At 38.1% G+C, this 576,716-nt stretch overlaps 1 protein-coding gene and 1 pseudogene across 5 annotated transcripts; one reads left to right on the top strand and one right to left on the bottom strand.

Moving 5' to 3' along the window:
* Positions 1-299,823: 299,823 nt before the first annotated feature.
* On the bottom strand, positions 299,824-537,400 carry WDR72 (WD repeat domain 72). Of its 5 annotated transcripts, none has more exons than XM_037833922.1 (21): positions 536,992-537,400; positions 520,185-520,244; positions 513,153-513,316; positions 506,886-506,992; positions 500,626-500,704; positions 499,154-499,328; positions 498,421-498,497; positions 497,294-497,413; positions 496,218-496,363; positions 495,745-495,841; positions 492,006-492,147; positions 489,875-490,120; positions 487,366-487,586; positions 484,898-485,093; positions 460,002-460,201; positions 410,406-411,223; positions 407,868-407,959; positions 398,724-398,803; positions 392,589-392,781; positions 306,808-306,912; positions 301,373-301,428 (listed from the first exon to the last, which is right to left on the bottom strand). In XM_037833922.1, the coding sequence occupies exons 3-21, from the start codon at positions 513,303-513,305 to the stop codon at positions 301,373-301,375; spliced, it is 3,303 nt and encodes a 1,100-aa protein (XP_037689850.1). In that variant the 5' UTR covers positions 513,306-513,316; positions 520,185-520,244; positions 536,992-537,400. The 5 variants fall into 5 exon arrangements, with proteins under 5 accessions (XP_037689853.1, XP_037689850.1, XP_037689851.1 ...); XM_037833923.1 differs by lacking the exon at positions 536,992-537,400 and adding an exon at positions 536,794-536,843; XM_037833924.1 differs by lacking the exon at positions 536,992-537,400 and adding an exon at positions 536,054-536,419.
* Positions 537,197-567,538, top strand: LOC119532789 (annotated as a pseudogene).
* Positions 567,539-576,716: the final 9,178 nt, after the last annotated feature.

Raw genomic sequence — 576,716 nt, 5'->3', positions numbered from 1 at the left:
ATAAGAGTTAAAGGGCTGGAGAGAAGAGGAGGCAAGCCAAGCACATTGGCTGGAGTTTGTGGGGAACGGGCAAAAGAAGAGATTCTGAGAGAACAACCATTACATTGGATAAAACTTCAGGGAGATTGTAAAAAATCTGGGCTTTTTTTTTTTTTTTTTTTCCATTTGCAGCAAGTATGTGTGCCTCTTTGAGATACTTCACTAAAGATTTCCGTATGGCTGTTTTGGGAAGATGCTGGATTTGTATTTCTCTTTAATAAAACACCAGAGTGAGACTGGGCATGGGGTGAATCAGCTATTTTTATATTTCACTAAGCCATTTCAATATAGTCTTGCTAAACTTCCTTTGTTTAGGTTTTTACCCAGCTTCACAATTTCAGTGCTTACTACTGAGTGATTTCTATGTCTAATTGCACAAAGTCTGGAAGTTTGTTTTAGATCCCTTTGCTTCCATTCAAATTCCATTGCTGTTTCCTTCCTTCACCTGCTCTCCCACCCCACACTTGCAAAGCCTAGTTAATGGTAGACTTAAATTTATATTTAATTTGTCTAACGGAAAATTCTTGGCACTCTGACACTTTCATGCCGGCTGAGCAACACTTGCCTATTTTCTCTGGCTCTCCCAACTGCCATGCTCTTCCAATCCCCAATAACTGATAAACTTAAGGAATTCTCTCTTGTTCTAAATTCTTCTTGCTTTCTTTCCCTCTGCCCTTTCTTTTTTTTTTTTTTTTTTGCTTTTATAAAGGGGATTTATTAAGTTACAAATTTACAATTCTAAGGCCATAAAAGTGTCCGAACTAAGGTATCAACGAGAGGATACCTTCACTGGAGAAAGGCCGATGGCATCTGGAAAACCTCTGTTAGCTGGGAAGGCACATGGCTGGCGTCCATTAATCCTGGGTTCTGTTCCAGCTCCTCTCTCAGCTCCTGTGTGATCTTGGTTCTTTGTCCCAGCATGTTTCTCTCTAAGTGCCTAGGGGTCCTGTCTTAGCATATCCTGGGGCAAATTCTGGGCTTCATCTCTTAGCTTATGTCCTTCGGTCTGCATCTCCAAGCATCTCCAAGTGTCAGCATCAGCAAGCATCTGGGCCTATGCGGCTCTTTTTTTTTTTTTTTCTTTTTTTTTTTTAATAGGCTGCATCTGATATGATGAGTTTTTTTTTTTATCTTCATTTTATTGAGATATATTCACATACCACGCAGTCATACAAAACAAATCGTACTTTCGATTGTTTACAGTACCATTACATAGTTGTACATTCATCACCTAAATCAATCCCTGACACCTTCATTAGCACACACACACAAATAACAAGAATAATAATTAGAGTGAAAAAGAGCAATTGAAGTAAAAAAGAACACTGGGTACTTTTGTCTGTTTGTTTCCTTCCCCTATTTTTCTACTCATCCATCCATAAACTAGACAAAGTGGAGTGTGGTCCTTATGGCTTTCCCAATCCCATTGTCACCCCTCATAAGCTACATTTTTATACAATTGTCTTCAAGATTCATGGGTTCTGGGTTGTAGTTTGATAGTTTCAGGTATCTACCACCAGCTACCCCAATTCTTTAGAACCTAAAAAGGGTTGTCTAAAGTGTGCGTAAGAGTGCCCACCAGAGTGACCTCTCGGCTCCTTTTGGAATCTCTCTGCTACTGAAGCTTATTTCATTTCCTTTCACATCCCCCTTTTGGTCAAGAAGATGTTCTCCGTCCCACGATGCCAGGTCTACATTCCTCCCCGGGAGTCATATTCCACGTTGCCAGGGAGATTCAATCCCCTGGGTGTCTGATCCCACGTAGGGGGAAGGGCAGTGATTTCACCTTTCAAGTTGGCTTAGCTAGAGAGAGAGGGCCACATCTGAGCAACAAAGAGGCATTCGGGAGGAGGCTCTTAGGCACAACCATAGGGAGGCCTAGCCTCTCCTTTGCAGCAACCATCTTCCCAAGGGTAAAACCTATGGTAGAGGGCTCAACCCATCAAACCACCAGACCCCTATGTCTGTGGTCATGCAGGCCAATACCCCTGCATTCTCCACAGGCTTCTCAAGGGGGCACTGCATCTTTTTTTCCTTGTTTTTCTTTTTTTTTTAACTTTCCCTTCTTTTTTAAATCAACTGTATGAAAAAAAAAAGTTAAAAAGAAAACAAACATACAATAAAAGAACATTTCAAAGAGACCATAAGAAGGGAGCAAGAAAAAGACAACTAACCTAAGATAACTGCTTAAATTCCAACATGTTCCTACTTTACCCCAAGAAAGTTACCTAATATAGCAACATTTCTGTGAACTTGTTCCTACTATATCCATCAGAAATTAACAGACCATAGTCATTCCTGGGCATCCCCAGAACGTTAAATAGCTTATCTGTTCTTCTTGGATTATTGTTCCCCCTTCCTTAATTGCTCTCTATTGCTAGTTCCCCTACATTCTACATTATAAACCATTTGTTTTACATTTTTCAAAGTTCACATTAGTGGTAGCATATAATATTTCTCTTTTTGTGCCTGGCTTATTTTGCTCAGCATTATGTCTTCAAGGTTCATCCATGTTGTCATATGTTTCACGAGATCGTTCCTTCTTACTGCCGTGTAGTATTCCATCGTGTGTATATACCACATTTTATTTATCCACTCATCTGTTGAATGACATTTGGGTTGTTTCCATCTCTTGGCAATTGTGAATAATGCTGCTATGAACATTGGCGTGCAGATATCTGTTCGTGTCACTGCTTTCCGATCTTCCGGGTATATACCGAGAAGTGCAATCACTGGATCGAATGGTAACTGTATATCTAGTTTTCTAAGGAACTGCCAGACTGACTTCCAGAGTGGCTGAACCATTATACAGTCCCACCAACAATGAATAAGAGTTCCAATTTCTCCACATCCCCTCCAGCATTTGTAGTTTCCTGTTTGTTTAATGGCAGCCATTCTAATCGGTGTTAGATGGTATCTCATTGTGGTCTTAATTTGCATCTCTCTAATAGCTAGTGAAGCTGAACATTTTTTCATGTGTTTCTTGGCCATTTGTATTTCCTCTTCAGAGAACTGTCTTTTCATATCTTTTGCCCATTTTATAATTGGGCTGTCTGTACTACTGTCATTGAGTTGTAGGATTTCTTTCTATATGCAAGGTATCAGTCTTTTGTCAGATACATGGTTTCCAAAAATTTTTTCCCATTGAGTTGGCTGCCTCTTTACCTTTTTGAGAAATTCCTTTGAGGTGCAGAAACTTCTAAGCTTGAGGAGTTCCCATTTATCTATTTTTTCTTTTGTTGCTTGTGCTTTGGGTGTAAAGTCTAGGAAGTGGCCACCTAGTACAAGGTCTTGAAGATGTTTTCCTACATTATCTTCTAGGAGTTTTATGGTACTTTCTTTTATATTGAGATCTTTCATCCATTTTGAGTTAATTTTTGTGTAGGGGGTGAGGTAGGGGTCCTCTTTCATTCTTTTGGATATGGATATCCAACTCTCCCAGCCCCATTTGTTGAATAGACCATTATGACTCAGTTCAGTGACTTTGGGGGCCTTATCAAAGATCAGTCAGCCATAGATCTGAGGGTCTATCTCTGAATTCTCAATTCGATTCCATTGATCTATATGTCTATCTTTATGCCAGTACCATGCAGTTTTGGCAACTGTGGCTTTATAATAAGCTTCAAAGTCAGGGAGTGTAAGTCCTCCCACTTCGTTTTTCTTTTTTAGAGTGTCTTTAGCAATTCGAGGCATCTTCCCTTTCCAAATAAATTTGATAACTAGCTTTTCCAAGTCTGCAAAGTAGGTTGTTGGAATTTTGATTGGGATTGCATTGAATCTGTAGATGAGTTTGGGTAGAATTGACATCTTAATGACATTTAGCCTTCCTATCCATGAACATGGAATATTTTTCCATCTTTTAAGGTCCCCTTCTATTTCTTTTAGTAGAGTTACGTACTTTTCTTTGTATAGGTCTTTTACATCTTTGGTTAAGTTTATTCCCAGGTACTTTATTTTTTTAGTTGCTATTGAAAATGGTATCTTTTTCTTGAGTGTCTCTTCAGTTTGTTCATTTCTAGCATATAGAAACATTACTGACTTATGTGCATTAATCTTGTATCCCGCTACTTTGCTAAATTTGTTTATTAGCTCTAGTAGCTGTATCGTCGATTTCTCAGGGTTTTCTAGATATAAGATCATATCGTCTGCAAACAATGACAGTTTTACTTCTTCTTTTCCAATTTGGATGCCTTTTATTTCTTTGTCTTGCCGGATTGCCCTGGCTAGCACTTCCAGCACAATGTTGAATAACAGTGGTGACAGCGGGCATCCTTGTCTTGTTCCTGATCTTAGAGGGAAGGCTTTCAGTCTCTCACCATTGAGTACTATGCTGGCTGTGGGTTTTTCATATATGCTCTTTATCATGTTGAGGAAGTTTCCTTCAATTCCCACCTTTTGAAGTGTTTTTATCAAAAATGGATGTTGGATTTTGTCAAATGCTTTTTCAGCATCTATTGAGATGATCAATTGATTTTTCCCTTTTGACTTGTTAATGTGTTGTAATACATTGATTGATTTTCTTATGTTGAACCATCCTTGCATGCCTGGAATGAACCCCACTTGGTCATGGTGTATGATTTTTTTAATGTGTCTTTGGATTCGATTTGCAAGTATTTTGTTGAGGATTTTTGCATCTATATTCATTAGGTAGATTGGCTGGTAGTTTTCCTTTTTTGTAGCATCTTTGCCTGGTTTTGGTATTAGATTGATGTTAGCTTCATAAAATGAGTTAGGTAGTGTTCCATTTTCTTCGATGTTTTGAAAGAGTTTGAGTAAGATTGGTGTCAGTTCTTTCTAGAAAGTTTGGTAGAATTCCCCTGTGAAGCCATCTGGCCCTGGGCATTTATTTGTGGGAAGATTTTTGATGACTGATTGGATCTCTTTCCTTGTGATGGGTTGGTTGAGGTCTTCTATTTCTTCTCTGGTCAGTCTAGGTTGTTCATATGTTTCCAGGAAATTGTCCATTTCATCTACATTATCCAGTTTGTTGTCATACAGTTGTTCATAATATCCTCTTATAATTTTTTTTAATTTCTTCAGGATCTGCAGTTATGTCACCTTTTTCATTCATTATTTTGTTTAAATGGGTCTTCTCTTTTTTTGATTTTTTCAGTCTAGCTAGGGGCTTGTCAATCTTGTTGATCTTCTCAAAGAACCAACTTTTGGTGATATTTATCCTCTCTATTGTTTTTTTGTTCTCTATGTCATTTATTTATGCTTTAATCCTTGTTATTTCTTTCCTTCTACTTGGTTTAGGATTGGTTTGCTGTTCATTTTCTAGCTTCTTCAGTTGATCCATTAGTTCTTTGATTTTGGCTCTTTCTTCCTTTTTAATATATGCGTTTAGTGCTATAAATTTCCCCCTTAGCACTGCTTTTGCTGCATCCCATAAGTTTTGGTATGTTGTGTTCTCATTTTCATTGGTCTCCATATATTTAGCAATTTCTCTTGCTATTTCTTCGTTAACCCACTGATTGTTTAGGAGTGTGTTGTTTAACCTGCAGGTATTTGTGAATTTTCTAAGTCTCTGATGGTTGTTGACTTCTAATTGTATTCCATTGTGGTCAGAGAATGTGCTTTGAATAATTTCAATCTTTTTAAATTTATTGAGGCTTGTTTTATGTCCCAGCATATGATCTATTCTGGAGAAAGTTCCATGAGCACTAGAAAAGTATGTGTATCCTGGTGCTTTGGGATGTAATGTCCTGTATATGTCTGTTAAATCTAATTCATTTATCAGATTGTTTAGGTTTTCAATTTCCTTATTGGTCTTCTGTCTGGTTGATCTATCTATAGGAGAGAGTGATGTGTTGAAGTCTCCCACAATTATTGTGGAAACATCAATTGCTTCCTTTAGTTTTGCCAGTGTTTCTCTCATGTATTTTGTGGCACCTTGACTGGGTGCATAGACATTTACGATTGTTATTTCTTCTTGCTGAATTGCCCCTTTTATTAGTATGTAGTGGCCTTCTTTGTCTCTCAAAACATCCCTGCATTTAAAGTCTATTTTATCTGAGATTAATATTGCTACACCTGCTTTCTTTTGGCTGTAGCTTGCATGAAATATTTTTTTCCATCCTTTCACTTTCAGTTTCTTTGTGTCCCTGTGTCTAAGATGAGTCTCTTGTATGCAACATATTGATGGTTCATTTTTTTTGATCCATTCTGCGAATCTATATCTTTTAATTGGGGAGTTTAATCCATTTACATTCAACGTTATAACCGTGAAGGCATTTCTTGAATCAGCCATCTTATCCTTTGGTTTATGTTTGTCATATTTTCCCCCTCTCTCTATTAATATCCTTTATTGTACTCATACCAAATCTCTTTAGTACTGAACCTTTCTCCAAGTCTCTCTGTCCTTTCTTTGTTTCTCTGTCTGTAGGGCTCCCTTTAGTATCTCCAGTAGGGCAGGTCTCTTGTTAGCAGATTCGCTCAGCATTTGTTTGTCTGTGAAAAATTTAAGCTCTCCCTCAAATTTGAAGGATAGCTTTGCTGGATAAAGTATTCTTGGCTGGAAATTTTTCTCACTCAGAATTTGAAATATATCGTGCCACTGCCTTCTCGCCTCCATGGTGGCTGCTGAGCAGTCACTACTTAGTCTTATGCTGTTTGCTTTGTATGTGGTGAATTGCTTTTCTCTTGCTGCTTTCAGAACTTGCTCCTTCTCTTCTGTGTTTGACAGTGTGATCAGAATATGTCTCGGAGTGGGTTTATTTGGATTTATTCTATTTGGAGTTCGCTGAGCATTTATGATTTGTGTATTTTTGTTGTTTAGAAGATTTGGGAAGTTTTCCCCAACAATTTCTTTGAATACTCTTCCTAGACCTTTACCCTTTTCTTCCCCTTCTGGGACACCAATGAGTCTTATATTCGGACGTTTCATATGATCTATCATATCCCTGAGGTCCATTTCGATTTTTTCATTTTTTTTCCCCATTCTTTCTTTTATGCTTTCATTTTCCATTCTGTCATCTTCCAGGTCACTGGTTCCTTGTTCAACTTCCTCTAGTCTTGTACTATGAGTGTCCAGAATCTTTTTAATTTGGTCAACAGTTTCTTTAATTTCCATAAGATCATCCATTTTTTTATTTAGTCTTGCAATGTCTTCTTTATGCTCTTCTAGGGTCTTCTTGATATCCTTTATATCCCGTTCTATGGTCTCATTGTTCATGTTTAGTTCTTTGAGTAGCTGCTCTAGGTGCTGTGTCTCTTCTGATCTTTTGATTTGGGTGCTTGGGCTTGGGTTATCCATATCGTCTGGTTTTTTCATATGCTTTATAATTTTCTGTTGTTTTTGGCCTCGTGGCATTTGCTGAACTTGATAGGGTTCTTTTAGGATGTGTAGACCAATTGAAGTCCTTATCTCTAATTTATCAGATGTACAACTTCATGGAGTACACTTTCTCTAACTAACCAGCAGGCGGCGTCCACGAGCCACCTGTTCTCCACAAGCCAGTTCTCCCCTGCTTAGCCTTTGTGGTGAGTGGGGGAGTGAGTCTTGTGGTGTCCAATTGGTGTACCAAGCTTGCGTGTGTAGTTGGTGTTGCCTGCCCTGTATATGGGGCGTGTTTCTGTGCAGTCAGGTAGGTGGGGTGGCTCTAACAATCAAATCTCCCTGGTGATCCTAGAGTTTTAAAGCTGCTGCAATAGTCTAATCCTTCAGTTCAGTCCTGCCACAGTTTGTCTCTGCCACTGACCCACAAGTCCTTGGTATTGGCGTATGGCTCCTGAGACTTTCAAGTGGGCCCCTATTCCAGGCTGTGTACCCCGGGTCCTCTGTTGAGGGATGACTGTGCTATGTCACAGGTGAGTGACGTCCCCCAGGGCAGTTCTGGGCTGCTGGGCTGTGTAGGGACGCTCCCAGTCTGCTGAACTGATGGCTGAATGGGGCTTTGTTAATTCACACTGCTCCATGTTCCCAACTCTGGGACAATCAGCTCAGGTTGCAGGGAAGGCTAATGTCCACTCCCAGTTTTGTGGTGTGTGCCTGTTATTTGAAGCACTTCCATCACACTGGGTTGTCTGGGGCAGCTCTGGGCTATGGGGCTGGTGATGGGCAGGAGTGTTTCCTGTCCACCAGGATGATGGCTGTGAGCGGACACCCCCCTTTTCTTGGGGAGTTGTGGTGTTTAGTGAATTTTCTCAGCTAGTGGATTATTGCGTTTTGTCTCAGAGCTCTATTAGCTCTGCTCTTGTCTTGACCTGCCCAAATTGCAAGTCTTTGAAGCTTTCTGTATTGGGCTTCTTAGAGTAATTGTTTTAGAAAAAGAAAAAAGGATTAAAAAAAAGGGCCCTCCTCAGAGATCTAATGGGCTATTGAAATGCTAAGAGACAAAGCAATTAGGGCCATTAAGGAAAGGTCCACAGGGCAGAGAGATCAGTTTTTCTTCGGGATTTGCATATGAGCCTGAGGGCCTGAGCTCTGCCCTTCCCCTTTCTATGTTCACCAGAACTCCAAAAATCCTCCGCTTTTATTTTGGAGTTTTTCGTGTTGTTTTTTTCTATGCCTGTCTCCTCTTTGCTGGGCTGGCTGCTCTCAGATTCTCTGGTGTCTGGTCTCAGTCTATCTATGGTTGGAGTCTGGATCAGTAGAATGAGTTTCCGATAAGGGCTGCCACTGCAGTTCTCCCTTCTCCTTCCCGGAGCTGACAGCCCCTCCTCCCACGGGACTGAGCCTGGCAGGGAGGGGTGCGGGTCCCCTGGACACAAAAACTTACAGATTTCACTGATCTCAGCAGTTCCACGTTTTCATGAGTGTTGTATGAAGTATGCCCAAAGTCAGATTGCTCTGTGGTGTCCAGTCCACGCAGTTCCTGGCTTTCTACCTACTTTCCTGGAGGAGTAACTAAAACATACAGCTCACTAGTCTGCCATCTTGCCCCGCCCCTCTCCCTCTGCCCTTTCTTGACAGTCATTTCTGATGCAGCCTTTCTCAATCAACTTTTAGGGTTGACTCTGGCTGCTTTAAGTGGTACTTAACAAAGATAGCGTGGAAAGCAACATCACGACCACAAAAAGAGGTGTCATATACAGACACACTAACTTTTTTTTTTTTTTTGTAATCATAGGGAATGAGAGCCTATTCCATAATTTCAGCCAAAGCAATATTTTTTTTTGTGATTCTAGGCCTCAGTGCCTTAAATGGGTAAAAGACTGACTTTTCCAGCAGTGAACTATGTTATCATGAAGGTGAGAGAAGATTAAAAGAAAACTCAGCACTACAGTCCTACCCCTTACGTGTTTGTTGCTGGGGCCATCAAAGATTCCTGCTGCCAATTCTACTTAAGCATTCTCCACAGCTTGGCTCCCTTCCCTCACAGAAGCAGATGTTTTCCTCTGCCACTGCTGCCTTTGATACAGTCTTGATCCATGTCCTTTGACTGGTGGGGGGTGACAGCATCCAGAGCTTCCCTAGAGGTGAGAGTGCCTCCTCACAGAGATTTCCAGCTTTCCGCCCCTGGAGGTAAAGAGGAAAGCCCAATTTCTGAACATGTCTTAGATATGGCCCATCTAGGGAGTTTTAGATTATCATATCCGACTGAGTGTGGCGTTAAGTCACCACTGTGGCCTGGGTCACAGCACCCATTGAAGGAAACTGGCCCCAGGAAACAACTGGGAGAGTGACAATACAATGGAGCATAAGGCTATCAACTCCTAGTAGTCCTAGGCAAAATCTCTAATCTGTCTTATAGAGGCTGCACTAAATCCTAAGGCAGACTCAGGGTTTCCAGGACTGAAAAAGAACTTGCTTTTTCCTTCTTAGATGAGGGTTACCTCTTCTCTAAAGAGTCAGTTTCCTTTAAGACCAGACAGATCTCAACAACCCATGAAGTAAGCATCACCCCAAGTTTACTAGAAAAAACAGATGTAGGTAGGTTGTATTATTTGACCAAGTATGCAGAACTATTAAGTGGTGGAGCTAGCATGGAAAGGCCATTTGGTCAGACCCCAAAGTCCATGTACCTTTCCTTAACATGAAAATGAGATAGACTTTTCCAATAAAAATCTAAAATATTAATGTGAACCACCGTTTGTCTAGACCCTACATCAGTGTAGGGATTGAAGATAGAGCCATCGCTCTTACTACAGTTAAAACAAAACAAAACATTATACTCTGGATAAACCTTGACTCAGGCTCCATTAAAAGTACCTTTTTCCTTCACCTCCCCTAATTATTTCTGGGCATTCTCAGGAAGATTTTTAATTGCGACTACAAACACAGTCTTCTTGGTTCCCATTAGAGTCTACCATTTTCCATTCTCACACTTCAGTGATAATGTCTTCTTCTCAGGCTTTTGATTGGCACATAGCCATTGGAAGGATGCCACAAATCTATCACTGTCCTGGTGCATCAAGGCCACCATACTTGCTTAAAACAGAGTCTTCTTCTTCAGTCCAAGCATGGCTGATCCTGCCAGATGTTCAGGCTGTTGGGTATTTTCTGGACATCAGTGTGCTTGAGGAGACATCCCATTCAGAAAGTGCCTGGTACCCTCTAACTGAGACTATATGCTAAAAGATGAGCTAAAAAGTGACCTTTGTTTCCAATATTTGAGGTTTCTGTAAATAATGTCTTAGGAACTGATTCCTGACCCCAAAAAGACAGGTTCAATTCCTCACCCCCGGTCCTGTGGATATGAATCCATTTGTGAATAGAATCTTTGAAGATCCTATTACAGTGAGATCAAACTGACTCAAGGTGGGCCTTACTGCAATATGACTGGAGTCCTTATAAACACAGAGTCAATATAAGGAGGAGACAGAAGGAGGCAAATCACCATGTGACAAAGGTAGAGATTGAGATACGGATTGCCAGCAAGCCACCAACAGAATGCTACAGACTTTAGAGAAAGAATGGCCTGCTGACACCTTAGTTTTGAACTTCTAGCCTCCAAAACTGTGAGAAAACAAATTCCTGTTGTTAAGCCAACTAGTCTGTGGTATTTGCCATAGCAGCCCTGGACAACTAAGACATACCTCTTTTAGGTTTTTTGTTCCTTCTTTTTCTTAAGAATCTCTCCTAAGGACTCAGGCATAAGACCATGGATTCAGGCCCAAAGGGCAAGGCTTTAATGGTACCTTTGAGAAAATTAGAAAAATCACCCTTTTCTTAAGAAACTACTTTTGTTTGTTAGAAAATTGTCCTAATAAACTGATTTTGAAAGAGTCAATTTACTAAGATCTAAGTATACAAATCTATGCTTTCTGCACTATCAGTAGTGTCTTGTGTTTAGCTTACATGCCTGTAAAATGGATCTAGTACATTGAAAACAAAATTTAACCACAGGAACTAGCAGTCAAGAAATATGTGTTCTGCTATATAATTTAATTTGTATGGTCATTTTATTCAAACACCATAATTACATGGAACCTTGACTAGGGAGTGAGATCTGGTTGGTTTGTACAGGTTATCATGAAGCCCCAGTACAACCCAGAGTAATTTGGGCAGAGAATAAAAAGTATTTGCAAAGCCCCCTTCAGGGACTGGGGGAAAATGTGGAAATATTAAATTTACCCACCTGGGGAATTCCTTATATTCTTGCAAACATTGGGGACTACCAATTTAGTAGGCTGAGCCCTTGATCTTGGGGCTTGCCTTTATGAAGCCTGTTACTGCAAAGGAGAGGCTAAGCCTACTTATATTGTTAGTGTACCTAAGAGTCACCCCCAGAGAACCTCTTTTGTTGCTCAGATGTGGTCTGTTTCTCTCTAAGCCAACTTGGCACGTAAACTCACTGCCCTCCGTCCTATGTGGGACATGACTCCCAGGGGTGTAAATCTCCCTAGCAACATGGGACATGATCCCTGAGGATGAGTCTGGACCCGGCATTGTGGGATTGAGAAAGCCTTCTTGACCAAAAGTGGGAAGAGTAATGAAATAATGTAAAGTTTCAGTGGCTGAGAGATTTCAAATGGATTTGAGAGGTCATTCTGGAGGTTATTCTTATGCAGTACATAGATATCCCTTTGTGGTTTTAAGTGTATTGAATAGGGTTCAACAGCTGAACTGCATCCCAGTAGCCTTGATTCTTGAAGATGAGTGTATAACTATATAACATATATGGTGTGACCATGTGATTGTGAAAACCTTGTGGCTCACACTGCCTTTGTCCAGTGTATGGACAGATGAGTTGAAAAATGGGGACAAAAAAGTAAATGAATAATAGGAGGGAATGGGGAAAATGGAATGTTTTGGGTGTTCTTTTTTACATTTATTTTTATTTTTATTACTTTTTTTTTGAGTAATGAAAATCTTCAAAAATTGATTGTGGTGATGAATGCACAACTATATGATGATACTGTGAACAATTGATTGTACACTTTGGATGATTGTATGGTATGTGACTATATCTCAATAAAATTGCAAGGAAAGAAGAGAAATCTGTGTTCTAGGCCTAGCTTTGTCACCCACAGACTGAGTGGCATTGGATAGGTCATTTAATCCCTTTAATCCTCAAATTCTTCATGTGTAAATAGTAGTAATAGTATCAACCCTGTATTTCAGAGTTTCATGTAGATCAAATGAGAAGAAAGATGCTTAAGAGTATTGGATACATGCAAAGGAGCATTTTATTGACGATTATGGCAATGACAAATTTGGGCTTGGCAGAGAGTGGGTGCAGTATTTGATCATGAATGGAAATTATTCTTGTAGTTAAAAGCTTCTAGGTTTATTTAGGCTTAGTGATATGTTGAAGAGGGATCTTTCTGTATCTACCATACCACAGCCATCAGAAATTTTATTTCTGATCTAAGAAAGGCCAATATTTGAATATGTGAATGCTGGGGATGATCAGAAACCTAATAAGGGGGAGGTTAAACTGCAGGGAATAGATTGCAGTTTGCTTTCCCCATAGGCCAAAACTCAGGGTATTTTATTCCAACTTCTTGAAATTATTGTAATGAATTAAGTAGTGATAATATCAGCTTTTCCCTTTCCAAAAAAAAAAAAAAAAAAAAAAAAAAAGCATGATTTATGTTCACCAGTGATTTCCTAACTTTGGAGTTTGTATGTCTTTATTTTGTCCTGATTTTTAGAACTGCATTCCTCTTTTTAAAATACCCTCTGGAATATATTTCTCTTTTTTGATTAAAATGTACTAACAATTCTTTGTCTTAGAAAGCATTTTGAGATGATTCCTTGAGATAATTGAAGGTGCCCAGGGGTGACACAACCCCAGGCCTGGAAATGACTGTTGTAAAACAATGTCACTGACAATCAGCAAGTGCCAGGTCATGTTTCAAATGAAGGGAGACAAAGGGAGAACCTCAGAGAAAATAGCAACATGTTGAGGGCTGGTTTTCAATACTGTCCAGATCAGCCTGACCACTGGCTTCCACAGGCAGGAGCTGCTGACCCACAAGGAACAGGTCCAGCTCCATGGGACCAGGACAGTGTCCTTCAGTGAGAATTTTTCAATGGCTACTGGGCCTCGGGCTGTTGGAACAAGATGTCACCAAGGCTATATCATATTATTTCACCAGCAAGAAAGGCAAGAGCGCAGGGGATTAGGGTTTAATATATTATTGTTCAAACTCAGAGTTCTTTTTTTTTGCTCAGAAGCTACTGAAGTCGCCCTGATACTTGACATACATCTTTGCTTTAGGCACCACACTATGCAGTTTGGGATTCAAATCCTGGCTGAGACTCCTGAGTGACTTTGGACAAGTCCTGTGATTACTATGAATTTCATTTCCTCATCTGTGAAAAAGGCTTCATGAAAACCACCTTGCTGGCTGTTGTGAAGTTTAAATGAGATAATCTGTGCAAAGTGTCCAGTTTAGTGCTTGCTCAGAGTAGTCGTTTGAGGAATGAATGGGAATGATTATTGGGGGAAGAATAAGGGTCTAGGAGACAGGAAGTGTGGTATCTATGTCTAGTTCAGCCTCTAATGAGTTTTGTGAGTTCAGGCAAGTCACTTAGCTGCTCTATGCTTCAGTTTACCCATCTATCAAATTGTCAACTGGTATTTGAGTGTTTAACCTATCATGGTTGAGAGGATGAAATTGCCTAGCAAATATTAGGTACTTAGTACATACCTGTCAATAGGTTAACTAAGTACAGAAAATACTTTAAAAGTTAAAATAGCTCTACCAATATATATTTAAGCACTTTTAAAAAATAATGTGCCTACATCCACAAAGGTTTCCAAATTCTAAGGTAATTAAGAAAACATTTCAATTTTACAGATTTTTTTTTTCTTAATTTGGAAGATAGTGGGTCCATTCTGATTATGACAGCATATTCAAGGTGGTAGATTTCTTGGGCAAAAACTGCACAAGAACTTTAAGGAGTTTGTGGACAGCCCCTAGTGCATTCCACTAAGGATGCTAAGATAAATGCCAAGGAGGATTTTTTTTTTTTTTTTTTTATCTTTCCTTCTTCCCCTTCCTCCATTCTGAAACAATCATCAATTACCCTTATCCACTGGCACCATCTCATCTAAGTTCATTTTCAAGATGAAGTTTCCTCGTTGGATGGTGGCTGTCCAATCCTCCTTCTGTCCATCACTGACTGCCTCAGAGCTGTCCCCGGATTGACAGTTTGAGAGCGAATCAATAATAATTATCTGGCTGCAGCCATGGCGAGCTGTGTAATTCTGCCACAGGACAGCATTGTGCAAACAGAGCTGTAGCTCCAGCTGCAGGTTTAAATATGCAGGCTGGGGCTGTCCATTTAGGTGTGTTGATCATGTGATTATCAGGAGGTTGTACTTCTTCCCCCCTGCATTAAAACCCTTTCAAATGATACACACACCTTCGGGGATTCTGGCTGCTGGCGAGTATTGCGCTATGTAAAACGCTGTCTTCATGGCCCTAGAACATAAATCGGTGATTTAAAGGCTCAGTCCTGGGAGAGGAAGAACACTTTGCTTCAGTTCTTTATGTAGACTTTAGGAAGAACCGCTGATGAGGAATAAAATAATGGGATCTCAGATATGTTTGGATCCATATTTATTTCACCTGCTCCTAGCCAAGGAAGATAATTGCTCTCTGAAATTCTTTGTATCTCCAAGATCAGAGTCACTTCAGTATTGAAATTTTGTTGATTGGAGAGGTACAAGTTCATCATTTCCCACTTGAACAAAGAAATTCTGGCTTTATTGAATTGATTATAACTTTATTCTTTTTAAAGCAACTTTAGCAGTCAAATAGAAGATGTTGCTGGCTGCTGGTGTGGCTGCTTATATAAATAGGCAACAATGTTTTGTTGGTCATATTTATGGCATTTGAATATCGAAGGTGGTAGAATTTTCTTGGTGTTATTTTCTGGAATCTGTTCCTGTCAAGAAATTAGAAGACAGAAAAGTCTTGGGGGGAATAGCAATTTTCTAACAGCACCCAGTGAGAGCCCAAAGCAAGGCCATCATAAATCCCTGGGAGTGGAGATTTTACATTTGGAAAAGATAGGTTCAGAAAATGATCTATATGCCTTTAGCAAATGACAAGAAACAAATGAAAATGTTGTGACTCATAGATATATGAATTATGCTGTTTTAATTCATTAATATGTATTTGTATTGAACTAAACTTTTGAAGTAAAAATAACATAATATTAACATTTATTATATATTTCTGGGTGGAAGTTTCCTTCCATTATTTTTTATTATTCTCTCCAATGTAAAAATCTTAAATAAAACAAAGCAACATGCAGAAAAAAGTGGAAAGGGGTCCATTGTTAAGTAATAAATCCATTATCATAGATGTAATCAAATTGAAGCGGAGCTACAAATCAGTAAAGACTTTATGTAGGTCATCTAAATATTGACTGAGAAATTACTGGAAAACGTGAGATTTCTTCTAAAGCTAATAATCATAAGCATATTCTCTAGGTTTGTCAGTGGTTGGAGTGTATGGTGGACAAGTTGTGGAAGGCATGGGTAATGGGAGGGAAAATTAGAACAAAGACTTACACCTTAGTTGCATTGAACTTTGTAACTACTGAGTAGGCATCATTAACAGTTCTTTAACTCATCACTGCTTTATTTCTCCAATGTCTTTTAATTGGCTCCCTGGTTTCTTAACAGTGAATGAATTAATTGAAAAATAGCAGACATAAGCTTTGATCACAAGAAGCTTAGCCATAAATATGTCTCAGACTTAATAACAGGATCAAAGATTAATAGGGAATGGACACCCAGAGATAAAATGGAAAATATTCATTCATTCAGTCAGCCAACCAATCAACCAGATAGCCAACCAAACTGCTTACCTTTATTAACTACTTCTTACTTGCAGGAGACATATATAAACCAGATAGATATCTTGTCCTCAGAGAACTTTCAGACTATTAAGGGAGTTAAGACTCCAGGATACTAATTATATTCCCTATAACCTATTGTGGAAAGTACTAATTGTCAAACAAAAATGCAGAGAAAGTAGCAAAGGATTTGAGATCCTGGGTAGATGACTTCCAGCTAGGGGATCATATTTACAGCTAAGCCATCCTGTGATCAAAGCAGATACCTGCTATTTTGCAATGAATTAATTAGCTGTTAAGAAACCAGGGAGCCAATTAAAAGACTTAGAAAGAATAAAGCAGAGATGAGTTAAAAAATACATAAAAGCATAAACATTGGTGTAGTGGGAAAGATTTTAAATGACCTATAAAAAAGCTATAAAAATAGAAATCACATAATAAAATCTGGGTTTTAGAAGGCAATAAAGAAAATGATGTAATTCCAATAGAAAAATATTCTTTGAGATTTGCAGGGTCTCTGCTGTTGAGTTGAATGGCAAACCTACTATTCTATTCTAATTTGTGGAACTAAGACTGTTAATCCCCACCTCCTCCATGAAGACTTCCTGATTTCTCAAATTCACAGTGCTGACTTCCTCTGAACTTTCATAGCCTCCACTTTTGGCACCATTCATTTGACCACTAGCTCTTGCTGCCTTATATGGTGATAGGATCCCTTCAGGTGAACCAGATCTGCTGGTTCACTGGAGGACACCTTCCAGAGAGAGGTGTAGAGATGCCCACCATAACCATCCTCTTTAGGAAGATTAGCATATCCCCGGACTCAGTTTGGTAGTTTATTCAAAAAAAAAAAAAAAAAAAAAGTGAGAAACTTTTAACTGAGGTAGGTTCCTTTCTGGAATCCATAGTTTCTAGGCCAATTATCAGGAAATTTAATGCAAAAAATAACTTCTGCTCTAGTAAGAAAGTACCAAAGTAAAGTGTGACAGCTGTGATGGTAATAATGAGATTTAAACTGTCGGTGGCTCTTTCAGCTAGCTTCTTCTTACTCCTATCCTCACTTCTCCTGGGTTGGGAAAACAAAGCGACAGGTGGCCTGCAGATGGGAGGAAGGAGGTGGGATGGGCTTAGATTACTCTGAGCTCTGAGAAACAGAGAGCCAGGGCTGCCTATTCAAACCATTGGGAAAAGTTGAGATCCAGGCTCATTAGGAGGCCTGTGTGGCCTGTAGGAACTGTTAGGGCAGGCCTCTGGCCCAGGAAGAGGAGTCAGCCTAGGGATGTCAAATTATGTGATATAGCAGCAGAACCAACCTTGGTACAGAGCACAAAACAAGGACCTGATACCAGGGTCTCCTTCTGGTACCTATGACTTGGGCACTTCCTTAGAAGGGTCCCACACTTGCTTAAGGAGCTGCTGTCCCTGTCTTGAAATTCTTATTCATTTTTTAACAAAAGGCCCTGCATTTTCATTTTGCACTGTACACTGTAAATCAGGTAGCGGTCTCACCTGATACAGCTTTTATATTTTATACCGCACACAGACGTTTTGGGTGGGCAGTGACAAAGGGTGCTCATGATGGTTCAGGAAGGAAAGCTGGCTATCAAGACCAACAATATTTAAAACCCACATTGTTTGGGCCCAGTCACCCCCATAGAATTGAACGCTTTTTTTTAGCTGTATTTTTTTTAATTCATTTTTATTGAAATATATTCACATACCATGCAGTCATACAAAACAAAGCGTACATTCAGTTGTTCACAGTACCATTATATATAGTTGTGCATTCATCACCAAAATTAATTTTTGACATTTTCATTACCACACACACAAAAATAATAAGAATAAAAATTAAAGTGAAAAAGAACAATTAAAGTAAAAAAAGAACACTGGGTGCCTTTTTTTTTTTCTTCCCCCATTTTTCTACTTATCCATCCATAATCTAGACAAAGGAGAGTGTGGTTCACATGGCTTTCCCAATCACATTGTCACCCCTCATAAGCTACATTTTTATACAATTGTCTTCAAGATTCATGGGTTCTGGGTTGTAGTTTGATAGTTTCAGATATTTACTGCTAGCTACTCCAATTCGCTAGAACCTAAAAACGGTTGTCTATATTGTGCATAAGAGTGCCCACCAGAGTGACCTCTAGGTTCCTTGTGGAATCTCTCTGCCACTGAAGCTTATTTCATTTCCTTTCACATCCCCCTTTTGGTGAAGAAGATGTTCTCCATCCCATGATGCCAGGTCTACATTCCTCCCCGGAAGTCATATCCCACGTTGTCAGGGAGATTCACTCCCCTGGGTGTCAGATCCCACGTAGAGGGGAGGGCAGTGATTTCACTTTTCAAGTTGGCTTAGCTAGAGGGAGAGGGCCACATCTGAGCAACAAAGAGGCATTCGGGAGGAGGCCCTTAGGCACAACCATAGGGAGGCCTAGCCTCTCCTTTGCAGCAACAGTCTTCCCAAGGGCAAGTCCTGTGGTAGAGGGCTCAGCCCATCAAACCACCAGTCCCCTATGTCTATGAGCACATCAGCAACCATCGAGGTGGGGAAGCCCAACACCTCTGCATTCTCCACCAGCTCTTCAAGGGGGCTTTGCATATTTTTTTCAAAAATTTTTTTAACTCCTTTTTTTAAAAAAATCAACTATATCAAAAAAAAAAAAAAAAAAAACCACAATAATAAAAAAAAACCATTTCAAACAAACCCTAACAAGGGAGTAAGAAAAAGACAACTAACCTAAGATAACTACTTTACTTCCAACATATTCCTACTCTACCCCAAGAAAATAACCTAATATAGCAACATTAGAATTGAATGCTTTTAAGGGTAGGGACTGCTCCTGCATCATCCCCATAATTTCCACAATATACCCTGATGCTTGGTGCAGGGTACGATAAATATGTTGATTAATTGATCAAAGAACCAACTGGCAAAATTTGTTAATATTATTATTGTCATCAGAATGATGAAGCTTTGTTGTTCCTTATGGGGTTTAGTGTATTAATATATAGGAAACTCAAAGAGAATGTGCATGCTTTAAATGTTTTGCATGGGAGAAAGGAATGAATACAAGAAAAACACAAAGGAAACCACATTAAAAGGTAGCAATGTCGTGGAATGATATGTTTCTGTCTACTTTCAACACAGTTTACCCAATGTATTCCATATCCTCTTAGCATCTTTATATGACACTATTCTATGCAAATACACACAACATGAGTTCAATCTTCACATCTTGATGTTTACATAGTGAGGATTACTCTGAGCTTTCAGACCAGGACACTGGGTCTTGCATTCCTGAGAGGAGCGGAGAAGAGGACTGTTGGGGCCAATGGACAGGACTTTGGTGGCATATTTGGTGGTAATAAGTATTTACTGTGGTATCTGATAGACTGGCTTTTTTAAATGCAATTTTACTGAGATATGTTCACATACCAGATAATCATCCAAAGTGTACCATTGGGAAAAGTGTTTTCACAATTACACAGTCACATCTTAAGAGCTGTATAGCTTTATGATCCTCTTCAAGAATCAAGGATGCTGGATTTCAGTTCAACAGTTTCAGGTATTTCCTTGTAGCTATTCCAATACACTAAAAACTAAAAAGTGGTATCTGTATAATGCATAAGAATAACCTCCAGAATGACCTCTCGATTCTATTTGAAATCTCTCAGCCACCGAAACTCTATTTTTGTTTCATTCTCTTTCCCCTTTTGGTCAAGAAGGCTTTCTCAATCCCATGATGCCAGGGCCATAGGCTGGCTTTGAAATCTGGCTTTCCTGCTAACTCTGTGTATAAATTTGAATATGTTATTAATCACTCTATGCCTAAGATTCCTCATCTTTAATTTGCAAATAATCACTGTCACCATCTCAAAGGTTGTTGTAAAGTTAAATAAGATGATACATGTTTTACATTTTGTGTACTGCCCAAGACATAGAAGTATTCAATAAATTTTCATGATCATAATGATTATGGTTCTCAGGAAAAAAAAAAATAAGGGGAACCCTTGAGGTGTTTCCCAAGTGGACAGGCAATTCATGGAAGGAGAGAACGGTGATGCCTGGAATCAGTCCTGAGGCACTGCTCAAGGTCATGGGGACTCTTCCTCAAATGTCCTTTAGGACTTGTCCCATGTACCTTGAAGGAGGAAGGTACCATGAAACCAAAAGAACAATTTTGCCTTTTGGAGGCCAGATGCAGCAGCAGGAATGGCACCATTGTCAGGAGCCATGGTGATGGCCAAATTAGTGGTGGTGGCAGGGATATGGTGGTGAGGGGCTGCAGAAGCCATGGCATCTGCAATGACACTAGCCATGTGACCTTGGAAACGTTACATCTTTTTTGTGCATAATTTTCCTCTTCTGTAATATAGAGACCATAAAAGTACCTACCTGATAGAAATGATTAACTGAGTTGGGATAATTAAGTGAGATGACACATATCAAGCAGTTAGCACAGTGCCCTGGACTCAATGGACAGCAGCCATTGTTATCATTAGCACTTCTGGAGACAGTAACAGAGCCAGTCCTGTGAAAGCAGAGTGGCAATGGCAGCATTAACTCCAAAACTCGGCCGTCCATTGGACCCTGCTTGGAGGCTTACAGTCTCTCAAGACCAAGTTCTGGCTCAGGACTCTTCCCACAACCTCAGATGTCTCTGTCCAACATCTTCTGCAGCCCGAGTGACCAATTTATCATGAGGTTTAAAAAACAAGATGAATCTGAGGCATAGTTAAGTCCTCTATTCCTATAAAGAGCAAGAGTCAGGATTGAGAGCAAATCCTGGCTCAATCATTGTGACTTTAAGCATTTTACTGAACTTCTCTGAAATCACGTTTTTCATTCTGTAAAGTGGAGGTCAATGTTATGAAGATTAAAGGAGAAAATGTAAAGCAAAAGGCCCTTTCTGGGTTCCAAATAATAAAATCATCTTCCTGTATTTCATGCTACTTACTATTTTGGAGACAGTGGGTAGTAATTACTTCCTCCATTTTATAAAGCAGGAATTGAGACTAGGCTAGGGTCAAATCAGGGTCAATGACCAGTGAAGGACATGGCTTGACTTGAAATCCCTTTTTCTGAGTCCAAACCCCTATCTTCTTTTCATTTTTAAAGCCTTGGAACCTTTCCATCACATTAAATTGTCCCCTAAATCCCATATATAAAATAGATCAAGAAGAAGCTATTTGCCTTCCTCTTTACCCTGTCATTAGCCCCTAGGCCTCTGAAGAGTGAAGTTTAGAAACCTTTACCTTCTGCACAGAGAATTCTTAGGGAGCTGAGTCCTCCACTCTGCCATCCTTACTCACCCCCGAGCCTGTGGTCAGATACAATTTAGAATCTGATAGGAGGCTGAACCAGAAGGGAACCTCAAGCGCCTGATTCTGGTCCCATTCCCCTCAGGGGTTAAGATAACACCCAGAAGACATCTTGAAGGTTGTGGAAACGTGTAGTTGATATCCCAGCCGATGCAGGTGATGCTGTTTATGGCCTCCTGAAAGTCTCCTATGTTACTTCTCATTGGTACCACTTGTCCTCTTGACCTTCTGGTGAGCTGTGATTCTTTCCATTTCTAGGGCAAATGGAGAACCTGGAGAATTATTGCCTGGTAAGCAATCAGAAAGAAACCAGGTTTCAGAAATAGCTTTGTGCTTCCAAGGATGGCAGAAAAAAAATATCCATGTCAGGCAAGTAGCTCAAGGTCAGGATGTGGGCATCTAGCATTTCTCATTGCAGGGCTGGAGGCCTGTAGTCAGGAAGGTTTTGCAGACTCAGTGGTGGTTTTAATGACGGCAATGCTGTTAAAGTTTGGACCTTTACTGTAGGTTTATAAAAAGCAGATTTCTTTGTTTTTCAAACTATACCCAGCTGTGGAACCTAAATAGGCATAGCAAAAAGCATTCACTGAGATCAGCAACCTTCTGTCCCATAGTACACTATGGGGAGAGAAATTTTTGGAGAACCTGAGACATATCTGTCCCCTGAAATTTGTTGGTCTTAATTTAGAAATTGGTGTAGAGTGCTGGGAAGGTGCCCCTGCCAGAAAGTCAAAAGAAACAGTGTCTTACTGGGCTTCTGAATAATAAGGGAACAACCCTTGCTACAACCTGGTTCTCTATAGCCCGTGGAGGACAGAAGAGAACTGAATGGTGTCTCCTGATGTTCCACAATGCAGGAGCATGGAGTTGGAGGCAGGCGTCTTAGGGTTGCCCAGGTGGGCTCCAGGCCAAGTGATGGGACACCCAACCAGGAGAAACAACTGATATATGGGTAACCAGGGCAAGCTGCTGCTCCTCCAGAGGTCCTCAGTAAAGACAATGGCCCAGGGAAAGCAAGAACTTTTCCCTGTCCATAGACAATCACATGGAAACCACCACACAGCCGAGGCCCCATCCTCAGATAGAAACAGGCTGAGCAGGGCCAGGTCAAGGGTGCCAACTTTAAGAGGCACTCTTAAGGTCAGGCAAGTGCAGGGTCAGTGCCTCGCTTTCCTCCGCCTAGTCCTGGTCCTGTGAATCACAGTGTGACTGGGCAACCTCCTCGGCCCTGGTCAAATAAGAAAGAGATTTCTGCTTCTCCTACCCTCCTTCCTGCCCTGGTACGGTACCGGAGCCTAAATGAGAAAGAACAGGCCTTGAGAGCAAACCCATTCCCTTCCTCCATTCTCCTGGAGGTACAGATCCAGACTGTATATACTAGAGCTTTAAATTGGATATAAGAGTAAAAGTTGAAACTGTCTTAAACTAAATTTTTAATAACTGAAAGCTCCCGCATAACTGTGGACTTGCGTTAAGACATCATTAAAGGAATCACTATCATATAGAGAAGGGGACCTGATATCACACAATTGAAACATTGACATAAAAAAAGAAAGTTTATATAGCAAGTTGTTGAGACTCCTCAAGAAAGTGATTGAGTTAGCCAGTACCTCTGAAGAGGGAGAAAGGGAATTGGGAAGGAGACTCCAAATTACCCACTCTTTAAAAGAGATTAAAAGATGGTCCCATGAACCCTGTTTTCCTTCCAATTTCTTCCTATGGCAATGGGAATATTTATCCTATGACTGTCCCTCCTTTGTATATTGGTAGCAGATAACTTGTTCTGAGTTTCACAGGTCCACAGCCAGAGGAGAATTTTGCCTTAAGACAAATCATGCCTGTAACTGATTTTGTACTTTTCTATGTTGTGATGGAATGAATGTATTTTTGCATTTGGAAAGAACATGTCTTTCTGGGGTTCAGGGGGTGGAATGTGTGGTTTGAAGCTGTTAAGGACCCCAGAAGAGCCATGATCTTTTAATCCAGTCTTGTTGGGTGGAACCTTTTTGATTGAATGTTTCCATGGAGATGCGACTCACCTAACTGTGGGTGAGACCTTTGATTAAATTATTTCCATGGAGATGTGGACCCAGCCCATTCAGGGTGGGTCTTGATTGGTTCACTGGAGTACTTAAGAGAGCTCAGGAGCCAACACAGGCACTGACGCTTGAAGACACTTAGAGATGCAGGCAGAAGGACATTTGGAGATGCTAAGCTAAGAGATGAAGCCCAGAGTTTGCCCCTGAGAAGCTAAGAGAGAACACCCAGATGCTTAGAGAGAAATGCCTTGGGAGAAAGAAGCAAGATGCATAGGAGCTGAGAGAGAGGAGCAAAGACAGAAGACCAGTGACATTTTGGAGAAAGACATTTTGAAACTAGAACCTGGGAGCAAAGGACCAGCAGACACCAGCCACTTGCCTTCCCAGCTGATAGAGGTGTTCCGGATGCCCTTGCCCTTCCTTCAGTGAAGAGGATCAACAACATCCTCTTGTTGATGCCTTAAATTGGATTATCATGGTCTTCAAACTGTAAATTTGTAACCTAATAAACCCCCTTTAAAAAAGCCAATTCATTTCTGATATTTTGCATAACAGCAGCTCTAGCAAACTGGAACAGCCCAATATGGTATTTTTGAAAATATTTATGTGCCTAACAGATCTCTGGGTTTTCTTTGTTCTTTTTCCAGATGTCTGGAGGAAAGCATCTCCTACATTTAAACAATAGTATTCATTCCTTGTAAGGAAAGGACATGAGAAGAAACTAGTCAGAGGCATTGTAATAATACTGAGTATATTAGGAAGAATAACTGTATGCACAGTGGTGACTGATAAATAAAATGAATCATGTTTTTTGACATCAAGTTATGAAAAGAAAAATCATCTTGTTTATATGAATAGTGAAATTAATTTCCTTATCTTCAAGTTTAGGTTTAGAATTTTCCTTCTTTTCCTCTCCCAACATTTTCTTAGGGGAAAGGTTGTTACCATATAGGTCTTTCTTGGAAATCTAAAACTATTCTGATTATGATAATAATGGTATTTATGCTGTGGTGTCAATGAACTTTTTTTCCAGTGGATATTTCATTTTAAAGCTCTTTTTTATCAGATACTTTAAATCCAGCCAGAAGTATTTATCTGAAACAGGACATGGGAACTTAATTCTAGCCTTTTAAAAAAATAAGAAAGGGTTTAGAATTCTCTGTAGTCATACTGGAACACTGAAATGAAAGCCCATTAGAAAGATATTTGAAGAAAAAATTTAATGTTCATCTTAAGTAGAGTGTAGTGGTCATTTCTTTAAAGTAAGGCAAAATCAGATATACATATTGCTTCAGATTTAGTTGGAAAGTGGACATACCTATTTTATCTATTGTAAGATTTCCATTTCCCATATTTCATTTAAATGAATAATCGTATGGTTTAATTTATCCAGCATTTCCTTAATTACCATCAATTTACCTATATTATAATGAGAGAAGACATGTATGTTTTATATCAGTTATATACATGCAGCTAATTAACACCACACTCAAAACTGAATCAAAGGTAACAGCAGATCGATTAAGGCTCAGGACTCGGGACAAGATGGCGGCATAGAGAGGAGTGGAAGCTAAGTAGTCCCCCTGGAACAACTACAAAAAACCAGAAACAACTAGTAAATAACCCAGAATAACTGCGGGGGGACAAACGAGACCGTCCATTCATCATACACCAACCTGAATTGGGAGGAATGCCCAAGAACACAGCATAAAATCTGTAAATAAAACCTGTGGAACCAGGTCGGGAGACCCCCTCCCCCATAGCCCGAGCTGCAAAGCCTCGTGGTGCCAGAGAGAAGCTCTCTCCCAGCAAGCGAATATAGCTCAGCTGAGCTCCAACTGGGGTTTTAAGTAGCGAGTGTGAACTGCTCACTACAGGTACGCATCCCCAAAAAACAGACAGAGGCTTTGGGTGACGACTGACCTGGGAGAGCCGGAGGGTCGCCTTGGACTCCGTCTGAAGGGAACTATCTGTTTCTTTTTTGGCTCAGTGGAGAAAGCCCCAGTCATTTTTAGTTTCCAGGGCTGTGACTCTGGGAAGGGTGGAGACACCACAAGCAGAGGGTGAGACCATTGAAATGCTAATGACCTCCACCTGAGGGGTCTTTCTTCTCTAGGAGGAAAGGGGTGGGGCCCTTTCCATTCAGAACCAGACCCCAGAGCCTGGGGGAACACAGCCATACCTCCTCACACCAGGCAAGAATTATAGGCTAACAGGTGTCACCTGCTGGGCAGAAAAGCACAGTAACCCGAGGCATCAAAGGGTGGAGCAATTTTCTAAGACACACCCTCAGGGAAACTGGATACTGAATATTTCTTCCCTCTGGGACCTGAGCCTGTTCTGGTCTGGGAAAACCTGATTTGGATAACCAAGGAAACCATGCCCAGACAACAGAAAATTACAACCTACACTAAGAAAAACAAAGTTTTGGCCCAGTCAAAGGAACAAACGTACACTTCAACTGAGATACAGGAATTTAAACAACTAATGCTAAATCAATTCAAAAAGTTTAGAGAAGATATTGCAAAAGAGATAGAGGCTGTAAAGGAAGCACTGGACATGTATAAGGCAGAAATCAAAAGTTCAAAAAACCTACTAGTAGAATCTATGGAAATGAAAGGCACAACACAAGAGATGAAAGACACAATGGAAACATGCAACAGCAGATCTCAAGAGGCAGAAGAAAACACTCAGGAACTGGAGAACAAAACAACTGAAAGCCTACACACAAAGGAGCAGATGGAGAAAAGAATGAAAAAATATGAGCAATGTCTCCGGGAACTCAAGGATGAAACAAAGTACAATAATGTACGTATTATTGGTGTCCCAGAAGGAGAAGAGAAGGGAAAGGGGGCAGAAGCAATAATAGAGGAAATAATTAATGAAAATTTCCCATCTCTTATGAAAGACATAAAATTACAGATCCAAGAAGCGCAGCGTACTCCAAACAGAAGAGATATGAATACGCCTACGCCAAGACACTTAATAATCAGATTATCAAATGTCAAAGACAAAGAGAGAATCCTGAAAGCAGCAAGAGAAAAGCAATCCATTACATACAAAGGAAGCTTAATAAGACTATGTGTGGATCTCTCAGCAGAAACCATGGAGGCAAGAAGGAAGTGGTGTGATATATTTAAGATACTGAAAGAGAAAAACCGCCAACCAAGAATCCTGTATCCAGCAAAGCTGTCCTTCAAATATGAGGGAGAGCTCAAAATATTCTCTGACAAACAGACAATGAGAGACTATGTGAACAAGATACCTGCCCTACAGGAAATACTAAAGGGAGCACTACAGGGTGATAGAAGACAGGAGTGTGTGGTTTGGAACACAATTTTGGGAGATGGTAGCACAACAATGGAAGTACACTGAACAAAGGTAACTATGAATACGGTTGAGAGAGGAAGGTGGGGAGCATGTGAGACACCAGAAGAAAGGAGGAAAGATAACGACTGGGACTGTGTAACTTGGTGAAATGTAGAGTATTCAACAATTGTGATAAAATGTACAAATGTGTTCTTTTACGAGGGAGAACAAGCAAATGTCAACCTTGCAAGGTGTTAAAAATGGGGAGGCATTGGGGGAGGGATGCAATCAGCATAAACTAGAGACTGTAACTAATAGAATCATTGTATTATGCTTCCTTTAATGTAACAAAGGTGATATACCAAGGTGAATGCAGATAAGAGGGGGGATAGGGGAGGCATGTTAGACACTTGACACTGGTGGTATTGTCTAGATTCTTTATTCTACTTTGATTTAAGGTTATTTTTCCTTTTGCTGCTTCCTAGCTGTCATTTTTTTGCTTCCTCTTTCTTTTGCCTCTCTACCTTCTTTGACTCTCCCTCCTGCCTTGTGGAAGAAATGTAGATGCTCTTGGTTAGTATGAGCAGAATGTTCAATTAGGATGAACTTAAATGTTTGGAAATGAACAGGGGTGTTGGTAGCAAGATGTGAGAATAACTAACAGTGCCGAATGGTGTGTGAATGAGGTGGAAAGGGGAAGCTCAGAGTCATATATGTCACCAGAAGGAAAGTTGGAGGTCAAAAGATGGAAATGTATAAAACTGAATCCTATGGTGGGCAATGTCCATGATCAACTGTACAAATACTAGAAATCACTTCATGAACCAGAACAAATGTATGACAATACAATTAGAAGTTAATAATAGAGGGGCATATAGGGAAGAACTATATACCTATTACAAACTATATACTACAGTTAGTAGTATTTCAACATTTTTTCATAAACAGTAACAAGCGTACTATATCAATACTAGGAGTCAACAATTGAGGGGGGTTGGTTAGGGATAGGGGAGGTTTAGAGTTTCCTTTTCTTTTTTTCTTTTTTCCTCTTTCACTTTATTTCTTGTCTGGAGTAATTAAAAGTTTCTGAAAATTGAACAAAAATTAAGTGTGATGGATGCACAGCTGTATGAGGGTACCCAGGGGCAAGTGATTGTACACTTTGGATCTTCGGATAATTGTATGGTATCTGAACAATCTCAATAAAAATGAAAAAAAAAAAAAAGATAACAGCAGATCTAGTGAATGCATAAGAGACATTGAAAGCATTCTTTATACTATTTCTTTCCTGGAATATGACTGACAGTGAGTCTCTTGGCTTCATACACAAACAGTAGAGATGGGGAAGAGAAGTGTTGGCATTTTATACAGTTGATATCTTCCATTACTGTATTTAATTTTTTAAAGGACATAGGAATCCTTTGGGAATTCTATCCCTGCCTGAAATTCTGCTATCAATTCTGCTATTATTTCAAGTTGATATAGGGATAAATTTAATATGCCTTAACATAAAATAAAGTTGAAATCTTGCAAGGACAAGCATCCTTTGATAAACAGAAGAGATGCATTCCTGAAAAGGAATGTCTATATATTTAATGCCATTATTTTAGTAACAATAAATACAATTCCAGAGGTCAGAGATGGAGGGAATTTCCAAGCATTAATGGTCTGTATGTGTGGGATAGGTCACATGAACTGGTGTGGAGAAGCAAACTGGTAACTGGTATAGACAGGAGTGGAGCACGGGAGAGGCTTCTAAAGATTGTCTCAATCTTAAGAACTTGGAACCAGCAGAGTCCTTCCACATGTCTCCTAGGCAGCAAATATTTACCCCCAATTCATACGCTGATTCACACCTTGTGCTTCCAGTGCCCAATACTCCTGGGATAAAGAGAATTATGGAAAGAAATTTTGGCACAGTTATTCATCTACTTGGTTCAGTGTGATTAAGAGGAAAGATGCCTCATAATACTAAGTAGTTGTTTTTCCATGAAACTGAATTTCAGAGCAGACCGTAGCAAAGCATGGTTCTCTTGGCACTTTTTATCCACTTCTTAGAAACTTTCTCCCTAACAGGCCCAAATGTATTTTTAAACTTTTGTAAGATCCAACTGAAAAATTCCCTGCACTCTCTTCAAACTCCACTTCCCTCTTTTGCAAATAAATCCCACCACTGATTATCAATTGTCAAAACTTTTATCTGATTGCTGTTGGGTCCTAATACAAAAAGCTGATGGGCATAAGCACGTAGGTTACATGCTAGCATGAAGCACAACACTCATAAATGAGAACAGACCTTCCAGGGTTCCCTGGACCCTGTGTCTTAAGCTGGGCATCAGCATCTTGACTGTGGCTTTTGTTCTTCTAGGTTTTGATTTGATAAAACTTACCAGGGAATAAGGAAACCATTAATACGTCTGGCTTAGTGTAATTATATATTGTGTAAGAGGAATGATGTAAGACAGCACACAAGAATTTATGATATTTCTGTCCTGTTACAGCTTTCCTTTTGTTTCAGATCACTTAGATGTGAGATGCTCTGGGCTGTTACAATCCAGAAATGAAGCAAGCAGGTTAGCAGACTTAGGTGTTCATGCATAATCATTAGAGGTGCAGTGGAAGTTCTGCTGACCTAGAGGAGGCCTGTTTTCTGTATCTCTTTGGTATGATGATCTCATATTGATGTAGACTGTAGTCTTCTCTTCAGTGCAGACCCAGTAATCCTTTTGGCTATAACTCACTTGATGAGCCTTTTCAAAATTGAATGTTCTTCAGGGGAAGAACTTACTAACAGATGGTTTGAATCCTATTCTCTTTCTCGGGCTTTTCTCTTTCCTGAAATGCTCATAGAAACTAACCCCTCAGAAACCAAATACCTTGGAAGGTCTGAAAGTGTGTTTTACCCCATGTAGGGAAAAAATTAGTCTTCTACTCTCTAAACTATAGAAATACTAGTCTGCTGTATATTCTGTTGTAACAGCATGGTAATTCTCCTTTGTAATAAATTAAATTTATTGTTTATTCTTTATATCTTATGGAAAAGTCACATAAGATTGTAATTTTTATTGACCTTTCATTAGGTATAGTTGTATAAAGTCTAACAGAGATCCCCAGCTATCAGTGCTCATACAGATTTTATACTTTGAAAATTCTACCAGAATCAGTGACTGCAGGAATGACCTTTTGAAAGGCTATCAATAATCTAAAGTATTGCAAAGTCTGGTTGCATTTTAGCTGCTAATCTTTTCAATTTATACATGATGATTTATGTCCTACCTTAATGAATAGAATTCACGATTCATATCAGCATATTTTAGGCTCTTGAAAGTCCTACAGTAAAGAAACCTATTAAATTCTGTTTGTCCCAGTGCTTTCCAACTGACCTATGGAATGTCTTTGGCTCATTTGACTCATATTTAGATTCTAGGAATTGGATATTCCACAAAGCCCAATGTGAGAAATACCAATCTGGAGTGATTATTGGTAAAAACAGTAATAACAACAATAACATCAGATATGCCTGATGCCTTATATCTGAATGGCATGATACTGCTTTTAGCTGAAACTGCCATCTTAATTAAAAAACAGTACAGAATAGCTTCACTGCAAGTCCTCAATAAAACTTCTAACTCTCTAATGTTTGTCTCTATAAAAACACAAATAAATTATTTTTAGACAAGACAGGTTTCTGGGTAATCTGTATCCTTAGACAGGTGGTATTCTAGTCACCATATAACTATCAATTCACTTCATCTTCATAACTGTCCTATGAAGTAGATACTACCCATTTTATAGTTGAAAAACCAAAACACAAAGAGGTTAAGTAACTTGCCCAAGTCAACACAGTAGGTGGTAAAGCTGGGTTTTGACTTCATGCAGCTGAGGAAGAGAATCTGTTCCTCCCCACTAAAATATACAGGTACTCTTTGGCCTTTTCACTGGATTAATAAAGATTTCATACAACTTTTCCTTCTTGCACATATTAGTTAATCTGGGTCTCTGAGGTTGGAGGAGCAAGTCAGCAATCCTGTGTAAGAGGAAGTAGGTCAGTGAATGGAGTTCAGCACAAACCTTATCCTGCTCACTTTCACTGAGTTGAATTATAGTAGTATGATGGTAACTTTTACCAAATTACCATTTTTTCATTCCATATTTTTCCCTGGAGCTTAAATAGAGATCATTCTCAGCCTCTTTAAGTTCAACTAATAAGAGAAGAAGAGAGGCAGAGTGGTTGGGAATAAGATTCTTTGAGCTGAGTTCTAATTCTTGATCTGTCACTAATTAGGTGGGTGATCTGAGACACACCATTTATCTTCTCTGAGCCTCAGTTCTCTCATCTGTAGAATAAGAGCTAAGTGACTTTAAAGACACTGCCCAACTCTATAATTATACACATGGAATTTATTTTTAAATTGCTTTTTACATTAAAGGCAATGAGAACTAGAAGACTGGAGACACTGAGTTAAGTGCTGTTTCCTGTGAGTTACTGCTCCTACTCCTTGGAGTGGATTGCAGAATTCCATGATTAAGGACATGCCCTGAATGAGGAGGTTATCATGAGGTGCCTCTGAAGGTCCTTGCCTTCTGTTTTCTTACAAGCAAGCTTCTCCATGGCTTTGTATCTGTTCAAGAGAACCAACAACCTAGGATAAGTCAAGATAAATACTAATCTAGGATCCTCAAGTTATGAGCCTATGAACAAAGGACTGTATCTTATTCATCAATAAATTGCCAATAGTACATGGCACGGTGGACTGCACATAGTAGGGACATAAAAATAATGTCTAAATGAAATTGAACTGAATTTGGGAGAATTGCTTGATAAAGCATTTAGTCAGTTGTTAATATTTATTGGCACTCCAACAGTGGGGCAGCAACAAGCAGCCTGAGAGGTGATATAAAAGAGTGTCATAACTATTGAGATCCTTAGTTTAGTGGTCATTTTAGTGAAGAGGATATTACTGTCTGATGTAATATTTATTGAACATGTGATTTGCTCTCATTTTCTCATTTTAAAAAATCCACTCAAAATCAAAATCTTGGTAAGACTGTCAAGCCAAAAGAAAAAAATATAACTCCAAACAGGAAATTAGAATTCAGAGTGGATTTCTAAGTATGAACATGTTTGATGGAGGCCTTAAGACTCTTGCTCCAGTATATGACAGAATGACAGGATAAAGTCCCCAAATATTCCTGCACTTCACAACAAACAACTGCAAATGGTGTACTTCCTCCACCATCAGACACTAATGAGATTGAAGGGACTGTAGCCTATTAAGAGGATCTCATGGTAACCCAGCGGAAAAAAAATGCTGTTGTTAGAGGCATACAACCTAAGCTTCTTGGTCATATTCCATCAGAAAATTTAGGTTGGCCATATCCTCTGAAAATAAGAAATGAGCTTAGATAATTTTGCAAATGGTAGAAGTATCTCATTCAGATGTCAAGGAATTGAATGTAAATCTACATTTTCTTTGTGAAAATTGGAGTTTATTAGTATAATTCATCAAATTAGGAAGCAAAGTTGATTAGAGATATTTGATTGAGATTGTATTGATTAACCACATGGAAAATGCTATAAATCTAATGAAGGAAAACATCCTTCCACATGGGAAAAGCCCCAGCTGACATTTAGAAGAGAGCTGCTTCTTATAGAAGCTCTCATTTAACATCCAGAATTATAACTCACTGATATTTGACTTACTTAAGCATAAAATTTGGTAAATATATCTTAACAGTGTCTGAAGAAGATTATTAGTAGTTTCCTAGTAAAATATAAATAGCAAGATCTTCCTCCTTTTAGGTGAAGTGAAGGTAGAACAATAATAATAGGTACTTAAATTAGACATTTAATCTGAATAATTCAGACAAGAATCATCCCACTGTGATCTCAATAATACTATGGTTCTCCCTCCTTTCTTCACCTCCTACATGCACATTGCTTGGGTAATTATTTCAGCTTTCCTTTTCATTTCTTTGTGTGTGGATACAGGCTTTATGGATGAAGGAAGATGAAGCATTTGTTTTTAGAAAATAAAATGCTGCCCTTTCACTCAAAACATTTTCCCCTAGAGAGGCTTTACAGATCAAAGATATTCTTTTTCACAGTTGAACCAATCCTTGCAAAAGCAGTGACTGGAGTTTTTGATTTATTTTGGCCTGTGATGAAAGGCAAGCACTTTCCAAACAATTCCCCCAATGGTCTCACTAGGTAGAGCACCCTGGGTAGAAACATGGAAAACATTTTGAAGGCTGGAAAGGTGCAAATATTTTCTCTGTTAAAATGCACTTTCTATTGGGATTCTATCATTTGAAAATATTTACAAAGTCTTGCAGGATTCTTAAATATATACAGCCATGATGTGCCTAGCCATACTATATAGTCAGCTACTTTCTGAAATTTTGAAATCTACTTAGATTTGTGTCCTAGTTTGCCAATGCTGCAGAATGCAAAACACCAGAGATGGATAGGCTTTTATAAAATGGGGGTTTATTTTGCTACATAGTTACAGTCTTAAGGCCACAAAGCATCCAAGGTAACACCTCAGCAATTGGGTGCCTTCACCGGAAGATGGCCAATGGCATCTGGAAAACCTCTGCCAGCTAGGAAGGCAGCTGGCTTCTGCTCCAAAGCTCTGGCCTCAAAACGGCTTTCTCCCAGGACGTTCCTTTCCAGCAAGCTTGCTCCTCTTCAAAACATCACTCCCAGCTGCACTCCGTTTTCTCTGAGTCAGCTCATTTATATAGCTCCACTGATCAAGGCCCACCCCTGAATGGGCGTGGCCATGCGTCCATGGGAACAGCTCATTAAAATCCTCACCCACAGCTGGGTGGGGCACACTCCAAGCAAATCTCTGCCTCACAAGACTACAAAGATAATGGCGTTTGGGGGACACAACACATTCAAACCGGCACAATTTGTTATCTTCTAGCTCAGGCTGGAAATTATGTACATCAAGGCAGAGACTTTCTACTTGCCCACACACATACATCTATCTTTTGCTGTCAGTAATTCTGTCCAAATACATCCTGTTTACGACCACTTCTGCTCTCACCTTAATCCAAGATAATATCATCTCTGCTTGAACAACTGCGGAGGCTCCAAAAAAATCTTCCTCCTTCCACACTTCACCTACTTTAAAAAGTTTAACCTTCCCATGGCACTCAGATTTTAAAACTTAAATAATTGCTCTTTACCCCTCCGTTGCTTCCTACCACACATAGAATAAAAGTCCAAGTCCTTACAAAGTGCTGTGTGACCTTGCCCTGGCCTTTCAGACTTCATTTCCTATTATTTTTCCATGCTCTCAGCGCTCTCGCCCCTAGCCACTTGGATCTTCTTTCCATTTCTCAAAATCTGGCAAGCAGGGTTCTTCCCCAAGACTATTGCTGCTCCTGCTCCCTCTGCTTGGAATCCTATCCAACCAAATGTTCACCTGGCTCCTGCCCTCATTCTCATCAGGTTTCTTCCCAAGGCACTTCCTTGGATTAGGCTTTCCCCACAGCCTACCCTTCTCTAGTCCCGTGTCCTGCTTTATTCTTCTTCAAAGAGCGTGAGGATACTTGGCATTAAATTTATTCATTTGTTTTGTTGTCTGTCTCCCAAACTAGGATAAAGCCCCTTGAGGCCAGGACCTTCATAACTATTTCACTTCATGTAGTAGGTTCTCAAAATGTTTTCAAGAGACAAGTAAATGAATCTACTTCTTTGACTGCCTCCATGTCCCTCCCTAGGAGTATGACCTGGCCTGGGAAACTATCTGATAATTAACTCTTGCTTAGGAAACAAATATTGAAGACAAAACCTGTGGGTAAATTGGAGATTCTGGTTGTAATTTGGTTTCTTCAGTGTCTTAGTTGGAGAAGGAGATTATTTTCTCTTCTAATCTGAGATGTTTACCATGCATGAGGATGGAATTACTGTGATCCAACTTCACTCTGATGCAGACAGGTCCCTGACAGGGTGGGTACATTTAGAAAGTAGTTGGCCAAGCAGTGACCCTGAAATGAAGCACTGATAAGAGGCTGCTGCAGACTGACCCGCAAGCTGAGACTTCACTTGGCACCAAGTTCTAAGGGGCACAATAATAGCTTATAACATACAAGCTGTCAAGTGGAGCTAATTCGTGTAAAGCATGTAGTACAATTGCCTAGCATATATTAAGTATATGTCAGCTGTTATTTATAGTTTTCAAAGTGTCTTCACTTAATTCATTTTTTCTAAGGAGTTGCTTGGGTGATCATTGATGACTTCATTTGTCTCATATATGAGCTAGATGTGAGCTCCTTGAAGAAGGGGATTCAATCTTACTCATGTTTTTACCCTAGCACATTGTGGTGTTTCATAGGAATTCTTGAACTGAATTGCTATGGCTAAATAATTAGGTAGTTAAAAATGGTGCCAATAGGGTTCCTGTGTCAATCATCATCTGACCATTCAGTTGTATCCTGCTCCACAACTACTTAAGAATCCCTTAAACTTCCTACAGTAGTGTTTGGCCCATTGTAGGCACTCAAACATTTGCTGAATAAATTGAACTAATAAATTGAGTGAATGCTTTGTCCTAAAGAGGTAGAGTAGAGTTAAATGAACTATATGAATGAAGTGGTATAAATTCACCATGGATATTGGAAAGACATTTCAAAATCATATCCTAGAGATGATGAATCACCTTTGGGGCAATAAAAGTCTATCTTTGTGAACTACGGAAAATAACTAGAAAACTAGGACTTGTGTTTTCTACTTCATAGTACAACTCTTGCAATTATTCCAACACACCTAGGATCTTTCCCTCCTTCCCCTCTGAGTTCTCTTTGACTCAGCCCATCTTTCAAAATCAAATTTCCTTCAAGGTCAAGCCCTTTGCCTTCTCTTTCTCTGCCTTTTCTCATGAGACAGTGTAGTCATTCTCAAGACCTCAGCTATCATCTTTACAGTGATTTACTAAAGCATGTTTCAATTCTTATTTCTAATCCAGATGCCATCATTTTACCTGCTAATTAAACCTCTCTAAATGGATGTAACTTCATCCTCTGAAATTCAACAAATACTGAACCAAATATTTAACCTCTTAACTTCCCAGCTTATTTCCCCACCTCCTCCCTATCTCTAAATCAGTCCTCTTTGCTGGGACCCCCGTTTTCCTGTTGGCAGTCCCTCATTCTCCTGGGCTGCTGGTCTCACAGACTTTGGATTCCTCTTTGATAATTTTCTGCTTATCTCTACCTGCCAATTCTCACAATGAAATAATCACATTTTTTCCTCTGACCTGTCTTTATTATTCATTTCTCTGCACTTTTCTGGTTTAGACCCTTTTTGCCTTATTGTGGATTGCTGCCACGTTATACTAAATGTGTCCTTGGCCTCCATTCTCTCTCCCACCCAAATCCTGGTCCCTTACCTGCTCCCAGCTGCCAAGCATGCACAGTAGATAAATCTTCCTGAAAAATAGCTTTTATCACATCACTTCTCAGTTTTAAGAATCTATAATAGTTCAATATCATTTTGTGGATCAAATCCAAATGCCTTATATTTTAGAATTCAGGGCCTTCTGTCTAGTCAACCAGTGTCATTTTTACTATGCTGATTGGGGTCACTTTAAAGTCTACTTTTCTGAGCTCCTCCCCACTTCTAGCACCCCATCTCATAAACACACACACATTATATGGAGGCTTATAAGTGCATCAATAATTATTGCTGACTGGCTCAATTATTGAAAAAAAAAACCAGCTTCAATTATCCATTTACTAAGTGTGTGTAGACATGGGCCTAATGAGGTTTTCTTTTGTTGGACTGGCACAGTGGTGAGAATATGATTGTTTGTTTTAAAGAATACTGTACAAAGAAAACAGTAGATTCCATAACGTAGAATCTCTTGCTTTCAAGTGAGGAACATATAAGCTTGGTAATTAGATTTAGATTTTGATGCCTACATGTATTTGATGGATGATTTAGGAAATCTTCTCCTAAACATACTGATGTGCTGTTTAAATGAAAAATGGATGAATGGAATGATTCTCAAATGGAGAGCCTCTTAAACTTTTATTTTTGTTCATTTAAATGAAGATTGCACACCAAGAAGGAGAATGTCAAAGATTATTTGAAACCTGTCAAAAAAAATTACTGGCTGTTGGAGACTTTAGTTTTCTGGATGACTTAGAGCGAGGGCATAGGGCCTGGTGTTAAATCTTGGCTTGTTTGATAACTTGATTCTTTACATGTTATGCCAGATGTCTAGTGTGTATTTTATATACAGAGGGATGGAGAGAGAAAGCAGTGATGAGACAACATGGAATTGTTTAGATAGAAAGAATTCCATTTAAGTGTAATTCCCCCGATAGCATTAATTTGGTAAAAACCGTGATACACGACCTGTTCCTAACCTTATATTGAGCAGTCAAAGCTAGCTTTTAAAAAAAGCATTGTCAATTCTAAGCTGCAACAGCTCTCGTTTGCCACCAACAATGGTACCTCGTATCCTGTGTGCAAAGTAACTAATAAGGGCCTGATTGAAGTTTTGACTTCTATTACTCCAGCCACGGTGGAGTCCCCTGAGGATGAGTAGGAAATGCTACTAGACCCTAGATGCTCTGTGCTGATTCACAGCCATTCCACCGTTTCAGCTGCTACTGCTGCTCAGATTCTAATAATGTTTGTGTGTGTCAGTGCTGGTCTCCAACAAGGCTCAGGCTTTTCACAGAGGTGGCATGCGAAAAGTTCACATGAATCACCACAGGACCATGCTAGCAAACATTTGCAACTCATCTATTTCCTGCTTCCTTCCTTCCTTCCTTCCTTCCTTCTTTCTGATCCATTCTCTGTTTCAAGAAGAGGTATTCAAAGGATGGTACATCTTGCCTAAATTGGCTGCCCCACAGTGATTAAAAATGGGCTATTTTTCCCTTTTTTTGCCTTCACTCTTTCCTCTTTTAAACTTCTCTAGAGAGTGTAAGGGTGATCAGATGAAGAAGAAAGGGGAAAAACAGAGGAGGGTGGAGGAGGGAGGAAATGAGGGTATGCAGATGGTAACACAAAGGTTAATTGAGAGGAGTAACAGCCAAATATGTGAAGGGAAAAGTAAATTGAAGTTGTAAAGAAAGAAATAGAAATGATAAATGAGTGAGAGTTCACCCAGTGATTGATGGTGAGACCTCTTAATATCCTGATATTTCAGTTTGGTTTTCTATAAAATGGGAATGTCATCCCTTCTTGGTAAAATACTCGATGAAATCTTTCTTTACCAGCAAATCATTAAGCTTCCTCAAAAAAAAAGAAAAAAAAATCCAGGTTTCTAGTGATTGCCGGAATCAGTTATTTTCTGTTTTAAAGCTGTAGCATATATTGGAAAATATTGATTATTTAAAAATCACCCTGGGCCTTTCTGGCCGATTCTAGATAATACATTTCCCTCTTTTACCTCTTAGGTTATAAAATTAATAAGTAGACAAATCCTAACAATTGTGCCCTTTGCCATTTAACTTTGCGATGCATGCAAATGCTCAAAAACACACATGTAAATCATTTTATAATCATTTAACTTTTAGAAAATCATTAGATACTCTTAAAAATCCATCATTTTCCTTTGATAAACCAACCTGAAAGGACAAGGTTTGGACCATCAACTTGAAGGTCAGCCTTCTGATCTTATAAACTGATTTATTTATTTTGTCTTTCCAGTTGTAGCCCAATTCTGTCTCACTAAATTTGCTAAGAAACAAAACAAGTTCTGTAAAGGACCTTTTTGTGGCCCAGCTCTGGAGCACTGCCTCTCCTTCTTATTGTCTTATATTAGGTGAAGAAAAGATTCTTACAGAGGGATGAGTTATTCTTGTACAGCTGCTTTTCTGTTAATATATTCCATATTCAACCTCTTGGCCTATACATTACTGCATTTTACATTACTTCATTACTGTACATTTTGTTATTGATTTTGATTAAATCCATTTGGAAGTCAATATTTGCAACAGTAAAAACAGAGGGTATGTTAGCCTATTATATACAGTACATTTATCCTCCTCTATTATACCCTGAATGTGCATTAAAGATCTGGGAGTCTTTTCTGCCTCTTCGATAAATCTTATCAGGAGGTGCTTCCAAAGCAAGAAATCATCCCAGCCCTTATCAGGACATTTCCAAGTATGTAGAGCTGAAAGATGTTCCATGTTTATAAGGTGCTAAAAGACTTCCAAGCTCCACACCCCCACACCCCAGCCAATCCTGTCACCAGCTGGCAGAGTTTGGTTTAGTATTTACCATGGGCTAGAAGCGCTCTGTTTATGGGAAAGCACTTTTGTTGGTCTTGCTCTTGCTTAGGCAGAGGAAGGCTTCAATAATCACAGGGAAAGTGACACCTTTGCTATCACCCTCAGTTTTGTGAGAGGTACAGGGCCAAAGAAACCTGCCAGCTGAGATCAATCAGCTGTGATTAAGACAGAGTAACCCACCAATAGTGAAAATAGCCAATCAGCTGGAAATTGCCTCCCAGAGCTTTCAGAACATCGTCACCTGCCAGCTGAGCAGCTACTGCTCACCATCTATTGTTGGTGAAGAGAACTAAGATCAACTTCTCAAGTGCTCTTAAAAAGCTGCAAATGATTACCTCCCTCCCATGCTTCTAGTTCTACCCCTGCTCATTCTATCATAAGAAGCTGCTTGAGTACTAATTTGTCAAAAGTGGAAAACCCTTTTACAAATAGAATCCTACCTTTATTTAAAATTTTGATAGTTAACTTAGTATGAAATGTTTGTATTAATTTTGATTTTGTAAAATATAGTGCATTCAAATACTATTTTTTTTTTTTGACAGAACCAATTGCCTTTATTTATATTTGAAGCCCAATACACACACACACCCCTACACACAGAGAAACATTTATGAGACAATTACGGAAATATGGACACTGACTGAATGTTTGATGATATTAAAGAATTACTGTTACTAATTTCAGGTGTGATGATGGTAATGGAGTTGTGTTTTTTAAAAATATTCCTTTGGTTTTAGAGATAGACACTAAAATAGTTATGGATAAAATATGATATCTGGATAAAAATCTAGTGGGAGGGCAGGGAGCAAATGACTGGGGGTATAGATGAAACAAACAAACAAGACTGGCTGTGAGTTGGTAACTGTTGACGCTGGATCACGGGTACATGGGGGCTCAGGATACTATTCTCTTGGCTCTTGTATATGTTGAAATTTTTCCTAATGAAATATTTCAGTTCCAGAATATTTTCTTCAGGTTAGAATGCTAGCTCATATTATTCCTAAATGGATATTTTCATCATTCCCCTTTCTTTTATAGAAATTAAACTAAGTATAAATGTCAGTCTATTTATCAAGATTCTACTGGTGTTTACCATGAGTAAAACAATCTTTTCTGTCTGAAAACTAGACTCAGCCCTCGTTGTGACCACCAGTATTCAGGAGAATCTATTGTAAAAATAATTGTAGCGCTTCAGCCTGACTCTGTAGCAAATCTACATAACATAGCCAAGGATCTATCACAACAGAGAAGGAATGTCCAAAAAAATAAATCAATAGAAGGAGAAAGACCAACACTGGCCTTTCTCTCTTCTCGTACCTCCACCCCCACCCCCCACTAGTCCGTTGAGTTCCTCCTCTTTAAGCCAAACCATTACATCTATTTCTGTTCCTTCCACATCTTCAGTGATAAAGATCTCATACTTTCCAGCCCATACCCAAGGCTGTCCTATCTAGCCTACCTTTGACAGCAGCCTCTTACTGCTTTCATAGCACTAATCTCAGGGTTTTGGAATCCAGACACATCTGTCTTCTCCACTAGATGATGATGTCTTTGAGCCAAAGACTATCACTTTGGGAAAGGTAGCAGGGGGGTGGGGGAGGTTTTAGAGTGTAAAGTCTGGAGCCAGGTTGCATGGGTTCAAATCCTCCATTTCCTAGCTGCTTCTTGGACAAGTTACTCTATATCTAAATTGCCTTCTCTGTAAAGTGTAAATATCAATTATACTTCTCTCATAGACTGTTCTGAGTAATGAAAGCTATATATATAGTTTAGAATCATTCCTGGCACACAGTAAATGTTAAAGAATGTTATGGAGAAGAATTGTTATGGTTGTTATGATATTAATATTAGGCTTTATACACCCAGGGTCTGACATAGTGATGGATATATAGTCATTCAAGAAATATTCATGGAAGAGATGAATCATCACCACCAATGCAGCTTACCCCCATCTATTCTGTTACTTAACTACCTGCCAAAACTTCCTCCAGCAATATACTTAATATCTCTGAAAATATAATATCAAGGTAGCTCTTTGAGACCATAATGCCACCTTGAATTCTGTCATGAAACTCAATCAGATATGAGCACTACACAGTGTAGAAGATGGCCAATGGGTACTTTTCTTTTTCACATTTGTGAAAATTGTATTAATTTTTGAAATAAGGAATCCCCAAAGAGTTCCTTCAATTAGATGCCTCCTGTTGTGCTTTTTTTTTTTTTTTTTTTTTTTTTTTTTTTTTGCAGTGGCTGATGGTGTATTAGTTAGGGTTCTCTAGGGAAACAGAATCAACAAGAGATATCTAAATATAAGATTTTATAAAAGTGTCTCATACAACTGTGGGGATGCACGAGTCCAAATTCTGTAAGGCAGGCAGCAAACTGGCAACTCCAATGAAGGTGTTCAATGAATTCCTCAGGCAGCGAACTGGCAACTCTGATGAAGGTGTCTGATGAACTCCTCAGGAAACGCTTCGCTGGCTCCCCAGAGAGAAGTGAAGGTCCTCTCTATCTCGCTTAAAAGTTTTCAACTGATTGGATTAAAGCCAGTGATTGCATTCTGTCATTGTGGAAGACTTGCCCTTCTTGATGTAATCAGTCACAGTTGCAGCCAATTGACTGATGATTTAATAAACCAGCCTTCTGGTCATTCAAATACTATTTATCTTTGATTACTGAAGGTTTTTTTTTTTTTTTTTTGGTCTCTCCCCACCTTAAATTTTGCACCCAAGGTGAATGCCTCACTTGCCTCACCCTAATCCCCACCCTTTTTATTAAACATCACCATATGCTCACAGCCACACTGTGAGACTGATGTGGTACCATTTCACAGATGATAAACTGAGGCTGATGAAGGTCAAAATTCTTGTCTAAGTATATTCAGGAGGTAATGGCAAAAATGGTCTAGAATGCTGTGTTTCTGAATCCTGTTCTGGTATTCTTTACATTTTAGAAATTCCCAGCCATCCCACTTGACACAAAAACTAATCTTAATCATTTTTACAACTAACATTCATATAGCACTTTACATATAAAACCATGGTCACACTTAATCTGCATCCAGGTGAGTATATAGACATCATGATAGTTTCTGTTTACAAAAGAAGAATTTATTAGAGGGCCACATTAATTAAATTACTTGACTAGAACTACACAGAAAATAAATGGCAGAATATGGATACAAACCTAGATTTTCTGATAGGGAAGATTTTTTGAACAATAAAACACAAATGTTATTGACTATGAAATAAAATACTTATAAAGTTGACCACATTAAAATTGGCAACTTAAGTAATTGAACCTTAAACAAAGTATACAGACAATTAACAAACTGGGAGAAAATATTTGTAAATATACAAAACTGAAAGTCTGGAATGAAGAATATTGAAGAACCTGTAAAAATAAATAGGGAAAATGTATATTAGAAAAATGGACAAAGGCATGAATAAACATATAAAGAGATGTTCAGCATCATGAGTTATCAACAAAATGAAAATTAAGTCCACAAAGAGATACCATTTTTTACCCATTTGTGTGTGAAATAGTAACATGACTGACAATACCAGGGGTTAGAGAGGAAATGGATCCACAGGAATGTTTATGCAGTGCTGGTGTCTGTAAAAACTGGTGCAACTACTTGGGAAAACAGTTTAGCATTTTCTCTTATAGCTGATCTATTTGTACCCTATCACTTGGCCATTCCACTCTTTGGTATATTCTCAAGAGAAACTCTTTTATGTGAACAGTAGGACTCATGTACACAAATTACATACACAGACACAGACATACACACCTTTAGAGAATCATTTATTATTTTATTCAACAATTTTTTATCAAGCACCTCCTATAAATCAGGGTTTGTTATGGGTTCTTGAGTTACAAAAATGAACAAGATACAAGAAATGAAGAACATATGATACAGTCAGAAAGGCAGACACACAAGCAATATTTGCAGTGCAATATGGTGTTTTACATAATTATAAGCAAAGTGCTTTGAAAATCTAGATGAGGGAGTGGCTAATTCTGTCCTAGAAGAGAGAACTTTTGAGCAGGAATTTCATTCAAGAATGGAAGACATACATGGGACCAAAGAGGTGGCCCAAAGCTCCTTTGCAAAGGTGGGATTTGAACTTGGCCTGAAAAGCTAGGTTTGGGATAATGAGCAGGACGGTCAGCCAGCACATGGGAGGGTGGGACAGGGTGCAAAGAAGAGCAAGAATATGGAGCACAAACCTAAATGGAGAGAAGGCTATAAATAAGTGAGTAGTGACTGTTGGGTTATATTCAACCAGACCATAGATCTTGATACATCTATAGTGTTGGGGTCATGACTTGATGTGATAAAAAAACAAAAATAAAAAAAAATTAAGGAAAGCATTTTAGGTTCCTGAGCAAAGGGCACAACACAATTAAAGGAGGTTGTTTTTAGATCTTTGCTAGTGAGTAGTCTTCTTCAGAAGTTCTTCTTGCCCTGGAGGATTGCCAAGCTAGGTAAGTGGAACTCAATAAACACGGGTCTTGCTCAGCTCCCTGTGAGAAGAATGACTTGGCTCTCTCTCCATGGTGTGCCTGGAGAAGGGTTAGCCCAGTTCACAGAAGTCAGAAATGGGTGAAACAAAGAACAGCAGTTTCAGTTTTCAGAAAATGAGAGAGATTTTAAACCCTCAAAAATGATAGCGCATAAAACAGAGCAGATGAGGGAGAGGTGGAGGACAAAAGTCATCACTGTGAGAAATAGCTGTATAATAATAATTATAACACTCAATTAAGACCTTATACTTGCAGAACACTTTTGACATTTTATCATTAAAAATGATTTCACATTTGAGGGTCAATGTCACAAATTCTGAGCCTGATTTTGATCTGAGAGCTGAACTGCAAAGAGGAGAAAGAAGATTGGGCAAGCAATTGACAAGGCCTTTTTCTGAGAAGACAGATAGCAGCACATGCTTGATGATTAATTATGAAAGCATAAAGATGAGCATGGAAGTGCCCCAAATTATTAAGAATTAAACCAAGGCCATGTAATTTAACAGTGTTCCTTTATTTCATTAAGGAAAGACCTGGGTAGGTCAGGGGACACTGATCCTACAATCAAGGAATTCTAGGGTCATAAAGAACCTTTGATCATATCTTCCAAACCCTTCTTATGGTCCTACAGAACATTAGTGGCTTTTTCTACAGTTATTTTTCAGTGCCTATTCATAACACATATAAAGCATTGCATTTGCTTTTTAAATTCCTTGGAGTATTTGATAAACCTGGGTAATGCAGTCCTGCTTAAAATCGACAGTTATAGATGGTTTCGTCTTTAGCCCAAGTCTTCCATGACCTCAATTACCGCATTAAAATATTGTTAGCAAATTAAGATTCAAATAGCATTTATTATACAAGATCAAGTTCACTTTACAAGTAATTTACATATTGTCACGATGACTCTGTGCCAATTGCTTACAATTTTGACATTGTTTGTGGGAGAGTGGCCAGCACTAATGCACCATACTGAGACATAATTTATTATGAGACTCTTTCAGCTCTAGGATATTTAGGGAATAATGCAACATAACAGAAGTCAGTGCACATAATCAGTGTAGCTCTTTGGATTATCCTAATTTAGGAAATAGTAGTGCAGTAATGATTCTACCTATTCAGCTTCTGGAGCAGAAAAAGTCTGGTACCACCAAGATGAACCCAGGGATACAGGAAGGAAGGGGTGTGGGTTTCTAGTTGACAATCTGAACCATTCTTATAAAGCACCCTTCATGTCCATCCATATTTCTTAATTTTTCCTCCCCATACAATGCTTCAGATAATGAAAGACAGCATAATGGTTAAGAGCAAAGGTGTTGAGTGGGGCTGCCTGGGTCCAAATCCTAACTTGCTACATTTTAGCTGTGTGACTTTAGGCAACCCATTTAACCATTCTGTGCCTCAGTTTCTTCTCATGTAAAATGGTAATAAATTGCTTACCTCGTGGGGTTGTTGTGAGGATGCAATGAGTTAATATACGAAAGTGCTTAGAACAGTGCCTCACTTATTGTAAGACCATTACAAGTATTGTTAATTATTATTAGTCTTTCTGTTATGTGTTTCTATATTACCTTTAACTTTTTTCTTTCTATGGTGGTACTTATGTTAAACTTCCAATTTTTTTTTTAGCATGCCTGCCAGGATTCCTAATTCTGAGCTCCTCCAGGATGCAAACTGGACCTATTTCTATTTGATTCTGCCCCATCATATATACTGGTCTATAGCAGCACAAGGCTGGGACAGGTAGACATTCAGAACACATAATGTCCAAAGTCGCTCATTTTTTTTTCAGATAGAGTCAGCAAAAGAGACCTTTTTGAAAATCTCAGAACTTGGGAGGTTGGGGGACTTGAGAATTCCTGTCTTTTGCCCTCCAACCCTTCATCACCTCTCAGCCCACTCGGTGGTGGTTTCGCCATTGAAAACCACTGGCAAACCCCAATATTTTCAGTCTTGCCCTTTGTAGGGATAGCAGGTGAAAGAGCTCCATTCCTGGGAGACCCTCAGACATATCCCTACCCAACAACCCATACTATCTTTTTTTCCTGCTGTAATTCTCGTTATAGCAGAAGCAATTACTAAAAAAGTAGTGATTCCCTAAGTGCAGTGTCAGGACTGCAGCATCAGCCTCATCTGGGAATTTAGATATACCAGAGTTGGGCCCCAGTAATCTGTGTCCCAGCAACCCCTCCAGGGGATTCTGTTGCAAGCTAGTTTGAGAAAACTTGCTAAGAAGGGCCATGGTTCTCTAGTTGCCCATCATGAATAGCAACAACTATTCCAGGAAAGGCAAAGAATTGCATAGGTAGTCAGCAGGGCCAACTGAGGGCAGCCATAATAAACCATATGGATTGACTGGTCTGTGCCAGGTCATATGGTAGATGATTTCAGATGTATCATCTTACTTAATTTCACCACAGTCTGTTAAGAAGATGGCATTAACCACTATTGCTGGTGAAGGAAATTGAGGCACAAACCTATACTCAAGGCCACTGAGCAAGTAAGTTTCAGAGCTAGAAATTGAGCCCTTGTCTGGCTGATCTAACTCTTGCCTCTTTCACTCTTCCACTTGATTGCCAAACCTTTAAAATGCATACCTTTTTCTTTGTGCTTGGTTTACATTATTTCTATTTCTGGTAAATATTATTTCTCCATTTCTACAAATATGTATCTTTGTGTGTATCTGCATGTGAGTATTGTAGCTAAATCCTGCACCTTGATAATATAGGTTAGCTATTTCATTTCAGCAACATTTGCTGAGCACCTGTTGTGTGCTGGGTATTGCAAAAGTGTATGCAAAGGTGTTCAAGTTGGCATCCTTTGACCTCACAGTGATTACTTAAAGAAGGGATCTGAATTTTATGGAGAAAAATGTCTTTAAAAGAGCCCAGATATTTAAGATAGATAAGTAAATCAAGTTTGAGATATTAAGGTAATTAAAAGCTTCTCAATAAGTAATTATTGTAGCTAATGTTGAGATTAAGTTACATTGTTGACTAATTTTTGCATTATCTTAAATCATGGTATGAGGCATTGGAAAGTAGCATAGGGCTTTATCTTCATGTTTATATCACTATTCATTCTCTCCACAAGCATTTATTGAGGGTATGCTATGTGTCCCATATTTTACAAGGTACTGCATGGGATAGGAAAGAACTAGGAAATAGAGTCCCCACTCTCAAAGAACTAGCAAAGGGACTTTGTCCTTTGGTTTTCCCTGCTGTTATCAAGATCAATTGCTTGCTTTAAAGTAAAATGTTCTACTCTGCTTAAGGCTGTTAGTGATCATCCTCATATAAAAATGATTTGATTTCTCACTGGCATCTTTGCATTTCATCTAATATCCAGGGTTTCCAGCTCAACCTTTCTTATTATAACATCAAATCTGTAATCAAAGCATATAGTCTTAACTAATGTAACAAATGCTTGTCTTTTATTCTTTCTGCAAATTGTTGAGTGCTTTGGGATTCACAGATGAAAAAGATGGTCCTTGCACTCAATGAAGTCACAGTCAAGCATGGAAACAAATAATTACGATGAAAAGAGATACACACTACCACTAGTATGTACGAATAGGTAAGGGTCATTAAGAATAGAGCAGTGAATGTGTGTGGCAAATTGCTTCATGGAGGTGGTGATAATTGAAAAGAGTCTTGAGGAATGATTAGACACTGTTTAGGTGGATGTGGAAGAAGGAAATTCCAAGTCTAGGGAACAATATTTATGAAGGTATGGGTACATGACCCAATGTGGCATATTAAGGAAAACATGGTTAGAGTCTGGGAGTATTTAGGGAAAGGAGGTGGGGAGGAGGAATTTCAGGGAAAGAAAATGTTTGAATATCATTTTCAGGAACTTGGAGCTTATTTGGTGGGCAATAAAGACTCTGTCAGATAGTAAACAAGGCTAGATGACCCTTAAGCAAGAGAATCAGAAGTTCAGATTTGTGCATTAAGAGGTTCTTTATGGCTGGAATGTGAATTATTATGAAGTTAAAGTGGATATTGAGGATATTACTCCCCCTCCCCACTTAATACACCCAAGCTCTTACCATGACAAATTTTAGAAAGACTTAGGAGTTGAATTGATAGGATTCAGTGATTGAATGTGGGAGGTATTCAGCCCCTGAATGTACAAATCAGCTTTTCATATGGTAGTTTTCATAAGGCCAAGGTTGTGTTTGGCCTTTTCCTGTTAGAAATTGATAGTATTTGCACTATTTTTGAGTGTGACTCCAAAGACTGATGTGAGATCTGTTATCCTTTCAAAGCAAGAACTTGAAAAGAATATCCCTTGCTTTGGAGGTCTTACTTGAGTTTTAAAGAGCCTGTTTGCAGCTTAGACTTTGAAGCTGAGTCTATAATATTGCCCAGAGCCACTATTTCCACATTGATCATGAAACAATCAATCAAACACCAAATGATTAATCTAATTCTGCAGGCTTGTTGCTCATGCAACCTAACTGCTTAGCTACTGCCTGGTTGGGTAGAAACAACTGATACAGACCCAAATAAGCTCAGTTTTTCTTGGCATCTAAATATAATCTTGGACCCAAACCATCCCTGATTCTAGCATCCCCCCCTCAACCCATTGTAAGTATTCTCCTCCTATAAATTTTCTGCAATGCTTTACTGCTAACGGTCTTGTTACAGCTACTGTAATATGTATATATGTCTGGATATTACACTTCAGGAACACATGATATTTTTCATAATCATCTTTCTTTTACCCTCATTATTTTAAACAGGGCATGGAACATACTTATGATGGCTGAAATTTCCATCACCATACTTTCTAGTCTGTCTCATAAATAAGACCCTCATTCCCCATCCCCACCATAATAAACAAAACTTGTAACCTAACAGCTATGACCTATGTCACAAACTGACTAATTCAGTGATGAGTCAGTTGGGGCCATGTTAATGCAATCAGTGGAGATAAGAAAAACATGGCAAACTTACTCTTGAGATGGAAAAACTTTTAACCATATGGAAGCATGATCAGCAGTAGTGAATTCTTGTATCTCTGAGCCATGCTTTTGGCAAATGCATCATCACTCTTCACAATATTAATAATGGCCCAGTGAGATATAAAAGTTAGATAGTCTCAGCACAATAAAGGGATGATTCATACCTTCTGGAAAAGCAGTGATTGGCATGCCATCAGAGCTTGGGACAAACCTTTAAATGCCCCATAGGAGACCTCTGACCTAACACGGCTGGATTTTCATCTCCTTCTGAAGCATATTATGTCCTACATTAGAAGTTTTCCATAATAAGCACTACTGAGTTATTTTTGAATGTAAATTGCTTGTATGTTATCAAAAGAGAAATATCAAATTGGGAGTTTGAAAGCCTTTGTCACATCCCCGTCTCATGCTGACTGGCTGGCTGCCCTTTGGCAAATCATTTCCCATTGCTGGGTCTCATTTTCTTTATTGAGTGGGTTGAGCCAGATAATCCTAAGATCTTTTCAGGTCTAACTCTATGACTCTATGATACTGTAAAAGTCAGTTTACAAATCCCCTAATGGAACACTGTCTTGGCTAGATAATTCAGAAAATCTCAAAAAAAAAAAAGACAAAAAACAAAAAAAACAAAAAATATTCCCATGATATTCTTAATTGTATTTTGTAATTTTGAATGAGTGATAAGTCTGTGAATGTGACACATGACAAAATGTAAAAAATGACTGTAGAGAGCACCTACTAATATTGAGACTTTTTTTATACCTAGTTGTACCACCTTGCGCTATGTTTCTCTTTAAGAAATTGATTTCATATATATGCCAGGGATGGGTCTTGTATGTAGAAAAGAGTCAGTTTTCTGAGTAAAGTGAAAGGCAGAAAGATCAGTTATTTAAAGTGGCTTGTGATGGGAAGTTCATCAGCTTCTGGGAGTTCATCCCAGTTTTGAGAGCAGACGTTAAGTCCAGCTTGGTTTGGCATTCCTGCTATCAAGAAAGTGTTTCCTGTACATTTTCATTTTATTCTAAGTAAAAACCTGCAGGAGGCTAGATATTGGTAAATAACATGGTAAAAACATCATTTAGGTCCTCAGATCATTCAGAATATAGGAAAGATAAGATAGATTAGGAAGCAGTCAAGATAGTAAACACATACAAATTACATATATTTCTAGGTTTATATATATTTAAAATCAAAATCCTAAAATAATAGCATAGGAGAAATAGCAAGGAAAAAGGCAACCACTCACAATGAAATACCTTCCTTTTCTTACTCAAATGATTGGTTCAGGTTTTAGATTCCACTGTGAGTACTTTCTGGTAGGAAGATCAGGAAGTCCAAAAGAGGAATTAGTGAAGTAGAATGGGAAAATCTCAGGGCCAGGAAATAAAAGGGCCTGGATGCTAATTATGGCTGTACCACTAACAGTGTGGGAAAGTCATGTCCCTTCTTAGGTCTCAGTTTCCTCATCTGTAAAGTAAGGTTATCATGCTTGACCAGTATTTTTTTCCATCTTGAGAATTTGTAGAACTCTGAACATTTCTGTAGTCCCCTGGGGGTCCATGGACCTCAGTTTGGCACCAGTGTGGTCATAAATAGAAGCCCAAAAGCTGGCACTGAATTCATGGACTGTTCTTAGTTGTATGATGGTCATCCTATTGATTCAAAATTTGCCCATCTGAATTAGATCATGCAAAAAATAAGTCTTTGAAGTGACCCTGTTCTAGCCATTTGGGGATATGTTGGATCATGTAATAAATAAGATCCTTGTGCTCAGGGAGCTTACATTGTAGCAGGGAGAGACAGACTATAAACAATAGTGATAACAAATAAGGAAATTAATTTTGAATTAAAAATATTTTTAAACATTTTCATAGAGAATTCAAGGACCCCTGAAAATATATCCATGGATTCCAGTTTGAGAAAAACAAGCCCTTGAAATTAGTGGTTCAGTGACTCCTCAATGATCACTTTCAGGTTGGGCAGCAAGCAGAGAACTTCCCCACCAAGCAGGCTAACTGATTGGAAACTGTTTTAATATAAGTCCCATCAGATACTAGAAGCAGTGAGAAATTTTTCTTGCCATCACTCTTGTTTGTGCCTTACCCTGTTCTGAAAAAACATGGAGGTGTTTCTAGGCACAGGGCCAAAACCTCAGTGCAGGGCTCAGAGAGAGCACAACTCCAGAGACAAATCGTTAAATTAGGCAAAGATCCAATAGACTTAAATTTTCTAGTTTTGATTGCTTACTGTGAGGAACACTATGACATGATTTAAAATGATGATTTAATGTAGCAAGAGGAGAGGGACTCTAAAAAACAAATTGTGCAGTCACACACTTCTAATAAAATTAGTCTATTATGTGCAAATGGATTGCTGGGTGCCTAGATTTACATGATGTTTATGATATCAGAATATCTGACAAAAATTGATGTCAATATTTATGCCTCCATAAATTACTCACCCAGCACTATTATGATGGCTTCTAATTAAAGTGGAACCAAACTAATTGACTTTTAAATCCAAAGGACTTTGTAACCCAAACCTCATCCACGCAGCTGCACTAGTGTGGGGGACAAAGAGAACTTTTGGGTGGGGCAATGTCTTAACATGCACAAATAATTATATATTTTGCAAAAGCTAGTTCCACTAAAAATGTTTACATTTGATTCAACCCACACTGAACTGCTGCCTTGCAGGTTCATGACAAACCAGGCCTGTGGCTTTATACCTAGGGTGTTTGAACGATTGACTTTTTAGAGAAGAAATACCTACTCTCTGTTTTTCAGAGATAGCTCACATGAGAGATTTTATCACAGCAAAGACTCTCTTTTTTTGATTGGTTTCTTTCAAACTTTTTGTTTTGAGATAATTTAATATTTACAGAGAAGTTGCAAAGATAGTACACAGAAACCCTATGAGTTGCTCACCTAACTTTCCCTGATGTTAACATCTTACATAACTGCAGCACATTTGTCAAAACTGAGAAATTAACATTGGTACAATATAGTTCTAGTTTGCTGATGCTGCCATTTTGCAAAACACCAGAAATGGATTGGCTTTTAAAAAAAAGGGGTTTATTTGGTTGCAAAGTTACAGTCTTAAGGCCATAAAGTGTCCAAGGTAAGGCATCAACAGGGTATATACCTTCACCGGAGGAAGGCCAATGGTGCCCGGAAAGCCTTGTGAGCTGGGAAGGCACATGACTGGCATCTGCTTGCTCCCAGGTTGTGTTTCAAAATGGTGTTCTCCAAAGTGTCAGTTTCAGCTTTCAACAACCATCTTCAAAATCTGTCCCTCAGCTACAGCAAGCATCTGGGCCTGTGTGGCTCTTTTTAAAGTACTCCAGTAACCAATCAAGATCCATTCTGAATGGGTGGGGCCACACCTCCATGGAAATAGTCCAATCAAATGTATTACTCACAGTTGGGTGGGTCACGTCTCCATGGAGACAACCTAATCCAAAGAATCCAGCCTAATCAACACCATACATCTGCCCTCACAAGATTGCATTAAAGAACATGGCTTTTTCTGGGGGACATAATATATCCAAACTGGCACAAATACTATTCGCAAAATTAAGTTATCATTTGGATTTTACCAGTTTTCCCACAAATTTCCTTAACTGTGATTCATTTGTCAAAACTAACAGATTAGCATTGGTACAATACTATTAAACTAGTCTTTATTCAGATTTCATCAGCTTTTCCATTAATGTCCTTTTTCTGTTCCAGGATCCAATCTAGAATCCCATGTTGCATTTACTTGTCATCTCCTTAGTTTACTCTGATCTGTGATAGTTTCTCAGTCTTTCCATGTTTTTCATGACCTTGACAGTTTCTAGGAGTACTGGTTTCATATTTTAGAATGTCCTTCAATTTGGCTTTTCCTGATGTATTCTTAAGATTAGCCTGGGCTTATAGTTTTTTGGGGATGAATAGCAAAGAGATAACGTATACTTCCTACCATGTCATATAAGCAAGTACATGCTATCAACATGCCTTATCACTGGTGATGGTGACCTTGATCACTAGCTTAAGAGGGTGCCTGTTCAGGTTTCCCCACTGTAAAGTTACTATTTTTATCTTTTTCTCATCTTTGGAAGCAAGTCACCAAGTCTAATCCACATTCAAGGGGAAGAGATTAAGCTCCTCTTTCTGGGGCATAGTATCTACATAAAATATTTGAGATTTCTCTGTAAGCACAAATTATCCTTTAACCTCCATTTATTTCTTTATTTAATTTCCTGTTTTTATTAGCATGAGCATTTGGATATTTACTGTTATTGTTTGGGTTATAATCCAACAACATTGCTACTTACTTTGTTAACTCATTCTAGCTTTGGCCATTGGGAGCTCTTTAAGTTGATTCTGTGGCCTTTTGACATTGCTGTCTTTTTTTTTGGGAGGGGGTACTTCCTTTTTTTCTGGCATTACAAGATCAATGTGCTCCAGGCTTATCTTGTATTTTCTATGCTTCAGCTTTAGAATCAGCCATTTCTTTAAAAAGCCCAAGGTTTGTTTGCTTTTTATTAGAGAATGATATTTAGAAACCAGGTTCTGGACACTGGATGTGCTCACAGCTATTGGGATATCACTGCTTCCAAGCCCTCTCAGGGAACAGAGCTAGAAAATATTATATGTATACTAACCCATGCATACACACATATTTTTATTTCTGTATCTATCGGAATATATGTGTGTGTGTATATATATATATATGCACACATATAAACATGAGTTCACATTGATGACTGACTCTAATCCATTCTATTCCATCTGAGAGAGCTTATCCTAGCCCTCCTCCCTTGCTCATTAGTCATTTCTTATTGACAGTGAGAAGCCTCATTTCCATGACTTATCATTTATTTGTTCAACCCTAGCATCTGTGTAAAGAAGTTTCAGAATTGCTAAACCATAGCCCTATGAGAAACAAATTTACCAACTGAAGTGAAATATTTTTCTATATTTCATTTTGTTTATATCCTAACAAAGTCCAGACAAAACACCATTTTCCAAAGTTACTTCAATCAGCTCTTTTTTCACGCCCCCTTCAGTGAGGTTTTGCCATATATTTGTAATAGATTATTTTTCATTCCCAGCTGGTATCTATCAACATCCTGGTTGATATTTTAAAATTTGTAAAACCTATATACAGTTATATGGATTTTTAAAAATGCATACGATCGTTATCTACCATCCCAGTACCACACAGAACAGTTCTGTCATCCTAGAATTTCTGTGTGTGGCCCCTTTGTCATCCATTTCTCTTCCTTCCCCAAGCCATGGCAAACACTAATGTTTTCTATCCTTATAGTTTTGTCTTTCCCATAATGTTATATAAATGAAATCATACAGTATGTAGTCTTTGGGTCTGGTTTCTTTCACTTATCAATTCATCCGAGTTGCTGTGTGAATAGATAGCTTGTTCCTCTTTATTGTTGCGAGTATCCCATTGTATGTTTTGTCCCACCATTTGTTTGTCCATTCATCTATTGAAGGACATCTTGGTTGTGTTCAGCATTTGGCAATTATGAATCACACTGCTATAAACCTCTTTGTACAGATTTTTTTGTGAACATAAGTTTTAAATTCACTTGGTATGCTGGTTTGGATATATTATGTCCCCCAGAAAAGCCAAATTCTTTAATGCAATCTTGTGGGGGCAGACTGATTAGTCTGTTGATTAGGGTGGAAACTCCGATTGAATTATTTCCATGGAGGTGTGGACCCACCCATTCAGGGTGGGTCTTGATTAGTTCACTGAAGTATTTAAGAGAGAAGCTTAGAGCCAACACAGACCCAGATGCTTGCTGACACAGATGCTTAGAGGTGCTTGGAGATGGGGACAGAAGGATGTTTGGAGAAGCTAAGACATGAAGCCCAGAGTTTGCCCCTGAGAAGCTAAGAGACGATTCCCAGACACTTAGAGAGAAAGCCACTGGAATCAGAAGCTGAAAGCAATGCAACCTGAGAGCAAAGGACAGCAGATGCCAGCCACATGCCTTCCCAGATAACAGAGGTATTCCAGATGCCATTGGCCATTCTTCAGTGAAGGTATCCTCTTGTTGATGCCTTAGTCTGGACTCTTCTATGGCCTTAGAACTGTTAATTTGTAACTTAATAAATCCCCTTTATAAAAGCCAACCCATTTCTGGTATTTTGCATAATGGCAGCATTAGCAAACCGGAACACTTGGGTAAATACCTGGGAGTGGGATTGCTGAGTTGTATAAGTGTACGTTTAATTTGATAAACTCGAAGGTCCTCTTTTTTTAAAAATTCAGTTTTATTGAGATATATTCACATATCATACAATAATCCACAGTGTACAATCAGTTGTTCACAATACCATCATATAGCTATGCATTCTCACCACAATCATTTTTTGAACATTTTCATTACTGGTTCTTCTTTGTAATCTCCAGCCATTCCACCCATTCCAGACTGGTGTATGATGTGTGTCTGGTCACAAAAGTTCCCCAAACAGTTATTCCAGAATAACTAAATTCCACACCTCACCAACCTTCCATCTTGCCCCACCCCATCAGTGAGCTTTTTAATTTGAAAAAAATTGGTTCACTTACTTATGGAAATCTTCCAAATTTTGACATGTCATTATTTACAATATCAAAGGTCCTCTTCTGTATAAAGTTCTTGGAGATTTCAAATTTATGTTTGCCCTATGATAACTTCCAAAGGAGTTGACCAATTTTGTTAAGATTTAACACAGAATGAAAGAGTGATAAGATATATTTTGATATCAAATTTGATTTGGGTTTTTAGGCTACCTTTGTGAAACAAAAAATAATCTATTACAGACTTACAAAATATTTTGATATATAAATGCATCTTCTGATGAATAAATGAATGAATGAGAGTGGTGGTCTGGGGATATGGGAATGGACTTGAAAAAAAAGATGTGAGTAAAGGGTGAAATTAAAATCTAAGGTTTGATGTATCTGCTAAGGCATGAAATGTATGAATAAAAGAAGAGAGGAGAGTCCAGGATGTCCATGATGGTACCAGCCTCAGGAATAGGAAATTAAGGGTGAGGGGATGAAGCAACTGCCTTCCCAGTCTTTTCTATCACTGCTGCATTTCCCTCCACAAGCCTTCTTTTCCTAGCGAAACTAGTGGACTTGCTGTATTCTGAGTTTAGACTTCCCATCTACCATTCCTCATCTTCTTAGCCCTGTCTGGATAGATCTCTACCATCTCTTCCACCTACTTAAATCCCACCAAACCATCAAAACACAACTAAAACCATTTCCATGCTTAAAATTCTTCTATGACTTTGCATTATATATGGAATAATATTCAAATTCTATAGTGTACCCAAAAAAGCTTTGCCCAATCAGATACTAATGCACTTAGCAGCTATGAAGGCATTCTCCCTTTGATCGCATTGTCTTACCCTCCCTCTGGCCATTCTTTGACTATAGCTGTTCTTCTAAAAGAAAATCAAAATGTTTCACAGAATATGGGTTATAGGACTCAATCTAGTACTATGAGATGGATGAATATTTCCTTTGATGGGATCACCAAGACATGATGATCTCTCAAATTATCTGGCAACCATCTTCAGCTGCTGCCTGGGCGTTACCCTGTTAATTAACTCATTATAAGCTTTAAATTCATTTACGTATTCTTGCCTCTCCAACTAGACTTTATGCTCCCTGAGGGCAGGCATTATGTTTTATTCTTTTTTTTAGTAATCTTCTTCAGCACCTGGCATAGGGCCTGACAAAAGCAGAGTGCAACAAGATTTGTTTGTTTTTTAGGAAGAAGGCAAAAAGAATGATAATAAGCAAAGCTCCTGTCACTTTATAACATAAAATGCTCCCTGGTCATCCCTGATAAAGCTTGACTTTGGCTTTCTTCTCCCTTCTGTTAATAGCAATGCCAATTATGTTTTGACTACATATAAACTCAAACATTTTACTTTGAATACATATTATTAAAAACCAAAATATTAATAAAAACAATGAATTTAGGGGAATTTAAGCCACCATAGGAGACAAAACTTGGTTGTTAGCTTGGGTCAGAATAGCTGGATTCTCATCTTGTTTCTGATATAAACTTGCTGTGTGTCCTCTTCTGGAGGAAGGTGAACTCTGTTCTTTAAGGTCCTTTCCAGCTTGAAAATGCTATTACTTCTGATACAAGTGTGGAAGTGTGCGTATTTCCACAGAACCACACCTTCTCCTCTTCTCTCTACTCTTGTTTCACATTGCAAGTGGGAAAAGGCAATGAGGTGCAGTTATTACACTACAGCATATTTTGATTAATGTACTTAACTAAAGATTTGTTGCATATTTAAAGTTCATCACTCATGGTTTTCATGCTTGAGTGCATCTTCAGTGTTCAATTGCAAATCCTTCTTGTCTTTGCACTGAAAAGCTTGTATCTGCATTTCAGAGAAGCCTTTTCAGTTTTGTTATAAAACCTCATTACTTTTTTATTACAGACTTAGTGGAGCCTTCTCTGTTGAATTGAATCATATGATTCACTATTAGCTGGACATTTAATACTATATCGTCTTTATATTGTTCAGTAGTATTCTCGGTTCTTTTATTTGCACTTTGGAAACATCTCAGGAGAAGAAATTGAAAGATGATATTCCTTTCAAATAATTTACTCCTGTCCCAGGAAGGCAGTGGTTTAAAGATAATTATTTAAACAAAATATACTATCTTTTTCTAATTCTCATTAATTTAAGTCCCCTACAATAATGAAAGAGAGAATGAATAAATAATCCAGAAAATAATGTACTTTTTTCCACAAAAAATTTTCATAAAAAAAATTCTTCAAGGTCATCATTACATGTCACATATTTTGCAGACTTATTCTGAATCCTCCAAGGTGTTCACCTCTGTTATTGTGCTTATTAAGGTCTTTCCTACTAGGTTGTAAGTTCCTTAAGGACAAGGAATGCTCTTGATCAACTACGAGGCACCCTAAGTTTATGAAATGAAATGAAAGACCTCAAATACAAATTATACAATTATCTAACAAAACTGCCTGGGAAACAGATGTAACATGGGTAAACATTATTTTAAAGTTAAATTTGCTTTTTGAATGTATGCCGTATTTCAAAATTCCTGTGGTCTTCGTAGCTACCTCACAATTTAGAATCCCTGGTTCCTATTGCTGGGTTACAAATTATCCCTACATGTAGTAGTTTAAAACAATAATCATTTTATTTTATTTTAGTAGTTCTTTTTTTAACTTTATATTTTAAAATATTTTCAAACTTATAAGACAGTTGCAAAAAATAATACAAATCTCATAGCAAGAATTCCAATGTATTCCCCATGCAGATACCTGGATCCACCAATGTTTTTGTTTGCTAAAGCTGCCAAAATGCAGTATACCAGAAACAGGCTAACTTTTAACAGTGGGAATTTATTAGTTTACAAGCTTACTGTTCTGAGGCTATGAAAATGGCCAAATCAAGGCATCATCAAGATGATACCTTATTCCTGAAGACAGGCTGCTGGTAATCCTGGACTCCTCTGTCAGATGGCAAGACACATCGCAGTGTCTGCTGGTCGCTCCCTTCTCTTCCGGGTTTTGTTGCTTCCAGCTTCAGGCTTCAGTGGCTTCCTCTGCTTCTGTGGCTTTCTCTCTCTGCTTCTGTGGCTTTCTCTCTGCGTCTTTCTCTCTGTACTTCATCTTCTTATAAAGGACTCTTATAAAGGACTCACCTTGAATGAAGTATGCCCCTGCTCAAGTGCCACCCCATCTAATATGGCAGCCCTCACCAGTTCTCTCTATAATAAACTTTATTTCCTTCTTAACACTTATCTCTATCTGAAATTACATTTTGCATTTGTTTACTTGTTATTGTCTCTAATTTCTTCTGCTGTATGTACAGGTCCTAGTACCTAGTAGCAAGCATTGGGGTAGGTGATTAGTAGTTATTTGTTGAATAAATTAACCAAAAAGATAAATGAAAATACACTTGCCGTTGCTTTTTTGGTGCCATGGTGACAAAATCTAAGAAAATTTGAAACGTCAAAATTACCCAAATAACATTTAAAAATCCAATTTCAGCAGTGGAGAAGAAAACTTTCTGTTGAGGAACTAAAATAAACTGCATATTTACTGTCTATACTAACAGGGTACAATGACTAGAGAAACTTCACAATCAAGAACTGAAACATTTAACAGCACTTGAGATGATGTTTCATGTTGAATAGGTATTTTTACAAACTATTGGTGATAGTATAATTTAGTTAAAATTCTTTGCTTATATGTTTCCAGAACTTAAAAAAGTCATTTCCTTTACTCAATAATTCTATTTCTGAGGCTTTGTCAAAAGGAAAACTCTGAGACGAGAAAAATAGAATACATAACAATGTTCTTAGCAATTTTGGATATAAAACTCTAATACAACTACATAATGAAGAATTATCTTCTCTATAAAATGATGTTTGCCAAAGTATAGTGGAAGCTACTTACGATATGATTTCCAGATGTAAAAAGGCCAAGTTCAAAATTGCATGTACAATTTCACTTCAACTATGCCCAAACATAAATGTAGGCTAAAGTCGGAAATGATATATACCAAGAGGTTCGCATTGGCTGTCACTGGATGGTGGAACAAGGGTGAGTTATCTTCTTCTTCTTTATTTCTTTATGTATTTCTCAAATATCTTAAAATGAGCATGTATTACCTTCCTAAGCAGAAAAATAAAGTATTTAAAATTTAAAACAAAGGTTTGTAGTAGGTTAGTACAATATTATTAAGCAGGACACATTCAGTAATTGTGACTTGTTATATGGCTTCATTATCTAAAGGACTTAAATTATAGTTCAGACTACTAGACATAGCTGCTGAAGGAGGGTAGACAGTAAAATGTTGTTAGTGACTAGTGTTTCAGTCTATGGAGATGTTTTGTTTTTTATTTTCCCTTGTGTATTTTTTTATGTGTGTGGGGGGGAGGTGGTTATGACAATTAGTAATCCTTTATTTCATTTAAATATGTTCTGCCTCCTTTTTTTTTTATTTCAATAGCTAATAAGTTGAACCATATAGAATTGCTGTTATTATGCTATTTTTGACCTACAAAAATGGCATTTTCATGGGTTCGACTTAATCTTTCTACATCAAATATTGAGTTAGTAACAATGTCCAATGATTTTTGTAATGGCATATATTGCACTTTTTTTAAAACTAATGTTGACACATGTCCACTCACATAAATGATGGTTCATATTTAGATTCATTTGGCAGAAACAATAAGTTTTCATGCCAATTCAGAAATGGGTAGAGGAGGACAAAAGGGTTGAGAGAGACTTTTATAATACATCAAATATGAGTAATGATATTTCAGTTTTTACTTTAAATCTTTTTATAACACTTTATCGTTCACAAAGCATGTTCTCATTCATTATCCAATTTAATCCTCAAAACCTAAGAGGGAGATAATTTTATCCTCATTTTACTGTTTCTGAGTGATTGTGATTTACAAGGTCACATAGCAAGAAAGAGGAAGGGCTGGGTTTGCACCCAGGTTATCAACCTATATGACAGAAAAAACATTTGCTGCTCAATTTATCCAGGGAAGGAAATCTTCATTTTTATAATGAATTATAGCCAGGATTGAAGTTCAGAAATCTAGTAATTTCTGAAGATAATTGTAGCCAAAAGTTGCCTTGTATTTGTCTTAAATTATACTCATTTTCTTCATAATTATCTAAATATTTTCAGTTTTTTAAATTGATGTTTTAAATATTCTGTGATTGTGTTTCCCTTACACACACACACACACACACACACACACACACACACCACTCTGAATTAACAAAAAAGAAGAAAGTCCATTTTTAGGACCACTCTTTCTGGCAAATGTAGGAATTGATTAGAAATTGAGATGTGATTGAAAATCTATACAGCAGCCTGTGAAGTATGGATTTTTAAAATGACTATTTTCCAAAATGCATATTAATATTTGAGGGAAGTGGGAGAGGATCTTTTATTATTAGAAGTTTTTGGACAAGATCCGTTGAGAACTGTTTCCTCTCTTTGAATCTAGCAAATATGTCATTTTAAATGAAATAACAAATCAGGGTAACAGAGAACATCTTTTGTAGCTATTGTAGGCAGAGCAATCCTTGGAGTCAGATTAAACCATTTGCTTCTTGCCTAGAGAAAGAGCATTTGTAAACAGAGTATGCAGAACACAGCAAAATTCCGATGGAGGTTTTCTATTTCTCTAGTCAGTAGAGTTCCCTTTTACCTGATATATAAGGAACTGCATTCCTCCTGGTCAAGGATTTAAGAAAAACCCCACTAGTCCTGCCCACTTCATATTTATGGAATGACTCTGCCAGTTTCCTGTTTGTTTGGTCCATGTAAATAGCAAATAAATAACAGCAACCCTCTTTTATAATGCAATTTACTGCACCTTAGATAAGGGGGATTAAAATTACACTTAAACTGGATTTTTCTGCATATAATTCATTAAGAATCACATGCCTTTAAGGAAATTTTAAAAAATCTTTCACACTCATCCCTTGGTCTCATAAGTGTTTACAAAAGGAAATTTTTCTATGGTAAAATAATTTGCTCCCCTCCCCCCCACATAGCCTGGATTTTCTTTGTTAAAAAACAAAATAACAAAACAACAACAAAGAGCACCAGATACTGTATTTCAAAATGATCTTCCTGTGTAATTCAGTGCTCCTTTTAAAACTGTTGGGAAAAATGGCCCTTTGTAAATCATCATTTAAAAGAAATGCATGAGAATGTTCCTGGGTCAAAAGGAAAATGTACAGTCCTCCATTTAGGATTATAATTTTGAGTGATCTGCTTAATTTTTGCAGTTTTGAAAGCTCCTATTCTGTTGCTCCATTTGCTAGTTTTGGGGATGTATATTCATTCTTGTGGAAAATCTGTCATTGTGAAGGTTCATTTTAAAAACAGACACTTAGTGTCCTGGTTTCATGTGTGGCTAAAGCAAACACAATCTGTGAGCTCAAATTCATTGGACATTGTTTCCAGTAGGTCAATAAAATGACAGATGGATTCAAGCCAAGTTGTAGCAGAGGACACACATCCTCTGTTGAAGTAGTTGAAAAGATAAATTAATATTGAAGTGTGGAATACTGAATTGGACTGTCTTTCATTATACAGAAATAGACTAAAGTAGATTAACAAAATAAAGCATGTGTGTTTCAAGCAACTAAAACAGACTTGCTATGCAAACACAAGGTGGTAGATAAAGACTTGGATGTGATGTCCTGAAAAGCAGTAAAAATTCTGCCTTTGTAATATGCAGGAGGGGGTCACAGAGACACCTTAAATTTTAGGGCCTATGCAAAGACCATTTAGCACAGATAAGACCTATTGATTGGAAGCATGTCTCTGTGGTTCAGTTCCCATATTTGCAACTCACAACTAAAATCGTCTTTGTCATTTTTATTGCATCTTTATACACTGTATAAGTAGTATATATTTTAAAATGGTATTTTCCGAAATACTTAGGGTAAGACAATCCATTTCACTGCTTCTCTTGCTGGGTGTGGTCATGTGAGTACGTTCTCTCCGGTGAGAAGTGAAAACAGCAGTGATGTGTACCACTTTCAGGCATGGCCTATGAACCCTCTCATGTTCATTCCTCCATGCTCTCCTCCTTTCCCTTCCTCCTGGAAGGGAAACCAACAGAATTATCTAGAAACTACCCATTGAAGATGACAGAGCCACCATCAGCTTGAGTCCTTGAAAAATTATAAAGAGCTGAGCATTCTATCCCCAAATCTCCTTCACTGGACTTGACACTTGTGTGAAAGAAATAAGCTTCAGTATTTGTTAAGCTTCTGAATGCTGAGGTCTCTTTGTTATAGTGGATTAGCTTACTCTAAAACAGGGAACAGAACATTCCCCACATTTTTGCTCAGAATAGAACTTAGTATGGTGAGGAATGAAGAGGGTGGGAGGGTCATGAAAGTGGGATTTGAGATGGGCAAGTAGCATCATCACAAAAGCATTGGCAGGAGTGGTAGTGGCAGGATTTCAGTCTTGGGCCTGCAGGCAGTAGACATCAACAAAGAATCTGGAGCAGAAAAATACGAGACATCTCCTAGAGGCTTTCAAAAATAAATGTGGGTTAGTAGGTAAAGGCTAAAAGGTAGGAATTTCGAAATATTAATGACTCCTGATTTTTACCTTATTTGTATCAGTTAGAATGCTTTGGGCTGCAAGAAACTACAAAATGACATAAGATGGCTTAAACTATGTGTTCATTTTCTATTTTATATAGTAAGAAGCCCCAAAGAGAAATGGGCTCCAGGAAATGCACAATCAGGGTTCTGCTTCTGTTTCTCTGTGATGCTACCAACTCTATCTTCCTACAGGTGGCTGTTTTGTCTTCCGGGCAGTTTTCCAGTCATCACATGAATAGTATCAGTAGCAATTGTTGCAATAAGCTTACTTGTTCACATCTAGTAAGAGAGAGGAAAGAAAGAGGTAGCGAAAGAGAATGAGACAGAGAGAGAGAGAGAGAGGGAATGAGAACTACTCTCCCAATCATAGGATAAGGTTCTTCCCTTAGGTCTTATTGGGTCAAGTCATGTGCCCATCCCTAGACCAATAACTGTCCTCAGGGAAATGCTGAGCTCTGATTGGCTTAAGCAGAGGCTCCTGAACCATTATTGACAAAGAGCATGAGATTGTCATGATGGCCCAGACCAGGAGGCAGAAAACTATGACGTGCAGGTCAAATCCAGCCAGCCACCTTTTCATTATGGCTGGAGAGGGAAGCATGATGATTTACAGTTTGAAATGGTTACATTTAAATGGATATATAAAGTATTTACATAATACCCTCAATTTTGCCTCTAGTTTGTTCTAGTTTGCTAATGCTGCCAGAATGCAAAACAGCAGAGTTGGATTGGCTTTTATAAAAGGGGGTTTATTTGGTTACACAGTTACAGTCTTAAGGCCATAAAGTGTCCAAGGCAACACATCAGCAATCGGATACCTTCACTGGAGGATGGCCAATGGTGTCTGGAAAACCTCTCTTAGCTGGGAAGGTACGTGGCTGGCATCTGCTCCAAAGTTCTGATTTCAAAATGGCTTTCTCCCAGGATGTTCCTCTCTAGGCTGCAGTTCCTCAAAAATGTCACTCAGTTGCACTTGGAGTATTTGTCCTCTCTTAGCTTCTCTGGAGCAAGAGTCTGCTTTCAAAGGCCGTCTTCAAAATGTCTCTCATCTGCAGCTCCTGTGCTTTCTTCAAAGTGTCCCTCTTGGCTGTAGCTCCTCTTCAAAAGCTCACTCTCAGCTGCACTGCATTCCCTCTGCCTGTCAGCTCATTTATATAGCGCCACTGATCAAGGCCCACCCTGAATGGGTGGGGCCATGCCTCCATGGAAATATCTAATCAGAGTCATCACCCACAGCTGGGTGGGGCACATCTCCAAAGAAACACTCAAAGAAATCTAATCAACACTGATAATATCTGCCCACACAAGATTACGTCAAAGATAATGGCATTTGGGGGACATAATACATTCAAACTGGCACAAGCCCACAAAGCCTAAAATATTTACTATCTCAGACCTTTAAGAAAAGTTTGCTGACCTTTAGCATAGACTAATCAGGATCTCTGGAGGTAGTATGATGGGCCACCTTCCCCTGAGGTACAAAGGACTGTATTGGGGTGAATTCCCAATCTTCTATGGAGGTTCACATGAAAATGTGAGGTAGATGTAAGTAATGTGGCCAAGTCAAATACTCATAAACTTTGGTTAGTCGTGTCTCAGCTCTCCTCCATTAGTGCATATTATCCTTATTATTAATCAATATTTATGTCTAGTCTGTGCTGAACTCTGTTCTAGGCACCAAGATAATAATCATTATTATTATTGAACCATGTCTCATCCTTAATCTTGCCCAAACACACAAGATTATTTTTCTCCCTCTCCCCCAATTTTGTTTTGGTGTGGTGTAGGGAATGGGGGAAAGTAGAGCCTCAAGTAATGCATATGTAAAGTGGACAGTCTAGTTCCTAGAGCACCATATAAAATGATGTAAAGCACTAAAAGTAATAAAATCTCTCTCAGTGTAGACTGGGGTCACCCATAAATGCTGTTCGCTTAAACCATTCAATAGGCATATATAATAATATAAAACTTGGTTCAGTGTTTTGAATGTAGTTAGAGGAAGGTACAATTTAGATTTTTAAAATCAATGTAAATTAGTCTTAATCTGAATTCTCTTCAAGAGAAAGGCAATAGTCCAGGAGATAATATAATGATTAGGAATCAATTTTTACTGGTCTTATTTTTTAACATCTCACATATTCAACATCCGGGGCCAGCTCTGTAACAAGGTTAAAAAAAGGCAAAATCCCAGTAGGGCATGGTGGGTAAAATGGCTGCTAGCTATTCACTTAGGAGATTTTGAGATTGCAGCTTACTTTAGGATTTACTGGGTGAAGCTGATAGTTGGAATGGAAGTCCAGTGGTACCAACTGTAATCCTTTTCCACCTGTCTGGGGACTCAGAGGAATTAAGCAAGGAGCTGGGAGAGGAACTTCATGAAATTGCCTATGTTCTGCCATTTAGGGGCCTTGCTTGAGGTGCTGATGTCGGGCATTGCTTAAAACATGACCGGAGGCAATTTTGGTGAAAACATCTTGTAAACCTCAGAGTGGATTATAAACTGTAAAGTGCAACGTGATCATTAGGATTTGTTGTTATTCTTCTATTTTTCCCTTCCAAGTTACATCTTTCCTCACTGCTCTTAAAAGTAACAGTTAGACCAATTCCTTGCCAAAAGAAGACCACACCCAAAGCAGCAAGGCAATTACAGAGAGGGGTCCTGAGAGGGTAATGTGTGAGTATGAGTGTGTGTGTGTGTGTGTGTGTGTGTGAGCATGCTTCTGTGTCGTGAGACATAGGACTAGTCATTGATCAGATAGAATAATAATCAAAATAATAGCTACAATTTGTTGAGAGACTACCATGAGCTAGGCCCCATAAAGGCTATTTGCAAATATTATTTCTGATCCTCACAACTGCATTTTGAGTCACTTAAGGTTCCTGGCTTACCATTGAGGAAAGGGGGCTTGGAGGGGTTAAATAGCTCGCTCAAGCTCACACAGGTGATGAGCAGCAGACACAAAATTCAAACCTTGGGTACAAAGGACCAAGCTCTTCCCCTATGCCACAAGCCTTCTATGGGGCAGCTGATGTGTCCTATTGCGATCTGTCTCTTGCCAGGCAGGGAGAACAGCTACAAATAAGCTGCTAGTGTCCCTCTGTGCTTTCTCTGGGGGTGGGAGGTCATTTAGACATTGGAATAATCCCAAAATATTAATAAAAATAATAATAGTAGTTAACACTTATTGAGAGATCTCCACAATTTATCCTGGGAAGTAGGTAGTATTATTATCATCTCCATTTCAGGTCCTACCCTGAACTGCATCACCCTGAGATATTTACCCAAGGTCACATGGATATGAGAGGCAGGTGCAGGATTCACACCCAAGCCAGGGCAGGTGCTGAACAAGTTGGGGGCATTGAAGAGTTGAAGGGGCAGATTCCTCAGCAAGGAGATCAGGTCGAGCCCCAGCTCTGCAGATAACTGGTCATGTGAGCGAGGTCCCCATTTGAAGCCCCTGAGCCTTGGCTGGATCAACCCCTTCTGTGTTTCTATTTTAATGAAAAATATTATCTTTGTGGATTTCATTTCTAATAATAGTACTTACTTGTGAAAATACAAACAATAAAAATTGAGAGAGAAAAAGTGAAAGTCCTTCTGCAGTTAATAGTTTATTTTGTTTCTGTGTATGTACAAACACATATAAAGAAATAAATATATGCACACATATGTATATATACACATACACTTTGGTATACACTATTCTGCACTTGTTCTTTTCACATAAAAATATATGGAGAGATCTTTCCATGTCAATATACATCAATTCACCCTTTATTTTCAGACTAAGAAATAGTCCATTTATTTTATGGACTTACAGATATTTATTTAGTTCATCCTACTGATGAACATTTAAGTTGTTAACAGTTTTCACTGTTACAGACTGTGCTTCAATGCATAGTCTTTTATAAATATCTATGTACACATTTTTAGATTTTTTTAAATGTCAGAACTATGGCATTTAAAACAATTTAAAACATTTTGTAAGTAATAAAGCTACTGTTTTAAAAAATCAAATCACACTATTAAGTTTATAATGCAAAAGAGCAGTACCTGCCCCTCCTATTTGACAGTCCCAATTTTGACTCTTTTACCTGTACAATGATTTTGTTTTTTTCTTGTACAATTTATTAATTTTCTTGATTTTCCATGTATGTATGACTGATTTATCCCCAAACACATCAACAGAGCTGAAAATTTGCTTTCTATACTTTCAAACTCTTTGGTCACCTTACAAGATACTTTATTTGATGATTTTTCCTGGAGACATCTTCTTCTAGAGATCTCTGTCCTGTTTTCTCATCATGAATCATTTTTTTCCCCTAGAATTGCTGCACAACTATCAGCTGTGATCTTGGGACTTTCATTCACATCAACCCGGGTATTCCTCTTTCTGGGATTATGTCTTCCTTTTTCTTGTTTCTTTTCCCCCCTTTTATTTGGTTAGAACACATCCTCCTGTAGTTTCTTGAAGAATGGTGCATAAAATATTAAATTTTTGGAGAACTTGCTGCCTTAAAATATCTTTATTTTGCCCTAATGGTTTAATATTTTTCAACAAGATATAGAATTTTAGGGTGGAATCAATGTCCTTCTGAATTTTGAAAGCATAACTTCATTACCCTCTAGCTATCAATGTCGCTATTGAGAAGTCCAATGCCATTCTAATTCTTTGTCCTTTTTTTGTATGACCTGGTTTTCCCTCTCTTTCTGTAATCTTCTACAATCTTTATTTCAGGCATTTCTGAAATTTTCATGATTTTGTCTGGTGTATGGGTCTTTGTTGTTCTTGTTGTTGTTTTTACCCATCATGCTCAGTCCTTTCAGTCTGGAAACCCATGTTTCTCCCATGATGTGTGTCCCCCTCCCCCCGATATTGTTTCTTTTATATTTTCCTTTTTTCTGTTTTCTCTTTCTGGATCTTCTCGTTTTGAAGATCTCGGGAGCTGTTCCTCCAATTTTGTTATCTTTTTAGTTGTACCCTGCTCCCCCCCCCCCCCCACACACACATTTTGTTATCTGTTTATTTTGCTTTTTGGGAGAGTTCCTCAATTTTATGTTTGTACCTTTCTGCAGATTTTTAAAATACTCTCTATCACATTTTTAAATTTCAGGAGATTTTCCTTCATAGAATGTTTCTTGTTTATAGATAGCTATTGTTTCATGAATGAAATGTTTTCTCTTACCTCTCTGAGAATATTAATTAAATTTTTCTGGACATTTTCTACTGTCTTCATTGTTTCTGTCTCCCCCAAGTTCCTATTTTTTCCTTTTGTTTGGTGGGGGTTGCAGGGAGATCTCTCCTTTTAGAAGCTTAAATGTCTGGTGATTCTCCGTTGACATCAGTGAGGCATTAACTGTGGATTTTATTGAGGTTTGTCAACTAGATGGCTCCACTATCAGTGCTCAGGTGAGACGGTGGATATATAATTGAGGCACCACCCACAAGTAAGCCTCTGCAGGCCTTTTCTCTTGGGTTGATCAGCTTTCCCAGAGATGAATCCTTCAGTGTCTGCCTGGAGGAATAAACATGGTTGCCAGCATTTTAGGAGACAAGTTGAGGGAAGATGGTCTCAGCATTCAGCATATTTCATTTAACCTTATTCCTGCTTTCAATCGTGCAATTTATCTTCATTTTTAACTATGTCTGGTATACCAGGAACCAGTATGACTGAGTTTATATCTCCCGAGAGAAAATTTTCTGACTCCTGCCAGCATTCTGGAAAAGTAGTCACCAGGCTGCTCATTCTGATCTAGTTTCTCTTTATTAAATACTTTTGCCCCATTTTCAGATACACAGTATATTTCCATCTTTTTAGGTACCTCGTATCTACTAAGTAGGTTGCCACTGGTACATCTATTTTCCAAAAATTTCTTGACTCTTTTTTTTGTCTTCTGTCCTTGGGCAATTTGCCTTTTTGATACCCTTTTACTTTTGTTTTAGTGAGATTTCAGATGTGGCATTCTACGGTTGGCTACTGCCATGTCATGATTATGTACGTCTTTTCTCAACTCTGCATTTAGTGACATTGCAAGCTTGAAATCAGCTGTGGTGGAGTATTTACACCACAGAAATTGGCAAATGTTTCAAACCAAAGCTTTGTTTTTATCCTTGAAATCTTGAAAGCTGATTGCTAGACATTTACCAGGATATCACTGGGTTTTAGGAAGCAGAAACTTAAATTTGTATAAGTTTAATCTGCAGTATTTAATAGGAAGCTTAGGTCTTCTTTTTAATGATAGCCCCTGGATCCTTGTCCACAGGATAAAGAGCAAATACTTCCCGTCCTCCCATATATGTCTTATATTCCTCTCAGAATTAATATTGTTATTTCCCACAAGCTGGGTCCTTTCATATCTCTAGTCCCTTTTAAAATGTCCTTTCTCTGATTCTCCAGGTGCCGCATTCCCACTTATCCTTTAAGACACAATTCAAATGTAAGGAACTCAGTGAATACTTTCCTGACACCTACTACATCGTATCTGGCAGAGTTGTCTCCTTTGAAGTGCTTCTACAATGCTCTGCTCATACATCCCTTAACCCTTACATAGTTTAATGCAAGAATTGGTTGTTTAGGTCTCATTCCATGGTGTACTCCTCTTTTGCAGGAATTGTGTCTTATTCATTTTTATATTGCGAGCACTCAACTGAGTTTCTGGCTCATAGTATGTACTTAAATATTTGTTGATGGATATTTCTTCTGCCCGGAATGTTCTTATCTTCCACTTCTGCCATCTCTTTACTACTCTTCTTCACATGCTAAAACTGACTGGCTCGCTCTCATTCTTTAGGCACCAACTTATATCAGATTTTCAGAACATCCATCTCCAAATCAGCCAATCTAAGATAGCTTCTCATTATTTTCCTTCATAGAACCTTGTTTTCCCTTTTTAATTGCACTTGAACCAGGCTGTAATTATTATTTATTTAGCACATATATATCTGTGTAATGTCAGTCTCCACTACCACTAAAGTATAAGCTCCATTAGGGGAAGACTATAACTTTTTTGTTTACAACTGCATCCATAATATCTAGCACAATATTTCCACAGAGTTAGCACTCAATTATTTGTTGACTGAATGAACAAAGAAGTGATTGAATTAAAGTTTTACTACTGGCTTAGTCCATTGGTTGAGCGTATATAAAAAAGCATATTTCCACATTTGCTAAGAATTCAGTGAAATCCCCAGAGGGTAAACTTGGGCCATCAGTAACAAGTAAACACACATGTGTGAGCTACATGGTCGGGCTTAGTGGTGGAATCCATGATAGTGGAAAAATGTAAAGCTAGCTGGCCTTTGCAGGAATTCAGCCTCCTGCCCTTGACCTCCTCACTTTTTCCAACTGAGCCCACCAGCCTCAGGCAGGCAGCTCTTGAAATAGCCTGGTAAGCTGCTCCCCATATCATAGCCCCTGACTTTTCATGGCCCTAATGAGGATTGCTATTGTCCTTGAATTTAGCCCAATTCTTCCCAGCAGGCTGCCCTTTAAGGAGGTGTCTTATCAGCATCACAGCCCCAACAAGGTGAGGAGGGCTTTCTCCTCTCCTAAGGACTCTCTATATGTGTTGTTCAGACCAATTTACTATTGCAACCCACCTTCACTCAGTGGAGCTTTTCTCTAAGCTCCACAGGTCAAGGTCAAGTTCTCATCAAAAGTCTTTCTTCCAAAACGTTAAATCATTTATTTGTTTGCCTTCCACTGCACTTTTTCAAACCTAGTCAGCACTACCCTTTCCTTGCCCACAGTTGGGAATTTTAGGGACTTTGCTGAACACAGGCTGTTAATGCCGCCTGTGCCACCTTTGACTCTCAGATTTTCACGAAGGCAGGCAGCCTCCAAGTAAAAGCTGTTATCTTCTAGATGCCACTGTGCATTTCAGAAATCCTGGTTGTCCGGGGGCTGTTGCTTCCATCAGAATGCACAGATGTGGAGATGATCTGATGAGCAGGTAAAAGTGAGAGACACCTTTAATAAGGGGGTAAAAGGGCAGGATGTGAGGAGATAGGAAGCTGTCTGGAGTGCGAGCTGCTTGAGGCAATTTTCTCTCCCATTTTCCAAGATGGGAGATTTTTCCCTCAAAAATAATATTGGCTTAACCTTACAGTTAAACTATTCTGTGCCGATACTAAATATATATATAATCTCTATCTTTAAAATAATGTCACAAGATAGGAAACTGCAGCTTCAGGGATGACTTGCCCAGGGTCATATAACTAATGAGTGGCCTATACAGAATTTAAACTGAGGTCTGAAAATCTCCAAAAGTTCATTCTTCTGCTATTGGCCATTCAAACATGGCAGGTAAACCAGAGGCAGAAGAAAGAAAGGAAGAGAGTCAGGCTGGACGGGACTGGGGCATAGTGTACTACCTTGCTGTGGTGGAAGCAGGAAGGCACCGCTCAGGCTCCTTCTTGCAAGAACTCACTGCCCTGCCATGTGATGGGGTTGGTGGACAAAGTCCTCCTGCAGCTCCTTCAGGGTCAGTGAGACAGGAAGCCCGATATGGGACAAGTGCTAGGGTGACCAGCTGTTCTGGTTTGCCCAGGAGTGAGGAGAGTTCTAGAAAAGTTCCAGGAAAGTCTGGGCAAAAGAGGACAAGTTTTGGTGGATTTTGGTGAGGGTGTATGTTCCAGTTTGCTAATGCTGCCATCATACGAAATACCAGAAATGGACTGGTATTTATAAAGGGATTTAGTAGTTACAAATTTACAGCTCTAAGGCCATAAAAGTGTCCAAACAAGGCATCAGCAAGAGGAGACTGTCACTGAAGAACAGCTGATGGGTGTCCAAAACAACTCTGTCATTTGGGAAGGCATGTGGCTGGTGTCTGCTGGTCCTGGGTTGTGTTTCAGCTCCTCTCTCAGCTACTGTGTGTCCTTAGCTTAGCATCTCCAAATGCCCTTCTGTCTGCAACTCCAAGCATCTCTGAGCATCTCTATCAGCTCCCAAGTGTCTCTCCAAAAGTCTTTCTTAGCTGCTCTTGTGTGTGAGCTCCTTTCAAGGATTCCAGTAAACTAATCAAGACCTACCCTGAATGGGTGAGGTCAAATCTCCATGGAAACATTCAACCAAGAGGTCACACCCTAATCAAAAAGATTAAAAACTCTACCCCCACAAAGATTGGGTTAAACATGGCTTTTAGGGGAACATAATATATCCAAATCGGCATAGTGTACTTCTTTTGTTGAAAGAAAATCCTACTCCTAGAGATTAACTTAGCCTTAACTATAGGCCAGAGGTGTTCTCCTTCTAGGAAAATCTGCCTGTATGGCTACTTATGGTCAAATGTATCCACTCTACTCAGGTGAGTGTTAAGGTGGCTCATGTCTCATTGTCACTTTTCCTAAGTCTCCCAAAGTTGCCAAGACAGGATGGTTTGGGACAGGTGTTTGGACAAGGAGATAGATAATATTTGAGGAGACATTTTCTCTGATAGTCAAGAGTCCTCTCTGACAGCTCTGCTACATCCACGTCACACGCCTCTGTACACTTCATCACACCTGTTCACACTTAGGAGCATCAACGAATCAATTAACAGCATCCTCTTGGTGTTCACACATCACTTTGCATCAAGCAGGCCATTCTTTTGACAAAGGCTAACACTTACCATCCTTATTGGAAACATTCCAAGGAATGAATCAAAATACAATCAGACTTGACTGCAAAATCATTGAGATGATTAGTCAGGGCACAAACTTTTCAAATTATAAGTGGAAGTGAAAGCTCCATTGTTTAATGTGACAGGATGTTGCAATGTGTGCAGTACTGACTGTAACTTGTTAAGCATTTGATCTTGGGAAAAGGAGATCCCTCTGAATTGAGTTTCATCATTGGCAAAATGAAGATAATAATACCTAATGCAGTATTTACCTTACAGGATTACTGTGGATCTAATGAAATACAGGGAATGAAAATGCTCTTACAAAACAGCAAAGAGCTATATCAATGCAAGGTATTTTAGTATGTTGCAAAAACATGAACTATAAAACAGCAAAACAAACAACCCAACAATAATTGATTGACATCAAGCCACTCACCTGGAAGATTGGTAAATTCTTTTAAAAAACAGTAGGTAGGGCCATTATGTATAGCAACTCAGCCAGAATTAAGACTTACGAAGATTATTTTGTAGAGGATGCTTCTTCCTGGTTTTGTACAGTTCAGACACCAAAAGCTTGACTGAAATATTCATGCAGGAAGTTGTTCTTAAAGGCTGGTCCACAGACTAACAGCATGCTAGTGCTTCATAGAAATCCTTAGGAGAGTTATTATTTTAACACAATTATGAAAAATCTCATAACATGATTATGTATTTCAAGCATACAGAAAGGATAAGAGAATACTTACCACCTAGATTTTGCCATTGATTTATAACATATCTATCCATTTATCTATCCCTTTTTTCATCCATCAATTCATCTTAGTTCTTGACACATTCCATAATAAGTTGCAAACATCAGTACAATTTTCCCGAGAACTAAGAATCTAGAAATCGGCCCATATTCACTTGGCATCTGATGTGTAGCAAAGGTACAAGGTCTATTTATTGGAGAAAAGATAGTCTTTTCATCAGTGGTGCTGGGACAACTGGATATCCATATGCAACAAATGAACTTTGATCCATACCTCACACCATATACAAAAATTATCTCAGAATGGATCATAATCCTAAATGTAAATCATAAAACTCTAAATCTTCTAAAATAAAACATAGGAGAAAATCTCTGTGACCTTTGGTTAGGCAAAGATTTTTTTAGATACAATATTAAAAGTATGATCCATAAAATAAATTGATAAATAGGCCTTAATGAAAATCAAAAACTTCTGGTCTTTGAAAGACACTGTTAGAGAATGAAAAGACAAGCTACGGACCAGAAGAAAATATTTGTAAATCATGTATCTGATAAAGGATTTTATCCAGAATGTAAAGATCTCTTAACACTCAACCAAAAGAAAACAACACAATTAAAAACTGGGCAAAAGATCTGAGCATGTAGTTCCCTGAAGAAGATATATAGATGGCAAATAAGCATATGAAAAGATGCTCAACATCATTTGTCATTAGGAAAATGCAATTTAGAAAACAATGAGTCTTTTCCTGGAGTAATGAAATTGTTCTAAAACTGATCATGGTGATGAATGCACAACTATGTGATGACATGGTGAGCCATTGATTATATACTTTGGATTGTATGGTGTGTGACTATATCTCAATAAAATTGCATTTAAAAAAAGTAAAAAAATAAAGCTATGCTATTAGGTGCAAAAAAAAAAAAGTGAGATATTACAAACCTATTAGAACGACTAACATAAAAAAAACAAAAAACAAAACAAAACTGACAATACCAAATACTGATTGAGGATGTGGAGCAGCAAGAACTCTCATTCATTGCATGTGAGAATGCCAAATGATACGGCCACTCTGGAAGACAGTTTGGCATTTTCTTATAAAGTTAAATAATGACTTACGATATTTTACAACAATCACACTCCTAGGTATTTACCCAAATGATGTGAAATCTATGTCCTCACAAAAACTGGCACATGAATATTTATGACATATCTATCCTTTATTGCTCCCAACTGGAGGTAACCAAGATATCCTTCAGTAGATGAATGATAAACAAATGGCAGAACATCCATATAATGGAATATTATTCAGTTATAAAAAGGAGTGAGCTGCTAATTCTCACAACAACATAAATAAATCTTAAGTCATATTGCTAATTGAAAGAAACCAATCTGAAAAGTCTACATACTGTATGATTCTATTCATTTTGACATTCTGGAAAAGGCACAGAGAGGATAAGTAACTTATTTAAGGTCACACGTGTAGTAAGTGTCGGAACTGGGATTCAGTCTATGCAATCAGGCTCCAAAATCCATGCATGTAACCATTCAGTATATTGCATCTCAGAGAGAGGAGAAGAGACGGTGAAAATAGGGTGTGAAAGTAGGGTGTGTGAATGACAGCCCGTGAATGGGACAAGGAGAAAAAAAAGCAGTCAGGGCAGAATGTACTGTGATGCACATCTCTGAGTACTGGCAGGAAGCTGTGGGTAAGGGGAGAACAGGGAAGCCACCAGCCCAATTTGGCAGGCAGTGGAGCAGAGAGGTGTGGCTTATTTTTAGCAAGGGCAGCTCAACAGAGCACAGGCAGCCTGGGAAATGCAGAAGTTAGTCCGCAGTGACAAGGCCTACATGTGGCTGGTGGAGTGACTGGCTGAGGTCATGGATATCTAGAAGCAAAATGGCCTCTGGACACACTTGAGATTTTCAGACACAGCCTCCCACGCATGTGAGGGCAGGGACGCCCACAACAGTGTCACCAAACAGGAGGCACCAGCAAACTTGCATCAGCATTCCTGTGTAAAATCTAAGGCTTTCTAGAGAGCTATGTGTGCTGAAAAGACCAGAGAGAATTAAAGCCACTCATGTGCAGTAAAATGCCTTCCCCCACATACCATGTGTACACTTCATAGAACTGAATCCTTTGCCTGAGTCTGAGAGGAATATGCTAATGGATCCTTCATTCTGTTGCCTGCTTTGGGGTTTCCTTGTCTGCCTGTTTTTCACCTAGAGAATTTGCTTCGGAGTCAGGGTGTGGACTGTCTATCATTTTACTCCAAGAATGAATTTCTGGGATGGGGAGGTGTTCCCTCTGTCAACATAAACTCTTCTCCAGAATTAGTGCTCTTGTTAGGCCTGTGGCGCAGGCATTTTAGCCAGCAGTATGATTTAACTTTCCAACAACCTGCAATCCCATTTTGAAGAGGGGTGCCCCTGTTCTGGTTGGTGGGAGGAATTCTGGATACTTAGGTGAGCTACCATCTACCTCCCCTAAGTCCTTGTGCTTTGTAATATCTACCCCACAATCAGCATGTATTCCTACCTCCTCTTCAAACTGTCTTTTCTCTTGGCTTCCTTGATCCTACTTGGCCCCGGCTCTCTTCTTAGCTCCCTGGCTGAGGCTGCTCCACTTCCTTTGTGCCCTTTTCCTTCCCATAACTGGGTCTCAGGCACAAGGCTCAGCTCTCAGCTGAGCATTGGGCTCTGCTGGGAAAGGCTGAGCTAAAGGGGCTGCTTCAGGGAGGCTTTCTGGATATCTGGGGCTTTCTGGAATTGGGGTAGGAGATCCTAAGCAGAGATAAAGGGATAAGACAAATAATTTTGACCTCTGGTACAATTTTACATTTAATTGAGGGATCAGGTTCATTAAAGAGCAATTTTATTTTTGCTTATTTTTCAAAAGAGAAACTGCATGTTCTGATAGTCTGATACTTCAATACAGCATATGAGAGCTGATTTATCTTGTCTTACAGATCTGGCACCTGAAGTTCTATCATGCTTATATTTTAAAATATAAATATATCATAGCAAAGCCTCTTTAAATCACTGGTGTCAAGGGACAGAAAAGCCTCCATCCTTATTGGGTGACCACTTTATAGGAAGTTATGTTTTAAGAGATGGTGCTGCCCTATGGTAAATCTGAATCAACATAATAACAGTGTGTCTTATAACACCGTTCAGCTGGAAAATAAAATATGGTTCATTGGGTTTAAGATACACAAGGGTGATCTAATGTATCATTTTCTCCATGAATGCTGTTAACATTAACTATTACCATCCCTCTCTGTATTTTGAATGAGGTTCCTGTGGTTGCATCAAGAATGAAAGCAAATGAAATTTGTGTTAAGACTCAATAACCTTTTAATTCACTGAATTAAGAATTTCCCAATTAGAGGCAAAAGGCAGATCTAGGAAAGGAAATGTGCGAGTATTTACTTTCTGTTTAAAGACTTTTTGGATTAAAAGATATTGGAACTGATAACACCACAAAATTAGTTTTTGCTGTGATGGCAAGGTTAAGACTTCTGCTGTTGCTAGGATATACCACCCTATCACAGCTGATCTTGACGGTGAAAATTGGTGCCTTAATTTCCCAGTGGTCCGTGCCACTTCTGACTTAGGCCTCATTCTGGTTAATCACGCTGTCATTCTCACTGCAGACTGCCTTTTGACATCTTCATCTGCAAAAGGCTCCTGCAGCCAACACTCAGTGTGTGGAGTCAGCTCAACATCTCTTCAGTAGCAAACACTGCCCCAGTGGTCTCTGGGACTTGGTGCTGAAGGGGAATGAAAGGAGCCTGTGCCATAGTTGGAAGCAAGGTTAGAGGGAAAACAGTATTTCTCTTTGTCTACATGGGGCTCTGTTTAGAAGCCATATGTGAATGAAATGATGAAGGGAATTTTAATATACAATTTTAAAGTCTGCAATAATTAGAGTCAGTGGTTTCTAGTGAGGTAATAATAATAATAAAAAAACTATTATTTACATTTTTGAATATAGAATGCTCCAAGAAAGATTGGGAAATCTGGTGTTTTGTGTTTCAACGTCTAGGTTTTATCAACTCTATTTTATATCTTTAACCCCAGCACATAATTAAGACTTTGAGCCAGTTCCTCATTTACTAAGCCTGAAATGGCTCATCCAAAGCATTTCTAGGTTGCCAGGTATTTGTTCTAATGTTCAAAAATGTCAAGGATAGATATTTTTTTCATCACAGTGTACTCTCAATAGAAAGCCCTAAGTTTAATTATTACTGGTATTTATTCCACATCCAATTTTAGGACTGATGTGTAACATGCAAATCTTCAAAACTCACACAACTCTACAAGGTAGGTATGCTTTACAGACGAAAGATTGAGGTTTGGCAATGTTATTTGCTCAGAGACACAGAGCTGCTAAGTGGCAGAGCAGATTTAAATCCTTGACTCTCTGGCCCCAAGCCCATAGTCTTTTCATTCCAATACATTATACTGCCTCTTGACCACATTGGAAATTGTTCCATAGATTTTGAAGAAGCACATGATTTATAAATTATAAGTTATAAATAGTAATTATAGTAAAAATAGACTCAGGTGTGTTTATGCCTGTTTTTTTTCATTGCAACTTTTTCCCTAATGATTATGTTATATGTAGAATCCTGGGCTAGGGTCCCCAAGAACCCAAGAGGTAGTAAGTAAGGACAGGTAGTTAGGAGGTAATTTTACAGCTTTGTCATCACCAAAATTAGGGCTGTAGACGACATCCCTTCTCCAGATGCAAAACTCCTACCTGGACATCGCTTGTTGGAGCAGTTTTCCTTTCAGGGAATACTCACTAGAGCCTGAATGCTCTGCTGCCTGACTGTAATGATGTCCAGTGCTTAGTGGTCAACCAGAGTTTCTAGGGGTGACCCACAGTGCTATTATGCACAGGCAACTTGGGGTATTTGGCAGCATCTGTCACCCTGACATGAACCCCACAGCAGTTTCACCAGATGTAAAGGAATCACTGTGGACAAACCCCAAACCCAGGAAATACTGTGGCTGCAAGTCAGATAAAGGATAGAATGCAGAAATATAGGACTCCAGCTAGAGTGTTTGGGGGAGAATTCTAATGGTTTCTTGGCCATATTCCTCAAATGAGGAACTGCATTTTTCCATAGGGCATTTGAATATTCCTGTAGTTGCTTAAAAGACCATTTAATTTCTTCTTAATATTGATATACTGTTTATAAAGCGTTCTGGGAAATTATCTCGATGGCTTGTGTGGTGGTCCGAAGCTATACATACCCCAGAAAAACGTTCTTAAATTTAATCCATTCCTGTGGGTGTGAACGGGACCTTTTGATAAGCCTACTTCAGTTAAGGTGTGGCACACCTTATTCAGGATGGGTCTTAATCCTATTACTGGAGTCCTTTGTAAGAGAATGAAATTCAGTCAGAGAGAAAAAGCCATGGAAGCAAGAAGCTGAAACAACAAAACCTGGAAGAGAAGGGAGAGACCAGCAGATGCCAGCATGTGCCTTGCCATGTGACAGAGGAGCCAAGGATCACCGGCAGCCAGACCTTGGGAAGAAAGCATTGTCTTGATGATGAATTGATTTATATATTTTCCTGATCTCAAAACTGTAGATGAATAAATTCCCATTATTTAAACCAAACCCATTTCATGAGATGTGCTTTGAGTAGCATAGAAAACTGAAACAGAATGAGAGAGAAAAAGGACTCAACCCACTAAGTCAATATGTGAACCTGGGGAAATCATTTAACTTCCCTCAAGCCTTCCACAAAACAAATACATGGGACTGTGTGCACTCTAATAAAAATACTGTGATCAAAAACACTGGAGATTAGCAATGGTGATACTTAGTATCTCCACATATTGGGATGCCATACCTGTCCAAGTCATACTTCATCTCTTGATGACTAGGGAAACCTCACAGTTAAGGAAATGGTTCCTCCTTAAAGAAACTGCAGATTTCCACATATGATAGAATAGTCCCAACTGGGCCTTATGGGTTCCTGTGGGGTTGCCTGTTTCCTCTTCCCAAACTTTTACCACTTCGGTTTCCTTAACAGTAGTACTCATAAGAACTCAGTACTTTTGAGCACTTAACTAGTTATATCCATTCCATGAAATACTTTGACACAAATTATCTTATATCATCCCCCCAAAGTTCCTGAGATAGGTACTGTTATCATTCTAATCTACAGAAGAGGAAACAAATATCCAGAGAAACAAAGTAACTGAACAAGTTGACAAAGCTGAGAAGTGGTGAAGCCCGGATTTAAAACCCAAAGCTGCCTGACCCCCTGATCCATAATCTGTCCCCTCCACAACACTGCCTCCTAACAGATGGGCAATGTACATTTTACTGACTCCGCATGCTAAACTGATGTGTACTTTTACTCTACAGATGCCAGCAATGAAAATATTCACCATAACCTTCTTGTTCTGTTTAATACAAACCCGGTTTTTCTCCCTGGAATGCTAATGAGCTGCACCTCTGGGATGGAGTGTGCATGGGGTGCTGGCTGTGAATAAACCTCTCCACTCAGTGGGTCCCTCCCAGCTGCTTGTCCTCCTTCCTTATTTGCCCTATTGATTGGCCTCTTTCATTTACAAAGAATGCGGCACATGAAGAAGAAGATAAATGGCTGCCAGTGTGTTCCCTGATCCTCTTCCTTCCCGCTAATGACTGAAGGAAACTGAAATACTGGGTTTAAGGGGCCAGTGGGTAGACACAACTTCTGACACGCAAAAACTAGGAGTCAAGGAGTGAAAATCAGCAGTGGAGGAAAAACAAGGGCAAATCCAGAGCAGCCACCTCCTCTCCCTTGCCCGTAGCTGAAATACCTCCTTGTAGCTTTTTCATTGTTGTAGGGCAAATGGATTTCTCAGATAGAAAGGTAGAGACAGATAAGGTGCTTGTTCAACTTCTTTGTTAAAATTAGCAGATCAGCAAGTCAAAAAAGCACTACACGACATAATCCTTGTTGAATGAAAGACAGTATTTCCCTGGAACATACCTTTCCTGACTTCTTTTGGTTTCTGGAAGTCTGTTAGGTTCAGAACATGTAAAGGGAATTGACCCTTTCTTTTGCAGGGCCCAGTGCAGCATTTAGCTTGTGCAGTTCAGAGATCATTGTTAACTCACCTGTGAAAACCCCCAAATAACCCCCACATCGCACTGACAAGGATTTGCAAACAGTGAGGAAGAGGCCATTTTAAAAGCTGCTGTGCAAACAGCACATGGGGCCGATACAGCTAGGATCATTAAAGTCATTAAAGAAATCTGAGAAGGGAATGCATATCACTTCTCAAGTCCGGTGCTTAGTTCACTTTCCTTTGGTTGTTGAGTCTGTCTTTGCTTTGGCACTATGACAAAATACCCCACCCAAAATGAATATGTTTTTCACTGACACTCATTTTGTAAACTAGATTCAATCCCTTTTGGCTCTGGCACGTTTCAAGGGCTGCTTCCAGCTAACCATGTGTTTCCATGATCAATGCCAGTCATTTGGACAGAATTTGTTTTTCCAGTACATCCCACCCATATGGTCTCCAGTTCCTAGTCCATGGATCCCCCATCCCACCACACACAGAACAAGCTCCTTTAACTATTAACAAGCCAGACATCCTGAACAGATGTAAAACTCAGCATTGATTTTTGTTTTAAACTTAGAGAGGGTTCACTTTTCTTTCTAAAACAGATGCTGCCAATAACTACACTTGTGTAGAATTGCGCCAAGTATTCTGTATAAACCAAGGCACCCGAAGGAGCAGGAATCATCTAGAATGGAGACGAGCAGTTTATTTTGGTGTGTGTATATATGTGTGTGTATAGAAACATAGTTTCTGGGTTTTTAACAACCTTGTAAGGTAGAGAGTAGTTATTTTCTTCCCACCTGCAGAGGAAAAAACTGAAATTCAGAGAGGTTAAGTGATTTACACAAGGTCACACAGCTAGAAGGGCAGACCTGAAATATGAAGTCAGGCCACTCAATTTCAGAGTCAAGGCTCTTTCCATTATTTTATGCTGCCTCCTTGATAACACCTTCAAGGAACAAATTTTTTTTCTCTAAAACCCTGTTATGGCCTTTTCAACATGCCAAAGCGCAGGTCAGCAGATCTGGGGCATATACAGCTCAGGCCACCTTCACAAAAATCAGACAGTCACAGAGGGACACTGTGCATACAAACAGCTGCTCTAAAGCCTAGCCATCAATATGGATTACTGCACAGCTGAGGGTGTCTGAGGAGAGCAGCATCAATTCAGCAACAGGCAGTGAGGAACAGCGTGGACTCTGCTGTCATCCATTTTGCACACGCGTAGAGAAGGGCAAACCTGCCACTTGAAAAATAGTGGGGTAGGCAACCCAGACAGCTCCCCTATAGCACACAGAAACCTCCGTTTCGGTCTTTTTCCACTGTTGCAGAGTGTTTAGAAAACTTGCAAAGTCTCTGTGAGAGGGTCTGGACAAGGTTGGGATCATCGTCTACGCCCCTTGGAAGGGAATGTGGCCCAGCAGAAGCGGCTCCGCAAAGGCAAGCCTCCATTGGCCAGTCCTGTATCATTCCTGCGCTCTTCTCCTTTTCCCTCCCCCTCTTCCACAGCTGCCATGGAGCTGGCAATAAAAAACGATGCCCTAGGCTGTCCTGTTTTTTATTATTAGTTATATGGCATCATAAATGTACATAGAGATGTTCAGTAAATGAAATTGTGCCAAACACCAAACAGGGCCACTGCCCCAAAGATCTTTTGGCCTTAGGGCAATGGCAGAACAATATAAAAGAAACAAAGGGAGCTGAGAGCCAGATGAGGTGAGGTTTTAGCACTGTTGGGCCTTTCAGAGGGGGAGGAACAGGCGGCCCAGCAGGCTGATGGAGAGGCACAGCATACAAAATGCATCGCAGCCACAAAGGGACTTTGAGGCCAGCCGCTCAGGCTCCCGGGGACAGACAGCAGATGATTTTGTAAAGTCAAGGGATTCAGGCCCTACTGTTATTTAATAAGATAAATACTGGAGAGGGGGAAAAAGGTAGAGATTATTTGCTTTTGATCATGAACAATCCTACTCTGTTAGGAGAAGCATAAGCAGTAGGCTCACCCTCCTTGTAAGTGTCCCTTTGGATTCTGCACAGTATTAAATTGCATATAGACCTCTCCGGCAGATGCAATGTGTAAATATAGGACAATAACTGGAAATTTATGAGGTTAAATACTGAGGAATTGCTGAGTAGTAAAATGAAGAGACATAAATTACAGGAAATGCTGCCTACAATGAATACATTATGCATAATAATGAAACTTTTAAAAGGCAACAGAAACCAAATATCAGAAACCAGGGTCTGAAAGGAGAAAAGCCAAGAAGAGAACTAGGACACTCCAAAGTCAGAGCTGCTTTGTCACTCTTAAACAGTCATATCAATTCCCTTAGACTCCTGAGGCTCTCCTGGGAGGGAAAAGTAGGATAATTCTTTAAAAGAGGTGACCTGCTATAGTGAAAAGGACACAGGGACTGTAATCTGACGACTGATTGTGCCTCACTGCCCATATTACCTTGGTCAACTTACTTAGTCTATATGAGCCTCAGTTTCCCCATCTGTAAAATGGATTTAATAAAACCCATTTTATAGAATTATTATGAGACGCAAAAAGAACAGACATGTAAACCACCTAGCCCAATTCTCAGCACATAGGGATGTTTCAAAACAACAAAATGTTAAAGCGTTAGTAAAATTCAAAGGAGTGGGATGGGAAAAGACTTCTTAGGTAGGGAAGCATTTGTGTTGTACTTTGAAAACCAGGTCACATTTTGATGAAGGGATGGTGATGGTGGGAAGGAACTGAATCCAGGCAAGGGCGTGAGAAAGGATAAGGAGTTTTGGGGACCTGAAGGCAGAGGAAACAGAGGGAGTAGTGAGAAAGAAGTTGGATCTAAATCCTGGGAGGTCTTGACGCACTTGCTAAATCACCTGGTCACTGTGCTGTAGGCATTAGGGAGGCATCAAAGGAATCAAACCAGGACACAGTATGATCAGAGAGAGATTTCAGGAAGAAGAGCTGGCATAGTGAGAAAAATCCATTGAAATGGGAAAGACCTGAAGCAGGAGGCCGATGAGGCTGTGGCAACAGTTCAGATGGGCATAAATGAGGGCCTGAGTTAGAACAAAGGCAGTGGTAGTGGAAATCAGGGGACAAATGTGGGACACTGAAGAGGCTGATCTAGTAGGATGTGGCTATTGATCCACTGTGGGGTGAGGGACAGCAGAGTAGAAGAGGGCTCTGAAGTTCCAAGTCTAGGGACAAAGGATCTGGTGATGTCATTAACACGAATGAAGAAGGCAGGGCAAGGGAGTAAATGAGCTATTTTTAGATCTATTGAGTCTGGGGTTCCCATAGCCCTTCCAAGAAGAACTGTTGAAGAGGCCCCCGGCCATGCAGGTTTGTGACTTGAGTCTGGACTAACCACCCAGATTTGGGAGTCATTGAGACTACAGTCCAAGCTGAAGCCAGAGCAGTGATTGGCTCACCAAGGGAGATAGACTAGAGTGGGGACTGGAGGAACAGGGCAAACAGAAGAGGAGAGGACAAAGGCAATTGTCAAAAAATGTGTCTGTTTGGAGGCAGGAAGAGGATACAGCAAAGGAGGTGGCCACAGAGCATGACAGAGGCAGGGCCAAGGAGGGAGTTTCTAGGAGACAGATCCATCAACAGAATCAAAAGTCAACAAAGTACTGAGTTGGGTAAGGGCTGAGAAGACGCCATAGGATTTGGTGACTTTATAAACTAGCATTTATTCCCTGCCTTCTTCCAAAAGGCATTTGATGAGACTTAATGATCACAACACACTTCAAATAGTACAAATGAAATAAACATTTTAAGAAGATAACCCAAAAGCTAGGTAGAAGGAGGCAGTAAGGGGCATTAAGTACTATTGCTGAGCACTATATTTAGCCCCAAGCCTCTTGGCAGGTGAGAGATTTAGAAGTTGTGGTGTGCCTTTAAGGGTTCCATCAAGGGGCTGTGAGACACAATTTAGGATGCAAAGGGGAAAGGGGTGAGGGGGTGAGGAAGGAAGTGGAAAAGCAAGTTCAGACAATCCTAAGAGTGGTTTTGTGGTACAGAGAAGGAGAAAGGAGGAAATATTGATGTTTAGGATAGGATGTGGTGACAAGAGATAGAGAAAGGATAAACAGATGCATTGTGCTAAGCACATGAGTTAGACAAAAGCAGCCTCTTGATACCCTGTCTGCAGAAATATGTGCATATGTGCAATAGATAGTCAGGAAGATGAGTGTAAGAAAACTTCATAGAGAAGGTGGCCTGTCACTTAGACTCAGATAGAAATACAGGGAAATTACATTCCATTGGAGATGGAGTGGGGGGGGGACAGCTGGAAAAATGGAGCTGAGTGAAAAAAGCATGGAACTCCTTGAGTGACAAAGAGTTTGTTTCTCTTATCATATTCAACAGTTTTCCTCCTGAATTCCACTCAACCTGAAGGTTTTCTAAATGGGTGGCAAACATTTGAGCACAGACACCTCCCCAGTGCATCACTGGGAGAACTTGTCCAGAGGTCCCGAAGATGGAGGATCCCAACATCTATAACTTGTTAGGAAATGGGATACCTTGGAAGACCCAGAGAAAGGGCAATATTAGGGCTCTTCCCCAGAACCAGCAACCCCCCTACCCCAGGTCTCAGGCCAGCTTCCCTCCTCTCTCCTAGGCTTTCCTGTCAGGAGGTCTGGGGTGGGGGGTAGGGGGTGGACACAAGAACACATTCTCCCTGGGCCTGCAGCTCCGTTTTCCCATTCCTCAAAGCTTTATCTGTATTAGTGGTTTTCAACCTTTTAAGAACCACAGAACGCTTTCAGCTTCTCTTCTGACTTTGTATTACCCCCGGATGACCTGACCTAAAAGTATTGTCACTGTTACTGTTTTTTTAAATTTGAAAATAAAGTTAAATCATAGAAACCCAAGCAAAATTGTTCACATTTAATGGATCAGCAATGGCCATTTTTGGAAATATTTGTAAATTCTTTACTATCATTTTATTGGATGCTTTTGTTTAAATGTTTGATACTCGGGAGAAAAATGTTTTAGTACATAAACCAGAATAGTTACTGTTACTTCTGTCTTTCAACTGGAGCCAGTGATAATGTTATAAAAGAAAAAAGGTAATAGGAAATTGAGGGATAACAGAACCAACGGTTTTTAGAATATCTTCCCTATGTTGGGCACTTTGCATCTATTAATATTATTTAATCTTCCAACAACCCTTAAGGTAGGTTATTTCAGTGTGAGGCTCAAAGAGGTTAAATGACTTGCTCCAAACCTAATCCAATGGAGTCAGGAGTTGAATCCAGAAACATCTGGCTCAAAAATCTATCTTCTTTCCACTACACCACACTGCCTCTCATGGCAGAAGATGAATAAAAGTGATGGAACCAGGACCTGGGCTCCTTCTCCCCTAAGTTCCCAGCATGGTTTCTAGTCTACTCTGAGTACCTGCTGGCATGCCTACTCCTCAAATGAACTATATATATACATCCCAAATTGGTATTTTTGTCAACAAAAAGCATTACATAGAAGTTGGATTGGACGTGCTCTCTGTTGTTCAATGGTAGACCTTGGACTAATGGATGGCACTAGAAGGGACAGATTTTGGCTCAATACAAGGAAGAACTTTCTGATAGAATAGTCCAATGTGCATGGAGATGGAAGATAAAAACCACAAGTAGGGTAGTAAGATGTATCCAGAAATGAAGTAAATACTGATAGGTAATATAATAATCCCCTTATTCATGAGGACACTGCAATGTGGTGCAGTTAAGTAACTTGCCCAAGATGGAACAGAAATTTCCCCCTATTTGGCTATAAACTTCTTATAGGAAGAGAAAATAGGGGTAGTGAGATGGGGTAGAGGAGCTGTTATATATAAGTCTATTTTCTCCCATACAAACAAAAGGAGAGGCTGGTATAAAAGGGCAAATAGTCAAGGGTAACTTTCTCTACTTTTTCAAAAAAAGTCCTTTCACCAAGAATTGCATGGAGGTCCTATGGACCATCCATTCATCTAATTATTCACCTAACAAACATTACTGAGTATCCTTCATCTAGAAATGATGTTAAACCATGGAGATACAATGATGACCAATGGTTCCTGCCCTCAGAGGGCTCCCTGTTCCTACAAAAGGAATATAGCAAGATTGCTTATAATTATCACAAACCAGACTGGGATAAAAATACCCTAAAAGGAGAATAAGCAGAGTTAAGGGAATTTGGAAAATGGAATCTATAATGATTTTTAATGGAGATGGGAATCAGAAAAGCTTCATGAAAACAAAACCACAAAGAACAAGTTTTAGAAAATGGGTCAAATATCAATAGAGACAGACAGGGAATATCCAAGCTGAGGTCCCTATGCATGAAAAGCAAGAGGAAGTGGTGGGAAGCAAACAGTAAATGATACTTACCTAGCTATCCAGGGGGAAAGGCTGGAAAGTTGTGCTAAGACCAAAATATGAGCCACCTTGAATATCATTGACTTTTAACTTGATTTGGAGCATGAAGGGAGGAATTCACAAATACGATCATACAGGCTGAGAGACATATAGATTGTTGAACGCCATACAGATGGATGGCTTGGAAAAAGGTGGAGTCAGGAGGCCACAGCCCCAGGGAGTGATTTTTAACGTGGGCTTGGGAGCCAGCCAGAACCCCTGCTCTGAATCCTGACTCCTTACCTGGAGCAGCTTGCAGCTCTGAGCAAGCTCTGGGACTCAGTTTTGTCATCTGTAAAATAGGAAAAATAATATCTACTTTGAAAGTGTTTTGCAAGGACTGAATGAAATACTGCATATGATGCCCTCAGCAGATAACAAGCTCGCCATAAATGGTAGCTAACCCATAATGAGGAATGGCCTGCTCAATCAATGTGATTCACCTGCTCACCAGTTTTTCCGGCAAATCTGCTACCTGCTCTGTGCCTGGATTTTTACAGTCTCCCCTATGTTTGGTGTACTCTAGGGCAAAACATATCATGTTAGGTTCTTTGTTACTGCTTTGCTGTGGCGAGCATCAGGGTACTGGCATAGTCCTTGAGACGGAACTCGCTCTTTGAGCTCTCTTTGAATTTCTGCCCAGCAAAACCATGTTGATTACACAGGACTGATCCCAAGGCCTTGCCTGGGGCCCAAAACAGACGCTGAGGGAGGGGAAAGAGCAATTAACTGCTCTGTGTCTACAGGGCAAAAATAATGGGAAAGAAAGCCATCTCAAGAGACTGTTCACGGAGGCGGCCTTAGACACACTGACCAAGGTGTCAGGCCTTTGCGAGTGAGGCGGTGACACCTCCATGAGGTTCATGCCTTTTTCAGATTTGATGTGGCTCATAAATGCATAGCACAACCTATTACTTGTACTTTCCTTCATATGCTGTGATTATGTGTTCAGTAAATAGCATTGAGACTATAAAGACTTTGTTGTGAAATCAAGCAACATTAACTCATTAAGTCAATAATTCATGGACTCTTTTATCTAAAGTGGCAACATCACACCATCAATTCACAAAACAGCCACTTCTCTGAAGTGTATGTGATGATAATAATGGATTTTCTAACAATACTCTCTCAAAGCAAGGTCACTGCGCCCAGATGCTGTGGACACGTCGATCTGACCTAGGTCAGCAAAACAAGCTTTATTATTGAACCTAATTATGAACTATCAAGATAATGGTCTAGACTAAACTGTTTCCTAGGGGATTATTTAGAAACTAGTAAGCCATTTTAGTTTTAAATCTACTGTACTTGGCAGTACCTGCAATCATGCAGGAGATACCTTTGCTGTGCTGAATGAGCTACAATTGGTGCAAATACTTTGGAAAATTTCTGACATTAATACAATGTTATACTTAATACACAATTTTCTGGCAATTGTGTTTATTCACAATTTTCAGATAACTTGTCTAATGTATATATATACAAATGGCTATATGGCTATAGCTCAAATAATCAAAGCCAATAGGCAGTTATGAGTAATTTTACTCAGTTCTGCAGTGTGGCCCATGGGGACACATGGTTTGCTGTGGCAACCTTTGTGTCTTAACTTGGGAAATGGCTGTAAAGATATTTATTTTGATATCACTGAGAAGTCCTTTTCCTGCTCACAGGTTGGCTGTTAATGCATTTCTCCTCTTCAGATGCACCGACTAGCTCTTCATGTTTGTGTGACATTGGGTAATACCTCTGTGCTGGCTTACCTTTGCCAGGTTAGGGTTGAGGGTTAATGTTGGGGATGGGTACTGAAAGGAAGAACCAAAGAATAGACTCTTTTCTGGACAGCAAACTGCAACATCAGTTTTATTACAGCTTTGGAAAAAAAAAAACCCAGCTAAAGGTATGCATTTATTATAAGATGAACCACCATATCAGAAACGTTCTAAGAAAAAATGCATCTTAGAATTGCGGAAATAAGGTATTTTCTATTTGACTGTTGAAAGCCTGGGAAAACTATTCATCTCACATGAATGAAGAACTACATTTTCAGGAATAACAATAATACCATAACTAGTGAAACCAGTGCTTGGAGATTTCAGCCCAATATCTTCATCTCTTTGCCAATTAACTAAAACTGAGGTCATTCAGAGCCGTCTTTGGTGATATGCAATTCGGCATAGGGTATATATTCTTCTTGCCTTTCTGGTATTTTAAATGCACGTTTCAAAGATTACCTGAGAAAAAAGTTTCACACGTTACTGCCACTGAGAGCAGTATCAACCTATAGAGTTTCTGTTTTGTTAACTTTTGCCTGGAATTTTGCAGTTATTTGCAGTCATCTTTGAAACTGGCATAAGTTCATTCTAAAGCAAATAATATGGTGGTTGATAACATGAGCTCATTAGTCAGAATTTGCATCCTGCCTTTACCACTTTCTGGTAACAACCATGAAGTTGTTTTAAGGCTTGTAAGCCTTAATGGTGAGAATAATAGCCTTACATTGTATACTGGTTGGGAAAATAAAATCAAGTAATATCCATAACATACCTGACAGTAAGCACTCATTAAATATAAATTAGCATTCTTAGATATACATTATCTGAAATTACCATATGTAGGATTTTTCTTTGAATAGTCTACAATTTTTTTCCCTCTTGAGCTAGATAAAGGAGCAGGTCTGGACTATCATCATGGTCTCACACCTTGGCTTATTTAAGGCTTATGAAGCTAGACTTTGATTAGACTGGATGTTCCCTGCTTTTTCTTGCTTCTCTACTCTTCCAGAATTATTTATAATGAACATGTTATTGAATAATTGGGGGTGGGATTAGAAAATAAAGCCCTCTGTTTCCATGCGTACACATACATACACATAGTACACATGCACATAGACAAAGCCAAAATCTAGACCCATTTCCATGACAGTGATTCTGCAGAAGCTGGTCAGTAAATCTGCCCGAAATAACTAAGTTGACTAAAAACGGAGTGGTGGTCACAGGTAGCAATAAACTTTGTCCAAATATTTTCTTGCAGAGCATATTATTTTTTCCCAGCATGTGCTACTTGTTTCCCTATTTCTTATTATGCTAAATTTGACAGCAGTAAATTTGATACAGGAAAGAATGTTAATGGAACTTCTATAAGAACTCAAATAATGACCCAGCTACAGTCTTCCCCCCCATTCAGGTCATAACGGAATGGTTTTACATAATTAGTACATTTACTGTAGATGTTACCAGTCACACAAGGTAGTTAAATTATTACATTAAATGTGTTGAGAGAGGGAAAAATCAAATTTAAGTAAAATCATTTCATTTACATTCTATTCTAATTCAAAAAGAATAAAATGAACTAATGTCTGAAACTGTAAGTCAGTAGAGTTATGCCTCTCTTTTGATTTATAATGTAAAATAATTTTGCTATGTTCTTCATTTTATTCCCTGTATCTGAGTTTTTACTAGTAGTAATAATAAAAATAGTTATTGCTGTTGAAAAATGTCAGTTTGCTTAATTGGTTGGAATTCCTCATTTAACACCCAGTAATCTTCTTATGACCCAATACATATAAAAAGACCTAGGATCAGGAGAAAATGTTTATTCTTTGGGCTTACCCAAAATAAATAGATGTTTCTATTTTGAGAGCTAATCAATTCCCCAAGAGTTAATCAACAAATTTCAAAATAGTGCCGAAGCCATAATTAACCTCTCACTGTCTGACAGAGCACCCCTCCTAGGAGGGTACAGAGTTTGATTAGCACCACTTCACTCAGAAGGCAGCTTCCAGGCTGCACTTAAACAACTAATCTGCAACATCCCTCTTGGCTTTGGTGGCGGCTGCCCACATATAAGGGCTTCGGGACCAAGATTAATTACTCAGATGTGTAGTTCACTAGAGCCCAGGCCCCTGAAGCCTTGGTAACAAGGCTGCATGAGATTGATGAGTGGTGACTCTGGCAGTGGGGTTTGAGCTTCTGTAGTGCCAGTGTCAAAATGTCATGATAGGAGGGGGCAAAGGAGAGTTTGAGAACCATACAGGCATGGAAGACCAGGATGCAGACACCAGGTCCTTCACTGAGAGGTTTTCAGTTCTCGCCTCTCTTGCTTCTGGCTGAAGCTATGGACTTTTTTCTTTCATGACTTGTAGGTCACTTTAGAAAGGAGTTTACGTTTCTCATCTGTCAAAGTAGGTGGAGTTCAGCTTAGAATAGTAATACTAATAATCCCTTAGTTGGTGCTTAAAAGCACCAAGGGAGACTGAATGAATGGATTTAATGTATGGAGCACTTTGCAATTTGCAGAATGCTCTGACTTATCCCCATTGGACCTTAAATCTAGAGAATTTGGTATCAGTGTCTTCACTTTGCAGACGGGAAAACTGAGATTCAAAGCAGTGACATGACTTGCTCGGATACTTGTAGATTGAGTATGACAAAACCAAGACCAAAACCCAGAAATTCTAAATATTAATCTGGCGTGCATTCTACTCTATGGACCTAAGAGGCTGCGTAGAGAAGATCTAGAGTGGAGGACAGCAAGGAGACTAAGATGAGGAGAAAGAAGGATGACAGAGGAAATGAAAGAAAATGAGAAAAAGCAGGCAAAGTGTTTTTCTGCTTGGCTCTGTACCTGACAACAACGTAGAGACAGATTTTAAGCCAAGCACCTGAATGTCCACAGGCAAATGTGTGTGTGGTCACCCTAGAAAGGAGATTGTGGCTGAATTCACGTTTCAGAGAAAGAAAGCAGACCACGATCTCCAGAGGAAGCTTGGCTATGCAGACTCTGACCTCAATTCTACTTTAAGCTTCTGAGAGACTACGGAATTACTGGAGAGCCACTGCCGAACAACTCACCATTAAGGCATTTTGTCACTTGGCCGACCATGATTCCAAGAATGCTCTTTGAATTACCGATGTATGTTGCTGTCAGAATCTTCCTGAACAGAAATAGCATTTCAATAGTGTTGATTCTCTTCATGCTTGAGTAATCCTGTGAAGTATATGCTATTCTTGGTCCCATATTATAGGCCATAAAACAGAGGTTTGGAGAGGTTAATTAATTTGTCCAAGATCAAACTGCTAACAAAAGAGACAGCATGATGGCTTGATTTGTTCAGTCATTCACTACATGGATATGGATTGAGTACCTCCCATACACCAGGCTCTGTTTTAGGATACGGCAGAGAACAAGACCAAGAAAGTCCTACCTTCATGGAGTTCACATTTCAAGCTTTTGATTATAAATCTAGTGTTTTCCCATGAGTCATAAATGTTTAAGAGCCCCAGGACTTCACTCCACAACATAAATCCCCTCTGTGATGTGTCTTTCTCCAGGCATGTTCTCTCTCTCACTTCTCCCTGGAAGGGAGATCTTCTTCCATCTGCATTTGTGGGGGAAGGGAACAGCTCCAATGACTTAGCAGCTGCCAGTGGCAGCCACCTGAGGTGCATCTTCCCTGTGTGCAGGTGCAGATGACCTGGTTGGGTGCATCCTCCCTCCAGGGCCAGGGGTCACCCTGCCTGATGACCACCACCACAATTCCATTTCGCAAGAACTCGCTATATCCCAGCACTGTGCTAAGCATGTGTATTATCTCATTTACACCTCATGACAACCTCATGAGGCAGACTCTTCATTTTCCACTTGAGATAGATATCTGAGTTGCCCAATATCTAATCCAGGTCACACAGAGGAGGATTGAAACCCAGCTCAATCTGACTCTGAAGGTGGGCCTCAACCATCACAGCTCTGCAATGTGGAGAAGAAAAACCACCATACTTCTCTGCAACCCAGATGGCAAAGCAAAGGTGGTTTTCCTAATGCCAGATTTGACCATTGAGTTATCACTTTAGGAGCTGCAGCACTGTTTACAAATTATTGTCAATCATTATTCCTTAAAGTAGTTTTATAGTACACAAATTTTCTAGTTGACCTTTCATTTCTGTCATATATATAATTACTTAAAAACCTTTTTTTTTGGCTTTGGGAATCTTAAGAAAAAGTAGATCACACAACTGTGACTTAGCAGAGAATTTGCATTCTCTTATGTATTTGTGTTTTCCTGACAGAAGGAATATGGGTTCCCTAAGAACATCATTTCCTTGATATGCAAGGGAGAACTGAGCATGGGGTAGAAAGGGGTCAAAACAAGTTTGTGGAGCACTTTATTATAACGATGCTCATTTAACAGATAAGGAAAATAAATGAGTCATCTGGCGGCTAGTGAAAAATCTTTCAGTGATGCAGATCACCGAAGGAATTTGGGCATTCAGTGACAATAATTATTTGGTATCTTTTCAGAGAATTATATTTGTAGAGAAGAAAAAAAAGCATTAAAAGTTATAGCTTTTCCCCCTTTATAGACCATTTACTGTACTTATATAATTCAATTCAATTCAATTCTCCAAGGAATTTTGTGTAATCTTACACAAAACAGATCATTTTATCCCATTGGCATGATGTATACCTGTCTCACTTACATATATACAAAGATGCATGAAGGCAAAAGTTACATGATCTGTGTATATATCAATTGTGGGCAGGGGGCTAATGGCACCACCAGGCTACTTAACTCTCACTTGGTAAAAACTAATAGAATACACTCGAACTGACCATACTAATTGTTATCTCTGACCTAGCTTGCTTAGCATGATCCACCTAGCATGGATCTACCTGGCCCACCACCCTGGCTTCCTTTCTGAAAACAGGGGCAAAATCTGCAAGAAAATCTCAGAGCCACTTTTATAGACAGGATAATCATAATCAGTTCCTAACAACAGAGAAAAATACACAAGATTTTTTTTTCAGTTTTTAAGAAAAGCTAACCTTTAGCCTTCTCCCTTCTTTGCCTTAAGCATTTCAGCCATCATTTCTCTGTAGTTAAACGATAATGCTCCTAAAGACACTGGATTTAGAAGCAAAGAGGGAGAAGGGTGTGACAGCATCAGCTAAAGGAAAGCAGAATTCAAACCCCCTATTTGGAGGGTTTGAGAATGAGATGTTACCCCATTCATGTAACAAGTGGCATCTGTGCCCAAGTGCTCTTTAGGATCTCCATTCCCTGTATCACCAGACACATAAGACTTCAAGGGAATATTTGGTGCTGTGTATGCTTCTAGAACTTCATGGATAGTCCTCTCCATGCCTGGGTGCCCACCCAATATAAAGACTGAATAGTTGATTTGGATTTAGGTATTTCCCAACACCAACAATGATAACATTTAATGGATACATGCTGTGTTCCACTTATTTACTTGTGTCATGCCATTTGATTCACACAACAGCCCTATGAAGTTTCTTCAGATAAACTGAAATCCAAAAATGTTGACAGCTTGCCCATGATTATGCAGAGACCAAGTCATTGGGCTTGGCTTCAAACTCAGAATTCCAATGCCTAAATCTGGGCATATGACTGCTACACCTACAGGCTTGTGACAGATATTACTGAATGAAGTTTTTAAATGTGATCTTAGATGCAAAGACATTATTTGAAAGAAATTCAGAACCACCAAGGATAAACTCTAAAAAGATTTTCCTAGTCTGTTATAGTGAGCATTTCCACTAAATTACCAATATTTAATATGTTTCGTTCTGTGCTTCATGATATTTGCTATTGTGTTCACTGCTAATCAACCCCTTCTCACCAGGTAGTTACGTAAAGAGTATTTTAGTTACAGGTGTGGCTCTAATTCTGATCCTTGGTATAAATATGCCACTTAATTCTATTTACTTGTTCACTCTCCCTTATATGTTTTAAGGGATTTATACATTCTGTCTGCATTTTTTTAAACACTCCATCATTAATTACCTAGGCTTTACTACCCTAGCTACAAATACTTGGAGATCTGTTCCAATAAAGCTGTTTGCCTATTTTTAGGCAATTACCTGAGCACTTTGCTTCCTCAGACAATATTGGGCTTCTATTAACAAGAATAAAGGGGGAATGGAGAATGGGCAAACAGCTATGGCAGATGGTAAGTTGTTTCACAATATCTGTTCTTGCTTTCTGCCGTAGTAGTAGAATATTAGCTGGCACATGGTCACCCAGTTAAAGACTACATTTCCCAGCCTCCACTGCCGCTAGATGTGGCCATATGACTAAGTTTAGGTTGATGAATTTGGGTCAAAGTGATGTCTTACCTGTAAAATGATTGGTTGTGTGCTTGCCTAACCTTTTGCCCTCTTATTGTTAGCTGGGAAATAGCAGGAACTGAAGCAGCTGCCTTGAACCTGGTGTTGAAAATGACAGAACTGACTACCAGCTCTTGATGGCCTGTCTACTTTTGGACAATTACTTGAGAGAGAAATAGATCCTTTCCATTTTGTTTGGTTAACTATATTTTTAGTCTTTGTTAAAACAGTGCTTTAGTTTCCTGGCTGCTAAAACAAATACCGTATAATGGGAGGCTTAAACAATGAAAATTCATTAGCTCATGGTTTTGAGGCTAGAAGTCCAAAACTGAGGCATCCACAAGGCCATGCTTTCTTCCTGAAGACTGTGGCTTTCTGGAGCTGGTTGCTGATGAGCCTTGGTCCTTGGTCCTTGGCTCTTCTATCACATGGTAATGCATATGGCAGCAGCTTGTCCTTTCCCTTCCAGATTCCTTGACTTTCAGCTTCTCACTGCACCCTGTGACTTCTCTTTCTGTGTCCTCTTTTCTTTGTTTATAAGGATATCAGCCATATTGGATTAAGGTCCACCCTCAATCAATTTGGGCACATTGTAACTAATAACGTCTTCAGAGGTCCTGTTCACAAATGGATTCACACTCCCAGGACCAGGAGTTGGGTACCTTTTGTAGGGGACATGATTCAGTCCCAAACAAACAGCTTAGCTTGTACCCTAACCATTACAGCACTAATAATCTCTGCTACCTCATCCACACCAGATCTCAGGCCATTGCATGTTCTAAGAAACTTTCCCCCGGCCACTGACCACCCGTCTCCCTGGTCATGTTGCTCACCATGGCTATGGTGGCTGTTGATTAAGCTGGGCTAAACAGATCTAAATAAGACATCTTACTAGTCTTATTTACATATGATTTTCCTGGAGTTTGTATATCTTGTCAGTATGATGGAAGAGAAACTGCACTTTCTTGGTTTGGGGAAAGGAAAACTAGTCATTAGGAGCCATTGTTTTCCCTCTTCCCAACCCAAGCCCAGAAAACCGAGAGCCAGTCCCTCTAAGAATTTCCTGTTTCCCAATTTCAAAACTTTCTGAGAACAAAGAGGAGGAGAAAAAAATACAGTGCTTCAAAAGCTACCAACTCAAATCAAAGTGCTGTCATATTAATGGAAAAATCTTTGGGTACTCATAACTTCCAAACTCCTACCAGCTGATCATCTCAAACCAATTCTGTCTTTCTCGAGCCTATATTTTATTGGTCTTAACTTGTCATTTGGTTTTGGTTTGATATTTGCTTTTTTTTGAACTACACCAAGCAGCATTTTAGGAGAAAATGATATGATTTGATATAAATTTTAAAAATATGACTTGCATCCATCTTACATTTCCATAAAATTAGTTTATGGGCATGAGTGATCTTATAAAACTGAAGAGTCAATAAAATTCATCTCCTGCCTTTCTAGTTTCTTGCATTGTTTTCTGCCTTTCAAAAATGCCTTTCTTTCATCCCCTTTTCCTTCACAAGATTTCCAGTTTTATTATGTTTTCCTTATATCTCTTGTTATTAAGAAGCAAAACTATCAATGTCATAAAAACAAGGAAATTCTGAGAAACTGTCATAGACTAGAGGAGACATGATGACTAAATGTAAAATGGTATCCTGGATGGGATACAGGGGAAGAATATTAAGGAAAATCTAATGAAGTTCAAATAAAGTGTGGAGTGTAGTTAATAGTAAGGTACCAATGTTGGTTTCTTAGTCGTGATAAATGTACCATGTCTATGTAAGAGATTAACAATAGGAAAAACTGGTTGTGGGGTATACAAGGACTCTTTATATTATCTTTACAACTTTTCTATACATATAAAATTATTCTAAAATGAAGTGTATTTTTTAAAATAAATTAACATTTTAAAAAACAAAAATGTGGAGGGGAAAAAACAAAAGCATCTAGCAAACTCCCTCACAGGAAGGATTTTTTGGTGGACCCAATGTAGAGCCATTCCTGGGGTGCCTCTCTAAAGCAGTGTTTCCCATAGTATGTTTCTTGGGATAGAATCCACTATATGCTTCCTGATAAAATGTTCACTGTTGAAATGTTTGGGTAATAGTATTCCTTCCTTAGTGTATATATATATACATAATTCATAGTACATAATACACATTAACACTGAAAAGTCCCAAAATCAAGAGAACTCTTTAACTTAATCTAGTCCAGGGTTTCCCACACTTGTTTGGCCATGTGGACTTTTTTCAAGTAATTTATCCCTTCCCATGGAAATAATATTCTGCAAATACACCCTAGAAAAGCTGGTTCAGAGAAAACAATCTTTAGCTTAAAGGCTTTAAGGGTAGAATTTTAGGCATGGCATTAAACCTCTGTGGGCAGTAACTTCATGTCACCCCACATACTACACCACCTATCCACAAATGTGACTACTTAGGGAATGATCAAGCTAGAGGAAAATCACTAAAGTTTTATTATAGATACAAAGGATGCAAATTATACTTAGAAACACACAATGTCAGCCTCCTGACTCTGCTAATTGACTCCAACTTTAATGGTGCTAGGCTCATTATTCCCCTTTTAGCAGTGTCCGACATCAGCATTCGGGAGCCTTTGATACCATATGCATCTTGACTAGGTTGCAGTTTGATCATTTAAAGCAGCAAAGATCAATTGTCCAGGCTCTAGCTATATGTGGCTGGCAAACTAGATTGCAGGATGGCTGATCCTCTTACTTTAGCTGTCTTCCAATTGAGACTGATTGCTGCGTCCACATCAATGGGTCAGTGATCCACATCAATTAAAGCAGCTTAAAGGCACTGAGAGAAGTTCCTTTATCCAACTTCACTTCAGAAACACAGGAGCAGCTAAAGGCGAAAAAGACTTTCATATGACTTTCAGCAGAATATGAAGTATGCTGTTCCATCATCTGTCAATACCCTGACTGTGAAGAGGATTCTAATTATCCACTTTCTGGTTTAGCAGGGAAGGGAGTGAATGTACTGCTTGGGCTCCCTTTCTCCCCTCTTCTCCTCTTAGGTAGCATTATAGTCACTTTGGGGGCATTTGAGGCGCAAGCCAGTGGCTACACCTAATCATACCAGGGCTGACAATGAATTAGTTATTTAAGCAATACATGATTTACATAAATACTTATCTACTCTCTGTGAGACACTATGCTGGGATCTTATCAGTGAACAAAATAGTCTTTACCCTCCAGGAAATCCCAGGCTGGTGGGAGAGACAGACAAGAAAACTTCTGACAATTAAAATACAATATGATAGGATCTTGGATAGGGGGAGGTTCTAAAATCTTTGGCAACAGTGAAGAAGAACTCCTGGCCTACCTTGGAGAGGTGAAGGGATGGGGGGAGGTGGGCTCAGAGGGACAGGGAGATGTGGGCTCATTGAGAGAGGGGACATCTAATCTAACAAAATAGTATGTGTCCTGTTATATGGTGTTTCTGATCATCAAAATATGGATATATACTGTAAGAACAATAAGGACAAATAATGAGACTTCCTAAATGAAACAAAAGATAGATACTGTGAGGAAACTCATGCATTTCAATTTGTTTAGGGACCAAGTTGACTTTAACTTACTTGGTAAACATTTCTTCATCATCTAGTGCTAGAATCTCACATATGCAGGTAACAAGGAAGTTGAACAAGAACAACTCCAGATGTAATCACAATATAACTTTATTGTTTTCTTTCCCCATTTCTGTACTTGAACTTTATTCAATATGAGTAACATTTTTCTGTCCCTGAAAGAAATTTGGAGTGATCATCACTTTTTTTAATCACTAAAGTATCCTTCAAAAACTTTCCATTTGTTCAGCCTTCATTTTATTTATGTACTAAATCCACATAGATTTATTGTGTGCCTGTTATATGCAAGACACTGTGATAGGTGCTGGAAATATAAAAATAAACAAAAGAAGCATGTGTTCCTCTGGGGACTACTAGAGAGATGGTGAATGGGATGGAGACCAAATGATTGCTCCATTCCCCAAAGGTACCTTTTTTGATCACATAGTCTTGGTTGTAATTGCTCAACGCTGCTATTATAAGCCCAAACCAGCCACAAACAATATGTAAACAAATGAATATGCCTGCATTCCAATGAACTTTATTCATGAAAACAGGCAGTAGATAACTGAATTTAACAATGGCTAAGAATTCAAATAGGCATTTATCCAGAAAAGATATACAAATGGCCAATAAGCACATGAAAAAAATGCTTCCCCATTAGCGAAAGGCAAATAAAAACTACAATGAGATACCACTCCACACTCACTAAAATGGCTATACTGAAGGTAATAGACAACAAGAAGTGTTAGCAAGGATGTGGAGGAATGGGAACCCTAAAGCACTGCTGGTGGGGATGCAAAAAGGTGCAGCTACTTCTGAAAATAATTTGGCAGTTCCTCAAAATGTTAATTATATAAGTACCATATGACACAGCAATTTCACTCCCAGGTATCTACCCAAGATAAATAAAAACACATGTCCATGCAAAGGTTTGTACACAAAGGTCCCTAGCAGCATTATTTGTAATAGCCAAAAAGTGGAAACAATCCAAATTTCCATTAACTCATGATTGGGTAAACAAAATGTAGTATAGCCATGAGGAAACCTATTCATCAATGGAAAAAAAATGAAGTACTGATACATGCTACAACATGGGTGAACCTTGAAAACATCGTGTTACGTGAAAGAAGCCAATCACAAATGACCACAAATTGTATGATCCTATTTATATGAAATGTTAAGAATAGGCAAATCTTTAGAGACAGAAAGTAGATGAGTGGTTGCTTAGGGCTTGCAGGGAAGGAGTTGGGAATGAAGGGATGGAATGGAGGGTGGGGATTAGGGAGTAGGGAATGAGGAGTGATTGCTAATGGGTACAAGCTTTCTCTTTGGTATAATTAAAATGTTACAAAATGGTGGCTGCACAACTCTGTAAATAAATTGAACATCATTGAATTGTACAATTTAAATGAGTGAACTTTATGGTAAGTAAATTATATCTCAAGAAAGTTGTTAAAAACAAAATAAAATAAAAAACTAGGCAGTGAGCTGGATTTGACCTGAGCACTGTGGTTTGCAGATCCCCTTAGATCCTTTTTTTTTTCTTTTTAAATCATTTCTGCTTTCCCTCCTCCTCCCCTTCAGCGTGCTAACAATACACTTAAAGCTTAGTTCTTTGGAGGCTGTCCTTGAGCTATAGAGCTGCTTTTCCCTGTGCAGTTTAGAGCCTATAGCACCTGAAAGTGTCCATCCTCCCAGGGTAGTGGTTACTCAATGAGTGTTGAATTGGGGATTATGAAAGCCCAGCTCTCTTTCCTCAGGGTAGGACAATTGTAAGATACACTTTATACTCCAGAGTTCCTCTGTGGGATCAGGCTGAAGCTACCCTCCCCAGGACTTTTGCTTGAGATAACACCCTTGCTTGGCTTCTTCCACATCTCTGTCCTCTTTCCTCTGATTCTGTTCTAAATAATTTTCTAAATAATTCACTTGCATATGAATCCTTGGGGTCAGCTTCTAAGGACTTTGACAGGTAGTCAAAAAATACTCTCTGAAGAGGTGATTTTAAGCTAACATCTGAAAGATGAGAAGGAGCCAGTTTATGAAAAGACACTGAGCAAAACAAATCCTCATTACATTTGTTTCTTAAATATTCTTTTCCATGGTCATGTATGAATTCCAATGTCAAAATGGAATATCCAAGTGTGTGGCAGACAGCTCTATCCCTATGTCTAAGATTGTCCCATAACATGTTTACTAATTCCAATCCACCAATTGCATCCTCTACCTCAAAGCCTCTGCCAAGTTTTTGCCCTTGCTATATTTCCAAATGCAGTTAGTAGTACAATCATCTACCAGTGTGCTCAAGGCAGAAACCAAGGAGGTTTCTAGGTCCCCTTCCCACCCCTGAATGTCCTTCACCTCCACCTTCCATGTTCAACAATTACCAACTCTGTCAACTCTATCTTCAAAAAGGTTCACTAATATATCTATTTCAATTTATTCCATTTACTACTGTAATATTCTAGGCCTCAATCATATGAAAAAGCCTCCTGCTCTGCCAGTCTAGAGCCTTGCCCCTCTCCAATCCATCCTCGTCATAGGGACGAGAACAGAGAAATCTATGTAAAATGAAGATCTGTGCTTATCTATGCAAAGTTCATAACTTTTTGAGTAAGTGCTAATAGCTATAGAATTAATGTTCAAATTCATTGTAACAAATGACTGTTCTTGCTTTTGTTCCTGTTTACTCTTTTGGCCTCATCTCATAATCTCCTTTTATACTCCAACAATCACAAAATGAGATAAAGCTCACCACACATATGATTTTGTTTCATAGCTCCATGCCTTCTCTGCCCCAAATATTCTTTGTGCTCTTCATAATCAGTAACATCTACTATTCTGCTATTACATTACATATGTGCTCCTGAAAACACTGTGCTATGAAAAATTTCAAAAGAAAAAGAAAAAAAAGTGTTTAGGGAGACAACACTCAAAAACTTCCTAAATGATACGTATAAAAATAAGTTAGGGCAAGATGGCGGCATAGGGAGGTATGGAATTTAGTTAGTCCTTTGGAACAACCAGCATATAGCCAGGAACAACTACTAAATAGTCTGGAACAGCTGTTGGAGGACATCTGTGACCAGACACCAGTCTGGAATGGGTGAGACAGCTGAGATTGCAGCATAATGACTGTAATTAAAGTTCCCCAAACTGTGGAGCTGGCACCCCTCCCCCACCAGCATGGCAGGCTTAGTTGGAACACTTCCCTGTGGGAAAAAGAAGCAGTCTACTAGGAGAAAGGGAAGGTATCGCAACCAAACTCCAGCTGCGGTTTTAGTTGATGAATTTGGACTACTGAATACAAGCTATGAGCACCAATAAACATAAAGCAAGCAGAAAAGGAACCCAGAGGTTTCCCCTGGCAGAGAGGAGGCAGGGCTCATGAGAAAAATACATAGATTAAAAAAAACAGAGGCTTTTGGAGTCAGCTGAGCTCAGAATACTGCAAAATGGCTGTGTCCCAAGAAAAGGGGCTTATAGAACTGGTTACCAACTCTGGTTCTTGCCTGGCATTCCAGTGTGCTAATGCTGCCAGAATGCAAAATACCAGAAATGGATTGGCTTTTATAAAGGGGGTTTATTTGTTTACACAGTTACAGTCTTAAGGCCATAAAGGGTCCAAGGTAAGGCATCAACAAAGGGTATCTTCACTGGAGACTGGCCATTGGCACCCGGAAAACCTCTGTTGGCTGGGAAGGCACGTGGCTGGTGTCTGGTTGCTCTCAGGTTGCATTTCAAAATGGCATTCTCCAAAATGTCTCTGTGTCAGCTTCTTGGGACAAATTCTGGGCTAGTACCTCCAAAGCATCAGCAAAACTTTGCTGTCAGTGGCCATCTTCAAAATGTCTCTGTAAGTTGCTGCTCCTCCAAAATGTCACTCTTACTTGCTCTCTCTTGGCTGAAGCTCTGAGCTCCTTCTGTCTGAGCACTTGTATAGGGCCCTAGTGAACTAAACAAGGCTGACACTGAATGGGTGGGGCCATGCCTCCATGGAAATTATCTAACCAGAGTTATCACCTACAGTTGGGTTGGTCACATCTCCATAGGAACAACCTAATCCAAAGGTTCCAACTTAATCAACACTAATATGGCTACCCCCACAAGATTGCATCAAAGAACATGGCATTTTGGGGGACATAATACATCCAAACTGGCACAACTGGTAACTGGGGGTGCTGGGGACTGGCTCTGAAAAGGAAATTTCTTTCTTTTTTCCTTTTTCTCCCTCTCATTCTAAGTAGCTCATTAGAGAAAGCCTCAGGAATTTTCAGTGGTCAGCACTGACCCAGGCAAGGGTGGAGTTAAGATAGAGAGTAAAAGGAAAAACTCAAGCTACTTAAAGGGCTTATCCTCCCTAAGAAAATGGGGAAGCAGGGCCCAGCTCAACTAGCTTCCCTCCCTCAGAGAACTCAGACCCTAGGGCCTGGAAAAAAAAACAAAAACAAAAACAAACTTATGCATGTCTCCTGACACTCTCAGGCCCTGGTTGGGACAGGGTTCACTGGGAATTAAAGATAACACACTTCTTTATGCTGGCGGCAAGCTGTGGGCTGACAAGTGCCACCTGCTGGACAGGATAGCAAAAGCACAGCATCTGGAGGCTTCACAGGAAAGCCTGCAAACTTTCTGCAACTCATCCTCTGGGAAACTTGGTACTAACTACACCCTCTTCCTGAGACCTCGGCCCATCTTGTCTGGGAAAATCTAACTGGGGTAATCAAGGAAACCAGATGCTTAGACAACAAAAAATTATGAATCACACTAGAAAAAATGAAGATATGGCCCAGTCAAAGGAACAAAATTACACTTCAAATGAGATACAGGAGTTGAAACAACTAATTAAAGATCCTCAAACAAATATGCTTAATCAATTAAAAAATCAAATCAATGAGTTGAGGAAAGATATGGCAAAGAGATGAAGGATATAAAGAACACACTGGCCCAACATAAGGAAGAACTTGAAAGTTTGAAAAAACAATTGGCAGAACTTAAAGGAATGAGAGGCACAATAAAAGCCAGTCCCCAGCACCCCCAGTTACCAGTTGTGCCAGTTTGGATGTATTATGTCCCCCAAAATGCCATGTTCTTTGATGCAATCTTGTGGGGGTAGCCGTATTAGTGTTGATTAAGTTGGAACCTTTGGATTAGGTTGTTCCTATGGAGATGTGACCAACCCAACTGTAGGTGATAACTCTGGTTAGATAATTTCCATGGAGGCATGGCCCCACCCATTCAGTGTCAGCCTTGATTAGTTCACTAGGGCCCTATACAAGTGCTCAGACAGAAGGAGCTCAGAGCTTCAGCCAAGAGAGAGCAAGTAAGAGTGACATTTTGGAGGAGCTGCAAACACAGTTGAGACATACAACAGCAGATTTGAAGAGGTAGAAGAAAGGATTCAGGAACTAGAGGACACAGGAAATCTGAAATCCTACACACAAATGAACAGAAAGGGAAAAGAATGGAAAAACATGAGCATGGTCTCAGGGAATTGAATGACAACATGAAGCACAGAAATATATGTGTCATGGATGTCCCAGAAGGAGAAGAGAAGGGAAAAGGGGCAGAAACAATAACAGAGGAAATAATCACTGAAAATTTCCCATCTCTTATGAAAGACATAAATTTCAGAACCAAGAAATGAAGCATACCCCAAATAGAAAAGATCCAAATAGACCTACTCCAAGACACTTAATAATCAGAGTATCAAATGTCAAAGACAAAGAATTCTGAAAGCAGCAAGAGAAAAGTGATCCATCACATATAAAGGTAGCTTGTTAAGACTATGTGCAGATTTCTCAGTAGAAACCATGGAGGTGAGAAGGCTGTGGCATGGTATATTTAAGATACTGAAAAAGAAAAACTGCCAACCAAGAATTCTATATATAGCAAAACTGTCCTCAAAAATGAGGGAGACATTAAAATATTTTCAGACAGATACTGAAAGCATTTGTGAACAAAATACCTGCTCTGCAGGAAATACTAAAGGGAGAGCTACAGGCAGATAGGAAAAGACAGGAGAGGGAGGTTTGGAGAAAAGAGTAGAAATAAAGACTATCAGTAAGAGTGAAAAGAGAGAGAGGGGGAAAAATATTTAATTAATTAATTAATTAATTAAATAAAATAAAATTCTAAAGTCAAAATGGCAGACAGTAGACATTATGTTGAAATTAGCCAGAAACAAAAGGATGGATGCTCTATGGCCTCATTAATATGAACTAACATTGATGAGTGAAATTGGAGAGTTAAAGTAAAAATACAGGTTATCAGCAGATAGGAAGAGGTTAGAAATTGAGCATTTGATGCTGAAGGAGTACAGATGGGTAAACAGGATTGATTGTATAATCCAGAAATGTATAGCATAATACTGTGTGATGATAGCACAATGGACCTTGAGAACAGTATGTAAAGTGAAATAAGCCAGAATCAAAAAGATAAACATATAATGCCTCACTAATATGGGCTAACTATAATGTGCAAACTCTGAGAATTGGGTCTGAGAGCATAGGTTATCGGGGAAAGCTTATGGTAAAGGTTTCTAGATTGTAAGCTCTTACAGCAGTCACATACTCATGCGTTGCAATGGTTTATTACTAAATTCTGAGTTCCAGTCCCTGGAACTTCGAGTATCTGTATGACACCTGAGACTCAGAGCCAGAGTTTAGCAGCTCTGAATGTCAGTGTTACCCCATACAGCAAATGTTAAAGAAGCTGAAAAAGAGATCAGACTTTAATTAGAGATATGAACAAAATGGACTGACTTAGAACTAGGGTAATCCAGACTAATGGGAAAAGAATGATTTTGACTATGTTTTAAAACTTCAACTTCTATGTGAAACCAAAGGAAGAGATGTTTATTTGGTGGAAAATCTATATTTTCTGTAGCACACTATATAACAACTTGTATGGTCAGTTTATTCAAACACCATAATTACATGGAATCTTGAATAGGGGGTGAGATCTGGTTGGTTTGTATGGGTTAGCATGAAACCCCGATACATCCCAGAGTAATTTGGGCAGAGAATGGAAGTGTATTTGCAACCCCCCCCCCCAAGAGACTGGGGAATAATTGGAAATATTAAACTTCCCCACCTGGGGAATTCCTGATATTCTTGCAAACATTGGGGACTACCACTGTTGTAGGCCAAGCATTCAATCTTGGGGCTTGCCCTTATGAAGCTTGTTACTACAAAGGAGAGGCTAAGCCTACTTACAATTGTGCCTGAGTCACCTCCAGAGACCTCTCATCGCTCAGATGCGGCCTGTCTCTCTCTAAGCCCACTCAGCTGGTAATCTCACTGCACTCCCCGTTACATGGGACATGATTCCTAGGGGTGTAAATCTTCCTGGCAATGTGGGACATACCTCCTGGGGATGAGCCTGGACCTGGCATCGTGGGATTGAGAAAGCCAGCTTGACAAAAAGGGGGAAGAGAAATGAAACAAAGTTTCAGTGGCTGAGAGATTTCAAATGGAGTCGAGAGGTCATTCTGGAGGTTATTCTTATGCATTATGTAGATATCCCTTTTTAGTCATTAGTGTATTAGAATAGCTAGAAGGAAATGCCTGAAACTGTTGAACTGCAATCCAGTATCCTTGATTCTTGAAGATGATTGTATTATCATATAGCTTATATGGTGTGACTGTATGATTGTGAAAACCTTGTGGCTCATGCTTCCTTTATCCGGTGTATGGATCAATGAGTAGAAAAAAGGGGGACAAAAAGTAAATGAATAATGTGGGGAGGGAAAGGAGTATGAGATGTTTTGTGTGTCCTCTTTTCTTTTTCTTTTTATTCTTATTTTCATTTTTATTTCTTGGAGTAATGAAAATGTTAAAAAAAATTGATTGTGGTGATGAATGCACGACTATATGATAGTGTGAACAACTGTACACTTTGGATGATTGTATGGTATGTGAATATATCTCAATAAAATTGCATTAATAAGACAGAAAGCTATTAAAAACAGTGGCACAGTTTTACATATGTTAAATGGTCAGTGTTTTAGTTTTTGAGCTGCTAAAACAAATACCATACAGTGGGTTGGTTTACCAATAGGAATTTATTGGCTGATGGTTTCAGAGTCTAGAGGCTTGTTTCCTCTTGGGCTGGTATCTTCTGGCTGGCCAGCAATCTTTGGGGATCCTTGGCTTTTCTGTCACATGGCAATGTACATGGCAATGCCTTCTCCTTTCTCTTCCAGTTTCCATTGACTTCCAGCTTCTGGCTGTTCCCCATGGCTTCTCTTTCCATGTCCAGTTTCCTTTGCTTATAAGGATTAAAGCTATACTGGATTAAGGCCCACTCTCATTCAGTTTGGGCACACCTAAACTAATAACATCCTCAAAGGTCCTATTTACAAGTGGGTTCACAGTCACAGGCCCAGGGGTTGGGACCCGAAGGTGCCTTTTGTTGGGTGTGGGGTTGGGTATGATTCAGTTATTCAGGAAATGAATAAATATGGCACCTCACTTTGAGAAAGACCAGAAGATTGCTTGTACAAGTCAGAAGCAGAAAGGTTGCAGCCTGTGAGTTATTGTAAAGTGGTGGAAGGAGGATTGTCTCAAATCTGAGGGAAAATTCTAATTGCAGATGTGGATGGGTGTGGCTCATAACCCTTGCAGTAAATTGAGGTAACTGTTAGATGCATTTGCAATGTGTGCGTATGCATGTTTTGTTTATTCTTCCTTAGCTCATTTCAGCATTTTTCTGTTTACCTCTGTGTCTCTCATGCATAAGCAAATGTTAATCTGGTGTCATGCTCACATTTTCCCCTAATATATAAATCACATTGGAACAAATTCACATTTTCAAAATGAGCATTATAGCAGCCCTGACTATACTTATATTTTAAAAGATGGAACAGGGGTGGGAAATATAAAAAATGAACCTGGGACATCTTGTAGTACCAGAAAATAAAGAAATGCTCAACAAAACAAAAACAAAACGAAACCCACAATGATGAAGGTATGTGTCAAAAGGACACAGGAGCCAACTGAAAGAGCTCCTACTGGCCAAAGCTGGAACAATCAGTGCAAGAAAATAAGTAAGAATGTATTGGATTACAACTCAAAGTGTAAAATACCATGAGTCCATACTGTTAAAAAGTAAATGATTGAATAAGTAAATAAGTGAGAGAGAAGGGATAAATCTCCTCTGCAGAAGAATTCTATATAATATATGTTGCTACTCTGCCACCAAAGAGGGAGCACATAACCCCTCACTCCCACCCCACTGCACCCCCTGCGCTGTGTGCACTTTGCATGTGGACTTCCTTCCAAAGAAGAGCACAGAATGGAAAGGGGACCAGGCCAGGCATGGGGTGTAACTTTACAGAGATAAACCTGACAAATACTACCTCAGCCAGATGAGCAAGGTCAACACAAACATAGGTAAGTCATGTTGATCAGATGACCCTTGAAATGATGTGATGAACATGGCACTTTACCTCTGTGGTCTTCTTTCTCCAAACCCATAATTCTAGTCTCATCATGACAAAAACATCAGTCAAATACCAATAGAGGGACATTCTACAAAATCTCTGACTGGTACTCCTGGAAACTGTCAAGGTCATCAAAAACAAAGAAAGCCTGAGACACTGTTAGAACAGAGAGGAGCCTGAAGAGATATGATGACTAAATGCAATGTATTATCCTGAAACAGAAAAGAGACATTAAGTAAAACTAAGGAAATTTGAATAAATTACAGACTTTAGTTAATGATAATGCATCAATATTAGTTCGTTAATTGTAAAAAAATGTACCACACTAAAGTAAAATGTAAAAATAGGGGAAACTGGGTGCAGAGTGTATGGGAAATCTCTGTACTATCTCTGAAATTTTTCTGTAAATCTAAAACTATTCTAAAAATAAAGTATATTTAAAGAAAAAGATGGAAGAAGAAGCAAAGCAACTTCCTCAAACCCTCTTCCCAGGTCCTGTCCAAGCTGAGTCATATAACACTTTCCTAGGCTGGAGATCATCTTTGTCTTAACTCTAAAATCAGGTATTCTATTTGAGGGTAATTGTCTTTTTCCTTCTCCAAAACCTTCATCTCTTTAAAGAAAGGAATCAGGTTATAGTCATTATTCTATCTCCAGTACTTAGCAGAGCTCCTGTTAATAACAGTTACCAAATATTTCTATATTAAACTGAAACACACTATTAGCTATTAGTTGATAGAGTCCATTTTTGTAACTCACATTTTCCCTTGCCAGACATCAGTATGCCAAAAAGTTGGATACATGTAAAGTATGGCTGAATCCTCTTCAAAGTGCTTCCTTTAGTTGGGACCTGAGAGAAAAAGAGAGAGCAAGTAAGTGAGCAGTATTTCCCCATTCTAAAACCCTCTGTCTTTCTTTTTCCCACTGAGCAGTAGGTTTCTGATTTTGACACTTTCATCTGACTTTTCATTTGCATGTGCTCAGTCTTCCGTAACAGCACGTCAATCTAAAAAATCAAAGTAGTTCTAAAGAATCCATATGCCTGACATCTAAGTACGTCTTCCTTGAACTGATCTGCTCCATTTCCAAGGTCTCTTAGGTTAGCCTTCAGGAGGGAACTCTAAGATCGTGCTGTTTGCAAATGATCGTTTTAGCCCCTGGCAGGTCACAAGACTCATCTCTTGGTTCATCCCTGTTGTTTATGCTTAATCCAAACTTCCCTCAGGACCTAATGAGCTGACCAGACTGTCTGACTGATGGGGGTCAGTGCTGGTTCAAACATCGGTTCTGACTTTCCCATCAAAAGAAGTTAATTTCAGGAAGAAAATATTGGCAGCAGGACACTTTTCATTTTAGAACAGCTGCTCCAAACAGGAAACCATCTTAAGACAGGTAGCTGGAAAAAAAAAAAAATACAAAACTGATTTCTCTCTTATTTACCTGAAGAGATGAAAACTGTATGGTGAGGAAGGATGGTGTTTGAAAAACAACAAAACAATTAATTATTTTATGGTGAGTTTATGTCTTTGTTGTTTCATGTTCAGCAGAAATATCAAATTATAATGTTGTTTTCTCACAAGTGTGGGTAAAAACCTCCAAATGACTCCAGAGGCTGACATGGCAAAGAGAGTATTCAACCATAAGATGAGAAGTTGGACTCAATTGTTTTTAATAAAATGAGTCCCTTCCAAGAAGGAAATATCTGATACTAAGATTCTATATAGTCTGCAATCAGGATATCATTTAGTATATTGGAGCCAAAATTTGAAGCAAGGTCAGGAAAACATAATATTTTGAAACTGTAAAAGATAGTAAAAATAGAGAACATAGATAAGAGTGTCAGGGATTAGCCGAAGTTACCTTCGTTAGAAGACAGTTTGTAGATATGTTCCTGAAGGTAGCAGTAACCAGTATATATCCCATTCTATTCTATTTCCCTGAAACCTATAAAGGAACAGAGCTTTTGGCAAACAATCCAGCACTATGCATGGAAGAGAGGAATGTGTCTCCTGGTCACTAGACAGGTGTGCTCTTAGGTAGACTATACGATGGATAAAATAAACAGCTTTAACTTAATAGATACCTTTTGGCATCAAACAAGTTACTATGGAGATGCAAAGATGTAGAATGCCTCAGTGCCATCTGACTATCTTTGCTCGATTCTATCACATAGAAACAATCATATGATTAGATATTCTATTTTAGGGTATATTAATACAGAAAATAGGGATACTTGGGGAAATGCACAAGGGCTCTGGTCACTGGAAAGATGTTCCACATTGCAAGCAATTTGACCTTTTGGTTTATAAATCATCCACTTGTGGTTTGGTTAACATGAGTCAGACACTGAGGATGCAATCATTTCTTGTGGAACAGATTAAAACAAATTTTTGAACTTGAAAACTGAGGTGGGACCTTGGACCCAGGGTGATCTCATGAAAGGAATAGGCATATCAAAGTTTACCCTAATTAGCAAACTAACCTCACTCTTTGCTATCACTTAAGGCAGCATAATTGGCTTCATCTTTAGTAGTGCCAGTCACTCAAAACACTATCTTTCCCAAATATGTCAGTATTTGACTTTAGAGCGTTTAACATTAAAATTTTGGGGAATAAAATTTTCATCATGGTTTAACTTTTTAGTGAAATTAGTTTTCTTTAGTGACTATTATTTTGCAATCAATCAAGAGAGAATGAGGAAGCAAGACAGGAAATGGTAGGACCAGGGGACACTGGACTAAAATTAAAAAAAAAAATTACCTAGATGATCCATAAACCAGATAACACTCACAAGAAGGTCAGTGGGTACATCTATCTCTCTATCAATCTAATCTAATCTATATCTATCCATCTACCTTCTCCTTATCTAATCTATCTCTTTATCATCTATTATCTTTCTCTGTATCTATTATCTGTATCTCTGTATCTGTATCTATCATCTCTATAGATCGATTGATCGATCTATCATCTCTATATCTATGTATTCTTTCATCTATCAACTATCTTTATATCTACCGATCATCTATCTATATATATCTATGGATCTATCTATCATATATATCTTGCATGTGTGTACTTTAAACATATTTCTTGTAGATTTCATAGATTTCAAATTATAGTTCAGAGATTCCACTAGATCAATAACTAAAGCAAAGGTTTCAAAGGCAGATATTATTTGGATTAGGGATATATGCTTTCTATCTTTCAGATCTGGCCCTACATTTCTGGATTCCTAACCTTCTGACACCATTCAGCGTCCTGCAGAGGAGAAGAATAAATCCTAAATCTGTGTGACATCACTTCTTCCAGATGCTCTCTTTATCTTCCTGTGCCTACATTATTTATCAAGGAAGAGGCTCTCTGAGGAGTCGATACAAGTTCTTTTGTGATGATCTGGACACTGATTCAGGAAAGAAAAATAATTTCCTTGTTGATTCAAACAAGGATGGATGAGTTGCTTTAAAATATGCTTGTCTCATTTTCTTCAAAGATCCTCACCATCAATAAGAATTACAACCTCTGAAATGCTTTTCCCTAATGAAAAAGTATTTTCATTTTGATAATGTAACGTGATTAGAAAGACCCTTTAATTATTTCTGGAGATTTTAACATGGTTTTGAAATTTTCCTCAGATAGGAGAGTTTCATTCAACAAAATAAAAGCTGGGTTGACCCTTCTTGGGCAGGTTCATGCAGTTAAGCCAGCCACCAAGGACTGCCCTTTGTTTTCCTTCTGCGCAGAGGCCCTTGGACAGCTGCCCTGAAAATGGCCTACAAGTGAGGTTGCACTGCAGGTTGCAGGCATTTATTATACTAGCTCCCAGTCACAGACTGGGTGAGCATTAATTATGCTCCAGGCATTCTGTAAGCACTTTATATGAATTACATACCCCAATCCTCACAACAACTCTGTGAACATTATCCCCATTTTGTAGGTGAGGAAAATGAAGCTCATAGAGATTCAGTGATTTGTCCAAAGAATCGTAGCTACCTAGTAGTAGGGCCAGGATTTAAAGTGAGGTTAATTAGAATCCAAAACATGTACTCTCAACCAACATGGAGAACCAATGTCCAGTATATTGCAATGTGATATGAGTATTTGGAGACCTGGAAAACTATCCTGAACTCTGCCCACTTAAATTCAGGGGACTGCAATTTTATAAAAACTTTGACCTGTCCTACTTGACAAGCAGGGGCTAATGCATCTGAAAATTTCAATATTTCATCCAACTATGATGCACTGATTATGAAATGTACCATTATTTTATGTACACCAGGTAGGAAAAAAGGCTGCCAATTAAATTGATACCATGCTTTCTTATTATTCAGAATTTTTATTTCAATTTCTTCAAGAAGTTTATTTAAAGTCTACTGCACAGCAATTTTTATAGTTTACTATCCTATGTATACATGAAAAGAAAAATATCAAAGAAGTTTATATTTGTTAAGTTTCTTCACATAGAGTCTTACTCTCTTGAATTTGTATTTTTACCCCAAGTCATCTATAACTATGCTTTTACAGACAGTATCATCTTCTATGCCATCAAGAGCACTGGAAAGGGAGCATTTCTTAAAAAAAAATCCATCAGTTGAGAACCATTAGTTTTGGGATCCTAAGCTGGCTTTGCAATTAGGTAGAGATAGCCTAGCTTTGAGAATTAGACTAAACATGTCTAATTCACCCTCTTTCCACCCCCTTCATGCAATGACTTGCTTTTTAGCAGTTAAAAGAGTGCTTCATTATTGTCCCCTAGATTTTCTTCCAACTCTCTTATACCCATTCAGCTGGTTTTGATACTGGTAGTTTTATGTTTTTTCAAGCATGCAATCAGTGGTTCTGAAACTTGACTGTGTATCAAAATTATCCAGAAGGCTTGTTAAATCACAGGGTGCTGTTCTGGACAAGCAAGATGGTGGTAGAAGACACTCTAGAATTCTGTTCCCCCACAGAATCTTTGAGCAGCTAGCAAAAACTGCAGAGTCATCTTCTTCAAAACTCCAGAAACAGTTAGAGTGTTACTGTAACTGGGCAAGTTCCAAGCCAAGAAAATGCAACTTTAAAAAGCTCATGGCTTCACACCTACTAGAATGGCCCCTATTCAAAAAAAAAAAAAAAAAAAAAAAAACAAAAAACAAAACAGAATACTACATGTGTCGGAGAGGTTGTGGAGAAATAGAAACACTCTCACTGCTGGGGGGAATGTAAACTGGTGCAGCTGCTGTGGAAGACAGTTTGGCGGTTCTTCAGGAAGCTAAGTATAGAATTGCCATATGATCTGGCAATCCCACTACTAGGTATATACTCAGAAGAACTGAAAGCAGGGACACAAACAGACAATTGCAAATGTTCATAATGGCATTCTTCACAATTGCCAAAAGATGGAAACAAACCAAATGTCCATCTACCAATGAATGGATAAACAAAGTGTGGTATATACATACAATGGAATATTAACTATAAGAAGGAATGAAGTTCTGATGCATGCAATAGCATGGATGAATCTTGAAGACATTATATTGAGTGAAATAAGCCAGATATAAAAGGACAAATATTGCATGATCTCACTAATATGATCTAATTATAATAAGCAAACACATGGAGTTGAAATCTAGAATATGGGTTACCAAGAGATAGAATAAGGGTAGAGAATGGGCAACTGATACTTAATTTTTGCATAATTTTTAATTTGGTCTATTATAAATGTTGGGAGATGGATAGTGATGATGGTGGTACATTATTGTGAGTATAATAAATGGCAGTGAATTATGTGTGTGATTGTGGTTGAAAGGGGAAGTTTAGGGTTGTGTATGTCACTAGAAGGAAAGCTAGAGGGTAAAACATGGGACCTAACATGGTGAACCTTGTTGTGGATGATGATCATGATTAATAGTACATTATAAGAGTGTTCTTTCATGAACTAGAACAAATGTACATCACTACTACAAGGTGTTAACAAAAGGGTGATGTACAGGAAAAATACACTGTGAGGACCCAGGGCCTGGGGCCCTTCCCCCTTCTCCATTATGCAATACACGCAGCCACCTACATGACCAGGCAACAGGCCCCTCCACCCCTCAGGAGGGAAAGCATTAAAACTTCCCTCCCCTAATCACTGTTAGTAAACAAATCTCATGAGACCTTGTTGTAACCAAATCTCACAAGAAACTCTGTTTTCACAAAACTTTATAAGCACCCCCCCACACACTTGGCACTCCTCTCTCTCTTTATCATGCAGTTCACTTTCCAAAGCCAGCCACAACCCTGAGACCATCATCCCCTGTCAGTAAGTCCCAATTAAACACATGTCCACTTCTGTGCTGGGTAGGTTCTTCAGTCTTAGAGCTAAACTAAGTTGGACAACACCTAACACAAACTATGTTAACAGTAATATTTTAATATTCTTTCATTGGTTATAACAAAGGTACCACACCAATGCTAAGTGTCAATAATAAGGGGACATAAGGGGTAGGGAGTTTTTGTTTTTGAAGTAATGAAAATGTTCTAAAATTGATAATGGTAATGAATACACAACTCTGTGAATGTACTGTGAGCAATGGATTGTATATTTTGGATAGTGTTTGAGTTTTTCTCAATAAAACTGCTCTTAAAAAAATCTCATGACATCCTTTCTGTTCCTTCCCCCACCTTCTCCCTGGCACAGTGTGGAGCCAGCCTACACTCAACATTGTGGGACACTGGCCCTATTCTGGAGGGAGAAGAGTAACCTTTATGTGCATACTGGGGTATCTATATGTCAGAGTCAGTGTATTGGGTGGCAGACTGAAAGACTGAACCAGGAAATTCATCTCTGGCTCACCCTTCCATAACTTGCGCTGCAGGAAGAAGCAGCTTGAGGACAGCTAAAGCAGTTTAATAAACAATTAAGTTGAAATGGCCTGGAGCAAAGGATTACTGGCTTTGAGATATATAATAGAGCACCCAGGAGGGGAAATTCAAATTCATAGGGAGCAGAAGGACTCTCGAATTCCTGTAAATGGGGGAATTCCAAAGTCTATGAGTGAACACAAGCCCAGAACAAGATACAGGCTCAGAAAAGATGGAAAGAACCTTGTACTTTACTTTGCCTTGGGCTGATCTTCTTGATAGGAGGGCCCAACTCTGAAGGAGAGCACCAACCAACACAGAGCCAATTTGCAAAGACTGTGAATGGTGTTTTTGCATTGGTTTTTTGTCAGTGCTTGGCACTCAAGGAAATCTCTGTGATATCGCTAGTTGGATACAAACTTAAGGAACAGACAGCACAGGAAATAAATCCAAGAGTTAACAAATTAATAGATTAAAATTTACAGTGTGCAACAAAATACTACAAGAAAAAGAAACAGGAAATGATATTCCACCGGGGGGGAAAAAAACAAGATAAAAGTTAGAAATCTTTAATAAAGAGGACCAGACTTTGAACATTCTGGACAAAGACTTTAAAAAAAAAATCTTCAAAATGCTTAAGGAAATAAAGGAAAACACAGAGAAAGAACTAAAGGATATTAGGAAAACAATGAATAAACAATATGAATCTCAATAAAGAGTTGGAAAATTTAAAAGGAACCAAATAGAAATACTGGAGTTAAATACCACAATAACTTAAATAAGAAATCCCTTAGTGTGTTTCAACAGCAGATTAGAGCTGGCAGAAGAAAGAATCAGTGAGTTCAAAGAGAAGACAAATGAAATCAGTCTGGCTGAGGAGCAGAAAGTAAGAGAATTTTAAAAAGAAAATGGAGCCTAAGAGAACTGTGGGCACCATCAGGTGTACCAATATTCACATTATGGGAGACCCAGAAGAAGAATAAAGAGAGAAAGGGACAGAGAGAGTTTTCAAAGAAACAGGGGCAGAAAACTCCAAATTTAACAAAAGACAAGAATATGCACATTCAAGAAGTCCAATGAACCCAAAACACGATAAACTCCAGGAGAACCCCACCCAGACACTGAGTAGTCAAACTGTCAAAAAAAGAGAGAGTTCTGAAAGCTGCAAGAGAAAAGCAACATGTTTTGTACAGGGGAAACCCAATAAGATTAAGTGCTAATTTCTCATCAGACACCATGGAGGAAAGAAGGCTATTGGACAAAATATTTAAAGTGTTGAAAGAAAATAATTTCCAGCCAAGAATTTTATATCTGATGAGACCTCCTTTCAAAAATGAGAGAGAGATCCAGACATTCCCAGATAAACAAAATTTGAGGGAGATTGTCACCACTAGACATACTCCACAAGTAATGCTAAAAGGTGTTTTTCAGACTGAAAGGAAAGGACACTAGAGAGTGGATTGAAGTGGCATAAAGAAATAGAGTCTTCAATAAAGGTAAACATATGGGTATAAATTCCAGAATATTACAATATATTTTTTGGTTTGCAACTCCACTTTTTACTTCTTACAGGTTCTAAACTGCAAATGTATACACAGTAATGGTAAATCTGTGGTTTTGGGCATAGAGTGTATAATTTGTAAAAAGAATACATAAGGTGTGGTGCAGAGAGATAAAGGAAGTGTGTTTGTGTATGCTATTGAAGTTAAGCTGGTATCAAAACAAACATGACTGTTATAGATTTTCGTGTTAAATTTAACTTTCATGGTACCCACAAAGAAAATATAAGAAAATGATACATAAATAAATGAGAAGGGACTCAAAACAGCATGCTATAAAAAATGAAATAAATATGAAAGAAGGCATTAACAGAAGAATTGTGGGATAGAAAAAGGCATAAGACTTAGAAAGATCAATAGCAAAGTGGAGTGGTAGAAGGACGTTCTGAATTGTCAATAGTTATTTTAAATGTAAATAGATTAAACTCTCCAGTCAAAAGGCAGAGATTTGCAGAATGGATAAAAAGGCATGAGAAACAGAAATAGACTAAATCAACAACTGTTACAAGGGAAAAAGAAGGTCACTGTATACAGATAAAGGGGTTAATTCAACAAGTCAACAAGAGGACATAACAATTAAAAATATATATGAAACTAGTGGCAATATATGAAGCAAATATTGACAGATTTGAAAGGAGAAATAGATAGTTCCACATTAATGGTAGGACACTTCAATATGCCACTTTCAATAATGCATAGAATATCTAGATAGAAGATCAATAAAGAAATAGAAAACTTGAATGATACTGTAAAACAACTAGAACAGACATATGTGAACATTTCACCCAACAGAAGCAGAATACAAATTTCTCTCTACATTGAGGGTCATTCTCCAGGATAGACTATATGTTAGGTCACAAAACAAGTCTCAGTAAAATAAAAAAAAATATATTGAAATCATATAATGTATCCTCTCCAACCACAGTGGAATGAAGCTAGAGATTAATAATAGAGGGAGAACTGGAAAATTCACAACTATGTGGAAATTAAACAACATACCACTTAATCGATGGGTGAAAAAAGAAATGACAATAGAAATTAGGAAATAAGTTGAGGCTAGTGAAATGAAACCACAACACACCAAAACTTAAGGGATGCAGCAAAGGCAGTGCTGGGATAGAAATTTATGGCTCAAATGGTTATATTAAAGAAGAAAGATCTCAAATCTAGATCCTCACAACTGGAAGATCTAGAAAAAGAAGAGAAAACTAAACCCAAAGTGAGCAGAAGGAAGAAAATAGCAAAGATTAAAATGAAGGTAAATTAAAAAGACAATTAAAAAAAATCTATAGAGAATCAACCCATCCAAAAGCTAGTTCTTTGAAAAGATCTGCAAAATTGACAAACCTTTAGCTTAAGAGAGAGGATGAAAAAACTAAAATCAGAAATGAAACAGGGCATTTCTACTCACCCACAGAAATAAAAATGATTATAAAAGGATACACTGAGCAACTGTACTCTAACAAATTAGATACCCTAGATGAAGTGGACAAATTCCTAGAAACACACGGTCTCTAGAAGAAATAGAAGATCTTGACAAACCAGTAACAAGTAAAGAGATTAAATTTTAATCAAAATCCTCCCAACAAAGAAAAGCCCAGGACCAGAAGGCTTCACTGGTAAATTTTACCAAACATTCAAAAAAGAATTAACACCAATCCTGTTCAAATTCTTCTAAAAATTTGAAGAGAATGGAGCACCTCCTAACTCATTCTATGAGGCTAACATCACCCTCATACCAAAGTCAAATAAAGATGCCACAAGAAAAGAAAATTACAGACCAATATCTCTTATTAATATAGATGCAAAAATCCTCAAGACAATACTAGCAAACTGAATCCAACAGCACATTAAAAGAATTATACACCACGATCAAGTGAGATTTATCCCAGGTATGCAAGGGTAGTTTGACATAAGGAAATCAATTAATGTAATAGACTACATTAAGAAAACAAAGGAAAACAGCCCATTATCATCTCAATTCACACAGAAAAGGCATTTGACAAAATCCAGCACCACTTCTTGATAAAAACACTTGGAAAACTAGGAAAAGAAGAAAACTTCTTCAGCATGATAACGGACAAATATGAAAAGCCCACAGTTAACACCATACCAATTCTGAAGGATAAGGAACAAGACAAGGATGCTGACTGTCACCACTGTTACACTTTTATACTATTCAGCATTGTACTGGAAGTTCTAGCCAGAGCAATTAGGCAAGAAAAAAAATAAAATAAAAGCATCCAAATTGGAAAGGAAGAAGTAAAACTTTTCCTACTTGCAGATGACATGATCCTATATAGAGAAAATCCTGAAAAATCCACAACAACAATACTGGAGTAAATAAGTTCAGCAAAGTGGCACAGTACAAGAGTCACGTGCAAAAAATCAGTAGTGTTTCCATACACTAGTAATGAAAAATATGGAGAGGAAATCAAGAAAAATTTCCATTTATGATAGCAACTAAAAGAATCAAATAACTAGAAATAAATTTAACCAAGGATGTAAGAACTTTTATACAGAAAACTAAAAAAAACATTGCTGAAAGAAATCAAAGAAGATGTAAATAAACAGAAGGAAATGCTGTGTTCATGGATTGAAAAACTAAATATTGTTAAGATGTCAATTTTATGCAAAGAGATTTACAGATTCAATTCACTCCCAATCAAAATTGCAACATACTTCTTTCCAGAAATTGAAAAGTCAATCATCAAATTTGACATGCAAGGGTTAGAGCCCCTGAAGAGCCAAATCAATCTTGAAAAAGAAGAATGAAGTTGGCAGACTCACCCTTCCTAATTTTAAAGCCTATTACAAAGGTACCATAATTAAAAGAGCTTGGTACTGGCACAAGGACAGACAAATAGACCAATGGAATCAAATTGAGGGCTCAGAAATCAACCCTCACATCTTTGGCCAAAATTGATTTTTGTCAAGATTTGCACAAATGGTGCTGGGAAAACTGGATATCTATTATTCAAAAGGATGAAGGTGAACCCCTCCCTCACACCATTTACAAAAATTAATCAAGATGGATGAAAGATTTAAATATAAGGACCAAAACTATAAAACTTCTAGAATTAAACATAGGGAAGCATCTTCAGGACCTAGTGTTAGGCAGTGGTTTCTTAAACTTTACATCCAAAGTATGAGCAATAAAAGATAACTAGACAAATGAGACTTCATCAAAATTAAAAACTTTAGCTCATCAAATGGCTTCACCGTGAAAGTAAAAAGGCAACCTACAGAACAGGGGAAAATATTTGGAAAGTACATCTCTGATAAGGGTCTAATATCTAGAATATATAAAGGAATCCTACAACTCAACAAAAAAAAGACAAACAACTCAATTGAAAATGGGCAAAAGACTTGAATAGACATTTCTCCAAAATAGATATACAGATGGCTAATAAGCCCATGAAAATATGCTCAACATCATTAGCCGTTAGGTAAATGCAAATAAAAACCACAATGATATACCATTTCATCCCTGTGAGAATGGCTTATATTAAATAAATGGAATATAATGTGTAGGAGAGGATGTGAAGAAATAGGAACACTTGTCTATTGTCAATGGAAATGTAAAACAGTTTGGAGATTCCTCAGAAAGCTAAGTATAGAATTACCATATGACCCTGCAATCCCGCTGTGGTGATTTGGAATTGTATGTACACCAGAAAACCATGTCCTTAAAGCTAATTGTGCCAGTTTGAAGCTGTTATGGATCCCAGAAGAACCATGATCTGTTAATCCAATTTTGTTGGGTGGGACCTTTTGATTAGGTTGTTTCCATGGAGATGTGACCCACCCAACTGTGGGTGGGAACCCTGATTATATTATTTCCGTGGAGGTGTGAACCTGCACATTCAGGGTGGGTCTTGATTAGTTTACCGGAGTCCGTTAAGAGAGCTCATGGAGAGAAGGAGCTCAGAGAAGCTGAGAGAGACACGTTGGAGAGAAGCTAAGAGCCAACACAGACCCAGACACTTGGAGATGCAGACAGAAAGATGTTTGGAGATGATAAGCTAAGAGCTGAAGCCCAGAGTTTTCACCAGAAAAGCTAAGAGAGGACCCCCAGATGATTAGAGAGAAACACCCTGGGAGAACAAGCAAGAATGCACAGTAGCTGAGAGAGAGAGAAGCTAAGAGAGACAGAAGCCCAGAGACATTTTGGGGAGAAAGCCATTTTGAAATGCAACCTGTGAGCAAAGGAGTAGCAGACACCAGCCATGTGCCTTCCCAGCTGACAGAGGCGTTCCAGATGCCATCAGCCTTTCTTCAGTGAAGCTATCCTCTTGTTGACTCCTTAGTTTGGATACTTTTATGGCCTTAGAACTATAAATTTGTAACCTAATAAATCTTTATAAAAGCCAATCCATTTCTGGTATTTTGCATAACGGCAGCTTTAGCAAACTGGAACACTAACTCATTCCTTGGTGTAAAACTATTTTAAGTAGGTTTTCATGAGGTTAAGTTAAGGTGTGGCCCAGAATGGGTCTGAAACTTCTTACTAGAGTCCTGTATAAATGGGATGAATACAGGGAGAGAGGGAGAGGAGACCACGGAAGAAAGAAGCTGAAAGCAAGGAATCCCAGAAGAGAAGGGAGAGACCAGCAGATGCCACCTTGTGCCTTGCCATGAGACAGAGGAGTCCAGGATCACCGTTAGCTAGTCTTCAGAAAGAAAGCATAGCCTTGATGATGCCTTGATTTGGACATTTTCACAGCCTCAAAACTGTAAGCTTGTAAGCTAATAAATTCCCATTGTTAAAAGCTAACCCATTTCATGGTATATTGCTTACAGCAGCCTAGCAAACAAAAATACCCACTTCTAGGTATATACCCCAAAGAACTGAAAACAGGGACTCGAACAGATATTTGCACACTAATGTTCATAGTGGCTTTTTTCACAATTGCCAAAAGATGGAAACTGTCCACGTGTCCATCAAGAAATGAATGGATAAACAAAATTTGGTATATATATATATACACAATGAAATATCATTCAGCCATAAAAAGGTCTGAAATTTTGATACATGTGGCAATAAGACTGAGCCTTGAAGACATCGTGTTGTGTGAAATAAACCAATCACAAAAGACAAATATTGTATGATTTCGCTAATAGGAAATAATTAGAAAGCAAATTCATAAAGTCAGAAACTAGAACACAGTTTGCCAGAGGCCGAGGGTAGGGGCAGGGAATTGGGAAATAAGGCCTGATTGGTACAGAGTTCCTGTTTGGGGTGATGGAATAGTTTTGGCCTTGCATGGTGGAGACTGTAGCACAACACTGTTAATGTTCATAACACCACGGAATTATGTTTGAATGAGGCTTAAAAGGGACATTTTATTTGTATATATGTTACTAGAATAAACATTTTTTTAAAAAAAGCACTGTACAACAAACACAGCTAACCTGAATGTAAATTATGGACTATAAGATTAATTGTATCGGTATAATAACATTTGTTTCATTGATTGTAACAAAGATAATACACTAATGCAAATTGTTAATAATAGGGAAAACTGTGTATTAAAGGAAGAGTATATGGGAACTCTATTTTCTGCACGATTTTTTTGTAAACCTTTAACCTTTCAAATAAAAGAATAATAAATAAATAAAAACATGATTACTGAATGAGAGTTTCTGATTCAGTAAGTTTGTGTGGAACCTGAGAATCTGCATTTCTAATAAGTTCCCAGGAGATGCTGATGCTGCTAGGGGCGGGGAGCACACTTTTAGAACCCTGGTGTAAGAATTCCAAGTAAACCACTTCTGCCACTGGTCTTCAGAAAGAAAGGGTAGTCTTGATGAGAGTTATTATAAGATTCATTGATTTTAAGAGGCATCCTGATTTCAGGGATATTGAAATGTGAAAAAATACACATCTTTAAACTGATGAAATATGTCAAATACCATTCATTTTCCCTTTAACTTGAGCTATATGATCATTTTCATTCTAATTGTCAATTGACTCACATTTAATCTATTCATTCACTTATTCAAAATAATATTCTCTGCTTATTCCAAAGATAAATTGAAATAGCTTCTATTATTTTAGCTGAAGTCTCTTCCTCCTAATGTTTTAGGCAAGAAATCGTGTGTGTGCTTATATGTATGTATATGTGTATATAATATGTAAATATACATACATTGAAAGAGCTTGTCTTATTTGCCAGAGCTGCCATCACAAATACCAGACTGGTTTTGGCTTAAGAACTGGAATTCATTGGCTCATGGTTTTGAGGAGAGAAGAAGATATTAGCAAGTCTTCCTTTCAAAATCAAGATATCAGCAAGGCTTGCTTTCTACTAGAGTGTGTAGTTCTCTAGTGCTGGCTGCTGGCAGTCCTCAGTGTTCCTTAGCTTGTTTCTCTACCTCCCATCACATGATGATCTCTTTCTCACCTTATATCTGCTCTTCTGGTTTCTGACTTTCTGCTTCTCCCAGTGGCCTTCTCTATCTCTGGATTCCAGTTTCTTCTATAAAGTCTATAGTAATATAGATTAAGAACCACCCTCATTCAGTTGGCCACAACTTAACTAAAAACATCTTCAATAGGTTCTATTTCTAATGGGTACACACCCACTGGGATGAATATTAAGATTTAGAACCTACGTTTGTTAGGGTACAACCTACCACAGAGCTCTTTCTACATGCCAAATCTGCAAGCTGCATGAACTCTAATACCCCCTCCAATAGGGGACTCACTGCTTCATAACACAGCCCTCTTCACTTCTAGAAAGTACTTCTTTATGTGACTTGAAGGAACAAATGATCGGCCAACATTATTAGATGACTTTAGAAAGAGTCCCATGAGATACATGAACTTAGATATCACACACTTCTCTCATTTTGATACCACGCAGAAGAAATAGTGAAATCTAGTTCTAGTACCAGAAATAGTTGCATTACTTCTAAATAGTCTTTTTTGTTTGTTTGTTTGTTTTTATGTGTAAATTTGTAACTGATCATGCTTCCCTTTGTGCTTTGTTTCCCAGGTATCTTAGAGTCAAGTTTCTCACCAGCTTTTAGCAACTAGCCAGACTCTGCTCTCCCTCTGCTCTGGCCATGCTGATCTTTTCTCTCTAGCTTCTGTACCCTCAGAGCTGGCTGCTCACTACCATGCAGATGCCAGTTTCCCCTGAGTGAGACCTTTGTCCTGGGATACAATCAATCGGATTCTGAAAGAAAGACTAAAGTCACTTCGTCCATCTGAGCCTGAGATCTTAGAATGCAATCTCTGCAAGCCACATATGACTCCTGGAATGCCTGGGTACCCACCATCCATCAGAGATGTGGTGGTGTACATTCTCTTGGCAGCCTTGCACTGGCTTGATCCACTATATATTTCACATTCCTGAATACCAGGTGGCCACCTTGGCACAGGTTCTCTGGCCACCCATCTTCTCTGATACTTTCATTCCTCTCCTCTTCCATATTTCTTCTCCATCCAACCTTTCTCTGTCCCAAATTTTTCCATCCTGAGAACAGGAACATTGTTCCCTCATTAACAATCTCCTTTGCCCTCTTCACTGAACATTCTTTGCATCTCTTTTCCTATAACATACCTAGCTTCTCCTTGAGGACATCACTTCCCCTTCAGTCTCTCAAGGGGAAGCGTCTTGTTTTCTCCCCAACTCACGTGCCTCAGAATCAGGAGGGAGGGCAGCCTTCTCCTGGTAACTCCTGCTCCTTGACACTTGTATCATTCAGCATAACTACTTCCTATACCTCCCCACAACTGTCTCCCACCAATATCCTAGACATTCCTCATTCACTGTAAATAGGGGCACCTGATTACAGTTTTCTTTCCCCATCACTCTCCTGTCATTGTCCTGGGTGACTTCAATTTGATATGGATGGTGTCCCCAACACATTTGCTGCCCAATTCTCTGACTGTCACTTCTTCAATGACCTTTACTCTAACTACCTCAGCTATCTACTCCCAGAAGTTATCTAATTATGATTTTCTGGAATCCCATCCTCTTATCTTAATCACCTATCCTTCCATTTTCTTTTTCAGTTATTCCCACTGTAACTGTTTTGACCTTATTAAGATCTCAGTCCCTTGACATCTCTACTCCTTCACCCTAAACTACTTCCTGTCTCCGCTTGCCTAATCCATTTTAATGCCTCTGCAATTCTCTCAATATCATGTTTATATCACCAGACCCTATATATCCTCTTATTTATTTGCTACTTCCTCTTGTATGTTTCACAGTCACTTCAAACTCATATGTCCCAAATCAAACCTCCCTTGCCAAACCTGACTGCTTTCAAAGTTCTATTCCTTAGGGAAAGGGACCACCATGCATCTAGTAATGTAAGCCAGAAAAATAGTTCTCTCCTTCACCAACCCCATACAATCCAGGATTAGGTCCTGTATGTTTTACCTCTTAATGTCTCTCAGATTAGTCCAAATCTTGCTGCCATTCCAGTCTATGCCACTGTCATTTCCCAAGTAAACTAGTGAAATGAGAAGGAACTAACCTTCTAAATGTTTTACTTATAACCTCTCTGGGCCAACCTACCTTATCTGTCTTCCACACTACAGCTGGAGGGAACTTTTCAAAACAAATCTATTCATATGACCCCCATACCTGCTTAAAACACTTCAACCATATCCCCAGAGGAATCAAGGCAAACCTCCTTAACATGTTCCATGAAGCCTTGTGTGGTGGGGCCACTCCCTTTCTCTACAACCTCATCTTGAACCATGCATCTCATTCTCCACACTATAGCCACGCTGACCTTCTTTCAGTCACCCACATTCACCAACCCCTGCTCCACGCAGCACCTATGCATGTCTGTTTCCTCTTCTCAACTTCTTTCTCCATATCCTTCCCTGACAGTGAAAACAAATGCATGAACGCTCCCACTCTCTTCTGAAACTATGCTCTGAACTTATTCACCTACCAGCCTTTGCTATGCCTAAGCCTAGGTAGCCGTGCAATGCTGGAAAACAGCACTCAACTAGAAGACGTGAGGAGCAGTACTCTCCTCCATTTAAAGATAATCCTTACTTTTTGTGTTCCCATCTTTTCCAGGCCTCTATGACATTTCATTTGACCTTTCTCTTCTCTTTCTCTGTATAGCCTACTTCCCACTGACAAATAAAAATATTCAAGGTTAATAACCTTCCCTTTTGACCATGTCCTTCTATTACCAACACGTTATCTTTCTTGTCTCCTTCATAACAAAATATTTGAAAATATTGTTCTACTGTCCTTCCTCACCTCCCACTAATTCCTCAAAATTAATGAATATAATTTAGCACTCTATCACCTCCATGAAACCACTCTCATTAAAATGATGTGTCAAATTTCTACCTCATTCCAAGGTGGAAAAGCAGTCACTAGATTTACCTTCCCATCTTAAACAAATATAAAACAGGAAAAAATATATGAAATAGCAGTTTTAAGATGCTGGACAAAGGGCAGCACAATTCTGTACTGAGAAAAGGGAAACAAATAAGATGAGCCCTACAATTGCACGGGCTTAGCACCTAAGGCAATTTTTAGGCATGCTGCAGGGAAAAGGAACTGAAACAGAGTATGACAGTCTCACTGAGCTGAGGATACAGAGATCAGAGAGGACAAGGCTATTACAATTTGTGGGACAGAGAATCAGAGGGAAGGAGGCAGCATAGAGAGGCGGAGAGTACTGAAAACTTGCAGAGAAGACTCATCAATCTTTGGCTACAAGCTGCACTTTTGAGAAAGGAAAATACTTAAGGCTAGGAGAAGAGTCAAATAATTCCCAAAGGAAACACAGGGCTGGGAATAGTTTCTGCTCCTGCAAGCCATGTGGAAAGATCTCATGAAACACAAGACTTCAGGGAGAATTATCAGAAGAGTATCACATTAGTAGTGGGGATAAATTAACCCTATACAAAATGTTGGTCTGGACCTACCCTAAAAAGTCTCAAAAGCAAGCGATGGATGTACCAAATTTATCCCAAGAAATTTAACTGCAAGCTAAAACAAAATCCAACATTTTACATAATATTTTACATAATATTTTACATAACAAAATTCAGCAATCAGCAATGTAAAATTTATAACATCTGGCAAAAAAAAAAAGTGGGAAATTATTACTGGCAATTAAGAGAAAAGTCAACTAATAGAAGCAGAACAGAAGTGACAAATGTGACGGAACTAGCAGGATGTGAAAACAGTGAAAACAGCTATTATCAGTATGTTCCATAGGTTAAGGAAGATAGAAGAAAACATGAGCATGATGATGAAAATGGAAGATATCAAAATGATCCAAATAGAACTTCTAGAGATGAAAATATAATACTGGAAATAAAAATATATGGATGGTATGGTGGCTTACTATTATGAACCCCAGAAAAACATGTTCTTAATGGTAATCCATTTCTGTGGATGTGAACCCGTTGTAAATAGGAACTTGTGATAAGGTTACTTCAGTTAAGGTGTGGCCCACCTAAATTAGGATGGGTCTTAGTCCTATTACTGGAAGTCTCATAGGGAAGGTTACAGAGAGAAGCCATGGGGAGCAACCAGAAGCTGAAAGTCAACAGAACCTGAAGAGAAAGGAGAAGACGCCACCATGTGCATTGCTATGTGACAGAAAAGCCAAAGACCAAGGATAACTGGCATCCAGCCCCAGAATGACACCATTTTCAGGGAGAAAGCATTGCCTTGCTTATGCCTCAATTTTGGACTTCCCCTAGCCTCAAAACTGTGAGCCAATAAATTCCCATTGTTTAAACCAATCCATTTTATGGCATTTGTTCTAGCAGCTAGGAAACTAAAGTAGATGTTATAACAGCAGATGAGACACAAAAGAAGAAACGTTTACTGAACTTGGAGACTGCAAAAAAAAAATATCCAAAATGAAGCAGACACTTCCACTTCTGGCCAAGGTAAAGTAACAGGGGCCAAATTTACCCTTCCACCTGAAAAAACAATTAAAAACAATGGTTTTCAAAACATTAGCTCTTAGTCAATAAAGGATAGGGATCTCCAATGGATGAAAATATTTTCAAAACTTATGTCTGACCCATATAAGTTTGCAATATGAAGACAAGCAACCCAATAAAAGATGGGTAAAAATTTTGAAAAGACACTTGCCCAAAGATGATATACAGATAGAAAATAAGCATATGAGAAGATATTTAACATCATTAGTCATTAGGGAAATGCAAATGAAAACCAAAGCAATGCCACTACATACCCAGTAGAGTGGCTCATATTAAAAATACTGGTAATAGCCATCATTGGTGAGGAGATGGAGCAGTTGGAATGCGCATACAGTGCAGGTGAGAATGCAAAAAATGGTACTGACTCTTTAGAAAATAGATGGAAGTTTCTTATAAAGTTAAACATGTCATAAGAATTACCATATGAGTCAGCCATCCCAATCCTAGTAGAAATGAAGGCATCCATTCCCACTGCCACTGTTTTACTTCGGGCCCCCATTATTGGTCTCCTAGATTATCACAAACAGCCTTCCAACTGGTTTCCTTACCTTGAGCTTTCCCCTTTTCCCAATCCAGTCTGGCTTCCAAAACACTATAGAACAAGGTCTAGTGCTTGCCACTGAGTATTGTTTATTGGCTCTCCAAATATCACTGATCTTAGGATTTTATTGTTTCCACTTACACAAGCAGGAACTTAAAGATCATAATCACTAGGAACATTGATTGTACTAGGAATGATAATTTAATATTAATAAAATAAAAATAGCACCTACTTTCTATAGAACATTAGGTTTTAGAAAGCATTGTCACATACATATTTGAACCTCAAAGGTATTTTTATCCACATGTCACTGATGAAGGGACCGAGGCTCAGAGTACTTGAATCATATTCAGTGTTCACATAGTATTAACAGGTCATGGATTTAAATTCTTCTATTTCCCAGCCTAATGTTCTTTCCTGTGCTCCAGGCTGTACCATAACAGAAATGGTGTTTTACATTTAAAATGCCAGGACTCAATTCTTAAATGGAAAAAACCATGCAGCAATCAAAAGCCTGTCCTGTACAAAGCTACACATATGTCTATTTAAATGATTGGAGTAGAGGAGCCTTTCTCTGATGGATTGGCCACTCAGATAAATGTAATGAGAGTGTGAATGCAGCTCCAGGAGTGTTGTTAGATACACGGGGAAGCCAGGAACAATATTTAGAAAAAAAACAATAGTGGTCATCTTCGCTTCTTAGCAATTTTTCTTATTTTCTTTGTTAAGAAAAAAAAATCAACTGAGTCTATCTCATTTGGCCATTTGTTTGAGATAGAAGTTGCTTTATTTTTAAAGTAACAATCAGTAATCTTGAAAATAGAAACAATACTTGCAACTGATCAACACATTTCCTAAAGAGATAAAAAAAAAAAAAAATCCAATGAATGAATTCAAAGTTTAGCTCAGGAGCAAGGAATGGTATTTATTTGTCCCTTTACTTGAGAGCCTTGGGCTGTCTTGCACTACCCAGGGTACATTATGAAACTGGGGTGGGAGGACCATCTATATTTAATTGAGGAAGAAACAGTAGCCTATAGCCTGATCTGCTGTAGGTGACATTTGGCCTGTTCACTAGGGAACAGCTCTTTAAAGAGTCTCTGAAGTAACTATCAACAGCCTTAATTTAATAGCTATGTGAACTATTTGGGAGCATCTGTGAGAAATAAAATCTAGCCAAAAGAAGAAGCTAATGCTTACCGTTGCAAGCCCAGCATTCCTGGGCCTTAGAGAACTCAGTGTGTTCCCCTGCCTTTGTTTGTGGGGTTTATCAGCCTAATTACTCATACACAGACTAGCAGGTGTTTTTTGAGTTGAAAGATTTGTCTTATGCTGTCTTGCCTCCTTCAAACTGTTGCTATTTGTCATGTTCTAGAAAAGATTGGGGAGGGGGAGAGTGGATTTGTAGGTGTAAACTTACAAAACCTCATGTATCGCTGAAGTTTGTAATCAGATGAATCAAACTTTATTTAAATAGAGTGAATTTCTCTTTCTTCCTTTTTACTCTTCCTCACCCCTGCTATCACCTTCATTATGCTGTCAGTGTCTGGGTTCTAATTATAGAGACATATCTTTTGCATGAACATTGAAGAACCAGTTTAGCTTCTAAAATAACTTTATTCCCTAAACTATATTTTTCTCCCCTTCAATAGTTTCAATACAAGGGTAAGTAAACAATGACTAAACAAAAAGTAGTGGCAACTATCTCCATACATTTTGCTGGTCTGCATAAAATCTCCAAGAAAGGCTGAGTTCCCCAGCCAATTGAAATGATATCAAAATTTGAAGGGAAGCCTTTTATTTCTCAGTGTACTCACCTTCAGAACTGCAATTTTTATTGTCTAATTCAGACAATACACTGTTTCTCCTAGAAATTCAAGCCAAACTCAAGGAATAGCTTTAAAAAATGTCCATTGTATTTTGTGCAAAACACATGAATATTTTAAAGTGTTTTCTTCTGCAGCCAGACATGAGGCAAATTTTCAGAGATACTTCTTTATTTGCTGACTTGAGTTGGAATTACTCAGACTTGCCTAGCAGACTCCAAACCATAAAAGGATTATTTCAATACGTATTATTTTCTATAAACCATTGTTAGAGGCAAGGGTTGGGAGATGTGCCAGTTTGGGTGTACTGTGTCCCCCAAAATGCCATTATCTTTGATGCAATCTTGTAAGGGCAGGCTTATTAGTGTTGATTAGATTAGAATTCTTTGATTGTTTCCATGGAGATATGACCCACCCAACTGTGGGTGATGACTTTGATTGGAAAATTTCCATGGAGGTGTTACCCCACCCATTCAGGGTGGGTCTGAATTAAATCCCTGGAGCCATATGAATGAACTGACAGACAGAAGGATCTCAGAACAACTGAGAGTGACATTTTGGAAGAGCCGCAGCTTACAGAGACATTTTGGAGAATGCAACCCAGGAGCAAGCAGACGCCTAGAGAGGAATGTCAAAGGAAAAAGCCATTTTGAAACCAGAACTCCGGAGCAGATGCCAGCCATATGCCTTCCCAGCTAACAGAGGTTTTCCAGACACCACTGGCCATCCTCCAGTGAAGGTACCTGTCCTAGTTTGCTAATGCTGCAGAATGCAAAACACCAGAGATGGATTGGCTTTTATAAAATGGGGGTTTATTTGGCTACACAGTTACAGTCTTAAGGCCATAAAGTGTCCAAGGTAACACATCAGTAATCGGGTACCTTCACTGGAGGATGGCCAATGGCGTCCGGAAAACCTCTGTTAGCTGGGAAGGCACGTGGCTGGTATCTGCTCCAAAGTTCTGGTTTCAAAATGGCTTTCTCCCAGGACGTTCCTCTCTAGCAAGCTTGCTCCTCTTCAAAACGTCACTCACAGCTGCACTCCATTCAGTCTCTTTGAGTCAGCATGTTTCTATGGCTCCCCTGATCAAGGACCACCCTGAATGGGCAGGGCCATGCCTCCATGGGAGTATCCCACCAGAGTCACCACCCACAGCTGGGTGGGGCACATTCCAAGCAAATCTAATCAGCACCAAAAGTCTGTCCCACAAGACTACATCAAAGATAATGGCGTTTGGGGGACAAAATGCATTCAAACCGGCACAGTACCCGATTGCTGAATGTATTACCTTGGACACTTTATGGCCTTAAGACTATAACTGTGTAACCAAATAGACCCTTTTATAAAAGCCAATCCATTTCTGATGCTTGCATAATGGGCAGCATTAGCAAACCAGAACAGAAGGGGTGGATGAAATTTGAACTTATTTATTTACATTTATTTTATGTAACCATGATAAGATGGGCAGGTACAGCGAGAGGTGCAGGGGCCTGGAGATCTAGATTCCAGTCCTAGTTCTGCTGCTACCTGTTCATTCATTCCTGGCAGTTCATTTCACCTCTCTAGGCCTTGGTTTCTTCATTTGCTAAAGGAGGGCCTTGGGTCAGACTGAACAATCAGATCCTACTGGCACTAACATTCTATATTTCTGTGGAGGAGAGCAATCCTATAAAAGTAGATGATTACAACTTGAGCATTCCCTCAAAGACAAAAGTCCCTCCTCATAAGTGAAACTGGGAAAGCAAATACCTGTAATCTCAGAGGGGTGGCAGAGCCCTGGAAAAGTGGCCATCTCAGTGGATGGACAGCTGGACTCTAGGGAATCACCGCTGCTTTCAGACAAGCAAATGAACTCGGGCGGAGAAAACCTAATGGGAAGAGACAGCTTAGGCAGCTCCTGAGCAGGTCAGGGCCCAAGAAGGCAGCCAGTCTGGGCAAGGGGAACACCCCCCCCCACCCCCCATACCCATACCCACACAGAGCAAGATTGAAGGCAAGCTCCATATTGTACAGCTAAAGCTTGGAAAGCAAACCTATTGTTCTCCCAGAACAGATATTTTTCCCCCTTAATAACTACAAAAAGACTTTATTGGTCTTGACTGTTTGTTTCTTTACTTCCAATGCCCGTGCCTCATCTCCAACCTGAAATGATTAAATGATAGTTATGACTGGTAAGTAGTCACATCCAATGAGTTTCTAATTAGCATAGACAAACCCATTGTTGGGTTAGAGAGGATAAGTTCAGAAAAGGAATTGCACAATAGGATCCCATATTCACTCCTACTTGTCCTCTTGAATGGAATGGCTCCCTGGTGGGTCATTTTCATCTGCCCTCATCAAAGTCTAAAGCAGCATATTTGTCCCAATCTCCTTCCACTATTTTGAAAAGCTTATTTGCAATGATTTTCTTGAAGATTTCTTCTCCTTCTTCCATCTGTTCAGATCTCAATTTTTTTTCTGTTTTACTTTTCCAGTTTTGAAACAGCAACACAGTTATATCACCTTTTTTTTTCAGTAGCTTTACATAAATGGTCATGCGCATTTGCTCCTGTAAAGGTCAAGTTAAATTAAACATCAAAGGCTTACTTCTTGATTTGGGCAGTGAGGTTTGTGATCAACACTCCTAGCTGTCTCCCTCTTCCCTTTGTGAATTCCCTTTTTCTCCTCCCTGTCATTTTTCTAGTTCTCTCCCTCCCTTCATTCTGTTTCTTGAACAAGCACTCACCAAAAAGGATATCAGATGGCTAATTTACAAATGAAAAGGAATCAAATCTTATTATTTAACAAGGAAATATAAATTAAAAGCACAATGGGATTCCTACTACCCTTAGAATGGCTAAAATAAAGAGAATTGATAGTAACAACTATTAGCAAGTTAGCAAGTTGATGGAGAAAATGGAACTTGCAGACACTATTGGAGGAGTGTAAAATGATAAAAGTTACTTTGAAAAACTTTTTGGTGGTGTCTACTATGCCCATTACCTATAACCCAGAAAATTATATTCAGAGATGAATATTTTCACCAAAATATTTGTACAAGAATGTTATAATAGTCCCAAAGTGTAAACAAAGCAAATATCCAACAACAGTAGAGTAGATATAAAACTTCAATATATTCATTCAATAAAATACTCCACAAGAATGAGAAAGAATTAAACAGAGCTACTCGCTACAAGATAAATGAATCTCACAGACATAATGTCAAATAAATGGAGTCAGGCACAAAAGTTTACTTACTATTAATTCATTTATATGAAGTTCACAAAACCCCCAAACCAATCTATAGTGATGGAAGTCAGAATAGTGGCTATTTTGGGGAAGAGGAGTGGTTGATGGTGGTGTTGAAACAAGAGCACCTTTTGAAATAGAGATATTCTCCATTTTGATTCTGGTGATAGTTAAATGAGTATATTTATATGTAAAAATTCATCCATTTATATACCTAAGGATAGTGTACTTTAGTGTTTATTGTGGTATGTTAAACACCACAATTTTTTAAATAGAGGAAAAAAGCAAAATAAAAATAAAAATTGCCCCCAGCATTGAATGCAGCAGAGCCTGATCATTTTATTTTTCATGTATCATGTGCTCTCTAAATCAAAAATTACGCAGATGTCTTAACAGCAATATTTTAAATGTACTGGATATTACTTTCTAATGACTCTACTTCGTATAAATAGTATTAAGACACTGTAGAGAAAATCTAGGGACAGTTGCTCTACACGTTAAGACATGCTTATAGCTTGAGTCCTCAACTAGATATCAGGGAGATTCTTTCCAAATGACTCAACAGCAGTCTGGCACCTACTCTCTAATTGTGAGAACACTGCTCTCACTTACAAAAGAAAGAAAAGTTAAAGGAAAGAAAAACAACAGAAATAGAACTTCATTCAATCAAATTAAATATTTACTTTTATAGTAGACAGTGTTCTAGGAGCTGAAGTGATTTCAAAGACGATCAGAATATGCACCTGTTCTCAAGGTGTGACCACTTCTTGGTAGTGGGTAGCATGCATGGAGCTAAGTATAATTGAAGGCAGAGAGGGTAAGAGCTAGGAGAGAGGCATAAAATATTACGGTTGCATAAGGAAGGCTTCTTCGAGGAGGTCTATTCTACCTGAGCCTTGAAGGATAGCAAGAGATCTCATGGACTTTAGGAGAGAATACATACAATGCTTGATATGAACACGTTTTAGCTACTCTCAGTTTCAGGACCCTATTTCATGCAATGGCTCTTTTCACTGACAAGTGTTCTAGTCTGAATCTGGAAGCTGCTTTCCCACCCATAGCATCTGACTTCGCTGCTTCTACTCCAGATGTTGATATATGAGAGTTTGTGACTCAGGCAGTGATGGGGTCTGTGTAATGTCATTCCTTAGACCTACAACAGATTAGTGAAAAGGGGAACTTTGAATGTGGACCCCTGGCACCTCTGCAGCACTTAGGAGCCCTCACTCTTCTGACTTGGAGATAACTTACCAAAAGGCCACACATGGAATTAATTTATTGCCAAACTGGTTTAAAAGTGAGAGCACAAACAGACCTTAACATTTGTTTTTTGCTAATTTACCACAAGGTTGAAGTTGTCTTTTTGACATAAGAAATCACTCTCATAGACAACTGGGGTGAGAATCTCACCCTGTGTTACATTTTATGGGTTCAAGAGCATGAGAATAAGAGTAAGACTTCCACGGTATCCTGTTTGAACAAAAGGATATTTGATATTTTGCCAATCTCATAGCAAAAAACTCCAAACACTTTTTCCCTTTTTGCAAAAAAGATCATGAAATTTAACATGAATAAGAACTCCCCTATGATTTATAGGTAGAGTGATCATTTAATTTATCCTCCAGGCAGGGATCCTTTTGATAGAGGGTTGGGCACTCTATTTGGATGAGATGTCAGGTACAGGAATAAAGTGGGATAGTCCTGGGCTAACCAGGATATACATGAGAGGGAAAAGTTTGAAGAAACAAACTAAATTTTTAAACAAGGTCTTAAAAATATGCACCTTCAGACTTAAAAATCACCCTTGGAAATAACTACTTCTGTTAGGCACTCTAGTGCTGCAGTTATTAAAGAGGAGGGTGCAAGTTTCATCTCTCACATTATATGTCACTGAAGAGTGAGAAACTCATTTCCTATTCTTGGCATATTTTAGTATCTTCATGACAGTGAAATATGGGTGAAGCTTTGGAATTGTGATTTCTGATGCTTTCCCTTTACTCCCTGAAAGGGAACTCATATCAATCAGCATGTTTTCCATTGCCATGAGGTCTGGTGGAGAGGTAAAAAATGCAGGGCATCACCCATGGAGGTTTGTCTAATACAAAACCCATCATTTAGAAATTTGGAAACATGACTGCTTCACTAAGTTTAATGTTACCTATTGTCATATCATGACTATGTTTTCTATGTTTTAGCTTATGCTCTTCTCATTTTGTTAAAGAATACTTAAAAATATGGTTGCATTCATCAATATTTACCAACTGATAATTCAACTAGCTTCCACATCTATCTATCTATCTATCGATCTATCTATCTATCTATCTATCATCTATCTATTTATCTATCAATCATTTATTTCAACAGTGAGATGGATTGGAGCTCAAATTCCAATGAATGATCATCTGTCCTCCCTAAGTCCCAACTCTGGCTGGTGGACCACAGTATCATTTTGAGTCTCCAGGAATTAGTGTCAATTCAGAGCCACTGTCCAGTAATCCCCTTCCTCAGGGCACATCTGGTAAATGGCCACAGGTCCCTTTGGAGAAGACTGAGGGGAAGACATATAATATAAATTGTTGGCAGCATAACAGGGCCTTTCCTCAAGGGGACCCAAGCTCCCCCTCATTTAAGGAGCTTTGGAGTTGTGAATTGCCCCAATCTGGAGACTTTGTGACTCTATTGTGGTATTTCAAATCAGACTTCCTGTTTACCAGACCTAGAGCTTTTCTACTTAGGATAATCAAGTAAGGCTTTAGTAGTCTGACTATCTATTCCAATTCTAGGGTTGCCACAATCAGCAATGCTGATGTCTGTGGATCAAACTATTCTGAGTACTGTTTTGGCTCTGTTGGCCTTGCACACTTATTCTTTGATGAAGAAATGCCACCCCATGGCCCCTGCCACCCAGAAACTGACCATCTCCATTGCATTCAGGGACCTCATTTTGATGATGGCAGTGCCCACTATCATTTCTGACCCATAGAGAATAGCACTAAAGAGCTCTTCAAAGATGCTTGAGCTCCTTTCATAAATGTAGTTCTCACAGCTTTGGTGAAGGTAGTATACTGGCATCTTCTGAAGTTCTTAGCATTCCAATTTCCCTAAACCTATGGGTACCTCTTAAATCAATTACCCAAAATCACACCTCAAAAACTAAATACAAAAAGAACAAAATAGAGAAGAGTAAGTAAATGGAAAGAAATAATAAATAAATAAATAAATAAATAAATAAATAAATAAATGTTTAAATGAAGCAATAATAAATAATTAAAATGATAAATAGCTAAAGAAATAATGAATTAAAATTGAAATAAGCAAATCATTGGGAAAATTGACAAAGGAATACTATGCAGCTGTGAAAGGAATACAAAATATCATCATATACTACAATAGAATAACCACTGATATAATAGTAAGTGAAATAAAGCAAGGTGAAGAAATGTGTGTATATTATGCTACCATTTATTTAAGAAGGAGAGGTTTATAAAACTATACATGTATTTTATTATGTTAAAAAACAGTGAAAGGACAAATCATTAAAATGGGGATAGGGCAGAATAGGATGAGGAGATAGGAATAGAAGGCAGGCATTTTTGAATACAACTTGCTTTAGGGATTTGACTTTTGAACACTATAAATAGTTTACATAATTATAAAACACAAATATGACCTTAAAAATAACCTGGAACGGTTTTCAACAATTGTATTTTTATTGATGGTGTTAGTGCTTTTATTATCTATTATATACGAATTGTAGGATAAACTGTATGAGTAATATGTTGTCATTGAGAACTGTGATTTCTGATGTGGAAGAAAGGAGATACAGATGTGAAGATCAATGAGGTTATAGTAAAAATATTATATTCCCGAATTTGAAGTATCAGTATGAATGAGTTTGTGAAGTATTTTATCTTTATTTAAAAATATAGATTTTTTTTACTTCCATTAGTGGTGGAATCACTTTTTGCAAACCAACCTTTTCATCACTAATAACTGGAAAAGTTGGACAAAATACCAAGAACATCCATCTGAAGACATCAAAGAGCTTCCAAGGCTGTTAGGACTTGAGGGAAAAAATCAGAGAGATTAAAAACCCATGAAGTGAGACAATCTTTGAGGAATTTGATGATTTGTAAGGAGTATGGGTCTGAAAGGCTAAGAAGCACAGCAATAAAGTCGTAACTCAGTGCTGGGAAACTGATGTGTACTTTCTCAGTATTATGGGCTTGGGGAGTCAAAATTGGAGTTCAGGGTGGGATGAGGAGAGATGCTGTTAATAATCCCAGACTTTTAGTTAGGAATCCCTAGAGATTTCCACCCTAGAAGTAAGGGTAAGCCAGAAATAGACCAATACAGAGAGAAGAGTTAACAACTAAACTTCAAACAAGCTCAGTCCCAATAAAAGACTAAGGTAATCTGCTCTTATTCACTTGCCAGAAAGCAATAATATTCTCTGGAGAAAGATAACACCAACCAGAGCCTCAAATTTTCTCTATAATTTTACCTGCCTTGTCTGACATTCAGTAAAATATTAACAGGCATACCAGAAGACAGGATCAAATGGCCCCAAACTAAGAGACTAAAGCAAGTAATAGAAATAGGTGATAGAGACTTTAAAATAACTGTGATTTACATGTCAAGAAAACAAATGATAAGATGGAGAAATTCCCCAGAAAACTTGAATCTATTACAAAAGTCAAATGGAAATCCTAGACACAAAATATACAATACTTGAAATTAAAGATCCAATAAATTGTTTTAACAGGAGATTAGACACCAAAGAAGACAGGATTATTGAAACCAGAAGGTAGATCAATAGAAAATATCCAGATTGAAGCACAAGGGAAAAAAAGTATAGAAAAACTGTAAAGAATGTGAGACATATGACACAGTGTTTATGTCTAACAAAATGTAATTGAAGTCCCAAAATGAGAGGAAAGAAGAATAAGAAGAAAACAATATTGCTAGAGACACTAGCCATGAATTTTCAAAAAACTAAAGAAAAACATTAGTTCCTAGATTCAAGAATTTCTACAAACCCCAAACAGTATTAGTACAAAAAAATCATACCAAGGTACATGCTAGTTAAACTGCTAAAAAGCAATGCAAAAATAAAAAATCTCAAAAGCTGTCAGAGAAAAAAAAAACAAAACAGGAGACATTATTTTCAAAGCAGCAGCAATAAAGTAAAATAATAGCTGTTCTAGATTGCTAATGCTGCCAGAATGTGAAACACCAGAAATGGATTGGCTTTTATAAAAGGGGGTTTATTTAGTTACACAGTTACAGTCTTAAGGCCATAAAGCATCCAAGGTAATGCATCGACAATCGGGTACCTACACTGGAGGATGGCCAATGGTGTCCGGAAAACCTCTGTTAGCTGGACAGCACGTGGCTGGCATCTGCCCCAGCATTCTGGTTTCAAAATGGCTTTCTCCCAGGACGTTCCTCTCTAGGCTTCAGCTTCTCTCCAAAATGTCACTCTCAGTTGCTCTTGGGGTGTCTGTCCTCTTAGCTTCTCCAGAGCAAAAGTCTGCTTTCAAAGGCCATCTCCAAAATGTCTCTGTAAACTGCAGATCCTCTCTCAGCTCCTGTGCATTCTTCAAAGTGTCCCTCTTGGCTGTAGCAAGCTTGCTCCTTCTGTCTGAGCTTATATAGTGCTCTAGTGAACTAATCAAGGCCCATGCTGAATGGGTGGGGCCACACCTCCATGGAAACTATCCAATCAGAGTTATCACCCACAGTTGGGTGGGGAGCATTTCCATGGAAACAACCTAATACAAACATTCCAACTTAATCCTGACTAATATGTCTGCCCCCACAAGATTGCATCAAAGAACACAGCTTTTTCTGGGGGACATAATATATACAAACTGGTACAAAAGCTGACCTCAAAAGAAACCATGGAAGCAAGAAAATAATGGAATGATGTTTTTATAGCTTTGAAAGTAACTGCCATCCTAAAAGTCTACATCCAATGAAAATAATCTTTAAAATTAAATGTGAAATAAAGATCTTTTACAGAGAAACAAAAATTTGAGAGCATTCACCATTATGTAAAGAAATACACTTAAAATTGATGAAATTTATTGTATGCAAATTACACCACAATAAAGCCAATTAAAAAAATGCTAAAGGGAATTCTTTATTCAGAAAGAAAACAATCCTAGAGGACAATGTGGAAAGTTTGGAGGAAATGAAGAGAATGGAAAGAATAAATCTGGGTAAATCTAAATAAATATTGATTGAACAAAACAATTGTAATGTCTTATTGAGTTTAAATTGTATGTAAAATTAAAATTCATGTCAGCAATAGAACCAAACATTCAGGAGTTAATGTGGTTGAAGGTCCCTAAATTTTCATGGGAATGATAAATGTAGTAATTTATATTAATCTTTATTGAGTCAATGATACATGTTATTTTCTTATGGTAACAAGGTAGAGCAGAATAGAGAAACATAGACTAACAAGCTAATATTTTTAAATAAAATATTGCAATTTACTCTATAAATGGTTTGGATACCTTATATTATATTTATTCCAAGGTACCTTAAATTTTTACTAGTAAAAATGACATGTTAAATATACTATTTCTAACATATTGTCACTAGTGACATATCTAACTAGCTAAACTCTTAGTTATTACAACGATGTTTCTGTATATTTTTTTGGAGTTTCTATCATATTATCTGTGAATAATGACCATTTTTCTTTCTAATTTTTATGTTCTATTTTATGTTCTATTTTCCTCTCTTGTTTTATTTTGTTTGCTAGGACTTTTAATACAATATTTCATAGAGGTAGAGAGAGACGATATCCATGTCATGTGCCAAAGTTTAAGGGAATGCTTGTTATGATATTTGTAGTTGTTTTTGTTAGGTAACACTTACGAGGTAAATTAAGTTCCCTACTGTTTCTAATTTACTAAAAATAATGTTATAATGAGTCTTATCAAATGATTTTTATTTATCTACTCAAATCATTTGCTTTTTCCTCATTTCTCTGTTAACATGATGTTTACATTAATAGATTATTTAAAGTTAAACTGATCTTGAATTAGTACTAACATAAACTCAACTTGGTCATTATGAATTTTATTTTTCATATATTAGTGAATTCCATTTTCCAATATTTTGTTTATGATTCTTTAAAAAAGATATTGGCCAGCAATCACTCTCTCTTGTAATGTCCTTGTCTAGTTTTGATGTCAAGGTTATACCATTTTCATAAAATGAGATGGAGAGTATTAACTTTATTTGCTAATTTCTAGACAGATTTGCATATGGTTGAAAATGTCACCTTGAAAGTTTTCAAAACTTACTTGTAAGATCATCTGAGCCTGAAGTTTTCTTTATTAGTTTTTTATATTAATTTTCTTCCTATTTCTTCTGGAGTCCATTCTGTTAAGTATATTTTTCTAGAAACTTCTTTGTTTTGTCCAAGTTTCAAATTGTGTAAGTTTCTAACTTGTTCATATGAAGTTGTTTATTTTATTTTATTTTAATTCTCTAATACATTTCTAGTTTCTTTGTTAAAATGCTGCTACATTTATCACTTTTTTTCTTTGCTCAATCTTGCCAGAAATTTATCTATTTATAGTCATTTTAAAGAACCAAATTTATCTGTTGATACTCTCTAGTGCAACTTTGTTTTCTATTTAATTTCTCTTTTTAACCTTTATAGTCTCTATTTTTTCTGGTTCCTTTAGTTTATTCTTTATTTTTTCAACTCATTAACTTGAACATTGGTTTTGTTAATTTCAGCCTGTCTTCTTTTCTTACATAAGCATTTATGACTATAAATTTCTCTCAAATGACTGCATTAGCTACATCCCACAAGTTTTGGTATGTAGTAATTCTTTTTCACCTTAGTCTCTCTAGTACATCTTGTTTGAACAGGTCTCTGATGCCTTTAAAAACATAAATTTTGTAATATATCCAGCTTTTCTAGTTGTTATCAGTGGGAGTGTTGGCCTTTTCTGAGTTATTCCACCCTAACCAAAATACCTCTAATTCACCCTTCAGCTATGTCTAAGCTTCTTTGTAAGCTATTCAAAGAGTTTTAAATTCTAAACTTTATAGTTTTCATTTCTAGAAGATTATTTGACTCATTTCCACCTCTTTTGGTCATTTTCTATAATCTCATTCCTGTTCATATCTTGTTCATACCAACTTTTAAAAAAATATTTCACACACAGTTAATTTTATAGTCTGTGTCTGATCATTCCAGTATCTGATATTCTTCAGTCTAAGTTTTGTGATTGGTTGTTTCTGCTGACTCTTAATTGTAGTGGCTTACTGTCTTATGTGTGTGCTAAGATATTTTTTTCATGATGAGTTTATATTTGCCTGAAGTTAACTGATTTCTCAATGGCCTGATTTGATGTTACATTCTTCAGGAGAAAATTAGTGTTGTGTCTTTTCGGTTTTCAGGGGCACTTTCAAGTTGGGACCTCTTATTTAATTTCTTGAATGGTGTTTCCAGAACTGCATACATAGCAAAAATTTGAGCCTCAGACCCACTTGAGAGCTGGTCTATGATTAAAAATGCTCAGGATATACTATTAGTAATATCAGCACCATCATCATTATTTTCTCTCTGTCCCAAGTTATCTTTGATTTTTTCTGAGGTCCATGTTTTCTACTGTTCATTTTTGTTTCTGTTTAACAAGCTAGTGGTTGTCCTCAAATGTCTGGTGACTTTAGTTTGTTTGCTCATATGTAAAAGAGGGATAGCAAAAATCTGATTGGGAATTTGTGTATATATTGGTGGAGTATTTAACTACAGGGATTTTTTTTTTTAAGGGTGCTAAGATGCAGAACTCACAGCTACAAGGGGAGCCTGAACACTGTCTTCTCCTGGGACCTTCTTAAGAATTTTTTAAGAGAGAAACCCTCAGACATCTTTGCCTGAGGGGTAAATGCCTAAGTGTCTTGCAGGTGCTGGATACAAGAGAAAAGGAGGAATTGGAGGTGATGATTCACTGTTCTATTTACAAACTTTCAATTAATTACAATGCTTGCAATTTCACATCTGACTTGAGCCCTCACTTTTCTTTCTATATTAGAGAACTTGTGAGTTTACAGAACAATCCTACATAAAATACAGAATTCCAATATACCACCCTATTATTAACATCTTGCATTGGTGTGGAACATTTGTTGCAATTGATGAAAGCACATTTTTTTATTGTACTATTAACCATAGTCTATGGTTTAACTTAGGGTTCATTGTGTAGTGCAGTTCCATTCTCACTGATATGAAATAATTAGAATAAGCAAAATCACAGAGTCACAATCTAGAATATAGGTTACCAGGGGATGGGTTGGGGACAGGGAATGGGAAGTTAAGGCTTAAATTGTACAGGGTTCCTATTTGGAATGATGGAAATGTTTTGGTAATGGATGGTGGTGGTGGGAACCCTCACTTTTGCCTTCTGTTATTCTTCTTGTTTCTGAGTCTCAATCTTTCTGTGGTTTTGCCAGACTGTTGGCGTCATCCTTAGCTGCATCTCTCTGTGTTTATTCTGGACCATGACTTTCTCCTCCTGTGTCATTAGTTAATACTCCTCCATCATCTTAACTTGTCAGAATCTTCCTCCCACAGATGGCCCTCCCCCATTTACTTAGTGGTTGACATTTTATTTGTTCCTTTTATTATTTTTATGATGGGATTTCTGAAAGAAGAGGAAATTTCCAGTTGAACTGGAAATTCTATACACCTGAACTGTGACTGTAATAGCCGAGTGGAGCCTTGCCAGTTCAGATACTATAAATAACTGCATGTAAAGGGACTCTTTTGCTTGAGGCATTCTGAAGTTGAGAAAAACTCTGTTGGAAATAGCTGACTTCATACTCTGCAAATAGATTCCATAACAATTAAGAGCATGAAGTCAGAAAGACTTCAGAAGTCAAATCCCAGCACAACTACCTATTCGCTGTGTGACCTTGGGCAAGTCAACTCACCTCTCTGATCCTCACTTTCTTCATCTTTAAGATGCACATACCAATGTTTACCTCTAAAACTGGTTGGAAGGATTCACTGAATCCACATAGTAAATGTTGAGTAAGAAGCTACTCCTGTAATTCATGTTGCCCTTAGTAAGAACTATATACAGTTTGTGCCAGATAGTTATATACAACCTTGTCCATGATGCCTTATTCTGAGTTCTTACACAGTGCTTTGTGTTTTCTCACACTTTAGGTGAGAAATATGAATTGAGTTTTTACAAGATAGTGTTTCCAGTCAGTAGGTCTGCAAAACACCGGGCTTTCTTCCTCTCTAACCTGAAAGTCTTGGTTTGTGTGTGTTGACTGCTGGTCCTCTCAAATAAGGCCAACATTCTTTTGTATATATTTTGATGGAAAAGAGCATTTGAAAGTCCTTTATGTTAGAGGAATCACTTTCTTTCTGGATTCCATGCCATGCATGGATAATGGTGTATTACCCACCATTGTGCAAGACCATGACAATTCTTACTTAACATTTATCATGCCTGTGAGGCACATAGATGGTATTATTAGTTCCACTTAGATGAAAATATTGAGCCTCAGACAAATTAAGTTGTGTAGCTTGGGCCGTTAGATTTGCAGCACTTCACATCGCTCTGGCCCTCACCTGGTGGTTGAGGTAGCCTCTCCAGTTTAAGTCAGAGTTCTCCCTTTTCCCCCTGCAGTTTCCAGCTGTATTTCCTGTAGTGTCACTCTGCAGCTGTGATGGATTTCCTGAAAATTGGATGGCTGGAGGGGAGAGGGATTTGGAGAGTATACGAGATGTATGCAAATCTCTAAGTGCACAAATGATGATCGATAGAAGCTGTTCTAATATGTGAATTAGCTATAAGTGTGTTTTTGTGATTCAATTTAGGTTGGAGGATCTAACCTTAGAGGTTCTAAGTAATGAGGCATTAACTTCACTGTGATATTTTCAAACTACCACAAAACCTAAGTACATGTCAAAAAATGAATCAGATAATGATAGCTGTTTTATGGGTGGTGTTTTTAATGTCATTATTGCCATTGCAAACCCAAGCAAAATGAATCTGATCCTTTCAGCAAAATCCCCAGTGACCAATTGTGTCCCTTCATAGGCACGGCTCACATCCTAGCGGGTTTGTTCACAGTTGTCCAAAGAGGGCCTATGGCTGGGATTGAGGGGGGCTCTTTCCTTCTGAGTTAAGATTTCTGACTTGGCCATTCAAGGTTAACTCCTAAATGAGGCTGGAAAATTTGCCTTTAGACTCTGGACTATTTCTCTTCCATTCTTATCCCTAAGAGAGCTATCAGCTCCACTATTCCAAGTGTCAACTTCAAACTTCTTTTCTCATCTGTCTTATTTGACTTCATTTCTGAGTTCTCTCCCTCTTTGTCTAGCCCTAAATAAACTTGTGTCCTGATCTTACATTATCTTCTCGGTTCTGACCTTGCACTCCCATAGGATATGGCTCCTAGTAATTACTTGGAATGTCACACTAAAATCTCAGGCAAAATGCTTCCCAAATTCCGCCCCAGGTCAGTAATCCTGTTTTGTCCAGGTTCGTGAAAACCCCAGACTCCGTTTATTAGGGTAAGGGGATCACGCTGAAGAATACTCTTTTTCTCTCTGCCTCAGTATTTAACCAGTACTTTTTTCCTTCCCCCATACAAGCCTACTGCCCTCAGAATCACCATTTCCTCTCCTGTCCATATGACTGATAACTTAAGGCAGCGATTCTTAACCATTTTACCACCAAGGACACTATTACTCTCCCTTCCATGGAAGCCATGTTTTGAAAGATCTTTATCTTCCAAGCTTTATTATTAATTCATTTTCAGATTTCTTTTTTTTGTCAGGTATATATAGAAATGCCTATCAGATTTTATCAGTATGAGATAACCAGGCTTACCATATAGCCAAAGGCAAAGAATTCTACCCGTATCAATATTTTGTAGCCTTATCAATATTTTCCACTGGGCTTTTAAAAAATATTAGAATCTTTACTTACAGGTTGCAGATACTGACTATTGTTTCTCCTCTCACTGGAAGTTCATCTGAACTGGGGGAAAAAAAAAAGCTTCACGCTATAGAGATAAATCTCAAAAGGGGAAAATCAAGTGGTACCTAAGGAGAGATCTCAGGACACATTTGGAGTCATCTTGGGCATCTAAAATAAATCCTAGAAAGTTAGGCCTTAGATTCAATTGTAAGCCAAAATAAAAAAAAAAAGGGCACCTAAGAAAAATCTACCAGGACAAATTTCAGAAAGATCACTGAACACTGTAAATATTGGCAGTGGTATCTTCAACAAAGTCATAGACGACAATGGAGCGATTAAAGTCAGATGAACAAAACAATGATTAAAAAGGAGGCACCATTTAACAGAGAATCCGTTTTCACTGATATGGGATGGCGGTGAGGTGGGGCTATGCTTCAGGTGATTCGAACATGCAGCCAGGGTTGAGAACCACTGCTTCTAATTGGTCGTTAGGTCAATGATTCTCAAATTTTAATGTGTATCATAGTTACCTGGAGGGCTTGTTAAAATCCAGATTGCTTGGCTCCACCTCAGAGTTTCTGATTCATCAGGAGTGGGGCCCAACCTTGCATTTCCAAACAGCAGGTAATGGTGATCCTGCTGGTCTGTGTACCACACACTGAGAACCTAAGGTCGTTACTTACATGACCATCTCTTACTAGACTGCAAGCCTGGGGAGATAGGAAGCCTTTCTTCGTCCTTTGGTAGGACATTATCTGGCACATACTGAACACTTAAAAATGTTTGTTGTAAACAATGGACTATAGTTAATAGTTCTGTCATGAACTGTAACAAATGTAACACACTAATACAAGGTGTCAATAATACGGTCGTATATGGGAGATCTGAATTTTATGTATGAGCTTTCTGAAAACCTACATCTCTAATGGAAAAATGGAAAAAACACTTGTTGCATTACAAATTAATAAATCCAATTTCTGATACAAGTCAGTATTATGTGTGTTTGAAGATCACAGTTACTCCTGTGATGGCCCCAGCCTGAAGTTTCTAGACCTACAAGGCTGTAAGACCAGACCCTGACCTGCTGTCACCCCCACCGAGGTATAAACTCTCAGGAGTTTCAGCCTGAAACAGAAAACTTGAAAACCTACCTGCTTTCATCAGTTACCTTGTACTCTCCATTTTTGAACATCAAACACACCTCTGTCATTACTATTTCTAGCTAAACACATATTTAAGGCAATGTATTTATATCTTAGATTTCTATTAATTATTTGGAAAGTGAGGTTTTGCAAAATTTTTGATTTGTGGATGAATAAAAAAAACAACCTCTTCCTGATTTAAAAAATGAAGTTATGCAGCCTAATGGATACCATATAAACATCCCTCCTTTTCTCTTCACCAGTTTTAATAAATGCTTTTCTAGGAGTTAACCAGAATTTTTCTTCATTTAGCAAAACATCACTGACCGTGCTGCAAATGTGTCCAATGTTCAGGGAACGTATGGAAGAGTGAGAGTCAGCCCTGGCTCTCCAGAGGCCCGCAGCCACCCAGCCTGGGAGGGACCCAAGGCATTTTCCAACCAGCCGTGCTGCCCAGCACCACAGGGAGGGGAGGGCAGTGGTCTAGTCCTGGAAGAAGTAGGGGCTCCCCAACCCATAGAAAGAAGACATTTTTACTCCTCACTTACTGAATCCTCCTGAAGCTGCTTTTCATGAAGAAAAAAGGAAAAAGAGGTGTCTTAGGTTCCAAATGGTGAGCAAGACCCATTTAAGAAATACAGGAAACAAATGGGCTTCCTTCATAAAATTTAACCATTGCTATAATAGGGTACAAAATGCGACTATGGGATGCCCAGGATTTTTGTTGTTTGGTTAGTTCTGTTCCCCTCCACCCCGCCCACCACAAAATCACCCCACTCCCCCGCTCCCACTTCCCCATGCAAAAACACACCCATCAAATCTCCTCATGTAATTTTTTCAAGTGGATCCTTTGTTTGCTCTGCTGTATATGTTCATGCGTCAGCCACTCTGACTCCCCTGCAGACATTAAGGATAAGGAAGCAATTACACTCTTGAAAAAGCACATTTATGGACACTTTGCATGTCCATTCAAACCCTTTCCTCTACCAAGTCTTGCCTTTGGCTGCCTCTAGATAGGGAGACCATTTTAAAGCCATTATATATGTATGTGTGTGTGTGTGTGTGTGTGTATGTGTGTACAATTGTAGCTCCAGAGAGCAGTTTTACATTTAAAATCCTGTCTTATCTTTGCCTTCTGTTAAACAAAGAAGGATTATACCTGCTCTTTAAAGGTAGGATGTTACTTTTGAAAAAAAAGATTGATCAACCCCCCCCCCAAAAAAAATAACTGTTTGAGTTTTCATGGCTTACAAAGAATATATTCTCTCGAAAAACAAGTTTTTTTTTTTAAACCTCATTGATTTTTAGATGGGCTGTGGTTTAGGGTGTGCACATTGATTTCTATTCAGGAATACCTCTGGAGTTCTTTTTAGATGGGGGGCCAGCCTGCCTGTCCTAACAGAGCTATGGTGAGATAATTTTAATCTAAACAGGATATTTTTACTCTACTATGGAGCATGTTTTGGATTTTTTTCTGAATCATTTTTAATCCTAAATGAAAGGAAGATATGCATTCCTACTCTTTTCTTGAGTTATAGGCTGAATTTTTTATTTTGTGCATCTTTTTCTCATCAGAAAGTATACTCAAGAAAAAGCACATTTTCCCCTCCTCACTTCTCTGGGTCTATGGAACTTCCTTATTCCTCTGCATATCTGCAGTATCTTTGTAAAAGCCTGATTTGGGCTGGACTGTCATCCAAAAAAGCATCCCACTTTAAAACATCTATTCATTTGCCCTCTCAACAAAAGCATGGAATAGCAACATGCATAGCTTAAAATGTTAATTCAACTCAAGAAGAACGAGACATGAGAAGAGACAGGTCTGCTCCAAACAAAATTATCTCACGAATTTTGTTTGGAAAAGAACCATGTAGGAGGATAATTTTATCTGTCTCCATGGGTTGTTGTAAGGATTAAATTAATTAATTCACATTGAGCAATTTTAAGAGTGACTGTCCCTGTCAGGGGTCAATAATTGTTATATAATATAAATTATTATTATTATTTGGAGGAAAAATGAAGCTTAGAACTCAAAACAGCATTTTACCCATGTTTTGTGGTGGAGGAATCTAGTCAAAGATTCAAGTTTATTTTAATCCTCTCCCTGGGTTTCTATCCTTTCATCATTCTAGAGGGAAGTCAGTGTAGTTTTCCTGCTCAATCACTGTCCACATGGGAAACAAAACAGCCTGCCCCTCCCCCCACCAACTGCTAACCCTTTTAAGGAGATGGTGGCCTCTAAGGCACACACTAAACAAACAATAATAAAAGAAATCCTCTCTTGAGGCCATCCTTTCCTATACTGGGGTTTGTGTGGATTAGTCTGTGTGTCATCAGTCAGAGGGTTCTGGGTTTGGGGTTCCACAAGCAGCCCTCTCTCCGGCAGTGTGACTCTCCACTAATTGGAATGAGAAGTTAATCTCTCTCAAAACGAACCCAGCTGAGTCTCTGAGAGCACTGATGTACTTAAAAGATCTCAGGCAGTCCAGGACATGTGGCACTAACCGGATTTAGCTCATTAGCAAATCTGCAAGGCCCTGCTGACACTGCACCCAGAGTAAAATACATGAGGCCGGCCCATACCCCGTGGGCACCTACAGCTTGACTACATAATCAAAAGGCATTTATTAACAATCTCATTGGTCACACAATACAAAGGAAAGCAACAAGAAGTCAAATGCTGTCATTTGTCCTGACTAGAGAGGCATAATTAAAGTAAGTGTCATGTGATTAACCCTTGAAAAATTAATCTGGTATGAAAAAACACCACAGAAACAAGGAAGAGACTCGCAAGTGAAATTAATACAACAGGCAGCTGTTGCATGCACTTGGATCAAACTCCACATGCTTATGAAATGCTAATGCCATTGACGGTTAAGGGAGAGATCAGCAAATTTAGGGAGCTGAGTGTCTATTATTAAAGATGATGGCAGAGTGTATAGTGGTACTGTGTGGCGATTTTGGTGTGATCCATCTGGGTTTAAGTTCAGATTCTTCCATTTACTACCTGCATGTCCTTGGGCAATTTTCTTAACCTTTTGGAGACCCAGTTTCTGCATTAGTTTAATGGGGATATTACTATACCTCATAGGATTCTTGTGATGGTTATATACAATCTTATATCAGCACAGAGTTAGATGCTTTGTAATGCTCAAAAAAATCTTAGAGATGATAGAAGTACTTGTTAGCCTAAGTCCTTGAGATAAAAAAGTAATGTTTGCGATGTAGGCAACACATGTGAAATATGCGCTCGGCACTGTGATCTCTGATGCTTCAGTGCTAGTCGGTGTGTTTTTTTCCAGGGTCTTGCTGGCAGTGATCTTGTCTTGTGATTTAATGTCAAGGGTGGCACATCAGTAATCCTGATGGAACGTTACAGTCTGTGGCAGAACAGGTTTTGTGAAGGTTAGAGGATAATCATGATACACTCACTATTTGGTCTAGCCTCAGAGTGCTCAACTCAGATGTCTTCAGGGCCAGGCAACACTGGTGGGGGCTGCAGAGAACTAGGGAGTATCTACCCCCACTGGAAGCTGCTGCCACTCAGGTGAAGCCTTTTTTATTTTAATTTTTTTCCATGTGGAGATGCAAGCCCAGTGTTGCCAGATATTCCATTTTATTCTAAGGGATACCAGAAATACTGCTTTTCATGGAAACTGTCCCATTTTAAAAAATATTCTGCTGGCCTCATTCTACCCTTCAGCTAGGTCTGCGACTAGGGTGAGGCAAGGGAGATATTTGTCTCAGGTGTAAAATTTAAGGAGGCACCGAAGAAATTTAAAAAAAAAAAGATACATAGTATTTTTAAAAAATCAAAATTAATGCAAAAAAAATTCATGATAAGCAAAATAATCAAAACCTTAAATGAAGATAGGATCAGTGTGATGGGTTTCCCCTTTTGCCTCAGGCTCCAATATTTGCTCTGCCTTCGGCCTCCAGTTTGCAATCTCTGGTCTTGACACAAACCTGCTGCTGCCACTCTACTGCCAGACTGTTTCCCAGCTTCAAAGTACAACCAGAATATCGCCTAATAAAATAAAATAGTTGCATAAGTTATCAATAACAGTTGAGGCTATACTAAATTCTAACTTTGTACAAGAAAACTTCACAAATGTCAACTAAAGTAGAATTAATGAAGAGTCAGAATTAATCTATTTGCAAATAAACGTGTCATGTCGCTTTCCAATACACAGTTATCTAAAACACATACTGCTAACAAAACAATTTCAGATGGATGACCTGCTTTTATGAACAGAAAAGAAGATACTTATAAATAGGCAGCGAGGCAGGAGTTCTTCAGTCCAGAAACCCAAAAACCTCTTGCAACCATATGCAGCATGTTGAGTGTTCTTTCTCTTGGTGAGAGGAGCTAAACCCTTCCTTCATCAGGTTCTTATAAGGGTCTAGGACCCCACCATAAGTCAGGGACTAAGTAAATTAAACATGTCCCTTGTTTAACTATTAATTTGCTTAGCTCATCTTTTCTTCAAAAGCCCAAAATTCAGCTTCAGTTTTGGTTGACTTACCACAAATCCTGGATTTAACGGGGTGCAGATTAGGAAAGTTTAACAGTATATAGCAACTTTTTCATTTTCCCTTTAAATTAAAAAAACAAACAAACAGTATTAAAACAATAAACTGTAAAAACAAACGACTGTAGCCTTATAGCACATTCTAATCTGGAAAGGAGAATGACAAATGAGCAGCCAGCAGCACAACTTAATAGACTACCAGGGCACAGAGGGATGTGGCCCAGTAGAAGTAGCAATAGATTTCAACTTTAGCAGCCAGGTTTTCTTGTGTTAACATTTGCAGTAATGTGGCTGGCGTTTCTATATAACATGGAAGCTCCCTAAGTGAGCAAGAGCATCATAATTCAGTGGCTCTGGGTTCAAATCCCATTCCCGCCACAAATTTGCAGAGTGACTCGGGCAAGTTCAATTAACTCATCTGAGCCTTGGTTTCACCTGTTGTAAATTATTTCCCAGGGGGCTTTCCACTGGAGCCCTGTCATGTGCATTTAAGAAAAATGTGAAACTTGCATAGCACTGCTATCCTCTGCAATACATCTTTATTTTATGTTCCTTTTTCTCTCAACTGTTCTTCTAGGAAGCAGCTAGAATTTCTCTTTTAATCAGGGAGCCATTTATCATCAATGAAAGTGTAAAAACTCTATCAGTTAGAATTGGATATTTATGTCAGGTTCATCTGATTGGAACTCCACTCTATTTCATTAATATGGAGAAATGTCACCCTTTTAACTAATGAAATGCATCCGTAATAGAGCTACATTTTTAAAGGTATATATCAGAAATAGCCACATGCAAAATGTGCTTAAGAGTACACGGATCTTCCTCACCAGTAGAGTCTCTCTCCTGCCTTGGTATGCACCCCTGACCCAAGGAATAATTTGTCCTTACGGGAATGTTTCAATACTGAGAAAAACAATTTCCACTGTTTCCTCATTTGAGGAAGATTTTTTTATATTAGCCTCTCAGCTAGGCATATTTTAAAGGTGTCATGAAATCTTTAACTTAAAAGGTTCAGTGGCACAAATGACAACCTTGAATATGAGGTGAAGTCCAGATGATTTGAAAAAACAATGGAAGCTGGTTACTTTTGAGCCTGTTCAGTTCCCACTGTTGGTTTTCTCATTTTCTCCTTCTTCACCACATTACCAGGTCTATGATCAGGAGATGCCCAAGCAAAGGGTTTTTATAACATCACATCGAGTCTGATCGGGAAGGCCCATCCCTTCCTCCTCTTGGCAGCATCTTCAAGAAGACTTCGCAGAAGTAAACAGTGGAGTCTTCCAAAGGAATCACTGAAGAGATTATGTCCCCAGGAATGCCTTCTTGTTTTATACAATTCAGAGGCAGAAGCTGGTTTAGCAAAGTGATGCCAAACCTTGACCCCAGAGGCAGAAGACTCTGGGGGGAGACACTGGATTCTTCATCTTTCCTTCTCTTTCTCCCTCTCCTACTCTTTCCCTTCTCTGTCTCTCCCTTCCTCTCCCTCCCTTCCTTTCCTTCTTCTTTTACCCATCTATGCATTTATTCAAAAACTATTTATCCAGGATCTAGTATTAATGGGTGCCCTTGGGAACCTCCAGCATTTAGTGGCGGTTGGTCTTCATGAACTAAATAAACACAACAATGGGATGCACCGTAAGGGAGGTAGTTTGCTGGCTCAAAGATCGCCTCTGCTTGCCTGGCAGGGAATAGGAGGAGACTTTGAAGTAGGTTATGAAGGAGGAGTCCTGTGTTCACTCAGGGCAGATAATACAGCGCAGTGTAAATTTAAAGTTCCTCTAACTTCTCCTGTGGCTGAACCTCTCAGCTTTCTCTTTAATAAACTGAGAGGGTTGGACTGGATGATTTTTAAGTCCCTGTCTGGTACTAATCTACTAATTCTGTGTGCTTTATATTTTTCCTAGAATGTTGGTGATACTTGATAAATAGAGGCCCAAAGAGAGGCTAAAGTCATACAGATGAGAAATGACCCAGGACTAGATGAGGGTTTGGCAGTATGGATGGAGAAGACAGCAGGCAGATGACAGATGCTCATAATATGATCCCAAGTACACTATTAAAATTAAATGACTGAGTGACATTGTCAATGTGAATGGCAATTGGATAGATGTGGATACCACAGGATTGAGAAGAGTAAAAGATGATTCTGAAATCTTGAGTCTGAAGGACAAAGGCGGTTTTCATGTTCAGCTTGGGTGATGCTTGGGGAGTGGATGGATTGCAGACCCTAAAATGATGGTTTGGAAGGAAATAGGAAACTCAGGGCTCAAGGAGTCTGGCTGAGGATCTTTTAAATGTGGCCACATCCACTAGCCAAAGATGGCTTCTACTTCCCCCAATCAATTCCATCTGATTTATGACTTCCAGATAAATATTCCCCAACTCAAAAACTTTTACCCTGACATTGGACCACTCGGTAAACTGTGGCTCCCTCTCACCAATCTCCTTGTGCCAACAATCAAGATCGTGGGTAATCTGGCCCAGCTAAACTTTCAAGTACAGTGTTTGCTTTAAACTTCTGCACAGATCCCACGCTCTTGCACGCTGCACCTCACTGGCCCCTGAACACACCTCTGTGTCTACCTTGAATCATGTGCTTTCCTTGCCTGGATGGAGAATACTTTCTCCTTTCTCTTAATGTGTCTGAAACCCCCATCCTTCAAGCCTCACTATTGCCCTGTAGCTTTTCCTGCCACCCAGTCCATACCAACTTCATTTTCTTCTCCCAAGATCCCCAGCACTTAATGCTGTGGCCACTCATTTAGTATTTGTCACATGCTGCCTGATGCAGAAATCTCACATCTGTGGCATACCCCCCTTACATAAAAGTGTAGCCCATGTGGATTTATATTGCCTTTGGGAAAGTCTGAGAATTTCAGTTCTAATCCCTATTCAGATGGCCTGGGATTCATCAGTGTGGGTTGCCGCAAGGAAGAACTAACACTGATTAAGCACTTACTATGTATCAAGCATTATTTTGATCCTTTAGAAACATTATTTTGGTTTGCTTTTCAACATTCAACAACTCTGCAAAGTGCATTGTATAATCTCCATTTTCACAGGTGAGAAAACTGGTTCAGATAGATTAAGCAATTTGTCCAAGATCACAAAGCAACTAAGTCATGTACAGATGTGTAAGACCGTAAAGCCTATGAGGTTGTGACTATTAGCACTTTTTCCATGGGGAAGAGGAACAATTCAAAAAGCTCTGAAGCCAGACAGACCCCATATTGTTCTGAGGATTAAATGTGATGGCAGCTAACCATGCCTGGCACAGAGTGGGCATTTAATAAATTGTGGTTATTATTATTATTAAATCACATTTAGAGGAATTAGTAATGTCATTTCCTCTTTGAATGTCCCATATTACTTAGCAAAGTCAGTAAATAAATGCTTGTCATGTAACTGATAGAAGAGTTGTTTGCTTTACAATATGCCAAGCAATTGGTTTTACTTTTTCTAAATTGGATGAGAACACTGTCTCCATGTCCATGCTCCCATACAAAAGAAGACCAAAGTCAAGGGTCCTAGAATATATGATGCACATTGCCTGTGAGCACCCTGAGTAAAGCTCTTGTCTATTTTTATCACTGTCATTGCTAGCCTATAATAGGTGCTCAATAAAAATGAGTTACATGCCGTTGAAAAAATGAACCTGTTTAGGAAGTGCCATCACACATCCAATCATCACCGTGAGTGCATCCATTCCTGTTCTAATTATTGTACTCAATGGACCTAGATTCCATTGCAACTGTTCTTAAACTGGCTGATCATCAGTATGATTTGGGGGGGGGGGGGGGGTTTTTAATATCATAGATTCTTGAGACATGTCCCTGGAGAATCTGATTTATTGGCTCTGGATGTTTAAGGAACTCCCAGGCAGTTCTACTCATCCAAGTTTGGAGATACCACATATCTAGATGGTGGTTATCAACCTCCATCCCCACCCCCTGCCTCCCACACATAATCTCTCCATTCAGTGAATGAAGCACTTAACAATGCTGAGCCCCATTTCCTTGAGGTGGGCCAACCACAGATGGCAACATCACCTATCCTTTTGCCCCCAGTTGCAAAGCTTTCTGAAGACAATGCCCATTGAAAAGGAGGTAGTCACTATTGTTCAGCTCTACTTGATGCTAAGGAAAGGCAGAGGGAAAGATGAGGGTTTCCAGTTCCCAGAGGCCACCCAGCCAAAGAAGGTCCCTGGCATTACTGAGTGCTCAGCATGCTTCTCCTTCTCTGCTCTTAGGATGGAAATGCTCCTCTCAGACATGGGCAGAGCTTCCAATGTGTCGCAAGGTCACCCTTCATCTCTCTTAACACAACATGCCAACCCCTACTCTTTGGCCCTAAACTCTGCAATACTGGAAGCTCTCTTGGACCTTCTTAATATCTGCCCAGACAAGGAGTTAGTATTTACCAAACTGAAGTTAGGTCATGTAGCCTGACATCAGGCCAGGGGCAAGTCTGAGAGATGTCAGAATGGCAAATGTTACCATTGTGAGGCAACTCGATGTGTTAAGGAGGGAGCAGGCAGGGTGCATGAAATGGGGCATCTATAGCCATAGATTGGGACCAGCTTGTCCCCAAAGTCCTGGCTGTGGAAACATTTCTGGTGTCAAGGCTCTCAGGCTGTCCTTTCCCTTCTAAGCCCCATAAGCCAGGTTGCCTCATCAGGCACCACCCCAAACTCATCTCCTGACCCAGATTGTAGGAAATACCAACCTTAATGGATTGAGAAGCATTAACTTGCTAAAAATTACAGTAATAAAAACAATTATAAAAACCTTTCTGAGAGCCTTCTTAGTTCTTGGAAATTCAAAGAGGATGTGAAAGAGTCCTAGCAATATGAATGAGGTAACAATTTAGTCAGATGTTATAATTACTTGAGAGCCAAAAAATGTTTAATGAAAAATTTTCACAATATTAAATTTTAACAAAATAAAAAGTAAAATATTTTTCTAAATAATTTAGAAATTTTTGCAGCGAAAGTTGTTTTGTTTAGGTTGTTTTCTGGTGTTTTTTTTTTTTTTTTGCATTATGACATATACTAAAGATAACGGACAGGTATTTTTATTTTAACTTCTTTTATTTTTTGTGCATTCCCTTGCCTATATTACCCTTGCTGTAGTCAAAGATGAGCAGATAGTTTGATGTCATGCAAATACCCACCTTTTATTAAATCCTAAACATGTGCCAGATACTATGCTAAGGATTTCATATGCCTTGTCTCATTTATTCCTTATGGCAACTCTCTGAGGAAGACACTGTTTATTTGTCCCATTTTATAGATGAGGAAAGTGAAGGTCAGAGAGTCGTGTTACTTGTTCAGAGTCACACAGCTAGCAAGCGGGGATGCTGGGAGGAGGTTTGTTAGCTGCAGTGCCCAGACACTTAAACGATTATATCCACTGCCTGTGGAGAGCCGTCTCCCGGGACGGGCATAGCGCATGCGCTGTAAACCTGCTCCAAAGTCCCCCCGCCCATCGAGTGGTGCCAAGATGGCGCCCACATCCTGCTTCCGGCTTCTGATGTATGTAACCACCCGCTGTATTCACCAATCATGCTTGTGTGCGTGGCGTTAGCCCATTGGATACACGCAAGGTTTATAAGAAAGTTCCCGGGCAGAGCTCGGGGAGACAGCCCACAAGGAGCCGTACCTGACGGCCGCATCGAGGTTGTTCTCCCCCGAGGTGTCTCGCCCCGGGTGGAACCTGTAAAGATGATGATTGCCTAGTCCCATTAAAAGTTTATCTGCTTTACCACCGCGAGTCCTGAGTGATCACAAATGCTCCGGGTAAGACGTTGTCCGCACCCTCTCTCCCCTTATTTCTCTGGTCCCCATCGCCGGCCGACCGGGGACTCGAGGCGGGGCGGAGAGAGCGCCGGACAAGTGGTGGCCCGTACGGGGAACCTCATTCGCGTTCCCCTCGACCCGACGGAGACGTGCTCCCGGGATCCGTGGTTTGACCTCCGCGACTGATCACCGCGAGAAGGTAAGCACCCCCTTTCCATACGAGGACTAGGGCCCGTGGGCGTTCAGGTAGCCCCGGGGACTCGGAAGAGCTCTCCGAGTGATTAAGAGATAGTGCCGACTGCAAGCATGGGGCAGTCTGAAAGCTCACCCCTATTAACCCCCTTAAAGACCCTTTTGAAACAGCGGGGTATCTCAATTAAGAGAAGTTCTCTCCAGCGATTTCTTGATGATGTGGCCACTTTTGCCCCCTGGTTTCCTTGTTCTGGCAGCCTTAATCTGCCCTCTTGGCCTTATATGGGAGACTGTTAAGGGCTATATCGCTCCCTCCACGTCACAGTGGAAAGGCCCTGACCCGGTGCTCGGCTGGGCCGGAGGCTCTGTTTGTGTTTTTCCCCAGGAACCAGGACGTCAACCAGTGTGGGTTCCGGAAAGACTGGTGGGAACCGTGGCATCACCTGGGGAGGCCGGGGAGCAGCTGTCAGAAACGCCAACGAATATACGGCCTGGGCCATTGGACCAAGCCTCCGGCCTTCAGGGACTTGAGAACATTAGGGAATTGAAGCCTGTTAGTTTCGACCTTTCCACACTGGGCGAGACTGTAAAAAATCTGTGGGACCAAGTCACCTCTTGGTTCTCTTGGCCCAATTTAACTAATTGGATTCTCTTGATGGTGAGACTATTGGTGGGATTAGTCATTGTTAAATCTTTGCTAGAACGCCTGTTTCAAGCGCGGCAGTACCGTGTTACCACTATGATGGCTATGTCCTCCACCTTTGATACCCCCAACAGCGACCATTCTGATGGCCATACCCCATCCTGGCCGCCTCGGGCGGGGCACTCGGGAGCGAGGTTTGTAGCTAAGCGCGCAGCTGTGTCCCGGGTATAACGGGCGACGCCAGCAGTCATAATTTTTGTCTCAGGTAGGTCCCTAAGGCAGAGTCATAGTTGTGGCCAGACTTGACTCTAGCCAATGCATAGGGACGCCTAGTGACGCCTCCGACTCTGGTTAATGCTATCCCTGCCCCCGCCTTTGTCCCCCAGTTGCAAGGCAAAGCACTGCAGGGAGAGTCATGTTGTTTCCAGCTCACGGACTCTCCTGTCTCCATATGAGGTGAGCATTCTGGTCGGTGCTAGAGGCTCCGCCGCTAAATGGCTGAGACCTAGTCCAGACTCCCCAAAGCACCGGAACAAATTGTGAGCCATCTGGGTTCACGGGAGCACACTCATCACTGGGGACACTGGGTCGATGTAAATAATAAAGGGGGAGATGTGGAGAGCCGTCTCCCGGGACGGGCATAGCGCATGCGCTGTAAACCTGCTCCAAAGTCCCCCCGCCCATCGAGTGGTGCCAAGATGGCGCCCACATCCTGCTTCCGGCTTCTGATGTATGTAACCACCCGCTGTATTCACCAATCATGCTTGTGTGCGTGGCGTTAGCCCATTGGATACACGCAAGGTTTATAAGAAAGTTCCCGGGCAGAGCTCGGGGAGACAGCCCACAAGGAGCCGTACCTGACGGCCGCATCGAGGTTGTTCTCCCCCGAGGTGTCTCGCCCCGGGTGGAACCTGTAAAGATGATGATTGCCTAGTCCCATTAAAAGTTTATCTGCTTTACCACCGCGAGTCCTGAGTGATCACAAATGCTCCGGGTAAGACGTTGTCCGCACCCTCTCTCCCCTTATTTCTCTGGTCCCCATCGCCGGCCGACCGGGGACTCGAGGCAGGGCGGAGAGAGCGCCGGACAACTGCCTCCAGGGACTGGTCCACTTTGCTGCAGATACAACCATCCTAAATCTGTGCTTGTGCCTTGCAGAATCTGCCTGGAAAAAGGACTGGACTTATGGAGAAAACAGAGATGGACTGCCTTTTATAATCTGTGTTCAGTCTTCCCAACGGGTCTGAGTAACTATCAAAACTCTAATATACCTTGGGATGGGATAGAATCATCCTTACTTATGGGATCATAAAATATCCTATTTGTGCATTAAAGAAGGTATGAATCTTCATCCATTATTGTCTGGTGCTTAGCTAGAACTCAGCTAGAATCTCAGTCCATAGACTGAGTGCAAACCCTGCCTCACACCTGTCCAGCTACTACTTAACCTCTCCGTATCTCAGTTTTCTAATTTGTACAATGGGGATGAGGGTAGTACCTACCTTCTCGGATTGCTGTGATGATTAACTGAAGTGCCTGACACACTGTTAAATTCTAAGCAATGACTAGCTATGATTAATCATTCATTCAACAAATATATATTGTGTTCATTCTATCTGGCAGGCATAGAGCTGATCTTTACATGGATGATTAAAACACAAATTAGCCCGCCATACTCTGAAAAGGGTGGACCCAGATGGACAACAAATTCTATTATGCAAGATATTATAATGGTCTCTCTGAAGTGTCAAAGAACAGAAGAGAGGAGAGTCAGTGACTGGGGGCAGCGGGCAGCGAAGTCTTGGGGGAGGAGGTCGCTGGTTCCTGGCTAATAACTACTTCATTTCTGTATGATATGAGACAAACTGGGCTCAATATTTTGTCCAAAAACACTATTTATAATATAAATATATTTAAAATGTAAGTTTTAAAAATACTTTTATTCTCAACTAAACCGTAGACAAACATCACTTATCCCCATCACCATTTGAGGTGTGCCTGTGCTGCAAAGTTACCTTCGCATCCTGGAGAGTGGCTCCATGTGAACTGCATCTGACATTCCGAGCTAGTTTCCTGAGTCAATATCACCAATGAATGGAAATCATTGATCAACCAAGTTAAGCTGCTAAAAATGGATTTGAACCTGGGAAAAATTCACTGGGGAAGCTGTACATGTGCCTGGACTGTCTTGGCAGGGCTGAGTTCTTCACGATTCAACTGGTGAGAGCTGCCTAGCCAGGCAAACCCCAGAGACCCAGCGTCCATCTGGGGCAGAGCAGGGGGTGGGAGGAGAAAGTAGGCCTTGCTTGCCAGAGCCTACCAGGCTGAGATCGGGTCTGCCATGGCTCAGCGGCCACACACACACCCTTGGTTCGTTCCAACCTTTCCAGAAGTGTAACTTTTCAATGAGAGGCTGGTGGTGGCCTTGCTGCGACTCTGCCCTCCTTTCTTAGTGGCTCATCACACTTTGATAGAGACGAACAATGCGGGGAGGGGCCAGGAGGCCAGTGGGTTAGACAAAGAATGAAACTGTGCCTTGGCCAGATCCTCACCAATTACGTATGGATAAACGAATCCACAGTCCAAGCTAAAGGGTCTTCCTTCCCCCACCCCACCCTGTTTTTATTCATTTTTAACTTGGTATGGAAAGTTGGGCATATTCCCTGTACTATTCTGGTACCCAGATGGCCTGTATGAGTAAGCAGTAGGGAGGAAGTTCAATAATACGTCAGTATGCAGAGTCGCTGCTAAGGTCAGTCCTGCATAAAATGTACGTGACAACCCAAGGGCAAGTTTGCAGTGGTGCTTAGCAATGGGGGCAGGGGTGGGGGTGGCACAAGTGCCACCTTCCCACAATTGCTGCAAAATTGACTTCTGGCCTCCAAAAGTACATTTTACTAGGTTCATGTAATAGCGATTTAGGAGAAGTTTTCTTCAGAAACAGCGTGCTCACCATCCAGGTAAGGGGGGTTTTAAGAGGGTCTATCTGCATATATAAAGAATTTAAGAGGGTCTATCTCCTGTCATGTAAAGGGCGTTTAAAAAAATAATCAGACCCCATTGCCCCAAACAGGACCAAATGGATACTGGATTGTCTTAAATACTAATTTATGGAATCAACTCCATTATTATTTTTCTCTCTTTCTATATATGTTTGAATAGGATTTGGGTGCTGAATTAGGCAGCACTTCTTATTTTTTAGCTGTTTAAAGATTCATATTCTTACAAGGCATTTCTCAGTTATATTTGGACTATGACATTTAACTCTCAAAGATAAAAGCAGGCAAATGAACACAGAGTCACTGGAGATTTTTATAAAGTTTCTCTTTCTCTTTTCCCTTTATATGTTTGAGTGAAAACCCAACAGCACCCTTTAATGTAGAAAATGCAAGAACAGTCCATTTCAATTTGGGAATTTATTCAAATGAAGGCGAACACTGACACAAATACTCCTGAAGATTGATCCAGTTTGAAGCATGTTGTGCATGGGTTTACCGTGCAACTTGCAAGTAATTTGTAAAGCCAGAGTCAGTCTTGACTATGAAACATTGTATCACTGTGATTGGAATCAATAGTTCTTGCACTGTCATTTGTCACATATTTACAAGCTTGAAAAATAGTTCATTTTGTCCTCATCTCATAACTCAAAAGATTGAATCAGAACCCTGGAGGGATCTGCCAACAGGACACATTCATTACTGATCACCTGTCTTTGGTGGAGCTATAATCACAACCACACCAAAAATAGAGTATAAATAAAAATTAAACCACTACTCATTTGGTACATCCTTAAATATTTTCTGTTTCAAATATTTAAAAGTCTGCTGGGAGATTTCAATCACCTTGATGACCTACCTCAGTGACCACAAAGAGAAAAAATTCACTGAAACTGCTTTTCCCATCACGCTCTCAAAACATTCAAAGGTATCATTTTTTTAATGAAAAAAAGTCAAAATCTAGAGTTAATGGTCCAAAAATTTCATAAAGTATACTTCTTTCAGTCACCTTGCATATAGTTCATAAATGACCTTTTATTCTCAGGAAAGATTTGTAGAACACATTTAAAGATAATGCTTTCAATTTTAAGATAAAAGATTTATGAATGATAGAACTTGTGTCTATGAAACCTCTAATCCCAACCCTCTAATATTTCAGGTGGAAAACTCCATAAAACAAAAAGACTGCCCATAAAGTTGTACTACACCTGCTGTCAGAGTCAGTCAGTAATGGAATTGCAAAGTGAGTATCGAAAAGGATGTAAGACGTTCATTTTGGGTTACAATAATGTATTTTATGTCACTGTCATACCATTGTTGTATTGATAGAGTATTAATGGTTACACGTTGTGGGGCCAATTCAGATTCTTTAAATGAGTCCCCAGATATAAACAGATGAACAGATTGTTAATCAAATTTAATTGCTAAAATAACTCTAACTCCTGAGATTGTAGCTAGGATTTTTTTCAGCCACTTTCCTGACTGACTTCAACTTACTGGAGATCCATCCATTTCTCAAGTCTCTTGCTGAGACAACTTAAAATGAGTTTTAATTTTTAACTTTACTATTTTGTTCCATGACTTAACAATTCATTTTGGGACATCACCCCATTTCCTTCATAACTGTCCTCCCTGAGAAGGGCTGAAATTCAATTAAAAAAAGTCATGCCAAGGTTGAATTACTGATCCATCTTTGTGCTTTGGAAAAGAGGTGGAAATGCAAACTTTCTCACAAAGAAGGAGACCCAGATTTGAGAATATATATACATTCGACATTGTTCATGGTATCTGCACCTCCATGCATCTCCTTTTAGTAAGAAAGAGAGTGGAAAACTTTATTCTGCCCCCAATGGCAGGCAACTGACTAGAGAGCCCCTCTAATCAGAGGTGCCCCATCCAGAATGAGTCAGTGACCAAGGATTCTGTGTCCTAGCTTGAAAAGATGAACTGGGAAAATCAGATTGTCTCGTAATAATTTGAACTAAGAGGCAGAATAAGACGTTGCAGTGGGATGTGTACTAGAGGTAAAAGACTTTATTGGCCTATAGCTGGGGCAACCATTACTGGCCATGTGGAAGAAGAGACAGCTTACACTCAGAGAAGACAGTGTAGCAAGCAGGCAGGAAGAGTTATGAGAAAGAGAGATGCTGACCTTGAGAGCAGCCACAGTTCTGGCCCTTCTGGAGGCACAGTTGTTCAGCTTTGCCTGGAGTCCTGTGAAACCTCTCTGAAAATGCATAATCCCCTCCTTGGTTGGAGAAGCTTTGAATGAACTCCTATCCCCCTGACACCTCAAAACACAGAACAAGATGTCTTTGGTGTTGCATCCGTATCAGAGCTAACTTCTCAGGATTGGGGATTTTGTACCATTTATTCCATGTGCTGCTGACCTGCTTGTCTGAGGATTAATGCATAGTCAAGTTCAGTTATGACGACTGTCTTTGTACCTATTATACTCTAATAGAAGAGGATATATTTAGAAACAAATAGAAAACTGCCTGGCAAAAATGGGTAATTAGATGCACTGAAATAGGCTGGGAATTACATGACTAACCTGAAACCTAATCTAATACGTTTGCTTTGGAAAGCACTTCCTTAGAAGCCTCAAATATCCTACTGATAAAGATATCTGCCTTGTAATTTGGGGGAAGGGGGCTAGGGAAGGATGACACAGTCCAAAGGAATATGTTATTTTGGACAGATTCTAGGGAAAGGAATCATTGTCCTTTGGGGCAAAAAACATAGAGTAGACTCAATAAAATTTGGGTTTGAATTCGCACTCTGCCCTTTACTGGCTTGGGCAAGTTACTTGATGTGTCTGAGTCTCAACTGTATCTCCAAAGTTGCAATAATTACTACTTTTCTTACACAGTGGTGAGGATTAAATAAGACAATAAATTCAAAAATAAATATCAGTTCCTTTGTGTCTTTGTCATTGAAGCTTGTCTGTGAAAGAGCTATTGAGGAGCTGAGCGTACATGCTATTTAAATACTGTTTATACAGGGAGACTCAAGGAATTTAGTTAGGATTCTCTCTGCCTCACAAATCATTTGTGAGAGCTGCTTTGGTGACAAATATTAATACATCCATTATATTGATGAGAAAGCAGGTTCTTGGCTTAAATGAAACTCAAAACCACAAAACAGTGATGTACTTGAAAATAAAACTAAAGAGAATTTTGGAGGACTGCACCATGCCCTCTCAAGTTTATTGGGGCACCTGATAGAATGTTTAACTATATGACTATGGGATCTGGTTAAAGGAAGTATTGGGTTGTTGTTTTTGTTTTAGCAACAAACCTTGATGTTCAAACAATAAACTTCCTACAAGGATTGCCTTAAATGGTCCTTATTCTGCTAGTTCAAAACTATATTTGTGCTTATCTACTTAAAGAAAAAGGCTAGGCTGTGATTGTTTCATAATACTTTAAGCTTGTCATAACCTTTCTGATATTAATCTACATATGTGCTAATCCCTCATCTGCTGCCCTTAGTGATTGAATCCCTCATAAAGTCCTCATCCACTTCATTTGTGAAAACAGGTGGAAGATAATTACTGGCTATATGTTTCTTTGTCCTCTGCACCCTAAACCTCATTGTCATGCTTAAAGATCCCACTTGCCCTTGACATTTGTCTCTCTGCACATGAGAACATTATTATTGACACTGAAAGAATATACTCTTTCAGTATCAGTGGATACTCTTATTTATTATCCCTTCTGCCTTTCGAGGTTGCCACAGCCTCTTTTTATAATCAGACTACTTTTGCCTGGGAAAACAGTCATGGAACATTAACAAGAGCAGAATTGAAAGAAATACGAATTAAAGAAGGAAACAAAGGCGGTCACCTAGAAGAACACATTTATAAACTCTGGATGTGTTTTCTGACAATTATGTGGCACTATTGAAATCTTTTCTGAAATCTCTCAGTTGCACCACATAATCTCCCCAATGTATGGAGACAGTGTGACATTGTGACCATTTACCCCACTCACTTATGGCACTATGACTATTCCCAATAGGTGAATGAATTATCCTATGCCTTCTATTTCATGAGCAGCTTAAAACAACAACGATAATATATTTTAATATACGTTCCATAATATAGCTTTATATTTCAACTTCTAGGGTTGCATAGTATTCCAATGTTTGTCTTGTACCATGAATTACGTAAACAATCCTCTACTGATAATTCTTTAAGTTGCTTCAACTGTTTTGTTTTATACCTAATGCTTTGTTGAGTCTCTATATGCAAGTATCTTAGCATACTTTTCCAATTTTATCCTTAGAATTAATTCCTAAAAGTGAATTCACAGGGTTAAAGAGTATTCATGTTTATATTTTGATATATATTTTTGAATCAATCCCCCCTCCCCCCTGAAATATACAATTTATGCTCAACACCAGAGAAAGAACATCTCCATTTCCCCAAACACCTACCAACTCTTGGTATCATCTTTCTTTTATATGTTTGTCAATATGACAAGGAAAAAATGTGCATTTTATCATTGTCTTGATTTACATTTCTTTGATTTCTAATAAGGTTAGATATCATTGTGTGCGTGTGTGTGTGTGTGTCTGTGTATGCCACATGTATTTCCTTGTGTATTGCTTTTTGCTCATTTTCTACTGTAATGGGACAATATTTTAAAATATTCATTATTAAATATACAATTTTTCCACACTGACCCAAATTAAAACAAAACATGAAACTTAGGATTCTTATTTCCAGAAGAAATGAAAAGAATTAATGCAACTTAGGCAGGAAAATAGCAATACATTAATCTTTTGATAGTAGCAGTATCTTTCCTAAGAATTGTTGAAATATAATTCAAGTATCTACTTACATTCAGCCTGTTGTGTTTAGCACAAAGTCCACTATTCTAAGATATTTGACGACAAGGTCTGAAAAAGCATGGCAATGACACCAGTACTATTCTAAGTGAAATTAAAGAATAGTTTATTTAGATGGAAGGCATCTGGGACACCGTTTCTTTGAGGATGCCATAACCAAGCCACTGGGCCATGGCACTCCTCAAGCATTCAGCATGTCTTTAGGCATTTGTGTGTCACCAGATAAGCCTACTGTCTGCCAGGGCAGAAAAGGCTCAGTCTCTCTTAAAAAGCAGCTTTTTGCCAATTTGGGAGCAGTGGAAGTGAAACTCATTTACACTGGTCCCAGGTGGCTCTGCATCTCGTACAGATTGTTCAACTCTCTCGGTCCTACCAGAAAACCCATAAGCTAAGTTGTCTCCCGTGTGTCATTTTGGCTCATGTCATTTTGCTTGTCCTGTCATCCTTCCTTGGAGGAACATATGAAAAGGCCCTCTTGAAGGACATACACGATCTCTAAAAATCCCAGCAACATCAAAATCTTGCCATAAAAAGCATCATCCTTTATCCATCTACCTCCTCTCCAACTAGAGCTAAGAGTTGAGCAATAAACCATGCCTGGAAGGTCAGCAAGTTTTTGTTTTGTCAAAACAATAAAGGAAGAAAACTTTGGAACTGAAATTATCCTTTTCTTCTTCCTCTACTGTATGTGCGTCTCATCCGTCTCAGGTCCATAGTCCTATGTCTACCATGGTACTCACATCTCATTTGTGACAACTAATATTCCCTGGGATACAGCAATGATGGTCACCCTCACCTTTTCAAATGATATATAGACTTTCCTCCAAGACGCACATTTCCAGACTTGACTAGACTTGGTTGTGGCCTTTCCAGATAAAAACTGACACAAGGAAAATTTTTAAATGCTGCTGGCATCTGGTGACTAGTAGGATTTTTTTTTTTTTTGATGCCTCTAATAAACTGTAGTTGAGTTTTTGTTTTTTTTTTAATGTGGGCCAAGGAGTCACATCCCATTAAATTTCATCCCACAATTTAGAAAGCAAAAGAATATTTGGCTGTACATTTTTTCATATATGCATTGAAAGTTCAAATATATTGTGGGGTAAATACTATAAATACAAATATTTATATAAATAATATAAATAAGTACAAATATAAAAAATAAATATAAACATAAAATATAAATATTTTCAAAATAGATATGTAATACACAAAAAGATACATAACATCTATATTTTATATTAAAAATAGACATGTATGTGTTTATCTAATAATTAATTTAATTAATGAGTTAATAAATCCAATTCAAAACTGGGCTTTTTAACTTCTTATTGCTTATTTTCAAAGTCCATCATCCTCCCCAGTTTTGACTCCACCTTCCCTGAGACAATGAAGCTTTTTAGGTTTTCATTTGTCATAATTTCAAGACCATATAGGCATCTGTTCCAAAGCTATTATTAAAATTGCTGAAGATGTCCTCTAGCATCCTCTTGCAGTTTCAAAGAATCATTTCCCTTTCCGTAGACTCTTGTTCCTTATTTGGAAGCACTCAATAATAAACAAAGCAGGAAGCGGCAAACGCAGGCCTCCTCTGAAATGGCTGAGCAGTATTCAATCTGGTGGCAAAAATAAATAAAAAAATAAAATTATGCCAGTGATGAGACATCACTTACATATATACTCAGGAAGCAGAGAAAGGTCATCCACGCTGGGATTTATAACAAGGCCCATATTAATGTCTCTTTCCTCTTCAAAAAAGGGTGAACCCTGCTCAGCAAGCAGCCACACCATAGAGACATGGGGTCTGAAGGAGGCCATTTGTGGTTCAACATGAAGGTTGGGTACTTTGTGGTGGGTGGTGGCAGTGAGGTGAATCTTTCAAACATCACTGCAGGGAGGCCCAGAAGATTCTTTCTGGGACTCACAGCCAGTGACTATGCCACACCCCTTTCCTCATCTGTGTTGCTGGGTCTGTACTCAACTTCTTGCCCCTTCCCAAAATGTCCTCATGCTGCTTCTTTGACATTTCTGGCCCAGTTTAAGCCCTACCTCTTTCACAAAGCCTTTCCAGGAAGGAAGATGGAATGGAAAGGTCATGGGTTTAGAGCCAAAGAGAGCAGCCATTTTCTCTGCTCTGTGGCCTTAGGCAAGCAATCTAAAGTCCTCAAACCTGCAAAACAGGGTAAGAATTAAAGCCACTTCTCAGGGTTGTTGTACAATTATAAAGTAATATCAAATGATAATTATTAAAGCTGAATAATGAGTACATTGGGTTCACCCTACTATTCTCTCCACTTCTGTATATGTTTAAACACTCCCTCCTATCTCCCAGGTGAGAGGCAGACCTAAGACCTCAGGCAGGTGAGTAACTTCCTTAATCTCTCCTGTGCTGGTTTAAAGCTGCTGTATACCCCAGAAAATACCATGGTCTTTTAATCCATTCCTGTGGGTGCAGATCTATTGTGGGTGGGACCTTTTGGTAAGGTTGTTTCAATTGAGATGTGCTCTACCCAATTCAAGATGGGTCTTAATCCTTTACTGGGGTCCTTTATGAGAGGATAAAAGGCAGAAAAAGCCCAGAGAGCTAAGAGATGAAACCGAGACAGAGCTTAGAGGGAAAAGCCCCGGAGAGGCTAAGAGAGGATGCACAGAAGCTCAGAGAGGAAGTCACCGGAACCAGAAAATGAAAGCAATAAAACCCAAGAGTGAAGGACCAGCAGATGCCAGCCATGTGCCTTGCTATCTGACAGAGGAACCCCGGATGCCAGCAGCCTTTCTTCAGAGAATGTATCCTGATGTTGATGCCTTAATGCGGACATTTTTGTGGCCTTAGAATTGTAAATTTTAAGTTAATAGATCTCCATTGTAAAAGCCAATCCATATCTGGTATATTGCGTTCCTTTAGCAAACTGAAACATCTCCTTTGGACCCGTATCCTAATTTTGCACCTGTAGATACTTTGACTTTCATTTGAGGAAAAATAAGTTAAAGAAAGGAAAAGGAGAAAGAGATAACTTTTCCTTAAGGCCCAAAGCAGAACTAGTCGAAGTCCCTCACTCCTGACTGTCACAGAGATGGGCCTCTCTGTCCCCGATAGGTTGCCTTCCATTTTGGGGGACTAGGGCTCTCAAGAAACAAGCCAGAAAAAGGTGGGGCCTGGGAGCCATAAGGAGCAAGCTATTTTTGGACTATCTTGGTAATCCTGACCTACTCTTCCCAGACAGCTTCAATTATGAAATAAACTTTTCATACACTCTTGGTGTGTGTGTGTGTGTGTGGTCAGCCTTGAAATCAGAGCCATATTTTGGGCAAGTCCATCCTGTTTCTTCAGAGTGGCTACAATAGGTATAAAAGGGAGAACTGGCTAATATTAAGCATTAGCTTCTTCTGGTGATGGGATTATGAGAGATTTATTTTCCTTTTTACTTATCAGTTTACTCTAAAGCAGATATCAGTGAGCTTTTTCTGTAAAGAGCTAGATAGTAAATATTTTAGGCTTTGTGGACCATGAGGTCACAACTCAACTTGCTTTTTTTTTTTTTTTTTTTCCCCCACAGGCTTCAAAATATTTTACTTCTTTATGCAGTTCAAGGGCTAGTGACAAAGAAGACAAAATTCAAACTAGGTCGGGGCCTCAAATATGCTTTATAGCTTTTCCACTTGGTTTTCAGTTATTAGCAATTTTTGGCACTGTCCCATCCATTTCCCTTTCCTTCTAGCAGTTCTTTCTACGTCTTTGTAAAATTTCCAATTTTGTGTACTGTGTTGTGTTTTTGACTGTTTTTTTTTTTTAATCTTCATTTTATTGAGATATATTCACATACCACACAGTCATACAAAACAAATCGTACTTTCGATTGTTTACAGTACCATTACATAGTGGTACATTCATCACCCAAATCAATCCCTGACACCTTCATTAGCACACACACAAAAAAAAACAAGAATAATAATTAGAGTGAAAAAGAGCAATTGAAGTAAAAAAGAACACTGGGTACCTTTGTCTGTTTGTTTCCTTCCCCTATTTTTCTACTCATCCATCCATAAACTAGTCAAAGTGGAGTGTGGTCCTTATGGCTTTCCCAATCCCATTGTCACCCCTCATAAGCTACATTTTTATACAACTGTCTTCAAGATTAATGGGTTCTGGGTTGTAGTTTGATAGTTTCAGGTATCCACCACCAGCTACCCCAATTCTTTAGAACCTAAAAAGGGTTGTCTAAAGTGTGCATAAGAGTGCCCACCAGAGTGACCTCTCGGCTCCTTTTGGAATCTCTCTGCCACTGAAGCTTATTTCATTTCCTTTCACATCCCCCTTTTGGTCAAGAAGATGTTCTCCGTCCCACGATGCCAGGTCTACATTCCTCCCCGGGAGTCATATTCCACGTTGCCAGGGAGATTCACTCCCCTGGGTGTCTGATCCCACGTAGGGGGGAGGGCAGTGATTTCACCTTTCAAGTTGGCTTAGCTAGAGAGACAGGGCCACATCTGAGCAACAAAGAGGCATTCGGGAGGAGGCTCTTAGGCACAACCATAGGGAGGCCTAGCCTCTCCTTTGCAGCAACTGTCTTCCCAAGGGTAAAACCTATGGTAGAGGCTCAACCCATCAAACCACCAGTCCCCTATGTCTGTGGTCATGTTAGCAACCATGGAGGTGGGGTAGGCGAATACCCCTGCATTCCCCACAGGCTCCTCAAGGGGGCACTACATCTTTTTTTTTTCCTTGTTTTTCTTTTCTTTTTTTTTTTTTTAACTTTCCCTTCTTTTTTAAATCAACTGTATGAAAAAAAAAGTTAAAAAGAAAACAAACATACAATAAAAGAACTTTTCAAAGAGACCATAACAAGGGAGTAAGAAAAAGACAACTAACCTAAGATAACTGCTTAACTTCCAACATGTTCCTACTTTACCCCAAGAAAGTTACCTAATAAAGCAACATTTCTGTGAACTTGCTCCTACTATATCCATCAGAAATTAACAGACCATAGTCATTCCTGGGCATCCCCAGAACGTTAAATAGCTTATCTGTTCTTCTTGGATTATTGTTCCCCCTTCCTTAATTGCTCTCTACTGCTAGTTCCCCTACATTCTACATTATAAACCATTTATTTTACATTTTTCAAAGTTCACATTAGTGGTAGCATATAATATTTCTCTTTTTGTGCCTGGCTTATTTCGCTCAGCATTATGTCTTCAAGGTTCATCCATGTTGTCATATGTTTCATGAGATCGTTCCTTCTTACTGCCGCGTAGTATTCCATCGTGTGTATATACCACATTTTATTTATCCACTCATCTGTTGAGGGACATTTGGGTTGTTTCCATCTCTTGGCAATTGTGAATAATGCTGCTATGAACATTGGTGTGCAGATATCTGTTCGTGTCACTGCTTTCCGATCTTCCGGGTATATACCGAGAACTGCAATCGCTGGATCGAATGGTAACTCTATATCTAGTTTTCTAAGGAACTGCCAGACTGACTTCCAGAGTGGCTGAACCATTATACAGTCCCACCAACAATGAATAAGAGTTCCAATTTCTCCACATCCCCTCCAGCATTTGTAGTTTCCTGTTTGTTTAATGGCAGCCATTCTAACCGGTGTTAGATGGTATCTCATTGTGGTCTTAATTTGCATCTCTCTAATAGCTAGTGAAGCTGAACATTTTTTCATGTGTTTCTTGGCCATTTGTATTTCCTCTTCAGAGAACTGTCTTTTCATATCTTTTGCCCATTTTATAATTGGGCCAACTGTACTATTGTCATTGAGTTGTAGGATTTCTTTATATATGCAAGATATCAGTCTTTTGTCAGATACATGGTTTCCAAAAATTTTTTCCCATTGATTTGGCTGCCTCTTCACCTTTTTGAGAAATTCCTTTGAGGTGCAGAAACTTCTAAGCTTGAGGAGTTCCCATTTATCTATTTTCTCTTTTGTTGCTTGTGTAAAGTCTAGGAAGTGGCCGCCTAATACAAGGTCTTGAAGATGTTTTCCTACATTATCTTCTAGGAGTTTTATGGTACTTTCTTTTATATTGAGATCTTTGGTCCATTTTGAGTTAATTTTTGTGTAGGGGTTGAGGTAGGGGTCCTCTTTCATTCTTTTGGATATGGATATCCAACTCTCCCAGCCCCATTTGTTGAAAAGACCATTATGACTCAGTTTAGTGACTTTGGGGGCCTTATCAAAGATCAGTCGGCCATAGATCTGAGGGTCTATCTCCGAATTCTCAATTCGATTCCATTGATCTATATGTCTGTCTTTGTGCCAGTACCACGCTGTTTTGGCAACTGTGGCTTTATAATAAGCTTCAAAGTCAGGGAGTGTAAGTCCTCCCACTTCGTTTTTCTTTTTTAGAGTGTCTTTAGCAATTCGAGGCATCTTCCCTTTCCAAATAAATTTGATAACTAGCTTTTCCAAGTCTGCAAAGTAGGTTGTTGGAATTTTGATTGGGATTGCATTCAATCTGTAGATGAGTTTGGGTAGAATTGACATCTTAATGACATTTAGTCTTCCTATCCATGAACATGGAATATTTTTCCATCTTTTAAGGTCCCCTTCTATTTCTTTTAGTAGAGTTATGTAGTTTTCTTTGTATAGGTCTTTTACATCTTTGGTTAAGTTGATTCCTAGGTACTTGATTTTTTTAGTTGCTATTGAAAATGGTATCTTTTTCTTGAGTGTCTCTTCAGTTTGTTCATTTCTAGCATATAGAAACATTACTGACTTATGTGCATTAACCTTGTATCCCACTGCTTTGCTAAATTTGTTTATTAGCTCGAGTAGCTGTAGCGTCGATTTCTCAGGGTTTTCTAGATATAAGATCATATCATCTGCAAACAATGACAGTTTTACTTCTTCTTTACCAATTTGGATGCCTTTTATTTCTTTGTCTTGCTGGATTGCCCTGGCTAGCACTTCCAGCACAATGTTGAATAACAGTGGTGACAGCGGGCATCCTTGTCTTGTTCCTGATCTTAGAGGGAAGGCTTTCGGTCTCTCACCATTGAGTACTATGCTGGCTGTGGGTTTTTCATATATGCTCTTTATCATGTTGAGGAAGTTTCCTTCAATTCCTACCTTTTGAAGTGTTTTTATCAAAAAGGGATGTTGGATTTTGTCAAATGCTTTTTCAGCATCTATTGAGATGATCAATTGATTTTTCCCTTTTGACTTGTTAATGTGTTGTAATACATTGATTGATTTTCTTATGTTGAACCATCCTTGCATGCCTGGAATAAACCCCACTTGGTCATGGTGTATGATTTTTTTAATGTGTCTTTGGATTCGATTTGCAAGTATTTTGTTGAGGATTTTTGCATCTATATTCATTAGGGAGATTGGCCAGTAGTTTTCCTTTTTTGTAGCATCTTTGCCTGGTTTTGGTATTAGATTGATGTTAGCTTCATAAAATGAGTTAGGTAGTGTTCCATTTTCTTCAATGTTTTGAAAGAGTTTGAGTAAGATTGGTGTCGGTTCTTTCTGGAAAGTTTGGTAGAATTCCCCTGTGAAGCCATCTGGCCCTGGGCATTTATTTGTGGGAAGATTTTTGATGACTGATTGGATGTCTTTGCTTGTGATGGGTTGGTTGAGGTCTTCTATTTCTTCTCTGGTCAGTCTAGGTTGTTCATATGTTTCCAGGAAATTGTCCATTTCCTCTAAATTATCCAGTTTGTTGCCAGACAGTTGTTCATAGTATCCTCTTATAATTTTTTTAATTTCTTCAGGATCTGCAGTTATGTCACCTTTTTCATTCATTATTTTGTTTATATGGGTCTTCTCTCTTTTTGATTTTGTCAGTCTAGCTAGGGGCTTGTCAATCTTGTTGATCTTCTCAAAGAACCAACTTTTGGTGATATTTATCCTCTCTATTGTTTTTTTGTTCTCTATGTCATTTATTTCTGCTTTAATCCTTGTTATTTCTTTTCTTCTACTTGGTTTAGGATTGGTTTGCTGTTCATTTTCTAGCTTCTTCAGTTGATCCATTAGTTCTTTGATTTTGGCTCTTTCTTCCTTTTTAATATGTGTGTTTAGTGCTATAAATTTCCCCCTTAGCACTGCTTTTGCTGCATCCCATAGGTTTTGGTATGTTGTGTTCTCATTTTCATTCGTCTCTATATATTTAGCAATTTCTCTTGCTATTTCTTCTTTAACCCACTGATTGTTTAGGAGTGTGTTGTTTAACCTCCAGGTATTTGTGAATTTTCTAAGTCTCTGATGGTTATTGACTTCTAATTGTATTCCATTGTGGTCAGAGAATGTGCTTTAAATAATTTCAATCTTTTTAAATTTATTGAGGCTTGTTTTATGTCCCAGCTTATGCTCTATTCTGGAGAAAGTTCCATGAGCACTAGAAAAGTATGTGTATCCTGGTGCTTTGGGATGTAATGTCCTGTATATGTCTGTTAAATCTAATTCATTTATCAGATTGTTTAGGTTTTCATTTTCCTTATTGGTCTTCTGTCTGGTTGATCTATCTATAGGAGAGAGTGATGTGTTGAAGTCTCCCACAATTATTGTGGAAACATCAATTGCTTCCTTTAGTTTTTCCAGTGTTTCTCTCATGTATTTTGTGGCACCTTGATTGGGTGCATAGACATTTACGATTGTTATTTCTTCTTGCTGAATTGCCCCTTTTATTAGTATGTAGTGGCCTTCTTTGTCTCTCAAAACATCCCTGCATTTGAAGTCTATTTTATCTGAGATTAATATTGCTACACCTGCTTTCTTTTGGCTGTAGCTTGCATGAAATATTTTTTTCCATCCTTTCACTTTCAGTTTCTTTGTGTCCCTGTGTCTAAGATGAGTCTCTTGTATGCAACATATTGATGGTTCATTTTTTTTTGATCCATTCTGCGAATCTATATCTTTTAATTGGGGAGTTTAATCCATTTACATTCAACGTTATAACCGTGAAGGCATTTCTTGAATCAGCCATCTTATCCTTTGGTTTATGTTTGTCATATTTTCCCCCTCTCTCTATTAATATCCTTTATTGTACCCATACTGAATCTCTTTAGTACTGAACCTTTCTCCAAGTCTCTCTGTCCTTTCTTTGTTTCTCTGTCTGTAGGGCTCCCTTTAGTATCTCCAGTAGGGCAGGTCTCTTGTTAGCAAATTCTCTCAGCATTTGTTTGTCTGTGAAAAATTTAAGCTCTCCCTCAAATTTGAAGGAGAGCTTTGCTGGATAAAGTATTCTTGGCTGGAAATTTTTCTCACTCAGAATTTTAAATATATCGTGCCACTGCCTTCTTGCCTCCATGGTGGCTGCAGAGTAGTCACTACTTAGTCTTATGCTGTTTCCTTTGTATGTGGTGAATTGCTTTTCTCTTGCTGCTTTCAGAACTTGCTCCTTCTCTTCTGTGTTTGACAGTGTGATCAGTATATGTCTTGGAGTGGGTTTATTTGGGTTTATTCTATTTGGGGTTCGCTGAGCATTTATGATTTGTGTATTTATGTTGTTTAGAAGATTTGGGAAGTTTTCCCCAACAATTTCTTTGAATACTCTTCCTAGACCTTTACCCTTTTCTTCCCCTTCTGGGACACCAATGAGTCTTATATTTGGACGTTTTCATATTATCTATCATATCCCTGAGGTCCATTTCAATTTTTTCAATTTTTTTCCCCATTCTTTCTTTTATGCTTTCATTTTCCATTCTGTCATCTTCGAGGTCACTGATTCGTTGTTCAACTTCCTCTAGTCTTGTACTATGAGTGTCCAGAATCTTTTTAATTTGGTCAACAGTTTCTTTAATTTCCATAAGATCATCCATTTTTTTAATTTAGTCTTGCAATGTCTTCTTTATGCTCTTTTAGGGTCTTCTTGATTTCCTTTGTCTCCCGTACTATGGTCTCATTGTTCATCTTTAGTTCTTTGAGTAGCTGCTCTAGGTGCTGTGTCTCTTCTGGTCTTTTGATTTGGGTGCTTGGGCTTGGGTTATCCATATCGTCTGGTTTTTTCATATGCTTTATAATTTTCTGTTGTTTTTGGCCTCGTGGCATTTGCTGAACTTGGTAGGGTTCTTTTAGGATTTGTAGACCAATTGAAGTCCTTATCTCTAATTTATCAGATCTACAGCTTCATGGAGTACACTTTCTCTAACTAACCAGCAGGTGGCGTCCACGAGCCACCTGTTCTCCACAAGCCAGTTCTCCCCTGCTTAGTCTTTTTGGTGAGTGGGGGAGTGAGTCTTGTGGGGTCCAATTGGTGTACCAAGCTTGCGTGTGTAGTTGGTGTTGCCTGCCCTGTATATGGGGCGTGTTTCTGGGCAGTCAGGGAGGGGGTGGTGGCCCTAACAATCAAATCTCCCTGGTGATCCTAGAGTTTTAAAGCTGCTGCAATAGTCTAATCCTTCAGTTCAGTCCTGCCACAGTTTGTCTCTGCCACTGACCCACAGTCCTTGGTATTGGCGTATGGCTCCTGAGACTTGCAAGTGGGCCCCTCTTCCAGGCTGTGCACCCCGGGTCCTCTGTTGAGGGATGACTGTGCTATGTCACAGGTGAGTGCCGTCCCCCCAGGGCAGTTCTGGGCTGCTGGGCTGTGTAGGGAGGCTCCCAGTCTGCTGAAATGATGGCTGAATGGGGCTTTGTTAATTCATACTGCTCTACCTTCCCAACTCTGGGACAATCAGCTGAGGTTGCAGGGAAGGCTAATGTCCACGCCCAGTTTTGTGGTGTGTGCCTGTTATTTGAAGCACTTCCGTCACACTGGGTTGTCTGGGGCAGTTCTGGGCTATGGGGCTGGCGATGGGCAGGAGTGTTTCCTGTCCACCAGGATGATGGCTGTGAGTGGACACCCCCCTTTTCTTGGGAAGTTGTGGTGTTTAGTGAATTTTCTCAGCCACTGGATTATTGCGTTTTGTCTCAGAGCTCTCCTAGTTCTGCTCTGGACTTGACCTGCCCAAATTGCAGGTCTTTGAAGCTTTCTGTATTGGGCTTCTTAGAGTAATTGTTTTAGAAAAAGAAAAAAGGATTAAAAAAAAAAAAAAAAGGGCCCTCATCACAGATCTAATGGGTTATTGAAATGCTAAGAGACAAAGCAATTATGGCCATTAAGGAAAGGGCCACAGGGCAGAGAGACCAGCTTTTCTTCTGGATTTGCATATGCGCCTCAGGGCCTGAGCTCTGCCCTTCCCCTTTCTATGTTCACCAGAACTCCAAAAATCCTCCGCTTTTATTTTGGAGTTTTTCGTGTTGTTTTTTTTCTATGCCTGTCTCCTCTCTGCTGGGCTGGCTGCTCTCAGATTCTCTGGTGTCTGGTCTCTGTCTATCTGTGGTTGGAGTTTGGATCAGCAGAATGAGTTTCCGATAAGGGCTCCCACTGCAGTTCTGCCTTCTCCTTCCCGGAGCTGACAGCCCCTCCTCCCACGGGACTGAGCCTGGCAGGGAGGGGCGCGGGTCCCCTGGCCGCAAAAACTTACAGATTTCGCTGATCTCAGCAGTTCCATGTTTTCATGAGTGTTGTATGAAGTATGCCCAAAGTCAGATTGCTCTGTGGTGTCCAGTCCACGCAGTTCCTGGCTTTCTACCTACTTTCCTGGAGGAGTAACTAAAACACACAGCTCGCTAGTCTGCCATCTTGCCCCGCCTCCCCTCAACTTGCTTTTGTAGTGTGAAAACAGCCATAGACAAAACATGAACAAATGGGCATGGCCATGTTTCAATAAAACTTTACTTTGAAAAAAAGTGGTGGGCCAGATTTGGCCTGCAGGTCATGGTTTCCCAAACCCTGCTCTAATATTTCTACATGGAAAGTCTATTACCAGCATGATTTAAGAAATATAGACATTTATGCAAATAAACATAAAATGGGACACATAGGTAATCTTAATTAAGACCTATATGACTGACTCTTCCGGAAGTGATAAAAGGAGAAGATAAGAGCTGTTCCTTTCCTTACCTATCGTTTCTTAAGGAGTCTGGCTTACTTCTAGAGGAGGAGTGTTAGATTGTCCTCTACCATGAGACTCCTCTACCCTAGCCCTCTGACACTGCTCAAGTGTCATACCTTGTAGTCTAGAATGGGAATGCACATCCTGAAAGAAATCAACTGATCCCAGCCCTCTTGCAGAACAGAATAACTCTGAGTCTCTTGGAGAAAGTTCTGATAAATTCAACATGTATTATTGAATAGCCATGGCGTGGTTTTCCTTTTCACTGGATTTAGGCTTTCCTGATCGGTTTCTTCTGACAGGGCTTTACTCCTCGACTCCAGGGAATTCCCACTATAGTTTATATTTCATTGTGGGGGGAGGAGGGATGCAGTGAGGGCAGGGGGTCATGCCAACCAGTCTTCCAAAATGCAGCCACGGCCCTGGCCACTTTCACAGGCCCCCAACAGTCTTTTCCAGAGTGTGTCTCTCTAATCAGCAGGTTTGCTATGAAGGAAACACTAAGTGTGGTGGAAATTGTCTCCCTATTGGGAGAACAGTGGGAGAGCAGGTGTTTGAATGTGGGAATGTCAGCTCTCCGAGTGAAGGCAATTATTCTCCACCATGTAGCTCAGCATGGAAGGAAAATTAGCAAGGAAGAGGCCGACAGCTGCTTTTCTCCGGGTGTCAGGGTCAGCTGTGATGACAGGGCACCCTGCACACGTGGGCACCACAGCCTGTGCTTGCCTTGGCAGGCCCTGTGGGCCAGTGCCCATGATTTTGACACGTGCTGCCGAGGTCCATGCCAGGAGGGAGCTGGAAAGAGATTGACCACTTCTCAACTCCTTGCACGAACTTCAAGTAAAATCAGGATGATGCTCAGGCATTATCTCTGGCAGGGATGTTTTTCAGAATCAAAAATAATTCAAAGGAATAACATTTATCTCCTCTCCCCCTTTTGACATTTATCCATCTGGCTCAGTTTTAAGCCAAATCGAGTGACAAAACAAACGGTGGTTTGTTCCAGTTTTTATTAGCTAAGATAGAAAAGGAGAGCCCTTAACATCTTATCTAGTAGAATGGGGAAGGTTTAAATAGTATGACCTTCACCCAGACCCCCCTCAGTGAGGTGCAGGCTATTCAATTCAGGCCACCCAGGAGCATGCACTGTCAAACTCTGGTGATCAGAAAGGTCCAAATTGCTCTTGGATTATTCCTGTGTGTGGACTCCTGGTCCTCCTCTGCCCTTTGCTCTGTGCAGCATGGGAAGGGTTAAAAGACATTCTCACCCAGGCCTGAAAGAAGGGGCATTGTACTGGCCCAGGGGAAATGGGAAATTCTAATGCAGATACCTGTCCTTTCTGTGTGGCTAGAATAGGCAATCCCCTGCTGTGTTTCAGGTTTTCAGAGCTCTTTTGTTTCAAAGGCAAAAATGAGAACTCCCTTGGGGCTTACAAGGGTTCAGTTCCTAACTATGTTAATGACTATATTAGCAAGAGGCTGTAACAAAAAAATCCCCAAGTCTCAAAGTGGCTTAACACAGCATACATTATTCTCATACATGAAAATGTCCAAGGCAGTTGTTCCTTTCTGCATGGTCATTCAAGGGCCCAGCCTCCTTCTACCTTGTGGCTCCTTCCTTTTCTATACCCTCAAGGTCCTCCCATTCACTGACAGGCAGGGACAAAGCCAGGAGAAGGCATATCTTCTTCTTACCCACTCAGACCCAGAAGGGCCATATACCACTTCCAGCCAAATTCCATTCATGGAAATTAGCTGCTTGTCCACACCTGAGTGCCAGGGAGCTGTGGCATGAAGTCCCTGGCTAGGCAGCCACTTCCCAGCAACAATCTGATGCCCTGAGGAGGGAACATGGATCTGGGATGGTCAGTTGGCTATCAGCACACTCTCAGCTCTTCAGCCCCTCCCAGAACTGCATGCTGAAGCTGACCCTCACATCTGGGGTGACTGTCCCCAAGACATTGCTTCATTTTGCCCCACCAATGTCCCTCTATTCTTAGATCCTAGGAGTCAGGTAGCATTTTTGCGAATGACAGATGAGGACCTGGGATGGGGAAATTCTTGTTGTAAGGCCAATCTGGCTTCTTTAACAGAAGTTGATGATGCCTTCAGTATGGCCAGTTCTGCTTAGCTGCATGGGAGATACAGCCTAAAAAACTGAGGGATATGACTGTTGACTGGGAGGCAGTTCAAGATGGCCTGGTGGACAGAGCTCTGTTCAGTTAGCTGCTCTGTGGCAAGATTTTCCATTTCTTTGCACTAAACATAGATAATAAGATAAATGTGTTTTTAAAAAGCCTATAAAAATCTCATTCTATAGCTAAAAATATCTTGAGAAAGAAAAATGAAGTGGGAGGTCTTGCACTACCTGACTTTAAAGCATATTACAAAGCTACAGTGGTCAAAACAGCATGGTACTGGCATAAAGATAGATATACTGACTAAGGGAATTGAATTGAGCATTCAGAAGTGGACCCGCTCATCTACGGACAACTGATCTTTGATAAGGTAGTAAGTTGACTCAACTGGGACAGAGCAGCTTCTTCAACAACTGATGCTCAGAGAATGAATATCCATATCCAAAAGAATGAAAGAAGACCCCATCTCACACCTTATATAAAAATTAACTCAAAATGGATCAAAGAACTAAACATTAGAGCTAAGACCATCAAACCACTAGACAAAAATGTTGGGAAATATCTTAAAGATCTTGTGATAGAAGATGATTTCCTAGACCTTACACCCAAAGTGCAATGAAAGAAGAAATAGATAAATGGGACCGCCTCAAAACTGAATACTTTTGCACATCAAAGGACTTTGTCAGGAAAGGAAAAAGGTAGCCTGTGCATTGGGAGATAATATTTGTAAACCATATATCTATCAGACAAGGGTTTAATATCCAGAATATATAAAGAGATTGTACAACTCAACAACAAAAAGGCAACCCAATTAAAAAATGGGCAAAAGACATGGACAGACACTTTTCCAAAGAGGAAATACAAATGGCTCAAAAACATATGAAAAAAATGCTCAACTTCCCTAGCTATCAGGGAAATGCAAATCAAATCCACAATGAAATATCATCTCACACCTACTAGAATGGCCACTGTAAAAAAAAAAAATAGAAAACTACAAGTGCTGGAGAGAATGTGGAGAAATAGGTACACTCATTCACTGTTGGTGGGAATGTAGAATGTGCAACTGCTCTGGAAGGCAGTTTGGTTGTTCCTCTGGAAGCTAAGTATAGAACTGCCATATGATCCAGCAATCCCATTCCTAAGTATATACTCAGAGGAACTGAAAGCAGCGACATGAATGGACATTAGCACACTAATGTTTATAGCAGCATTATTCACAATTGTCAAGAGATGGAAACTGCCCATGGTTTATTTCCTCCTGGAGTCTGTAGCTTTCTAGCACACCTCTGCCACCTGGCCCACTCTTTCTCCTTGTGTCTGCTCCTCTGATTTCTGCTAACTTCTGTATTCTTCTGACTGACTGTATCTGAATTTCCTCTGCCTTATAAGGACTCCAGTCACTTGGAGTAAGGCCCACCCTGATTCAATTTGGCTCCATCAAATAGGATCTTTAAAGAGCCTATTCATCAATGAATCCACATCTTAACTAATAATATCTTCAAAGGTTCTATTTACAAATGGGTTCACACCCACAGGAATGCATATTAAGACTTGAACAATGCTTTATGGGGGACATGATTCAATCCCCAACACATATACTGTAGAGTGTCATGTCCACCAATGGGAAAGAATCAGTAATCCTCAAAAACCTCAGATAGCCAAAAGTCAAAGTTCCCCCACATGCTTTCATTAGGGGGAGAGGAAGGATTTACCCTCCAGATTCTTCCCCCAAGGTGGCCTTTGTTAGTCTGCTTCTCTCTGGACTCAAGAGGGCAAGAAGCAGCATAGCTGAAACCTCCTCTGAAATCAGCATGTACATGCCTGGCCATCGTAATTACTGCTGATTCAATGCATGGCTATTTGGCCTGCTGCAGCATGCAGATGATAATAATGACGTTTAGTATAGCATTTCACAGCTTATCAGCCTCTTACACATATTGTTGACTCTTTTCAAAACCTCATGAAACAGGTTTTAATATTTTCTCCCATTTAACAGATGATGAAGCAGAGTTTTATTGATGTGCTAGAGTTATACCAATAATAAACAGCCACACTCTATTTTACCATGTTATTATGGCTGTGCCTTATTCCCACAGACCCCCCCAGTTGCTGAATATCTTCAGCAATTTGGGCAACCATTTGGCTGAACTGCCTGGTCCATGTGCCTTCAAGACTTCCATTGCTCATCAGGTCTCTGAACAAGGATAGACCCAGGTTTTGTGCCCATTGCAAGGCATAAAAGTAACTTAAAGAGTTATTAAAATAAATGCACAAGTTGCTTCTTTTTTTTCTGGGCCATAATATGGAAAACAATGGTTTTTGGAAGAAGAAAAATTTAAGTTTGAAGTCTGACTCTGCCAATCATCAGCTGTGAGACCTGGTATAAGACCCTTATGTTCCTTGCATCACAGTTTCCATGCCTCTACACCCTCATGGAATTGTGAGCATTTCTTTACCTGTAAACTGGGAGTAATGACACCTACCAAGCTATAAAGATTAAATGAGAAACCAGAGGAAAAGACCTTAGCAAATAGTAAGTGTTAAACATAGCAATTGTTAGTATTATTATTTTAATTATTGCCATAGGCCCAGAGGAATGATCTTTGAGGCAAATAAACAAATGGATAAGCAAATAGTCAGCAACAAGGAAGCAGAGGTCCTAAAAGAAAATATTCTTTGCTTTCCTATTTAAAAGTATACCTTATGCATGCACAAGTATGCAAGTGGGTAAAAATGCATATGCAAGCATTTTCATCATTATGTTATGTAAATGCAGAAAACAGGATCTTTGACTTTGGCCAGTTGGTCATGGTATCTCTAGAACTGAATCAGATAGGTAGTCTTAATTTGAATAAGCAAAAACACTCTGAGTCTGGTGAGCAGCAGTCTCATTGCCTCACTATTATAGAGTCACAGTTACACCAAGCCCCAGACTTGAGCCAGAATGTATACCCGGTGCCCCTGGAGTGAAGTGGAGGTCAGGTCTTCTTGAGGAAGAAGCCGGCTACACTACCAAAAATGTATACTATAAATCTCCCTCCTAGACTTCCATGACATAAAAGTCAATGGAAAACTATGACAACCCACTACAGGCAGGACTGCTAATGTCCCAGACTCTTCAGGAAATATCATTTAGGTCAAAGCACACCCCGTCCCCCCAGCCAAGGACATCTACAGCCAAGGTGCATGCTGAGGGCAAAGGAATGTGGAATGGGTAATACAAGAATGCAGTTATAAATAGAAGCTATAACCATGTGGCTGGTTGCAGGCACAAGGACTGTAATAGTTATGAATATTTCTTCCTTATTTTGACACAAAAATATTTGCATATATATTGTTTATTATTTTCTTCTTTGTTTCCCTTCCCCTACCACCCAACAAAAGATGTGTGGACAGTAGTTAATCTTATAGCTCTGTATTGAAATTACAAGGTCTCAAAAGGGGAGAAAATGACTCAAGAAAGGACATCAGCCAAATATGGGTAAAATGATTTTGTGTCCTCTTTTTGGAGAGGGTTAGCATGTTTTTGATGGTGTGAGGGATAGTTGCATCATGAATTTGGAGGTTATGTATGCTTAAAAGAAGTGTGCATGGAAGACATGTTGACAAGGGGTAGACTGTGATGGGTTTGTATTTTGTCGACTTAGCTGAACTAGAACCATGTTTCCCAGAATTCCTTTCCCTATATAATTCTGTGCTAGAATTGGCCACAAGAGATATTTACATAAGATTCAGAAGGTGGAAGTTAAGCAGCAACCTTTTTTATGGTGGCTGCAGGGCATGATGGGAGCTCATAGGGCATGATGGGAACCCCTGCACATGGCTGCTGATCTGCTGGCTCACCTTGTTGGCTTGGGGCAGCACCAGGCCTGCAGCTCCCCAGCTCCCACTGATCTCCTCCTTTATTTTGCCAGGTCAGGTGTCTGTGCAATCCCATGGAAAAGGGTGCCAGCTTCTCCTGCAGGTCAGCTACATCATCAAGATGAGAGTTTCATTTTCAAGATGAGTTCTAGTTGTTCTAGTTTGTCCTTGTCCTCTCTACTTTGTGTCCAGTTTTCTTTCATAACAGCTAGCCCAGCTGACCTAAAGTGATTTCAGCCCCAAACCATGTACAAGAGCCTTATAGAGACTTCTTTACCGCCTCCCACAATTGTTTCAGATCTAATCCCTATTAAAAATCCCCTGTTCTATACCACTCATAGTGGATCTGCTTCTCTGATCAAACTTTGACTCATACACTATTATATTGTGTGTGTGTTTTTTTTTTTAATTTCATAATCTGGATATCTCGCTTTTCATGAAAACACAGAAGATTTTGCCACACTGATCCCCAACTTTCCCATGACCACAATCAGCTGGAGCTGAGTTATGGCTGCTCTCTGGGATGTGTGTGAGGTCCCCAGTTTGCTCCATCTCCAGCGGGCCCTCTTCACTTAATTTTTACTTCAGGCCTAGTCCCTAAAAGCATTTGGATTCATGACCCCTGAACTGAAGGCTTTTTAAAGACCTTGTCTGATTTCTGTTCACTGGGTATGAAATCCTTATGCCAAAAAGCTGGTACACGTTAATAATATTTTCAAGTTGGCTTAGTTGCATGTAACCCAAGTGCCATTAACTGAATAAAATAATTATTTATTCTTTATTAAAATTATTCCATCATTATTAAGGGTAGAGTAACACCCATGTTTTCATTAAGTATATACAAACTCAGGTACTTCCCCCAGAAAGATAACACAAATGGCTGAGATGTGGGAACAGAGTACCCAAGCTTTGCAGCAGGAAGAAACTTCAGATAATACCTAGCTGAATGGTTTTCAAACTTTGCTCCACCATCATCCAGATTCCTCTGAGACCTTTCTGGAACTTGAAGGTGGGGCTGTGGGTCTCAACTGTTGAGGATCCTCCACACCATTCAACCCAAGACACACTTTGTGTTTACCTGTTTCACAATAGGTTTCTGCTTAGTTATATTTGAGGAAAGGGTACAATTGCTATAAAAGAGTCTAACCCTCACATTTCACAAATGAGGAAATCAGGGCCAAAGAGGCCTAAAGTAAACAACGAGCTAGTGAATGAGGTTCACTGCAATCTCAGGACTCTACTTCCATCTAAGGTTTTGGCTAATACAACCACTGTATTGGTTGGGCCAAGAGAACTCAGATTATTCCCCAAGACCAGCAGGATGTGGATAGTGTAAGGGGCTAAACTTAGAACCAACCTGCAAAAGGTGGCTGATTCCCTTGTAAAAATGCAGGGGAGAACTTAAAAACCCTGATTATCAGTCCTCTAGGTTCCATCAGCAGGATCTGAATGAACAAGAAATACAAAAACATTCAGAAGTTACTTGCTTTCCTATTTAACTGAAAGTTGTTTTTTCTTTTCCCTTAAAGAAGAGGCATCTTATTCCCTTTAAATCCACTTAAACAAAAACCAGATGTTATTGACAGAAGGCCTGTGATATGCATCTCAGGTTTTATATGGGGATTTTCATTTTGTCACATCCAGTTTAAGCCACCAGCCTAATTTAATTACAATTAATGAATCACCATTTACCCTGAGGCAAAACCAGGATTTCTTGCTGAAGAGGTGTTCAGTGCATAGCATTCAAATTCATGACCTAGACCTCAAATTAACAGGCTGTCCATTAAGAATGGATGCGTGGCTTTGAAGACTGCATTTATCAGCTGTTGACAGTTGACAGTCTCTTGCAGTCCCCAGTGGTCCCTTTAGAAGAGACAATCAGAACAGGAAGATACAGCAAAGGGGATGTCCAGGGCTACATTGTGCCAAATGGGGTTCCATTAAAGAATAGCTTTACCCTCAGAGGGGTGGATTCCATGAAGAGGCATTTAGTTTTGCCTGCCTGGGTTTATGAAAGGAGACCCTATCTCAGCAGCAGGATTTTCTGTACCCAGAAAGGAATTAGCCTGCTGAGAAATTTGATCCTTCCCACAGCAGGGAATACTGCTATCCTGTAGCCTACCCCTAGGGTCTCATTGTTGGGAAAAAGGTAATGGGAAAAGAGACAGAAAGTGCATTAGATGAGAAGGTCACCTTTTGTGATCACAGAACCCTGGGAAACTCCCAACCTGAAACTCGGCTCAAAGACTCCCTTGACTTTTAAATTTAAAAAAAAAAAAAAAAAGAGTAATTCTCCTATCCCCATTTCATTAAGTAAGGATTTTTTTGAGTACCTACCCTATTCCTAAACCTCAAGTTATTTAGATGGCAGTGCCAGGGAGTGTGGTATTAAGTGCAAATATGAATGGTACAACATTCCTGCAATGGGACAGGAAGGAAGTTCATCTTGTAGAGTTTCCACTCATATGCTATTTGGCAGGTTTATGATTCAGCTGGTCTAACTAGCTGGCTTGGTGGTCATTCCTTCCTTCCATTGCTGCATTGGTTGAAGGGGGCAGCATTCCATGATAGAAAAGAGAAATTCTTAGGTAGAGACTACGGGAGCTGTGCTTCCCTGCTAGAGATTCAAGGGTACAGGATTCAGAGAGCTGTGAATCACTGGGGCCTGGCTGGGCAGGAGGGAGGAGGTTTAAGCTGGACCCTGAAAGACAAGAGGGACTGAGGGCAAGTGAGCATTCCTGGCATTGACTTCAGAACTTACGGAGACCCACAGCAGGCCCATGGACAAGCAGGATACTGCTCAGCCTGAAGGGGTGGGCCCCTGTTGAGAGTGAGCAGGAGTAATTGCTGGGTGAGGGTTCCCATGTGCTGTGTTCATAGAGTGTACGTGGAGGCTGTGGTGGGTTTTAATGGCGCTGTCCCACATTCAGTCCTTAATTTGGCTGCCATACCCTTTGCCTTTTCGTCTACATTCAGTGTGGTGATGACTCCCCAGACTACCCACAGTTCTGTATGCTTGAACCCCCAGCCACTCACTTGCACAGACACATTCCAAGACCTTGTACCTGATAATTAAATTTTCTTTCTTAAAGAAGGCTCCCCAAATTGTACTAGTTTCAGTCCCCAGAAAATCTGGAACTGCTTCTGCAATTTATCCCTCATTTACCAAATGCTTTTCTCATGGAAGCCTCACAACAGTCTCCTGAGGTAAATTCTATGTAATTTGGACTTTATCAAGAGTCCCAGGGAGGTTAGCTGACTTGCTCAAGGTCACACAGCAAGTTAATAAAGATACAACTTCTATAAATGAGTCTCAGAGCAGAGATGAGATATTCTTATAAATTATCCAAGATTGAACTTTTCATTTCCTCTCCCAGACAGTGAAAATGAGAACACAGCTCCGAGTAACAGCATGTCCTTTCAAAGCTACCTTCTGCCTGTAAGGTGAGAAGCCTAGTGTTGTGGTCCTGAGCTTGCAGGGCCCCAGGAGAGCAGAAACCAAATGGAATTATGTGGTTATTTATTGGTCCTTAAAGTCCACCACATGCTCCATTTCAAACTATAGCAGCTAAGGGATAGAAAACACTCTTGGAAAAGCTGACAATTCAAAGGCATGTCTGGGGCATCCAATCTGTTTATAGTTTCTGAGTTTCATTTTATTTTCTGTCTTTTTTGCTACGGGGAAGTCAATCAAGTCCCATAGGATGGTGCTTTTGTGCAGGAGGGATGTGTGCCACCATCTAGCCATTTGTAAATACTCACTCATCAGACATTTCATGAGCATCTACTGTGAGCTGTGCGCTGTGCTAGGGGCTGACCACAGCCTAGTCATGAGGGCTAAAAAGGCACAAGGTATTTGGGTAAATATATTTCTTTCTGCAAACTCTTAGGCCTCAGCCCCTTTAAGTAAGGCCCATCGGAGGGCCAGGGGCAGGGGTTTAGGGAGAAAGTCCATGTGGCTAAGGCCTCGCAGTTACCAGGCCTGCAAATATGTATTCCTGACCTTATCTTAGAATGAGTTTTTAAAGATATAATAATAACAACTACATCTTTAAACATGAGTCTTATTCCCAGACCACACAACCTGTAGTGCATTATGAAGTAATCACTTCTAAAAATAAATTCTCTGTGGTCATTACAGTTATAAATCATTGCATTTTTTGGGTGGCAAGTGTTAATTTGTTAAATTTAAATATTTGCAATTTACTCCATTTGTTGTAACCCTATTCTGACATCTTTTCTTAGTTAGATGTCCCAGGAGCTCAGGCCTCAATAGGTCTGTGAGAAGTGCCACCCTTAAGATGCCTCCGAGGCTTTGCCTGAGTGGCCCCTGCCTATCTCTCCAGTCTCCTCCCCTACTGCACTCCCCTTTGCTCACCACATCACCACTCTGTGGTCTCTGTGCATTTCATCTAACACAACACATTCCTCCAGGCACCACAGCCTTTGCATGTGCAAGTTCTATTGTCTGGGCAGGTTTTTATGGGACTGGTCCATGTCATCCTCATCATGGTTTCAATCTCATTGTCTCAGAGGCTTTCCTTAATTCTTCACCACGTGATGGGCTTCACTGTCTCTCTTCCTGCTACCCGAGTGAAGAGTAATCTATTATTTCTTCTGTTTGGGGGCCAGGAGAGTTCACAATGGCTCCACTAACATTCAGGTTCACTTAGTTTCTATATTCTACCTCCAGTAGGCATGTCAATGAATTTCTTGTGAAAAAAACACAGGATATCTAAAAGGATTCTGACGAATGCAGTCATCTCCATCTGTCACGTGGTTGGCTAATGCCTCTCTCCCCACTGGAAAGTGAGTTCCAGGAGAGCAGGGACCACAACCACCTTGTTCACTGCTAATCCTCTAGTGCTTGTCTGACACAAATACTCCTTAAAATGTATGCTGAAGACTCGGGTAAGATGGCGGCATAGAGAGGAGTAGAAGCTAAGTAGTCCCCCTGGAACAACTACAAACAACCAGAAACAGCTAGTAAATAATCCAGAATAACTGCGGGGGGACAAATGAGACCATCCACTCATCATACACCAACCTGAATTGGGAGAAATGCCCGAGAACACAGCATAAAATCTGTAAGTAAAACCTGCAAAACCAAGTCGTGAGACCTCCTTCCCCATAGCCGGAGCTGCAAAGCCTCGTGGTGCCAGAGAGAAGCTCTCTCCCAGCAAGTGAATACAGCTCAGCTGAGCTCCAACTGGGGTTTTAAGTAGCGAGTGTGAACTGCTCACTACAGGTACGCATCCCCAAAAAACAGACAGAGGCTTTGGGTGATGACTGACCTGGGAGAGCCGGAGGGTCGCCTTGGACTGGGTCTGAAGGGGACTATCTGTTTCTTTTTCAGCTCAGTGGAGAAAGCCCCAGTCATTTTCAGTTTCCAGGGCTGTGACTCTGGGAAGGGTGGAGACAGCACAAGCAGAGAGAGAAACCATTGAAATGCTAATGACTGCCACCTGAGGGGTCTGTCTTCTCTAGGAGGAAAGGGGTGGGGCCCTTTCCATTCAGAACCAGACCCCAGAGCCTGGGGGAACACGGCCATACCTCCTCACACCAGTCAAGACTTATAGGCTAACAAGCATCATCTGCTGGGCAGAAAAGCACAGTGACCCGAGGCATCAAAGGGTGGAGCAATCTTCTAAGACACACTCGAAGGGAAACCAGATACTGAATATTTCTTCCCTCTGGGACCTGAGCCTGTTCTGGTCTGGGAAAACCTGATTTGGATAGCTAAGGAAACCATGCCTAGACAACAGAAAATTACAACCTACACTAAGAAAAACAAAGTTATGGCCCAGTCAAAGGAACAAACGTACACTTCAACTGAAATACAGGAATTTAAACAACTAATGCTAAATCAATTCAAAAAGTTTAGAGAAGATATTGCAAAAGAGATAGAGGCTGTAAAGGAAGCACTGGGCATGTATACGGCAGAAATCAAAAGTTCAAAAAAACTACCAGTAGAATCTATGGAAATGAAAGGCACAACACAAGAGATGAAAGACACAATGGAAACATACAACAGCAGATCTCAAGAGGCAGAAGAAAACACTCAGGAACTGGAGAACAAAACACCTGAAAGCCTACACGCAAAGGAGCAGATGGAGAAAAGAATGAAAAAATATGAGCAACGTCTCCAGGAACTCAAGGATGAAACAAAGTACAATAATGTACGTATCATTGGTGTCCCAGAAGGAGAAGAGAAGGGAAAGGGGGCAGAAGCAATAATAGAGGAAATAATTAATGAAAATTTCCCATCTCTTATGAAAGACATAAAATTACAGATCCAAGAAACGCAGCATACTCCAAACAGAAGAGATATGAACAGGCCTACGCCAAGACACTTAATAATCAGATTATCAAATGTCAAAGGCAAAGAGAGAATCCTGAAAGCAGCAAGAGAAAAGCGATCCATTACATATAAAGGAAGCTTAATAAGACTATGTGTGGATCTCTCAGCAGAAACCATGGAGGCAAGAAGGAAGTGGTGTGATACATTTAAGATACTGAAAGAGAAAAACCACCAACCAAGAATCCTGTATCCAGCAAAGCTGTCCTTCAAATATGAGGGAGAGCTCAAAATATTTTCTGACAAACAGACAATGAGAGACTTTGTGAACAAGACACCCGTCCTACAGGAAATACTAAAGGGAGCACTACAGGGTGATAGAAAACAGGAGTGCATGGTTTGGAACACAATTTTGGGAGATGGTAGCACAACAATGTAAGTACACTGAACAAAGGTAACTATGAATATGGTTGAGAGAGGAAGGTGGGGAGCATGTGAGACACCACAAGAAAGGAGGAAAGATAACAACTGGGACTGTGTAACTTGGTGAAATCTAGAGTATTCAACAATTGTGATAAAATGTACAAATATGTTCTTTTACGAGGGAGAACAAGCAAATGTCAACCTTGCAAGGTGTTAAAAATGGGGAGGCATTGGGGGAGGGATGCAATCAACATAAACTAGAGAGTGTAACTAATAGAATCATTGTATTATGCTTCCTTTAATGTAACAAAGGTGATATACCAAGGTAAATGCAGATAAGAGGGGGGGGATAGGGGAGGCATGTTAGACACTTGACATTGGTGGTATTGTCTGATTCTTTATTCTACTTTGATTTAAGGTTATTTTTCCTTTTGCTGCTTCCTAGCTGTCATTTTTTTTCCTCTTTCTTTTGCCTCTCTACCTTCTTTGACTCTCCCTCCTGCCTTATGGAAGAAATGTAGATGCTCTTATATAGATAGTGGTGAAGGTGGTGAGCACATAAATGTATGACCATGCAGAAAACCATCGATTATTTACTTGGGATGGAATGTATGGTGAGTGAACAAAACCATATTAAAAAAAATGGGTTGATGACAAAACCTCGAGGGCAATATACTGAGTGAAATAAGCCACACACATTAGGACAATTATTGCAGGGTCTCACTGATAGGAACTAGTTATATTATGTAAACTCATAGACATGAAATATAAGGTACCAAGATATAGGATGAGGCTTAAGAATGGGGAGTGGTTGCTTAGTATGAGCAGAATGTTCAATTAGGATGAACTTAAATGTGTGGAAATGAACAGGGGTGTTGGTAGCAAGATGTGAGAATAACTAACAGTGCCGAATGGTGTGTGAATGAGGTGGAAAGGGGAAGCTCAGAGTCATATATGTCACCAGAAGGAAAGTTGGAGGTCAAAAGATGGAAATGTATAAAACTGAATCCTATGGTGGGCAATGTCCATGATCAACTGTACAAATACTAGAAATCACTTCCATGAACCAGAACAAATGTATGACAATACAATTAGAAGTTAATAATAGAGGGGCATATAGGGAAGAACTATATACCTATTACAAACTATATACTACAGTTAGTAGTATTTCAACATTTTTTCATAAACAGTAACAAATGTACTATATCAATACTACGAGTCAACAATTGAGGGGGGTTGGTTAGGGATAGGGGAGGATTAGAATTTCCTTTTCTTTTTTTCATCTTTCACTTTATTTCTTGTCTGGAGTAACGAAAAGTTTCTAAAAATTGAACAAAAATTAAGTGTGATGGATGCACAGCTGTATGACGGTACCCAGGGGCAAGTGATTGTACACTTTGGATCTTTGGATAATTGTATGGTATCTGAACAATCTCAATAAAAATGAGAAAAAAAATGTATGCTGAATGAATGAATGAGTGAAATTTAAATTTAAATTTAATTTAATTCTTAAGGGGAAACAAGATGGAACAGGAATGATGACCATTATGCAAGCATCATGTTAAATGCTTCACATTTGTTGTTTTATTTCTTAACAACTCTGATTGGGATAGATGACTCTAGTGATGGCCCCATTTTACAGATGAGAAAATATCATACCATTCATATATGATAAAGTCAGCATTCAGACATATGACTGCCTGATGCCAGAGCCTGAGCTTTAACTACTCTGCTCAAATTTCGCCTCACTCTGTTCTGACCTACATAACAATGACAGTATCAACAATAATAGTAATAATAATGGCTCCAGTTATTGAGTGCTATTTCTTGATACCATGCTGTTTATAAAAATTACCTCATTTAATTGTACCAAAAACCAGTCAAGTAGGTACTATAATTGTCTTCATTTTACAGATGGGGAATGAGGCTGAGAGAGGCTCAACTAACCATTCATGAGCTCTTTAGATAATGTTGAATGTAAACCAACAGAACAGTCATGCAAAATCCAGGTAACTTAATTTTCCTTTGCCAGATTTAAATGTAAAGGGCACAGACATTTCTTATAGTATTCAGAAAAGCAATTGCATACCAGAAGCTTTATCTCTCTTGGAGGCTGGTGTCCCAGAAATGAGAACCTGTTTCTGGAGTCTTTTGTGTTATTTCCAACAATTATTTTTCATTTCCCTCTGCTGAGCAAGCCAATAAATTGGTGACTTCTCATCTGATTGCTTCCCTGGATGACAATTCGTATTACCATGAATTCCCCATTGCCTTCTAACTCTTGCCAAGACTTGTGGTTGAAAACAGTAAATAAAACTGAGATTGCATGTGCTCACCACAGGGAGTTGGGGCTTCTAAGGGCTGCTGGTTGTGGGCTGCATTCGAATGGCCCTTCCAGGAGCACCCTTTCCAGAGGCCTCTGACAGGTCCCTCCGCACCTCACCACCTGGCACCGCTGGATGACAAGTCTGCATGGCCTCTGGGGGCCCTGGCTCCCTGGAACTGCTGTGGGAATCAGATCAGGCAGGAATGGACCTTGAAGGTTTGGGGATTTATCAGTTTCCTAGGGCTTCCATGACAGATTACCACAAACTGAGTGATTTAAAACAACTTCCAGTACTGGAGGACAGAAATCCAAAATCAAGGTGTGGGCAGGGCCACCTCCTTTCAAAAGCTGTAGGAGAGAATTCTTCCTTTCCTCCTCCAGCTTCTCATGACTACAGGCATGTCGTGGTTTGCAGCTGCATAGCCCCAATCTTTGCCTACATCTTTATATGCCTTCTCTTCTCCCTGTGTCTTCTCTGCTTCTGTCTCTCTTTATTTAAATTTAAAAACTTTTCATTTTGATATAATTTCAAGCTTACAGGACAGTTATAAAAATAATGCAAACCCCATACAGAGAATTTCAGCATATCCTTATTCCTACCCAGATACTCAGATCCACCAATTTTAACTTTTTGCCACATTTGCTGTAACAGTCCTCCATATACCCAGCTATCCATCTGTCTATCAATCCATTTTCTGAATACTTGAGTGTAGGTTGTATACATCATGCTCCTTGAACACTTAATACTGCCATGTACATTTCCTAAAAACAAGATATTCACTTACATATCAACATTAAGTTCAGTTATCAAATTCAAGAAAGTTAATATTGATATAAAGCTTACAGTCTATATTCCAATTTTTTCATATGCCCCAATAATATCCTTTTCAGCCTTCTCTCCTCCCTTGTTATATACTGTCCAGGGTCATGCATTACTTTTAATAGTCATTTATCTCTTTAGTTGTTCTTTCATTCTTTTTTCATTTTATTGAATATATTTACAACATATATACACTTTCTGATCTCAACCACGCCCAAGTATACCATTCTGTGGGATTAATCACTTTCACTATGTAGCATTACACTTACCACCTTCCATTACTAAAACTTTCCCATCTCCCCAAACAGAAACCCTAAGTCTGTTTTGCATTAATTCCCCATCTCCCCTTCTCCCCATCCCTGGCAACCTGTACTCTAATTTCTGTTTCTATGAGCTTCAATATTCTCTGATATTTTCTTTGTAATTAGCAGGGGGCTTAAAGTTAATATTCTAAATCTTTAACAGTCTTGTTTGCTTTGATACCAACTTAACTGCAATACTATACACAAACTATGTTCCTATACCCCTCTGTCCCTCCACCTTTATGTACTTCTTGTCACAAATTACATGTTTTTATATTAGGAGCACCAAACCATTGATTTCTGACTGCATTTTATGCATTTGTCTTTTAGATCCTGTAGGAAGTAAAAAGTGGAGTTACAAACCAAAAATACAATAATATGGGTGTTTATATTTATGCATGTGTTACCCTCATGGGAGATCTTTCTTTCTTCCTGTGGCTTCAATCTATTATCTATAGTCCTGTCCTTTCAACCTGCAGAACTCTCTTTAATATCTTGTGGGACTGGTCTAGCAGTGAAGAACTCTCTGAGCTTTTGTTTATCTGGATATGTCTTAATCTCCCCCTTACATCTGAAAGACAGTTTTGCGTGATATGGAATTCTTGGTTGGCAATTTTTTTGCTTTCAGCACTTTAAAATGTTATCCCACAGCCTTCTTGCTTCCATGGTTTCTGATGAGAAATCAGCATTTAATCTTACTGAGGCTCCCTTGTGTGTAATATGTTGCTTCTCTCGCTCAGCTTTGAGAAGTCTCTCTTTATCTTTGGCATTCAGCAGTTTGACTGTAATATGTGGTGGCATGGGTCTACTTGGGTTTATCCTGTTTGGAAATCACAGAGTGTCTTGAATGTGTATATCCATTTCTTTTGTTAAATCTGGGGAGCTTTCAGTCATTATTTCTTCAAATATTTTTTCTGTCCCCTTTTTCTTCTTCTCCTGGGACTCCCCCAGTGCACATATTGGTATTCTTGATGGTGCCCCATCGGTTCCTCAGGTTGTGATCACTTTTCTTAATTCCTTCTTCTTTTTGCTCCTCAGACTGGATGATTTCAAATGTCTTATCTTCAGGTTCTTTCTTCTGCCAACTCCAATCAGAGGTTGAACCCCTCTAGAGAATTTTTAATTTCTGTTATTGTGGTCTTCAGATGTTTGTTTCCTTTTCATAATGTACATCTCTCTGTTGTTATTCTCTTTATTTTCATCTGTTATTTTCCAGATTTCTTGTATTTTTTTTCTCCATGTTTTCCTTTATCTCTTTGAGCATATTTAGGACCATTTTCTAAGTCTTTGTCTGGTATTTCCAAGGTCTAGTGCTTCTCATTGATGGTTTCTGATACTTTAATGTTATCTTTTGCCTGAGCCATCACTTCCTATTTCTTTGTATGTCTTGTAACCTATTGCTGAAACCTCAATATTTTGATATTTTAATGTTTTATTGTGGAATTTAGACTCTGAGGAATTTGTTCCTTAAGCTTGTGCCAGCTAGTACTATGAAACAGCTTTCCTTGATTTCCAGGAGCTAAAAATTAGGAGGAAAAAAGAAAACATCTTTCTCAACCTTTGCAGAATAACCTGTGCAAGCGCTTTCATTCAGGGCACATCTATACAGTACAAAGAGTTTAGAGACTAGTTCCAGGCCAAAACACAGGGGCCTACCTGTCTTTCTGTTCATGTTTCTTATCTTGGGGATGCACATGTGGCCCTAGGAATCCCCATTTTCGTAGTTCTGAATGTTCCCTCTTCCCCAAGAAACAGTTTTTTCATGGTCCTGGGCACTGCACTGTATTTCCTACAGCCAGCAATTCCTTGCCCCAGGCAACATGACTTGACTGCTCTCCCACAGGGCTCTGTAGGAGAGTTCCCCGAGCTTCCTCCTACATGCAGGGCAAGTTCTAGGGTGGTGAGTCCCTCAGACTACCACCAGAGACATTGAGCAAGACATACATGCTCCCTGCATATGCAGGAGGGTTACTCTCTTCCCTCTGGAACAGGAACCAGGGATCCTCACTGAGAGCACAGGCCACCTCCAAGCTAAGTCCTTGAGGCATGGGGGAGAGGTCGCTAGATCCTATTGCTTTCAAGTAGCCTTTATTATATTATTATTTTTTATTTGGCAATTGCCTATTATTACAGTCCTTTAACTCTTTACTAGAGTTTTGAGAAAGATGTTTCTGCTAGTTGTTGCTGGTTTTTCAAAGCTTCTGTAGGTAGATGGAGCCCTGAAGTGTTTCATTCCACCATGTTGATCCTCTGTGTCAGGGACTCTATTCTATCTCTTATAAGGATACTTGTCACTGGATTTAGGGCCCACCTGAGATCCAGGATGATATCATCTGGAGATCTTTAACTTAATTACATCTGCAATGACCCTTTTCCCAGTAAGTGTACATTCGTAGGTACTTGGGCATATGTTTTTGGGGCTGCCATTCAACCCACTACAGGGATCCCACCAAATTTTCTCTGCTAACTCCAGTTTTTAGCATGACAATGGAAAGAGGCTTAGGGGTATCATTAACGTTGCACAGATACCCAGATTTTAAATATTTTTATTATTACTCTCCCAGCTTCTATTTAACAAATAAGTACTGAGCATCTATTTTGTGCCAGCCACTGTGGTAGGCATTTGGAGTACAGAGTAAACCTGAACACCAACCCTTTTCTCAGTATTCTTAGAATGTAATCAGAGTGACTGGCAATGGCACAAATACTTAGGATCCAATGTTGCATGTTCTCTAAAAGAGGTATGTACAAAGTGCTCTGACTGCAGAATTAAGTTATGTCATTTGTACAGTGAACATGTAAAGAAGGTAGCAAAGACAATCTAGATTCTCTTTTATAATGAACGTACTGAGGACCAGTGAGGTGGAATGGTCTACAGCCCCACAGCTCAGAGATGACAGAACTAAGGCTTGAGCCCAGAGCTTCTGACAGTTTGTTTAGAGGCCACATGTTTCTGGCAACTAAAACCAAAGAGCTTGTTCTCTTAGAAGGTTGGTCTTCATGTTCTTACAACTTTTCTTTGGTTTCTAGAAACTTTTAACACATCTGTAGAGCAACTGTTGGTAGAGATTATATAGACTGATGGTTAATTAACATTCTTGCCTTGTTTCTTTTTGCTATATGTATGTTTTTTTCTTTACCTCTTCCTTTTCTTTTTTGAGTCATGGCCTGTTGCATGTAGAAGCCCAAATTATTCTTTTTAGTGTAATTTTATTGAGATATGTTCACATACCATACAATCCATCCAAAGTATACAATCAGTGGTTCACAGTATCATCACATATTTGTGTATTCATTATCATTATCATGATCATTGTTGGAATATTTATATTACTCCAGAAAAAGAAAAAGAAAAAAGGAAAAAGAAGACCCCAAACATACCATACCCCTGACCCTTCCCTCTTGTTGATCACTGGTACTGCACTCTACCCAATTTTAAGACTTACAGTAGAGGTAGGTTAACTAAGGCACTGGCTTATTTTTTGATGAGATGTTTTCAAATAGCAATGAAATAGGAGAACAAGGTCTATGGTGGGAATCATAAATTTGCAATAAACATAATCTAAATTGACCTTCTCTTTAGGAGAATATCTGTGCACCCTTTGCACAGAGCCTCAAGTGTGCCCTTCTTTCACACTATCCCCTATTTACTCTATTCCCTCACTGAGAACCTCCATTTGAAAAGAGTACTGAGTAAGGAGGAAGCATAATGAATTACTCTTGGCATATAGAGGTCTCTCAGGATTGGATCACCCAAGATAGTTCTGTTCAGACATTTATTGAACACCTATCAAGTGTCAGTAATTGTGATGAACATGGGGGATGCAAAGACAGCTAAGAGGTAGGATCTGCCTTCAAGAAGCTTATTGTCTAATGTACTCACTGACTAGAGACATTTGGTGAGCAGAGAGGACAAGGAAGTAGGAGAAACATCCATTGTCAAGGTTATTACCAGTAGGTCCAGAGGATGGATGGGTAAGCCATGATAGATTGGCATCTGGGACAGGTCACACTTACATAGAGACATGGAGACTGAGGAAGAGCCCATTCCTTATTGCTTATAGAGTAATGGGATAGATCAAACCTGCAGGTGGGCAAGGTTGGGGCTTCAGGGATGATGGCAAAGGGTGGTGCCTGACAAGCTCAGTGTCTGATTTATGAATTATTTACCAATCCAGAAGGTATGGGTTAATTTTGCTCCTTTGAAGAATTTTGACACTGAAAACAACCATCAACACTCATTTAATAGAAGAGTATTATAAGAATAAAGGGGTATAATAAATTATTATTGATACTCATTATGCTGCCAATTAAGCTAGGTGTGTCTTCTAGTCTAGGCCTTGCTGCCAGGCTCTTTATCACCTGACAGAAATGCCAAACGAGAACCTGTCATGGGGTTTCTCTGTGTCCCAATTGCCGCTTTCTGGGTGCATAATGTAGTCTAAGGTTGTTGGGAAATTTGTTTAGGAAAAGATGTATGTTTGTTTAGCAATTTCAAGAAGAGCTATTGCTAAGTTTATGTGAGTTCTCAGCTGCAGCTACTTCCTTGTCTAAAACTCTCGTAGCTATTTTTAGGACTCCAGGGATAGTGTCACAGAAGAGTATTTGGTCTTTATTGTTCCAACATCAAAGAGAGCATTAAAAATGAGAGAAGTTACTACAGAAAGGAGAAGGGATAGATGCTTGTGCAAGGTGTTCCAGTTAGATTGGAATTGTCAAAAGCCCATTGAAGAGATAACAGGAGTTCAGGACAGCATTATCTGACCTACAGTTGTAGGGTCCTGAGATAAATGTAAACTTCTTCCTTATATCTTCAACTTCTCCTAACTATCCTAATTTCTGGTGTAGCATGAAATGGTTTTCTGAACACAGGGTACCTTCCTACTCTCTGGGCATAAAGGTCAAGTATTAGCATTGCAAAGGCAGCCAGGGAAGAGACAACATGTTCATACTGGGATGAGAGATTGTTTGGAAGCCCTCTTACACACCACTTCAGGTCCTCTCAGCCTCCCTTGTCTCTCATGCCAGCCACCACTGTGGGGACCAGTTCTCTGTGGGCCTCCATCAGCTTTGGGCAGGTGCAACCTGAGAGCATTGTGCCTTGGGCTTTTGCTGCACCTCTTGCTTCCTAATTTGGGCCTTGCAGGTCACCGCTGGAACACATCCATTTGACTTCCCATGTGCAGCCCAGGGGTGAGAGGGTGTTATCACCCCATGAGCGAATCTTTGATCAACGGGGTATGGGAACTGATGAATAAACATCTTCTCCTTCCTATTCTAAGGAGGCACTCCTAAGAAGCATCTCCTATGGCTTCTTAGTGCACCCTCTGGGATGAAGCTACCTGCTGTGGGTGGTAAGGGTGTTAATGGAAAGATGCCACCTTTTCCTGTGGCAGTCAATTTGGTAAGTGCCATCCATACATCATCTTCAAGATTCTCATTGTGTATTAGCCTTAAAATTCTAAAAAGTCTGGCCTGAAGAAACGTTATCTTTGTTTAACCCAGTTAGTCACTTAACTTTGTTGTTGTTGGTGTTGTGTGTGTGTGTATGTATGTGTTTAGTAGTATCTACTAAAATCTTTCAGTCTCATGTTTTGGGGACACTCTAAGAACATTGATACATTGATTCTCCTGTGAAGTCCCTCCTGTTGGGGACCCCAGGGATTCTCAATCTCTGGTTATTTTCTCTATGCTTCTCCACACAGCCATTGATCCACCACTGGTCCTGACCAAGCCTCATTTCCCAACCTCACTCAAATAATAAGAACAAGTCATTAAAAATTATTTCCTGTGGCAGTCAGTTTGGCAAGTGCCTTCCATACATCATCTGCTTTGTCCTAGAAAAGTTCTATGAGATAGGTTTGAGTGCTTCCATTTTACAGATGAGAAAAACTAAGATTTACAGCTGTTAAGTAACTTTCCAAGGCCACTCAACCAGTAAGTTGCAGAGATGATTATTAAATACAGGCCCTTAACTGTTTAACAAGCATTAATGTATAACCAGAAATTTTAAGATGCATGTTATTATAAGAGCAACATAGTGGTAATTTTGAGGTATTTTTCTGAACATAAATGGCACATTTAAAATTTCAAGTCTTCAAAGTACCTAAAGATTATTTAATTCTCCCTTAACTGATTTCTTGAGCCATACACTTCCTACTTTAAACATTTGTTGAGAAATCATTTTATAAGTCTTCCTTTGAAAAAAAATCCCCAGAATTTTAAAAGGCATGAATATAGAAGACAGTAGAATCTGTCAATGTAAAGACTGAAGATATTTTAGTAGTAAAACTATGTAAACAAGGGCTTTGCCTGTTGGATCTAAGTATTTCAGTGCACAACTTGGTAAAACTTGCAGTTTCTAAACCCTCCACCAATCAAACCTTCATTTTCAACATTGTAGAGGCAGAAACAAGAGTAGAGTCATATTTGGGGTTTTTGTCTCTTGTTGATTTTACTCTCAATGGTAATTTCCCAACCTTGTGTGTTTTAGCTGTTATTCATACAAATTTAGAATTATTAAAATGTTAATTAAAAAAAAAAAAACACAATCCAGGCCTATCTAACTCCAAAGCAAAAGCTGTCACCAAAATAACAGAGTTTCCCAAGGTGAGTTACCTGAGCTGACTTTAACTGAATAATGAACACTTTTAAATATATATTCATTATAATGAGTATTAGGAAAAAAATAGTTCATTAAACCTGCAATATAGCATTTCCTTTTGAAATAAATTTGTTTTGGTAAGAAAAAAGCAAGTAGATTTAAAGAAAAAAATGTTAAATAATAATAATAATATTGTATATACAGCAAAAACTGTGAAGGTGATGCATGAATAGCAGAAGTTTGGGAAGCACTGAACTTTGGCCAACTCTTTCCTATTATTTTTATTATTTCCAACATCCAGTAAGATTCAGCACACATTTTCCAAGGAACTATTCTGAGCAAACTGTATAGAAGATACTATAGTAAAAAGGTATTGGTTTGAAGTCAAAAGCCCCAGGCTAGAGTCCCGATACCAGCCCATACAGCTTTGTGACTTTAAAATCCTCTTAAATCACTGGAGTTTTGGGTTATCCCCTTTGAAGAGGGATAAAACTCACTGCTACATTCACCAATAACCTGGCAGTGCTCCTCACACTGGGGGTAAGGCTTCTGGGGGTCCACGGATATGACCCTGAGGCTCCATGAGACTTTAAAACTTTTGTATATTCAGTTTGATTACAATTTTAGAAATATATTTTTACCAATCTTAAATGAAAATTTGTCTTTTGCAGTGACAATTAGCATTTGAAAGATATTTTCAATGAAGAGACTTTCATTTAAGTTAGAGCTTCTTTTTAAATGGAACTTTTTTTATTAAGTTAGAAAGTAATGATAAGATATAATACTCTGTGCACTAACAAAATATAAGTTGCTATGAATTACTAAATTGTGGAGATTGTAAGATATCCTTTCTGCCCTCCAAAGAAAAAGACAAGTAAAGGAATCACTTAAATAGAATTTCCATGTGGGTGAGAAATTCAAGAGGTGAAAAATGGGAGGGGAGTATAGTAAAGAGAGAGAGAGGTTAGAGAGCCATTTGAGAAAGCTTTGTTGGGTCAACACATGCCAACTTTTTTTTTAATCTTCATTTTATTGAGATATATTCACATACCACACAGTCATACAAAACAAATCGTACATTCAATTGTTCACAGTACCGTTACATAGCTGTACATTCATCACCTAAATCAATCCCTGACACCTTCATTAGCACACACACAAAAATAACAAGAATAATAATTAAAGTGAAAAAGAGCAATTGAAGTAAAAAAGAACACTGGGTACCTTTGTCTGTTTGTTTGTTTCCTTCCCCTATTTTTCTACTCATCCATCCATAAACTAGACAAAGGGGAGTGTGGTCCTTATGGCTTTCCCAATCCCATTGTCACCCCTCATAAGCTAAATTTTTATACAATTGTCTTCGAGATTCATTGGTTTTGGGTTGTAGTTTGATAGTTTCAGGTATCTACCACCAGCTACCCCAATTCTTTAGAACCTAAAAAGGGTTGTCTAAATTGTGTGTAAGAGTGCCCACCAGAGGCCAACTTTTATTTGTTTCCTAAAATGCCGTGTGGGCAATTCCCTAGTGTGAGCACTGAGATAAGAGTCAGCCTAAGTCATCAAGAAACAAATTAGTCCACTCTGAACCACAGGAATTCACAGGCGCTCATTGGGATGGCCAGCATGCAACTTCTTGTCTTGTAGACCATCCGAGCCCATAGGGGTTGAGGTGGTAGTATAGGTTTTGAGAAGATCCACACCCAGGAATGAACAGGTAACTCCCCACTGAGTTCCAGACTTGCATATTCAACTGTCAAATTAACTCCTCTGTTTGGATATGTAATAGGCATCTTTGCAGGAATGATAATGCAAAAGTGGAAACTAGGCTGAGTCAGTGGATTGACCTAATTCTAGCTACAACCCAAGAAGAAAGAGTTGATCATTTATGTGACAAGCTATGGGGAAGGCAGGAACAAACCTGGATGAAATAAGAGGTAGAGCCCAAATTAATATGATTTCTGCCTAAATTCACAGGAGCAAGGAAACTCAAAGTCCAGGGTCCAGGAAAGTATTAGCTCTCCCACTGCTTCATCCCTTTCCAACCTGGGTTAGGGGCTGTGAGGACCACCTTCATCCTCAGGGCCCGTTGAGGAACAATAGAAACAGATGCACAGCTTTTTACATCACTTTAGAGATAAATGCAAAAGAATAAAAGACATTGGACTCTAGTTCAAGCTTTGAGGTGATTTCATCTGAGGATTCAGATGGAGCTGTGCTTGTGAACTTCTGACACCTTCACAAAGGTCGAACCACACTATTAAAATATTTCTATTGCAACTGAAGCATGCGTAACAAAAAAAATTTACAAGACAATATGAGGTTCCAAGTAATTGCTTTTGCATTTGTCTTCTAAAGTAAACTGTATGCCACTCCAAGACAGGACCCATGTCATAGTCTTTTCTGTGTTAAATCCCACCACCTCCTAAAAGGATTTATGGAAGCATTTCTCTATAAAGCTTGGCCCTCAGCCCTCTTCTCTTTTCCACCCACAATTTTCTCTATAGGTGACTGCCCTTATCCTATTGCTTTAAATACCACTTGTATGTCAATGACCCGCCCACATTTGCACTAAGCTCTAGACTTATAGATCTGACAGCCTAATTGATTTCCCCACTTAGATATGCAACAAATACCTCAAATTTTAAACTGAATTCTTAACTTTCCTTCCCAAGCTGCTTCTGCTCTTCTGGCCTGAGTGTTCTTACCTCCACAAATGGCACCACCATATACCTCCTCAAGTGAACAACCTTAAATCATTTTTTTCCTTCCCCAGCCACATCTGATTTATAAGCAAGTCTTGTTGGCTCTACCTCCAAAATAGATCTCAAATCTGTCCCAATTTCTCCATTTTCCCTGCCACAACCCTCATCCAAGCCATCACCATCTCTTAACTGGATGACTGCAATGGCCTCTGAACTGGTCTCCCTGATTCTCCCCTCACTCCTCTCCAATGCTTTCTCCCAACAGCAGCCAGAGGGACCTTTTAAAACTGCAAATCAGATCATGTCACACTTAAAACCCTCCAGTGGTTTTCCTTTTCATATAAAATAATATCTTCCCTTTGAACCGTTGGCTACAAAGCCCTACTTGCTCTGGCCTCTGGCTCCCTGCCTGACTTCTGCTCTTGCTCTGGTCATGTTGTCCAGTTATACTGACTTTTAGTGTCTCACCAAAACCATGCCACGTCCATCTCAGGGCCTTGGCACTCACTGTCCCCTCTGCCCCCAGGTGCTTGCCTGGCCAATTCCTTCTTATTATTCAATCCTTGGCTTTGTGTCACCTCCTCAGTGAGGCTGTCCCTGATGATCATCCCAACTAGAGTTTAAACTTGTGCCTCTCCTGCCATGTGCTGTTGCATCACCTGGTTTTGTTGTCTTCTTAGCATGCTTTTACTATTAGAGTTTTCTTGTTTATTCATTAGTTTGCTTCACCCCTGACACAGATCTTGGTATATCATAGATGCTCTATACATGTTTGTTGAACTTGTGATAGAGGAAAAAAAACAAAATTCTAGATGTCAAGATATACCCCATGTGATCATCCAGAAATTTGCACATACATATTATATATGTATAAATCCCTGTCACATCAAATGCTCTTATACTTACCATCCCTGACAGGGCAGAGGCCACAGTGGTGTCATTCACAATACATGCCCATGTCTAGCATTGACTGCTTAGTAATTATATGATGGTCAGTCATTAGATGATGAAAGGGTAAGTAACTTAAAGAATGACTGACATACAAGAAAGATAATGTCTAGTCTCACTTGTGATTTCACTAAAGTAATTTTTTTAAGTCAAATTTCAAACAAGGCGATGGCAACTCAGTTTTATTTTTCAACATATTTCTTTGACTCAACACAGGCACAGTCAGCAATTTTATAACTAATGTCACAGACTTTCCTCTCCATCACACTTTCAGTCCAACCAGTCATCAAGTCTGGCAGATTCCACATTCTTAATATCTCTGTGCACTACTTTTTACTTCTGTTACCTCTGTCTGAGCTCAAATACTTAGGACTTCTTGCTTGGGTGATTGCAACAGCTTCCCAACTTGTCTTCCTGCTGCTAGTCTTGCCTCTCTCAGACTCTTCTTCTGCACAGCTGCACAGAGCCACCTTTCCAAATCACAAATCTGATTGTGTGACTCCCCCGATTCAATAACTCCTCTTAGGTTCCAGGATGGAGTCCAAATTTCTTGATCTCCCTTTAGCCCCACCTTTTACCACACCTTCTGTCACAGCAGACGAACTGCAGCTCTCCAAACAGCTCGCAGGTTCACGCCTCTGTGCAGCACTCTTACAATTTCCTCAGCGTAAGATTCCTTTCGTCTCCTGCTCATTCTTCCAAACTCTCAGTTCAAGCCTTCCTTCTTCCTTGGTGCCCTCCCTGCTGTTCTCTGATGCCCCAGTCTTACTAAAATCCCTGCCTTTGTCATACATACTACTTTTCATATAGCGACTTACCAGCTATGTGGCTTTGTGCAAGTTAGTTATTCTCTCTGTGCCTCTGTTTCATCATCTGTCAAATGTGGATAATAAAAGGATTATTGTGAGTTACATCTAGGGCATTAAAAAGCTGCCTGGCATATATACATTTGGTACTTTTCATATCATACACAATCATAAATTTACTTTACTCTCTTCCTGGAGTCACCCATTCTACCCTGTACCTTTCAGAGCAACCTGAAGGCTAGGAGCTTTTCTTGAACCATGAAGGATAAAGACAGGTTTGTGTTGGAGTCTTAGCTTGTAGGGGAAATAAAACCAGATTTTTAAAGAGAAGTGACAATCTCCCTAAGACTTGGAAGATGACAGAAGATGACATATTTCTGTAGGGGGAGGGTGGTTGCTATGCCTTTCTCCCTCTATGAGCCCCAGAGAAGGCTGGGATGGGACTGGTGCCTGGCTGGCTGCCTAGACCCCAGGTTCTAGTGGGAGCTGTAGAAGATCCCCAGGCCCACGGTTGGTCCTGTGTGAGTAGTGCCTGTCCCTTTGGCTTCATGATATGGTCTGTTTGCCCATATTCCCAGAACAACATGGCTACCCGTTCCCAGACCATATAACCCTGGGAGGAGAAGGGGCGCCCAAAACAGGACTGAGATTAAAATATCACAACAATATGAATAGAACCATATTCAACCTCATTTAGAACATATAGAGCTTATTGGGAGTTGTTTATTTTTCCACCTGAGTTATGTGGAATAAACGTGTACTCCTTACATTTAAGTGTTTGTGTAACTGTGTGTGTGTGTACATGTGTGTGTTGGCTAGTATGGGGGCATGTTTTGATATGGGAAGAAAGGGCAGATATTGGAGTTTAGAAAAAGTAAGTCCCTGCAATATTTGGAACATCATAGTACTAAAAATTGATTAGATGTTTATCTGAATTCAAATTTCACTGGGTGTCCTATGTTTTATCAGCAACCCTAGCAGGTATGTGTGTCTTTGTGTGCATGTTTTTGTGTGTGTGTGCAGGAGGGCTGGGCTTCTGTTTCCACTATTAGATTTGGAACTTACTTTCCTTTTTCTCTTACTTGGTATGGTGAAGGATGCAGGGAATTTTGGAATGGGGACACATGGCAAAGAGATATATCCTAAAATCCAGTTTGAAGGAAGGAGTTTCCTGAAAGTCAGAGACCTCAGCCCAATAGCTGGAAGGCAAAGCTGAGGAAACTCTTGGCTTCAACCAAATGGGCCAGCTTTTGTCTATGCTTCCAGGACCTAAGAAGGGCCTAGAAGTTCTGGAGACATAAGGCATCTATCAGTCTGTCTTACTGAGGTGTGGTGGCAATTATGTGAGCCAGAACCAAGTTTTGTGTTTGCTGTGGGAGTCTAAACAAGTCACTTAACCTCTCTGAGCTTTAATTTCTTTATCTGTAAAATGAAACTCATGAGAGGACAGTGTGGAAATGTACACATTTCCTGCCATATTATAATAATTCAGATGTTTTGAGATGCTTAAGATGCCTAAGGCATCTTAAAACACACTGGCTGAGAGCCAAGCACACATAAGCTTATTTAGCCCACTTGTGTGTTCCATCCCCTTCCCATCTTTTTCCTCCTCTTAATGGGGTCAGCCTTGCTTTGATTCACTATTTTGGGAGGACAGGAGCACCTGGAAATGGTGGCTATTGCTTTTATTACCAAGTGTACTGTGATGCTTAGGTTCATGTGTCAGCTTTGCCAGGTGATGATAGTGTCCAAGTATCTGGTCAAGCAAGCACCGGCCTAACCATTACTGCAAGGACATTCGTGGCTGGTTAATAAACTGGAAGACTGGTTTATTAAATCATCAGTCAGTTGGCTGCAGCTGTGACTGATTACATCAACAAAGGGTGTGTCTTCCACAATGAGGGAATTCAATCAGCTGGATTTAATCCAATCAGTTGAAGACTTTTAAGCAAGACAGATAGAGAATCTTCACTTCTTCTTTGGCTAACCAGTGAAGTATTTCCTGAGGAGTTCATCGAACTTGACAGTTCGCTGCCTGAGGAATTCATCGATCATCTTCATTGGAGTTGCCAGTTTGCTGCCTGCCCTACGAAATTGGGACTCGTGCATACCCACAGTTGCATGAGATGCTTTTATAAAATCTTATATTTAGATATCGCTTGTTGATTCTGTTTACCTTGAGAACCCTAACTAATACATGTACCATCTAGAAATAATGCAGCTCATACCATGACAACAGGTGTAAGCCCAAACTGCTTCCTATAAACCAGAACATCCCAGGACTTATGATCGCCTTCTGTTTTAGGAACTTTTGGGGGTTTGCCTATATTCCTGATCTTTACAGGTTGAGTCTCCTAGTCCCTGACACAACCCACGAACACCTACAATAGATAAAAGGGTGTCTTGCCATAAAAAGGGCAATTTATCTCTGTGGATAACTATGATACTTATGCCAATTTATATAGAGAAATCCAAACCCAAGGTCTAAGGCTAGTATGCAATGGCCTTGCACATATCCAAATCCCTTCTCCTCCTGGGCAGTCTGGCAGTATTCTGGGGATGGTGGCTGAAGTGTGTTCTACATGTTCCTGCTTAAATAGGTCTGTACCTGTCTCTGACTCTCCCAGGGGCTTCTGCAGTAAGACAAGGCTTGGGGCTGGACATTTAGAGAGACTTCTTCCACTAGCTTGGATTGATAATTGCTTCATTGAAGTACCCCATCCCTGCCATTTTCTCTCCTGATCATGCTGCCAGAAGAGTAAATGCCCAGAGATTTAATTAGTTCAACCTTGGTAAGAAAATCAGTGAATGCTCTCAAGCAAAACCTGGAACTCTTTTTCACTTGAATCTCATGCTAGGGCCCCTTGTTGTGGCCATAATCCTTCCAGGCTCATACGAATTGCTGCTTCAAAGAACTTCACTCTTTCAGGCCAATCATCTTGGATGGTTCCACAGTGAAGACTTAAAGGTTGTCTACAAGGCCAGACTGAAAGGGCTCTTTTCCGGTTGACTTGGTTTTATCAGCCACAATAACAGCCAGTCAATGAGCTGTCTGTGGACTCATGCATGGTTGATCCAATTCAGTTGTTAAGGTGCTTGAAATAACATCAGTCCCATTGATTGCTTCACCATTAATGGCAATCAGCCTTCATGATGACCAAAAACACCTATTTGGGAAATTATCAATAGAGTCATAATCATGCTGTGTAGATATGCCCCAGGTGGGTCCCAGGGGCCTATTCTTTTCCTTAGTTCCAGAAGATGAGTCTTCCTGATTGTAATTACAATCAGGAAATGGCATGTGTGTGTGAAGGGAAGGGAACCAGCTAGAGGGTGCCAACCACTTCCAGACCAATAATTCTTTTTCACTCAGCACATGTGACATTCCTCCTTTAATTAGCTACCATATCAAATAGACTATCTCTACTTTTAATTCTATTGTCTATCCTAATTGTGATGAATTTAAAGATAGTCACTCCATTCCTCAAAGAGAACTGCTTGTTCTCCCAAACCCAGATAAGTTGGGAACGGCATCTTAGCTATTCCATTATTTTAACAACTGAATTGAGTTGGCAACATATGAGATGAATTAATACAAAATGATTACCCACCATTATGACACCTCATGACCAAAGATAAAGAAAGAAAACAGTCCATTTTCAGACATCATATATTTTTGTTTTCACTTTGTTTTTCTATTTTGTACCAAGAGGAATTTTGAATCTATTAATCTATCTATCTGTATCTATCATCTATCTATCTATCTATCTATCTACCTGTCTATTATCATCTAATATCATCCCTCGTCCATATACATACACTCAACACATATGTATCATATTTATCTGCTTTGTTCTCATTTGTTTCTCATTTGAATAGAAATGCTCAAATCTGGTCCACTACTCAGAGAGGAAAGAAGTGTTTTACCTTAAAACCCCATATTATATTTGGAATACATTTTTTAAAATAAAAAAGTTTTCAAAACCTGAAATTACACCAAAACATTAAATTTACAGAAAAATATAAGAGAAAGTAACCCCCAAAAAGCATTTTGTATGAAGAAAGAAAATATTTACAGAATAAGATTGCAGAATAAGTACAGAAAGTATGAAAATGGAAACATGCAATGTAGAAACAAAGGTGTTGCAACACAAATATATAAAGTATTTTTCCACTTGGAAATCAGAGATCAATACATTACATCAGTAGTACACAGAAATCAGAGACCAATACGTTTCATCACTAGTACAAACATCTTCAGATAAAAATACGTGCTTCCAGTTTGGACTTTTTGTTTATAGAAGTTTAATCAGATTATGCAGGGTGGCGAAACAGAAGCAAAAGAGTCAAACTAATGTGCATTTAGTCTTTAGCCTTAAAGGACATGTCACTGATAAATCCAAGCTCTGAGCACATCCTTTCCCATGCCTGGTGGGTTCTGTGCATTCCTTCTGACTTTCAGAAGGGAAAATTCTTTTCTATACAACGGTTTTGATTTCTGCTTAACCGGCAGAGGTGCAGGACTTCATATCATTGATGGCTGTTCAAGTATGTGTCACCTTTTGCTCAAGACTGGGAAACTTTCTTTTATAAATCTGCTCTGTTATATTTTCTAAGCCTGGATTATATAGCATCAAATAGACTCAATAAAGCAGAACTGCATCTATAATGTCATGTACATGATCTGATAGAACTTTGTGATTAAAATTGCATGACATTACTTTCTAATTCTTAATGAATCTGCAGAGTTAAATTTGATGATAGAAATTAAATACATCTTCTAGAAATTCTGAACATCTCATTTTACCAAGAAGGTAACAAATGCTGGTGCTATCATCAGATAAAATTTTTATGGGAGAAAAAAACAAAACAAAACTGTTTTATTGGATCAGACACCATATTTTCTTTTGAAAATTCAAATTGTATTCAAGTGGCAACTGATATTTAAAGTCTTCAGAGTTTAGAATGTTTATCCTTTAACTATAACAAGTGCTCCAGTGTGCTCTGTAGTTTCAAGTAACAGCACACTCTGGGACACTGTACACTGCTTAAGGAACTCTTTGGCTGCAAAGTGAGTGGTCCTTATACAAAGAGGTTGGATTTCAGATGGCAGTGCCATGTTTTCAGTAGCTGTGCTTTAGTTCCAGGTTGCATCAACATCTCAATTCCTCTACTCTTACCTTCTTTACAGTCAGTCCTAACTTTATAACTCACTGGCTATATGATCCTGGGAGGAATAATTTACTTCCTCTGGAACTCAGTTTTCCCATTGGGAAAATGAAGATTTGAGGCTTGGTCAGTAGTTCACAACCCTTCATTCTGAGGTCATACCGTTAATGGCTAGCATCTATGAAAGATTCTCCTTGGTGTACCCAGATTTAACAAAGCTCAGAGTAAACTAACAATTTGCCGATTGCTTTAATTATGATGGTGAATCAGTGACAGCCATGCCTTGTTGGCTGTGGAGAAGGTAAGGTACCAGCTGGAACTCCAACTTTTCTCCCATTCAATAAAACCTTTCACCGGGCAGATGACTGAGTGAAGTTTCTAGGCAAAACTTTGAATGATCTCTAATTTAAATAAATTTTTAAAGTAAATAATACCCAACTTTTGTGCTCTATTTTAATCAAAAATCACTTCATATATTCCTCACAACTGTTTCTAAGACAGTATTTTATGAGGCTATAAATAAGGAAATCCTCAGCAATGAAAATGAACAAATTACTGCTACAAGATAAGTAATGGATTTCACAAACATAATATTGAGAAGAAGAAACCAGATACAGAAGAATGAATTGAACTTTTATATAAAGTTCAAAAAAAGGCACAATTAATAGACAGTGAAAAAAAATTGACTAGTGGCTACATTTGATGGGGGGAGAATTGTAGCAGGAAGTGACATGAGATGGGTTTCTGAGATTCTGGAAAATTATGATTTTTAATCTGGGTGATGGTTATGTGGTTGTGTCCACTTTGTGAAAATTCACCACACTGTATACTTTTACTTTAAACACTTTTCTGTATGGATATGTTTACTTAAAAATGAATGCATAAATAAAAGATAGGTGTGGCTAGATGCTCTCAAATGGAAAGGCATCACAGAATAACAATATTATCTGTAAGAGTTTAACATGTGCCAGGCAGTATTAAAGGTCCATGATGCATCATCTCATTTAACTCTGACAGCCCTTTTAAAATACTGTTATTATCCCTGGTTTATGGATGAGAAAACTATGGTACAGAGAGGCAACATCACTTGCCCAAAGTTCACTTGGTACAAAGCCGTAGAGGCAGGGCACAAATGCAGCCCTTTGAATGCTGAAGGCATGCTCTGAACCACCAATGGCAGGAAGGCACATGCTCTGTCACGGGCCACAGCGTGTCTGGGGCCAAGTCAGTCCCAAAGCCTCTGATTTTTGCCCCTTTTAGATCTCACATTCTTGTTCATTCTGGATTTGCCAACTGATTTACCTTGAGCTCCACTTCCCATTTTTGTCTCTGCCCTACTTTCCTCAAAAAAATCTGTTGCAGCCCAATGAGATATCAGCATACAAATAGAACTTCAGCCTGAAGTATAATCTCAGACCCAACCTCCCCCCACCTTCCACTCCATTTTTGGTAGCTTGGAGAGCTGCATTTGAAACACTGCCTGGATCTGTTCTAAGGGAATGTTGCTGTATTGCTTTCTAGCATTCTGCAAATCTTTAAATCACCATTGCTACAGGCCACCACCCAAATGGGGATGGGTTTCCCTAAATAGGGCCATGCTCTGTTGAGGTCCTACTCATTAAAATGGGATTTTACCTGGATAATGCCTGTTGAGAAATGCATCCGAGCATTTGAGGCAGCTCCCAAAAGAACAACCTGCCATTCGTGATGCCTCCTTCAGGTTAAACATTTTAGATTAATCAATAAGTAAATGGCAAATAAATGGCATGGGCCCCATGTCCAATATAAACGAGATCAACTGAAGAAGCAGAAAAGGGCAGTTTTGGCACCGTCCTACAGGCCTTAAATAGTGCTGTCTTACACTGTGTCTACTTGAGGTGAAATATCCAGAGGAAAAGTGAACAATGTTCTAACACATCTGAATGTCTGGTATCCTTTACCTCAGCACGCTGACTTCATTTTGAGGTACCAGAAGTGCTATTATTCTAAATCTCCCTCCCCCAGAAGAAAGGTCATGACTCTGGCGCGGTGTTCTCCCTTCTACAACATAAATGTAACAAGCCATCCCCGGGATACGGTGACCTGAAAATGCAGAGGCTGGCATGGACGCCTCACTGGCTTTGAGGATTTGCCAAACACCCCCAATATGCTTTTCATAAGGATCTCCATTCATTTCTCCCAATTCCTTCTGATAGTTTACTTCAGTTATCCTTTTCAGATGTGTAATATCTCATTTTTGAGGAGAAAAAATATGTTGTGGCCTAAGGAGCTGACCTTCGTCAGTTTTCAGACGCTCTGCTCCGTACCTGACAAATGAGGCACCAAGGCCTTCTGTATCCTGTTCGGGGGTCTATTGGCTGAGGAATCCTTGGTCATCCCACCTGCCTGGCATCTAGGATCATGATGAATTGTCTCCAACTCTAGCCTCAGATTGTTTTTTAACATTTAATTTAGTTTCTTCCTGTGCTTGGATGAACATGGCCATGTTATGGATTTCTGCTCTAATGTACAGCAGCAGGCTGGAAAACCAGCCTCAGCAAGCTGGGGAAATTAGAGAGGCCGGATCAATGGGCAAGGTCATGGCCTCCCGGCTCCGGTTCTGTACACTGTCCTGAAATTCTCTCCCCTGCAAATCCTCCTGCTGCTTCTAATGTGAATCTATGTGTATTCCCAGAGAGGAATTCATGTAAACAAACCTACCTCCACCGCTCACATCTCAGAGTGGGACACCCATCATCACAAGCACTAAAAAAGTTGTGTAAACAACAGTCTCAGAATATAAACATCTAGGCATTTGCTTTTTGTGAAGTTTGTTAACCCCATGGTCCAAAAGATCCTTTAAGTGAGAGGACAAGCAGATGACAAAGAGATGGCAGATCTGCCAATTCTAGAACAAATTCTAAGAAGTTAAACTGTATCATACACATACCATCCCCCCCCCCCCAAAAAAAGGGATACAATCTGCTGTGCCCACACCTTGAAATTTTTATAGGACACAGAATGGTTAAAAAATAAATAAATAAATAAACCTGATTTATCTCTGTGCTCAATGAGACAAGTCAGGGAGAAAGTATTTGAAAATAACTTCTTAAATAGTAGCATTTGAAAATATTTTATAAGATAGCAGGTGCCAATAATATTGCAAATTTAGATCTTGTTGATTTAAAGGACCCACACTTCCAAACCTGAAACAATATTCTTTATCAAACTAGTTTTCCATCTGGAGATAAAGAACTTGACGTTGTTCAGAGTTACAATTTTCTTGGGTGGAAATAACTAATGCATCAAAACTTCAAACCTGCAAAAGCAAACCTGCTCCTGGTAATTTATCATATTCACTAATCACTGGTTCCAAAATGACCTGACATCAAAATGATCAATTTAGAAAAAGAACATAAAAAACATCTAAAGATCTGTCTTTGGGGTGAAGGCTGAGCATGTGCAAAAAATAAGAGAAAATGAAGAGGTTCAGGTAGGAGCAGGGAGAGGAAGCTCCAAGAGCACCTTTGCATCTGGAATATGGGTGCCACTTTTGCCTTGTAAATCTGAAGCCACATAGCCTAGAGAAGCGTGGGTTTCTTTTATTTGGAGATTAAATTTCTGGTATGATAAGGCGCATCCTTATCTAAATCCCTTATTCTGGAATAACAGTGGAAGCAGTTTCGGTAGAGCCCAGTAATTCTACAGCATTTGGTACTTTTACTTCATGATTTAGATAACTGGGTTTTATGCAAGTGGGTGACCTTCCATTTCATTTTAACAAACCACTTAGACAAGCGCCTGTCTTTCTATTATATCAGGGATTTTAGGCTAAGTAACATCACACTTTAATTAAGACTCCGGATGGAAAATTAGTTAAAAACATAGCTTTGTATTGGATATGTAGGTCTTCTCTGGCAAAGGATATTATTTGCAAGAACCCTGGAAAATTAGGACACTTTTTCAGCACAGGGTCTAATTGTGAAAGAGAAGAGTAAATCTTGCCCTTTGTCAGTATTTTATTTTGATAGGAAAATAAACACACACATGCACATGCTATTTTCTTTGGAGATGCTGCAAGAATTGCATTTGCTCTCACTCTATAAAAATAGCCCTCAGGTAAAGATCTATATATGAATAGTGTATGAGGTGCGGATTGGTGAAGGGGTAGCTTAGAAAACAGACGCAAGTGATAAGGTTTTTTCCTATTACTCAGTAGAGGCTTTCAGATTGGAAATAAACTCCAACTTGGATCACAAAAGCAGGTCTCAATGGCAATGAGCATTTGGATGAATAAATGACAATTCAGAATCATGAAGTCTAGAGCAGAATCCAATCTAATCTTAAAAAATTATCTGGTAGAGTGTGCTTTTAGGTGAATAGCATATCATCTCAGTTTTTCAGATGAGACATGTAAAATCCTGAGACGTGAGGTGTCTTGCCCAAGGTCTCCCAGCTAGGGGTACAGGGAAGACTGGGACTTGGCACTTCTGCTTCCTGATATGAGGCTCTGTCCTCATATAAGGCTATACCTCCATTGTAGGGCTCTACTCCTAATACAGAGATCGAACCTCAATACAGATCCCAATACAAGGCTGTACCACCACACAGGGCTCTACCCCAATACAGAACTCTACTAATAGAGGGTTCCACCCTCTAATGCATAACTCTATCCCGCACAACACAGGACACTACCCCAGTTCAGGGCTTTACTTCTGTTCTGGTACTTTATTGCTGCATAACATATTATCCTCAAAATTAGTGGTTCAAAACAATAACAGCATTTGTTTTGTCCATGAATCTGAAATTTGAACAAAGCTTGATACAAGTAGCTCATCTCTGTGTCACTCGGCATGAGGTAGGACTGCTTGAAGGCTCGGAGTTGGAATTATCTGGAGGCTCCCTCATTCACATGACTGGTGGTTTATGCTGGATCATGGTTGGGGCCTCAGTTTCTTTCCATGGCCTCTCCATGAATTCACTCCACCTGGGCTAATTTGGACATTCTTGTAGTACCATGGCTGGCTTTCTCAGGACAAGCATTCCTAAAGGGCTTAGCCTTGGAAGTTGCAAGTTACTTTATTGGTTAAGGCAGTCACTAGTTTCTGCTCAGATGCAAGAAGAGGGAGCATAGATATTACCTTTCAATGGGAGGAAACTTGACATTACATCATAAGATAAGTAAGTGGAATGAGCCATGTTGTTGCATTTAGGAAAATACAATCTGCCATAGTCCACCTTCTGGTTGCAACAATTCATATCCATCCCACCTGCAATATATATTCATCCTCTCCCTCCATCCTCCCAGGTACCATCCCATTGAGGCATTAGCTTAAAATCTAGGATCTCACTAACTAAATAAAGTCCAGTTGAGAAAGAGGCTTCTCCAGTGTGGTTTTTTGGTTACAGTTCCTTAAGCACTGTTCCTCTTGATATGAAGATCTGTGAACTAAAGAGATAAGGCTCCCAGTGGAAAGCTTATCTTTGTTCCACTTGGCATCCACTATGGCGGCTCTAAGGATAGGGGCTAGAAACATTTGAAGTGCAATTTACTCATGTCTGGTGGGTGATGCTGTTTTGTGCTGGAAGCCTCCTACTTTCTCCTTGGGAGCCTTTCTAGGTGGTCTCTATTTGAGGTGAGTATGAGCTTTTTCACAGCATAATGGCCAGTTTCCCCAAAACAAGAGTCCTAAAAAGCGTGAGCCTGTTGGAAGTTGTGGTGTATTTATGAGCTGGCCCCAGAAGTCATGTAACATTACTTCTGCTGCACACCGTTGGTTGGAGCAGGCCCAAGTTCCATTTAGATTCAGATGGAGGAACCCTAGGCTCCACTCTCAGTGGGAGAAGCCTCAAAGCCAAATAATAATAAGACGTGGGGTGGGAGGTTTCATTGTGATCTGTTAGGAAAATATAGTCTGACGGAATGATATACTTGGCAGAACGGTGAACTCCTTTTTATTGGGGCCATTTGCACTGAGGCAGAATGACCAGCAGTCAGCAGTACTATAGAGGGAATTCTTACTATGGGTAGAAGGTTTGATGGAAGGACCTCTGAAGTCTCTTCCAACTCTCAGATTCTGAAGCCATAAAAAGCTCAATTAAACCTAGGCGATCTGAAGATTTCTAGGAACTGAATGGTATAGTCCTGTGGTATATTAGAAAAGGAGCAGGAGAAATGGGATGAATGGATAAATTGAAAGTGCCAAGAACACAGCCCCTAGGATAGGCTGTGTTCAAAGACTATGGTCCTGTCTGTTAATAAGAGCAAAAGGTCCTGACCTCAGCCAGAGTCCAGAGATACACTGTCCAGGCTGGTGAGAAAGGTGGCAGCTCATATAGGAGCTTATATTAAGGACTAAAACTAGAGTGAACCGGAAGCACAAATAGAAAAGGGGTTGTACCGTCTCCTGGTCCAGAATGTAGACACATACAAAACTCATGAGCCATTGGTTTAAATGTGATTGTGCAGATGAAAGGGTTTATAAACTGTAGGGGGAGGTATTGATGTTGTTGATTGTGTTGGGACTTCCATTCAAACAGCAGAGACTTTGTAAACAAAGCTGAACCCTCTCTTGCTCCCTTACCACATATGGATTGCTTATATTTTGGCCAGATCACCTTTTCCTGAAGTGGTTTGTCTGTGCGTATTTCCTGTGAGACCCTCTCTTAATACTCTCAGTCAGTCAATCACTTTGGTTAAAACATTGGCTTGTAACCAGTGGCAGAGGTTTTGTCAGTGGATGCAGTCTCAGAGTGTATTTCTCTGAGTCTACTTTTTGTTGCTTCTTTTGTCGCTCATCACATTCTCTTTGCGTCAGTTTTTCCAAACTGGGCACTTTCTCTGCCGCCCTTCACTGGGATGGCTTCCAAAAGAAGCTTGCTCTGGGGCAGAATTGTACTGGCAAATGCATAATTCAGTGGTTTGTACTTAGCATCTATTAAGCATGGCACCAAATTCAGGTATGACACAATGGGGAGGCTTTTGCTTAGATAGTGTTTTTCCTGAGTGAAGCTTAACATTCAAACCAATTTATAGTTCCTCTGCATAGTAGATAAGTATCATAATAGTCTTTTAATAGATGACTCGACAGAAACACATACATTACAAGGTCAATGCCACTGCAAATTATTACAAGAAGTACAATTCAAGGGTCCTAACTCCCCATATCTAACTTTTATTACCAGATTATGCATGGTACATAGTAGGTATTTAAAAATGGCCATTGAACTTTATTATATTATCAATAGGCAATTAAAGAAAATGCAACTTCAAGGCATTTCTTTTTTATCCAAGATTGACTTAAGACATTCAACTGATTTGAAAATCTCTGGCAGAATGATAACCATATGCTTCCTTTGGATAAATATATAGCAGTCAAATAAGGTCTCCACTAACCAATTGTTGTATACTAGTTTTAGAAGTATAGAACTGTGGTGTAATTTTTTTTATTTCTTTTCCATACCTTACACTTATATATCTTTTACAAAGTGCAAATATTCATTATTCTGTTCATCCACACAAGCCTGAGAGATCTGTTGTTACAGATACTATTGTCATTTAAAAGATGGAGCTCAAAATGCTGGGAGTGATTCATTTGGAATTAGAGTCTAGGCCTGTTTCTTGGTTCAATTTTCATTTTATTCCACTGTAATGTTGGTTAATAAAATAACAATAACAACAATAAATATTTATTGAGGACTTAACTGTGTTCTGGAACTTATGTTAGGCATGTTACCCATATCTCATTTAATCACCCCCAACCAGTCTTTGAAGCAGACAGTATTGTCAATATTGTTAATTTTGCAGATTAATAAACTCAGGCTCAGAGAATTTGGGTAACCTGTTACAAAGTTATAAAATCAAGTTTTGAAACCATGCAAAAATGTTTATCCACTGTCATGTACCACTTCTTATTCAGATTTCATGGAGAAAACTGGAGATGTTGGGAAAGAGAGCAGCTGAAAGAGACAGGCATTTATTTTTTTTCCCCCTAAACTAACACTTTAAATTCTAAAATTAAGATTTAGTTATTATATGAGAGAAACCTTTGCTCCCATAAAGTTAAACTTTTTCTTCTCATTATGTTGTTACAGACCAGTCGATGTTCAAGCACAAAGGCATGTGCTATAGAGTGGGTTTATATTTTATATGATATAATAGGCCATTTTTATGCCCCGTTCAGTCAGCCCTATTCTCTATCTGTATCCTAGTAGCACCTAAGTGTCAGTCTATTCAAGGATATCATCCAATTTGGAGAGGCCAGCGTCTAAAAAGCACACTTTCCAGTTGCCTGGTTATCGTTGCTAATGCGTCAGGATCCTTTCCAAGAACATCTGTATGTCTTTCAACCCAGTGAGCCAGTGTTCTTATTCAACATCTTCTCCCTCTGGAAATTAGGCTTCTCTGTTAATATGATCTTTCTCCCCTGCTTCATGCCAGCCCTTCAGTGCCTCCAATCAGCCACCTCTCACTGATGCCAAAGACACCGATGGAGGAATTTTCATTAAGAAAAATTTCCTTAAGAGCCTCTTCTTCCTGATCTTCTTTAATAAGCCAAAATTTTGGGAACCATAATTTGAGTCCTGAGAGGTAACTTTATCTGACCCTGAAATGCCAAGTTATATATAAGATATTTTGATTCAGCAGAGCAAGACCAGGTTCCTGAGATCCATCATTGTGATACCCTACCCCATTTAATTTTCTATCTCAGGGTAGATCATGTGATTGATTTCCCAAGCAAGGGACTCAACAATATGTTGGAATCACCACTGCTGGTGATTTAAACCTAGGCTTAAATATTCTTCCACCTTTCCTCTTTGAACCTAAAACCATTATCTAGATACAGATACTTTCATTTCTTTTCTTCTTTTTCTATCATTAAACTATATCCCCTTTTCAAATATTCTTTGACTAAAGGAAGATAAGTTTGAAAATTCCCCTTAATTGCTTTTTACCTAAACCAGATGCTTCATGGCTTCCAACCATGTGGCATTCCATGTCATGTGTATACCATGCACTCATACCGTACAAATAAATTTGACTGTGGACTATATTAAACTGAAATTATCTGTATAATACCATCTTTAATGAAACTAAAATTTTGTAGCACCTGTGATCCTCAATTACCACCATAATACTTTTCTTCAGGGTTACTGATGACTTTCTTTTTACTGAAAAAACAAGAAACGTCATTTGGTCTTTAGTCTCTGTCTCCTCTTTTTTGCAGCTCTTAACACTGGTGACCATTCATTCGAGTCTTTTGATGAAACTATCTGACAAATGATGCCCCCATCTTCTTTCTCGTGGTTCTCTCTCATCTCTCTGATTCTTTCTCTTCATGTGAGGACCACAGTCCTTCACCATCAGCTCTTATTTATCCACAGTCTCACCCTAGAGTATTTACCTAGTTTTGGGTTTCAGTACTATCACAATGTGGATGAATTTCAAATCTGTTTGAAAAAAAACTCAGTATCTCTTATCCTGCTATTTTCTTAAGATCAGTGGTCCCAAAACTAACTAATCATTCTCCTCCCATCCACACCCAAATCTTTTGTCCTGATTTTTCTATTTCAGAGAAAAATTAAGATGTAAATTTTGGTTGATGTAGACTAATGTGGCAAGCAAGATAAGAGAGAAATGTACTTGCAAGAACTTTCCAAAGAAAAAATGTAGGATTTAACGACTGATCAGATGTAAGCAAAGATTCAAAAACAAAGAAACTACCATTAAGCTAAGCAAGTGATACATCTTTGGTCCTTTCTATCATTCAGGAACCCCCTCCATCCCCAATTTACTTTAATCTCCTGTACTTATTCCTTACATGTTTCCTACATAGTTCTTAAACTCTGTGGTCTATTATTTGAACACTTCTCTTCTCTGTATCTTCATTTTTCTTGCTTTGCCATCCTTCTGCTACAATGGCCTGATAAATCCTCAATTATGAAACAATGTGATCTTTAGCTTCTCTCAACAATGTTTTATAGTTTACTAGGAATTTTATTTATGCCTAGGTATCTGATATTTTTATTCCATTTTAAATTGGATCATTGTAAAAATCACATTTTCCATTTGTCTGTTTGCCAGAATATAGAAATATAATTGATTTTTATATATTGGTCTTATGTATAGTGACTTTGCTAAATTCGAATTCTAGCAGTTTATAGATTATATTAGATCTTCTACAGATATAATTATGTCATCTGTGAATTATGGCTTTATTTCTTCCTTTTCAGCACCTACACCTTTTATTTATTTTTTCTTGCCTTATTGCGTCAGCTAAGGCCTTTACTACAATATTGAATGGAACACCATAGGTTATTTCCAATCTTTGTAGAAATGCTCTCAAAATTTTACCATTAAATATAATCTTTAAGATTTTTGTGGACATTTGTCAGGTTAAGAAATTTTTCTCCTATTCCTAATGCTCTAAATGTGTTTTTAAAGATTTTAGCCATGAATAGGTACTGAAAATTATTAAACAATTTGAGTATATCTGTCAAGGTGATCTTGAAGTTTGAAGTTTTTCTCCATTTTTTATTACTATTTATTATTTATTTATTTATTTATTTTTACAGCTTTATTGAGGTATCATTGACATAGAATAAGTATATTTGAAGTGTACAATTTGATATGTTTTTGATATATCAATACACCCATGAAACTACAATCAAGGCAATGAACATACTCAGCACTCCTAAAAGTTTTTTGTACTCTTTGGTAATTCCTGCCTTCTTATCATCCACAACACTCCATCTGCTGTTTGTCACGATGGATTATTTTGCGTTTCCTAGAATTTTATATAGATGAAATCACACAGTATGTACTTTTTTTTGTCTGGCTCCTTTCATGCACCACAATTATTTTGAGATTTATGCAAGTTGTTGCATATATCAATAGTTCATTTTTTTTATTGCTGAGCAGTATTCCATTACATGGATATAGCACAAGTTACTTATCTGTAACGTGCTGAAGAGCATTTGCGTTGTTTCCAGTTTTTGGCTATTACAAATAGTGTTGCTGTGAACATTTGTATACAAGTCCTTGTGTGAACATATGCTTTCACTTTTCTTGGCTCATCAGGTCAGTGTAGAAGGCCTGGATCACTGGGTCAGCATATGTTCAACATTTTAAGAAATTGACAAGCTGCTTTCCAAAGTGTAGTAGTTTACCTTTTTACCACCAGTACATGATAGTTCCATTTGCTCCACATCCTCACCAACACTGGGTATGACTAGTCTTTTTAATTGTACTGTATGTGTGGCAGTACCTCATTAGGCATTTTTCTAATGACTGCTGATTTTGAACATCTTTTCATGTGGTTGCCATTTGTTTATCTTCTTTGATGAAGTATCTGTTCAAATTTTAGACCATTTTTATTGGGCTGTTTGTCATCTTATTAGATGAGGAATAAGAGTTATTTATATATTCTAATCACAAGTCCTCTACTGGATATTTATTTTGTGAATATTTTCTCTCAGTCTGTGGCTTGCCTTTTCAAACTGGGAAAACAGAAAGTGAGCTTGTCATTTTCAGATGGCTGCTTTTGATTAACTACAGGTAGCAATAGAAAAATATAAGCTTAAACATGAGTACTGAAAATGTAAGGGTTACTTTGCTATTCTCTAAGAAAAATCAGTATATGAGAGAAACATATATTTTAACAAATCTTTTAATATTTTTAATAATGAAAGATTAGGTTTAAAAACTAAAGATGACACAAGAAGGACAAATATTGTTTGATTTCGCTTATATGAAATACCAAGAATATGCACATTCACAGAGGCAGAAAAAGTAGAGTAGAGTAGAGGTCACCTGTGGAGAGCCGTCTCCCGGGACGGGCATAGCGCATGCGCTGTAAACCTGCTCCAAAGTCCCCCCGCCCATCGAATGAGCCAAGATGGCGCCCATATCCTGCTTCCGCTTATGACGTGCACACTCACTATTCCTATCTGCCAATTGAGTGCATATGCGCGGCGCTAGATCATTGGTTATGAGTAGAGTACTTAAGAGTTTGCCCAAGCGAACCTCGGGGAGACAGCCCACTAGGAGCCGTACCTGACGGCCACATCGAGGCTGCTCTCCCGCGAGGCACTCTGCCCCGCGTGGAAACCTGTAACAGAGAATGCTTATCTAGCTTCAGTAAAAGACTTGCTCTCGCAACCGCCGTGTGGCTCGAGTCGTGACTTCCAGCCAGGTCAGTTTGCGTGGTCTGCATCTCTCTCTCTCTCATCCCTTGTTTCTCCCCTCGCCGGCCGGGGAACAGGGGTCGAGTGGGGCGGCGCCGGACAAGTGGTGGCCCGTACGGGGAACGCTCCTCCTCCTGCCTCGCTCTCGACGGTCCCTCTGTGAGGAGAGCAGCGCTGCGCATCGAGCTTACGGCGGACTTCCCGCGCCTGATCAACGCGAGAAGGTGAGTGCGTCTTATTACATGATAGTTAGGGCCCGTGGGTTTTCAGGTGACCCCGGGGGACTCGGAAGAGCTCTCTGAGTGACTGAAGTATAGTGCCGACTGCAATCATGGGGCAGTCCGGAAGTTCATCTCTCTTAGCTCCCTTAAAGAACCTTTTGAAACAACGGGGTATCTCGGTCAGGAAAAGCTCCCTTCAGCGTTTTCTTGATGATGTTGATACTTTTGCCCCTTGGTTTGCCTGCACCGGCAGCCTTAGCCTACCCTCTTGGATGAAGCTCGGTCGCGACATAGACCGAGCGCGCCAGACGGGCGTGTGTATGGACCCGATTCTAGTACCCATATGGGAGACCGTCCGTGCGGTCCTTGAACTAGAATCGGCTGCCGGCCTAAGCCCGTCCTCTGCCTTGCAAGAAGCACGGTGCGCGCTCCAAGAAACCCAGTCAGTTTCGTCAGCGGACGGCTCCTATAAGGGCAAACCGCCGGAGTCCAGTGACTCTGACTCAGAGTCAGATAGCGATACTGGCGAGGAGGCGGAAGCATCCCCGCTACTTGAGTGGGAGGAGCCTCCCGCCACACCCGTGCGGCCTTCCGCCCCGCCAATGTCTACCGCTGCACCCCCAGGGACACCCCAGCTCCCAACTGACGCCTTGGGCGGTCCCACCAAAGGACCTCGCCGAGAGCTCCCTCTAGTGGCCATGCCCAGTAAATGTAATTATCCTTTGCTGCCAGACCCGGAAACCCCGATGGGCCGGTCAGGGGAGGGGCAACCTTTGCCGTACCCCCCGCCCGAGTACACAGGCCCTCAGGACCCTTTGCCATTAGGTAGTGGTGGGAGACATTTCCGGAGATGGAACCCTTTCACACCTTTTGGCATGCTGGGTGGCTACCAGCCACTTGAGCCGCAGCCAGTCTCAGAAATGTACCCGGTTATTATCAATCCCCAAGGTGGCAATCAGCACGAATCATATGATTACAAACTATTGAGGGAATTGAGGCAGGCCGTCCATCAGTATGGCCCCAATGCCCCTTATACCTTGAACATGATCGAGAACCTCTCTGCTCTAAATCATACACCCGCAGATATTTTTCAGCTAGCCCGTGCTTGCTTGCCGTCAGGCCGATTCATAGATTGGAAAGCATGGTTTGAGGAGCTAGCTGAAGAGCAGGCCGCAAGGAATGCGGCGGGGAGACGTGGCGGGTGGAATGCTGACATGCTGTTGGGGAGAGGCGCCCATGCCCAGAACCAAACGGGTTTCCCACAAGAGGTCTACGCCCAGATCTTCCGCTGTTTTGTGGGTGCCTGGAAAAAGCTAACAGGTAAGGGAGAGGCTCAGGCCTCACTCAGCAATATACACCAAGGCCCCACAGAACCATTTGCGGATTTTGTAGCCAGGATGCAAACCGCAGCTGAGAGAATCTTCTCAGATCCAGGAGTAGCAGAGACTGTGGTTAAGCAAATGATTTTTGAGCAGTGCAACAAGGAGTGCAAAGTTATCCTGGCACAAAACAGAGCAAAAAATTTGACAGAGTGGGTCAGGCTCTGTAGAGATACTGGCAGCCCTTTAACTAATGCAGGTCTAGCTGCCATGCTAGCTAGCTCCCTACAGGTGGCTACAAAAGGCCCGAGAACCTTAGGGGCAAAGTCTAACGGGTGCTATGGCTGTGGCCAATCAGGGCACTTTAAGAGAGATTGTCCCAATAGACGTCAGCCCCCTGCCACTCAACGGTTTGGCGAACCAGGTGCAGTAACCAGGCCGTGTGGCCGTTGCCACAAAGGCCCTGACCCGGTGCTCAGCTGGGCCAGAGGCTCTGTTTGTGTTTTTCCCCAGGAACCAGGACGTCAACCAGTGTGGGTTCCGGAAAGACTGGTGAGAACCGTGACATCACCTGAAGAAGCCAAGGAACAGCTGTCAGAAACGCCAACGAATATACAACCTGAACCATTAGACCAAGCCTCCGACCCTGCTGATGATGGCGACGACCGACAAGACGATAATAGTAGGACTGACCACCCCGCGGTTGCCCAAAAAGAGGATCGGTAACTCTGTTCTTTGCTCTCCTATAGCAATCCTTCTAATCTGCCTTTTTCTTTTTTTAGTGGAACTGTGGTAGCGCAGGAGAGTGGTCTTTGGGGCCTGTGGCATCATCCCCCGACCCTGGCCCCATTCTCTGCTGGGTCTCCCGCCTCTCCTGTGTTTTTCACTCGTACCCTGTCTCTAGGTCTCCACCACCTGCCTTCTGACAGAAATATTTCCTCCACAAGCTTCAACGAGTACACACTGATCCTCTCTTTTGCTAACCTCTCTGTCAAGGTTGTCAACACCACAGTTGCGGCGAACGCTACTTGTGAAACTGGTAATGGCGAGTTAAGTAAGGGAGTCTTGCTTGAATTTCTTAACGTTACAGGGAAGAGCCGCCAGTCTTGTGAAGGGATCTTGAGTAAAAATGAGACTCAAAGGTGCCTTTTCCTTCCGGGGTTTGCTCCTACAGTCTGCAACCGTTCCAAAGACCCGGATGCCTCGCCGCCCCGCTATCCTAGTGTATCGCCCAAGTTATGTCTGGCTCCCCGTCAAGGCAACCGACTGGGTTGGCCCTGTTTCTCAAGTTGTTTCACTTAACAATATCCCCTTCTCTAAGTCTAGGCGTCCAAGAGGCATACCTTACCCGAGACGTGCTACGCCGCCACAATCAGATGCTGAACTTAAATTTCCAGGCCATTCAGAAACTCCTAGCGGAGATAGATGAACTTGGACTAGAAATAGATGGACTCTGGAGAGTTCTCCAGCAGACGTGTGATACCCGATGGTTATTCGGGAGGCTTTGTGTCACCCCGGTTAGGGTGAACTTGACAGAGGAGCAGCAAGATGTCGCCGAGTGGCTCAAGGACACTTATCTCCCCAACTTCACCAATCTCTCCGACCAAGTGAAATCCGACCTTCAGGGACTTGAGAACATTAGGAAATTGAAGCCTGTTAGTTTCGACCTTTCCACACTGGGCGAGACTGTAAAAAATCTGTGGGACCAAGTCACCTCTTGGTTCTCTTGGCCCAATTTGACTAATTGGATTCTCTTGATGGTGGGACCATTGGTGGGATTAGTCATTGTTAAATCTTTGCTAGAACGCCTGTTTCAAGCGCGGCAGTACCGTGTTACCACTATGATGGCTATGTCCTCCACCTTTGATACCCCCAACAGCGACCATTCTGATGGCCATACCCCATCCTGGCCGCCTCGGGCGGGGCACTCGGGAGCGAGGTTTGTAGCTAAGCGCGCAGCTGTGTCCCGGGTATAACGGGCGACGCCAGCAGTCATAATTTTTGTCTCAGGTAGGTCCCTAAGGTGGAGTCATAGTTGTGGCCAGACTTGACTCTAGCCAATGCATAGGGACGCCTAGTGACGCCTCCGACTCTGGTTAATGCTATCCCTGCCCCCGCCTTTGTCCCCCAGTTGCAAGGCAAAGCACTGCAGGGAGAGTCATGTTGTTTCCAGCTCACGGACTCTCCTGTCTCCATATGAGGTGAGCATTCTGGTCGGTGCTAGAGGCTCCGCCGCTAAATGGCTGAGACCTAGTCCAGACTCCCCAAAGCACCGGAACAAATTGTGAGCCATCTGGGTTCACGGGAGCACACTCATCACTGGGGACACTGGGTCGATATAAATAATAAAGGGGGAGATGTGGAGAGCCGTCTCCCGGGACGGGCATAGCGCATGCGCTGTAAACCTGCTCCAAAGTCCCCCCGCCCATCGAATGAGCCAAGATGGCGCCCATATCCTGCTTCCGCTTATGACGTGCACACTCACTATTCCTATCTGCCAATTGAGTGCATATGCGCGGCGCTAGATCATTGGTTATGAGTAGAGTACTTAAGAGTTTGCCCAAGCGAACCTCGGGGAGACAGCCCACTAGGAGCCGTACCTGACGGCCACATCGAGGCTGCTCTCCCGCGAGGCACTCTGCCCCGCGTGGAAACCTGTAACAGAGAATGCTTATCTAGCTTCAGTAAAAGACTTGCTCTCGCAACCGCCGTGTGGCTCGAGTCGTGACTTCCAGCCAGGTCAGTTTGCGTGGTCTGCATCTCTCTCTCTCTCATCCCTTGTTTCTCCCCTCGCCGGCCGGGGAACAGGGGTCGAGCGGGGCAGCGCCGGACAGTCACCAAAGGCTAAGGGGTGGGGAGAAGCATTGCATTGGGGATTGAATCATGTCCCTCACAAAAGATATTTTCAGGTCCCACTGGTCCTGTGAGTGTGAACCAATTTGTAAACAGGACCTTTGAAGATGTCATTACTTAAGGTATTCCCAAACTAAACAAGGGTGAGCCTTAACCGAATATGGCTAAAGTCCATATAAGCAAAGGAAACTGGACATGGAAAGAGGAAACCACAGACAACAGCCAGAAACTGGAAGTCAGTGGAACCTGGAAGAGAAAGAAGATGCTGCCAGGTGCATTGCCATGTGACAGAAAAGCCAAGGAACCCTGACAATTTCCAATCAGCCAGAAGATACCAGTCCCAGGAGGAAGCAAGCCATCTAGCCTCTGAAACCGTGAGCCAGTAAACTCCTGTTGTTAAGCCAACCCATTGCATGGCATTTGTTTTAGCAGCCAGGGAAATTGAAATAGGTAGGAATAGGGTGTTATTGCTTAATGAGTACAGGGCTTCTGTTGGGGGTGGTGAAAAAGTTTAGGTGGTGATGGTAGCACAACATTGTGAATGTAATTAACACCCTTGAACTGTACATTTCAAAGTGGCTAAAATGGGACATCTTGAATCATACATGTTACCATAATAAAAAGTTGAAAGAAAAGTAAAGAAAACTTATGACAAAAAATAATGAAAATATATTAGCTAGCCTTCCCCTAACCCTCATCTCATTCCAAAGGAGATACCTGCTCAGTAAATGGCACTGTCAGATTCTTACCTCTGCCTCCCAATCCCCACATTTAGGCAATCACTGTGTCCTGTGGAGTTTACCTTCTGTCTATCTCTGAAACCTGTCTATTCTCTCCAGCCTCCTCCACCACTACACCACCTAGCTTTCTTCTGAATTGCTGTTCATCTCTAATTGGTCTCTCTTCAACTGGTCCCCTCATGCCCACCAAACTCAATTCTTTTCAGGCTTGGGTTGATCTTTCTGTAATAAGTTGAAATCATGTCATGTTGCTTGAAATTTCTCAAATTTCCCTTTGCTGTTGTAATAAAGTCACCACTTATCTTAATATATCTTACATGGCCCTTAGTGATTGACTGCTTCTTACCCATGTAGTTTCACCTGGGGTACCCGCCATTCCTTCTCCCCCACTACCTCAAACATACACATTTTAAAGGTTTATTGGACTACTTTTGGCTTTCCAAACTAATCTTGCTGCCAGCATCACTCACCTCCAAGCTTTTTTACCTGCTGTTTTCTCTAGCAAAATTCAGTTTCACACCCTCTTCTCTTATCTGAGGACACAATATATCCTTCAAATCTTAGCTAACCTATTCCTCTAAAAAGCCTTGCTTGGTTTTCCATCCTGCCCCCCACCTGATTGAGAAAGGCTCCCTTCCATGGAGCAACCTGTATGTACATCCATTTTAGCACTTATCATACAGCACAGTAAATGTCTCTTTAGTCATGTCTCTGTCCAGCCAGTGTGAAAGCTCTTTGAGGTTAAGAACCATGTCTTTTTCACTCTTGTAGCCCATCACCCAGTGCATGGCACAGACATTCAGTATTTTTGCTCAAGCAAGAAATTAACTAAAAATAGATTTGTATTCCTACATATACTATTTCCCTTTTTATTATCTTTACTAACATGGGACTTCTTATATATATCCTAATTGGAGCCTAAACTTTAACGTCTGGATTAAATAATCACCTAATGCACATTTGCTTGGAGGCTCATTTTGTCTGCTCACATTAGTGAACATGCTTCTTTTTTTTTTTTTTTAATTCAATTTTATTGAGATTGTTTACATACCATACAATCATCCAACGTGCTCAGTCAATTGCCCATGGTACCATCATACAGCTGTGCATCCATTATTCCAGAAAAGAAATAAAACTCATGGTACTGGTATAGTACATTTGTTACTGTTGATGAAAGAATGTTAAAATACTACTAACTGTAGTACATAGTTTGCAATAGATATATTTTCCCCATATACTCCTCTGTTATTAACTTCTAGTTATAGTGTCATACATTTGTTCTAGTTCACGACAGGGATTTCTAATATTTGTACAGTTAATCATGGACCTTGTCCACCACAAGATTCACTGTTTTATACATTCCCTTCTTTTAACCTCCAACTTTCCTTCTGGTGACATGCATGACTCTAAGCTTCCCCTTTCCACCACATTCACACACCATTCAGCGCTGTTAGTTATTCTCACAATAACATGCTACCATCACCTCTGTCCATTTTCAGACACTTAAGTTCAACCTGGTTAAACATTCTGCTCATAATATGCAACTGCTCCCCATTCTTTAGCCTGGTCTATATCCTGGTAAATTATATTTTATGTCTATGAGTTTACGTGTTATAATTAGTTCGTATCAGTGAGACTATGCAATATTTGTCCTTTTGTGTCTGACTTATTTCACTCAGTATGTTGCCCTCCAGGTTTCTTCATCATCCCATTTTTTGTTTTTGTTTTTGTGTTTTTTAAGACCATTTTGTTCACCCACCAAACATTCCATCCTTAGTAAACCATCAATGGTTCCCTGTATAATCATGTATTTATGCATTCACCACTATCACCACTATTTATATGCAGACATCTCCATTTCTTCCACAAAGGAGGAGGAAGTGTCAAAGAAAGTAGAGAGACAAAAGAAAAAGAGAAAGAAAGCTAAAAAAAAAAAACATATAAAAAGCAACAAAAGGAAAGATATCATTAAACTAAAGCACAATAAAAGAGTCAGACAACATCACAAATGCTAAGAGTCCCATACCCCTCCCTAATATCCCCTGCTTATAGGAGTTTAGCTTTGGTATATTGCCTTTGTTACATTAAAGGAAGCATAATACAACGTTTCTGTTAACTATAGTCTCCAGCTTGCATTGATTGTATTTTTTCCCCAATACCACCCCATTTTTAACACATTGCAAGGTTGACATTCATTTGTTCTCCCTTACGTAAAAACATATTTGAACATTTTATCACAATTGTTGAGCACCCTAGGTTTCACTGAGTTATACAGTCCCAGTCTTTATCTTTCCTCTTTCCTTCTGGTGTCCCACATGCTCCTAACCTTCCTCTTTCGACCATACTCACAGCCATTTTTGTGCAGTGTACTTATATTGTTGTGCTACCAAAACCAAAATTGTGTTCCAAACCTCTCAATTCTGTCTTTTCCTATCTGTCTGTAGTGTTCCCTTTAGTATTTCCTGTAGAGCAGGTATCTTGTTCAAAACTCTCTCATTATCTGTTTGTCAGAGAATATTTTAAACTATCCTTCACATTTGAAGGACAGTTTTGCCGGATATAGGATTCTTGGTTGGCAGTTTTTCTCTTTCAGTATCTTAAATATATCACACCACTTCCTTCTTGCCTCCACGGTTTCTGCTGAGAAATTTGCACATAGTCTTATCAAGCTTCCTTTGTATGTGATGGCTTGCTTTTCTCTTGCTGCTTCCAGGATTCTCTCTTTGTCTTTGACATTTGATAATCTGATTATTAAGTGTCTTGGCATGAGTCTATTCAGATCTATTCTGTTTGGGGTATGCTGCGCTTCTTGGATCTGTAATTTTATGTCTTTCATAAGAGATGGGAAATTTTCATTGACTATTTCCTTTATTATTGCTGCTGCCCCTTTTCCCTTGTCTTCTCCTTCTAGGACACCCATGATAACGTGCATTCATGTGCTTCATATTTTCATTCAGTTCTCTGAGATGTTGCTCATATTTTTCCATTCTTTTTCTAATCTGTTCTTTTGTGTGTAGGATTTCAGGTATCTTGTTCTCCAGTTCCTGAGTGTTTTCTTCTGCCTCTTGAACTCTGCTCTTGTATGTCTCCATTGTGTTTTTCATCTCTTGTGTTGTGCCTTTCATTTCCACAGATTCTGCCAGCAGTTTTTCAAACTTTTGATTTCTACCTGATGTTCGCCCAGTGTTTTCGTTATATCCTTCATCTCTTTTGCCATATCTTCCCTGAACTCACTGACTTGGTTTTTGATTTGATTTAGCATATTTCTTTGAAAATCTTTAATTGACTGTTTCATTAAAGTGAAACAGTATCGCAACTGTATCTTGATTGAGGTGTACATTTGTTCCTTTGACTGGGCTATATCTCTGCCCTTCCCAGTGTAGTTTGTAGTCCTCTGTTGTCTAGGCATCTGGCTTCCCTGGTTACCTCAATCAGATTTTCCCAGACCAGAATGGGTTCAGGTCTCAGAATGGGGTTATATTCAGTTTCAAGTCTCCCTGAGGGTGTGTCTTAGAAATTGACAGACTTTCCTGTGAGGTCTCTAGTTGCTGTGCTTTTCCTAACCTGCCCAGCAAGTGGTGCCTGTCAGCCTGTCGTTCCCAACTAGTGTAGGGAGGTGTGGCCCCTTTAATTTTTAATTTAGGTTGTTTCTGTTTTGATTGTTTTTCCCCAGGCCCTGGGGCCTGAGTTCTGAGGGGAGGGCCCCACTTCCTTCCTCTTAGGGAAGATACACCTCCTAGGGAGCTATCTTCTGTATTTCAAAAGTTTCTTTGTCTCTTTGACCGTGCCAACTTCACCCCTGTCTGGGTCAGAGGGCTGTGAACTGAAAATGGCTGAGGGTCCACTGAGCCATTCAGGCTGAGAGAGAGAAAAAGGGAAAGAAAGCCCCCCTTCAGATCCAGTCCACGGCCCCCCAATTTTGCCTGTCAACATCTTCTGGGCTCCCCCTCATGGTGTACAGGTGTTTTCCAGCTCTCTAAGGTCAGTCTCTAAAACTCTCTGTATTTTTTTTTCTTTTTTTTAATTAATTTTCTTCCTCTTCTTCAGCTCCACCTCTTCTCCACTGGGAGAGACCCCAGGGTACTTTGCTGCTTGTCTGTGTTTGTAGCTTGTACTCAGCAGTCCACTTTTGTTAATTAAAACCCCAGATGGAGCTGGCCTGTGCTATATTTGCTCGCTCTGAGAATGCTGCTTTCTGCAACAGCGAGGTCCTGCAGCTCAGCCTGCCATGGTGGGAGGAGGTTCCCGGCATGGTTCCATAGTTTTTACTTAAAATTTTATGCTGTGATCTCAGCCATTCTACCCAATCCAGGTTAGTGTATGATGTATGGACAGTCACAGTTGTCCCCCAGCAGTTGCTGCATATTCTTTATGAGTTGATTCTGTTTGTTTATTAGTTGTTCCAGGGGACTAACTAAATTCCACACCTCTCTTATGCTGCCATCTTAACCCACACCCCCCACCCGCCATGCTTCTTTTCATGACCTTGTTTGGCATGCACTGCCTTATAGACAAATGTTCTAATCCATCATCTGTCCTGTCTTATACCATCTGCAGCCATTCAAGTACTCCCCACATATCCTGTTCTAGCTCAAGCATCCCAAATGACACAGGTGTTTGTGTGATTCCTGAAATACCCCAACTCCACCATTACCAACAACCCCACCTACTGTCAAATGGAAAAACAGGAATCAAATTATAGTTTGTTCCTTGATCAGATTGAAATGTCACTCTGCCTGTAGAATGGCTGGAAACCAACTTTGCAAACCATTTATATTCTCAGATGTTTAAAAAAATAATGATTCAAAGAAGACCTCTGCTCAAGCCACAAAGAGAATGGAGATCACCAAGAAACTATGAGGGAACTGTTTGAACTATATCCTATTGAGACTAATGTCAACCTCTTATACACAGAATGAGAAGCCTGGACTAGATCAATGACTCCCAGTAAGAGAATCCCTTTTACCTGCACAAAATATCCCAGACCCCCACATGATTGTATTTTTGCTTAACAGATGACAGAAAGCTCTTATGAATTCATCACCACTTTAAAATTAATTCATACATTATTAATTACAGAAACAACTTACGTGTTTCTGGAAAATGGTAGTATATACTTGGATAAGACATGTGAGTACATGAATTTGTGGTAACTGTGATGTCTTCCAGGAATCCACTGCCCAGTTTGAGAATTTCTTCATTAGAAAACCAGTAAGGTCCATTCCACCTTTAACAGTCTATGATGCTGTTAGTTGAGGTAACTCCCAATCACTAGGTAGATGAAAGCTTCTCATCTCCTTGATTGCTTAAAGCCTTAATTCAGCACTACCTAAATTGTGTATCTTGGAAATCTAATTATTGATTGAAGGAAGTGTTTCTGGTCAAGTAAGTTTTAGAAATGCATACAACATTGTCCTCTTAGAGATGCTCAGTACATATAACTATATTAAAGGCTTGAGAAATAGGACAGTAAAGAAATTTGTTTAGCATCATTTAAGCCAGAATTTCCCAAATTTATTTGTTTCTGGGTCAGTTTTTTACCCCATGGAATTCCTAGTAACATATCATGGGGCATGGATTTGAGAGACTATGGTTTGTGAACACTTTGCTATTGGGTGGGGTGCTGTCAGACTAGGGAAACGGAGGCCCAGTAGTGCCACATGTCACTGGTTATTGTGGGCATTACACAGTCATCCTCAGGTGGGAGCCAAGGCTGAGCAGCTATGCATGACAGCCTGAATGATTTTGATCTGGAGATGTGGCCACCCATGCAAATCACATACTCACTGAACCACATTTGGGGCATTGTAGAAATCCTGAAAATCCATTTGGTCTCCCAAACTGCAGCTGCCTTGCAAATCCTCCTGTCTTAAAGACGCGACCATGCTTGGTAAATTCTCAGTTGCTGACCCTGAAGAAGTACAATTCACACAAGAAGGCTGATTCCACACCAGCAAATAGAAGCACCCCTTTAAAACTGCTCTGAGGGTTCGTGTTTTCAGTGTGACATGATAAATTTCCTGAGCAAACACCTGAACCTTCCTTGGCATTTTAGCATGCACTAATCCACTATGTTTACCAGAATAAATGCAAAGGGACTCATTCATGTTCTTGGTTCAACATAGACATGCTCAGTATCCAAGGCAGGCTTATGACGCGATGAAGAAACTCTGCTTGGCGTAGCTATAAGGTCAACAAATTGGAAAAAGCCGCAATTCACCCTTGGGAAGGATTAAATACACTGACATCCTCCAAATTGATTTACCTAGATCAGACCACATGTTAATGAGGCAGGCAAGTTACTCTGATTCATTATTACTATTCTAAATGCAGGGACCTTTTCACATGAAAGAGGCAGGACCATGGATTCAAATGAGTGTCACTTACTTACGGCTTGTCACTCACCCTGCCTAGGCCAGAGTCCTCAGACCCATTTATAATTGCTGTCCTCTAAACCCACTAAAAAGAACTGGACATTCAAAGAGCACAGCTCCCAAGAAATGAAGTGAGTTTTCTTCCCCTATTGCCTACACTTCTGAATAGAGGAGTATAAATGCTCTTAGCCAGCATAATGTAAGCACTTAGATTTCTTTTGGATGCAGACATTTCTAAGTGCTCTGAGAATTTCTATTATTTGAAGAGTCCCCTTGAAACTGTCTCACTCACTTTTCAGGGCTAACTCCACAGTAAGACTGAATGATTATTTGTACCCCAGATGCAAGATCTACAGATCTAAACTTTGTCCAAATTGTAAGTTGGAAAGGCAAGATTTCTTAATAGTTTCATGCCCATAATGAGCTTTGTCTATATCAAAAGGTAAAATTCATGCCTATATAAAAGAGATATTTACTGGTGTGTTTTCGTGATTACTTGTAGCTGCAAAGTGCTTTGGAATAATCATCTAATAAGCTTCTTTTATAGGGAAAGGAATGCATAAGCTGAAGGGCCAAATAGTAAATATTTTAGGCTTTATGGGCCATATTTTCTCTATTGCAACCACTCTACTCAGCAGTCTTAATGCAAGGACAGCCATAGACAACAGGTGAATGATGGGTAATGACGATGCTATAGTAAAATTTTTATTTATGGACACTGAAATTTGAATTTCACATAATTTTCACGTGTCACGAAATATTCTGTTGATTTTTTTTTCAACAATTGAAAAATGTAAAAACTATTTTTTAGTTCTCACACTGAAATAGGTGGTGGGTGGTATTTGGCTCATAGCCCACAGTTTACCAGCTTTAACCCATAGCTTTGAAAATAAGACATATAACCTCTTTGCTTACATTTCATTTTCAAGTTCTTTATCAACATGGACTCAGTCCACCTGATTTGATGAGAAAATCAGCTGAGCCATGAAAACACATACAGAACAACTATCTCAGTGTGTCACTACTAGTAATTTCAGATTTTATTTTTGTAGAGTTAGAAGAAAAATATCCAAGAGAAAAAAAAATTCAAGAGGCATCAAGACAATTTTTCTTACAATATATACTTTGAGAAAGACTCCTGTGATCTTTCTGGTGATTTTACAACTCTTGGAGTTAAATTTTTCCAAAAAGAATATAGGCTCAGATTAACAATGAATTGTGAATCTTGCTTTCTAAGAAATTTTTATTTGTATTTATTTATATTTATAACAAATATGTAAAACAAATAATATAATTCATCACATAAGAAAATCCCATCAAGAAAATTATTTTTTCTGATTACAAAAATTATATTCATTTATTTTAGACTACTACATGGAAAAGACATGGAAGCATTAGATTATTTCTAATTCTAGTTCAAAAAGACCATTAGATCTTTTAGTCTTCTCTCACATGCCTAGAGCCAAAATATAAAAAGTTTTGTTGGTGAATCAAATGTCAAATAAAATCCTTGGCTATTTGGCTAGAAAGCTTACAGTTTAACCCTGTGTGTGGTTGCAAGGTGAAGCAAAGGTCTGTAATTCTAAATATTTGTTGGTAAATGTTGCTCCATCGGCTACTTGGAAGTCAGTTACCATCAGATTGGGTAAAGCCTGGTAATCAAACAAAGCAGCAACTAGGACCCCCATCAGAAAACAGCCTCTTTCTTGTCCTTACTGAGCCTATGCAATGTTGAATTGCCCACAGCCTCAATTCTCCCACCCTCCACCTTCTATGCTATGAAACATCTTTGGCTTGCAAAGCGACATCAGTGAGTTCCTTAATATATTTTGTGACTGGCTCTTGAACCGAGGGCCTGCACACATGTACATTCTTTGAGAAAGCGTGATCTGCATGACTGTGGCTTTTTCAGGCCCCTTGCTTGTTGGCTGGTAGCTCAAAGCAGCACCCCTGTAGCTTCTCTTTAATAGGAATATGAACACTTAGAGTGAAGCGGTGGACCTACTGGGCTTTCGTAAAGCAAATTCAGCTCTTTAAAGAAAAATAACAACAACAATTCTTTGCCTTCCAACCCTTCTCCCCTGCCCCCAACTCGCACCCCCAAATCAGTCAGGCCAGATGTTTGTGAAAACTGCAGTTTCCACAATCAAAAGTACAACATTTACCACAGCTTTTATCAAAGATTTCAATTCCCCTCATCTTAAGGAAAATGACCCTTTTATTTTGCTGTGGACGTAAAATTATGGCCCTGGGAAAATTGGAAGCATTTCTGTTGAGGGAAATCAATTTTCTCACTGCCATATATGATCAACATGTCACAGCCATCACCCAGATAATAATAGTAAAGTACAAGTAAAATGGCTGGTAATACTGGTTTTAAAGGTAGAAAAAGATAGAAGCAAGATACCACCCCCCCCCATTTGAAGCGTGTTTGCAAAAAGGAGAAAAACCTCCAAGGGTTATTTTGTGCCTTAATTTTCTTCCTTCCCGCCCTACTGTTTTCCCTCTGCTAGTGCTTTCTAGAGAACAAATATTTTATTTTGTGTGCTAATCGGCCAAAGCATTAAACTGTAGAGATATGTGCTGTTCCTGGAAAAGAGTGAGCACTTTATGTGTAAACCACTCTGGCTCCTTTTCAATCATCCAGTTAATGGGTGGCTAATTGTCAAAAGATGTGACCGGAGTGAGATGACCCAAGAGTGTGTTTAGGTGGGAGGCAACAGGGAAAGTACAGAAGCAGCTTCTTAATTTGGATCCTGCAAACAAAAGGAAACATCAAATCTGACCTCGCTGCTGGAGTGTTAATGGCTTTCTCCCCGTCTCCCCCCTGCCACTTAGCATCTTTTGTGCCCCACCCTGGGAAGCTTCCCGGCAGAAGTGTGCATTAGCAGAACTCTACAGTTACAAAATGCTGCTTACTACAGACAAGGGGGAAAAACCTTCAGAGTGATTAAATGGTCTTTGGACAAATACATCCATAGCCATAAAAGTGCCATTTTTATTTGGGGCAGGCCTCTCAGTGATGTCCCTGCTAGGGCCACCAGCACAGAGGGACTGTTTCACCCAGCAAGTCACTGAAGCCCTACAAAGAAGTTCCAAATACTCTATTTCTGATAGGAAAGTTGGCCCCCAACATGAATATGGGAAACAAAATCAAACATTCATTCAGGTTAAGGAATGAATAACCAAGGAAACAGCAGACAAAATTTTGGCAAAAGTTCAAGTATTTTAAATAATTCAACCATTTGCAAAAAGAAAAAAAAATGCTTGTTTTGGAATGAAAATGACAGTGAGAATGAAAGGAGAAACTAACCAAGGAAATCTAGGTTAAGGGACTATTACAGATATGGTTAATCTGTTATGTACAAAGAAGTTCAAGGGAGAATTATTTAGGATAACCAGAAATTGTGAATAACCTAAATATCTAGCAATAGATTTGATAACATATTATGCAGGTATTAGAAATAATGACTTTTTTGAAAAAAAAAAGAAATAATGGTTAAAGAAATGTGAAAAAAGGAAATGCTATGGACTTAAGTAAAAAAAATAATAAGTTATAGCTATGGAAAAATTAACATCCAGGAAAGCATACCTAAAAGAAATACACTAGCATGCTACTAATGATTGTTTTTCCAATTGTTAGTTATTTGGATATTGTATTAATTTTTTTTAAATAGGGAAAAATAAGCCCTGAGACGCTCTTTTTGGTGGGTGAAAACATCTTTCAAAAAGGAGTAATTTTTTTTTCAGAATTTATTAGAATTTGCTAATTTGTTTCTCCAGGGCTTAGGCAGTAAATTGGGATTTAAAGTTCCCAGTAGATACCTTCTACCCCAGAGGTGGCCATTTCACTCTGCTCCTAACAGCAATATTCCCAGTGTCCTCCCTGACTCAGACTGCAAAGCATATACCTCTATGCAGCTGATTTCCATAGCAAAAGTACCATAGACTCTGGGATCCTGGAAAATGCCAGATACTCAGTGATGTCTAAGGAGATAACATCTAGACTCAAAGAGGGAAAAAAGCCTTATTTTTTTCCCCTTACATTGTATAACCTTTTTTCCCGTAAATACCTGCCTTTCCTTTAACACTGGATATGTGAGTTGTTCACCTGCAAGTTTATTCCTAGCTAAAGCTCTCTCTTTTTAAAAAGATCAGTAGTTTTCTGAGGTATCCATATCCCAGCCCACTTCCTGTTCACAGTTCCCAAAGTAGGTAGGTTATCTTCAGGTCAGGTTGCAAATCCTACACAGGGAACCACCCCATCCCAGTGGAGGAGATTGGGTGGTTGTTGCCCCACTTAGCACTGTGGCTGGTCAGTCCCCCAGCTCTCCAGACAGTGGATGGACCATGTGTTCACAATGATCAAATTCAGTGGCTTATTGGAGTAGAATGTTTGGGAGAGAGGTGTTCAAAGACCACTTCCTGTCAGTTAGTAAAAGCACATCAATAAAAATAAATCAATGCCTGCCTGTTTTCTAGGAATCTGTTTCATATTCAGCAAAGGCTCCCATTATCTTGCTTTTTTGGTAGAGTGGCCTAGAAAAGATGTCATTTAAGTTACAGTAAACACACCCTGAAGAAAAGTGTAACCCTGAGATGCTGAATCTTACACTATGGACCAAAATATAAAGCTTTAAACAGATTAAAATGTTCTGATGAGAAGTGAATTGTGAAGGAATTATGTTGATTGGAGAAACTGAGTTTGATTTTTTACTTATTCATTGACCTTCTGCATGGCTTTGAGTAAGGCACTTCCCCTAGTAGAGTCTTAGCCTTATCAATTGAAAATGAAGGGGTTGAATTAGTTCAGGAGAATCACCTACACGGGAACATGCCACAACTCATCAATGCTGTGACACACATTGCTAGACAATTGTGGCTCCTTCCTGCCAAACCTGGCTAAGGTCTCAGAACCCTATATTTGGCAGTGTTCTAGCAGCCATTTTTAAAACTTTCTATTGTGAAATATTTTTAAACTTACAGGACAGTCACAAAAATAATACAAAACCCACACAGAAAACTCCAACATACTCTTACACCTTCCAAATACCAAGAACCAATTTTAACATTTTGCCACATTTGCAGAATCTTCCTTCCTTCCTTCCTTCCTCCCTCCCTCCCTTCCTGTATATGTGTGTATGTATCAATCTATCATCTATCACATTTCTATCTGTCTGTCATAGATATAACCCATTTTTTTTTTTAGTACTTGAGCATAGGATGTATTCATCATGCTCTCTGACCACTTAATTCTGTGGAGTACATTTCCTAAGAATGAGGATATTCTTTTATGTATCAACCTTACATGAAGTTACCAAGTTCAAGAAATTTAACATTGATTTAAGCTTACAACTTATATTTTACAATTTTTTCATATGTCCCAATAATATCTTTTTGAGCCTTTTCAAATTCTCCCTTGCTAGATTCCATCTATGATCATGTACTACATTTAATTGTCATTATCTCTTTAGTTACTCTTTTTTTTATTGTGGGAACATATTTACAACATAAAATGTCCATCTCAACCAATCCCAAGTATGCCATCAGTGAGAGTAATCACGTTCATAATATTGCAATACCCTCACCACTTTCCATTGCTAAAACTTTCCCATCTCCCCAAACAGAAACTCTATATCCATTAAGCATTAATTCCCCATTCCCCCCTCTCCATTCCTAACAACGTGTACTGTAATTTCTTTCTCCACGAGCCTGCATATTCTCCAATATTTTCTCTGTAGTTACCATGGGGCTTACATTTAACATCCTAAATCTATAACAATTTCATTACTTTGATAATTAACTTCAATAGCATACACAAACTATGTTTCTATACCCCTTTGCCCTCCCACCTTTATGTAGTTTTTATCACAAATTACAAGTTTATACATTATGAGTCCCAAACCAATGGTTTCTCATTACATTTTATGCATTTGCCTTCTAGATCATGTAGGAAGTAAAAAGTGGAGGTACAAACCAAAAATACAATAGTACTGGTGTTTATATTTATCCATATACTACCCTCCCCAGAGATCTTTCTTCATGTGGCTTCGATCTTGTCTATTGTTCTTTCCTTTCAACCTGCAGAACTCTTTTTAGCATATCTGTGGGACTGGTGTAGTGGTGACAAACTCCCTCAGCTTTTGTTTGTCTGGAAATGTCTTAGTCTTGCTCCCATATTTGAAAGACAGTTTTGCTGGATATAGAATTCTTGGTTGGTAATTTTTTGCTTTCAGCACTTTAAATATGTCATCCCACTGCATTCTTGCCTCTGTGGTTACCTATAAGAAATCAGCACTTAATTTTATTGAGGCTAACTTGCATGTGACATGTTGCTTCTCTCTTGCAGCTTTCAGAATTCTCTCTTTATCTTTGGCATTCAATAGTTTGACTATAACATGGCATATATTGGTTTATTTGGGTTTATCCTATTTGTAGTTCAGTGAGCATCTTGGATGTATAAATTCATATCTTTAATTTAATTAAATTTGAAGTTTTCAGCCTTTATTTCCCTGAATATTTTTTCTGACCCTTTCTCTCTTTCTTCTCCCTCTGGGATACCCACAATGCATATATACTGTGTTTGACAGTGTCCCACAGGTTCCTCAGGCATTGTTTACTTTCCTTCATTCATTCTTTCTTCTTTTCGCTCCTCAGACTGGATGATTTCAATCGTCTTATATTCAAGTACATTGAGTCTTTCTTCTGCCAACTCCAATCTGCTGTTGAACCCCTCTAGGGAATTTTTAATTTCTTTTACTGTAGGCTTCAGCTCTGTTTGTTTTTTTTTTTTCATAATTTCCATCTCTATATTCTTATTCTCTTTATTTTCATCTATTATTTTCCAGATTTCCTGTAGTTTTTCCTCCATGTTTTCCTTTAGTTCCTTCAGCTTATTTAGGACCATTTTTTAAGTCTTTGTCTAGCATATCCCAGGTCTGGTCCTTCTCATTGATAGTTTCTAATGCTTTAATATTGTCCTCCACCTGGGCCATTACTCCTGGTTTCTTTTTTTTTTTTTTTTTTTTTTTTTTTGGTCTCATATGGTTCTTTGGCTTTATTTTATTTTATTTTTTATCTTCATTTTATTGAGATATATTCACATACCACGCAGTCATACAAAACAAATAGTACTTTCGATTGTTCACAGTACCATTACATAGTTGTACATTCATCACCTAAATCAATCCCTGACACCTTCATTAGCACACACACAAAAATAACAAGAATAATAATTAGAGTGAAAAAGAGCAATTGAAGTAAAAAAGAACACTGGGTACCTTTGTCTGTTTGTTTCCTTCCCCTATTTTTCTACTCATCCATCCATAAACTAGACAAAGGGGAGTGTGGTCCTTATGGCTTTCCCAATCCCATTGTCACCCTTCATAAGCTACATTTTTATACAACTGTCTTCGAGATTCATGGGTTCTGGGTTGTAGTTTGATAGTTTCAGGTATCCACCACCAGCTACCCCAATTCTTTAGAACCTAAGAAGGGTTGTCTATATTGTGCGTGAGAGTGCCCACCAGAGTGACCTCTCGGCTCCTTTTGGAATCTCTCTGCTACTGAAGCTTATTTCATTTCCTTTCACATCCCCCTTTTGGTCAAGAAGATGTTCTCCGTCCCACGATGCCAGGTCTACATTCCTCCCCAGGAGTCATATTCCACGTTGCCAGGGAGATTCACTCCCCTGGGTGTCTGATCCCACGTAGGGGGGAGGGCAGTGATTTCACCTTTCAAGCTGGCTTAGCTAGAGAGAGAGGGCCACATCTGAGCAACAAAGAGGCATTCGGGAGGAGGCTCTTAGGCACAACCATAGGGAGGCCTAGCCTCTCCTTTGCAGCAACCGTCTTTCCAAAGGTAAAACCTATGGTAGAGGGCTCAACCCATCAAACCACCAGTCCCCTATGTCTGTGGTCATGTTAGCATCCTGGTTTCTTTTTATGTTTTTAACCTTTGGTTGAAACTTGAACATTTTGATATTTTAATGTGTTCTTGCTAGAATTTAGACTCTGAACCATCTATTCTATGTCCAATGAGTATTACAACAGAGGTTTCCTTGATATCCATGGACTTAAAAAAAAGAAAAAGAAAGAAAAAAGAAAACACCTTTCCCAGTCTTTGCAAATTGACTTGAGCAAGTGCTGTCCTTCAGGATTTATCCATACAAATAGTTTAGAGAATAGCTCCAGGCCAAAGCATAGGGGTCTCCCTGATCCTTTCTGAGCATATATTTTGTCCTAGTCATGTGCCTGCAGCCTTAGGATTTCTCTATTTACATGGCTCTGAATGTCCCCTCTTCCCTAGAAAACAGTTTCCTTATGGTCCTGGACACTGCACTGTATGTCCTACAGGCAGCAATTCTTTCCCCAGACAGCACAGCTTGACTACTTTCCCAAAGCATTCCTAGGAGAGTCCTGTGAGCTGCCTTCTACACACATGGCAAGTTTTAGGATGGCAAATCCCTCAGGCCACCACCAGACACATTGGGCCGGAAGTACATGCCCCAATATGTGCATGAAGGTTTCTCTGCTCCCTCTACAACCAAGACCAGGGATCCACATCGGGAATGTGTGCAGCAATGCTCTGTGTCAGTAAGGGGTAGGGGAGGGGCCAACCATGTTGCCACAATAGCTTACCACTTTTAAGTAGTCTTTTTCTTGATTCGGTGCTCACCTTGTTTCTGTGGTCCTTTAACTGTTTTCTGGAGTGTTGAGAAAGATGTTTCTGCTAATTCTTGCTGGTTGTTCTTAGCTTCTGTGGGTGGATGGCTTTTTCCTAACCCTCATCAGAATAGAATTAAGACCTCTTCTCTTAAATATCTTAAATATACATTAGGTATCCTTGAAAAGAAAACAAAGACAATCCACTTTCAATGTTCATTTCTAATTGCAAAATCATCCAAAAAATAAAAAAAAATTATGAAGAAGAGTCCAATATTCTCTTTTTCTCTATTTTTAAGATCTCAGCTTAATCTGAATAATTCTGAGTTATCATGGGTTTTTGATTTTTAAATGTGTGATGCCAGCAGTTCATGGGACTTTGAGTCTACCATGTCCAGGGTTGAGTTACAATTCTGTCACGTATTTGGTTACCAAAAGAATACTGCTTAACTTACTGCTGAGATTCAGTCTCCTCATCTATAAAATGGGAATAACATTGCCTATACCTAAGAGTCATTGTAAGATTAAAAAAGACAAAGCCCATGACATTACATAATCCATAAAGCACTTTGTAAACATTAATTGCAATTGTTCCTACAAGGCAGGGCTGCTAAGGGACACCTGTGCCCCTTCCAATGTAAGGGGACATCTGGCCCTGACACTGCCCTTTGAGCTTGTCCTGTTTTGTGTAGCCATTGTGCTAGCTGCTATTTACTGAACTATGATGAAGTTACCCAGTTCTTGTCCTTGGCTCCTTCCTGGTTCTTGTGCAACATCTCCTGATTTGGAGCGGGATGCCTGCAGAGCATGTAACCTGGTCACAGCAGAAGTGGTTATGCTTTAACTCCTTTACATACTCAGTGTTATAAACTATCAAGTAGAAAGAGACTGAAAGGACTGGAGGTCAGGGCTGGGAAACATGGAAACTCCTGCTCTTCTGATCTTTTGGATCCAATTCAATAATTACTGACTGCCTACCATATGCCAGGCTCCTAGGGTATAAGCATGACATGACCCCGACCTCAGGGATCTCAGAGCCTGGTGAAGGAGTGAGAACAAGTTTTCATTTATATGACTGTTACCAAAAACTAAGTTGGATATAATAACAGATTCATTCAAGAAACGTGTAAGTGTGCACATGCCAACTTCAAGGAGAATAGAGGTCTATTTACTCAAAAGATCTCTTTGAATATGGAAAAAAAACAAACTGCAACTTTCTATAAAGAGGAATAGAACTAAAAGCTACCAAGCACAAATGCAGACCTTTGACATGTGTCTACATAAATATATGTATGTATAGTTTTTATCAAATATATATGAAAATCAAAAAAAAATTTATCAAGTATATGCACACACAGGCATATCATAACTGTAGAACTCAATAAACTTTCACAAACTGTATACGTTTATACAACCAGTACCCAGACTAAGAAACAGAATATTACCAAAACCCCTGAAACCCCCTATCATGTCACTTTTAGTCACTACCCCCCAGGGTAATCTATATCGTGTATTTTGATAATCCATGCCATTAGAATTTTATTTGTCTTTGTATTTGATATAAGTAGAATCATATGGTTTGTACTCTTTTGCAAAAACATTTTAAAAACATTTTTTCATCAATTTCAATTCACGACCATGCTTTAGTCATTAAACTAAACCAGCAAAGGTCGATCCACTTTGAAGCACAGGCTTAGTATGAAGCTTTCCCAGGCTTGCATAGAAATTGCTAACTCTTTCTGCACAGGATGCTATGTGGCCTCATTCATTAGAAAATGCTTTATTTAATTGAAGGCCAGGTACTTGCTTCCCAGCAACACAGCTTAAGTAAATGCTCAACTCAGACAGTCAACATTACTGTCTCAAAAATCTTTCATTCTGACATATTATCACACATTTGTCATTAGGGAACTGCATACCCACATATGTCCATAAATATTTGGTCTTGGCAGACCCAAGTTGACCTGCGTGAGAGTCAGAAGGGAAAGAAAAAAACTTATCTATGTCCTTGGAAAACGTACAATTAAATGAAGGGAAAGTTTGACTATGGCCTCTGAGAGACTGTTTCCCTGAAAATGAAATCTTTTTGCTCTAGTCAATCAATAACTCTACATGGTAAATGTGAATCTTAGGCTCAGAAAGAGGTTATCGGCCAAACATTTCTTCAAGCTTTCATAATGTTATCAGGAATTAAAAGGTAACATTTTATCAAATATTTACAAGTTGCGTGGGACACAGCACAGTGTAAACATGCGAATCTGATAATATCCAAGCTGCAGTTTTAAAACAGATCCAAAAAAATCTCAAAAATGTTTGTTCTTCAATGATGCATTCTCCGTCATGTAAAAAATTAACTATTGAGATGCTCTAATGACATGTGGAACTGGTCACACAAGGAGGAAAGTATCTCAGGTGAAAGGTCAATATCAACATGGATGAAAGAGATTGCGTTAGGCATGCTGTGCGAACCGGGAAGGACACTCATTTTCTAAATGAACAGAGAAAAAATATATAATGGGAAATGTGAGATAACTATGATTTACTTTCATTGAATAGGAAAGGTACGTACTAAAACACACAAAAAAGAGATAGTCCCATCTTTCTATGGTCAACTCCGTTCTCCTTTTTGTCGTCAATGGTGGCATTTCTCCAGGTTCTATGAGTGCAAAAATCTCATTTGTCTTTCTCCCTTTCCAGTCCTTGGGCACTTTACCTCTTTATGGGGCTGGTCCAGTTCAAGGACCTCTATAGCCACTGGATCCTCTAGTCTACATTATGAGAGACTGTCTTGATTTAGAAGAAGAAGGAGGAGGAGGAGGAGGAGGAGGAGGAAGAGGAGGAGGAGGAGGAGGAGGAGAAGAAGGGGAGGAGGAGGAGGAGAAGAAGGGGAGGAGGAGGAAGGGGAGGAGGAGGAAGAAGAAGAACAGAAGCAGAATCTGAGAGGTAGCAATTTTAAAGGAGAAAAAACAAGGTCATCTGCTGGAAAAGGAGAGTCACACAGTCTCAACACCACAATCCCCTCACTACCCGTCCTCCTGGCAACCTTGATGGCCCAGGACACTGCTGCTCAGTCCCCACCTGTGCCCTGGATGCTGCTGCTCCATCCTTTCTCTCTGGACCCTGGCAAGGGCCGGGCCTGGGTAGAAGTGGAGTGGATTTGACTGGGGAGCAAGGTGTGCCTGGCAGTGTTTAGAAGGAGGAAATAGCACTTTCCAGAAAAGGAAGTCTCCTAAAGTTGTAGAGCATTTGTTTCTTTGTTTTAAAGAGTTGAAAGTGCTTACATTGTTAATTTCTTAATCTTTAAATCTGAGAACTGTATTTAATTCTACAGTGATCATGAATGGCAGCTGGAAATTCAAAGTTGCAGGAATAATTGGAAATAAGGTCCAGATGGCCTTACAGAAATGAAAAAAATAAAGTTTCTTTTCAAAAAATATTATGTGAAAACTTTTATAAAGTATGAGAAGAATTGAAGGGGGTAAAGAGAACCAGAACTTTTGGTAATGGATGGTGGTGATGGGGGCACAACATTGTGAATTTAAGTAATACCACTGAACTGTACACTTGAAAGTGCTTAAAGGGGGACATTTTATATTGTACATTATGTTACCACAATAAAAATTTTAAAAAAAGAGAGGGATAGAGAGAAGCAGATCTTGAATATCATGAGACATTGGGCTTCCACTGACCAGGCATATGGATACTTTTTACTTAAGCATTTTGCTACATGTTAAATGCTGCAAATGGTAAAATGTAATGATTCATTTTTATTTACATACATGACAAATTAATGAAATAGAGAACATCATAGACTTTTAAAATTAGGTATTACTGAGGCTTTGGAATATAAATCAGATACCACGTCATTAAATTGGAACTTTAATGGACATTCAACCTGTATAAACATGGGTGTGGGAAAGAAGAACCTTATAACTAATTGACTTCTTGCCTCAGGCACCCCAGCATCTTTCTGAGACTCTGGATTTGTCCCTTTAGGACACCACTGCCAAAATGATCAACATGAGGTCCCAAAATAACAATTTATTCTGCCCAAAGGATAGTCTGCCCTCAGTCTCCTGGCCAGATGAATTGGCACAATTACATCCTTCTCTCGCTCTCCCCCTCAGGATATCCTAGGTGTCAGGGCTTTACATGTTGCCATGATTCAAAGCAAAAAAATCTGTTAAGAGGGAAGACAGGGCTACAAGCACGTTCTTAGATTCCTAGGTCCAAACTGATGGAGCGAAACACAAATCCTCCATTGGTTTGTTTCCTTCAAAACTTCACTGCCCCTCAGGCGCATCCACAGATCAAGTGGAGGGCTAAATCCTTTCCTGACTCCGGGCACAAATGTATTGGTGTTATCCAACAACAGTCCCAAATTAGCCAATTTGAAGTCTTCTTTCCCACCTGCACCACCCCCCTTCCCCACGAGTTAGTGACTTAAAGACCATTGTGCAAATGCCAGTTTAATCTGCTGAGCTACATTTCTCTCTCTGAAGCAGTCGGATACAGAGGGAAATAGACATTCATTTCTGCTTTAGAGAACACAACTCTGCTTAACATGGTTTCTTGATGATTACCTATTATTATTTTTTTTTTACTTTTTTGCCTCGAAACTCTCTCCTCTCAGTACATTCCTTTTGGCTTTTTTTTTAAAGCTCTTTTTATTCATTTATCTTTCTGAGTCAGAATCACTGAGTTATGGGTGAACAAAACCTTTCATCAGAAAACCTCATGGCTCCCCCCGCCAGGGGCATATTCTGGAATAGGTGTGTATCTGATGTAAAAGCTTTTCTCAGTATAAATCAGCTCAAGTTGGAGGATCCTAACAAAAAGCTGGGAAGGTGAAAACAGAAAGCAGCCATTTTCTCAGCCAGAGGCTCAACATCCTGTCCTTTTGAGGAACACTGGCCTGTGTTAGGATGAGTCTCTTTCTCTGTCTCTTTCTCTCTCTCTCCCTCCCTCTCTCCCTTTCTCTCTCTCTCCCTCCCTCTCTCTCTCTCTCTCTCTCTTTCACACACACACGCACACACACACACACCATTAGGCACTTAACCAATGTGTCTGACCATCAAGAGTTTCCTGCTAGAAAAGAATTACTCACCAATTTACTCATTTTATAAAGATAATACTATTCCCTAGGGTGGGGAGGAAAGGGCCAGCAGGGAAGGGAAGATCACTCTCAATGAAAAGGAAAAGGAGGAAGCATTAAGAACTCCTCAGTAGTGCTTTAAGACTACAGTCTTGTTCATAAACGTCTGCAATAAAACGCAGAAACAGGCCATATCTACTCACTGCCCATTTCATCCCTGGGGCATTTAGCAAGAAGAATATAGCTTTGTATTGAAGTTTAAACTTTCATGAGGATGAATTAGTTTGAAAGATCTTCATTCTGCATTTATTCATTTGTTCATGCATTCAGTCACTATTTATTGAGTGCCTACTATATGCCAGGTGTACTGGCAGGTACTGGCAATATAATAGTGAGTCAAGCTAGATGCTTCTCTGTGTAGATAAGGAAGGAGACCGTAATCAACTAATCACACACACACACACACAATTACAAATCACTAAGCCCTCCAAGGAGAGAGACAGGGACTATGAAGACCTATAATTGGGTTGTTCAGCCTGGTTAGGAATGTCAGGGGACAGTTACCTGAGGAAGTGTTGATTTGGCTTGGATCCGAAGGAAAAGTAGTTTCTAAAACAGGTGAAGAAGGAGCATTCAGGCAGTGAAGAATCGTGTGGGCAAACGGGCATGTGTTTTCAGGGAATGGAAAGTGAGGCTATATTTGAGTGAGTGAGGATGGCTGTGAGGTCAAGTAAAGCAGAGGCGCAGACATTTAGGAATAGGGTGATGCAGGTCTTCTTTATGGGTCATCTTAAGCCTTGGGCTTTATCCTAAGAGCAGTGGAAAGCCATTGAAGGGTTATATGTAAAGGATGATTGATATGATAAGATAGGATGGTATGATATGATATGACACGATATGTGATAAGACATGTCATACATGACATGATCAGGTTGGATTTCTCTAGCTGTGGCCTGTCAGTGGTAGTAAGAGTGGAAGTGCAGTGAAGCTATCAAGGGACTGAAAGAGACCAGGAAGCTGACTGGTAGAGGTTATTTCATCCAAAAGGCACTATACATTAATTAAATAAGCCTGATGCATATGAGATAAATGTGATCCTGGTTTAACTGACACATCATACAGTTCTTCTAGGGTAGCACCTGGGGCCTCTCTACTTACCTTTTTCCACTCCCTTCAGAATAGCCTTCCTTCCATTTATTCATCAGAGGATTCAATTCTGCCACTTATAAGCCAAGATCATTTAGACAACCTCTCTTAGAATCTTTATTTGTAAAGGGCTAATTATAGTTTCTCAGCTCTCCTCACAGGGTTGGTTTATTATGAGCATAATCTGAAGTAATAGATGTGAAAGTGCCTTGTAAACTAGAATACATAATATCAATGTAGGCTGATGTTATTGAAATGCTCCTAATTATGTGTGATGTCTATCTTCTCTGGGAGTTACAGTATTGGCATGAACATTTTGGTAGGAAAAAAAATTCATATGACTTAATTAGATCACTCATCAACTACCAAGCCAAGGCAGTAATTACTACAGAAATAAAGGGGCAAAATGGAAGCAGGACTGGAGAGAGAATCGGGGTGATTTTGAAGCCACAGTATCAGATCCCTGGACATAATGAGGCTGTTTTCCAATCCATTCCCCACTGTGAAAAGGCACATGTAATACAGCACATGGACTCATGCCCTCAGAATGCCTCCATTCCTGACTGTGAGGAGCTAAAGAGACCCTAAGAGCTGAGAGACAACGTCTCAGCTCTCCTCAGGGGGCACTGGCAGGGAAGAGCTCCAATGTCTTCCTTCTGTATCTCCAGAATAACAAACACAGCTGTGGTTACCCTCCAACTCTTGCACGTGCAAACAGGGTTGAGATTTGATCAAGCACATCTACTTTAACAATGGAGGGCCCACCTCAAGGATGGGAGTAGGTAGCACAAGAATCAGGAGAGAAGAAAATGCAAATTTATCAAACTCATGACTGGGCCTTCCTTTCAAATTCTGTGGGACACCAAGCTACTGCAGGGATCAAAGCCCCTCGGATAACTCTGTGCTCTGTCTTTTTGCCCCCTCCATTTCTGACAACTCTGGGGGCAGAAAGAACCTTACTTATATCCAGGAAGCGGGCAAGCAGTCATGAACTTGTTTGTGAGGAGGAGTAAGGGAGAAAAAAGGGGAGGTTTCAGGCACATTCATTCATCTGCAAGCACTGAATTTACAACCCTCCAGATGTCTCCTCTAGCCATTTCAGATGGTATTGGAAGAGTTCTCCCCAAACAGAACGCAGAGTGAATTTTAATATAATTCTGACTAGACCTCTCTATTCTCTCCCAGCCAGGCATTGCTTCCTGAGATAGGTGTGCCCAGGTGCTCAAGGAATCTCAATACTATTTATAGGATGTTTCAATCTGGGGGCAGGAGGAACGAGCTCTGAGGGTCTGAGATAGTAGGGCCCTGAGAATCCTGATTCCTGCTTCCCAAAGAGCCTTTGCGGTTGTTTGTGTGTGGCTGGGTTGGGGGGGTTGGTGTATGAAGAGGGGGACATTCCCCTTTGTAAGAGATATGGTGAGTGGAAGGGATCTGAAGGCTCTTCCAGAAGTTTGGATGGTCCATTAAATTCAATAAACACTGATGTGAGTTTGGTTTGCGCTAACTTGGAAGATGGGTGGGACTTAGGAGGCTGAGATGGGCTGGGGATTGAGGAAATATTGTAAGTAGAAGTAGCTGAAGCAAGAGAAATGAAACATGAAAATGCAGGACTTATTCCAAAAAATACCCAAGTCAATCAGTTTGGCTGCACCCTATATTCCTGAGCTGGATGTAGAGGAAAATGAAAGTTTAGTTATGTTCAAATTATGGAGGGTTGGAAAGCCAGTCAGAAAAGGTGGGAGGAACATTTATCCAATCATCCCAGAAATATTTCTTGAGTGAACATACTCAACAGTTCTGGGTATGTGGGATACATCAAGGAACAAAATAGAACATATACTCATATGTTGTAGAGATGACAACCTACTGCTATGTGCCACTGGCTCTTAATGCTCATGAGCTGATTTAATCTTCATAACGAAAAACCCTGTGAGGTAGGTACTATTATTAGCCTCCTTTTGCAGATGAGAAAATTCAGGTACAGAGAGGTTAAGCATCTTGTCCAAAGTCATACAGCTGGTAACATCCTGAGTAGAGCTTAACCATTGTATTACACCAGTTGCAAAAACAGGGAGAAGACTTCCAAGGTGAGACTGTTTGGTAGAAGGGGCTGGTGAGATATCAGCAATTGCAAGACTGCAGAGACCAGGAAAGATTAAGACTTAAAATTCTCTAGTAATTGTCTATGCTTGGTATCTATGTGTGTTTTCTCATTTAATGCTTTCCCTAGCCCTAGGAGGCTGGCAATATTCTCCCCATTTTACAAATTGTGGAAAAGGAAGTTGAGAGAAGGTGAACAACTTTTTTAACCACTCCTACATCTATTGATGACCCCTGAATGAAAACCCCAGGGCCACCTTCCCTTTGTGCAACACCACTCTGCCCCACTGCTGCCTGCACGTAAGCCTGGTGACTGGCTGAGTCCTGAAGGCTCTGAGCCCCTGGAAGAGGAGGGGCTCTCAGCTGCACAAGATGCTCTGATAGTCAAGAATGTGAACAGCCTCCTCCTGGGTTCTGAGGTCCTACAGGGGCAGAAGGTGAGTCAGAGCTGCCTGGGTGCTGGGAATATCCCCTCCACCCTAACAAACCCAGCCTGGAGAGGTCTGGAGAGGTGTGCCAGTTTGAATGTATTGTGTCCCCCAAATGCCATTATCTTTGATGTAGTCTTGTGGGGCAGATGTTTTGGTGCTGACTAGATTTGCTTGGAATGTGCCCCACCCAGCTGTGGGTGATGACTCTGATGAGATATTCCCATGGAGGCATGGCCCCACCCATTCAGGGTGGGCCTTGATCAGTGGAGCCATATAAATGAGCTGACTCAAAGAGAAGGAACTCAGTGCAGCTGTGAGTGACGTTTTGAAGAGGAGCAAGCTTGCTAGAGAGGAACATCCTGGGAGAAAGCCATTTTGAAACCAAAACTTTGGAGCAGACACCAGCCACGTGCCTTCCTAGCTAACAGAGGTTTTCCGGATGCCATTGGCCATCCTCCAGTGAAGGTACCTGATTACTGATGTGTTACCTTGGACACTTTATGGCCTTAAGACTGTAACTGTGTAGCCAAATAAACCCCCTTTTTATAAAAGCCAATCCATCTCTGGTGTTTTACATTCCACAGCATTAGCAAACTAGAACAAGAGGAAACAGGGAAGAGGATGGTTTGGTCCACCTGCCTATCTACCTTTCTCTTGAAAGTGGAGACCTTATATAAATTTAAGAAAGATGATTTTTCAAGGGTCATGCATAGTAGGAGTTTTGTTAAGGAAGAAAAAAAATGGAAGAGAATTTCCCAGGTTAGAATTACTTAATTATTTGGGGAAATTAAAATGTATTGTCTACACATGGGGAAATACGAATCTCCTTTTTTTCACAACTACATTTCATGGGCTTCCTTTTTAAAATGCCTTCATTCTCTCATTCATTTCTTCATGATCTGCTGTGAGCATGATTCTGTAAACACAGGACTGAGGAGAACATGTTTGAAATTGCTGTGACAAGTTTCTGGAATATGGTATGAAAGGGGAGACAGAGGTTAAAATTGTGTGAATGCATCGGCTGGATGTTTCAGTATCTGAAGAATACTTAGATCTTTCCAACCTGTCCACCTAGTCTTCTAGATAGAGCTAATCAGAGTTTAGATGCCTAGAAACTGACTTGCCCCTCAGATGACAAGAAGTGAACGTTAGCAACTTTCTATCACTCAGATCTTGTGGATCAACAGCTTGGTGGGAAAGGTAAATCAACATGGGAGCTAAACTCAACAGCTTATATTTGAACAAGTTAATGTGTTTTCTCTTAAACTCATAATAAGTAACATTGAGTAACATGGGTTTGATATGAGATGTCTCTTATTTAGTGAGCTAATGTTTGTCTCTCAAAAATTTAATAGCTCATTTTTGCTTTCGATCACTCTCAGACATTTTAATTGAATAGTTCCTATGCACTTGAAGGATTCATATGTTATATAATTTAATCTTCACAATGGCCTACTAAAGTACAGTTGTTTCCCTTTTAAAAATGAGGAAACTGATGCTCAGAGAATTGAATGATTTGGCCCAGTTCTATCTCCTGTAAGTTCACTGAGGACTGTGCCGACGTGTTCATAGTATCCTTAGGGCTCAGTGAAGTACTCACTGCACAGGAGATGTCCCATATTGTTTGTGAAATTATTGAAAAGTAACAGAGCCAGATCTCAAACTCAGATTTTTGGCACTTAAAGCAGCACTTTTCTTAGAACATTAGGATGGTTTCTCATTTGGTAATAATAGTGAATTGTTTTCCTCTATTGGACATTAATACAGAAGCATTAGACACACATTACAATGTCCCTTTGGGTTTGTCCACCCTTTTTAATTACCCAAGGAATACACGTTCATTGGATAAGAGTGAGGGAAAAAAATGAACAATAAGAAACAAAGCAAAAACAAAGAAATTTTAAAAACTTGAAATCAGCCCACCCAGAACTAACGGTCCCTATTCTGCAACATCCTTTGCTATAATAAAATCTATATTCTATTTCCCAAACAAAATATGTGTCCTTCCCATCCACCTTCCTGAGACTCAAAAATATTCCTTCCTGGAGCTAAAGACAGGACAGAATCTCTCTTCAGGATCATCTGACAGGATCCATTAGGGCCATTCCTTGGGTCTGTGGACAGAAATACATCGCTAGGAATGGCAAGATCCCCATTTCAAACATTTTTATCTGAGTGCTATCAGGTGAAAATGAACACCAAGGGCAGTATGCAAGGGGAAATGACCTAGTCCTCAACCTGGCCTTACTCAGTGAGAACAATGGATGGAATTTAGGTGATTTGATTCTAACCAGCAGCCTGCCTTTTCTGTGCTGCAGTTAACTCACCGTTAAAGGGGAGGCACTCACTCAGATGGTGACGAGGTTATATCTAGTCAGAGAATGCTTTGTCTCCGTCAAAGAAGTTAAAAAGAGCAATGTGCAGCCTGAGGAATTTGTATAAGAGAGAAAAACTTACTTGCCAGCCTCACCATGACTAGAGGTGCAGGCTGGGTACATTTAAGCTACAAATTCCCCCACTCCTGTTGCTAGTTGCCTTACAATCTCAATGCCAGTGGCTTTCCAGCTGTCAATCACTGCTGGATGACAGGTAACATTGCTTCATTTGCTTTGGAGCCCAAGGGCGTGGACTTATCTCTCCACCAAAACATAAAATCACACAGCGTTTCTCTTGTTGAAATCACAACAGCCTGCCTCTGACTCATCACCTTTCATCTACCACTGAAGAACAACAAAGAAAACAGAGGGTGGGTTTCAGGTAGCCCAAAATAAGACCCAGAGCTGAAATAGCCATTCCATCCCACAGGTCCCAGCTGGTTACCTACCTATCAGGTCATGTCATTTAGTTTTTCAGGTTCTCTTTTCTCCTGCAAACTGGGACTTAGTCATACTGAATTATGATAACTTGATCAAAAATGTTCTTGCTTCTGTGATTTCATTTGACAAAAGTAATAACTAAAGTTGATTTGACTGGTAGGAGATATTAAGGAAGAAGCTGCCCACCCAGTAGAATTTATTTAGCACTATGCAGTAGTGGTCTTCTCCTTCCTTTGTTTTCCCTGAACTCATACCTCTCCTGGTTCCCTAAAGTCATGGCAACATTGTGCTTGGCCCAAATGCACCCCATACTCCTCTTTCCCAAGAGCAATGGAAGGATAGTCCTTGAGGGTGGGGGAAGTTCTTCACTGAAGATATCACCCTACTCTGCAAGAGCTTCCATTTCTTAGTTGTTCTTTTATTTTTATTTTTTAGGGTCTATAATTTGATTTTTTTGAGAGAGAGACATGGGGGAAGAGTGGAAATTGTAGGAGGAAGAGAAAAGAGTAACATAATACTCTCTTCTGTAGAAAAATGTGTATTGAGTGTCAGGAACTGACAGGGGAAAAACACACAGACATCCATGGCAAAAGACTTGATGGACGCTTAGGAGACTAATCCTGATGCTTACTTTATTTTCTTTTTAATGGGATGTCAGTTCTGAAGAATAAACAGTCTTTCCTGAATCCAGAGTTATAAGCACTTATTTGTCTAGATAAAGTACAGGAAAGAAATATTGTGTGCTGCAGCCCATAAGTCATCATCATGGCCTTTCAGGCAAACTACCACAGATTTTTACTGTTCAACTCAGTGGAACACAAATTGGTAAACTGAGAGCTAACTGACCATGGCCATCGAAGCAATCCAGAGCTGACACCCAAAATTTCATCTTAATCTGAAATGGCAACATCAATCACCTACAAGAATGCAACAGCAGGAGATGCCCAAGAAAAAGGCAGCATGCATCAGACTCTGCAAGGAAAGCAACATCTCGGTTAACTGATCTAAATCATTCAGAGTTTTCCTTTTTCTAATTGTACCTGCCAATAAAATTGAAAAGCAGTGATCAAGGTGGCTTGAAGTCCCAGTGCAAAATGAAAATCTGAAAAGTGGTAGTCAGAATCAAACTTATATGTGAATAATGAGTTTGTATTTTTGAGCTATTTCTCAATATTATCTGGAAAACAGAAACACACCTTAGCTGGATTCTTCAATAATCTGGATACTGTTGAATTCAATTCATTTCCATATCAATTTTTATTTTTAGTGACCATAATGTGCTAAGCACTGTGTCCAAGGGCAAAGGCCTTAGAGATGATGCAGACAGTTTCTTCCCTCTTGGAGCTCACAGTCTGGTGGAAACATAGTACACGTGTGACTATGATATAACAGACTAAGGACATACTAGAAGTTTGATTATGATCACCATGTGGCAGGAGCCCTGAGGAGAATGCCATTCATTCTTTTCCTCATGCCCACCCACCCCTGACAAGAGTAGAAATCAAGGCCCATGAAGCATATAGAACAAGTATTTAAAATTTATAAAGCTCACAGATTGATAAATAAATTGTTTTATCTTCACACACTGACAAATATAACATAATAACAACCTAGGGAGCCAAGTTTGGATTTAATTCCTAGGGGTTCACATGTTGTCATGGGGAGAGCAACCCTAGCTCCTGGCTCCTGCTTTAAGCCAACCCATCTTCTATTCCCTCTTCAGTTCCATCTCACATCATAAAGGGTCTGTGTGTTTGGAACCTGGCATATTTGTTGGTCCTCAAGAGAATGGACTGTGAAAGAGTGAGCACAGAGATCAGGCTGGGTTATGAGTGGGCAGGAAACTCCAGGGTTCTGGTACCTAAAGCATGGTCTAGAAGGGGCACACTGCCTCCAATGGGTACCTCTCCTTGATCCCACATGCCTTTCTCTCCATGGGTCAGGCACAGACAGTGAAGGACAGGAGCAGAGTCCTCTGCTATGTCACCCATGACAGGGGCCTTGCTCACCCAGCTTTGAGAGTGGTATAGGTCCCACTCTTCCCTTCCTGTTCTTGCTCTAACTAAAACCTAGCTCTCCCCTGAGAACACTGCTTCCCTGCAGCCCTTGCAAGGGATGCCTATTGTCTGTTTCACACTGCCTAAGAATGGGGTGGGTGTCCTCCTTGCTCCTCCTTGCAACTTCCAGACCATCTCCCCTCCTTCCACCCTCTTTGAAAATCGAGCTCCCAGACCACCTCTCCCTGGAAATGCCATTTACAAACCCAGAGGGTATTTGCCTATTTCTTAAGGATTTGTTAGCATCTAAGTGACTGGCACTCTCTCCAGTACAATCCATGTGACAATTTTTGGTTATTTCAGTTTCTACCTAGGTGATTATTCTCAGTTCTTTAACCTCCTCTCTTTTAATAGTCTTGTCCTTCACCCTACCTCAGTCAGTCATTCCCATGGTTATGTGCTAGGCTTGTCATTTCCAATAACTGCACCTCCTTCATGTCAGTTTCAAACAATCCTACTACTTTTTCAAGTAATTTCCTCTAATATTCTTATTCCCACAAATCTTCAAAACATCAGGCCTTCTAATCCACTGATCTCATCACCTTTATTTTGACTCTACCCTTCACTCATCTCAGGTCATCACTTTCCTCTGTACGCAACTTAAATTTCAAAGTCAACCCTTATAATATCTCTTGGTTTCAACCTGAACCCCATGGTCTAACTCTCCCTTTATCACCCTTCCTTCAAAATCCCTAGCCCTGGTTAAATCAAATTATTTTACCCTATGGCTACACTAACAGTTTTGGGAAACCCAGATTCAGGCTGCCTTATTTCCCTTTAAATTCATAGCCTCTAACCTCATATAGGCCCTGTGCGCTGTCCAGCAATCCTTCTATGCTTTCCTAGTACATTCTTTCTCTTCTACATGACTGCTTCATGTCTTTTCTTCTTTCTTTCCTCAAAGGTTCAAACATTTCCTCTCTTGTCTCTGACAACGCAATGACCTGGCCTTTTTTTTTTTTTTTTTTTTTTTACTGAGGAAGCAGAAGCAATCAGAATAGAATAGAACTTCCGTGTGTTACTGCTCTTCGTCTGTCCCCCTGCTTGTGCTTGAATCCATGTCCTCCGCATTCTTGCTGTTAATTCTGAGCCATCCTTGCTCCTGGCTAAGGGAAACTCTTCACTTGTGCACGGCATCTCACACACCCCCATTATTCCTCCCATCCTTCCCATCTACTCAAATACATCTGGTAATTATCTCCTTATTCTTCTGTATCATCAAATTTTTCCTACCTACTCATTTATTCCCATCACCATATAAACATATTTCTCTTGTGTTTTGAAAAAAGCTTTTTTTGATCTCTTACTATGCAACCCTCTCCATCTATTACATAGCTTCTCCTCCCTTTTTACTGGCTACTTTTGATTTGTCTCCTCCCATTCTCTCTTGAACCCAAGTAGCTTTTGACCTAACTATTGACAGAAAATGTTTTAGACAGTGTCACTTATGACCTGTGTGGTCAATTCTCAATCATATAACTTTTTTTAAAAATTAAATTCAGTTTTATTGAAATATATTCATATACCATACAGTCATCCATGGTGTTCACAGTACAATCATATAGTTATGCATTCATCACCACAATCTATTTCTGAACATTTTCCTTACATCAGAGAGAATCAGAATAAGAATAAAATATAAAAGTAAAAAAGAACACCTAAATCATTCCCCCCATCCCACCCTACTTTTCATTTAGTTTTTGTCCCCATTTTTCTACTCATCCATCCATACAGTAGATAAAGGGAGTGTGATCCACAAGGTTTTCACAATCACACTTTCACCCCTTGTAATCTACATTGTTATACAGTCATCTTCAGGAGTCCAGACTACTGGGTTGGAGTTTGATAGTTTCAGGTATTTACTTCTAGCTCTTCCAATACATTAAAACCTAAGAGGTTTTATCTATATAATGCATAAGAATGTCAACCAGAGTGACCTCTCGACTCCATTTGAAATCTCTCAGCCACTCAAACTTTATTTTGTTTCATTTGCATCCCCCTTTTGGTCAAGAAGATATTCTCAATCCCATGATGCTGGGTCCAGATTCATCCCCAGGAGTCATATCCTGTGTTGCCAGGGAGATTTACACACCTGGGAGTCAGGTCCCATGTAGGGAAAATTCACCTGCTGAGGTAGCTCAGTAAGCGCCTCCCCCCCCATCTCAGCAACAAAGAGGTACTCAGGGGGAGACTCTTAGGCACAATTATATGCAAGTTTAGCCTCTCCTTTGCAGTAACGAGCTTCATAAGGGCAAGTCCCATGATAGAGGGCTCAGCACATCAAACCACCAGTCCTAATGTTTGTGACAACATCAGCATCAGTCCAAGTGAGGAAGTCCAACACTTCTGCACTTTCCCCAGCTCCTCAGGGGAGCCCTGTAAATATATTTTTATTTTCTGCCCAAATTACTTTGGGATGTGTCACTATTTCACTCTAACCTATATTAACTTGCCATATCTCACTTCCTATTCAAAGTTCCATGTAATTGTGGTGTTTGAACAAAATGACTGTAGTTACACTGTTTAGAAAATACAGATCCTGCACCAAATAATCATATCATCCCTTGGTCTCACATGGAAGTTGAAGTTTTAAAACACAGTCAGTTTCGACCTTTATCCTTTGGCCTTGTTTGCCCTAGTCTGCCCTAGTCTTAACCAGATCTGCTTCATTCATATCACTAATTGAAGTCTTTTTTTTCTTTTTTTTTAACAGTTGCTGTATGCACTAACATTCATATCTGCCAAGCTCTAGCTATGAGTTTCAGGTGTCACAGAGATAGGGAATGTTCCAGAGACCAATCAGGTTATACATTAAGGGATCAGCGTCTCAAAGTTTGGAGCTAGCCATTACAATCAGGAATAGATTTGACTGCTGTAAAAGCTTACAATCTAGGGACCATTACAATAATTGCTCCTCTCTTAGACTGTGTTCTAAGATTCAGTTCTGAGTTTACTCATTGTAGTTAGTCCCTATTGGTGAGGCATTATAATGTTTGACTTTATTTCTGGTGTACTTCACTCAAAATGCTGCGTACAGGATCCATTCACCTCGTGTGTCTCACAGCTTCATTCCTTCTCTTAGCTGTTCAATATTCTATTGTATGTATACACCACAGGTCACCATTCTGTTCCTCAGTCTATGAAGCCTTAGGCCACCTCCACCCATTGCAAATCATGAATACTGCTTCTATGAACTCCAGTGTGCAAATGTCCATTCACGTCTCTGCTCTCAGATCTTCCGATGACATACCTCATAATGAGGTTGCAGGACCTATGGCCCCCACATACCTAGCTTTTTGTGGAACCATCACACTGACCTTCAGAAAGGCTACACCATTCTGCCTGCTCATCAACAGTAGATAGGTACATCCCTCTCTCCATGTTTTCTCCAACACTTTTACTCCTATACATATTTTTTCCTACAATTTTACAGAGTTATATTCGTATACCATACATTTATCCACAGTGTACAGTCAGTCTTTCACGGTATCATCATAAAGTTGTACATTTATCACCACAATCAGCACTTGAACATATTGATTACTAAAAAAAAGTTGTGTTTTTTTTTTTTTTTTAGCAAATAATAAAAAAAATGTCTATCATATAACTTTAATCTATCAGTGGCTTTCATAGATGGTCACCAATAATTCCTCACAACCAAGAACACATATGCCACCATCAAGACTTGAAGCCCATTTCCTGGTAGGGCCTTGAACTTGCTTTGACCAATTGGTCAACAGAATGTATGGAAGTGATGCTGTGCCACTTCAAGCCCAGGCTTGCATTATTTTTCTCTTAATATATATATATCTTTATAAAATTCCTAGTGCCCAACACATAGTATGTTATAGTATATACTTAATCAATAACTGATAATGAATCAGCAGAGTGGTAGAATTTGAGAGGGGTAGAATTTGAGAATAAATAGGAAATTAGCAGGAAAAAAAGAGGGGAAGAGAACCAAAGGTAGAGAGGCATTAAAATTAATGGAATGTTTGGGAAATTCCAAGTGGTCTTTGTATCTCAAATGTTAGGGTGGAAAGAAAGCAATGATGATACTTAGGGCCAGATTCAGTAATGAATTCCATGCTTATCTTTTCAAGTTTGGCCTTTATCCTCTGTGGATTAAAGAACCTATATGAGTATAGCTTCCAAAAGGAATTTTCTAAGTGCAGGTCTCATGTCATTCCATTACTCTGGAACCTGCAATGGCTCCTCCCTATATTCCACTCCTTTCAGTCCCTATGTATCCTTCCTAACTTTCTTTCTTTCTACATTTTACTTTCAAACTCTCCTCTTAATTTTTCATCTAGCCGGGACACACTGTTCATTGGATCATGAACACCCTATGTTCTTCCCAGGTACTTTTTATTGGTGCCACCCTCCCCCTTGTGAAACCCTTACTTCTCTCATCCCCTGTATAAATTCTATTTACTTTCCATGATCTTGCTTAGCCCGTAGATGCTTGAGAATCCTTTCCCAATCACTTCAACCCACAGAAGTTTTTCCATTCTCTGAACTCCTGTGCTAATTATGGTTAATACAACATAGCATGGCAATTGGCTGTCTTCTGTTTATGTCATGTGTTTAGTCTTATGAGGTAAACTTCTTGAGAGCAGGGTCTTTTGATCTTTACAGTCCTAATGTAGCTCGGAGAGCAGTGACCGTGAACTGCTTACACAGGACAAGACCAAGTACCTGTGGTCAAAGGTCGGGTGGAGATGAGTGTCAGAGAGGGATCCTGGTAGTGTTAATGGTGCCTGTGACTTATATACAGGGCAGAGGCTATTTTATCCTGAAATGTGTCCTAAATGTTCCTCTTCCGAAAGAGCAAAGGATAACCCTTTGGGTATAATTCTACAGGTCAGCAAATAAACAGAAATGTGGATCATAGAATTCAAAGATGAAAAGTGGGATTGTAGCACTGGAAAAACAGACAAATGAGGTCCCTGGAGTGGGTATTTTAAAGAGTCTGTCCTCCTGTCCTAATATCATGGATTGTGGAGTTAGAAAGACCAGCATTTTTAGTTTTGTAATAGCTAAAAATCTATTTAAAATATGAATCAGGTACAATTGCTGAAGGAAAGCCTGAGAATTCTTCGCAATTGGTATGAAAAGCCAATGATAAGATGAAGCCACATGGACAGTGCCAAATGGCAAGAAACAAAATTAAAGATCACAGAACAAGCAGACAATGTAAAATCTTAATGACAAAATAAAATTTGAAATGGTTTCACCAATTTCTTAGAGAGGAGAGTGGGAACACTAATACCAGAACCACACTGCCTATTATAACAGTATAATAAATATAACTCCAATGGAAATTCTTTTCTTGCAAAAAGGGTTCACATATTACTCAAGTTTGAATAATGTTGGTATAATGGAAAACACTTCGAACGCAAAGTCAGGGAACCCAGCCTCAAGTTCTATCTATGCCTATTGCTATCTGAACATTTGTTTATTAATATATTCATTCAATCATTCTGAAAAAATTTTTTTTGAAAACCTAGTTATATGAGGTTAATTAAATGTCTTATACCTTTGGAACTCAGATTACTCACCTGTAAAATGGGATAATTCCTATTCTGACTGCGTTATGAGGTCTACAGAGAATCAGATGAGACAATATGAAAAGGAATTGAAATAAAAATATAACTTTTCTTCTTTTCTAGAAAATTAACATAAAATTTAAAACATACTTAAACCTGATTTAAGTAATGTCGTAATTGTCTTGGCACTACTACTGCAGAAATCATCGTTTGATCTTCTAAGCCACTGTTAAAACTACAAACAGTATTCAATCATCCATTTCAAGTGCTTTCAGTACTCCATATATGGTTCAATTTTACTTGAAAACTGTCAAATATCAGTTGGGATTAGTTTGATTCTATTGATCTCTTCACCCAGTTAAATAGAAAATATCAGATTCAGAATCTATGAAATGAAAAAAAAAAAAAAAGAAAAAAGAAAAAGAAAAAAAACCTATTGTTCATAAACTGGTCCAGATAGTAGTAAAGGCTGCAGTGAACTCCAGTTTGTACAGACACTACCTCTTGCCTTCCAAAAACCTGTGCCTTGTTAATTTGTGTCCTGATGGATTCATAATTTACTGGTACCAACATTCAATATGCTTTACAAAGACACCTCCCAGTTCCTTCCTTTCATGCAAAGGGGCCTGTCCCTGAAAAAGCCTTGCTAGGTAGTTGTAAACTCTGTTGCTAGAGTAGCCAGAATATTTGCACGTGCATCTTTCTAGTCTAGGGATGGAGGGAGGTTGGTTCTCTTCATCTTCATTTTGGGGTGGTTGTTCAAGGAATGAGAGGATTTAGATATATAGCTATTCTTTGTTCTTTTCTGGCTTAGCTTCTCAGCGATGACTTTCCTTCCAGGATGTAAATGGTATTCTGAAGGCAGAAAAAAATAATCACATATGTGGCATAATATTAGCCACAATACCAGTTTTTTAGTGTGCACATGAGTTGCAGATTTACCCACCTGAAGGTCGGAATAGAACGACCACCTCTCAGGACCTGGTCTAGGTAATGGTCACAATATCACTTAATAAATAAAGAACTTTTCTCTGAACCAATATCAGTAAAAGCTTCTTTGTGGTTATCCCCACAGCACATGTCATACTTGTCTCTACTGCACTTTAGAATTTCCAGAGCACTGTCACCAGCGTTCTCTCATTTCATAACAACTCTGCTAGGTTTATTATCCCCAATTTTTACGTGAGGTCACAGACATTCCAAAGGTTGAAATTACCCTCAGGGACTCAGTCAATTTGACAGGAATTCAGGTCTTCTGATATCCAGGACTTGCTGGTGACTTTCTGAACCAGCTTCTCTGGCCAGGCAAGGGGAGCTAGCACTAGGGAACAAATTGTCACAGCAACTTTGACACTCTGTGAGTCACCTTATCATTGATTTAGTTTATGGAAATTCATGGAGAAATCCAAAAACTTCACAAATTATTCATTACTGCCATTTATCATTATTATTTTAATATTCTGTCTACCTTCATAGAGAGTGCTAGATATCTAGGTATAATTTCAAACATCTTCCAAGTTCCCTTAGCCAATATTTCAAAAGCCATGCCTTCTCACCCCTGGGCGTTTAGCAGAGTTTGGGACTGTTATAAAAGGAATGCACTCTGGGCTACACTGATAGAGTGTTTGGAAGGTAGATGGGGATAGCACCACTCTGTGCTTGTGAGCTCATACCTCAAACACATTCAGTCCAGGACATTGATAAAATATCTTCTCTGTCCAGAGAGTCATGTCTCCGCCACCAGGAACTAGGGAATTGGGTCCAGAGATGAAAAAAAAAATGGAGAGCAAATATGATTGTCACCTTTGCCTTCTGAAAGACTATCAGGGAGAAGGCAGATTAGACTCAACTCTGTTCTGTCCGTGAGGGAAGAGCTAGGGTCAGCGGCTGGAAGCTACAGGGGGGCATGTTGAGGCTCCATGGAAGGAAGTTTTCTAAACTAGTAGATCTGTCCACATTGGCGTGAGTTGCCTCAGGAGATAGTGAGAAACCAGGTACCAGAAATGTGCAAGCAAAGCCTGAGCCATGCTTTGGTAGAGCTGTCACTGCCGGTGTTCCAGCACCAGAAGGGGAATTTAAGGAAATGATGTCTGAGATCCCTCTTATTCCAGATACTCTCAGATCCTAGAACTCATGGTGAAGCAACCTTCTCAGAGGCATCTCGCTTGTGTTTAGACCCTCTAATTAAGCAAGCTTTCTTGAATACCTCGCCAACAGGCAAACCAGAATTCATTGCTGTTGGATATCTCTTTGGGTTTGTTCTCAGTTCTTCCTTACTTTCCTCCACTTAGGCAGAAATAATTTGTTCCATGGTGGAAGTGTAGTCATCTGATTTCTGATAAACTCCTGAAATTTAAGAGAAATTGCTGATTTTTCTTTTTACAGAAAAGAACTCTACTTTGTACAAAAGGACCCTGATTTCACCACATTCCTGAAAAGGGGACTGTGCTGTTCTTATGTTGGCTTTTCTTGTCCTTTAATTAGCAGGAAAGAGACATCACACACAAACTTCATGATCGAGGCAGGTTTGAGATCAGAAATATTTTCAAAGATATGGACAGTGTTTTCAAAAACAAATTTTGCAGAAACCAGGGTCTAAGATTAATGGACGCAGTTACCATCCCTGGTCCTGAAAAAGCAGTTTCTGGAACCGACTGAGGGTCCCTGCATGGAGAGAACGGACTGACAGTAGCTGGGCCTTTGGAGAGGGACCGACCCAGCTAACCCACCATGATAAATTCTTCACCCTCACTCTCCTCCCACCCTCTGCTGCCTACTAGTGCCCCCTAATGGCAGAACCAACTGGGGGCCAGCAGGAGAGGGCACCTGTTGATGCCGTCCACCTGGGTCAGGCATCAGAGTAGGACAGAGAAGGGCGGAAAGCAGAACTGGAGAGGCAAATAGAAAATGTCCAGCCCTTTTCTCTCCCATAGAACACACCCAGGTAGTCATTATTCTCTGTTATCCTTGTAGCCTGGAATGTAACTTCTGGCAGAGCCTATTTAATTAAGACTTGTAACTGGCCCTATAATAGGATTAAAAGGAGTCACTATTTTAAAACCAGTTCTATTTTCTGATCATGAGAACTAAAAGTTTTATCAATAATAAAAATGAGTTATTTTGGTGGTAATCAGATATTTGCATTTACTTTACAAAAAGGGTTTTATAATGGAAGATTTTCTGATATCCCTCCTTCCCCAAAAGCTTTCTCAGAAGAGAATGGCTCCTTCTCTCAAGGCTCCTTCTCTCAGGATTCTTACTGTCTCCTTCCTCCACGGCTATCTTGAAATGCCTTTGATGCGAAATCTGTATTATACCTTTAATTTAATTCCAAACATTCATATTCAATAAAACATTGTTTTTAGAAAATCAAGACATTTGATTTAATTAGATAGGTTAAATGTAAGGAAGATAATCTTGATGTGAATATTTGTTGTAGGGCAAATTTCAATATAAATACTTGTTGTGGGGTGTATAACAAGTCACCAACAGAAGATCCAGCCTCTTTATGGGCTATGATATGCCATAACATTGGGAAAATCAATGTGGTTATGACCAGAGGGTGGGGGGTGAGCTAGACGGCCATCCCAGATTCTGTGCACACACTTCCTGCCCCTTGCCAATAAGAAATTATCAGAAAACTAGTGAACTAGTGAGTCTGATATTTAAACATAAATTCCCCTGTAATTTGGTGCTTTTCAATGGAGGTTTTCAGAGCTCAATTTCAATTTCATCTCACAGTGGAATTTCAGAGTTACTTGAGAATAACAGCTTTGCTCTTGAAAAATGAAAGTGGAAAGTGAAGTCTGGACATCTCCCACCCCTCACCCCTCTTACCGTGCTGTAGACTTTCAGCCTCTTCCAACGGGCAGCACATGCTCACTGTTGATGGAAACATGGTGAGTTACCTTATGGGAGCTACTTTGGTGCGGCCAAATGTTTCCTGTAGCAGAGACCTCCAACTCACAAATCTCTCAGAGAAATTCATAGAACTAAAAGCAAGAGCTTTGCATAGTCTAGTGGATTCATACATGCAACCTCCCATGCAAGCTAGCCTGCTTTCAGATTCAGATAAAATACATGCAAATAGGCCCTGATTGAGTCCCATATTTTGATCCTGGGTTTCTCTAGTTTTCAATATGAGGGTTTTCTTTGTTATGTGCCTGGCAAGAGGACCTGGATAAGACAATAAAGAGCAAAGGTGTGCTGTGATGTCGCAAAGAACAGACTTAGATGGGCTCCAGAAAAGACATTTTCCCAATAACAATAACCACAGGTCCTTAGATTTGGGAGGAGTCCCAGTCTATGACTGTTCAGATTTTGGTGGAGAAAGCAGAGGTTTAGGGTCCAAGATATGAAACCTGTTGGTACCTAATAAAATCTAAATAAAAGGAAAATCTTCTGTCTGATACTTTGGAATTCAATTTTGTTTAAATTTTACAGGAAATGAAACTATTGGTTTAGTTCCCCCCCACCAAAAAAAATTGGGGTAAAAGGTAGAAAAGAAAAACTAAATGTAATTCATTACCAGGAATTAAATATAGGAATGGTAGAATTTTTGTAATCTTTATTAGGCCTCATGCTGCTGTCTTTAAAACATCTTGTGGTCTTGGTTTAAACAAGTGGGGTTTTAGGTAGCATTTCTCAATTACTCTCTACCAGTTACATTTCAAGGCTATAAAGGGACTCCATACAGTCCATTAATAAATGACTCTCTTGTGATTTACTTTTTGATAAATATTGCCCAGTGAAAATATTTTTTTTTCAGATTCAACATATTGCTTTTCCCAGACAATACTCGAAGCTGATACTTTTCCTAAGTAAAGCTGAAACATGTACAAATTAATCAAAAGGACATTTTCAGTTCAAATAATGAAAAGCTATGCATTGGTCAAATAATTGGGGGTTGGGCAGAAGGAGAACCCAGAATAGATTGCATGTTATCTTGGTCATTGTACAAATATATCTTGGGACACAGCCTTTTTGGTTCTTTTGCAATAGAGTTGGTCTGGAAAGTGACATAAAACCTTCACTGTATTGTGTGCATTTTGTACACTTTACAGTGTTTCGGTAATAAAATATGGAAAGGGTTTGTCAGAGTGTGAAAATGACAAAGGATTGCATATAAATTTTTTCTTATGTTTCAAGAGGGAATGGAAGGCAGAGAATGGCATACAGTGGTCACACTGCCTCTTAAATCCTTGTTACCATTTAACAAATAAGATCAGAAATTGCCTGTTTACCCCCTATTCCCAAAGTTGTCCCTTGGTGGAAAAAAAAGCAATAATATAGTTAGCAATTGGCAAGGAACGGGAAATAGTTGCTGTGTTTAGGCCAAGAGTAGAATGCAGCATTTCCTTTCAAAATCCACAGAAATACACAGGGCAGGTCCTGGACAGCTGCTGAGCATTCTTTCTCTCCAAGGTTATATTTTTCACATGGCTGACCTTGGACAAAAACACTAAAACCTCATGATGTGTCAAGACAGTCATTGCTTTAAAATTCCTCAGCAGTTCCCAATTATTTTGAGGATGACGTTCTAATGATTCGGAATGGCATTACAAGATATTCTGCAACCTACCCTCACCCACATTTTCAGTCTCATATCCTGGCACCAACTCATCTAGCCATCATCACAATGCTATGATAGTTAATTATTGTGGCTTCTAAATAGACTGTGTCCCAAAATCCCATGCCTTTTAAAATTCATTCATTCAGTAAATATTGGGCACCTGCTATGTGCCAGGCACTGTGCCAAGGGCTAAGAAGAAATGATGAACAAAACAACATGATCCAAGGCCTCATGCAATTTATGGTCAACAGAGATAACACAGAAAAATAGCCCACATACACACACATACCCACCACCAAAAAAAGTAAATAAATACAAATAAAATAATTATAAATTATGATAAGTGCTGGGAAAGAAAAAACCCAGATTGTTCAGATAGAGATTTAAAAAGGAGTCCTTTAGGTATCAGAGAAGGTGGTGATATTTCAGCTGAGACACAAAGGCTAAGATTCTGCCAGAAGAGGACCCTGGCAAAAAGCATCCAGACAGAGGAAACACATGCAAGTTCTAAGGTAAGAGAGGCCCTCTCAGGTTCAAGGAACTCAATAAGGGTTAGTGTAGCTGGAGCATGGTAAGTGTTGGGGACACGGTAGGAGGTGTAGATGAAGGGTGAAGCCAGGTGTCAGATCATGCAGGGCCTCATAGCTTATAGCAAGGAATTTTTTTCCAAATTCAACTGGAAGCTTCTGGTTGGATTTAAGCAAAGGGATAACATGATTCAATTTACATTTTTAAAACTTTGCTCTGGCACTTGCAAGATGAATGAATTAGAGGATAAACAAGAGAGAAAGCCAGTGGAGCAACTACTTAGGAGGTTCTTCTGGTTGACCAGCAAAATGATGATAGTGTATGTATTTAAGAGTTATACTGGGAGAACTACCATTGCCATTGATGTGCCCTATGCTCTTACCCTTCCCATCTTTCTAATTAGGGTTCCTATTTCCTTAAGGCTCAGGCCAGTATTGCCTCCCCTGCAAAGCTACCTTGAAGGGCCCTCAATCCCATTGGGTTAGAGACCCCCTCCTGTTCTCTAAGCAGCCTATAACATGCCTCCACAATGTGATATATCAGAATACTGACTTCCTTGTCTGCCTTCTAGAAGACTGAATATTTTTTAGGACAGAGGCAGTGTCCTGTCCATTTCTGTATCCTCAGCCCAAGCACAGAGCCTGGTGCAAAGGAGGTGCTCAGTATATGAGGGGTGCATGGGGGATGCATGCCCTCTGGGCTGTTGGAGAGCCTTTCACATGACATGAAATGCTGAGTGATAGCCACATATAGGAGCCTGTGATTGATTCTGAGCTTGAAAGGACTGTGGAAGAGCTAGTGCATACCAAGGATACCTACGTCCATTAGAAGTAACCAAGAAATCTCAGACAGGAAGCCAAATTGATTTTTCCAAGACCATTTCAGGGGAAGGAGTTCTTGACTAAGGTGGACTCTCTCAAAGACTTCCATTTTAGAACCCTGCTGTGACAATTACAGTTCAGAAACACTTGCTTGCAACACATAGCTTAGCAGACACTGTCATTTTTGACAAGGGGCTTGCATTTATCATTTGTGGGTCTAGGAACCGTTGGACAGGAATTATAACCAAGCTGTCACCACAGCATCCCATTATCTTCAAGCAGATTCATTTTAATTAACCTCCATAAAGATTTAAGTGCCTAACATACACCCCATCCTGTATTTGGGGATGGGTGTCAAGATACTTATAAAGGATTTCTGTTCCTGAGCAGCTCACAGTTCTGTAGGGGAAACAACTAAATGAATTACAATTAGGGTGATAAGTGTTATAAAGTGTATGTATAACATTATATGCACATACATGGTGGGAAAATCAGGTAATGGGAGAATTTATTCATTCTTCTGGGAAGAAGGAGAGAGAGTTTATTTGGTTAGAAAGAAGCTTACTTTAGCTGGATCAGAAAGGGTTTAGCTTTGTTTCTCTGTCAACTTCCTCGAGTCAGGAGAGCATAAGGTTTAAGAGCATTGGCGTCAGAGCTAGACTGCCTGGATTCAAATCTACTACTTTATGACCTGTGTAATTATGGCAAATTGCTTAATGACTCTTCACCTCAGTTTACTCAACTGTAAAATGGAATAATAGTACAAATCCCCTAGTGTTGCTGTGAGGATTAAGTTAGTTAGTGTATGTCAACATGGAAAGGTCATTCCAGACAGAGGAAATTGTATGGAAGTCCATGGAATGTCAAAGAAGAGCAAACTACTGGTGTCAACAGAGTACAGGGTGTGTTGGGAGGAAGAGATCAGAGAGGAGATTGGAAACACAGTTTTTGGCCCAGATACTGAAAGGCTTTGTAAGCCTTGCTAAGAAATTTGGATTCAATACTATAGGCAGTGTGATCAAGTCTACGTTTTAGGGAAACTGTCTGGCAAGACTAGAGGGAGAAAGAAAATGAGAGTCGGAGAATCTATGCAGGTGGTTATAGTACTAATGCATGAGATTATTTAAAACCTGGAATAGGACAGCAGCAGTGGGGAATGCTAACCTGCTTAATTTAAGGATTCTCAAACATTTTGACCATGAGACTGTTTCCCTAAATAAGATTTCAAGGAACTAGAATTCTTCAGGACTCAGTTTGGGGAAAAATCGGCTCCACACCTACTCATTTGTTTGGATGTTTTTATTTTATCTTTTTTACATCCTTCTGCATCTTAGATTATCTATTCCTATAACCCAGCAGGGACTCCATGATCCTAGACAGAGGTACTTGTAAATTATCTTCTGATGGACAGTTTAGCAGCTTAATAAATGAGCAAGTATCCCATGGCAACTGAGTTTATGCTGAGCACTCCGGATTTTTGCATCAACCAACCCTCTGCCATAATACTTTCTACCCTAGCCTGCACCAGAAGCTTTGTGAGGAGTGCAGTATGATAAAAGTTCTATTTGGGAAATATTAATCAGCTGTTGGCATACATTTTAGATTGCAAGGAGAAATGGATGGTGCTCTGGAGGCTAAGAATTTCCCTTACAGTGTTTGGTGCCATTCTCTCTGAAGATAAAAATAACAAATCCTTAGAATATGTCAGGCATTATTCTAAGTGCCACACACACACACATATATACACACAAACACACACAGATGAGGAACCTGAGTAACAGAAAAGACCAACATCACATAGCTAATAAATTGTAAAACAGGAGAGTCAATGGTAAGAGCAGGTGTCTAATAAATGAATGTGTGTGTGAGAGAGTGAATGAGTGAATCAGTGAACAGAATGAATGAATAAGAGATTAGTGGTAAGAATCAGAAAAATAAAAAGACACATCAGGCAAAGGGCAACATCAGGAGTCAAAGCAGGACAGGAGGCCCCTTGTTAGCCTGTGCAGTGTTCTGAAGAAATTACTCTTCAAATGAAAGAGCTGAAGTGGAGGTAGTAAAGAAAAAGAGAGTGAAATTTACTCAAGATTACAGAAAATATGGCACATTGGGAAAGTTAACACATTTCTCTGCTGTCAAGATCAAGCCCTTGTATTATTATTGGCTCCTATAAGTGGCATTTGAAACAGATACAATTTAAACTGCAAAGAGTTTACTGAGTGAGGCCTGAGAAATGTTTTCAATTTGCTGGATTCCATGACCTTGAGAATAGAAATGGCATCTGTGTATACAGAAAGAGGCGCAGAATGTATCCTGCAGAAGCTCAGTGACACAGTTCTGAACAAGACATCAGATGCTACCTGAACGTGTCAATAAACTTTTACTTAGCTTACTTAGCTTCTTGGTACCTAGCCGTGTGTTAGTTGTCAGCAGAGGGCAAAAATATAAAACGCCATCAGTGAATGTTCCCAGAGTATATACTAGTGCTAAATTCTGCGAACCCAAGGGTATATATAATCTCTAATTTCACAGACCTGAGAAATCAACTGTGAGGGAAATGATACAGACTCAACTATAAAGTCAGAAGACAGGTTTATAAAAACTGCTTCCCAGTAAACATACACAGTAAGTAAATAGAGTAATATGATATAATATGTGAATTGTATAACAAAGACCAAAGGTGCAACACAGATTTGAATGTGAATAACAAGGCTCAATAAGGGCTTAGAGCTGGAAAATGAATTTTAGGTAGGTCTAGATTAGGAAGCAATGGATGAGGAGAAGAAAAGTTCAAGAAGAAAAGGGAAGCAATAGTACCAAATGCTGATAAAAGATCATGTACTCTGTGAAACGGTCTGAAAAACAAAACAAATGCCTTTGGGGTTCCCCATTGGATACGGATTTTACTGAACTTGAATCACAAAACTAATTACCCAGGGAGTATAGTGCTAATGTGAACTATTATTACTTCTGAAAGCAGAGTCTACTCTTAGATCTTCATGATTTAACTCCTCGATCTTTCTACTTTGGGGTTCTTTGTCTTCAGAGCCCCAGAAACCTTATCATAACAATTTTTGCCTCCTTGATCATGAGCAATGGGATGATGGTTAGGCCCCATCCATCATGCATTTTGATCAAACTGTCATCCTTAGATGACATACATCTCTTGGCCAGTACCGGGCCCCAAAGATGTCAGCCCCAAAGTGATATCTTGTGATGGTTGGGTGGATGGTTCATTTGTTTAGACAACATTGAAACTGCACCCTTACTAGTTTAGCATCCTGTCCTTCTCTGACCACCCTTGACCCCAGATGAGGCACAGCTGAGCACCTATCCAATTAGACTCATCCTTATTTTAAAGAAGTAGGCCTAGGCCAGCATCGTCTTTGCACTGTGCTTACATAAGCTCATGGCTCATGTGTCACAGCAGGCAAGCTGGCGCTGACACACAACAAACCCTGATTGCAATCAACCTGCTCCCAGAACCATCCAGCCAACCATCACAAGATATCACTTTGGGGCTGACATCTTTGGGGCCCAGTCCTGGCCAGGAGATGTATGTCATTTAAGGATGACAGTTTGATCAAAATGCACGATAGATGGGGCCTAACCATCATCCCATCACTCATGAGCAAGGAGGCGAAAATTGTCAAGGTAGGAGTGTCAGGTGTGGGAAGGTAATTCCTGACAAGTGATTAATGCCAAAGAGCCAGCAATCATCCAGGTACTGCCAAGAGAAATGGGCAGTTATCAATTTTTTTTCTGTGATGATGCCTCTCTTCCCCCCATTCTTAACCTCTGGTTTTACTGTATGCTACAGAAAAGTCTTACAAATGATTTTTCTCTTTCCCAAATTTTAAATATTTATGCCCCACAAAATTCAGAGCTTACATAGACTCTGCACACACTGGGAAGAGACTGCAGCCCCATCATCTTTTGAAAAACTGTCACAGGTTTTTCTGAAATGTTCCATAGTTAATGTGACTGCTGATGGTCAGTAGGAAAGCACTCAGTCAGTCTGCCAGGGTCAAATCCTGGTTTCACTGTTTATTAGCTATGTGACCCTGAGCAAATGATTTTACCTCTCTGTGTCTCATTTATCTCATCTATAAAATAAGATTTTGAGGAATAAAGGAGGATCTCTCACCTGTTTGGTCTATGGTAAGTGTTTAGTAAATGCTGGGTGATATTATTATTGCCCCCTGCTATGCTTATAATATAATAGGGAAATTGAATAATTGCAAAAAATTTTGAGGAACATCGGACATAGGGGAGACAGATATAATGAGCCAGAACTAAGGGTACTTTGGACACCTGGATTACAGCAAAATGGCTTGGGTCCTTTTGGAGAAAGCAAGGGACCAAAACCACACTTAAAAAATTGTTGAAAGCTGGTCCTCTCCACCTACACCCAGGTAGAGATGCCCATCAGCTTATTCCACACATGGAGTATTTAGCAGACGTGGTACAGAAACAGAAGGGGTGATCCCAGGACTCATTTGTGTAGCCAACAGTGTTAAGATATACCCAGTCTAAGGCGCAGCTTCACAGTGAGAACAGGTCTGCGGATGCGGAGGTCAGGCATTCTCCAGCATCCAGGCTCCCGGCAAGAGACACAAGCCACACTAGTTATTGTAACAGACAGGATTTAATGTAAAGAACTATTAACTAGGTTTTGGAGAACTGAAAAGGCAAAAGAGAACAGACACTAAGGTATTTCGATGGTAACACGGAGCTTCAAGAGTTGGGGTTGAAGAAACAAAGAGAAGAGATTATGATTATTAAAACTCAGGGGCTTGATTCTGAAACCTGGGACTCGGAGGAGGGGGCGCGGCTCACCTGGTCCTGGGGTCTCTGAGGGGATGCGGTGTGGCTTGTTCTCAATGGTGAGAAACCAGTGACCGCAAAGTGGATTCAGCTGCCGCTACTGGATCACCTGACATCTCCCGGGGTGAAGCAGCAAGACTGTTCTTACAAGAACGGGAAACCGACGGGAAGGAACAAGCCCAGACTTCCTCCCCAAGCCTTGCGGGCTCCCTGTGGCGCCCCCTACTGGAGCAACTGGCAACGTAGAAATGGCGTTTGCATCGCCGTAGCCCCACGATCACAAAAAGGATATAGGAGGGTGAGTGTGGAGCTAAGACTACACGTTAGCAATTGGCACACTTTCTAACCCGTCTATCCATCCACCCTCTAAACACTGATACCTACTACCTTTGGGGACTACCTTTCTTTGTCCTCCAAGCATTCAGGCAAGGGGGAAGAGAGAAGCAGCAGAAATGTGATATGGGCTTGTGAGAAATGCAGTGGGCTGTGTGAACCCAGTGGAGCACTTCAATGAACATGGGTGAGGAAGGGGGTATAGGGCAGAGAAACTGCACGGAGCTGCATGTTAGAAATGCGTAGGGATTTGCCAGATGAAGAGAAGGACAGTAGGGTGGCACTGACTTAAGGAAGAACAAATCAAGAAGAGCCTTATATGCCATATATGAATTAGGATTTCCATCCTAAAGGCAATGAGAAAATATCAAGAATTTCAAATTTTTATGTTTTGATAAAAAAAATTTTGAAAGTGGTCAGAATGGCTGTGAAATGACCAGATATAAGAATATTCTAATAGTCCAGTAATGAATTTTTAATTTAAATTTTTGAATATTTAAGACATTTCCAAAATAAAAAAGGAATGAAAAGTCTTACACTGAGAAATCTTACTTTCTCCTGCCTCCTACAGATAACCATTTTTATTTCATTCATCCTTTCAGTGTTGCTTTATTTAAATACAAGTAAATATGAACATCTATTTTAAAAATTTTTTTTCACCCTTTCTTGCATTAATACTCTGATATTTCCTTAATACTGGAGATCTCTCAGTGTCAAAACGTAAAGATTTTTTATATCCCTGAATAGAATTCTGTTGTCTGGATGTTCTGTGATTCTTTAACTATTCCCAAATGATGGACACTTAGGTTGTTTCCAGTCCTTTCTTATTTAAACAAGGTTGCAGTAAATAGTCACCAGTGTGGGATTTCTGGGTCAATAATTAAATGCTTCTGAAATTTTGGTAGATATTGCCAAATTTGGTGGATATTTTCCCTTCCTAGAATTTGTACCATTTTGTATTCCCACTGGTCTTACAGGAAAGTATCTCTTTACTTCCAGCCTCACCTCCAAAGTATGTCATGAAAACTTTGGGGTTTTACCATGTAGATAGTTGAGAAATGGATATGTCAATATGGTCTTTAATTATTGAAATTGTACTTTTGTTTCATATGGTTTTCTGTGGTCTCTCTATTCATGTCTTTTTTTTTTTTTTTCTTATTCTGTTGGGTTGTTACTCTTTATCTTTTCTTCTGATTTCTATAAGTTGCAAATACTTCTACCCAGTTTCTCATTTCTTTGTAAACTTTGCATTTGGCTTTTGTTTTGTTTGCCATGTGGAGTTGTAGTTTCCTTCTCCTAAAGTTATGGCTTTATTTTTACATTTAAAACTTTGATTCATTTGGAGTTTATATGGTGTGATATGTAATATATCTTCTAAGTGGCTACCTAGTTGGTCCTAACACCCTTTATTAAAAAGTCCATCTATACCTCATTGATTCGAGGTATCATTATTATTCTATTCTAAATTCCTCTGTCTGGTTAGTTGTCCTTGTGGAAATGTGTTCTGCACTTAGGAACTTGCTCTACATTTACTTAATGTCCATTTATTATATAACCAGGGCACTGGGCTACAAACACCTTTTTTTCCAGTACTCCTTACCCTAGCCAGATTCCTTTCCTCTTCTGCAACTTTCTCTGCTGCAGTTACATAAAATACAATCCACTGATGCTGTCTCCTAACTGTGCCTTCATTCCTTTCCTACTTAGACCCCACCACACTTCCTTTGCCTCCTGGTGTTTTCCTTGGGCTGCCTGTCCTCCCAAACACGCTGAACACTGTTGGCTGTCAACCTTCAGCCATCTCACAGTCTCTCCATCTGCGATCTGCCCCTTGGGAGACTGACTGTATTGTTACATCCTGCTCATTCTCACCCTCTATATTGTGAAGAGTTACTTACTTGAATAGGAGGACCATTCCCCAAGGAAACACACTAGAAATTCTTTCTATGGTACTTCAGATTTTCTCATTTTCCCTTCAGCAAAGCGGCAGGATCCTGAGACTGGATTTCAAATGTTACTCTCTGTATGAGTTTCACTGGCCTTAGTGGCCTCTGTTTTGATGGTTTTCTTTACCCACCTTGTGTTCTCCTTTCAGTGACAGAGTAGCAAGTATCACTAATATTGTTATACTTTCCAAAAGCAATGCCCTGCTTTCTATCTTTTATGCCTTAAAAATAGTGGACTTCAATCTCTTATCACTAGTGGTACCAAGTTCTTTTTTGGATCCTACGTTTTGTTTCCTATCTCTATAGTTCACATATGCTCTTAATTTCTAGCTGTCACTTTAGAGATGTACTTTGATTTTCATTTTTAGCCTACCTAACATCAACCTAACAATATTTAAATCAGCTTAGCTGTTTCAAAACAAATTGTGATAGATGATAGATAAATAGATGATAGATAGGTAGATAGATAGATGATAAATAGATACTTTTGTTTAGATCAGGATTTCTCAAACTTTTAGCATTATTGATATTTTGGGTTGGATAATTTTTTACTGTGGGGGCTGTACTATTTCACCAAATGTCCTGGTGGGGGAGGGTGGGAATCACCACCAATTGCGAACCACCATTCTAAATCCATTTTACTCCCAATTATTAGTAAATAATAATGGCAAAATTAAGCTAATATTTTAAACTATTGGGTGATTACTATAGGCCAGGCCCTTTGGAAACACTTTCACACATAAATTTATTTCATGCTTAAAACAACTCTGTGAGTTAAGTTTGAGGAAATGTAGAGAAATTAGGAAAGACCACATAGTCAGTCAATAGTGGAGCTTATTTTTAAACAATTAGCCAGTTCTGCAGTTCATCATTTTTACAATTTTGCCAAACATTTTACATTTGTCCTCTATGACATATATGTATGCATGTAAGCACACATATCTATAACTACATTCTATCAATCATCTTACCTTTTTCATAGAGGAAAGAGCTTTTTATCATTTTCCCAGCTCATTTAGTTCTGAGCCTGGTGCGGTGCCCACAGAAAACATAAAAAAATGTTTGTTAAACTGAATACCTTTCCGTTTGATCTGAGAATGAAACGTTTTTATTGCCATACTCTGCACACAGTAGCTTCTTGATAAATAGTTTTTAAATGACTTTGTTTGTTTGTTTTGTTTTAGAAAAACCATGTAGCTCACCCTCTGTTGGTTTTCCTACTTCTTTCTGAGCCTTTACAATGTGTGTGTTGGGGTGGGGGTGGGAGCAGTTATGGGGCCATATTTGTTTTCCTTGTCATTGGTCGACTTTAATATAACCTTTCTGAACCTTTTCCTTTCTTTTGCCATTTTCTTGCTAATCTGGTCTTGGTTGACAATCATAACCAGACCAATGTTGCATTATGTTTACATGGTACCATTTTCTGAGGAAGTTGAGCTGTATTACAAGTACTATTCAGTTTATCCTCTAAGTCCTCAGTGAGGAGAGTAGAGGATATTATTTTTTCCTACTGGTAGACAGGATTAATTGGAGACATCAAATAATTGGCACATCCAAAGATCATTGAATCAAATCCCTGACTCCTAATCCATAGCATTACTATTACTAAAGTGAACTTCTTTGTTAAGAAATAATAGGCTTCCCCACCACCACCACCACCACCAATCCGAACAATGAACATGGACTGTTTCCTGTATACATACCCCCGCAATTGAAGCAAAGCTCACATTTATTTTGTGTCTAAGCTATCTTGACCACTCTGCCAATCACTTTAAATTTGTAATCTATCTTTAAAGTAGGTATTATCATCTCCATTTTTTAAAATGAGGAAAATGAGTCTGCGAGAAATTAAGAAACCTGCCCCAAATGCACAGCTAGAAAGCAGCAGAACCAAGTATCAAAAATAGTCTGGGTTTCAAAAGCATTTTACTGTTGCATTTTAATTAATTCCCACAAATTCTTCCCTAAATAAAGAACAGTCTGAAAAAATCAGCACTTAGGTAAGTTTTCGTCAGATCCCACTGTTGTTCAAGAATCAGCCTTCTCACTGAAACAGAAAGTAACAAAGCAGAAGAGTTTTGAGTGTTGTATATATGAAACTAAAGCATACGTATAGGACTCCGGATCCTGTTTGGAGGGGCTTTTAGTCCACAGCCCCATCCACTAGTCCACTAGAAGAGTTAAACCTACTTTTTCTTGGTCTTCTCCTCAAGAAGACCAGGAACTGTGGGATATTATAGGAATGGAAGGGTTACTATTTCATACTCCAGAGGCTGCTGTATTTCTTTAAAAGATGAAGTGACCCTAGGATACTCCATATGACACTTTGGAATTCTTACAGATGAAAAGTGCTATATACATGTCAGATATTATCATACAGCACTTATGAAAAACGTTTTCATTTATTGGTATGGACTCACTGCTGAACAGTTTAGAGATGATAGTTATTGCTGGTAATAGCAGTCAGAATAGCAGTGTAAATGGCTCTTTTTGCTCTGCCTTGCTCCATATTTTACTGGTTTTTGCTCTGTAGTCCAGGGGGGCCTAGAACAGAGGGAAGAGACTTGCTGACAAGGCTCAAAAATAGGAAAATGGCTACTTTTCATAGTGTGGTCAAGGGTAAAAGCAAGGGAGGAATTTACATGAGTGCATCATAAATAAAGTAAGATCACAAAGGAGGAATATAAAAACTGCTAGCATATGGAATTTTTACTTTTTAAACTTCTTGAAACATTAATGTTATTATCTTCTTACAGTGCAACCACTGTAGTTGGAAATGTGCACAATTTATTGGTAGAAAATGCTATTTAATGCAATGTCTCAATGTTTTCAGTCTAACTTTGAAATCTCCTTTTAGGATGGTTGTGTTAGTTAGGGTTCTCTAGGGAAACAGAAACAACAGGAGATATCTATAAATATGAGATTTTAGAAGTGTCTCACACAACTGTGGAGATGCACGAGTCCAAATTCTGTAGTCCAGGCCGTGAGCTGGCAACTCCAATGAAGGTCTCTGATGAACTCCCCAGGAGAGCCTCGCTGGCTAGCTGAAGGGAAAATGAAAGTTCTCTCTTCTACCTTAAAAGTCTTCAACTGATTGGATTAAATCCAACTGACTGGATTCTCTCAAACACTCCCTTAGTTGATTGTAGATGTAATCAGCCACAGATGCAATCAATTAACTGATGATTTATTAACCAGTCTTCTGGTTTATTAACCAGCCATGAAATATCCTTGCAGTCATAGTTAGGCCAGTGCTTGCTTGACCAGACACCTGGGCACCGTCACCTGGCCAAGTTGACATATGAACCCGACTATCACAATGATCATTTGGGCCCTGAATTATTTGGCCAATTGTGCTACCCTCTTGCTGTCCATTGGCAATTCTTCTGCTGTCTATTCTTCAAGTTTCTGCAAGAAGCCACTTGAGAGACATGTCCCTCGCCTTCCTAGAATGTCACTGAACTCTTCACAATCAGCTATTGTTTGACCAAGCAAATAGTTCTACCTTGGGAGGCAAAATATCTCTACTTTTTTCATTCCAGTTTGGCTACAACTTAGATTTGTGCTATAGAGTTAGGAAAACCCCAATGTGGTAGAGAAATGAGATTTTCCTTTTTCTTTCTGTGAAACTTGACAAAAACTCCTCTCTTCATCATATGCACTGGCCATGACTCTTCAATTACAAATCACTTTCAGATACATTAGTTTATATAAATCTCAAAATTTCTTGAAACAAGCATTTTCCATACTTTTCAGTTAAGGAAGCTGAATTCAGAGAATTTAAGTGAAATAGCCAAGAGTATACAGCCAGTAAATCTAGTCAGAAGTGGATTTCAAATTCAGGGATCTTGATTTCAAATTACAAGAGCTTTGCTTTCTACCAGGGCTTGGGACGCTTTTTCTGTAAAGGGCTAGGAAGTAAATATTTTTGGCTTTGTGGACAATGCAGTTTCTGTCACAACTATTCTAGCCTGCCCATAGAGAAAAAGCAGCCATTGACAATAGGTTAATGAATAGACTGTGTTTAAGAAAAATTTATTTACAAACTAGGCAGTGGATGGGCTGCCATTTGCCAACCTCTGCTACATTTTTTTTCTGTAATTCTAGCCCATTTGGAGTTTATTTATGGACTTTCTCTTTTGGTTAAATTTGCACAAAATTTACTCACCAAGATTAGAAAAGAAGGGAAAATAACTTCTGTGCATCTTCCTAAACTACTGGATGGACAAAATTATTAAATTCTATCAGCTAATGGGTTGGAAATATCACTGGATTCAAATAGCACTGAACTTGACTGGAGTCAAAAACTTGTATTTGAAATTGGGCCCAACATAACTTCAGAGCTCTGTAACCTTCAGGACAACTGTATGGCAACAAACTGGATAATGTAGAGGAAATGGATAATTTCCTGGAAACATATGAACAACCTAGATTGACCAGAGAAGAAATAGAAGACCTCAACCAACCAATCACAAGCAAAGAGATCCAATCAGTCATCAAAAAACTTCCCAAAAATAAATGCCCGGGGCCAGATGGCTTCACAGGGGAATTCTACCAAACTTTCCAAAAAGAACTGACACCAAACTTACTTAACCTCTTTCAAAGCATCAAAGAAAGTGGAACACTACCTAACTCATTTTATGAAGCTAACATCAATCTAATACCAAAACCAGGCAAAGATGCTACAAAAAAGGAAAACCACCGGCCAATCTCCCTAATGAATATAGATGCAAAAATCCTCAGCAAAATACTTGCAAATCGAATCCAAAGACACATTAAAAAAATCATACACCATGACTAAGTGGGGTTCATTCCAGGCATGCAAGGATGGTTCAACATAAGAAAATCAATCAATGTATTACAACACATTAACAAATCAAAAGGGAAAAATCAAATGATCATCTCAATAGATGCTGAAAAAGCATTCAACAAAATCCAACATCCCTTTTGATAAAAACACTTCAAAAGGTAGGAATTGAAGGAAACTTCCTCAATATGATAAAGAGCATATATGAAAAACCCACAGCCAGCATAGTACTCAATGGTGAGAGACTGAAAGCCTTCCCTCTAAGATCAGGAACAAGACAAGGATGCCTGCTGTCACCACTGTTATTCAACATTGTGCTGGAAGTGCTAGCCAGGGCAATCCGGCAAGACAAAGAAATAAAAGGCATCCAAATTGGAAAGGAAGAAGTAAAACTGTCATTGTTTGCAGATGATATGATCTTATATCTGGAAAACCCTGAGAAATGGACGATATAGCTACTAGAGGTAATAAACAAATTTAGCAAAGTAGCGGGATACAAGATTAATGTAACCTTCCGGAAATGATTAACTTCTCTGAGGTTCAGGCTAATATGGAAATGATTTGAATCATCATTTCAGGGAGTGGTCATAAGGATTAAGTATATGTGGCAGTAACTAACCCAGTACCTGCTGAATAGTAGACCTTTAATAAAGATTTGTTGAATCTCTGTTTTAACATAATGGGAGCTTTCTATCTCATAATTCTGGGGTTTAGGTCAAGAAATATGAGCAGATCAGTCAGGTCGTTTCATGTATATTTGTTGAGTCCTTAGTATAGTATAGCCATTAATATATTAAACCTAAATGGAGTTTGGGGCTAATAGAAGGCGGCTGTTTATAGAAATATGCTATATTTCCCCTACAAATAGATTTTCAGCTATTGATTTACATCAGAGGTGTGGTAGCCTTTGTGGTTGGTTCCCCCAACATCCATTCTACTTCAAATGATTAATCTACAAGAATCCTGGTAATCCTATTCATCTTGCCAGTGATGGGTTTAGGAATAAGCAAGCCACCGAGTCCTGGTCATTGAGAGAAGAGGGAGACTTTTGCTGTTTTGGGGTTTCTGGAATAAGTTTCCTACCTCCAAAGAAAGAGGCATAAAAAGACGCTACTCTTTTCTCTGTGCATTCTTCTTGCAAGAGGTTTTGTCTGGAATTGCCATAGCCAGCCCGAGGGCAAAGCTGACACACAGAGGAGTGTAGGGAGATGAAAAGAACAGGGATTTTTGATGAACTCATACAGCCTCTGAAGCAACCAACTGGGAATCTTGTTATGTTAGTTAGATAACATGATTCCTTATTAAGCTATTTGATCATAGTCTTTGGTTCCTCACAGTCCTGATGCCATAGGTTGGCCTAATATATTGCTGTTTAAAATTACAATGTGATTTTTTTTTTACTATTATGCTATATTTTTTTTACATTTTTTATTGTGAAATATAACATATATACAGAGAAGTGATAACTTTCAAAATACAATTGAACAAGTAGTTAGAGAACAAATTTCAAAGAATGTTGCGTTACAGTTCCACAATTTCAGTTATTTCCTTATTGTGAAATATAACACATAAATAAAAGTAATAACCCTCAAAGTACAATGTAACAAGTAACTATCTAGCAAATTTCAACTGTAACTATGGGTTACAGTTCCACCATTTCAGTTATTTCCTTCCAGCTAGTCTAATACCATATATATATATAGATAGATAGATAGATAGATAGATAGATAGATATTCAATATTTGTAATCTTTTGTTAAATCCTATCTTGTCTGTTGCTATCCCTCTCTCTTGTTTGATCATTGTCTCAATCTTCAGGGATATTTGGGCAGTGACCACCCTAACTTGTTCATATTGTAAAGGGGTGTCAACATTATGGGGAAGGGGGATGCATCTGTTTGATGTTCTTGAAGAGGCTGTTGACTCTGAGTTTTGGGACTAATCTGGCATAGGAACACTCTAGAGGTTTTAAGTTTCTGAAAAATAAAGTTAGTGAGTGAACTTTTATAGAGTGTCAGATAGGGATCTAGGTATTCTTTAGTATTTTGGGACTACTGTTGATATGAGCTTGGCATACTGTGACCATTTGGGATGTCTAGCTGGGGCTTCCAAAAGAGTAACCCCCAGGATAGCCTCTAGACTCTATTTGAAATCTCTTAGCCACTGGGACCTTATTTTGTTACCTTTCTTTTCCCCCGTTTGGTCAAGAAGGCATTCTCAATCTCACAATGCCAGGGCCAGGCTTATTGCTGGGAATTGTGTCCCACATCACCAGGGAGACTTACTCCCTTTGGAGTCACATCCCATGTAGTAGGGAGGGTAATGAATTTATTTCAGAGTTGGGCTTGGAGAGAGAGAAAGGCCACATCTTAGCAACAAAAGAGGTTCTCTGGAGGTGACTTGTAGGCATAATTATGGGTAGACTTGGCCTCCCCTTTACAGCTGTAAGTTTCACAAGAGCAAGCCTCAAGATTGAGGGCTTAACTTATTAAGTAGTGGGTCCCTAATTTCACATAGCATATATTCTGTCCAAGCTAAACAATGTCTCACATTATCTTCACTTAGTTGTGCAATCATTATCACTCTCAATTTAAAGAATTATCGTAACACAAAATACTCCAAAGCTGTCAGCAGCCCCTAATTATTTATCCCTAGTATTAGAGTGGTACTAGTAAGGTATTCCTATTAAATATAGTGCATAGTATGCAATAGATAGTTTTTCCCATATACCACTTTGTTGTTAACTCCTTGTACCAGTGTGATACCTTAAATTTATATTTGTAGTGCTAATCTGTGGGATACATGCATTTAAACAACCACTTTTGATGTTGTTCACATTCAATGCAGCACTGATACTTATAATCCAATTAATGAACTATTATCACACCTGTCCATTCCCTTAAGTTCAACCACATTAACAGGTCTGTACATATTAGGTAATTGTATTAGTTAAAGTTCTCTATGGACACAGAATCATCAAGAGATATCTGTAAATATAAGATTTTATGAAAGTGTCTCAGGCAACTGTGGGGATGCATGAGTCCAGATTCCATAGGGCAGGCAGCAAACTGGCAACTCCAATGAAGGTGTTCAATGAACTCCTCAAGCAATGAACTGGCAACTCTGAGGAAGGTGTTCGATGAACAACTCAGCAAATGCTTCACTGGCTAGCCGAAGAAGAATTAAAGGTCCTCACTCTCTCTTCCTTAAAAGTCTTCAACTGATTGGATTAAATCCAGCTGACCGAATTATCTCATTGTAGAAGAAATGCCCTTTGTTGATGTAATCAGTCACAGGTGAAGTCAATTGACTGATGATTTAATAAACCACCCGCAAATGTACTTGCAATAACAGTTAGGATAGTGCTTGCTTGACCAGACACCTGGATGTCATCATCTGGCCAAGTTGCCACATAAACTTAACCATCACACTAATAATTCCCCCTTCTCTAGCTTCTGTCTATCTCTAGGTCTCCCCTATATACTACATTATAAGGCACAATTTTCTATTATTCATGGATTCCCATGTGATTTTATTTAAACTATATTTAAAGTTTGAGGCTGAGAATCAGAAATGTTGTGTTGTCTTGATTCTGCCACTCTGGTTTTGCTGAATGATTTCTGGAAAATCACCTAACCTCTCTGGGTTTTAGATTTTCTATTTGTGTGATGGAGTCAGATCAAAGAATTAACTTCAAATATATTTCCCTGTTCTAAAAATCTATGAGTCTATGATAATGCACAGAAATGCCTCCTTAATTCATTCTCATAACACAGTTCTATCTAGCTCTGCACTGTCTAATGTGGAAGGTAGACATCTGGCTAGTCCAAGCTGAGATGAGCTTTAAGTGAAGATTACACAGGGTTTTGAAGGCTTAGTACAAGAAAAGGAATGCGAAACATCTCATTAATTGTTTTTTATATTGTGTACATGTTGAGATGATAGTATTTTGGATATATTAGGTTGAATAAACTATATGATTAAAACTAAATTCTCCTATTTCTTTTTACTTTTATAATGCAGCTACTAGAGTGGTAATAATTACATATGTGGTTTGTGTTTTATTTCAGTTGGACAGCACTGGTCTGGATTGAATGATGTGCGCTACAGCTCAGCAAAAACATTTCTTACGTAGGTGAAGTGAGAATAAATCCCAACAGAAAGTCATTAATATGAAAGCTTATAGAAGTTGTTCCTGCACCTTACTTTAAGGACAAAGATTATCTATTTTTCTTGTATTGCAATTAATTTTCTCTTCTAACAAAAGAAATTCCTGAAATCTCAGCTTATAAGCAAATTGAACATGGCATCTAACATAAGTAGCACAGAAACCAGGAAGCAAAAATTCTCTTAATTATTGAAGTATTGAGAAAAGAATGGGTAGTTGTACTTTTGTCTTGTCTTCCTATCAGTGAAGGGTGTTCAGGTTCTAATGACTGCAAGGCTCTCTCAGTACAGAGAAACAAGTGGTGGAACAAAGCAGTTTTCATGGTATGCTTTCCTTCCTTAAGCTCTGTTTAGACCAAGCACCCTCAGCTTAGCTACTGGGTTTTCACTCATTGCATTTTTATTTCAGAAAAGGGTTTGGCAAACTATGGCCCGTAGGGCAAATCCAGCCTATTTACTGTCTTACAGAAAATGTTGGCTGACCTCTTTTAATGAAAATTAGAGAGAAAGAGTCAGAGACAGACAGAAGCACGGAGAAACAGAGACACGCACAAGAGTAAACTATTAGAGATTTTATGACCAGGGAACTAGATAAATAGCTGCTGCTGTCTTTCAAGTTTATGCTTAAGATAATGCTCTATAGAAATGTATACTTCACCTTGGATCAGTATTGGAGTGGGATCTCAGTGTACGTTCCAGTTTGCTAAACCTGCTGTTATGCAAAATCCCAGAAATGGATTGCCTTTTATGAAGGGGGTTTATTAGGTTACAAATTTACTGTCCTAAGGCCATACAATTGTCCAAACTAAGGCATCACCAAGAAGATGCCTTCACTGAAGAAAGGCTGATGGCTTCCAGGGTTCCTCTGTCACATGGGAAGGTACATGGCGACCTCTGCTGGTTCTTCTCTCCTGGGCTCCAGTTTCAAAATGGTGTTCTCCAACATGTCTCTGGGTGTTTTTTCTCTTTCAGCTCCTGTGCATCCTTGCTTGTCTCTCTCTAACCATCTGTAAGCCCTCTTCAAAATGTCTCTCTCAGCTTCTCTGAGTTTTCTCTCTCTTGTGAGCTTTCTTAAGGACTCCAGTAAACTAATCAAGACCCACCTTGAATGGGCCGGGTCACATCTCCATGGAAATAATCTAATGAAAAGTCCCACCCACAGTTTGGTGGGTCACATTTCCATGGAAACAACCTAATCAAAAGATCCCACCCACAATAGGGCTGCCCCCACATGATTACATTAAAGAACATGGCTTTTTATGGGGTACATAACGGATTCAAACCAGCACAGTGTATATGTGCGTATTTATATACATACATACATACATACATACATGTGTATACATGTAGACACACACACACACACATATACTTGTGTGTGTATATACATAAAATATACTATATAAACCATAATGATGCTCTTTCAAGGAAATCCTGGAAAGATATCACTCAAGATAAGACATAAAGAAATAGCAATGTATTCATCTTAATAACTGTGTCTCTTTTATTGGCTGCTTAATTTAAATTTTTATTCTTCTCAATGACTTCATTTTTTGCTTTAAGAATCTTTGTTTTTAAACTGCTTGAATGAATAACCATTTTATTGATCTTATTTATGTATTCAAAAACTCACATCATGCTATTAATTTACTTTAAGAACAGCTTTTACTGCACTTGGCAAATTTTTATATATAGTCTCCTAGTTATTATTTTCTCAATAGGATGTAACTGCAGTTGTCTTTTTTTCTTTGACCCAATAATTATTTATGAGATTGTTAAAAAAAGTTTAAAAATGTCCAAATAGGAGAAACTTATTTGCATACTATTTTATCACTTTTAAAGCATCTGCCTTCATAATCAAGTAATTTTTCTCTGTTAACTTACTGATGTGAATATATTTTTAATATTAAATAATCCTTGCATTTCTGATGAATTTAATTTGCATTTATTTATTTATTCATTATATTTAGCAAGCACATATGTAGCACTTAGTATATTCTAGGCACTGTTCTTTTTTTCTTTAGAATGTTTGTATGGTTATAAACACTTGATAAATATACATTCATTTGATATTTCATTTAGAATTTTTGCCTCAGTAGAAATAATTGAGATTGCTTTAAAGTAGTGAATGTGTGTTATGTGAACATGTTCTATTATTGTTAGGTTCAAGTAACAACATTGTTGGAGATGTATAAAATTAATTGAGAAGGTTTTTACATTTCTAATTAAATAATACACAAATAATCTGTTTCTTGAAGGGTTGACAGAACTCCCCAATGAAACCATTTTGACTGGTGTTTTATGGAGAGGAGGTACTTTTTGAAAATTTGTAAAATTGTTCTATGTCTATTCACTTATTGATATTCCACTTCTTTGTGAGTTAGTTATACTTTTTTTCAGAAAATCATCAAATGATAAGAGAGAACATATATGTATATATGTTCTGATTGGAATTTATTAATTGGGAATTTATTAAGGATAATTAAAACATTTATAACTTTTATTCTTCCCATCCAGAAATATAATCTGTTTCATCATATTTTTCCAGTCATCTTTATATCATATGGTGAAATGTTATAGTTTTTCCCCCCAAATTCTTTACACACTGTAAATGCACTGTTTCATTTAGTCTAGTTTTTTTGGGTAAATTTTGCTGGTAATGTGAATGGGCTCTTTTTTCATTCCATTTTCTGATTGGCTATTCCCAGTATACAGGAAAGTTATTGTTTTATATGTTTACCTTGTGTTTGGGTATGCTACCACACTTTCATTTCAGTTGGTGCTCTTGGACTTCATTTGTATCATTTTCAAATTTTATTGTTTTTCTTCCTTTTCAATGTATACATTCATTTATTATTTTGACTTTTTGCATTGGCCAGATCACCAGAGTCATCCTGGGTAGTGGTAACAACTGACCACTTTAAATTTGTTTCTGATTAAAATGGAATGCCTTGAGTGTCTCATGGTTAAATATGAATTTGCTATAGATTTATGGTCAGTTTTATTTATCATATTGAGGAAGTTTCCTTATTTTCCTAGTTAATTAAAAGGTTTTATTTTATTTTATTTTATTTTGTTGTTTCATTGTTGTTGTTGTTAAGGTTTTTGAATGTTAATTTAGGACTGAATGATGGATTTTATTAGTGCCTTTCTGTCATCTATGAATAAGATCGATCACTTGCTTTCTGTTCTTTCAACTAGTAATGAAGTGGAATTTGCTGGCCTTATTAAAGCTAAAGAATTCTCACTATGTGCTATGAGGGTAAGGAAGAAACTAGGCCTTTAACCAGCAGCGTCTCAGGCCTCCTTCTTGGCAGGGGGAGGAGGGATGATTTCAGATAGATACCCTCATTCTTTTTTTATTATTATTATTATTCAATTTTATTGAGATATATTCACATATCATACAGTCATCCAAGGTCTACAATCAATTGTTCACAGTACCATCCTACAGTTGTGCAATGATCACCCCAATCTATTTGTTGAACATTTTCCTTGTACCAGAAAAAGTGAAAGTAAGAATACAATATAAAAGTAAAGAAGAACACCCAAATCACTCCCCGCACCCTATTTTTCATTTAGTTTTTTGTTCCCATTTTTCTACTCATCCATATTCTGGATAAAGGGAGTGCGATCCACAAGGCTTTCACAATCACACTGTCACCTCTTGTAAGCTACATTGCTATACAATCGTCTTCGAGAGTCAAGGCTACTGTAGATACCCTCATTCTTTTTTTTTTTTTAATTCATTTTATTGAGATACATTCACATACCATGCAGTCGTACAAAACAAATCGTACATTTTATTGTTCACAGTACCATTACATAGTTGTGCATTCATCACCAAAATCAATCCCTGACACCTTCATTACCACACACACACAAATAACAAGAATAAAAATTAAAGTGAAAAAGAGCAATTGAAGTAAAAAAGAACACTGGGTGCCTTTGTTTGTTTGTTTGTTTGTTTTGCTTCCCTCATTTTTCTACTCATCCATCCATAAACTAGACAAAGGGGAGTGTGGTCCATATGGCTTTCCCAATCACATTGTCACCCCTCATAAGCTACATTTTTATACAATCGTCTTCAAGATTCATAGATTCTGGGTTGTAGTTTGATAGTTTCAGGTATTTACTGCTAGCTACTCCGATTTGCTAGAACCTAAAAAGGGTTGTCTATGTTGTGCGTAAGAGTGCCCACCCGAGTGACCTCTCGGCTCCTTTTGGAATCTCTCTGCCACTGTAGCTTATTTCATTTCCTTTCACATCCTCCTTTTGGTGAAGAATATGTTCTCCATCCCATGATGCCGGGTCTAGATTCCTTCCCGGGAGTCATATTACACATTGCCAGGGAGATTCACTCCCCTGGGTGTCTGATCCCACGTAGGGGGGAGGGCAGTGATTTCACCTTTCAAGTTGGCTTAGCTAGAGAGAGAGGGCCACATCTGAGCAACAAAGAGGCATTCAGGAGGAGGCTCTTAGGCACAATTATAGGGAGGCCTAGCCTCTCCTTTGCAGCAACAATCTTCCCAAGGGCAAGTCCTGTGGTAGAGGGCTCAGCCCATCAAACCACCAGTCCCCTATGTCTGTGAGCACATCAGCAACCATAGAGGGGGGGAAGCCCAATACCCCTGTATTCTCTACCAGCTCTTCAAGAGGGCGCTGCATATTTTTTTCATTTTTTCTTTTTTCTTTTTTTTCTTTAATTAACTTTTTTTTTAAATCAACTATACCAAAAAAAATTAAAAAACATACAATAAAAAAACATTTCAAACAAACCCTAACAAGGGAGTAAGAAAAAGACAACTAACCTAAGACAACTACTTTACTTCTAACATGTTCCTACTCTACTCCAAGAAAATAACCTAATATAGCAACATTTCTGTGAACTTGTTCCTACCATACCCATCAGAAATTAACAGACCATAGTCATTCCTGGGCATCCCCAGAATGTTACATTTATCCTCAATAGCTTTTCTGTTCTTATTGAGATACCCTCATTCTTAAGACAAGTGACTGAGGAACTGAAATTGGACTTCACGGTTCCTTCTAGCCATCCTCCTTCTCTCTCTCCGTTTTACTTTTAGTGCTCTAGTCTTAGAATTAGTGCCATCTCTACTCATTTTGTCTCTTTTAACACTTAAGTTTTCAATTGAGCCTAACCAATCTGGTTGCAATGACTACTCCACAGAAGGCATTATTGACATTATTTTCTCTCGCTGATCTCTTTGTAACTTTTACTATCCCCTACTCCTTAAGTCATTCCAAGTCTGGGATTATCAAACAGATCTTACTCTCTTTGTCACTCTTGAAATGTTTGCTGATATTAAATCACTGTATGCTTTCTATGACAATGCAGGACTACTGATATGTGGAATCCAACAAAATCCTATCTTTAAGTCCATACATTTTTACTACGCTAGGTTACATCTGCCTTCAGTAGATGAAATAATTTCATATGTCATGCTTATTATGTGGGCACCTAGCTATTTCCTTGGAACACAGAATGCAATACGGGGGGAAAGTGGGAAGCCTGAGTCAGGTGAGATTTTCTTATCCCTGAAAAAAAATGAGGAGGGGGATCTAAAATAGAAATTAAATTAACTTATAGAGAAAATCATGTTGCGTTTTGGCACACCTGAGCATGCATACTAAGACTTCACATGTATCCTATTTTAATACGCACCTAAACCTCAGGAGTTTATATCCTCACGTCCACTACACTATGCACAAGCCATCACTTGAATACAGTGGGATATATAAAGTTTCAGTATTTTTGGTATTTAATTTCTTGCTCAAATTTTGTATTTCCTTCATGCTAGCAGCAAATGTAATCCTCACTAATTTTATCATTTTAAAATGGTAGAAAGCAAAGGAGACTTTAAGAAGAATTTCACAAGCCTCACTAAGAGGGTTTAACTATATTGAAAGGGTGAAAAAATGAGATTTGTGTTGTAGAAAATTAGCTTGGGGAGTAGCGTGGAGGATAGACTGGAGGCAGATGGACTAGTGAGGAAGGTCCTGTGGCAGTTTGGTTGGGAAATAAGTCTGAACTGAGGAAGTGATGCCAACACGACAGGTTTGAGAACCGTTTAGGAAGTTGTTGGTGGCCAGTTGAACTATGGGGCTGAGGAAATCAGAGGTTCATTGAGGTAGAGGATGAGTTCAGTCTGGGGCATATTTGGTTGAGGTTCCTGGTGGACACAGAGGAGATGATGGTGATTCAGGTGAATAGATAGGTTTGGAGCGTGATATGAAGGTATGCTTGGGAGACGTGTTTTGGAGGCATCAGCTTAAAGAGTTAGAGGAAGTAAGCAGCTGTGAGAAAAGAGGGAAAAAGTATAGTGACTACTTTCTCTTAGTTTCTCAGTAGATGTAAATATAACCTGAGTAAGTCTTAACATTGAAATCAGGCTACACCGTATTATTCTGAAGTAAATAAAAAATATATAACAATTTATGAATTTTAGCTTGAGAATTTAAGTAGGAAGAATTTTTCCTTAGATGAGTGTTTCTCAACTGTAGTAATTTTGTCCCCCCAGGAGATATTTGGCAATATCTAGAGACATTTTTAGTTGTCATAACTGCAGGAGGGAGCAGGGAGTTGCTACTGGCCTCTACTGATAGAGGCCAGAGATGCTGTCAAATATCCTACATTTCACGGGACAGCCGCCAGCAAAGAATTATCCAGCCCAAAACGTCAATAGTGCCAAGGTTGAGAAACTCCTGCCTTAGACAATTGAACTAACAATTTTGTTGAAAGAGCTGAAATCATCCTTAAATTGTTTTTGTGATCAAGAAACACTGCAGAAGGTCTTTGATGTAATGCATGAAAGAATCTTGGTATCCTGCCTGGAAAGTCCCATTCCAGTTAGCTTTTCTAAATCAGAAGGCTACTTACCTGGCCCAAAAGCCCTGTGTGCACAGTTGTGCTCTGGGAGGACACGATGTTGAGAGCTGCAAGAAAGCATGGCACTTTTACCGAGTTAATGTAAAGGTGACAATTTCTATACCATGGGAACAAATGGGAAAGCATAAGCAACCAAGGACATCTAAAAACTGGAGGCTTGAAAATGACCATTGAATTTATCTATTGCATTGCCAGATATGAGGACAGAAAGATGGTGAAGGTGTTCAGCAACATAGCGTAGTGGTTAAGAGCATGGGTCACTGAGAGCAGCTGCCTAAGTTTGATTCCCGATCCTATGACTCTGTTGAGTGATCTTAAGCAAATTACTTATCCTCCATGTGCTGCACTTTTCTCATCTGTAAAATGGGGATTAAAAATAGCACCTGTCTCAGAGAGTTGTGGTTGGGAATAAATCAAATTATTACACATACAGTTGGTGGATGGTAGATGCTCAGTAAATGTCATCTGCATGAGCTTTGGGAGACTAGTTGGTAGAGTGTATTATCAATTGAGCAAAAGAAGACCGGGACCCAGCCCACTGGTTCCAAAGTGATCTCCACTAAGGGCTTCCAGGTAATTGACTTAAAGATATTTACTGTATTAATGCTGAGAGAATGACAATACCTATTATTTCTTTTTGGAACAAAACAATAATTTGCTTATCAATATTTGTTAAAAGGTGGTGATATCCTTGCTATTGTTTGCACTAGTTTCTGCATAGTGAAGGGAAGTAGATGAAATAGACTCATGCTTTTCAAACTGTGGTTCTCATACCCCTAATGAAACCCTGGGAACCACAGATAAGGCTGGCAATAATAAGACTCTAAATCATTCCAAAGGATCCAAATGCAGCAACTGCATACTTACAAATGTCACTGTAATATTTAAATCCTTTTTATCATTACTTACTAATTGTGTAGTCTTTGACAAATTGCTTAGCCTGTGTCTCTGTTTCCTTATCTACAAAATGAGGATAATAGAATGTATATACTAAAATTCCTGTGAGGATAAAATAGGAAACTATATGAAAAGTACTAGGCACAGTATATACAGAAAATGTTCAGTAAATGTCAGCTATTAGTATTTTAAATATCTAGCAAATACTGATGTTCAGGCAAAAATTTAAATAAATTCTAAATATGAACTGCAAGATGTCACAGAAATTTCACATTTACAGTGGGTCACTTTGGGGCACTATTTGTGTACTATTTTGCTTTTCTTCTGAGAACACTTTGGTGTAAATTTTTGAGAATCACAGCTGCAGGTGCCCTTTTGGTCCACTGGATAGCTAAGTAATGTTTCTGACCAATAATCTTAGATGCTGTCTACAAAATCTTATGAATAGGCAGATACTCAACATCATATTCAGCTGTTTAAAGTTTCACCATCTCACACTCATTAATCATCTGTTACATTCATTAATCAGGTTGCAAAACAGGATCATTAACAACTGTGCCAGATGTGAGAAAATCCCGTCTCAAAGCCATGCTTGCTGGATTACTCCACAGACTGGGTTATGGCCCAGAGCATCATCAGATGGTGACATAATTGTGGAGTTCAGAGGAGCTGTAAGACTTGGGTAATTTCTTGAGCTATGGATCTACACAACCAGAGAGATAGAAAGACAGGCCCATGTACAGGGCAAGCAGAGCTGAGACACTAAAAACTTCCAGATAACCCCACTTGGAAATAAAATCAATATACTAAAATTTGTGGTAGCAAAATTTGTAAAGTGAAGATCTGTCTACATTTTCAGATTACCTGAAGTTCTGAATTTTAGTGAATCCATGATTCATATCTGTTTTTCTCATATTTTATCTTTAATTTTTTAATAGAAGATGAGGATTTAGCTTTCCTTTCCCCCTATTTCCCACCCCTCACACATCACTTCATTTTCTTAAGTTGTATCATTTTTAAAAAATTGTTAGTGTAATTTTTATTTTGTAATAATTATTACTCTGTAAGTATTATTCACCATTGGGCCATTTAATGTACTATGATTACCCTTCTTCTCTCTTTCTTTTTTCATTTGTTTAGTTTTCTGTTGTACACAATACCTGTCACTGATTTATCACCAAACTCATCAACAGAACTGTAAAATCACTCTCAATATAGTCTGATTTATCAAGTAATCTAACATTTTCATTGTCATCCTGGAGACATGTCTACTGGAATGCTCCACTTTCTACTCCAATCTGGAACAGTTTCTCCTGTTTCTCTGATTATATTAATTATAGATGTTTTGGGCTTTTCTTAAGAGACTCTACATTGCCTGCTTTTGCTGAGCTTCTTTTTCTTATTTGTTTGCTTTGGTCTCTGTATTTCTTATTGGCTGCTTTCTTCATAGAGCTGGTGATCCTTGGCTTTCCACTCAAACAGTGTGGCCCCAAAATACTTTGTGTTCCTGGGCAGGCTTCAGTGCTGGGCTTCTCTGTGGGGTGTTCTGGCTGTGATGTCTTGTTGGAGGAGCCCAAGCAGCCAACATCTGTAGTTCTTTTTCCTCAGGCTGGTTGTTTTACCAGAAAAGAATCCTCTGTCTCTTGCCCATGGTTAATAAGAATGGCTGTCAATGTTTTTGAAGCAAAACAGAGGGCCCTGTGGTAAGGTTGTGCCTATTCTGTGTGCAGATTACTCCTTATCGCTCCTGTTTTCTGGATGATGCCCCACCGTCAGCAAGGCCTGTGGTCCCTGAGGCCAGAATTGCTGCCGTGCAACCTGCTGGAGAGGAAACCTCCTGCGTCAGCAGGGGACAGGGGTGGACAGTCATTTGGCTGCATGGGAAATGGGGTGGGCATTAGGAGAGTTAACTGTCTTCCTCAAACAGTTCTCCTGTTTCAGTCACACCTGTCCCTTCACTTTCAGATGTCTCCACTGACTCCACTTTCTGAGTTTTTAAGGAGCTTTGTAGCACTAACCAGCTAACTTCTCAGTGTCATCCCATCTGCTTTCCAGCTTTTAAATTTTTGCTTTGATTATTCCTTTTCCCATTCTCTATTTTTCTTCTTGGTTTATGCCTTTAAACCATTATTTCAATGGGGTTTCAGAAGAGGGTAGTGATGAGTATGTCTTTATTCTGCCATTTTAATTGAAAATCCCCATAGTCACTTATTATTGTTATTTCTAACCCATACAATTTTTATTTTTATTTTTTCCATTTAGAGAAAGGAAGAAAGAAGAGAACAGAGGCAGAAGCAGAGTTCTGATATTTCACTAAGATTTATTAAAGTAAAAATAAGGAGGAGCTCACCTCTCCAGGAACTTTCTTTTGGTGCTTGATGCCTAGATGCCACACAAGCAGGCCGCCACACTAACCCTTCCTGGAATCAGATCGTCTGTCTGGTTCATGCATTTTCAAATTCTTGTCTAAGGTGAAGCATTAGACATACTGCCCTCATAGTAGCCTTGGTGAGCAGGTAGAATTTGATATACACTGTTTTGTTTTATATACAATCACTCAGGAACTCACTGACTTCTGACGTTTTGGGACATCTCTTCCGATGTATTTATCATGTTTTGGTTTGGTCTCTTTCATCACACTCATACAATAACTATAAGAAACAAGCTTTAAGCAGACTGACAGACGTCGAAAGGGAACCTACTTGTCATTTTGTACAGTCTTAGATGACTATGGCCTATCCTATGCTGACATAATACATGCCCAAAGAATTATCTTTAAGGACCCCAAAGAAAAACTATTTACTATTTGTTATTATCCACTGAGCCGGGGAAAGCCTTGATCTTTAAATAAATTATCGAAATTGTGGAAACCTAACCTTTAGTCTTGAAAGAACTTAGCTAACATGAAACAATTTTTCAAAAGAAACTTTTATTAAATATCTGTTTAGCTTGTTTACACCAAACTGCTCTCTCCAATCTAAATAAAAATCCTGGTCAAGCTGGGGTGCCATTAAAGTTGGCCACAATTAAGATTCTAACCAGGTAATTTAAAAATATTTAGTAATTTCAATTATTTGTAATATATTCAATAGTAATAGTGCATGCCTATGGTGCTTCAGAAATTGGAATTATTAGTCCCAATATATAGATGAGGAAATTGAGGTTCAGATTACTATATGAAATTGCTTATCTAATGTCGAACAGTTAGTGAGAAAATGAAGGAGCTGGTACACAATCCTGGTACTTAGAAACTGCTACAATGCATAGGTCTTTTTCATAAAATTCTTGCATTCAACTACATAGGGATGTGGGGAAAGTGATCAAGGACATGCAAGGAAAAAAGAAGTGAGGAGGGGTATAAACTAGACTGAAAGATAATAGACATAGAACCCTCTTCTCACCCCGCCCCCCCAAAAACCTTTTAATCAGGAAGACTTCTTCATAACTTCAGAATTTAATTGCTATTTACTTCATCTGGGCCTGGAATTGTTTATATATGCTTGGTATTTTGAAAACATTGACTGACCTTGTATAAAAAGATCACTCTGAGATTATTTCACACAACAGCCTATGTTTGCTAGAACGTGTACTTGTTCTAGCCAAATTCCAGGAATTGAAGAAAAACCAACTGCTTATCAGTTTCCAACATGAAGGAAGAGCAAACTTGTTTATAAGAGAGTATCTCTGGTTTCATTTCGACCTGGGTTTAGTAGCCAATAGCTTTGCTCAGGTAGTGGCCCCAGTCCGTGCAAGGACACCAGGCTGACGGGAATTTCATCTGTGTGTCCTCTGTTCAGCTCTTCCTGGGGCTCTGCGTGGAGGCAGCCTTCACTTGATTTGCATACAGAATTTGAATGCCATTACCTCTTAAGACAACCAGACAAAATGGTTTAGAAGACGAATGGAAAATCTCTCCACATTTACTAAATATCCTGGATTCTTATTACAAAGAATAAAAGGATAGCCTTTTACTATTTCTGAGAAAAGCTTAGGTGGCAGTGAAATAAAGCGGTTTTCCTTCTTTTTCTTCAGAGACAGGCTTTCACCTGAGAGAAGGTTCTGAAGAGCCTGGTAAATAAACGGAAACCTAATACTACCAACATGTAGGGAGCAGAATGATTTCTGTATTAAGGGAAATGATGAATGTTTTCACATTATGGGAACCGTTTTAAGCACAACCTGAAAATAGTGTTTCAGACATATGTGAAGACATAGAGAAATTTGTCTCTACACTTTAAACCTTTTCTCTTTCACAAGGATTTTTAGAAGGAAGATGCTTTGGACTAAAGCTAAGGAAACGCGAGACAAAACCTCTAGCCTTGAGTGTTGCTGCCACCTGCATGGCAGGATAACTACAAACAAAATCCAGCACCTTTCCAAACGGCCATCGATGGCAGCATGCAAACATGCTTTGGAAATCACCAATTGGTTTCTTTACTTGATTATCTCAATAACAATTGAGGTGATAGTTTTGTTATTTCAATGTGCTTCCTACCTCAAATTCTTGCATAATTTTTGTTAAATGTTTTTGCTTAGATTTGTAGGAATACACTGATTATTTGAAATAGGGGCTGATTCAAGGAAATCTTCCTTATAAAGGCAATGCCAAATGCAACTTGTGCCCCATGGCTATGGGGAGGGGATGAAGGTTCTTAATCTACCCGTGCTACATTATTTTTCTTGGCAGGCTTTAAATTACAAAAAGAAAAATAAAACAAAACAATATTCCCCTCCGTCTATTATAACTAGAAATGGATGCAAATGGAGACTATCTAGATGGAAGAGCTCCTTTGCTATAGATAAAAGGTTATTTCTGATAGAAAATGTATTTGCCACTTCAGATTTAACAAGAATTCTCTTTTACAAAGTCTAAAGGAACCTTGTGAAATGTCGAGAACATATCATAGACTGTGCCTTTATCTTAGATGACCACAATGCTCAGTTACGAAGCTGTTTGAAAACACCTTCTCCCTAGAAAATACACATCCAAGATCAGAAAGCTGATTGATGACCTTACAAATAATTGCAATTATGATGATTGCTAAGTGAATAAATGATGGGTTTTGTAAGCATGTGCCAACTAACTATTCCTTTTCTACAGTGTTATGAATATTGGCATTCTGTGGACATTTGGCATCTTGCAGATTTAGGTGCAGTGTTGTACTAAGAATGTACTGATTATCTTCAATGTTAAAAACCTTGTGTCCTTGAAAAAAAATCACCACCACTTTTTCCACTAGTTGGATGGTGAATGCAAAAGAGCATCCCTAAAATTGATGATAGGAAAATATATTTTTATGCATAGGAAAAAAAGGCATTTGGAGAAACAATGTCAAAAAGGAGAACCATATATGCTCAACATGTACCCCATGAGAAATAAGTCATTTCAAACATTTTCAATAGTCTATGGCTTCAGTTTTCACATATTATTAAAATAACTATTTCTTGTGCTTTGTATCATCATAACCACGGTCATAATGATGCAATTGCCACAGTCCATTTACCTGTAGCATGCCTACTGGGATAAAGGTGACAGGGACTTAATGATGACAAAATACTCACCAACCAAGATGTATAATATTTAAATGCAACATTTATTTTTAAAATGCTAAATTAATGCAAAAAAAAAATCTATGATGAATAACATATTGAAATTTTAAATAAAGACAGGAATGAAAGGGTTGGGATGAAGGTGTAAGTCCTGACCCTGCTGTGTAGACAATGAAATGATATGTCTGTCTTCCAGAGGGCCACAGGCTGGATGGGAATTTCCCATGTCATGCTTTTACTGAGATCTGTTAATTGCCAGGTTACATTTTTCTCGTACATGTCGTCCACAGGCCCTTGTTGACCGAATCACAACACAGAGAAACCACAGAATCACGTAAACTCATCAGAAAGTTTTAACTCTTCAACTTGCTTAGTTACAGCTAATTTTGAAAATATTATAAAAAACTATGTGAATGCTTACAAAGCAGTGACTTTCTTATGAAATTAAACAACTGTGGGCAGTTTACTTTTAAAATATCTTTTTGTAGAGACTCAAAGGGCACATAACACTGCATTTAAATAACTGAGCAATCAAAATGTGTGCAATATAAAATTTTAAAAAAATTACATGAATGAGTCCACTCTGTGAAAGTAAGACTTTAAAATCAATTGGAATAAATGTATTCTGAACCTTCAAATATTCAATTATTTAATAATTTAATAGTTTTAAATAATTACTTAATAATTTAATAATAGTAATTCAATTATTTTAATCTGCCCTCTAAAGCTTGATGAAAAGAATCTTTTCTAAAATAATGTTCATTTAAATAATTAGAAAAAGCACAGAACACTGGGAGGGAGATGTATAAGGAAGGAAATCAAGATCACCACAGACATGACCATCTGGAGATAGAATGTTAAAGTTTAGCAAAATGTTTTTGTGTCATTTTTCTAATAGTGACATGTTCAGAGTAGCCTTAACTTAGTTTCTAAAATAGCAACAGAATGTTTTAGCCCTGAAGCTGCTTCTCTAATTATGTCTTTATAATACTATAAATTGTGCCTTCTATTTGAAGTGTTTTACAGTTTTCAGAATGCTTTCTCCATACCATCTCATGGAGCTCCTTTGGGCGAACCCTGTGAGGGGAATCTCTGTCACGGATGGGGAAATAAGGCTCTGCTAAGCAGAGCAAGGACACACTGCTGGGAAACTGCTGGGAACCATGGCAGTGAGCCTTCTACCCTGAAACCGAGATTCTTTGAGTAGAATAACCTTCCTCTGCAAGATAGCCAATGTGTATTTTCACAATGAATAAAAGAATCCAGGGTTTGCAAATTTGAAAAGATGCTATTTCTTTGGGGTGATATATATATAATCATAAGAATCACCAAGATGATTACTAAACAAAACAAAACAAAAGGAAACAAGAATTTTATTCAATGAGTTATTTATTACAATGACAAGGAAGACTCTGGATACAAGCATGCTTGCTAATACAAGTACTCTACTTAATCTTGTTACCCAAGGCTAGAAGTGTAAAAGGACAGATACTTAATCAAGAGGCAGACAGTTTTGAGTTTCTAGCTGTTGTACCAAATGGTTAGGATCACCATGTGGTTAATCCATTTAATTGCATGAAATTTGCTATTTTAAGTCTACTCATGACAGAAATTACTGAAACATATTGAATGTAAGTCAAGAAAAATAAAATCATTTCTAAACAGACTAGTAGATTTGTGTCATAGCATACTTGCACATGGATGTTAGGAAAACATTATGTAAATATTTACCTCTAAGACTCTCATTTTTAGAAATTAAGTTTTGATAGTTAATAGTGTTGGTGTGCAGAATTCATAATGAAAGAAGATTTTAATTAAACTCATTTTTAAATTCTACCTACCATAAGATATGCTACAAAAAAAATCTTTTAAAAACCCCATTGTAATGTTGACAGTTCTGATTTCATATGGCTAGTGACATCCTAAAGTATTTATCAGAGATTCAATATTCGTTTCCTTAGACCTGAAAAATGCTAATTATGTCAACCTTTAAAAGTTATTTTTATTTTTCTTTGAAAAGAAAATAGTTGGAGGTAGGTACAAAATAATGACACTTATTTTTAATATATAGACCAGAACTTGGGCATCCAAATAAGTTTTAAGTATTAAAATTGCTCTTTTGTGGAGAGGCTAAGCCTACTCATAATTGTGTCTAAGAGTCACCCCCAGAGAACCTCTTTTGTTGCTCAGATGTGGCCTCTCTCTCTAAGCCAACTCAGCAGGTAAACTCACCCCTCCTCTCCCTATATGGGACATGACTCCCAGGGGTATAAATCTCCCTGGCAATGTGGGACTTGACTCCTGGGGATGAGCCTGGACCCTGCATTGTGTGATTGAGAAAGTCTTCTGGACCAAAAGGGGGAAGACAAATGAAACTGGGGGTAACTCGTATGCATTATATAGATACCCTTTATATTTTTTAGTTTATTAGAATAGTTAGAAGGAAACATCTGAAACTGTTGAACTGCAATCCAGTATCTTAGATTCTTGAAGGTGAACTTGTAACTATAGAGCTTAGATGGTGTGAATGTGTGATTGTGAAAACCTATGGCTCATACTCCCTTTACCTAGTGTGTGGACAAATGAGTAGAAAAATGGGAACAAAAAGTAAATGAATAATATGGGGGAGGGGGAGTATGGTATGTCTTGGATGTTCTTTTTATGTTTATTTTTATTCTTATTTTTATTTTTTTGAGTAATGAAAATGTTCAAAAATTGACTGTGGTGATGAATGCACAACTATATGATGATACTGTGAACAACTGTTTCATACTTTGGATGACTGTATGGTATGTGAACATATTTCAATTAAAAAAAAATTGCCCTTTTGAGGGGATATATACTTATCTGATATTGCCATCATTCAAAATGTTGTTGATAGTCCTTCTTGTAAAGGCCGTTAGAGACAATATACAGCATGCAAGAAAATGTCATTCCATTGCCCAGCTTGCTATCTTCCTTTATTCTGAAACTTGTTCCAAGTGGCTTTTGGCTGTTTGCAAGGGAGGGGGGTGGGGGAAGTATACACAGCCATTTTCAAAGGATGACAATTTTCCATAATTGTGCATATTAAAAAATGTTACAGTTTCTGAAGTACAACTCTCTAAAGTAATTTCAGTAAATGACAAGTCAAGACATTCTAGGAAGTAAAGAACATATACTTTACTTTACTTTAAAGGAGTCACACTCATTTCATGTCTATATTCTGTTATATTCATTTCAGGTCAATCATTAATTAGATCTCTCCATCCTTCCTGACCTCTGCAACCCAGCACAGGGTCTGATGTATGATGCTGGTTGTTTGTTGAGTTGAAGTGACTTGCACTTCATTTTAGATAGATAGATGCTTGAGATATAAACCATATATATAACACCATTTCCATTTTTCTGTGTTTATAATATATGTACATAATCTTTTTGATGATTTTCTATAAATACAGGAATTGTACACATAAATCATGACAAATAAAAATCAGATCACTAAAGGCCTTAATAGATGAGCACTTTATGTCTGTCCCTATTTATATTGGTTTGCATATTTTAATTTTAGAATTCCTGCTAGCCAAGCTTCTTTCTGGGAAGAGAACTACAAGAGTTTATACATTATAAGGATCAATTGTGATGTGTCATAAGTAGACTTCCCTTCCCTAGTTCACATCTGTACTGTATGGCCGATAAGATCAACATTTAGCTAAAAATGCCTCTATGTAATTAGAAGTCCAAAAGACCACACAAGGTTGGTCCCTCTTATATGGTGAATCACTTATTTGGGCTAATTGGTAACTAAATGGGATTGGCTATTTGTTGACAACATTTAATGCTTAGGGTGAGATTTACTGCAGAGTGACTGATCTGAATTAAAACATTTACTTAAACAAATGTCCTAACCTAACAAATCAAATTTGGTAAAGTTTTAGATTGAATTAACAATGAAGCATTGTGTGTTACAGTGGGTTTTATTGTTGCTTATTACATAATTCAGGAACTGAAAAGATGGAATAAAATCTAAAAAAGTAGTATATTGATGTCTGAAGGCTGGCATTCCTTATTGGAAATATTAACAGAAAAGTAACAAGCAGGAATATAAAGTGATTTAGACAATGCTTTAGATGAATGTGGGTATTTTTAAATCAGTAATTATAATTTCAAAACACTCTGGCTAAAGTACTAGAAAATTCATTGCATCCTAACACTTAACTAATAACAACAGTGCTTATATCCAATGATAAACAAATGGCATGTTTTGGGTTTCCCCAATTCCTACAGATGAGATTCCATTTAGCAAACCTTGCAGGAGCACACCATTGCTATCCACGAATGATGCTTTGTCTCACCTGGCAAGAAAACAGATATTTAGATTATATGGTGAAATAAACAAAGAAAAAAAGAAGAAAGGAAGGAAGGGAGAGAAGGAGGGAGAAAAGGAGGAAGAGAAAAAAGTGGAAGGGAAGTGAGAAAGATGAGGAAGGGAGGGAGGGATTGCCTATAATTTCTACTTTTCATAATTATCCCAAAATAAAGACATTCTGGTATAAATCACCAGTGCCCCAGTTAAAGGCATTTTAATTTCATACATTATTAATATAGGTAGATTTGAAAAAAATTGCCAAGGACGATGAAAGGTTTCAACAAGATGTATTTGTTTTGAAATTAGTAAATTACCAAAAATTTCAAGCAGCTGAATTGTTCTTAGAGTAATCCACAACTGCAGTTTTAGGGTTGAAATTTATAATTTATTAGAAATATGGTTTGACTTACAGAGTCAAAAGAGCATTTATTTTTTCAGACTACTTGGATGGTTGTAATTATAAGATAAAAAAATCACTTGATTTAAATTAATTTGACTAGCAAACTAATTTGAGCATCGTGCCTTGTTAACTATTTCTGAACACATTTTGTATTGATGATGTGACAACGCATATTAACTCTCACTCCTACTGGCAAAAATTCAAAAGGCCAATTCTTTGGTTTAATTAAACCAACATTGTATACTAAGCATATAAATATATATAATTATAGCTTACAATTTTATATTATTTTAAAAATTATTAGGTTGATGCTTAAATTTTTTTCCCTTTGGGCCAATTAAAAATACTTATATTGTTAAACATAACTGGAAGAATAGCTTATATGTTTTTGCTACTGAAATTGTTCCTGCTTCTTCTAGAACACTTTTTTTTAGTACAAGCCATAAGTATGTTCCCAATGGCTATGATTGATGGGCTGCTCACACGTTCCACATTTTTTCTGCTTCATGCATCATCATCAGCCATCTCCTACACTCCAGTCCTGAATCTGTCCTACTTTCTGTTACCTGATTTTTGCTGGTGATTCATGAGCCAGAATAGTAAGGAGAAAAAAAATCCACCTTGGTTTTCACAAGGTAGTATCCGTTGGAAACTCTGTGAGAAAGCTAGTTTTGTTAATCAGATTCATGCAAATGTAATATTGATTGACAATGATGTATACAGGTCTACACACATAATGTGCTACACAGAAACAACTAAAATGTTCTATTAATGGCAGAAATCATACTGATTGTAAACTACTTCAGAATGACATGAAAATTCTTATCTGAATGCATTTGTTTGGACTTCCAAGCTCTTGTCATTACTATTTTCAGTTGAAGGACCTTTTAAGTGCACTGTCCCTAGTGAACTAGGAAATAAAATTCTTAATTTTCTAAACCAATAAGGTGATGAAAGCTCAAGGATTCTCATTAACAGTTGGAGAAAAATTGTGAATGTCACACTAAATTTTGTATCATTATGTGTGAAAAAAGATGAGGGACAATGGACACAATTTTTCTTCTGGAGCAGGGGAATGAAGCGTTAATCACTGTATAGGAAACAGTTAACAAGAAGCCAACCAGCCAAAGACTAAACTGAACTACTTTTTGATAACATCTTTCAGATTCAAAAGGGACCTGGCCTTACAGAGCCTAATGGCCCTAAAATCTCAAAAAAGGGAGTACAAGTTCATGAGGTTGTCTTAGTGCTTCTATTACTAGACATCAAAGTGGTTCCCAAAGGTTTCAGGAATGTATAAATGCCAGTGAAGAAGCAAGTAGACTTCACAGAGTCTAAGCCAGAAACTTCAATCTGGGATTCACCTGTGAGTCAAAACTCTTTGCTAATGAATTATTCCAAAGACAAGGCACTGCTGAGAGAGACCTTCACCTATCAGACAAGACTTCCAGGTTCACTGGCAGGGTCAAAGTAACAGGAATGCTTTGGTCTGAAGTTGCTTTGCCAACCTTAATGGACGCCAGGCACTCACCTGGGTATACAGCTTGAACCCATAAAGAGATCACAAGGGCATGATGAATAAGGTAGAATGCTCCAGAGAACAGGTGAGTAACCAGTCTGCAAAGCATCTAAATTCTGACCTTTATGTAGACTCCAGCCCCTTTACATATGGGTCCACCCACTCAATTCAGTGCTGAAGAAGCAGTGATGGTGATATAAAAATAAACAATCTGTATACTGGGTTCAAAAGTCATTACATTCAAAGATAATCCATGAAGTTAATCTTTCTGCTTATATAAATTCTAAACTTTTGATTTTATTAACATTTTAAAATTCTCTATCAACATTTTAAAAATATCAACTTCACCTTTTTTCAAAAATTTAGTTCAGATTTTCTGTATTTCACTGTCTCTCTTGCTATCTACATATACAAATGAGTTGGTATTAGCAATAAGAAGCTGTAAGTGCCAAAGTAAAATGATGTTTAGAGGGCTGGCAAAAGAAAAGGCTTGACTTGTAAAGGATAATATCTGAGGCAGTATTTTTGAACATGCTTGGGTGGGAAAATGATTTTTTCTTTTCATTTTCTTTATGCTGTTCAAATGACTGGTCAATATCCATTAAAGCTTGAAGACTGACTGCATTCAACTCTGTAACTGGAAGATTTTGCATGTAGATGGAAATGTTCAAAGGAATTTTAAATGAGTGGTAATATTCCAGGTGAGATTGGTAAGAATGATGCATTCAGATTTAAATGTACTCCTTTCCATACAATGAATATACTAATACAATTACAGACTTAGCTACTGAAGCAACTCCTCTGGTCTGAAGTTTCCCAGAGCGTACCATTTAAAAACCCCAAATTTCATTTCTCTTCTAACTCAGGTAGTTAAGACTTCAAGAAACACCACTCACAAAAAGTAAATAGAGGTAATTAAACCACCAAAATAAAATGTTTATGGTTTTGGATAACCTACATTTGAGTGACTTGATATTTTGAAGTTCATTTTTAGTCACTGAAAAGTGGATGGTCATATTTTCACAGTTCAAGAAAGTCCCTCTATGTCACCAAATTCATACAAGAAATACAAAACTTATCTTCCTCCATGTTGTTTTAAGAATTTTGCCTCTCAAAGGCTCATACTTCAACGAAATTCACTCTCTCATCAAAATCTTTCTTACTAAACAAGCACCTCTGTCAGAAGTGTCTTAATTTCTTATCACAGAATTTTATCCACACAAGGAACAATAAATAATTCATGTCGCTGCCTCTTTGTTGTGTGCCCCTGAACTGCACAGAGCTGGAAGGCTGACAGCTGTGTCAGGACAAGCACCAAAGATCTGACATGACAAGTGACTAACAAGTTTCTTTCAGTTCATAGTGAAAGAAGACAATGGCCCAAAGTGCAGAAAGAAATCCTGAAACAAAATAAAACTGCTTCTTTCTTTTTACCTAAGTGTTTGCTATGAGCTTATTTTCAACCCCCAAGCCCTGGTCATTTTATAGTCCTGCCCAGCCCCCTTTATTCCTCACACTCGCCTGGCCATTTACGCCTGGCCACGGATCAATATGAGCAATTCTTGGAGAAATACGATGTCTCCATGACAACCAAGCCACAAATTCTCAGTGGAAGGCAGTGAGACCAGTAGTGAACTCTCAAGAGGTTTCTAGGCCTATAAGGCAAGATGTCTTAAAATGCAGGAATGGACAGAGGAAAAAGCCAGAGTAATTCATTCTTTATTACCAGTTTAATGATGTCCGATGTACAGAACAGAACTCACTTTTTAAGTTCAGATTTTATATCAGATCAGCACCCATTTTTTTTTTAACATCTTTCTTTTTCTATATATCCTTTTGTTTATATCAGTCAGATTAGAGTATGTTATATTTGAATCCTACTACAGTTCCACTCATCTTATGGGATGACTGAAATTTATTCTACTTTTGAAATGATGTAAGTCTGATCTGTTCTTATCAGAGACAATGAACACTTAGGTAAAAAACTTGACTCAAATGATTTAGCTTTCTGACAAAATGGTTCATGGGAAACTGAATTAAGATATTTTTAAAATGTAGTCAAAATTGGCAATTTTAGCTAAAATTAAAAGTAATTTTAAAATATTTTTTATTATAGAAATTTAATGCTACCTCTACTTTCTCTCTTTTAGGGTGAGGATGATTTTACATTTCTTCTTTTAGATATTATGGCAAGGGTGGGATTAACTTGCTGATTAAACATCTCTGTCCTGGTTAGAGCTGGCGTTTCTCGGTTCCCCAGGCACGCAGCAGCAGGGTGGCTGGGACTGGGTGCACGGCAGCGGTTCATCTTTGGAGGAACCTTGGGGCAGTGGAGGGACTGAAATACAACGCCATCGCCACTGGGCCTATTGGGGTTCTGAGATGACTTAGGGGACCTGACATAGATTGCAGGCTGCACCTTTCACTGAAAATTAAATCTCAGCAGCTCTCCTCGGGGAAGGATCAGGGGACTGTTTGCAGCTGCCCCCTGTCAGCAGAGGCTACAAGATTTGGAAATCTCTTAACTAAGCTGACAGGCCACAGAGAGGATGAATCAAAAATATGATACATGGATCAGCACACAAAGATGCGAGAGGGTAGAGGGTACACAGCAGCCAGATAGAACAGGAAAAAATATCAAGTGAGAGAAATAGGGAGGGACGATAGTTAACTCTTTCATTCATGGTAATAAGGTGACTTCTAGCCCCCTATTGCTCTGTAGTGATCTAGGAATGTCATCCGACTTTTACAGTATTTAAAAATTTATTAGTTGTTATGACTAGTTATGCTTCAAAGCAACACAAAACAGAAACAAAAACCTATACTTAAGTGTTTTGACTGGATCCTCCTAATACATTTCTGTCTATGCTTTCTACAAAGAGAATATATATGTAAGTAACTTTGACAGTGAATTTTATTTTGTGAGGAAGGGTTACCTTTTTCTTTTGTTTTGTTTTGTTCTAAACAGCTGACAACATCCATTCCTGTCATGCTAAGATCCTCTCATCACAGTTAGAGCCCTGTTTGTATTTAGAAAGGTAAATAGAATTGTAACGATGACAATTTTCTTTTCTCTCCAATGCTCCACTTCCCCTTGACTCTTGTTAGATCCCATTATTTGAAATATTTAAAATGTTGCCATTTCTCCAGCTTCGAATCTCGGCTTCTATTAAGCAGTTTAGCCTAAAATTGATGATAATGAACTAATAGTGTCAGCTTCCCTTCTCAGTCATAAAGCCTTTGTACTTCCTTGGACTGAATTCTTGATGAAAGAGGAAAAGATAACAGCTCCTCACTGTGACCCCTGGAGGTGACCATTAATTTGACAGTGCAGCTGCTAAGAGAAAACAGCATTACAATGTCCTCTTCCCCCACCCCCTTCCAAGGACCCCAAAGCTGTGTCAAATTTATCATTTTATACTCGACTCTTTTTAAATGGCTTTCACCTGGACTCTCGGACTCTTCCAAGACACATCTGTCAGGCACGTCCTCAGCATCTTGGAAGTTTGCCGAGTTAGAGTTGCTGTCATGCTTGACCAGACTGACTGGAGCTATTAAAAAAGAGCAAGAGGAAAAAAAAAAAAAAAGAAAAAAAAAAAAAAAGAAGAAAAGAAAGAGAAAGAGAGCAATGAAAAAGTAGTAATAAGCACCATTAAAACATTTCCTTTCAGTTCCACAGATCTTTCCAGGGACACACTATGCAAACACAAATAATAAATTGAAATAAAATGTATCCTCTAAGTATTTATTGGCAGACATGTAATTAGTTGAAAAATCTATAGATGTGACTTTATCTTAGAAGAAAAATAAGTTCACAGCTTCAGCTTAAAAGCTACAAAGTAACAAAATGATCCCTTCGAAGTAGAAATCCTATTTTTAATGCATAAATCTAAAACAATATAGTCAATTAACGGCAACAGGACACAGAGAGATCATCAGGCTAGTCAGTTAGAAAGACCAGTTCCACACTGACAAAATTGTTCCTTTTATCACACAAATCACAGCTGATGAACACTTTGCATACATTTTAGTCCCCTTTATTAAATAAAAACTATGGTACTGGAAAAAAAAGTTATATTGGAAAAAAATTCTGTTATAAGAGTATAAAAGTGTAGAATGCATACACTGAAAATGATAGTAAGGAGGGCTGATGTTTTGAATGTTAGGTCTATTAGACAGGAGTCTAAAATTTCCTATGAAGACGTTATCCCCATTAATTCTTTTTGGGAAACAGACTCAAGTTTCCATATTTTTCCACAAGTTGTAATACTTGGTTTAAACCGTTATCTCCATAAGTAACATATTTCTGTATTGCATTTGTTCCAGGAATCTTTTGTCAGCAAAGGGCATTGTCTTCATGAAGAAACTCAGTGAAAACAAAACAGAACAAAGAAAGTCTCCAATAATATAAGTTATGTCCCACTTGCTTGTCTGAAGCCAAACACTATAAATATATATACTATTTAGTACATGGAATTGTATCTATCAGAAATTGCTCCAGTAAACGCTACCACTGCCTCTTCATATCTTGACAGCACACACAACATATTATTTATAAACCGTAAATTAACTATGTATTTATAAATCATACATGAAATAATATGCTTGTTGGCACAAGGGAGTGGGCCCGGCCACTGTTACTAAACCTCCACCAGAAGACAAGAGAGCAATACAAAGAAGCTGGAGACAGTCACTTCACACATTCACTAAGTGTCAAGAAAGACCACCGCCTGCCCGAGGCCCAAAGCTGCACTGGTAGCTCTCACGCCTCCCACCTTCCACCTCATGTTTTAATGGAGTGTACATAGCCTTGGAATCATGACCTGGGGACTGCAGATACACATTTTTTCAGGAGACTAGTAAAATAATTCTGGTCCAAATCTTCCCCACTACAGTTTCATCAAGAGCATATAGTACTTCTCTGTGCTGTGGAAATTTGAAAATAGAGCTTGAACTCACTACTTCTCTAAAACCTTTGGTAACAAAATATGGGGAAAAAAAATACCCAGAATTCTTATTTTAAATGAGTACAACCAAATTTTCATTTTGTACATTTGAACCTTCTGAAAAGAGTATGGAGGTAGTGACCATGTCTATTTCATTCTCCACTGTGAGCACAGCATATAAAACGGCCTGAGCCATGGAAGGTATACTCTAAGGATTTATGGAATGAATGAATGAACAAATGAATGACGCAGAGGTCATTCATGCTAGATGTCCTACTGATCCCAGAGGATATGTGCTCTGAATTATCTTTCCACTAGATCTGTTCAGTTTCTTATTCAGGCCTTCTTGAGACCGAAGGATGCACATTTGTAAAATGGTGGTGTGAGTTAGTCCATGACTTGGAAGGAGGATAACTACACAGAGAAAAAACTCAGGGCCTTTTAAATTGTACAATCTATGTAGTTATTCATGTATAACGGCCTTTATTTAATTTTCCTTGGTTTAGGTCCTATTTACGGATTATTTTAAAATCCATATATTTTGGTGAATTGTTTAAGTGGGATAGTTAAATGCATCAAAGTTGCAGAACACTGTTTTATTGGTTAGGATTTTCTGGCCTCATTTAATGATTTTTATCTCTATACATCTTATTTGTTAATTTCCTGCGACATTTACATTGGTGTTTAAAAGAGGGAATTAATCATACAGCGAAATTTCTTACTCACAGCCTTTGGGCAAATGCATTTCATTTGTCAGTCGATAAAATTTCTTTCATAATTTAAAACTTTCATTTATTCATTCCTCCAACAAATATTTATCAAGCATCAACTATTTAGAAGACCCTGTCTCAAAGAGAAAGAGGATATGGTATTAGAACTACAAAGGAAATGTCTATAGCTGTTTTTAGTGGCAATAATCCCAGGATGAATTGCCCTCTCAAGAAAGTTAAAGAAAGTAAAAAAGTAGACGTAGTTTTAGCCTCATGGTCTTCACTAAAAGGACACTAGTAGATACCATGCAGCTATTTTTGCCACTGCCTCTGATCTCTGAGGGTATGGTGTGTTTGTGTATGCACAGGGGGTACTGGGGGAAGTGGTGGGGAGAGGATTGTTCTTCAGATATTTTGCTAATTACATTTTAACTTCCCAATTTGAAAAGGTAGAAGATTTGCCATTTTTACTGGCTAGTTTATAGAGCATCCAATTAAACCTACTGTAGAAGATACTCCTACATTTTGCCAATTGGGAACAACAGACATGGGAGAGGTAAATTACTGCCATTCCACCTTTTTTTGGGGTCTGATAGGTTAATCCTTGAAATTCTTCTTTTGGGTGTTTCCTGTAATGTTTCATCATTAAACTCTGACGTAATGTGTAACCAAGACTTCTTTAATGAATCATTTCAAAATGAAATCAACAAATACTGATCTAGTGCTTATTATGGGTAGAACTGTGTGCTTGGCTGGATGAAGGGTAAAAAATTGAAGGCACTTTTAATGTACCCTCATACAACTTGTGCTTTAGTTGAAGTACAGGGAAAAGTAACTAGTAGGAGCATTAGAGGCAACATTCCAAGAGTGGCATGGCTTTTGGGAGTGCAGAGAACTTCCTTGTAAAAGGATGGTCCAGATGGGAAATTTGAATTAAACTGCCTAAAGGGAGCTCATTTGAAGCAAAAGAAAAAGGGTGAACCCAGGCATGGCCAAAGAAATGCATTAGCCTAGTGCCACAAATGTATTTGTCAACAGAATATTGCTGCCTATTTTGGAATATATTTTTAATGAAGTCTCTTTGAATTTTAAGTCTTTGAGCTTTTCCTGAACTTCTCTTGTGGCTAATTCTTCTCACCTGTAGAGGTTAGCTATAATCAGGTTTTTCCTGTGTCCTAGATAGTCAATAATTTGATCTTTACTGATGGTGAGCCCATTTATCACCGTAAGTTGTCCTTTCACCATACATATTGACTTTTATTTATCAACACTAAACTCCATTTGTAGCTCATTACTAAAGTTCTCATATAATTTCAGTAGTTTTTGAAGGTACATTTTAGAGCTTGGCAGAAAGATACTTGTGACATCAATAAGAGTGCAAATGTTTGCTAGGCTCATTCCTTATGACTTAAGATCAACTGTTTATTTCCTCTTTAATGGATTCTGAAGTAGTCAACATTGGGGGGTGGGTGCAAAAAAGACAAACCATTCTTGACAGTTCCTCTACTGAAAGACATAAGACTGTTCCATTTACTCATCAAACACCTCAAAGTATTGACAACTGAAAGGCCAGGCTTCTAAATATCTTTGCAATATCTTTGGTAGCTAGATAGAAGAAGGAGTCTGTGTCCTTTGTATGGATATGTTTGACTATGGTGTTTTTAACTATAAGTGTAACTCTTCTAGATCCTAAAGAAATGAATGACTCAGCCCAAGGCAATAAATCAGTAGTTTTTAAACCAAATTCAGTAACACCCTAAGAGGAAACCCAGAAGATTTCATGAGGCAGACCCTATACAAGGACTTACTGACCAAAAAATTGCAGAGGCAGGGTCGTCTGTTCTCAGTTCTAATGCTCCTCCATTGCTCCCTTTTATTCTCTATTTTGGTTTCAGTCACCTCTAAAATTCCCTCCTTCCCCTTCTCATCATTTGCCAAAAGGTGATGTTAGCTGTTAACGATGACTGTGCCTAGGCAACAAACAACTCCAGGAAATACCCACTCACCACCAAAAGAATGGCCACTGGGAAAAAAAATCTCCATTCACTTCCACAAACAGGAGCTCATCCTTCTTAGGTCACCCACTATTCTGGTACAAATAAAGCCTGTGTTAAAAATCCATAATATTTACAGTGTGAATAATATTCTGCAGCTCCAAGTAATGTTTTCAATACAATAACTTATGACTGGTTTAAAAATAGATCCCATCCATCATATATGGACTTTTTGGAAGTAATGGAGATATTTATAGGAAATCCATTAATAAAAAGATAACCATTTGAAATGTTGGTCAACTAAAGCAGAATAAAACACTGCAGCACCAGATAAAACTCAGATAAAGAATCTTAATCCCATTTTATGCAACACTGTAAAAATAATGTACAGGTTGCAGAGGTAAGGAAATAGTAAAAGAAAGCTCAGTTTTGTGGAATGAGCAGTGGAAAAGAAGTCAAAGACCTGAGTTCAAATTTATTAGTTCAATACGGTGGCAAAGAGTTGCTTACTGCCCTGTCTGACAACCCCATGATAATCTTAAGGCATCATCATGATATCAGCTAAAAAAAATTTGCACAAGCTTTAGAGAAAGAAAAACTATTGAATTGAAGTAGAAACAAATACTAATACCGTATTAACAGATCACAAAAGATAGCAATACATTTTAAAGTTGAAGAAATCATAATCAGCCAAAGTACTTTAAGTGAACAACCAAACTTGTGAACAAAGAGGATGTTATTAGAAGTGATCCCAAATTTAGTTTATAAAGTGGCTTCTCCTTGTACAGATGTTTTATCCAGAAAACCTATCTAGCTAAAGAGCTGTGTACATATTACCTCTATTTTACGAGTATCTACTAAGATAATCAAGTGAGAGGACTTCCTGATTATATTTGAATAGCAATAGCTATATCCTGCATCAGACTTCAGGCTTATTTTTTCTTCAATGTGGACTGGAAACTGAAAAAAAAAAAAAAAATCAGAATTAAATAAGATAGCTAATGTTTCTTTATAACTAAGTAAGATTTTTTTTAATGGATAAGTTCAGGAAAGTTAGTTAACACTGCATTTATATGGGTTTGCCATTTTCCTGCAGTTGTAATCTGACATGGAATAGTATTTTTTGGGTGGCATTTTTGAGTATGAATTGGTTAAAGGATGACATGTTTCTCAACTGATAAAGAAATTATTGTTTTGATATCCTTAATTACATGTACAGAATTGAAGTGATTATATTATTTAAATATTATTTATTTAAATATTATTTATTGTTTAGGTTTTCCAACTAAATACATATATATATATATATACACAGATATATACATGTATGTATGTATACATACATATATTCTACAGAAATATGGCTAGACCATCCAACTAATTTGGAAGAAGATAAAATGTGAAGGAGAAAGAGGTATCTATTGATTACTGAACCTTTTTAAATACTGCTTTTTTCCTCTCAAATATAGACATTCCTCTATTACCAAGGATGTTTGAGCAATGAGCAGCACTGATAAGGCTGATAAATGAGCAAGTACTATACCTCTAGCCTAGTGTTAGGCACAAGGCAGGTAATCAACAGTACTATCAAATGACTGATGACTGAGTTAAAAAAAATGATTCATTTTACTTGCAAGTTAAGGGTGAAATCTCAAGGTCAGCTCATACTTATGAAAATACTCCCAAAATCAATCATTAATGCCATCAGGAAGTCTGCATAAAGAAGAATCCTCTGTCATATTTCTGAGTAGAAAATAAAATTCCTCATGATTTAGCACCCGAATATATGCTTTAATTGAAATGAAAAGAAATATAAGCAATTTCATTAAAGAGACCCTCTTCTGGGTTCCGAGGAAGGGATTATGTTGTACTGGAAAAAAGCCCAATTAATAGGACCCAGAAGATCTGTATCCGATCCCATCTCTGCTCCTAACTAGCATGGTGACCTTGAGCAGGTCATTTTATTTGCTGACCTCTGGTTCTTTCACTGACAAAATGAGAGAAAGGGGAGTTGAACTACATAACCTCTCAAAGCCCCTCTATGTCTGAGATGCAAATATACTGCCAGTCAAGGGTTCAAGACCAACCAACTCCTAATAATATCACTGAACAGGACACCAAAAGGGTAAGTGGTTACTACACTAGTCTTGGAAATAACGAGGACTTCTGAGGCTCTTAATGAATGAAGTAAGATTGGTTTCTTCCTACAATGGTGATGTCTGGTTGACCGAGGGAAAGAGGAAATCAGGGCAGCTGCAGAGAGGAGTTTGGGTGGCTGTGATTCCAGTGTGAGGCAGCTTTCTGGAAGGTGACTAGAAAAGGTCTGAGGCTATAGCGTGGCTACACTGGAATAAACAAGGTGACTCCTACTCAAAGAAAAGCATCCATTGGATGTTTACCAATGGTGGACAAAATTCTTTAAAAACAAACCTTTCAAAATATAAGTTATACCTTAGCCTTTAGAATCATATTTATCCTATCAATTTCCTTAACAACCTCTCTTTTCATCAATTAATATGGCAAATGTGAGCATCAGTACAAGACGAATCATCCTAAACTAAATTCGTTTGGGTCCATGAAAAAACTGCAAGCACAGTAGAAAAGTGCCGGCCTAGAAGTTCGATGGTCTGAGTTAGGGTTAGGTTGCATGAGCACAGACTCCTCTGAGGATTGCTCTTCCTTGGCTTTAGTTTCCCAGACACAAAGAGGTGCTTAATTATTGTTTGTTGAATGAATGGACTGGGTTAGGAAGAGGTGTCCACTCCTGTGGAACTGTACTTCCCTTCTTATGTCAAATCTTTTAGCAGCAGAAGTGGAATAGTCCCCACTCTTTATTTTGCTTCTTTCTATATGTAAGACTGGGGTCCTAAGAAGTCATTTTGCCTTAATCAACCCTGGCGTAAGAAGACAGACATAATCAAATTATATAAACTTTATTGCTGAGACACACATATTGGGATGTAGGAGGGAAAGAGGATGACAAAGAGAAAATGCATAGGTTAGGAAGTGGGAAAGGAGAATAAGAGGGAATGAGGCAACTGTTTTCCACCCTTCCTGCTGCATTTCCTCAGCCCCAAACAGGATCTCTCTTGGAGTTACTGATGAGAAGTTTGCCTAGAGTTCTTTATGGGGGGTTAGACTACTCCTTTAGGGTACCATTTCCTTGATAAGTCCTATGCCAAGAGAAGAGAGGTGGTGAGAAGATAAGCAGGCACTCTTTCTTTTTTAATTCAAATCAGAATAATTTCCATTACATTGGTCTCTGAGCATTACCGAGTAAATTCAGAGTGTGTGAGTGGAAATAATTTAGGGAAACATTATTATTATTTTCTTATATATACTTATAATTTAGTAAAGAAGAGAATTTCTACATCGAAGAATTAAAGTGGTTAAATCAGCAAGGTCAAACTTGGCTTTCTATGTTAAACCCATAGAGATAATTATTCAAGACAAAGCAGGAGAACACCTTATCTGAAAGTCCCCCTTCATACATATACTAGAAGGAAGTATAGGTGATGAATGAGTTCTAAGAATGTCTCAAAAATTCACTCTTGCATGCTTCATACAACTTAGGTTCTGCAAAAGTCATTTGAGTTCCCTCATAAGGACCCTAATCCCATGATAAATACTGAAATGCATTAATTTTACTGTTCAGAAGTTTGAGAAAATGCCAAGTTAAAAGCAGGGATAGATTCTAAAGGAGAAAATAAAGAGATCCTCACATACTGATAAACTGTAGAATAGTCAACAAAGGGAGAATTCTAAGAAGAATTCATATTAAACTTCCCAGCTTGAATTTGAAAATTCAGAAGTTCAGGAAAACAAAAAAGACCCTTCATTGTGGAAAGATGGCATAGTAGGTAGTTCCAGGATTCAGTCCTTCCAGAAGGAAGGAGTATTAAACAGGCAGGGATTGCTGAAACAACTATTCTGAAACCCTGGAAGCAGTAAAACACTGTACATCATCCAGGGAGGAGTGGAAGGAAGAGGCTGGTAAATTACAGTAAAGACCAATAAATTGCTCGCTAGGGGCAGGGGTAACCAGCACTCATCCCCTACTCTCGTGGCACGCCACCTGGGGGTCCAGATCCTGGCTAACTTGCTGATCACAGAAAGGGACATAAAAATCTTCTTCCCCAAGACCAGGGGTGGGCACGGCTGATTGCTGATCACACCTTTTGAATAGCAACTTCGGATCACTGGGGACCCTGCTAGGAGGGTGGCCATTTTTCCAACCCACCCAGATAAGGGTGGCAGCAGGGGAGTCTTACAGATGGTACACTTCCTCAGGGCTGTGGGGGCAAGTTCAAGAAAGCTCAGCCTTCTTGGACCTTCCCAATACCTTTTGTGGGCCCGTGGTCCTGTTTTGACTGGGAAACTCCTTTCCAGCATGCTCCACTCCCAGAATTTGCTCTCTGGGCAAAGCAGCTTGAGACAAAGACAGATAGGACCCCGAGGACCACATTCGCCTTGGGCAGACCTTATTGATAGGAGGGCTGAAGCTCAAGAAAATATCTGTCCTATTACCAGCTGTTTGCAAAATCAAGAAGCAGAAATCTCACGGAATAACATTCTAAAAAATGAAAATGTACAGTGTGGAACAAAAGAGTACAAGACAAAAAAAGAAAAAGGAAATTTTATCTCATCCAAAGGAAGAGGATAAAAATCCAGAAAACAGCAATGAAGAAGACCAGAATGTTGACATACTTATCAAAGACTAGAAAAGAGATCTCAACAATGCTCAAAGAGATGAAGGGAAATACAGAAAAAGAACTGAAGTATATCAGGAAAACAATGAACGAACACTATGAGAATCTTATATGAAAAGAGGAAAATCTCTAGTAATGATATATACATTTTTTAAAAGGAACCAAACAGAACTACTGGAGTTGAAGGCCACAATAAGTGAACTGAAAAATTCCCAGGAGGGTTTTAAGGAAATATCGGAGAGGGCAGAAGAAAGAATCAGCGAACTCAAAAACAAGACAATTCAAATGAGTCAGGCTGAGGAGCAGAAAGTAAAACAGAATTATAAAAAGCAAAAATAGCCTAAGACAACTCTGGGACAAGATCAAGAGCAACAATATATACATTATGGGAATCATGGAAGGATAAGAAAGAAAGGGGCAGAAGGCATATTCAAAGAAATAATGACAGAGAACATCCCAAACTTAGCAAAAGGCATGAATCTGCACATCCAAGAAACCCAGAGAACACCAAACAGGATAAACACGAAGAAAATTACACCCTATCATATATATGTTTTTAAATTGGTAACAAATATGTCCTTATTTATCAAAACATGGGAGAACTTTGCCTCATAATATGTGAGGCAGACACTGCTAGTTGCCTACCTTATCCATGATCTCCCTCTCGTTATTTTTTTCCATTATTTTTAAAATTCAATTTTTTTGAAATATATTCACATACCATAAAATCACTCACAGTGTACAATCAATTGGCATGATATTATCATATAGTTGTGCATTCATCACCACAATCAATTTTTGAACATTTTCATTACCACACATAAAAAAGAATAATAAAAGTTAAAGTAAAAAAGAACATCCCATACCTCCCTTTCCTCCCTATTATTCATTTACTTTTTGTCCTTATTTTTCTATTCATCTGTCCATATACTGTATAAAGGGAGTGGGAGCCACAAAGTTCTCACAATCACATAGTCACACAGTGTAAGCTATATAGTTATACAATCATCTTCAAGAATAAAGGCTACTGAGTTGCAGTTCAATAGTTTCAGGTATTTCCTTCTAGCTATTCCAATACTAAAAACTAAAAAGGGATATCTACATAATGCATAAGAATAACCTCCAGAATGATATCTCAACTCTATTTGAGATCTCTCAGCCACTGAAACTTGATTTTGTTTCATTTCTCTTCCACCTGTTGGTCCAAGAAGGCTTTCTCAATCCCACGATGCCAAGGCCAAGCTCATCCCTGTGAGTCATGTCCCACATTGCCAGAGAGATTTACATCCCTGGGAGTCATGTCCCACATAGGCGGGAGGGCAATGAGTTTACCTACAGAGTTTGCTTAGAGAGAGAGGCCACATCTGAGCAACAAAAGAGGTTCTCTGGGGGTGACTCTTAGGCACAATTATAAGTAGGCTTAGCCTCTTCTTTGCAGTAACAAGCTTCATAAGGGAAAGCCCCCAGATTGAGGGCTTGGGCTTCTAAATTAGTATCCCCCAATGCTTGTGAGAATATCATTAATTCCCCAGGTGGGGAAATCTAATATTTCTACATTTTCCCCCAGTCCCTCAAGGAGGCTTTGCAAATACATTTTTATTCTCTGCTCAGATTACGCTGGGATGTATTTGGGCTTCACACCAACCTGTACAAACCAACCAGATTTCACTCTCTATTCAGTGTTCCATGTAAATATGTTGTTTGAATAAATTGACCATACAAGTTAAATTATATAGTGTGTTACAAAAAATATAGACTTTGCACCTAATAAATATCTCTTCCTTTGGTCTCACATAGAAGTTGAAGTTTTAAAACACAGTCAATATCATCTTTTTCCCTTTAATCTGGTTTACCTTAGTCCTAACCAAGTCAATTTTGTTCAAATCTCTAATTAAAGACTGATCTCTTTTTAAGCTTCTTTAACATTTGCTGTATGGGGTAATGCTGACATTCAGCTGAGTCTCAGGTGTCACATAGATACCCAAAGTTCCAGGGACCAACCAGGATATACACAAAAAGCTCAGCATCTCAGAGTTTAGAAAATAACCATTGCAAATCAAAAATAGATGTAACTTCTGTAAGAGGTTATAATCTAGGAACCTTTACAATAAGACTTCCCCAATAACCTATGTTCTCAGACTCAATTATCAGAGTTTGCACATTATAGCTAGTTCATATTATAGTGAGGCATTATACTGTTTTTCTTTTCATTACTGTTTTTTTTTTTCACTCAACATCCTGTCTTCAATGTCCATTCATCTCACAACTTCACTCCTTGTAGCAGTTCAATATTCCACTGTATGTATACACCATGTTTGCCATTCTGTTCATCATCTGGTATACCCTTAGGCCACCTCCATCTACTGCAAATCATGAATACTGACACCACACAAATTGTGCAAATGTCCATCTGTGTCCCTCTTTTCATTTCTTTCAAGTATATACTCAATAACTGAGTTGCAGGACCATATGGCAACCCCATGCTTAGTTTCCTGTGGAACCACCACATGGCCTTCCGAATGGGCTGCACCATTCTACTTCCCCACCAATGGTGATTAGGTACATCCTTTTCTCACATTTTCTCCAGCACTTGTATCCCTCTCTTTATTTTTTAGATGGTATTATTCACACACCATACATTCCATCTTAAGAAAACAATCAATGGTTCCCTGTGTAATCACATAGCTAGGCATTCACCACCATTATCGATAAAAAGACATTTCCATTTCTTCCACAAAGAAAGAGGAAAAGGACAAAAGAAGTAAAAAGAAAAAAAGAAAAAAAAAAGAGAACCAAAAAGCAACAATAAAAAAAAAGAATTAAAATAAAATACAATAAAAAGGTCAGACAACAATACCAATGCCAAGAATCCCATACCCCTCCCTTATTCCCCCTATTACAGAAATTTAGCTTTGGTATATTGCCTTTGTTACAATTAATGGAAGCATATTACAATGTTACTGTTAACTATAGACTGTAGTTTGCGTTGATTGTATTTTTCCCCAATACCACCCCATTTTAACACCTTGCAAAGCTGACATTCATTGGTTCTCCCTCATGTAAAAACATATTTGTACATTTAGTCACACTCATTGACCACTCTAGGTTTCACTAAGTTATACAGTCCAAGTTTTTATCGTTTATCTTTCCTTCTGGTGTCCTATGTGTCCCTAACCTTCCTTTTTCAACCGTACTCACACTCATCTTTGTTCAGTGTACTTACATTATTGTGGTACCATCACCCAGTATTGTCCTCCAAACCACTCCTCCCTGTCTTTTCCTATCTGTCTGTAGTGCTCCTGTTAGTATTTTCTGTAGAGCAGGTATCTTGTTCAAAAACTCTCTCAGTGTCTGTTTTTTTAAGGATGGTTTTGCTGGATATAGAATTCTTGGTTGACAGTATTTCTCTTTCAGCATCTTAAATATATCATACCACTGCCTTCTTGCCTCCATGGTTTCTACCAAGAAATCCACACATAGTCTTACTGAGCTTTCCTTGTATGTGACGGATTGCTTTTCTCTTGCTGCTTTCAGGATTCTCTCTTTGTCTTTGATGTTTGATAATCTGATTATTAAGTGTTTCGGCATAGGTCTATTTGGATCTGTTCTGTTTTGGGTATGCTGTGCTTCTTGGATCTGTAATTTTATGTCTTTCATAAGAGATGGAAAATTTTCAGTGATTATTTCCTCCATTATTATTTCTGCTCCTTTTCCCTTCTCTTCTCCTTCTGGGACACCTATGATACATATATTCATGTGCTTCATGTTGTCATTGAATTCCCTGAGATGCTGCTCATATTTTTCCATTCCTTTTCCTATTGTTCTTTTGTGTGTAGGATTTCAGATGTCCTGTCCTCCAGTTCACGAATCTTTCCTTCTGTCTCTTCAAATCTGTTCTTGTATGTTTCCATTGTGTTTTCATCTCTCATATTTTACCTTTCATTCCCATAAGTTCTGCCAACTGTTTTTTCAAACTTTTGAGTTCTTCTTTATGTTTGCCCACTGTCTTCATCTCTTTTGCCATATCTTCCCTCAACACATTGATTTGATTTTTGAACTGATTTAGGAGATTCGTTTGATTAATAATTAATTATTTTCAATTCATGTATCTCAGTTAAAGTGTAAGTTTGTTCCTTTGACTGGGCCATATCTTTGTTTTTCCTAATGTGACTCATAATTTTTGTTGTCTAGGCATCTGGTTTCCTTGATTATCCCAATCAGATTTTCCCACACCAGATGGGCCCAGGTCTCAGGAGGAGGCTGTATTCAGTGTCAGGTTTCCCTGAAGGTAAGATTCAGCAAATTGTGAGACTTTCCTGTGAGGCCTCTAGACTCTATGCTTTTCCTATCATGCCCAGTAGGTGGCACTTGTCGGCCTATAGCTCTCCACTGGTGTAAAAAGCTGTAGTCCTTTTAATTCTCAGAGGTCCCTGTCCTGGCCAGGGGCTGATGGTATCAAAAGCCAAGCTTAACTTGTTTCTGTTCCTTTCTTTTTCCTCCCAGGTCCTGGGGTCTGAATTCATTGAGGGATGGCAGCCACTTGAGCTGGGCCCTGCCTCCCTTTTCTTAGGGAAGATATACCCTTTAGGGAATTATCTTCTACACTTGAATTCCTTCTTTGTCTCTTTGATTCTGTTAACTCCACCTTTGCCTGGGTCAGGGTTGACAATTGAAAGTCCGAGGCTTTCTCTAATGAGCTACTTAGGATGAGAGGGAAAAAAAGGGGGGGAAAGGGAGACAGCCCCTTTTCAGAGCCAGTCCCCAGCCCCCATTTTTGCCAGTTTACTGGTGATGGTATCCAGTTCTTTATGCCCCTTTTCTTGAGACACAGCCATTTTCCAGTGTTCTGAGTGCAGCTGTCTCCAAAAGCCTCTGTTTTTAACTATTTACATTGTTTTTTTTTTTTTAGCCCTGTCATCCCTGTCTCCTCTCTTCCAGGAGGAAACTCAGGTTCCTTTCCTGCTTGCTCTGGATTTATCTATGCTTGTAGCTTGTATTCAGTAGTTCAAATTTGTTAAGTAAAACTTCAGTTAGAGCTTGGTTGAGTTAATTTTCCCTCGCTCCAGGTAACCTGCTTCTTTTTTCCACAGGAAATGTTTTAACTCAGCCTGTTGAGCCAGTGGGGGAGGGGCACCAGCTCTGCAGTGTGGGGAGCTTTACTTACAGTTCTATGCTGTGATCTCAGCCTTTCCACCCATTCCAGGCTTGTGTACAATATGTGTTCAGTCACGATGTCCCCCAACAGATGTTCCAGATTATTTACTAGTTGTTCCTGGCTATTTACTAGTTGCTCTAGAGGACTAACAAAATTTCATACCTCTTTATGTTGCCATTTCCCCCCCATCATATATTGATCACACTAATAAATGCAAGGACAAAGAAAGAGTTCTGAAAACTGCAAAGGAAAAGAAATGCATTATGTAGAAGGGAGTCTCAATTAGATTGAGTACCAATTTCTCATCAGCAACAATGGAGGCAAAAAGGCCTCCATTAAAATGCTGAAAGAAAACAACCGCAAGTCCAAAATTTTATATCCCGCTTGACTTTCTTTCAAGAATAAGAGAGAGATTAAGACATTCCCAGATGAACAAAAGCTGAGGGAATTCATCACCACTAGATCTGCCCTACAAGCAATGCCAAAGGAAGTTCTTCAGTCTGAAAGTAAAGGACGCTAGATGGTGGTTTGAAGCAGCATAAAAAAATAAAGACCTCTAGTAAAGGTAACAGTTCGGGTAATTATAAATGCTGGTATTATTGTATTGTATTGTTTGTACATAACTCCAATTCTTACTTCATACAGGTTTTAAAATGCAAATACATAAAATGTTAGAATAAATCATTGGCTTTGTAATTACAATGTACCAAGATATAAGTGGTAACAAGTACAAAAAAAAGGTGGGAGGCAGAGGCATATAAGAAAAGTGTATGTATATGCTATTGAAGTCAAGTTGGTATCAAACCAAATATGATTGTTACACATTTAAGATGTTAAACACCATAGTAACCACAAAGAAAATATATGAAGACTATATCAAGCTAAAAAATAGAAGACACTCAATATACAACAACACAAAAAAGCAAATAAATATAAAAATAGGCATTAATGGAAGAAATAAGGTACAAAAAGGTATAAGATTTACAAATTTACTATTTACAAAGGCTAAATAGTAAAATGTCAAAAGAAAGTCCTGCACCATCAACAGTGACTTTAAATGTACATGGATTAAACTCTCCAATTAAAAGTGAGAGATTGGCAGAATGGATTAAAAAAAAAAAAGCACGACCCAACTATAACTGCTGCAAGAGACTCACCTTAAATTCAAGGATACAAGTAGGTTCAAAGTTACAGGATGGAAAAAATCATATCATGCAAGTAGTAACCAAAAGAGAGGTGGGGGAGCCATACTAATATCAGCTAAAATAGACAAATCAAAAATAGTTATAAGGGACAAAAATGGATATTATATACTGAAAAATGAGTCAATTCAAAAAGAAATTGTAGCAAATATAAATGTATATGCACTTAACAGAAGAGCCTCAAAATATATGAAACAAATACTGACAGATTTTAAGAGAGAAATTGATGGTTCTACATTCCAAATAGGAGGCTTTAAAATACCACTTTCAATAATGGATAGAACATCTAGTCATAAGATCAATAAGGAAGTACAGGACTTGAATGATACACTAAATGAATTATACCTAACAGATACATATATAGAACACTTCATCCAACAACAGAATACACATTCTTATTGAGGGTACATGGATCATTCTCCAAGATACACAATATTTTAGGACACAAAACAAGTTTCAATAAATTAAAAAATATTGAAATAATACAATGTACCTTCTCTAACCAAAATGAAATGAAGGTAGAAATAAATAACAGAGGGAGAAATGTAAATTCACAACTATGTGGAAATTAAACAATATACTCTAAAACAACCAATGGGTTAAAAGGAAATCACAAATGAAATTGGGAAATATCTTGAGTTGAATGAAAATGAAAACACAGCATACCCAAACTTTTGGGATGCAGCAAAGGCAGTGCTAAAAGGCAAATTTATAGCTCTAAATGCTTACATTAAAAGTGATGAAAGACTTCAAATCAGAGACCTAACCTCAAAACTAGAAGTACTAGGAAAACAAAACAAAACAGAAAAATAGCAAACTAAATTCAAAGGAAGCAGAATGAAAGAAATAACAAAGATTAGAGTGGAAATAAATGAAAGAGAAAACAAGCAAACAAAAACAACAGAGAGAATAAAGAAAACAGAAGTTAGTTCTCTGAAAAGATCAATAAAATTAACAAACTTTAAGCTAGACTAAAAAAGAAAAAGAGAGAGCATATACAATTATAAAAATCAGAAATGAAAAGGGATATAACTACCAACCCCACTGAAATAAAAAGGACTATAAAAGAATACTATGAACAACTGTATGCCAATAAATTAGATAACCTACATGAAATGGACAAATTCTTAGAAACACACAAACTACCTAAATTGACAAGAAGAAACAGAAGATCTCAACAAACCAATGACTGGTAAAGAGGTGTTCCTCTGTTTCTTTATTTTCTTTTTTCCTTCCAACAAAGAAAACCCAGGACCAGATAACTTCACAGGGAAATTATACCAAACTTTCCAAGAAGACCTAACTCCAATTCCACTAAAACTTTTCCAAAAAAATCGAAGAGGAAGGAACACTCACTAATTCATTCTATGAGGTCACCATCACCCTCATACCAAAGTCAGATAAAGATACCACAAGATAAGAAAATTACAGACCAATATCTCTTATGATTATATATGCAAAAATCCTCAACAAAATACCAGGAAACCAAATCCAACAGCAAATTAAAAGAATTATATACCATGATCAAGCAGGCTTTACCCCTGGTATGCAAGGAGGGTTCAATGTAAGAAAATGAATTACTGTAAATCACCACACTAACAGAAGAAAGAAAACACACACACACTGTCCTAGTCTGCTAATGCTGGAGAATGCAAAACACCAGAGATGGATAGGCTTTTATAAAACGGGGGTTTATTTCACTACACAGTTACAGTCTTAAGGCCACAAAGCGTCCAAGGTAACACATCAGCAATCGGGTACCCTCACCAGAGGATGGCCAATGGCCTCCGGAAAACCTCTGTTAGCTAGGAAGGCAGCTGGCATCTGCTCCAAAGCTCCGGCCTCAAAACAGCTTTCTCCCAGGACGTTCCTTTCTAGCAAGCGTGCTTCTCTTCAAAACATCACTTCCAGCTGCACTCTCTTCCTCCCCACGAGTCAGCTCATTTATGTAGCTCCACTGATCAAGGCCCACCCCGAATGGGTGGGGCCATGCCTCCATGAGAACATCTCATCAGAATCATTGCCCACAGCTGGGTGGGGCACATTCCAAGCAAATCCAACCATCACCAAAACGCCTGCCCCACACAAAACCACAAAGATAATGGCATTTGGGGGACACAATACACTCAAACCGGCACATTCCACCCCCTGAACCCCAAAATGACATTATCTTTCCAAATACAAAATATATTCATTCCGTCACAATATCACAAAAACTTAAATCATTTCAGTAACAAAAGTTAAGTACAAAATCCCATCAAAATCAGTTTAGGCTTGGTCAGTTCTAAGGCATAATTCCCCTCTAGCTGTGGATCTGTGAACCTAGAACAAGTTATGTGCTTCCAATATACAAAGGAGAGACATTCATAGGATAAACATTTCCATTGCCATAAGGAGAAACAGTAAGGAAAACAGGGTTAACAGGAGCAAAACAGTTCCTAAAACCCACAGGACAAAGTCCATTAGATTTCAAAGTCCGAGAGTCATTTACAGAACAATGTTGCATCCTTGTGGCTTGAGAGAGTGGGAGCCTAACCCTTCCCAAGGGCCTTTTCGGCAGCCCGTTCCTCTCCAAACACTTAGGTGAGTGCTCCAACATTTCCACACATTGGGGAGACCACCTTCTCGGCTCCACCCTCCTAAAACCTTGGGGCAGCTCCCGGATTCCCTTCCATCTCCGGGGCACATGCTCAACCCCTTCAGAACAGTGTGGTGGCAGCCAGGCTCTCCCCAATTCCCTGGGAATGTGCTCCACCCTCTTTGGGGCTTGGGGTGGCAGGACATTCCTGAGCAACGAGGCGGAAGGCCCGCCCTCGACCTCCAGGGCAAACTCACCCTTTCCTTGCGTGTGGGCTGCTCCGCTTTCTCAGCCCTAGACCTCCTGACTCCAGACCTCAACCTCCATGGCTCTGTCTTTGAAGAGATTTTTCCTTTAATTTTTTCCTTGTCTGTCTCCTCCAGTCCAGACCGGCAATGGCTCTGTCTATAAAGATCTCGCAAAAATTCTGTTGGCTTTGCATGAAGCACACAGGGGTCAAAGCCATCAGACAATAGGATTTTCCACAAATCCTTTCTGCTTAACTCCTTTTCCAATCTTGGCTTGTACTGAAATGGCGGCTGGGTTCCATGTTTGGTTACATCCTCACGTTGGGCTGTAGCTTCTGGGATTCCACCCCCTGGAAGCCTGTAATTTTCCAAGCCATCAGTTTCTGGTTTCTTGGAACCCAAGAGTTCAGTTCTAAGTTTATCTCTCTCTGCTCGCATTTTACTATAAGCTGCAAGGAGAAGCCAGGATATGTCCTCCACACGTAGTCTGGAGATCTCCTCAGCTAAGTATTCCAGGTTGTCACTTTTAAATTCTTCCTTCCATCTGACACCAGGACTCAATTTTGCCAAATTCTCTGCCACTTTAAAACAAGGATCACCTTTCTTCCAGTTTGCATCAACACATTCATCATTTCTGCTCAAGTCCTCATCAGAAGTATCTTTAGAGTCCATATTTCCACAAACAGTCTCTTTAAAGCAGTTTTGGCCTTTTCTATCAAGCTCCTCACAACTCTTCCAGAAACTCCCCATTATCCATTTAAAAAGCTGTTCCAACATGTTTGGTATTTGCAAACTCAGCAGCAAAAAGCACCCCACTTCTCTGGTACCAAAATCTGTCCTAGTCTGCTAATGCTGGAGAATGCAAAACACCAGAGATGGATAGGCTTTTATAAAACGGGGGTTTATTTCACTACACAGTTACAGTCTTAAGGCCACGAAGCGTCCAAGGTAACACATCAGCAATCGGGTACCCTCACCAGAGGATGGCCAATGGCCTCCGGAAAACCTCTGTTAGCTAGGAAGGCAGCTGGCATCTGCTCCAAAGCTCCGGCCTCAAAACAGCTTTCTCCCAGGACGTTCCTTTCTAGCAAGCTTGCTTCTCTTCAAAACATCACTCCCAGCTGCACTCTCTTCCTCCCCCCGAGTCAGCTCATTTATGTAGCTCCACTGATCAAGGCCCACCCCGAATGGGTGGGGCCACGCCTCCATGAGAACATCTCATCAGAATCATTGCCCACAGCTGGGTGGGGCACATTCCAAGCAAATCCAACCATCACCAAAACGCCTGCCCCACACAAAACCACAAAGATAATGGCATTTGGGGGACACAATACACTCAAACCGGCACACACACACACACACACATACACAGAGTCATCTCAATTGATGCAGAAAAGGCATCTGACAAAATCCAGCACCACTTCTTGATAAAAACACTTAGAACACTAGGAATAGAAGGGAACATCCTCAACATAATAAAGGGCTTATATGAAGAGCCCACATATAACATCCTACTTAATAGTGAAAGAATAAAAGCTTTACTTCTAATATCAGGAACAAGACAAGGATGCCCACTGTCACCAATGTTATTCAGTATTGTACTGGAAGTTCTTGCCAGAGCAATCAAGCACAAAAAAGAAATAAAAGGCATCCAAATTGGAAAGGAAGAAGTAAAACTTTCCCTATTTGGAGATGACATGATCTTATATACAGAAAATCCTGAAAAAATCCACAACAAAATCCCTACAGTTAATAAATAAATTCAGCAAAATGGTGGGACCAAGATCAACAACCCCAAATTAGCAGTGTTTCTATACAGAAGCAATGAACTATTGGAAGAAGAAATCAATAAAAAAAATTCCACTTACAATAGCAACTAATAGAATGAAATATCTACGAATAAGTTTAACCAGGGATGTAAAGGACTTGTACACAGAAAACTAAAAAACATTGCTAAAAGAAATCAAAGAAGATGTAAATAAATGGAAGAACATTCCATGTTCATGGGTTGGAAGACTAAATATTGTTAATATGTCAATTCTACCCAAAGCAATTTACAGATTCAACACAATCCCAATAAAAAGTTCCAATAATCTTTGCAGAAATGGGAAAGCCAACAATCATATTTACATAGAAGGGTAGCTGGGACCCTGACTAGCCAAAGCTATTTTGAAAAAGAAGAATGGAGTTGGAGGACTCACTCTTCCTGATCTCAAAACTTATTACAAAACATAGTAATTGGAACATCATGGTACTAGCACAAGGACAGGTGTATAGAGCAAAGGAACTGAGTTGTGAGTTCAGAGAAAGATACTCACATTTAGGCAAACTGAGTTTTGACAAGGTGGTGATGACTACTCAATTGAGAAAGAAAAGTCTTTTCAACAAATAGTGCTGGGAAAACTAGTTCTCCTACCTCTCACCATATTCAAAAATAAACCCAAAATGGATCAAAGATCTTAATGTATAAGCCAGAACTATCAAAACCCTAGAAGCAAATGTAGAGTGGTATCTTCAGGACCTTGTGTCAGGCAACGTTTTCTTAGATTTTATACCCAAAGCACAAGCAACAAAAGAAAAAAATAGACGAATGGTACTTCATCAAAATTAAAAACTTTTGTGCATCAAAGGATTTTACCATTAAAGTAAAATGAACCTACAGAATGGGAGGAAATATTCAGAAACCACATATCTGACAAAAGTTTAATATCCAGAATATATAAAGAAATCCTTTGACTTAACAACAAAATGACAAACAACCCAATTAAGAAATGGGAAAAATGCTTGAATAGCCATCTCTGCAAAGAAGATATACAAATGGTCAAAAGGCACATGAAAAGATGCTCAACATCATTAAACATTAGGAAAATGCAAATCAAAGCTATAATGAGATATCATTTCACACCCATTAGAATGGCTGCTATTAAAAAACCAAAAATTGCAATGTTGGAGAGGATGTGAAGAAATAGGAACACTCATTCATTGCTGGTGGCAATGTAGAATGGTACAGCTGCTGTGTAAGGCAGTTTGGCAGTTCCTCAGAAAGCTAGGGTATAGAATTACCACATGATTCAGCAATCCCACTACTAGGTATATACCCAAAAGAATTGAAAGCAGGGACTTGAACAGATAGTTTCACACTTATGTTCATAGCACCATTATTCACGGTTGCCCAAAGATGGAAGCAACCGGTGTTCATCAAATGATGAACGGATAAACAAAATATGGTATATAAATAGAATGGAATATTATACAGCCATAAAAAAGAATGAAGTTCTGATACATGTAACAACATGGATGAATCTTAAAGACATCACACTGAGTGAAATAAGCCAGACATAAAAGGACAAATATTGCATGGTGTCACTGATATGAAATAATTATAATAAGTAAACTCATAAAGTCAGAATCTAGTTACCAGGGGATGGGTGGGGATAGGGAATGGGAAGTTAGTCTTAAAATATATAGGGTTCCTATATGGAATGATGGAAATGTTTATGGATGTGGAGATAGTAGCATAACATTGTGAAGATAATTAACAACACTGAAATATATATGCGAACTTGGATAAAATAGGAAATGTTAATTTGTATATATGATAATAGAATAAAATTAAAAATAACCAATTGAACCACACTATACAAACAGTGAACCCTAAGTTAAACCATGGACTATAGTTAATTGTACAATTATAAAAATGTGGTGTCATCAATTGTAACAAATGTTCCTCACCAGTGTAAAGTGTTAATAATAGTGTGATACATGGGATTCCTGTATTTTATGCATGATTGTTCTGTAAACCCACAACTTCTCTATTTAAAAAATAAATCAATCAATAGAAAAGAGACCTTTCAATCAAAAGAAAATCAAACAAGCATTTGAGACAGGAGATGAACATGATTTATATATGAACTTAAGATTCCATAGCATAGGGCAATTTAAACCACAAAAAGTCTAGTTATTCATAAAGAAATGTAACAACAACATTACCCTCTTGAATCAGTGGTAGAAGAAACTGTCAAATGATACTAGAATTGGAATTCTCAAGAGCAGCAACCTTTCTACAGGCTAAATGTAAGACAACCATCAGTGGGAAGAAGGGTTGGCATGCAGTCCCAAATTCCCAGCTGATGGCAGTCTCTATCTCAGGGGGAAATGTTTGTCTCAGATGGTTAGTCAAGTGTCCAAGGTCTTTCATTTCCTAAATAGGAAATGGAAAATAAAGAAATAAAATTCTCTAGATTATACCTTGGTTTTCTAGTTCTTTGTCAGCATTAAGAAGGATACAGGGAAGAAAAAGGTCTGTTACTAAATTTTGTATCATTAGGTTTACTTATTCCGAATGTGATTTATTTTTATTTGAATGACATCAAAATGATTTACTTAATGGAAAACATGCTTCAATGCGAACAATGTGCTTGACTACTGAGCAAGCATTACTCTCTCTCACCCTACACCCCACACCTGCAGTCACATCAGATATAGAAAAATAGGTGGTTTGTCACTAATGATTACTTCATATGGTCACACATATAAAATGTGGTCAATCATTTCATAATTTTAATTTTGCTTGGAATAAAGGATAGAAAGAGGCCTTTACAAATTCCCAAACTGTCACTGCAGAACACTCAGTACTTGGACTAATATCTCTAAGAGATGGCTGCCCAAAACACAGAATAATCTTTGATAAGTTCTAAGAATTCTCATTTTGATATTATGCAGGCCAGTGGGATGTATAAATGCCTCCATTTATAGAAGAAAGCAGAGTTTTAAAGAGCAAATATTCATGCAGATAAAGGGAAACCAGTAATTATAATCTAAAGATACTTTCAGATAGCCTACTTCAACATAAGGGAGACATTATAATTAGGGAACTAAGAAACAGGAAGCAAAGGGTAAGAGGTATTTCTAGATAAGGTGGTATTAATTAGTTTCCCAGATTAGTGTCAAATATTCCTCTTAAGTTATTTTAAAATCATTTGGAAGAGTATATGGTAAAATCTCCAGGACTGCAGATGACACTAAGAGTTTCTGAGTGGTGAAATGTTAGACTGATTAGACACACTATAGAGACAATTGCCAGGCCAAATCAATGGAAATAATGGTTGCATAAATATTTCAGTATATTTAAGTGTTAGGAAACATAATTAAATGAAACACAACCCAAAATATATGTAACCAAGAATGTGGCTCTGAGCTATCACTTGTTATGACACAGGGACATTGGGCCAATGTATTAATGTAGGCAAATGGTTAGTAGAAGGCTGGCACTTTAGGAAGGGGATAATCAACACAATAGCAAATCTGAAAAGAGGGCAAGAAAATTAACAAATAAATCCATGGGGCCTCTGCACCTGCAACACTGCATGTCCCTCCAGTGATTGTAGCCCATACAGGATATGATGGAATTTAAGAGGTCCACCAAAGACCTTGGAGGAAGTGAGGGGTTAGGGAAGAGAGTTTATTTATATAAGAAATTAGGAAAACCAGGATTCCAATCTGAAGAGGAGTGTGACTGATCTTTGTAAAATTATTAAAAGTTATATATAGTTAGGACTGCCATTTTCTCACCTCTAATTCCTCCACCCCCTCAAGATGATTATACATTCTTCCTACTTTACATTGCCAGAGTCACTCCCCTATTTCAATACCCCGAATATAGGTGTCTCTCCCTCCAGTTATTCTTTAAACTTGGGAAATCCCTAAAACATAGGTCTGATCATACAGCTCCCATGCAGAAAAATCTACATGACCCTCTCTTCAGTCTGCAATGGGGAATTCTGGAGCTGTGGATTTCAAGGCCTTTCATGATACAGTCTCAACTCACATTTAGAAGTTTCTCACTTGAAGCTGTCCCCTTGCCACCCTGCCCCATCTCAGACTCTAATATCATATTCTTCATCTGGACTAGACCACTTATTGTTCCCTGGATATGCCATTTATTTTCCACATTAGTGTCTTTGTTTGTGTAGATCCTATGGCTTGAGATATCTTCTTCTACCCCAATCACAACTCTGTTTACCAAAATACTACCTCTAATTCAAGGCTCAGATCGAATACTACCTTTTCCATGAAGTCGTCATCAACCCACCAGTGAACATAAATCTTTTCTCTTCTCTTTTGTCTTCCATTCTTTGGACCTCACATCTGACTACCCCATGGGGCTATTCCCTATTAATAGGGAAACAAGCTATTTTAGACATATCCTAAAATTTTGAGGCTGATGTCAAAACAAGGACAAATTGCTTCTCTACATTGGAACCTCTGGTGCTGCAGTGAAGACTAGGCTAGAAGAATCATAGGCCTGACCCAGGATGTCAGTTTCCGTCATCCTTAGCTTGTCTCGATAGTTGGAATTTCATAGATACTATGCTTGCTCCACAAACATCATGGGCGTAATACTCATGTGGCAGCTTGCTTGTGGATGGTGATGGCTTAAGACATTTACTATATTGTTCTGCATTGAATGAGGTTATGTAGGGGGACCAGGTTGAGCAAGATCTCAAGGCCAAAGTATCATTTATACAGTACTTACTCCCTTTCCTGTCCAAGAACTTCATAAAAGTCAGACATTGCAAAAGATTACACCTATTTCTCATAACACAAGGGAAAATTTGCTGATTTCTGCTCTCTTTTTCTTGCCCTCATAAATCATAAAGTTAAATTTACCCCAGGGATTTCATTTCTCTGAAATCAATGTACAGGCATAAAACAAACTTCATTCTCACAGGACATTCCATTTTTGTTTCATTAGTTCAAGGAAAGGGTCACTCAATTTTTAAAGCATTTGGTTTGATCTTTGCTATGATTCATACTATCTAACATCCACAGACACATTCTATATACCGAAATGCTGAAATGTAACATATATAGAATGTGTCTCCATGGGCCCCATAATGGTGGTATCTTCATATAAAGTACTCAAAAGCTATATTACAGACATGTGAGCCTAGACAAAGTGACCAAAAATAGAAAATAAACTTACTCACAGTTGAATTTTTAAACAATTATCATTTTGTTCAGATTCTTATTCCAAGATAGATTTTTTCCCTCTTGTAAAAGGCAAAATGCTTCCCCAGAGGGGAGAAAATGCTCTTAAAAAATTTCCCCAAACATGAAATCTAAATTTGGTACCATTCTATTTTATACATCTTTATTATATTTAACCATCTCACTGATATTTCTTTCTACCAAGAGGGAGGTGATAAAATTTTTTATTAAAGTAATAAAGGAAAAAAGGAACTAAAGATGATCCATTATAATTTAATTAGATAAAATGAATTCTTGTGATCTTAATGTAAGAACAGAGTATGATATCTAAAAGAACACAGAATTATAGAAACATTTTTACATAATAGAACCATTTACACTTACCATTTAATCATATTAAATAATAATTCTTATGGCTTTATTGGTTCGTATGCTTTTTGTTTCTAAATTCTTTCCACGGAACAGTTAAATTATTTTAAAAAGTTCTTTCATTCTACTGCTATTGAAGGGCTGCTCCCCACCCCAGCCCCCCACCCCCATAGAAATTCCAAGATTTCTCACTGGAGCCAGGATCATCAGGCTTTGCTAGAACCTCTCTCTCTGAATTAAAGATCACGTAGATTTATTTCTTAAGAAAATAGGGAGAGAAGATTTGGATTAAACTTTTCTTTGCCACATTATGATTATTTTGTTTTAAAACCTTAAAGAGCTTAAATAGGAAGGTCAAACCAAGCATAGCACAGCTGGGGTCTGAGAAAGGGTTGCTCAAGCAAGGAGGAAGCGGTTATTTCCATGGCATTTCTCTCACGTTTCCTGCAGTAAAGAAGTCGTCCAGCTTAGAGGCATTCAGTCTACTGGAGTAGGGAGGTAAACAAAAATGCCTTAGAAGTTCACTTCATTGGCAAATCTCAAACACAGGTCAAATTGGCCTTATTCCAAGAATAAGCAGCTCCCTCAAAGCCCCCCATCCTGTGGAACAGAATCGCAGAGATTCGAACCTACATATGCTGAGAGACCCTGGCCTCCAGGCAGCCAGCTAGTTATCCCCGGAGTTGGCTCAAGGCTGACACTCAGATTGACTGGTTCACACTAATTTACTTCACACAGATTCCATTTATCTCCTGGAAGATCCCCTGGCAGCAGCTTATAATGGCATATCCTAGGATGCCTGCCTGCGTGCGTTTTTAAAGCGGCAGTGCCTGATGAGTCTGAGTCCAGAAAACAGCCCACAGATTGAGGAGTAGGTGCAATCAGAAAACATACAGAGGCACAGCTGCGACTTGGTAGCTTGTTTGGTCCAGCAGCTGAGCATTAACCGTGCCTGCTTTTTTGTTGCCTGCCCACTGTCACCAGGACAAATCAGAGAGCCACTCCCTTTTCCCTTCACCACTCACCTTCCAAAGGAAAAGGGATAACACCGTGCTCATGTAGCAGAGACAGCTGTAGAGAAACTTAATTTGACCATTTAACCTTTACTCTTTAAATATGAAGGTATTGCTTACCTGGGTAAAACTATAATTGATAGTTTCTAAGGATAGGATGCTGAACATCTGAGCTAGGCAAAACATAATTAGAAAAAGACAGAAGGAAAAGAGAACTCCAAATTATTTTATTTACCGTGAAATCCTAAGAGCTGGCTGAGATGATATGATTGTGGGCTAGTTAAGATTGTGGGTCATTTAAAAGAGGGGCTGTGCCTTCATGTTTGCTCTCCCTGCATGTACCACAAAAGCTTGTCAAATGAATAAATGGGTTAATGAATGTATGAATAAACAAGTCACTATTCTCGATTTGACATTTTAGAAGTGTGGACAACCATCGACTACTTTAAAATTAAGGCAAAAAAATACTGAAAATCCTAATAATATTGGTCAAAAGCAGAGAGAACTGAGATCTTTTAATAGCACTAAACAAATAACAATTCAATGGCAAATCTATCAAAGTAGAGACAAAGTACATTTACTACTTACAAAATTAAACACTGGGCTGCTGTGACTGGTTGATGGAAAAAAGGAGGATTAAGGCGTTTGCATGAGCCTTGACATGCTTGTGTTGTCTGCCTGCTGTCTTAAGCTTTGAAAAACAGCTGGGATCATCTTCTTATAAGCTCCAATTCAAAGACGTTTAAGCAGTCCCCAATCCAATTAAACAGAGGTATATATAAGGAGGAATCCTACTGAGCACCATCACCACATCTTTTCTTAATGAAAAACAGCATAATTGCAGGTCACACAGCTCCTTAATCTCACATTAAATCTAATAGATTGCTGACTTATACTGAGCATGGCAGTCTCAGCTTTCTATATTGGTGTGCTTAATTTTAGGTCATTATCCTTTATTATGTGACTTGTAATCCTTTAAAGCCCACGATTGCGTCTGCATATTTGGCAAGGATTGTACTTGGCAATAGAAGGATTCTACTTCTAAGACTGATGGTTTAATTGAATGATATAGTATGATTAGATGTTCAAAGAATTACATATATTGCTTTTCTTTTCTAATTGGCTAGTTTCATGTAAGTATTTCCTTCGACATTGTTTACAATCACCATTCAGTTTCAGGGACCCTGCTGAAGAAGACGGTTTTCCCAAATGAAAGACAAAGTAGCTTATTGTTATGGAAATTTATCCATATGCTATAAAATAACCAATTCAAAGAAAATCCTGGCTCATCCACCAACTGGGTGACCTTGGTCAAATTACTTAATCTTTCTGTGTCTGTTTCCTCATCTACAAATAAGAATATGATGGTGCCTCCCAGATGCATATAACATTTGTTAGAATTAAAGGAGTTAAAACATGCAAAGTACTTAGACTACTGGCTAGAAGGTAGCAAGACCTAAGTAAATCGAATATTACTACTATTGTTATTTATGGTCTTTCTTCTAAATATATGTAGATGGTCATAAGATGTCAAGCCTTTAAATCAAGACATATTATTTTACTAGCAATATAGTAATACTTAAAATTTCTCTGACCTAATAATATAAGAAGAATATTTAAAATATTTATGTAACCTTGGACTTCATTTAAGGTTGTGGAAATCTAGAAGATAATTTTAGTGGCCCATTTTCTTTTTCCAGTTTAAGGAGGCATGTGGGTTTGTATACATGTGGTGATATCTATAACCAAGTAAAATTGTGCCCCAAATCATCTGTAATTTTCCTTTTTTCCTATCAAGAATGCTGAATATGGAAGGAAATAAATATTGTTTCTGATAATGCTGACCAGATAAAACAGGACCTCATTGGAAAGTTATTCTAAATAGGTTATCTTTCCTGACGAATTAAATTACTTTGAATGGAAATGATGACATGTTGATATCCTTTAGAAACATTATAGCAATAACCTTTATATAGAAAGATTTAAACTATTGTATGTACATAACAGAATTTCAGATTATGGATACAATTAGATCATAACCTTTTAAATGAATAGCTATTGTCTTTCATATTTGAAAGTAAGAAGCAAGCTAAGCACAAATCTTGCACCATCACTTGTACACAATCCTTGATTGCTAGGCTTTTTACTGGTTCTCATTAATAAATTAGGTGTTGAGAATATGCTAGTACTGAAATTGAAAGTCTAATCCAGCTCAGCTCCATCAAAGGCAAAAATATTACCGGGCAAGGGGCATTTGATGGAGGACACAATTAAAACACAGAAGTAGGGGCTTACTTGTCACCAACACTTTCCCCTCTCCCATTTGTATAGTGGAAAGCACCATAAAAAAAATATCAAATAACAACCCAAAAGCTCTCTTTTCCTTGAATACCAGGTTAAACCTAGAAAAAAGCATGCATCCATCCATCTTATTCAATTACAAAGTTGAAAATAGTATATATATATATATATTTATTTATTTAGGTATATTATTTGAAAAAAATCTTTTTTTATTTTTTTAAAGATAAGATGGACTAAGTTAAGACTATTTTATTTTATATCTAACTCTGACCAAAGCTAATAAACATACCTAGTTTGACCTCAGATATTTCTACTCCAAAGTTTTTATATCCATCAAAACTGACCTTCCACCAATGTAGTTATTTTAGATCATTTATTTTTCTTATTCCTTTGTTTGGTTATGGTTTGTTAATTTTCTTGGGCTGTGGTAGGAACATGTTGGAAGCAAAGTAGTTATCTTAGGTTATTTATTTTTCTTAATCCTTTGCTTTGTTTTGTTGGAAATGTTATGGGTTTTTTTTTTTTGTTGTTTGTTTTTTAATTTTTTGATAAATAAAGTTTAAAAAAATTAAAAAAAAACAAAAAAACTGACCTTCCAGTATAAAGGCTGCAAGCTGATACGAGTGTGTAATAACTGAAGGAATATTATCTGAATAAGTCTTTCCTGAGGGATCTACTAGAGAATGAGCTTTAGACAACCCAAACAAGTGAAAGACATCAGCATAAGAACTGGTGGTAAGCACCAAATATACATTTGTAAGACTAAGGCTAAATGATGGTTATAAGAAATATGGCTATATGCTCTAACAATGCAGGTATAGAACAAATATGAAAAAATGGAGGAGATGAGAAGGATAAGGAATTGTATGAAAATCAGAATACACTCACCAATTACATTATACGAATCACCTGGGAGTAAAAGAATACAATTTCAAATTATATGCTGTGTGAGAGGGAGACAAAATGTTAATAGGAAATTCATTTCAATATTGCTCATAATTGGGAACCAATCAGCAATGGCAATAAATAAATGAACAAATAAATATTAAAAACAATTTTTAAAATAGGGTATTATATTGTATAAAGATATTAGTATAAAGATAAACATTGGAACAAAAAACAAGCAAACAAACTTTCCAACACCAAAAAAAGAGAGACCAAAAACTGTCAAGGACATGGAAAACCTACAAAACTAAATAAGGTAGATCTAATAATCAAACTCTAATTGACAATAATAGACATCACATGTTGTTTGTAAGTGCACAAAACCTATTCACAAAATTTGGCCATATTTTGAGCCCCAAGTAACCTCCCAAAAAACTCCGAAGAGTGGAACTAGTACAGACATTCTCTGATCACAATACAATAAACTAGAAATTAATAAGAATATAAAAAAAATCCTTTTCACCTGAAAATTTCAACACATATTGGTAAATAACTCTTGGTTCAAAAGGGAAGTTCAATACAAATAAAGAATTTCTTTAAAATTACAATAATGAAAACAAGAGATGAGAGAATCCATAAAATTTCATAGCACTAAATACTTACATTAATAAAAATGAAAATGAATTAAAAATCCGAATAAAAAAGGTAGATAAAGAACAATAAAGTAAACCAAAAGAAACCAAAAGGAAAAAATTTATAAAGATAGTGAGTTAGAAAACAGTAAAACAGAAGAACTAAGAAAGAAATCCCAAAGAAGGCTCTTTAAAATTAATAAAACCAAAAAACTAGCAAACCTAATTCAAAAGAAAAGGGAGAATGCACCAATAAATAAATAATGAGAGTGGAAAATTCTAATTTTACTCTGCTCAACTCTATGCAAATAAATTTGAAAACCTAGGTTAAATAATTTTCTGGAAAAATAAGTTACTGGTAGTGCTCAAGAATATCAATGGACAATTACCAAAAAGAAATAGGGAAAAAGACGTTTGACAAAATTCAACACCCATTTATGTAAAAAACACTTAATAAAATACTAATTATTGGATATTTCCTTAATATAACACAATATATGCCTATCCATAAGCCAGCACCTTACTTAATACAAAAGCATTGGTGATTTTCTCATCGAAGTAAGGAAAGCAACAAGGATGCCACTCTCTCCAAATACTATTTAACATTGTGTTGAAAGTTTCAACCAAGCAATGAGACAACTAAAAGCAATTAGTTGCAAAATAACTGGAAAGGAAAAAGCAAAACTTTATATCGGAAGATTGTAATTATATATTTGGAAAACAAACAAACAAAAAATCAATGGGAAGATCACTACAAAGAAAAAGAGAACTTAGTAAAGTAGAAGAGTATATAAATTAATTGTCTTCAAAAATAAAAACAAAACCAGTTAGAAAATACAATGGAAAAGAAGCCTCCATTTACAATAATTAAAACAAAAGTTAAAAAATAAATGTCTAAACTCTACATGAGGAGAATTACAAAACTCTCTCCTTTTTTATTAACTTTATTTATCAAAAAACCCCACAAAACTCAGGAGTAACTGGTTTGTTAATTTTCTTGTGGTATGGTAGGAGCATATTGGAAGCAATGAAGTTATTTCAGGATATTTATTTTTCCTATTCCTTTGCTTTGTTTGGAAATGTGTTTTTTTTAAATAAAACTCTCTTAAAAGACACAAAAGTGGACTTGAATAAATGGCAAGACATATCTTATTCTTTTAAGGGAAGACTGGGCAATTTATTGAATTATTTAATTCACTGAATCTAGTCCTATGACATAATGCACATTAAAAAACAAAAACAAAAAAATACCTAAGTTCAGAGATGTTAACTTAGGGAGGTTGCATTTAAAAGGAAGAACATGACCTTAGATTGAATTCAGCATTCAGTGAACTACACTCAGTCTCTGAAGAATTATAATCATTGCATGAGAAAATAGACTTAAATTTTTTTTAAATGTAAAGTGTTTTCAACAAAATTTGAACAAGTAGACTTCAAAAAGTCTAGAAATGATTTCTGTCAAAAATAAGTTACATGGAATATTTCATGCCTGAATCTTAATAACTCAAATGCTAACCATTATAATATCTTTAAACATTATAAATAATGGGCATATAAATAATAATACATTAATGAGTGCTAACCAGGTGCCAGGCCTCGTACTAAGCACTGGGTATATGGTGGTGACTAATAATCTCTGTATTCATCAGGTTTTAGTTGTTCTAAGCACTAAACATTGATCATTTGTAAGAAAGATGCTCAACATAGGATGGATTGAAAAATCAGGCCCAGATCAGATAGGACCAGGGAATCTCTAAAATTCCTTAGTAGAAGGACCTGTACAAGTCTTTATTGGATGCCACTTCTGGAATGAATGGATTTCATCCACTTGTTCTGCCCTTGCTTCACTTGGTTCAAAGTTCTGAGCCCCAAAGAGAAAAATGGATTGGATGAGCTAAGGGCGCCTGCTGACCCCTTGGCTATATTGGGTAATGACAGAGGAATTGGTGTGGTGGTAGGTGCTTCAGGCATGCCTTTAGCACCTGAAATGAGCAAATGACATAATTTATTGTATCTGCAGGAATGCACAAAAGAAAACTGGATGGATGTTGGGCAGCCAAAAAGAGACAACTGTTGTTGACCTCCAAAGGTTATTACAATAAATTTCATGACTGTAATTGACCACTTGGATTTAAGATCACTGTCCAAGTCTACACTGAATGTGAGACTAACTTATGCACTGAAAAGTAACAAGCATAAAACTGATCATAAGGCATTCATCAACTCTGCTCACTCCCTATAATATAGATCATCTTCTACCTAAATCTTTCTTTCTTTAAATAAATCAGAATATGGTAGCATTGCACCATAATCCTGACCTTCCTTCTGAAGGTACTGTGGTAAGGTATCCTTCACAGGTAGGAGCTCCCAAATGGAAAAAACAAAAGAGAAATGGCTATTGCTGTCTTCTCCTACAGAGAGAGCAGAAGAGGCCTGATGGGAGAGTTGGGTTCTGAGATGGAGCATGGTTCATTTCTGCCACATGCTGGACTCAGAATTCCTGTTGTGCAAAAAGACCATGTGCAGAATTTTGGCTGACTTCAAAGACAGTAATTTCAAGGAAAGTTAGTCACCAAAAAAGAAAAAAAAAAGAAAGAAAGAAAGAAAGGTATTTATCTTTGATAAACTCCATTTACTAATTTATAAAGGCAATGGGAACTGAGGTAATGCTAAATAAAAACTGAGAGGACTCGCTGTAGTGAACGCTAATGATTTTCTGACAAGTCATGTATTGCGATTTTTGGGGGGAAAAGTATAACCTGATTGTAAAACATTACAATATATTACATTTTGTTTAGTAGTTTATAAGTGATAAGATTTTAAAAAAATGGTTCTGGCCACTTAAAAATGGCAGAGCACTTTACTAGGAGGGACAGGGAAATAGTAAGTAGTTACAAGAGAAGATGTTTTTATAATTCAGAGTTAACAGAGATATTTGCATAGACAACAATTGTAAACAGTGCTTACAGTTTTTTATTCTCCTCTTCTCAATACCAAAACAGAGAAGGCTGGGAATGACAGTTAAGAAGTTCTCGAAAGGTTTTAGGGCAAAGTAGTTAAGAAAGAGAAAAACTGTGTTCTAAGTATAATGAAAGCAAACATCTAAGTAAGAAGAGTTTCCAGCAGTTAAGTATGGACAATACTATTTATTTATTCCAAGGCATCTTATTTCTTTTAACACTTTATTCACTCAACAATATATTTTGAAGACCCTGGTATATGAGGTATCAACATGCTAGGGGGAAGAAACAATAAAAGAAGGCATGGTTGATGCCCTCATGGATCTTACAGCCTAACGAGGATAAGACATTGGACAAGAAATTACAATCACATGTGATGAACGTCAGGCTGGGTGAGTACTGAGTGCTTCTGGAAAATGCACCAAGGGGACTTTAGACCATTTCATATCTTGTAAGAACAAGAATGTAACAGATGGACTGTTGAAAATTGACAAGTCAGTTTTCAGAAGGATTGGTTGTTGACAGAGATATATATGCTTTACACACATTGTGCCATTTAATTCTTAAGAAACCTTGCCAAGTAGGTACATGTTTCCCCATTTATCACTGAGGAAATTTAAACTCAACGTTGTTAAAGTAACACACGTTACTCATACATAGTAAGTGTCAAGGTTGTAAAAAAGGAGGCAACTTCAACAAGAGACTGATTTGAAGAGTTTCGTTTGTTTTTTAAGAGATGGGGATGTTGACAAAGGAAAGGTCATTTTTGGCACAGAGAACACTAGTTATTACGTCGATCTAAAGGTGAAATGTTACGCTCGTGGCATCTAGGCTTCGGTGGTATAATCCAGCCATGTTCACTTTTGAATTGGATGCCAACCAAGGAAATTAATTTGTCATTATTCGAATTAGTGCTCCTAGTAATGCAAGCTCCACAAGTAAGGAACAGAGCAGCTCTCCTGCCTGATGGGGCAGGAAGCATGTGCTCCTCTTCAGCTATGACCCAATCAGAAGTCAGCAGGTCTCAGGAAAAGTGTGCATTTCAGGTGGTTAGTGGGAAGAGGGGAGACAGGGAAGGAGGCCCACTCAGGTCTTCATTGCTTCCACAGACTTCTTGGGCACCAGATACACCCCTGGTGCTCCAAGTGTGGTCTTTGGACCAGCAGCATCAGCTTCACCTGGGAACTTGCGAGGCAAGCAAATTCTGGGGCCTGACTCCAGGCTCACTGGGTCAAAAACTGAAGGAGTGAGCAGCAATCTGTTGTTCAACAAGGCCCCCAGGTGGTGCTAATAGGCACTTAAGTTTGGGAACCACTCAGCCACTCTACACCTTGGTTTGAGCCATTTCTGTAGAGAAATTCAACAATGCTCATTTAGCTTCATACCTATGCATGTGAAGTGTTATGAAGGCAGAGATCACACAAAGGACTTGCTGGAGTTTTATTTCTACACAGCAATATTAGAAGGATCAAATTTCTGCCCTTCTATTTTACCATAAGGAACATCATCAGTATGAGTGACTTGGATCCAAGTAAAAGTAAGAGGTTAAGATAGATCCTGGGAAGATCAGTTTATTTAACTACTTGAGAGAGTTCTAACCACTCTGTGAGGGCTACCTGAATTCTGATTTGAGGGCCAGACAAGCCCCTCATCTCCCCTGCCTCTCCCTTTACCCCAAGCCAAATGTTCCAGTTTCCACAGAAGCAAAGGCAAGAAAATAATCATGAACACCTGAAGTTGTAAAGCTGGCTGCATATTAGAATCACCTGGAGCAATTTACGACAGTATCTATGACTGGCACAACTCACAACAATGAAATAAGAATCTCGGGTAGTGGTGGTGGAGCCCAGATGATTCCAATTAGCAGCCAGGGTTGAGGACTATTGATGTGCATCATAGTAATTCCATGGTGAGTAAATTAGGTAATCTAAAACACCTGCTATACTACCAGACACGCAGTAGCAGGGGTTTAGTGAGTGATCCCTCCTACATCCCTTTCCCCAGCACCACAACGAAGTTGTGGAGAAGAAAGGTACCAACTAACACTTTTTCTAACTTAGAATCTTTGTACCTCTCTCTACTTCCTGACTTTCCATAATACACTTTACCTTGGCTAGAAGTTTCCACAACACATCATATTCCTAATTTTATTTTCTAAATATTTCCTCCTTGTATGTGTTTTTTTTAAGCTCCTTAACGCAGGTATGAGCTCCTTGAAGGCAAGGTGTCTCCTGTTATCTCCAGTCCCTGGTGTTCTGTCCAGTTCATTCCTTCTCTCTCCCCATCATCCTTCCAATGACTACTGCAATAAGCACAGAGCTAGTGCTCTAGGAACCAGGTGGTTCCTGATGACCCTGATCTAGCCTTGAAACACAATCTATTACTGGAATTCTTTCCTTATTTCTTATGTTCAACTTTCTAATATATACCTAAATTAAAGTATACCCAGATTTAGTCCTAGGATTTCCCCGAGGTTATCTTGCCAATCTGGTTATTTGCTTTCCTTTCCATTCATGCAGATCCTTCCTGGATGAGCTGCTGGTGCCCTCCTTAATAACACAAGTTCCACAAATTAGAGGTTCTGGGAGTGCTAAAAAAATCTAAGCTTAATGGAACCCAAACATTGTTTACTGAACAACCCTACCTGGCAGCAGGCACTGGGATAACTTGAGGAAACAGGCATGATAATACAGACATAATCTGGGCCCTAGGATTGTTTCTCCCCTTGTGGGTCTTGACCAGGGAGAGGCAAACATTTTCTTAAAGGATGAGATAGCAAATATTTTAGGCTTGTGGGTCTTAACGTTTCTCTGTGGCAACTACTCAACTCTGCAGTTGTAGTATGACAGACAATACACAAAAAATGAGTATGGCTGTGTTCCAACAAAACTTTATTTACAAAAAGAGGTGGCAGCCTGCATGTGGCCCATGGTTTTGCAGGCCCCTGGCCTTATTCATCTTTGGTTGACTTATCAGGCTACCAGCTGAGCCCTGATTTCCACAGTGTAATGATATGAATTAAAAGTACATCAGAGCTTCTGAGCCTAGGAATATAACATAATATATCTCTCCATTCCTCTCCTTATTAAGAATTAATTTAAACATAAAATTTACTCTGTCTTCCCTTTCAGAGCCACACCCCACCCCAACCCTTGTCCAGCAGAGAAAAAGATATTTTTTTGCTTCCTCCACAGACACATTAGGGAGATGGTTAGAAACTTTCCATACACATATCATCTAAGATAAACAGGATGCTATAAATCAATGCTATAAATCAATGAGGAGAGAGATTGACAGTGTCATTAATTCAAGGAATATTCATTGAGCACCTACTGTGTAACACGTCCTGGCATATAGATCTTGGGGGTGGAGTGGCAAACAAAACATACTTGATCCCTGTCTCCTGTAAAAGTTAGAATCTACTAGGGGACTTACAAAAAATATATGAACATAAAAATGTATAAATAATTATTGTTACACATGAACAAAAGTGACCTGAAGGAAAATCACGGAGTGCTATGAGAATGAATAATGGAGTGAACCTAATGAAGCTTGGAGGTCAGGAAAGGCCTCTCTAAAGAAGAGACTTTTTAATAAGACCTGAAGGATGGCAGAAATTAGGCAAAGACCCAATGACAGGAAAGATCAACAGCTGATTGGGCACCACTTGCAAAGAATAGTGGCAATCCAGAGGCAGGATCGAGTGTGGCACAGTCCAGGGGTTGGAAGGAGGACAGTGCAACTGGAGCACAGAAAATGAGGAAGCAGCTCGCAAGGGCTGAGGTTGGAGACGTAGAGGGATCAATTCATAAGCCTAACAAAACTTATTCAGGATTTTTTATTTTATCCTAAATGCACTGAGAAGACATCAAAAGAATTTATGCAGGGGGTGGCATGATTAGGCTTACATTTTTAAAAGATCACCGTGACTGCTGTGTGAAAAAATGGCTTGGAAGGACAATTTGATTAAATGTACTCTCCATGTTCCCCCCCCGCTTCTAGCACCTTATCTGGGCAAAATGCCTCTAGGCAAAAATGTATAGGGCAAGGAGAAAGGTAAAGGGAGACGGCCATCACTTCCTTCCCCAATATATAACTGGACACATTTACTACTATAATTTGCTTCCTTATGAATATACACAATTGTAATGCTTAAACAAATCAAACACAAAAATCAGAGTACCTTTTATGAATCATAGAGCCATCATGTAAAACAACTGACTTTCAGATTCAAACTGTAGATTGTCTGGACAATGAAAGCAGGGAACCAGAGGTGGAATCCCCTTGGAAGGAATTTTGCTAACCCAATGGGAAGCATCAATGAAGGGGGAATAAAAATCGATGTAGGGTGAAAAGGTATGTAAGAAGACTAAGAACACACACATGTGCACACATACACATGCACATCATGTAGACACACACACTGCTGGGCAGAAGGCCTCTGACCCTGCCTGGGAGTTATCTCCTTTTAGTATCATGGTCCTGTTAGATCAGGGAGGGGAAGGAAAGGAAGTGACCACCATTTGGTCATCTGTGGCTGAGCACAGTTAGAGAAAGGACATAAGTGTGGTTGTTTGGAATGCCCATCAAATGTCATCTGACATTTTTAGACTATCCCCAAATGACTTGCGCTCTCTCTCTGTGTGTGTGCGCGAGTGGAATTATGTAAAAATATAAAAAGGTACAAAATCATTATCAGGTAATTCCATATTGGTGACAAAGCCATATACACAAGAATAGAGTTGCAACTTTACCCATATAGTATATTAGTGCTTCACTGCGCTCGTGAATGCCACATATTCTCTGCTATTTGTTTACTGCCTTTTGTCAAAGATATTCATCATCTGCAGTGTCACAAAGCACCTGGCCACATCTCATGTGTCTGCTTCAAGGGCAAGACCAATGTGACCTTTGGCTTTTTCTTTTGCAAAGGATAAAACCATTCTTTAGAAACACTATCTGCACGGCTCCCGCATCTGCTATTGATGTAGTCCCTGTTTTCTGCAATGTTGCTTGTTAAATGTTTACAGTTAATTTTATAGTACAGGGCTAGATGTTGGAATATTTTCAAATCTATCCTTTATTGGAGTGAGTTTTAAACTGCTTCTCTTTGCTTATGTTTTATGAGATAAGATATAGAAAATAATGAAGTGGTTCAGAAAATTCTTTTTCTTGGATGATGAAGATCCTGTATAATATATATAAAAAATTCTCCTGAATTTCTTCTGAATAGGACAGCATGCTACACATTTGTCTGTCACTTATTTCTCTTTTTGAAGCAAACCTTAACCAGTAAAAACCCAATGCCATTTGGTTTCCTTCCTTTTGCTTTGGAAATCTATGACTACCCAAACTCGGGAATCAGCACAATGATCACTTGATTTGGGCAATACAGAAAATCTACAAGGAGTGGGGAATTCTAAATGCTGACTGAAAGATTCAAATCACAGCCAAGAAAATGACTTCAACACTGAAAGATTCAAATCACAGCCAAGAAAATGACTTCAACACTGAAAGATTCAAATCACAGCCAAGAAAATGACTTCAACACTGTCAACAATCAATATCATTTGAATCTTTAGAAATTTTATGAAAGAAAAAAAGGAAGAAAGAACACCAATGGCTTTTTTCTGAGGATTTGGAATATTACACTTTTGGGAAGGAGAAGGGAAATCATGTTGCTTAGTAAAAGGGAGATATAATTTTATTAACTGGCAAGATAGTGGCTTCATCATTAAAAAATTCAACCAACTAGAATACAACATCTTTTGACCTAGGAGATAAAGGGTCAGAAAGCAATTTTGAATAATAAATGAGACCTGTTGACCTCATGACCCAAATCTGGCAGGGTCAGTGTTCCCCTTTCACCAGATGCGGATGGCAGACATACACGGGCAGAGAGCTCAGCTAATGAGCTGCCTCAACCCAGGTGGTAGGTGCTGCACTATCCTAGTGCATGCGGTATGGGAGAGGAAAGGTTTTAAAAACTGTTGTGGCATGTAAAGAGATATTTATAGAAATATATTTATTGTTGCTTTTAAAGAAGCTCCTTTCCTGACTCCTGAAGCTGCAATTAAGCTGTTAAATTTAGTAGAAACCTGAGTATGTTTTTCTCCTAATGCCTTTTTCCTTTATTATTTCAACATTGACAAAAAAAAAAAAATAAAGTTTCTTTTGTTCTATTTATTTCACTCATTTTATCAGCGAGCTGATTTTCTCTGAATTTTCTGTACATAGATATTATGTATAAAGATGTGCCTTTTGGCCTTTATTTGAAAGCAGTGAGTCTTCATAATTAGAAAGGAGTTTAGAGGTTAAGCTATAGGGGAATTTCTAATATAATAATTTATTTACATATTTAAGATTATTTGTATGAAACCGATCTAATACTGCAAAATGTTTTGAATTTTCAACAAAAATAAAAATAGAAATATGGCTATTAACCAAACTATGCATCCTTATAATTTTTATCTTTTAAATTTTCGTTGCTTTTGGGAAACATTAGCTGTTATAAAGCTAACTTTGTATATGTTTATATTATTTTAATAAATATCTTGTATGTAATATGTCTCATTTTAACATTTTTTGATTAAGGACATGTTCCAATGCATTTAATTTGTGTTTACTCAGTGTTCTTTTAAATGAAAAATGTCAGAGGCCTGGACGAATTCCAGTTTAGCTAATTACATTCATCTTGTTAGGTCTCCTTTCGACTTTCAACTGAGTATGATATTCTTTATTCTTCATATTGTACTCCTGCCAATTTCTGAATTGCAAAAACAGCCATTTAGTAAAATAAAATTATGTCCCATGCAATATCATAACATAGTTGAATGGAGTGTTTCGAACCAGTTTTGGGGATTTGGGTTCATACATTGTAAAAAAAACACACACATACACACAAAACTTAACAAGGGAAGACTGGGAGAAAACCTCACCACATGTTCATCACAATGCTTCCTATCTGCCAAAAATAGAAAGACAAATGGTAGTCAAAGTCAGTTGTTGTTCTACTGACTTCAAGTTTATTCAACTTGATACAACTGAATAAATATATATTGAATATTTCTAATGTGCAGGGTTCTAGTGTTATGTGTGACACATTACTGTGTTAGATGAAAACATGTCTTGTGCATATTGAATTTTCCTAAAAAGTCACAGATTTTCCACAGTAAAAGCACTTAACCTAGATGTAAGGTAAAGCCCTGCTCTAATTAATGATATGGACTATTACTACTAGATAGACACATATCAGCTGAATCACGATAAGGAGAAGACAAGAAGTGAGTTTACAGGCTTAAAGAGAATAAAATGGCATCTTATGGGTATCATGGAACAATTCTTTGTCCCATTAAAGCACTTCACCTTTCATTTGAACCTCGCTCCAACCTTATATGGAATGTGGGCAATGGTGTGTTTCTAAATGTTTACATTCTGCCTGCAAACACACACACACACACACGCAAAAACAAAACAAAACAAAACAATAACCCTAATTTGTACCATTAGCCGATTTTTATGTGCAGATAGTCCCACCACAAATGATTTTGAGCTACCAAAGTGATGTGGCTAACACGGAGTTGGGAAGAGATCCAGGTAACTGTCTTGCCGGAGCTGGGGCTAGCTGGTTCTGTCATGCCCCTGGGTACAGGGCAGATAACAGTGTCCTCATCCTGGAGGAGACATTAAGGGACTCATCAGGGATGAAAGAGGAAAAGACTAGCAGGGTAGGCACTAGGCACCTTTTATTACCTTACTGTGAGCTCCTCTCCCCTTTCTACACTGAAAAGTCATTTAGGTCAAAAAGAGGGGAAGAGTGAGAAGCATTAGACCTTCAATAGAGACAAGAGGGGCAGGGCAGACCTACGGGGGCCTCACTGCAGACACACACACAGAGAAAGAAAACAGCAGGAGAGGAAGAGGAGCGAGGGATCCAGAGAGCATGGTTTAGAGGGAAAAGGCTAGGGACTGACAGACAAATAGTCAGACGGAGATGGGGTGGGGGTGGGGGGGTGTGGAACATATGGAAGAGCACCAAAGAGGGAGTCAGCAAGGTCCTTCTAGAACAAAATAAGCTGCCTCAGACTCTGCTTGTCCCAAACCCCATTGACTGTATTCAGCTCCTTTCCCTGAGTAAGTATTGTTTGGCCGTTATCTAAGCAGGAGCTCATTAGAAAGAATATGCTGTGGGTGCATAGGTCTCACTCCACAGGTATGAATACTTTCCTAAGTCCTTTCTTCCCTGGCCATAACAGGCGCAGCCCTGAATGCCATCTCTTCTTTTCTGGATTCCTTCTTTCTCCTGTAATGCTCTGAGGTTGTATTGTTCACCAAATGAACCATTTTTGGAGAGGGGGTAAGGCAAACGGTCCAATTTGCTAACTCAAAAGCAAAACGACGCGCAACAAAACCAGTTTAACAAGACAATAATTGAATTTGTTTTCAGCTGACAAATCTGTAGGATGAATGTGGTCAAAATGGCTGAAATATTGTGCAGGTAAACAGCTACATTTAGTGGATTTTGAACAGCAGTGAAAAGAATTCTACACTAAATGTCTAGAGCAGGGGTGAGGGACCTCTGGCCTTGGACTTAAATTCATCTAGGCAATAAGGCAGATTAAAGAGAATATACTGATTTATTCCCATAATTAGTAAAATGCAACGTGTAGTTGAAGGTCTTCAGCCTTAATATATCAAAATGTCACAAGTTGGGGCTATCATTCCAGAGCATTTTTCATCTCTCTCTTTTTCTGAATGTATGCAAATTTCTCTCTTTTGGCCCATTTGCTCTTTCCCAGTTTTATCCACCCTCTCCTTAATGCTATAATAAATTTATTTCTTATTTGTGGTATTCTTTATAGTTTCATATTTCTCTCAACTCTCCCACTCTTACACTCCATCATCTACCATCCAGTTAGTTAAAATGGGGTCTGGTTTATTTGTTTTACATTCAGACCATTCATTTGATTATTTTGCTGGGTTGGTTGCTGGCAAGTAAAAAAAAAAGTTTCCCAGCCTTTCTTTATATCACTAGGAAAACACAAGGGGTTTTACACCCATTACTTTAAAAGTTTTATAATACATCTTCAGAGGAAGGGACTATTATTTTCATTTTACAAAATAAGTGAAGATAAAAAAGGAATGAAGTAATTTTCTTCAACATAAAAAAATGAACTATGGCTTCAATCTGTATCCATACATTACTATTCCATGATATCTTCTACTAGATTACAGAGTTTTAAAATCAAAATATAATTTTGAACTATAGATTGTTTGGGAATGGATGGTGGTGATGGTAGCACAACATTGTGAATATAATTAACAGCACTGAAATATATATCTGAATGTGGTTAAAAGGGGAAAGGTCAGGTTGTATATATGGTGAAAAAATAAAAATTATTAAAAAAAATCCATGCTGCACAACATGATGAATCCTAAGTTAAACCATGGATATAGTTAATGGTACAATTATAAAAACATGCTTTTATCAATCTTAACAAATGTTCCAAACCAATGCAAGGTGTTAATAATAGGGTGGTATATGGTAATACTGTATTTTATGCATGATTGTTTTGTAAACCCACAAATTCTCTAATAAAAAATTAATCAAAATATACACTAAAAAATTTTAATACCTTCCATTCCACATTAAACGCTTAGGTGGGAATCATTTCTCTATGGAAAATTCAAATAATAATGCTCTCCTTTACTTGCCAATGTAAATGTTTAACTGAGACATAATGATGAGGTAAATGTATAAAGGAGGCACATACAATAGCCATATCCTGGAAAAACATTTTACCAGCAATTAAATAATGAGATTGAATAACTAACATCAATGTGAGGATATGGGTTATGATGATGATAACCATTTAAACTTTTCAGCATAGGAAAAACTACAAAGGAGAATACTGTTTTTTGAACTAAGGACTCAGGTTCCTCCTTCCTTCCTGATGTTGCAAACAAATCACCTTTTACCCTAATCTTTTACTTCACAGGATTCATATAGTGGTTCTGGAGGTATTGCCTATTACAGGGTCTGGGACTCAGCAGGGTGACATTCAGCAGTGTTCATGTACATGGATGGATGGAACTGACTTATCAACTGTCATCTACATCATACAAATCATCCATGTGAAGAAGCTCACTTGGTACCGAGCTGGCAATTATCTGGTGAACCAAGCCCAGTAAACTGCCTACTTAATAAAAGTTTAAAGAATAAAAATAATTGCATTGGGAAATCATGGGAAGTAATTTTTGATTATTCAAAATGGAATATATTGAATGGATACAATTCATAATACCAGGACAATCAAGCGATCTAAAATAAGACAAAAAAATACAGATTGCTTTTACAGGTATTCTATAACCTGGTTCACGCTCCTAAAATATAGCATAAATCTGGTCTTTACAAAGCTCACATATATACATAAATTATTGACATAAAGCATATTGAGTATATAGAGAAAGGTTATACAGTCACTAAAATCATAAAAGGCACATTACTAGAATGAATAATTCAGGTTATTAGATAAAAAATGAAAAGGAATTTCATTCCAAATACAGAAAAAAGAGAAGAGAAATAAGAATTTGACTTCAAAAATTAAATAATGGATATTGACAAGGTTGACTTGTTCAGATTAAGAAACTGCATTTTAAAAGGCAATTTACTTCAATAGCTCTCAGCGGGTTAAGCTGTCCGAAAGCTTGGATGCCAAGGGGCAGTGCCATAGCAGTTAGAGAGAAATGAACAATTACAGTATCATTACACTTAGTTTTCTTAGTTAGGACGTTCCTCACTGTTTTCTAAGTGGTGAGAGCAATGTTGTGTTCAGAATTTATTAAATTTTCCTGAACTATCAGAAAATCTTGGAGAAACCAGCTGCATGGTGAGTCTTACAATAGTAAGAATACCTAAGTAGGGAGCACTATGTGAGCTGAAGGATGCCGTAGACATTAAAATGGCAAAGGGTTTCATCTCATACGCCACATTCAAATTATAGTGACTGCCTGAAAGGATACGTTTGGAAAATTTCCAATGTTGTATCTAAACTCAGCAAGAAACAATGACTTGATCAAAATGAGCAATGTCTGCCATGAGCAAGGGGTAGAGAAGAGGCAGCTCATATAACACATTTCTGTGATCCTGTGGAATAATATCTTGGCTGAGGTCAGGAGAGATCCAGTCCTGTGAACCTGGGAAAGTGACCATCAACCAATGGGCCCTGAGGCTCCTGTCTTTACCTTTAAATGAAGGGGGCTATACTCAATTATCACCAAGGTCCTCTTTTAGCCCTGACATAATTTAATAGGACCTAAGCTTTGTATAGCAACTTTACGATTCAAGAAAAGATTTTACACATATTAATTTATTATACACTCCTTATTCATTTATAGATAAAGAAACTAAAGCCCAAGGAGGTTAACCAAGGTGACACATGCAGCAGAGCAGGGATTCAAATGTTAGGCTCTATAACTAACACATGGCCTCATACATATACAAATGTACATTTCTACAGTCATGCCAAATATATTTCTTACTTTTGCACCTACCAATTGTCTAGTGCCTATCTCCCTACCTACTGAACCTCCCATTCCTTGCCCATGGTACGTATCACAAATATATTATGATGGCCTTTCTTGCTAAGCCCAGACACAGTATGTGCCATTACTTCTTAACACAGCACTGCTGAGAGCCACAACCAGTTGATGGGTCTCTTAGTCAGGAGGGAGCAGCCTACTGGACTTCCTTTTTTTATGCATTTTTTTATTGTGAACTTTAACATATATACACAACCCTGATACCTTTCAAAGTACAGCTTAACAAGCAGTTATATAGGTAATTTCAAAAAATGTTACGGGTTACAGTCCCACAGTTTCAGTTCTTTCATTATTGTGAGATATAGGATATATACAGAGAGGTGAAAACTTTCAAAGCACAATTCAATGAATAGATACAAAGCAAATTTCAAAGAATGTTATAGGTTGCAGTTCTACCATTTCAGTTATTTCCTTCTAGCTATTCTAATACCATATCATCTAAAAAACATATATATATTTACATAAAGTTTCAGTATTTGTAATCCTTTGATAAATCCTATCTTATCTGTTGCTACCCCTTCCTCTTCTTTAAACTCTTTCGATCTTCAAGTGTGTCTAAGTAGTGACCACCCTAACTTGTTCATATTGAAAGGGGGTGTCAACAGAATGAGGAACAGGGCTGCATGTGATTGTTGCTCCTAAAGAGGCTGCTGCCTCTGGGCTTTAGGATTTGTCTGGCACAGGAACTCTGGTGGATTTAAGTTCCCTAGAGATAAAACTTAGTGAGTGAGTCTTTTATAGAATCTCAGGTAGGGACCTAGGTATTTGGGGACTACTTCTGGTAAGGGCATGGCATACTGTGGCCATTTGGGATGTCTAGCTGGAACTTGCATAAGAGAAACCTCCTGGGCACATTTTCTACTCTATTTGGGTTCTCTCTGCCACTGTAACCTTGTTACCTTTTTCTTTCCCCTTTTGGTCAAGTAGACATTTTCAATCCCTCACTGTCCTGGACTTCTTTTACAATGAAAAAGGTCTCCTGTCAGAGCCAAACCTCCAAGGCCAGTAGAGAGTGGAGCAGATGCTCTTCCTCCAGACACTGTCATCTGCTTTGTGGGCCATGGAAACAAGTGAGCTGAGCCATAAAGTTGCCAGTGGAAGCAGTTTGTTACCTATGCCAGGACTGTCTTGAAAAGGGAAGTCGTCTCTGGTACAAAGACCTGAAGAAAGAAAATGCTCCCAGCAGGGCTGGTCTTTCAGTGCTATGTCTGGACTATAGCGAACAGCAGGTAGAAACGACTTCTTCCCTTACCGATGCTGAAGTAGTAGCAATAGTGGGTCCCCGGTGAAGTGACCAGAGCTCAGGGCAAGAACTCAATCTCTTGGTCTTTTTGCAGACACTGATAAACACAGCTCCACTATTACCATAAATTTGTCCTGGAATCTATTGCTTATTCTGTAATAGGAATTTATAGACTCCAATAGCAATTTTAACTTTTTGTCCAATCTCAGTGGCAAACAATTATCCTATTATAACATACTCTTAATTGTCCACGTTTTAAATATTATCCATGACCTGTTTAATTCCCGGCTGCTTCTTCCTATAATCTAGCAGTTTTAGGGATTACTCTCCTAGACACCAACTGTTCAAGCCAAATCAAATTAGAAATTCAGCATAAGGTAGCCCTGATATTTAAGAAATAAAAGACAATTTCTGTAAAGTTGGCTGTAAAGTAAATTCTATGTATCAATTTTCATGACACAATTGAAACTTCATTAAACATTATTCCACAGATACTATCTTCTATCTTTGATCTTTAGAGAAATGGCTTAGGGTGGAGTGAAGGAGGAGCAAAGATTGTTTGATTACCTCTCAAAACGATGATTTAGCAATTCAACATTCCATTTAAGTATGTTTAATGCAATGCTGCACTGATTTCCTAATTTATAAATTCAAAAATGTTAAAAGTCCACCCACTAGGTTGCTGTATAAAAGAGGACACTCTAATGCATTCCAAAACCTTATGTAGATGTAGACGATTTTTTAAAAAATTTTATGTGCAACTTCTTCCTCCAATAAAGTCAGTGACTAAGACTGGCTTATTCTGATTCACAGCAGTAAATGGCATCTTCCTTCTGATTTCATTTTGTGACAGGATTTTTACAGTGAAGCAATAAAATGACTTCAGAATAAAAGTTTCTTAATGAAACATTTTATTTTGGGTCTTTCAAAAATGGGACATTTTACTTCTTCACTTACTCTATTTGCATACTTAGATATGTAAGATTTTTATTAAATCTACTTTCTTAGGAGTTACAATCTCAGGCATGCAGACAAGCAGTTCTCTCTTCAGTTTAGCAATGTATGAATCAGCCAAAGTATTTAGTCAACAGAACCATAACCAAAAAGCAATAGCAACCTGAAATGGTTATTTACTTACAACTCATTAATGTATTTCTCTGCTCGAGTGTTAGCACTTATTTATTTTTTTTAAAGGATTAAAAGACAGTGACTTTGCTACTGCAGTCAAGTTCCTTATTCTTTTAGCCATGGGTTCGAAGGCAGAAATACTCTCCGTTTCCTACATGAACAAACTTTAATGATGATAACTCCATGGTACAATAAAGGTACAGTAAAAGCCTAAGTTTAAGAAAAAAAGCATGTAGGCTTTCCTTTCTTTTAAATATATGTTATTAAAGATTAGGTGAAGACCAACCTCCCCAATAGACTCTTAGTTTTCCTTACAGTATCTGTAGGGAAAGCTCATTTGCAGACAGCTGCAATATGAGCTTCCTATCCTTGCCCTGTCATTGACCTTCAACCTGATCTGAAAGAACCACCACCTTTCAAAATGAGAAGTTATTCATTTACTATAATAGCTCTACTCTGGGTGTCCTTAGCAGAAACTGGCAATTGTGCCCAAATAAGAAGGTTTTGTGATTCTGACTACTGTTCTTACACAAGAGGACAAAACTACTAAGAAATCTCTGTTCCGACAGTGACAGTAGGTGGCCATAAAGTTGGTGTTTAAAACTATGGCTGATGTGTGGTGTTCACAAAAAGAAAAAAAAAAATCATTAGGAGTTTGCACTAGCGCTGGCTGTATACTAGGGTTTGCCAGTTATGTTCTCTCAACTTGACAGCTTATTCATTCAGCAAGAGCTGCTACATTGTAAGTTTCCTGACAATCTGCTGTGTGCAACTTTAAAATAAAACCACTTCATGAAGAGAAGTGAGAAATATAAATGATAAGCCTATTGGATAATCATTACAAATAAATAAAAAGCCTTTGATACAAGCAATTAGTCACAAGCATTACAAGTTGAAATACAGTCCAGTGTTAAAGAGACAGTTTAGAAGCACATGGCACATTTATCATAGCTCCACAGACAAGTTATTGAGCTGTCTGTGAAAGAACAGAGCCAAACAGGAAAGCTTTCAGCAGCGAGCAGCAGTTGAGGTCCTTGATTGATAGAGGGGGATGATGCAAAGCTGTCTGATGGCTTTCTGCAAAATAAAATGAAGGAACTCAAGGTCTTTCATGGTGCTCTCTGACCACAGATGAACAGCTACTTTATTATGGCCCAGATTGAGGTTGCACCTTACTCCATATTCTGCCACTTTCTGATGCACACGGTTGACTTGACCAACCAGCCATGTGCTTAACATAAGGGTCTGCCATCTTCTTCTTTTTTCTTTTAAAAGGCTTACCATACAGGACAGAAGATTGCACTGGTTAAAAGCTCAGATTCTTCATTTGTCCTTACCAGTTACTGTTTAAACTGCAGTGATGTAAAGGAAGGCTTCCCATGCTTCCGATGCTTGACCCACTTCTTGCTTCATGAACATGTTGTAAATCCAAAGAGTCACAAGCAAGGATATTAAATTAAGCACTGTGACCCCAATATGCAAGGTAATTTTTTCGCCCCAGGAATCAAGATTTTGCACTTATTCTTATCTTAATTTTGTGCTTTAAAATAGTGAATGAGTTGTAGATACAGTAAGGGCACTCTTGGAATCCTGTTTGAGGAAAGGCAATCAACTTTTCAGTTGCTGTTAGGTTTCAAGGACTAAAGTTTGTTTTGCTAAGGAGTTAACAAATAATAATAAAAGGTTTGAATCTCCTTTGCAACTTGATTTTGTCAACTAAATTTATTAACCTCAAAGTAACTACTCTGCATTCTTCTTGAGTTACTCTTATTTATATGTCCTCAAAATAAAAGAATATGAGTGAGGAGAAAGAAGAGAGAATAATTTTAAAAGATTTTATTCTTCCACACTATTTCTTTGTACATCACTCCCAAACAGATTTCACCACTCTTCCTAAAAATATTACTATCATTGTCCTTTTTTTTTTTTGAGATAAGAGTATTATAGGACTTCAAGTTCTATTCCTTTATTGGCATTTTCAGTCTTATTTGATTTTGAGTATCATAAACTGCATTCTTCAGAACACTTGGAATTCCACTTCTGATAAATGAAGAAACTGGTATCGCATATGCAAGAAAAAGACTTCATCTGAAATTAATTTATTATAAATATTATTTATTTATAAAACTTAAATATGCAGCCAACACTTAATATTAGAACTCTACCCCACCCTCAAAATATTAGGAAGTAAACTGTTTGTAAATTTCCTGACAAAAATACAGACATTGAAAATTTTATTCTGACCAGGCTTCAAATCCTTATCCCTGCCCGCCCCCCCCCCAAAAAAAAAATCTAAAACAAGGTAATTATAAAACACATAATCAAAGTTTGATATACTTTTACTGCACTTAAAGCTGTCAGAAATGGGGCTATTCCTCTGTATAATACAAGTACATGCTTTCCTGCACTAAGACCCTATTTCCTCTTAGAGCTAAAGGGACAAAAATGCTTTGTTTCTCTGAAGGAACTGGCATATTTCCCAATATCTGAATTCTTTGTTATTCAAAGTATCTGTCACCTGGAAAATTTTTAGAATGCAAAATCGCAGATCTCATGCCACAGAATAAGAACTAGCATTTCTAACAAGATCCCTGGGTGGTTCATATGCACATCCAAGTCTGAGAAGCCCTGCTTTTATAAATAGTTCTCAACCATGACTGCATTTGAGATTCACCTGAGAACCTCTTAAAAAATATAGATGCCAGGGCCCTACTATAGACCAATTAAATCAGAGTTTGTGACCATGGGGCTTAAGCACTGGAATTTTTAAAAAGCTCCTCAGATGATTCAAATGTGCCTCCAGGGCTGGAGACCACTGTTCCAATCAAAGCTATGTAATCTGTTGTGTTTCTCTTTTTACAGTGGTTGCTAGGAAGCTCGAGTAGTCAGCATGAATCTTTATAGGTAAATGATAATCTTAATTATCACTGTATATTAATAGCAACAAACAATAAGTTAAAATGTAATACGCACATACCACATACTAGTCACTGCACCAAGCTCCTTTTTATACACTTTCTCATTTAATTTTGAAAGCAATGGCATTTTTCCCTTTGCACATACATACAAACTGAGACTAGCAGGGGTAGAATAACTTGATCAGGGTCCAATAGCTCATTATTAACAGAACATCCAAGAATCTAAAACAGCATTGTCTGGCTACTGAACTTATACTCTTAAATCTCTATGTTATATTGACATTCAGGTCTACTTTGTGTGCTCACTTCTTGAAACTTTTCTCAACCTTAGGATTAATTTTCTCTTAATTGTTACTCTCCAAATTAACACACATACACAGTGAAAGAACATTAAAGAACACCCCCACCCACCCCACACACACCTTACTTATTCCTTAGTTCCTAGCTTTGGTTTAGATTCTGAGAATGATGTATGGGCCTTAACTTTAACACAATGCTGCTGAATGCATGACCAGGACTATGCCTTAAGAATCACTGGGTTACGTTAATTGCAATAAATCTTATTACATTATCTGTGTTCATTATGAGTGCCCTCAAATCATTTATGTAAATAAAAAGGGTGCACATAAATACAAACAGTAAAGAAAGGAGAGAGGGATGATGATATATAAAATATGTTGATCAGAATTAAAAATAAAATAAAACTTCAAGTAGGAAGTGATTTTTTTCACCCACTGCAAGCCCTTCCCAAGAGATAAATGGACCTCAGCATTCTTTTCTCTAGAAAGATAAAATCAGACTGTGTGTGTGATAGTGGGCTATGCAAAGTACTCTTTAAGTCACAGAAACTTACATTATGACATTGCTTAGAAAATAAATGAGCAATTATGATCAATTTTAAGGTCCTCTATACTTTGTGTTCCTTTAGTTACTTAAATCACATCAAGATATATTTAATTGTTCCATAAAATGTTCTACGTGAAGTTATAAATTAGTGTCTAAAACAATGAAGGCAAGGGAAGTTTGTTGAATTTATCTGTGATTTATGCTCTTAGTGCAAAAGTGACAATTTAAGATATGCATTTGGTTTTTCTTCATTGCTTTTAGAAAGAAATTCCCACAAAACAGAATATTACCTTGGGAGATGCCCTTAATTGTTTGTGTTGGATATTGGGCAGATGAGATTCAAGAGATTGTAATTTATATGAAACAGATTCAGGAAAGACAAATCTTTGCAACTTTATGATTTAAAGTTAACAGACTAATGTATTAAATTGGAAATTCAATGTAGAAAATGTGAGATTATTTTAACAGCTTCTTTCTGGAATGCATAAAGTTTGAAAGAAACAATTTTGCATCTTTCATATATAACTTCAGTTACATAGGTACCTGATTTGAGCTGGGAAACTGAAGAAAAGCACAATCTTACTGTTATAATGAAGGTATTTTTAAAATGTTCATGAACACCACTCTCCCCCTCTGTCCCCAGTGTCTACAGGTTTGAGGTGAGCCTGTTTGCTAAATGATTAATTGTGTAATAGGAATGTCAGTTGGAACACAATTCTTAAGATTTTTTTTTAAATGTGAAATACTGTTCCTGCAGAAAGTTGGCTGGATGACATAAAGAGCACAGGCTTGCCTATCACACTGATTACTTGATGTAATAGTAAGCAAGCTTAAGTGAACCGTGTGTCTTCAATCTTTCCAATCACTTAGGGATGGGCATCAGAGCTTCCCATCCATCATCCCTGGCCTGAAACATACGGTGCATCAGCAATCTTGGGCTGACCTAAATGATAGTAAAAGCCACTGTGCTGTTCACAATAAGAAATTGTTGCCCACTGAATTACAGGTTTGTGATTAGATTGCTAACATGGCCAACTTGATGTATAAGTGAAGTGTCCAGGGAAGATATTCCTTAGAATCTTCAGAAGATTAATTTATATCCTTGAAATGTCGACCAATCACAGAGTCAAAAAATATGTCAAGGTATTTTTCTTGTAACCAAGAAAGCCCAGCTGTTATAACAGCCATTAATTTATTTCTGGCACCTTTATCTGCAACAAAATTTAATAACCAAGGTGTCTAACGGCTATCATCTCATGTTATGGCAAGACTTGCCCAATAGTATAATGAATTTCGGGAACCAAATTCATATGGAGAGCAGTTATATCCTGTTGGGAGTATAAACCAAAAATATCATGTTCTACATAATTTAAACTTTTACATTTTCAAAATTTTGAATCTGTCCAAAGTCTATCCAAAATTCTTAGCCATGCTTTCAGATCTCAGAACTGTGTCTAAATATATCATGCAAACTACTTGGTTTGTATATATACAAATATATGCTATGTATTATTTCTTTTACTTCCTTTTCCAAGATTAAAAGAATTTGAATTTAAAATTCAACTGTAAAGCAACTATCTTCAGGTCAACTACATACCCCCAAAAGAAATTGGCACGGGGTCTAGGCCTGGCTTCGATCCCGGGTTCTGTGACTAATTTGTTGTATGACCTTAGATAAGCCACTTGGCTCCTCTGTCAGTATCTACGTTTGGTATTATAAAAATTATAATATTTTCTGCTTTAGTCAAAGTCTTATTCAGATGGATCACATTCTTTCCTTCAACATTTATTGAACATCCTTATTTTCTAGTCACATTGTTAACTGCATATAATGCTGAAGACGCAAGTCATGCTGACAGCCTAGTGGAAGGAGAAAGACAGGCAAACAGGCAATTATGATAGTAAGCTTCAGAGCGCAGAAAAATCACCAAGGAGCTTGTGAAAGATGGAAATTCTAGGGCCCAAATTCCAACTCAACAGATCTAGCATTGGGCCCAGAAATGCCTTTTAAGATGAACTCCGGATGATTCTAATGCAGGTAGCCCATGGTGTGCAAGACAATTTCCCAAGCGCCAGGAATAAGTGCTAGTGCTTTTGGGTAATATCGGCAGAGAAACTGACTCAATCCTAAAGCACAGGAAATGGTTTTGGGAAAAGGTGCTAGAGTAATAGAAACTTCACAGACATAATCTGGGTCAAATGCAGAGAAGAGTGGGTAAAGCACTCCTAACCAGGGGACTGCATGAGAAAACGAGCTCTTGGAAACCTTAGAAGCTTAGTTTAGAAAGCTCCGGAGGCCAAGTTAAAAGACATTTGAAGAAGTAGAAAGGAGACTATCATGAAGGACATTTGTTTTCCTTTTTTAATAAACTATTTATTTATTGAACACATTTGCATGGAAAAAATGTGTAGAAAGAATGTACAATGAAAAGTTTTCCTTCCAAACACTTCTCAGTCACCCATTTCTTTCTGGAAGGAAACCACCAGTAAGAGTCTCTTGTGTATCTTTCCAGAGATTTTAAATTCATATACAAGAATGTACTAACACTTATTCTTAATATCCCTTGCCCCAATACTTAATAGAATAAAGTAGAATGTGCAAAGTTCTGCACCTTGCTTTGTTGGTTTAATATATTTTGGAGATTGAACCACCCTTCTCATTCTTTGTAAACACTGCATTGTATTCCACTATATACACATACCATAATATCTTTTCCCAATCACCTCCTGATAGGAAATTAGGTTGTTTCCAATCTTTTGCTCTTATAAACAATGCTATTAGGAATAAATTTGTACTTATGTCATTTCACATATGTACATATATGTTAAATTCCAAGAAAAGAATTATGGAATCAAAGAGTATTAGCATTTAACTTGGTGGAATATTTTGCCAAATTGCTCTCCATTGAGTCTATACCCATTTGCAAGGTATAAGAGTGACTGTTTCCTTATTCTCCACAAAGGAACTGGACCTTTATCTTGAGAATCCTGGAGAGTAAATCAAGGCTCTTAAGAAAAGATTACCTGATTAGGCTTACATTTTAGAAAGACACGCCCCACTGCAATGTGGAAAACTGATGGATTCAAGTGGGCAAGATAGGGAGCAGGAAGGGCAGTTAGAAAGCTATGCAGCAGTTAGCCAGAACAAAAACTCAATATGGATTATATGGAAGAGCATCCTTATTGAGCATATGTTACATGTCACACCTAGGCTTGAGCATTTAAATTGCATTATCTCATTTATAAATTACAACACAGATGTTTAGTTATTGTTATCTCTGTTTCAGACAAACAATAACAAAAATCAGGCTCATAAGTTAATTGCCCAGACTGGGATTCAAATCCAGAGAAACAGTAGCTCAGAGCAAGTGCTTTTAACCACTACAATATATACTGTGGAATAGAGAAAAATTGATTCATTTGAGATTTATCAAAGAGGTAGAATTGACAGAATTTAGTGACTCTTTGGTTTCAGAGAAAGGAACATTTCAGCATTATCTGTTGGGATGGGAACCCCAAAAAGACTTACAACTGAAAATCAAGGAGTTGAGAGATATGTTGGTGGTGGTGGGGGTGGGGGTGAGTTTGATTTTTAATTTGAGGTACCAATGGCATGTATAGTAGAGGATGTCTCTACTGCCTAAGGAGAGCAGTCTGATCTGGAGATATACATGGAGGCATCATTACTCCTGGAAAGTCATAGGAATGGATGAGCTCACCCAGGTAAAAACATTGAAGGAACAAGCCAAGGATGAGGAGAGCATGAAAGAGACTAAGAATCAATCAAGAGATCAGAAAGGAAGGAAAAACAGAAGAAAATGTTATTTCCCCCACCCAGCAAATAAAAACAAAACAAAACAAAAACACCTGTGACTTTACAAACAAATTAAATTAATACCTTTTTTATTTCTAAGAAATCTCAAATATTGTGAAAGTAATGCTCATAAATGTACCCAAGCACAAGGAAAGAATAGTTCATGAAAATCTCCCCACCAATATTGTCTTGTGGACGTGATAGTCCAGGGGAAAACCGCTTTCCCAAAACTGGCTGAAGAGTCCTGATACATTTCTTTAAAGCTCTAATAACCATGCAGAAAAAATGTCAAATTGAGGATTTAAAGGCAACTGCTGTAGTCCCGGGAGAGCGTCTGGGAGTGATTCCTATGTACCTGACATAACTCAGAAGCAGGCGAGTTACACTCAATGGCAAGGAGAATTCCCGTGCACCGCCTCGTATAAATCTACAGAGGGCTCCCGGAAGGTTTATGTGAGCTGTGTGTCCAACACGTGTTGGAAAATCAGGCTCGTTATATTTTCCCTGTAAATCCTTCTAGGAGTCTTCTAGGTTTAATGGGGACCTTCACATTTGGAATCAAGAAATGAGTATAGATTTTCTGAGTCTGCCTAGACTGTGTAATATGCAGCTCATATGACATATTTTGGGGGAATATGTAGGCACTGTCAGTGGACTGATGGGTCAGTTTCAAAGTCTGAACTTCCCACTCTCCCCCAACTCCTTCTAAAAACAAAACAAAACAAAACAAAACAAAAAAACTCTCTTTCAAAGGGAGTAAGTTCTCTAAAAGTGTTTTTTGTTTCCACTTTTTTTCTTAAATTCAGTTTTATTGAGATACAGTCACATATCATACAATCAACAATGGTGTACAATCAACTGTTCACAGTACCATCATATAGTTGTGCATTCATCATCCCAATCTATTTTTGAACATTTTCCTTACACTAGAAAGAATAAGAATAAAAAATAAAAGTAAAAAAGAACACCCAAACCATCCCCCCCATCCCACCCTATTTTTCATTTAATTTTTTTTGTCCCCATTTTTCTACTCATCCATCCATATACTGGATAAAGGGAGTGCAATCCACAAGATTTTCACAATCACACTGTCACCCCTTGTAAGCTACATTGTTATACAATCGTCAAGAGTCAAGGCTACTGGGTTGCAGTTCTAAAAGTGTTTTAATCTCTATAACATATCTGGCGTGTGGTGTAAGCAGGAGAGATGGTACTTATTTTCTGGTTAAGCTTATAGAGTCAGTCTTGTAAATTACAAATAATATCTCCTATGTTAGCAAACCAAATTCCACTTTTGAAAACCCTAAGTTGAAAATTTACAATTGGACCCAGATATAGAATATAAACACTTTTATGTGTTTAAACTGATCTTTATGGGAACATAAGCTCTGAAAATTGTACAGATAAAATTGTAATACTATTAAACATTAAAAGTCTATATCATACTATTAATATTTAAGGCAAACCTAAAGCTAAATTTTTAATAAATAATCTTTCCTTTTAAGGCCAAATTTTCTATCTTATAGACAAAAAACTGAGAGAATTATTTCCAAGCTTTATTAGAAATGTCAATTCAATATTCATCCATTTTATCAAGTTTTATCTTCAACATCAATTGCTCATTATCCTGAACATAACAAACACAGCAGCCTAAAAATACAAAAAAAAATATTGATTATTTAGGATGTTCTAAATAATGATTTGACTTTAGACATTTTCCTCCTAGGTTTGTTTCCTGCAAGTAAACTCTATGTAATTTCTAAATATTGATGAATGATTATGTGATTTTTAAAAACAGGTGGGCTTATTTATGTCAAAAGTAAAAGCATTCTTTACATTTAATATGTGAATCACATATGTGTAGATCTGGCACATGTGTATGTGTATTGCAATCAGGGTCTTTAAAGAGCAGTTCCTTTTAAGCACATAAACCTTTGTCTCTACAGACCCTTAAGAGGTTCAGGATAGTGGAATCAATTTCTACAGAGGGGAAGCTAGGGATTTTCTAACTGAGACTGACTTCATGACCAATGCTATTTGAACAACAACGTCAGCGAGCTTTTTCCCTAATGAGGCAGCCTGTTTCATCATTCAATGGACTTACACATTTGGATATTTTCCCTTATATGGTACAAAAATCTGTGTCCTTGTATTCTAGCTCTGTGTTCTGGAAACAGCCCAACAGTTGTCCCCAGTTTCCCTCAGGTGGTCACCAATCATGTCTCCCATTCTAAGCCTTTATTTTCTGAGGCAAAATATTCCCATTTCCTCCAATCACCCTTCTCATAACAAGGCTTACATAGTCTCTCAACAATTCCTATTCAAAAAGCACCATGATTGTCTCTAGCAGGACTATAGGCTGTCTCTCTCAAATATCACACAACTCCATGACTAGGGTTATTATTTACCATGAGTTGGGCACTTAGCTTCTGTATAAGTTAGGGTTCTCTAGGGAAACAGAATCAACAAGAGATATCTATAAATATAAGATTTTATAAAAATGTATCACGCAACTGTGGGTTTGCACGAGTCCAAATTCTGTAGGGCAGGCAGCAAACTGGCAACTCCAATGAAGATGTTTGATGAACTCCTCAGGCAGCAAACTGGCAACTTTGATGAATGTGTTTGATGAACTCCTCAGGAAACGAACTGGCAACTTCGGTGAACTCCTCAGGAAACGCTTCACTGGTTAGCCAAAGAAGTGAAGGTCCTCTATCTGTCTTGCTTGAAACTCTTCAACTGATTGGATTAAATCCAACTGATTGAATTCTCTCATTGTGGAAGACACGCCCTTCACTGATATAATCAGTCACAGCTGCAGTCCATTGACTGATGAGTTAATAAACCAGCCATCTGGTTTATTAACCAGCCACAAATGTCCTTGCAGTAAGAGGCCAGTGCTTCCTTGACCAGACACCTGGACACCATCACCTGGCCAAGTTGACACACGAACCTAACCATCACAGCTTCCATTAATGTAACCTAATACAGTAAGACATATAATTTTAATGCACTACTGGTGTATACAAATTTCCATTGTTTGGGGAGTTTAGCACAAAGGATAGGTGTTTTAGTTTCTCAGCTGCTAAAACAAATACCATACAACAAGTTAGCTTGAACAGTGGGAATTTACTGGCTCATGGTTTCAGGCTAGGAAAGGCCAAAATTGAGATGTCAGCATGGTGATGCTTTCTTCCTGAAGACTGTGGTATTCTCAGGCTGGCTGCTGCTGATCCTTGGTCCTTGGCTTTTTTGTAACATGGCAATACCTTTCTCTTCCAGTTTCCACTGACTTCCCTCTTATGGTTCTCCTGGTGGCTTCTCTGTCTGTGGCCTTCTCTATAAGGCCTCCAGTAATAGAATTAAGACCCATCTTGATTTAGTTGGCTACACCCTAACCTAAAACTTCAAAATGTCCTATTTACAATGGGTTCATACCCACAGGAATGGATTAAGATTAAGAACACATTTTTCTGAGATACAAAACACTAAGCCACCACTGTAGGGAAAACACATTTATCATGATATATTAAATAGTAAAATAAAGTTTAATTTGCCAAGTTGAATTGAAAGAATTCATGATATTTAAGCATAGTGGTGAGATTACTGAAAACATACACACAAATCCTTTGTTCCTCTTTAGAGAAGTTCTTTAGAGAACTTTCTGCACACATGATCATTCTTTCTCTCTCACTGCAGATGGGCCTTCTATGTTTTGAATCACCTGTATCCAGTCCATCCCTGATATTACATGATCTTTCTGTTCTGCTTCAAATAGAAATTAATTGGACCTATACATTACCAGTTTCTAATTCCTGGGACAAAAAAATCTCATTTTTCTCCAGATCTCCACTCACTATTGGTCTAGTCAGAGATCTCTGCAGTCATAGTGTTATATGACTAGTAGCCCATGCATCTCTGCAGTAGGCACAGGATATCTGAAAAGGCCATGGACAAGGCTGCATGAGAAGGAAGAATCAGCAAGATAGGTATCTTAAGAGTATCAACTGTAATGTTTTTAAAGCATGTTTCTATTAGGTAAGACATGGTATTAATTATAGATCTGAGGTTCCTCAGAAAGTTAAGTACAGAATTACCACATGCCCTGGCAATACCACTTTTAGGTATATACCCAAAAGAAATGAAAGCAGGGTTTCAAAAGATACTCACACACTGATGTTCATAGCAACATTATTCACAATTGCCAAAAGATGGAAGCACCCCAAGTGTCCATCAACAGGTGAACAGATAAATAAAAAGTGGTAAACACACACAACAGAATACCATTCAGCCAAAAAAGAAATAAAATTACAATACATGTGACAACATGGATGAAACGTAAAAGGATCATGTTGAGTGAAATTAGTCAAACACAAAAGGACAAGTATTGTATGATCTCACTGACACGAAATAATTAGAATAGGCAAACTCTATTAAGTCAGAATCTAGACTATAGGTTACCTGGGGAGGGGGTGGGGATAGGGAATAGGGAGTTAATGCTTAAAATGTCCAGAACTCCTATTTGGAATGATGGAAACGTTTTGGTAATGAATGGTGGTGATGGTAGCACAACACTGTTTTATTATTAATAGCACTGAGATATATCTAAATGTGGTTAAAAGGGAAGATGTTAGGCTGTGTATATGATAATAGAATAAATGAAAAAAAAATCCATGAAACTGCACCACACATTTAACTCTAAGTTAAACCATGGACTATACTTAATAGCACAATTATAATAATGTGCTGCCATCAACTGTAACAAATGTTTCACACCAATGCAAGGTGTTAATAATAATGTGGCTTATGGGAATCCTGTATTTTATGCGTGATTGTTCTGTAAACCCACAATTTCTCTAATAAGAAAAAAAAACAGCCAAGACTAATGTTATCATAGAACATTTGTATGCTGAATTACCCATTTAAGCCACAAGAATTCAGATATATCAGGAATTCTATTTAACAACTCAACATTGGTTTATGAGGCATTTATTTGCATTCACAAAACAATGTAGAATGGGGGTGTCACAAGATGTAAGCCACCTGGACATGTTTGAGGAGGTATAGTTGCTGTGCATTTGAATAAGCTTTCATCTCAGAATACTCAAAGTTTGTGCTCAAAGAGGTAATAAATTCATTCATATTGCCTTTCAGGATATCATTATATGGGTGAGTAAATATATTTGCACTGTTTCATTAGTCGTTACTTTTTAAAAAAATTTTTTTTATCTTTGTATTGTATTAAAAGTTGAATTACAAAAATGACAAACATTTTACATAGGTGGGGTTTGTGATCTTCAACTGAGGTATGTGACAGTGCTTCACACTTAAGAGAAGTGACGCCATATTCCACCAAAGATAGTATGCTTTTTTAGGTATATACGCTCTCTCTCTATTTTTTTCTATCTCTTTATTTTTTCCTCTCTCCCTGTCTAATGTTCCAATGTTTTTTTATTTTTTAAGCTTATTAGTCAACAAAAATAGAAGAAGATTTTGGGGATCCAGGGTTAAGCAAAGAGTCCTTAGACTGACACTAAAAGCACATCCCATAAAAGGAAAAACTGATAAACTGTACTTCATCAAAATTAAAACCTTCTGCTTTGTGAGGGAGAATGGGGGTACCGCTAAAAGAAACTCTTGGTGGCCTACCCAGCAGACAGAAGAGACTTGGTTCTATATTTTGGTCATGTTCCCCTCTTCATCCCCAGCACCTAGAAAAGTGCCTACTGTATAGCATGCGTTCAATAAATAAATATTCAGAATGAGTGATTGAATGAATACTCAGACTTCCTCCCCACTATGCTGGATCTTTGATTTGGTAAAACAAATCAACAGTATGTCTAACGTTTACTTTTTCCTTTTACCTGAGTCTGAGAGAATACCTGTGGTAAGTCCAGACATTATGCACATCAATTGCTTCTTTAATTAAGCTAGAACATGGGCTTCATTCTATTCAAGTAAATGGGTAAACAGGCAGAAAAATCTCTGAGGCTATTAGAAGACATAAGTTGAAGACAGGCGAAGCAGTCTGAATAATTAGAACAAATGTCTTTAAAAGTCAGAACTTTCAAATCCTTATTTTCTGATTTAAAAACTTAAAAAGACACTATACCTTTTGGAAAATACTAGACAACTTGGAAGAAAGAACAATTTGATATAAAGAAAGATTGTGGAAATTAAATAATAGTGAAACCCTACTTCACACCATATACAAAAGTTAACTCAAAATGGAGCAATGACTCAAATATAAGAATCAAAACTATAAAACTTCTGGAAGAAAAAAGGGGAAGCATCTTCAGGACCTTGCATTAGGCAATGGTTTCTTAGACTTTACACCCAAAGCACAAGCAACAACAACAAAAATCGATGTATGGGACTTTATCAAAATTAAAAATTTAGGGGCATAAGAGGACTTCATCATGAAAGTAAAGACAGCTGTGCCAGTTTGAATGTATTATGTCACCCCAAACACCATTATCTTTGGGTAATCTTGTGTGGGTAGACCTATCAGTGTTAATTAGACTGTAATTCTTTGAGTGTTTCCATGAAGATGTGTCCCACCCAACTGTGGGTGATGACTCTGGATCATTTCCATGGAGGTGTTGGCCTGCCCATTCAGGGTGGGTCTGAATTAAATTACTGGAGCACTATATAAGCTCAGACAGAAGGAGCAAGCTTGCTACAGCCAAGAGGGACACTTTGAACAAAGCACAGGAGCTGCAGATGAGAGACAGTTTGAAGATGGCCATTGAAAGCAGACTCTTGCTCCAGAGAAGCTCAGAGAGGACAAATACCCCAAGTGCAAATAAGAGTGACATTTTTGAGGAACTGCAGCCAGAGAGGAACGTCCTGGGAGAAAGCCATTTTGCCAGAACTCTGGAGCAAACACCAGCCATATGCCTTCCCAGCTAACAGAGGTTTTCCAGACACCATTGGCCATCCTCCAGTGAAGGTATCTGATTGCTGATGTGTTACCTTGGACACTTTACAGCCTTAAGACTGTAACTGTGTAACCAAATAAACCCCCTTTTATAAAAGCCAATCCATCTCTGCTGTTTTGCATTCTGGCAGCATTAGCAAACCAGAACAACAACCTACAGAATGGGAAAAAGTATTTGGAAACCACATATCTGATAAAGGTTATAATATCCAGAATGTATAAAGAAATCCTACAACTCAAGGCAAAAAGACCAACAACCTAATTTAAAAATGGGCTAAGGACTTGAATAGACATTTCTGTAAAGAGAGTATACAAATAGTCAAAAGCACATGAGAAGATGCCGAACATCTTTAGCCATTAGGGAAATGCAAGTCAAAATCAAAATGAGATCCCATTTCATACCCACTAGAATGGCTTCTATTAAACAAACAAACAAAAAGAAGAATATTAGGTATTGGAGAGGATGTGAAGAAACAGGAACACCCATTCACTGTTGATGGGAATATACAATGGGACAGCCATTGTGGAAAATAGTTTGGAAGTTCCTCAGAAAGCTAAGTATAGAATTACCATATGAACAGACAATCCCACTTCTAGGTATATATCCAAAACAATTGAAAGCAGACACTTGAGCAGATATTTGCACACCAATGTATAATGCCACTATTCACAACTGCCAAAAGATGGAAGCAACCCATGTCCATCAACAGATGAATGGATACACAACATGTGGTATATATATAGAATAGAATATTATTCAGCTATTAAAAAAAATGAAGTTCTGATATAGGTGACAACAAGGATGAAACTTGAAGACATCATGTTGAGTGAAGTAAGCCAGATACAAAGGGACAAATATTACTTTTTACATGATTTTTCTGTAAGCCTAATTAAAAAAAATCTCTAATTAAAAAAAGAAACTAGTGAAAGAACCACAATGAGATACAATGACATACCCACTAGAATGACTGAAAGTAAAAGATTTGGTGAGATATGACCAATTGGAGCTTTCACACATTACTGGAGGGAATGCAAAATGGTAAAAAAAAACCCTGGAGAATGGTAAAATATACCCTCACCACATGAACCCAGCAATTCTACTCCTGGGTATGAGTCATGAATACTTAAGTCCACACAAGGGCCTGAATGCAGATGTTAATAGCAGCCTTATTCACAATAGTCCCAAGATTAAGGTTCAGGTCCTTTAGGTAAATGTTTTCCCAGCCTACTGTCTGTGCCTGCCAATCATCTGTAACCCAGCATCCTTTTGCCTACCTGTAATAATGTCTGGCCAACTTAATATCTTAAGAATTCTTAGTTGCCTATTTTTTATCTAACAGTGAGTATATCCAAGGAGGTATACATATCCAAAAATGGGATTTCAACCCTCCTTCTTTATCTTTAGTGATAAAAAATCATTTTCAAACATTCTGAAATGGGCAAAGGAAAAGATGTGAACAGATAGTTCACCAAAGAAAATATCAAAGAGCAAGTAAGTGCATGAAAAGATGCTCAATATTATTAGTCACTAGGGAAATTCAAGTTAAAACCACAAGATACCACTATACACCTATTAGAATGACTAAAACTAAATTTAAAAAATCTGACATTAGCAAGTGCTGACAAGGATGCAAAGCAACTGAATTTCTCATACATTGCTGGTGGGAACACAAAATACAATCATTTTGGAAAATGGTTTAGCGGTTTCTTTTAAAGCACTAAAGAGTGAATTTTATTATATATAAATTGTATTTTAATTTTAAAAAAGAAAAGAAAAATGAGCTTAGGGGAAAAAAGAAACCCTTTTGCTCTTCTAGTATGTTATATGCCTGAGTAATGTAAACTGAGGACTTTAATTTGCTGCCTGTAGCTAGATAGGATTCTCCTGTAACCAAGTTTACAAAACAAAGGCATAGAAGCGAAATGTACTCCCTGTTAGATAGGAAAACAGTTCAAATGGCTTTTAGAGCCTGGTCACCATATAGAGGATATTAACTGCTGCACCTGGCACTGAACTTCTTATCCGAGTAGGAATAGGAGGATCTAATCCCTTCTGAGAGGGAGGCTCCATTCACTGCCCTTCTGGGAATTCTCCTAACCCTTAAGGAAAGAGTCAGCAGGCAGCAGCAGTTAGAGCTCTCCTTTCCGGAGAACCACATTTTCTATCATTTTGCCACAAATACATATTTTCACAGTGGCTGGGTTTTATATTAGTTGGAAATCAAATCAAAGGAAAGCAGTATTATGTTGCTATATTGAATACTATGCTCTTACAGTTGGGGTTGGAAGGAGGCAGGAATGGTAGAATTTCAATCAGGAGGTCCATTCTGTGGTCACGGATTCTAAATAGTACCAACCAACTCTGATAACAAATGTTTTGTTAAAAACATTTCATCAGATTTCTGTGACATTCAAACATCAACTGAGTTAACTTTGTTCCTTTTTAACTAAGTACCCCATTTGCTTCAAATGACACCTCCAAGTTCCAAATACACACCTCTCTGTATTTCCTTCATTCCAAGATACCTTCAATTCTAAGATGTTATCAATTTCATAACAGTTGTTACACAGAAGGAAATCCCACATTGTCCACATTTTGGTATCAATTCACAATGGCATATTTATTCAGACAACTACGTGCCCTTTTCTTTTCAAATATTCTGATGTTTGAGTATAACCCTATGTGTGTTCAGAAGCTATGATTTTTCTGGTTCACTTCTGGTTGTTAATTTTCTATACAATGACACTTGATGAAATGCTTTTCATGATTCTTGTGATTTTGATTCCTTCAGCAATTTTAACATCAGCTGTTTCATTTTCAATTTCTATTTGGTTAAAAGCATGGTTTTCTATTAGTTTTTCTTCCTTTACTCAAATAAGATATCCCAGGATATTAAACAGATCCTCTTGAAAGTCAGCTGGAAACTTCTAAGTCCTTTTTAATGCATGAATCAGTTATAGAGACATTCCCAGCTTGAAAACTCTTTGACCTTTTATAATAGATTTGGCTATTTCCACTGTATTTAATCACATCTCCAGATGTGATAGGCAATCCTCTGTACACAGAACAGTATTTGTTTCAGTCCTGTTTCACAACATAATCCTTCTTAAGACATGTTAAGTGGCAATTAAAAACCCAGAGTGAATTTTTAGCCACAAACAGTACTATCAATACAAATTATTCAACTGAGATGAAAAATGAATGAAATGATGCCTTCTTTACATAGCTAAGTTCATGCACAAGCAATGACTCTCATTCTTTAGGGGACTGGAAACCTCCTTTTAACTTTGATTCATGCATTCATTCCAGAAATATTTATTTAGAGGCTAATGTATAAGGCATTAACCTAAGTGCAGACAACATAGGTTGAAGATAGTTAACTATCTTTGCTCCCATTGAGCTTGTATTCTTCAATTATAATAGGCACCCAGATTTCAAAAACGATAAAATGTGGAGAAATACATAAAAATTGCATCTCAGAATAGGGGAAAAAAAGTCATGTAGCTTCTGAGTCAGTTCATATATTCCAATTCAACTGTTTCTAACGCATTTAAATTTAACTTTATTAAAACTCCAAGAGACAATTTTAGTAGTCACGTACTTGAAATAATGTTTCTTTCATTACATAATTTCCAATGTAAAGAAATACTGAAATTTTATATAACAAACGACATAAAAACCAGATAGCCTTTCTTCTCATCCTCCTTTTTTTGTCTTTTTCTATGAAGAAAATGAACAGAGAATTTCCATAGAATACATCACATTTATTTCCTCTACTTTCTTTGTACTCAGATATGGAAAGTATATAGGTGGTGGGTGGGTGGGGGAGTACCCAGGTCTTCATGTTGCAATTCACATACCAAGACCTCAGTTCAAAGCAGGGAAATCTTCCAATAGGCACTCTCCTAGACTGCATTTAAACAGGCTGTTAAAAACTAAACAGAATATATGTGCATATACATATATATATATATATTTTATATGTACATGTGTATATAATTTATGTCTAGTTTGAATACAAATATATTTCAAAAAGCAATGCAAAGAAATTAGTAATAGATTTTTTTTCATAAGATTACTAACATTTTGTATGTTCCAAAGCTAACAGGAGAATCACTACTAATTGTATTTGAGAACTGGCAAGTGAACATGTACTTTCATGTGTAAATGTGGACTTAATCTTTGGTGTTCATGGGAAGTGATTCATGGACAGTTTCTACAATATGCCAGGGAGATGCTTCATATCTGGTTTTTGACACTTTATGTATTAAGCCATAATCAATATTTTTTGCTACATTCTCTGTACACTGAAATAAAACCATGGACTGTTCTGCAAATAAAGGTTTAATTACCAACACAAACAACCTTGTTTTGAAATGTGGTAACTCTGTATATACCCTAACACAACTTTATTACTAGGAATAAAATCAACCTAGAGTTTAAAAGTCTTGAAGTGTTGGTATTCGAAAGGTACAACCTGAGCATGTGTATTGTTTTTTCCTTAACGGAAACAGCTCATATATTTTAGGAAGGAACTGAATTCAGTTTCCTCATGTGTAAAATAGGGATAATAGATCCTAGCTCAAAGTTGTTACCCAAATTAAATGAGAGACTGTATGCCAAGCATACAAAATTTCTAGGCTTCTATTAAAATTGAGGAATGGTAAAATAATTTGAACTTAAATATCGATGCCCATAATTGAATTAGATTTAACCTGTGCATTTCAACAGCTGCTGTCTACCATGCAGAGGGATATTTTATTGCCAACCTTAACTGTCTGCAACTGTTTAATGCATTCAGCTATCTCACAGAGTAGAAGTGGCAGTTAACAACACCTATATAACTGAAGAAGACATTCTGGAGCCCATGGAGACAACTGGTCTCTCTGCTTTAGCCCATTTGATCCATCTACCACGCTGAAAAACACCTCAATGTATAAGCCTGATGACTTCTTACTATCTACACTATGGCATAGCAAGGCATAAAACAGATTCACAAACAGGCCCCACCTCAATTTGAAGCCTACTCCACTCCCTCACCCATGAGCGCTTACTCTCTCTAATTACACCTCTGAAATAGCCTGTGACAATTTGGTTGCATTATGTCCCCCAAAATGCCATGGTCTTTAATGAAATCCTGTGGGGGCAGACGTATTAGTGTTGATTAGGTTGGAATCTTTGAATTAGGTTTTCCATGGAGATGTGACCCCCTCAGCTGTGGGTAATACCTTTGATTAGATTGTTTCCACGGAGGTGTGACCCCACCCATTCAGCATGGGCCTTGATTAGTTTACCTGAGCCCCATAAGAGCTCAGACAGAAGGAGCTCTCTGCTGCAGCTTAGAGAGACATTTTAAAGATGGCCATAGAAAGCTGAAGCTGACATTTTGAAGAATGCTATTTTGAAATGCAACCCGGGAGCAAGCAGATGCCAGCCACATGCCTTCCCAGCTAACAGAGGTTTTCTGGATGCCAAAGCCTTTCTCCAGGCATACTAAAGTTTATGCCTTGTTTGGACACTTTTATGACCTTAGGACTGTGACTTTGTAACCAAATAAACCCCCTTTATAAAAGCCAATCCATTTCTGGTATTTTGCCTAACGGCAGCATTGGCAAACCAGGACACAGCCCTTAAGACATTGTGCTATAGTTAGTTCACCAGGTGTCTACTCCCCTCTAGACTGCATACCAAGGGCTGTTACCTCTCAATACTTCCCAAGATAAGCACACTGAAAGGAGAGACTGCTGGTAGCATCTTCCAGAGACCGCTTGGAATATCAATAAAATGAACATTTTGAAATTAAATTTTTAGGATATTCAGAAAAGATAAGTAAGGTACAGTGCCTTCAGGTCCTCTGAGACTTTCCACAAGCAGGTGGGTTCAGGGAAGCTGCTTGCATTGCCTTAAGTAGAGGACATACCTTCATGTATCCTCATGTTCTACTCCTTTTTGTATACATGGTAACTTGTGCAGTGTCCATTCTTATTAAGTGAAATTTAGATAAGTGTTAAATGTTTTAATAATATTAAACACTTTTTATGCAACAGGCCAGTGTCTAATAACTTCTTCCCACCTTCCTTCTTCCTCCACCCCTATAAGCCCATATATATTTTTTTCAAGCTAAAGCTATCTATTCTATGGTACATGGTGCTGAGCAAGTCAAAAACTCAAATTCCTGTAGAAGTCTAGTGAAAATTGAATAAAGAAGGCTTAGTGGATACTGAAGTGACCTGGAGAGTGGTAGCTCACTCTGAAAAGGTCAATGTCATAACTAACTGGTACTCAGCTCAGGCCTACTGTTGTCACACTGAACTGGTGGTTCAGTATGATCTGACCTTCCAATTTTTCAAGAGAAGCCAGAAGGGCAGAATATTTTGTGAAATTTCTTGATTTTTAAATGTTGACCATTAAGAGGTTATTGTGTGTACGTGTGTGTGCATTTCTGTAAAATACTACATAAATCAAATGGAATATATCTACTGGGGGACAGTTTGAACCTTGGCTATGGAGCCTGAAGACCTGGCAGTCTAGAAATTAATATTAAGCTGCTGAATTTGAAAAGAGCTATTGCTCCTTCCAAAAGACTAGTATGCTCTTTGTAAGCATCCTGGCTGTTTGTGGCTGGGTTTGAGTGGGCTGTCCTTCTTTATGCAAGAATATTAGCTTGGTCAGTATGTGGTTCATAAAATTATGGCTCTCACTTTAATCAGTAAGGAACAACCTATAGTGTAAGATCTTATGAAGGGAATTTGATTGCGAATTGAATGCAATCCAGTACCTCTCCAAAGCTCATTTAAGATATATGATATTTGAGAGAAAAAGCCTAAATGGGCATGTTAACTGTCCATTTACCGACACTATTCCAAATTCTATCCCTTCAGTCTGAGACTATCAGAAAATAATGTCCTGGACCACATTATCTCAGTCAATCAAACACATGATTTCACTGACTTATGACTCAATATCATGTCCTTTGACTTTACAGAAAGCTGATATAAAAAAGTGCCATATTTAAGAGAATTTTTGTGCTTTTTGGAGAGCTGGTTAGAGGTATATTCTACTGCGTGACTTAACGCTGCTTTATATTGGAACTTGTGCTAAATTCCAGGAAAAAATAGTTGCCTCAAAGGATGGTTGTTTTCATAGATGCATCTGTACATCAACAAGAAACACAAAGATGCTATCCAACATATTCTTTTCCTTTCCTTAGCTGCCAGGCCAAAGTTCAAAAACTGAGAATAAGAATTCCAGTTTTGTTTCTGAGTTGTAAAGCCATGACCCTCCCCCATTATTTGTCCACTGATGTTAACATTGGCTTTCAGTTTTACAAAGCAGGAAAAAATCTTACATTCCTAAATTTTTAAAGATATTTTTATTAGGAATTAATGCTGAGTTTATTGAGCTGATCCTGTTTTTCATTTTTTAATAGTTTATATGTAGTGCCATGCATTACTTTGGGTAGGTGCTGAACTACATTTTTTAAAATAAATAAACTTTGCATTCTAGGTCAACTCCTATTTGTTTAAGGTGTGATAATATTTCAATTTATTTCTGGAATCATTAAAAATAACAACTAAGGTTTTAAAAAAGAATAGTAAAATATGTAGGTACAAGATAAATATTCCAGAGTCATAAATCTTCTTGTATAATGGCAATAAGTATCTAGAAAATGTATTGAAAAATGAGTAAAACAAACAAAGGTATTATAAATCAGATGGGGATAAGATGCAGTCCTTCAAGAAGGGGAGAGAAAAACCCTCTTCTTTTAAGTTTTCCCTAAACTTAGAGACTGGAAACCACCACCTACTAACCCACTTTCCAAAGTAACCCCTCCTTTACTGGCTTGCAGAAGTTTCCATTTCCCTTTTCTTCAAACTCCCCCTTCCTTATGTTTATTCATAAGAAGCTTGCTTCACTGCAAGATAAGTTCCTGTTTTCCTCCTCCCCTGCAGCACCTGCTAAAGCCACTTCTGATGGCATCTAGCCACAGGGACATGCACAGACAGAAGAAGCTCAAACCTGAAGTTACTATACCTCACTATAATAGTAAAAATAACACCCACTGATCATGCTAAGCCTCCACATTTGAACATGTGATGCACGAACTAGCATGATGATCCACTTAGCCTTGCCCCTTGACCTACATCATCTCACCCTATCCTGTGTCACTCCCCCAGACCAACCCTATCCAAACCATATAAAAATCCCAAACCTCTTCAGTTCAGGGAGACATCTGATGCTTGCCTCCTGTCTCTTGCCAGGCTGGCCTTGCAATAAACTCTTTCTTTTCTCGAAATGCTGGTGTCAATATTGGCGGTTATGAGCATCAGACAAGAGCTCACTTGGGCAGTAACAGCCACTGAGCCCATCAAGAGGGAACCGCTGGAATGGAATTGAGTTTCCATATCTTCTTGGGTGTTGTTTACAAGTCTGTTAATGAGAAAACATTCAGCTGACTGATACATAAGAACAAACAGAGGGCATGGGTGAAATACTAAATGAACACCAGGATATTTTTTAAAAATCAGCAAATATTGGAAGGGGTCAGGTATGAATTCTGTCTCACTTCTTAACCATCTGTGTGGCCTTAAGCAAGTCACCAAGCCTCCCTGAGTGTCAGGTTTCTAGGCAGAAAAACCAAAGACTTAGACTCGATAACTCCTAAATGATCCTGATTCAAAGGCCCTATGAGTGCTGTTATCTGAATACCACTCATATGCCAAGTACCATGACAATCTTTAACACCGTCTCCCTGCCAGAAACGATGTCCAAAATCAAGTAAATATCAAACTCCTATAACAAAAAGATCAAGGGGTGGGCACCAAGAGATGCAGTCAGTTCTTAGCCCCAGGTGGAACTGAGGACCCCGTTATTTCTTCACACCCAAATTTCACCGAATGTAACATGACAATCTCATCCATCACTGCAGAAATTTATAATGTGCTTTAGATTCCTCATGTGGCTCTATGGTCGGCTCTAGCAGGACAACATGAGCTGAGATCATCTAGGATGGCAGCCCAGATGTCTAGAATACTTCTGTAACACTGGCCTCACCATAAACTCTCAGTGACTGCTGATGATTGACAGAATTAATAGAGATGATTAATAATTTAGTACTCCTGTGCTCTTCAACCATCTTGAAGTAAGACATAAAAATCCACTATAGTTGAAGCTCAATGTTAAAAACAAAACAGTGCAAAGTAAAAAGAAAATAATAATAACAATTTAATTTTAAAAAGCATGTTTCCAATAGATGCAAGCACTTTCATAGCTTATGGGGACACTAAACTGCACTGACATATGGTTGTGTGACATGAAGAATGCAAGGGAAAACCTCTATTTTTACAAAAAGTTTTGAATTAGGAAATTTTAGAAAAGAATTGCATGTACTTCTAGGAAATCTCATCATGATCTCAGTGTAATAGCCATTTGCAAGAGAGCCCTGAACTGAGCCCATGCCAGGGAGCATTATTGGAAAATGGCCCGCTCCGACAGCTTCCTGGAATTCCTCCCTGTGCAAGTCAGCAGCTTGCTTGGCACATAAGCTGGGCACTGGAGTTCGGTGCAGTATCTTACAGGAGCACAGGGGAAACATAAAGGGTCATTCCAGGGTGAAAGAGCCTGATTTATGACTTGAGCCTTGAAACAAGGCAGCAAACAGTCCTGTTATTCAAATCATATGATAAGCCTGTTTTTTTTTTGTTTGTTTGTTTTTTTTTTTTTTGTTTTCTTTTAAAGGAAAACTGTAAGTAGGCCCTTGGAAAAAAATATTTGGGTAATTAGTCAAGTATTTGTTGCCCTGCCACAATATTGTTCTAGGTGCTCAGGGGTGTACAAGAATAAATGATTCAGTCTCTGCCTTCATGACACTGTCTAGCAGTTTCCAAACTGCATTTCTTCAAATGTCAGCCTTTCTCAGAGGAAATTCCATATTTGTCTGATTCAAATATTCTTTTAAAAAATATATAGCTTAGCTATCTTTAAAGAACTATGATAAAAAATGCAAAACTTTTATTTTATACTAATTTTTAATAAACTTGGAAACCAGGAATACATTGACTCAGAATGCCAAATAAATTTGTTTTTGTGTAGATCCAAGATTAATCTTTGTGCTTATATTTAAATTTATAAATATATCATTGATTAGAAAAGTTGTGCGAGTTTTTTTTTTTAATGTTAGTTCTTGGCAGGTTCATTCATGTAAAATTATAAAAGCAAGGGTTACTGATATACTATTCTGCTTACCAGGGTGAAACAGAATTTTCTCCCTACAATGTATCCAAAGCCATTGTGGACCCAGGGACCGGACACTCTCCCCTCTACAGTGATTACACATAGCCGCCTACTTGATCGGACAGAGGAAAGTCACCAGAACTCCCCAGGGGAGGAAAAAATGTATTGTAAATAGAGGATTGAAACTCCCCTCCCTTGATCACTGTTAATAACAAATCTCCACACCCTTGTGCCACAAGACTCTGCCGAAACTCTTGTTCTCACACCCTCCTTTGTCCTAATCCTTATAAACCACCCCCTTGTACCCCCTGCTCTTGCGGAACACTAACTTCCATCTTTCCCAGCCGGCTGCTGGCATGGAACAAGTCATCTCCTGTAAGTAAGTCCCATTAAACTCATGTCTAACTCCACGCCTGGTGTGTTCTTCTGTCTTGGGGCGAAGCTGGGTTGGAACAGCCAGGTACCAAAATGAATCGGATGTTGAGATCAAAAGTTCACATCTGTCATCCACCTCTCTTAATATCAAATGTCATAATTTAGCAAAATATTCTTGTCCTCAGTATTTAACTTTGTAAAATGTAAATTATTATAAATATATAATTATAATATAAACTAATAAAATATACCTGTGTCTATTTCATTGATGTCATTTTTACAAACAGTTGGAATGCTTACCAAAATGTAAAACCACGAATTTAGATCATTTCTAAAGTAACCAAAGGAAGCACTGGTAAAATATTTTCTATGCCTTACGTATGAGATGGAAGTTACTGATGAACTTTGCTTAGTTTTTCTAATAGTTTTCAAATTTTCAACTGTGTGTAGAAAATCCCCAAAGAAGCTGAAAACAACCTAACTCACTTTCATAGTGTAGATATTATTTTGCAGTACTTTCTGATATTTAAGCAACTGTGTTGAAGCACACAGCTTTTACTTCTGGGAATCAGAAATGGAAATTTTACAAATTGTGATATAAAGTAATGCTTTGTACTGGAAAAAGGCCATGAAGGTCTAATAGGATTTTTTAATCTAGAAGGTTTCTGGATTTCTTAAAAAGGAACTAACAATGTTGGATTACTGCTATAGATTGAAAGAATAAATTTAAAAATATTAAAATTTATACATGTGGGCTGTGAATTTGGGGAAATGGGGTTTGGGTGAGGTGGAGGACAGAGAAAGCAAGACGATTATTCAATGAAAACTGAAAAGGGAAACCTGCCAATTGTAATAAATAAAATGACTTATGATGCCTTCATCCTCTTCATATAGTTGTTATAACTGGAGCATCTAAGTGCTTTATACCATTACTCATGACTATATTGCAGCTTCAGTCTTACATTTTTTTTTAGTATCTTTTATATTTGTGATTTATGCCTACAGAATAACTAGAAAACCATATATGCCTCTAGAAGGAGACAGAACTCAGCTAACCAAACTTATTTTTTTAAATCCAGTTCTATAATGGTGTTACAGAACACGTGGTTTTCCAGTTAAACCTACCCCTGTGGCTGCACTTTCCACATATGGACTTCTTACAGGGCTGCACTGCTTTCTTAAGATATATCATGGTGGAATCTTATCCTTGATAATGTTTTGGAGAAAGCTGAGGGTGGCGCCTGCACAATTTGATTTGGTGTAAAAATATACACCAAATCTGATTTCTGTTACATTAAGGAGTTCTCTGACAAAATATACAGAACAAGAAATGAAGCGAATTGTTTTAGAAATATCTTGAAAGCTTGTTTCCCCGAATACCTGGCCACTAATTTAAAGAAATGGATCACAACCCACTTTAAAATTGAATATTTAATAGATGATTTAATGGTCACGTTAAGATACATTTTAAATGCTAAATGTAGAAGTGATTTGTGTTTGCTTACTGGAAATATTTGTTATACAAGCCAACATATATAATAAACTAATATTTAAAGCAAATTTACTATGGAAGAAATGAAATGACTATCTTCAATTTATAAAAATATGACATTCATCAAACTATATTTTTGACTAATAGTTGGCTTTTTAATATGAATATCATAACACTGGATGGCCATTAATAGTAGAAATGTTTCAACTCATTTTTTAAATGTGTAATATATTTTCCATTAAAATGAGCCCCTGGAAATATAAAAATGGTAATATTCTTCTAGGGAAAGGCCCATATGTAGCAAGAGGGAAATACATCATTTTTCATAAATAAACAAGCATATTCTCTTGTAAACCAAATCCCGTCCTCCACACGATGCCCTATGAAACAGTGTGACTTATAGTAAAGAAACGGACATTAGCAATTAGGAGCATGCAACCTAGTCTACTGCTATTTTCCAACTAGTTATATCACCAGAGCAAACCTATTTAAGTCTATTGGTGCCATAGTTTCCTCCCAATGAAATGGGCTCACTTCATAGGATATGTAAAAAGAAATTAAAAGACAGGCTAAAACTCTTTCAAAAGGGAAGTTTTATAAAATTACTAAAAAGGCACACTAATCATTTGGAAATCACTCAACTACTAATTTCTTAATATCAGAAATAATGTTAAATTAGATATATTTGGGTCCTGAAATTGATATTTCTTCAGGGTACAGTTTGAATAGATTTTAGCTAATCTGAAGAACTCAAAGTATGAGATCTCTAAGAAAATTCTAAAAACTCTTTGTGCATTCCTCAACATTAAACATAGACACATTATGGTGACTGAATACTACCTAGAGACTCCCCCTCCATTTTCCCTGCAGAAAAAGACCAATTAAAACCTCTCATTCTCTTCAAATATCATGAGAACCCCAAGTGTATGACAATGGGTATGTTACTGATCCACACAGGTGAGTAGCCAATTCTGTACTGCATCCCCATTATTTTTGCCATTATCTTTTGAAGCATCATATGTCATATAAAAAATAAGTTATACTGCCCAGTCTCAGCAGTTTGAAGGAAATATAAATCAATGGCATAAGGGAAACAGGTGATGTAATGACCCTCGTTTTAAGTAGATGGAAGAAATGGATCGTGAAGTTTAACCCTTGGAATTATTCACTAGATATTAATATAAACACATGGAAAAGCACAATTTAAAGTTACTTTGTACTGATAAAATTCAATTCATTAAATGAAGTAATTTTTTAAAGTGGTAAAGAGAAATAATATACCCTATTGCTAGAAAATGTCTAATAGCAAACACTTAATAAGCCTGGCCTTACTTCATGTTTTGGTTAAGGATATTTGTAGAAAAGGAGGTCGAGAGAGAGAGAGAGAGAGAGAGAGAGAGAGAGAGAGAGAGAGAGAGAGAGAGGGAGAGAGAGAAGGGGAGGGAGGGAGGAACGAAGGAAGGAAGGAAGGAGTAACTCGATGGTGAGACCCAAACTTTTCAATAAAAGATAAATGATACAAATGCATCCAAAGGGGATGAGAAATCAGACCTACTATTAGTGTATAAAAGTTGGAAAAATTAAACCAGGGTGGGAGATTGAGATAATGACCAAACATAAAGGAAGATAAATAGCCTGAAATTGGTACCAAGAACCACAGCAACTTAGAAGATGTTACAATATCATATGGACTTTGATGATCCTGAAAGGTATTTGGGGTGCTTGGTGTGACAATGGGGAGGCAACATTTCATAAGGGTAGAAAAAGTAGTCACAAAGCAATTTAAAAAATAAGAAAATAATTACTGCTTTAAACATAAAATACTAAAAAGAAAGATACTTCTGACAAAATCTGGACCAAAGATTTCTTTGTATCTCCTGCTCTGATAAGCCTCTGCTTTGCACTGGAGAAATTGCACTTTTCCACTTAAAATAATTTTTAATCACTCCCTATATCTTTTAGGAAAAAGCTCCCAAACAGAACTTCTGCATTCCACGTGTCTCACTGTCTGAATCCAGCTGGGAGCTCCCTCATCCCTATTTCCTGACCATGCCCCATTTCCCACATGCCTCTGTGTCTATTCTTATGTTGTTCCTTTTGTCTAAATTACCTTCTCACACTTAGTTCCTTCCCACTGCTGCTGTTTGGGTACTCACAGAAGTAGACTTGGAAATGGAATTAGGAATGCAAAGGGTTTGTTGAGGAGTCATACCCGAGAAAGACAAAAAGGAAAAAGCAGGATTGGGCAAGAGTTGTTCTCTGACCACTATGCAGATGTGACAAAGTCTCCACCATCCTGATGGAAAATCCCAAAGGAAATCTGCCCATTAGAGGAGGGCTATATTGGGTGGAAATACTACCACCTTGCTCAGTCATTGGCTGAGGCTGCTCTTAGAAAAGCATGATCTCAGCTACCACCACCATGCCCAGGCATTGTTGCAACAAGACATGACCTCTGCTCCAATGCTGCAACAGATCCTGAAGGCACTAACAGCTGGAAGCAGTCAGCGCACCACAATGCTCACAGCTGGTCAAGCAGATCTTTCCTAAAGAGGAATGTAAGCACTTGGTGCATCTCTCCATGTCTACCATGCCATTATTCCCAGAGCATATGTGAATGTCTACTCCTGCATAAAGCCCTTAAAAACCATCCCCAGGCAACTGGACAACCATTATCCTGCCATAGCAATGTGAGCTTTAACATCTTACATCTCACTGTGTCCTCATTATGTTAACAGGACTCTTGCCTTTTAGGCTGGGATTTTGGAATGCAGAAACTACATCATGTTCTCAGATTCCTAGGGCATAGCTTGGGACACAGAAAAAAAAAAAAAGACTCTTCTTTAAACTAATTATCTCCATTTCTTATAGCTTATTCTCAGGGGTTGAAAATGAAGTGGTCTCCCTTGCTTTTATGCCTTCAAATATCTATCAGCATTAATTTTTCCTGATGACTCTCTAGACAGATAAGTCACTCCTGAACTAAGCAAAGAATTGAAGAAATGCTCCTGGATTACAGCCTTAGAAGAAAATGACCACCCTATAATGATCATTCCATTCTCTCCCTACCTACAGACTATTAACATATGATTTAGCATTTCTTCCATTCTGTCATAGAGCGCAGTTCTTTGATACATGTCTGTCACTGTCGTTTATCACTCATCTGCTCACTCAGGCAACAAACATCTAATGAGTACCCATCAGGTGCCAGGTACTGCATTAGCTGCTAGGAGCACTAGATTAATACGTTCCAACTTTTGCCCTTAAGGAGTTCAGAGTGGTGAAAAAGAAAGGCAAATAAACAAGCAATTAGAGTGCAAAGTGATAAGCACTATTTTAAAAGGATATACAAGGAGTGGAAAAAGTGACACGATAGAAAATTTCAGCACCCGACATTGAACCTTAGATGTAGTAAGTGCTTAATAAGGAACGTGTGAAGTTATTTAAATTATTTCAAGGCTGAAAATTGGGCAAATACACTGAAAAGTTGATGTAGAAAGAGAACTCCTGCCAGCAAGACAATTTTCATTCTGGTGGAATTGGAATATTCTAACAGTACAGAGACAAATGGTTAATTTTTAATTCAAGATCATTTCTCTAGTAGTTGACATATGTCAGAAACTGTGCTATCTTTGAGAATATAAAGCTGGCTACATGCCTGTTTTTTCTCTCAAGGAACTTAGCTTCTACTGTACCAACATTGTTTCCAAAACTAGGAAGGCATACCCATATTGTCTAATCGAGTTGCATGGACTCAATGTCACACAGGTCCCAGGCTCAGCAGCAGGGATGAGGCCATCAGGGAGGAAGCTAACCCAGGTTTGCCAGGTTGTAAAGTGGGCTCAAGGTTAACAATACAGGGGCCACTGGTTACAAGACTTTAGTAATGAGTCAGACAGTCAGAGCACAGGGGTGTGAATCCAAATGCTAAGGAAAGGTGTTGGAGGCAGCAGCTCCTTAAATTTTTCCAGCAAGCAAGACTTGGGGTTGATGGGGCGATCCAAGGAGAAGCTGCAGCTAGAAGAGGGGCCCAGGCAAGGCTCAGGGCTCTCTAATATCATCAGATCGAAAGCAGATCATGACAAAGTGAGTAGTCAATAGCCAAATAATTAACCATCAGGAAAGAAAAGCTTTCCGGAGGCTTACAAACTAGATTCATTCATGTATACATTTTTTTATTTGCTGTAAGCCTGCCACATGTGCACCAACCGGTTCTGGGATGATGACTTCCTTACAAAGCACAGATTTCAGCATGTGTTCAAGATTGTATCTAGCTGCTAAAGAAAAGCAATCAGCTGACTATCTTTGTCTCCTCTTTCTCTTACCAATAGCAGTTGGCTAAATCTGTAGTACAAACTATCCCTCTGTCTATCCATCTATCCATCCATCCATCTACTCAATAAAACACTTATTACCAGCTACTAAGTGAAGGACTGTACTAAGTGATGGGAGGAAAAAAAGATAAATAGACCTGATCCCTGTCCTTGAAGGGTCAGTGTCCAGAGGCCAGTCTCAGCTTGAGAGAACAACAGTGGAAAACACATTGATTTCAGTGACAGAATCTAGATCACTTTTTCTTTGTCAATAAATTTAAATGGATATGCAGACAATAGTCAATAAAGTGGTGCCTGCTCCACTGTTACCATGGAAATATTTAACTCAACTCCTTGATGCTCCTGTCTGTGCAGTCGGGCCAGTTGGCATTCTGACTGCTCATGAGGAAAAAGGACAATGAAATACTCTAGTTCTTCATATGTCAAGATGAAAATCATCAATCTTAATCCCTGTGAAAGATGAAACTACTTTTGGAAAAAGAGCAGTGAATTCTATCAGTCTTTCTAAGGCAATACAATCTTTAAGATGATACAGAGAGGGAAAAAGCAGTGGAGAAGTTCAGAAGCATTTATATAGGGGAAAGGGGAAAATGATGAAATTTCTCCATAAATTTTAAAAGAAGCAAGATATAAGACAGGACATATATTAAACCCAAATGACTACAATGTGTTTTGAAAAGTATATAATGTATTCTAGATGCTAAATAATTTATTTGTTTAGCATATATAAATTTGTCTTCATCTAACATGAGTAACTGGATGTTTAAATAAGACTGTTTATTAGATATTTTAAATTAACCTTTAAAAATGAAGTTTGTCCTTGTGGCTACACACCCTTTATCCAGTGTATGGACAGATAAGTAGAAAAATGGAGACAAAGAAGTAAATGAATAAGGAGGTATGCTGGTTTGTATATTATTTTGTCCCCCAGAAAAAGCCATATTCTTTGATGCAATTTTGTGGAGGCAGACATATTAGGGTTGATTAGGTTGAAACCTATTGATTCAGTGTTCCCACGGAGACATCACTCAATCAACTGTGGGTGAGACCTTTATTGGATTATTTCTATGGATTGCCCCACCCATTCAGGGTGAGTCTTTATTGGATCACTGGAGTACTTTAAAAAGAGCCACACAGGCCCAGAGGCAGAGAGCAACTGAGAGTGACATCTTGAAGAGGAGCTGCAGCTAAGAGAGGACAAAATGCCCCAAGAGCAACATTTTGGAGAATGCCATTTTGAAACGCAACCTGGGAGCAAGTGGATGCCAGCCACGTGCCTCCCCAGCTAACAGAGGTTTTCTGGATGCCAATGGCCTTTCTCCAGTGAAGGTACTCTATTGTTAATGCCTTACCTTGGAAACTTCATGGCTTTAAAACTGTAACTTTGTAATCAAATAAACCCCCTTTATAAAAGCCAATCCATTTCTGGTGTTTTGCAAAAGACAACATTAGCAAACTGGAACAGGGGGATGGGATGTTTTGGGTGTTCTTTTTATTTTTATTCTTATTTTTATTTTTATTTCTACTACTTTTTTTGGAGTAATGAAAATGCTCAAAAATTGATTGTGATGATGAATGTACAACTATATGATGATACTGTGAACTGACTGTATACTTCAGATAATTGTATGGTATGTGACTATAACTCAATAAAACTATAGGAAAAAAAAATGAAGTTTGTTCATTCCTCCTTTCTTCCTTCCACACCCCAACCCTTATTCCTTTTCAACTAATATGTATATGCCAAATCTTTTACATTTTTAGCATTTAACAATGGACATTTCCAGTTCCCATGAGTAAAACAGATTATTTGTCATGAAAACTTCTATTTATTAACCACTAAAATTAATACTTTTACAAATTTATATTCCAAATAAAAATCCTTAGTATTAAATACTATTCCATCTTTAGTGGCATAGCTTACAGCACTACACCCAGAATTTTGTAGAGAGTAGGTGTTCAATATTTGTTGACTGAGTTGTTCTAGAAAATCTCTTTTCTTCCATTCTCATGCCATCTATGTGGGCTTTTGTTTCCTTGCATTTCCCAACCTTGGGAATACCTATCTTTGTAACGTCCACATAGAAGGAGGTTGGTAAATACTGGCTGAATTAATAAATAGTAAAGTGGAATCACAGGTAATCAGAAGACAATGTCACGTAGTGATAAGAAACCCAGACTCACTTACTGGCTATATGACCTTGGCCAAGTTACTTAACTCGCTTGTGTCTGTTTTCTCAACTATAAGATGGGTAAAACAATGCTACCTACTCCCACAGGATTGTTGTCCATATAAAATGAGCTAAGATATGTTATGCACACACTAAATCATATCAATGACAGCTACTATTATTATTATTGTCGTTCTGGAAGGCTGAAAGGAAGGTGACTGGCACAATGAGATTCAGACAGGAAACAATAGGTCTACAGAGAAGAAACTAAAGAACACATAGGTTTCTCTCTAAATTCCTGGTTCCTAATCCATACATTTATTAGTCAGATGATTCTTCAGAAGCCTATCTATCACATTTGCCTTGCTAGCTCTATCCACTGAAAGGCTGTGGCTGGGACACTTTCTTATAGAAAATAACAAGAAGGAGCTCTGAAGCATGCACTGTAAGTATATACGCATGTTTGTTTACAAATGATACACATGCTACATCAACATTACATCCATTTAAAATATATACAAAAATAGAAATACACATATGCACACACAGATATATGTTTTCATATAAACCTCCTGATGCAGCTTAAGAGAAGTTTGACAATATCATTTACATCTTATTTCCTTAAGCTTGTATTATTAGTATTGTCTTCAACTCATGCTTTGTAGGCAGGGAACTTTAAAATTTCTTGCCCATGTTCTAAGGGTTAGTTATGTTAAAACTAGAAAATAAAAATCTGTAAATCACCTAACCAGGTATACTTCAAATTGAACACAGCAGACACAGCCCTCTGCAGAGTGGATCTCCCAGTCTTCCTTCAGCAAACATGAAATTCCATATGTGACACTGCACCACTTAACAGAGGAATTAAATCAGGATACTGGGGGTCAATGCAGGTGCCAAATATTTTTTGTTTAAAAAAAATAAGTGTAGATTTTCATTTTCTCCTACCCCCCACAGCCAATCCATCAGCAAATAAAGTCAGCTATACCTTCAAAATACATTCAGAACCTGATCGCTTCTCACTGTCTCCGTCCAGGCTACCATACTGGTTTTAAGCTACCATCATCTGCATTAGCTCCCAATTGCTCTCCCTGCTTCTGTCCTTGCCCCTATTCAACAACTAACATGATTCCATTAAAACATGTGCCACTTTGATCAAATAGTTCCCCATCTCACTCAGAGAGAAAGCCAAAGCCCTCACAATGACAATCAAGATCTTTTGTGATCTGCTCCCACTACTTCTCTGCTCCTCGCTCACTCACATCACATAAACCTTTCCTGAGTAACTGCTGTGGTCATAAAGAAGAACTCCCTGGCCTTTTCACTTGGGCCAAAAGACCTCACAGGGGGTAAGGGGAGATGCACCTACTACAAATCCAGCCACAGATGGGTTTCCCTGTGAGGTTGTTAACCACATGTCAAAGGCTTTCCACAACTAGTAGACTTCCTTCTGACAAACTCAGTAGACAGAGGAAGCCTTCCCTCAGCCAGTCCTGCTGATGGCCACCAAGACCAGGAAACTTTTCCACTCAGTAGATGATTATTTCATTGATTTACTACAAATGTATAGTTTTATTTAAACAAAAGAAATGTTTTCATTATTTCATTTTGTAGGTAAGTCTTTTAAAACAATGCATGTAATAAAGATTATTTGCAATACCCATATTTGATGCATAATCTTCACAACAACATGGTTCAATGTGAAATTTAAATTCAGCCAATAATTTCAAGGTGACAGTTTTATCTACAAAGCCTCCATTTTTATTGCAACCAATTTATTTAATGGAACATTTTAGCGCCCTTGTTTAAAACTGAATCAAACAGCATGCAAAATCTATCTATAGATTAAAAGGAAATAATTTTCAAATACATTTTAATATTAGCAATCATTGCTGTTTTAAAAGTAATGTATTCTGGCCTCAAATGTGAGTGTTAATTTTACAATTTCTTATTAAAAAGATACAAGGAAGACAGCAATGTAATCATTATAATAGTGTAAACTCAGATAAAATCTACTACTCTCCCATAAAACACTGATACACAAATATTAAGAACTCAAATAAAGTGCATGATGCAAAGCGTATCAAGTGAAAACAATGTAGAATAAATAAGATATAAAATATTAGCGTGGAAACACACATTATATTTCAAAGGTCACTTCACTTGATTTCCAGGTTGCTTTCTTAATTCAGCTCATGTGCTAATAGGTCAAGAAATCTGGTGATTTTCTTTATTATGAGGGCTGAAATGGCAATGATTGAATACCACATTTTCTCTGGTAATGGAAAGTATGATTTATGAGGGAGAAATAAAAATCTAAGCAGAAACACTCAATAAATTATTCAATTTTTAGATCAAACTCATTTATAGCATATTGCTTTCATGTTGCCAGTATGAGAAGGAAGCTTACTGGGTAAGAGCATGGTGTCAAAAAAGAATAACTGGGTTTGGGTTTGCTTCCTGATTTTAGTAATTTTCCAACTGTAGGCAAGACATCTAACCTCTTTTAAGTTGCCAGTTTCTTGACACAAAAAGTAAGAAGCATGTCTCAAAGTGCAAGATATTTTAGTTGGTATGGTGATGAACTTACTTTGTATTTTAATAGTGTTTATTTTAATATGTATGAGAAAAACGTAATTAGTATAGCAAATTTAAAAATTTACAGAGTTAACTGCTTAGGACAAGTCTAGGTAACACAATGGAAATCCTTCTTTCTCAGGGAGTAGTTCCTTTCAGCTTTAGGTTGAAACTTCCATTTCCAGCAAACATGGACATTTACACAACTGTGAGACTGTTTACACACTTTATTCAAATTTTGGAGACAGAGCCATAGGATTCATGTGGATTATGTGAGGATTAAGAAAAACATGAGTTGCTATGCATAGAGTACCTGGCATAGTGCTACAGTGCATTAAGAACGCAGGAACTGTTGGTGGTGGTGGTTGCATTATTCTTATTTCCTTACGACCCATTATTGCCAGGTTATCATAATGCCAATAAGCCAAATATTCTCCACCCTGGCATAAAATAAATATATGAGCACCCATGGTCATCCAAACTATCATCAGTTACTTTCCAAATGATTCACAAATAAGATGCTTCACCAAGAAACCAAGAAAAAGAAATTAGGAAAAAAAAAAAAAAAAAAAAAAAGCATCTCAGAGGCCAAATGAGCAAGGACTTGATAAAATTAAACAACATTTTGTCATAAGAATATTTGGTAAAACGATATATGCTGTAATAACACTTAGGCTATGTTGAAATAACACTTAGGCTAAGTAAATCTGCATATGAAATTTAAGGAAGAATCACATTCAATAAATAGCACCTACACCATCTCCTTAACCTTTTGTCTCAGGACATTTAAAATAGGGAAAACTGCCTTTTGCTTTTGGCTCCTTTAAAATCCCAAATAATGCAGTACATACTACTGCAATGGAGGTCTAAAATCATTTCTTCTGATTTTACCTAGTTTCTCTGCATAGTTTAAAAATAATTCTTCTTCCAAAGGGGGAAAAAGGCAATATTAATATCCAATATAATTAATATTGCTTGGGTATTTTCTTCTTCAATACTTGTTATGTATTTCCTATTCAACTGCAATTACAGTTAATATTTTCCTGGAGGCAGGATTTTCCAAAAATATATATACTCAGCATTTTGTGAATATGCTGTCATTCTTTTAAATGACATATTCTAAATTTCACCCACCAACACATAAAATAGGTTTAGTATTTTGGTGTTCCAGTTCTTGTTGCAAATTAACCCTCAATTTTCTGTCACCATTGACATAGTATTGTTCAATCACTGATCAAAAGACAGTACCAAATTTTAAATCTGGATGTCTTTAGTTATAGTAGGATTAAATTCCATGATATGAACAGTTCTTACAACTATGGACGAAGTGGAGACAGAACCAGGATCAAACTGGTGAAACTTCAAATACCGGTCTGCAACATGACAGAAAAATTCATCTAAAGTTTCACCTTGCTAGCCTGCTAAGAATTTCTTACCCAGAAAAGAGGGCTATGGGCTAATAAATAAGACAGATGCTAAAAGTAAAGGATAAGTCTCAGAAACGGCACTTAATGAGAACTGACACATGATGAATGACATTGGCTGACTTTGCCGAGTTGGAAGAGGTCACCCACCCTACTATATGATTTGGAAGAAACCTTTCAATAGTAATACTAGGGGAGGGGAGGAGCCTCTCCATATGAACCCTAGTGTAGTCATGGAAAAACTCATTTAAAAGAGAATTCTTCCACTTCTTGCTTGAAAAGTATAATACAAGGACAATTACATGATTTGATCAAAAGGAGCTCCTTCACTCTAGAGAGTTTTTCTGATAATCAAAGATAATTTCTGGAAACTAAACAAGCAAAATGGACTTAAATAGCCATCTAGCTTTATCAAATTATTTATAGCCTTTACCACCATCAGGGACTGTCCAGGCATTAGAAAACATCCTACTAATTTTGGTATTCTACCTTCATTGAATATGCCAAATTATATTTTTTCTTTTTCCTACTACCTATTATCTCTCACCACATAATCTCTCCAACTCAGCAGCGTTGTAAAAATAATGAGAAGGTAGCATTTGAACACATTTCCAAGAACGACACATGTTCTAAGATTTAACATTTTAAACATAGTCACATTTCTCTGAGTCCCAAATAAATTTTGAGAGCTACAAAGAGTAGCTGACAATGTTTAGCCACCTGGAATATGTAAGCTTGTAACACATTTTTTTCTAACAAAAACTCACATTCTCTCATATTATAAATTTGTTTTGCTTGTATAACTATAAATATATTTTGTATATACAATTTGTTCATCAAAATCCCACTAAGTTGAAAATGAAATTTTTTACTTCATTTTTAATCCATTTTTAACTTCACTATTTTTGAAGTCAGCATTTTATAGCAGAAGATTCATTTGCTATTCATAAACCATGAATGTTATCATTATGACATTACAATGATAAAGTTTGTTATAAAATCAAATGGTTCAACCATAAAGCTAGTTTAATTTGCTGTACTACATTTCTTATTCCTAAAAAGACAAACTGACACATAGCTATTATCAAGGTACAAAATGAAAACAAATTTTCGGGCCTATTATTATCAGGGTATTCTTGTAATGAACATTCCATTAGGCTCTTACTGCTACTTCTGCTTTCATTTTTAATCACTTAACTTCAAAACATATTTATAAATAATATAATTTTTTCTACTAGAAAATATTTATTGATTATAATAGAATTGGAAGTTCTTTATACACTTGACAATCATAAGAGGACATTGACAACAGAATAGGTCAGAAACAGGGTAACTGGCTTGGCTATTTGAACTAATAGTGTGAACTCATATTCTCAACATGCTCTAAGAAGTAGAAAAAGTTCTGAAAAAAGAGCAAGCCAATAAATTTTGCACTTACTTTGTAGAGGTATGTTTGTAACGAGCTGTAATTCTAGCTGCTCGGCCCATTCCTTCTTTGGCAGGATCTGCATCCTCTCACAGTCACTCTTCTCTGCCATGGACATTGGTTGACTGTTGATTGGAATCTTTCTCAAGGTCTTCATGTGCTGTTGAATTTCTGCCAAGAGGACAGCTTGTATTGCTTCAGTTACCTGCAAAGGTTTGTGTTTATTTTTTGTTGTTTTTTAAAACAAATTATTTTTAATATTATTAAAAATGCTTGGAGGTCTTGCACAAAATCCAAAGTCTGGAATTTTTATTAGAACAGGTTTCACATCAATTACAATGCTTCATTCCACTAGAAATAGCCTCTAAAACAGTTGAAATGTGGATAGTGACAAATGGTACTTTCAAACCATTGCATTTTGATTTTTTGCAAATGCAAGAGATTCTAAAGGGAGAGTTGAAAATTCCCATTTTTTCCCTCCTAACTAAACTATTGTCCTTTTCATCAGAAGATAAAAAATAAAGTTTGAATATTTCATATAGCTTTTAAAGGTAAGTTCAGTTCCCCAAATGATATCTGAATTAGCTAAAAACACTGATATAAGCTAACATTGAGAATTGAGGAAAGGACTTTAATAATAAATCTCACTAAACTGCATATCACTGTATGCAGTTTCACATAGCCTAAAATGCCTAAAATACTGCGAGGCATGCCTTCCAATTGTAGATACCCAAGTCAAGGAACTTTTGGTTGAATGGGGTTATCTATACGTCCACTATCTTCATTTTTAAAATGAAGAACCTGGAACATGATGGCCCACAGTCACAGACTTGGTGGACAGGTCTTCTGACCCCTGATTCTATTCTGTGTCCTTTGGAGTACATGTCTGTCCAACATTCTGTACCCTCATCTTTCAGTGCAAAGCTAGTGACAATTTGCCTAGACCTCTTCCTGGTCAGAGGGTTAGGCAAGGTACAGGAATTAGGTAGAGTCCAAGGAAAGCCACAGGTTGAATCAGTGAGAGAAAAGGAGGGGCACCACCAGTCTAGGCAAATTGGGATACCTTTTAATTGCCCTTTGCTGGCCAACAGTTATCACCACAATCCATTGCCTGCTGCTTTTCCCTTCAGAAGCCTGCCCTCTCTCTAAATGGACTTGTGTTCCACAATTGCCACTGTCCCCTCTTCTTTATCTCCAGTCTGCCAACAGGATGTCTCAAACTAGGGTTTTGAGACAACATTGACTCAGAGTTGTGATCTCAAGATGCTGTGGCCAGCAGGTGAATGTGCTGCCCTCCCCCCAACATGGGACATGACTCCCAGGGGTATCAAACTCCTTGGCAATGCAGGACATGACTCCTGGGGATGAGTCTGGACCCAGCATCATGGGACTGAGAAAGACTTCTTGACTAAAAGGGGGAAGAGAAATGAAACAAAATAAAGTTTCAGTGGCTGAGAGATTTCAAGTAGAGTTGAGAGATCACTCTTGAGGTTATTCTTATGCATTATATAGATATCCCTTTGTAGTTTTTATTGTATTACAATAGCTAGAAGGAAATACCTGAAACTGTTGAACTGCAATCCAGTATCCTTGATTCTTGCTTATACAGTGTGACCATGTGATTGTGAAAACCTTGTGGCTCACAATCCCTTTATCCAGTGTATGGACAGATGAGTAGAAAAATGGGGACAAAAAAGTAAATGAATAATAGGGGGGGGATGGGGAGTGGTGGGATGTTTTGTGTGCTCTTTTTTACTTTTATTTTTATTATTTTTTGGAGTAATTAAAATGTTCAAAAGTTGAACATTGTGATGAATGCGCAACTATATGATGATACTGTGAACAACTGATTGAACACTTTGTATGATATGTGACTAGATCTCAATAAAATTGCAGGAAAAACATGCCAAAAAAAGATGCTGTGGCCCAAAACAGAACTGTTAATTATCTAAACATTTATTAAGTCACTTTTAGCAGTTACAGTAGCATGTAAAGACTTTAGGCTGAGAGGCACCCAAAAAACTTATGCTGATGGCAGAAGCTCAATGAACTACTGGAGCAGAAAGAACTGGTCCCTTGATTTTTAAATATGGGAAGATTCCCAAGAATATCAGAGCAGCTCCTGATCTCTGATTACCTCCCTGTCTTCATATAGTTAACATTCGAATGCTTGGTTAGGTTTGAAAACAGGCTAATGAATGATATGATTTTACTACTGCATAGCATGTAAACTAACATGTAGCACTGCTTATCATAATATAGTAAATGAAGCTTACTTGTGAGTATCATGTGATGAGATATTCAGCGTTGTAACAGCCACTGTATACCATTGAATATAGTTCTAATATCACTGTACTACTAATTAGGTCTACCACACGATGAGATATATATGATATCGCATTAACAACTGCATAGGATGCTTATTAACATATGCCACTGTATATCACAATATAGTTGAATCATGCTTATTTATGACTATCACATGATAGCATATATTATTCATGATAATTTCACATCACTAAATGTGCATCATTTTCACTTTGTCATGTGTTTTATTTGACAGCACAACCTCCAAGGTGTGGATCTGCGTAAAGAGCTCTGGATTAGAAGTGAGAAGTCCTGAGTTTCTGATCCAATTATGACAGTTACTACAAATAAAACCTTTGACAAGTCGTATGAGTTGCCTAGGACTCCATGTCCTCGCTTATAAAGCAAAGTCTCTGAGACTTTGAGAGACTGAGAGAAGCTTAGATGATAGTCTTTAATATTAGAATACAAAGAGCTGGCTTCCATCTGTACCTATAAGTCAAGGAGGGTATTAGATACCCTCAGACCACATTGAGCCCCAGACAACGGCATGTCCCTCAGAAGGATAGCTTGGCCATATGCCCCCTCTGGGCTCTTCACTGCCCTCTCACACATGGACGATTATCATCTCTGAGGAGGTAACAGCAAATTTAAAATGTATGCTTTATCCTCCTAGGTATAAGACCTTATAACAATCTGATCATCATTGTTTCTCAAAAACATGCAAGAATTTATGTAATTTCATTTAACATTTCTAACTATTCTACTTACATGTGTCATGACTTTACATTTTTTTCACTGCTGAATTTTGCTGTTTTTTCCTTAATAGTTGTCACTACAGATGTATATTACAAAAATAGTCAATATGCATATCATCAAATAGCAAGGAGGAACAAAAATATAACAATATAAAAAATATTAGCCATAATGAGCAGGCTACTTAGAGCCACAAAACTGAAAAGTGAATGCCAAAAGGTATGCACCACATTGGGAATAAACTCAAAATACCCATTTTACACTCAGTGTGAAATCAATACCCAGTATGGCTCCCATCCATAGAGCAATGGTTCACCTGATAAGCTTGCTTTGTTATCACAGTATTTGGTGTACAGTGGGCACTAAATAAATACAAACGGAATTGAAAGAGATTCTGCACACTTTAAAAATATAAACTGCAGAAAGTATAATTTATTGATAATTTATTATCAATACTCAAGTCCCTCTAGTATACAAATATAGTAGATAATTTCGTAGTCAATATAGACTTTTCTCCAGTAAAACTTAAAAATTTTTGACATTATTTTATATAACTTTGTGAGTTTAATAGTGAGCTAGCATTGAAAGCCCTATGGCAATAAAACTGTATTCCAAATGCATATAAACAAATTTCTCTGAAAAAATGATATGTAAAGTATTATGCTCTTTTCTGAGGGAATCTGCAGAGATTCAAAATAAGGTTTACAAATCCATTGGCTGGAAGAGTTAGGCACAAGTTTGGGCCATATTCCTTATTATTGGAGGTTTTACTATACTATAGGCAAGTTAAAATATTTAATGGCTTTTCACTAACATCTTTCAAGAGCAAAGTAAATAAAGTAGCACAGAGCATCATGAAGACTCATAGAAACCCCCACATCCTGCTTTTTGTTCCAAATTCCAGATTTTCTGGTATAAAATCCTTTCCCCAACACTCAGGCTCACACAGGCCTTTCAAGTCTTTGCAGTGTCTCCTGGAAAAGCAACGCTTCTCCCTGGAGCCGTGGATGTCATGATTTGCCCCAACTGTTGTTAGATTATTAAATCCAAAGAAATTTAAGAACACCATTGGAAACATACAAATTAGCAACCCTAACAACTTTCTGTACCATTTCCAGCATTTACCTCTATGTGTGGAAAGGAAAAGAGACACACTCAGCACAAACTGATTCACTGCAAAATAACTCATTCTTACTCCCTTCTTAAAAGGCAAATGCTGAATTTCTGAAATTTGATTTTGTTCTGTTTTACAAAAGGATTCCATGACCACCCCAGTGCTCATACCATACATAAAACTTAAAGTGAACATCATTCTTAAATAAACAGATTTATATAGAATTTGAGGATTAGCTTATGAAGCACTTAAATGGATACTTCCAAGAATCTCTTTTGTACAGGAGTGCCCAGGAACTCTCAATTTACACATGAGGAAAATAATCAACAAGTGAAACCTGTGTTCCAGTCATTCATCAAGCTAGTGGCAGAGATGAGAGAACTTGGAAGCTTGGGCTTCCTGCAGAGTGAGTAATAAATGCTCTGGTGATACTACTTTGCCCTGTTGCCAGCATTTAATACAAGGTCATAGAAACACAGAACCTTAAAGATCCATTAGTCCAAACATGCCCAAACTGCTTTAAAATTTATGTGAAGGCCAAATGAACAACTACAAAAGAGCTTTAGATTAGGACAACTCAGCATAAATATTCTGATGCTTTTCACAAAGGATTTCTTTTCCCCATTGAGGGTTTCTTTGACTACTGAAAAAAAAAAACTCACCTTTAATAGCTAGACTCTTTTTAGGGTAACTGCTAATATGATGGTAAAGTCAACATGTACTAGCATTTATGGCATAGCTATTCTTTCATTCATTAAATATTTATCAATTGGTTATTGTCACTGTACTTCTCTGGGCAATGGTGAAAGAGGAATGAGTGAGACTAACTAGGTTCCTGCTCTTGGCAAGTTTATATAATAGAGAAGGCAGAAAGTAAGCAAGTCAAACAGCAAAAGAAATAATGTTCATTAAAGCAAAGTGCAACAAAGAAAATAAAACTGGATAATGTGATGGTGAATGCAGGCATGGTGTGGGGGAGAGTGTGATGGCAACATTAACTGGAGTGGTCAGGGAAGACTTCTCAGAGGAGGTGGCATTTGAGCAAAGACCTGAATGATGAATGGAGAGACAAGAATTACAGGCAGAAGGAACAGGACACTCCTGAGGTAGAAATGAGCTTTGTATGTTGTGGGAAGAAAAATGTCGCTGTGGCTACATCAGGATGAGAACTGGGGAGAATGGTGAGAGATGAGATTGGCTGGCTGGGGTCAAATCATAAAGGAACTTTTAGGCCATGGTAACAAGTTTCCAAAGCTAACCCAACAATGCACATTTGGTTTCATGGGGTCAAGCCCCTAGACAGTTACATTCTGAGTAGAACTTCCTTTAGTTCCTTGCAACCAAGAATAACCATTTATAATTGGAGTTACTGGTATGTACATTTTGCAAATTTGATATTTATCAAGTACATTAAGAAAAATAAAGTTCTAGTAAACATTCACCTAATCAACACACAGATATTACTGTACAATGTACAAGGCTACCCAGTAAACTTTCGGACTGAAAGAAGCCTTAAAAAAGGAATGAGTACTTAAAACTGGGCATTGAAGAAACCAGTTTTCTCAGTCAGCTCACAGAGAAGTTACTCCCAGGAAAGAACAATGATTTCTAATTACACATAACCAAATTCCCAAGCCTAGGCACTTTATGTTATGGCACAGTTTGAGATCAAATAATAGATGATTCTGTCTCAACCTGAAACCCCAAAGGATAAGTTACCTATGACATCATGAACCTCTCTTCCTCAGTCCCCTCCATTTATATACCCCTTTGGAGCACCTTAGCCTACACTATTTTCCATGATTCCCTCATATCTGTCTCTGCATTCGGCCTGGTAAATGAAATGCTTTGGGAAGGCATTATGTGAGGATAAGAGTAAATATTTGTACTCATTGACAAAGGGATGTATGAAAGAACCACAGAAGCAAGGAACACTTCCAATAACTTCAAAATATTGAAATGTGTCATACCTGCACAGATTGGTCTCTCCAACAGGAAATTAGCCTCAAGAGTGAAAGGTCAGCCTCGGGTATATGGGATTCACTCTTACCTTGAAATACACAGAACACATTTACATCTTAAGAGTGTTAAAAATAGATGTAACCCAATGGTCCTCAGTCTTGGCTGCTCATTAGAATCACCTGGAGAGTATTCCTTAACAAACACCAATGCACAGATTCAATCCTCAGGAGATTCTGATCTACTAGGCCTGGGGTTGGGGTGGACAAGCATTCCCTGCTTTGTAAAAGCTCTTCAGGTGATTTCCATGTGCAGCCAGACTTGAGAACCATAAATATACATCAATTTACATGTATTTCTAACAATTATACTAACACATTCTCATCAAATAAGTATCATTTTTAAACCTTGAACACCTCTTTGTACCTTTTTGCTAACTGAACACTATGGCTAATATTCCCTACCCAACAAAGATCACCAAATTTTACAATTCCTTTCTCCTAAAATTCTACCTTCCCATGAGTCAGTGTATTTGACATGGAAAAATCAAAGGCTTACCTTGGTTTGTCCTTACCCAGCTATAACCCTCTGATCAATAGGTATAACACTAATGTTTTAATTTGAGTCATTTTGTTATGTATTGTATCTTTTAAGTTTGCCCTCTTGAATGTCCTTTCTATCTATTTCCCTTAACGTTCAGGGTGAAATTTAAGAGTGAGCTAGGACTTTTGGTCTATATAAATTGATCCATAGAGTGTCCAGAAGTCTCCTGCATAAAAAAAAAGCACTTAATAAATGGCTTTTCATCGGTTGAAAATGTACATATTATCATCCAAATGAAATCAATGAATTCAGGCTTTCTGATGGCTTAAATATATTATGTAGGTGCCAGATCCTGGCAGTGAGATAGGGAAGAATGGTGAGAGCTTACCCTAGTAGGAAAATTGTTGCTATGATAATCTATTTAAATTAATGTGTTAGTTCATGATTGAAGTCCTATTATCAACTATTTAAATGAGTATTAGTCTGATATGCTTTTCACTGAATCACTAATTTATATCTATCACAGTAGTCAAGCGAAAGGTAATAAAGCTATATAATGCAAATTGAGAACATGGAAAAATACATAAGAAACTTCTGATCCATTTTTTTTATCTTCATTTTATTGAGATATATTCACATACCATGCAGTCATACAAAACAAATTGTACTTTCAATTGTTTACAGTACCATTACATAGTTGTACATTCATCACCTAAATCAATCCCTGACACCTTCATTAGCACACACACAAAAATAACAAGAATAATAATTAGAGTGAAAAAGAGCAATTGAAGTAAAAAAGAACACTGGGTACCTTTGTCTGTTTGTTTCCTTCCCCTATTTTTCTACTCATCCATCCATAAACTAGACAAAGTGGAGTGTGGTCCTTATGGCTTTCCCAATCCCATTGTCACCCCTCATAAGCTACATTTTTATACAACTGTCTTTGAGATTCATGGGTTCTGGGTTGTAGTTTGATAGTTTCAGGTATCCACCACCAGCTACCCCAATTCTTTAGAACCTAAAAAGGGTTGTCTAAAGTGTGCATAAGAGTGCCCACCAGAGTGACCTCTCGGCTCTTTTTGGAATCTCTCTGCCACTGAAGCTTATTTCATTTCCTTTCACATCCCCCTTTTGGTCAAGAAGATGTTCTCTGTCCCATGATGCCGGGTCTACATTCCTCCCCGGGAGTCATATTCCACGTTGCCAGGGAGATTCACTCCCCTGGGTGTCTGATCCCACATAGGGGGGAGGGCAGTGATTTCACCTTTCAAGTTGGCTTAGCCAGAGAGAGAGGGCCACATCTGACCAACAAAGAGGCATTCGGGAGGAGGCTCTTAGGCACAACCATAGGGAGGCCTAGCCTCTCCTTTGCAGCAACCGTCTTCCCAAGGGTAAAACTTATGGTAGAGGGCTCAACCCATCAAACCACCAGTCCCCTATGTCTGTGGTCATGTTAGCAACCATGGAGGTGGGGTAGGCGAATACCCCTGCATTCTCCACAGGCTCCTCAAGGGGGCACTACATCTTTTTTTTTTTTTTTCCTTGTTTGTCTTTTTTCTTTTTTTTTCTTTTTTTTAACTTTCCCTTCTTTTTTAAATCAACTGTATGAAAAAAAAGTTAAAAAGAAAACAAACATACAATAAAAGAACATTTCAAAGAGACTATAACAAGGGAGTAAGAAAAAGACAACTAACCTAAGATAACTGCTTAACTTCCAACATGTTCCTACTTTACCCCAAGAAAGTTACATAATATAGCAACATTTCTATGAACTTGTTCCTACTATATCCATCAGAAATTAACAGACCATAGTCATTCCTGGGCATCCCCAGAACATTAAATAGCTTATCTGTTCTTCTTGGATTATTGTTCCCCCTTCATTAATTGCTCTCTATTGCTAGTTCCCCTACATTCTACATTATAAACCATTTGTTTTACATTTTTCAAAGTTCACATTAGTGGTAGCATATAATATTTCTCTTTCTGTGCCTGGCTTATTTCGCTCAGCATTATGTCTTCAAGGTTCATCCATGTTGTCATATGTTTCACGAGATCGTTCCTTCTTACTGCCGCGTAGTATTCCATCGTGTGTATATACCACATTTTATTTATCCACTCATCTGTTGAAGGACATTTGGGTTGTTTCCATCTCTTGGCAATTGTGAATAATGCTGCTATGAACATTGGCGTGCAGATATCTGTTCGTGTCACTGCTTTCCGACCTTCCGGGTATATACTGAGAAGTGCAATCGCTGGATCGAATGGTAACTCTATATCTAGTTTTCTAAGGAACTGCCAGACTGACTTCCAGAGTGGCTGAACCATTATACAGTCCCACCAACAATGAATAAGACTTCCAATTTCTCCACATCCCCTCCAGCATTTGTAGTTTCCTGTTTGTTTAATGGCAGCCATTCTAACCGGTGTTAGATGGTATCTCATTGTGGTCTTAATTTGCATCTCTCTAATAGCTAGTGAAGCTGAACATTTTTTCATGTGTTTCTTGGCCATTTGTATTTCCTCTTCAGAGAACTGTCTTTTCATATCTTTTGCCCATTTTATAATTGGGCTGTCTGTACTATTGTCATTGAGTTGTAGGATTTCTTTATATATGCAAGATATCAGTCTTTTGTCAGATACATGGTTTCCAAAAATTTTTTCCCATTGAGTTGGCTGCCTCTTTACCTTTTTGAGAAATTCCTTTGAGGTACAGAAACTTCTAAGCTTGAGGAGTTCCCATTTATCTATTTTCTCTTTTGTTGCTTGTGCTTTGGGTGTAAAGTCTAGGAAGTGGCCGCCTAATACAAGGTCTTGAAGATGTTTTCCTACATTATCTTCTAGGAGTTTTATGGTACTTTCTTTTATATTGAGATCTTTGGTCCATTTTGAGTTAATTTTTGTGTAGGGGGTGAGGTAGGGTTCCTCTTTCATTCTTTTGGATATGGATATCCAACTCTCCCAGCCCCATTTGTTGAAAAGACCATTATGACTCAGTTCAGTGACTTTGGGGGCCTTATCAAAGATCAGTCGGCCATAGATCTGAGGGTCTATCTCTGAATTCTCAATTTGATTCCATTGCTGATCCATTTTTAATATCAGTTTTTTCCTGATGGAACATATAACATGAATTTGAAATGACCAATAACATTACATAAAACATATAAGTACAATGGGGGCACTATGATTTTTAAGTCATATTTTCCATTTCTTCATGACACAGCAGGTAAGAGAAAATTTTCTTTTGACTTTTTTCCTTTCTCCTTCTCTTATTTTGGGGGCCTTGTGATTCAACTATCAAAGCTAAGTACTGGTCTCAATTGCAACTACTTGCTGGCATCATATGGTACTTCAGTGCACATTAATATGATGTTAAATTTTTAATATGAGACAGAAATGAGACAACTTTTCTAGGCAATGTCAGTGAGTTAAAGAATTAACTGCAGCTTCAGGGGAGAAAACAAAAACAAAGCGTATTACCAATATGTTTACCAATATTACAGTCACCGTTCCTGCTGACGGAAGTATTATTTCCTATTGACCCTTTAGACTGAGCACCTTATTGTATTACTTAGGCTTTGATTTTTAAAAATTAATACCATGATAAATGCATAACTATGTGATTATACCAGGAATCATTGATTATTCACTTAGGATGGATTGTATAGTGTGTGAATAAAACTGTTTAAAAAATAAACGGGTATACAAGTGCTGGAGAAAATGTGGAGAGAGGGATGTACGTACTCACTGCAGGTGGGGAAGTAGAATGGTGCAGCCCATCTGGAGGGCAATGTGGTGGTTCCACAGGAAGCTAAGTATGGGGTTGCCATATGGTCTAGCAACTCTGTTATTTGTTGTATACTTGGAAGAACTGAGAGGGGGGGACACGAGTGGTCATTTGCACACTGGTGTTTGTGGCAGCAGTATTCATGATTTGCAATGGATGGAGGTGGCCTAAGGGTACATTGACCGGTGAGCCTAATGGTGAACTGTGGTGTATACATACAATAGAATATTGAGCTGCTACGAGAAGGAATGAAGTTGTGAGGTATGCGACAAGATGAATGGACCTTGATGACAGTAGGTTGAGTGAAATAAGCCAGAAATGAAAAGACAAACATTGTAATGCCTCACTAATATGGACAAATAATAATGTGCAAACTCTGAGAACTGGATCTGGAAGCATGGTTATTAGGGGAAGGCTTATGTAAAGTTCCCTAGATTGTAAGCTCTTATAGCAGTCACATCTATTCATGAGTTATAACAGTCATTTTTAAATGCTGAGATTCTGAGCTGTTTGTATGTGACCTCGTCGATCCCTGGAGTTTTGGGTGTCTGTGTGGCACCTGGGTCTTGGACCCCGACTTCGGCAGCTATGAGTGTTAGCAATGCCCCATGCAGAAACTGTTAAAGAGGCTGAAAAGGAGATCAGACTTCGATTGGAGATATGAACAAAATAGACTTGGTTGAGACTGAGGTAAATCAGATTAAAGGGTAGAGGATGATACTGTGTTTTAAAACTTTGGCTTCTATGTGGGACCAAAGGAAGAGATGTTTATTTGGTGTAAAATCTATATTTTCTGTAGCACACTATATAATTTAACTTGTATGTTCAGTTTACTCAAACACCATAATTACATGGAACCTTAAAGAGGGAGTGAGATCTGGTTAGTTTGTACAGGTTAGCATGAACCCCTAATAAATCCCAGAGTAATTTGGGATGAATGAAAAGTATTTGCAAAGCCCCCTTAAGGGACTGGGGGAAAATGTGGAAATATTAAACTTCCACACCTGGAGAATTACTGATATTCTCACAAGCATTGGGGACTACCAGTTTAGTAGGCCAAGCCCTCATTCTTAGGGCTTGCACTCATGAAGCTTGTTACTGCAAATGAGAGGCTAAGCCTACTTATAATTGTGCCTGAGTAACACCAAGAGAACCTCTTTTGTTGCTCAGATGTGGCCTCTCTAAGCAAACTTGGTAGGTACACTCACTGCTCTCCCCACTAAGTGGGACATGACTCCCAGGGGTGTAAGTCTCCCTGGCAACATGGGATGTAACTCCCAGGGATGAGCCTGGACCCAGCTTCCATAGGATTGAGAAAATCTTCTGGACCAAAAGAGGGAAGAGAAATGAAACAAATAAAGTTTCAGTGGCTGAGAGATTTCAAATGGAGTTGAGAGGTCATTCTGAAGGTTATTCTTAGGCATTATATAGATATCCCTTTTAGTTTTTAGTTTATTAGAATAGCTAGGAGGCAATATCTGAAACTGTTGAACTGCAGTCCAGTATCCTTGATTCTTGAAGATGATTGCATAACTATGTAGCTTATATGGTATGACCAAGTGATTGTGAAAACCTTATGGCTCATATTCCCTTTACCCATTGTATCAACAAATGAGGAGAAAAATGGGGACAAAAAGTAAATGAATAAAAGGGGGTGGGGAGGGGTATGGGATGTTTTGGGTGTTCTTTACTACTTTTATTCTTATTCTTATTTTATGTTTTTTTTTAGAGCAATGAAAACGATCAAAAATTGATTGTGGTGATGAATGTACAACTATATGATGATACTGTGAACAACTGTTGTACACTTTGGATGACTGTATGGTATGTGGATATATTTCAATAAAATTGCATTAAAAAAATTAATACCATGAAGAGAATCTCTCCTTTCCCTCCAACCTCTCATTTTCCTATTACTAATAAAAAAAAAATCACATTTCCTTACTGCCTAACTGAATTTTAAACGCTATAAATGCTACCCATAAAGAATTAGAGATTATTCAGCAAAAAACCCAAGTTGCTCAAGGCTACTTTGGTTAGGGTGCTACAGGAGAAACAGGGACCTCTCTGGATTTGGTCAGTAATTCCCTATGTCTTGGCAGAAATACTTATGTTTAACTTTGAATTCCAATCCCTTTTTCAGCCCTGACCAAAAACAAAACAAAACAAAACAAACAAACAAAAAAAAAAACAAGATGTTTGGGAATTTCCATGGGTGTTACAAAAAATGAAAACTGGGATAAATGACCCTATAAACCACTACTACCTAAGGAGGAGAAGGCAGGCAACCCAGATGGGGTACATATAGATGAAACACTACATGTAATCCAATGTAGGACAAGTGGCCTGATAATAGCGGAAGGAACAAGGAGTTTGGAATCAGACAGATTTGGATTGGAATCCTGGCTCTTCTTAAAAACTGCTTGACTGTGAGTCACCTAAATTTGCCGACCCCAATTTTTCTAAGGGTAAAACAGATACCTCCCGCTACTATACAAGGTTGTTTATGTATTAATTGAGATAATGTATATAAAGTCACTGAAAAAATTTTTGATATCTAGTAGGTACACAGTAAGTGGAAGCTATTAATACACTGTCACTTTAAACTACCCTAAATATTCCTTTCACTAGCCCTGTGAAGGCTGCACCATTGTTTAGGTCATCCAAGGTATAGACCTTATATTGCACAACTTTGGGAGCAGAATCCACTCAATCCTGGGATTTTATTCTCATTTTACAAATGTAGTCAATGGAGCTTTTAAAGGAGTAAAAGACTTGCATAAGATAACGTAAGTGGTAGCAAAGTTGGATCTTGAATCTCAGCCATCTGTCTCCAAAACCATTGCTCTACTCATAGGTATAAAGAGACTCAAGAAAATCCAATGTATTCCTTATTTTGTACTTATCTGGAACCTACAATTGCATGTGAATACTACATATGTTCACACATACCATTTAGGCAATCCCCTTGGATATGCAGATAGAATGGAAGGAATAATTTAAACTGACCTTTGACCTAATAATTCATGTATTCACTCATTCATTAATTCAAAAAATATTTATCTAATTCCTCCCAGATACTGTTCTAGAAACTGGGGACACAATAGTGCATAAAACTATCATAAAAACATAACCCCCACAGAGCTTACATTTTAATGGCTGGAGTCAGCTGATAAATGAAAAATTGATCTATATTGCATCAGGTAGTGATACAGCTTATGGAGAAATGGCAAAAACAGAGAAGGGGATAGGGAGTGTGCTAGGGAAGAGGGATACTTTCATTGATAAAGTAACATTTGAGCATGACTTGAAGGATGTGCGTATTGCAGGGACCATGGGGGCAGTTTGAGCTATATGGGTATCTGGGGAAAGAGCATTCCAGACAGAGGGAACAGCCAGTGCTAAGACCTGCCTGTCGTGTTCAGGTAGAAGTAAATAGGCCAGCATGGCGAGCAGAAAGAGACGAGGCTGGGTAGGGGTGTATGTGAAGGTGCAGGAGGAGCAGTCAGATGATGTAGAGCCTTGTGAGCCACAGTAGGGATTGTGGCTTGATACTGAGTGAAACAAATGCCACTGAAAGGTTTGAGGCAGGAGTACAAGAGCCAAGAATAAAAGCAGAGAAGTAGTTAGGAGGCTACTGTGGTCATCCAGGCAAGAGAGGATGGTGGCTCACACCAGGGCGATTTTGCAGGTAGTGAGAAGCAGTTGGACTATGAGATATATTCTGAAAATGGAATCGCCATAATTATTGAAAGACTGGATATGGCATGTGGGAGAAAGGGGAAATTAAAAAGAAAACAACACCAAAGTTCTTAGCCTGAGCAACTAAAAGGACAGAATTGCCATTTACTGAGATGGCAAAGACCAGGAGGGGCAGGTTTGTGGATGGATTAGCTATTTGGCATCAAAAGAAAATCTAAACACCAAAATCTGTATTCATAAGAATTCAAGGACTATTATACAGCCTTCTGAAATAGCTCTAAAATTCTCAAATCTAATGATTATTTATTTGGTAATAAAGACATTGATGCTAGAAACCTCCCAAAGAATTATATGTGACCTCATTTAACATCCAAATACTTTCTTTGCTGAAAATTTTCAGAGTTTCAGGCATTTCAAACTTCATTTGATGAATTCCATCCTATGACATCTCTTATATGATGTTACTTATTCTAATAAAAATATTCATAGCTCTTTCAAATATAGGCATAATACATACCATAACTATGTGAAATGTAGGCTAAATCAAACAATAAATACACACACACCTCATTCTAAGCTGTAAAGTGATACCCAGTTACAGAAAGGCAATTTTATTTCATAGGAAAAGGAAATCATATCACATCTGCTAGGAATTGTATCATGTCCCCACAAAAGGTAGTTCAGGTTCCAACCCCTGGTCTGTAGGTGTGTTTTTTATAAATATGTGTGGTTTTTTTGTAAAACTAAAGATGTTATTAGTTGAGCTGTGGCCAAACTGAATCAGGGTGGGCCTTCATCCTAAATGGCGGAAGTCCTTATAAGCAAAGGAAATTGGACACAGAAAAAAGCCACAGAGAACAGCCAGAAGCTGGAAGTCAATGGAACCCAGAAGAGAAAGGAGAAGATGCCTCCATGTGCACTGTCATGTGAGAGAAAAGTCAAGGAACCCCAAAGATTGCTGCCCAGCCAGAAGATACTGATCCTGGGATGATGCAAGCCTTCTAGCCTCTGAAACCAGGAGCCAATAAACTCCTTCTTGCAGTTAAGTCAACCCATTATATGGTATTTATATTAGCAGCAGGGAAACTAAAACAGTATTTGCTTCTAAAACTCTCTTCCTTACCATTTCTTAAGTAACCATAGAAGCTTGAAATATTCAAAATATCATTCGTAAGACTTTTCCCCTTATTGTGTACAGATTCCATTTTGAAGGTCCTGTTGAAAAAAATATTTAAAGGATATTGTCAAAGAAGTATGAAAAATATTTTGGGAAACTAAACTGAAGATTGGGTACATGCCCATCATAGCAAATTTGGGAATTGAACACAGATTATTTTTAGAAATATCTTCCACATTCATCTTTTTTGAATTTTATTTCTCTACTTTACTTCCACCTAAAACCTTAATCCCAATTTTATTGGGAATCATAGAATTGTCTCATGACACACTAATAGGATGGTTCTTGCTACTTTAGGTGACCTCTGTATATTGCAATAAATTTATGAATCTTAATATGCTGACATTTGCTAAAGAATTCTCCTGAGGTACCATCAAGGCCTTGAGAAGACAGGGCTTTATCTCAATGCAGGGATTCAATCATAGGTACTGGCAGCGATGTTCTCATAGGGAGATAAATCTTCCCTTAAAATTCAGTTAAGTTGTGTACCCAGTTGTTAGCACACAAGATACTTCTCAACTTTCAAAACCACAGTGAAATATTAGTGAAACGGCCTGTCCTGTTGGGAGGATTTGGTGTGACAAATCCAAGACACTTCATTTTGATTTTCTGAAAAATTATATTCAGGCTCTGACAGCAGATCAAACGTGTTTTGACTTATTTAGGGAAGCAATCTCCAATCCTGACACCTCCATTCTATAGCTTGTTTTAATGAAGAATTTCTTTTTTTAACTGCTAATGAATATGTGACATCCATTTAAAGTCTTGCTGAAAGCCTGCAAGCTCCTCTGAAGGGTACCTGGCACATCCTCTACTTCCTCTGTATCAGGAACAAACTCGTAATGAAAACCTCTGGCTAATGACAGCTAAGTTCCTCATCTGCTCTGTGGGATCACGATTAGGGGAACAAGTTTTTTCAAATTTGGCAGCCCAAGTTTTTAGGAATTTGAAGAAACCTTAACGATCACCTATTGCAGTCACCTCACTTTGTAAATGAGGTAAGTAAGGCTCAGAGGCACTGAGTAAGCAGCTCAAAGTCACATGACTAGTTAAACAACAAAACCAGGATACAATCCCAGGTCTTCAGATACCAGGCTGAGTATATTTTTTCACTATACTTTGGGTACTTCATAATATTCATAGTAAGTGAAAGGAAGAGACAAGGAAAAGAAGTTCTGAAATTGAAAAAAGATCTAGGCAGTTAAAATGAACAAAAGAATGGAAAATAAAGGAACATTAAGTGTATGAATCAAAGTATTTACAAGTCTCTGTTTTCTTATTATAAGGGTCACTGAACTGAAAATAGAAAACCCCATAACATAAGAGCATTATAGTGGAAGGAACGATAACACTGAATCTTATATGATCTGTTTAGACTTCCCATCAAACTGAAGGTTTGCTGAGGGCAGGAATTCTGATTTTTAAATACTGTCTGGCTTGGATATTCATTGAACTGAGCTCTTATCAAACAACAGAAATGTCAGGGATCATCAACCACAGTGTAATGGGAAGTTCAAACAGTCTCTTCTATAAAGGCTTTCTGATGGTTTCATCTTCCACTGGTTATTCTCCTTACTCTGACCATCTATACTACTTATCTGTACAACAAATAGTTTTTCTTCTTCCTTTATTTTATTTGTGTTTTCTACTAATTTCATGTATAAAATCCTTATCACACAAATCATAAAGTTATTTTATATTTTCTCTTTAGGCCAGTGCTAAGGACATAGGAGATGTTCAGTAAGTCCTTAATGAATTGAATTAATCAGACTGAAAACTTATACTGAATTTTAGCATTGGAGAAGGCATACACAGTGAGAGAGAAGAAATTAGTAATTATTCAGGCTCTGGAACTAGACAGCTCTGGATTAGTTCTGGATCAGCCTTTAATGAGCTAATAAGCTTAGGTGTGACACATTCTCTCCATAACCCTCAATATCCTCATCCATACTATCAGCATTTGTTGTGCATATTCAATGATGTCACATGTGTAAAGGGCATACACAGTGACAAGTAGATATTAAACTCTCAAAAATTATTAGTATTACTAAATTGTGCATTCAATAAATTAGTTACTGGAGTGCCTCTTGTATTTTAATATGACAAAGTATAAAGTAAATGGTATGATTTCAAAGAGAGAGAGAGAGAGAGAGAATCATTCAGCATCCAGAACAATGACTTTTCTTATACATTTCTGAAAGCAATAGATATTTGTTGAATGAATGGATTTTACAAGATATAGATTTATTGCCCAAATTATCCTCCAGTCCCAAAGAATTAAAAGGAAGATTTTTTTAAAATGTGTTTTGAACTAAAGGAGTTGTTGCATATATACCCATCATCAGAAGAAAAGAAGGGAGGAGGGAGGAAGGGAAGGAAGGGGGAAGAAAAGAAGGGAGGCAGATTAGAGAACTGAATAAGCATACAATGATAATTTTCTAATGTCCCAAATAAGACTAGTCAAAATCTTTAGTCATGGCTTACCTGTCAATTCCACAGGCCAATTCTAAAGGCATGTTAACTAACTGATTAATCAAAAATAGTCTGCCCAATAAATAAACTATAGTGTTGGACTCTTGCAGAGAATCGCAATTATTTTCAAGTCCTCTCAGCATCCTAACTTGGCCTGGAAGACTGGCTGTGTATTTATTTGACAAGTCCAAAACTTTTCTGGAAAATAAATTCACTGTTGAATAGTCTTTCTTCATGTCAGCATTGCATAAATCCCAGCCTGGAAGCATCAGTGAGAAGTGATCTTCATTTGAAGCAAGTCCTAAAGAAACAGGACCCTGAAGCTTTAAAATATTGAGATGCTTAATGCAGAGATTATCTAATTCTTTATCCACTCCCCATGGCAAAAGACAAGACAAGAGCAATTTAGCTGTGTCTATTGTGAGATTGGCATCAACTTTCCTTGATGGCTTAGAGTATGTCTTTTTGGAGCTCTTCACTTTCTTCTGCCTTTTAAGGCCATCATTTTCTTCTAAGAATTTGGTGGTGGTATCTCTGTGGACCAGGCTTTCACTAACAGACTTGGCTTGTGTCTCCACTGAGAGAGGACCACAAGCAGTTTTACTTCTTCTCAGCATCAGTGTTGTCTTCTCTACTGTGCTCCTGGCTCTTCTAAGGATTTCACTTCCATAGAATGAATTGGAAGGGTCAATATCACTGAGGCGAGTAGGCAGCAAAAGTTCAACAAGGATTTCCAGATCAAATAAAAGAATGTGAAAGCCAATGCTACTCCATTTTTTCTGCACAGGTAAGATATTAAAAGGCCCCGAGAAAGACTGGGCATCAGCAACCTAAGGGGAAAAAAATTTTATATGTCAAAGTTCTTGTTTAAGTCATTTTCTTAGACATATTAAAGTAACATAAAGTAAGATGACATCAACTTAGCATCTTTTGATATAAACTCTCATATCTTCTTATTACTATAGCCATGGAGACATACAACAAGGAAGAAGTAGGTTTGAAAATTAAGGATAACACTAGTTAGAATACTTGGAAGAATTAAGGGATTGCTTTAACAGGTTTAGCTCTCTAAATTTGTTTAATATTTTAAATAATTGTAAGTAACCTAAATGTTAATATCAGATTGGTCTTTTGAAAAAAAGGTTCACCTTGCAGACTTTTCATTTGTTGTTTCTCTGCCAAAAATGATTTATCCCCAAATACAGGCACCGTGGGTTCCCATACATCAATTATGCTCCTGCTCATTTATGAAGCCTTCCTAGGGTACACTAACCCATCACTCCACCCCTCACTCAGTATCTTCTTTCTTTTTCTTTTTTTATTTCTTAATACTTGGGGTTACCTTATATTATATGAAATATTTATTTGGTTAATGGATGTTTTCCCCACTAGATTCAACCACCACCTTGGTGGGGCTTTGGAAGTTTGTACATTGTTGTGTCCGTAATACTACAAAATGATGCCCCTCTATAGCATTATCAGGTGCTCAATAAATTTTTTAAATAAATTATTAGTATATTTATATAATGGAATACCATTCAAATATTTTAAATGGTGGCGTAAAACCATGTTTAATCACCTTTATGTAAAACTATGTGTATGTACAAAGTTATAGATATTTTTCCATATTGATATATATAAACATACAAAGAAAATACATTTGTATATATATGCAAAAGCTCATAAAGGACACACTCCAAAGTGTTAACAGTAAATTGGGGAAGAGGGATTAAAATTATCTTTTATTTACACTGCATGAGTTCTTTTAATTTCTGAATCTTTTGCCACGATGATACATGTTTATTTAAAATCATAAAAGAGAAAGTTTAAAAAGCAAACCATTAAAAATGGTAAAAGGTAAATAACAAAGAGGAGAACAAAATGAACAAATACACATTTTTTTCCAACAATAAGAAAGTACTAGGCTTAGGAAATTTAATAAATAAACAATTTTTGCAAGTCGATAACTAAAAGAACATCCACAGCAATTCAAAAATAATAATAATCAAAGTAAAATATGAGTCTTAATTCCCTATGCCCTAAATAAATGTAGAGGCTAAAAAGGTACAGAGCTTTTATTTGGGATATTGGAAAAATTTTGATAATGGATGGTGGTGATGGTAGCAGAACATTGTGAACATACTTAACAGAACTGAATTATATTTGAATTTGGTTAAAATATATAATTACTAGAATAAATTTTTTTAAAAAAATCCATGGAACTGCACAACACAAACAGTGCACCTTAAGTTAAACCATGGCTTATACTCGTACAATTATAAAAATGTGTTTTCATCGATTTTAACAAATGCATCACACCAATGCAAGCTGTTAATAATAGGGTGGTATACGGGAATCCTGTGTTTTAAACATGATTGTTCTGCAAACTCACAACATCTCTAATAAAAAAAGTTAAAATATGAAAACATGTTCATTACCACTAGTAAAACAAAAAGTGAAATTTAAGATACCACTTATTACCTATTGATTTAGCAAAGGGGATTTTTATATTATTTTATTATGCAATGCTTAATACATTCCAATAATTATATTACTATACAATGCTTAACACATACAAATAATACAAAAACCATATACTAATTCTCTTCAGGATAATCCATTCATAAACCAGAAATATGTATACATATGCACCAAGAAACAGACAAAATTATATGGCAACATTGTTCATAATTGTTCTACACTTGAAACAGCCAAAATGCCCATCAACAACAGAATGGATAAAGATTGTGTAATATATCCATACAATGGAATAATATACAACAACAAAAATGAAAGAACTGTAGCTACATGCAACAATATGTATGAATCTCACAAACATAATGTTGAGAAAAGAAGCCAGGCACAAGAGAATTAACCATATTATTTCATTTATGTGAAGTTCAAAAACCATGAAAAAACAACACAATAGGGTTTGGGGATGCATGAATAGATATTAGAACTATAGGAGAGTAGTTGCCTAGGCAAGAAAGGAAGAATATAGTTTCTGAGGTATATTTTATTTCTTTATTTGTGTGGTGATTATGCAGGTGCTTGCTTTGTGACAATACCTTGAGCTGTACATTTTTGTTCTGTGCACTTTTTCTCTTAAGTGTTATACATTCCAAATGAATAACGTAAATTAAATGCAGAAGGAATATTAGCAAAGTGTCCCCATCTGGGTTAAAAAGTGGAACTTGCCCCAAAACTGTGAAGAGATAAACAATAGTCTGAATTTCCTGTTTATGAATTCTGTTTCCATTTAATGTTTTAACCTTATAGATGTATTCCTAATTATCTATTTAATCTTGCAAGATTTTGATTTTTATATGAATGTTATTAAACTGTTTATAATTTTTCTGTGTTTACACTAAGTGTTATGCCTGTGAGACTATTTGTTAATGCTTATAACTGTTTTCTTCCACATTCACTGTTTGTAAAGTATTACAGAATATGAAAACTGTATTTTATTTATCCACTGCTTTTAAATGAAGACAAATTATTTTCAGGATTTATTATTACCAATTTTTATAAAAGCTACAGTGAATATTCTTGTAAAGACCTTTGGGGCACATTTGCAAGGCTTTCTAGAGTGAAACTAATAATTCATAGAATATGTATATCTTCAACTCTACTAGATAATCTCAATTTTTTTCCAAGAAACTGTACCAATTTGTAATTCCACTGACACGTATAAAGTTTCCATTTCTCCACATCCTCAGTGATACAAGCTTTCCCATTTTTGTCAATTTGGGGGATATAAATTGTAGTTTTAATTTTCATTTCCTTAATTATTAATAGGATTGATTATCATTGCAATATTTCATTAACTTTTCATGTTTACTCTATAAAATGTCTATGATATTTTGTGAACTTTCTACTTGATTGTCTTTTTCCTATTGATTTTTAGGAGTTTATATATATATTTGAGAGTAAATCTTTTTTGGTTATGTGTTCCAAATGCCATTCCGTTTGTTGCTTGTTTTATTTTCACTATTTTTGGTGTTCTCTGATGAACATTAAGTTCCTATTTTAATTCTGTCAAATTTAGGAAATATTTACTTTAAAGAGTATACTTTTTGTGTTCTCTTTGAAAAGAAAGAAAAGGTACCTTATCCAGAGGAAATAAAAATGTTTACTTATATTTCCCCCTAAATTTAAAGTTTTGCATAACTTTTTAAATCTTTTGTAAATTTTTTTTCATTTTTGGGTTTGGTTTGGAATAGGAAAAATTTTCATGTTCTGTTTTGATATTCAACTGTTCCAACATCATTTGTGAATTAGCCCTTCCCTCTCTGATCTCTATTGTGTGGGCCATTAATAATTTATCTCTTGCTGCACAATACTACATTGTAAAACAGCTTTACAAAAAAATTAGCATCTGGTTGGGTAGCTTCCCCCACCTTGTCCTTCCTATGGCCTTTTTCTTTTCCATATCAATTTTAGGACAAGTATGCCACATTGACCAAATAATACACTTTCAAACAAACTTGAGAAAAAGTTTGTCAAGTTCAGGACTATCTGTCCCACTTATGTAGGCCATCTTTAGTTTCTTTTGATAGTTTTATAATTATTCAAAATATGTTTGTATTATTTGCTTATTAATTTGTTTCTCTGTACCACCTATAACTATGGGTCTGTTTTTCATTTATTATATTATTTATGCTGACTCATTCTCTCTTTTTTTTTTGCTAGAAGTTTGTCATTTTTGACATTCTTTTCAAAGAATTAATTTTGACTACTGTTACTATCAATGGAATAATCTTTTTCTTGAAAGACAGGTTCACTGACTATACAATTTTAGCTTGATTTATTTTCTCACAGCATTTTTGAAGCTAGTATTCTCATTCTTCTGGCTTCTTTTGATGCATTTGAGAAGTCAGCTGGCAGTCTGTCATTCCATCTGTCTTTTCTCTCTGTTGCTTTTTAGATCTTTTTGTCTTTAATATTCTGTAGCTTCACTACAGTTCTTCTAGGTGTGAATTTTTTTTTTCAAATCTACATTGTATTTGAGTATTCCTATATTTCATTTTTTATTTTGTGAAGTACTTTTGTTTGTGAATTTTCTCTCTCCCCTTCAATTATACCCTTATGGAACTCTGGTTAGCATTGTCAGACCTTTATTCCCTCTTATGTTTTCCATCTCTTTGTCTCTCTGTGTCACATGCTGAGTAATTTCTTCAGAATTTTCTTTTAAGTTCACCAACTGTCTTTTCACCTGTCTCTAAAATATCCTGTAATTTGCCAACTGAACTTCTAGAAGTTCTAGTTAGGCCTTTTTAAAAACAAATTGTAAAACTATCCCTATTCACAAATGGCATTATCTTATTAAAAAAAAAAAAAAACACCTAAAGAATCTACAACAAAGCTAACAGAGCTAATAAGTGAATTCAGCAAAGTGGTGGGGTTCAAGATCAGTACACAAAAATCAGTGCTATTTCTACATGCCAGAAATGAACAATACAAAAAGGAAAGCAATAAAATCTTTGGATTTGTCCCTGGTCTTCACTCATTCAACATGCATTCAAGAGGTCCTTGCTGACTGCTACTAAGTAGGGCACTGTGTGAGTAGCTGGCCACTCAATCGGGAACAAGACCCAGTACTCACACTGATGCGGTTTACGTCCCTTACAATCATTGAGAAGAGAGAGAGAAGTACCAAGTAATAACCACATGGCTTGGATAAGAACACTGTAAAGGCAAAGATAGGAAATTAGGAGGTGAGAAGCAGGTACCTCACATTCAGCATTGAAGCATCAAGAAAGATTCTAAGAACAAGTGACAATAAAACTGGGATCTCAAAGATTAAGGAACAACAGACTAAATAATAGTGGGCGACAGTATCACAGGCACAGGGAAGAACATGAGGAGACCCCTGGGGTGATAGCTGGAAGAGGGGTAAGAAAGTATATAGCATGAACTATGAAAATTTTAGTATGGCTGGAGGATAGAATAAGGGAGTGTAGAGAGACGAGCCAGATAAGAGAGAAAGAGCCAGATCATACAGAGCCTTGTAACTCTGTTGAGTTTCAGATGTATTCTAGGAGCAGTTATGACTCTTGAAGGTGTATTTAAGCCAAGGAAGTCACCTACTCAGAAAACAAAGCTATGGTGCTCCCTGTAGACGACTGGCTTGGGCCTCCTTTACACCTCCACATCCCTAAAGCTACAATCTTCTCTGTCCACAGTGCCCATATCTCCGCAATTAGCAGGACAACCAAAATCACAGCAATGTTTTCAGCAATAGGATCCACACAGTATCATAGGCCTATTGACTACAATCAACAAAAGTCCTAAATTTCTGTCAGTTAGCATGGTCACCATTAGCCTCAGGAGCCACTGGATAGTTTACATTATTTTTAAATCATAGATGCTATTCAAAATTTATTCAACATACAACAAAGTTGGTTTCCATTTGGAACACAAACCATTGTTATTTTCTAATGTAACAAAATGATAAAATATAATTTTAGCCTGCCATCACAGTTTGAAATTTTTTAACTCTATTAAGAAATAGGGAGTATATTTTTGAAGTCATTATTACTAAAGGGCCTTGAAGACAATATTTACCATTATTTTGGATACAATTAACATAGAACAAATGACCAAAAAATGCCTATAATATATAATTTCTGAGTTTTTATGAGTTATAGATTGGGCATACACACTATTTAGCAATGCTTAGCAAAAGTGATATTAAATCTTAACCTTATTTACTTTGCTTATATATAATGTATTTCTCAGACAGATTCTATTAAAAATAGCCTGCTAAGTCATGACAGATGTGCAAAGACAGAAATATAATTATATTAATTTTAAAGTGAACAAATATATCTAAAACATCATTATAACAAAAGAGTTTTATAAGCATTTCATCCATCTGGTTACAATAAACAAGTCCAGCACAAGTGATTAAATACAAAAGATATTTTAGTCAATCTATGTCACTGCAGATAAATTTTAAGTTATTAGTCCACGTGTAGTTTACAGAACGTTATCTGATTGCTTGACAGATGACTCCCCTAAATGTGTTTTCCAGGCTCTGCGTACATAGAGAAGGGGCTGGTATTTTCTCTAACTTAATATCACTTTTAGTCCTACTCTCTGAAGTTCTAGGTTGAGGCTCTCAGGGTTGTAAGAAAGGAGCACTAAAGGACATTTAGTTGGTCCATTTCAACCTTTGTACTCTGGTGGTGTTGGGAAAAGAAACAGTACTGATACATCTACATCTGAATGATATAAACAGCAGGTGGGAAGCAGGAAGAAGTACACAGAGTGGAGCTCTTTGTCTGAAGTACACAGACTTTGCGAAAAGTTACTGAGTCAGAAAGTCTGCAAGTGAAATCCCAGATGGTCAACAGGCAGAAATTATTCCTCTACTACCTTTGTCCTTCTCCTCAAGAGCCCAGAATAAATGACAAGTAAAACTAAATTCAGCAACACAAAATTCAGTCTCAACAACCCTATGTAGAGAGAGAGAGGAAAACAAAAAGACCCAAAAGTTTGGAGGAAAAAAGAGTAAGTGTGAAAGTGTAAGTTTAACACCTTCATCCAATAAAAAAGATCTGCTCTTTTTTCCCCCTTAATCCTACTCAACTGACATCTCTTCCTTTTCTGCCTGGTTCAGAAAGATAAAATGAGTTTTACCCCCTACCTTTGAAGGTGGAAATGTACTTACTTTCTAACAACATGTTCTGATAAAACTCCTCTCTGAAAAAATATTGGAGCCCCTACTGAGGTTGATATTAAAGGATCTGACCATCCCAAACTAGTACAACCACAAAATACCTTGGCAAGACAGCTGCTTCAAACCACCCTCATCTTTTCACTTTTATGACTTTGTGAAATAATGCTTAATACAAACATTTTAAATACTCAGTGAGATCACATGCAGATAACAGTTACTAAAACATTTTAGATATGTAGTTATGTTAGAGAAAGAAGAATTTAGAAATTACCTAATCTAACTCCATCCTCTTAGAGCCAGGTAAAAGTCAGGGCCAGGTAACTGTAATGACTTGTTACCCATTTGGTAAGTAGCCAAACTATGGATCTCTAAGTCTCTGTTTTCTCAACTATTTTACAGATGACAGCCTCTATCTTAATTCTTCAAAAACTAGAATGATATTTCCTGTTTATTATTTCTAAGGGGTCTTCATTATCTAAGTATTCATTTAATGAGACACCATATTCACAGAGCTGTATAAAGAAGAAAAAGTCATCATCACATGAAAATATTCACTAATGAACTGGGATCACTTATAAAATTAGTATCTGTGGTTAAAAGGTGAAATTTTGTGTTGTATACGTTACTAGAATAAAAATTAAAAAAAAAAAAAAGAAAATCCATAGGACTGTACAACACAGTGAACCCTAGGGTGAACCACAAACTATAATAAACAGTACAACTATAAACATGTTCTTTCATCAATTGCAGCAAACGTACCACACTAATGCAAGGGTTAATAATAGGATAGTATATGGGAACTCGGTATTTTATGCATGATTTTTCAGTAAACGTACAACTTCTCTAATAAAAAAACAAAATTAGTACTCAAACACTCCTCATCTAATTACATAAAAGACTATTCCCACCCATTAGTCTACCTCTGACTAGTTATCAGATGCAATTAAACTGAAAAGTGGATTGTGAATACTATTAAAGATGCAGGATTTCACAAAATTCATGACAAATAATATAGAAGAACTATGTGAATCACAACTGATATTGACAAATAAGAATCTGGTACAGGGAGACTAGTTAGTAAATGAAGAAAAGAAAATAAAATCAGATGTTTCAAATGAAAAATATTTTAATATAAAATGCATGAGAGGCCTGTGAAAAACTTGGTTATCCTTTATATACTTTCCCAAAATGATGCTTCATTATTCTTTTTGAAAATCAAACATGATGTAAAGTATGGGTATCATATAATTAAATTAAAAAAATACACAAAACAAATCCACTTGATTCATTTTTTAGCCATTTAAAGAATTTGAATATAATTGAAATCATCTAAATTTTGTGAAGCATACAATAAGTTACATTATATTAATAATTTTAATTACATTTTTAAGTTAAAAATAAATTTAATTTTTTTTTTTTGTTTTACTTCTCTTATCTGACCTCGACTCAATGAGCCAGATTAACCAGTGCTCTCTAATCCCATTGACCGTGGTGGAATGCTTTCTACATTCTGCACTTCTACTCACAGCAACTGAGTCATCTGCCATCCAGTAATTTCACCTCTGTTTGTTCTCAACCTTCTTTTCCCAGGTGTACTCATAATTTTAATTAATAAGATATGTAAGGATTGATGAAATCTGCATGTAAAACTTAGTTCCTAAGACAAACAAAGAAAACAAAGTTTATAATACTAATGTCTAAAGGTACCATGGTGATGGGTCATCTAAATCCAGGATGATTCATTTCAAGATCCTTGGCTAATTACATCTGTAAAGACCCTTACTCTAAATAAGATCATTTTCTGAGGTTTCTCTTAGACATGAATTTTGAAGGACATTATTTAACTCATGACACCATACAATAACATATTATTCAGCAATAAAAAGGATGGAAGCACCGACTTATAGGACAACATGCATGAATCTTGAAAATGTTATGATAAGTGAAAGAAGCCAGAAACATAAGGCCATATAGTGTATGATTCCATTTATATGAAATGTCCAGAAAAAGCAAATCCATAAAGCCAGAAAGTAGGTTAGTCATTGCCAGAGACTGTGGAGGAGACAGGAGGAGGGAATGACTGCAAATGGGTAGGAAGTTTCTTTTTGGGGAGATGAGCTGTTATAAAATGAGATAGTGGTGAAAGTTGTACAACTTTGTGAATACACTAAGAGCAACTGAACTGTACACCTTGAAAGGGTAAACCAAAAAAAAAAAAAAAGAGAGAGAACATGCAATAGATGGTATTTGAAGAAAAATAAATGATTTGGAAAATTATACCAAAAAATTCAAACACAACACATCACAAAGAAATAAAAATTATGAAAAAACAATTAAGTGACACTGTGGAAATTGGGAGGATCCAGTAAGTTCAACAGAAGTCTCAGAAGAGACTACAGGGAACAGAAGAGAAGCACCATTTAAAGGGTAACTGTTGGGAGCATTTCACAGTTGAACAAAGACGTTAGTCCTCAGATAGGAAGTGCTTTGTAACAATACTAAGTTAGGTAAGCAAAAATAAATGAACATCTAGACAAAGCATCATGAAACTACACAGACTAAAGTTTAAGAGAAATTATGTTAAAAGCTGTCAGAAAGAAAGAGCAATTACCTGAAAAATTTGGCAATTAGAATGACAGTAAATTTGATGGCATCAAATGAGATCATAAGTTGCTGGGAAATTATTGTTCAAAGTGTTAAAGCAAATTAAGTCAAGTTAGAATTTTATACTCAGCTATAATATTATTCAAGAATGAGGGCAAAATAAATACATTTTTTCAGACTTTTGTAACCCTAAGGGTTACAAGATTTCTGTCTGAAATATTAAATATAAAATGAACCTGGAGAAGTGTAGTATAAGTAAATGTGTAAGTACAGAGGTTGAGGAGCTATATTTAATTATTAATTACATTTTAAAAATAACTTATTTCCCATCTTAAAAAAAGGCAGATCTAAAACTCTAGGCAATAATAATCAAATACAAGGATTAAAAAGCCAAAATTATAAGGAGAAATTGACAATGCCACAGATATTGTACTTGATTTTGTATCAGAAAGAGACAGTTGAAAGAGACAAAATATTCTATATTAAGGATTGGAAGAAAATAAAAGTAACAAGCTTGATCCCACAGGTGTGTGTGGGACTAAAACTTTGGGCAACGACAATAGAATGGCTTAGACTTAGTGGTATTCAACAGGTCTTTACCTCTTCTGGAAGAAGACTGGATGTATCAAATACATTTGAATTCATTCTTAAATATGTAACTAAGCATTTATATTTAATATTCAACAATGAATAATAAAATGGAAATATAATACAGAACCTCCAACCAACAGAGAAGAAAAACAATATAGAAAACTTTATCAATCCAACACAAATAGAAAAGGGAAATAAAAAACAATCAAACACACAACCAACAACAATAACAGAACAGATAAAATACGGGGAACAATAAACTTTACAAAATAAGGCTGAAAAAACTATTCCAAATGTATTGCTAGTTACATTGTAGTATCAGATTTTAAAAGGCAGAGAAAATCAGACTGAATTAAATAAAAGTAAAATTCAGTTATATATTCCTTAAACCTCCTCAGTAAGAATGTTTGGCCATTGTGCCTTAAATGGGTTACAGGTAAGCCCAGATATGAATCACATCAGTCTTCGGGGCAGGCCAGTTACCTCTTACTACTAGCAGCTTCCTCCATTTATACCTATGTGCCATTTAAATATAACTGTTTTAATGTTTGTTATGACATAGAAAGCCTGAGATTTTTGACAGACATGCCCCAAAGAAATATGCACTGAAAGCTAAAAAATAAAGATACAGAGATACAGAAAGTAAATAGTAATCTAAAGAAAGCTGATATGTTGATATTAATATTGCCCAATATAGTAGCTAAGGCAAAAACCCTCCAAGGGATAAAAATGGACTCTAAAATCCAGCAATAAGATAAAATAACCATGAACATTTATAGACCTGAAGGCACAGTCTCAAAATAAACAAGGCATACATAGACATAATTATTGCCATTAAACTTGATTTTAGAATGATTCCATTGACCAGAATCAGGTAATTTAAGAAAACAAAATAATTTATATTAAAAATATTAGACATGGGGGATCCAAGATTTCAGATTCGGACAGAGAGGGCAAAATTCTCCTCTGTGAAAAACACTAGATAAAGGACAGGAAGTGCTCCAGAACAGCAGTTCCAGCGTTCCACCAGCTGGGCAAGGACTTCTAAACCCATAGTGAGTATGCACTTGGAGAAACCAAGAGGCTGCTTTTAGAGATGGGTGAGGTTCAGGCCAAAATGCTTCCAGGGAACAGGCCGGTAGAACCAGCTGAAGGCACAGAGTGGGGCAGCCTTCCACATCCTGGACACCCTCCTTAGCAACTGGCGTGGGTGATAACCCTTCACAGACCTATGGCCAAGAGCTCCCATACCAGGGACTGGCCATTGGAGCAGGCAGAAGATTGTGGAAGGAGGTAGCTTTCCATACCCTGTGCAGCCATCTTTGCAGCTGGCTGGGAGATAACGCTTCACAACCCCACAGCCAAGAACTTCCTTGAGAGGAAATCTGGGAGTCAGAGGGCTTGTGACGGTGTCCACTTTTCCTCCATGGAAGCCTGCGGAGTGCACAGCCTAGAGGCAGGGGTGCCCCACAGACATGCCAGGAGCCCTCCACCACTCCCAGAGACTTGTGGGCACCTGGCAGAGAGGGACTATGGGGCAACTGAGCTGGAAGGTGAGGCACACAGTTCTGCAGTCCCAGAACAGCCAGGACCACTGTGCCCTGGAGTGGACTCCCTGCCAAACTGCATAGGGCACGCCCTGCCCCCCCCCACACACACAGGGCTAGTGGTCCCTAGTGAACCAGGAAAATTGGTGCACTCTTGGACTTCCACATGGTTTGGACCCCTACTCAGTGCATAGATGAAGTTGGGAAGAACTGGCTTGAGAGTAAGAGGTGGCTCAGGAGAGCCATCTGCTGTAGATCTCTCAAATTACAGATAATGTTCAAATAAGCCTGCATATCCTAAAAGAACCCTTTCAAGATAGGCAAATGCCAAGAGGCCAAAAACAACAGAAAATTGTAAAGCATATGAAGAAACAAGAAGATATGGATAACTCAAATGTCCAAATTAAAAAGCCAGAGGACACACAGAACTTGGACCAGTTAATCAAAGAAGTACACACAAACATCAATATTATGGCCCAGGATATAAAGGAAATTAAGACACTAGAAGAACATAAAGAAGAATTCGCAAGAATAAATTAAAAAATATTGGCTCCTATGGAAATAAAAGATACTGCAGATCAAATTAAAAAGAATCTTGAGACACATAACATCAGATTTAAAGAGGCAGAGGAACAAATTAGTGAAATCAAAGATACAGTGATGGAAACTGAAAGCATAAAAGAAGGAATGGTGAAAAAAATTGAAAAATTTGAAATGAATCTCAGGGAAATGATGGACAATATGAAGCACACAAATACAAGAATCATTGGTGTTCCAGAAGGGGAAGAGAAGAGTGAAGGACTAGGAAGAATATTCAAAGAAATTGCTGGGGAAAACTTCCGAACCCTTCTAAATGACACAAATACGCAAATCAAAGAAGACCAACAAACTCGAAATAGAATAAATCCAAATGAACACACTCTGAGACATATTCTGATCAGACTGTTGAATGCTGAAGAGAAGGAGAAAGTTCTGGAAGCAGCAAGAGAGAAGCAAGTCACCACACACACGGGAAACAACATAAGGCTAAGTACTGACTACTCTGTGGGCACTATAGAGGCAAGAAGGCACTGGTATGACATATTTAAGATTCTAAAAGAGAAAAACTGTCAGCCAAGAGTTCTTTATCCAGCAAAGCTCTCCTTCAAAATTGAGGGAGAGCTTAAAATTTTCACAGACAAACAAATGCTAAGAGAATTTGTTAAAAAGAGACCTGCCCTACAAGAAATACAAAAGGGAGTTCTACTGGCTGACAAAAAAAGAAAGGAGAGAGAGGTCCAGAGAAGGACACAGAACTAAGAGCCTCAGTAAGGACACCTTAAAGGAAATAAAGAGAGAGAGGGAAAAAATACATCTGACAAATAAAATCAAAAAGATAAGACAGCTGATTCAAGAACTGCCTTCACAATAATAACATTGAATGTGAATGGAATAAACTCCCCAATGAAAAGACATAGACTCATAGAATGGATTAAGAAATATGAATCATCAATATGTGGTTTATAACTCATCTTAGACCCAGTGACACAAAGAATTTGAAAGTGAAAGGATGGAAAAAAATATTCCATGCAAGCTAGAGCCAAAAGAAAGCAGGGGCAAAAAATACTAATTTCAGATAAAATAGACTTCAAATGCAAGGATGTCATAACAGACAAAGAAGGACACTATACACTAATAAAAGGGACAATTCACCAAGAAGAAATAACAATCATAAATGTTTATGGCCCAATCAAGGTGCTCCGAAGTACATGAGACAAACATTGGCAAAACTGAAGGAAGCAATAGATGTTTCCACAGTAATTGTGGGAGACTTCAGTATGTCACTCTCTCCTACAGATCAACCAGAGGACCAATAAGGAAATCAAGGAACTAAACAATGTAATAAACAAATTAGACTTAACAGACATATATAGAGTATTACATCCCAAATTACCAGGATATACATTCTTCTCTAGTGCTCAGGGAACATTCTCCAGGATAGACCATATGCTGGGCATAAAACGAGCCTCCATAAATTTAAAAAGATTGAAATTACTCAAAACACCTTCTCTAAACACAATGGAATGCAAATAGAAGTCAACAACCATCAAAGATCTAGAACATTCACAAATATCTGGAGGTTAAACAACACACTCCTAAACAATCAGTGGATCAAAGAAGAAATTGCAAAAGAAATTGCTAAATATCTAGAGATGAATGAAAATGAGAACACAGCATATCAAAACTTATGGGATGCAGTGAAGGCAGCATTGGGGGGAAATTTGTAGCTCTAAATGTATACATTAAAAAGGAAGAAAGAGCTCAAATCAAAGACCTAATGGAACAACTGATGAAGCTAGAAAATGATTAGCAAACTAATCCTAAAGCAAGTAGCAGAAAAGAAATACCAAGGATTAAAGCAGAAACAAATGATATGGAGAACAAAGAAACAATAGAGAGAATAAGCAAAGCCAAAAGTTGGTTCTTTGAGAAGATCAACAAGATTGATAAACCCTTAGCTAGACTGACAAAGTGAAAAAAGAGAGAAGACCAAAATAAAATAATAAATGAGAGGGGAGAGATTACTGTGGATCCTGAAGAAATTAAAAAAATTCATAAGAGGATACTATGAACAAGTGTACACCAGCAAACTAGATAGCTTAGAGGAAGTGGATAATTTCCTGGAAACACATGAACAACCTAGACTGACCAGCGAACAAATAGAAGACCTCAACAAACCAATCACAGCAAAGAGATCCAATTAGTCATTAAAAAGCTTCCTACAAGTAAAAGTCCAGGGCCAGATGGCTTCACAGGGGAATTCTACCAAACTTTCCAAAAAGAACTAACACCAATCCTACTTAAACTCTTTCAAGAAACTGAAGAAAGTGGAATACTTCCTAACTCATTTTATGAAGTCAACATTGCTCTAATACCACAACCAGATAAAGATGTTACAAGAAAAGAAAACAACAGGCTAATCTCCCTAATGAATACAGATGCAAAAATTCCCAAGAAAATACTTGCAAATCAAATCCAAAGGCACATTAAGAAAATCATACACCATGACCAAGTACGGTTCATTCCAGGCATGCAACAGTGGTTCATCATAAGAAAATCAATCAATGTAATACAACACATTAACAAATCAAAAGGGAAAAATCAAATGATCATCTCAATAGATGCTGAAAAAGCACTAGACAAAATTAGCATCTTTTTTTTTGACAAAAACACTTCAAAAGGCAGGAATTGAAGAAACCTTCCTCAATATGATGAAGGGCATATATGAAAAACCCACAGCCAGCATAGTACTCAATGGCAAGAGACTGAAAGCCTTCCCTTTAAGATCAGGAATGAGACAAGGAGGCCTGCTGTCACCACAATTATTCAACATTGTGCTAGAAGTGCTAGCCAGAGCAATCTGGAAAAAACAAAGAAAAAAAAAAGCCATCCAAATTGGAAAGGAAGAATAAATAGTCATTATTTGCAGATGATATGATCTTATACTCAGAAAACCCTGAGAAATCGATGACACAGCTACTTGAGCTAATAAACAAATTTAGCATAGTGGCGGAATACAAGATTAATGCACATAAGTCAGTAATGTTCCCATACACTAGAAATGACCTAACTGAAGAGACACTCAAGGAAAAGATTCCATTCTGAATAGCAACTAAAAAAATCAAGTACCTAGGAATAAACTTAACCAAGGATATAAAAGACCTATACATAGAAAATTACATAACTTTACTAAAAGAAATAAAAGAGGACCTAAAAAAGATGGAAAAATATTCTGTGTTCATAGATAGAAAGGCTAAATGTCATTAAGATATCAATTCTACCCAAACTGATCTACAGATTCAATGGAATTCCAATCAAAATTCCAACAACCTACTTTGCAGACTTCAAGAAGCTGGTTATCAAATTTATTTGGAAGGGAAAGACGCCTCAAGTTGCTAAAACTATTCTAAAACAGAAAAACGAAGTGGGAGGATTTAATACTTCCTGACTTTGAACCTTACCATAAAGCCACAGTAGTCAAAACAGCATGGTATTGGCACAAAGATAGACATATTGATCAATGGAATTGATTTGAGAATTCAGAAATGATCCCCAGATTTATGGTTGACTGATTTTTGATAAGAACTCCAAATCCACTGAACTGGGACAGAACAGTCTCTTCAACAAATGGGGCTGGGAGAACTGGATATCCAGATCCAAAATAATGAAAGAGGACCCCTACCTCACACCCTATACAAAAAGTAACTCAAAGTAGACCAAAGACCTCAATATAAGAGACAGTACCACAAAACTCCTAGAAGATAATGTAGGGAAACATCTTCAAGACCTAGTATTAGGAGGTTGCCTCTTAGACCTTATACCCAAAGCACAAGCAATGAAAGAAAAAATAGATAAATGGGAACTCCTCAAAAGTAAAAGCTTCCATGCCTCAAAGGAATTTGTCAAAAACATAAAGAAGTAGCCAACTCGATGGGAGAAAACAGTTTGATGTTTCCTCAGAAAACTAGATATCGAGTTATCCTACAATCTAGCAATTTCATTTCTAGGTATATACCCAGAAGCTCTGAAAGCAGTGACATGAACAGATATTTGCACACCAATGTTCACAGTGGCATTGCTCACAATTGCAAGAGATGGAAAAAATCCAGATGTTCTTTAATGAATGATTGGATAAACAAAATGTGGTATATACACACGATGGAATACTACGCAGCAGTGAGAAGGAACAAGGTCGTGTAACATGACAACATGGATAAACCCTGAAGACATAATGCTGAGTGAAATAAGCCAGACACAAAAGGAGAGATATTGTATGTTACCACTATTGTGAACTCTGTGAAAAATGTAAACTAAGTGTCTTATAATGTGGAATATAGAGGACTTAGGGATACTCTGAAGCTAGTGAAGGGAGAGTGATAATGTAATATGCTCAGATATGATAACGAGCGTGATCTTAATGGTATGGGAATGGTCAGGTGTGACTATGGCTCGTTAATGGGATTATAAGTATCACTGATGCATTGAAGGTGGACATGTTCATAAATGGTTGTTTAAAGGCATGTAACCCACAGAGTAGCACCACAAACCTAAATATGCATTAGTATGATATTCTTATAAGGTATGACACTGCTGCAGAGGTTTAAGAAAAGAATGGTGTGGAAAAACTACCCATTATGTATTAAAGACTATATTTAATAGGAATATCTTACCAACTTTACACTAATAATACTAGGGATGAATAATAATTAGTAGCTGATAAGAGCTCTGGGATTTATAATGTTATGATAATTGTTTAAAGTTGAGAATGATGATGATTGTACAACTAAGTGAAGACAATGTGAGAAGCTGACCATTTATCTTGGGATAGAATATTTTTTAAGTGAAGTTAGGAACCCACTACTTAATAAATCAAGCCCTTGACTTGAAGCCTGCTCTTGTGAAATTTAGGGTTGTAAATAGGAGGCTGAGCCCCCCTATAATTATGCCTTTTGTTGCTCATATATGGCCTTTCTCTCTCTAAGCCCAACTCGGCAAATAAATTCATTAACCTCCCCCCTCCCTCCCCCCACAAGGGACATGACTCCCAGGGGAATGAATCTCCCTGGCCACATGGGACGTGATTCCCAGGAATGAGCCTGGCCCTGGCAGCGAGGGATTGAAAGTGCCTACATGACCAAAAGGGGAAAAAAGAAAGGCTGTTAAACAAGCCGAGGTCACAGTGGCTGAGGGATCCCAAATAGAGTCGAGAGGCTATCCTGGAGGTTTCTCTTATGCAAGCTCCAGCTAGACATCCCAAATGGCCACAGTATGCCATGCCCTTACCAAAAATAGTCCCCAAATACCTAGGTCCCTACCTGAGATTCTATAAAAGATATACTCACTAAGTTTTTTTCTTTCAGAAACTTAAATCCACCTCAGTGTTCCTATACCAGGCAAATCCTAAAACACAGAGGAAACAACCTCTTGAAGATCAAGTATCAGATGCGGCCTCCTTTCCCATACTGTCAACACCCCCTTTCAATGTGAACAAGTTAGGGTGCTCACTGCCTAGACACCCCTGAAGATGGAGAAATAGATTAAGTGAGAAGAAGCTGAAGCAACAAGCAAGATAAGATTTAACAAAAGTCTATGAATAATGAAACTTTGTATAATTATATACATATTGTTGGATGCTGGTGTCTTGGAATGGCTGGAAGGAGGTAAATGATATGGTGGAACTGTAGCATATAGCATCCCTTGGGATTTGCTCTACAGCTTCTCGTTGAATTATGCCTTGAAGGTCTTCACCTTTCTGTAAATACCTTGTATTGCATAATAAGGAAAGAACTGAAACTGTGGAACTGTAACCCATAACAATTTTTGAAGTTACCTATATGACTGCTTGTTGAGCCGTACATTGAGAGATGACACCTTTCTGTATGTATGTTATATTTTACAATAACGGAAATGGCTGAAGTTGTGGAACTGTGACCCATGACATTCTTTGAAATTTGCTTTCTACTTTCAAAGTTGTCACTGTTATTTATATATGTTAAAGTTCACAACAAAAAAAATAAAAGAAAAAAATATGGCACATAACTGAATTAACAACTTTGGCAAAACACGTTATACACACATACCTGAACTTATAAAATGGAATAAACATTACTTTTAAGTTCTGTACAAATACAAACACACAATATGAACATTAGCAACCATGATATCTCTTTAACATTCATTTACCATTTACAAAAAGTGAAGAGAAGAAACCTCAATAAATGTAAAAGAACCAGTATCTTCTTAAGTCCCTATTCTCTGGGCAAACTGCAATTAATTTGGAAATCAATAATACAAAGTTAAATTTTGGAAATTAAAAGTGCCCTCCTGAATAACTCATGGTTTAAAGAAGAAATCACAATAGAAATTATAAATTATTTAAAACTGAATGACAGACTTCTAGTTGTGGCCAAGATGAAGTAGTGCCATTCCTACTAGCTCCTCCCTCTTAACATTAGAAGGCCCTGGACATAACACAACAAATACAGGAACACTCTGAAAGACGGAAAGAAGGCAGCAGACTGGCTGGGGATCTCAGGGTTTGAAGAATGACACAAGGCTGCATTCTGTGGGGTTTTCTCCTTGACTTCCATTTGTCTCAGGGTGATGCTCTGGAGAAGCCAGCAGCTTGGAACTGCCAACAGGCACAGATAGAAAATCCCCCAAGTAAAGCCTGCTCCCTCTTGTCAAAGGACTGGGAAAAGGGTGGCCTAGCAGAGCAGAAAATCTTTTTAATAATATCCACCCTTCCAGCCAAACACCAAAGGAAAAACCTCAGCTCCACCCCCACCCCCCACCCCACAGCATCAGGGAGGCTGAGCAGAAGCTCAACTTTTGGTACCCCCTAGAGGCAGAGAGCAGGAAGGTGAATTGATCCTCCTTTTCCCCCATTAGGGTGGTGTCAGAGAGGCTGATCGAGTAGCAGAATTCCAATCTCACCTGGCAGCAATGAGGCAAAAGGAAGTGATGCAACACAGTGTTTGTTGCAGTCTTTTAGGGCTACTGTCAGCAGGATCCGGAGCTGAACTTCCACCCCCACCCAGCCACAAAGTGCCAGAAAGAGGTGATGCAAGGTGGTCTGCTTTTAGAGTGGTGTCAGTGGGGCTCAGCAGGAAGCTGAACTTTGTTCCCACCTGCAGCAATGAGGTAGAATGAGGCAGTGGTAGTTGAAGCTCTGCGTCACCCTCTCCCAGCTGGTGTCCTTGAGGTGACATGAGAAACTACTGAGGGTGGCACTCTTCAGGGAAAACCACTCCACCATTCCCCATCCTCCCTAAGCCAGAGGGAGAAACCTGGATATGGACCACAGTAGACCAAAAATTGGCCTCATTGAAAGAGCTCTTATGATGCACACCTACATCTATGAGGCTATTTTTCAACCAGAACAACTCAGCTTAGGTAGCAAACCTGGGGAGAACTTTTCACTTATGAAAATGGTTATTTCATGGTGCCCTAGGGCCATCTTTACTTAACCACCTATAACCCTGCACCCAGACCAATGGGTAGCACTTTAGAATTCCTGCTCTCCTTGGGTGGGAACTTGGAATAAATTTTCTTACAAAATCACTAGAAGGGGTGACTTCGTAAAGTTTAAAATGCTAATAGCATATGTCATTTATACCTTGAGTTGAAGGGGCTGGAAACCAAGCACCCTTTAGTAATTTTTTCTTAGGGAAAATGTAATCAAAGCCTCAAGCAACAAATTCACTGCAAACTTTGGCAATGTAATGCATTCTCATATTGGGGGCTGCTCTTTGTTTTGTTTCGTATTAAATTATTGCTTCAATGCATCCACTGATAAGGCCTGGCTTTAAGTTAAAGTTTACTACTACTTATTTTGTACAAAGCTTTATTAAAGTTCTGAATGCAGTGGTGTATCATTCAATTTTTAATGTGTTTTCAATAAAGGGGAAAGTTTTCTATGCCAACATCCCAGTTAAAGCTATTTCACTGTCAACACAGAGTTCTAGAAATTGAGTCAAAAATGCTTATGATGTCAATCATAACCTGAACTACCATACCAAAACACAATTAATTACAAAACAAATGATTGTAAGGACAAAATATTTTTTACAATTAAGTGTCCAAATAAATCTTTAAAATGAATATCTAAATTAAGTACATTGAAACAAAAAAAAATTTAAATTAAATTAGACAGAACAGATCCTCCCAATTAGATCCATTACCACATTTTCTCTAGCTTATAAATTATAAACATGTTGCCAATAATATTACAAATTGTATATAAGATGCAGCTTTGAGGTCAAATAATTCTAAGTCAACTGTCTGATCTCCTCCATGATATAATTATACTTTTAGAAGCTGCCACAAGAGAGCTTATTATGTACAAAACTAAACATAAGAAAAATTTTGTCATTAATCCTTTAAAAAAACCCATTGGAGTAGGTATTGTTGGTTCTATCTGAGAAGAATATTGAAACTTCGTTTTCTGCACTTATCTACGATCACACAGATAACATTTGGTAGAGCCAAGATTCAAATTCAAGTCACTGTAACTCTAAGCTCATGTTTCAACTACTACTATTATTTTTTAATGCCTCTATTGAGGCAACATTTGCATACCATAAAATTCATCTTTTCTAAGTGTACAAGTCAATGATTTTTAGTACATTTAAAGAGCTGTGCAGCCATCACCACCATTCATTCCCATCACCCCAAAAAGATCCCTTGTGTCCATTTGCTATTACTTCCCATACCCCCAGCTCCAGGCAACCATGGATCAACTTTTGGTCTCTATATTACTCTCTCTAGACATTCATATGAATGGGATCATACGATAGATATATGGACTTGCATCTGGCTTCTTTCACTGAGCATAATATTTCTGTGATTCATTCATGTTGTAGCATGTATTAGTATTACATTCTCTTTTATTGCTGAATCCCAAATAATTTTATACTAGGCAAATGATCATATATTTGAAGAGAAACAAAAATGTGTTAACATGAGGACCTTAGCTTTCCTTCTTGTGAAAACATTTCCTTTGCACATATTTCTTTCCTTTCCCACTTTTTACCATTCGAGTCTGGAGATGTCCATCATTTAATGTGGCTGTTCCCAGAACCTCTTTACATGTTGCAGCTGCAAACCCAACCTGCACAGCACTGCCAGATAATCGAATTTAAAAAAAAAGGGGGGGGGGCGCTTTGAGCATATTACTCTCAAATTCTCAAAGGCTCTCAAGTGCCTCTAGAATCAGTCCAAATTTGTTAGGCTGGCATAACCAAACTTCTGGCCAAGTCTTTTTCTCCTTTGCCTATCTAATTCAGCTACTCCTCTGGTCAAAGTTCTCTCCTGAGTTGACTATCTATAACTCACACATTTCCACATGTAGGTAGTCACAGAACATTTCATATGTGAGAGTTTAATCATCTAATGATTAATAGTTTAGTCATTTGGAATCATCTCACTCAAAATCTTTCCCAGCGTTTTTTCCTACTTGGCTCAGCTGCCTGATTACTGTTCTATAAACATTTTGCCTTGGCCTTACAGCCTTTTCTGATTTCTGTCTCTGGCTCTCTTTTCATGCTGACAATGTCTATCTACAGGAATTGTAACCCACTGAAAACAAAGTTCATTTCTCCAAGACACCTTCCTCCATAAACTTTTTTAGTCTTCCATTCCAGTTGTAATCCTTCCCTTGGTTGTCCTTTCTATGTTTTTATTTTTTTTCTTTTACATTTATATTTTGTCATCATGATATGTGTAACTTATCATAATTCTTTGCACAATTCAATTTCTAAAACCCTAAGTGTGCCTCAGCCTCTCAGTGCATCATACCTGCAGGAATATGTTCAGTTAAGGGTTCATAACATATGAGGTCTTTTATAAAAGGCTTTATTAAGCCTAAAAATGCCAGAAAAACTTGAGCCAAATAACACCTGAGTGCAAACATGTACTGATTTCACGACATTCTCTTCCAGTAACTACTCAATACAGCAACATAATGGTTGAAGATGCCATCCTAGTTCTCTTTAAAAAATAAAAAAATAAAAGCCAGCACATCTTTATTTACTAAGTATGCTTTTGTTTATGGTTACTTGGGATTCAGCAGCTGGGTTTAAGTGTTGCATATTTTGGTAAGCCATCTCTAACTGCTCTGTGTGACTAGGAAAATTCATTAAAAAAACTGTCACCTAAGTGAAAAATAAATGTCTCACATAACTAGCTCATTTAAGCACGTAATTAAAGGGTCAGTCAAGTGCTAACCTCTTGTATAACAGATTGCCTTCCTCACTGGGTTCCCTTGCACCCAGAGCTTCAGTGAGGGTGTCTTAAATCTGGCATCCTGGTATACTTAGATGTCACTGCCCTGACTTTAGATATGGCTACTTAAACTCTTATTGATATACATTTTGGGTTAGTTTGGAAAAGGACAGAAGGTTTGCCATATCAAGCATTTCTCCATAGATTACAAAAGAAACCACCTGAGTTTTCTGTTCCTTCTCTGAACTCCAACATTTTATAAATGAAACTCTAAATTATATATCATTTTCCTGTGTTTTAAGCAAACTTAAGACATTAGAAAAATACTTGTTAATAAAATGCACTAAAAACAGAAATATTACTCTGATATTCTTGCAAACATATTAAAATAATATATTTCCAGTGCCAAGGGATAGAGGCAAGTGGGAGTTATTTCATGGTGGGTGCAGAGTTTCTGTTCGAAGTGATGAAAAAATTTGGGCAATGAATACTGGTGATGGCAGCACAATGTTGTAAATGTAATTAATACTACTGAATTGTACACTTGAGAGTGGTGTAAATGGGAAATTTTGAGTTGTATATACATTACCACAATAAAAAATTTTTAAAAAATAGAGATAAAGTAAAAGTTGAAAGTTACTCCACCATCACGATGCTACCCCTATGTCTCCAGAGATAACCACTATTGGTAATTGTTCTAGTTTGCTAATGCTGCCAGAATGCAAAACACCAGAGATGGATTGGCTTTTATAAAAGGGGGCTTATTTGGTTACACAGTTACAGTCTTAAGGCCATAAAGTGTCCAAGGTAACACATCAGCAATAGGATACCTTCACTGGAGGATGGCCAATGGTGTCTGGAAAACCTCTGTTAGCTGGGAAGGCATGTGGCTGGTGTCTGCTCTAAAGTTCTGGTGTCAAAATGGCTTTCTACCAGGACATTCCTCTCTAGGCTGCAGTTCCTCAAAAATATCACTCTTAGTTGCACTTGGGATATTTGTCCTCTCTCAGCTTCTCCAGAGCAAGAGTCTGCTTTCAACAGCCGTCTTCAAACTGTCTCTCATCTGCAGCTCCTATGCTTTCTTCAAAGTGTCCCTCTTGGCTGTAGCTCCTCTTCAAAGTGTCACTCACAGCTGAACTGAGTTCGTTCTGTTTGTCAGCTCATTTATATGGCTCCAGTGACTCAACTTAGACCTACCCTGAATGGGTGGGGCAACACTTCCATAGAAATTATCCAATCAGAGTCATCACCCACAGTTGGGTGGGGTGCAAAGAATTACAATCTAATTAACACTGATAGGTCTGCCCACACAAGATTACATCAAAGATAATGCCATTTGGGGGGACATGATACATTCAAACTGACACAGCAATGCTGTTTAAAACTTTCTGACCTTTTAATTGCACATATTTTTATACAAACATACACACACACACACTTGTATATAAACACATAAAGGAACTCATTTTATTTTTATATATTGTTATGTAAGCTGCTTTTTGCACTAAATATATTATGGACATATTTCCATAGCAACTAGAGATAAGTATCTATTTAAGTAACAACTAGTATTTCATTTTATGCATGAAATGACGTATGTAACCAATGACACATAAAGGGATGCTGATGTGGTTTCCAAATTTTCATAATTCCAAATAATGCCACAATTAACATACTTATTCCTAAAACATCAAACATTTTTCTAGATCTTTTAAAAATCTTTGAAATGGAATTACATGGTCAAAAGATAATGGACCTTTAAAATACTGATTAAATTATTAGACAATCCTCCAACAAGGTTGTTTCAAAATACACTTCAACCAACAGTGATTCTATACAAGTTTCTGTTTTATCATACCCTTAAAGAGTTTAGCACTTCTTTTAATATTTATTAACCTGATAACAGGAAATTTGCATTGCTGATTTTTAGTGAAAACAACTTAATGATTATTTATATTTTTCCATGACTTAGGTGTTAAAATCTTTGCCCAATTCCCTATTTTACTATTTAACTTTTTCTTACAGATTTTAAAAGCCTCTTTGTATGTAAGGATATTGACCCTCTGTTGCATATATTGCAAACATTTTTCAAATCTGTCATTAGGTGTTAAAATTGCATTATTGGATTTGGGGGCTTTTGCAAAACAATTTTATTTTTAATTTTTAAGTTGTCAAAACTATAATGTTTCATGTATCTTTTGGGAATTCTGCCATACTTTTGACTCTTTACAACCTGATTGTTGAATATATCCTCATATTTTTTTTCTAGCAATTTATCTTTCTATATTTAAAACTTCTTCATCTGAAGTCTATTTTTTGGAAGGAAGGAAGTAGAATGTAATTTTACTTTTTATCTAAAATTGCAGTCCATTATACAAATACCACTTAAGAAGGAACTTAACTTTTCTCAATGATATTAAGTGCCATCTCTTTCTAAGAGCAAATTATGATTTATACATGTGCTCATGCCTGGACTGTTTTCTTTTCCATTGAGCTATCTGCCTATTCTTGAACCAGCACCAAGCCCAACTACTCTATATAATATTTGATGTCTAAGAACGAAGCAACCCCACTCATCACTTTTTTAAAAAAAAATATTGTACTTTCCCTCTGTGGCTATATTATGTTAACTCAAGATTCTTCATACCCTTTAGTATATTTTTTAAGCATATTTTCATATAGGTCTTGGACATTTCTGGTCAATTGTATCCCCATTTATTTTTTTATTGCAATTATAAATGGGATTTTTATTTTCACTATTTTTTTAACCAGTGTTATATATATATAGTACATGAGTTTTGTTTCAGCCAACAATTATGTTTTTATTTTTTATTTTATTAAATTTTCTGTTCTATTACATTTTGTATGTAGAGTATCCACTATAACTGTATTAGAATAAAGGCAATTTTGTTTCACTCTCTCTACTTTTATTCTTCTTTTTTTCTTTTCCTTCTCTTGTGGCATATGCTAAAATTGACAGGAAAAAAAGTTAAGTACTAGGAGGATGTCAGATTACTGAAATTTTAATGGGTATGATGATGCTTTTTTTTTTTAATCATTTGATTCATTTATTTTCTTAATATTGGATGAGGTGTAATGCTTTATGTGAACTAACACCACTCTTTTATCCCTATTGTTTAAATTTGATATATGCAATATCAGGTTAACAAGAGAACACTAGGACCCTTTTAATATTACACACTAGTAATAATTGCATGTTAACCTATAATCCAAAATAGCTTCCCCCTCCCCCCATCGAGGATTGTCTGAAAGAGAAAACTAAAATAGTATTTTTTGGATACTTGGCTAAATATCTAATTAGGGCAGCTCAGATATACTGATATGGAAAGATGTCTGTCAAATATTTTTGACTGAACAAAGGCAGCTGTAGGACAGTATACATAATATAATCTAATTTCTACATAAAAAAGATTTTACACACACACACACACACACACACACACACAGACATACACACATGATTTTATTTTATGTTCTAGAAAGGAACATAAGAACAGCATCAAAATAATAGAGGCTAACACAAGGGCTGTGGTTTGAAGAATGAAAGAGGTTTCGTTACTATCCATAAATGTCAGGGTCCTCCCTGTACTGTCAAGCACTGAATTCCTAAATTCAGTCTTGATCCATTAGTGATACATGAAAACCAATACTGCTACCTTGTATTTTGGAAACTCTTAAATTGCAACATAAACCATACCTGAAAAGTCAAGTTACTGTATATATTAACCAACATGATATCCAGGAAAAGAAAATGCTTTTATATTTTCCCCCCTCAAATACATCAAGACATGTCATCTACTTTAAATGATTTAATACACATAACCACATAAAAATTTCATGAAAAGTACAATTTAAATGCTATTTTACCTATCTACCTTCTTGTCTCTGAAGGTTGTTTACCATTGGGATTCATCTTATTCTGGGAACTCTGCTACCTCCCCTAAAATACACATTTCCATTAGCTGATGGAGAGTCTCACATTGGTTTACCTCTTCTTTACCCTCTTTCCTAAGATCCTAGTCATTCTCTTAATAAGACACACAACCCTGAAGCAGCAGCTAATTACTTGCCTGCTGTCTTACCCTTTTGCTGACTCTACGGTAAAAGCCACAAGTTAGAAAGAAAGGTGAAAGAATTCTCAATTAATGTAATGATGAATTAACATTTATCCAGTGCTAAAACACTTTCACACTGTTCTCATATTCTCATGTTAGAATTATTTGGCCTAAAAAAAATAGAACTCAGAGCTGAGCCAGATACTGGCTTAAGAATTCTTGAGTTTATGAGGATTTATGACAAGAGTGCCTGGTCTCCATCCCAACAGCAAATAATAATAACTAAAATAATAACTAAATGTTTATTGAGCAGAAGACTTTTATTCAGCAGGTCAAACAATTCCTCACAGTAAAGAAACAGGTTATCAAGGATTTTTTTCTTTTTTCCCTAAAATGCCTTCCTCTGTCCTTGAAAAGCAGACAAAGTTCCATTAAAGCCTACAAAGCTAAAGTCACTAGTTGTTTTGAAACCCAAAGCACTATGGTTTCTAAGATAGATGGGAACTGGCTTGGGGCATGCTTACCACCAATCTGCCTTTGGGGTAACCAAATATGTTACTGACAACCTGGTCAAAATAAAAGCAGTTGCTGAAGAGAGACTAATATGCTTTAGAGTTTTTCTATTTTTTCACATATTGGTTCCTGTCTCAGACTAATCCTGAAGTTGAAAGCTGAGACAAGTTTGTATACATGTGTGTGTGCATGTGCGAGCATGAGGGTAGGAAGAGAAAATAACACCCTGTTCAACAAATTAATCATTTCCATGATTTAACCTAAAATGTATATACATCTTTAATTGAAAACATATTTCCATTAAGAATCACAATAATAACATGTCATTTCATTTCATATATTCAACCTAAATATATGAAAAACTACTTTATCATTAAAAATGCATACAGTAACAAACTTTTTATACACTACCTGAATTCTCAGTTATAAAAACAAAATCAAGGTTAAATTTTGTGTTTAATTGCAAATGCTAAATTAATACTGTTTTCTATACAAATAATTTCAGGAATAAATTTCTATCATGATTCGAGGAAAAGAGAAGATCCATCAGTCATGAAATAAAATTATTCTTGAGGCAAAATCAGGTATTTGAGGAAAGTAAAAGTACTCACACACTTACAAATTGTTGCTCATTCTATAAGGGTGAGGCTATTTTAAAGCAGTCACAGGAACAAATAAAAAACACAAACTGAATCTCCCATTTACAATTGAATATATGAAATAAGATTTATTTTACCTTGTCAGTATGTGCAATTAGAAATTCTGTCTTTATCTTTTCTTAGTGCTACACACTTTATCTTAAGAAATTTTTATGGAAAGAAATCTAGAGTATGAAAAGAGCTCATTTATATTTCTCCCTGGAAATTTTATCTTCACTGACAGAAACCAGTAACTATTTTTAAAAAGATTTTTTTATTGATTGACTAAATGAAAAAGATCTACAAAGGGCTTTGCTCATATTGCACCAAATACATTTCAACATGTATAACAAATGACTTAATTTTATAGAAAACCACAAGCAGGTAGACATATACCAGTTAGGAAAAGCATACATCTAACAAAGATATGAAAAATCTGGACACCACTGGTGAATGATAGGAATGAACAAATATCTCAGCAATTCATAAATCAAACAACAAGGTGTAAATGAAAGTGTCGGCCATTCGTTTTTAGATCCTTTGAGCCCTAGGTAGCTGGAGGTAGTTGTTGGTAGTAAAAGCTGTCTATCTCCAATGGGTTGGGTGGAGAGCAGCATGATGATTGGCAGCACAAATAGAAGACAAAGGAGAAAGCCTTCAATCTGCAGCTGATGCACAGGAAGGACCTGGGGAGCTGAGTTTACAATAGAGGCGGCATTACCAAGCTAATGGCATGGGCAATCACGGGGCCACCACGTATCCTGGGTATCAGCAGGGCATCCACTTTCAGCTAAGTGTTAGAGTACCTTTTTGCTTTCTCTCACCACTGCAGGGCTAAAACAACCTAGTGCGTGAAACCCACTGACTGGTAATAAATTACTGTATTGGATAGTTTTTGTTTTCTCTCAGCAATGACTTTATGGTGTATTCATGCTATCATTACCAATTAAAGTGGAGGCTGCTTTAGAAAACTGTATCTAACAGTATATCAGCCCCTCTGTTCCAATTGCTTTGGCCAGTATCACAGGGTCAAGAGGCTCCTTTGACCTTTCCCATCTAAGTCTTTCTGACCACTCACTATCTGAAGCAATCTCAGTTGAATAGATGGACACTTTCTGTGACACTATAAAGCTTAGCATATAAAGATAAATGAAATTGTGTTTCAGGCTTTAAACTGGTTTATGAGTATAAAATATTGTTAGAGTGTCCTACAAAATCTCCAGTTTTAAAGTATACAAGCTGACCCCAGCTAATGGACAAAATTGCTTCTTTCTTTTCGAAGCAATTTTTTTTTTGTTTTTTATGTCTGAGGAATAGTGGAATTTTATAAAGCATGAGTAAGGGTTAATTGGTTACCTTTTAAATTAATATAAAAATAGCCCATTTAAAAATGCACAGTATCTTTTACTGCACAATGATCTCGTTGCATATTATTTTTTATTAATGGCATACTAAAAAAGTTATGCCATATAAAGAAAAAACTAAGAAACTATAAATGTTGGATAAAGTAAAATGAAGATTTTGATTTGCCTTAGATGTAATTTTTCTCTTAAATTAGCTCATTCACCTGCTACAAGGAGACTCTAATATTTTGACGTATCTATATGTCAAGGGAAAATGATTCAGGATTAACTTTATATCTTACTAATAGGTTTGTGATAGTGTATCATCATGGTTTTTTGAATATTTTAAAATTGTAAGTATGACCTTAAAAAGAGGTATATATTTTTCTTCAATAGAGTGATCATATAATTTATTGTTCAAACTGGGACACTTTTGAAACTGAAATAGTGCACTATTAATGACTACATTGGAACACACTAGGCATAAACAAGGACTATCCCAGTAAACCTGGTGTATGGATGTATGGTTGTCCTATCTTGAAGGAATGTGCTTATAAAAAATATTGTTTCTGTATTATTCTAGAAATGTGACTATTGTTCTGTAAATCATAATTATAACTCCCTGAGTCTATCTTTAAACGAAAAATAAGACACAAGGTTTGTTTTTTTAAACTCTCAGGCCCAATTTGTTTAATATTACTATCTCAAAAAATGTTTGATATGTAGCAAATTTAAAAGTAAACAAAGCCCCCATCATAAGAACTATTACTAAATAATTCATGTTTTTATTTCTATATTTTGTGCTTATAAAGTCCATGCAACTAGTATGTTGTTATGGTATTTCCAAAATAATCCCTCAGCAATCAACTAAATTTCTGTAAGGTGACGGATTTCCTTGCAGGGAAGTGAGAAACAATAGATATAATTGATTTAGAGTAAAACAAACAACTCACTACTGTTGAAGAACTTACAAGGCCAGAGAGAGAGAGAGAGAGAAAGGGGGTAAGCAAAATTACCAAGAGGTTAGAATGAATGTTTCAGGATATTTTGGACTGGCAACTGGTTAACAGATTAGAGACAAAGGTTGGAGATAAATAAATGCATCCTCCTCTACAAAAAAGAACCACAATCACAGGTATATCCTCGCCTTCTGGGAAGGGATGAAATCAAGTACCAGCTTTAAAGTTTCAGGGTTTTATAAATGATCCTGAAAAGGAATGCACCACAAAATCTCAAGATAAGAAGAAAGAAGAAGAAAGAAGAAGAAGAAGAAGGAGGAGGAGGAGGAGGAGGAGAAGAAGGAAGGAGAAGGAAGGAGGAGGAGGAGGAGGAGGAGGAGGAGGAGGAGGAGGAGGAGGAGGAGGAGGAGGAGGAGGAGAAGAAGAAGAAGAAAATTGAGGTATAGAAATTAGAGAGTAGTTACCATAATCAAAAAAGAAGGGGTATCTAGGAAGCCAAAACATTCCTCCAAATTGTAGGGTCTTACCAGTACTAAAGGCAATACAGAAAGGATTGTTTTAGCTTGTGTGGTGAGACTCTATCAGAAATCAGAATGCTGGATGTATCTGACCAGATCTCAAGAACAAAATGTAAACTGGTAGAATTATTTCTATACACAGATCTGCTAAAAAATCATATGACAGTCTGGAAACTTGAAAAGATATATTCAATTATTATAAAATCACAAATAGTACATTATATTAAATCTTACCTCAGTTACCAAAAACCTGAATTATAGAAGAGACTAGGGATATTTATATACATTCATCAATTTAAAAAAAAATTAGTAAGATAAACAAGGGATATTTAAAATATCCTTAACTTTTAAAAAACAACTTGTTCTATTGCTTTTGTCTTTAATAAACGATACTAATACTATTTGCACTGTATTAGAAAATACAGATAAAAAGAAAATTAAAATCATTCATAATCACAATACCTAGAAAGATCCTTAACTTTCTGAAATAGTAGTCTGGGAAAAAAACATGCCTTCCCCCAAAATGCCATAGAATTTTAGAGATAAAAAGGGTATTAGAGCTTACTATCTGTGTAGTCATTAGTGTGTTTACCAAGTATTCCGAGTTCTCCACCCTGTGCAGCTCATGGCTTCTGCCCTATCAACTGAGTCTGTGCGATGGATGCATGGAGTGAGTGGGAAGTAAATTTGCATTGTTTTTAGCTACTGAGATTTAGGGCATTTTTTGTGACTAGACTATATACTAGCCTATCCTGATTTAGACATTATGCAACAATAGATGGATGAACAGATAGGGAGACAGACAGTCAAGAGAGGCTAGGTGAGCGATTCAAACTCATACTACTCATTCATTTAATTTAATCAACCAATCTATTGAAGGACCGGAGTCGAAATCGGAACTCACAGTGCCTACTCCCAGTGCTCTCTCTCCACTACATAAAATGGGATCTTTCATGCCTATGTGCTTTGTGTCCCCGAGCAACTACTAGAAGACACAGAAACTACTTTTTTCATTTTCTGATAGGTGATTGCAACAGTCTTAAATACGCACTTCATAGTTCAACTTTGGTCTACTAGATTTCTTACAAGAAATTCAATGACGTTAACAGAAAAAAGAAATTACTCAATATCATATTCAAAAGCAATTTCATTAAAAAGCCAAATTACATGTGGTAAGAAAGATACTTGGTCCCATGCAGTCTCTTTAAACAGCAATGTTTCCTTCCACTTATTTTTCACTTCTCTTGTTCTCTCTGTATATTTGTCAATTAAGATAACAAGTATGTGTTGCTAAATCACTCTGTACTCACCCCCTAGAGATGAAAACTAATTAAAAGAGATGTGCTATAGATACGCTAATTTGACTTTCTCCAAACACCTTTGCTTCCCAACTATGACATGTAAGTCAGTAGTATCATGTTGATACTTTCTAAACATCATGCTAATAAGCTTATAATTGGCCAAAAGGTCAGAGAGTGTGTAAGCCTGAAAGAAAAATAACTTAGTCAAAATTGGTTTTCCACTAAGTAGATCAAAGGGGGGGAAAAGTACTTCTTCCCTTTGGAATGATTCTTATGTGTATTTCCATAAAGAAAACCAGCCACAACATTTATTTATGTATATGTCTTCAAGTGGCCACCAGATATTTCAGTCAATTCAATTCAAAACATACTTATTAAATTGAAATCAATATCTAAAAAAGTATGCTCACCTAAAGAAAAGTGTATTATTTAAACTATAGTATATGAAAGGCATAGCTGAGGTTGTGGGTACTTTCAAAGGACCAAACCACAATAGCCTCTCACATATCTAGAAAATGATTGACAAGATCAAGTCTGTGAACTACCTTAAAAAAGCAAGAAGCAGGGGAAATAAACAAAAACCTTACCTAAAAAACAAAAACAAAAACAAACAAACAAAAAATTGATTTCACAAACTAGGACTCTAAAGTTAAGGAGAAACAGTGGGAACTTTTAGTAGAGAGAGAGCAAAACAAGAAAATATGCTGATGACAAAATAAGCAAATACAGCTCTTTCTGATAGAAAGTTTCCACTCCTATTTCACTTAATTATAACAGAATCTAATAACATCATTGCCTATTGCAGGGGTCAGCAAACAATCACCCATAGGCCAAATCCAGCCTGCCATCTCTTTTTATAAATAAAGTTTAATTGGAACACAGCAATGCTCATTTGTTTATGTATCATCTATGACTTCTTTTGAATTACAAAGGCAAGTTGTAAGACAGTAAATACTGTATGGCCCACAAAGCCAAAAATATTTACTATTTGGCCTTTTACAGAAAATGTTTATAGAGAGCTGGCCTCTCCTAATATTAATGGGAAGATTAAATGTGGTCAAAAGCATTTTTTATAGGCAAAACTACAATGTAAATATAAAGTGTTCAATTCAAAATATAACATCCTCTTGATTTGGTAAGTTACATTTTAACAGAGGTGCTGAGAGTGTATTTTATTGTAACTCATGTGACTTTCCACCACAAATAAAAGTTGCTCTCAGAAATCCAACTCCAAGTTCAAAGACTTTTTAAAAAGTTTCCTTCAGGAGCACAAGACACAGTCATCTTCTACCACTATTTACTATACATTCTATCTCCATTCATACCAACTTCTCATCAATTCCCTACTCAACACCCATCTTTATGTTTCTGAACTTTTGGGCCTGTTGTTCCTTATAGCAAAATCCTGTTCATCTATCAAATTTAGACCCAACGAGACTTCCCGCATTTTGTGGAGACGATTGGTCTCTCCATCTACACGGGTCCTAATCACACTTTAAGATGCTGGTCTACTAGATGTACATATACTCTGTTGTGACTTTTACCAATTTAATGTTAAAAACCTCAACTCAACACCAACTTAAAATTTCCTTCTCCTACTTCAACTATGCAATAGCCTCCTCTTGCCAGACATCCCTTCTCCCCTAATCTAATTTTCCACATAGCAACAAAAGTAATCTTTTCAAAAGGTAAACCAGTTTATATCGCTCTTTTTGAGTAAAACTGACAAAAATACTCTCCTTAGTATACTTAGAATAAAACTCAAACTCCTTTCTCTGTATTATGAAACCCTACATAGTCTGCCCCTATGTTACTCCCCAATAGTGACTTCTTTTCTTCCCCCATCCACGTTTCTCCAGTCACTCTGGCCTTCTTTACTTCATTGACATTACTACTACTACTCATTTCTACATTAGAGGTCATTTTAAGCATCTTCTTGCTTTGCCTAGAATATTCTCCTCTCTGGTCATCACATGGTTGGCTCCTTCTTGTCATGCAGACTTGGTTCAATGCTCCATCCTCCAAGAGGTCTTTTCTGACCACTGAGTCTACAGTAAACACTCAGGAAGTGTCAATCACAACAATTAACTTTAACCACCTGTTGAACCTTTATCACTATTTGACATCCCTTTTTCCTTTTCTTAAAAATTATAATCTGTCTGCTCTCACTTGAGATGTATGTTCCACGAGTGCCAGGACCTGGCTGAAATTCACAGTATCAAAAAGTGTGCCTGGAACCTGATAGGTGCTCAAAAAATATTTGCTGAATGAATAAAGTGTTCTATTCTGTATTCCATGCAAAACTTGCACATGTAGCAGTCTTTGGCTTTCAAGGTGCTTGAGGCCAACATTGGGAAGATGAAACAAATACTTGTAAAATAACTAAGGAATCCATATTTATTTATAAGTATTTACCAGCATGTGCATGTCAGATTGCATGGTACAGACACTGTAGTATGGGTAGGATTTGGCTAGGTAGAGAGAATATCTCCTGTATACAAGACTAGGCAGGAAGGGAAGTGTAAACAGGCGAGTCAGCAATGCCAGCCAAGGCGAGGAGCACTGCCAATGTGCAATCACTAAGAAGCCTCCTCACTGGGATCACAATGGGGTACTAAGGGACAAGGAAAAGTCACAAATCCTATGAGGCTGGGCATCTCCTGGGGTTGCTAGCCCAGGATATTACCCTATGTTCCCATGATAAGGAGCTACCTAACAGCATGCAATGTCATATACCATGGAACACAGTCAGCCCTTTCTCCTCACCCTCCTCTGATGAGAAGAGGAGTGAAGCAGTGTTTAAATGGTCTGCAAAAGCAAGATGGTGTTTGCCAGTTGACGGATGCAGCACTGTGCCAGAGACTTTGCATCTGGGAAATGAAACAAAAATCAAGCCTCTTCATATTTATTAAACTTAACATTTCTAAAAGTTATTACAAACCTGTTGATTATGCCGCTGGCTTTGGGGCTTTGTACTGAGGGGAGGGCTTAGTTAAGTAATTATTTGAGGGAAGCTCATGATATACAGTACAATCCTCTGGCTACTTCTGAGTACTTCTTTTAGATAACTTTTTTTATTAGAAAAAGGAATCTAAGGTTTAAGGACAACAAATTGGGGAATAATTTAAACTTTGCTGGTACAAGATGCAATTTTAACCACACTTCCTTTTAATCTTCCGAAGTGTTTATCAGCTCATTGTTGTGCCCATCTTACCCACAGTGAATCATTCTTCCCTAATGAGCTCAACATCCTAAGCTTCATCACCAATATTTAATAACCTTTTTTCTTATAAACTTCTGAATTGATTTGGACTGTTCTAAATATCAATACGCCTTGTAAACTTTTGAATTGATTGAGACTAGTGTCTAAATATTGGTGGGGTAGCTGTTGTATTTCAATATAATCTTTGCTATTATTGACTGTTTTTTGCTAGTTCGTTCCCCTCTGTAAGATCAAGTTACATGTAAACCCAATGTGGACTTAAAGCAATTGACTGGCAAAATAAATATGCTTTATTTTTCCCTAGCCATCATTTTCATTTTTGTCCCTTACAGTTCAAAAAAGGAAGTATCCTCACTTTCTCACCATCTATTTTTCATGTTTAGGTTTTAGTAGTTTTCAGTGCATGTGTTTATTCAATAAATATTGCATAATGTCTACCACATGCCAGGCGTGTGCTAGGTGATGAGTATACACATGATGAGCCTGCAGGGCTGGTCAAGTCAAAGCCCACTTTGACCTTGTGCTTTAGTGGAAAGTGGGAAAGGTTAAAAAAAAAATGAAGTAAATAGAATGCTGAGAAGGCGAATAATGGGAGATGGGGGCTGCCTATGTAATGGGGAGGTGAAATTGAAGCTAAGATTTGAGGGGACAGAACCAGGGGAAGAACATCTGGCAGAAGATTAGCAGTAGTTGGAATACTGAGTTTCTTTTTGGAGAACAAATGGATGGGGATTAAATACCTGGGTCTCCAATCTACAGTTGGTATTTTTATGTATGCTTTATAATTTTGGCTTTTAAAAGGGAGATTATCTTGGGTAGGCCTGACCTTATCAGGTGAGCCCTTTATAAGAAGGCTTATGCCATCCCAGACTTCAGAGACTACAAGCCACACATACTTTCTGTCTCCCTCCCAGTGGTCTTGAAGAAGCAAACCAATCTTGAGTTCAGCAGATGTAAGGAAATGGATTCTGCTAACATACACACAAGCTTGGAAGAGGATCCCAAGTCTCAAATGATACTGTAGCCCCTTTATTTCAGCCCTGTTGAGACCCTTAGCAGGGAAAACAGCTACTCTTTGCCCAGACTTCTGATCCATGGAAACAGATAATAAATTTGTGCTGTTAAAAAAAAAAAAAAAAATACAACCCAGATTAATAATAATTGAATGTCCATTTCCTAGGCTCCCTTTGTCCCATCCAGGTCATGCTGATGGAAGTTGAAAAGACTAGTTCACAAACTACAATGAGAGTTTAACAGATTGGGAACTCATACAGCTGAAGAATATGAGTAATCCTTATAGAACATCCCACCACCTCCACGATAGTGACAAAATAAAATTTAAAACTCAGAGGATATTCTTGCTACAAAAAGAGTAGACACATTTCCCACTTCAGGAGATACAATAAAAATTACCCAATAATAATAGTGGTTAGCAATTTGAATTTTATGGGCATTCTGAAATATTAATGGAGATATTTCCTATGTTTTGTTCAGCATTTGGAAACAAACAAAAGTCACAAAGAAGTAATGGATAGTAAAAATCAATTAGAATTCTTCCTCAAGTATCACTCATGAATTGCTATACATACTCTAATTCTCAAGTGAGGAAACTTTTAATTATAATATGGTGTTGCATGTTTACTGTGAATGAAATTCAGCATATGCTGAAAATGAGGATTAAAAGCAACCGTATTAAATGATTTATCAAGAAGATATCAGGTAACCGCAAGAGGGCTGCAAAAGCTTTAAGGGAGTATGATGTATCATTCATACATAATGAAGTAGTGAGACTCTTGAAGATTATCTTGCTTGATTCTGTTATACTTCATGATTTGCCTATGAATTAAGCATCTACTTACTATGTCCCTTTTAGCAGATAGATAAAATGTGGGCAAAAATCCTTAGGTTTTATCCATTCTCAAAGGAGAAATAAATTTTGACAATTACTTCCTGTTATGAAACTGAATTCTGATAAAGAAGAATAATACAATGTTTCAAAATTTAAGAGCTCATTCCTGGAATCAATGAGCTTTGAATATTAAGTAAAGGCAAAAAATGTCAAGCTGTGGCCCCAGAGCTGGCCTTCTGTCAGGGGCCAACAAGAGCAGCAAAGCAGACTATCAGCTGGGGTGCTGTGGATGATCCAGACTCATGGCGCAACTCACCGGAATTTTCTGTATCTGACCCCAACTATTATCTTGATATAGACAGGAGAGTAGATCACTTAAATCAAATGTACATTTCTGGGCATAATTTATTATGATTAATGCAATTATCATAAGAAGGCAAATAAAATAACTACAAAATACACTCAAAACTTGGAGAGAAAACTCTGCTATCATACAAATCCTTGATAACATCAGAAATTTCATGCCTGAGGAAATGAATGTTCTGATGATGGTTTAAGATGATCATTAACACAACAAAACAATACTAATGTCAAAAGCATAAAGGAAAAATATATATATTGCTGACAGGGCGACGCAGGAATGAGACACGGACACAAAGCTAAGTATCCAGGGAGCAGAGGGCCCACTTGCCTTTTGGGCTAAGTGGACGATAATGCCGAGTTGCTCCAGCTATTTATTAGAGCAGATCACGTGCATATGCTAAAGATCCTCAGGCTCGGGAGAGCCCACCAGATACCTACGTTCACATCAGGTGCATTTACATCAGATGTGTACATCTTGTTTACATCAGGAACGTCATAGTCACAAGTTACATCAGGTGTTTACAGAAGCGTCATCATCATAGTCACAAGACACATCTCCACAGGGTGGGCCTGCATGGCATTCTATGCAGGCCTGCGGCTCAGCATTCTAAGCCACCACCCTAGATATGCCTCAGGCAGCATGGAAGGCTCAGTTTCCCACATATATAGAGCTTAAAGACTTGTTACCATCTATAAACTTGGCTTTAAGTACAATTGACAGGGTTGAATATTTCTGCCCAGTCCATGCTTTTATATAAGGATAGGTCCCTGGTAATTAAAAATGTTGGACTGTCAAACATATGATAACAAACTTTGTGAAAGTCCTAAATTCAGGTAACTTCTTAGATTTGGAGAGCCATTTCAACTCTCAACCCTCTCATTTAAGCCTCATGATAACCATGTAGGAAGGCAAAGGACCCATGTTTTTCTTTCCACATTCTACCATCTGATGACATGATTGGTGCAATACCATGGTTGTATTAAAACAGACATTGGCCTGAAAGGCAAAGAGAGACAGACCTGCCACAACATTGACCAACTCCCCAGCAGGAACAGACAGCAGGAAGAGGTCTTAGACGACTTAGGCAGAGGTAGCAGTCTACCTGAGTTACAATGACTTCCCATCCAGGACAGGCAGAATTCAAAAATTGCCCCCAAGATTCTTGGCCCCTGGTTTACACACACCTTTTCCCAGTTATTCAATCAAATACTGATCTGGTACTGCTGTGAAGGGATTGTGCCAATTTGATTAAGGTCCCAAATTAATCATGTGGCTCTTTTGAAAGCAGAGAATTTTCTATTGCAGGTGGCAGAGGGAGCAGTCAGTGAGTTGAAGCACAAGGTGGGTTGACACATGGGAAGTTCTCCGCTGCTGGCTTGAAGATGACAGGGACAACATAGCGAGGAATGTGTGGCCCCAGCTGACAGCCAGCAAGAATGCGGAGAATTCAGTCCTACAACCACAACAAACTGAATTCCGTCAACAACCTGAATGAGCTTGGAAGAGGATCCAGGCATCAGATGAGACAGCTCCTGCTGACACTTCCTATCAGCCATATGAAACTCTGAACAGGGAACTCAACCATGCCAGGCCAGGCTCCTGACCCATGAAAACTGTGATATAATGCATTTATATTTTTCTAAGACTCTAAGTTTGTGGTAACACAACAATAGTAAACCAAGAAACCATCATTTGGAAGGATCATGGAAAAGAAGGCAGAATGACCCTCAGTGAGGGCTGTGAGCTGAGGGCCCTAGTGCCAGAAAGGCAGTCCCAAAGGAAGAACTACAGCAGGCAGAGTACTCAGGCAGAGAAAAGGAAGGTGAGATCCAAGCAGAAGTTAAATCCTCTCAATGCATCAGTGCAAAAGCAGGGAATTCTGAGATTCTGGGATTACAGAAGCACCCAAAGGGAACAGCTAGTACACTAGATCTCAAGTCTATTTGACTATGAGCATCTAAGGAAATGCAGTAGGAAAGTAAAGACAGGACATGATGGGAACTCAGCAGTGAGAGAAATCTGGCAGACCTGACCCTGGCTGCAGGGTCCGTCCATCAGTGGATTCAGCTACAATGGGACTACAAGAGCAGAGACGGGAACCGAGAGGTCTCAGTTCTAGTTCTAAACCTCACTGTATGATTTCACTGGATTCCTAAATCCTCTTAAGAAAAGATAGAAAAGAAAAGGACAGATAACTAAACTACTTCTAGTTCTAACACTCTATGTTGCTAAAACCAGAGATTAAGGGTTCTGGTGGATGTGTACCCCTCCATTACTACTTGTTATGCATCAAAATTACTATTTTAGTTTAAGGGCCAAAAAAGGTAAAAGAAAACAATTACTACCAGAAATTAAGTGGAGAAAGCCAAGATTTGTATAATGAGCAGAGACTTCTAGTGGAAGCGGAAAAGAAAGTGAAGGTGAGCATGACTCTTTATTTCATGAACTTTCATAATGGCTTTCTAGAAACCATCAGGTTTTGCACAGTATGTGAAAATAAAAAAACAACTAAAATGTTCAGTCCTATCTGCACGTGCACAGAGCTAAATAGATGCATAAGAAAGCCTCTCATGCAGCTCTCAAGATAATTTCATACTGGCAGAAATAATACCTGGACCAAAAGGTTATGCAGAATGTTTGAATTTAGGGTTAAAATAGCTGTTTTCAGACCAATACAAACTTTACAATATGTAGAATATTACAAATAAGTGAATGTCATTTGGGGATGCAGAGAACTGGTGTTGCCCTCAGGATGTCATGATTAAAACCCAGTTCAGAAAAATGGATGGGAATATTTGTTGGATAAATTTTTTAGTAATTCATTCTCTTAGTTCCAATGAATAAAACCAAAGTCTTAACACATTTTGCCTTTAACATTATAGGGGAAATAGTCCATGAGAATAAGTGCTTTCTTTTCTGAGAATTGTTTCCTGTTACCTTTTTGCATTTGCAGCTCTCTTAGGACCAGTTTCATCGTAAGTCATGATACAGAAGTAGTGCTCCTGTTGGGATTCCTTTAAAAGAGTCCAGATGGTACTCTCAATCAATAAGTGTTATTACCAGCTTTCAAGAAGAAAGATTTTATTCTTCTTTTTTCTTTCCTATTATAAGCAACTAACCCTTTCGTTTAAGTCAGTATCTGAAGTTCACCAAACTTCACTTTCTACCCCTGAAAATATCATTCAATTCTTTACTCATAAAAAATAGGACATAGACATGAGATATTCCTGACATGAGATAACGGGTTGGTTATTAAGGAAGCTCCAAATTTTTTGGAAGGGGCAACAACATTTATCACCACTTTTAATTAGAACTAGCAAGCTGCTCACTGGAGTGAATTTGTATTCCAGAAGATAAAAATATAGACCTCTTTCAGTTGGCTCAAAAGTTCCATCTTTTAGGTCCTACAAGAAGCAGGATCTTAACAAATTTTGAAAAGTAACAGGTTTATAAAAAACAAAAACAATTTACAACCAAGAAGAAAAAGGAAAAGAAAAGAAAGGAGAAATAAGGATTTTTAAAGGTCCTAAATGGTAAAGAACAGGTGGATAGTATGGTATGGACATGGTTACATAATTCACAGTTTCTAAAATATCTATATGAAATTAATGTAAATGGGGCAAATTTAAGACAGGCTTTGATAAGTTATACTGGCACTGTCCCTAGATTAAGCCAAATACAAAATCAGAATGCTTGCTATGTTTAACTTTTATCTATGTTTCTATGGCTAGAAGCCCCTCACCCTGACAAGTCATGATGATTTTAAACAGAATTTTTAATTCAAGAAGAATGTTATAATATTATGTCTCCACATTTTTTTCCAGGGTTGATAAAATATTGAGGACAGGAAGTGGGGAATGGGGTTTGAGGTAAGCACTGGCTCTGTTGGTAAAATTCTGCCTGCACTAGAGGCCCTTTATTTGTATACTAAATATAGTACTAGAAAAATGACATAAACATTTATTCAGGGAAAAAAGACTTGAATATTAACAGAAGAGCTAACGGTTTTTGAAGCCAGCTACAACCAAAGCAGAACAAATCTTTCTCTGGTAGAAATCACAACTGCCTATCAGCAATTAGAAAAACAATATTGGTGACCTTGAATCAGCCTTAAAGGTCTTTGTGCACAATTACATTATCAGCTTTAAGAATTTTCAGTTGCTACCTCAGCCACCAATTCAATAAATACAGAGTTGATCAGTAATGGGAAGACAGTTATTTTAACAGCTTTCACTGAGAAAGACATTTGAGAATATAAACATTATACCAGCATTTTCCATATGCTAAAAATGACAGCTTCTTCAAATCCTGTTCAGCACACCTTAAACAAATCTAAGGTAGATAAACGACAGTAAAAATTCAAAATCAAATTCGGTCAAACCTTAAATGATTTACATATATTATTTCTGAAATTCTGGGAAATCAACAAGTTAAAATATTTTCAGATCTGGAAAACTTTTCCTTTCTTCTTTTTCTCTTTTTTTTTTTTTTGATTCAATATGACAATTTAAGGTCAAGTCCTGAAACATTTTTTTTCTCATTCTGAGTATATAATTACACTTCCTCTTACTGTATCTTAAAGATAACAACTAGCAACAGTAGAGAAATCCAATCAAAAAAGAACCCTTGCATGTACTTATTGTAATTAAGAGAGTCAATATCTATTGCCATCAGTCAGGTATCATAGCAACCTTGTATTCCTGGAAACTGCCAGAAACCTCTTCCAAACCAGCAAGACTCTGCTATAGGAAAACCTATGACAACATCAGGGACCTTACTGGCTGTCAGTATCTGTGGGTGTTGCTATGGGCACAGCCACAAAGAACCCTGCCATCTATACAAAAAGGTAGATACAGAGAAGATAGGAAGGACACACAAGAAAAATTGATAAGAAAAGAAAAAAGAAGAAATAACTGCACTGGCAAATACAATAGGTACACAAGTTTGAGTCCATGTTTTACACTGCTTCTTTTCTACATAGGTTAGAGAATCTGAATGCAACTTAACTGTAAATGTGACTAAACATGAACCAGGGAGTGGAAATAATATCCTAAAACTCTGCACTTGTACCATCCATCACAAGTCCTAATTTGAAACTTAAAGTGAATCACACTTAAAATAATATTTAAACTTCCACTTATAAACCCTTGATAGTCCTTTATAAATCCACAGAAGAGAAAAGAACAGGTTACTATGAACAAAAACCCAATATTGATTTTTGGTGGTGCAGTAAAGCATCTCCATTCTATTTGGCTGCTGTCAAAGCCACTCTTTAACAGCTGGAGTCAAATTGCACTATTTACAGCAAGAGCCCTTGTCAAGTGGACCATAAGTATCCTAACAATACACTATTCAAATGGCACTTTGCCACACAAATTGCTGACTTGATGAATAACCTATGTCAATGACTAAGGCCAATATAAAAGTTTCGTTTTTATGAGAGGTTTTACATTCACACATTAAGTAAGCTTTCTTTGAAGAACTATTAAGCTTATATATTTCGGGCCTTTGGATGCTGAAAATAATTAAAACCTGTTTAAATACATCAAGGGAAGTTGACAACATTAATATGGATCTGGTGTTAACTACATTTGTCACACGAGTCTGAACAGTGCCCTTCTGTTGCTGGCACTCCCCGCCGGCACGTGCAGCACAATGTGGGACTTAAACCAGCCGCACACCGTGAAATACGAGCATTCTCCTTTTGTGCCTCTGATTTACATGGCCATCAAATGTTTAGATACATGCATGGCTTTGAAGTCCTGTGAGGAAATGCAGAGCTGCTTCTGTGTGTAAGGCAGACAGCTGGAGCCATTTAAGTGTCCATTCCTACTTTTCACAGTTTTGAAACAAAGCTGTGATATGCTTTTCATAGTTTTTCTCACCATGGAGGTAACTTTTTATCAAAAAAGTTTAAACTCACGCAACAAAGCGAGAAAAGGGACATTCTTAACAAAGCAGCTATAAATAAGGTATTAATAGAGTATAATGAAATTCTTTTCATTTAAAAAATTATATTATCAGATGCTTATGAGAAATGATTATTCAATATCAAAAACTTGCATCACTTCACATGTGTTCAAAAGAGCAAATTGCTTTTTATGTTTCTCTGCTAGGCCATCCTACTAGGACAGGTGTTACTGGTTAGGCACTAGAGTTGGGATTCAACTAGATCAAAACACATAAAACACTAATCCAATGCTTATGGAGAGGAAAATATATACTTTAAGTGCCTTCATGTTTAATAACAAAAATCTATTTTCTTTTAAAATTATACAAAATTGATGCAAAATACTGTCCACACTAGAAAACATTATATGCTGTTCATTACATTAAAAAGAATATACCAAGAATTGGCATTCTATATTAAGAATTTATCTTACATGATGCAATTAATTGTTTTCAAATAAATATTATGTGTTCTTCTCTGTGGTGACACAATTTTTGATAATGAAATGGTTATTGTTTGTGTATCATAAAATATAAAATAACTTTTTGTTCTGAAAAGTTAATAGGTAATAGCAGGATCCAGTTTTTTATTGGTAGCCTATCAGTGCATCATCTGTGCTTTATGAGAAGTAGCAGGATAAAGCTCTAATAAGATTTTTCAGCAAATGGCACTAAACAGACAAAATCCTAAGGTTAACTAAAGATTAAAAAAAATACAACCACATTTCTAGAAAGCTCAACTGGAATTTAAATGCATTCTTGATTTATAATCAATTTTATGTTTAGATAAAGATGCATATATATGTGCTTTATTAAAGAAAGGTTCATTTAAATATCCCTTTTGAATTGGGTATATGTGCATATTTTTAGTCTACAAAGGGCAATTTTCCAAAAACATTTGAGTTCATGGTTTCTCTCATAGAATAGACTGGATACAAGGTGGACCTTGTATCAGAGCAGAGAAAGTCAGGACGCTGTTTTATTCAAAAATCCAGATAAGGTGAGCAAGGGGCAATGTTGGCTATTCCAGAGGACCCTCTAGATCAGAAAATGGCAAACTATAGCCAGAAGACCAAATCCAGTCTACTGCCTGTTTTTGTAAACAAAGTTTTATTGGAACACAGTCATAGTCATTTGTTTAAGTATTACCTTTGGCTGCTCCCGCAGAGAGCAACAGTGAAGAGCTGGCAGGCAAAGTCTAAAATACTTACCATGTGGTACTTTACAAAAAAGTTTGCTGATCCCTATCTAGTTCATCAGTGTCCAATATAAATATAATGCAAACCACATATGTAATTTTAAATTGCCCAATAGCTATATTTAAAAAATACAAAGATATTAGGTGAAATTGATTTTAGTAATATATTGTATTTAACATTATACAGCCAAAACTTTATCAATTTAAGCCATGGAACAAGCCACATTTCAAGTGTTCATATGGTTAATGGCTACTATATTAACCAGAACAGCTCTAAACAAGCAACAAGGGGCAGCTGTTAGGCACCCATTCCACAGAAAATCAGTTAAAATAAAAAAAAAAAAATTGAAGTTAAAAAAATTAAAAATCATTCCCAGGACATTTCAATGAGCCAAAATTGTGGCAGTTAAATTAACCCTCTTTATCGTTTTACTCATTTTGTAGACAAAAATCCAGAAAAAGAATTTAAAGTCAACCAACCAACCAACAAACCAAATAGGCTTTTTCTCCTTAAAATTTGAAGAAGCTACAAAAATTTCCATCATGTAGGATGATTTTAGAAGGTTGTTTACTTCCTACTTTGAAGCTAAATTCCTCCCTGCAATTTAAACAGGTTCTATCTTGTTTTATCCTCTGCAGATTCTGAGAAAAGCGGTTTCCCATCCTAATATGATATCGTATTCCTTTAAGTCCTTTAAGACTCTGGACCTTTCCGACTCCAAAGCTTTTTCTTTGTCTAGCTGCACAAATGCAACTCCTCTAGCATTTCAAATTAGACATATTTTCAAAATGTTCTGCTGTATTTGTTGTTCCCTTTAAAACATTTTCCAAAATCTATATGCTCTCTTCAAATGCAGGATAGAAAAGTTAACACGGCATTCTAATAATGTCCAAATATCACCAAAACCAAAGAGCTCACTGTACAGATCTTACATGCTATTCTTCCATTTAAATCATTCACTTTATGTTGGAGATATTTCACTTGTTTCTCACTAAAATACTCACATTTAAAAAAAAAAAAAATCCTGAGCCAGACCAAAAAAAAAAGAAAGAAAAATATTGTATGATATCACTTATATGAAATACCTAGAATAAGCAAATTTCATAGATTCAGATAGTAGATTACAAGTTATGAGGGACCAGGGGAGTTGGGGGAGGGGAAGAGGGAGTATTATTTAATAGATGCAGAGTTTCTGTGTGAAATGATGAAAAAGTGGGGTAATGGATATTGGTGATGGAAACACAATACTGTGAATCCAATTATTAGCACTGAATTGTATACTTGAAAATAGTTAAGATGGGTAATTTTGAGTTGTATATATATATATTACTATAATAAGTTTTTTAAAATACTGAAATGTAAAGGTAACCTTAAACAGATCTAAATTTCAGAAACTTACTGTCCCTCATTTTTTCCCACCCACAAAACTGTTGATTCAAATGCTCTTCTTTAAAACTGATGTTTTTCCTCATGTAAACTCATTTGGAATTTTACTATATTTATATTAAAGTGATGGAGAACTTATAAGCTCTTGAAATTTTATGCTTATCAAATAAGTAAATAGGAGGCTAAGATTAAACAATGTGAAAAGTAACAAATGTATGGTATGCAATGGAAATATCTAGCCCATGGTTGAAGAAGATACAATAGGAGCCACACAAATAAAAATAGCTATAGTTAACACTAAGGTAAATATCAATAGAAGTACAGTATTTAGAACAATGGAGGTGATAGTCCTGTTTAATTCAGTTCCTCTCTAAGTAGAGAGTGAAGGATTAGAAATTGTAGTTATCTAAAATAAAAGGCAGCAGCTAGAAAATAAAGTTGGAATGAGACTAAAAGGAGGAAAAAAAGACCTTTGACATTTTATTGCTTCCAGAGTCAAGAAAACAAACAAACAAACAAACAAAAACTATACAGGTAGAAAATGAAATCTATATGTACTACTAGCACTACCCAAAAGGTAGCTTTGAGTTCCTTCAAGAAGCTGAAAGAAACAGCCATCAGCTTACCTTCTGGGAATTAAAGTGTAAAACGTGACGAATTAAGATTTGCTCCTGCAGACCCTTTTAAATGCATGAGTCAAGAGACATTCCCAAGGTCTCATCTAATATTCTAACATATAATTTCCACCATAAAATGTGTACTGTATTATAGAGCACAACAAAGCCACATTAAGATGCGGATGCTAGGCAGTCAGTGGGCTTACTTATCAGCCTTTACTTCAAATTTATAAGATGTGAATTTGATTCACTTTCCTGCCTTGGGAGATGAGGACCTTATCACTTTCATGTTCACCTGTGAATGGTAAAGTTTCATTATAGCTATATAATTGCCTGTAAAAGACATGATCTCTTTCAAGTTAAAAACACAAAGAACAGGTTTTGGAAATTTAAAAACAATTTGACTAAATGAGGGAAGCAAACAAAAGCTATAGTCTAATTGATGATTTTTACATCTGAAGGAGGCAAGTATAAACAAAAGTGGGTGTTCGAAATGGAGTCTTAAAAAGAGATATCCAAAATTCAGGAATTTTTCCATATGTATCAGTTTGACCACGTAGATGGTACCCCAATGGGAAGTGATGACTGCATTAAATTCACAGAGTTCAATGATGTAAGCTCATCCAATGAATCACCCCTGGCTCTGATTCCATGTCCAGCAAGAAAACTTCTGTTACAATGCGTCCCTCCTTCTGTAATTTTGTTACAAGGAGAATGTGTTCAGCAATTGACAAAATTCCAGTTACACATATCATAGTAAACTAAAGAATTGTTCTGTTTTATATATTTATTTCTTAGGGATTTGGTTAGTGTGACTCAGTTCTCAAAAGATGGAAGACCCTGGTGTTCTAGTTTCCCAGCTGCTAAAACAGGTAACATACAATGGTTTGGCTTAACAACAAGAATTTTTGGCTTACGATTTCAGACGCTAGAAGTTTCTTCTTCCTGGGGTCAGTGTATCTTTCTGGCTGGCTGACCACCTTTGGAGTTTCTTGGCTTTTCTGTCATATGGTAATGCACATGGCAATGTTGAACTCCTCGGGGTTCCGCTGACTTACAGCTTCTGGTTGCTCCCTGCGGCTTCTCTCTGACTCTAACTCCACCTGTAAAGGATTCCACTAATCCGGAATAAAGCCCACCCTCATGCCGTTGGGCCACACCTTTACTGAAGTAACATCTTGAGATCTCATTTACAAAGAGTCCACATCTGCCATGCTGGGGACCAAGACCAAGAACATGTCCAAACTGAGGTATGCAATTCAACCTACCACACCTGGCCTCACTGATCAAAATCTAAATCAGGTCTCTAAACTTAAAAGATGAAGATCATGCAGGGATGCCCCTGTTCTCAACTGTTACTCTGAGGCTTGGCTCAAGCAGTCACCTCGTCTTTCTTGATGGTGGCTCATCCTTTTCTCTCTAACTATAAAATGTATACGTGAGATAAAACAAGGTCTTATGTAAAATCCTTATTAATGGTATTTTAACAGTCCTGATAATATCATTACAATAATGGAAAATATTAACAATATGTAATTGAAAATCAGTTCTACTTTGACTCAAAACCATACTCCTGGAAATATATCCTATTAAATAATCCTGAATATGAAAATGACCTTAGGGTCATAAATATGTTATTCATAAAAGTGAAGCATTAAAAACAACCCATATATTGAGACATAGGAACATAATTTAGATAAACAATAGTATATGCAAGAAATTGAAACAGCCATTAAAAATAACATTTACATATTAGATAATATGAAAAAATGCTCACATGAAAAAAGGTATGTTAAGCATGTGCATATAAACGGCATAGTTACAACATGATGAAGGGATAACTTGGAAGAACAGAAGACAAAAAGATGGAAAAGAATCCCTTAAAGAAATCAGATTAAATTACTGTATCATGTTTGGAACTGAAAAATAATAAAGCTAGTACAAGTTTCTGCTGAGATGGCTGAGTTGGTTTATGAGGATACAGGCAAACTCCATCACTGTGTATTAATGGAGGCTTGTAATCCAAAAGAGCTGGTGGTCCCATAGAAGCTAAGTATATCGAGAGATAAAAATTGTCCACACGATGATCCAGTTCCTCCAAAAACTGTTCTGCTTATTTGTCATAAGCATTTTAAAAAGAGATCAAATGCCCTCAACTGCAAAATAAAAATGGATCCAAACTAAAGAATATAGTTTCTTCCTCCTCATTGGAAAACCATTTAGAATTCAAGAGATAAAACAAAATTGGCTCGATTTTGATAAGCCAAAACCTGTCTTGTCCAAAAGAATGCTATAAAATAATAGACACTCAAGAAGTTATCCCAATTCTCCAAGATTACTTGGAAGATATACCTGGCAAATGCAATCACTTCTGAGTCCTTGTTTGTCTGCTGATATTTAAGTACCATTTTATTATGAAGGCATAGTAATTCTTATTAGTGTGGATCAAGTTCTTTGTGAACAGCAGCCTGATTTGAACTTACCTTACTTGAAGACTCTACCTGTGGATCAGGACAAGGTATTGGCCCAAGTTGGGAAGAGCTGGAGGATCTCTGTTCTACATTTTTGTGCTTATGTGGCTCTGAGGCAACTGGAAGTACAGGCTCAGACCTTAGAAGCTGTGAATCATCACAATTAAGAATAATTCTTGCTCTTTCTCCAGTTTCATGTCTTTCCAAGGCGCCTTGAAAACAAGATTAAAAATAAAAACATATGCAAAATATTTATCCCAACAGAATAAGACAAAACAAAACACTTTTAACAGATGAATCAAAATTCTTTAAGTGGTTATGCCTTACTACATTCTTGCAACCAAAGAATGGCTGGGAGCTTTCAACTATTTAAACAATCCTCTTACAAAGGTTAAAATTATGGACTTGGAAATCTCATCTTCCTCTCTGTGCTTTTTCAACCACTGAAATCAAAAGGACATTCAATAGTCTTTAACAGTAAAATCTTTTACTTATTATACAGTATGCAAGTGATCAATAACAAACAACTATGGAATATTTTAGTGCTGACCCCTAGTGTCTCAACTCACAAACAACAGATAATTTACAGTCTTTTGCTTGGGTTCCTAGGCTTAAAATGTTTCTCTTAATAAAATGTACTTTAAATAAGTAGGGCAAGTAAGAATACAGATGCTTCAGATGGCCACCTCCCTTCCCCAAGTGCCACCAGGGCTGCAGGAATGCAGGCTAACTTCGTTCATTACTGTTACTGCTGTTGCTAGATTTCTTACATTACAAGAAGAAAAAAAATCCTTTGCACTCTTCTCTGTCATTCTTCCACAGTTTCAGAATTTAGAGGTGCTGAGATGTTCAATTTAAAGATAAAAGGAACAAATATGAAAAAGAGTAAAAGTAATTCGCAAATAGTTAAGTGTTTTTATAAAACATAATGCCATAGCTCAGTGAAATCTCAATAAATATGAATTAATTATGACCAATGTCTCATATCAGTGATGAGTAATGTACATGATTTATACTATGTTAAATATATAACATATTCTGCTGAGTAAAGATGCTAAGAAAAATTAACTTGACATACAGATTTCATTTAATATCATTCCTTTCCTGCCAATGAGACAGTAGCTATACTATGGTTAAGAAAAGAAGATAATTAATTATCTGATAATAGAAAGAAATTACCAATTTAAAGCAATTCTTTTGATAAAATTAGGAAATAGAAATAATTTTGTAAAACCATGTCTCTTAGGCAGAAGAAAAATATAGATAGGTAGGTAAATAGAAAAATATAGATAGGTTGGTCTAAATAGAGAGAGAGAGACTGGAAGATTATAAATATCCAATCCTTTCTCATTTCTCCTCCTCTCTTCCATATCCTTTTACAGCAACTAAACTAGCATTAGTTGGTACTTTGGATTCCAAATCAGTATAAGTTTAAAATACTAGGCAGAACATGAGTCTCTAATCTCTTAACAATGATATTTTTTCATTGTAACATTTCTACATTCACAAATAAACATCTCTAACACATGAAACTTATAAACATGTTATTCTTCTAAGCTTTCCCTTTCCACCAAGATTGATATATCTTCAATCAATGGAAATGACTACAACATCAAGAAAAAGCCTTCATCTCAAGGATGGCAACAGGAAAAGAATTTTGCAAACAAAAGAATAGTTATTATTGACACCTAAAAACAACAGCATTCCAGAACTTGTAACTGTGGCACCTGATAAAATTCATTGTCTTTCTGAGAAATCTCCCTTTGAATATGATAGCACCATGGATATTTTCTTCTCACAGGTTTTCTGTGGTACCTTCAACTGTAAAATGTGAACAATATTTTGAAAATTCTTGCAAAAGAGTTTATTGCAGTTTAACACATATTCTTATGTGCCTTATACTACATATTCCATGTTTTATTCTATACCTAATGTCTTACACAAAAAGAACTACTTCACAGATTTTGCTATCCCTCTTTTGATTCTCAGTAAGAATAGTATACCTATAAAGTTCAGCAACACTAATCCATTTCTGCTCATGCATAAGTAACTAGTCCGTGTGAGCATCTGCTCTCTGGTAGTCACTGGGACATATGCTAACAATGTACTAGTAAACAAGACAGGCCCAGTCTTCCTGGAGCTTACTTAAAATCAATGGCAGTGGAGAGGCAAGAAATACTTGAACACAAATTTCTTATAACACTCAAAGTAACACATAAGCTATTTCTACCCAAAACTAAAAATCTCCCATTCTAACAAAATGTTGGATGCGGTTTTGTGAACAATGTTTTCATCATGACGAATTATAAAATATTTGAGAAATAATTAGCCATTGTTTTTCGTCAAAGGAACTGGTTGAAACACAGATGTGACTTAAGTGATCAGAACCAATTTCTTCAAAAGTTATCATAGACAGACAAATATGTAAATTCTATATTCAAAACAATTAGTTCATTTTGCAATAAGTTCAGGGCAACAGCTTTTGGAAGCCCCTGGTCAAAACCCTGAGAGTGGCTAGAGATTCTTGTTTCTGCCAGTAATCAATTTATTGCTTTTCAGCTCCAGATTTGTCCTTCACTGCCTGCACTGTGAAAATGGACCTGGGCTCTTTTGCCAGCTGGTGTGATGCTCACCTTGATGGGTAGAGGGTTGCTGGAAAGACACAGCAGAAGGAAGAGTTCCTGCAGCCTGTTGCTGCAGCATGTTGCTGCAGCATGAGTGGCTTCCCCAGAAGATGATGCCTCTAGTACCTGGCTCCTACAGTGCACAGCAGTCAGTAGCACCTAACAGCCAGCAGATGCCCTTGGCACACTCTTCAGGTAATGCCATACCAGAGTGCTTCCAGAAAGACACCTCCCCATGATCAGCTTTCTTTGGCACCCTAGAGGGAATATTACTGGCAGGGTCCACTTGCACTGCCACAGCAGCTCCTCTGACATCTGGGAGCCACAGCCCTATCCTCTCCAGCAAGGTCAGAATCTTAGCCCTGGGAAAGGTCCTCTTTCTTGAGCACACTATCTCAGACCTAGGGGTAAGTGTCTACCCCTCATACTGCTATTCCTATATATTTAAAATTCTCTTTACTTCTTACTAGCCAATCCCTTGTTTTCAGTTCTTCGTTACAGTTAATAATCCTTTACTTTTTAAAATAGTGAGATTTCTTAAATCAGAAACAGTAACTAAGGAAGAAAATTAACAAAAACATACTTACTTACTTTGTTTTACCATCCAGTTCACAAGAGCCACAAAGATTAAATGTGATTTTCCAAGGTCCAGATTCAGTTATGTGGATAACTTCACTGAATTGGAGTGAAAAACTAAACTAACTATAACTAATTTGTCCTTGAAAGAAATAAAGTGTTTTAGTTTCCTGGCTGCTCAAGCAAATAGCATGCAATGGGGTGGCTTAAACATGGGAATATATTAGCTCACGATTTTGAGTCTAGGAGAAAGTCCAAACCAAGGTGTCATCCAAGTGATGCTTTCTTCCCGAAGACTGGCATTGTGGAGCTGGCTGCCCCCGATCCTCAGCCCTTGGCTCCTCTGTCACATGGCAATGCACACGGTGGCCTCTCCTGACCTCCCTGTCCTCTTCCAAGTTCCACTGAATTTCAGTGTCTTCTGTCTTAATTCATCCCACTTATGAATGACGCCAGACATAGGATTAAGACTCATTCTGACTGGGCTGGGCCACACCTTCACTGTAATAACCTCATCAAAAGGTCCTACTTACAATGGGTTCACACACCCAGGAATGGGTTAGGCTGAAGAACATGCTTTTCTGTAGTATGTACAGCTTCAAACTACCACACAAGGATGCATCATAAATAGCACTGGAATTGGTTAGTGAAGGAATGCTTGGCTCTTGGTAAATGATTTGAGAACAGAACTCATGGAAATTTTTCAGAGACTGTGTCATGGAGGGTGATGGCCGAGGCTCTTCATTTGTACAAAGTGTCCTTGGACCTGGTTGTGGTGAACAGGGGCCTCTCTGAAGAGGTCTGGGAGCCTATCGAGAGTTAGGGTGTGGTCTTCTGGAAGCTCGGGCCTGGAAGGTCTGCCTGGAATGGGATGAGTTGTGAGCCACCTTAAGGAAGGTAACTGGCAATTCCAACATGGTCAGTGGTAGCAAAACAAAACAGGTGTGGACTACGCTTCAATGAAGAACACATGGTACCCATGCTTGTTGGCTTGGACTCCAGCAAAAATGCATAGGATATTAACTTGCCACATTTTCTTGGATTTACCACCTATGAAAGTGGCCCTTACACAGAGTTATGATCCTTAAATGTGTCTTCTTTCCTGGGCTTGCCCCTTCCTCTCCCTTGGCTCTTGTTTTATTCTGAAATTGACAATTTCTTAATATTTTATGATGAAAAGGAACACAGGTGTGGGAAGGGAGGGACGAGATAAAGAGCTATCGAAACAGAGGTTTCAGATAGTCACACTTCTCGGTTCAGGGTACACCGCCATCCTTGGTCTTGGGTCTTTATATTAAGATTTCTCTGCTCAAATCATTGTCTTGTTTCTCTCTCCTGAATGGGACCTTGATGGATATACTATGATAAATCACTTCCAATGCAGAATGGCCTTTCAAATATATCCCTGAAGTTAACAGAATTTACATAACTTCAGGAATATATTTAAATTGTTAGAGGGACTATATAACATAAACATTAACCAAGTAGTGGAGGATATATGACCTCAAGGAAGATTTCCACTAGGGACTGCCTTTGCAACTCTAACAAGCTACCTTTTCCAAGAGACACAATAGTCACTGCTTTATGATATTAAAAAAAATAATAATAATAAAAACTGAAAGTTTACAAAATTGCTTTGATCCAACTCCAATTTCAGGAGAACTTTTGTTTTTTTCCCCCCAAAGTGAATTCAAGGACAATTTGAATTCTTTTTGCACAGTGCTACATCAAGAATATGAGTTAATGGACATTTCCTCTCTATTTGAACCAGACTGTACATGACAAGAAAAGATGTAGAGATATATGTGAGTTAAATATTATTGTAAGTTATAATACCATTTCCTCCCTCAAAGCAGATGCTATTTAAAAAGTGCCATATCTACCCAAAGCAAAATCTTTATTGTATAAAATGCTTTCTAGTAAATGTTTTGCATTTTTCCTATTACTCACTTTATTAAGATGAGTTTTGCTACAATTTGTTTTAATCTATACAATACTATAAAATGAATACACTAGAGAACGGAGCCAATCATAAGAAAAAAGATTAGAACAGTTAACATCCTGATAGAAGGTGAAGGAAAGCATCAGCAAGCACTTGAAGCAGTTAACACTGACCAAATGGCCAATTTCCCAAAAAGCAAGAGTACAGAAGCAAGCAGCAGCCCAGCTCCTCTTTGCAGAGACCAAGGGCCATAGCAACGATTTCACTCATGTGTCTTGTTTTCACTGCCAATTCAATATACCCCAAATCATACCTAAAACCAGAGCTTTATGAGGCCATTCGGAAACCTGTGTCTAGCTGTTGTCTTCTCTACCTGTCAAGCTGACAGCAAGAAGACATCACTGCATGGTGGTCAAGAACACACATTGTGAGTCCAGGCTACTCTATGTTCAAATCCTTGTTCTATCCTTATTAGTTGTGTGGCTTTGGGCAATTATTTAACCTTTCTGTGCCTCAGTTTTCTCATCTGTACAATGGGGAAAATAATAGTTCTGACCTCACAGGGTTACTAAGTGGGCTGAGTATATATTTGAAAAGTGTGTAGACATTTCTGGCACACATTGAGTGCTGTGCTACATACATGCTTTGTAAATAAATAAATAGCACCTTTCTCACCTCAGTGGCCTACTAATTAACCTTCCTAAAACTGCTGTCCTGGTAACAAGAGACTGCTGAGCCTTCCTTGAGCCCCTTGTGACACACAATAGGGGTTACTACTCAGCCCTTGTGAGAGCTTAACAAATGTCCTCCGTTCTGTGGCTCTGGAATCTGCCTAACGCCCTGGCCCAAGTTTCTTGGACGTAAGGTCAGTGTGGGCCTCCACTGCCTTCTCCTTAAGAGTTGTGTCTCCTCAATCACCTTTGCCTCTCAGGCTAGATTATAATCAAAATAAGGATAAGATTATATATTGGGCTTTTTAAAAAATCCTCCTCAGTAAACTAGCATGAGTCTGGCATCAAAGAATGCTAGATATTTTCTAATTCATTATATAACATCAGCAACCTGGCTAATAAATTTTTACAGTTGTGATTAAATTCAAACTCCTTGACCTGCAAGTCATATTCTTGCCCTGCTTATTTCTCCAGCTTTCTCTCATGTTATTTACCCCTTGTGCACTATCTCCCCTCGCTTACAAATTTGATCTTTTTTTCTTCAAGTTCCTTGAAAACAAATTCTTTCCTGCTAGCTCTATCCCATCCTTGAGGTATTAGCTTAAAATATGACTTCCTCAAAGAGGCTTTTCTAAAATAGATTTCCATCTCAGCTACTTTCCTTTTCTTTATAGCAGTTATCCCATTTGTAATTACTATATTTTGCTTGCTTAGATTCAAGGCTGCTTCCCTACCACATGTTAAACTCTTTGTGAGCAAGTGTGTATTCTTTGTGCTTGGTGCAAAGCAGGGCTCAATAAATGTGCACTAAATGAACAAATTAAATTGTTCCCTTTCCTTAAAGACAATGGAAGGAGGTTGCCATAAAAACATGAGAAGATTGAAGGTCTCAGTGTCACATGAATTATACCCGTTATAAACCTAGACCCTAGAGCACAGGAGGGGCCAATACTTGGAAAAGTAGCATAGACATGCCCAATACCTGTCCCAGCTCTCAGTTGTACTGCCAGGTTGTTCCTGATCTCCCCAAGAATTTTGGATTGGAAGCAGCAAGGCAAGTCCCTGAATGTGACAGGTTCACCTGTGTAGTAGCCATCTCTTGCCCAGTGGTCTAAGAATACATCAGTCTACAGAGACAAAAGAATAAAGAAAATGCACAGAGACACAGAGATAGGTGGTAGAGGGAGGGGGTAAGACAGAGAAAGTGAGAGGCAAGGAGGGTAGCCAGGAGAGAGGGAGAAGGAAGGAGGTACAAAAGGGAAGGAGAAGGAGGTAAAGAGCTGGAGATAGAAAGATAATAGACAGACACAGAGACAGAGAGAAAAGAAGATGAAGGAGGAGGAGAAATAGAAGAGAAGAGACCTTTCAATGTTCCAATTTCTATTTCTAGTCCCTTCCCATGGATTGGGTGTGTTATTGACACTGAAGCCTGCAATACATTCCTGGATCCTTACAATAAAAGCGTCTTTCTGATCCCGTCAACTTGACTTGGCTTCTAATGCTTGTTAGCTACCTAAAGGGCCCAAATTAAGACAGGAAAGAAGAATTGCTACTGCTGAAAGGCCAAGTTTGAGGACACCCACATAGAGAGGCAAAGTTAGCAGTTAAAGCATACAGAGTTCCAGACAGAGATCAGAATAGAAAGATAAAAGCTTAAGCATCATCAACAGGTAGGTGAAGATTAAATTTCAATGCAAGAGTGCTACTCCAAGAGAACTGGGAGTGAGATGAGCAAAGACTCTGCACCTAAAAAGAAAGGAAAGGAGAAAGATTCAGAGCCTATTGTAAATCAGTATGTTAATAAAATACAGCTGTATTTTAATGCATTAGGATTGTTGATATTTACAGGCACCTATACTTTTTTGCTCATTTGCTTGTTTTTCTTATAAATAGGGTCAATAATTACTTTGTGATGTGCCTGTTATAAAATCTGATTTTGAAGTCTTAAAGCAAGACACGCGGACTATGCAGGATACTGTCTTCAATTTTGTAGAAAAGCAAAACAGCATATAAAGAGAATATTTTTAGGTGATGAAATATGACTTATAGATGTCAATAGACCTGAAATTCTACATAAATAACAGGAGGAAAGAGCAAGTAGTAGTCTACACTTAATTCCCTTTCAAACAGCTAGCAGTTGTTCTTTAATTTTTGCTCCCTTGATTATATCCCTCTTACAAAATTTCCATATTTTTAATATTTGCTGTCTTCTGCCTAAATACTTGTTCAGCTACCCCTAATATATGCTCTCCAAAAAAAAAGATCACAGCTAGCCAATGGATGAATAGCTTTAAAACCCCCAGTCAGATAAAATTTCTTTCTACAAATGAATCCCTAAGTCTAGTAGGTTTGGGGAAAAAGGAAAAGCTACTATTCCAACTGAGAAAGAAATGGCTAAAACAGAAATCACTTGATAAATCCATCAGCAAACGATCAAGAGTAAATTAAGATTCAAAAACATCACCCAGATGGATTAACATTTTATCACATTGTATATAAATGTTTCATTTATGTAAAAATTATACATGAATAATTTGAAGCAGTAATCGATTAATTATAATTCATGGTGCTTTTCCTCAGAAAAGCACTGTAGAAATAGCATGACTACAGGAACAAAAAAGTCTCCCAATCTACAAAATTCACATATATTTTAAACCAAAAAAATTGTTTCAATAAAAAAGGAAACATTTTCAATTACATATTCTGCTTACCATGGGATCATGAAAAACATTAAATTTGGTAAAAAAAAAATCATATTGTACAAAATCTGTTACAAAAACTAGTAATGCAAAATATATACATATATATATGTAGTACTTACTTAAACAAAACTTAATTGCAAGATACATTACAGATCACAGAGTTAGATCTTTCCTCATCAGGCAGCACTTTATAACTGTATCCACCATGGTATTGGGCAGTGATTAAGAGCACAGTTATATTTCAAAGTGACTCTATCTAAAACAGAATTGGATAAAAAAAAATGGTCTCACCAACAAATTTACTAGTCAAATTCATAAAATCAAGTTTCAATAAAACATCTGACAGCTGCAATCAAATTCCATGTATTAAGGAATTTGATCATTGAAATATGTTGTAAAATTTATCATGTGTCTTCAGTTACCCACGGAGTTCACTGTCTTTCCCACAGAAGTATGTGGAGAGTGACCTAGTGCCCCTTCTCAGACAAAACCGTTTCAAAGTTAGTGCACCTTACTCCAGAAAACATATAATTGAAGGGGGTTCTGACCAGGGACAGGAGACCTTGGAGGTAACAAATTTAGCTAACTAGAAAATAGTGGAAAGGTGGGGAAGGTGAATGAATCTGAATACTACATAAGGCATAGAGGGTCCCCACTTACCTTTATTCCTAAATATTTTTGAATATGCTAAATTTAGCTTTAAAATAGATTGTCGAGGGCTAGGCTCATTTGTACTATTTACAGGACCTATTATGATAACAAAATTATAATTGGCTTTGTATCACCCCTTAAATCTGAAGGATATACAAAATGCATTTTTAAAAATCCCTGACCCCCATGACCTTGACCCCAGCTCTGCCACAGCCTCCAGCACATTCAAAATAACACTGGGATTTATCATCTGGGCCACACTCACCTTCTCATCTAATTCTGACCATTGACCTCAAAAAAAAAAAAAAAAACAGATGAGAGGGTCAGGTATATGGAAGGGGGTGGCAGGGGGAGGTAGAGAGAGAAAAGAAGGATTTAAACACATACAGGTTTTAAGTTACTCAGATTATAAGAATAAAGGTTTACAAAGAATGAAATAATATATAAAAAAAATCTGAAGCTAGGGTTTTCTTGATAAGGAATTTACTTATGAAATACTTCCTCTTCTTAAACATGTGCTAACAACATAGGAATCACTATGACTAAATTTTAATTTTTAACCTTACTCTAAAAGTAAGTACAATTTACAACCAATTGAAGGGGTGGATATTTGCAGAAAAGTGTTTCTGTATTATGATATGAATATATTTACATTTAAGTTTATAATAATCTATTATTTAGAAAACATTAAAATTGTACTGCTTCTAAGTATCACAAAATAGCATTCATTCTGTATTTGAATTTTTTACAGTGGCCATGCTTATTTTGTCATTTCAAAACATTTCAAAAATAGATTTTTCCTCATTCTCTTAACTGAAGGTTAAGTCACTATGGGATACAATATCCTTGAAAAGATATCATTTATTCACTTACAGTGTCAATTAATTTACTTAGGTCTATATCACCCTGAGTTGATCTGGAATTTTGCCTGTGGAGGTTGGAACAGTATTGGGGAGGGAAAATTGGAGTAGAGTTTCCTGAATGAGGTGCTGGATGAGAGATGAAGGCATATGGAAAGTTTCTTTTACTTTCAGAGGCGAGGAAGGAGAAGGGAGGACAAAAACACTTCAACCGCAATTAATTTTCTCTTGGGACATAACAGTGGTTTATCTTTGGTGAATAATGGATGGCCAAAGCTCCAGCAAGCATCTCAGAGCTTATTGTGAAAGTAGCAAAGCGCAATTTATCCTTATGACAGTCCTGGTTCCCCAGTGCCACATGTTCAATTCCATGTGCCTGTACCCAATAACCTAAAAAGGCTCTCCCATCTATTCACTCCCATTCCACAGACTCATTCATCCATGGAGACCTGCAGAAACCATCCAACCTAAAGACCAATGTGATAAGCAGAATTCTAAGAATGATTGCCCTTCCCTGTAAATTTAACAGGATATTATTACCATGATTGTGTTAGTTACATGGCAAAAGGAAATTCGCAGATGTAAAGTGACTGATCAGTTAGCCTTAAAATAGGTGCAGGCATAATTAGGTTAGCACTTTTAAAAAAACAGAATTTTCTCCAGCTATAAGGGTAGATCAGAGATTTGAATATAAGAAGGATTCAATGCTATGTTGCTGGCTTTGAAGATGGAAGGGATATGTGCACAGATCAGAGAGCAGCCTCTAAAAGCTGAGAAAGACCCTAGGAAAGGGTTTTAATGCAATGCAATGGTGTTCGATTTATACCACAGACAATGGGGACTGTCATGTTCAGGGCTGGATTTAAAGGAGAAAATGTTTGGCTAGCAATATGGAGAAGAGAACTGAAGAAAGAGATTGACTGGTAAGGCAATCAGGAGAATATTCAATAGTTCATATAATTTATGATGATTATTTCAATCCATTGGACACCAAACATTTTACTTTTAAATGTTTTTGATACATCTGAAATATACAATTCCCTCTTTTACTGGGGTTTACAAAATAAATTCTACATATAGTTTAGTTTTCAAACGGATCCAAGTTCATTACTACACTGTTAATAGTATTGGAGCTAAGAAACAGTATCACCCTCAAAGATATTGATTAGGACTTTCACCGAAAGGCTATACAGATGTCCTATAGAGCCAGGGATTTTTGGTGAGCTCTTAGCTCTACTCTTTAAACCCATTTCCTTCTTCTACTTTCACCAGAGCATTCTACCCTATCACGTCTCACCATTCTCATTTCTGTAGTTTATAATTTCTAGAGCCCCTTCCAGCTGGTTTGCATATAGTGGTATATACCTTATACCATGGAAGGAATCTTGCAGAATATAGGTAGGTTTCCTGGCATCAGTCATTGTCCAAAGCTATTCTGAATTAGAACTAAACCTGCCTTTCCTCCCCACTGTGGCCTCCTGCCTGGTGAAGATCCCAGAATGAGTAGCTGCTGATGTTATGCCACAATGAGCCACACTCCACCTCTTGGGATGTGTAGATGGTGGTTAACAGCACTTGTGTTGATAAGATAGGTCAAAGAAAATAGATAGAAAAAAGAGAGAAGTCCACTGAGATACAAAAAAGCAAGGAAGAATATAGAGAGAGCATGCAGAAGTAGGACAACCTGAGACAGAGGCGCCAGTGGCCATCAGGAGAAGGCAATATCATGTAAGGCAGACAGTGGAAAGAGATAGAAGAGCATTGAGTGACTGCTGACAAGTCAAGTATCTGAGACCCAGAGAATGACAATGGAACTTGGCAGTGAGGTAAGCTCAAAAAGAAAAGTGAAGACAGAAACCAGATTAGTGCAGATAGAAACCAGATTAAAATGGGTTAAATGAATGGGAGGCAAAAAAACAAAGAAAAGAATATAGATGACATTTTGTAGAAAACTATTGATTACTTTAGAGAAAACAGCAGAGGAAAATAATAGACGCCTCTAATCGCTTATCAAAAACATTCGAAACGCAGGGTTTTAGAATAAGAGTTTTTCATATTTTGGAGACATAACATAATGCATATATGCATATTATCTATCACCCCCAAGAGGGTCTAGGATAGCAGATGGCAATCAACATGTTAATGTATTTGCAGAAAAAAAAAGAGAACGTCCACATTTAGTGTAATAAATAATCTTTTGTGAATTAAGGTCTGGTTTAGTTGCCTTACCACAAACTAATGAAAAAAAAAATTTGTCTTCAATGCTTTTTGGATCTCTAAATTGTGGCTAAAGAAGTGTGGACCTACATTCAAAAAAACTGGTAGCTAGGAAGTCAGCTAATGAAAGAGATTCTCTGGGATAACATGATGTTTTCTAAATATAGGATATCAGATAATGCATTCAATTTTTCCTTATATCTATGTAGGTAATGCTTAGTCATCCAGTTCCACACTCTCAGTTTGGCTGATTATTTTGTCTATGTCATTTCCTTTAGAAAATCATTGATGAGAGAGAGTTTCGTTAACAGATCATTCTTGGGAAAACTGTCCTGTTTGCAAAAAACATTTTTTAAAAAAATGATAGCCATATAAAAAGGAACATATAACAATGTGATTTGCCAACTTGAGTTACAGTCAAAGCTTCTGGAAATAAGAAAAATGTGATAAGGTAAGGATAATCTCCAGTGCAAATCCTGGTTCAAAGTGAATTTTTTAAATCAAATCTTCTTATTCTAGTTCTCTTCCTGGAAGCTTAACCCATCAATTTTTTCAATTTTAATCTATGAGCATAAAGTACAATCACTTATGAAATTTAAAATAACACACTGCTATTTGCTCAAATGATGGACTGTAAGTCCCTCAGGATATAACATTGATATCTTGTGTCCCTCAGTGGAGTCGCGATGCTCTCTGATGCTTCCAAAGAGCTGAAACAGTCCCCATATTCTTCTTAGCAAATGGTTCTAAAGTGAAAGGAATCTGCTTGCACTTAAATGTGAAAAGACAGCAGAAAATCGTGGGGTAGTCCATACCCAGGACTTATTGAAAAGGCTGAGATTAGCAACCAACATTTTTTGTAGCACCCAAGATAACATATGCAACATTCCCACAGCCAAATTCTATGCTCACCACTCCCAAGCCAATGACTTGACTTTGAATGTGTTTTTACCTGGTTTATCCCTAGAAACACAAAAGACCTTTCTAATCAAATCCTAGTAAGCAAGCTGTTCTAGTTTGCTAATGCTGCCAGAATGCAAAACACGAGAAACGGATCGGCTTTTATAAAGGGGGGTTATTTGGTTACACAGTTACAGTCTTAAGGCCATAAAGTGTCCAAGTTAACACATCAGCAATTGGGTACCTTCACTGGAGGATGGCCAATGGTGTCTGGAAAACCTCTGTTAGCTGGGAAGGCACGTGTCTGGTGTCTGCTCCAGAGTTCTGGTTTCAAAATGGCTTTCTCCCAGGATGTTCCTCTCTAGGCTGCAGTTCCGCCAAAATGTCACTCTTAGTTGTTCTTGGGGCATTTGTGGTCTCTTAGCTTCTCCGGAGCAAGAGTCTGCTTTCAATGGCCATCTTCAAACTGTCTCTCATCTGCAGCTCCTGTGCTTTCTTCAAAGTGCCCCTCTTGGCTGTAGCTCCTCTTCAAAACTTCACTCTCAGCTGCACTAAGTTCCTTCTGTTTGTCAGCTCACACCTCCACAGAAATTATCTCATCAGAGTTATCACCTACAGTTGGGTGGGGCACATTTCCATGCAAACAACCTAATCCAAACATTCCAACTTAATCCCCACTAATATGTCTGCCCCACAAGATTGCTTCAAAGAATGTGGCTTTTTCTGGGGGACATAATACATTCAAACCAGCACACAAGCTAACCGTAGAAGCTGGATATTATTGATACACCCAGATGAATCAAGTACATCCAATATCCTTTATCTCTCAAACAAATCAGAAAGCCTACTTTCCCAGAGAATAACAATCATTACAGACTGCTGAGTCTTCCTTTTCCAGTTGTTTTTGTGGCAGCTGGCTACTGGGAAACTGCTAGGAACTGAAAGGAGGCAGCAAGAAGAGGGGCAGATGGCTCCTTCAGTTTTATTTCCACCAACTACTGCAGCTATGAAACCCAGTAAGAATGCGAATGTCCATATAAAATGGGGCCTAAATGAGGAGGAGCCCCAAAGCACCCATCCTGACATGTTCTTCTTTCTGCTGCTGTAGAAGAGGTCCCCGTAAATATTAATGCAGCTACCTAACAAGCATATCCAGCCAGTTCTTGATCCAAATGTCCATCAGCCCACAGGAATCAGCTAATACTCCTCAGAGCAGGCATTTTCTTTACTGAAGGGAAAACCAAGATGTTAGCAAATGGCCAGAGGACCCAATAAATAAAGGCAATGAAAGGTGGGATTTAATTGGTGAAAGTATTTTAAGAGCAGAAAATATTTATTTTTATCATTACAATGAGACTGTATTGACTTTCATATTTCTTTCTGAGCATACAAAGTGTTCCAAAGACATCCTGTAAACACCACAATAATATGCCTAATGTATATCAAGATGCCAGAAGATAAAAAAAGATGGAATTGAATACTGAAATTAAAATGGACATACACACATACAAATATCTGTGTGTGTTATCCGAAAAAAGATAATCAAATAATGTAGAATTTCAAAGATAATCCATGGTTATCTAAAAACAATATAGAAGCATGTTCATTTTAAGTATAATTATGTAATAAAAATGTAGATAATTGTTCAAATGTTTAAAAGTAATAAAGACCAACAAAGAAGCAAATCCAAATTTGGGAAACGAAAATTACCTGTGCTTGTTTTGTCAATAGTCTTTCAATACTTTCTCTGTATTTTGAAAGGCACAGCAGAAATTACCCTACGCAAATCATTTTTTTTTTTCTTTAATTTTACTGAATCATCCTTGGAATTTCCTTGCTTTGAAAAGTATATAAATTATAAGAGCAAATGTAACATTTATATAATTTCAACCAAGATGTCCATGACCCTTGATGGGATTACAGAAGACAAGTGTGTGTGTGTGTGTGTGTGTGTGTGCAGGTGTGTGCACACAGGTGTGAGGGGAGCAAGCTTGTGCACATTTGTGGGAAAGCATGTGTGCAGACTCATGTGTGTGCATCACTGTGCATGTACAGGTGTCAACCAGGGCCTTATACTGAAGTACCCAAAAAAAAGAGCCTCGTTGTGTAATGAGACTTATGTAAATCTCTTCAGTGATGCAGTCTTAATTGCTGGATTTAATTTGGTTGAAAATAAGATCGAATTTTTTTTATTACTTTTTGTAATTTTGCTCTGTAAAAAAAAAAAAAAAACTGATATGGCAGGGCAAACACAAAAAGCAGATATCAACTTATACTCCCCAACTGTACTGCTACCACTGAGTAATTTCCATGTAACCCATATTAAAAATCTTTTGGACTAACAGGAATTCTTAACTTTTAAGCCATAAACCCTGTGGGGTAGCTAGTGAACCCCTTTCCACAATCATGGTTTAAAATGTTTTAAAATAAAATACATAGGATTACAAAGGTAATCAATTATATTGAAATATAATCAAAGTATTAAAAAAATTAAATGTATGTTTCTTTATTAATACATTAAAAAACTATATATCTAAAAATTTATGACAGTGATGAACATAAATGATAGTTTGAGATACCAGTGATAACTGTAATGAGACATAAAGATATCTGATGTCTGTTAATAACAAAACCATAGGTATAGCTAATACTGCTGTGATGAGTTCTCTACTTTCTAAATTGAAGGAAATGTCTAATGTCAGTTAGAGGTTAGTGAAGATAAGGATGCATTTTTTCCAATCCAAGCTCACAAACCCTTTAAAAAGGGACTTGTGAAGCCCAGGTGAAGGGAAATGACCTTACAAACCTTCTCATTACATCTCCCAGGGTGTTACATTAGTAAGAAAAATAATGAATTGAAACATGGATAACACTTTACAAAAGACTGTGCATATATTAGTAAGTGAAAGAAAGAAAAAAACACCAGCTAATATATACCAACCCGTGCATAATGGCTATCTGCAAATGTTTTGATTCTATTGCTTTTTAAAAATTTCTTCTTTATACTTTCTGTATTTTTAGTTTTCTTTTATTATAGAAATCATAAGACATGATTAATATAAATTAAGCTAGAATTCTTACATATACTAACTTCTTTCATCTTTTTTACAAACATTGTGTAAGTATAATCATCATCATGATGAGGAAATGGATCATCATAAGGTGTTGATCAATTTAGTGATTTGCCAAATAGTATACAAATTACCATTTAGAATCTTCTCTGTCCAAATAGTGAACAAGATTGTCAGGAGTGAATAATGAGGGCATATGAAGGCTAAATAATTTTTATTTTCAATTAAATTTAACAAATTTTTTGAGGGCTTACTATGTGACAGGACTGTGCTAGCTATTGGGAATAAAAGAGTTCAAGACAAGAATTGTCCTCATGGTATTTTTAGACTAGCTACTGAAGACAGACATTAACCCCAATAATATAAATATGATAGGGGAAATACATTGGACTATGAGAGCAAGTTAAAAAAAAAACTTACACAAACTCTCACATAACACCCCCTCAAGAGTTCAAAATACTCATCAGTACACTTGGGCACTTAAGTATACTCCATATACAGCTTTCTTATATATTGTCATATATATTTCTTTAATTGTTTCAAACATACAAATTTTCCATGATTATATTGCAAGCTCTTTAAGGAGCAAGGCCACATATGATGCCTCTAGAATCCTTTGCGGTAGTATGCATTTCACTGAAGCAGGAAATAATTGTTGAGCTCAACTAGAATGGAAAGAGAGAGATAAGAGATGGGGGAAGACAGTGAAACCTTAAGTACAAATGGGCATGATAATATATGATGAATTTATACTAAATAATAGTCAATATTTATTCAGTACTATGTGTCATTTAGATATGGCACTTGAGTCTTGGAGGCATTAAAGTTTGCCTGAGGTAATATAGATTTTAAAGTGTAAAACGAACTCAAATCCAGTTTGTCTGACTTCCAGGGTTCATGGTCACAAACCCACTGCACACTACCTCCTACTCAAGAGATTACTCTTTGACAATATTGCAAATCTTTAATAGCTAAACTGCAGATAAACTTCATATACACAAGTGTGAACATACGCAAGCACAAGGGCAAAATGCTACAAGAATCAAAATCGCAAATTGTAGCATAGCTGTAATAACCAGGGTCAAGGAGGAAGAAATAAAGATTCATAAAATAGGCAAGGACTGCAGTAAACTAAAAATATATGTTGAGTAACAGCATCAGTGATTATTATAATAAAGAAGAAAAGGGCTCGGGAAAGGTGATATAGGAAAAAGTCCACCCTGTACTTTAATGTATCCTGCTTTCCTTTTCTAAAAACAATCATCCCAAGAGGGTTCCATCTGTAATCTACCACAACAGAATAATGTGGCTCTGAGAAAATGACATACTGGAAGGTCTATTATCTGCCGGATGCTGCATACCCAAAACCTACCTTTAACATGTATATAATGAAAGACATTTCACACTGGCTGTGCTGACAAGGCAGTCGACAAGACTTAAGTTTACCCTTGTATCTACAAAGTGGTGACCCTGATGAGAAAACTAAGTAAAATTGTATCTCAGAATGGTATGGTTGGCAGCTAGCGTAATTTTTAAAAATTTTTATTTTGTATGGATAGTTATACTAGATGCTAGATGTGTACTACAAAAGAAATTGACCTAGTAAGATTTGTGGACTGGAAGATTACTTCTCCATCTAATGACCTCGTGTGATATTTTAGTGTGACAAAGTAAAATTTAACCACATGATTCTATTTGGGCAAATACGACTGCATATTTCTGGGAAAATGGGCCCTGCATACATTCCATGTATCCCTTACCCTAAGCAATTAAAGCAAACTCAAATCTACAGTAGAATGTTAAACCATGGATATATTCTAAAAATACAGACTATTAGCTATTAGTTGACAAAGTATCCTCTTATCTTTCTTAATAGTCTTCTTTTCTTTTTAAAGCTATGTTCTCTGAAAGTATGGGAGAAGAAATGCTTTATTTACACAGTGTCACTGTAGATGGAATAATTCTCCAGTGCACTGCAGCTAATTCCAATAAGGAAAAGAAATTAACAGAAAATTTAACACTTGTGAAAATAACTCTGAAATGAATTACCTTCTTCTTATCTATCTCCTTATCTTCTTGCTATAGAAGTCAAGGTTTCTGCTCAAGGTCACAAAGCACATATTACCTGAGCAGGACCCAGAAGGAATTAGCAAAGACTCACAAGGACCCAAGTTCTTCCGGGACACTGGCCCAAGACCTCAGTCCCCTTGACGTCCAGGCCCTACGCTGCTTGTAAGATCTCAGGTCTGGAATACACCCTGGATGTACCACCTCTAAGCATTCCTCTCCTGGAGCCCGGCAGTACCCAGTGAGGGAAAAGCCCTGCTGAGTCGTGAGACTGGCAGCTGCCAATGGCCTGTGCAGGCACTAAGCAAGCTTCCGAACACAGGAACCACTTTCAGCGTCTTTCAGCAACTGTCTTCTTATGAGCACAGGGAACACTGGCCTGAGCAGTGATACAAAGCTTTTGCCTCTCATTCCTTCCTGTCAGCTGTTGCTTCTCCTATCAGAGCGCCTGCCACTAACAGCCTCGCCACTTGTAATTTGCTGTTTCTAATCTGTCATCTGAGAAATCAGATGACCAGAGCTGTTAGAACTGTGTGTAAATTAAGAGCCAAGCTCTGAGCGATAGCTAGAGACCTTCTCCTGCAAGAGAGCACATAGCAGGTTTCCTGGCAGCCATTTCTTTTATTCTCTGAGGTTTTCTTATCTAACTCATTGCTTGACGGTCTCCAACAGCTGACCCCATGTGCAAGGGGTGTTCTTGTTGTACAGTGCAGTGAAGAAAACGCTAGAATGTAAGAAGGCAATGTAGGTGCCTTCTAATTCTAGTTCTAATGCAGGTGCCAATGTCTAGCCTGGGGAAATTCAGACTCACAAAACCACTCTGTGTCCTATTTCCTCATGAATAAAATGATATAATCATACCCATCCCGCTTACCATGAAGAGACAGTAAAGTATAATGGATTAAAAATTATAAACTGCTTTCAGAGTGAGTTATTGTGAAAATAATGGCCTTTTAAAAGAACTCTCTGTAGTCTCAGGGGTCTACAAACTACGGCCTGCAGGCCAAACCCAGCTGGCTGCCTGCTTTGAAAATAAAGTTTTATTTGAACAAAACCTTACCCATTCCTTTGCCTACTGTCCACGGCATCCTTTGTGCTATAACGGCAGAACGAACAGTTGCTACAGAGACTGTATGGTACAGAAAGCTGAAAAATAATTACTATCCAACCCTTCACATTAAAAGTTTTTCTAATCTAATTTACCAAGAAATGTTTAGTTAAAAGCAAACAACAAGGGTTCACTTCCCCACAAAAAAAAATCCAGTGGCTTAATAATGGCATATTTCACAACACAGTCCATAGGCTTAACAGACAACCTCCAGTAATAATATTAATAGTTATATTACTAACACACAAGAAATTACACAAATTTTCTGCTGTGTAAATCCATTACTGAGAACAGAAAAGTCCTCAGAATTATTTTAAATTCAATTCTTTAAAGAATAATTAACTTAGAACCACGATTTATTTCCGGTGTGTATTTTAGGGAGAAAAAAAATCAGTATTACATTATCCCCATTGTGTCTCATGGCACTGGGGGAACAAAGCTGCTCAGAGTTGTCAGTGCCAAACACATTGAGGGAGCTCAAATATTAATCAAAATGACATCTCCAATGTTTTTCCTTCCTAATCAGGCCCAAACATCATGGGACATCCAGCAAATCAATAAGCAAAAGTGGATGCCCTCATCACTCCCAACCTGGCAGTGCTGCATTTTTATCCAGCAGACGAGGGCCCTCAGTGCCTCATAAATACTTCTCTACTTTGGTTGTTTGTCTGTGCAACGAGATGAGTGTGCCCACCTGTGGTTCCGGACTGTACCCTGGCACACATCTAACTCTGCCATCTGTCACAGAAAGAAACACCCATTGCAACTTAAGATAAAATCGGCATGGGGGGAAACTGCTCTAGAATATGCTTGTGCAGTCTAATAAACAGACTCATGAAAAAAGCAAGAATAGGCTGATATAAAGCACTTGAGAAAAACTGAAGAGGTCTCATGTGTTATCCCCCACACCTGGGGGAGGGTGACACAGGGAATGACCCCATAACCCACCCCTCCTCCCAACCTTCCACTAAGACAATATTTTGGCAAGGTTGAGAATTAACTACTCAGCTTTAAGCCCCTTCCCCAAAACGCCCTATCCAACTGACACTTTCTATTTTCTCCGTAGGGACTCTAGAGTTGCTCTAGGTGCTGAAACATCTTTTAGTGTAAATTTAAGTCTTCTTCACGTATTTATAGGAAGAAGAGTGCTGGAAAATGGAGGAAAGAATAGGTCTGTTCCACCATGGAACTAAGTTTGAACCTTATGGGGAAAATAGCTATAAGCAAAGCAAAAAGGCAGAGGCCCTCGAAACACTGGCTGGAGTAAAAACTGCACAGACCTATACCTGAGGAGGTGAGGCGTACCCTGTGAACTCCAGAAATCCAGAAACCATAGGGGACACCTGGAAAAGAAAGCTAAGCACCTATACTTAGGTATCTGCAATCAAAGTGCCACCAATGCTGACTAATGTTAAGATGAACTCTTTTGCACTCAATCTTCTGAGGCCCAAGAACATTTGGGTTAGCTCATTCGTTCATTCATTCATTCATTTGTTCATTTGTTCATTCATATACCAGGCACATAAGTGAACAGTCATATTCCATACCTTTACAGACATTCTCTCAGTCTACTTGTTCTGTTCTCAACTGGAAATTTTTCCCTAACTTTATGAAAATATAAACGGAAAAACTTCCTGATCCCAGAGTTTTTTTTTACCTTTACAGGAAAGGGACAGAATAGAAATCAAGAATGGTAAGCATGATGGAAGCATTTTAGCCAGCTGAAATTGGCTTGGGAATAAAAAAGTTGCCTAGTTCATTAAATTTTAAGCAAATTTGGAATTGCAGAGGTTGACAACAACCCCCACAATAAAGCCAATACCAGACACAAGACTAAAAGGAATAACTGTGGTGAGGAGAGCTGGGCTGTCAGTCACCTCCAAAGTGTATCGTGGGGCTCAGATGAGGTGACCAATGGGGTGGCGCTTTGAAAAGGTGAAGAGGCACATCACAGATGTAAAGGCATTGACACAATTGTTAATAATACTATCACCAGTTATAATCTTCATCTTGGGTTGAGTTGAGGTTGTTTATAATACAGTAATGTAGATAACCATGAGATAAACAGCTTCACTTGAAACAAATATTCTATAGAGTAATTTGGTACTAAACATGTGCCTAACATTTGACACAGCAATTCTAAAGTAGACTTTCAGTGTAGGAAACAATATAGATAACCAAACATAAGATTTTTCAATTAAATTATGTATGTGCATAATGGCCACTATACCGATTACTGTCATTTGACAACCCACTCCATTCTTTCTCCACCATCTCTGTCTTACCTTGTGCATGTCGAGGCTGATGTCTAGAACTGGTCCCTGCTCTCAGGCTTCAAGAGAAGGGAGAAGAGAATTTCCTCCAACACTCTCCATGTTTCAACCTGCATCTCTGGCTGGGAGCTATTTCTCTCCCATAACTCCAAGGGGGACCTCTCCTCCTTAGCTCCAGCTCCTTTGGGCTCAAATAATACTACTTCCTCCTCTTCTCTCTTCATGCTTGTAATTGCTCAGAACTTTCTGATAACACCAATGACTGAATGCCCGGGGCCTCAGCATCCATTCCTTGTCTGTTCCCTAATTCCTACCCGTACCTCTGTAATAGTCTTTTCATTAAAATTTCTACACTGGACCAGTCTGGGTTGAATTCAGTTTCCTGCCAGGACCATGACTAATACACAATACAGACACCTATTTATTGACATGGAAAAGATTTCTGACAGAAAGTAAATCAAAATATTAATAGCAGTTATTTTTAAGCGGTAGGATAGGATTATTTGTTTTTCTCTATGCTTTTCCATGCTTTTCAAATGTTCCACAACATTTGGTTATGATTTGGGGGGTAAAAAGAGAAATAATAAAATTAAAATTAAAGATGGGAATAAATATTGTCTCAAGAAGTAATAGAGATTTGTCTTCCCTCTTTTACTTTCCACTCCATTAAAAAGTACGTAAAAAATAGAGCTGCCTTATGACCCAGCAATTCCGCTACCTGGGATATACCCAGAAGTTCTGATAGCAGGGATGTGAACAAATATTTGCACACGAATGTTCATAGCAGCTTTAGTCACAGTTGCCAAAAAATGGAAGCAACCCAAGTGTGCATCAACAGATGAATGGATAAACAGAATGTGGTATATACATATGATGGAATATTATTCAGCAGTAAGAAGGAATGAAGTCCTGAAGCATGCAACAAGATGGATGAACCATGAGACCATTAAGTGAAATAAGTCAGACACAAAGGACAAATATTACATGATCTCACTGACATGAACTAATTATAATATGTAAACTCATAGACATAAAATATAGAACATAGATGACCAGGATATAGAATGAAGCTAAAGAATGGGGATAGGTTGCTTAATATGTGCAGAATGTTTAAGTAGAGTGAACTTAAATATTTGGAAATGGATGGAGGTGATGGTAGCATGTTATTGTAAGGATAATTAACACTGCTGAAAAGTATGCAAGTGTGATGGAAAGGGGAAGTTTAGAGTCATGTACGTCACCAGAAGGAACGTTGGAGCTTAAAACATGGGAATGTATAATACAGTGAATCTTGTGGTAGAGTGTGCGTGATGAACTGTACAAATATAAAAAGCTGTTTCATGAACTAGAGCAGATATATGACACTATTATAAAGGGTTAATAATAGAGGTGAATATGGGGGAAAAAACGTACTTATTACAAACTAGGGACTACAGGTAACTAATATTTTAATACTCTTTTACCAACAGTAACACATGTACCACACCAATACTATGGCTCAATAATATGGGGTGATAAGGAGTATGGGAGGATTAGGGTTTTCTTTTTTATTTCTTTTCTGGAGTAATGAAACTGTTCTAAATTTGATCATGGGGATGTACACACAACTATGTGATGATACTGTGAACCAGTGAACATACACTTCATATGGTTTCTATGTTGTGACTATATCTCAATAAAATTGCATTTAAAAAAAAGTACATAAAAAGTTACCTAGCATGAAAAAATGACTTTCCATGGGGCAATGGGACCACGAACACTTGGAAGTGCTCAGACACTTCTTTAGTCTTGCTGGATTCTACTTTGTAGGGAAAATATGTCAGATTACCAAATGCTCACAACTAGAATCGGACAATCACACACATTCATATGTACATGTGTTTTGTAAGACAGTTTTCACAAACAGAAGTCAATATTTTGATGCAATCATTGATCATAAATGTTTTAATTTAATAATGAAATAATATTTAACTATTACTGAGGCGCTGCTCACAAGCCTTGTAGGTATTACCTCATTTAATCCTGACAGGAAGGCAGTATCATTACTTCCACTTTATAGATGAGGAAATTGACATACAGAGAGGCATGCAACTATCCCAGGCTTTAGAGTCTGCACTTCTAACCATTATACCAACTGCCTCTCAGGTTGATAGATAATCTAAAAGTTCCAAAACTCTCTTAGTTTTGTGTGTATCATGCAAACAGCAATGGTGACCCTTATATTGGCTCCAGTATTTATTAGCTCTGTTATCACACACATTTAATTAACTTCTCAGGGCTGCAGATTCCTCATCAATAAAACAGGAAATAACACCTCTCCTACCTACCCCAGAAGTTGTGAACATCTAATGAAAAAATGAACATGAAAGCCCTTCAAAATGGTAAAGAAAGATACATATGTAAGGCAGTGTGGCATTGCATACTCACTATTCTGGTACATTAGCAATCAACACCAATATATGAAAGTCAGTTGTAAAGAAAACAGCAATTATTTTGGTGACATATGGCCCTAAACTATAATAGTATAAACTATCCAGTCTGTTAATAACACCCAACATAAAACCACCACTGATTAATCAATAAAAATTCATGCAAGAGTTCATTGAATGTACTCTTAAGCGAACTCTAGATTCACATTCATTAATTACCTTGCCTTATTTGATATGTTCCCAGCATTTACCTGAAATATATTAGTTTCAGTCTTTAATTATACAGTGAAATTGTTTTAAAAATTTTGAAGTTCAAACTATACATTCTCCACCATATGATATCAAAAGTTCAACTGAGCCACTCAGTTTTCAATTTCCCTGACTCAACTTTCTGGAGTTTGTAATTAATTACACTCCATTATTACTGATCATCAATTAGATGAAAATGTTGCTGAGATGGTGAGGATACTGAAGAAAGCAGAATTTAATGATAATTTGAGACTAGAAGGACCCTAAATTTCTCTCTTGTTAATAATTAAAGTTGATAACTTATGTTTTTATTTATAGCTTCCAGAAATATCCGGCTCATTCCTGTGCACTGCCCTGTCAGCTAATCATCAATTGGTCAGGAGCTGACTTAGTGGTCACTGTGTTTTATTTTCTACACATGCCTTCAAATTGAAGCCATTAAATGGAGCCCCCCCAAAGTTAAAGTAAATGAGGTCATCACCATATCTTCTTTGAAACCCTCCACCCTGCCAAATGCTTTGGTGTCATAAATATACAAAGGCTGAAAGGGAATAGAATTTCGATTTACCTGTTTCAATTTCCCAGATGTAAACAGAGTCATCTGCACAGCCAACAATTAAAAAATTATCAACAGGGCGCCATTTTATCATCCTCACAGGGAAAAGGTGCTTCCGGGCATGCAGGAGACACCTCTTTCCCTCAAGGTGGAGAAGTGCCACAGAATGGTCACCGCACACACAGCAAATTATCTGATCACCTCTTAGCTGTGAAGAAAACAGCATTCTTCTGTGAGTAAATAATCAAATGCTTTCTTTGTAGTTAAATCAGATATTTTTCCCTAGAAACATAAAAAATTTTTGTTCAGAACCCCACTTACAAAACAACATTTCTGCTTCCTACAGCACTTCTCCACCTAACACTCTACTGAGGAGCTTTATATACCAAGTAGATTTTAAAACTCCAAAACCTATTGGGAAGGTCAAGAAACCCAAGCAAAAGGGAAAATTCCAGGCCAAATCTACTGATAAGATAAACAAAGGGTTTGACATCACTCAGCAAATTCAGGCAGTGAGGCAGACATCGGAAATAATGCAGAATAAAATAAACTCCAGAACTAATTTGTTGCCAGAAAAATAAGCTATTTGTAGACACACACTTAGGCCCAAGCATATCATGAGCTGATATTTTCCACTTAAAGCCTGAAATTGTGATTTGGTGCTGTTCCCAGAACTATACAGATTCTAATCCAAACAGGAAACTCAGTGTAGACACAATCTAAAAGAGGTAAGCATTAGATAGTTCCAACTGAATGCACAGTCTCAAAGACACAAGGAACAAAGTATCCTTAAGATATTTTTTAAATAGTCAGCATATGGTTACCTTGAACAGAGTTTAGGACAATGACTTTCCATGCTGTGCGCTGCTGAGGCCAATCTGAGAGACAGCTTTGTCCATGACTGTGAGGGTCAGCCATTAGTCAGCCTACTACTGGGGGCAGAGGGGGAGCCGGGGCTGTAGCTCCCGTTTCTTTTCTAATCACCGTGCCATGTGGAAGCTCTTACTTTTTCCAAGCCACAACTTCAGCTGCTGTGTTTTAAGCAGGTGTAGCAGTCCCTTGAGACTCTCCCAGTATCTGTTGTTAACCTCTCACACAGGCACACAGACAGAGATTCGGGAAACACAAATCCTATGGCCAGGAGTGGACATACACCAGTTACCCACACTAGGCCACTCAGATTCTGTGTTCTAGGAGTCTGAAATTGTGAAGCAATAAGAAGTCATAGGGAGAAGCAAGAGAATAGAGCAATCCCAGAAAAGCAGACAGTTTTGGGATGGGAAGACTTGAAGAGTAACCTTGATTTTTGAATTTATAGTTCAAGTTCCACTGTGTCCCTGTTGTGGTGTTTTGTCTTGGATATTTGAAGAGTATAAGGATGGCTTAAACCCTTTCAATGAAATCCCTTTTTATCTGACTTGGTTTGAATGGGTTTTGATCCTTGCAGTTAAATCATCTGTGACTGAGGTAGAAAGGAGAGGAGTCAGGCAGTCAGTGGGAGGAAGGAGTGCCTACACCAAGTCAGGACAGGAACTGACTTGGACTAGTGTCCTGGAAATGGGAGGAAAAATATGATTACAAAGGAAGAAAAAGAGGACCCTTAGGAATATAAGGCATATCAGGGTATCCCAAATCACCACACTCAAGTTCTTTCAAAAATCACTTAACTTTGTTTTGCTGTTTTGTTTAATCACATTTGGATAGCTGAAATATTGCTCTTACTATGTCACAGAGAAAAAAAATTGTAAGGTTCCTCTGAGTTGACTTTGGAGTTGATTGTTTATATTACCATGGAGAAGTAATTTTTACAAGCCAATTAACTAACTTACAAACCCATTTTAATGCTAACTGTGTACTTTTATTTCAAGGGAAACTCAAAAGTTTGCTGTTCATATTTTAATAGAGATAGCAAACTCAATTTAGAAAGTGAATATAAGTTGACAATTCATGGAAAAAATGTTTTCATTATGCCCAGCACAAGATAGATGCTCATAAATTTGTTAATACTCATTATCTGTTAAATAAATGAACAAGTAAAAACTGATCTAGGAAAAAGAAAACGTAACTGTATATTAATATTACGAGAGAAAATTGCTGAAGGCTAAAGTTAATTTCTAATATATAGATTCCCATATTTTTTGTATTGTTTTTATATCAAGTATCTATCACTTTTATAACAACAAAAAAAGATAATTCCATGAAAAATGAAGGTTCTATAACCAGGGGGAAAAGAAAAAATAGGTAAGCACTTTGCTTTAGAATCCAATTATCTATATAAGTCATAAAAATAATAAAATGCATATAAAAATATTAAAATACAATACATAAAAATCATCCAGCTGTATTATGGATGGGTACACAGAAATTTTTTTCTTTTCTATGAGAACATGGGTCAATTTTTCTTCTGTTTTCTAAACTTTCTGTTATGTTACATAACTTTCAGATTTATGTTTTATGTTTCACTCTTTGTGTTAACTTACTTTGAAATTCTCTGGTGACATCAAAAGACTTGTTACTGGACCAGCTTCCAAAAAGAATTTATGTAAAATTTCTTCAGTAAAGATATCCCACAAGATGACACATGAGTCCTGGTCCCCGGACACCATCCAACTTTTATCTAATTTTGAAGAGAGACCATGTGGATATAGTAATGAAGTAACACTATGGTAATGGCCTTTAAGAACTTTGTGAGGGAGGGAATCTGGAAAACAATGAAACACCAAATAATTAAAGAGTTATTTATATTGTGCAGAAAATAGTCTTGAGGTTTTCTTTTATAATTTTGAATGTAAGAAAACCACACACAATTAAAGCTATGTAGTTGACCAAGAAAATTAATGAGCATCCCTTGGATCATCTCAGAAGCCAAGTTCCTTATCATAAGCCAAATCATGCTCTGATGAAACACTAAAGCTGGCTGTTCAAAGGCTGTTAATTCTTCAATGACATCAGCAAGTGACTAATTCCAGGGTCATGAAATAGCAAACACTGTTGTAAAAGAGTGAACAATTCAAACATTTTGCCTCCACAAAAATAAGCTCAGAATTTATGTGTTTTTCTTTAAATTTGTATGACCAAGGCTAGTATAAAAGAAAGATGTTAGAGAATACCTCATTCCACCCCTTAATGTTACAGATAAAGTATTGGAGGTTCAGAGAGGTTAAGTGACTTGCATCCAAGTGTGAAAAGCACAGCATAATGTTTAAGAGTATGGCTTTGCTATTAAACAAATCAGGCTTTGTTCTTCTGGTTCTATCCCTTATTAGATATGCTAACATGGGCAAGTTGCTTTTTCCCTCTAAACCAGTAGGTACAGAGTCTGAGAAATTGGAATAATAGTCCTTATTTCACATAAGACTAACTGGTGGAATAAATAAGATAATGTCTATACTTCCTTAGCACTGTGCCTGGTACTTGGTAGGCACATGGCTATTTTATTCCAAAGGTGTACTAGAACCCAGGTCCACTGACATCCAATTCATTACTCTTTTCACTAATCATACGGCTTTTTCCTTCATTGTTAGCTAAATCTAAAAAACACTGAAGAAGATCATAGACCACAAACTCTTTATTTAAATTGAAAACAAAAACCAAAGCATCGTCATACTTCGGTTACTTCTGCTCCATCGTGCACATCCTTATTTTGTATCCCTCAGGAAACCGTGATGAATATTAATTTAGAGACTCAAGTCTAATGGCGGTTTCTGCTTTCTGGATATTACGATGAATCTGCCTACATAAAAAATGCTAAAGTCGAAGCTGTTTCTCTAACTTTTAATAGCAAACATTTACCTCTATATCAGTAAATTCCCTCTTCATGATTCATTGTCATTGACTCTCCTACTCCAATCAGTAAGTCAGTAATATTTACTATTTAATATTTATAGTAATAATTACTATTAGTCAAGGTAAACTGACTACAATAATAGGCAATGTAACAAAAACATTTTTTAATTAATATTTGGTCTTTACCCTTAAGGATTTTACAGTCTAAGAGGACCTACACAATTGAAAATGGCATACAAATTTTTTTCTCAATTACTTCCATTTTCTTCCCTTATATAAGACAACTTACTGCATTACAATCTTTATTTAATAGGTATTAGTCATGGCAATGTACAAAGATACAGACAAACCCATATATATTTGATTAACAAAAAAACAAAAATTGAAACAAAAAGATACCATTTTCCTCCTCAGTGGCAAAGATTAAAACATTTTATAGCACACAAAGTCGACAAGGTTTAGGAAAAAGGGCATGCTCATAGGCTGTTAGTGGACATCCATGTATAATGATATCAGCTTTCTGGAGAACACTTCAGATATATTTTCAAAATTAAAAATGTACATAAACTTTGACCCAGTAATCCTACATCTGGGAATTAATACTGCAGATAAACCAGAGAGATGTGCAAAGATTGTCAGTTCTTCATTGTTCACAGTGACCCAAGACTAGAAAAACCTAAACACCCACCAATAGATTTTAAAAATTTTAATTTTGATTATTATTAATTATTTAAAATGAGCTCATAAAGAATGTCCAAGATATTGCATCAAGATGTTTTTTAAGGAAGTTTTTAAAGAAGTAAAGTTTGTAGAGTATGCTCTCATTTGTGTTGCATAATTAAAAGAATGTATACTGCTATGCTGCCATATGCTTGCAGATACACAGAAAATTTCAAGAAGGGTATAAAGAAAGTTAGTCCTATCAGCAGCTCCCATTGGTGAAGGGAACTGAAAGCCCAAGGAAGGAGAGAAATAGTCTTCAATATATAACCTTCTGCTTGACCTTTTTTCTTCTTTCTTTTTCTTTTTTTTTTAATGCTTTTTCAAAAACTTCATGTATGTTTTACTTTAAAATTAAAATATGTACAAATTTATCAGCAAAGATCAGCAAATTTTTGAAGCTTCTGCAGTCTTCTTTAGTACACTTTGATGAAGTTGAAGCTTAGATAAATTAAATAAATAGGTTCATAAAAATTCAATGACCTTTTAATAAAGAGCCACCTTCCAGGAGTCCTGCTTTGGCAGCATTCAAAGCCTGTGTAATGAAAATTCTCCCATCTTCACAGCCACATATTAGCTTATCAAGACTTGGAACATACTCTGATGAAGTGACTACTGCAGTTCCTGCCCCATCTTTACATTCAGAGAGATGGTCAATAATACTTTGTGACACGGTATCATGCTTATCAAAATTATCTTGAAGGGTCCAGGTGGTAGTTATTGGTATCTCTAAAAGGAAAACACATACAAAAATGGAAAATTTTGGTTTCTTAATACATCATAGATATAGACAATATTACCAAGGCCTTCTTGCCATCCTAAGAATGGCCCATAAGCAGATCCTGCCATCCATTGTCTTCACTTAAAATGTGACTGTATTGGTCATCCCCAGAAGAATAGGTAAGTGTTAGTGTGCCCATTTTAGACTTAGGCCAACTGAAAACAATTGAAAAATTCTTGTAGTGATGTAAAATAGTGGACCAATCTCATTTGCCTTAGCATGTTAGGGAGGAAGCTATGTGTTTATTAATTGGATGAGAAAAATGGAAGAAATCTTTTCTTTAAATGTCAAAGATCTGAGTATCTTAAAATCATCTGTGACTATCAAGAACCCTGGCTATCATTTTATATAGCTGACCACTCAAGCATTTAACTGGGCCTCAGGTACGCTCAGAAAACGAAAGAGTCTTGTCACGCTGGAATGAAGAAACCAACTAAATCCAACCTACTGCTCTATGGGAAAGGGCCTCACTGATCTTGCAGTTAGACATGCCTCAGTGATTGTGAAAACTTCAACCACCACTCTTAGTTTACATGGACTTCTACATTCTCATCATACATAAGATGGGCTAGAGCCTTAACTCTGCTTTTAGGGGGAGAATGGTCATGGGGAAACCTACCTCCACCAGGAATGGGCATGGTATAACTTTTAACTCTTAAAACTGAACTTGTAAGAAGATTTGTTACATGCCACACCAGGTTCTAAGTCTATTTCTTAACCCATTTCTTATTAGCCTAGGTCTCTTATGAACCATTTTGAAAACATTTGGGACAGGGAAACTAAGTCATACCAGTAAACTTGTTAACTACAGGGAACTTGTGCTTAGGAATTCAAGTAATGAGGAGAACAGGGATCCCACTCCTGCTGTGCCCCCAGAGAGTGAAGGCTCACAGATGACTCATTGATTTTGGAACAAGGAAAGTCACCACTGGATTCTTCAATTTGATAGTTCTCCACAATAATGTTTACTTTGATTATTTCAGTTTTATAGTCTAAGAAAAATTAAAATAAGCAAATGTAAATCACCTGGACAATCACTAACTGTTTTAGTGCCCAAGTTTGTATCTGTGTTTGCAGTTCTAAGCAACGCTCATAACCCAATGGAGAAATGAATTAAAAAGGGTACAAGATACTCACAGGACAAATTTAAAAATATGAATATGGTGTATCAACCTATCCTATACCCATATTGCCAGAATTCATTTCATTTCCTATATCCATATTGCCAGAATTCATTTCATTTCGATAAAACATGACTTTACTTATTATGTTAAATTGATGTTAATTTGAACTATATTGGTTGTATTGTTAAGATCTATAAGCATCATGTTTAAACTACTTTTATGTTTCCATATTTTAGGCAACATTGTATTAGATATAATTTAATGCATAGTGGTATATGAGAAATTTTTTCCTGTTTTCCATATTTTTAAATTTGTCTTATGAGTAGCTTGTACCCCTTTTTAATTCATTTCTCCATTGGGTTATGAGAGTTGCTTGGAACTGCAAACACAGATATAAACTTGGGTGCTAAAACAGTGATTGTCCAGGTGATTTACATTTGCTTATTTTAATTTTTCTTAGACTATAAAACTGAAATAATCAAAGTAAACATTATTGTGGAGAACTATCAAATCGAGGAAACCAGTGGTGACTCTTTCCTTTATTCCAAAACCAATGAGTCATCTGTGGGCTTCACTATCTGGGGGCACAGGAGGAGTAGAATCCCTGTTCTCCTCATTACTTGAATTCCTAAGTTACTCAACTTAGAAGAACCCTGAATTAATTATAAACTAATTCTCAGAAGACATGTGATTAGGAATACAAACTTACCTCTAGGAGAACCATCAAACTTGGATACAGGAACATCAGGGATGTGCCACAAAGTAATTCTCCCTGAGTCTTCTCCAGAGAAAAGTACCTTATAAAAAGGCTCTTTCCTTTCATTCATGTATCCCATAACAAAGGGAAGGCTCTGGTCAGAAACAAAGAGATAACGCTTATGTAGGAAAAATATCAAACTATAAAGATTAGGTGGCCAGCCACTGTTTTTAAATGGAGGAATAAGACTTCATAGCTGAACTAAATCTTTTCTATTTATTTCCCAGTGGCTTCAAAATTTCCAAGTATATTAAACGAACTAATCTTTGACTTAAGATAAAAAAGTCTTTATAAAACAAGAAGCAAAGCCATCAGCCATACTTTCAAGAGTTAATAAGAATATCTAACATTCATTGAACATGTTCTATGTACATATTACCCATATCACCAGGGGCTTTGCATGTTATTTGGTTAAATAATCCTCAAAATATTCCTGTAAAGTTGTTACTATCATTGTCTTCATTTTGCAGACAAGTAAACTAAGAGTGAAGAGGTTGATCTATCTAAGGTGATACAGACAGCAAAGGGTAGAGCTGGGGTTTGAATCCAGTAATTTTGACTAAACAACCATGTTTTAGGCAATACACCATAGCCCACCAGGGAGGCTTAGTTTCCTTAAAGTCCCTTGCACTTCCAATGTCAACTAAAATATCAAAACTAATATGTGTATGTAATTGTGATGTTAACATGCTTACACTTTGATTTCAAATTTCCCAAGTGATCACAGAGAAAAATGATTCCATGATTTATAATTTTGTTGAGGAAAAGTGTGAATGTTGGGCACCAGTGCTTGGAAAGAAATGCTTTTACTAGTGGCAAGTGTAGAAACTGCCTGGCACCTCAGTGCAGGGTCACTGTTCTTTGGGCAGGCTTGTATACAAAGATTATGCACAAGGGATCAAAATGATTACATGATTGAAAAAACATCTTTTGATGTACAAATAAAAGGCACCCTGAAAAGAAAGCCAATTGCTGTTGCTAGAATTAAAGAAGTCTAAAAAAGGGCTGGTTCGTAGTCTGAAAATATGTGTTTTAAGGTCAGCATTTAGATGTATTAATGGAAAGATTCAATAATGTATCTCTAGAGAATATTAAGGGCCAAAATATTGCTGCATTTAATCTTTGCAATGCTATGAAATAAGTCAATAATGGTATTATCTCTGCCATAGAGTGAGGAAACTCAGACAAGAGAATGAGAAACTAGTCCAACCACTCAACCAAGACAGTCCCACAAAACGAGGCGACTCAAAAGGGAAAACAGTTCCAATGAAGTCAGTTAACTCAATAAATCTTTTCCTTCCTTCCTTCATTCCTTCCTCCCTTCCTTCTCTCTTTCTCTCTTTCTTTCTTTCTTTAGATTCGGAAGGCATTTGGGGGTCCTACAGTTCTCACAGCCATTATTTGGTAGATGTTAGAAATGATAAATTTGATACATTTGATAAAATTGGCTTGTTGAACTCTCCCAGCCTTTTAGGGAACATAGACTTTATTAGTCCGATTCCCTCATTATTCTAACAAGGAAATAAAGCCCCAGAGAGGCTCTGGGTCACTCCAGTTGGTGCCAGCACACCTCCCGCCTCCCAGCCCAGTGCTCTGCCCATACAGCCGATGCCCCTGTGATTCCTGCTGCCCCTCTGCCATCGTGTCCACCACTTGGTGACACCCATTCCTTGAACCCTCTCTACTCCTCCTTCCCAGTACAGCAGAACCCCCACCCCCACCCCCTTTATAGCCCCTGACCCATTTTTCATCACAGTACCCGGTACCCATCACAGGGAGAACCCATCCCCTATGAGGTAGTAAAATACAGTGGCTAAGAGTGAAGTCTCTTTCTGGGGCTAACTGCCTGTATTCAAATCCTGGTTTTATCACATACCAGCTCTATTAAAAGAGCTAGTTACTTAATTTAGGCAATTTACTTAAACTCTCTGCATTTCATTTTCCCTAACTGTAAAAGAGGGCTAATAAAAGAGACACTAAGAAATCTTATATTCCATGAATATTGGTGATGTTTTCAATGAGTAGAATAATGTATGACTTTAACTTCTTGACTGGATAAAAGACATCTAAGGATAGGTAAGCCAAATTCTTTTAGTTTGAGATTATCCTGTTTATATTTCACTAACTTCCAGGCACTTCCCACTTTTGAGATACAGAAACAACTGTGGTTGTCTAAACAAGAATTATTAGTAGAAGACCCATATATTTATGTCTTCACGTTTTGAGAAACAAAACAAGATAGTTTCATATAAGATTAGTATTTTCTTAAGTTAATCTTTATTGCTGTACTTTCTCCTCATGGATATGTATATCTTGATGCCTGCAGTAAAGTAGAAGCTCCTAAAGGACAGGACTTAGTGTCACCTTTTAGGGTAAACTGTAATTTGTACAAATACATTCTGGAGCTTATATAAAGGAAGAAAGGGCAGGTCCTTTAAAACATAACTAAAAACAACTGATTAAGCCACAATACTGCTTTTGTGATCAATGCCAAAACAAGATTCTATTGCCATCCACAAATTACTTGAGAAATATAGTCTGCATGCCATAATTCTAACGTTTGCCTATGCCCCAGTATCACTGGGAGCTCTAACTTTTGGTTGATACCTTCTGAATCAAGATTTTGCAACAAAACCTCACTCATATTTAAAGGGACGATCACTGAATTATAGGTTCTCCAAAAGCTATGCAGCCTAATTAAGCAAATAATCATTTTGTAAAAAGCAACATGTTTCCTTGGTTGACACACCAATAATTCAAAATCCCTCCATTCTCACAAATTACCTTTTTGAATAATTAACTGACAACTAAGACCAATAGGTTAAAAAAACACAAAACCCTTTATGTAACTCTACTGAAATAAAATAAAAACTGCATACATGTCCAAGTTTCATAGAGTGTCAAAAGGTGCAACTCAGTCATGTAACAAGCTTGCAATTATATCTCCCAGCCTCTGCCAGGAATCTCAATTATATTTGTTTAAACAACAAAAAAAATTTTTTTTCAGAAGAATAGCTAAATACGTGAAAAAGATCTCAATATTAAGTTAAAAAACAAAACAAAACAGGACATAAACCATTTCATAAAATTTCAAAATTGGAGTAGATACATCATAACATTAACAATGTTCTGTCAAACTATCTAAAAAGGTCAGTGAAAAAAATGAATGTGTGATATGGGTGTATATGTTTATTTGTGTGTGTGTAGACAGATAGACAGACAGATAGATAGACAGATAGATAAAGATACAGATAAAGAGACAGACAGCAAATGTGCCAAAATGTTGACAACTGGTAAAGGGTATATCACTGTACTATTCTTGCACCATTTCCAAATATTTGAAAATTTTTGAATGAAAATAAAGTTAAATACATAAAATAAAAAATATTCACAGTGAATATATTACGGTGGTGAGGTCAAGATTTTTAATTTCCTTTTTGTCTTTGTCAGCCCTTAGAGTTTTCCTATAATAAATATGTATTGTTTAGTTAGACCTTAAAAAAAGAGATTTTTAAAGACAAAGTTCTCTCTCGACTAGCCATTAACAATTAGACTTGATTTTCTCATTAACTACTTGAGGTGATGCTTCAATTCAATTTTTTCAAGCCTGACTCTGTTACAGACAAAGCAACACTTATCTAAGAAACCAAGTGAAACAGCTTTGAGGCAGTCACTCTAATTCTTGCATTACCTTGTTTTCTTGTACAGAAGTTGAGCACAGTAAATGAGGATAAACGGTCTCTTTAAGCACTCTTCCATCAGCAGGGTATATGCTTTTTGAAAGCCCACTGCATGGCGAAAATAAAAAGCAAAGTTCAGAACTTTGGGCTTCTTTATTCATTTTCTTCCCTCCCACTTTCAAGAGCCGGATGGTACCATTCAAGTTCTAAACTCTAGTTAGAAATTGTTGGGTTAATAATTACAAGTGACTTTGAAAACCCAGCACCAGCTGTACAAGTTATACATGGTTAATCTCATTCCTTCATCCCCTGCTGTTTTACACAAAGGCTGAAGCTTACCAAGCCCAGGGTAAATCTTCTAGTGCCAAAGTTGTTTTGTTCTGGTTTTTGATCATGGGCAGCATGCAGGGATTTTTCCATAATAAACCTCCCAAAGTTCATTTTCTACCTGAATGTTTTGTATGCTGCTCCCATCTGAGCCCACCTGTTCAGCAGCTGATAGATATAACTGTGACCATCTTCTGTCCAGATGATGATTCTATGAGCCGCAAGCACCTCTCCACCAGCAAAGAACTGTCCACTTCTACTAACTTCAGTTCGCAGAAGGGAAAAATCACAATAATCATAAACCTAAAACACAAAGTTAATGATACACATTAACAAAAGTTTACAATCTAATCTGCCAATGAGGCGAAAGACAAATTATGCTTGTAAAGACTATTTAGATGGTAACATTAATGCAACAACATATTAAGCGTTAATAACAGGTCATATTGTACTCATATATCGAGATGATATTTTGCTAGTACATATTTGTTTTACATTTCATTAAGGTAGGTTTCAGTAGATAAAGTTTACCTGGCTATGCCATTTCAGAATGTGCCAATAAAGCACAGAGACCAAAAATCTCAACACTTCAGTATAATTCTATTCTCTTCCATATAGTCCAAATTTAAAATTTGAAAACTTATTATGCCAAAAAGTTTATACAGCAGAAATCTTTTGTTTGACCATGTACTTTTAAATATTCATTTAGCAATACATAGTCACCATAGCATTAGACAGTATAGTTTTGGTAACTGAGCCACTTAAACGGGATATGAAAGAAAAAAAAAAGACACTATCAAATGATGATAACAGCTTTTCTTTCTTCTTGGAGACCTCAATGAATATATTCACAAGAAACAAATGTAATTACAAGCAGAAGAAGGGAAAACTTCTTAAAATAAGATTAATCTATGTAGGTGAAAAGTATTAATTTTCTTTTTAATTATGACGTGCAGGTAGCAACTTTTGGAAATAATGCTCATTAGTATTATGGTTTGCTATTAATCAAGATATATTATTGAACATATAATATACTGGGAAGCAAAACAGCTGAATGTAGGGAGAAGAAAGCTTATAAAATGATCAGTCATAATTTAGAAGTCATTTCATGCTCTGATAATATAACAGAGACTGCATCATATTTAAACCATATTCTTATAATTGTTGCACTGAACAGAAAAAAACAGACTACAAGTATACATCACTGGTATTTATGATATCATTCTATAATACCTTCCAACATTTGGAAAATACCACCAATAGAAGTCTCTCCGTATATGGGCAAAATCGTATTGTCTGGCAGTTCAGGGAGTCGAGATGTTTAGATTCTTTTTCATAAACATCTTGTTTTTCCTTCAAAAGTAATGAAAACATTTTAGTACTATTTCTAGATAATTTATATATGACAATGGGAAGATCTGCTCCCCATGTACCTGAAGTAGATCGCACCAATAGCCTAAAATGAAAAGTACCCTAGTTTCCTTTTGAGTTTTTTAAACTACGAAGTTATTTTGCAAAAGATGTTGTGAGCAGGAATTGGATTCAAGGACTCATTATACACAATAATTCAACAAACACTGTGTGAAGGACCATAATAAATGCTGAGAATATGAAGATAATAAGTTACTGACTTTCAGGCATGGTAAAAAGAAAAAAGAAGAATGTAAAATAAATTTTTAAAACCTGTAATACCTGAGTTGCTAAAATATAAAAATGAACAAAGTGCTTTTTAAAGATGGAAGAGTAGCCTTCACAGAACACGTAAATACTATATTCACAGTAAGTTTCTGATGAGCATTTCTTGGGCTGAATATTTCTTGGGCTCAGCATGCAATGCAATTTCTGGGCTTCTTCAGCCAAGACACTCCTAAGACCCCAGAGCTCCCTGGAGGAGCCTAAACAATTTTGCCACCAGCACAAATACAATGGCTGTTCTTCTGCCCATGACCTTGACTTGCCACCTGAGGCCAGGGAGCAGGCGAACATGAGAGACCCACAGTGGGTGATCCCAGGATACTCAAAATCATCTCCCTGCCACTGCTCACACACACCCAGAAGAACTTCTGTTATATGGGACAGAGAGGTAATCTTCTATGATAGTAAATTAAAAATATAATCAATGTTACATGTGTGTGGGTATGTAAATAAAAACATTTGTATATGCACAGAGAAAACGTTGGAAGAAGACAATCCACGTTACCAATTATCCCTGGGAAGAGGGATGGGGGAAGGACATGAAAGTAAAATGTATACACTTCTATGTAATTGCACTTTCAACAGTGAGCATGTAATGCCTTTGTAATTTAAAATTTTTAATAAATATTTTTGAAACAAGAGAAAATAAAGTGTCACAAGCCAACCTGAATGCTGCTGATGGATGAGGAGAGAGCCCACACTTTCAGCTCCCCAGCCACTGTTACCACCAAGAGAGAATCCTCTGTAAAAAGAACAGAAGTCACATATGAGTGGACCACTGCTATAACTGGTTCTTGTACAGATCACTTCATAGTCACCTAAGGCTGTGTAGTGGAAAATATTCAGCTCCGGTTTTTTAACAGAAAATAATAAATATTTTAGATCATGTTCCAAATTTGTTTTAATATTTCAGATTGATCCCCATGTAGAAGGAGAGCACTACTAAAAGCAAAACCATACTGCAAACCATCATCTTGGCAATATTATACCTTCCTATTTTAGAAATAATAAAGGAGCTGGCCTTCTCTTTCCTGTCTAGTCACTCATTACAGAAACTGAATTATCTTCATTACTATATCCAGAAGATGCAGCAGGGAGAAAGTCCCAAGAGTCCTGCCAATCTACAGCAAAACCTACTTGTCATTCTTAAAATTTACCAAGCAGAACTGGGTTATGGGAACCGAGATCTTATCCTTTTACTCATCTTAACCTCTTGCTGACCATATAATGATTGGAGCCACTGGTTTTGGTATTCTCAGTTTTCCTTGATATGGCTTAGACAGCTAACCCCACTGACAGATAAAGAAGCATCATTAATTCTTGACCATAATTTAACAAATAATCCAAAAGTGGATATTATACGCAATCTCTTGGTGTTATACAATATCCAACTATTACCTTGAATTCTCATGGAGTGAACAATGCACATGCAGTTAACCCAGTCAGGTGACTGTGATGATGTAAAAGTGTGAACAACAGTCAAAGTTTTGGCATCAATTATGAGGACATCTTGATATTCTCCACAACACAGAAGCCAGCCTTCTCCTGTCATCCGGAATGAGCAGTGGTAATACTATGCAAATGGAATTCAAAAGCAAAAATATAATTCCATCATCAGCAATTAATTTAATCTTGGGTGTGCTGAAAACTTCTCTGGATTTTAGTTTAATCATTTGTCAATTTCTTTTTTTGCTTTTTTTTTCTTTTCTTTTTTTCTTTTTTTAACTTTATCAAGAAATTTAAAAAAAAAAAAACAATTAAAAAACATTTTAAACAAAACCAAAACAAAGGAATAAGGAAAACAAATAACCTAAAATAGCTACATTGCTTCCAACATGTTCCTACCATAACATTTGACAATTTAGGTATTGGACTAAATAGCAAATAACATTTAGTTGGTTCAGTTATTTGCTAATTGAAACTCTTAAAGTGTTATTTTGTATTTTATTCTCATTTGTACCCCATCATTTTCCTGTAGGAAGGGGGAACTTTGGGAAAAGAAGGAATTTATTCCAAATCATGGAAAGCTCACAAGTGTATTTATTTCTGGTGTGCTATATAGAACTAAACAACAACAACTACTCTAACAAAACCAAGGTTCCTATTCTAGTAACATTGATACATTTCAAGAAGAAATAAAAATTTTTGAAGACCATTTAAGGAATTATTGTGTCAAATAAGTTTTAGGGACGGCTTTCATAAAGTAATGCATTCTACCCTTAGTGCGCTCCCTCAACAAGCAGAGTTTTGGTGCCAGAAGAATAAAAAGCAGTTTGTAAATGTTGCAATGCAAGCCATCAACTCTAAATGCAATGAGTAAAGTAGGGAAAACACTGTCAGCACTATTGGACTCACACAACTAAATTCACAAATATCTTGGCATCCATCTACCAAAGCCAAAATCTGTTTTAAATATTGGTAAGTGCCTACAAAGATTATTGTTAGACCTCTTTGTCTCTTTTCATAAATAATAAATTTAGAAATTCAGAAACTATCCATCAAAAAGTAAGTTGAAATTAGAAAATGAGAAATAAGTGTTTTGGCTTCATAAAATAACACATCAAGATTGAATCTTTCTGTGTTTGTGTTTGTCATTAAGAAAAAATACGGAAATTGTCTTTCAGATTTACCTACATTAGAAAGATGTAGAAATAAAAGAAAGATCCAGAAAAAAAATTTCTTCAATAATAAGTTTTGGGAAAGCAAGATGCCAAAATAGCAGATGATTACTGATTATACTCTATTCTCATGACAAAAAAAAAAAAAAAAACAAAAAAGGAAAGAATATCCTCCAAAGACATTTGCATAGCAAATATTCTAAATGATTTGTAGAACCAAAAAAATATTCTGCAGGAAGTTAGCATACTTACACAGATTGCAGTGTGCCTGTAAGGAAGTGTGGCCTTTTCCATGCACTGTCCATTGGTGACATTCCAAACACACATCTCCCTAGCAAAGATAACTTTATATTATTCTCTGTCATTTCCACTCAATTGGCTGGAATAATTTTTGTGCTACCAAGTTTTTCTTTAGTGCTGCACTTAAGTGCAGCCTGATCGTTTATGTGGCTTTTTGTTACAGATTACTGGGCAAGAAAATGCTGTGGTCATTAGCAGGGGATGACATACTGTATCTGTAGCTTTTTGTTTGGGAATTACACCCTGCCACCAGCTTGCAAACCTTACTTTAAGGTCAATCTGGCCTACAACAAATTGTGGGGATACAGCCATCACAGTCTGTTCGAGTGACAATACAAAAGTCCTTCCGTGGAAACTACATCGTCTTAAAAATGGTTCATTTCACTGAACTTAAACTACATATTCTGAAAAGCATAATGCATCAAGTGCTGCATGTCTGGAGCCAAGGTATCATTTTTGTTAAAAATAAACAGTGCCACCAAGAGGCCACATTTGGTCTATCATTGAGATCAGTTTATTTCTTTGCTTCTCTAAATGCATAGAAGGGCTAATAGATTATGAAATCATCCTTGCTGCTTAATATTTATAAAACTCTTTTTGTTTAGAAAACTCTGACTTGTTTACAAAGATATAGATACAGTTATAAAATACACCCAATGTGGGATAGTTTAATCTATATTATTTCCATTCACAAAACCCAGAATAGCTGCTTCACAGTTGTTGGGCAATGTTCTTCAGTTTTGACAGTTTTGACAGTTTTGAGACCTAAACAAAAATTTCCATGGAAGAAAAATCAAAGCATTTTGGCTTTGAAGGAGAAGCTATTATTAAGAAGCAAAAGACTAATAATGTTAAACACATTTGGTGATTAGCAGTTTTTTTCCTTTTTCTAACAAAACACTGGAACTCAATCTTCTAGATCAGTAGCTCTCAACCTGGGCTGATTTTGCCCTTCAAAGGATGTGTGGCAAAGTCTGGAGGTATTTGTTGTTGTCATAACTGGACAAGTACTACTGGCATCTAGTGGGTAGAGGGGCAGGGATGCTGCTAAACATCCTACAATGCACATGACAGACCCCCACAACACAAAGTTATCTGGCCCAAAATGCCAATAGAGCAGAGGCTAAGAAAACCTGGCCTAAAAGAAACACACTGATAAAAATCATTTAGTCAAACCTCTCATTTCACAGATGAAGAAACTCCTTCTACAGAAACAAAATATTCATTGTTCTCTCCCTCCCTCCCTCTCTCTCTCCTTTATATGTAATCTTGTTCTAAAAAGAATTTAAGGTAAGCTGAAAGATACGCAATTCAATAAAACAAGAGAAAAACTCTGTAAAATAAGACTGGGAGAAAGCTAGAAACTGAAATAACATATCTCAACAGTAAAGATATAACTGGATTTAAGTGAACTTTAACCAGCCATCAATATAAAATTTCAGCTCTCATAGGAATTTTGGCATTTATATGAATGGTTCTCAACTTTCTCTGTGCATCAACAATCATCTGTGAATATTTTTAAAATTACTGTGTCTGGTTCTACTTCCAGAGGTTCTAACTCCACAGTTCTAGATTGCAGTCCTTACATGTGTGGTTTTGAAAACCTCCTGGTGAGCTGACCTGTCTCGAGATAAGTCTACCTCTAAACCAGAGGTTCTAAACTCTGGCAGACTGGACTCATCAGGGAGCTTTATAAAAATCCTAATGTCTGGGACCCAACCTAGACCCCAAGTCAGGCTAACTGTATCACATTTTCTAGGATTAGAACCTTGGCATCAGGAAAAGATACCCTAATTATACTAATGCTTCCAAACCATCTTGGACTCTGAATAATGTCTGTTTATCATCTTACTTCCTATTATAAATTTGAAAAAAAACCAAAAATATCACAAAGCAAAACTGACTCTTTGCCTATCAATTCTATTTAGGAAAAGAAAGCAAATTCTCTCAGTATCAAAAGTAGCTGTGACATTTTACCTGTAACTATACAAATTGCATACCTAACAAAGAAGAAGAAATAAAATACAGCTATTGAAATGTATATTCTTCCTCTCCAATTTCAAATACTGTTCCAAAAGTTTTAACAGAAAATAAATTACCTTCCATTCTAATTAAATGAAATTTAATGATTACTTCCAAATTTTTAAATTAGTACTTTTATTTCAATAAAGAGGAAAATATCTGTGCCGTATAAAATTAGAAAATTGTTAAATTCCCACTACAAGTTCCTTGATAAAGGGTCTTTTGTCAAATTCAGCTTTACATTCCCACCTCAACACCGCAATAAAAATTCATTCAATGGATATCAAATGAATCAGTCACCACCTTTCCATCCACTTTCCATTTACCTCTTGGATGCATTCCCATACTCTTCTTTGTGTGCTTATAATGTAATTATTGCTTCACTCAAATTTTAGTGAAATGCTTGGAGGAAGAAGAAATAAGAATGCTTGGTTTGCCATCCTGAATTGTAAATCCATTACATTCTTCAACACTGTTCTTTCCCTTGTCTCCCATTATACTTCTAGTTTTTCTTTGGCATTCTCAGGCTCCTTCGCTTCTTCAGCCTGCTTCTTAAATGCTAGTTTCCCTTATCAACAAGTCTTAGGCAATCTTATATTCTCACTTTTCATTCTCTCGCTGGATAAATCATCTACTTCTATGGCTTCATCTCTATACTGTTGGAAGCCCAGAACTCTTACCTGAGCTGTAGATTTCCACATGCAATTCGCTGTTAGAAATCTTCATCTTGATGACTTGCAGGAATTTCACACTCATCATGTTCAAAATGAAACATAGCATCTGCCCTCCTTTCCTAACTCATTGAATGGTGCCATCACCAATGAGTTTCCCAAGTCATTCTTGACCCCAAACTTTCTCTCATGGCTTGAAATGTGGTCTATTTGCTACTCCAAATATGGTCTCTGGACGAAAAGCATCAGCATTAAATGAAAACCTGTTAGAGTCACAAGTTCTCGGACCTCAGTTCAGAACTACTAAAGTAGTGCTCTGGAAGTAGGGGCACAGAAATCTGTGTTTAAAGAAGCAGATGATTCTGACAAATGCTCAGTTTTGAGAAGCACTGTCCTGGAAGCCTGCCTACCTCTCTAGCCCATCTGTCTAGCCTCATCTCTTGCTGCTGATTGAAACTTTTATTAATAAGAAATAACCCTGTTTATTATTGTTAATGCTTTTTGCCTTAAAGTTTTATTAAGTACTTATATTCATTAATATAAAATATTAATACAGCTACTCCAAGCTTACTTTGGTTAGTACTCATCTGATAAATCTTTTTCTATCCATTTACTTTTAACTTTCTCTGTCTTTATGCTGTTTTAGTTTTTCAATTCAGTCTGACAATCTCTGCAATTTAACTGGAGGACCCCTTTATGTAATTGAGATTACTGTTTATTCAGATTTATTGCAACCACCTTATTTTTATGCTTTCTATTTGTCTTGTATTGCCTTTTTTGGGTGGGGAGGAAATGTCTTTGAATTAAACACCTTATTTAAAAAAAATTTCAAGTTACATACTCTATTCCTATCTTTTACCTTGGAAATGTCAACATGTATATCAAATTGAAGCCAAAAGTTAAACATCTCTGCATGCCTCTAGACACTAGAACATGTGGAATCTGACCACCATTATATGTTATTGTTAACTAGGACTGTGTATGTATATGTAAACATTATTATGTTTTATAGTCTGTGCTCAGGTGGATTTTCTAAAATCTGATGGGTTTTGTGTTCCATATTTTTTCTTCCATCTCAGCTATTCCTTCTGAAACCATTGTTCTTCTTCCTGAAGAATATTTGTTAGCATTTACAGTTAACCTTCCTTTTCACAACTTTCCCCATTGTGGTTTCTACATATCACAGGTCAGCATAGAAATTAATTGGGAATTTGGGGAAGTTTGTGGAAGCCAGAGATCATGTGAAGGCTAGCAAATGACATACAAAAGCTAGAAACGGGCAGGACTGTTATAAAAAAGGCATTCTGGCAGACTCTGTCATCATACGAGAAAAGACTAGGTCTCTACATGATTCCCTAAAGGCAAATGAAGTTAGAGTCTACCCCTCTGGATTTTCAGGCCAGTAAAGATTGATTCAAAAAGTTTTTAAAAAGGTTTAGCTTATGCAATGTAAAAGTAATGGAAGAGGTAGTGTGTGCCGATCAAGAGGCAGCTATGGAGTTTCCTGAAAGCCCTGAAAAAAAAATTTACATGGATTTTCCAGATCACGGGGGCACTGCACCCCTAACCCCCGTGATGTGGAAGGGATTACTGTACATGTAATGTGCCTGGCTGTAGTAAGTAGTCTCAGTATTTGTTTTATCTTAAATGTTATTATTTTATCTTTATTTGTGGAAGATATTTTTGCTGGATATGTAATTCTAAATTGAAAGATATTTTCTCTCTCTTTTTTATTTAAGACAATATTCCATACCATCTAGTTTCCTTTTTACTGTGGAGAAGGCAGCTCTCAGTCTAATTTCCATTCCTTTGTAAATAATCTGCCCTTTCTGACTGGTGGCTTTTGGAATTATAGTTTCTTTGGGGTTCTGCCATTTCAACATCATATCTTTAGGTGACAATTTACTTTCATTTATCCTAGAATTCACTAGGATGCCTGAATCTGAGGATTCATGAATCCTCAGTGATTCTTTGAGATTTCAAAGTGATACTTTGTGGAAAAAGTTTAAAACTTAGCCATGAAGCAACTCTGGGTCTCTTCTGATCATCTTGGAACCAGAAATGCTAAACACACAGCCACTTACTAGGACTTCTCAAAGCTAAAAATCATTGTAGTTTGCGGAATATTGGGGCCAAGCCCAGTGAGGGAAATAACTTTCAGCAGATTAAATTTGCATTTGATAGATAAGGAGTGGATGAATTTTCTTTGAGGATCTCAAAGGAACAAAGTTCTAGAAAATTCAAATGATCTTGACAAAGAAAGATAGTAGTCAGAACAAACCAGATTCCCAGGTTCATTAACAATCATTTGGACAGGGCTTATACAGCTTTGAATCCATCTTTCATTGTGAACATGCCCATTGATCCTGGTTTCTTTTTGGAGCTAGACCACCGTAAGCAAAAACATCAAACTGGGACTCAATTACTTTTCAGATCTGATTCTCACTTAACTATTAAGCTTGTCTCAACTCTGAGTAAACCCAGAAAGATCTCATCATCTTCCAAATCCTCTAGATTGTGTAGCAGGCTTTGTAGCAGCCCTAGTGATTGAAGGCTACTGGCAATTGCTAAAACAGAGAGTACTAGGGCATTTCAGTTTAGACTCAACTGAAGTTCAATCTCTTTAAATAAAACAATTTTTGCTCTATTCTAAGCTATGGGAATAGGTACCTCTTGGAAAGCTATACAACTTGCCATTTTGTTAAACTATTCTGCTTCTACACTTTAGGACATTTGATTCCTCTTATTCATTTGGTTCTCAGAATTCAAGTCATATAATTACTTCTTGAGTTGAAAAAAGAAAGGGGGGTGGTTTCTCTTATTTCAATCAGCAACCCAATACCTCATTCACAAGTGAATTCTGAATTGATGCCACATTCCTGAGAATACTTTGGCAAATAACTCACCAGCATTGTCAAGCACATAAAAGTTGTTCCATCAGTGGGTTTTTTTCTACAATTAAGTCCTATTTCATTGAAACAGCACTCAAACCACTGTCTATTCTCTTACCCCTTCTCTCTCCCACCATTCACCACCACTCGCCACTCTCCCATCATTGAGTCCTCTCCTCTCTTAGTTTTATAGTGACATTAGACAAAGCTGCAACATGAAGAATGTTAACTACTGAATTGTTTTACAAACTATGATGACTTAGATGGATTTGCTTAAGAATACAAAGTGAGTTACAACATGAAGACTAGAACCCAGACTTTTCCATTTCCAATTCTATAATAGCTGTTAAGAGAGATGGCAGGTTGAGTCTTCACATAACTGATTCTGTTACAGGCCTGGTACACATGCTAGGATATATCATAGTCCCAATCCAGCAAAATGAGCATGAGACCAGGGGTCACAATACTGATTGCATTCCTTGGGACTGTCATTCAAGTTATTCAACAATTGAAGGTCCAAGATCATTTGGTCATTAAGATTTCCTTCATAAAAGTCTGTATCCCATCATAGTTTTTAAAGAGGGGGAAGAAATGGAGAGGGGAACAAAGGTCTACAAGTCTTACCTACCCATTTTCAGCAGCACTAACAACATAGGGCTGTTTTGAGAATTCCCTTGCTCTTGCCAAACATGTTACTGGAGCCGAATGACCAAACAGAAGTTCCTTAGCTGAAATCTGAAAATAACAATAAACTCTTAAATAACTGTAAACTGTTTTTAGTTGAGCAATATAAACATCATAATATATAGTATTCAGAATTCTAAGTAGAAAACCCTGTTATACTTTTTCCATACCTGAATTTCAGAAAAACTCAGATACATAGCATATCAAAATCCATGAAATAATAAACTTCTAGATAAAGGAATTATGCTGTGCATATTTTTATTTTGTTTTATTTTGTATCATCATGAAACCTAGATACTTGCCAGACCTGTTTTACAACATCTAAGTTTTGAATACAAATAAGTCAGTGTTGATGCTTATTTTGCACAAAAGGTACCCAAATAATAGTAGCATATCAATGTGCAAATTTCAGAATTCAAAAACGAGTTTACAAAATACTACAAGAGAAAATATTAACCTTTTTGTAACCATTATAATACCTTATCTAGCTTCTTGCCTCAGAATAGTAAAATTAACTTTTGAACATTCAAGAAAAATTTTTAACTATAATTTAAAATATCCATGTTTTTCACTTGTATGTGAATTAAAAATATATGATACTAAAAGCTAATTCTTCCATTTTTTTTCAGGTGTGAAAGAGTCTGCTCCTCATTATTTAGTAAATCAAGATAATGAAAACAATTACAAAATAGAAAACATGCCAGAGTAAATATCTTGTGGATAATGAAAATCTATTTTCCAAATGAATTAATATTCACTATGCTTTTTCTTCAACTATGCAAATATATATGTAGATGATAAGTGAACCATATCAATGAGGATAAATTATTTTGTCTTAATTGTCCTCTGCATTTATATTATTTTGATCACAGTCAAAAATACTTCTTTAAAAAGTCTCTATCAGACTAAATAGTACTGCAAACAGGATTTTTGTGATTGATTGGAATTACTTACAGCCAAAATTCTGACTCTTTTTTTCTGGGAAATCCAGAAGATTCCATCTCAGAAAATAGCATAGAATTTTTCCCCATCATCACACTTGGGGGTACACAACCTGTGAATTCAACCCCTTTCCAATCTACTGTAGGGCAAATTGAGCAATGAATCAGGGCACATCAAGGACATTTCCCCCCAAAGAGAAAATTCACTATTGACACATAGAATGGCACTCCATTGTCTCTCAAATGAAGTCCTCATTCTGCTCTGAAATCCCCACATGTACTTGGAACAAGCTGTCACTTCACTATAATCTCCTCATTTTATCATCTTCTAGAGTTGCTGTAAAGAATAACATTTTAAAATTCTGCAATCATATTTTGGCATTGTCATGTAATCCAGGGGGAACTTCTATTCATTGACTCTATCTCTGTGAAGTACTAGTTTTCACCACCCCACCCCCTAGTACTTTTTTCTTTCACATTTTTTATTGTGAAATATAACATATATATAGAACAGTGATAACTTTCAAGGTATAATTTAACAAGTAAAGAGCACATTTCAAAGAATGTTATGGGTTACAGTTCCACAATTTCAGTTTTTTTTTTTAATTGTGAAATACAACATATATCCAGAAAGGTAATAACTTTCGAACTCCTAGTACTTTTAATATCACAAAGGGGAAAGGGAAAAGGACACACACTTTGATGAGGTACTACTATATCCCAGGCACTCGTGCAACTCTCCACAGAGTTTAAAGTCCCTTTTCACAGCTGAGGAAATTGAGGCTCAAAGATTATAAGTCATTTGCCCAATGTCACACACAATGTTGCTAGTCTTCCTTTTGTCATTGTTGTGTTTCCTTCTGAATATTAGGAAGAAAATGGAACACAGCAATACTAAGGAAATAAATCGGAGAGGATGTTCACCTTACCTTTCTCTATGCTTTTGCATGGAGAATACCAGCAATCAGCATCACAAAACTGAAACACTCCCAAATGAGGAAGTTCCTAGCATGGGACATGGAGAGGACCCTCACTGGCAGACTCCACAAAGTTCCATGGAAGTCAGACCCTGAACCTGGAGGCAGCGTGCATAACCTAGGTGTGTGATTAGAAGCCCAGGAAAGGGAGACCTTCATTCTCTAGCTCCCCTGCACCCTCCCACCCCACCACCCATGGACAGGGAAAGACTGAGATGTGTACCCAATACTCCAGTGAATACTTGGATACTCCAAGATGTCCAGAATTTAAATCACCTTCGTTCTCTCCCTACTTCTATTTCTAATCCCCTCTACCCCCTATACAAATAAATAACATCATTCCACCAATCCCATCCATCACCCAAGCCCAAAACCTGGAAGGCACCTTTCAGTGTCCCTTCTTTACTGCGCATCCAAGCTCTTGAGCATTTTCTTTTCTTAACACCTTTCCAGTTTTCACTGCCTCTTCATTGCCACCACCATTGATTTGGTTCATATTGAAAAACTTTCCTGACTAAATTACCATAGAAACCTCCTACCTAGAGTTCCTCTCCATTATCTCAGCTCCCCCTCTTTTCAATATGACCTTTGCCCTATCACCAAGTGATATTCAAAAACTCAAATATAATAAAAACAGTATTACATCATCTCCTCACATAAAACATCCTCAAAATCCCTTAATGTCAACACTGCTTTTAGTTAGCACGTGTTAGCTCTTGCTAGTTAAAAACAAAAATCTAAACCATTTACTGTGGCAGGTTCCAAATTGGGCCTGCGCTGTTTGTTGGAGACGTGCTGATCACCTCCAACTCACCCTCTTTGTACCAGGTCTACGCAATTATTTTTACCAGTTCCCTAAAGGCAATGGCTTGTAACTTTCACACATACTTGCATTCCCCCTGTGTGCAGTGTCTTCCCACTTTCTTCTCCTGTTCAACTCCTGTGCACCCTTTAAAACTCAGCCCAACGCTGCTGCCGGTGCCGCCGCCGCGCCTGTCGGGGAAGGAATTCCCTCCGCAGGGGCGAACAGACAGCATCCCCCCCCAGCCCCACCCCATCCTGAAAAAAAAAAAAAAAAAAAAAAAACTCAGCCCAAGCACCATCCTCACAAAGCCTTTCCTTGATCTCCTAGTTGCAGTGAAATGCTCCTTCTCTGTTCTTCCATGTTCTCTTCAGCCAATTCCCATGACAGCACTGATCACATTGCTTTACAACTTCCTCTGTACAAATCTGTCTCCTATGCTAGACTCTGTGCAACCTGAAGGGATGGTTTGTGCACTTACTTAATCTGTCTAATGAATGGAAAACTAAAAGTTCCTGGATTTGTTTTTCCACTTTACAGCTCATGGTGGCAAGTGTAAAGACCACTGAACCTCATGTATCCTCTTCCCTAAACCCTTTTGGAAGGGAGAGAGGGCTCTTCATTTTAGTATGGAGACAAAATAAATGGCTTCCAGTTCACAATTTCCTTTTCCATTTTCTGTTGTCCTTCCCCTCTACAGCTGCTCAAATCACTCATGCAGTCATATTCCCTCCTACAGTCCCTATGTACCCAAGTCCTACCTTCTTCTTTCTCTGCCCAAATTATTACTTTATATGTTCAGCTTTTAAAAGTCAAAATAAAGCACAAGCATTGAAACAATATTTTTTGACCTTCTTGATCTTCATTTGACCTTCTTACAGAAAAGCATATGTTAAGTACTCAAAAATGCCCTTGATTTTTTGAAAAGTCTGGAATTTTCCCTGCTACTGGCTGATCAGTTGTCATGTAGGTGTTAGAGTCATGGGAAAATAAGAGAAGATATGTTCTTTCATTCTGACTCCATGGTTAGCTGTAGAAAACATTACAGAAAACGTTTGCATGGAGGTATCTCACGTTTGTGCAAATCAATGTCTTATTCATGTTGTTGACTTTTTCACAATGTCCCTACAGTTCCCAAACACAAAGCTGATCCCACCTGCTACTTAAATATCAATGGCTTCTTTGGCTAAAGGATTCAATCCAAAGTCCTTCACCTCTTTTCCAAAGTTCTCTATGACCAGGTCCCTATCCTGCCCTCTTGCCTCACATCTCTCATTCTCGTTCACTTGTAGCCTCCAGCAAGAGAGACATTTCTCCAAGCACATGCTGCTTCCTTGACGTGGAATGATCTCCTTTCTTTCACTCCTGCTGGTCCCCATTCCCACCCCATATCTCTAGTCCAGGGTTTTTTGATCTTTGCACTAGTGGCATTTTGGACCAGATAATTATTTGATGTGGAGGAACTGCCTGTGCACAGTAGGATGTTTACAGCATCCCTGGCCTCTACCCATTAGATGCCAGTGGTGGCCTCTTCCACCCCAGTTTTGACAACCAAAATGTCTGCAGACATTGCCAAATGTCTCCTAAGGGGCAAAATCACCTTCTCCCAGCCTTCCACCCTGCCCCTCCATTAAGAACCAATGCTCTAGAGGTCACTCTGGTGGACATACTTATGCACTATATAGATAACACCCTTTAGGTTTTAATGTATTGTAATAGCTAGAATACCTGAAACTACCAAACTCCAACCCAGTAGTCTGGACTCTTAAAGATGACTGTATATCAATGTAGCTTACAAGAGGTGACAGTGTGATTGTTAAAACCTTGTGGATTGCACTCCCTTTATCTATGGATGGATGAGTAGAAAAATGGGGGCAAGAACTAAATGAAAAATAGGGTGGGATGGGGGGGATGATTTAGGTGTTCTTTTTTACTTTTATTTTTTATTCTTATTATGATTCTTTCTGATGTAAGGAAAATGTTAAAAAATAGATTGGGGTTATGAATGCATAACTATATGATGGTACTGTGAACAGCTGATTGTATATCATGGATGACTGCATGGCATGTGAATAAATTTCAATAAAACTGAATTTACTTTAAAAAAAAAAAAAGAGCCAATGCTCTAACCCCAAGAAAAAGATTTGTCCCTAAGAGAAGCATGGCATAACTCCCCCCACTGAAGATGCATTACAGTTCACTCCCTACTTTGTGCTATGCTCTACCTTGTAATATGACATTACTGCACCATTGTTAGGCTATGTCCTTCTTCTCTACTACACTGAAACTTCCTGAGCAGCCAGCTACAGGCTTCTCATTCATGTCTGAACTCAGGAACCTAGCATACTGCCTAACTTACAGTATGTACTCAATAAATGTATGCTGAATAAACACTAAATAAATACCAAGAACATATACAAAAAGATACGGATGCTAGGATTCCAAATTTCTTAAACCAGTAACAAACTACATATTACAAAACAACTTCTCCAGCCAGAAAACACTATGCTTCAACACTAAAAAGAGTAGCAAGATATTTTTAGACACTTAGGAGTCTGAGTTCACACTATAATAGAAAATCAAATGTGAGGGCCACCATATTCAAAGCACAACTGTTGCAATGTTTCTCTCAAGAACATGAGCTGGTCCTCTATGCTGTTCTTGGCAGTCCTGTAGTAGAACTGTTCAGTAATGGAAGATGTTAATGAATTACACTATAAAATAGAATTACAATTAATTGTTAATTTAGGTTTTAAAGTGACAAACTTTAAAGGCTAAAAATAGTCTTTGATCTTTAAAAGGCTACTTAATGAGGGCAGTATTCTTTAAGTACATCATCAGTTTAAGTGTTCAAATTGGGTCTACAGGCTGCTCGAGTTGAGCAAATATCCATTCCGATATGTTAAATGTTTATGACTTGGGACAGGGACAATTAATTGCTAATCAATGCGCCAAATCCTAGGTGAGGTCAGGTTTTGAAATAAAAGAACGACAATAGTAAATTGGATTTAGAGCTTTTTGATGTGACCTGTAAAAATCACAGGCAAGCACAGACTAAAAGAAAACCAAGAAGCCAAACTGACAGAAACACCAAGATAATTAAGATATTACTCATTTAGCTAATAGTGGTTTTCAAGGATGCCCTTTGTTTAGATTAATGAGCCATAATTTTCAGAATTATACTTAAATGTCTGCAGTTCAGTTACTTAAACATATAATTCAGGATATAAAATGGTAAAAGTCAGCACAGCTTAAAGGATGGTAATACGTGGCTGGTAGTAAGATTAGCAATATTCATAAAATCATTTTCAAATATGATTTTTATCCAGCATACAATAGTTTGTTTTCCAAAGTCAGAATTAAAATCAATTTATTACTTCAGTAAATATCTTTTTAACAATTTTGCAAACCTTCCACTGTCACTGCATGTAGAAGCAAGCTGTGCTTATTTTGTGAGCATTGTTTATTTCAATATTAATAGTTTCCCTAACCTTTAGTTCAGGTGAGAGGTTCCAGAGGCAGAGCTGACCCTCTTGACTTCCAGTGACAATCGTTTGTTGGTCATCGGTGATCATGATGGCAGTGATACTGTGAAGAGGGGCCATTTTCCCCCAAAGCGCCACTGCCTGTAGAGGGGACCTCATGTTGGACAAATCTGGACAAACAGAGAGGGGAAACAGAATAGTGGTTAACATTCTTAAATTTTAGGGAGCTGAACATATCACAGAGTGGATTTATGAGGACATACACAGTAATGACAAGGTTTTCTCCTGGAACTACGGAGAAGGGTGCTTCCTCCATTAATTATTGGCAAAAGTAGCCATCAGACTATGAAGTTACCATGCCCAGCACGAATCAAAGAGGAAGGACTGTTCTTCCAGCTCTTGATTATTGCTGCTGATGAAAAGAAGGACAGGAATAGTCAATCTACTCCACACCCAGCTCTCATCCCAACCTGTTCTGAAGACCAGCTGGGCCTTTTATGAAGAATAAAGCTATCTACATAATGTCATTTGAAGACAGCTTTGCAGACTTCCTCTCCCCAGAAATGTCACCTCACCTAGATGGATAATGCCTCAAATTTGCTATTAAAAAGAATTGTTTTTATCAACAGTGTTTCCTAGCCTTCAAAGATTCAGGTATGGCTGTCATAATTTCTGCAATATTCATGTTCCACTTGTACTATTTTAAATAACAATTTAATAATTTTTATCATATCCATCTTTGTATTTGACATTTTCCTAAACAATAATATTCATGAAATCACTAGCTTACTGTGTTAAAATAAATAATTATCAGAAAAGCTTGCCTGTGTACCACCCAAAATGGTCTGAAATATCACCCAGAAATATTTGCATTCCATTTTATGAACATTGAGTTAAATGCATACACACACACACACACACACACACACACACACACACACAGGTATGCACTGACTACACTAACAAATTTAATGTGGGCAGTGCCTTACCCACAAACTGGTTGCATTAAAATTTTACTTGTAGTTTGGAATTTAGTAGTTTGGTTCATTTCTTAAGCCACTCCACAAGTCTATCTAACCTATAATATACCTCTACTATTCTTCCTATAATAGCAAAGCACTATTTACCAAGGTTTCTATAGGAAATGCTTCCAGCATTCCATTACAGAATAGCAGAACCACACATATTAATCATATTACTAAGCTTACTAAAGAGTTCTGGTTTCATTAACATTGTAACCTGAATTTGGATCTCTTCTACCTTGAAATTAGAGAATTTTTTTAAATTATTGCTTCATGACCAAACTTGCAAAAGGTCTAGGAAATCCCAAAGAGTCAAAAGGTAACAGAGGAAACTAAAAATCAGTATAGTAAGCACTGTAGCTGAGCCAGTATATGGCTCTTTTGGCGAGCAGTTTGAGTGTTAACTTCCAACCAAGGACAGGAAACAAAGCCTTCCATAGGTAACCTTGCTCAATGAAAGGCAAACAGAAAATACCACCACTATCCCAGGGAGATCAGATAAGGAAGCTTATTTCCACCTAGGACACTTTGTGAGAAGAAAAAACAAATCTACCAAGAAAAATATGTCAAGCCTCAATGACAAATGGCTTTAGGGTAAAAACATTATTATATATAATGCTAGAATCTGCATGTGAAGAAATTCACATAAAAAAAAAATGTTCTCAAGTCATTGATACCTCTAGGAAGCCTGTCAAAAAATGTATTCATATTAGAGTAACTAAAATTAAAAAGAATGATCATAATAAATGCTAAGAAGGATATGGAGCAACTGGAACTCATAGTTGCTGGTGGAAGTGTACAATGGAAAACAGTTTGGTGGTTTCTTAAGTTAAATGTACACCTACTATGTGAAAGAGCCAATCAACTCCTAGGTCTTACCCAAGAGATATGAAAGCATGTATTTATACAAACACTTCTAGTTTCATTTGTAATAGCTCCAAACTGGAAATAATATAAACGTCCATGAACAGGTGATGGGATAAATAAGTTGTGGTGTAACCACATAAGTGGATACTATTCAGCAATAAAAAGGAATGAACTATTGATTCATGCAACAACATGGATTAGTCTCAAAATAATTATGTTGAGTGGAAAATATAACAAAAAACTCATAGACTGTGTGATTCCAATTGCAAAAAATTCTAGAAAATTTAAAATAGCTATAGTAACAAAAAGCAGATCAGTGGATATCTGGAGACAGGGAGGGATGAAATACAAAGGGAATGAGGAGATTTTTGAGGGTGGTGAATATGTTCTTTAAGTTAATTGTGGTGATACTTTTCATGTTTACACATATGTCAAAACATCAACTTGTATACTTTAAATATATACATATAGACATTCAAGTATATCAAATGTCAATTATACATCAATAAAGCTAAAAAATGAAAAGCGTTCTGAAAGACACATCCACAACCAAGACTGCATAAGATTTTCACAGAACCTAATAGTGGCAAATAAAATCACAATCAAAAATTACAAAACATTCAAAAAAATAATCAACAATGAGCAAACAGAAGGATTAGTACCCCCAGGAATTAACAATAAGAGACAATCTAAAATTTATTACAAAAATCAGAACCAATTATTAAATTATTATAAACTATTAAAGCAACAAAAGAACAAATTAAAAACCCTGAGGAAAAAATACACCCTATTTTAAAAAAAAGAAAACAGGCAGACTTGTAAAAGAAACAAATAATACTTCTAGAAATAAAACATATAATTATTGAAATAAAACAAATCTCAGAAATCAGAATAGACTCAAGTGAAGAGAGAATCAATGGGCTTGAAAATAATTCTCAGGAAATTAACTAAAATACAGCAATGAAGAGGTAGAGAAACAGAAAATGTCAATTGAAAAAATTAGAAAAAACAAGATTAAACAGAAAGATTAAGAGCTATGGATAATAGAATGAAAAGAACCAACATTCATTTAATATATGTTCCAAAAGAGGCAGAACTCTTGCCCTTCCTAAAGCCATCAGGTAGAGCAGAGCATGATAGGCATTCACACCAGGGGTAAGGGGCCATGGAGACCAGGAGTGGAGTACTGGAGCTCGAACAGAGCGAAGAGGACATCCATATAGGAGGGCATGTGGCATGAGAGCCCAGGGATGGTGGATAGGGGTCCAGTGTGAGTTTGAATCCAACTAGGGAGAAGAGAGATAACATGTACAAGACAGAATGGTACTGGATGATGGAGCCCAAGCAAGACAAGGCTCCCCACTGGGGTTGCTCAACAAAGGCTGCCAAGAGCTTCAGAAGGGTGAGAAGAGCAAAAGAAGTGGCCCTGGTAGGGGGTGTCAGAGGCTGTACAGAGTGAGAAGGGTATTCATGTGGAAAGGCACTTCCAGTGTGGAGTGCAGGAGCTTAAGCAGGGTGATGATGCTGCTCACTCCAGGCAAGGAGGCACTGGCACAGGGAGTCAGAGCCTGAACATGGTGAGGAGAGGGCACCCTCAGAAAAGGACAGTCTGACACAGAGTGTTGGGGCCCAAGGAAGATAAGGAAGTCCATCATACTGGAGGAAACTCAGCACAAGATATCAAAGCCCTAGAGGGTTAAGGAGGGCTACAGCCCAAAAGTGCAAAAACACATTGCAATACATTTGGATGAGGAGGGTATTCACATGTGCAGGCAGGGGACAGCTCTACAAGGGATGTAGAAGTCATAAAATGACAAGGAGAACATATGCATACAGGAAAGAGCAGTAGCATCTGTAGAAGGCTGGTCACATACAGGGTGATTGATGAAACAATTAAGATGTTAAGGTTAACGGGAACGAGGTTTTTTCATACAGTGAGAAAAGGGAGGTAGAAATATGGAAAGAGAGAAAATTGGAATAATCTCAATCCCTGTGGTGTTGGCGTGAAATCAAAGGTATTGTTGTGAAATAGATGTAGACGTAAACACACACACACACACACACACACACACACATTCCCTAGTTCTATCCACTAAGAGGGCCTGAGAGCAGCAACATCTCAATAACAATGGGCCTACCTAGCTCACCTGATCTCAACTTCTAAATACTATTCTCCACTAAAGGAACCATAGCTTCTTGGGAAAATGGTTGATTCCAGATCTGGAGCAGGGAAAGCACAAGATAAGCTTGGAACATGCTGTTGAAAGCAAAAATGTTCTCAGAGTCAAGAGGACATATCAAAAGGACCCAGAAGCCAACTTGAGGGGGCACCACCTAGTCAAACCAGGGACAATTTGAGAATCAACATAAATAATGCTAGTGACAAATTATAACCCACTGAATAAAACAGGAAACTGTGAGTACATACTTATACAAAATAAATAACTAAATTAAAGTTAGATGAGGAATGAGATATTTATATGGCTTCAAAGTATCTCCCAAAAAATATTTATTGATGACAATGGGAAAATAAAGTGACTTTACAGTAGAAAAGCCTGACAGACCATACCTCAATCAAGTGATGAAAGTGAACATACCCAGTGATGACACAAATCAAATATATGTGCTAACTGATAGGACAGAATGAGAAGAACTTAGCATCACCCTGTGATACTCCTACCAAAGATGTATGTCTTGAATTTAATCATGACAAATCCAAATTAAGGGACAGTCTACAAAATAACTGCCTGTAACCTTCAAAAGTGTCAAGGTCATGGAAGTCAAAGAAAGACTAACAAACTACTCCCAACTAAAGGAGACTCAAGGGATATAACAACTAAATTCAACATGTGATTCTAGAGATTCTAGACTGGATCCTTTTGCTATACTGGATATTACTAGGACAACTGACAAAACTTGAATGGGGGCCGTGCCAGTTTGGATATATTATGCTTCCCAGAAAAAACCATGAACTTTTAATCCAATTTCTTGGGATATTGGGAATGGGCTGCTTCCATGGAGATGTGACTCGCCCAACTGTGAGTGACACCTTTGGCTAGGGTGTGACCTCTGATTGAATGTTTCCATGGAGGTGTGGCCCTGCCTACTCAGCATGGGCCTTGATTATTAGTTCACTGGAGCCCTATAAAAGCTCAGACAGAAGGATCTTAGTGCTGCAAATGAAGAACACTTTGAAGACAGCCATTGGAAGCTGACACAGACATTTTGAAAAACCCACAGGAACTGAGAGAGGAGCTAGAACACAACCTGGGATCAGCAGATGCCAGCCATGTGCCTTCCCATCTTACAGAGGTTTTCCTGGATACCACTGAACATCCTTCAGTGAAGATACCCTATTGTTGATGCGTTACCTTGGAAACTTAATAGCCTCAAGACTGTAACTTTGTAATTAAATAAACCTCCTTTATAAAAGCCAATCCATTTCTGGTGTTTTGAAAATGGCAGCATTAGCAAACTGGAACAGGGGCCGAAGGATTGAATGGTAGTAATATATTCTAATTTTGATGGATTTTATTGTGGTTGTGTAAGAGATTGTCCTTATTCATAGGAAATATACACTAATACATTCTCAGAATTTGGGACAACAGTTTGGTGACACACTCTCAAATAGTTTTCAGGAAAATAGTTCTTGTTACTATACTTATTACTTAACTGTAAGTTTGAGATTGTTTCAAAAAATTATTTAAAAAATTAATTGCAGATAATTTTCCAGAATGGTTCAAAGACATGAAAATTTAGATTCAAGAAACATGTAAATTTTAAGAAGGATTAAAATGGAAATGGACACCAGGGCATATCTTAGAGAAACTGCAGAATACTAAAGGCAAATTATGAAAGAAATGACAGATTTTCCCAAAAAGAAACAGCATGTATTCTCACCGCAGATTTCTCCACAGAAAAATGATGGCCAGAATTTACTAGCTACCTGGAAAATGCTGAAGAGGAATGAATATCAACCTAGAGTTTTATACTTAATTATCACTCAAAATGAGGGCAATTTAAAGACATTTTTCCAACAAAGTAGGCCTGAGAGAATTTGGCATTTACAGACCTTGCTAAAAGAATTACTAAAGGATGTACTTTAGGAAAGATATATTAAACAAAAAAGGAGTAGAATGGAATCTAAGATGCAGTGGAGAATAAAGAAACCAGTAAACACACAGCAAATCTAAATAAGCACCATCTGTAAAATAATATAAATAATAATGATGATTAATTAGGGAGTAAAGAATGTACACTAAGTTTCTATATAATAATATAAAAGATGGAAAAATGGAACTCTGTGTTAAATCACTCTAATATTCTTTTATGTGTGGGAAGAGGTCAGAGTTATTAGTTAACTTTAAATTTTATTAAAGCAAGAATTCATGAAAAGACACTGAAATTAAAAGTATGTAACTTCCAAATGAGTGGTAAAAGGAAAAAAAGAAAACTTACCAATCCAACAGAAGGAAAAAAATTAATCAAAGCCAAACACGGGGAATAGAAAACAAAAAATTAGACAGTAAATATATCTCCAAACATATCAATATTTACAATAAACAAGAAACAAATTTATTAGCTTAAAGACAAGGATTCTCAATTAGAATATATCCTAGTGAAGAACAGTTGAAAATAAAGGGATGAGTAAGGATACACCAGGCAAACAATAATGAAAGAAAACTGATGTTATATTGGACAAAAAGAGTCTTTTAAGACCGAGAATCTTCTTTTTCAGGTAGAATTTACATTCCAGTTGCCCCTCTTTGTGTTCCACCAAAATGGATGGAAATATTAGCTTTCCAATTCTAGTTGGCCATTAGGTTATACCCAGCATGCCACAGTCTCCATTAACATAATTCAAAATACATTTTTATTATGAAGAAAAAAGCAAGAAAACACAATGGGAAGAGTCAGATAAATCTTGGTCTTTTCCCCTCCTTACTAGAAAGCAAATATTCTTTCAGGCTCAGTGTTCTGATCTATGAAATGGGAATAATAATTATCTTGCGGCATTTTGAGGATAGGTGATCCTGTTCATAATTGGCACTCAGCAAATTTTACTGAATGAATGAATGAATGAGGTAATGAATCAATATAAGTTTACACTATGGGTAGACAATGTCACTGTCGCTTTCTACAAACCTACCTTTATCAGTGTGAGATTTCCTTCTTCTACATTTACAACTTTGTCACTACGATCTCTTTTCTGAAAAAAAAATATGGACATATACTAGAACATTTGGTCATGAAAATATACAATTTGTTATTATTACTTTTTTTTTATATGTATTATTTCCTCTAAACTCTATGATAATACTTTAATCGAAGACTCCAGGCCAAATTAAAGTTGCCAGATTTATCATATAAAAATACAAGATACCCAGTTAAATTAGAAGTACAGATAGACAACAATTATCTTTTTTAGTATAAGTATGTCCCATGCAATATTTAGGACATGATTATACTAAAAAAGTAATTGCTGCTTATTGCATGAGGCATATTTATTAAAAAAAAATTCATTGTTTACTTGAAATTCAAATGTAACTGAGCATCCTAAAAGTGTCCTAGGGCCTCTGGCAAACCTATGCTAAAGCCAAAAGGGGACCTTGGAGATATTATCTCCCCCCACTTTTACAGATAAGGAAATGAAGGATCAGGAATGTGGATTACTTGACAAAGGTAACCCTGGAAGATGGTACCACAGCCAGAACTAGAATTGGGTCTCCTGACAATTCATCCAGAATTGCATCCCACCCCAAGCCCCTGTCCCACACATCATGCATGAAAAAGATGGGCCAGGTCTCCCCATCAGAAAGTCTTAGTAAAGTACAAAGCAAAATTTGATAATTATTGATTGTTCTTAAAAAAATATATCAAAAAGTCAAACAATAAAAACCTCTTATTCACCCAGGCTCCAATGTGGTATGTGTTGCTGGACTGACTGTGTATAATCTGCTTTTTTGGAATTTTGGGTATCTGTGTGACACCTGAAACTCAGAGCTAGAGATCAGCAGCTATGAATATCAGTATTACCCCATAAAGCAACTGTTAAAAAAAAGCTGAAAACGAATTCAGACTTCAATTACAGGCAAGAATGAAGCAGATCTGGTTAGGACTAAGGCAAATCAGACTAAAGGGTAAAGGATGATATTTACTGTGTTTTAAAACTTCAAATTCTGTGTGAGACCAAAGGAAGAGATGTTTATTTGGTGCAAAATCTATATTAGCACACTAAATAATTTAACTTGTATGGTCAGTTTATTCAAACACCATAATCACATGGAACTTTGAATAGGGAGGGAGATCTGGTTGGTTTGTACAGATTAGTGTGAAACCCCAATACATCCCAAAGTAATCTGGGCAGAGAATAAAAATATTTGCAAAGCTCCCCTGAGGGACTGGGGAAAAATGTGGAAATATTAAACTTCCCCACCTGGGAAATTAATGATATTCTCACAAGCATTGGGAACTACCAATTTAGAAGGCCAAGCCCTCAATCTTGGGCTTACCCTTATGAAGCTTGGTACTGCAAAGGAGAGGCTAATCCTACTCACAATTGTGCCTAAGCGTCTCCCCCAAAGAACCTCTTTTGTTGCTCAGATGTGGCCTCTCTCTCTAAATTCACTTGGCAGGTAAACTTGATGCCCTCCCCACCCCCACGTGGGACATAATCCCCCACGGGTGTAAGGGTGTAAATCTCCCTGGCATGAATCCTGGGGATGAGCCTGGACCCAACATCATGGGATTGAGAAAGTCTTCTTGACCAAAAGAGGGAAGAGAAATGAAACAAAAGAAAGTTTCAGTGGATGAAAGATTTCAAATGGAGTCGAGAGGTCATTCTGGAGGTTATTCTTATGCATTATTTAGATACCCCTTTTTAGTTTTTAGTGTATTGGAATAGCTAGAAGGAAATACCTGAAACTGCTGAACTGCAACCCAGTAGCCTTGATTTTTTAAGACAACTGTATAACTATGTAGCTTACACGGTGTGACTGTGTGATTGTGAAAACCTTGTGGCCCACAGTCCCTTTGTCCAGTATATGGGCAGATGAGCAGAAAAAATGGGGACAAAAATTAAATAAATAATAGGGGGGTGAGGGGGTGAGATGTTTTGAATGTTCTTCTTTCCTTGTAATTTTATTTATTTTTTTAATTTTTTTGGAGTAATGAAAATGTTCAAAAATTGATTTTGGTGATGAATGCACAACTATTAAAACAACAACAACAAGAACAAAAAACTGGGCTGACACTCCCTGATACTTTCTCTAGAAATACAATACCTGGCAACACCAAGAAAGGACAACACACCATTACAGCTCCCATCCTCCTTCTGACCTTCACCTTCTTCCCTATAAGAATTTATTTTTAACTCTCTCACTGGTCTGAGGCTAGCAGAATAATGAGTCTGATGCAAGTGTGGTTTTGGGGCTGGTGTCTACTAGACATTGGAATTGTTTACTTTGTCAAAAATAGCTTTCTTCAGAGACACATCCAGAACCAAGTCTCTGCCTCAGCAGCCTCACAAACGGAAACAAATCTCAAACTCCTTGACTGAAGACAGCCAAGCAAAAATTACAAAGCTTATTAGAGTCCTCAACTAGAAAGCATGAATATTGACAGAAACCTCCTGAACAAAATAAACATTTGTGAGGAAAGTAATCAGATCCACTTCATTCATATCTCTAACTGAATTTTGAACTCTTGTTCAGCTTTTTTCATAGTTGCAGTATGAGGTAATACTGCCATTCATAGCTGTCAAACTCTGGCTCTGAGTCTTAGGTATCACACATACTCGAAGTTCCAGGGACTGACGAGGTAATATAAGCCTTGGGATACAACAGACATGAGTGTGAATCTCAGATTTGCCACTTAGAGTTGTGTAACCTCTCTGTATCCCATCTCCTAAGTGGAGACGAATCCCACTGTTTTAGTTCCTGGGCTGTTCAAGAAAATAGCATCAGAGGGTTGGGTTGAAAAATGTAAATTTATTTGCTCACAGTTTTGAGGCTAAACAAAAGTTCAAATCAAGGTGTCATCAAGGCGATGCTTTCCTCCCAAAGACTGACATTCTGGGGCTGGCTGCCGATGATCTTTGCTTTTCTGTCACATGGCTATGAACACTGCGGCATCTCCAGGCCTCTCTCTTCTCTTCCAGGTTCCATTGATTTTCAGCTTCTTGCTTCCTGTTGATTTCTCTCTGTCTGAATTTCATTAGGCTTATAAAGGACTCCAGTAATAGGACTAAGACCTATCTTAATTGGGCTGGGCCACACTTTAACTGAAGTAGCCTCATCAAAAGGTCCTACTTATAATGGGTTCACACCCACAGGAATGGATTAAGTTTAAGAACACATTTTTTTTTTTTTTTTTCCTGGGGTACATACAGCTTCAAACTACCACACCAACCTACTTTCTTCAAAAGTCATACCTAGGCACCATGAAATACAAAAATGAATTACCACATGATTCTTTCCTTTAAAAAATACTAGTTTGTCATCTTGACCCAAGAGAGAGTTTTGTTTCTAAACTTTGAGTTTAGGAGACTATGAGATTGGACTATTAAATTTCAAATTGTATACTTTGAGTGCAGTTTATTATGTACAAATTATACCTTAATAAAGTTGAAAAAACAAATAGAGAAGTTGGGTATCAGAGTGAAGTGGCTTGGTCAGCATCACACAGCTAGCCAAGTGGCAACAAAAAGTTTAGAAGAGAATAAGGCCCCCAAAACCACTGAACTGGGACATAACAGTCTCTTCAACAAATGAGGCTGGGAGAGCTGGCTATCCATATCCAAAAGAATGAAAGAGGACCCCTACCTCACACTTATATAAAAATTAACTCAAAATGGATTAAAGACCTCAGTATAAGAGACAGTACCATAAAACTCCTAGAAGATAATATGGGGAATCATCTTCAAGATCTTGTATTAGGAGGTTACTTCCTAGACCTTACATCCAAAGCACAAGCAACAAAAGAAAAAATAGATAAATGGGAACCCCTCAGAATTGGAAGCTTCTGTACCTCAACGGTATTTGTCAAAAAAGTGAAGAGAGAGCCAACTCGATGGGAAAAAAATATTTGGAAACCATGTATCTGACAAAAGACTGATATCCTGCATATATAAGGAAATCCTTCAACGCAACAATAGTACAGACAGCCCAATTATAAAATGGGCAAAAGATACGGAAAGACATTTCACTGAAGAGAAAATACAAATAGCTAAAAAACACATGAAAAATTGTTCATCTTCACTAGCTATTAGGGAGATACAAATTAAGACCACAATGAGATATCATCTCACACCAATTATAATGCCTGCCATTAAACAGGAAACTACAAATGCTGGAGAGGATGTGGAGAAATTGGAACTCTTATTCATTGCTGGTGGGACTGTATAATGGTACAGACACTCTGGAAGTCAGTCTGGTGGTTCCTTAGAAAACTAGGTATTGAGTTACCCTTTGATCCAGCAGTTTCACTTCTTCAGTGTATACCCAGAAGATCTGAAAGCAGTGACATGAACAGATATTTCCACATGGATGTTCATAGTGGTATTATTCACAATTGCCAATAAATGGAAACAATTCAAATGCCCTTCAACAGATGACTGGATAAACAAAATGTGGTATATACACATAATGGAATACTACACGGCAGTAAGAAGGAACGAGGTCATGAAACATGACAACATGGTGAACCTTGAAGACATAATGCTCAGTGAAATAAGCCAGACACAAAAAGAGATTTTGTATGTCACCACTAATGTGAACTCTGTGAAAAATGTAAAATAAATGTTTTATATTGTAGAATGTAGGGGACCTAGAGAAAGACAGCAAATAGTGAAGGGGGTATGATAATCTTAAGAACAGATAAGCTACTGAGGGTAATCTCAATGTTATGGGAATGCTCAGGAATGATTATGGTTTGTAAACTTTCTTGGGTATGGTAGGATCATGTTGGAAGCAATGTAGTTATTTTAGGTTATTTGCTTTTCTTATTACTTTGTTTTGTTAGGGTTTGTTAATTTTCTTGGGGTATGGTAGGGACATGTTGAAAGCAATACAGTTATTTTAGGTTGCTTTTCTTAATCCTATGCTTTGTTTTGTTTGAAATTTTGTGTTTTTTTTTGTTGTTTAAGTTTTTGATAAATAAGGTTAAAAAATTTTTAAAAAAAAGTTTAGAAGAGGGTAAAGCAGGGTTTCAGGAGGAACAAGGAACAGAAGTTAACTAAAGAAAGCTAGAGAGAAAGCAACTGGATAGCAGAGTAGGCCAGTGCGAGAGCTACTTTAGCCTTAGGGGAATAAGAAGCAAGAAGCTTCAAGAGTCCGTGCAGAATTGAGAGTTCATGCACAGCTGGTGTGGCCTCAGCAGAAGCACAGTCCCCCAAAGCTGTCAGTTTGCACATGCTCCCAATGAAAATGTTCTTTATTTTATCAACAGATTGTAATCAGATCACTCCTTAGAAAAGGTAAACATTTGTTTCTACGTACGCAAAGTCTGCCCTAGGATTATTTGAATAACATGTAAAATTCCACCTGTACTACCCACTGTAGCATGACTATTTCAGAATTAACCCCTAACCAACATCAAAGCCAAGCTCCTCCAGAATGTTATTATAAAGTCATTAGCTGCCATTTAAGAAATTCTAGAATGTAATGTATTTTAGGTGACAGGTAATGTCAATGATAAAATAACCTAGAGATCATGGAAGGAGTTAGGCAGATATGCAAATTCATATATGAACTCCAAACTTCCACAACTTAGAATGTGTATAAAACAAAACAACCAAGAAGTCAGTTAGCCAGGAAATCCCTCCCATAAACTTGATCATGATGAAGCGTCCATCACAACTCGCAGCTCTCCTAGTTCTTCTAGTCAAGGATTTTCACAAAGCATTATCTTCAGTCTCCTTGCCCGTTAGTGGGGCAGAGCCAACACAGCCAAATTAATGCCAAGTACATTTCATTTACAGTTCTACAGTCCTCAAAGAGATGAGCTTCAGGTGGTAAAAAAAAGAAGCTCAATGCTTGTTCTCCCAGATGGCTCCTTCTCTTTTACTTGACTTAAATTCAGTCAGTGAACAACTTCATGGAACTATATAACTCTCTGCTCTAAAACCTCAAAGTTTTAGGCTTTTGAAGACAATTTTTTTTTAACTTAAACTACATTTAACTTTCTGAATATAGTCAATGTCTTTGATTTTTTTTGACCTTGAGATGTCTAATGTAAACAAAAATGATTCCAAATTCTAGCCCATTCTTAATTAAATTCAACAACTATTTATTGAAAACGAAAGACATTCAAGATGGTCAGTTAGGCTGCAGAGAACACACACACAAAAAAACAGAAAAACACAGTCCCTGCCTTCAAAATATTTACAACTCAGTCATCTTCTGATTAGTTTTAACGAAGTAATTCATTCTATTGGATAAAACAATCCATTTTTGTGTGTGCTTCTCTAAATCTATTTCCAACCTTTAGCCATATTTTTCTTTGCCATATCCAAATACAATCTGTAGTACTATTAGCCTAATAGATTTCTTTAAATTAACTCACTTTATAAAGTGTGTTAATTAAATATGAAATTAACTTATTTAAATGTATAAATTATTTAAGTGTCTCCTTTAGAATGATCTTAATCATTAACAAAAAAAAATCATGGTGTTTGATGTGCTGGTTATATTTTTCAAAATGCACATTAAAATAACTATTATTAAAATTAACATTTTCTGTGTACCACCTAATATCATCTTGGGAAACTTTGTTCTAATCTTCTCCCATAGTCAAATCCTCTTCTCCACCCTTTCAAACTCCTACCGGAACCCAAGCAATTCCTCACACTTCAACATTCATAGCTAATGACCCTCCCAATTAACCAAGAAAATTGAGGCATTCAGGTATGAGCTTCCTCTTATCATGTCAACATTCTGTATCTTTTACTTATTTTTAACCTATCTTTTCCAAGACAGCTGTATTAATCTCTTACAATAACATTTTTATCTTTACTTAAATTTCAACTTTTGCCACTTCAGTTAATCCCTTTAAACCCTTCTCTCTGGTATCTTCAGCTGGTCTCCCTTTTCTTGGCCTCTTTGCCTTTATTTATATACACTCAGGTTACAAATATTTATTGGGTATTTATTATGTACCAGAGAATATTCAAGCTGCTAGTGATGTAGACAAGAAAGACAAAACAGTCACAAACATCAAGGAGCTTATATCAATCCTGCTAAAGGCTTCTAAGGAGACAGGCAAATCCTGATTTACCACACAGTGTGATCATCTTTATGTTATGGTTATGTGCAAGAGTATTTGGAGAGAAAACGCAAGTTGAGCTTGAAATCCAAACATGAAGGATTTCTCCAGGGAAATAACGTCTAAGCTCAAATCCTAAATCTTAAAACACTTGCTGGTTTTGTGACACAAAGCAAATTTCTGGTCATTCTGAATTTTAATTTCCTCATCCATGAAATGGGAATAATATCTATCTCACTCTGCTGTAATGAGACTAAGAAGGTAGCATATACCTAGTGATTAGACCTGTGCTGGTTTGAATGTATTATGTCCCCCAGAAAAAGCCATATTCTTTGATGCAGTCTTGTGGGGCAGACGTTTTGGTGCTGATTAGATTTCCATGGAGCTGTGACCCACCCAACTGTAGGTGATTACTCTGATGAGATATTTACATGGAGGCATGGCCCCACCCATTCAGGGTGGGCCTTGATCAGTAGAGCCATATAAATGAGCTGACAAACAGAAGGAACTCAGTGCAGCTGAGAGTGACATTTTGAAGAGGAGTTACAGGCAAGAGGGACACTTTGAAGAAAGCACAGAAGCTGCAGATGAGAGACAGTTTGAAGATGGCTGCTGAAAGCAAACTCTTGCTGTGGAGAAGCTGAGAGAGGACAAATCCCCAAGTGCAACTAAGAGGGACATTTTTGAGGAACTGCAGCCTAAGGGAAACGTCCTGGGAGAAAGCCGTTTTGAAATCAGAACTTTGGAGCAGACGCCAGCCATGTGCCTTCCCAGCCAAGAAAGGTTTTCCAGACACCACTGGCCATCCTCCAGTGAAGGTACCCAATTGCTGATGTGTTACCTTGGACATTTATGGCCTTAAGACTGTACCTGTGTAACCAAATAAACCCCTTTTATAAAAGCCAATCCATTTCTGGTGTTTTGCATTCTGGCAGCATTAGCAAACTAGAACAAGGCCCTAGAGTCAGAGAGCCTGAATTCAAATGTCAACTCCATCACTGTAGTTTACATCTCTGTGTTGGGTTCCTTCATCAATAAAATGGGAATAAATGAAATACCAATCTAATAGAGTTGACATGAGAGTTAAATTAGATGATTTATGGAAGCATTAAAAAGTAAACATTTGTTAAGTATTAGCCATTATTATTGGAAGGCTTTTTTCAATCTCAAAATCTGAGTATAAACTCTGCTAAGTACACAGTAGTTCAATGAGTGGAATCCTTGTCATTCATAATCCTTCATTTTATTATTCATAATTTATAGTAAATCCCATCTATTAGGTGAATTAAACAGGGGATATGAAGCTAAGACTTCAAAAGAATCAAATTGTCAAAGTAAAACAAATTCTACCACCTTCTCATCTGTCAGGCTTTGTTTTCCTCTGGTTAGAACATATATCTCAACAATACATATATCAATTCTTGAAAATGTACACTTAAATTTTTGTCCAAACCACACAATTGGTCATTTACCAAATTCTATTCTCTACTTCTTTTGTGTAGAAGTATCCAGATTATAGGCTGAGGAAAGAAAATATCCATTTATTCATTCAACAGGTATTTACTATGGCCCTAACAAATGAAAGATAAAAAAGCACATGATCTGCCCTCTAAGAATTCACAACCTATAAAGTCCTCAGTACTTAAACAAATGATCCAAAGGAGGCTGGGATAAAGCTTTCAGAGGTACAGTACCAAAGCAAACTTCACTCCCGTAATGGTCAATGGTGCATGCCTTACAACTTGACTACTCTCTTGGAAAATTCCTTGTTTTTCTGGGGGCAAGTTAGCTCCTTCCTTGGTCTCACATTTACTTGCTTCCTACCAATTTCAGCATAAACTGACACTGGTAATCAGTCCACTGCCATTATGGCAATATTTTCCTCCTAGACGGAATGCATTTCCACAGGCAGAAATATCAGTCTATGTGACCCCTCCCCACAGCAGGAAGGCAGAAGTGTCCCTAATGCCCATGATTCCAGTGCTTTCCAATCCTGCCCACCAACCAAGGACACCTCTACTAGGAAGCCTGTTTAAACCCACCCTTTTGTACTCTAGAATCCTAGCAGAAGCTTGGCTAAACCGACATAAATCAGGAAGGCTGTGAATGTAGAATTCCAAGTGGTTTAGAGAGAGGGTTAGAGCATGGACAAGTACTTGAGGAAATCCAAAGGAATCCTAGCCTTACCCGAATGTTCAATTTTTTAAGAAAATATTTTCTGAAACTTCCAGCCAGTATTAACACTAATTCACTAAGCAGCTTGCAACCATTCTTCTCCTCTTTGTGGCAAGCCCCACCTATTTTTCTTATTCCCCCATCTCACCTCCTTATTACTCAGCACTTACTGAGTCCTAGCTCCTCACCTTTCCCCTATTCGAGAACATATCCTCACTTTTTGCTTTAATTCTCCTTTCCCCTTTTACCCAGTCTTAAACCACAGTGTTAACAATTCAATTCAACAGTTGTTTACTGAATGCCAACTGTTTTCCAGATACTGTGCTGAAGGCTTTCACATACGTTATCTCATTTAATCCCACACCCACCATTAGTGTTATTTGGAAAAAGAGGCTTGGTAAATGTAAATCTCTCAGCTAGGATTATATCTCCACAGCTGACTGAATTCAAGGCCCATCCTGTTCCTCAAAGGGCTTGAAAGGGAGAGAACAATGACACCACAACCTGTTTACAGCTCCACACAGACAAGCCAGTCCACCTATTAAAAACAAAACAAAAAACTCAGGTTCAACCACAGGGTGGTTAAGGTGTCAAATCACTCTTTAGTCTGTAAGTAGATTTTCTCTACTTAATCTACAAAACCTACTCATTACATGCATGGAAGTTCATGCAAGGGCAAGAGTGTTTTTAAAGCATCAGGACTAAATATAAAACGAACAAAAGTCCATTGTAACATGGTGTCATGGAAGACTCACAATACCCAGTGAGATTTCCACATCGCACTGATTTCAGTGCAGTGGATGCTACAAGAACTAGCCAAGGGAGACAGGTAAGGGCCTGCCTGGACCGACAGAAACCAGGCAATATGTGGCGTTTTCTAACAGGTGGTAGCCTCTGCTTATTCTAAAAAGTCCGTGGTAAGAGGGATCCTCTGGTCTCTGCTCTGCTGGGCTTCTCCTAACTAAAGAAATCACTGTCAGTGATGTCAAAAATTCTGTCTCAGGCATAAATAAATACCCAACTCCTATAGTTCTTGAGTGCATGAGAGCCTGAGAGGCCTTGAATCGATCCAACCCATTTTAACTAGCAAGAAACTACCTAGTAATACCTTGTTTGTATTTCTTGGAGGAGGGACACAAAAAACACTTATTTCATTCCACACAATAATTCACCACAATCAGAGGGAGCACAGCAAGGGCAACACCATCTCCCAGCTGCTGATTACATCAAAGGCTTGCAGCACAAATTCAATTTTATGATGTTAATCTTGGCCTGCCACTCAAAAATTTTCTCTGAGGGATATGATTTTTCTCTGGATTTCATTTTAAGAATGATTTTCTTTGTCCACAATCAATAAAGATATGTTTTCATCAAAAGACTCTATCTTGGCAGAATTCAATTGGCTATTTCAATCCCTTTTGGTGACACAATATTAATTAAAATAGTTTATGTTGCACCTCAACTGGAAAAAGAGGCAGTGAAAAGAGCAGCTACTCAGAACACATGTTCTATACACATCAACATAGAGGGCAGAAAATAATTTTCTCTTCTGGGTGACAGACATTAGCTATTCAAGAGAATTGTTCTAACTTGGTTTATCTCTGTGATCTTATTGGGAAAAAAAAATGAAGTTCTTTCTGTTTCTATTTTTGGTTCAATAGGAAATCAAAATTCATGTAAAGATGTTTCAAATCCCCGCCTCCCAGTGCCTCAAGAAGGGGAGAAATAAGTGTCTCTGTATCTGTATGGTATCATGGGCTCTTAATCACAATTATAGTCACTGTTTCCCTTAACTTAAAGAAAATTACAGTGCTATTAAAATTCCTTTTTATTTTCAACTTCTAAATAACGATTGCAACTGAATGCACTACATTTCTCAAATTAGCACAGAGTCCTCCACATTTAAAAAAAGAAGAAAAATTATGGAATACGTTTACAGAAAATAACTGGCTTCTGTTTTAACAGAGGTTGTGAAAGTGCCAGTTAATAATTCATTCACTTAACAAATATTTAGTAAGCAACTACCATTTGCCCAATTGTGCTTAACACCTGGAAGACTGAGATGCAGGCTCCAGGTCCTGCCCCGTGATGCAGGCAGACCAAGGAACCTCCTTTACCAAAGAGTAGGGATGCAGCTTGGTTCCCACAGGGTGCCTGCAGAGCACAGGGGAAGCCACATTCAGTCCTACCTGAGGAGGGGGCTTCTCAAAGGGAAGTGCAATAACTGATGTATTCAGCTGGTTATTTACATCCATAGTTTTAAAAAAAAAGGTAACAATCTCTAACCAGGTTTCTTTCCCACCTTCATATCTGATGTCATGATTCTATCACACCTACTTAAGAAGGTGGTAATAAGAAATCAGATGTGCTGATACCCTGAAGAATCTAAAGATTTCACAGGACTTGGGGTAAATCTCACTCAATAGTCCATTTCCTCAAAGTGGGACCTTAGTCTGTAAATGCTCAAAAAATTCTCTTTGAGCCTAACCTGGATACAAAAGAGACAAAAGCATCAAATCAAAGAGCAGTGTGGAACTTTATAGAAATCTTGCAGAAATCCCTATTTTATGGATTAAAAACAGAAACAGAAAAGTAAATTGGCTTAGTTAAATGCAGGACTGGGAATAGAGTCTGCATTTGATTAGACAACTGAGTAGTAAGAATAAGTCCTAGACAGAGGGATTTTGCTTTACTCCAAAGAGTCTATGTAAATGTGTACACCAACTCTGGAAGAACATTGGTTAAAAAAAGAAAACTTCAGATCAACATCAGAATCACTGCATGACTTATCAAAATGCAGATTCCCAAGTTCAAAATCAGATGTAATGAATCAGAACCTCTAAAAGATAGGGTCCAGGAATTCGAATTTTTAAACTAGCTCTACAAAGAGTCTTATTCATGCTCAAGTTTGAAAACTGCTATCCTTGAGGCTAAGGAACTTGATTCAGTCTCAACATTCCCCACATACAGAACAATTAATGCTTGATAAATAAAATCAAGCATTTAGCTGAAATGAATGAATGAATGACCAAAAACAGCAAGTCCCTAAAAAGCTTTTAGGGCCCAGTCATGTTCATGGCCTGGTGAGAATGTTAATACCTTGCTTATGTGTGTCCACCATAGTCTATCAACCCAATCTCACCCCCTAACCAACTAATTTTTTTTTACAATGAACAAAAGCTAAAGTGATTAAATTATTTTCTTGTCTGCTGCTTCTCACATAGCACATAGAATTCTTCCAGCTTTCAGTTAAATATAGATGAGTGTTCTGGGGGCAGGGTGCTGCTAAAACAACAATAGCAAAAAAACAACCAACCAACGAAACACACACTAAAACTGCCTAAGGTCTTTTCTTTGAAATCAAGGTAAAGGAAAATGCCTAAGGGAAAGATCATAGGTATTTGATTTTTCAGCACATTTTTACAATAACATTTACAAAAGAGATAACTAATGCATGATCAAGTTGGAATTTTAAGGCAATTTTTTCCACATGTCAAAGACCTTTAAGAGCTAACAATATCAAAGAAAAATTAAAAGAGCATAAAATCTTATAACAAATTCCTCCCAGTTTGCATTTTGGTGCCCCAGTATAACTAATCAATTTTCAATATCTTCTCCACCCTCAAATTTTTTCTACAACTCACTTTAATAGCTCAGACTGAAACAATGACTGAAGCCTGAAGTAGGGCCTAAGATGGCCGAAGATCCTATCACGCAAATGTAGGAATGCAGACTTTTCCAGCAAAGGAACACTCAAAAGTGGGCATTCCTGTTTTCAGAGTATTGCCCTAAAATATAGCTAATTCCATTGCCTTACTTGAAGGAAAGGCTGTAGAGGTTAGGGAATAAGGGTAATGGTGGATGATGTATATATAATGTCATACATACTTCATTCTAAACAAGAACAGGCAAAATATTTCCTGGTCTGCTTTTTATAATATGCATTAAAGTCATAAATCCATATCAAGGCTGGATTGGTAGTATTCCCTTGTCTCTAATCAAGGGAAGGAGAGAGGTGGAGGGAACCACATTGGTTGAGTCCTACTGTGCATCTGACAAGATAGTTTTTTACATGGGACTAAGTCTTCCAACAATGTTGTGAGGCAGACACCCTTATAGGATACACTTGAAGATTAAATCAGTACCCAATAATGCAAAATAATAATATCATCCCCATTTTAAATTTGAAGAAACTAAAGTTCAGAAAGGTAAGATAATTTGCCAAGTTCAGGTAGCCTGAAAGTATATGGCCGAGTGGTTAGGGGACAGTTTGCCAGGATTGGTGGTCTCCATTTGTCATGTATTCTTTCTCACCCTATCATACCTTCACACAAACTCTTCCCTTAGCCTTGGATGCTCTTCCTTAGTTTTCCTTCTGGCAACCTTCTATACAACCTTCAAAATTGGAACTAAATTTTAATTTGTTTGTCTCTGCTGTTTGATATTTAGTACTCCTCAATGTCAGCATTCCTTTATCTACTTTTATCACAGCACTTATCACCCTGAGTCTGTTACCTGAACCATAACTGAGCTATACTGTGAACACCAGGAGGACAGGAACCTGTTCCCTTTTCTTTTGCATTCTGCTGGCAGGGACTTTCACACGTAACAAGAAATGTAATTATTAATTCACTATGAACAAATATGTATTTGTTCTGACTTCAAAGTCACCTCTCTTTTCTCCTCTCTTTTCCAAAGACAGACCAGTCTGTAAATGTTTATCTTAAGAGTATAACTCTGAGATCTGCACAAAGAGCAAAAGGCAGATAGAGAAAAATATACTTGGCATAGACATACATTCTAATTTCTACTAAAGCAGCCTGAAATCTTTACAACTTTCTGAGTCTGCAAAACTCAATGCTGACCCACAGAACATACAGCCAATTAACCAACGTGATTAGTCAGTTCAATAAGTAACGGCTCCCTCATCTATCTACTTATTTTTCTAAATACCTATGTGTAGTACGTTGGATTTATCAGAGTTAAATTGCATCTTGTTAAAAGGAAAACAGCAGAGAAGTCAGTGTTGAAGAACCAAATCACTACCATTTGTTGACAATTTATTATGCTGTAGGCACTATGCTACTTACATTATGTGAATCACTTCATTTGGTCCTTATCATGACCCTAGGAATTATTATTATCTCTATTCTAAATAGGAGGAAAATGAGGCTTAGAGAACATTAGTAACTTACCCAAGGTCAGAGCTAGAGACAGGCCCCTCCGTCTCCAAAACTCACACTCTAAATGTTGCTCCACATGGCTTCCTACTTAGGTGGGTCAGGGGCAGTGACTAACGTGTTAGTGCCCCCTCTGGAAATTAAAGCAAATCCTAGAAGTGACACTCTTCCAGAACAGTAATACCTCGCTCTAGAAATGAAGGTTAGCATTTTTTTTTTTAGAAGAGTCCAAAGGGCTACTATGTCTCTTCACCTGAGATAACAATCCCCTTATTTTGTAGATAAGAAAAATGACACACATAAATTTAACTTGCCAGGACTCCAAAGTTTAAGGGATGTACCACAGCTCCAAAGCTGATCTGGGGCTAGAACTCAGTTCCAAAGATAACTTGTAGTTCTGGTCCCCACCTCATCTTCCTGCCCTCAATTCAGCCTAGAGCAGACTTGAATATAAAACTTTTAAAAACTGGGGGGCAAAAAGTAACTATACCTTCAGAACAGAATTCCAAAGAGCTGTCTTTCAAGATGTGCTAATAGAATTCTAAATAAGAGTTGCCATATATTGTGTGTGCCATTATGAAATAACAGAGAGAAAGAACAATATGACGTCTGCATATGGCAATCTTGAAACCTTGTAATATCATTGATACCATTATTTTCAAGGTTCCATGAAATTATTTTATAACAAATATATTCTTCCATTCCAATTGGTCTTTATAAACTAGAACCTTGGATTTTTAAGGCATTCACTCCACTGGGTAGAGATTCCTAATAAAAGCTTTCACATACAAGGAGAAGCTTAACAGTTGATATTTTATTCATGATAAAATAATTGAAACTTTAAAACATCATTTTGTAAAGAGGTGAAAATATTAGAACTCAAGAGTACCAATTTGTGTGTGTGTGCTTCTGTGCTTGTGTGTGCTTCTGTGCATGTGTGTGTGTGTGTTTGTGTTTAATATCACTTCATGCCCACTTTGGGGGCAAATTTTATCTGTTTTTCCTCCAACAGTTTGCATTCTTTACCAAAAACACTAATGATACATTTTAATATTGAAGGAACTAAAAGAAGGCTAAGGAACAAGTGATGTTTACAAAAAAGTCACAAGACCAAATTAACCACAAATACTGGAATGACAAAGAGGTTGCCTTCTCCTTAGTCTTTAAGGGGTGAAGATTAAGGAGGGTAGATACAGAGTAACTGCATCTTGTATGGAGGTTAGGGGGGAGTATGAAAGGAGCAAATAAAAGTTTCTAAACCTTATTTTGAGGTACAAATATTCCCAACGGGTGACCTCGTCTCCAGCAGACGACCTTGAATCCAACAGCTTAAAACTGCAAGGGGGAGGAAGACAGGATCAGGAAGCACCCGTTCCCGAAGGGGAGAGTCTCACTACGTCACCTGTTCCAGATTTTTGTCAACGCTGACATCCTCCCCTTCATTTTCCTGCTCCTTGTCCAATCTTACAAGTGACAAACGACTCGTGTCTGCAGTCTTCACCGCTGGTTCTGCTGCAAGCGTGCGGCAAAAAGTTTTCTCCAGGTCCTCCGCCCCAGTACCGCCCTAAGATGTCTCACACCAGAGCCGGTCGGGTGCACCCTCAGATCTTTTCTTCCAGCCACAGGGATCGCAGAGACAGACTCTAAGCTGTGACTGAACTCAGTTCTGAAATCAACTTAACCAACTCCCGCTCCACAGAAGTCCCGAGTCCTAGGAATCTCTCTCAATTGTGGGCAGGCAGGTCCCTAAAAGTACCTAGGGCAGACCCCTCCAGTTCCACAGCTGGGAGTGCTGCCCCCTCCCCACCCCCACCCCACTCCCCTCCGCGAACTCCCTGACAGAACCAATGCGACAGATGCTCGGCGTTGATCACTACCCATCCGACATCTGGGAAAGTGACTGAGAAGGGAATTTTCCACGTGCAAGAACTTGATGCAAAACGAAGAGGTTATGGCAGCTGCTAGGCGCGCCCACCTTCCTCCCGCGCCCCCGCGGCTTCTAAACACCGGGTCAGGCCAGACCTCTCCTGCGCCGGGCTCCGAGGGCAGGAGGACGAGCGGCGGCAGGAGCCCCGGGCACCCGAAGACCCACCGCGGGGGAGAGGGGGCCTGAGCCGCAGCCCGGGGGTGAGGGCCCCTTACCCGAGCCGGCCGAGCAGGCGCAGCGGAGCAGCAGGGGCCGGGCAGCGGCTGGGCCAGGCTAGGCTGTCCGCAGAGGCCCCCCCGGCCGGCGCGCCCCCGCCCCCGCCCGGACCCTCCCACCGCGCGCCCTGGTTCTCTCCGGCCGCAGCCGCCCAGCCGGCAGGACGCAGCCGCTCTGCCTTCCCGCCTCTGGCTTACCCGCTGCCGCCTCCCTTCCCGCCTTGCGGCGACTCCAGGAGGCAGGCCCGGCACCAGCCTCAAGGTGTCCTGCCCTCCCGGGCTGGAGAAGTCGAAGTTCGGGTAGGGAAAATCCAGGTAGTCCTGATGGGGGCGGAGCATGCACTCCCGACCCGGGGCACTGGCTAGGAACTGCCCCTGGAAGTCCTAAGACCTTTAATCAGCGATGGGAGAAAGTTCCCCTCGAGACCGGTGGCACTTTCTGAGCAGGGGAGAGCGCGATTCCCAGTATCTAGAGTGGGTGAAACATTCAGCGTGGAAACCAGCCTCCTAGCTTGCCTCGGCGGGCCCAGTAGGGCACCTGACTGGATAGTGTAGAAAATGGGAGGGGTTGTGTACTTCATCCTCCACACCCTATGGGCTCCTTAGTTGTGGATTCTAAGACGACTGGTAGCAGGTGGGGAGAGATTTTTGCCACTCCCTTTCCATAATATATGTCTTCCCAAATACTAAGAATGTTTGTCCAGGTCCAAGTCAGAATCACAAGTTCAGGTATCCTCTGAGGTTAAACATCGTTTATCCTTGTGCAGTCCCTCTTGCTGCTTGGAACACTCCTCTCACCTCCCCATCCTCCTGTGCCTGGCCAATTTCTGTTTGTTTCATCTGAACCTCACATTCCCCCTACAGTTTAGGCATTCCTACTGTTCACTCCCAGCTGCCTCATTTCCTGTCATAACACTTGCCACAACTTATTGCAGTTGCTTGCTTAGTCTTTGGCCTCTCCTGCTTGACTGTAAGCTCTGTGAAGGTGGAGACAACAAACATAATAAATACTGGTTGAATGATGACCTGCATTTAACAATCAACTGTTTAGGTGTTCCCAAGCTTCCAGCCTTTCCTTATCTCCTAAGTCTTATTTTAAAGTTAATATCCCCAGCCCCACACCCTACCATCCCGAAGCCTTCATCCCATCTGTTGACCAGAGCCTTCAACTTTCTGAGCTCTGCCATAACTAGTTCTGTGCTCTTTGTTTCTCTGGGTCTCGAATCAGGGACAACTTATCCATTGTAGTGTGTAAGGCCCACAAAAATGGACAAAAAGAAAAAAATGGAAAAATTAACTTGTAGTTCCAAGAAAATGTTGTCATATATAATATTAATTTGTCTTTATACTAATGTAGGCCTTGGCAATATTGAACTTTACCTGATCCCTATGATCCTGGAAAACAGAAAGGACTGAAAAAATCCTCCCACCCTTTCTGTTCCAGAAATGGCTTGCTACAAGGAACCATTCTTCCCATATGGCTTAGATAGACTCGCTTATGACAAGACTAGACACAGACCCTCCAAATTCTTTATATCATAATTAGCAGAACTGTTTATACCCACTAACCAATCTGACAAAATACCTGCCCGCTTGACCTGACCAAACTTTGGTTAAACTTCTCTCCTTTCCTCATCCTGAGCCAACGTATAAACCCTCCTTAACATCCCCTCCTGTGAATAGGCTGACCTCAGGGTAAACATTCTTTGATCTACTGTAAAATCATGCCACCCTCATTCATCCCACTACCCCATTACCTGTTCTTTCTACTGTTGTTTACACCTCTATATAAAAGAAAAGCCTTTCCTGCCTGTTTTGAGATGCTTGCATATGTCAGGATCAGTGATTTCCCTATTAAAATTTCCTTCCTCTCCATATTGCAATAGTCCTTTTCCATTCTCTTGCAATTACCCTTTCAAATAAATCAGACTCGTTACCTAAGCCCAATTTGTTTTATATTTGACATCATAAAATATAATGTTTAGTATTTTTTATAGAGGAAAGGACCCATGAAAACAAAAGTGCCTAGGGTCCATAAAAATAATAATGTGACCCTGTGTCAGAATCCTAACTGTAAAATGGGGAAGTCGGATTACATAGACTGTGCTGGTTTGAATCTGCTGTGTACCCCAGAAAAGGCCATATTCTCTTAATCCATTTTTATGGGGACAGACCTATTGTGGGTGGGACCTTTTGATTCAACTGAGATGAGACTCAGCCCATTCAAGGTGGGTCTTAATCCTGTACTGGAGCCCTTTATGAGAGCACAGGGAGAGAAAGAAGCACCCAGAGAGAAACTAGCAAGGAAGGACTCACAGGAGCTGAGAGAGAGAGTCATTGAAACCGGAACCCAGGAAAGAAGGACCAGTAGTGTACCTTCCCATCATGTGCCTTCCCATGTGACAGAGGAAACTTGTATACTAGCAGCCTTTCTTCAGAAAAGGTATCCTCTTGTTGATGCCTTAATTCAGACATTTTCACAACCTTAGAATTGTAACTTGTAACTTAATAAATCCCCATTGTTAAAAGCCAAACCATTTTCTGGCATAATGCATTTCTGCAGTGTTAGCAAACTGAAACAAAGACCAAGACCCTTTTGGATCAAAAGCAATGAATTCAGAAGCAGAATTTCCTGCCCCTGAATCAATAGGTGGCCACTAGCAGAATGATTTACCATCTCAATTATCACACACCTTACCCATGCATTGCTGCTTCTATTAATGGATAGGGAGCACTTCCTGTGCCTGATGGGATGAAATAGAAGCTTTCAAGTGATCCTTTCTGAAAGTCCACCACAAGGAGGAAGGATGTTTGACCATGCATTGATCTGTATGTCTTTCTCTGATTCTGACACAGTAGCTATTGGTTCTGGTAAGGGCCCAGCCTTTCTGGTTTTTCAATTCATGTATAATTAGATTAGATACAATAACTAAAAAATATTTTTTAACTCTAAAGCAGAAATTACATGATATACAATGTTATTTCTGACTCAACCAAAAAATTGTTGTAATCCCCCTAGGTTATTTACAAAGTGTTTAATTGGCTGTGTTTTTATTATGAGTTTATTCTTTAAGATTTAACTACATTAAAATAAATATAGGAAATAGGGAGGATATCCCCAATCATACTAATCTAAAATAACCATTAACTCCATATTGTTGTGGATTTTTTTATCTTTATCTTAATATATTTTTATATATTTGTATTCATTATAGAGATACAATTTATATCCTTTTATAATATTGCATTACAAGAAGTTTTCCATGTTGCTAATTGTCTTCATTTTTAATAGCTGCATATTAGACCACCAAGTGAATGCTTCATAATATACCTATTTCTCACTTGCTGGGCATTTGTTTCCAATTTTTCACTAAAATATACTGTGTTGAATATTCTGTTAGGGCAGATTTCCAGAAGCAGAATAATTAAGTCAAAATGTATCACTGTTTTTATGCATCCAAATATATCTTGCCAAGTTGATTTCCAAGAATTAGAATAAGTACTTTCAGCAATGTGTGAGATAGTCAGTTTCTCTCATCCTAGCATGAGGATTAAGTATAGAGATCTGTAGTGTTTGTTAATTGATGGACTAAATTGTTATTAGCTCCTGGAGGGTAGAGACTCTGTCTGATTGTACACCATTTTATCTCCATTAACTATCACAGAATTTGGCCACTGAATAATTCCCCAATAAGTATTTGTTAAATAGTGAATAAAAGACTGAATGAAGGAAAACGTTTATCACAGTTAACGAACTGCATTTTGAAACAAATAATTCTCCTTAATTTTTACTGATCTTAATCCTTAGGCTAAAAAGAGGTCATTAAAAGTTCTTGTAGAGGGGAGAAGGGCAAGATGGCCGGCATGGAGAGGTGTGGAATTTAGTTAGTCCCCTGGAACAACTAATAAATAATCTGGAACAACTGCTGGGGACAATTGTGACTGTCCACACATCATACACCAACCTGGATTGGGTGGAGTGGCTGAGATCGGAGCATAAAATCTGCAAGTAAAAATTGCAGAAAAGTGCCAGGAGCCCTCTCCCCCCAAGGCAGGCTGAGCTGCAGGATCTCACAGTGGTAGAAAGCAGCATTGCTGGAGCAAGCGAATATAGCTCAGCCCAGCTCCAACTGGGGTTTTAAATAACAAATGTGGACTGCTGAATACAAGCTGCTACAAACATAGACAAACCTCAATGGAGAGAAGGTGGGGCTGGTGGAAAAAAATTAATTAAAAAAAAAAAGAAGGAAAATTACAGAGACTTTTAGGGACTGACCTTAGAGACCCAGAAAACACCTGTATCCCAGGAAACAGAGCCCAGAAGAGTGGGTGCTCTATCTGACCATAGGGCGAAACTGGGGGGCTGTGGACTGACTCTGAAAGGGGGCTTTCTTTCCCTTTTTTCTGTCTCTCAACCTGAGTGGCCCAGTGGAGAGAGCCCCAGCCATTTTCAGTTCACAGTGCTCTGACCCAGACGGGGGTGGAGATAACAGTCAGAGAGACAAAGAAGCTATTCAAATGCAGAAGATAACTCCCTAGTGTCTGGGGGAAAGCAGTCAAAACAGAAACAAACTAAGCTAAGAATTGAAGGGGCCACATCTCCTTACATCATTGGGGAGCAAGAGGCTGACAGGTGCCACCTGCTGGGCAGGTTAGGAAAAGCACGGCAGCTAGAGGCTTCACAGGAAAGTCTGTCAATCTTCTAAGACACACCCTCAGGGTAACTTGACTCTGAATATATCCCCACTCTGAGACCTGAACCCTGTCTGGACTGGTAAAATCTGATTGGGGTAACCAAGGAAACCAGATGCCTAGACAACAGAAAACTAAAAATTACATTAGGAAAAATGAAGATATGGCCCAGTCAAAGGAAAAAATTTACACCTCAATTAAAATAAAGTTGAGATATTGTTTCACTTGAATGAAACAATCAATTAAAGATTTTCAAAGGAATATACTAAATCATATAAAAAACCAAGGCAAAGAGTTCAGGGACGATGCAGCAAAAGAGATGAAGGAAATAAAGAAAACACTGGGTGAACATAAGGTAGAAATCCAAAATTTGAAAAAGCTACTGGTAGAGTCTATGGAAATGAAAGGCACAACACAAGAGATGAAAAACACAATGGAGACATACCAGAGCAGAGTTCAAGAGGCAGAAGAAAACACTCAGGAACTGGAGAAGAAGACACCTGAAATCCTACACACACGAAAAAAAAAAAACAGATTGGAAAAAGAATGGAAAAATATAAGCAACGTCTCAGAGAATTGAATGACAGCATGAAGCACAAGAATCTACGTGTCATGGGTGTCCCAGAAGGAGAAGAGTAGGGAAAAAAGGCAGAAACAATAATAGAGGAAATAATCAATGAAAATTTCTCATCTCTTATGAAAGACATAAAATTACAGATCCAAGAAGTGCAGTGTACCCCAAACAGAATAGATCTGAGTAGACTTATGCCAAGACACTTAATAATCAGATTATCAAATGTCAGTTACAAAGAGAGAATCCTGAAAGCAGCAAGAGAAAAGCGATCCATCACATACAAGGGAAGCTTTATAAGACTATGTGCAGATTTCTCAGTAGATACCATGGAGGCAAGAAGGAAGTGGTGTGATATATTTAAGATACTGAAAGAGAAAAACCACCAAATGAGAATCCTATATCTGGCAAAACTGTCCTTCAAATATGAGGGAGAGTTCAAAATATTCTCCGACAGACAATGATAGAGTTTGTGAACAAGATACCTGCTCTACAGGAAATGCTAAAGGGAGCACTACAGACAGGAAAAGACAGGAGTGAGAGGTTTGTAACACAATTCTGGTATTGGTAGCACAACAATGTAAGTACACTGAACAAAGATGACTCTGAATGTGGTTGAAAGAGGAAGGTTAGGAGCATGTGGGACATCAGAGGAAAGAGGAAAGATTAAGACTGGGACTGTATAACTCAGTGAAACCTAGAGTGCTCAATAATTGTGATAAAAGGTACAAATATGTTTTTACATGAGGGAGAACAAATGAATGTCAACCTTGCACGGTGTTAAAAATGGGGTGGTATTGGGGAAAAAATACAATCAATGCAAACTAAAGACTATAGTTAACAGATACATTGTATTATGCTTCCTTTAATGTAGCAAAGGCAATATACCAAAGCTAAATGCCTATGAGAGGGAGATACAAAGGAGGGGTATGGGACTCTTGGCATTGGTGATGTTGTCTGACTCTTTTATTGTACTTTAATTCTATCTTTCCTTTTGTTGCTTTTTAGCTGTCATTTTTCTTTCTTTCTTTTTCTTTTTCTTTTGTCTGTTTACCTTCTTTGACTATTCCTCCTTCTTTGTAGAAGAAATGGAGGTGTCCTTATATAGATAGTGGTGATGGTGGTGAATGCATAAATACATGATTATACAAGGGAACCATTGATTGTTTACTTAGGATGTGAAAGTATGGTGCAGGAATAAAACCATCTTAAAAAATAAATCAAACCAAACCAAAACAAAACAGAACAAAAATGGTTGATGAAGAAAGCCTGAGGGCACTACATTGAGTGAAATAAGTCAGACACAATAGGACAAATATTGTATGGTCTCACTGATATGAACTAATTATAATATGCAAACTCATAGACATGAAATATAAGTTACCAGGGTATGGAATGAGGCTAAAGAATGGGGAGCAGTTGCTTATTATGAACAGAATGTTTAACTAGGTTGAACTTAAGTGTTTAGAAATGGACAGAGGTGATGGTAGCACATTATTGTGAGAATAACAAACAGTGCTGAATGGTGTATGAATGTGGTGGAAAAGAGAAGCTTAGAGTCACATATGTCACCAGAAGGAAAGTTGGAGGTTAAAAGATGGGAATGTATAAAAAAACAGTGAATCTTGTGGTGGACAATGTCCATGATTAACTACAAATATTAGAAATCTCTTTCATGAACTAGAACAAAGTATGACACTATAACTAGAAGTTAATAATAGAGGGGTATATGGAGAAAAAAATATACCTATTGCAAACTATGTACTACAGTTAGTAGTATTTTAACATTCTTTCATCAACAATAACAAATGTACTATACCAATAATATGAGTCAATAATGGAGGGGTGTGATGGTTAGGGGTATGGGAGGATTTGAGTTTTCTTTTTTGTTTTTATTTCTTTTCTGGAATAATGGATGCACAGCTTTATGATGGTACCATGTGCAATTGATTGTGCACTTTGGATGATTTATGATATGTGAAGAATCTCAATAAAATTGAATTAAAAAAAAATTTTACCTAGAGTTGCCCTTCAAAAGGGCCAAAATTCAGTTGGAAGAGTGACATCACCAAGATGGCAGAGTCTGTCCCCTCACAGAATCTTTAAAAGTCTAGGAAAAGATGGTAGAGCCATCTTTCTCAGAGTGCCAGAAAATAAAGGGTTGCAGCAACAAATTAGAGGAAATGGACAAATTCCAGGAAACACACAATTTACCTAAATGGACTCAAGAAGACGTAGAAGATCTCAACAGACCTATAACAAGAAAAGAGATTGAATCATTAATGAAAAATCTCCAAATAAAGGAAATTCCAGGACCAAATGGCTTCACTGGTGAATTTTACCCAACATTCAAGGAATTAATACCAATCCTTCTCACACTATTCTAAAAATTTGAAGAAGAGGGAACACTAACTCATTCTATGAGACCCTATTACCCTAATACCAAAGCCAGATAAAAATATCCAAAGAAGAGAAAAATACAGCTCAATATCCCTTATGAATGCAGATGCAAAAATCCTCAACAAAATACTTGCAAACCAAATCCAACAGCATGTTAAAACGATGAGAGACCCTATTACCCTAATACCAAAGCCACACAAAAATATCCAAAAAAGAGAAAACTACAGATCAACATAGGTTATGAATATAGATGCAAAAATCCTCAACAAAATACTAGCAAACTGAATCCAACAGCATGTTAAAAGGATGATATACCATGACCAAGTGGGATTTATCTCAGGAATGCAAGGGTGGCTCAACATAAGAAAATCAGTTAATGTAATACAACACAGTAAGAGAATAAAGGAGAAAACCACATGATCATGCCAATTGACAGAAAAGGCGTTTGGCAAAATCCAGCACAACTTGTTGATAAAAACACTCAGAAAACTAGGAATGGAAGAAAACTTTCTCAACATGGTAAAGGATGATATACAAATGGTCAACAAGCACATGAAAAGATGTGTAGTAACATTAACCATTAGGGAAATGTAAATCAAAACCACAATGAGATACCACTTCACACACACTAGAATGGCTAGTATTTAAATAAATAGAAAATAAAAAGTGTTGGTGAGGATGCAGAGAATTAGGAACCCAAGTGCATTGTTAGTGGAAATGTGAAATTGTGCAACCACTGTGGAAAATATTTTGGCAGGTCCTCAAAAAGTTAAATGTAGAACTACCATATGACTCAGCAATTCCACTTCTAGGTATATACCCAAAAGAATTGAAAGCAAGAACTTGAACACATATTTGTACACCAATGTTCCTAGCAGCATTGTTCACAATAGCCAAAAGGTGGAAGCAACCCAAATGTCCATCAATGGATAAATGGATAAAAAGAAATGTGGAATATGCATACAATGAAATATTTTTCAGCTATAAAAAAAGAAAAAGTTCTGATACGTGCTACAACATGGATGAGCCTTGAAGACACGCTGTGTAAAATAAGCCAGACCCAAAAGGACAAATATTATATTATCTCACTTATAGGAAATAATTAGAATATGCAAATTCATTGAGACAGGAAGTAGAGTATAGGGTGCCAGGGGTGGGGGTGGAGAATGAGAATTTAATGTGTAATGGGTACAGAGTGTCTATTTTGGTTGATGGAAAACTTTTGTTAATGGATATTGGTGATGGTAGCACAATATTGTGAATGTAATCAACACCACTGAATTGTATACTTCAAAGTGATTAAAATGGAAAATTTTATGTTATCTATATATGTTACAACATAAACTTTTTTAAAAACCTGTAGAACTGTACAACAGAAAGAGTGGTACCATGTAAACTATGGACTTTAGCTAATATTATAATTATAATCCTATTGTTTCATCGAGTGTAACAATGTACCACACTAATGCAAAATATTAATAATAGGGAAAATTGTATTTGGGAGGAGGGAATATGTGAATTCTGCAATTTCTGCATAATTTTTCTATAAATTTACAACTGCTCTAAAAAATAAATTCTATCAAAAAAAATTAAATTGCAACCTCCACAGCAAAATTTCTGAAAGGACTTTTTCTCCTTTTAACAACAGATCAGTAGATGTCCAAAACCCATATATTGATTCTCTCTCCTGAAATACAGAGATTGCTTGAAAAGTATTTGTGGTAGGTTGAATTATGTATCCCAGAAAAAGACATGTTCTTAATCTTGAGCCATTCCTGTGGGTGTGAACCCCTTGTAAATAGGACCTTTTGAAAATGTTCTTTTTAGTTCAGATGTGGCCCAACTGAATGAAGTTGGGCCTTAATCCTGTTACTGAAGGCTTTTTGAAGACAAAGCTGTGCAGAGAAGCAAGAAGCTGGTAATCAAAGGGAACAGGTGAAAGTAAAGCCAAAGACCCAGGGATCCCCGGGAGCCAGCCCCAGAACACCTCCATCTTCCAGGAGAAAGCATCACCTTTCTGAAGCCTCAGATTTGGATTCTCCTATCCTCAAAACCATGAGCCAATGAATTCTCGCTGTTTAGGCCAACCCATTGTATTGTATTTGTTTTAGCAGTTGGGAAACTAAGACGGTATTATATCCATTTTTGTTTGTTTCCAGCCTGCATGCGAATTTTTCTCACTGGCAAGGCAGAGGCAGCAACAGGCTCAACATATTTTATGTGTTACAAGTGAGTGACTAAGCACAGCCTCCACAAAGAGGAGAGGAATTAATCTCCACTTAAGGGAGAAATATCAAAGAATTTTAGACACATATTAAAATGATCACATTAGTTATTACTTCGCAGAATTGGACAAACTAATTTCCTTGGGCATTATTGCTATTAATTTAAAAAATAATTTATGGAGATGAAATTTACATACCATATAATTAATCATTTCTAAGTCAACAATTCAGTGGCGAAAGTACATTCACAATGTTGGACAACCACAGTTTACCTAGTTCCAAAACATTTCCATCACTCCAAAGTAAAACCCCTTGCTCATCAAGCAATTTCCCCTCATTTCTCCCTCTTCCCAGCCCCTGGCAACCACCAATCTCTATTCTGTCTCTATGGATTTACCTATTCTGGATATTTTCTAATTATGTTTGCATTATAGTGCTTCAGAGAATCTATTCTGAATTAAAGATGAGTTGCCACATACCCTCCAGAGATATTTATTTTATCTGGCAAAAATGTTGCAGTGCTTAAAAAGGGGAGGGAGGCACATTAGATAGCATCTTATCACCAAAGAACCACATTTCAATTATAAATGAAATATTTGTCTGTATGTCCAATCTTCTGAACCTTACAGCACAGAGTTTAACAGATTATAAAGTAAGGCATCATTGCCTGGCTATCCCTATTGATATGGTAGGAGGAAATGGCAGAAGTATTTTATAATGCAAGGCACTTTTCTGATTACACAAAAATATTCCAGGGATGCAAACCTAATTATGTTCAGGGACCAGACTGGTAAATGGGTGGAGACTAGAGGGAGTGGTGAGGCCTGTGACATTCAAATTCTATTAAAAATTAACAGCAACAATGATACTGACCAGCCAAACAAAACACCTTGAAGTGCCCAGTTTGGCCCTGAGCTGCCACTGTGCCCTTCCTGCTGAGGTCTATAAGCTCTGACTTGCTTTCTTTTGATAGAAATAAGGTTATGAGGAACTGTTGAGTGAAAAGAATCCCTTCAGTGCTTCCTGCCATCCTGCCCTGAGGTTCAGCCATGCATCCACTAATGTCATCTGTGGAGAGAGACTGATTGAAGTCTCTCTCCATCTTCTCCCATTTCTGCATTTCCATGCTGCTTCAACCAAGGCAGTCTACCTGACAGGGTCTACTCTAGGGGTATATGTTAGCCATGACAGGATTCTTCAAACAGGATATGACTACAGGCTAATTACACAGACCAATTTTGATCGTGTTTTGAGTCTCTTGCTGCCTCTGCCTTGACAGAAAAATTCACATGCAGGCTGGAAACAAACAAAAATGGATATAATACTGTCTTAGTTTCCCAACTGCTAAAACAAATACAATACAATGGGTTGGCCTAAACAGCGAGAATTTATTGGCTCATGGTTTTGAGGATAGGAGAATCCTAATCTGAGGGTTCGGATAGGTGATGCTTTCTCCTGGAAGACAGTGGTGTTCTGGGGCTGGCTCCTGGGGATCCCTGGGTCCTTGGCTTTACTCTCACCTGTTCCCTTTGACTACCAGCTTTGTTTTTTTTTTTTTAATTCAATTTTATTGAGCTATATTCACATACCATGCAGTCATACAAAGCGTACATTCAGTTCACAGTACCATTATATAGTTGTGCGTTCATCACCAAAATTAATTTTTGAACATTTTCATTACCACACACACAAAATTAATAAGAATAAAAATTAAAGTGAAAAAGAACAATTAAAGTAAAAAAGAACACTGGGTGCCTTTTTCTTTTTTTTTTTTGGCCCCCATTTTTCTACTCATCCATCCATACACTGGACAAAAGGGAGTGTGGTCCTTATGGCTTTCCCAATCACATTGTCACCCCTCATAAGCTACATTTTTATACAATTGTCTTCAAGATTCAAGGATTCTGGGTTGTAGTTTGATAGTTTCAGGTATTTAGTGGTAGCTATTCCAATTCATTAGAACCTAAAAAGCTTTGTCTATATTGTGCGTAAGAGTGCCCACCAGAGTGACCTCTCGGCTCCTTTTGGAATCTCTCTGCCACTGAAACTTTTTCATTTCCTTTCACATCCCCCCTTTGGTCAAGATGTTCTCCATCCCACGTTGCTGGGTCTAGATTCTTCCCCGGGAGTCATATTCCACGTTGCCAGGGAGATTCACTCCCTTGGGTGTCAGATCACACAACTGCCAGCTTCTTGCTTCTCCGCACAACTTTATCTTCATAAAGCCTTCGGTAATAGGATTAAGGCCCAACCTCATTCAGTTGGACCGCATCTTAACTAAAAGAACATTTTCAAAAGGTCCTATTTACAAGGGGCTCACACCCACAGGAATGGATCAAGATTAAGAACATGTCTTTTTCTGGGATACATAATTTAACCTACCACAGATACTTTTCAAGCAATCTCTGTCCTATGAAAGACATTGGAGACTTTTTTTTTTTTTTTTTTGGAAGAAAATTGAATGTTACTAGAAAATGGCCTCAAGATAATGATATTTGTAGTTTTCTCAAAAAAAAAAAAAAAAAAGTGGGTCATCATCTGATTGTGGAGGTCCCTATTTGATAAATCCAGCCTTAACACAGTGTCTACTCCCAGTTTTTAGTGTCTTACATTTTTATAAAAAGCAAAGGATTACCAAAATTTTACAGAAAACTTCAAAACTTCCAACATGAAGAGACTATAATATATCAACCAGAAAAGAGAAGGAAAGAAACAGAAGCAATTCAGGGAGCAGAAAAAAATTTCAAATAATATTGTCAGGAAAAAGAGGAATTGCATTTGTAATACAAGAATATGAAATTAAATTTTTAAAAAAGGAATAGAGAATGAAAAAGTTCTTTTGAAAATTAAAAAGGTAAAAAATATATAGATTTTAATGAAAGGGTTGAAAAATCAAGATAAAGCAATGTTTCTGAAAGTAAATGAAAAAGATAAAGTGATTGGCAATGGAAAAGAAAAGATAAGAAAACTAGAAGATCAATGCAGGAGATCTGTATTAGAGTTCACTAGAGAAACTGAATTGACAGGATATATGTATAGTAAATAGTAGGAGATTTAGGAATTGGCTCAGCAGACCATGGGAATTGGCAAGTCCAAATTCCATAGGGCAGGCTGCAAGTTGGAAACTCCAGTGAGGGTGGTGTTGAATTCCCCATGAGAAGTGGGCTAGCTGAAGTAGAGGTAGAAATTCTTCTTTCTGACTGCTGAAATCAATCCAAAAAGTGTAAATTTTACTTTATGTAAATTTTAAAAATATATAGCTAGGACTACAGAGATAGTCACTTAAACATGCAGAACTAAGTAGTGAGACCAGAATGTGTTTATCTCCAGTGTAATAACAACTCAACAAAAGAATGCAAAACACTTCGGTTTCCAAGTACTCCATGGATCATATTAAGGAATATCTTACCAGGATAAAATTTCACAAGTTTTAAAAAACGGAGTCAGATGCCTCATTTGTGAAATCACACCATATTTACTTGAAATTATTTACAGATTTTGCATTTTAGCAGCTAATCCCAGAGAATTCTCTCAAATAGAGCCTTCCTTTTCTTAAAAGCTGAAATTACCTGAAATTCAAGAAAAGGGACAGAGGTATGTGATCTGTGAATGTTGGGTCTGCCTCTAGCTATGTGACTATAAACAGCACACAATCTTTCTGAAACCCATTATTTTTATCTGTGTGGGACTGTCCTCTGTAAACCGCAAGTGATATGCACATGTGAGGCATCAGAATTATTAAAATGATTCTGTCCTGCAGAGGTACAGAGATGGAGTCTCTCTCTCTTCCTTTCTCTCTCGCTGGCTTGCTAATAGGTGACTAGGTGACAAGCCATCCTTCTGGTGGCCAACACTGGACACTAAAACTGCAGACCTAATACCAAGAAGGAGGTGCCTTGTTCTTCAGGGCAGGGTCTCTCTTTTCTAAAAAGTTCTATAAGCTCACAATGTGTGTGTCTATGAATTTCCACTGTCAAGAGACTCCTGCATTGAGACGTAGGGGACTAGCTGATCACAAAAGGCTTGCTGCAGTCCCTAAACTTTAAGATTTAGATCAGTAAAATAAAATAAATAAATAAATAAATAAATAAATAAAAAATGGGGAGATCAAACATAGTATCAATTTTTACTTTTCCAAATAATTTCATTAAAAATAAAAATCCTTATTAAAACAAAAAACAAAAACATACCAATGTACATTATTATGAAGTTACAGAATGCCACGGATAACAAGCAGATTCTAAAAGCATCCAGAGAGAAGTTTCTGCAAAGGAAAGAATTTTATTGCCTTAGACTTTTCAGCAGCTGTGCTGAATACTAGAAAACAGTGATTTTTGAGGAAATTTTGAGGAAAAATGATTTTCAAGCTAGAATTCTATATTCAGCTAAATTATCAAACAACTATAAGACATTTTCATACATATGAGACTAAATAAACCACCCATACATACTTTTTAGAAAGTCATAGAGGATATCTTCAGCAAAATAAGGAATTAATCAAAAAGGAGGAAAATATGATATCCAGGAATTATGGGAACGGGAAGGCAACATGGGAAAGTGGTGACAGGAAAGCCTGGAATGAGATGTGGGCTCCAGTCCAGAAAGCAGCCAGTTCAATCTGGAGGGAAATGAAAGGGTGCAGAAGAGAGTCCTGCGGAGAAAATGTGGAATTGATGGATTACGTACAGGCGTTAGGGTTGAGGAAAAGGGCAATGAGGGAGTTAATGCCTAATGGGTGTGGGGTTTCTGTTTGGGGTGATTGAAGGGCTTTTGTAATGGATGGTAGAACAACTTGTGAATGTGAGTGATCCCACTGGATTGTATGCTTGGGAGGGGTTGAGATGGGAAATTTTGTTTTTATGTTTCCACAATTAAAAAAGAAAAAGAGACTAAATAGACAATGACAATAAAATGCAAAAAAATGATCCTGGAATGGATGTAATAATGGTGATTAAAAGGCCCAAAAATTATTATAGGGGCAATTGAAAAAAAATTTTATACAGTCTATATGCTTTATATCATTGTTAAATTTCTTCAACTTGATAGCTGTACTTCATGAGGTTATGTTAATTTATATCCTTGTTCTTCAGAAGTATTAGGTGTTCAAGGAGCATGATGTTTGCAACATAACTCTCAACTGTTTAGAAAATAGATTAGATAAATGATGGTAGTTAGGTAGGTAGATAGATACAGAATGATGTAACAAATGTGACAAAATGTTAAAAGTTGGTAAATCTGGGTATCTGGATATGGGGTATGGGAGTTCTCTGTATTGGTTTTGTATTATTTTTGCAACCGTCCTGTAAGTTTGAAATTATTTCAAAATAAAAAGTTTTTTAAAAAAGAAAAAAGAAGGAAAGATATGAATAAAATTCACTCTATTTAAAATTTGCTATAAAAAGATAGAAGTGGACATTTGTGCTTTGTTTGGGCTTCCCAGGCTCCTGGTACACTCATGCTATTTAGGGGAAATTTCCCACTTTACTCACTTCTACCTGCTCAAGACAGGAGCAGAAACTTTCTTTACCAGCTTTCCTTGACGCCAGGTTCAGGCATATGATCCAGACTCACCAATCGGATGCACCCCTGTGAGATGTAGTTTAGTGATATTGACAAAGCAGGTGCCTTCCAGAATTCAGGCAACTTGGTAGCAGAGCCCTCTCCTTCCAGAGGCAGCAGTGTGGTGGTTCTACTGATGGGGCCCAGTGCCCAGCAGCAGCAGGGAGAATTCTGCTGCCTGTGCCCAATAGCAGTGCCATTCGTGCTTCCACCAAGCAGTTCTAAACTGTTACTTGTTGTCCTTGGCAGTCCTCACAATATAGCTTAAAAAATTCTTTTTCTGCTGAAACTTCTAGTATGGGTGTCTGCTGTTTGCAACTAAAGTTGCCAATGGATAATATGAATTTAGCATTGACTGTTGATATTTCACATGCATTCTTTCACCAGATTATCGTTCTTTGAACCAAGACTATGCAATACCAAGACTATGAAAATACCCATCAAGGATGAAAACTTGTAAAGACTGAAAATTGTCCTCTGATCAGTCACTGGGGACAGAACAGGGACTTTTAATTTTTATGCTATTCAGCTAAAGCCCTAAGTATAAAAATTATATGATTTTTAACATTATCAAATCCAACAGCACCTTTTTAGCTAGGAGAATAGAAGGCTTAAGTAGTTAAGGAATTTACTTACGATTGTGCAATTTGAGCTGGGCTCAAATATAACCCTTTTAACTCAGTGGTTTTCCCACTCCCTTACATTACTTCAGTAAACACTGAATCCATGCTAGTAACATCTTGCTCATTACTCAAATCAAGGACTTGATGCTTCTATAAACACATATTTGGAGAAGCAGATTAGGTTAAAAAATGAAAATTGATTAGATAATCAATTTTATATAAATACACCTGTGTGTTTGGGGGTGGGGGTGGGAGTTATTCCTTCCTGAACTGACAGTGAGCTTAAAGATCCTTGGGCTGACTTTTAAAGAAGTAATAAACCTATGAAACTGTGAGTTCAAAATAATGATGAGATTCTTGATTATAGCAGGGCTATTGGGCAGACCTCTAATATAATATCTTAGGTGAAAAGTAGCATTTAGACAGGTTATTTTTCTAGCACCTGATTTCAAGGTCAAATGCATTTCTTCTTCATGTTTTGGAAGTGCCTACATTGAAAGCAAAATGAGAAAAGACAAGTTCAACATATTTTTTAAATGATAGAATTTTTGGTTTTTAAAAAGGTGAGCATTGAAGCAATTTGAAGTTGTTAATGCAATAAAGACCAAACCAATTTGAAGTTGTTAGTGCAATAGAGACCAAATCTAGTTGTTTTCTCTGTTCTAAATGCTTCATTTAAGAGCAGAATAAATACCTGGAACAATGTTATCAGATGAATAACCCAGACACTGTTCGGATTTTGCAATCTCCTTGTTTATTCTGCTCAGCAGTCTATACAAATGACTGCAACATTGTCTAATTAATCATCAGCAAATGGAAGTTTCCAGAAGAAAAACTGTCCCATAGATTTTAGCACCTTCTGACATAAAGGGAAGGTTAATTCCCAGAACTTAATTATATTAACCTCCCAGAAAGGGTCAAGGAACAGAGTAGTGTATAGCTGGTATCCTAGTACTATATTTGTTCTCCTTCCTGAGGAAATCAATTGAAGAACTAGGACTCAATTCCAACTTATAACAGCCACACCACCTCACATTTGGATAGTGCTACTTCAACAAACTTTCATATATTTTATTTTAGTCAATCTAATGAAAGGAGAAGATGTACAATAACAGAAAAAGGATGACAGAGAAATTATGGGCTTTTGAATTTGCATTCATTTCATTTATTCTGCAGGATGTCATCATTTTGAGGGGACCCTAGTTGTCATCCTATGCAGTTATTTTCTTTGGATTATCTTTCATGTCTTGGCCCCTTTAATCAAATCCAGCTCATTCCATGGATAATACAAACTCTCCTCAGTTCTCAGCATTCCATCCTCAGAAATAATCCAGATCACCCCATTTTAGTTTCCTAGGCTGCTCCAAGCAAGTATCATGAAATAGTTGGGCTTAAACAATGGGAATTTATTCATTTACAGTTAGAATTCGGGAAAATGTCCAAATCATCAAGGTGATGCTTCCTTCCTGAAGATGGGATGCTGGTAATCCTTAGTGTCTCAGCCACATGGCAAGGCACGTGGCAATATCAGCTGGTCTCTCCCTTCTCTTCTGCGTTTGTTAATTTCAGCTTCTTCCTCCCATGACTGTCTCTCTCTATCTCTCCCTCTCTATCTCTCTCTCCCTCCCTCCCTCTCTGTATTCATTCAGTTTATAATGGAGTCCAGCAATAGGATTAAGACCCATCCTGAAGGAGGGAGGTAACACCTTAGATGCAGTAGCCTCATCAAAAAGTCCTATGTACAATGGGTTTATACCCTCAGGAATGCATTAAATTTAAGAATATGTTTTTCTGTCTTACATACAGCTTCAGTTCACCACACCCCTCATTTGCTCACTTTCATCAACCAATCCATTCTTTCATGTTCTCTCATGGGCATCTGCTAAATTTATTCTACTCTTATTTTCTGCTCCCATTATTTCCCTCCTGTTTTCTCATTACAGCCTCCATTTTTCCCTTTATGGCATATATAAAAATTGTGATTTATATTCATATGCTTATTCACTTGTTTCTCCAACTGGACTATTATGTGCTCTTTCTGACAGTGATCAAATCAATTTGTCACCCTACTGTACACTCAGCGATTACTAGAGTACTTAGGACATAGTAGATCTTAATAAATATTTGTTGGAAAATTAAATGAATAACTAAACTTATATTACCAGTTAACCACTTATTAAGAAAATATGGTTAGATCCTAACTCATATCTTAAAGAATGGGAATTTCAAATGATCTAAAGATTTAGAAGTTTAAAAAACGGAAACCGTGAAATTACCAGAGGTAAATATTAGTAAAAATTTACAAACTTAGGTGGCTAAGTTTTTTTATCTGTATATTTTCTTCCTCCTCCATCTCCGCTTCTCCTCTGCCCTCTTGTTCTCCCTCCCTTCCCTCCTACTCTTCCTTCTCTTCCTCTTCCACCTCCTCCTTCTTCCATTTTTACAATGAAAACATACAAGAAATCATGCTGATACCAAAAGGTTATCAAGAAAATGAAAATCCTTTCATAATCTGTTCCATACACCATACACTTTCCCACTCCATACAAACCAAGGTAACCTTTTTGTTCTTTTCATCTGAGAGGGGCATTTTGTATATGAGCCAGAGACTAGAATTATTAAGGAAAAGATGGATGAATTTTATTCTATATAATATAAATCATCTGCACAGCAGATCCATTATAAACAAAGTTAAGTGGTGAATAATTTAACTTGGAAAAATACTTTCAACTCATGTTAGAATCATTATGGTCTGTGATGGATTAAAGAAGGCAGGAAACTCCGGTCACACCTCTGTTTAGAGATGGAGTTCATTTCCCCTTCCCTGAATCTAATCTGGCCCTGTGAATGCTTAAGTCATGGAAGCTGGCAGAAATGAAACTGCCGGTTTTGGGCCTAAGACTTTAGAAGGCCTGGAAGCTTCCATTTTTGAGCTATGAGGAGTCCCTGCAAGAAGTTCAACTACTTTCCTGAAGAGAGCGCATGAAGAAACTGCATGGAAAAACCATAGAAGAAAGGCGCAGAGACTACCGGGAGAGGGAGAGAGGGCAGGCATCCGAGTGTACCGTTCAAGCCGCCAATGATTGCAGCCCGAGATGCCAGCTGTTGGCACCCTGTGAAAACCCCAGGTGAAACCAGCAGAATTACCCAGCCAAGCCCAGTCAACCCCAGAATCGGGAGAGATAATAAATGTTGATGTTTAATGTAGCAATCAATAACTGAAATGAAATTAGGAGCTAGAAGAGCTGTTGTAACTAAAAACCTAAAACATATAGCATTCACTTTGAGACTGGATGAGGGGCCAAAGCTGGAAGGACCTCAAGGAAACTGTAAAAGTTGGGGTGATCATAAACTCAATTGTATTCCAATACATAGCATATGTCCAGAAAATGGTATAAATGCACTAAATAAATGTCTGATGAATAAACAAGTGAGGTCTTATGAACTAACCGGTAAAAGACAAATACTCCCATTTTATAATAGGCAAAGGAAATAAACAGGCATTTCACCCAGAATCACAAGTATCTAGTAGATGTACAAAAAACTGCACAATCTCACTAAGATACAAAGAATGAAAATTAAAACCATATCCTAGCTATTTCATTTTTTGTGGCCTATCAAAACGACCAAAATAAAATAAAGTATTACTATTCAGCATTGGTGACAACCTGGTAAGGCATACACACTTATATTTTGCTAGTGCAGATGAACATCGGTAAAATGTTTTTGGAGGGCAATTGTGAGATGTACTAAATACTTCAAAAATGCTTTTTCCTTTGACCCAACAATTTAATTTTTAGAAACATTTCCTGAGAAAATAATTAAGAATTATGCAAAGTTCTAGCCACAAAGATAATCTCAACGTAGTATTTTATATAATAATAAAAATTTGTTTATGATTGTTCGCCTTTAGCGGATGAATTAAATTCTGGTGTAGCAAAAATGAGGTTACAGAATTGTATGTATATATGAAAAGACATTCATGATACATTATTGAGTAGAAAAATCAAGTTACACAGTGATGAACTGGGTGTGATCTTATTTTGATTAAAATGCAATATTTTATATTTATTATATTTTTTCATATTAAATTATCTATATTATGAGAAAGCATCTAAGGAAGTGCTAGCAGGGAATAAGAATAGTGTGAGTAACAGAGGCTGGAGATGCAGCCAGGTACCAAGTCATTCAATGCTTTTAGTTCCTAACAGAAAATTTGGTTAGTTTTCCCACAGCAGCATGAGCCGTTGTAAGGTTTTAAAACAAGCTAACAGTAAAGTCTGATTGTAATGACTACTGTGTGATGTTCTTTTGAAGGTAAGCAAGAGTGGAAGCAAAGATGCTAGTTAGTCTATAGCTAAGGTGGCCTCTGATTGTACTGACTTAGGGAAGAATTCTTTCTTTTTCTGATTTAGACTCAGTTAGTCATTTAATGAGGGTGTTTGGTAGATTGGAGCAGGGGGAGGTGTTTAGAATGAAGTGGGAGATGGCCTGCAGAATCTCTGGGGTAGCCCAGCTTTCCAGTAGGAACACCCTTCACATAGTGTTCTCACACTGTACTCAATACGCCATGTGCATTATCTTGAATTTAGATCTTATGACAACCTTAAGCAAATCCCATTGTAAAAATAAGAAAACAGCAAAGTTTCAGTGAGATTAGTAACTTGCCTAAGATCATACAAGTCAGAAGCCATAATGCTGGGCATTAAGCACTAGGTCATCTGATTCCAAAGCCCTTATGCTTTCCTTTATACCATGTTGCCTTTCTGAATGGTTGAAACTTGGTCTGGACGGTATAACCACCAATCTTTGAAAGCCCACTGTATTCGAGGCACTGTGCAAGTGCTTTTATCACATGATCTTGTTGCCTTCCATGCTTTCTGAGAGGCAGCTGTAGTACAGTGACAAAGAACTTGGACCCCAGATCTAGGCAGCTACATGGGGCAGTTTCCCCTACTCTAAAAACTCTAATGCCTTAAGCAAGGTATTTAAACTCTCAGGGCCCCAGGTTTCTTCTTCTGTAAAATGGGGATGACTTCCAGGAGGGTTACGAAGATTACGTGATCATTGTAAAGCATTCAGAGTAGGACCTAACATATACTAAGCTCTATATGTTGTTTTAGTTGCTATTATTCTTCTTTTATAAATGAGGAAACTGAGGCTCAGAAGATTAAGTAACTTACTCAAGGTCACACAACAATAATTTTGTAATAGTGATGTAACTTGGTATTGGTAATGACATTGATGATTACAAGTTCCCCTTAACAATGCCTCTCACCTCACCAGCCCAGTTTCCAGTGTGGCACACCACATCACCACCTCATATACCAAAGGGAGAAAAATTATAACCATTGAAAATGTGATAATAAATTGTGATGGTACTTGCATATTCATACATGTGATTGCAAATACCACCATATATAGAAAACATGAGCAAAGTTCTATTTTTCTGAGACTATTATAAATATTTCATGTTTTTCATAAAGATAAAAACAAAGCACAAAGATAAACAGTGTGTACTATCACCTAGAAAGGTCTACCACAGGTTAGGGCCCTCCAGTGCAATAACTCTGCTCCTGAAGTGGGGAGAGGGTAGATGGATACAAATTGGGAGAAGGGAACTTTCCAATGATGGAGTGATGCCCACTCCCCCTTTGGGATTTAAGCCTACATCTGCGAAACTCCAAAGCTTATGCTTAGTACATTGCTTTAAGGGTTTTCCATGTCTATTAAATTATATCACTTTGGTTGAGTTAGGACTCCTGAAATGACATTAAAGAGAAGCCCAAATCTCCTTGGTCAACATGGAGAGGCACTGCCAGAAATGGTTTATTTGCTTGTCTGGCTGGTTGACAAACTTGTCAATTTAGAGAAGATGGTGCAGTATTTACTCTTTGGGACCTTTCAACCAGTTTGTTTATTTTGTCTCTCTCTTCAGCTTATGAACTCCCTGAGAGTATTCTGTTCCTAACATTCACCCTCCTAAATCCCATTTCATCCAAGAGGGCTCTGTGTCCCAATTTGTCTCATTGGTCTATCCTGAAAGGCCAGTGGTGCTGATGAGTCATTCACTCCTGTTGTCCATTTTACAACAATCAAGAAGTGTTTAGGCTCTTATATTCATTCAAAACATATTTAGTGAACATCTACTAATATTTAGGTTGCTGGAGAAAAAGCAACAAGCTGTTTATAAGACCCTACTACTGTCTTATAGACTAAGATACTTACATCCTTTGAAATGGATAGTGTGAAAGTCTAGGAAATAGTTCTCCCCAGTTAACTATGGCCTCTAGTAATCTTTTTGCTCACCTAGTGCTCTCTCTTTCTTTTCATTTTTATTATTTATTCTCTATTATATGTTGCGGGAAAGGCCAGAGAGATTGAATTTTTCTGCATCCCTTAGCAGTGGATCAAGGTGTTTTTAGCTGGTGCATTAGCTGGCACTCAGCTCACTACCTTCATCTCTCTTCCTAAGAGGGAAATATTCTAATTCCCAAAACCTTACCAACAACTTCCCAACTTTAAGCTATTTTTCCTTATTGATGAGCCCTTTCTTTCCCACCAGATAACAACTGAACTCCATTTAAGCCATTAATTTGAGTCTCTTGGGGATCTAATGTTTGCACAAGATCCTAAAATGTCAGTGTTTAAACACAGATTAAGAATCTGGTGATGAAATTTAGATATCATAAGACAGGACCAAAATAACAAGCAAGATTTACATTCAAGAAAGGAATCCAACTTGCACAAATTCCAAAGACTTCTCATGGGAGAAAAAAAAAGTGATTGATTAAAAAAAAAAAAAAAAAAGAACTACTAAAATTAAGAAGTCTCTTTTTCTTTTGTAGGATGATAGAATTATAAGGGAACTTGAAAGACCAAAAGTCAGTAGCTCCCCACTGGGAGCTATATTGCCCCTTAAGGGTATTTTTGGTTGTCACAGAGTTGATGGTTAATTTCTGTGTCAGGCTAGGTTATTGGCATCCAGTTGTTTGGTGAAACACTGGCTTAGTTATCTGGTGGAAGTATTTTGTGGATGGGATTAGCATCTACAATCGGTTAACTCTAAGTAAAGGAGTTTACCCTCCACAATGTGGGTGGGCCTCATCCAATCAGGTGGAGATCTTAACAGCAAGAATTGAGGTTTCCGGATGCCAGAAAGAATTCTGCCTCAAGACCACACACTCCACTCCTTCTGAGTTTCCAGCCTAAGGAATGTGGACTCAAGAATGCAACATCTGATTTTTTATAAAACCTACAGCTGCTCTAATTAAAGAAAAAAAATTAAAAATACAAAATATCACAGTCATTGGAATTTCCAAGCCTTCTGCCTGCACTATGAATCAGTCCGCATTATTCTGTAATTGTAATGGATTTTGGGTGGGGTGGGGAGTGGGTGATATTGCTTTTCCCCTGCAAAATGCTTTATTAAACTTGATAATTCTCTTTAATTATTCTGGTTAATCGAAATAACTTCTAACTACTTCAGAAAATCAAGTCTACCTTAGAAGGCATAAAATGTGCTGTTTCTAAGATACTGAAAAGAATGAACATGCAGTTCTCATTCAATTTATAACATTCATTGCAAGTGTATCCTGCACTTGATTGTGTTAAGTTCTGAGGTGCAGACAATATAATATTGAAAGAAAAAACTTGGTCCTTTCCTCAAGGAGCCCTCAAAGGGACTCCATAGGGAAGGTAGACGTGTAAGAAATCAAGTTTAGTATGGTGGTTCTAGTGATATCATGTGGTGCTTTAGGAACATAGAAAAAGGGCACTTATAGACAAGAGCAGTCAGAAAGGCTTTCTGGAGGGTTGACAACCCAGCTGAGAACTGATAAGGTGACGGGTGATAATCACACCAATGGGGGTAAAAATAGGAGAGGAAAATCTAGACAGAGGGAACTGCATCTGCAAAGCTTGGGTATGAAAGGGAATGTGTTGCATTTGTGGAAAAGCACAATGTGGTAGAAACAGAATAAGCCTGCCTGAAATTTGGGAAATGAGGATGAAGTAGATAAGGAGGCTGTAATGGTTGGAAGCTTGTTATGTACCCCAGAAAAGATCATGTTCTTAAATTTAATCCATTTAATCCATTCTTGTGGGTGTGGATCAACTGTAAGTATGATCTTTTGGTGGGGAGGATCTTAAGTTGAGAAGCAACAGACCTCATCGAAGGTGGGTCTTAGTCCTCCTACTGGATTAAGGAGTCCTTTATAAGAGGATAAAAGATAGAAAGAAGATGGAGAAAAAAGTCCTGGAGACGCTAAGAGAGAAGGACATGATCAGAAGCTCAGAAAGTCTCTCCGGAGCAGCCAGAAGCTGAACGCAACGAAACCCAGGAGAGAAGAACCAGCACATGCAGCCACGTGCCTTGCCATGTGACAGAGGAGTCCAGGATCGCTGGATGACCTGCTGATGCCTTGATTTGGACATTTTCATGGCCTCAGAACTGTGAGCTTGTAAACTAAAAATCTCTATTGTTAAAAGCCATCCCATTTCTGGTATATTGCATTTCAGCAACGTTAGCAAACTAAAACAGAGGCAAAGATCACACTGGTTAAGGCAGATCTTACACACCAGGCCAAGGAGTTTGGGCTTTATCTGAGGGGAATAAGTAACCACTGAATGGTTTTAAGGAGAGAATTGGTAATTTGAAAAATAGAACTTTGGAATAAATAATCAGCTTCTCAAAGTAAGATGCTAAAGGACAACACTCATTAGATGCAGAGTGTATGGTCTGACATTCTTGTTGAAACCCACTACATCCATTCCCATAGATGTTGTAAAATATGCTTCTGGCTCTGGATCTAGTTTGCCACAGATGCCCCCTTCTCCACTCAGAAACAAGCTTGTGTCCCCAACCAGCACTCTTTATTAGTGCTCATCAACCCCAGAGACTGATGTTGCTATAAAAAGCATGAAGAGAGATTAACTTGGTGTACATTAGGACACAGTGTCAAAGAGGAAGGATTTATGGCATTATCATACTTAAAATATAATGAAATATTAATGAGAAATGTCACTTTTCCTGTTGTGACAGTTTGAATGTATTATGTCCCCCAAAACCCCATTATCTTTGATGTAATCTTGTGTGGGCAGATGTATCAGTGTTGATTAGATTGTAATTCTTTGAGTGTTACCATGAAGATGTGCCCCACCCAACTGTGGGTGATGACTTTGATTGGATAATTTCCATGGAGGTGTTACCTCACACATTCAGGGTGAACGAGCTGAGAAACAGAAGGAACTCAGTGCAGCTGTGAGTGACATTTTGAAGAGGAGCTACAGCCAAGAAGGACACTGAAGAATGCACATAAGCTGAGAGAGGAGCTGAAGCTTACAGAAACGTTTTGGAGACGGCCTTTGAAAACAGACTTTTGCTCCAGAGAAGCTAAGAGAGGACAAATGCCCCAAGAGCAACTGGGAGTCACATTTTGGAGAGAAGCTGAAGCCTAGAGAGGAACGTCCCAGGAGAAAGCCATTTTGAAACTAGAACTCTGGAGCAGACACCAGCCACATGCCTTCCCAACTAATAGAGGTTTTCTGGACACCATTGGCCAACCTCCAGTGAAAGTACCCGATTGTTTATGCATTATCTTGGATACTTTATGGCCTTAAGACTGTAACTGTAAATAAACTCCTTTTATAAAAGCCAATCCATTTCTGGTGTTTTGCATTCTGGCAGCATTAGCAAACTAGAACACCTGTCATAGCCAGGCTTTTGTTTTGCAAGGATTATCCACTAGACCATATAGTGGAAGATTTATGGTATTATGTGTACATGAATGAATGCTGGAGATGTAATTAACAATATTTTGAAAAAATATGTTTTCACAAATTGCTAAAAGATAGATGGGCAAAAAATGTCCACTGTAGATACGTACAATAATTAAAGAGGTGTTTCGAACATGACCAAGGAATGTTTTTTATGCGTAACAATAGAAGCACTCTACCGACATTCTTCCATATTAAATTGGAACACCAACCTTAGCCTCATGTTTACTTTGTAGGAGCTGTTGAAATTCACACACTGTTATACAAGTGCAAACTCAGTTTGAGCCTCAATAAAATAGAAGTGAAGCATTCTCCGGAAGATTGACTATGAAAAGAAGGTAATAAACATAGTAGTTGTGAAAGAGAAAAGGTTTTTTCAAGATAGAAGAGCTTTATACTTATTTAAAACCGGATGGCAAGGAGACAAGGTGGCAAAAGATTAAGATACTGGAACAAGGAAAAGAAATAAGGACATTTATTTTTCTCTGAGACAACATGAAAGAATGAAAGAAAGAAAGTGACACATGAGAATGTAGAGGCAAACAGGTGACAAACAGGCTTTGTTTATTTATACCTTGTCTATTTTCTAAAAGAGCTTGAGGTAGTTTACAAAGGACCCAGGAATGAAAGTTAATAAACAGAAAAAGAAACCAGGGTTTAGAAAGGAAAAAGCAGCAGTCAGGGCAAAGGGGAAATGTGATATATTCCAGTTATCTTTGGCTGCACAACAAACCACATCAAAACTTGAAACATTAACCATAGTTTATTATTATATTTTATAGTTCTGTGGACTGACTCTGGCTCAACTGGGAGGTTCTGGCTCTAGATCACTCATGCAGTTACTTCCAGGCAGTGACTGGTGTTTTAATCATCTGAAGGCCTTGTCTGGTGCTTTGGGCTAGAAGGAATCAGAAAACTGGCCTGGGTCATCTAGGGGTTTGCAGGTGTTTCTGTATCTATGTGTTCTCTAACAGCATAGCAGTTCAGGGTAGCAGACTTTTTTTTTTTTTAATTCAGTCTTATTGAAATATAGTCACATACCATGCAATCATCCACAGTGTACAGTCAATTGTTCACAGTACCATAATACACTTGTGCATTCATCACCACAATCAATTTTTGAACATTTTCATTACTCCAAAAAAATACAAAAAAGATTAAAAATAAAAGTAAGAAAGAATACCCCAAACATCCCATCCCCCCACCACCAATATTATTCATTTAATTTTTGTCCCCATTTTTCTACTCATCTGTCCATATACTGGATAAGGGGAATGGGAGCCATAAGGTTTTCAAAATCACATGATTACACAGTATAAGCTATATAGTTATACAATCATCTTCAAGAATCAAGGTTACTGGGCTGCAGTTCAACAGTTTCCTTCTAGTTATTATAATACACTAAAAACTAAAAAGGGACATCTGTATAATGCAGAAGAATAATCTCCAGAGTGACCTTTCAACTCCATTTGATTACTTCCTTGCTTTTTTTTTCTTTTTTCATGTTGTATTATATTTAATTTTAAAAAAAATTAGAGCAATTGTAGGTTTACAGAAAAATCATGCAGAAAGTACAGAGCTCCCCATATTATGTTTTTTTAATAACTAAATTCAGATTTATTGAGATATATTCACATACCATACAATCATCCATGGTGTACAATCAGCTGTTCACAGTACCACCATATAGTTGTGCATTCATCACCCCAATCTATTTTTGAACATTTTCCTTATGTCAGAAAGAATAAGAATAAAAAAATAAAAGTAAAAATGAACACCCAAATCATCCCTCCCATCCCACCCTATTTTTCATTTAGTTTTTGTCCCCATTTTTCTACTCATCCATCCATACACTGGATATAGGGAGTGTGATCCACAAGGTTTCTGCAGTCACACTGTCACCCCTTGTAAGCTATATTGTTATACAATTGTCTTCAAGAGTCAAGGTTACTGGGTTGGAGTTTGATGGTTTCAGGTATTTACTTCTAGCTATTCCAATACATTAAAGCCTAAAATGGGTTCTCTATATAATATGTAAGAATGTCCACCAGAGTGACCTCTCGACTCCATTTGGAATCTCTTAAGCCACTAAGACTTTATTTTGTTTTATTTCACATCCCCCTTTTGGTCAAGAAGATGTTCTCAATCCCACGATGCCGGGTCCAGATTCCTCCCCAGGAGTCATACCGTGTGTTGCCAGGGAGATTTACACCCCTGGGAGTCAGGTCCCACCTGCCGAGTTGGCTTAGCTAGAGAGAGAGGGGGCCACATCTGAGCAACAAAGAGCCATACAGGAGGAGCCTCTTAGGCACAATTATAATCAGGTTTAGCCTCTCCTTTATAGCAGACTTTTTACATAATGAATCAGGATTCCAAAGGCACAAGCGAAGCTTCTGTTCGGCTCTCTTTGTATCTCTTTATAACCTAGTCTTGGAAATCACTCAACATCACTTCCTTTAGTTTTTACTCTTTTGAGGTGAGTTTCTAAGGCTGACTTATGTAAAAGAAAATGAGAATTGGCCCTCCCTTTTGGCCTTTCGATGGGTTAAATGTCAAACGACTTGTAACATGTTTTAAAATCACCACATGATGTAACATTTTTCTTATTGTCAAAAGGGTAGTAGTGTACGATTGAGCAAGCCTGCATGTGATATTATCAATATTTTGTTTTAGGCAAGGTAAGCAGAAAGATCCTCAAGCATAAGAATAGAGGTAAAAGGAGAGTGAGATTAAAGATAAAGGTGTATGTCTGGAATATCCCTCTTGGGAGCATATAACCCCTGCAAAGTACAGCCTTCCTTCTAAAAGTGTAGTCTGGACCAGCAGCATACACCTCACTTGGGAGCTCTCAGAAATGTGGAATGTTAGGCCCATTCCAGACCTAGTGAATGAGAATTGCATTTTAACAAGACCATAGGTGATTTCAACGTGGAGTAAAAATTGGGGACCACTGATCAAGAAGTCAAATAGAATTGCTAGGTAGTGAAGAGGGACAAATTATTATTGTGTATACACTTAGAGCAGGCCATGTGTATTCATTTATGGGACAATAACAGAATGTGAGAGGGGATAAGGAAAGAAGTAAATAGAGGAGGTCATTTGAGGTTTGAGCTTCCATGCATTCATTGACCAGGATGTCTAGGTTGGGTATTGGATTCTTTGGTGGAATTAAGATGGGAATAACATCTTAATGGGGAGTGGAGTTTTGGAGGAGATTTGAAAACTAAGAAGGTTGGAATGAGACTGGAGAGGTGATAATTGTAGAATGTAGCATGTAGACATGTTTCACTTCTGTCCTTACAACAAGAAAAAAGCTAAGCAAACTGAAAAGCAATGACTTTTCTTAGACTTATCAAAGAATTGGGGTCATAGGGCAAGCCACTACCCCCCCAAATATGGAGAGACAGGCTAAAGCACAGAATCACAGCCAAGAGCTGCTTACTTGGAGCAGAAGTTGCTTGAGCCATAAACTAATAAGAACACTTAGATGGCAATTTTGACAAATTGTTGGAGGATAAGTGTGGACTAGCTTGAGAATGGGAAATTCTTGGGGGCCAAGTCTTAAGGGATTCCCCAACTTTTATCTCCTACAAACCCCACTAGGTTCTCCTTGTGAAGAGCTGAGAAAAATCCCCTCATGTTTTGGGCAGAGGAGGGGAAAAGTAACGCTGAGGAATATACCCAGAGTGTTCTCCATAAAAAGGCCTATCCTCCAAGGGAAATCACTTTACCAGAATTCTATTTAGCAATTAGCCACCTCAAGCCCTTTTATCATTCATGCCTCAACTAAGGGGAGGAAAAAAAAAAAAGGAAAATGAAACTTTTCTGAAGGTTACAGCTCGGGTACTTGAGCCCCCAAAAAGACTAAGATTTAAACATAAGATTATAGAATGGTGCCCCCCCATCCCCAACTTACTACCACATCAACAGGTCTCTAGTATAACAATAGATTACAACTAACAGAGTTGCAAGGGAAACTAGCCGACTAGTGGGAGAATGTGAAGTCCAATCCTGTTATCCAAGCTGCCATTGGCCGCACAGCAGGGGCTGCAGGGGGCACAGCATGTGTGCTGACTGGGTAGACCTTTGACTGGATGAAAGTGAAGATGCAGATGTTTCCTGACCTGTACAGGCCTCAAGACCTACTCCCAGCTGGGCTTCCGGGGCATCTACAAGGGGACGAGCCCCATGCTGATCACCAACATTGCCGAGAACCCTGTCCTCTTCATGTGCCAGCAGGTCATGAGGAAGGTGGTTGGATTGGACAAGCAGACAAAGCTGAGTGACCTGCAGAATGTCATCGCCAGCTCCTCGGCCTCTGCCTTTGCCTCGCTAGTGCTCTGCCCCACTGAGCTCGTAAAGTGCTGCCTGCAGACCACATTCAAGATGGAGACATCAGGAAAGATCACCAAAAGGTCTGTTGTGAAGAGCATCCTCACAAAGGATGGCCCCTTGGGCTTCTACCACAGTCTCTCCAGCACTTTACTTCAAGGAGTATCGGTGGACTATTTCTGCTTCTTCGGTGGCTATGAACTGAGCCAGTAGTTTTTTGCATCAAGGAGATCAAAAGATGAACTAGGCCCTGTCCCTTTGACGTTCAGTGGCAGAGTTGGTGGAATTTGCCTCTGGCTGGTGGTATACCTAGTGGATTGTATCAAATCCAGAATTCAGGTTCTTTCCATGGCTGGAAAACAGGGTTTCTTGGAACCTTTGTGAGTTTCAATGAAAATGAAGGAATAATAGCACTATGTTCTGGACTGAAGCCTACTGTGATCTGCGCATTCCCTGCCAATGGGGCTCTATTTTTGGCCTATGAATACAGCAGGAAGTTGTTGATGAGTCAGTTCCAAGTGCACCAAAGTATCTTCATGAATCTGGCTCCAAGTATACATGTTTAGGGACTACAGTTCATCTCAGGGTTTCACGGCGTTCAAGACGAATGTGCAATTATTTTGGCTTTATGTGAATTTCATGTTTTTGTCTTCCATTCTTCTAAATCTTAAACTTTATGGAAAGACCTCTAATTTACATCATATGATTTCTGCCCATAATTTTACTGAAATAGAGAAGTTGCTGCTTTTATCTTTGGTGGAATATACAGGCTCTGAGAGGTCAACTATAGATATATCAGGGCTTTTGCATAAACTTGTAGAGGTACATGCAGTTTGGTTTTGTGTTGTGTGAAACACACAATTTGGTTCCATGTTTAACCTCAGATATCACAGAAAACAACAGCATTGACCATGTTCTGTGATGATGGTTATACATGATTGCTTAACCCATTTAAGATGTCGGGTTTCTTTTAAAGTCTGCTTAACATGTGCACTATAATAAGCAGTTACAATTTTAAAAAAGTTTTTATGTGGAGTTTGATAATCAAAATATCCATCTAGATTTTTAAGAGGGGAATACACCTGCATACTGGTGTGGCTTCTGTATTCTTGAGTTAAAGTTTTGGGGTAGGCATCCTGAATTTTCCCAAGAAGCTCCACTCTTCCCTCAAAGAGTGCCATTCAATTCCTAAGTGGGATCATTATCCTCACTCTGTATTGTGAGGTGTGGCCTAACAGGTCTTTGGGAAGCAGCACAGCCTTCACCTGTGTCAACTTCCCCTCTTCCCTCTCCAAAACTTCTATTCTGTTTGGGCTTTGGATTGAGGTTGGAAATGAGGGGATGGGCTGTGCTGCCATGCTGGGATGGAGACCCGCTGGCTGACAGCAGCTCTTTGTTTGTGGTTTCCGGGTCCTGGCCTGGACAGGGTTTCTGTCGGCCCATCTAGGTGTCCAGACACCATGGATCACTCACTGTTCTTGCCGCCTCTACCAATCAGACACCCTTCCTGGGAACAGAGTGCCAAAACCTTCAAGAGAAGCCCTTGTTTCCTGTTTAGTTATGGAGTGACAGTACTCGTGGGTGAAGTCCTCTCTTCTCAGACAGGACTAAACAGAACTTAGTGCTTGTGCTAGGCAGTGAGTAATGTCAGTGTTAGCCCATCCTGAAACTCACCTTGAGGTCCTTAACTCTGTGCCATGCTGGAGCTTTCTAAAATTGGGAAGTCAGTGAATTTTAATGGTGATTTTATAGAGGGTGTGAATTTATAAAGTAATGAAACATTAAAAAAAAAAAAAGCAGCAAAGGGGAAAACAAAATAAAACAGGAACACTGGAAGAAACTGAGGGCTCTGGCATCCATAGCTACAGCAAACTTTAAACACAGCTCAGGCCATAGTCATGTTAACGTAAAACCTCACATTAAGGGCTTATTTACCTCAGTTCCTATTCCCCAATACATCACATCCAATTTTCAACAAAAAATTGCAAGGCATGGTAAAAGGTGAGAAAAAAACACAATCTGTAGGGACATCAGAACCAGACTCAGATATGATAAAGATTCTGGAATTGTCAGAGAGCAAATTTAGAATAACTATGATTAATGTGTTAGGGGCTTTAATGGAAAAAGTAGACAACATATAAGAACAGACAGGTAATATAAGCAGAGAGATGGAAACTCTAAGAAAGACTCCAAAGGAAATGCTAGAGAGTAAGAGCACTGTAACAGAAATGCAGAGTGTCTCATCAGTTAGACTGGCCACAGCTGAGGAAACAATCAGTGAACTTGAACTTATGTCAATAGACATTTCCCAAACTGAACCAGCAAAGAGAAAGAAGATTGAAAGAAGCAGAACAGAATATCCATCACAAAAGGTGTAACAAACTTGTAAATGGATTACCAGAAGAAAAAGAAAGAGAGAAAGGAACAGAAGAAATATTTGAAGTGATAATATTTGAGAATTTTCCAAAACCACAGATCCAGGAAACTCAGAGAACACCAAACAGGATAATTACTAAAAAATCTACAGTTTGGCTTATCAAATTCAAACTGTAGAAAAACTGAAGACAAAGATAGAATCTTGAAAGAAGCCAGAGGAGAAAAAATACCTCACTTACAGAGGAGCAAGGATAAGAATTGCATCAGACTTCATGTCAGAAACCATGCAAGAAGGAAGAGAATAGAAAGAAATATTTAGTGTTGAAAGAAAAAAAAAAAGGCCTAACCAAGAATTCCTAGAATTCTATATCCAGCAAAATTATACTTTAAAAGTGAAAAGTAAAATAAAGCCTTCTCTAGACAAACAAAACAATTGAGGAAATTTATTGCCAGTAGACCTGTCTTGCAAGAAATGTTAAAAGGAATTTTTCAAAGAGAAAGTTACGTAAGTAAAAAACTTGGATCTACAGAAAGAAAGAAAGAACATTGGAGAAGGAATAAATGAAGCTAAAATAAAATCTATTATTTTTCCTATGCTTAATTGATATGAGTTAACTGTAAAAGTAATAAAAGAAACAATGTATTGGGTAATTACAGCATATGCATAAGTGAAGTGAATGTCAGTATAACCATAAGGGAAGGGAGGAAGGATTTGGGATTTTCTCTGTTGTAAGGTTAACTGCACTACCCATGAAGCAGTATAGTGCTGTTTAAAAGTGGACTTTGGTTGTAAATGTATATTTCAGGCTCTAAGCTAACCACTAAAAAATATTTAAAAAGAAGTATTCATTTCCCTATTTATATTAGTATGGAATCATAATTTTCTATTTTATTCAATGAGACTATCAGTATTTATTTCAACACATATTTTCCCTGATTTTTCCAATGGGCACTGATATAAGCTGCTTCTGTGTCCTTTTGACATGCTCCCCATCATTTTTTTGAGCACTTCATTACTACTAACATAAAAGGTATTCCAAGTTTCTCTTGTATTTTCCCTGTCCCATTCCTGGAATCAGCCATTTCTTGAAGGAACATTGATTCCTTATAGTTGAGAATGGTATTAGGAAGCCGAGGTCTGGGCACTAAGTGTGCTCACTGATGGAAGTTCACTTCCCCCAGACCCTCTAAAAGGACAGAGCTAGGGAGTATATATATGTGGGCACACATACATACATTGCATCTGTATCTGTTTCATTACAGTATCTCCAGTAATGAATCCATATATACCATGTTAACTCTGGTTTTTTCCCATTTTAAATTTGTAACGTCCTTCTCCAATAGTGGAATACCAGGCTCCCATTATCCCCACTATATTTATTTATTCGATCAGTCTTCAACTGATTCTGTGGATCTCCAATTATGTACCCAAGATCCAATCTGTTTGTATATTGGGAAAGTAGTCCTTACACTGTTTGCAAATATTTTCCCCTGTTTATCATTTTTCTTTAGCTTTGTTTCTGTGCAAAAATTCTATTTATTTATCTTGTGTTTTGGGTTCCTATGTTTTCTTATATTATTTTTATATTTCTTTTTAAAAATTTTGTATGAATTAATACAGTGATCTTTTTGCTCTAAAACCCAACACAGCAATCCATCATTTCCCCTTGATTTTCCCAAAGACTAGCCAGTTGCCTCAACACTATTAAATAATATGTCTTTTTTGGACAATCTTGAAATTCTACCATTTGTAATAATATTTTTATTAATATATATATATAAGTCCCATTGGAATTTGTATTTATTTCTAAATTCTTTATTATTGTATGCCACTCAAATATTTGTCTACTTATGCATCAGAGATCTTGTGTGTTTGTGGATGTGTGTGCTTGTGTGTTTATAAATTAGGCAAGAAACATAGTCAGAGGTGCAATTTTGTCAGATCACTTGGCAAATGTGTAGAAGATTGATTTGAGTACAAAACAAGAGGAAATGACAGAGGCTGTATTTTGTTTATATTTCTATCCCATGAAGACTAGTCCTTAATTCTTTTCTATGACTCTAAGTTTGTCTATTCATTTTTTTTTTTTTACACAAAACAAATCGTACATTTGATTGTTCACAGTACCATTACATAGTGGTACATTCATCACCTGAATCAATCCCTGACACCTTCATTAGCACACACACAAAAATAATAAGAATAATAATTAAAGTGAAAAAGAGCAATTGAAGTAAGAAAGAACACTGGGTACCTTTGTCTGTTTGTTTGTTTGTTTCCTTCCCCTATTTTTCTACTCATCCATCCATAAACTAGACAAAGGGGAGTGTGGTCCTTATGGTTTTCCCAATCCCATTGTCACCCCTCAAAAACTACATTTTTATACAATTGTCTTCGAGATTCATGGGTTCTGGGTTGTAGTTTGATAGTTTCAGGTATCCACCACCAGCTACCCCAATTCTTTAGAACCTAAAAAGGGTTGTCTAAATTGTGCATAGGAGTGCCCACCAGAGTGACCTCTCGGCTCCTTTTGGAATCTCTCTGCCACTGAAGCTTATTTCATTTCCTTTCACATCCCCCTTTTGGTTAAGAAGATGTTCTCCGTCCCACGATGCCAGGTCTACATTCCTCCCCGGGAGTCATATTCCACGTTGCCAGGGAGATTCACTCCCCTGGGTGTCTGATCCCACGTAGTGGGGAGGGCAGTGATTTCACCTTTCAAGTTGGCTTAGCTAGAGAGAGAGGGCCACATCTGAGCAACAAAGAGGCATTCGGGAGGAGGCTCTTAGGCACAATTATAGGGAGGCCTAGCCTCTCCATTGCAGCAACTGTCTTCCCAAGGGTAAAACCTACGGTAGAGGGCTCAACCCATCAAACCACCAGTTCCCTATGTCTGTGGTCATGTTAGCAACCATGGAGGTGGGGTAGGCGAATACCCCTGCATTCTCCACAGGCTCCTCAAGGGGGCACTACATATTTTTTTCCTGGTTTTTTTTTTTAACCTGTTCTTCCTTTTTAAATCAACTGCATGGAAAAAAAAATTAAAAACAAAACAAAACAAAAAAACAAACAAAAAACAAAAAACAAAAACATACAATAAAAGAACATTTCAAAGAGACCATAACAAGGGAGTAAGAAAAAGACAACTAACCTAAGATAACTGCTTTACTTCCAACCTGTTCCTACTTTACCCCAAGGAAGTTACATAATATAGCAACATTTCTGTGAACTTGCTCCTACTATATCCATCAGAAATTAACAGACCATAGTCATTCCTGGGCATCCCCAGAACATTAAATAGCATATCTGTTCTTCTTGGGTCTATTCATTTTTAAATAATGTCTTTTGATGACTAGAAGTTTAAATGTTGATGAAGTCTAACTTATCATTTTTTTCTGTTATGGTTATTACTGTCTGGGTTCTGCCTATGAAATGTTTACTTTTTCCCACACCACATAACAAATATATTCTCCTATATTTTCTTTTAAAGGCTTTCTAATTTTAGTTCATACATTTAGAACAATAATCCATTTCAGATTAACTTTTTGTATGGCATGAGGTTGAGTTGACATTCATTATTTTTTCTCTATGGCTACCCAGCGATTTCAGCACCATCTTACTTTCCCTCCCTATTGCTGGCCACATATGTTAAGCATAGGTCAAAATATTTCTGGTTTTTTTTTTTTTTTTTTTTTTTTTTTGCATGTTGGCTGAATTTTGATTGGATATTTGATATTTAAAATAATGCATAGTAGACACACAGAAGAGTGACTTTTCTTCTATTTGACAGTAAATTTGGCTGAACTCAAATGCTATATTCTGTCTCTCCTCTGGAGTCAGTAGCTGACATTTCTCTCAGATCTTTTAGTTTTCAGCTGCAACTTCCATTTATTTGTTGGTTGGTTTGTTTGTTTGTTTATTAGTTCCTCTGGGAACTCCCCTGGGAATATTAGTTTAATGGTCAGCCAAAAATTCAGGCCAATTTGGAAATGTTACATATTTTAGGACTCATCCCTTATATGGATCCTATGGATCCTTCCATTCCAAACTCTCCCTTAGCTGCTCTCCAAGCCCTGAACTCTGGCCTCTTAAACTACAAACCAGAAAGGCTTTGACTTTCTGCTGCCTTGAGCTACTGTGCAGATTGGAGATTTATCCTCAGGCAAAAGTTGCAAATTCTCCAATCTCACCACGAGTAATGCCTGTTTTTCCAGGGTAGATTCCTGTATTAGTTAGGGTTCTCTAGGGAAATAGAATCAACAAGAGATGTCTATAAATAGAAGATTTTATAAAAGTGTCTCACACAACTGTGAGTATGCACGAGTCCAAATTTCACAGGGCAGGCAGCAAACTGACAACTTCAATTAATGTGTTCAATGAACTCCTCAGAAACGAACTGGCAACTTTGATGAACTCCTCAGGAAATGCTTTGCTGGTTAGCCAAGGAAGAAGTGAAGGTCTTCTATCTGTTTCACTTAAATGTCTTCAACTGATTGGATTAAATCCAGCTGATTGAATTCCCTCATTGTGGAAGACACACCCTTCGTTGATGCAGTCAGTCACAGCTGCACCCAACTGACTGATGATTTAATAAACCAGCCTTCTGGTTCATTAATCAGCCACAAATGTCCTTGCAGTAAGGGTTAGGCCAGTGCTTGCTTGACCAGACATCTGGACACCATAGCCTGGCCAAGTTGACACATGAACCTAAGCATCACAATGCCCATCCAGTTTCTACCTGCTTTTGGTTGCCTTCAAATAGTTTTTCTTCTTAAATATCTTGTTGAAATTAAAAATTTTTTATCTATAGGTAGTCTGGTATCCAAGTCACTTCACCATTATCAGAAGTTAAGAGTCAGTCATTGAATTCTTTTTTGGAGGTTCAGCAAAATTTAGCTCAGTATGAAGTGAGACCTCTACCCTATATCTTACTCAGTTTTATTTTGTAAAGATTTGTTTAGTGCTTTCAAGTTGCCAGGTATTGTTCTATGTTTTTTATAAATATTAAGTCCTTTTCTAACAACCTCTGTGGAAACTGCTATTGTTGTTCCCATTTTACAAATGGGAAAACTGTACTAAAGAGACATTAAGTTATTTGCCTGAGTTCACCCAGCCTGCATATGTTGGGACTGGAATTCAAATCCAGGAAGTTTTGTTTCAGAGAGTTTGGACCCTTAATCTCTGAACTACACTTCCTCCCAAATTTATTTTCACTGAAGATGAACACTGGTGTTGACTGCTGAATGCAGCTTACTATTGTAGCCATATCTCATTCTTCCTCTCTATTAAAAAAACTAGGGGGTTGAGGCAGGCAATTCTGAAGGCCCATCTTCCACCAATCATGCCATAATGCTGCCTTTTATAGACTGTGAGAGTGGAAAAATAGAAGCCTAAATAAAGATATCTGGATTAGAGGGGTAGCTCTACCATTAACTTTATATGTGACTTTGGTAAATCATGTCTCTTATCTCAGCCTCAGTTTACTCATCTGTGAAGTTTACTCCTCCAGAAAGATCAGAAGACAAAAAAAGCGTCATTGACTCATGCATTTCCTCTTTTCTCCACTAGGTGGGGGAAGCGATACCAGACATGGTAAAAGTAGGAATGAAAAAGAACGAAAAGGAACTCCATGATGAGAAGTCAATTTTTATTTTTTTTCTGGGTATATAATACTATTCATGGTAGAAAATGTAGAACACATGCAAAATCATAAAGAATATGAACACATCACTTAAAATATTACTGTTATAAACATTTTTCATTCTTTGCTGCTGTCCTTCATCTGCACCTTCCTCACTGTAGAGATGAGATGCCTGTTTTCCCAACTTTCCCCTTAGAGGGCTGGGGTGGGGCTAGGGGTGGCACATGACCGAGGCTGTGCCACAGGCTGGGATCTGAAGACGAGGAAAAGAAAGCAGGGGGAGAAAAGGCTCCACCTGGTAGGAGGTGCTGCAGCCGAGTGGTGTCACCTCTGGCTTCTGAAGCAGCCGTGTCAGAGGTACTAGGGACGCTGGTCATTGCCCAGGACATTGGGGCTATTGGGGCTTGTAGAGTTTCTTGGATCTGTACATATATGCCTTTCAACAAACTGGGGTGGTTTCTGGAAAATGGCTGTGTTGGTGGGGACTTCACTGGGTCAATGAGGTGATTTTGAACATAGCTCTGGGCTTCCTGAGCTGGTATCTTAAGCCTTTGTGCCCCTGCCATCCTTATGATTTTATGAACTATCTAACATCCTTTTTTAATAAATCCCTTTTTTAGTTTAAATCAACTAGAGTTGTTTTGTTGTTGTTTTTTTCTGCTTGCAACTATGAATCCTGCCTGAAGTGCTCACTTCCAGAGACAACCACTCTTGTTATTTTGGTGAATTTTAAGGGAACTTTTAAAGATTCGATGCCTTTAATTAACTGTTGTGTCTTTATATATACAATATATTCAATATGTATATTGAAGCACAGAAATTCGGTTAATGAGGGAGGAGTATATTCGTGAGTAAAGACCTCTTGGAAAACCCAGATTCCATCACAGAGTCAGCCAGCAACCCTGCTTAGACACAGTGAGCTTTCCAATTATACACTAAATGTCTTTCCACTAAGGCCTCATGTCCTAACAGGCGTTCTTCCTGAACTTTTCCAACCATCTGAATCATCTAGGGGAATTTGTTAAAACCAGAGACATCTTGGGCCCCTTATGAATTTCCTAGATGTAGTTTAAAAGGTTTCCCAGGTGATTTTGATATACATTATGGCAGAAGCACCTCCAGTCCTTTGGATATTTCCACTTGAATGTTCCATTACCCCATTAAACTTAAGAATCTCTCAGATTGAGTCAATCCTTTTTACCCCCCAAATTTTCTTCTCCTGTAGTCTCTCGCTTTTTTAAAAGTGGTGGCTCCCAGACATAGGGGACTGGTGGTTTGATGGGTTGAGCCCTCTACCACAGGTTTTACCCTTGGGAAGACGGTTGCTGCAAAGGAGAGGCTAGGCCTCCCTATGGTTGTGCCTAAGAGCCTCCTCCCGAATGCCTCTTTGTTGCTCAGAGTGGCCCTCTCTCTCTGGCTAAGCCAACTTGAAAGGTGAAATCACTGCCCTCCCCCCTACGTGGGATCAGACACCCAGGGGAGTGAATCTCCCTGGCAACGTGGAATACGACTCCCGGGGAGGAATGTAGACCCGGCATCGTGGGACGGAGAACATCTTCTTGACCAAAAGGGGGATGTGAAAGGAAATGAAATAAGCTTCAGTGGCAGAGAGATTCCAAAAGGAGCCGAGAGGTCACTCTGGTGGGCACTCTTACGCACACTTTAGACAACCCTTTTTAGGTTCTAAAGAATTGGGGTAGCTGGTGGTGGATACCTGAAACTATCA

The sequence above is a fragment of the Choloepus didactylus genome, chromosome 4 (genome assembly GCF_015220235.1).
Source record: "Choloepus didactylus isolate mChoDid1 chromosome 4, mChoDid1.pri, whole genome shotgun sequence".
In the NCBI taxonomy this organism is placed as follows: Eukaryota; Metazoa; Chordata; class Mammalia; order Pilosa; family Megalonychidae; genus Choloepus; species Choloepus didactylus.
The sequence above is the reverse complement of the archived record's forward strand: the minus strand, read 5'-3'. Positions and strand labels throughout refer to the sequence as shown.

Bases quoted from the DNA above. Each gene is read 5' to 3' on its own strand.
- WDR72 (XM_037833922.1), bottom strand. From the start codon at position 513,305: ATGAGGTCCCCTCTACAGGCAGTGGCGCTTTGGGGGAAAATGGCCCCT. The intron at 496,364-497,293 runs GTATTATAGAAT...TTTGTGTTTTAG, and splicing joins TATTTTCCAAATGTTGGAAG to GTTTATGATTATTGTGATTT. The intron at 495,842-496,217 runs GTGGGCTCAGAT...TTCGCCATGCAG, and splicing joins ATCTATCAGCTGCTGAACAG to TGGGCTTTCAAAAAGCATAT.